General features: G+C 38.1%; 1 protein-coding gene across 1 annotated transcript; it reads left to right on the forward strand.

Moving 5' to 3' along the window:
• The first annotated feature begins 165,102 nt into the window (after positions 1 to 165,102).
• Positions 165,103 to 422,474, forward strand: CLSTN2 (calsyntenin 2). Its single transcript, XM_027729314.2, has 17 exons — positions 165,103 to 165,120; positions 225,583 to 225,705; positions 343,903 to 344,098; positions 345,788 to 345,996; positions 352,340 to 352,489; positions 365,913 to 366,098; positions 371,400 to 371,648; positions 372,490 to 372,611; positions 397,102 to 397,264; positions 407,888 to 408,054; positions 411,453 to 411,601; positions 412,956 to 413,179; positions 414,861 to 415,031; positions 415,912 to 416,057; positions 416,944 to 417,067; positions 418,647 to 418,831; positions 419,469 to 422,474. Coding segments are annotated over exons 1-17 (2,775 nt in total). The 5' UTR covers positions 165,103 to 165,119; the 3' UTR covers positions 419,679 to 422,474.
• Positions 422,475 to 576,716: the final 154,242 nt, after the last annotated feature.

Genomic DNA, 576,716 nt, shown 5'->3' on the forward strand with positions numbered 1-576,716 from the left:
AAACAGAGTTGTCATTTTTTGGGAGCTCTGTAATTTTTAGAATAGCTTCTCTGTAACACAGAGTTGTGTAGCAGAGGAAAAAATGGGCATAATATGTGGATTTCATTATTGCTTTTCTGAGAGGAATTGCTGTAAAGGTGCATCATTTCCCCACTCTAAATAACAGAGATACTCCAGGCTTCAATTCCTGCTACCATAGCCACAGGTTTGAGGGAGTTTTTGCCTTCTCATAGCTGAACTTATGGTTAGTACACCAGGACAGCGTGGTCAGCAGTGGGGTTTGTGTTCTGGGGAGGCATTGCAGTGTCACTGTTCCCACAAGAGAATTCTGCCTGTGCACACAAGGTGCTGGTAGCCTTTCTCTTAGCAAGCTGTACAGTTTCACCAGGCCATGGCAAATGGGCAGCTGCAGCCCTTAATGTTGGGCAGATGCCTGCCTTTCCTGGGTACCTGATATTACCATCCTCCTCAAGGATTATTGAGGCACAGCATGGTTATAATTTAAAAAAAAGTATATTTTTGTTCATATTTGTAAACCTCTTTAGAACATGCAATATTGAACTTTAAAGAATAAAAATTAAATGTGCTGAAAATATCACTTTTTACCCATTTTTAACTATGGCTTCTGTTATCTTAGCGAGCTAGAGGATCTCTCTCTCTCTCAGCCCTCACCTTCTAGTTTTTAGTGACTTGACTAGAAGATTATTTAATCTGTTTTATATAAACTCTGAAATGATAACAATGAAGCAGAAATGTAATGCTTAAAATCTCGATTTCAGTATAATTTAATATGAAGGATCTTTTACAAAGCAGTTTTGTGCAGCGCAAAGCATCAAGGCTTCATCCATCTTTATTGTTCCTCATTTAGGCCCAGATCCACACTTACATGCCAGATGGCAACTGCAGAGGAGTTTCAAGTTATAGCTGCAATAGATGAGAAGATAAGTGCCTCCTGAGAAGGGGAAAGCCAGATTGCATATTCCTTTCAATTGCACCTGATGACTTATTGCTTGTCACTAATTGGTTTGTCCATACACAGGCAATTGAGATCCAACAGCACTTCCTAAACTTTATCTGCAGCTCAGTTCTTCCTGCAGAGATCGTGGGTGAAATAAACCCTGGCAGAGAAGGATATTTTATAGGAAGCTCTGTGGAAAGCAGACCTAAGGGCTTTTTTTTTTTTTTTTTTTACTTTTCATTACTGCTGTGTCAAGATTTTTTTCTTTCAGGAGAGCCATAAAATCTTTTGTAACTGTCACTGTTAGTTGTTATTGTAAAATAGCATAGTTGGCTATGGTGTGCTAACAATTGGCAATATATATCTATTAAAAAAAAAAGAGACAGAAACCTATGGTAAGTAGAGCTTGGTCTATTTTTTATTAAAGATATGAATGTTTTAATAGAAATCTTCCTTTTTCACATGTTTTTGAGTGCATTTTCATTTTAGTCCTGGGTGGGGCACGTCAGAGACTGAAATGGTTAATGGCTTAAAGATTGCTAAGACCTTAAGGGTTATTTTTATGCTGTAATAGTGCTCTGTTACTCTGGATGATAACAACCAAAATGGCTACATACCTGTTTTCCTTTGAAACCGAACTGTTCCAAAATAAACTCCACGTGTATATATATTTACAAACACTGATCCTTCGGTGCTGTTTCGCTCTAATCCACCCCAAGGGATCTCTGAACAGAAACCTGGGTTACCCTCACCTTCTGGGGTGGGTTATAACAGGCCATGTGACTTATTTACACTGCACACAGAGAACGAGAGAGCCAGCTATGAAAAACATAAAGTAACTCAGGGATGAGAAACCACTGGTTTATTTTCACTGCTTAGAGGCCATCAGCAGCTGAAACGTCTCTGGAGCTGTAGAGCAGTGTTACTGCTTGCCATTGTTGTTGATGAAAGACAAAATCTGTGTGGAATGGTACAGCATAGAGCCAACCTTGTAATAAGCCCTTTAAAAGGTGAAGTATCCACTTAGAAAACAGCATCCCTCATGCAGTGAAATGTCAGTAATTTTCCAGCTAATGCAGAACCAGCATTATCTCCTGAACTCTTCAATTGAAAGCATTTTCCCAAGATGTGTTTTACTAAATGCAGTGACAACGTAACAGAGTTATGTGCAAACTGAAAAAACCTAGCTGTCCATGTTATAAATGATTATTAGTTGTCCTGAAGAAAAAAAAAAAACAAGGAAAAACAGGCTATGTAATTAAGATCTTCAGTATTCACTATCTTTGTTGCCCATGTGTCTGTAATCACAATTCCAACAAAAACAGAAGTATGGGTGTGAAAGTGCAACGTCTCGGGGCTGTAATGCCATATAAATAGGTGGAGAATGTGTCTTGTTGAATAAACATGAAGTAAAATAAATCACTGGGAATCAGTGGTACTTCTCAAAGGTATTCTCACCAAAGAGGGGTGTGAAAGAGTAGAAATATTCTTAACTACAACAGGACCACATTAAACATGTGGAGAGATCACTGGGGAGATTCCCAAAGCTTCAACCAAACTGTGAATTGAGTTCACGTCCTGTAAGTTATTGTTTGCTTCAGAAAATTGCTAAATTGACTTCACCTGTTGAGGGCTCCACCAGTAACAGATAAAATAAAAGCATGGACAGGCATACAATCAGGAATGAAGCTGTTTAAGACTTGGATAGGTGTGTAGGCAAACCCCCAGTCCTCAGGGAAATGAAATTTGAACATTGCAAATGTGTTAGAAAGTAGTGAATGTAGATCCCTAAAAATCCTGGGTCAGGTCTTTTCAGTGTTGTGCCTTGCTTTTCCTGTATGTAGGCTCTAGATCTAGAGTGTAATGGGGTACTTGGAGTGGCCCCCCTGCTGCAGCTGAGCCAGTGGGTTGCAGGTGCCATGCCTTGAAATCCTTTCCATATATGGGAAGGAACCACCTTCTCATCAGCAGTCCCAGGTGGGGGCCAGAGAGCACTTCCTTAGCAGAGCCCAGCAGCTCTGCTCTCGTGGTTTGGCAGCAGTGGAAGGTCCTTTATCCAACTGTGAGTAGCCCTCAAACAGAACTTCACAAATGTGCCAGTCTGGGGGTACCTTCAGCTTGCCCTGTGAGTCATGTGCTGTGGTAGTGAGCCCCTTGGAACGGGGCTTTTGAAACACTGCACTCCCATGGGATCTTCGGAGGGGCTTCCTCATGGTGGGTTCTATCAGAGCTTTGGCAAAACTGTGACCTAATTTAATGGAACACCTTTCAAAGCACAGCTGCACATTGGTGGGTAAAAATGTTTGTGGTACCTTTTGTCATCTTGCAAAATCAGGGGTGTTTTGTACTTTAAAGCATTTCTTAAACCCTCAGGGAAAAGAAATGACTGCAAAATAAGGGGAAAAGTTTGTTATGGCTTGAAGTGAACATATTAAGAGGGTAAATCCAAAGATTTGGGATGGATGGCTGCAAAGATAGCAAGAATTAAGTCAAGTTTGCCATGAGATGTTTGAAATGGCAATATACTCTGCAGTTATCTGAGAATAAACATTTGTTAATAATAATAATGACCAGATAATACCACAGTCTGCATCTGGAGTCTCTTAAAACACTAACTTGAACATTATCAGTTGTTTACCATATAGTGCAACAAGACTTCTGTCAGCCTGTGTATGTTATAAGGTAGTGTAACAGGTAAGATTATTAGATAGAAGTAAGCTTTCACCAGGTTAGATTGCTGGCAAATCTACACTTGTGATTTTACAAATGGGTACAAAAGTGACAGGTGCCTTAGTTCGGGGCTCTGCTGCTTTACTCATGGAGCATTAGCTATTGGTTATAGTTGGAGGAGATTCAAAGGCACTTTGGGCCAGCAGTGCAGTTGTGGCAAAGTGACATAAATAGTTTGTGTGTGAATGTATTGCCCTTGAAGGTGTTGGCTTGACTGACATACTGTACAGCAACTTCATCTTTAGACATGCAGCTTCCAAAGATGAAAAAGTGGTTTGGTTACTGTACAGCTAAAAAAAATAATTTTTCCCAATGGAGAAAAATTCATTGCTTTTTCTCCTTCAGATTAAATGTAATTTGTTGAAAATTTTAGGAGTTGTTTTCTTCAGTTTTATTTTTCATTCTTGGCTGAATTCAGTGGGGTTGTGTGGCCTAAAGCAGTAAGGTTGTGCTTGAAATCAAGGCTGATTGTTTGGTGAGAACAGATGTCATGGAGACGCTTATTTTTGGTGAGGTGGAACATCTTATATTTAAGAATAAGCATTTTTTTAAGAAGGTTTTTCTTCCTGAGTTGGTAGTGATAGGGTGACAGGTCTGCATGAACAGGGGGGACTTTCTTGTACTTGCTTTTCTGCTGCAGAGATACTCATATGTCTGAGTAATAGCAACAGTCTCTGTGGCTTTTTTTAACTTGATATTTTAAATACTCCAACCACTGTTTGTATTTGTTAGTACTTCATGTCTCACACATCTCTGCAAATCCAGCAATGAGTGATTTATTTTTGAGGTCAAACCTGTTACAGAAGGTGCTATTTTTGTGAGCGGTTCAAGGTGCTTTCCAATGAATCACTGCTCTAATAAATCATACTGTATATACACCAGCATATACAAGTTAGGGCATTAATTTCCAGGCAGTGCCTGCCATGAATATGTAGTTCAAAAAAACCTGAGATGAATAAAGCATATGGCCTTTACATCTCAAGACCATATCTGTAATTCACTGTACATTCATGCTGATACACAGACAAAGGTGAATTAGTTCCAGACAAAAATGCCTCAGTGCTCTATTGAATAGTCAATTATTAAACACGTAATGGAATCTCTGATTATCAAGGTGTGCTCAGTATGTGCACAGAATACATAATTGCCACCAGAATGGAGCAGAAATAGCTTATTTCTAAAAAATCCAGGCAAAATTATATTAACATGGGATTAAAATGAGTTATAGCTTCTGCTGTACAACGAATGGGCTTACTTTACTTCATTTACCCTCCCAAGGAGCTAATTTCAGAGTCTTGTTACATGTACAAACCTAGAAAAATAGCAGTAAACACCATTATTTTCATAGCCTGTGGAAATAATCTATCCAATTTCCAGTGTTCCATTTTGTGGAGAAATAATATTTTTGGAGAAGCATACATGAGGGTAAATGTTACAACCTAAATGTCCTAACAACTGTTCTTGTTCCAATTTGGCTGAAGAAAATGAAGAAAAAAAATAATTTATTGTAAAATAATGAGAAAAATATCGTATTAATGCCAACTGCACGAGATTTTAGATATTATTCATTCTCCTAAATCTACATTAAAGCTTTTATTCAGGAAAAAAAGTATTTGACTCTTGGGTTGTTGGCATTGTCAACAAACTGTGAACATTATTCAAGTCGTGGCTGTTTATTATTTTACTGCAATTATATATCATGATTAATGTGTTAGATCATTGGTCTGTTGCATATTTTTGATTAACATTAGCCAAGCTGAAGATTTATTGCAGAATGTTTAAAGGCATCCTTTAAGTCAACAGAGAGGTGTGTCAGGCTGGTTTCAGGTTGGGTTTTAGTAAACCTTTATTCTCAATTGTATGAAATGTAATTATGGGTATAGTTAATTACAGTATTCCTGTATATATTTTCATGGCTTATAAAAAAATATTTTCTGATCTAGGACTTTCAAAAAATAATGTTTTACTGACATTTTTTGTGGCATAAGTAATTATAGTTATTTGCATGCTCCAATAAAAATTGCAAAATCTCCCCTCAGTGAGATTCAACACATTGCCATTCATTTCTTTCCCAAAAAGACTTGGACAGTACATGAGCTGTTACTCAGTTACTACTGACATTTTGTCTGTATTAGACAGGAAATATGAGTGATGGAGGCTTTGTATGTCTAAATTAATATATCCAACAGAAAGGAAAAAGCAGAAATTGTGCAACTGTTTATAAGATACTGCAAGAATTTCTTGGCTAATGAGATGACAAGTTAATTTATCTGTATGAAAGCAGAGGAATGTAGAGGCAGAAATTCAGAAGTAGAAACTGTCCATATGCTGCTTTCAGAGATACCTTTTCATCTAGAAATTGGAGTTTCTGCTAGGATTAGAATGCAAAAGTTAGTTCTTCGTTCTGCAACCTGTGGTTCATTAGGGAATTCTTGTCACCATGCCGACCTACACTCCGGGATCCTTCTTTTGCAAAAGACTCTAAAGACCAGAACAATTCATATTTTATGTGCAAAAAATTCTTAGCTGAGGTACCGATACAGAAGAAAAGTTTGCAAAAGAGGTGGGATAACATTTCTCCATTTCTGCGTAAGGCATTTAAATGCCCCTCCAAGTGGATAATGCAGGTGGGATTTTTTTACTGCACTAAAACACACAGAGAGAACAGGCCACAATGGTATAAAAGCAGGTGTGTCGTGTTTCTCTTGATGTGAAATACTCCAGTCACGTTTACTATGGTTACCTTGAAATAGTGGGATATGCTGTGATAAATTCCTGAAGTTTACTCAAAGGGAGTAGACTTTAGGTAAAGATTTTAGCAAAAACTTAGCTAGTTGAATTTACCAGTTAAAATTAACGGTTCAAATCCTGAACATATAACGCACCATTAAACCCTAACCCCCAAGCATCAATGTTCTAGCAAAGCTCTGAGAAGAAATATCTTTGTCTCTAACCATTCATCCCACTGGGATTCTGGAAGTGAGGCCTCCAGGTGGGAACCTGCCATTAATAGTGATGATGTTCAAGCACCTGCAGTCAAGGCATTTGCTCCAGCTGTCAGTCAGCGAGGCTGTCACTGCTGAGCTCATTTCTCCTTCTGCTCCAGTCATTCATCAAGCAACTTCTGCTGCCACTTTGAGTGCCTCATTGATACCACAGTGGATGTAATTGCCTGCTGTTATGATTCATGCTGTTACTTCTGTTGACCTTTCACTATTGTTTTGTTCTTCCCAAAGAAGAGGATATTTTGTTGGCTGTGGGGCCTTTTGGATTAATGGTGTGATCAGAGCACGGTGAGGACTGTCCTGGAATATGAAATTATCTTGGTATGAAGGAGGGGCTCAATCTCTGAGACTTTTTTCCTCGTATTTTTGTAGCTGCAGATATAAACCTCAGAGTAAGGCCACGTCTGCCTGATTGTACTTCAGGTAATGGTTGTCTCTTACATTAAAAGCCATTCAGGAGGGAGATGTTCCTAAAGCTTTCTCATGGATATTCGGTGATGTCCTCTGAAAGAAAAGACGGTTCCAGGCACAAGTTCATTGAGTCCTGGGGGAAGTCCTGAGGGAGCTCAGATGTTTGGGAACAATGTGTCCTCATGTTGGCCCTAGCTTTGGTGCCTGTGTTGAAAGGGGAGAGGAAGATGTGACCAGTTACTACTCTCCACCTCAGTGTGAAACCTGTATGCTTTTCTGTTGCCTCTTTGGGTCTAGTGGAAGGTGGTTATTGGAGTTCTGCCCCTGAGCAAAACTTTATCTCCAGGAGACCCAAGAGAGTCTGAAAAGATATCTCAGTACCCCTCTTTAAACAGGGAAGTATTGTCACATGGTGGGTTTTAGTTCAACTCTCCTTTTGCTTGCAGCTTGCCTGAGTCCCTTCATTGAGCTTTATGGTTCTGTCTGTCCACGTTACCTCCGTTGTTCTTTCCAGGTTCACTTTCTTCCTGCTCTACTGAGCAACTTTACTGTTACCTCTAATGACTGCTTATGCTAATCCAGGAAATGTTTGTAATAAGAAAACTTCTTGACACATGCAATCATAATGATAGGTGGGGCTTTTAATGCAGCAAGGCAGGCATGAAAACCATGATTTGCATACCTTGTTTGTCAAAATTAAAAGCTAAGGCTTGTGTTACCTAGTGGCTGTTTAGCAGCAGCAGAAGGAAATTCAGCCCATTTAACAAGGTATTTCCTACATACTGTTTGGGTTAGAACAGGAGAGAAGGCAAAAAGAAACAGTAATTCTGCTGGAAATGTTCATAGATTAGCTGGCTTGCTTCTTTCTCCCCCTTAGGCATCTGTAATTCAAATAAACAGTAATTCAAACCAGGGATTCCGTTTGTCCCAGCATCCCCTGAACTTTTCCAGGCTTCAATATCTTTACTTTAGCAAAGCTTCAGTCCTATTGCTGGTTCCACATGACTAACCCTTGTACACCAGGACCATGTCTGCCTCTCTGGATTCTGGTGTCTGCAAAGTCAGAGATGGCATAATGGAGAGAGATGTAACCTCAGTGTCATTTCTTTGTGCTGCTAATCTGATAGAAAAAGTGAAGGAAAGAATGTACTACAACAACTCTTCATCTTTCTTCTGTCTTACCCAGACTTTTCTGCGGATGTTTGAGACTCATCACAAACAGATTTTTGGTGTTTTAGCTCCAGTAAGTCTGTATCCACCATGTGCAGTTGGTATGTCATTCCTTGCTGTTTGCAGCCTCTCTGTGTTCTTCCCAGTAGTGGTACCTGTTGGTAGCAGAGCCAACAAATACCCAGCACAGAGCCCTTAGAGTTGCATAAGTGAACAACTTCAGTGCCAGTGCAGGACTATTAGTCTTTTGGAACCTAATACTGTAAACCTCGTGGAAACAATGACTGATTTCTTTGCCAGATAAAAGTTATGAACCTTCAAGGTAAAGCCTGGCATTTGAATGAAGAGCTAGTTAAAAATGCATGAGAGGAGCAGGGTCTCTGTGGAGGAAATATTGCTTGCATATGCAGAAAGGTTAAAACATTTGTGTCTTTAACCTCTAGTTTTTGTTCGTGTATACAAGATATAAAACCAAACAATTACAGAAAGGGCTGGCCTCTTTCAGAAAGGAAGGGAAACCAGACAGTAAAACAGTAGAAAAGAGGAGGGGAAATAAGCCTGACAACTTTAATGTATGTGGACATAAGAAAAGTCTTAAGAAAACTCGAACAAAATACCCAGAAAAAAAATAAGAAAGAATTAATAGCTGGGAAATTCAATAGCTGACTTAAATAATTCCATATCTAAAATAAAGCTTCTTAACTCAAGAATGGTTCAACTGTCTGTGGATATGGTATTGCTAGAAACAGGTATGTTAAAGAAGGGTTAGGTTAAAAGAAACATAATGAACTTTAATTCTTTGTTCCTGAGCCCATACATACTAACTCTGAATTGTGAGCAGGCAGTAAAGGGTTCTCTTTTAAAGTTTTCTGCAGCGAGGATGCAGGTGCTCATATCTCTGAAATTACTTTATGGAACTGAATTCACATTTCCTACTAATTTGGCTTTCTTTAATCATCAATAATTAGATTCAAAGAAATAGTAGGAAAGGTTTGGTTTTTTTTTTTTTGCCAAGACTTGCAGTTCAGTGAGGTTAATGACCTTGGCCCTGCTTTATTAAAAAATGAATTTTCCCTTAAGCTAGAATAAGAATTCTTCAAAAGAATTAACATTTCAAGAAAACCTGGGTAACTTTTCCTCTTATCCATCACTGGCACTTGTTAGGAACTGATAGTCTTTAAAACAAGTATTACCTTATCAGTTGTATGGGGTAAGGATATACTGTCTGTGTTCTGGAGAGGAGAAAAAGGAGAACTAGAATTTCTTACAGTAATTGTGAGGAATGATTTTTAGAATTCCTTCTGTAAAAGAGGCTGTGTCAGGATGGGCTTAGAAGCAAGAAGGAATCTAATAAAATAGAATGCAGCTACTGTAAAATGTGACTGCCCCTGCCTTGCCAAAGAGAGAGTTAAAATAGGTTTGACCAGCAGATACAGAAGTACATAACACAATAAAGAATAACCAAGTCATTCCTTTCAGCAGGAACAAGTCAATGAAATCTTGATCTCTATCATTCAATACTCATCCCGAAGCTGTGCACTGCACCATACCTAAAATCAATACTGAGAAAGGAGATGAGCTCTGAAAAGTTAAAGCAACTGTTATAAAAATTAGTAGGAAATGGTGCCAAACATTTGTGGGATGAAGCTCTTTGGTAGATACTTTCTACACATGTATCTCTCTGTAACTTCATATGCTACCAGGCTGAATTGCCTAAAAATGTAATTCTGTTCCTTCTCATAAGGGAGAATGAAAGAAAACCCACCAAAAAAAATTCAAATATTATGAATGCCTCTGTGTAGAGTCTGTACTGGAATATATGTCAGTATACATCAGTAAAATCCTTGTTAGCACTGAAATGGTGCCAGCAGTGTACCCTCCACTGCGAGCCCAGTGAGGGATCACTTGCTCCTCAGATACACTGACTGGATTAGCATGGAAAGTACTGTATAGCTTGATTTTTTTTGACACATTTAGAATAGAATTGTCTTTAGTGATAATTTAAATGAAACATTGGCACTGCTAATAGGAAATCCATACAATTTTTCCAAAAAGGCCATAACTAAAGAAAATATGAAACGGGGAAAAGCTGGATTTCACGCACCGGAGAACAGAGCAATAATGGACTGCTTCTGAGAAAGCTAAATAAATGAGAAATGTAGAGCTGAAAAAATGCATCTACTTTGTAAGGAGGTGACTGTTGGATCTGATGTTTATCCTCCAGTTCAACACAAAATAGAAAACACACGGCTGACATTCCTGCTCCGGGTTTCTGTGTTTAGTGTCTGTGGGGCTTTGCCCATTAGGGATGTGCTCTGGTATTTCAAAATGAAGCCCCAGGTGGGCCCCTTAGGTGCTGTTCCCTAATCTAGTTCTACTGTTTGCATTGGAAGTACATGGTATTAAAGTGAACTAAAACTACTCTTGCCCAAGTGAGCAGGACAAAAAATACTGATCACTTTATTTTGTCATAGATTTGCATTTCACAGCTACTCCTGCAGTTCAGGGTGAGAGCCAGAGCTGGTCTTGTTGAATATACAGTGATAATGTATGAAGAGGATGGTAAAGAGAGAGGACAAGGTTAATCTGCTCAGAGACAGTTCCTAAGATACCAGCAAACTTGGAGATATTTTGGTTTTTGCCCAATGTGTGGTCTTTCACCATTTTTCTCCAAATCTGTTGTTGCCAACCATTTCCTTGCACAAATGTACTTCTCCCTGTATAAGTTTGAACAGGCAAATATGTTGTGCTCCTGATAAATGTGTGACCATTCTGTTACCAATTTCATAGACAGTTGACACGTAAAGTCCTTGTTCCAATACCAAAAGAGTTGTCATATGTGACGCAGCCCTGTCATAAGAGATATAGATATATTTGTCTCTTCCTTTTTGAGCTATTTAATATGACTTTACTCTCTGAATTGGGAAAGCTGCAATAGGCTCATTTTCCTGCTTTATTCACTCAGATTCTCACTGACATTTGCAAGTCCAGGTATTATCCAAACTAGCTTAACAAGCTGTATTACTTGGGGACGTTGTTTAACCCATTTCTTCACAACGTGATGTGTTCAAGTTATTTCTCACTGAAAATATTCAGAATATCCTGAGGAATGACCCAAAATATAAGGAAGGTTGTCATATGCTGACCTGTACTCTTTATTAATGAAATTAAAATACTAGGAATATATAAATAGATTCCTAAAAAGATTTATGTAAAAATTACCTGTTTTAATTCTGAGAAAATTCCTCTGCTTAGTTGCATTTCTCCATTCCAATTCTTTTGGCAGTATTGTTAGAACCATTTTTGGAGGAGAAAGTCAAACCATTCTGATCCATGAGAACTAATATTATTGCTCATTGCACATAAGGAGGAAGGACTTTGCCTCTGTAAAGTATTTTGTCTTCTGAAAATAAGAGGTTTTTTTTCAGCTTGGCTTTTGGGACCTTTAAGATATTTTCCATCCTCATTTTTTGAAAATATGTATTTTTCTCTATTTCCCTCATGAATCAGTATGCCTGCCCCTGTCCTCCTGAGAGCTGTGTTGAGACTAAATTCCTGCTGATACAGAAGAGAGGAAGAAGAAGCAAACAAGGCAGTCTCACACATACACGAGGAGGTGGCCTGCAGAAGGGCACAGCCCACAGTGGAAAACAAAAGGAATGTTCCAGCTATATGTCAAAATTGAAACACGAAAAATGTGGCAGGTATCACATTTGGTGTGCATTGTTTTTAGTCCCTTAGTACAGTTGAGGAAGTTGATGTTATCTCAGTGGCACCAGTAAATTGCTGCAGCTTTGCTCCTCTTGGATACAGGAGAGCCAGATCCTTGCTATTCCCAGGGTATCCTGCTTTGTTGGTGATTTTATTGCCACAGTGGTAGGGCCATTGGAGTGTGTTGGCAAATCCCATCATGCACATTCCTGATGTCAGAAGGGATTTAGAATAATCTCACCTGTGTGAGGTTGTCCTGGTACAACCGGAGTCAGGAGCTGTTCCCTGTTTGCATATCGATTGGCTGTCATTGGTATGGAGTGTATGGAGCTGTCTGTGCAGCTCCTGCTGGTTCAGGGGAACAATAAATAGTAACAACAAGCATATAGTTTAATGGACACATCTCTTACAGATACTGAAATACTGCTAAATCAAAGACTGCAGCATTTAGATTTTAAAAGGTTAAATGAATTTCACTCAAGCAGGTTATGTGCTCAGAGGCTTCCAGAGTAGAGCCTGGGTGCTGTTCACAGCCTCCACAGCTGCTGCAGCACACCTGGCTTGCTCTGTGGCCCTGTTCCCATCCTTCCATCCCATCTCATCTCTCCTGTGCACAGGGCAGAGGCACAGGTCACTGGCAGGCGTGCTGTGCTGCTGGGACTGCCACCCTTGCTGTGTAGAAGCCCTGGCTTTAATTTGCACTCAGCATGTGCCACCTGTGCTATGCCAGGAAGAGTTTTTCCTCTCTGAGCAGCTGGTGGTGGAGAACAGAGTTCCACTTCATGCAAGATCAGGCATTCGTTTGCTGCTTTTTCACTATATTGTGTTAAAATACTTTGAACGAAGCAGGTCCTTAGGAATAGAATGTTTCCCAAGGCTTTCTGGTTAGCTTGGTTAGCTGAACACTTCAGGAAGAGGAGTAGGCTACAAGCAGAAATATGAGCTGTACAAGGTCTGGCAGGTGGGATAGAAGAACATTTATTTTGTTGTGGTGGATGATGGGTATCTCAGATTCAGATCTGCTTTTAGGTTATGTTAGGAGTTATCTTTGCATCTTTCTTTCACTCACATTACAAAAGCCTGGGTGGCTCTGTCCTTTAAATCATTTCGCAGACTGGTCTTTCACTACTATGTTTTTCTTTAATTATAACATTAAAACTTGATTTTTATTTATGTTATTGATTATTTAATGATTTTACTTAATGATGAGAGAAGAAATGTATTACTAGTGAGACAGGAATGCTGAGCTCTACCGCCTGCTCCTGGGCTGGGTGGGATGGTGGAGGGAAGAGCTCGGGTTGTGCTGCCTCAAGAACCTGAAGTCATCTGCAAAGGTCCTGGTCCTCACCAGATCTGAGGGACTGCATCGGGCTTGACTATGAAATTCTCATTCCTTAAGGCAAGGAAGTGGATATCTGTTGCCTGTCCTACCAGAACCCAAACACCTACAAAATACGATGGAAATTTCCTTTCTTTGGGAACTGGGACAGAAAAATTCTTCTACTCTGACATGATGCAAGTGAAGTTTGACACAGAAAATGCACTTGAGTTAGAAATGGAAATGAAGATTCTTAGCCATGGGAAATAGTCTCTGGAGCTGTAACAAACCCAGAAATAGATGCCTTTATTTTTATATCACTAAGTAACTCATGCCTCATGTTCCTTTTGATAATTGTTGAGGATTTCTGTAACTCCTGATTCCTCTGACAGAAAAAAGTTGAAGACCAGATGGGACTGATGAATGCCATCCTTCAAATCACACAGTATAATTCAGCAACAGGAGCTAGAAGGTGATAGTCCATAAATAGGTGGTTTGTGTCAAGTGAAAACCAGTAATTTCACAATACGTATCTTTGCTGGATAGGTATTAATTAATCCATTTGCACTCTGGTTTTTTTTATGTTTGTGTTTATTTTTTTTTTTTTAATATGGAAGTGGAGGAAAGTGATATGAAAAGCTGACAGATCACAGAATTTCCTATAGCTAATAAGGGTGAGTAAGAGAGACTTTGAATCACTGTTCTGAGTACTGTTGTCTGCTCTATTTCCCCAGTGTGGGCTACAGCAGGATGTGTCTGGCCCCAAATCTTTATGGCTCTAAATATCCTCAAGGGACTCTTCCACTGTCCAACAGTGTATAGTTCAACTTCTCGTGCTAGTCTGACTTGGCATTCTCCCAAAAATGTACAGGATTTAATCTTCTTTTCCCCTCACCTCAAGAAAATCCCCACTTGTTTCACATTTGAAGAAATCTAAAAAAAACCCCACAAGTAAAGGCCAGCTAGATAGAGAATCAGAGAATAGTTTGGGTTGAAAGGGACCTTTAAGGGTATGTAGTCCACCCCCCTGCAGTGAACAGAGGCATCTTCAACTAGACCAGGTTGCTCAGAGCCCCATCCAACCTAACCTTGAATTTTTTCAGGGATGGGGCATCCATCACTTTTTTGGGCAACCTGTGCCAGTGTTTCACCAGCTTCATTGTAAAAAAATGGCTTCCTGATATCTAGTTTAAACCTACCCTCTTTTAGTTTTTAACTATCCCGTGTCCTGTTGCAACAGGCCCTGCTAAAAAGTTTCTTACAGGTCCTCTTTAGGGTACAGGACAATGCTCTGAGGTCTCCCCAGAGCCTTCTTTTCTCCAGGCTGAACTACCCAACACTCAGCCTTTCTGCACAGGAGAGTTGCTCCAGCCCTCTTGTATTTTTGTGGCCTGCTCCAAGAAGTCCGTGGTTCCTGTGCTGAGAGCTCCAGGGCTGGACACAGGAATCATCCATGACAATGAACAGGTCTAGAAGAAAGTCTGCTGCAAACATTGCCTTTTGTGTGTTATTAGAAGAGGATTTATTGCATGACTTATTGCCAGAATTTGTCTAGTTTTTATAGAAGAAAGTTTTGTAATGAGGGAAATTGTATTTCATGGGAGGGAGTGAATGAAAGAGTATCAGAAATAAAGCTTGAGGGTCAGGTCAGGCAAACCCCTCCTGTATTGCTGAAGGGTTGAACTACCTTGTGTCCACCAGGAGAGGGAGCACAGCAAGGAGAGCCGAAGTTAACCTGACTCTCAACACCTCACAGAGATAAAAATTCTTTATTCCATCTCTTTCAGTACGTTTATGGCATGAAACAGGTAGCAGAATGTTTGGGTTTTATGTTCTGGTTATTACAAAGACAAGTTGTTTGGATGCTGAGGTTTTACAAGGAAAGGGTGCTGTCTGTGTGGGTTTGTGGCTTCCCCGGCACAATCATCTCTCTTTGTTTTGATCAAGTCGCTAGTTCCAGAGGGTACATATGGTGTGATTTTTCTAACTGGCAATATCTCAGGCAGGACTAAAGGGGATCTGTGACTGGTGTGTTCATAAAGGTCAAAATGTTCTCATTAGAGAGCAGATAACTGTTCAAAACTCCTCATTATTTTACTGGAAAGGTTGGATTCTTTCAGGTGCTTCTGGAGCAGTCCTTGCAGCTCCTGGCTGTAAGTGTGCTTCTCGTAGGAACACTCACTCCTCCCCTCTGCTCCCACCCACCCCAGTCTGAGGTGCTACCAGTTCAGTTTTAATCTGGAAGTGCTCTCAGATTTCAAATTTGGCTGTGTATATTTGCCGAGTCAGTGTAGAACAACTTATCCAAACCCATATGGAAAATGCAAAACACTTAAAAGCTTTCTAATATTTCCACTTATTTAATTTAGTGGAAGTTGGGGGGTTTATATGAAACATCAGCATAAAGGCCATTTTGCTCATAATACACCCTCTCAAATGGCTGGTAAACTTAAGTTATAACTTTCAGAGAAGGAAAATAAAAGTGACAAGAACCTGCACCACAAATTAAGTCTCTAAAAGCCTTGCTTTAAAGTTGCTTGCCTTTGAGCCTATGAGAACCCCCAGCTTTGGTTGGGTTCACACACAGCTATAGGGGAAGCTTTTTGTTGTAATATCAAGAGCCTGAATAGATCATTGTTATACATTGTCCTGTTATTTAGGCACTTGAAAAAGGCATGGGAGTGATGGTGGAAATAGAAGTGCTGTTAAATCCTTCAAATGCTGGAGCAGATTTAACATGAATTTCTTGAAGAAATGATGTATGTACACTTTACATGAAAGTTTGGTTAAAAGAAACTACTACCCTGTGCCTTATAACTGTGTTGTGTAGCTGTGTTTTGTGTTGCTGTATGTATGTTAAAGAGACAGGAGAGTCTTATGCCAATGTTTGCTAAACCTTCCAGCATCCAGGTGAATTTTTGCATGCAGAGACAACAAAGGAATGTAATTTCTTTGGAGTCAGAACAATAAGCATTGGTTATTAATATGGGCAATTGAAAATGAGAAGGTTCAGGTCTGGTGATTGTGGGATCACTTGGTGGGGTTGAGCACTTAGTTGCTCTTAAGGGAAAATAATGTAGGAGAGGAAAAATACCCCTGTTTTCCATCAGATCAATGGAATTACAGGATTCACTGAACCCTGACTGCCTTTTTATGAGACCAGGGCAGGGAAAGAAGTGGGAAGCTGCAGCTGGAATATGTGCATCGAGGCCTGTGGGATGGGAATAGACAGCTGTTTGGGCAATGGGCCCACAACATGAAGTTGTGCCTTTAGTGGAGGAAGTCTCAAAGGAAATGATGTAGGATTTTTGGTTCTTTCCCTCTGAATTCAAATAAAGTAGAAAAAATGGAGAAGAGAGATGCAGAAAATACAGGGACACTGATTTTTTTTTTTTCTTTTTTGGAGAATTCATTTACAGAGCAGTAGGAGAAAAGATTTCTAGGAGAAAAGACTTGAATGGAGGAAGTGATAACCAGTCTGTAGGTCCTGTGTTTGCTCTACCTAGATGACTGAGACCCTTCCAGTTACACCAAGCAGTTGTAATTGTCTGGTTTCTACATTTAGAGCACAAACATTTGTGGTTTAAATCTCAGGAGTTCTCAAGAGTATTGAGGAACCCGAGGTTAAGAAAGCATAGAATTGTGGTTTCTCTCATGCATATGCCTCCTCCCTTCCTTCTTTTTGGAGTAAATTCAGGTAGAAATACAGAGACAAGGATATACCAGGCACAAAGAAATTAATATCTTTGTGGGTCTCTCATGCATATCTGAGCAAGGAGATAAAATCATGTCACTAGATTACTGAGGGAGGATTTTATCACCCTATTTTGTGGATCAAAGTACTCTAAAGTTCAGATACTCAAAGCATATTTATGACATTGCTCTTGGCAATGTCTCAGTGATTGTTTTCTCTGTGCGTCTTTGGCTTGAGTCACACAGTACAGCAAACACAAATCATGTCACTCTGGAAGTGTTCAGGCAGAGGTTACATTTGGATAGATGGGGAGGAGTGGGCAGTTCTGAGGGTGATGTGGTGTTGCAAAGCGCCTCAAGGAGACAAAGGAGATATTTTTGCCTGAATGGGAAAAAAGATGGGTGTTTTGGGGTGAGACTTAAATAGTAATTGATTCCTGCTCACTTGTACATGTCTGTGGCAGGGGCTGTAGTTGTGGCTGTCCTGCAGTGAACAGATTCCATGCTGATTTCTTTAACTGATGCACACTGGTTGCCGTGAAGTGTCTTTGGCCTTCATGGCTCAATTACACTCCTTTTAGGCTCAAGAAAGAGGGAAATATGAGCCAGTTCCTGTCATACATTCCTTCATTATGGCACATATCACCACTCTGGCCCAAGTGTTTTGATGTCTTTCTGACAGTGAGGGAATTCCATTCTTAAAGAATGTTCCCTTGTTATTTGCATGATATACAATAATTTAAAGTTAAGGTTTCCTTTGAAATGAAAATGTTTTTTGTCTTCTCCAGTCTGTGTTGCATGCATCTTGTTTTCTACCCTTGTCAAGCATTAGGGAAGAGGAGGAGTTCTGTGTTATTCCTGGTTTTGTACAGTATTTCACAACCTCTATTTAAGGACAAAGGAGAAAAAAAGAAATTTCTCGTTGTTGTCAAGGGCTGTTGCTTATCTTGTGGACATTTTATATTCATAAATTATAACCAGCATGTAGATAACTGAGGCAAGGCACTCTGAACAACTTTGCAGAAAACGGGTTTTTTTGTTTTGTTAGGGCAACTCTGATGCCTGCTTTAAGAAATAGAAGTGATGAAAATCTAAAGGAAAATGTAGATAGGAAGGGAGCCTGGCCTTACTAAGGTATCTCTGATGTGTATGGTATCTCTGATTACCCTTACCACATGTGGGAATACAGATGAATTAAGCATGTCATCATTGGGATTAATTCATTCTCTTGGGTACACTTTGTGTCTTCTAATATTTTCTCAGCCAGGGTATAAACAGACATTGGCTTTCAACTGGTCATCGGTTCAATTTTACCTTTTAAGTGCATCGAAGACCAATCAGTAGTGAAAAGGCTGAAGTCAAGAAGTGTCTCAAGTCTTCCTATCTTTCAAAAAACCCTCTCTTTTTCCTCACTCTCCTATCTGTGAGCTTAATGCTTCAAGCTGACAATGAATTGAAATATCTCAAACTCTGCCATTATTATACAGTTCCAACCCTGACTTAAATGGTGCTACCATGTTTCTTGCTGAGTTAGGCTCTTGAAAGAATTAGAGTAGTGTTCTTTTGATTGCCAAATCAATACCAATAACCTGTGGAGCTCTTGAGCTCATGCAGGCGATGACAAAATCCGTTTTATTCTTGGTGACTTGTTCTTTACAGTCTGTAGTTTGTAAAGAATCTCTGCCCTGAGCGTGGAGAATTTTTCCCAGATAGCAACCACTCAGTTATATGTTTTGTAGTGGTTAGATTTCCCCACGTAGCTCTGGATATCACAGTGCCTACAGAGGGTGATTGCATTTTAAGTTTGCAGAGGAAGAGGTGGTGGCTGTTCTTTCAAGTAACTTTAACATGGAGCACTTCCTACAGCAAAGTCATTTTTCCACTGCTGCTGAAACTTATGTCTGGCTGTGTGTAGTGTCAGTTAAATATACTGGAAGGAAAAAACTACTGAAGAAAAAAATTTCATGGTATTTGAAAATTCAGAGTAAGTTGGGCCCTGTTGTTCATCAGAAAAGACTTTGGACAATAAAATTAAACTTATAAATAAGGTTATGATTGTATCAAAATAAATCTTACAAATATTTCCGTGGTGTTTTTGCAGTTTCCAGGAAGTCTGCAGGCAGCAGTAGCATGATTTTTGTGTGTGTCTATGCAGTTACTCCAGGTGTGTGCTACTCTTGCACTCCTGTTTTCAAAGTACAGGGAACAGTTTTGTACTGGGGTAGTTCTGGTTCTTTTGGCACCTGGGTAGGAAAAGCACGATCATTCATGGATGCCTAACTGGATCACTGACTAAGCAACAAAAATAGTGGAAAAGGTGGTTGCATGTGCATGTCCCTTGTGACCCTGGAAAGCCTGGTGTGCAGAGCTGTGTGAGAGCCTCCCCACTGCCCAGGATGTGCTGCACAGGGCCTGTCTGTGGAGAGCCTCACCAGCCTCACTGCTCTTCACAGCTTCACACAATTCTTCCCAATGAATGCACCTGACAATCTTTTCCCTTTACCACACTGCACTGGCTGGTTCACCGAGGCTCAGTGAGAGCATCGGCCTCTTACACATCTCCACAGAAACAAGTTCCAACCACCAGTGCTCACGGGTGGTGTTCAGTCACAGGCAGCACATCCTAATGTCACAGTGTGTGCTTGGGTCGTGGAGCAGTCACTTGGTAATGTGCAGGTCTCTGTGATCAAGGACTGTGTTTGAATCTCTGCCTTGATTGTACCTGAAATCACTTTCTCCTTGTTACACTGTCTGCTGCGGTGGCCCGCTGCACATACTGATATTATAATGTGGAGAATAACAAACATGATATGCTCGTAAAAGTTAACTAAGCAATGCATAAACTCATGAGTTTGAACTCAATGATATGCAAAATCTCCAGGTTGATGATATCATTTCATCAAGTGCAGCTTTTATCAGACTAATTTAATATCTTGATAAGATAGCTGACTTTTAAACAAGGGTAATGCAACGAAACTAATCTGTCTAAATTTAAGCAAAGTATTTGACATAGTTCCTCAAGGGAAATTGTTATTAAGGAATGAGAAATTGGGGATTAATTAAAAACTGTGAAGTGGGTAAAAAGCTTGCTAAAGTAGAAGCTTTGGTGAATTGTATTGAAAGGAAAGTTCCCAGACTGAAGAAAAGTTACCAGTGCTGTTTCTCAAGGTTTGGTCTGGAGAGCAATCCTGTCTAATATTTCAATTAGTGACCTTGTTACAAGAACAAAGTGGGTTGCAATTATAAAATTTGTGTCTAACACAAAGTCAGAAAGTATTACCAGTTTTGGAGGAGGAATGGATCATAATTTAGGAAGGCTTAGGTAGGCTTAGGGGAATAATTCTTTCTGAATTATGATCCAGTCTTCCTCTAATACCAGCAATATTTTCTCATTTTGTCATCCACAAATTTTATATGGCCTTGTAGACTTGACTAATGGAAGTGGAATGAAGTTTAATTGTACAAAGTCAAACACATAGAGACTAATTACAATAACTTTTGCTATGAGATGGAACCTTATCATTTAGATTTGGCTATTTCATAGGTTGTGATGTGCTGGAGAGAGATGGTGAGACTGAAGGTCTGGTTATGTGTGCTGTGCTGGGGGTCTAGAATTGAACTGACTTCTGTCTAATTCTTTACACCAATATAGGTGAGGGATTAAAAGTCTGTTCTGTGATGGACAATGGCTACATCTAACTTGTCTTTAGCTGGGCTGTAACTGGAGATGGTTAGTTCAAAGAGTGCTTTGTTCTGAGTATTCTAATTAGGAAGCACAAAGAAGCTGAAGCTCAATTATGCTGGAACTCAGACTCATAATGACTGTAACATCATAAATTATTTCAGCTTCCCCTTCCAAGGCTGACAGTGCTGGGGTCATTTATGATCTACACATCCATTTTGGGCCCTTCACTACAAGGAAGACACTGAAGTTCTGGAGTGTGTCCAGGGAAGGGCAGCAGAGCTGGGAATGGGTCTGGAGCACAAGTCTGATGAGGAGCAGCTGGGGGTGCTTAGCCTGGAGAAAAGGAGGCTCAGGGTGGACCCTGTTGCTCTCTACAACTCCCTCAAAAGAGGCTGGAGTCAGGTGGGGGTTAATCTCTTCTCCCAGGTAACAAGCAATAGGACCAGAGGAAACTGCCTCAAGTTGGTTTAGATTGAATCCTAGGAAAAACTGCCCTGAAAGGGTGGGTCAGGCATGGAACAGGCTGTTCAGGGCAGTGGTGGAGTCACCATCCCTGGAGAGATTTAAAAGATGTGGCACTCAGGGACATGGCTTAGTGATAGGCTTGGCAGTGCTGGCTCAATCTTGGCAGTCTTTTCTAACCTTAATGGTTCTGTAATCTCTTGCACTTAATCTAATTCTGACAGTTTATTGAAGGTGTGAAATCTATTGATTTGGGAGCACTTTAAATGATGGGGAATGAGTTTTTAAAATGAAGCAAACAATGAATCAGTCACTAATTTGTTGATTCTCAGGTCATAATATTCATAATACTGCTTAGAATAGTTCAAAAACTGCCATTGCTGTGGTGGTTTCTTGTCTATCTGCTGTATTTTCATAGGTATCTAAAAGCCAGTTATTTACATCTTATTAAAAATTCTGTGCTGATGTTTATTTTTCTGTATTTGGTGTTGTGAAGTTTTTGTGCTTTCAGTAAGGCACAGACAGCCACTGACCAGTGTGAGTTCTGGAAAGGAGTGAGCCTAGAAAAAGTCAAATTGCATTGAAGTTTGCCAGGAAATGGTCTACCTAACAAGCACCAGTGTACATTATTGAATTATTTTGACAGCACACAGTATATGGAAGGGAACCATTGTCTATATAATCCTCACAAAATTCTTGTTGAATTCTAAGTTTACTGCCAAACATTGAAAATTAATGGCCAAGACCTCTGATAAAGCCAGAAAATCGAACACTGAGTAATTAGAAAATGCCACACCTAAGTAAAGTCCAAGCATACATAAACTGAGGTTTTTCTAGTGTAAAAATTTAGGCAGGTTTACATGGTTTTTCATGTGAACAGGTGCAGAACTTGATACCAGAAATCTTGTCTTACTGACTTTTGTTCTGTGCCCCAAATAATGGAACTGCTCAGGGTCTCCTAAAAGAGTTGGTACAAGCAAAAAAAAAAACCAACAAAAAACAAACCTTTAAAGCTTCCAGAACATGTTCACAGAAATGGCAAGATCATGTTTTATTTGACCTTTGAAGGAAAAACTCCCCAAACCCAAGGAAAATTTCAGCTATGGAAAACTTCCCTCTGCACGCTTAACCTTTCAAAGCACACTGGAAATCAGAATATCATAATGAAAACAACTGAGTCATCTCTGACAAAGTTATCTCAGACATCTCTAATGGTACAATACAGGCCATTACCACTGCTGGAAGCATTGCTCTGGGCACTACTGTAACTGCTAACTGGTTATATAAAGGTTTTTATAAGGTTCTAAATTGGACTATTATCTGAATGTACATATTAAGGAGTAGATATTCAATAGGGTATATTGCATTTCTACATCATAAATTTTTATCCATCATATCTTCATACACAGTATTAACAAATGTAAGGTTTCTCAGAGTCTTTTGAGATATTTAGTCAGATTATGGTCTGGTAAATCATTCACACAAGCTATTCCACTGACCTGAACAGAGCTGTTTCAATGAGAAATGACTAATGGGGGTTAATAATGCGATCACAAAATAGCTCATAAATTACAAGGGTTTTGATATTTCTGGGGTAGTTAATTAAGATGGGAAATGCAAATTTTAATAGTATAACTGGAATTATGCAGAAGTGAAGTATGTTTTGGAATTTTCTTCAGAAGAAGAGCGAAAGTAGGAGTTTGCATTGATACCTTCTGGAAACGGTGGCTTTAGACAACAGCCAGGGAATTTCTGAGGGTTTGAGGAGCTGAAACCTGGCTCTTAAATGACAGGACAAAATGCACTATAATGTATCCAGGGATATTCCAGCCAGCAAGGGAACTGATTTCTGAAGGTAAGGCTGCCCCAGAGGAAATTTGGCACTAGGAACAAGCTCCTGCTGCTCTGTCAGAGTTCCTGCTCCCTGCTGCAGGCTGGGGATTCTTGAGCTTTGGGGATTCTCAAACTCTCTGTGCAAGTGCTAAAACATTTTTTTTTCCCACCATCCACTTTCAAGAGACAGAAGCAGAAGAACCAGAACTTCTCATCCTATTTTGTGCCTGGCAAGGAAAATTTGTGGGTCTTTTCCCAGTATCCATCTGTCTCTAAGTACTGAATCTGTTTAGAGTACAGGACTTAAAATTTCAAGTGTCACAATGTCCATACCCAAGAGAAAGCAGTTGGATTTTAATTTCCAGTTGTGTTTCATGCATTAAAAGCACTTACAGTTTGTCTGAAAGCTCTATTACTGTATTTTTTGTTTCCTAACTTACAACTCTGTGTTCCATTATATCTTCATTTCTATATTCTATTTCTATACTCTCTATATCTCTCTAGGAGATAAAAACAAAATTACTGTGTTATTGGAGTAATGTATCATAATAGGGAAACATTTAAGAACATACAATAATTTTTTTTTCTGACTCTTATGGTCCAAAAGGAATTAAATAATAAAAATACAGAGATCTGGTCAGAGTTTGGAGCTAAAATAGATTCAACCTACTTAACTTCTGAGCATGGCTAATACAATCTAATATGCTACTAAGGTGAAAAAGCTCTTCTATAGGAACAAGACTCTTCATTTAGAATATGAAGATAGGTGTGTGATCTACTGAGATAGCTGTCTGGTTTTTGAGACAATCACAGATATTGCCAAACTAAAATCTTGGCAATTTAACAATTTGTGTCATTAAAATTTTTCTTCAAGTAAATACCTCCTACCTTGTGCTCCTTAGTCACTGACCATGTCAGCCTGATTTTTTTATGAAACTCAGGCTACTCTTGGTGCTGAACTCCTGCAGTCTGAGTTGATTGACCACCCAGCCCTCCTTGCAGACTCTTTGCAGGTAGTGCCTCCTCTCTCGAGTTCAAGGGGTTTGAAACCAGGCAGAGTTTGAAGAGCCTACAGTCCCAAGGACTTCTCTTATGTAAGTATTCCTAAAGCTGGAGCGTATTAGAAAAAACAGTGACAACTGTTGGAAGGGAATCTTTGTTCCAGTCCTGAATATGAAAATATAATTCGTTTACCAAACCTAAATTCAAACTCCTGACCGAATATTTCAGATCTGAGTCTCAGCAATGAAATAGTTAACTATTTTTTTACATATATAAGAAGTAAAGCATTTAAACATGCTTTTCTGTAAAGATGACTAGCAGCTGTGGACATTGTTTTCAGTGCTCAAGCAGTCAGTAGTCAGTACACTTTACCTAGCTAGGCCTAGAGCCAAAGTGAAGGCTTTGATACTGGAAATTGTGGGGAAAAACCTTGAAGGATTTATTTTTTTCCATGTTGCTGTTTTGCACAAGGAGGTGATGGTTCATTATGATCCCAGTAAAACAACACTTTGTTGTTTACATACTGTGAAGTAGTATGTAAAAACTTATATCTCTTCAGATACTGGGAACCTCCAGTTGAGATCAGACGGGCTTCCAACCAGGCTGTGGCACACCAGGCACATCCGACCTGTGGGAAACTTGCCCGTCAGTTTGGCTTTTTGTGAGACCTTTCAGGATTTTTTTTTTAAAACCCCTAATTCTATTGGTTATTTCTATTGTCAGACAAAACTGATGTTCACAGCAGAACTTGTTGTGGCACTTGCAGTGCAGTGTGTGGTGCTGAGTGGGAGCTGCCCGCAGCCCCCGTGGTTACAGCTGAGCTTTATGTGCAGCACAGCACAGACCTGAAGGTGAAGCTGTACCTGCAGCACAGCACAGCCTGTGCCTCCTTGGGCTGAACTGTTAAGTGGATCACTAACTCCTTGATTTACAGTGGCCTTCTGGTTAACATCACTGCAGTGATTCATTTGGATTTTCACAGTTCCCATCTCCTTACCCAGAGGGACCAATCCAGTGGTTTCAGACTTAAAAAATGTAAGAGCCTTTGATGGAAATTAAGATTAGGTTCTGCTGTCTTACTGGACTGTGACTTAAATGGCATTTTCAAACTTATTTCAGGTGGAACACAGACTATTGGGCGTTGTTTAAGTGTCCTCTAAATTTCCAAATGCTTAAGTAATACTGTTCTTTGAATATTTTTTTAGCTTTTCCTTCTTAGGGAAAGGAGAGATAGCCAAAGAAAAATATATTACCTGGTTCCAAAAGGGTTGGTAGTTACTAGTTCCTTTAAGAAAGAACAGCATGTTGATCTCTTTGCTTCTATATTAATGTCTTTTATGGAAAAATACTATAGTTGAGCTGATAAATTTAGTGCTGTCACTGTAATTCACACCTTGGCCATTCTAGGCAGCAGTGAGGAAGCAGTGCCTATGTTAGTCTTACCAAGCAGCAGGTTTGGGATTGACTGATTACTGGGCTGTCAAGAGATGATAACACCCATCTCAACAGCCCCCATAACACTTGGACCTGGTAGAATGGGCATGGAAGGCAAGAGGAGCCTCATCTCGACTGACCACAGCTGAGGTGGGATGAGACTGTGTTTGACTGATGTCTTTGTAGCAGAGTTTTATTCCCACAGCATCTAACAACAGGGACAAGTTTTATGGATTTGTCACCTGGACAGTCTTAGGAGCTGTCTAATTTTAATTAGACGTCATAACTGGGGTTAATCAAGCTCATTAATCACACGTGTTGAAGTAGAGGAGAAACATCCAACCTAATTATCAGAGCCAAATAATGGTGTAGTAGGAAGGGGCACCAAATACCCCAGGTTTTGGCAGCAGCTGTTGTTTTATAAGACAGGACTGGGATTGGTGGACTGTGACTTGTTTAGGCTTTTAAAGTTAAAAATACAATTTTGCATGATTATATATTGATTGTTTTAAGCCAGTCGAGCTGTTTATTTGTTTTAAACAGACCATTTTGGAGCCTATTTAGGGCTTCACCTTACAAACAAAGCATTACTTTTTGAAGTCCTTCTCCCCTTCGGTTGATAATGTTGACTTACAACTCAAACATCTTGAGATATTTGCTAGAAACATCATGGGCTTGCACATTCGTGTTTTATTGTATACTTGCAAGACAACTTTAAAATAATGTTCTGTATTTCTGCATCGCAGTCCTGAGAAGGGTGTCCTCGTTTAATCGTGTAGCTCTGACAGAATATTTTATTAGTAGTATAGGTAGTTCCAAAACTTCTGTGCAATAATAAGAAATAGTTTGTTTCATGAAGCCTGGAAAACCTAAAAACGTTTTCAGTAAACTTAAGGGGGAAACCAGTTGTATTTATGTTCTCCAGTTACTTTATCTTATATGTATCTTACATGTAATAAGGCTTGTATTTATTCCTCTGGAATTTTGTACTAAGGATGATGCCCATTACCTGTGAACTGTCAAAATCACGTGATTGGCAACTTCTAAACTTTGTATAAAATAAATTTCTCTGACATTCTACCCCCTAGTTATTAATCCAAAATTAAAGCTTTATACTGTCTAACTTTGATCCACCAAAATCCTTTTGTACAAGCACTGGGAGAAAATGTACTGTATGAACCAGAGAAAGAAAAAGAGGTTTCCCTGGAACAATATATAAAAATATATTTTAAAAAATCCAATTTCTCTGTATGAGCACATGTGCATGAGAACTAGAGTTAGATGAGCTTGTTCCTTCACTGCTGTCACAGCTCCTTCCTATTGAGCATATTTTTCAGGAGGGGTTGAGGAAGGGCTCTGGGGCTCTAATGGATACAGGAGCAGCCTTGTACTTCGGAAATAGCAGTTCATAATTGGATGGCTTCACATTTAGAATTGCTTTGGCATAACTTGAAATCAGGTGACATTTGTGACATTAGGTGACATTAGAATCAGGTGACATTAGAAGCTGACATAGTTGTCACTTTTTGATTGGGGTAACAGAACCTACATCCCTCCTACAAATAGCAGGGCATGTGTAGTGGAGTTTCCACATTTGTGCACGTTTTGCTCAAGTTCAGTGTTACTGGTCACAATTTTCTGAGAGAGTGAAGGTCCTAATGTTAAAAAGGGAATTAATTTTTTCACTGGAAATGGAAAAACTACTGTTTGGTTTCACAAAAGTATAACTCAATATAGGCATACAATTGCACAAGTATTTGGCCTGTGGAAGATTTATGTTTTACAATTATTTATACTAACAGTTGGTGGGAGATGTCTTCCTACAAAAATGCTCCCAAATTGGCTGCCTGTGAACGTAGCAGGAAAAAAAAGAATTCATGAGGTTCTGGGCTCTAGTTCTATGTCTTCTCTAGACTCAGCATGGGACTGAGCAGTCACCTCACTTTGACTGTCATTTGTAGAATAAGAATGATTATCCATGTTTGTGAAGGACTTGGAGATGTATGTGCTTTAAAAGTGCAAGCTTTTTTATGGACAAATTAACATAGTGATATAGGGTTTGTTTTCTTATTAAATAAAATAAAACAACAGCTCAATGTATGAAAAAGGAATTCTTCAGCAGGTTAAGAACATACATTTTAACTCTGTTTTGTTAATTTGCACCCCACAATAAATGCCAGACTAAGCTCAGAGGCTGAGGGCTGCTGCAGTTCTGGGAGGGGTATCAGAGGGAGCACACAGCACCCAGTTAGTTTCTTTTATCTCAACACAGAAGAGCTGCAGTAAAATCCAAAAGGCTTTGTTTCCATGGCTATTGTTTCCTGGCTATGAAGTGCCAGACTCTGTGAATGTGCCTGGAGATCACAGGTGTGGTTGTGACCAGTACATGTGACAGGGACACCGGTCTGGTTTGGACTGTGGTTTGCCCAAACTCTGCTCACATTTACTATTGCATAGCAACCAAGAGCAGCTGTTGATCACACACTCAGACCCCCTTGGGGTTGGGAAACAATATTTTATTGAAACCAGCCACTCCTGTGCATCATGTTTTTTCTATGCCTGTCACTGAATACTATATTATGACGCTTTTTTAAACTATGATTTCAAATACATTGATCAGACTTCTTTTTCTTGTGAAGTATTAAGGTGTTATTAAGGCTGTTGTAAAAAGATCCTGGGTAGACTGGGAGCTTCCTTTCATGTATGACACCTGCAAATCCAAACAGTAAAGCTATTGTGCCAAACAGATCTGCTCCATAAAAACTAAACGTTTGCAAATACGTCTCTCCCTTAAGAGCTGAAAGCCTTTAACTTCGCCTTTTAGCCAGCAAGAACTTGAAAGCTTGCAAGAACTAATGGAAAACATCTTTCATCACTAATAACATAATAAAAACAAATTGGGCAATGATCACACAAAAACCAGGATAATGATCACACATAAACCAGGATAGATGGCACCCTGGGAATATGATCTCTGACAGATTGTTAAAGGTGAGGCTGTTTACTGATTTCCAAGGAAATGCTGTTTCGGCAGTGACAGCTGCAGCCTCTGCAGGGGATACTGCTGCCTTCACATTGAAATGCTGGCTTTGTGGTAGTCAGGAGAGGCTCAGGTAGAAAAAGAATAACCCCTAAACAGGCAAGAATATGCCTTTTAAATGACATGTAAGGCTGAGCACTGTTAGAGATGGGACAGCACTAGGTTCAGTTCCTCTCTGCGTTTGCTGTGAGCTTTTTCCTTTTAAATACAGTCACAAGTATGTTTTCTTATTTAAAATGATCTTTGGAATATTGTTACAGTCGTTGGTCTGTTTTCTCTCTCATTTATCAAAATTTTGCAAAGCTGCAGCCACAGTATGCTATATACATTGCAGTCAGTTTGAAAGGTGGTGCTGGTGTAGTTTTTTTCAACAATATTTCACCTCCACTTCAAAAGTGTAACTAAAATGGCTAAAGGGAAATTGAAAGGAAGCATTTTTTCTGACATATAAATTTTATTGATGGTGACATTCCAGGTGAGGTGAACCTAAGATGGAGAATTCAAAAAACCCCTGAGATGACCTGCTTTATTTCCAAAACTCCTGCATTTAAAATGAGTAAGCAACTTCCAAAGTGCTATTGCCTGTAACATTAAATCTCCCAGCTTATACTCATAGGCTATTTCTTCTCATCTTGTTTAATAGTTAGCATGAGGCTTTATTGGTCTTTTAAAAGACATATATTTGAGTTGCTGTAATGGGAAATGGGGTGTTCCTGCTACTAAGGTATGCCACGTGTGTTTGGGCACATTGATTACATATTAGTCCTTCTCTGGTGTCTGTAGATACCTGCCTGGAAAAATCTGCCTCAAATCACTTGGTAAATGATGCAAACTAGTTTATGTCTACCTCATGGCCTGTACAGCTGAAGTCTGCTTTCCTGAGAAAGGCAGCATAAGGAACATTGAATGTTTAGGGCAATGGAAGGGAGACAAATCATGGAAGGAGGAAATGAACAGATTGGGGCAAAGCCCAGAGGGCAGAACCGTTTCACTCAGAAGTTTAGCTAAGGCATGTCTTGACCCAAATCCAAAGCAAGGGTACCCTCCTTTTGGCACTGGTCTGCACGGGGTGGGTTCTTGAATTGCGTGGTGAGGTCACAGCCACCCTTGTGCTCAGCTTTCCCTTTAGGCTGGGGCTCTCCCCAAGCCTGGCTGCACTGATCAATACTGAACAGGGGACTGAGGCTATCCTGTCCTAATCACCAGGACTTTGATCTGAGCTCAGGTTCCTCTCAGTGTAAATTCCCCCCAGGTCCCTATGGATGGCTGTTCCCTGCTCTGGTTCTGGCTCTCCAGAGATGTCTTGCCTGTAGGAAATTCAAGGCTCAAAGGTTTAAGGGGAGGGAGGGAGGGATTATCTGGATTTCCTCTTTTTGAGTCTGTTCTTGAAAATTAAATGAATGGAAAAGACATTTGTTATGATCTGTAAAATAGGAGCAGCTATTAGGAAAAGCCTTTTTATGCCAGACAGTGAAATGAAATGGGCAAGTTGACCAGCAGGAGGAACCAAATGTTTGTAACAAAAAGGCCAGCTAAGGCAGTAAATATATTGCACTGTTACCCCTTGTCAGTAAATAGAGCAGTGTACCTGGATCTCTTGAGTTTGTTTTGTGTAGTAAATGCATGAATTTCCCATTCTGTTGGTTCATTTTAGCTTGTTAAGGAGCTACATCCTCTAGGCAAAATTATAGTGTGAAAACTGAAAATTCATGTCTTTATTATGTATTGATAAATCTAGTAAAAGGTTATATTTAAAGCTTTCATATTTTATTTCATTTGGTGCCCATTGATGAGGTGAAAAGATAGCTACTGTTATTTTATTACAGTGCTAATATTTTGCATTTCCATTATTATACTGTCTCCTGTCAGTATAGGTTTGAATTTTTGGTGTTTGGTAAGTTGGACATGAAGTAGTTTTGTCCGTGCTGAAATTTGGCAAAGAAATTCTTTGCCCTTGAGTGATTTGAAACTCATGTATATGGAAAAAACAACAACAAAAGCCAAATCCAAAACACCTCACAGCTCCGGACTTTCTTTAATTAAAAAAAACCCCAAAAAACAAAAAGCCAGAAGCCATATGGAGAAACTTGATTCCATTTCCCTGTGGCTTGAAAAGGGCAGGGTGAAGGGGCTAATAAAGGGCCATTTCTAGTAGCCTTAGGAATTTATCAACTGTCTCAGTGATGAATCTTCCTGGAACCGAAATGATTGTGTACAGATTCCTAGTGTATAACACGGGGATAAATCTAAACATCATGGAGTTTCCACTGCCAGTTAATTTGGTGCTCTTCGTGAACTCCAATCTCATTCTTTTTTAGTAATTGCCTCTCTTCCAAAGTAGCCCTAAATCTTGGCCATTGGACAACTCAACACAATCGATATTCTGTTGGTTTTCCTGCCAGCGAGGTTTAGGTTCAGGTTGCACTCAGATCTAATGAATGTCTTTTAAGTGTAAGTCCAACTCTATGCACAAGTTTTTGCCTGCTCTGCACCCAGACTGTTTGACTGCGTTCCACGTAGCTCCATGGATATGAGGAAACCCTGGAACACTCTAAAAGAGAAAACTGGTGTCCATCCCATCCTTCTCCAAGGACACCCCCGATACACTGAATTACAGGGTAGGTGAGATGACTATGTGCTTTCTGTGTCTGCCATACAAAACTACTGCAAACCTGTATTCCATGGTCACGAAGCCCCTGAAATCTGAGGGATGATCAGTGTTAAAGGAACAATATTAAAGGAATAACTGGGAATACTTTTTCTTCTGCCTACCAAGCTATAGGTAATTTTTTTTTGTTGCCAGAATGAGATGGGTGTTCAGTGTGGAATTTTTCACTTTCAAACAAATGTTATAGGATTTTGAAGGATTTAAGAATGCTCTGTACAATTACTCAGGTCTAAATACAAACATCAAGCCCTAGTGATTTTAAGCTGGAGTCAGGAGTGGGATTTTTAACCTAAAGAAGGAGAGCTGTTTCAAGGAGGAAGGATTTACCTCCTTCTGAAGTATTTGGTGCTTCTGGCTGCTAAGGGCAAACATTGAGACTTGCCCAAATAATGGCCTAATCCAGGATGGATACTTCAAGCTGCCAGACTGGCTGTGAGTGCTTCAAGCAGCCTGGCTGGATGCCACAGTTAGAGGTTATCCATTCTCCTGTGTCATCTGGCTCTCCTGTATCTGGCATTGTGTTGCTTTGTTTTCTTTGGAAAGCAACAAAACAGAATTACATTTTTTAGCAACTGATGGTGTGGGGAAAGTCCCCAGCTCACTGAGAGCAAGAGTATTTTGGAGAGGTGTTCCTTCACACAAGCAGGCAAAGAGGTTCATTGTTTCCTAGGGGGGAACTGAGACAGACTTTGACTCCACTGACCAAGAGTCCCCATAATTCTGGTTTCAAGATGCACATCTTGCCATTTCCACCCTTGCCACTTTGATTTCCCAACAAGGTGAAATGACTTTCTCACCATCGATAGAAAGGCAGATAGAGCCAAGCATAGACACCAAGGACCTGATTAAAGCCATTTTTTACCTTGGTGAAAAGTCAATGCAAAGCACAGAAGTGCAGCTAAACAGAACAGCCTCCCTCTGCTCCATCAGAGCTCTTGCTCATTTGCTGGCTCCTCACATAATTTTCTGTGTGCTGTTTTCTGTCAGCTCTCCATGCAAACTTTGATATCTCTGGACTTCCTTGCATGTGTTCTTTTAATGATCCATTTCTACTGAATTTCTTACAATAAATAAATGTGACATGTTATGGCAGTGCATAAAATGCTGTTGTTATGGATGCAAGCTGAAGTGCACAGACGTGGTCTTGGCCCCAAGAAGATATATTCTTAAGAAATGTGATGTGTATGTAGATTACCTTTCACTTCTCCCTTCTGATAATCTACCATCTTTTCCTAACAGCTGGTAATCCCTCCTGATTATCCCTCACCTCATAACCTCACAGAAGCAAACGGTCTCACAGGCTGCTCAATACAGTCAAACTTACAAATTAACAACACGGTATTTGCTTAAAAATCATGGCCTATTTTGAATCTGGTAATAGCCAATTAGGTTATGATTTTTATCAAAATCTTATCCAGATAACTTTAAGGAATTAACATTTTTCTTATGTTGCTGTATCTCTTTCTCTTCCTCTCCTTTTCTTTTCCTTCACAGATTAATTGTAGGCAATTAGAAGTAGGTGCTAATAGAGCCTGTTTGGTTTCTAATTGTTATTTATTGTGTTCAGATTGTGAGCTGCAGGAAAGTTCCTGCCTATAGCTTAGAAGTGGGGACAGCCACCACAACAATCTGTGAGAGGATAATTTTTCCCATCATTGAGATGATTATTTTGTTGCATGCTAAGAAAATAACACCTAGGTTGGTTTTGTTTGTTTGTTTGTTTGTTTCCATCATTTAATCTTGCTCTGCAAATATAAATATAGTTTTGCAGGGTCTTGGGAAAAGACTGGCTTTTCCAGTGTTACTGAGTTAAAGGACTTAGGAAAGAATAGTACTCCAGCCTGGGATAGCACTCCTACCATCCCCGTGCTCTGTTTACTGGGCCAAACTTGTGGTTGGTGAGTGCAGAATGGCACAGAAAACGAGATGACACATCAGAAATGCCCATTCAAGGGACAGTCTTGGTCTTTAGTGATTCAGTGACAAAGGACAAGCTGGTTACCTCTCTCTGTGCTGCAATGAATGTGGGGGTGAGTGGACCTTTCCTGCCACAAGCTCCCTTTGCTATTTGGCATTCCTCATCCTTGTCATTATTCAGTGCCTGGCAAATGGACTTGCTGACTTCTGGACTGACCTACTAGGCTTTATGTTTTATTGATGTCCTATGGTTTTCCTGAATTCAGAATTCTCCATTCACTTTAATTAGTTGAACCTGAGTTCACCAACTCAGAGACCTTTTAAAGCGTTTGGCAAGCTGCAGGAAAGTGTCACAGCAAAAGTCTCTGAAGTGCACAATGTAATCTGGGTTGAAAACTCAAGGAAGTTTTATAGATACCTTTTGAAATCTTGAATATTGAGAGGAAAAAATACCTGAGAAAAAAATGTGCCCACTTCTCTGCTGAACATCCCAAAAATAAACTTGGGATGAACTTTTCTGGGTACTTAGTGTAGGCCTAATGTACTGTCATTGACTAAATCAGAATGGGAATAATCTGAGTACTGAAAATATCTCCCCTCTTGGTGTCTTCTCCAGAGTTGTTATCAGTGCAGAATGAAAGTGTGATGGTGATGTTATACAGAAAATCTGTTGTTCGAGTTGCAGCTGGTGCCCCAAGTATAATTTTAAATCTACTGGACATTGCACTGGATTTTTAATTGCATGCAGTATGCTTGCAATGCAATTGTGTCCTGGTGTTGGTTCACCATATAACAGCCATTAAGGAAAATAACCTTCATCCCTGAGGCTTGTGGATTTTGCCTCTGGTGTCGCTGTTCAAAATCAACACTGTGGTAACTGAGCACCTAAAGTGTAGGTACAAATGTCTTGAGGTTTTATGGAAATGCAGTGACAAATATAAAAGTTCATGATCAAAAGACCAGAATAATTGCTGTCGTATAGCATTTAAAATATTTAAGATTTACTTAATGAATATTTAAATATATTAATACATTTTATCTTGAAGTGGTGATGCTTAGCAGAAGCTGTTCTAGGGTTGGTGTCTGAATTTCAGGTCTGACTCCAGACTGTAATCTGCACTCTGGATAAGTGCATCTGTCTCCTTCCCTGCTGAGCATGACACCTCTCCTCTCTTTAGGTGTCCTGAAAACTTGGTTCTGTTTGCTCAATTCATTTTCTGTCTTTTCAGATCTTATTGATACAAAACGGGCCTCGTGAGAAGAAGCAGTTGATTGCATGTGGAGTTTCAAGTACAGTAGAATGAACTGTGCAAGGGAGAATCCCCAGCTGGGGCAGACACCCTTCCAATCCTGTGAGAAGGTGGTGGCTGTACTGAAGATGTTGACTTGCGTTATCATATACCTTGAAATTACTTAAAGCACATTGGGACTGGAAGTCCAGCATAAAAATTAGAAGCAGATACCTTAGCTCATCTTTCCTGCCTGAGTAAGTAACGTGTTTCTGACTCTTATTAAAAGCGCAGTAAATACGGAGGGCACTTCTTAAAAGCTGTTGTCAGTGTGATGGGAGCCGTAAGAATCCTGGAACCTCTGGGTCAGAGTGTATCCCTGCTACTCTGCTCTCCGACTGTTGCCATGACAACAGGTGTCAGTCTGCTGAAAATGGAGTAAATGAGAGTTAGGAAACAATTATTGGTTTAAATCTCTTTGCTTTTGCAGCCTGACGACTGTTCCTGTGGCGACAGCAGCAGGGACGGGGCAGTTGGGTTGTCAGGTTCACATCCAGCTACTCAGTGACAGCTGAAACATCTCATTTTGTTAAGAGCACCCCCCAGCTTGTGGATTTGAGAAATGAGAAGTGGCTTTAAGCTGTTTCATAGAGAAAAAGTATTAATATGCCTGCCTCTACTACAATATAGAAGGGGAAAGTTAAGGAAAAATAGGTTTTTTAATACTCCAAGAATTCCTCGTGTTCCTTGGTGGAGAGAGCAGAGCTGGTCTTCACCACGCACAACTGTGTATCACTGTGCATTCAGCTCCTGTAAAGCTGACTGGAGATTTCAAACCCACTCACCCCTGAGGTTTCAAAGACAAGAACTTAATGCCAGTTTTATTCTGGATTCCTGTTATGTCTTCATGAGTCTGTAGGGAGTGGGAGAAGGAGGAGAAAAGGATTAAAAAATATAGGAGGTGTGCATAGAAGACATAGCAAAGGAAATTTGTCACAGCATCCAGCTCAAAATTTGAAGGAAATAAATGCTGGCAATACTTTCAAGTGTTTGGGAAAGGAGTTTGCAGCATTTGCCTCTATTTATAGCTATTTCTGCAAAAATAGATTCCAAGTATAAATCCAAACTCCAAGTTTGCCTTACTCATGGACTGAAACTTCTTTTGCTTCTCTTTTGTTTCTGATGTAATCATTGTTCATGTTCTTGTTTGCCTTTCAGGACCTGGTCTGTGCAAGTAAACCCAAGAGGCATCATGTTGGATTCAGTCTCTGGATGGCTGCAGAAGTCTTGAGCTGACCAGGAGCTTCAGTGGAGGTATTTTATAGGAAGTAGACACAAGCCCAAAACTCTTCACAGGGTTGTGAACCAATGTGCATTAGATTCCAGGCTCATTAGGTGCAGTATCTACTTGCCAGATATTTTATTCTTATTCATATTCCTCTCTGGAATCTACATCTGTCAGAAAGCTTTAGAAGCGGTAAACTAATTAAAATGTTACAGTGAAATAATTTTGCTTGCCAAACAGCCTATGATTTTACAGAGGCAGGAAAGTCTTGCTAGTAAGATACTGCAGCATTTTAAGTTCAGCAGTCTGCCATCTCAGCTTTGAATTCTTGAATAAAGGGTCCAGAAATCTCATGTGTCTTGTGAGATACCTGAGGCATTTGTGGGCAAGATATGATCAGTAGTGCTAATTAATGTAAATATCAGTAGGCATTTCAAATGTGAATTTCTCTTTACTAATGTTAATTAATGTCAGTCTTACGCTGCATGTAGATTCTCTACAATTTTTTGTACTAATTTACTATATAAAGATCAGTGTTTCTATTTTTCTTTCACGGTCTCAGATGGCTCTCAATCTGCTATTCTACATGGGAATCTTTTTTGCTCTCCCTTTTCTCTGCCATTTCTTTGATCATCACTCTATTTTGCAATTTAGAAAGTTTTCATTCCCCTAGGTAATGTTCAATGTAACTGTTTTCCTCAGGAGATATGTAGAATTCTTTTTACAGGCAGCAAGAATCTGACAGCTCTGTAGAAATGCTAGACTTCAGGTTTGCACGTGATAGGATCCCTCAGTTTTGTACCCCCATATCTCATGTTCACACTACAACAACATCTGTGCAAATAGTGAAGTTAACATGCAGAAGTCAAACCAAATAACTACTGTTGTGGAAACACTTCCCATCCAGAATCAGCCTTAGCTCTGTAGAGCGGCTCCTCAGGTTGTCTTAAAGCCATTGCTTGAAATCCTAAAAACAAACATAAAGGCATTTGTGGAAATAAGTGAGTTTGTTAAAAAAAAAAAAAATTAAAATTAAGTTAAGTCTTGATAAATTAGTGGTGGGCAGGCTGATCTGCATTAGGAGAAGCCTACAGGCACTTGGAAAGCTGGCCAAATGAAAGCAGCAAACCTGCAATCCCAGCATATTTCACCAACTTGTCCTGGTAATGACTATGTTTGTTGGACACTCTGGCAGAATTTCAGGATAGAGACTTTAGTGGTTGTCTTCAGGTATTCTTAAGACCTGATGCTCCTGCTTACCCAGGAACTCTGCCAGGGGAAGGAAGAATTTGAAATCTGAATACTTTAGTAGAACTATGTGGCTGCTCCCTTCCTGGCTCTGATAGCTGTATTTTTAGAGTGAACCTCAACAGAGGTTGAAGAAACTCAGGAGAATAAATGTATCACTACAGGTCTAATTAAAAGTTCTATCGAGTGCATTGAAAACTCTTACCTGGTTGTGCATTGAGAGGAAGATGGGGATGGGAAGCCCATTATTTTTCACTTCCTTCTTCCAACTGCCCTGATGGATTTTTTTGCAGCACAGACGTGAGTGCTCACAACACAAGGTGTTGGAAAATGCACACTAATCAGCTCTTGGGTTTTAAGGTGTCCTTTACATCATGTAACTGAGCTTATTGGTGTTCACAGTTTATCTTAATATACAAGGGAACAAATACTCTGGAGATTCCTTCATAGGTGACACCAGTCTGTACTTCAGGAGGTGTTGGCTTGCCCCTCACAGTATTCTGAAATGAGACATTTCAGTAATTTTATCACCTGTTTTGTATATTTTACAAAATTGAAGCCTGATATTATTTATGTAATCCTGTGGACAGCTGGTTTCTCAGGTGAGTGACAGTCTGTGTTAAGACAAAAGAGTCTAAGATGTAGAGAGAAGTCTGGAGATTCTGTTGTTGGCTGCTTGTCTTCAAGGGTCTTTTGAGTTGTGTTTTGCTGGTGTTGAGTATTCAGTCAGCATATTGATAGTACCAATTGTTTTGTAGCCCTTTGAAGAAGGATATTATGAAGGATGGACACTTTTTTATATCTTGTTTTAGACATCTGGTATTAGAAAAGGGTTATTTATAATGTAGATTTCTTTTCAGTGTGACTGCTACAGCTAAATATTTGGTTTCATTCTTCTTGGATTGGTTGTTTTTTTTGTGGATTTTGGTGGTTTTCTAATGACAGGTACTAATAGTGTGCCATAGTTTCTTTCAACCAGTACAACTGTTGTTAAAGGAGACAACAGAAGCATGGAAAAATGAAAGCAAATTGTAGATAAAAGCCCACTAGACTTGACTGTCACTGTTTAGGCTTGATATTAACTACCTATTGTATAAGGATAGTCTATATCTTGGTTTTAAAAATGGATTTTATAAAGAGTAGGATGTTTCTGTAATTACAGTATTGGGAGAGAATGAATGTTCCACTTAACAGACTCCTGTAATAACCCCTTATATTTGTTCTGAATTTGCTGCTATGCTATATACTTTTATTCCTCTTTACACTGCTTTATTCACTCTCTTTCCTTTAGTAATCTCAAACTTGATGAAGCCATCTTTTGCTAAAAGTAAAGAAAAAAAATAAAAACCCCTTTAGAAGTAGGTTTGTAAACTGTAACTGTAATGGCTTCTAGAACAAACACTGTGTAGATGATGAAAGAAAGTGATTAATATCTCTGAATATTTGAAGTGAGGACTGATAGCCAAGAGCTGACAAAGAGCGATTTAAAAATGAAAATGAAGCCATAATATATTCAAAGGGGTGAAATGGGTATTACTTGGGAGGGGAGAGGGGGAGCTGATGTATTAATTTTGACTTCCAAATTAAAAAAATAAAACTTGGGAGCCAATTATCACCCAATTGCTCCAGGCTGGATTTCCAACATGGCAATTATACAACGTTATACTCTGAGAAAAACAGCACTAATCAAAGATCACTTGTGCAATTGGGTGCAAGCTCTGACTGGCTGGATCCCAAGTCCAACATCCGCTAGGAAGGAGGAGGGAGGAGAGGATTTATGTCTTGTGTTAGCACAATCAAAGATAGGGGGAAACAGAGATGTAGCTCCCAAAGCAAAATCGTGAACTGTGCTTAATATCATGGCTTACAAAAGGTGGTGTGTTAGCTGCATGTTGGATATAAAAAATCTGGAATTTTCCTTGTGGAACCGAAGGGGAAATGACATGCCCAGTAAGGCCCTAGGGGGAAAGAAAGGTGAGGGAATGAAAGGCCACGGCTGGTAATCTTCCTGAGAAGGATGGTCTAACTGAGAAATGCGTGTCTGTTCTTTAAATGCACGGTTTTGATAAACCTTTTTCAAGTCACTGACAGATTTCCACTGGAAACCTTGTTGGTCTTCTCCCACATTGGCCGGGAGGTTACTCGGGAGGCAGAGCTTCTGTGAGCTGTGTGTAAACGATTCCAGAGCCGCTCACTCCTCACTTCTGGGCAGCCGGCAGGAGGTGCTGCTGCTCCATACCAGCTCTCAAAAATACCGAGAAACTTGCTGCATTTATACCATGCTTTACTACGGTAGATGTCTGCTGTGTAAAATCAGGCTTCACGAAAGATGAATTTTTTTTTATTTTTTTTTTTTTTTTTTTTACTGGGGCACTTAGTGCTTGTAGCACCAAGAAATTACCCTATGTAAGGAGAAATTCTATTGTTAATATGATGTTATCATCACAACTCATATTAACCTGCTTCTTTCCCCCCTTTCCTCTTTGTTCCCAAGATATATTCCCCATTCCTGGAAATAATCGAGGCTGGGTTGGATGGGGCTCTGTCTACCTGGTCTAGTGGAAGATGTCCCTGCCCATAGAATTGAAGTTGCAAATGGATGGTCTTTAAGATCCCTTCCTTCCCAAAGCATTCCATGGATAGAGCAGCCAATATCTATGGGAAATTCTCCATGAAGCATGCTAAATGACTTTCTGTACTGGTGCTACTACACTCCAGTAATTTTATAATCTGCATGCATATTCTATATAACTGTGATAAAGTGCACTCTTGTGGAACCAGGAGAGCGTGATTTGATTTGTTTTGTTGAGGACAGTAGATTGGGCTGTTTTTACCAGGCCTTCTAAATCAGTTAAACTTTGGAAAATGGACCTGTTTTCTTCTGGTTGGTCCAGAATATCCAATTAACATTTCAGTGACTTAAGTGCATCTTGTAATAATCCATCTCCTAAAGCTGCCTTAATTGCTAATAGAAAAATAAGTTTGTGCCATAAAAAATGTGGTTTTGGGCTGGAAGAAGATGAGGCTGGCAGTTTAGAATGCCGAACAGATGGCAGTGCAGAGTCCTGGAAATTCAGCTGTGCTTTAGGTGCCTGCAGATTAGGCCACCCCTTTGGAATGCTGCCGAGCCAACAAGGATCCATTCAAGGCCCTCTTGTTATAGCTGGTGTTGTGTCCTCTGTTGAACCTCTAAACTAGCAGTTATCTTCATTTTTATGTAACAGTAGTGCCATATATACTGCTGGATCTGCTTTCGAGCTGTGAGTGCATGTAATTAGGTGCTACCTGGCAGCTGTGCTTCTTGGGGAAAGTTGTTGTAAATCTCTCAGTGAAACGTTCTCATTCCTGGCAGAAGTAGTGTTTGTTGAAAAACAATAAAATATATTAAGATTTCATGTTCTTAAACTGGAAGCAAACTCCTATGTTTCATTAATTACATACAAATGTATGCTTCTAATGCAACACTGTAGTTTATGATAAATAAAATAGTTTCTTTGGAGTTTGTGTAATTACCGTAAGTGTTCAATACATGGAGATCTTTAAATCCACTAGTGTATAATAAGAATTAACACATGTAGCTGTGTTGTTCACACACAGGTGAGGCTTAGCTGTGATTTTCCCACCAGTGATCACCTCAGATTGCATCTTCCTCAACAGGGCAGAGTTATGATGCCTGTGGACATTATAGTACAGTCTAAGCATTAGTGTAATTAGGTTATTTCATGCAACCCATGAGTGAGGGTGGAACAGGTCTGGGTCAAAAATCTTTCAGGAGAATATTATCATTACATCCTGTTCATATAATGAAAAGAGCATCCAGATGAATTACCTCTGTGCATCAGAACTACAGTATTTGAAAGAAAAGGGGTATTTCTTAGCTTAAAACCAGCACTAAAAACTCTGTACCCACACAATCTGACAAGTGGGTCAAATCACTAATGTAATATACTTTTGATGGCAGTCTCAGTTCTAAGACATGGACCTTAGTCTTGCCTTAACTCTAAGTCACACGCATATAATAATAAAAAAATATGTACATCCTCTGCTAACTTTAAGGAGTGTTTTTATGATATCTGTGCCCATATAGAATGTGTAACACTAATTTTAAAAATTAGTAAGTAAGAAATTTGAAGGTGGAGTTCTGTAAATGGGTGTAGCAACGTCTCCTCTCTTCCTACAGTTGTGTATAATACTTGGTATTTAAGGATAATTGCTTTCAGGAACAGGTATTTCCTGGCAATTGGTGACTGGATGGAGGAGCTGATGCTCTTGGCATTGCCTGAGGTACTTAACCTTGATGGTCATTAAATGATAGCGATTGTCTGATCTGAGAGAAGTTGTTGCCATTATAAAAAAAATAGAATATTACATCACCCTAGGTGTGGATTTCTGCGTAGAGTTTTGGATGTTTTGCTAGTAATTAAAGAGCGTAAACACTGTGAAAAGTCAGGTGGTCTTTTCTGGAGTCTATTAAATTTATAATTCTATTTATGTATAAGTTTTATACCCTTAGGTATAACAGTAGTAAATAGAAGAGCACCTACATAAGATTGCATCTCCCTCTCAGTTACTTGCTGTTGACCTTAGTCTCACTTTTCCCAGTTTAGACACTTTGTTTTTAGTTTACTCCTTTCAGCACTAAACCACCACGACTGCTGAGGGAAACTTCCCAGCACAGAAGCTGTGTCACCAGCAGAGCTCCTGCAATTCCAGGGGAGGAACCTCAACAGCCAGAGCATGTGAGCAGGGGAAGCCTAAGTTCTGAATCACTGAGGTAGCTGGGGAAAGTATTAAAGCTGTTAAACAGGCCTGGAACTGGTGTGATCAAGCAGAGATTTACTATAAAAATTTGGGAGTCTTAACTCTAGGAAGCATTGAAAGAAAGCTCTTGGCTCTGATCCTTGCTGTGGTTTAGAACAATAAAAAGGTGTAATGGAATTTTGGTCCTGAATTTCATCTGAACCAAAACCTGGAGGACTAGAGGGAGTCTTTCAGTTTGCTTCCTTTGCCTTTGTGGACAATATTGCCTAAAAAAAAGAGAAAACAGCAGTGGTGATAGCAATAGCTTTGTATTTTGTGGCTGTCATTTTGTAAGATGCTGTGGGTGCTGTAGTCCTCAGTTCTCTTCATACAGGCAGTAGTAGAAGCCTTTAAAATGGATATCCAAACAGAAGAGAGAGACTAAAAAGGAAGAGATGCAAGGAAATAATTTGCTTTGCCGTAGATTGTGCAGCAATACAGAAACACAACTGACAGTTCTGATCAAGTCATCTCATTAATCATATTCATGTCTTTTCCACTGGTGGCATAATCCTTACAGTTTTGGGAACTTGCATCTTTTCTGGGGAAAAAAAAAGAGGGAGATTTTAAAATTAATTAGTTTACTCATTAAAACAGACAGAAAGGTTAAAAAGAGAACTATGATAAACTGAACAATCAAGTAAATAGAAAAAGACCTTAAAAATAATACAGGTGTGCCTCCTGCAGTTCTGTGTGCATTCAGCATGCAGTCCTAAGGTGAAGCATCATATACATATGCAAAATCTTTTGTCCTGAGGCTTTTTCTTTGAAGAACAATGGTGTGTATTCATCACTTGGTGTTCATGCACACTGATTTCTTTTAGCTGAACTTATAACCTGATGCCTAGTGTTGCATGTGCCTATCATCTGGATTGCACTATGTAGACTTAGATATGTAATCAGATTTAGAGCTTCACTTGAGAATACAGTTAAAAAGAAATGACATTAGGCGTGTCCAATCTGCATAGGTACTGAGGGGGTTACCTTCAAATTTATGATGGTTGATGAAACTGCGTGATCTCTTGAAGGAGCTTCTTTTTCAGGCTGATATTAACACAAGAAAAAAATTGCTACCGAATGTAACATCATGCTCTTCATTTAAAATTCACAGAAAACCTCAGTTTGCACATGAATTATAGATTGAGCCGGGTCTATGATCATCTGTTTTAATATAAATCTGTTTCACAGTTACATCACAATGAGTTCAAAATGCTAAGTAATAAAAATCTTGAAAATCTCATATAGATGGAAAGATGTGTATCTTTCACACAGTGTGCTGTGTGATTTTGCATTATTCACATAATGTGTTACAGTGCTGGTGGATTAAAATAAGTTATTAGAGCTCTGTGCTTCTAGATTTAGAGTCAGGATCTTTAAGCTGAATGTGAGTCACCAGCATTAGTTTAATAACTTTCACTCTCCTTGTTGAAGTGCCCCAAAAAATCATCATTGTTCCAGTTCAAGTCTCTCAAATAGAACATTTTAACCTTATTTAGTGTGTGCATACACAGCAGGAAAGAGTTTGCCTTCTACAACACTTTGCAGGCAGATGTTGTGCATCTCGGTCTAAAGGGATTGTGCTATTCTTGGTATTTTGCAAAATGTTGTCTAAAAAAATCCAATTGACAGAGTTAACTGATGAGAACAAGGCATTAGTACAAAAGACAAGGAACATTTTTCTTGCCTGAATTCATTGACAGACTTACTTGAATGTTGTTACTGCTAAACAGGGGGGGATGTCACATGAAAAGCTGCAGGATCTAAATATATCAGTCCTCTAACTATATTGGGTCATATTAAAAAGCTAACACAAAAGCTTCCCCGTCTGTGTAAAGAAAAATCTGTGGACTTTCTAGCATTCAACACCTTCGGGGAAGCAAGAGAAGTGCTGTGCACCACTTTGCCAGGCTAAACATCCCTGCCTGAACAATCCTTTTGGGGACCACAGGTCAGCATCTTAAAAAGCAACAGTCAGTGCTCATGAGAGAAAAGCAGTTTTTACCATGAGTTAGAGCAAAAGTGCAAAATTGTTCCGAGAGCCCAGCAAAAGACAACAGTAGATGAAAAGGCTCCACACTCAGTGGACTTACAGTATCTGAGTGGCTGATGCTGGCAGTTCTTCATATTCAGACATAATTAAACTATCATTTGCTCATTTTGCTGCTCTTCTCAGCTACTCATTATCTTACTGGCAATAACTTGATTTGCATTCAGTGCTTCATACTCTGTTTCAGTACCATTTATCCTGCAGGAAATCTTCCTTTCTGGTTCTTCACTGGCCCTGTGCACTGAGGAGGCCCTGGACCCGCAGGTGATACCTTTATCTTAAGCAGAAAGTGGGTCACTGGCTTTTCATAAAACTGGGGATGATGTTTCCTTAGATTTTATCTTCACCTGCTGCTCCTGCATTTTTAAAACCATCAGACACATCCCAGCTCCCAGGGAGACACTTCCATATTATTTCCCTCAAGCAGGCCTCAACTGCATTTTCATCCTCCAGCTGGGAGAACACAATGAGACTTTCCCCAGAAGTCTGTCAATGCAGATCATTTAATTAGGCCAGATGGGATCACTGTAGCAGAAGTGCAAAGCTCTCTTTCCCCTTGGAACAGCTAATGCTGCCTTCCCGGTGTTCAGTCGTGGTGCTTGGGGAGTTAAAGTTCAGAGATAATGCATCCTTCTCACTCTGGCACATTGGCTTTTTATTAAAGGCCTAAAATGTTCAGCCTCACCTTCCTGCCCCCTTGGGTGTCAGTGCTTTCCCATGGCAGGAGGGCACTGCTCTCAGTCACCTGGACTGTGGAACTCCAGATGCTTTCCCAGGCAAAGGAAGCTGGTAATAAATATGTCTTGAAGACTGAACATGACAAAGGCTTTTCTAGATATCCCAAACAAGTGTTGCACATTAAATATATTCAGAGTTCAGGGTATATTAAAAAGGTAGTCAAACAATTCAGAAAAAAAAATCTGTAGCTACAGCACTTAATGCAACTGAGTGTGTGCTGTCATGACATCGTGCGAGAGCTATGATTCTGATGAGGGAGGTTTAGTATTTGTAGTGCTAAATGGCCTGAAACTGGCTCTTAAAGTAGAAATTATGTCTATCCATTCATTTTTCCTGCTTGTGGTGGTGTTAAATGACACAGTTTCTGTTGTCTGGCTGTGCACTTCTTACCTTACACTGAGACCAAAGAAATCTTGAGAGCTCTTGAATTTAATAGTACAGCCTTTAATAAACTCAAGCTCACATGAAAATCCTTCCTTATTCAAAGATAACTTTAGAAAATAAATTCCTATTGGTTTATGTAAGATAAAACTTTGATTTAAGCAAAGGTATATCCAAGCTGAAGTGTTGGAATTGTGACTGCTTATCTGCTGTAGATATACCTGAGAAAGGGCAAATAAATATTCTTCCTCACTACAGGAACACTACTCATAGGCTTAAATCTTGTCTTAGAAGAAGGCTATTAGTGAGAATAAAGTTTCTTGCACCTTTTGTTTGGTATTTAATATATTGATGAACTTATTTGAATAATGGCAGTTGTGCTGATGGGCTATTTGTAGCTATTGATCCTCTACAGACCTGAACTGAGGCAATCAGCAAAGTTAACACAGGCAACTAAACTGCCATTATCATTGACCTGTGCTGGATTCACAGCAGTGACCCAGTGCTAACAGACCCTTTATCCAGTCCCCAGAGCCTCCTGTTCTTCTGCAGTGTAAGCTCAAGTATAACACAAAAAAAAATCAGCCAGAATTTCCATGCTAAAAATCCTGTGATCTGGTAAAGCAGAATTACGATTCCCTTAGCTAGATTTTAGCCTTTTTTTTTTTTCAGACTGACAGTAAATGAAAAGCAAAACTTACTCTCTGCCAGGGGAGCTAAGCAGAAGTGTGGTTCAGCGAGCAGCACAACCTGCCACTCAAGGGAGAGGACTTAATTTTTCTACACCGTGACTTTCAGCGTAACCATGGATGGGAGGTAATTTAGGGACTGCAAAACCAGCTGGGTTTTGCAAGACACTGCTACCCCTAGCCAGGGGTAAGCATGTAGGCTCTACACAGCTCCTGGGAAGTTGGATGCCCAAAATGCTATTAAGTGGGAATACAGCCAATGCTGGTGGGGCTGCAGAACTATCAGGGTTAGTTAGTCACTGAAGCCTGACTTCTGAGCCTACTTGAAGGCCTGGGAGCTTCAGTAACAGAAATGGAGTCAGTCAGAAAGCTGAGCTATCTCCATAATTGGACAGCAACTGAGCAGAGGTGTCAAGAGAGTACCTTTGGACTCAGGTAGCTCTTAGGTTACACGAGTAGGAGACTTGTATTTCTGCTTTTCTAAACAAAAGGAAGACACGAAAGGAAAAGATTATAGGGTAAGATTCAGGTATCCTGGAATACCTCAGATGTCCGTGGGGAGCAAGCAAAGTAAGACAACATTAAGAACACAGTTATTTCCCAAGGGAAGTCAATCAGGGAGCCAAGGATAGGCAGAGCTCTCCTGCAGGGCACAGTCCCACAGCATTGGAGCCAAGCAAGGAGAGCACAGTGGTGGCACCAGAAGTTGTTCCTGTCAGTGGCATCAAGCGAAAGCAAAGCAGCAAGTCAGGACTGATGTCAGATTCAAACACCAAATGGGCAGAAAAGGAAAACAAGAAACCCACAACGTGGTTTAAGCTCAGGCTGGAGCTTATGTGGGGCTCCTGGGCCCACAGATGGAGGGCACATGGAGGGTCCTGGGTGAGGCTCTTCAGAGCAATTGAAGGCTGTTAATGACCTTTACAATGTGAGAGGTACAGCCACTGAAGCCCACCGGCAGTGATTAATTACAAGATGAGCATTACAGCACTCCCTTACTCTGCCTTAGTATTCTGAGAATAGGTAAATCAACCTGAGCAGCTCAGCAATTATGGCATGGGAAGCTGCAGGAGCAGCTTAATTTGGGGTTGGATGGGATGACGTTTCAAGAAAGAAAATCAACGGTTAAAAAATTCCTCGGTGCTTGATTGGAATGAGGTCTTAAATTGTTTCTAATTTTACACAAACCAAAATAGATTATTTTTATATTAACTTTATTTTTTTTCTAACTCCAGTTAGGTAAAAACTTATATTAATACTTTTTGATAAAGAATTTTCAGTTGACTGTACTGTTGAATGTAGAACACTTAAGTGCATCAAATCCTTTTCTTCAAAGAATAATTGTTTTGACAAGAAGTGTAATAAACAGACATGCTTGACCAGCTGAGTTTTAATAGAGGTTTTTGGTGCAGATTATATAACAGGCTCTTAAAATGTGAATACTGTAACTGGTCTTTTTTCCCCTTTTTGGGAAACTCAAAATGCCCTTCTGGTGTCTTAGGAAACCAGCTGTGGTGCTTTTTCCTCTTTGTTGGGTTTGCTGTACTGGGCTAAAACATCAGACTGAGCTCTGAGTGTGCTTAGGGGTAAAAAGTTTAATTTAGTCAATTTGATTTTCCTTACACCTTGCCCAAACACACTGCATGCAAAGAGGGGCACTTGAGATTTATCTGTGTCATCATTAAGGTAGAGAGAATACATTAAGAAAAGCTGATAGACAGTAAAATTTGCTGCATCTTTGCTTTTCATCAGTACAGACTGTGAGTTTGGCTTACTTCTTACACAAAACGTTAGGGGGAAAAAAAAGTTATAATTCCTCATTATTTATAACTGCATAACTGATTTTTTGCTGCTATTAGTAATTCTTTAGAGCTGATAATTGGTATTTAATTCAGGTGTTTGAGGGGTTATTGGTCAGTGGTCATATGGTAGGAATTCTTTTTAGTGTGAGAGGAATAAGCAGAGGTGGTTTTGGTTAAGTGGGGGCTTGAAAATGTAGCCCCGAGAGCAGAGAAAGCATGACTGTCACAGATTTTATATCTCCTGAACCTTTGCCTTTCTCGATTGCTGAGGAGTACTCTGGGTGCTTTCCCACAGAGCAAGTGAGGTGGAAAGACAATTGGGGCCTTCTTAGCCAGCACATCAACTGCAAAAGGAGCAGCTGCCTCCTGAGCACCAATATCCCCTGCTGGGCTGGGCAAGGTGGGCTTTGGGCACGGGGTGGGGAAGAGCCCATGCTTGGGTTTATTTTTATTTTCCTTTCTGGTCATCAAAGGGTTATTTCCTAGAGTAGCTCAGAGTTAGAGCTCTGATACAGTTCAATTGTCCTAATTAAATCTAACTATAGTATCAGGGATAAAACAGTGTATTTTCATCGCTCCATTTCGAAGTGAAATGACAACAGAATGAGAAATATAATGATGACAGAATGAGGAATATGCATCATTTATTATCAAGATCTGTGTTGTCTCAATTCCTGATTGGTTTCTTTTTCTCTAAGGGAATGGTTAATGTGTGATATTCTGATTTTTAATGATGACTAATATAGAGCTAGAGTCTGGGGTAAAGCTGTTATTTAAACTGTTTTAATTTATTATGAATATATAAAATAACTAAAATACTTGATGTGCTCTGCATCATTAGAATTTGTGCATAACCATTTTAAATCTGATTAGATATTTAATATGAGAGTGGAATTAGATGATTGCAACAGAAATGCCAAGAGGTAGATTTGATGTCTTTATTTGAGAGAGAATCAGTTAATCCAATTTCCCACAACATATGCTAGTTCTGTTGGTTGTGAACACTTTTCAAGCTGACTTCAGTTTCCCTCTGCTTACTCTGAATGCTTTTTCCTACTGGAATCTGAGAATTATGTAAACATTATGGTTTGGATTATTTTTAAATTAACTTTTTTTTGCCCCCCCCCCCAAAAAAAAAAAGTCAGCCACAATCAGTTATTGGAAAATATACAGTTATGACTGTTTTGATACTGAGGACCAGGACTTTTTTAATACAAATAATGAAATTAAATTTAAAGAAGTTTCACTGAAATTTGTTTTCAAAGACCATCAAACATCCCATGTAAAAAATTAATAGCTTTTGGTTTTGTTTCCAAAATGCCAGCTCTAGCCCCCACCCCAAAAAGATACCACACATGTATAGCTTGTGGTGTCTCCTGCCAGGAAAGTAACTCCTTCCTGCAGATAGCAGGGTTTGCCCAAGACCTCAAAGCTGTTTGACAGAATTCCCAAGGGAATCCTTGCCAGGCAGTTTGATGTGGGGAAGCCATACCCTTGTTATACAGATTGGCCAAGGTTTTCTGTACACTGAGAACTGAGCTGGGGTGAGGTTAAGGAGGTCACTTGCATTTATTGTCAGATAACTCCATAGATAGAAAAGTGCAGTGTCTGAAAATATCCTACAGTTTTACACAAATCCAGCGTGTCCAATCTAATTCATTGCATGGTTTAATTATTGCAGAGTAACTCATGAGTCTATATCCTGTTGTGTCCTCACACCACGACACCAGGGTACAGCCTCATTTGATATATCTCCATATCTCCAACTTTTCATAACAGAAGTTATATGTGTGGATCAAATGCACTTTATAGCAGGTGATTCATCAACTTCCCTCTGTCTGTTCATTTAAAAATCCATGTACTGTTATACTGCTTGTCCTCCAGATTAAAACCAACCCCAGGTTTGGAAGCTGGGATAGTATTTATACCTTTATTTGTTGTAAATCTGCTTCCTTATATTAATTTTAAGAACACACCAAAGCCTCACTCTCTCTTCTTACCTTTTGTTTGAATGTTACTGTCCAGCTGATTATTTTCACTTTATCATGTTGTCCAAGAGTCTCTTGGCCACATAAAAATGTCCACCTGGAAAATGCCCTTGAATTCAGCAGACAGCAAGTGATGTATGAGACAGAGTAAAACCAAACAAACTTTCCAAGCACAAGTGGAGAGGATTTATGATTCAAACTTCCTCCTGCAGGAGTGCATGATTGGTGGATTTGGACTGTCATGAGTTATTTGTATTGCAGTGAAACCTGGAAATCTCAGGAGATTTGTATTCAGAGCCAGCTGGGCGTGTTAGAAAGGTGAACAGAGAGGTTAAATTTCTCCAGTTCACTCAATAAACGAATAGCCAAGTTGCTATTTTGAATGTGTGGCTTGTTAGAGAGGGTCTGTATTGACTGGGGAAAATCCAAATGAAAATGTTAGGACTGAGATCTGTTCCACTGCAGTGGAAGCTGTCCAGGAAATTTAGAGGGAAACAAATAATGTGGAAGAAATAGAGGTGAGAGACAAGAAAGAGGAACTTGAAAATTATTATTTAAAATATTTAAATTATTTATTTATTTATTTATTTGGGCTCTGTTATAAGTAGGGAAACTGGCAAAGTCCATAGATGCCCATAGTTTGACATACTACAAAGAGGCTTCATTTGTAAACTGAAAATACTGCTCCTTTCATATTGGATATCTGTATTCCAGTTTCCAGTTCAAGCCTATTTCTAAGGCATTTTGCAGATAAAACACAGAGGTTCTAGCAGTAGAAGTGTTTACAGATCAGGTCACATTTTGGTTAATTCCTACCTAAAATAATCTTTTCCTTTTTCCATTTTTTTCCGCCCTCCAGATTTAATTAGAGAGTCCTAATACCCAAACATTCTGGTCTGCTGAAACATTTGATTAATTTTGTGTGGTTGCATTTCTGTAATGAGACCCTGAGAGCAGTTGAGAAGCTTTACACAGCTCCAGTGAACAGAGCTGTGAATTATGATTGTGGTAACACTCCAAGGAAATAAGAGCAGCATCCAGTCTCAGTGGAAGGTTTCCGTCTGATTGGTTTTCCAGTCACAACTTCTTAGTCCTTATGCTACAGAGTTTGGGATTCCTGTGAGGGTTCTGGGCTCTGTCAAGGAGAAGGGCAAATATTTACTGTGTCCAGTCAGCTTTCTGCTCAGCAATAAAGATGGGTGACCATGGCACAGGGCTTTGAGAGAAGATTTAGGTGAAGAAGAAAATACCAATGAATCTGACTAACTCCAATGGGAGTAAATGTTGGAATTTGCAGACAAGTGCACAGCTTTGGAAAGCATCATAGTAAAATATGGGAAGGTTTGGCTTGAAAAAACCCCGAGACACCATCTAGTTTATACCTTTTCACAGGGCAAGATAACTTCTGCCTAGCTTTTCCTGATAAATGTTCCTGTAATATGTTCTGCAAAATCCTTCAGTGCTAAACCAATGTATCACAGTTCTCCACTGTCCTCTCTGCACAAGTTTTCTTAGTGCCTCGCCCAAATCTCTCTTGCTGAATGCTGAGCCCATTATGTCTTCTTTTGCCCAAGAGGATAAACAATTCATTAACTCCTTCTCTTCCCCTTTGTATTGTGTATATAGAGATTAGAATCAGAAACATAGAAGAGTGCTCTTTCAAAGAATACACAGTCCTACTTCTTTCAGTCTTTTTTCTTAGACATTTCAATAGATTTATGTTTATGTGACATCATGTTGGGTCTTTGGTCATTCTTATTGCTTTCCTACAGACAGTCTGTGGTTGATATGAATCTTCAAAGCAGTGCTCAGATGATATATTCCTGACAGGAATGACATCATGTATCTTACCTATGACACTTTATGTTTGTTTGCTTTTGAGCAGTGATATGATAATGCTGATTTCAATTTGTGATCTACCAAGCTCTGGCATCCTTCTGCAAAACTGGGGCTTCTTGCATTGTTCCCCTGTCTTGTTTTTTGGGAGGGGGGGGGTGTTGTGTTTTTGATGCTGTCAGGTTTTTTGTTGTTGATGTTGTTGTCTGTTGGTTTTGTTGTGGATTATTCCTCACTGCAGTGCTTTGCATTTATCCTGGCTGAGTATATTTCAGACCTTTTCTCCCATTTCTCAAGGTCATTGGTTATTCCAGTAATATTCCCCAAGCCCTCACAACTTTTTGTGTTATCACATTCCCTGTTTCTATTAATTACCAGCATTTGAATTTTCTTCCTAAATTTTGGGTTGCTTTGTTATTTACAGAAGAACAGGAGCAGACTGCTAACAATATATGTGCCTGTATTTGCACGTGCTGTTTCATTTAAAGTAGTTCCTTGTGTCTGGCAATATTTAGTACAAATGGGAATGTTCAGAAAAATATGTAGGAGCAGATGGAAAAAACAGTTTGGAAAACTCTGAGGGGAAGAGTGAGCCAGTAGAAGCTTTGAGTCTGATAATCTCCCATAGGGAGGAGCCTGGAGAAAATGTCTAGGTAACTGTAAAAGCCAAGAAACCTGGGGAGCCAGCTCAGAGCTCACTTGCTCTTTGTGCTAAAAGGCACAAAAATAAAAGAGTGATAAAAAAATAGCAGTTTACTTGCTCTTGGTGCAATGGAATGATATAAAATTTCCATAAATATTACTGAGTTGTTGGTCTGAAACTTCCTTCCCGTGTGAATCCTTGGGAGCATTATGAGAGGAGTGAGGGGCATTGCTTTCTGCAGAAGCACAGTGTGCTGCTTTTCATTCACTAACTTGCTGATATTCATGAACCAAGAGTAACAGTAGCTGAGTATTTTTGAAGGGTTCTGTGCAGAGATAATTCTCCTCAGAGTGATATTAGCAGTGTGTGTTGGGAGGGAACTCCTGCTCTGCTTAAATGTTATGCCTGGCATTTGACTATTCTTGTTCCAAAATAGGAATGCCAAATAAAGTTGGATTCCAAAATGCTTCAACTCCCCTGAGCAAAGCAGTATTTACAAGGGCAGAAATAGATTTAGCATCGTCTCAGCAGCTCTTTAATGCATGTTTTAAATACTAGGAACTCTTCTGAGTGGAAGGAGTAGGGAGAGTTGTAGTTGTGTATAAATAAAATTACCAAAGCCATCAGAGGTGGAAAGTCAGGCTTTCTGGATAACCTGTGACTAGACCTTAAAAATTCATTGAAAGTATGATTTTTAAAAAGCAGTTGTCTTCACTCACTTTTTAATTTAAGCAATTTTAAGATGGAATGCTTAATTGAGATCAGGTTGCCAGTGGTACAATTATGCCCTTTAATTATATACCATCTCTTCTAGATGACCTTGAAATTTATTGACATGGAATTACCAGTCCCTGGTGTTTCCAACTTTTACACTTCTGCAGCACCATGAAATCTTTTCTCCTCTACATAGACCCACGTGGCATCTCATCCATGACCACGGATCAATTAAATGGTCTTGCCAGGGTTGCAGAATTTTACAGATCGAAATCCAGCAGTTGTCATTTACTGCAGGCTGTGGAAAAAGCTCTGTAAAATGTGATACAGTAAGAAACAACACCCTTTTGGGAACTGGGCCAGCCTGTGTGAGAAACTGAGAGCTGGAAAGTCATACTGAGGAATGAGGATAATTGAGGAAAAGGAACCTTGTTATGTAGTGTGTTATATTTGTGGACAAGTGTGGTAGAAGAATTTCAACTGACCAACCCTGGAAATCACCAAAGGGCTTCAGAAAATATTTTAGATTTTAAAAAATTCTTCACTTGTGTTTGAAATTATTTTGAAACTTGAAAATATTTTATATTACCTGGTGCAGGGGAGAGGCTCCAAAGCACTGAAGGCAGTGCTGTCATTCTGGTTTTAAGCACAGAGCACTTGGAATCTGGGAGGCTCGTGTTGTGTGAGTGAGAGCATGGGCCAAAACCTGAGTCTAGTGTCATGGTGAGCATCTTCACCCAGAAACTATGGATTTCCTTTTCCTTAGGACCTTTTTCATCCTGTATAAGTCGAAGTTTGAGTTGGTCATTCGGGAACCACCACACACCTTCTTATACTGTGGGTTTGAATTTCATCGTGAACCTCAGAAGCCTTTCCTGATAAAATTTTCATGAAACTTTAGTAAGAAAGTATCTGTTTCAACAAAGAAATATTTCTTTTTATAATCCCTAACCATTTTTATTCATCTGCTACTCAAATGGAACTTTTATCCTTTGTGCTATCAAAAAACTCCATCCTCTAACCCAAAGTGTTTATGCAAAGATTTCCCAGAACCAAGCAAAGAACAACAAAAGTCATCAAAAGAGAGATGCCAGAAGTTCTTGAAAATACATTAAATATCTGTGACAGTCTTTATAAAGGCAACTTATGTAAAATATTTTTAACTGTAGTCTTTTCTGAAATTAGGTTTTATAAAAATCAGAAGCAACAGGGTAATGATCTTTTACCTAGATTTGTAAGGAACTGAGTGGAACAGGTGCAAGAAATATTATTGGATTTATTTTCTTGTTTCAATTACTAAAAGCCCCAAATTTCCAGTGAGGCACTATCTGGGCTCCCTCCTTCATTGCAGCAGTTGATACTGTTCTGTTTTCATAGGAATTGCTAATGCATATGGCATGTTTTGAAATAGAGCCTGCCTTTCCTGCCCCGTGAGATGTCATTGAAGAGGGAATTACAAAGGTTAGGGACTAACATAGGTTCCTGACAAGCAGATGCTGGAATGGCAGGGAATAGAAACTTCTCAAGTGACAAATACTAAAATGGGTGAAACAAATACTTTCAGAGTAGGGTTGGATGGGAATGTTCTTGTGTGGAAGAATCAAGTGACAGAAATATACATATATATATATATATACACACACATATATACACACACACACACACTCATCTTCAAAGAGAGTGCTGGGAACAGAGTCTTGTAGGATTTTGTCAATTAAAGCAGAAACCTGTGACTTGAAGCAGGAACCACATCCGAGTTGCTCGTTCCCTGCAGGGGAATTTGCCAACAGTGGCAGCAGAGCTGCCTGAGCACAGGGTTTGCATCCTTCCCTTCCCTCTGGCCCTCAGATCTCCGGGGCAGGGAACTGATGCAAGGCACACACAGTTTGTTTAGTCTCCCTCAAAATTTCCTTATCCCCTGACAGTTTCTTTTGAGTTTGTGGTGGCATCCAGCAGTGATTGTTGTTTTGATGTGGTGATGGTGCTTTGTGCTGCATGAGACAGAGCTCTGAATAATTTCTGCCTGTTAACTTTTGTATACTCCCACAGCAATAAGCACTTTTTAATGGAGTCATTTAATATACCTGTAAAATTCCTTGTATAACATTTTAGGATGGCTTGATCTAGACCTTCAAAAGGTTAAAAACTCTAGTTAGAATTTACAGGATGGTAAAAACAGCTGTCTGAAGTCTAGAAAACCTTGCTTTAGCATATGGAAATAATGAAAACAAAAGTAACATTTAAAATATCTTTTTTTTTAAACAGAGGTTGTGTACTGAGAGCACTCTCTAATATTGACAAGGACAGCTGACGCAATCTAGCTAAAGTCTATCCTTTCTTTATTCCCAAGAATAAGAAATGAGTTGTCCTTATTAAGATAAATATTGCAAAATTGTTAGTTCATTTTAAATAAAAAATTTATCCTTCCCTTCAGGTTGTTTTTCTTGGGCCTTTGCTGATTCTTCTGTAGTTAGCATGTGTAGCTGTGCACATGCACGACTTCTGACCAAACCAGATCTTTTCAAAAATTATTTCTTCATTCTTGTTTAGCTCATACAATATTAGGGCTTTTATGGACCACAAAGCTGACTCCTGGCCTTATTTAAAAAAAAAAGAAAAGGAAGGAGTGTAAGGTTTTATTTCAGATTTTTGATATTTTAAACATTTTCCTATTTTTTTAAAAATTAAACTATCCAGCAGTTTCGGGCCAGATACAGAACGAGTTTGGGAGTTGTATTTTGCACATAAATCTGCTTATAAACCTGTAATCACTTTTTCCAGTTCTCAGCCTTTCCACAAGCTGTTGAGATGCATCTGTCCTTTGTGATTTGGAATTGTCAGGTGTTCCTTTGGGCTCTTTACTGTAAGGGTGGAGCTGATGAGGTGAAGGGAGAGGAAACGTGTCAGGGAAGGTCAATGGGACGACTCCGCTTTGGTAAATCTTTCTTATTATTGAAGAAATTGGGACAGTGGGAGGGGGCAGCTGACTTTGTGTGGGGAGAATGAGAAGGGGAAAAGAAGTCAGGAGCAGCACCTCAGCACAGGGAGTCTGTTTTTGAGAGGATCTCTCTCACTGAGGGGGAGGGATATAACCGAGCAGCATCCTTTGGCCAGAGTAGCTGATAGCTGTGCTTGAATATGTGCTAAGTGGCAGGTATGCATGAATATGCATGGGGATAGTCCTGATTTTCTATCTTCATCTGATTTTGGGTCTTTTTTTTTTTTTTTTTTTTTTAATGCTGGGATTACTAGTTCAAGTCCAGTTTGAGTTCTGGCATCTGAAAATAAAACTAAACCCCTGTAATATTTATGGCAGTGCAGAATAATGAAAGTACAATGTGCTACCAGGCAGGACAGGGGGGAGATCTGGCAATACTCGGATCTGGGAGTCTGTCCTTTTTATGTGACAGTGGTGACATATGGATTGCTTTTGGCTACTTGGATGCAAGCTTCCACTTGCATTTTGGCTGAATTCGTGGTTACCCCTTGCTGTTCAAAACCAGCCTTGGAACCCTACCTTGTTTCTGAAAAACCTTAAATTTCCTACAAGAAATAAGGGCCAGATTTTAAACATATACGATATGCAGAGCCAGTTTCAAAATCCCAGAAAACCTTTGTAGACAAATCTTTTTCTCTTTCAAAGAGCTTGGCCTCAGGTCTGGCTGCAGAATGCATAAGAAAATCCCAGGTAGGACTTAAAGTACATTTTGCTCCTCACTGCTGTGCAAAAGGCACCCATATGTAGTCACAGTGCATCCAACGAGGAGCCTCAGTGTTTGTCTGGGTACGGGTAAGTACACAGCGATATTCTCCAGCTCATAAGCAGAAATCTGTCTATGCCCAGAGCAGCTCACTGGAGAGCCTTTCTTCATAATCATAAAATACAGGAGAAAGCCTAGCCATTTAAAACCCAAATATTTGGCACCTCCGGTCTCACTGCTGCTCCTCCACAGCCATGCTGGCTCTTAGCTTCCTTTTTTTATTAAACTATTAAATTGGGAGTTTTTATTACTCCCAATTTAGCACTTCTAATAAAAAGTCACAGTTAAAAGCCTCTGTGGGTACTGAAACTTGCAGCTGTGATTGCTCTTGATGAAAATAAAGACAACCTCCACTTTTAAAGCTTGTCCCTGTCAGGTGGTGATTCCAAATCAGAGGGAGCTGGGTGGGATAGCAGCTGGGAAGGAATTAAAGCAACAGGAAGGGCTGGGGAGAAAGGAGAGAAGGTGGCATTGGAAGAGAAATACTAATTATATGTTCATAGTGCAGCTATAGTTGCACTATGAAAATACCTCAAAGACTGGAAATAGTCAAAAGCCACTTGCTGCTTTAATATAGGACTTATTTAAACATGACATCAGTATTCAGCAGTAGTGGCTTGGACCTTGTTGGAGACTGACTAATTTTACCATTAGTGTAAAGTTCTGTAGCATGCAGTGGTCCTGAGCAGTGCATATGTCAGAATAATTGTAGCAGCAGGGTGAGGGAGCACGTTACTGCAAATCCTGCAAAGTGGCTATTTGAGACTGGTACTGGCTGTAAAGAGCAACTTTGACATCTTGACCTGGGCATTCAAAGCCACAATAAAAGAAATTTCAGTAGAAAGAATATTCTTTTCTATCCAGCTCCCTAAACGGAAGTCATTATCTCTTAAAAAAGGAAAAAAAATACTAAAATGTGAGAGAATGTATTTTTAATCTGTGTTTCTGCTGGAAATAAATCTTTCCATTAAGAAAAAACCACTGAGGTGAAAACTGATATAATGATTTAAAGTTTTCTGTCTTAAGTAGAAGTATTTTTCAGTCCCTTTCTCTTTCTGCAAGTATAATATGTGGGAGGAAGATAGAACCATATTTTCAACTATGTTGAAGTCAAAATTACCTGTCTGGGCTGCAGGAGTCACTCCTGGATAAGAGAAATATTGAAGGCAGGACTGGTGTTTCCTGCAGGACCTTGGAAATTTTCAGGAATACTGCTCTTCTCTGCTGCTTGCTTTCCCCTCTGCCTAGGAATGAGGATGCTTCCCAAGAGGGAGGTTATGTGTCTTGTAATTTTGTGTTTTGTTCCAACCCAAACCCCAGAACTACAGACCTCTGAAATAAAAGCATAATAGCATAAAACTGCCCCCTGCCCCCTGTTTCATTATCTATTTGATGACCAGAGCTGTAGCAACTGAACAGCTGCTCAGATGTTTCATGATTTACAAAGCACTGCTGAAGGCTTGAGGAGGAAATATGCTTTCACTGGGAACAAAACTCCCTTTGACTTCTGTTGGAGCTGTATTTCATGCTTATGACGTGATGGTGCACTCAGTTATGTCAGAAAACAGGTCAGCCCATCCAGATCCATTTTCAGAAACACTCCTCAGATTGCAGCTTTCCGCCGTGTGACTGAGTTCAATTTAGCTCCCTGATTTTGCTGAAATTTTCTTGAATGTAAAAGTGCTGAAATTGGATGATGAACAGTGGGAGTTGCTGGGTCTGAATAACCCTTGGTGTTGCCTGTCTTTCCTCAGCTCTCTCATCTCTTCTTCATATTCAGTGAATAAGGCAGTGGTTTGTAATCAATTGAAAGTCTGCCTGAAGCCAAAGCCAGGATGTGCACACAGTGTTTGTGTGACAGGATGGCTCTTGAGACAGTAGATTTTAAGGGATGGCAAATACCAGTTTTGGGCAGTGATGCCCCTCTGGGGCAGTTAAGGGATGACTGTGCTCCCTTCTCCCTGCTCATGGAGCCAACTGCCCCTCCACACCTGGAGTGGGAGAACATGGTGTCCATGGAGCTATCCCAGTTCATCCCGTGCTTTAATGTGTCCCTTCTGTGTCTGTGCTGTATACCCAGGCACTTCTCAGCCTTGGTCAATATTTGTGTTTCTCCATCCCTTTTGAATAACTCCTGCTAGCTGGTGCTCGGGAAGGAGGCATATCAGCTGCCAATAATTGTTTTGTTACACTGCCCTTCCATCAGTAGCCCTGATCTACACCTGAGTTTTCCAAAAGGGAGAAAAAGTTGTGTTACTGTGGCCAGTATTTAGTTTTCCAGCAGTGTGGCTGGCTGAGGTAAGAACAGTGACTCAGCTTCTGGTGACTGAGGAAGACACCACAGCAAAGAATGAGAACAGTCCAGAAGTGAACAAATACTTTGATGTGACCCAGAGAAAATTATTCTGATGCAGGTAAAAGAAGAGAGGAATATGTCTTTATGATTGCACTAATCAACCATACTGACTGTTGATATTTCTTCAGGGCTAGAATCAGGGCAGGGGCACACACAACTGGTTCTCATGAATATTTAATTTATATATTTTTTAAATGTTTAATTAACTTGGTGAATTAAGGAGACTTGCAATGAACAGATGAAGTATTAGACTCTGTGGAGTGAAGACAAGCATTTAAATTGGGAAAACAGCATGATAAAATTGTGCAAGCTGAGTCCTAGAACCCTTGGTCTAGAGATATAATGGCTGGAAGGGAAGACAAGCAGGAATATATAAAAAGAACCTATTTGTGTCCTGGGGTTATCTGAGGAAGAAGGACTTTTCCATGGGAGAAATTGATTTGAAAATGTTTACTTTTTTGTCCAGATGTTTTATGAGGAATGCTATGGTAACATACAGAAAGAATGGCAGATAAAAAAATAAAAATAGGGAAGGAAGATATAATATTTTAGAGGCTCTCTTCGTGGAATTTTTTCACATTCCTGTACAGTGGAGGATTCTACCTTTTGTAAAGGGAGATCCAAGCTGTAGGAGAAGCAAAATGTAATGAAAAACATCTGGGCCTTGAATAAAAATACTAAGTGTCTGAAAAAGGATGACAAGTGTATAGTTTTTCCTCCTGTCAGATCTAACATGAAATTGGAGAAAGAAGAGAGCCTGCACAAATCTACCTCTCTGTACATCAGGAGTCTGAAGCAGTGGGAGGATGCACATAGATATATTGTTGAACCCACAAGAGAATAAAAAAGCTGCTGTGGTACAACTGAAAGAAAACAGCTACTAATTTTTAACACTTGTACTATTTAAGGATGAACATGGTCAAGTTTTTGATTGAAAACTAACTGAAACTCAATCAGAGAATGATTCATGGAAGGTAAAAAACTATTAATTTTTGTCTGCCTTAAAAGCATAAGTTTTGGATATTAATGTAGATTTCTAGAGCTGCTGTATCTAAAACATTTTGAAGCTTATGTAGTAGGTAGCAAGGTCTCTCAAAGGTCATTTTCAGAAAGTTGGGATGATGTGTATGACTTAAGATGAAATTTTGAGGAAGTATTAGTTTTTACTCTTTTATCTATTTCTGGACTTCATGTGTAAGTAACATAGGCCACTGTCATCAGGGCTGAGCAGGTCCCTGGACCCACTCTGCCCATCTCTAGCAGGCGACAAATAATTCTTCAAGAAACTCTCAGAAATTCCCAGTGTGGAGAATAACTGTGGATATTTGTATTCTGATTCCCAGGAGAGAATTAATATTTTGGAATAATATCACTTCCCCTTTACCTTACACTAAAAAGAAACTTTTTCATGATCTGCCTTTTGACCTAATTGCCACCCTTCAGCACTGAGGCCCTGCTAGTTTTGTGCTCCTCAACATTAATTTCTGTGGGATGTTTTTCTTAACAGAAAAGATGATTAGAGGGACTGTTCCCCCTTCTGCTCCATGTGTGCCTGCACGCAGTGCTTTTTCTTCATCTTCACTCCTTCCCTTCTCTCTCCTCTGACTAGTGCTGCTTTGAGCTGTGCTTGAAACCCTTCACTTTTTCAATCTTTTGTGTGGTAGAGTCTGGACCTTAATGATGAAGGTGGAGAGAAACCTTCAGCCGCTGCAGTGGCCCAAGTGCATTCCACATTCCACATTCCACGTTCCCTATGGTTTCCTGGTCTGCTACTGAAACAGCCCAATATTCCTCTCCCTGTGCGAGGCACTGCCGGGCTGTGCAGCAGCGCCCTCGTGGCCAGGTTCGTACAGCACCATTTCAACCAAGCTACTTTCTTTTAGAACGAGTAACAGTGCATATGAGTGAGATGAGGAAATATTTGCTATGTGAATGGCCCTGTATTTTTCAAAATCTAAATCTTGCCTGATGTTTTTTTCCCAGATCACTTGCTGTTAAGCTGGTGTGGAATTTCTTACACTATCTGAACTGCCGATATGATAAAATTACTTAGATCCTTTCAAATATTTTGTTTAGACACACCTAAAGTTCAGTGATGCATAGCTTAAATAATTGGTACACTTCACGAACATGCAAAAAGTATATTTTTAAACATCTGTCTTCAACACTAAACATTTATTCTTTCTTTCTTTGTTGTCTTTTAAACAGTTTTCTGTGTGAGGGGGATGGTCAGGTGGAGCAAAATCAGCGCAAGAACATGGTTGCTGTCTGCACGAGCCCTTTCCTCACACAGGGTGAACTGTCAAAGGAGGGTATCAGGAGTCCCTGCTGGCTCCAGGATGCAGTGCTTGTGCCAGAGCTCACCAAAGGTATTCTGAATTTGCAGCTCCATCTCTAGATGAATTCACTTTCCTTCTGTTGTTCGTTTTTCTGTGTTCACTTCCTGCAAACGTTCTTGTATGTGATGGGATGCTCACTGGGATTTTGTAGCCTATTTCCAGAAAAATCATCGTCTCAGCTTGTAATCATCAAATCCTGGAGGTACCTTGTGCTCTTTGTTTGTCCAAGTAAGTTTCTGAAACAGTGATCCTAAAACAATGTCCCAGTTTGTTTTGAATTTCAAACAAACATAAGGAAAAGTCGGTTTCTGTGAAACACACAGGTATAATGTCACAGCACCCGGGTAAATCAGTTGTATTGAGGCGTTTGTACAAAAACTTCTCTGAGAACTGGGTACCGTTTATTTGTGGACCCAGGGAACAAAGACAGGACACTAACTTGTGACTTTCAGATATTCCCTTGGAGATTCTTACAAAAATATTTAACTTTTTAAGGCAGAAGTAAAGGAGATGGTGGAAAGATTGAAACACGAATTTTACTTCTCCCGTTTTCCAGGCTGGTCTCTCTATTCCCTTCTCTCTGTCTCTCATCTCCCGTTTGACCAATTAGCCACAACAGCACTGTCAGACTTAAAGGACTTCATGGCTTCATGAAAGCCTCAAATCCAGTGGAGGTTTGTGCTTCACTCTTCCCTCCTGGGGAAAGGAGAATAGGAAACTCCTGTCTCCAGCCTGCAGTGCCCTGGTGATGCTGCCTTCATAAAGGGAATGTCTTACATTGGACCAGATTGCTGCCAAGCTCTGATTGCATGTGAGTCTAAAAATCTACCAGCCTTAATAGCACACAGTGGCAGTAATTATTGTGTGCATTCCCAAACAACTCTTTAAAGGGAAAGTGCAGAAATGTTCAAAGTAAGCAATAAAAATACTTGTTTTCAGTTAAGGAAAAATCCTACTGAAGTATAATAACAAAAATGGTAACGTTGCTTCAGGGGTTATAGCCTATGTATGGCTGAACATGGTGTATTTGAATATCCCTGTACATTTATTTAGGCTCTGCCCTTGCCATAACTGAGAGTTCTGGAAAGTAACTTCTGTACTCACCATGTGCTGTTGTGCCCTATGACAAGTGGCAGTGAGTGTGTGACGTGTTTGTGCATAAATTTGTGTTGGAAAAACTGGAGAGGCCTGGGATGCTTGGAAATATACTGCATTTGTGCTTTTGCAGACCCTTCCATCTGAGAACACTTCTCTGGCCACTGCTAATCTTCTCTGGGTCATCCTGGAGGAAATGAGGGGAGCTGCTGAGCATGGTGGTACCCACTTACAGCTGCTGTTATCATTTAGCTGCTCTTTGAAATGGAAAATTTCAAGAGACATTTTCTTACACACTCACAGAGTCTTACCCTCTTGTTTGTTTGGGTTTTTTTCCTTTTTTTTTTTTGTAAGGAAGGGGAAGATATTTCCTAACAGCCTCAGTATTGAGGGTGGGATATTAGAATATCATAAAACCACTACAGCTGGATTAAGCAGCTTGGCTGGAATGCCTGGAAAATTAAGAAACAAATGCTTTATGTAAGAAAATAAAAAAATCTTTTTGTGTCCCAGAAAAGGTTCCCCTAATCCTAAGGGTGCAATATGCTTATCTCTGTCACTGGCTGTAACTCATTTCTGTTTTGTAACTCCACTATTTTGCTGACCATTTAAAAACTCCGAAGAAATTACTCAGCAATACCCTTGTTTTGTTGCACCCTTATTCTTCCTTACTATCTCTGCTCCAGTGCAATCTCTGAATAACACCTTTTGGCTTGAGATGTATTTTTGCTTTCTTGCTTTTATATTTTTTTGAGTTGTTTTGGTTTATGCATTCCCTTTGTTCTCTGGGATCATGAAGGAGATAAGCTGTTCCTAAGAAGATGTTTTGAAAAAATCCCTGCTGCTCTGGCCTGCCAGAGAGTGTGTGAAAGCATCAGCTAAAGATCTACCTCATGGTTTCTCTAAGATACTTTTCTTTCTCACACATGCTGAGAGCTCTGCTTGGAGAATTTGGACCCTCAACTGGGTAAAGATATTTTCATCTGTCTGATAACCAGGTTACTTGGTTTCTAGGCAAGAGGAAAATGGCTGAAGCTTGGAAGAAAAGTCAAGGTGGTCAATAGATTCATTTGACCAGCTGTGTGCTGTGCAACATTCTGTTGAAGAATGTCTTTAATTCATGGTGACAGGTGCCACCATGAATTTTGTGAAATTTTATTTCTTACCACGTATTTCATGGAATTGGAAAAATAAACCAGATGCTATAAACAAACCCAACACTGTTTTTGTAAACACAGCAGACTCTCTACACTTGGTTTCCTTTCCTCACGGATCTTAAGAAAGGTCTCCTGTGAGGTTTACCAGGAGATCATCAGGTACTTGTAGATGCTGCTGGTAACTATTGTAAAACCATCAATTCTAACATCACTTTGACAGAGTTGCTTCTTTGCAAGTGGCAAAATTTATTTGAGTGATTTTGACCTTTTTCTCCTCTGAAAACATGTGCTCTTGCAGTGCTGAGGTCTTTGTTATATTGTAGCATTTTGTAATGCAGGTCTAGGTATCATTAAACGAGTTGGAAATAGAACTCCCATGAAATGGAGACACGTTCACAGCTCAGAATATCACTGAGAATCTTGCACATGCTTGTTTAAATTCTCACAGTGGGAGAGGATATGAGGTCTTTAAGATCACTAATGGCATGAAGAAGAAGAAGAAAAATAAGTAGAAATATATATACAGAGAAAATATCAGTGTTTCTCAAGAAAAGCCTTGAGGATTTTCCACTGAGTTATCAGACAACATTCTTATAAAAACAAAGTGTCTTTCACAAAGTCATGGTGAATCAATAGTTTTTCTTAACACCATTGTGTCCATCTGAATTTTATCTCAAAAAAGCTGCTCTTGTTTAAGGCTGGAACCCATGAGAATACATTTTCTTGGTTTTCTATTCTTTCCTGAATTATCTCTTACAGCAAATAGGCCTTTTGGCTGAGGGGACTGTGTCTGATGTGCTGTGGCCATTCTGGTGTTTTGACCTGTGCTCTTTTAATGTACCAAAGTGTGGAGTTCTGAGAGGGAGGGCATGAGAGACCTCAGAGATGCAGGTCACCCTCCCACCAAAATCACTTGTGGTACACAGGGCACACAGCTTTTAGGGAAAACCAAACCCATGGAGAGGTTCTGTGATTGTGACAGTGGGTCTGGGGGCACTGAGGCCAGGGAGATCTTCTGTTGGATTGGGCCTCAGCCCAGTGCCTTTCATTTGCATCTTTCTGTACTCACAACATTTAGCACCTCAAAAATCACTGTTACAAATAAAAGAGAGGTGTTATTAAAGCAATACACAGGCTTTGACCCTTTCTTTGACTGCAGTTATTTAACTTTCATTCAATTCTACTGGAACTGCCACTTCAATCTTTGGCTTTTGATTTAATAAACCCCTGTCACAGCCTGCATAAAACTGATTTAAAATAACCATAGAAACAGAGTGTGTTTTCTTTATCTTTCAGATTGATGTTTTGTTTCTCTCAGGTTTTTGTAAAAAAACAGTAGAGGGACTTGAAATGCTGCATTTAAATAAAACAAAGTCTAATAGACAAGAGGAAAAACCCAAATTACTGTGCTGAAGTTATGTTTTACGTATTACAGTTTTGCTAAGACCTACCTGTTCAAGGAGAAACTTGAAGAGCTTGCCAGGGCAGTCTCCATCAGCTGTGGCTGCTGTTAGAGCCTGCTGTGAATATTCTGCTGTTTTACAACTGGCAACTGTTGGACTTGGCACAACCCATGTGAAATATGTAGATAAAACCCCAAATATTTCTCTTCTCTCCATTCAGAGGTAATCATGTTAATAAATATCAAAAAGTGGTGAGGACTCATTAGTAAATGCTGTTATCTCACTCGTTTCATTCATAAAGCTGCACCAGCCAGGTGCTTGGAAACCAAACAGGTTTCACTTTTTAACAGCAAATCTACTAAACTGCAGTGGGTCTGTCTTTATGGTGCATCTTTACTTATGTTTACTAAGTAAAGTGGCTGTCCTTGGCACTGGGCTCTCCAGATCTACTGAGAACTATATCTGTAACTAATGCAATCTCTGTGATATAATTTCATGCTATTGCTAATTTTTTTAAATGAACTCTTATATAAGGAAGTTTTTCAAAGCTGGGCCTGACCTCTCTGAATCCCATCTATGGAACGTTTTACATCTGGAAACTAGGAAAAATATTTTTACATCTACTTATAAGTGATACTTTTACCATATTTTATGGTTTGGACTCTGTTTCTCCTGAGCTCTCCTTCCAAGCATTTCACATATTATGTACTTGCAATATACTCTACGTGCTATAAATGTAATAGCATCAATGATTCCTCTTTAGAAGTTAGCTCATTTAAAGGATAATTTGGGGAATATGGTACCTGTGCTTGACAAAGTGGGATGGAAACTTTTATCTTAATCACTGTTTTCTATTTATCACATTTGATTCTGAAGCATTTTTAGCTGCATTATGTTTAATGTGTTATTAAAATACATCACATTCAGTGGCCAAAAGATAAAAGTTTTCCCATTTCATCCAGCAAGTGAACCTCAGCATTTGCCCAGAGGAGACTCTGGTTGCAGGGCAGTGCTTGCTGGCCTGTGCATCCTGTGTGCCTTATGTCCAGCTTTGCTGTGTGAATGCAGATACAGAATCTCTCACCAGCCAATTGCTTCTATCCAGACTTGACTCTCAGGCTGTGTCTTAACAAATTCCTCATATTGGCATCTCAAGGTGTCATTCCAAGAAGCAATAGTCCTTCAGTCCCGATAGTGAGGAATGCATTGTTTGATTATTTTCGGGTTTTTTAGTTTTATTTTTTCCCATGTCCTACTATAGGCTGTTGGCTCTCACATAAGGAGTTCTCTGGTTTTTTGGGGAGGTCTAAGTGCCTAACTACTCTAAATAACTGTTATTTCCGTGGCTTGAAAAAATTCTGATTTTAAGTATCCCTGTAATTTGGAGGACAGGAAGACAAATTTAAGTGGCTGTACTTATGTGTGAAACAGTGCTGCCTTAGTTCTCCAAGAGTAGATTTTAGTTGTGAGTGGCTGCCCAAAGAAATACATGGCTGAGAGGAGGTGGATTCCCAGCAGGTATCAGTTACCTCAGCCTCCTCCACTGGAGTGCAGGGTTTGCTGCAGGAAGCTGGCAGAGAAATGGGGGATGTCAGCAAAGACATCAGTCACTTGTTGCACAGCAGCTTGTTTGGCACGTGGCCATTTGCTACAAATTGCCCTCAAAAGCTTTACATCTTCTGGGAGCACTGAGCTATTCAGTTAAACTCGGTGTCCTAATAGAATTCCTTACGTAGGCAACACTGGATGTTCTAGCTGGCAATGTACATGTTTTAAGATACTTAAATGTATTTAAAATCAGGGATCGAGGGCCAAACAACGTGCTGTTGGGTTCTAGTGTTACAGTGTCAAATTTTCAGAGTTTTCTTTGCAGCCATAGAGGGTTTTGAAGCTGAGAAGCCATGTAGGGCTGGAAACTTCTTCAGGAAAGACACAAGGAGGGAGAGAGAGATGAGTTTCTCCTGTCTCGAGATTTCTGCTCTGTCACCAATGCCCATCAGATAAAGGGTTTTCACAGTCATGTAAATTGAAAATAAGTCTTTGGTTAATGTTTCAAAACTTCAAATTTCACATCCTCTTTAGCTGTACCAGTCTCCTTACCTGTAATCTGTTTGTGGTTTTGACTTCAAATAATTGCCTGGTAGGAAATTTCAGATTGAGCCTCTCATTAGCTGTGGGTACTATGAACTCAGGAAAAGATAATGAGCAAGTCAAACACCAGTTCTCAGTCCTCTTTCATCTGAGGAAGTTCAGGTCCTGCTGGAAATTTGCATTTTGCTTAATAAGTCTTGTTCTCGGGACAACTTGTTCTTATATTTGCTGGTATTATTTGGCTTCAGAGTAGCACATCTTCCTCCATGGCAGTGTCTCTTCCATGTGGCATGTGTTTACATGAGGACATACATTTCTCATCAGACGTCAGCAGGAGTTTCCATGCAACTCCATCAGGACACCCCGGGAAGATTTCACCTCAACTCCTTTTCTTTGCAGAGTTTGTCGTAGTTGGTCGTACAGCAAGAGTCAGATTTCCTGGGGAAAAAAAGAGGCAATATCCTATTTTAGTGTTTCTCCACTAGGTTTTCTTGGAATGGTAAATGCTCCCTGTTTTACAGCAGAGAGTGGGTGCACAAACCTCCCAACCACATAATAGTTGTACTCAGCCCTGTCAGTGAAGCAGGTAAAGCTCTTCCTAACATCATTGTTTGCAAGCTTTTGCTGGGGGGTTTTCTGCTGTCTCTGTTCTGAGTATTTTCTATCTTAGAAATTTCTAATCCTTTTTTCATTTTGACATTTTTGTATGCATGTATTTTTGTGTACCTGTGCACACCTTTCTGTGGAGCTGGGATGCAGAGCCTTAGAGAGATCAGAAAAGATTACTTAAGCACTGTGGAGACTCCTGCTCTCCAATCATATGGTGTTCACAAGGCTTTTTGTGTATGTTTTCTGTACTTTAAAAATATTTGAAAATACTTTCTGGTTAATTTTGTCCATTAGAAAAACTAACAAAATCAGTGAAAAACAAATGTTTGTTTGTTTGGGTATTTCATAAAGAAATCAAATTTTTCCATTTAAAGTCCTTGGCAAAACTGCTCAGTTTAGCTCATAAACTAGCAAACCATTTTTTTTTTAAGAGCTCTAACAGCAAGTTTGGGGAAGTAAGGTTTGCAGAGCAGGAGTCTGGCACAGTCATAAAAATAAATGTCAAAAGAATCACGACTCTTTAAATTCACTGAGAAGCCCAGGAATTCAGATATATATTCAGGTAACCCCACTGAGTCCAGGCCTCTTCTCTGTTCCTTTTGGAATCTGGGAAACATTGGATAAGGAAGATTTGGAGGATACCTTTCTGTTTTGCTTCATCTCACAAAGCAGTGACATTGTGTCCCCCTCGCGCTCTTAAACCTTCCAGCCTCAACCATAATTTCCCACTCCCTCCTTCCCAACCTTCCCAGGGTATTTCTGTGCTTTACCTCATTCAGATGACAGTAATGCTCTCAGCTGATTTACTTTATTTCTGAGCTCAGCATGGCCGAGTTTTGTGCCATGAAACACAAACAGTTACAGGAAATGTAATTGAAAATATGAATGTTTAAGCTCAAAAGAGAGGACAAAATGGAATTTACGGAGATGGCTGAAAATAGCCATGGCCATATGGATTTCATTGGGTAAGTGTGATATGCTGATACCATCTCTTTTTTGGTAGCAATTATGTGCTCTCCATTTTCAAGTCCTCTAATTCTTGTTTTGCATTTAACATCTCAAAGCCATTCAGGAGAAACAAACTTTAAGTATCATTACTGCACAAATTGGTAAACTGGGTGTAAACATTTTATAAGCAACATGTTCGGTCTTATTTTTTTTCTTGTGGGATTTGTAGGGTTTTGGTTTTGCTTGCCTTTTTTTAAGTGAACACATTATTTCACAGCTGCTGGCTTACTGGGTCACAAGTTAATAGTGTCTCTGCCTTGCACTGAATTTGAGTTATTACTGACTCTCATCATGAGCTGGGCTACTGTGGATTATTTCATTTCTAGCACTTGTTATAAATGCTGTTTCATCATTGTGAATCTTTCTCTGATCTTATAACATAAAGTGTATTTGATGTACCCTGAATCTGTCTGTTTTCTGATGGAATATGTGCTATAAGTAACTTGAAATAGTGATGAGCATCATATTTAAGGAATGGACTGTCTAGGATGGTAGGTAGGTATATTCCTCAACTGACTTTGCGTTTGAATTTCCTGGATTCATAGGGAAAAGAAAATGTTGTCCTCTATGCTTGTAATAATATCTTAAAAGAAACTTTAGGGAGATAACCTGAGTGATCTATTGCTGCCTTGAACTAAAGGCATGAGAAGAGGAACCTGGAAAATTTCAGCTGTGACTTTCTTGGGTTCTGTCAGGAGAGGGGAGACATCGTAATCGATGTATCTGCAAGTCCAAGGGAAAAGCATCTTGTTGTGTAAAGCAGCGATTTCCAGCAAGCGTTCAAGGTGTAGGACAGATATTCATAGAGCATAATAGGAAAAGTGTTGGAAGATTTATTAGCACCCTCCTAAAGTCAGGACAGCTGTTCAGTGACACAGTCCTGCTTTCTGCAGGAAGCCATTTCTACAGGCTGTTAGCTCCATACCAGCAGCACCCTTTCTTTTACAGGCTGTTGTTTCTGCATCTCTCAGAGTTGTCTCCTTGGTTTGCTCTGTGGCAAGTTCTATAAATCATACTTTGGCAAGAGACACTGGGGGATTGTTTTCTTTAGAGGTAATAACACTTGGCATTGATAGGGTACATCAGAGAATCACACAGAACTTTACTGAGCTTCATAACATCCCCCTGGAGCAAGTAAGTATCGCTCCCATTTTTTCAAATATGATGTTTGACCTCTTAGTGTATCTTATGGAATGTTCTGTTTAGCCTTCATATTCTGATCTTAAACTTGTGGCTGAGTGGAATCCTTGAGTGCGTCACATGGTAAAATTCTCAGGTGATGCTTGTTGTTCGTGCTGCTCTCCGTGGGGCCATGGGCATCACACAAAATGGGAGATGGCCTTGGCTGCCTGGAATTGACTCTGAGGGATCTTTTCTGAGTGAGGCTTGAGGCAGATTGCCTTCTCTCCTCTGTTACTCCCTGGTCAGCTGTCAGAAATCTCTATGTTAGTTCCAATCTCACTTTCCCCATCTATGTGGAGTTGAGTTCCACAGCCCACAGTGCCCATGGAGGTCGGTGAACCAGCTGAAGGGGGGCCTTTACAGATGGGTAAACCCAAATGTATTTGTACCAAGACTCACAAGACACATAAAGTTGATACATCTCTGTGTGGTTCCAGAGAGAAACCCTGGATGTGAGATCTTGAGGGCATAGAAACCTGAAACACTCAGCTTCACATTTGTTTCTAGAGATCCCAGGGAAAGGCGAAACATGAGCTGAGAGGGGCAAATGCCTTTGGACTCCTGGCTCAGTAATGCCAGGCAGGTAAACATGATTAAGACCCATGCAGCTGTGTTTCAGTTCAGGAAGCTGGACAAATGGAGGTGGGGAAGTATTTGCACAACTAATCCTGACCTGAGAACAGTCAGAAGTTTCCTTACAGGACAAGGACATAAGTGGGGACCCCCCCCCCCCCAACAACGCACTTAAAAAACCAACAGCTGGTCTTTTTTTTTTTTCTGAGCATTACCTATAGATGATGTGAATACACGAACAATATCTCTTCCCATAAATGATGTTATGATGTCATGAATAGGGGAAATAAGCTGTGTTCCATCACTGTCCCAGAAAGCAGTAACTGTTGAGTCGTATCTGGGAGGGACAGCCCTGGTCTTCAGGAGGAGATGGGTGTACACTTGAGAGATGCATTACTGGAGAATGGCAAGGAATAAATGACCAAAACTGTGCAAGAGACAAAAAAGCCAAGATAAGAAACTGCCCTGTGTTTCAATCAAGTGACTTGTAAAAACATGCATTAGTGTTGAACTGCCAGCTGGAAAGACAGTTCATGTCCAGATTAAATTGCATTGTGCCACAGCCTGAAATGGCACAATTCTGTTAACTTTACTGGGGCTGCAGTAATTTGCAGCAGGTTACGATGTGATTTCTTACCAAGTTATTACTGTGGAAAATTCCTATTGAGATCTGTCAGGTTAAGGAGGACTGTATTCCCTATAGATGTTATAGAGTCAAGATTGAAGAACGTTATCTTGGCTTTAAACAGTGGCATGAGTATTATATGGAATTGTTTCAGGATTTCTTTTACCTAGCTGCAATGTTCCATATTTTAGTATTTCTAAAGGAAAATATGAAAAGCTGTATGAATCATAGAGGAGCAATTACCTTTGAACTCAATGTTCTTTTTGCTCAGCTTCACCCCCTTTTTATTTCCTGCTTACTGTATTTCACAACATTATGCCCCAACTATTTTAACATCAAGCATTTGTGGAAAGACAAATACAATGTACATATGGCCATTAAGGCTGAAACATGTGCTTTTAGTACTAAAGAGAAAAGATGTTCCCATAACTTAATAGTTATTCAAAAGAAATGGAAAGCTTTCTAACACAGAGAATGGTCTAAGCTGTTGAAAAAAGATCTAAGGGCTAATTTTTGTTTTGCTACTAAAAGGAGTTCAGGATAATGAGGCTGACATTTGCCAGTTGTTCTTCTCTATTTTTTACTCAGAAGGAATCCTAACTAGCCTTATTGCTATAGTTATGGATAAGGTAATTTCTGCTTCTTTCTTTTTTTGCTCCTTTGCTTCACAGAGAATTTGAAGTGGAGTTTGTTTTGTTTGAACAGTTGCTACTCATGGCTTCCAAAAGTGACCAACTTCTTGCAACACAAGGGGTTAGATTTCATTTCAAACCGTGTGTGTGTGTTTTTGTGAGGAGGGTGAGGAACTAAACCTAATTGTATAGGGAAAATTGTGCTTATGCATAGGGTGAATCTTCTACAATGTCATGACATTCTCTGTGTGTACATAATGGTGCCCCAAGCTGGCTGTATTTCCTGATGAAGGGCAGTCTAATGCTGACAGTATATTCCTTATTCTGATCCTGATGTTTACAGCCCAGCCCCTCCCAGGACAGGACTTGTTCTCTGCAGCACTCTGGTTGGGGTAGCACTGGTTTGGGACTGAGATCTTTGGTCCGTGGGCCTGTACATCTGTGACATGATCCAAGTGAAACATGGGTACTTGAGTTTGTAGGGAAAGCAGAACATTTTCCAGCTTTTGGCCTGAAACATTTCTGATTCCATTTTTCAGAGTGTAATTGAGGGTACTGGCAGTTCCCCCCCCCTCCTTCTGATGGCTGGCAAAATTAAGATGTGTACTTTCTCTTTATTTGCTGGCTGATGCTTCAGAGTAGACAAAAAGGACTGAAGATACTACTTTGGTACTGCCTCAGTTAGAAATTTTCCTCTTGTTCCACCACTTTCCAAATATGTACTAACACTAAACATCAGAGATTTGATAATTGGTTGTGTGTGAATAAATTATGATCAGCTATATTTAATTATAAATGGGCATGCGTATGTAAGAGAACAGAAGACATCCAAAGGAAATATGATACACACAAGGGATAGGAAATAAAAAAGACATTCCTTGGTGCTAAAAGCCATAAACTGTCAGGCATTTCAGTGATTTGTCACCTCTGCATTAACCGCTGACTCAAACTATTAATGATAAAAGCAGATAATTATGGTGCCATCCTCTAACAAAGCAGCAGTTATAACAGGGTAAATAACAGGCTCTATAAAATTGCCTTAAATTTGTGTTTGCGCAGCAGACAGCGTTTGGTAAGCTCCTCTTAGCTCTGGAGATGTTTGGGAAAGGGAACTACTTCTTTTGTGTGGTTTATGTTGTAGTATCAAGGGAAAAAACAAAAGGTAAAAAACCAGACCTAAACCAGATTGTGAGACGTTTTAAAGTGTCTGCTGCAGAGGGATAAAGGCAAAATGGCCTTCTCAAAGCCAAAGGCAAGTCTTTGGGATTGCTACAGAGCTCGCAGTAGTCAAACTTCATTTTCTTCCAGTGAAGTGAAGTATGGCAGTGCATTTTTGTAGTCACTGCGGTATTCTCTGCACTTCATCCCTTGTTCTTTTCCTGGCAGCAACAAAGTACTGACTGCTGTGTGACACAAAAATAGGAGAGTGTGCTAGACAGAACATCCCACTGAAGATGTGTTTTTGGCCACAGCTGCACTGAAACAAGGTTTTAAGTAAGACCTAAGACCAGCCTAGTGGGTAAACTGAGTTATTCTTGCTAGAGAAGCCGTCCAATTAGAGATACATCAAAATTCCTGCCAAGGAAGAGCTGGTGACTGCAGCTATGCTGCTTCCTCAAAGCTTGGGCTGTGCTGGGCCTTCAAGCTACACAGTAGTGATTGTGAGTGCTGTATGATTTGAACAAACAAAACATCACATTTGTGGCTCAGGAGAGACAGCCTGCTCTCTGCGCTGTGGAAAGTAACTTGCTCTTGGTAGCACTGAACAGTGTGATGTGACAGTCCTGATGCTCACCCAACTTTCTAAAGGAAAGACATTTCCTGCAATAAGTGTGGGTAGGAAAAAGGTTATGAGAATAGACCAGTTTTCTGACTCTAATTAGTGCTTCACGCTGAGAATATTGTGAGCATAAAACATCTTGCAGAATAAAAAATTATCAGGACAACAGCAGTCATCAGTTCAAGTAATAAAAAGGCACTTAGGTATGAAAAAAAGAATCTAGAAATATGGTTATTTAATGGGGCTTTTTTTTTTCCTAGGGAAAATTTAGCATTTCCTGCTGTACTGATGTTTATGTGAGATAAAGTATTATCAGGTGAACAGCATTAGTTACCACTGAAAGCTTCTGTCTCCTTCAGCTGAATCTGCTTACCATGAGCAAAGTAAGCAAGTGATGCACTTGCTTAGATTCCAGCTCAATTTAGGGAAAGGGTAGAAATGAAATTGCTCTTGGCCTTGATTAGTGTTGAAAATATTGATTAACTGGTTTATCTGCCAAAAATGAAAGGCTTGTGAGTGTTCTTTGAAGATAGAGCATTAGTAAGAATCTGAGGGGATGATTCTATTAAGTTGTTATCAAGAGATGTTTTTGGTGTGGACACCAGTGTTTGCTTGAAAAGGCTTTACTAAAAAAAAAATAAAACTTGAAGTGTTGTTTTTCTTGTATATCCACACATCTGTACCTACTTGCCCTCGTGTGTTAGTTGGTAGAGCCCATTCGAGGTATAGATGGTCTAAGAAACGCTGTGGCCGCCCAGCTCTGAAGTCAGCGGTGTCTCGGCCCAGCCACAGGGGCAGCCCCTGCCAAACTGCTGTGCCATCAGGAGCTGTCACGGGGCTGGGCAGGACTCGAGGGCAGCGTTGCCAAAGTGCTGCCTGTCCAAGGGGCGAGAGGAGCCAGTTTTGGAATTCCAGTGTGTGCCCAGTTGTACTGCTTTGCTGCTGCCCAGACGCAGCACTGCCGGTGGCTCTGCTGCCATCCTGCTCCTGCCCCCGGGGCCGCTTTGCTCTGACAGACACTTCATGTGGCTAACTTAAAAACTGCCCCAAATATCTTTCTCCTCATTGCTTTTATTTAAACAATTTCCTCCATCTTCACTCCCTACTGCTCAATTTCTGGTCTCTGTCCTCCTTTGCTCTTTACACTGTTGCTCCTTGCCACTGTTTTCCTGCCTTCCCTGCTCCCTCCTGCTGATACCACAGCGTATCTGGTTTTAGGCTCTGCTGATTGCATTTCCTTTTTTTGTTCTCGTTGGCCTTTATTCCAATAAGCACAACACTGATAGTTTCTTTGTTGACATATGTGGATGAGAAACAACAATACATTATTTCACTGAAAATTCTCCTCAAAGGATTATCCCTCCAGGGTGAAATGATTGTTTCCTCTGTTTCAGATTACCACGCTAGGAAGGAAATATTTCATGCTTCATTACCACCATTAATCTTCCAAGGTGCCCCTCTGAATGAAAATCCATTGTTTTGTTTAACAGAGAGGGACACCAATACAAGTTATCCTGTGTAATTATACTTCTAACAGATGTATCTGTCAGGTTGCTCAGTGTTTGGTAACATAACAAACATCACTGAATATTACATTGCAATGTAAAACACATTCTCGGCGAGGTATGTGGACCTGCAGTTTTTCTGTTAACTCTACTAAAATGTGATGGTACTTAATCTGCTGTAGTACACAGGGAGGTATCTTTACCTTACAAAATCATAGGAGATTCACCTTTGATGCTTTGTCAGGAACACCTATGGTAATAGAATAGAGTGAAGAGCAGGAGAGGGAGGTGCAGTTCTGAACCCTTCAGACTTGGTAGCAAAAATCCTCTTTTCTGTGGAGATAGGATCATCAGCATCAAATGTTACCTTTGGATTTGACTCCTAGTTGCTGTTGTGGGTAATGGTGACCTGCAGTCAGAGGTCATTTCATTTGAGGTGGTAGGAGACTTGATGTTCTTTATGCATTATGCCCCTTCTGGACTCACTGCCTTTGCAAAGCAACACTTTATGTTCTGCAGCAAAAGAAATATTAATTTGCAGATGCTGGTTGCTCATTTCTTTAGGTACCCAAGTAGTTCTGTGAACACTTTGCATGAATTCATATCTAGGATGTGCCAAACTCATTTTATTTCTAGCTATGATATATAATTTCATCCTTTCCTTTTTCAACCAAGAATACTCAGGTGTAGGAGAACATTGCAAGGCCGAGGAGCTCAGGAGGCAACGAGCCAGTGTGTTTCATTAGCTGTCTGTGCTGCCCAGTGAGGATTGCACAGTCTTGTCAGTGCTGCTGCATCTTCTTGGGTTTTGTTATTTATTGGCCATAAAGCAAATCAAAGTACTCCTTTGCCACTGACATAGAAGGGAGGGCTTTGAACTAAGTGTTTTGCCTCTTACATCTTTTCTTGTGATACATTTTGAGATTCTTTAAATGCTTGTACAGGAATTGTCACTTACACTGTGTTTTCACAGTGCTTAGCAACTTTCAAGCTGATCTAAGAATTACTAAATAATAATTATACCCTTCCTTTCTATTCTGCTCTTTCTGTTCCTTTTGCTCCCACATATACTCATCATGCTCCTACAGTTTCCAAGTCAAATATTTATAAGCTCATACATGCTGGAATTAAGTTTGCCCATACTTAATTTAGTTTCATTATGTATTACAGCATAGCTAACATGCCATTAGCAGCCACTGGAGTGTTTCTTTGCATCACAACTGCCTTTTAACCTCTGTTCCTAGCCAGCTCCCCAGAACATCAGGATGTTTCTTTTTCTTCCAATGAGTGGAGGCAGGAGATTGGGGAGCACAGGAGTGATGGGTCCCTGTTCTCATGTCCTGTGTACCAATCACAGCAGTCCTCACACTGGAAAAAGAAGGCAGAATCTTTTACATGCTGTGATAAAGCTTGTCAAAGTGCACAGATCTTAATCTCCAGACCCTTTTCAGGTACTCCAAAACAGACATGTTCTAGAGACTTTTAAAAATACAGCTATGAAAATATTTTAAAGTTTTCTTAACTGTAGGAATCACTACTTTTATTTAGAAAGGAAGGTTTGCATTTCTGTGTAAATGCTTTTCCTGAAGCTTAGTATTTGCAACCTATCTCTTTGGAATCCGAGATTTACACATCTGCAGATTTATCACACTGCTTGATATGGATGTTATTATTATAAACCATGAAAAAATTAAACTTGAAAATGATTTTGACAAATTGGTTAGATGCCTGCTTCCTCTACTCTGCACACTCAGGGTAATGGATTCTGGTGCTCACAGAGAGATGAATTTTAAATTAGTGTGAATACCTGGGTTCATAAGGAACTCTGCATCAATTTTAAATCTCAGCTGGAAAGCAAAACGCATGTTAGTCTTTTTTGTCTCTGATATCAAAAAGATTTTAATCTCTTTCAAGTATCTTTCCTTTCCCGTATTTAGAAAGCAGGTTACCTTTTCCAAAACTTCTGAAACAGGTTAGCACTGGTTACTGTGAAAAGGGAAAAATCCCACTGATGATTTTTATTTTTCAATATATCCAACTCTTGTCTCCAGTAGTGGTTTCATGACACAAAGCAAAATCTAGAGATTCTTAAAAGGCTTGAATACAAATAATGATTTCTCATAATGACTACAGGAGTGATTGTCTTTATTGGAGTTTTAATGAGGGTCAATGAGGTTAGACTGGAGACTACAACTTAAAAAGGGAAATTCAGGAAATTTACTCTTTCAGTCTGTAGGATATTTTTAGGGAAGATGAGGAATCCTGCATTGTCAGTCAACAGCCCAACATTGGGAAAAGGGAAGATGATATCTGCTGAAGTCTCAAGCAAGATGTGATCCCTTTTCCTTTTTACAAACAGAACTCCCCACTGGTTTCAGGGAGTTCTGCCCACATTGGTTGAAGTCTCTCTCTAAATCAGTCCAGCCATGGGGCTGAGTGGGTTTCCCTTGGGCAGTGGCATAAGAGATCTCTCTTGGTTGGTAGGAGTTTTGATGTGAAGTGTCCTGGGAGGAAAAAAACCTTTAAAATGAACCAGATACCCAAAACAGTCATCAGAAGATACTGCATAAATCTAAACATTAAACCTGCAAGTATTCACAGAAGCAGTTGTGACATTCATGTAATGCTCCCTAATTATTGCATTCTAGTGGTGCCTTCCATTCTGGTCTGTCCAGAATGTGGCACTTTCCTCTCCAGATCCAGGGTAAGTTTTGTTCCATGGGAGCAGATGCTCCTGACTCACCCTGGAGGGGGTGTAGCACAGAGGCTGCTACATGAGGATGTGCTCATCCATATGGTGAGCCAACACGCAGGCATATGGGGTGGGAACTCTGGATTTGTCTTCGTCTGAGTTCCCAGGAAAACAGGAATCACATCTTGGGCTCCCCCTGAGGTGAGGAACTCTTATTTTCGGAGGTTTTTCTTAGGAGCTTCTGCTGTGTACTTGTGTAAAGATCAGGTGTGCTCTGGCCTGGGCTGATAAATCCATCCAGGTAAGAAGGATACTTTTCCAGTGCTTAGTAATTCCCTCTTTTCATATTATGAAATTACTTTATGCCTGGTTTTGTGAACTTGCTCATAATTTCTCAGCGTAGACATAAAGTTTGGCTCTGCCTAAAAGTGGGTTAATAGTAGACTTTGTCCTGGTGGAAAAGAGAAGCCATAAAACATACTGCTAGAGAATTATTATCACTTTGTGGCACCCAACCTATACTTGGTGCCAACAGATTATGGAGGCACATTACAGTTTTGTTTTGTAATCTCCAAATCTAATGGAAGCTCAAAGATGCTCCTGAACTGACCATAGAAAGGAAAGTGCTATTTTTTTCTGTTGTTGTTTGGAAAGGCTGAGGAAAAGACTAAGAAATTAAATTCTCATCTTTGTCACCCAAGGAAAAATATTCAGGTCTTCCAGTGTCTATTGCAAAAAACATTGCCTGAGGATGTAATATAAAGAGCAGAGTGTAAAGTCCCAGCACTGTTGCAAAGACTGATGTGACCATCATTTTCCTGCTGCACAACTCTGCTGTTGCATTTTGCTGCAATGTTTTTAAAGTATTTTTCCCCTTTATTTATTTAAGACTAATGTTCTTTCATGGAAAAATAAGGTCTGGGAATACAAGGAATCCAAGTATTCTGTTCAAGGCTAGAGTTAGTCTTTGCTGCATTTATTTAATTTTAATTTGTTCTTCAGTGTAGAATGAGCTCCTTTGTTATCCTTTTTTTTTTTTTTTTTTTCACTGATCATATGACCAAAAAGTTCTTGTCATGGAGGAGTCCCAAGATATCATTTTGGAACAAAAGTCTTCTTGGGCAGTCTGCAGCCCAGGAGCCAACTGGCAATGGGCATTTTACAAGTATAAAACACTGTGAATGAAAGCTGTCAGACCATATTATGCAATATATCCCAGCAGTACCAGTTTCATTATTTTCAGATAACATCATTGTCTTTTTTATTAGATATTTTAGTAGCCACATGAAGCTTCCCATCCTCCTGCTGTGCTTCATTCAGTCAGGCCAGAAGAAATGCAGTGAGTGCAGAGTACAGGGATTGTCCATGTATCCCTTTTGCCTCCTCCTTCAGTAGACCTTGCAGGGATCTCCTCTGGCTCTTCTCACAGTAAAAGAGAGGTGGAGAAGATATTTTCCTTACAAAACAATGAATTAAGAAAGAGAAATATCAGCATGGAAGTTCAGTGGCTGGGCTGAGTTCTTTCCTCCCACAGAGGAGCTGGACTATGGACAAGAACCTTTTTCCACCTCAAAGTGAAGTTGAAGGAAAGTACTCAGAATGGTTTAGGGCAGATTTGTAGAGGTCTTTGGAGCCTTCTGAGAACAGTTGTTCAGCTTCACAATACTTTTGCTGTGCAATCTTAGAGCACTAGAACCTTTTGTTGCTAGAACCTTTTTACTTGTGTAAAAAGGTACCAACACCTTTTTGAAGTGAGACTGGCAGTGAGATGTAATTAAATGATTGACAAGATGCTTTGAAATCCTTCAAAAGAAGATGCCTTTGTGTAATTAATAAAGAGTATGGTTCACATTCTCCTGCATCTTTAGAGAATCTGTGGAAACAGGTAGAAGGGCAAGAAAGGGATGAGGATTTTCTTGTAAAATATCTCTGTCTTTGAGTGCATCGCTTATTTTAGTTTTGACAATTATCTGCAACAGGTTCCTCATTACAAGTGCATGAGTAGGCCCTGCTGACACTCTCTCCAGTCTGTCTGCCTTGTACTTTGGCTGGAGTCTGATCACAGGTTTTTCAGACTGTTTGCTGATTCTTTGTCAGATTTTTGTGAAGACAATTTAGGGTTTCCTCCTTCTTCAAATTAATTTTTGTTCTTGTTTTGATCTTGCTTTCTTATATTCTTTTTTTCTGACAGACATGACTCAGAATGTAGACAATTGACTTTTTAAAATGCATTTCAGTGTCATAATCTCTTTTTTGGCAGTCTATGTGCTGACATACATATCCATATTTTTGCCTCATAATGGGGTAGCATTTACATATATTTTTCATATATTAGTTTTCTAATTCTTGGTCTTTTGTGAATTATCCATTTTCTATGCCTTTAAATAATTAACTTGTTATATATACACTTTGTAAAGTATATATAAGCTTTGTAAAACATCCATATTCAGTGAACTGTAGTAGTTTTAAGAGAATGTACTGTTTACAGTGCAGCAGTTGTAGGAGGAACAGAACCTTTACAAGCAACATACAAAAGGAAAACCAAGATACTTGGTAGCTGCAGTAAGAGCTGTAAACACTTAGCAAACTATCAAAGCTTTCTTTAAACTCAGAAAAACTAGCAACTAAATGAAATACAGAAAAATAACCCCCAAACCTTCCCGGATGGGACATACCAGAAAAGAACAGGATGTAATACTGTCTTTTGATATAGAAAAGCAAGCAGATAAGGTATCTCTAGGACAAAATAGGACAGAATTATTTCTGAAATATATGTGTGGCTTTCACAGCGCTGTTGTTTTGCATCTGCTCTGTTCTCCCCACTGCCTGTTGGGAATGGTCTCTGGCACAGCTGTTCTTTGGATTGTGCCCTTGCAGTTTGGGAAACTGTGACTTGGCACGAGGCAGGAAGGGGCTGAGGAGCAAGCAAACTGTTGGGCAAATGTCTGCCCAGCTGGCCAGTGCCTGGGCTCATTTCCTGGACCTGTTTTAATTAGGAGCAGAGATGAGAGCACTGGGATCCCCTGCTCAGCGTGTCCCTGGATTGCCGAGTGCTGCTCAGCCTTTGCATCACCAAGTAACTGGTTCCATGACTTATGACAAAGCCCCAGTTCACCACTTCTGTCCAGTAGCACTCCGAGTCTTACTCTTAACTTTCAGAATGAGTTGAATTAAAACCAACCAACCAACCAACCAAAACCCCCCACAACCAAAGCCAAACAAAATGCAGAAAGTGATTTTGAAAAATCAGTTTTGGATTGACTTCTATTTTTTACATATGTGATTTAGTTCAAACTGGATTAGAGATGTGATTTCTTGGCCTCATTGAACTCAGTGGAAGTTTTACTTCGAGCCTTTGGATATTAACTTTTAAGGGAAAACTCAGTGAAATCAGTGCTAGTTGATCCCATGGAGTCTATGGGTCTGAAATGAGCCTTCCCCTTGTGCTTTTTTATGACTACTCATAGCACTGTAATAAATGACTTCTACAGACTCAATATTTGTGTTAAAATAGGGCTCTTATTTTATCAGAACAGTAAGGAACAATCTCGGATGAAATATTAGAGTTTTTATGCTCGGAATTGAGAGCAAACCCAGGATTTTAACTGGTGGGGGGTAGGATTACGCCATTCATTTTTCTGTCCTGCTGTTCCTGTTGTTATATGGCACTAGGGGAATTAAAGTCTAAAACATTGTTATATTTTTTCATAGGAAAAACAAATTAACTGGTTTGCCTCAGAAGTCTTAAGTAATCGATACCTGATTATATGAAACATGATTTATAATTTGAAAGCTGTAACTTGTTTGTGTAATCTAACCAGCCTCATTTTGTTTCTTGTGGGATAGCCCAACAAGTTAATCACACTTCCTCTTCACATCTGAGTTGAAATATCCTATATTCTACACTATTTGGAACCTGACCTCAGTGAAATCAGCATCACTTCTAAATAATCTCTCCCAATAATTCTGAGATTAACTCAGGGGACTTCTGCAGAATTGCCCTTATTTTCATAGTTTTAGAGCTCTCATATCTAAAGTCTGAGCACCTTCTGGTACTTTTCCTTATACATCATATGAGAAGATTTACAGTGGAGAGAGTGAAAAAAAACCCTTTATTTGAAGACTCTGATAGCACTCAACAATACATCTTCCATTTATTTTCTAAACCTAATGTATTGTTCCTCTCTTCAGGGTCAAATTTTGTAGTTCTTTCACATGTAAAGCTTTCTTTGATCTGGAAAGATGAATAACAGTTGCAAAATATCTTCACCTCTGATCTCCTTGGCTACAGATTTCCTAATTTTTTGTCTCATTCCCTTCTACTTTGTAATTACCAAAAGTTGCCTCATCATGTGCTACTTCATCAGATGCTTTTTTAAGCTAATCTATAACAGCACAAATATAAAATATTATGGCAGGTGCTGCATTTACCAGTCAGTAATTAACTCCTGTTCAAGACTAATTACATCCAGGTTTTGTACATCACTTCTTGTCATGGCATGGTATGGAGATACTGGAGGAGAGCAAGATGAAAAAAAAGAAAAGAAAAGAATAGTAATAATAATAACCCCCCCCCACATCAAAGAGTAGGGGAGAAAATTGTGCTTAATCTTCCTTGGCAAGCCTTTAGGCACAAACACATTCCTGGGAAATGGAGCAACCCAATGAGAACCAAGGCAGTGCGGTGAGCAGGGAAGGCCTTTCCCAGGTTCCCACCTCACGGTGGGAAGGAAAGGAAAGGACAGCTGATCAGGGAATAGATCCATGCACCAGCCACAGAAAAGTGCTGAAGGATATCTTGTGCTCTGGGAAATTTCCAGGGAAATGACAACATGGCCAGAATTACAATCCAGCCCCAAGTCTTGCTTTTTTCATGGAGATGACAAAACTACATAGACCTTATATAGGTCTCTGTTCTGTTAATTAACAGTTTTATAGCACATCTGAGGGACCATAGACTGGCAGAACTGCCTAACTCACTTCCATTTATGCAGAAATGTATTGCTATTTCAGATAAATGATCCAGAAGTAGTAATTATGTTTTTATAATAGTTTTTGATGAGATATCAGCTCTCTGTCAAAGAGTAATTTGTATGACAAGATACAGATAGAAACAAGACTGTGACTTGAATAGAATTTCTTAAACAAAGACCATGGCACTTCTTAGCTCACTGCAGCCTCTGCTGCTTTTTACCATGAGAATCTTTTGTTCATAATTAATGCAGTTTGAGGGTCTTTTTTTTTTGTTTTTCTAAATAGATTAATTTTTCTGAAAATGAACTGAGACCCATGCAAAATCCTTTTACATTTACTTAGAACATGCAAATATATACAATAAATTTTAGCAGACTTCTTGCCTACTTGTTACACTGTCAATGTTTGCTTAGGCAAAATGGGTGGGCAAAGCTGGATAACCACCATAAAAATACTTCTACCATTATTCATTTGGATGGAAAATGTAGTTCAAGCTGTATTTGTTTAACTCCTGCAAACATTTGGAAGTTATGTTTTAATCACCTAAAGGTTTGCAGAATCTGAACTTCAAATAGACACATTTTAAATGTTCGGATGCTTGGATGATATTTAAGTTATATAGAATGCAGAAATACTTGTCAGCATGGGATTACTAAATTGCTGTGCCAGAGCAAAGATACAAACCCAATTAAATGGATTGGATCAATACTTGACAGCACCTTGTACATCCTGAGTGATGACAGGACAAGGGGGAATGACTTCAAACTGAAAGACTGTAGGCTTAGATAAGATATTAGGAAGAAACCCTTCCCTGTGAGTGTGGCAAGGCACTGGAACAGGTTTCTCAGAAAAATGATGGGTGTCCCATCCCTGGAGGTGTTCAAGGCCAGGTTGGATGGGGCTCTGAGCAACCTGGTCTAGTGGAAGGTGTCCCTGCCATGGTTGGAACCAGATGGTCATCGGGGTTCCTTCCAACCCAAACCATCCTACAAACACACACAATTGTTACTTAGGGTGCATGTAAAGAGAGAAATATAAGTGCAAACTCTACAACCACAAAGGAGGTCCTTCTGTGTGATACCCCTAGAAATGATTTATCGGGCAAGGAAAATAGGGGAGAAAGGCCTTTAGACTGTAACAAGAATGATTATAGAATAGTGAAAATACCTAGGTTTCCTGTTTGTCCACTTCCAGATTTTTTAAATGTTTGATTGCAAGAAAAATGCCCAAAATCTTTGTCAGATTGGCATTTGTTTTTGGAGAGAAATATGTGAAATTAAATACATGCCATTAAATTCCACTTAAGCTTAGCGTGCACTACTGAGGCGAGCTGTGCAGTGGGAGGAAATGGAACAACTGGAGCCATGATGCTGAGAACACTTTGCCCACACTACACATATTTCATAAATTTAACTTCAGTCTTCAGTTTTCCCCTGGTCTGGTCCTGTGGGTTGAGCCACAGGTAAGAGCTGGAGGGCACCAAATGTGGGCATGGACCACATCCACTGTTTTTATGTCCCTTCATAGGAATCCAGGTCATATATTCTGCTCCACAGTGGGAACAAAAGCATCATGGGTTGGGACAGTTTTTTTTGTTTGCAAACTGAGCCAAAGTGGCAACATGTTCATTCTTAGCTCTCTTTTATCAAAGTCTTTTGTAATACTTTAATGATTTTATCACCCCGTTTGCTCCTGATCCTTAGGAAAAAAAAAAAAAGGAAGAAGAAGGAAATCTTATGGCAAACATTTGATGTGCTTAATATACAATATAATCACACTTCTTTTGATGGATGTGGTAAGGTAGGAAGAGCTGAGAAATGGAAAGCTTGTTTTGAATGTTCTGAACAATCAATCAATCAATTTGTTTGGCATGATGTGATGTGATTTACTTAAACTAAATTACAAGCTTGTGAGGGGTGTTTGGTCTGAGATGTTGTGGTACAAGTGAGTCCATATGGAACTTTATTGACATTGCAAACCTTCAATCAAAGCAATAATCATATGCTTATTAAAAAACATTTTAGGAAAAGTAAACATTCCTACTGATTAAGGGACAGTGTTAACCTGCTCAGGGTACAGGCCTGTCTTTATTGATCCATGGGCAGCTGAAACAATATCATACTGCTTAATTATTTTTATATTTTAATCATATCTTTTGCTTTATCTGTGAATTGGTAGCTATCAAATTCTAGGACCTTTTAGAGAGTAATAATTTTTTATGTATTACAATACCCACTTTTCAGATTATCGCATCTAAATTGCAGCCTTGTCAAACTGTTAGGATACTGAAACATAGAAGCTACTTTGTCATTACCAGTGACAGCTGAAATGTAAATGCCAATCATTTGTTGGGCTACTGCTAAACAATACTTGCCTACTGTGTATTGGTGATGAGAAATTTCACTGGGAAATTTGCAGTCTCTGCAGCAAGACTCTAATGAGATAGAAAGAAAATGCAGTTCTCTGCGAAAAAAGCTCTGCTTCTTTTCCTTTTTATTTTGTTAGTCCATTTATTGTAGAATTTGAATCACTTAGTGGGCTAATAAGTTCATTTTAAATTCATTGCCTACCACAAGCTTTGCTGAAGTTTACAATCCTCAAAATAGTCAATTCTCAATTACTTGGAAGACCAGCACTCTCCGTGGAAGTGTAGCAAAATGTAATTTTCCAAACCAGAGCATTTTCACTAATGATATTCTATAGGAAAAAAAATATATATACTTAATCTAGAGTCCTGTGTTGTGGTGCCAGAAAGTAAGTGGATGAAAAGGGCATAATAAGTCATGTAACCTCATTCAAGCAGCAGGTCAAAGTCTTTTTCTAGCACTGAAGAGCATGATGGAGTGGGACAGGATGCATTGTGTTGCAATGAATTATTTCTCCCAGTTACTGTTGGTAATGGCCACTTAATGTGTCACCTAGTGTTGTTCAACAAGGCAGGGTAGTTTTGGGGTGCACTCCAGATGTCACTCACAGAATGCATTTAGGAGAATCCTTTCTGCCTCCTTTGTGATGTTTAGCCCGGAACCACTTCAGGTGTGGGAAAAGTTCCTTGCTCAAGTTTTATTTATATATTAAAATGTATCATTGGGGGAAATTGAGAATAATTGCAATATTTATCACTTTTGCAGTTAAAGGATTAGTGATTCTGGAAACTCTAAGCCTTTATAGTGAGCCAAGACATAAGTAAGTGGAATATTGCTCTAGCTACTCTTTATCAGGCAACAGTATGAACATTGGATTTGAAGATCTCTCCTCTGACTAAATCAGCAGCTTATTTGTCCTTGGGTGTAATAGAGTTTCCTGTAAGAAAATTGCTGTTTTGTCTAAATCTATGCTGTAGAGATAGCACTGCATTTGGAATGGTTCTAGGATGTGAACTCTGGTGATTTTATTTCCTTTAGTTCAGAAACCCAGTGAATAAGGTTATATTCTTAAGAATTCATCTCCACTCCTGGAATGATGAATCTGCTATCTTTGCCCTGTGTGTGTGATTCCTCTCTGCAGTCATTCTGGGCTTCTCAAACTCATTTTTTAGAAGGGTTTGACTGCAATTCCTTGGTTTGGTTTCAGCTGAATTTTGTTGAAATTCAGAGGTTCATGGATAGCTATGTGGATGCATTTCAGCGCTGAATTTCTCTGATGTAATTTTCCCATTATTTATTATCTTTGGAAACATCATCTTTCACTAACAGCTTTTCTGACTAGTTTCCAAACCATGTGTTCATTTATCTCTGTGTAATATGGTCATGGTGCTTTAAAGCCATGAAAATCACCACAGTTTCTCTTCTACAGACAAGAGTTCAGCTGTTGCAAAGCAAACGAGCACAGTTAGAACTGTGGAAGTCCTGCACAACGTGAGGTACTGCTGAGTATCCAGGTACTTTGATTTCCTGTGGTGCAGACATATTATCTGTGTTGGTCTTTACAGAAAAAACATAATCCAGATTGCATTATATTCCCCATAATGGGGGGGGAAAGCCCACAAGTGCTGTGGCTCACAGCAGGTTCTTCTCTCTTTGTCTAGAGCTCTGAGTGTCTCTGGATGGCACTCTTTACCTATGTTGCTGTAAGGAAAGGATTAGCTCCTGTAAATATCAGGATCAGTGATCAGCCAACATGCAACAGCTCTTGGCAGCTCAAATCAAGCAGCATTAAATCTAAAATGGTTCCTATCAAGAAGTATGCCTTGAAAGAAAACAAAATATAGTACAAAATTATGTTATGATAATAATCAAGAGGAATCAGAGATGGGGAAAAAGGTAGGAAGTTATAAAGAATTATCATCAATCAGAAAAAAAATGAAGAGCAGTGATTGAAAGTAACTGGTTCAAATTTAGCTTGAGGAGGAAATTTTATAGCGAGTGGAAAATCTTTATCTGCGTCAACATTTTTTGATATTAGTCTGGTGTAATAACCTGTCAATTAAACTCCAGGAAAGGCAGCACTTGCAGAATGTTAATAGCCACTTAGAGATTCCAAGCCTTGGCTACACTTTTGTATTAGAATGGGTTTTTTTCTACAAAGGTGTGTTTTTTCATTTTAAAGTCTATGATTTGGTAAAGGGAAGCCATACAAATAGAAGCTGTCTAAGTGTTAGTTTAGAATGACTCATGTTTGTTGTAATGTGAAACCTCCATAGATTTTATGCCAGTTGGCACTAATGTAGAGTCTGACACTTTGTTCTAGAGCTTCAGAAAGTATTAAGAAAACAGACAGAAACTAGAAGAAAGTAGAAACAGCAAGTACTGATTAATTGAAAAGTTAATATGCAAAATATTGAGAGTGAATAAGGTAAACTAAATGTTCATTTAAAAGCTCTAGAACAAAGGAAAAGGTATGAGAGCTGAAAGAGTTCTGAAGAAGGCACAGTGCATGAAAAACATCCTACAGAAATTTGCTATACAGTCTGATGGGAGCCATACAGGTCCCTCAGGGTCGATAGAAATTCTCTAATTTTTCTCTTCAGTACCGTTAAAAAATTGTCAAATTGCATTTTAGTTGGGCTTCAAAGGTCACCTTGAGTATTCACTGTTCTTCCCTCTCCACACATTAAAATAACTATACTCATGTCCCCAGGTGGATCCACATCTTCCCTAAAGTCTGTACAAAGCAGAAAGGAGAAGATAATGAATTAACGTGGGCTATAAACCTTGCAATGGGGCACCAATTTACATCTCTAACTTTGCTGTGCTATTTACAGTCTGTCTGTTCTGTGAACTGTGCAGGAGGTGAGTTAGTTTGAAGGCAGGTAATATGAGAAAGGAGGAATAAATGCTTTGAAGAGCTCAAGAATTTGCTTACTGTTTCTTCAGGTGATGGCATTTGCTCCCAAGAACTCAAGAGCACTGTAGTTTTGGTGGCATGTTGATGTTCTCATTTCCTCTGGGTATTTTAAGCTCCCCGAAGTGCTGCCATCCAAGTTCAGGAAGCATGAAGTCCATGCCACGAGGAGCTGACATAGTGTTCCACAAGGCTACATTTTTGGCTCTTTGAGTGTAGAAAAAATGGTTTCCCCAGAAAGGCCCTGGTTCAGCAGGTTGTACAGCAGCACCAATTTCATGATCTAATAGTCTGAGGAGAGCATTGTACATTTGTGCCAGGCACCCTACATTAATTTTTCCTTTTCTGTTTGAATCAAGCCACAGGGCAGGTGCTGATCTGTTCCCTTTCTCACAACTCATTTAGGTCCTGTGGCAGCTCTGGTCATCCAGTATCTTGCCAGTAACCAAATAAAAACTATTTTATTGGTTCTGGGACTCAATTGCTAATGCAGAATAGGAGAGATGAGAAGGGTTACTGCTTTTTAATAGCAGGGATGACACTCTCACAAAAGAAATAAGGGAGATTTTGAAGTATTTTGAAATCATGTTTTTATCATTCATTACTTTTCCATTGAAATCGTTCTCAAAAGTATAAAAAAAAAGTAAGGGAAAAATAAAAAGCCAAAGGAAAAACATAGCAACTTACCTGAAAACAATAGCCAGCAGTTTAACTGTAAAGGTAAGGTTGTGTTGCCCACATTTTTAGAAGAGGAAGTAATTTATGATGAGTGGACGTGGGAAGCTCCAGCTGTAGTTGTGCCCTCACAATTAATGTCTCCTCAGTTGTGCCCTACACCTGCTGGGTTTGATACCTTTGGATAAACTAATTCTAAGGCAGACTTCACAGAATTAAAAAAATATTGATTCACTGTGTTCCTTGTTTAAGTTTCTTAAAATTACATCTTGACTATAGGCAAAATACTTATTAATTTACAATTTTTAATTTTAACTGTATCTTTCCCAATTTAGATTCAATGTTAAGGTTGAAATCCTGTGTTACCTTAATTAAAATTTGGCATAGATTTGCTAATTTCCTTTTACTCTGTTGACAGTCTCCTTATCCTATAAGAAAACACATTGTCTCTGCTTCCAAATTCTAATTAATTTACACAAAATAATGTCTTTAATGAAAGATCCAAACTAGATAACCCAAAAGAAGGATAACAGTACTCTGTAATTCATCTTACCACTGAAAAGGCAAACACCTAGTAGGTGTTACCTCATTGATTAATATTAAAATAGAGTGAGAATCTGATTTTCATTAAAAGGAAAACAATAAAAAGAGTAATACAGAGTTAAGCATTCTACTGTGGATTCCATCAGTGATTACCTGAAGTGTTCCTTCCTTTGTCTTTTCAGAGAGTCAATACACTGTTGTGCATATAATCATGGTATCTGTGAACATGGAAGAGTACAATCTCCAACTAAAACTTCATGGGGAAGTTAGCTAGGGGGTATCTGATCAGCCAGGAAGGAACTGGGGTAGAAGATCCCCAGTCTTGCAAAAAGTACTGCAGGATTGTCAAAGAGAACGTGCTGTCAAGACTTGTTAAATGTCATTCCAAAGCCCATCCAGGAGCACGATGGTAATAGGATGTTAGCTCAGATCTGGTCACGTCTCCTACCCAATTACCATCTTCATTTTCGGCCAGACACGAATCTTTTACACAGATGTCCATCAAAAGGGCTATTTTGATGTGATTAAGTAAGATTAACTTAACATGTAACATGATTTTATTTAGTGACCTCTCACTATAGAAACCAAGCAAGGTTCATAATACATTTAGAATAAATATTGCTTTTGAAGTTACAATTAAAACCGTGTGCTTCCCGTGGAGGGATGGGATGTCTCCAGCAATTGAAGAGCATGACAAAAGCAGAGTTTGGAGGTTCAGTGTTAAGGATTCAAATATCAGAGCTGAGGAACTGGGTGCACCTTTTCCACAATACTGATTAGACAGTGTAGGGTTAAATATCCTTTCAGAGCTCTAATCTGTATTCTTAAACAGGAATTACAGCATTATACACAAACTGTAGGAGACAATGCAATAGCCTGTCAGCAATATTAATTTCCACCATTAGAGCTATTTGGCTTTGGTTGGGTTCTTAATGTTATTTAAACAAATACAGTTCTCTCCCCACCTTTTATGTGATTTTTCCTGCGCAAAAGAGCCTTTTGTTTAAAAAACTTCCTGATGATTACAAAACTCATGTATTTATTATTCAGGTGGTTCATTTATTAAGAATAAATAATTTAAGTACATTTTCTCCTGTTTAATTAACACATTAGCAGTTGCAGCATATATGGAAAGTAATGTTTGTATTTATGCTCATTTCTCAGGCTGCTTGTTCTGCTCTACTTTATGGCCACCCTACTTATTTATTAAAAGCTCCTGACCTGAGGAAGTCTGGAGAACTGCTTGCAAATTTCTAGAGAGGCAATGGCCCCTGTGGTAGCAGTAGCAAAATGCTGCATCATTCTCTTCATGTCCTCTAACATCCAAGGCAAGTTTAAACCCATGGAGCGAGAACAAATAATCAGGATGACCCTAGGCCTGCTTCATGCTTGTTGGAAATGTCCATTACACCAGTGTCATTGCTGCTGCACATGGAAACCCCATTTCTTTACATTCACCAGCAAACCCAAAACATACTTCTATTCTATTGGAAAAGCGGATGTGTATTTTTTTCTACCCTGTGATTGCAATAGCAAGATTCTATGTATCATATGAAAACGCAGGCTTTATAATGTTCTATTTTAAATCTATTTGTTTCTTCAAAAAGGCATTAGTGCCCCTTTCCCTTTAGTTTCCCCAACTTGAAAACATACTGGCATTTTCTTTGGTAGTACATAAATGTCTTCTAAATGTAATCAAATGTAGATTCCCGTGGCTTAGTTAGTTGGTTATTGCTAACTATACATTAACTTTAACACTGTATGAATCATGGCAATAGGCACAAAGACTGCAAAGGCATAGACAGAACTTTAAAATCTATAGATTTTAGTTTGCTAATTTAAAAGTAAATAAATAAATGTGGCAAGCAGCATCAGAAGTTGATAACATAACATCCCACTTTGTGAAAAGTTTGAAATACAACCTATGGACTAACACTCTGAAATAACGTACATATAAACACAGGAACATAATTCAGATGAGGGTATTTTCATACGGAGAACTAGCAAGTATTTGAGGAAGCTAAAATTGAAAAATATTGCTTTTTCGTATGAGCCTATTATTAACAATCCATAATACAACTGGTTTGGGGGGGTATGTAGAAAGCATGTTTGCAAGGTAGATGATGTACAGGAAGATGCACCTCCTCAGCTAACTTGACAGTTTAAATAAATAAGCCAGATAACAGAAATCAAAAGGAACAAGTGTTACCCCATTCCACAGGCAGGAAGCTGAAGTACAAAAGATGAAGAGGCTTCACCAATAGGTATTTGGTGTCAGAATCAAAAACTCTTCTTCCTTTTACCTGGTTGTATTTGTTTGTTGAATGACAGCCTAGGTGTTCTGCAGCCTTCTGCTGGTGTGTTATACAGGAGATGGATGTAGATGGATAGAAATGTTTACAAACAGCAATGATGATGTGGCACTATGCAGAAATTCAAAACAGATAATTGCCATAAAGTCTTCTGTTGTGAGCTGCTTTGCAGCCCAGTGTGTCCATTAATTTCTACAGCCTTTGCTGGGGTTTAAGAAAGCCAGTTGAAAATCCTTTACTCATTTTATTCTTTCTTTCTAATCATTGGGTAGCTGAAGGAGTGCATCTTTCAACTTCTGCTTGCATACATTTTTGACAGAACCATTGCAGCAGGGAGATGTATTCTTTAGTCCCAAGCAGGAACGTGCTGAAGGATTACACCTGACCTGAGATCCATCCATTAACATGTCTAGAACCGCCACTTTCTTCTGACATGTTTTATTGGTCTTGTGAAATAGAAATTCTAAAACAAGGGGGAAAAGGTCACAGCCATGCATTCACTGCGAATTATTGACATGGGCCTGGCACAAGAGACAGTCAATCAGAAAGATCCATTTGAGTCTAGAGATGTAAAGATTATTTTTATCATAATTTCCCTAGTGTCAATTCAAGATACTGCTGCAGGCCAGGATTTAACCCTGACAGGCAGTTTGCTGAAGAAATCTGGAGAGTTCCAAGGTCATGGTCATGATCAGGATATTTAGCTGGGATTTTTAACTATTGTTATGATCATGTTCTCTGAATAAAAGTTTTTAATGTAACAGTGAATATTAGTGTTTCTAAGTAACAAAGAAGAGAGACTTCAGCAGTACTATTCAGGTACAAAGTGGTGTTACTGGACTCCATTAGTTAAAAAAAAATTTAAGCATCAAAAATAAAGAAAATCATGAAAGAAGAATCTTTTTCAACATCATAAAAGTCAGTTTGTCATCCATAAACAAGAATTCAGTATGTAAATACACATAATTCAGATCCTGTAGCAAACCCCACTGTAGGATTTGTTATTGGATCAGGGTCTAAGCTTCACAGTTCTTTATTATTTTATTTTAGGACACGTTTGCATAATACCAAAAATGGGAAGCACATAATCTATAGATTTTAAAGTTCCATCTATGCCTTTGCATGGGTTTGATGTCGTTCCCATTCGTGTTGATAGCTAAACCTCTCTGCACCATATTTAATATGTGCCTCCAGGTGACAGATGCTCGGGCACTCAGCACAGCAGTGCACCTTTGACAAACTCAGCTGCAATGTCCATGGCTGGTTTCACAAGCCAGGTCACGGCGTGCTCCCAACTGGGGATCGGGAAGCACAGTCAGGATGTGGATCTTACTGAAGGAGCTCATGAGCTCTTAGCAGGAAACCCTCACTGTGCACACGCAGCCAGCAGGGCTTGGCAACGTTTAACACTTTTGGGGCTGGAGGACTTTCCTCCTGATCAACAGAGAGTGGCTTATAATAGCTGAATTCCTTGTCAAAAAATCTCTTCTCAAGTGAATGCTGGCAAAATTTGGGGTTTTTTTCTATGTAGTTTTCTGTTATTGCCAGGATTACTGCAGATTTTCTCTGTTTTTTTCTATACACTGTTCCATTCCAGCTCACAACAGAGATTATGGGAAAGCAGATTCCCTAACTAATTAGATGAGCAACCAAAAAGAGCTTTAGAAGTTTGTCCTAACCCAATATAATGTGAATTATTTTTTTGCCAGTAAATGTGTATTTCCAGCCTCCTTCCTTAGCAGATGAAGCATTACATCTTAGGTTTGAAAAAGAGCTTGGGTTCTTGTCTCTGTGTCCCATCCCACTTTTTCTCTGTGTGGACAGAAGGAGGAGGAGGGAATCTTACGTTCCATCTACTCAAAGCAATTTACTCAACAAATCATGCTTCTAGCAGTACATATAGAGAAAGAAATGGAAAAGAATAATGACAGAGACCCAAAGCTAGCTGATTTTATTCACTGACTGTGATGTCTTTGGTGAAATGCTACATGGTGTTATGTGGGACAGCCCTGCTCTTGCTCTTTGGCAGGTGGTATTCAGGTAACACTCCTTCCATTTCATGAGAGCAGCCTGAGCTCGCTCTGTCACACTGACAAGTCTCCCAGAGTCAAGGGATTAACGAGCATCCTTTGGAGTGGTGATTCTGTTGGGAGTACTTGCTTTCCAGAGATAGGTGGCTTTGATGAGCAATTTATGGGATATAGCACAAATGAGGCGACCCTGCAGGGCGTAAGGTACCCTGCAATAATCCCTTGTGCTCTCACAGCTGGTATGTAGCTAAAATCTTACAGCTAATCTAGTGTATTATCTTCAGGTGAGTGTCCTCATGTTTCCCGGCGCTTTCCTTCCACACCATCTCAGCTGTCTGCGCTCCTGATTACGAGTTGCACCTGGACAGAATTTCTGAGCCCCCACACATGGCTTTCCTTGCCTTCACAGCCCAATCCCATGGTCCTTCTGCACTGCTCCAGCGCAGCCTCTGTCTCTAAGGTCTGAAGTCTTGCCTACTCCTTGTTCATTTCTCCCCTTTACCAAAACCTTTGCGATTTCTCCTTTTCCTCCAATAACAGTATTTCATGTCCTCTCCCCACCTTGGTTTTCCGAGGTCTCCTGTTTCCCTCCGAGTTTACTGAACTGTTACTTTATCTTCTCTGCTCTGTCCCTTTCCTCCAGCCATCGCCTCTGGATCCTCCTGTCCCGGTGCCCTTTGCATCCCTCAGCAAAGCCCTGTTTTCGCTCTCTCCGTCCCGTCTCCCTCACTGCCCACCGCTATGCACGTCCTTGCTCTCCTGTCCCCGTTCTGCGTCCCCAGCTCGGGGGCGGGGAGCGGTACCTGCCGGGCAGGTGCGCGGGGCGGGCCCTCCCGGCGGAGCCCCCGCTCATGAATATTCGGGGCCTCCCCTCGCCGTGACGTGGCCGCGGTCCCGGGGCGGGGGCCGGAGCCGCCCCGGCGCTGGCAGGGAGGGCGAATGACGGCGCGGCGGCAGCAGCCCCCGCCCGCCGCCTCGCCCCGCTCAGAGCCGCGGCCGGCAGCAGTCGCGCAGGGCCGGCGCCGCGGCGGGGATGCGGAGGCGCCGCTGCTGCGGCTGCTGGGGGCCGGCGGCGCTGCTGCTGCTGCCGCTGGGGCTGGGCAGCCTCCTCGCCGCCAAAGGTGGGTACCGCGGGCGGGCCGGGGCGCGGCTGCCCGCGGGCAGCGACCGAGCGCCGGGGCCGGCCGGGGGAGCGCGGCGGCTCCTCGCCGGGCCGAACGGGGGCCACCGCACCGCCGCTCCCCGCGGGGACGGGCAGAAAGTTTGGGAGGGCGGGGGACTCCGCGGGTCGGCAGCGGGGGCGGACAACTCGCCGCCCGCTACTTTTGCCCGCCGAGGATACTAGAAGCGGCCGGGCTGGGCGGGAGGAGCCGCTCCCGCTGCGGGTGATGCTGCGGGGCTGCTCCGGAGCCCGGCGGATCGCGCCCGGGTTGAGAGTCTGTGGGTCCGGCTGGAAGGGCTGGAAGGAGGGGAGCGAGAGGAGAAGGCGGTGGCTGTGAGGTTCTCCGCGAGGCCGTGACACGCGGTGACCCCGCGGGCAGGTCCCGCCGCGGGAGGGACGCGCAGGTTGCCGCAGGGGTGCCGGAGCTGTCGCTGTTCCGCAGCGCTCCCCCGATCCGCCCGGTCCTCCCTGAGACAGCCAGCCTTGCCCCGGTCACAGGCTCCGCGCTCACTGGTGTCGGGGGCTTCTTGCTTCTGGTTGTTTTGTTTTCCCTTGCCATTGTTTCCTTGCAGTTGTGGTCTGACTGTCTAGCCCCAAGTTTTAGAAACTTAGTTTTGAGAACTCTGTTTCGGTTTGTTTTATATTATTTTAAAACGTTTCGGTTCTTTTTACTTTTATATGAGGCTTTATCGTTTATTTCTCTTATGAACATATGAGAGAGAGAACAGAAAACTTTAGTGTTTGGGGTGTGTTTGTTTGTTTTCTTAAAAAAGCCAAACCGCTCGAGTCCGAACTTTGTGAGGAAACTGATTCTTTCCAGGAAATCAATGCTTAACTGTCTTTATATTTACCTGTATGAATAGCAGAAGATGACTATAGGAAAAGAATTGCTACTTCTGTTAAGAACCCAACATACCTTGATGTCCTGGTGGGATGCACGGTTTTCTGGGCAGATTAAAAAAAAAACATGCAACATTTTTCGATGCAGGAGAATTATTTTCCTGCTGTTTACTTTCTAATGTAATTTAAGGTCGTTATCTCCTCTATATGGATTTTTTTCTTTAGACAAAGATGTGAGCTTTTATTTCGTGGGTGATGTCTTTTAAACGCTACCGGTAGTTCATCAAGCAAATCGGAGTCGTTTTCTTGGTGGGTTTTGCTGTGTCTTTGACCACTGGAGGGCTGCAAAGAGCATTTTTGGATAAGAGTAGGTACGATCTGCCAGTATTTAGTGTTTTAAAATAGGCATTTTTCGGTTATTTATACTGATATTCAAGCGCTTTAAGTTTTCGCTTATTCCTTTGAATACCCTGTTTCTTAAAATCAGATGTCATCAAAGGCTAATATACAGCACTAAAAAATTAAGGATCATATCTTGGCTCTGTGTGCAGTTGATATACTTATCTCTGTGGTCTCTTCCTTTTTTTTTTTTTTTCTTTCCCACACGATCAGTAGAGGAAAGAAAAACAGGGTTTATTTCTGTAAGAATCTGGTGCGACTTTCTCCTTGCTCTATGTTTTTCTATAGTAAGCAGACTTTAAATAAAAACGCATTCAGTGGGTATTTCATATACACAATTGCAAAGCTTGATACTGTAACCATAGTCTAGACTTCCAGCTTGAAGGTGGGTGCGTTCTGGTTGGAGGTGCAGGCAGGATGTGGGATGTACAAAGCTCCTCCGGTGCCTTAAGCATCCTGCTGTAGAGAGGAGCAAAGACAATCAGAGATAATGATTTCTGTTCTCATCCTATCTCATCTACTTTGCAGTGCTCTACTGCTCCTCGTTTTAAAAACAAAACCGACCACCCTCCGCCCCTCCTTCCCCACATATTTTTGAGGATGGGGAGAAGGATTACAGGAACTGTACCCGGTTCTCACTTTTCACTCAGTAGAAAATAAAAGTGTCTTTCACAAAATATTTTTAGGCTGCACAAAATTGTTTACTCTTGATAGAAAGGGGAAAAATACCACAAAGACTCTCTAAAGTTTTCCATGGAAAAAGAAATATAAGAGGTAACGTGAGAATGTTTAGTAGTCGATCAGTTACAGAACTTCATCTGTGTATTAAATATTCATATGCAATTTGTGGCTTTGTTAGCTTTCTACCAGGTTGCTGACACTGAGATCTTTATCATAGGTTCCAGTAAAATCACTGTTTTGGACAGAAAAATTATTTTTTTAAAGTATTTTCAGACAGCTTTGTTCAATAAGACGGAGAGGCACCCTTTCTGCATTATTGGAATTGCATTAGCGATGTCTGGAAACTGTCTGAACTGTCTCTCGTGGTCTTCAGTTATGGAAAATAGAATATGCTGAAAGAGAAGTTTTTGGTTTTTTTTTCCCCAGCACATTCAAAATTCATAGGTCCATGTGGTCACAGGAAGAGAGAAATACTACCTACAGCACTTCACTTTTTCTTACTGTCTCTCCACAAATCTCTGCGTAAGGTTGATCTCTTAAATAATTTACTCTCTTATTCTAGTATGTACAATTAGACTACTCAGTGAAGTCCTAAAAGGGTTGCCATATCCAAATTTCTTGTGAGACCGAATAAATCAACCTTTTAAGTTTCACTGTATTTGAACTTTGTTACCATAAACAGCATTTTAATCTTAATTTGTTAGTACAGCTGAAAGCCTCTCAATTACTGAATACCTAAGAATATTTGATTCCAATTAAACTAATTACATGGGCAAAACTTGAAGTCTTAGTCATTGCAGACATTTCCAAATCATTGGAACATTCAGTCCCACTTGGCAAGTCTATTATGTGAATATATCAGATATGACTATGAGCAGTAGAAAAACAACTAACCCATGGAGACAGAGCCAGCATATTCAGCGTAAAAGAAAGCTCAAAGCCTGGGGGGAAGGAATTGAAGGAAAATCTTTGAGAACACACTAGACAGATCCTAGTGTCTGAATTTTTCTGCATCACACTGTGTTTTGGGTTTTTTTATTTCCTTTTCATAGTATATAATAATGAAATATTTTTCATTATCAGTTCAGACAGAAAAATAAGAACCTTCTTTTCAACTTCATCCAAAATACAGGGGAAGGAATGCTTAGGTCAAAAGATGGGAGATGAAGCAACCTTGCTTTCTGTTGCAGGTGCTTCCTGTAGCTCACCAATAAACCCCAGTAAAGACATGTAAAAGGTTTCATGTTTCCTTTTTTATTATTATTATTAATAAATTGAGCTAGGAATAATCTTTCTTTTTTTTTAAAGTGTTTTGATTGAAAAGCAGCTCGTGAGACTCTTCTGTCTCATAGGATAAAAGATTTGTCTGATTATGAAGTCTGGGTGTCAAGATAATGAAATGATTCAGAGGTCTCAAAAGACAGAAGTCAGAGTGTTTGATAACAGCTTTAGTGTTCAGGTATTTCAGCATAGAAGACTGACAACTATATTTAAGTTGTCATTATGAAACTGCAGAATGTTTGCCAGCCATAATCATATTGTTTACCTATTTTAATTGCATTATTTGGAAGGCCACCAAAACCGGAAACTTAAGAGCTTCAAAGTCTGTTTTAATTGTAAGCAGAGTGTGTGCCACGCAAAGAACACCCTGTAAAGTGTGTCTTTTGTCACCAAACATTAAATGGCATGAGAGCAATGTGCGGTAAGAGTTTCATCACTTGTTTGTTTTTTTGGTTTTTTTCCCCCCTTTAAGTGATCACTTTAGAACTCTGAGGGTTGTATCAGTACCTGGATACACCTTCTCACGGCCAAATTGCCCGGTTAAGTGTCCTCAGTTTTCTTTTGTCAGCTTAATGATTTGGAGACTTGTGTGAAAGACGATTGGAAGCTCTTAGAGGTGCTGTCCCTTTGTTTTCATTATTTACTGTTTACCTGGAAAAAATTATTGGTGATCTGGTACTCCTGTGCATCCAGCGGGCATTAAAAAAGCAGAGTGCAAATTACTACTTGCATACAGTTATAGCTTGGTGTATGTTATCAAAAACATATTATTCCTAGGATTCCTGAAAATATAGTTCCACAGCAATGTTATGTAATATCTGATAAAAACGTTAGAGGGTACATTTTCTCCTACACTTTCTGTGTATCAGATTTTCTCTGTCGGATTGATGGGATGTTTCTGGAAAGTCATTTCAGAGGTTAAATCTGGCTTCAAATGTACTTCCTTCCTTTGTACACTTACCCCTGGCCTCCTCTTGGTCCTTATTTTGACTTAGTTGCCTCAAAGTGGTTTGTTTGTTTCTTTTGCTTCCAAGAAGGTTTTATTAGAAGGCAGCAAATCGCTTGCCTGGCTCCTCTAGAGTGTCTGAGTGGTGTAGCTAAGCGTTCATTGAGCATAGAGAGTTCCCTGCTTTGAAATGAATAATGGGAAAATGGAAGATAAAATGCATCGATTCTATAGCAAGCTACTTGCTGGTGTCAAGGGGAGTCCCCTGTTGTCTATAACCTGTTTTAGCAAATATGGCAAATAATCAAGTCCAAACATCCAAAATACGTTTCATGTTACTTAACGTTGTGTAAATGTAATTTTAAAGGATACGCCCAATAGCAGTGAGATTTGCCCTGGCTTAAATTTACATTTCTCTTGTCTATGGAGAGGACCATGAACTAAGTGTTCTTGGAGAGCTTTCTCTTCCCCCCCCCCCCCCCGTCCCCCGGTGTCCTTAAAAAAGAAGAGTGTGCAAATAACAGGTAGGTGATATGTACCACATGGGGTCTTTGACCTACCTCGGGCTTTCCCCGTGATTGTGCTCAAATGGTGATTTCTCAGTCTATCAAATATCTTATCCATTTTGATTTATTAAGCAGAAATTAGCAGAAAAAAAAAAGATTTCAAACCAGTTGCCATCAGTTTTAACCGGATAACTTAGAACACGGCAGCAGAGTTGGAAGATACATTCCTTATTCCAGATTGAGCTGGAGAAAAATCCCTGGGTTTGGATATTGCACTTCAAGTAGAACTTGGACCAGCTAGAGCTGGTTCCAACAGAGAACAGAGAGATTGATAAGTCCACAATAAGTGACCTGACGTGCTGAAAGAGTTGTTGGCTGAATGGAAAGGAATTGAGGAACATGCAAATGGTTTTCAGGTATATAAAAAGCTCCTGCAAAGCAGTGGATAAAATTGTGTTCTCCATACTCTTGTGGGCAGGACAGAAAATAAACAGCACTAGGAAACATTCAGGGTAAACTTTAGGAAAAGCTTCTGTTCTGATCTTTTAGTACATTTCCCTGGAGAGCTGTAGGAACAGTTTGGAGCAATATCAGCATGTACAGCGGACCAGACCTTTTGGGTAGGGATGAGAAGGGATACAAGAACATAATCCCAAATCCTGAGTTTCAAACTACCCACTGTGCTTTTCTTTTCCATAGGTGCTTGCAGTTGGTCATTGTCCAAGGCAAGGATACCAACTTCAGGTGTCCCTAGTTCTCCTACAGCTTTCCTGTGGTTGAGACCTAGGAAATTTATTTAATTGCAGAACAAAAATTGTAGTGTTTTGTAATGGGTTTTTTGTGGATTTTAAAGACCATCCTGATTTAGTTGAGACTTAGCATGCTTCTTTTAATTTCCACAAAAAGTGGGTTTTAAGTAGTACACTGGCAAGCCCATAATAAATCCGGTGTTGGTAGCTTTGATAATTGCAGCTGAGGTAGAAAGGGGAGTGACTTGGAATCTGAGTCTGTTAAACTTGAGAATCACAGAGCAGGTGAAACTAGTCTGAAGAGCATGAGCTGAAGTAATAAGTGTAAAATGAGAAAACAGTTTGAAGAAGCGGGAAAAGAAGCCCAGTGTCAAACTTGAGAAGGATTTATTATTTTAGAAAGAAAATATTCTCTGATTAAAGTTGGTCAGACTTTTATCTATGAGTTTAGTTAGTTATGATTATTTAAAAGCGGAGAAGTTGTCATTCAGAAGTGGTATTTGTGAAAATAAGTTAGAAGGAGCTTTGCAAGAGATGCTTGTGGCGTGACTCGAGGAGCTGTTACATCTGCCTCTGTACATAGGGGCAGAGGGTTACTTGTCTGTCACTTCATGTTGAAATATATAAAGTACTTCCTGCAGCATCATACACCTCCCTGTCCTCCAAGTTGGTTCCTGCAGAAAGGCAGAGCAGGATGTCTGTGTGTGATTCATGTAGTGTGCAGAAAACGTGCCTAGCAAAGCATGTGTATATGTGTGCTCTGTGTTTGCCTTAAACAAAGTTAATTCTGTATCCATACATATGTGCCTACATACTTAAGTGTATGGTATAGGAAGTGGTACAAACTCAAAAGAAAACTTCACAATTCCTTTTGCATCCCACGTTTCGTGAGGCTGCAGTGTAAGATTGGTGTGTGCCAGGATCCTGGAATGGGGCATGATGCAATTATTTCCTCTGAGTAAACCCTACAACAGTAGAGTTTTCAACAGAAAGAAAGAACCTGAGCCTTCATTTCCATCTTGTTGACATATTCATGAACTCTTTTGAATGACTGCAAAACCGCAGAGTGAGAGCTTCTGGTTTTATTTTTCTATTAATTGAGGTGTTTAAGCATCCTAATGGTTCAGCAAACATCTACAGGACGCCTGTAATGCTCTGGTGTTTTCTTTCCTTTTCTGAACTGCAAATTTAATATATAGAGTAGATTAATGAGGGGAATGTAACTGTTTAAAAATGTTAAAGTGTAGATTTCTAAAGTGCACTTTAGGAGAGTTCACTCTAAATGACTTCCTATTTTTGCTGTGTGCATTCCAATAAAAATTAATGTGATGACTGCTTACAGATGTAGAGTAAGGCAGTGAGTTCTCAGGAGTAAGTTGGTAAAACATTATGCATTATAATACAGCATCAGTATTCAAGTGACTTCATTATAAAATCAGCCTAAATACTTCAGTCAGAAAAATATATATGTGCATGTGTAACTACAGCAGTTAATTCTGACAGTTGTCTTTCCCAATAACTGATATTAAAAAAAAAATAATCAAAAAATTCAGTGTTTAAGGCACATTGAATCTAAATGGCATTTGCCCTCCCTGCTCCAAAATTTTGCTTATTGTGGGAGATGGATGATTCTTAAAATATGTCTTTTAAGAAATTGCTGGGGTTTTTGGTAAGTCTTTTATGTTCTGCTGCTTGGTGGTGAAATGTGCTTGCTACTGTTGGTTTTGGTATGGGGGGGTGGAATCCGTACAAGATTTTCAAGCTTGGCACCAATTAAAAAGACTGCAAAAGTGGTTCCTTTTTGGGAGGGACCCTTATAGGAATGAGTGTCCTCAAGATCATTCAGCTGACCAAGAGATCACTTAAGAGTATTGGGCTGTGAAAGAGGATTTTGCCTGTTATCTAAAAGTGGGGGTTTTTTTGGAATTGAAGTGTATGTGCTGAATTACAATTCATTTGAATGTGACTTCTCTCTGTATTGATTTTAGAGATGGCTCTGCATGGAATTGCAGTTTCCCAGCAGTTAATGCTGTTATTTAGATGTTTGGTCTTTGTACGGGAAATCTTGACCCTCGTTTAATCAATGTGAGATTTGCAGTGTATCTCGGTGGAATCGGGGTTTCATCCTTTGTGTGTTTTCCTATAAATGTAAACAGTTCTTTCAAAGCTTTTAAAGTTCTTCTGCTAATAGTTGCCTTTATCCAAACAGGAGGAATGTTTGATTTCATCTCTTTCACCTTAGGCTTCCTATGGTCTAACTGCTTTCATTGAGTCAATAGAACAATTCTTGGGGTTTTTGGGGGGTTTTTATTTGGTTCTTTTCAAAGTGCTTTTCATTCAACTTAAAACTATTAATTGAAGTGTTGGCCAAGATGGGTATCCTGCAGGTTTAAGTGTGGCAATTTTTCACTGTGTTGGCTTTCAAAGTACTTGTATTGAAGCAGTCTGTTCTCATTGTCTGTCTTCCATCCCATCCTCACGATTCCTGTCTGTAACTAGTTAAATACTGGGAGTGCAGTGAAGACAAGCAATGCTGTGGTTTCCCAACGTTTCGGTTGTACTTATTTTATGGAGCTGGTTTTTGTTGCTGTTTTAATTCAGACTGATCACTCGAAGCTGCATGTCTCAAATATGGATACTATTTGTCTGCTTTTCTAATAACAATTAAGAAATACACTTTATTTACCTTACTACTATTTTACTATACGTATCTTAAGACAATTAAAATGGAGTGGGGCACCTTTATTTCATTTGCTGAAAATTGCAATCAAATGTAAATGTTAAGATTCTGCTTTCTGAGCATTCATCTGTCAATTGGTAGAAGATTAGAGTAAGTAGAATAGAGGAGAAATATTGGACTCTACTTATTTTGGGACTGTTTTTTTTTTTTTTCATTCCTTCTGACTTGTGTAGTTTCTCCTCTCACATGCTCTCTCATATTTATATGCACATGCTTATAAATATTATGTGTGTGTATGTGTTTATATATGTGCTGTATGTCTCTGACCTTTATCAGCTTACAAGGACTTTATAAAGAAATTTGTTTTTGATTGGGTTTTTTTGTTTGTTTTTCCCTTAAACTCCCAGCTTCTGAAGCCAAAGGACTAAGAAAATGTAGTCTTTTATCCCCTGAAAGATAATAAACCCTCCCTCTCATGTGAAGGAGAACAGGAAAGGTAATGCAGGTGTATCACAAAAAACTTACAAACACAAATGAGGTAATGATTATTTCCCGTATAACTTTGTGGGTTGTTTTTGTCTTACACCTGGTTGTTTGAAGTGCAATAGAAGTCTGACTGTATCTGGAAAATATTACTCCCCTCGTCTGAACTGTGTGGCAAATTTGCAGTAGTTGGGTTGAATTTTTGGTTGTCAGTAGAGCTTGCAAAATACGGGTTGGTGAAACAAAGTTAAAATATTCTGTGGGCTCTCTCGGTTTTCTGTGTGATAAATGATGTTGGTTTCTGATATTTGTTTTGGAGTTAGTTTCAGAAAGGCTACTAGCAGAGGTCAATATATGACAGAATGCATTGGCAATAATATTTGAGGTATTTCTGAAGAAACTGTGTGGCAATTGTGTTTGAAGAATGATTTCCCCTTCTTCTTTTGAGAGCTACTTTAAAAATTGCTGAGCTACAGCTGAACAGATGGTATTTGCGATTGTTGCCAGGCTTAGGGAGAAAAGAATGAACTTTTAAGATCTTAGTTAACAGAATTTTAAATTTGTATTGAAAAATGAAATCTAGAAAGGTTTAAATCAGTGTGATTGAGCAGCCTTAAGAAGTCTACATTATGAAGGGGCCTTTAAATCCAGCTAAGGTAGACTCAAAGTGTTGCTTTGGTGTTGTGGATGGAAAAGCTTTGGATACTGAAGGCACCTGTAGTTGGCTTCCATCTTTTTCTTCCTCAAAAACAGTGTAAAATCAGGAAAGATCAAAGTGTAATTTTTTCAGCATTTTGCTGAAGCGAAAGGCACACGATAAGACAGAGCTTGAGATGTAATAATTTGAAGGGTAATATTTCAAGGCTTATTTTGGGAAACGGCTGTTCTTTTTTCTTTCCTCTGCATGCCTCCTTTAAGAGTGGTCTTTGGTGTTGAGGGATCTGTGGGCCTCTTCCAGTGATTGCAAAAAATAATCAAGCAAAACAAGTCTATTTTCAATAGGCTTGTATTAACATTCAGCTGTCCAGCTCTAAATTTGTAGTGATCCACAAATCCGAAACTATTGGAGTTACTTGTGAAGATTAGCAAAAATATCTGTGAGAGAATATTTTTGGTGGAAACAACATGACCTCAAAAAATGTCAGTCTGTTAGTTACATATGCAGCTGTTTCTAATAATAAAAGGTATTTTGTCCAATATGAATCTTTTTTTTTTTTTTACAACTTAAATTTAATCTGTGTGGGTTTGTATATAAAATAAAAGTTCTCACAGGTTTCAGAACGTCAGTCTTGGTAAATAAATAACAGTCCCTTCAAACCAGTTTGTAAATTGCAAACTCAAATTGTTCTCCGCAGGCTTCTGAGTGTTTATAAATATTTTTGAAGTTTGATTACTTTGATTACCTCTTAAATCAGCGTTGGCATCTGCTGGTGGTGGGCTTTGCAGGAGGCAGGTCTGCCCGGAGTGCAGCAATTGCGTTGCTCGGGTGCGTGTGGTTGGGAAGTGGCATTTGAGGTGAACGAGGACCCAGGTGGCAACCAAACATTCTGTGGTCACTCTCTGTGACCTCCAGCTGCCTCTCCATGTTTTGTTTCTTTTAAAGAAAGCTTCCCCTCAAACAGAAATTCTGCGGCTGTGTTGTGATGTGCACTTTTCCTTTCCACAAGGGAGCAACCCTTGGCACATGGAATGCCTGCTGGCTAAACGGGCAGCAGGAGAACCTGGTGTTGGCGTGGCTGCAGCCTGCTCTGGTCTCTGCACAACACTGCCCTGGCTCCTGGAGGTGGTAAAATATATGTGCAGTATGGACACAAATGTTTAGTGCCGAGTATGAGGATAAGCAGGGGGTAATCAAGGATAATTCACTTTGAGAAGCGAAATGACTGTGCAGCCAGAGGTGCCTTTATTTAGGAGATATCCTGTAAAAAGTAGTTCCCTCAGGGGAATATTTACTTTTTTATTTTTTTCCCCCAGGGCCAAATCAGATACTACAAAATGAGAACTTGTCTCTCTTGTTTTCTAGTCTCAAGAAGTATATGTTCTTTAACGTGTAGTGGAATTTACTGGGGGATAAATCTTAGAATGTTGTAATGATTTCTTGACCTCTCCGCTTGAACATGAAGAGCTAAATCCATGCATGGTTCAGCTTAACCTTCTTTGGAAACATTTGAAACTGTACAGTATAAATACTGTCTGTGCAGAATTAGGGTGTGTATGAGGAATCTTTCATAATAGCCATTCCAAATACATATTATTCTGTACAACAGAGAGCGTTTAGTTACAGCAAGATCAACAGAGGAGGAAAAAGAGCTTGGTATTTTAATAAGTAAAGTGGTTGGCAATTCATGTTCTGAGGTTTCTAAGGTTTCAGTGCTTTCAGCACTGCAAAGCCCAACAGACAGAGAGGAGCTGTGAGCCAGGAGCCTTGGTGTTCGTGAGTCTCCAAAAATTTCAGATTGCTGGGAAGACTTTGAAATTCTGTAAACTTTTGGGGTATCTGGCCTTGACTGGATTTCACGAAGCACTTCTCATTGAGGCCACAAATTCTAAAAATAAATTAGGACAAGGGAATAAGGTGTGTTACAAAATTTAATTATAGACCAGTTCTGTTTCTTTGGAAGCTAATAAAACCCAATATATTTTTGCAAGACTTGCCAATATTGGCAGATTAGTGGATTTGGTGAAACCTTGAGAATAGCTGAAGGGTAAACTGGGACATAGAAGGAAAATTAATTTAAGTCTGTATTTAGGTTCACCTCTCTCTATTCTAAAATACTTTCCATGAAGTGCTGACTGGAGCATAATTGTAAAGGATTTTTGAGATTTTTGAGTTTATCTTTGAAAAATGTTTCCTTTTGGCAGATCATGTCTAACCCAGTTCTTTAAAGCTGACTGCACGTTAGAGATTTAACTAGTATTCCACATTAGCAATTACTCTGATGTAAATTATGATCACCCCAGAGTACCTTTTGACCTTTTAGCTTTTCTGCTGCAATGAGTTCTGCTGTGTTGAACAAAGGAGGGAACTGAAGGCCAGATATGCAGGGGAGTTGATTCACCTGGGACCTGGAGAACTCTGGCTGTAACCTGTGTAAATCTTTCCCAGTGTATAATGTGCAACTATCTTCCTCAGCTGTTGGTGCATGCACAGTAGGAGAAATTTGATGATGGAGAGGGGAGGCAAGCAAGGAAATACTTAGTAGGAACTCAAAAAAAACCACCACCAGTGGGATGCTTCTTTTGAATTATTTTGCATTTTTCCTGGGTAGCACTAATAGCTGTGTTAGTCACTCCTCACGTGGGGAGAAAAGGGAACATGTGGGACATCATAAGCTGCACTTGGTTTCTTCTCTGCATCCTAAGGAATGTTCTAGTACCTTCTAAGTCTCCAAAGGTTGTGTAACTTTGAACGGAAGGACTTCGTGGTTACAGAAAAACAGTTTTTCCTGCTTGACCTGTAATACCTTGGCTGGTTTCATGTTTGTTATTCCACGTTAAATTTCAAGTCTCAGATCTAAATGTAACATTTAGTAAGAACTTTCTAAACTCAGCAATGTTTTCCTGATTCATATCGCTGTGTGTAGTGAGTCTCTCAAAACTCAGCACCCTGTGATCTCTGTGAGGTCTGGGAAGCAGGAGGACAATGAAATAGGAGCTGTATTCTTTCATATTCTCAGACATATTGAAATTAATATCTTGTAAGATAGGGCTTTGCTCCTGACTTAGTGCTTGTTATTGCAGAAATTTGGTCTGAGAAGTGTAGTAGAACAACTTTATTTCCATAGTCATAAATCCTCTTACATTTGATTTTTCCCATTATTAAGTGGAACTAATTGCCACCAGCTTTGTATGACCCGTTAGATGGGTAACGTGCTCTGGTCTGAATTTTGGAGTGCATGTAGCAAAACTTTGAGAATTACTTCTGTCCTTCAAATGAAAGGCTCTTCATACACTTTCCAAGATACATATCTCAGAACAACAGTTGGACCTACCTTGGGAGGATAATGAGTTCCCCTGTAGTCCTCATAAAAAATTGACTCGTCAGATTGCCCAAAAGCAGTATTTATTTTATAACAATTGGAGAAAAGGGGTGTGCTTGTTTTTCTGGAAGGGAAATTATTACTGTGAAGTAGGCGTGTTTTCAGTGGTACATCAGATCTCGTGGAAAGCAATGGACCTTTCTGCTAACTATGGAAAAGTTGAATCAGTCCATGGTGCAACCCCTTGATAATCTGCAAATTTGCACACAGAAGTTCAGAACGTCTACTGGAAACTGTTGACCATGTTTCATAGCCTTTGTAGAAAGCAATGTTCCACACTTTTTGTGACCTAAAGTAGAAATACAGGAGGTAGTATGTTTGAAAACCCAACAAACCATGTGGGATCATGCTCCTTTGTGCTTGCAGAAATGATGGAGAAGGTTTATCAGTGATATTTGCAATGCTTTATGTCTGGGTATGTGTGTGCTAAAGTGAGACTTCTCTGGGACCAGTAGAACACCTGGCTGCTGCTGGAGATGAGTATGTTCTAGTAGCACTAAAGACTTCAGCTGGACAGGAGAGAAATAAAATTTTTGACCTTAAAATAAGCTTTCACCAGCTCCTGACTGCAATATCTTAGTGTTAACTTGATGTTACTTATAAATTGCTGTCTATAGCATGTTTCCCATGCAGCTGTGTATCTTTTAGAACTAACAGTGAAAATAACATTCAAAGATGAAATTTGACTTTTCACTTCCATGTGCCTGCGTTTGAAGCCCTGCTGTGTGTGTGCCTGTGAAGGTGGGAACCAGCAGCCTGAGCAGCTGCCATTCCCTGCTTATGCAACAAACATGGAACAGCTCAGAACTCATGGCCCATCTCCCCAGCTTTTATAGCAGGAATTCCATGAGGTTTGTCCATTCTTCCTCTGTATTCAGACTGGACCTCAATGTGATCAGTACCAATAATTCGCATTTTCTTTTTTATTTCCTTTTTTTTTTCTATTCAAAGTGGAGACTTTGAATAGAAATGACTTTATTCTTACTATAATGAACTCACTTTACATATTCTAATGACTAATTTTTTCTGCTGTAGTTCTTGAACAAACTGTCTTTCTTGAATAATTTGGGCTTGGTGTTTCAAAAGCATCTAGTTATAAAAATATTCTCCTTAAAACTGTGGGAATTATTCCTGAATATAAGCAGTTACCTTTGTAGAACTAGTTCAAATTCCAGGAAACCTCTCAGTGTTCTTTCTTTCCTTCTCTTTTATAATAAGGGCAAATAGATTTTAATTTTTTTTTTCAGTTTTCTTAAGGGTATTAACTTTTTTGGATGGGATAATACTGCTGAAGTGCTTCATTTGCATAACAAATTACTAGAATGCAGTATTGATTGCTATTCAAGACTACCAACATTTACTGAATAGCTTGGAAAGCTAATTAAAAATTATAATTGACTTTATTCCTCTTTCTCCAGTTAATGTTTCTCTTTCCTGTCAAATTGAAGTTGGTTATTGTCTTCAGTTTTTAAACATAACTTGCCTTCGGGCACAGTCAAGAGAACTTTGCAGACTCTTTGAATTGTTCAGAGGCAAAGTGTGGGTAAGTGGGCTGAAGTCTCCTGGGACTTCTTTACATCCTCTTTTTAACTCGGTTAAGTGTAAACAGAGAGTGTTTGCAGATTTCACGCCTTCTTAGGATTAGAGAGTAAAATTTTAAAATTTTAAAGAACTAGAAAAGAACAAAAAGGTCGATTTTATTAAAAAAATTTATCTTTACATGAGTCAAGATTGTAAATCTGTTTTCAAATCTTGCACTGAGCAAATGACTACCTGGCCAAGTAATGCTGTTGCTATTGATGTGCTGGAAAATGTCTTTTTGCATTAGTTTTAGCTGCCCTTTAGTTTAGCAAATATTTTGTAATGTGCAGGAGGAGATGACAAAAATAATATTGTCCCTGGTTAAAGAAGTGTTTGAGATGAATATTGTGTGAGGCTGGGAGCATGTACTGGGTAGTATTACTTTCTGTTGGTCTAAGGCTCACATTTTCCCTGTGTTTCTGGAAAAGGCTGTTTAGCCCATCCAGACCTTTTGACACTTTCTTGTTCTTACAACAACCTGTGCAGGTTATCCACTTAACTGCTGGGTCCCTTCAGTCAGTGATACCGTCCTGGAATCTGTGGAGTTTGGAGAAACTCAGCAAGGAAGCATTTTACACAGGATACTGTTTTTGTCACTCCTAACTCATCCCAGTGAACTTTTGATTGCATCCTGAGAGAAATATTTAATATCATGAAACCATTTGCTTTCTTCTTGGTTCTGTGAGATTCCAGAGGCAGAATTTGCCTTGAGCTTGTTTCCTGTGCTGCTTATTCTTAGTAAAAGAGGTGATGCATCTTCTGTTTTAAGTTCTGTGATTTGCTGGGAGATGAGCCATATTCTGTGACTATCAGCCTGTCATCTGTTCTCTGCTGCCGACCCATTTCCTCAGATCTTTCCACTTTGTGTAGCTGTGGAGTGAGGAACAAGGTGGAGTGCAAGGAAGACAAGCAATGTTTCCTTGTATGGAACCAGAACATGGGCTTCATCTGGCTCCTTTTGTTCTTGACAATGGGCAAAATGATCTCAGTTCTGTAATAATCCAGCTGGGGAGTGGTGGTAGAACAAATACATTGTCATTCATTCTCAGTTCTGCTGTTAAAGCAAATGTGAAACAAGTACCTTGATTCTGAGTAGTGTGATGGAAAAACTTATTTCCCACTAAAATTTAAGCAGAAAATGCCTTTTCCAGCACAAATGTCCTATCCCAAAAGATTTAGTTGTCTTGGAGGTACTCAGACTGTCCAGTTCTTTGCTTGATTTCAGCTTTCTTTCCTCTTGCTGTCTTGAGCTGTCCTTAATGGCACACACTTAATTCTCATTTAACTGCAGTAAGTCAGTGGCATTTTTACACAGGGATATAGAGACTGTATCAGCAATACTGGCACCGTGGGTTTTTCAGTCCCAGCCTACATTCTTCCTATCCTTTCCCTGAGTGTTTTGTACTATTCCTGAGAAACAGTTTGGGATTTTTTTATTTTTTTTTGTTTGGTTTGCATTGTGGTGTCTTTTGTTTTTTGTTTTTGTTTTTGTTTTTTTTTTTAACTTTGGTGATTTTGATAGCTTTAAAAAAAATTATTTTCCTCTTGCATTTTATTGTATTGTAACTGGTAGACATGATAAAGCTGATTTATTTATTTTGCTCTCCTCCAGAAGAGAGTGCATGTAACTTGCCTCCCTGTAGTGGCCCAGAGAATATACTGGCTCTGCATTATCTGGTTGGTTCATGGTACCAATTGCAGCCTTCCTGCCAAGGTCTCTAGAGCCAGTTTCTCTTTGGACTCTGACAAAGCTGGGGCTGAAAGGTGTGCTGCCTCTGTTAAAGGATGTAAGCACACTCTGGCTTGTTCTCCAGATGGTCCAAAGGACCAGAACTCCTCCGAGAGTGCACCTTTTGCAGGTGCTCCGTTGCAGGAGTGAGAATGGTCTTGGTCTGTGCCCAACAAAGCAAAAGGTCTCTGTCAGCTTTCTTAGGGTGTCATGGCAACCATGGATAATGAAGCAGGTCATGTCCCCTCTGTGAACAGAACCAGGTGGGAAACAGTGGTAATGAGGGCAATAAACAGGGCAGTCCTATGTATGAGTGATTTCCCAGCCCCTGCCTGTGGTGCCTTTGGCCTGGTGGCGTTTTCTCCAAGCTTACACATCTTTCTGGTCTGCAGGTTTTTTTAAGGTGATTATTCATTATTCTAAGCGTTCCCACGTCATCTGAGAAATGTTTTGTTGTTTAGGCTCTGATACAAGCAGTTGCACTTTGCTCCTTAAACTGAATTATGATATGATTGTGCATTTCAGGATTAATTGAAAAATATGGTAAATACTGCTGGTACTTTATTGATTTGTGAGTTGTTCTTGCAGTGTACATCAAGCTTGCATTCTTTTATATTTGCATGTTATCCCCTCACAATGTCATTAAGATATGTGAGCCTTTATGTCACACAGCAGGGTCCCAGTTGGTGGCCAGGACATCTCGTCATTACTGATGTACAAATGTGCAGGTTTCCATGCAATGGTTATCCTGTGGCTGGAAATGGGTGTTCAGGGCTTTAAAAATATTTTTATTCTTAGGATGTTGCTGGCTTTCCTGTTTATGATTAAGTTTCTCTTCTAGCAAAAGAACTAAAGGAGCATCAGAAAACAGAAATGTGAGAGGAGCTTGCAGGCCATTTTTTTTTACCTTTTTTTTTTTTTTCCAGGCAGAACCTTTGGCTCTGGTTATCTCTACTTTCCATTTGTGTAGGTTCTCCGAGTTTAGCATTTCTAGCTACTGTAAAATGTGGATGTTACTTCTAATAGGTATGAAATTATAGATAAGAATTGTTTGAAAGAGGGGAAAAAAACACCCACCAAACCCCAACAGCAATGCTGTATTCTAATACAGATGCTATTTACATTTGCATTTGATGTATTTATGCAGAACAACAAGGCTCTTGGCCTTGATTCTGAATGGAACTCAGCTTTCTTTTACTGGCTAGGGAAAGCTAGGAATTATTTTTTTTTTTTTGCATTCTCCTTAAAAATTCAGTGTGAATTAAGGTTTTATAAAAATGGGAGTTTTACAAAACACTGCATAAAGTGTGTAACTACTATTATTGATTTTTCTCACTAATGAAATAATGGTCATCTCTCTTCTTAGCCGGTCTCCTGAGAGTCTGAAGGTCACACAGTAACATAATAAAATCAAACACAGACATGTTATTTGTTAAACTATACACCATGAATAGAGAATGAGGCCTGAGGTGACTCATTGGTCTCTCTTATTTTATTTTACTGCTGACTTTGTTCTCGTGGTTTTGTTTTTGTTTTGTTTTGTTTTTTTTTCCTTAAATATCATGAAATATTAATATAGCAAAAGCAATAAGTGATGGAAACTACTGCTCAGATGGAAGTGCATTTTTACTATATTAGGAGTAGCTGGCAGATAAAACATTAAGTATAATCTAACTTTTTGCATTGATGAACAAAAAAAAGAATCAGAATAATGTCTCTTTTTTACCTTTCTTTATGTGCTTTTGTGAAATTGAGTTTGGTGCGTAACATTTCATGAGAGGTGAAAAGGGGGATCTAAGATGATGTGTGAGCCATTTTTAAAATAATTTCTTATATTTTTTAGCTTCATAAAATGCAAGGGGGAATAATAAAGCCATGAGTGCAACAGCAAGGATTCCTTCTTATTTGAGAAGAGGTCTCAGAAGAAAATGAAGACAAAGCTTTATTTTAGTCTTCATAAAAATTAATTCAATTCATATTTTTAATAATTTAGAAGTTGTTCCCAATCATGGCTCTTTCTTGTTTTCAAAATGTGTTATAAATTTCATTTGAAAATAAATCTTTTTTAGTGTGATACCTTCTTAGGTTGTGGAGGTGCTTTCTTCTGTGTTTTGGTTTTAGTCTGTGAGCAGATGGGTTTTACCTTAAATTACAGCTCATATCACTGATTGCTTTCCTTGTAGGTTCTTCTTTGCTGTTTCATGTACAGAGCACATGGTTAGAGAGGACAACAGAAAAGGCCATGGTTCTTTTCAGGCTCATATAGGGGATCTCTTCCATCCTGCATGCTTTATTATCAGCACAGTGGTATTTCTCGGTTGAATTTAGTGAACTGTTCTGCAGTCAGAATGCTACTGCTGAATTTAGCTTTCATTAACTGAGAATAAGTAGTATTAACCAAAAAAATCAAGGTAATTTTAAAGTACCTTATGATATTATAGATACGATCAAGACTTGTAGTGGTTTAATCAATGGGGTGGTACCATATTGACGTGGTCCTTCTTTTAGATGACTGTTTTAAAATTATTTGAGAGGTTCTGGTAAGTCCCTACTGTATTCCTGACACTTCTCTATCAAGTAAATGGCATCACAGTTCAAATAACTATTCAAGTAAAGGCACAAATTGTAATGAAAAAATCCAAAGTAAACCAACTTGAACACAGTATATAAATAAACAGTGAAAGCTACTGTTTCTCTTCCCAATTGTTTGCCCATTCATTTTAGGACTTGTAAGATATGCTAGTTTTGATTAAACTGACTGTGGTGTGGTGGGTTTTTTATTGCACTCAGCAAAGAAGTGTTACTGCTGAGTGAATTAGTCATTTGCACAAGTATGAAAAAGCAAATTCAGTCGAGGAAAAAATTTACAGGCATTAGTGATGGGCTAGAATTGATTCATTCCCAGACACCTCCCTGAGAGAATAAGACTGTGGTGATACTCAACACCAATTGAATGTTTAATCAACAAAGCTCCCCATCTGAGAGTATTAATATAAAGGCTATGAGAGGTCTGGGGCTCTTGGACTGAGATCTAGGAGTTCTTTCACATTTAAGATTGTATTGATCTGTGGGAAAGATACTTTTTCCTCTGTAGAAAAACTACTTTGCAAAGGTTCTAGTTCCCCATTTTTGCTGCTTTGGGTGTCTGTAGCCTTGAACAAGAAGCTGGGGGGTTTCACTTTGGTATTGTCCATGCTAGATGAAGAACCAGTTTGTTTGTCAGTGTGGAATTTGGTTCAATGCTTGTTCTCTTGCAGTCCCTGTGGCTACTCCTCAAAAAGATGCTGGACAGGTTTATTTTAAATGTTCTTCTTTGCTGGTGTCAATGTTCCAACACTATTAACACAAAATCATGCACACACTGCATTTGAGGTTACTTTTAGATGGGTTTTAGGGGATGGAATTCCTATGAACCTTCTCTTGCCATTGTCCTGTTTTTATCATGGCACGAGGTGGTTTCAGTCTTGTGGGGACAGTCTGTGAGTGCTGTGACCTTGTTGTGAAAGCTTCCTTTGTCACAACTGGCCATATCTTAGTGTTCCCACAGCACTAGTGTGTTCCCTTAACACATTTCACAGAATATCTTTCCTGTTTATTCTTTTAGCAGTCTAAATATACTTGCTATGTAACTGATCTTCCTTTTCTCCTTTCACATGTCTGTTAAAAATATTGCATGGAACTCTTTCTGCACTTGATGAGAAAGCATGAATTGTTGATCTGGGTTGTCAGGGTTCTGCAAGCAGCTCTGTGGACTTCCACATGATGGTAGCTGGGGCCCTCCTTAAGTGTAAGGATCAAACGCAGATACTTCGTCTGATCAGGACCTTGAAGGGCGGGAGGAGGGAAGTAATATTCCATTGATTTCTGCCTGGGCAGCTCTGTCTTTCACATGCTGACATTGCTCATTGCCTGAGAATTTGTAGTGACACCTGGAGTTTGATGCAGATATTGATGTTAATGCAGCAGCTTCCGAGGCATAATTAGGATGATAAATGGGATAATTCCGTGGCTGGATTCCTGTGTCACACACTGTGCCATGAGGCTACAGCTTTGCTTGGAGCCCGCTGGGAGGTGAAACACTGCAGTTGGCTGAACACAGTGTGAAATGTTCAGTCAATGTTCAAATCTGAATAATGTTTTTAATAAAAGTAAATGTCTTTGGTAATCAATATCCCCGTGTAATTGTTTAGCTGCTTTCCCAATAGGAATCTGTGTACTTTAGGTGTTCTTTTGCTTAACAAACTACAACCAGTGAACCATTTCTTGCAGTATAACAGGATTTTGAGGAGGGCTAGGCAAAGGCCATTGTAATTGAATTTTGATGAGTAGAAGCTTTAGCAGTAAGAGCAAAGCACAAGATATTAGGTTCGTCTCTCCCTGAATTGTTAAAATCTCTTAGTGCCTTAGTGAATACATACTGTTTCACTTAGAAATTGAAAATTGGTGTTGATACTGTTAAGCTTTTACCGTCTTGGTGAATTTGGTGATACAGTTTAAACCTTCAGCTGTTGTTTGCTTCGTGTCAAGGTGAAAAAGGTTAATCTTCGGTTGTATCCTGCCCTGCAATTAGAGGCACTGCATGCCCTATATTACATAATCTGATGTAGCAGAGGATTACTTGTAGCCCTCATTCAAGCAAAACTTGCCGTTTCAGAAGTGAGAGTTTAATTTCAGGAGTTTGTCGCTGATCAGAAGGGGAAACCTCTGTATCAGAAATGCTCCTCAATTTCACGGCAGTAGCTCGGGCGCTGCTGTAAAATAGTTACAGAATATCAGTGTCCCTCCGCGTGGAAGAGGTGCTGAGATGTAAATACAAAGTATGCACAGCTGGAAAGGTACTAAAGGTAGTAAAAAAGAAAAGTGAAATTTATAACTTCTTGGGGAAGCTGTGTGGCCATAGGAGTGTGGTTTCATAGTAGGAAGGAAAAGAATTTGCTCTCTACACCGTATGTATTTCACTCTGTAGGTAGTCCACGTGGCTTACACTTGACTTTAAGTCGTTTGAGTAGATAGACAATGTAGGAGCCATCCCAAAGCAGAGGCTTAGTGCTTGTATGTGGTTTCCATGTTTTTATGCCTGTTTCCTGGGGTTCAGGCCTTCTGGATATGCCCGTCTCAGTTCCAGAAACTGTAAATTAACTCGTGGTTTTTGTGGGATTATTTATGCTATTGGCTAGGCCTTGTGCAGCACCCAACACAGCTGAGTCTTCATTCTTCCAAAATACATTTTTCTGGTGGTTACATTAAATGAACAATTATCCTGTTACTCATTTTCTGCAGCTGTGAACCAGTACTGCCAAATAGTGTTGATGCAGTTGTGCTCTGGATGCTGTTGCCTTTAAAAACAGAATTAAGAAGTTCAGGATCATGAATTAGCAGGGGAGATAAGTAGAAGAGAGTATTTACTGGAAAAAAGTGAAAATCTTGATAACCATGTAAAGATCAGTGACTGAATCAGTAAGGAAGTCTTCCAGTGAATTCAAAATTTCTACTACGTGGATATGAGTAATTCCAGCTTTAGAATTTTGGTGTGGGTTCTGAAAGCAGGAATACTGTTTTACATGGATACACAAGCAAAGGAAAAACAGCTTTCTGTCTTCTGACAGTCTGGAAGACTCAGAGTAAAACTCTGTGTTGCTATCTGAGATTTTTGATAGTCCAGTTTTACTAATGCAAACCAGCTATTTTTTTGTAGCAAATAATTTATTTCTTTTTATCTTAAAACGTAGTGTCAACCTGTTTTGGGAGCATTAAGGAATCAAAATTTAATTTGGGTACTGAAACAGTGTCTGCAGATTTCCAATTTGCCACTGAAAAGCTATATATACACTTCAGCTTGTAAGTCATAACATAAATGGATCTCTGCAGAAATATTAAGGACATTGAGGTGCTTTGCAGACTTGTAGTTTTTCATAATGTTAAACTTTATTTAGTATTAGGGAACTTTTTAGAAGCTTAGGTAACAACTGTGACTGTATTTGATGTTCTTTGTAGACGTAAAGAAGTTTATAAAGGCTTAAACTCCAGTTTGGTTATTTCAGGATTTCTCCTTCTGTCTCATTGTTCTCCTTTTCTTGTTCATGAACTGGCATGAACTTCTCTTTCCCTTCCCTGGTCAGATAGTTATTGGCAAGGGTGAACATTATTCTTAAAACCTTCCTAAAACAGAAGGGTAACCACAAAAGACTTAAAATTTAATCACTGCCGAATAAAATGTTCATGAAATTAAATACTGTTTCTAATCATGTGAAATAATGGAGGCCATCTGTGGTCAGCTGTAGGAAGAAAAGCTCCCAGAAAGCACTGAGAAGCAATTAAATTTAAGGACTAAGTGTTTTCTTTCAATTTTGATCTAGGTATTGCTGTTATATCTCTGCTTTATGAGTAGAACAGTAGTTCTTTCTGAGGATAATAGTACATGGTAGATCCAAGTAACTCACTGATTGGAGGTTTTTGGACCTTTTGGGCAATGTATTGGTCTGAAATGACTTTATTATAACATGATCAAAAGAAATAGAATAACATAAGAATTGAAGTAATTAAAAACTCTACGAAGTATTGTAATGTTGTTGAACAGAGCAAACCTTTTTTCCTGAAAACATGAAGGTAGGGTTTTATTCCAGTGAAGAATGGTTGTCTTGTCTTCTCAGATCAATCTAAGGTTTTGGAAGTTTTTGCACAAGAAGTTTATTTTAATTTTATGATGTCTTCTTGGGGTGGAGGGGAATAGAAATAGCTTAGCAGTTCTATTACATACATTTTTTTTTTGTCCACTTTAAGAAATAATCCAATACCATCTACTTTTATAGTACACTTATGTACATGTGTGCACACCGTCAACACTTCTATTTTGAAATGAGTCGATGGAGAGGCTATTGCAGACTGCTGGGGTGGCTCACACCCAGTTTGTGAACCATCTTTGCTGTCTTGTGTTGCTGACAGTCACCTTTCATCATCTGCTGTGTCCTTGCAGCTGCTTATACGATCCCCGAAGCTGAAATGCTGAAAAAAGTGGAGAAGTGTTCTATCCAGTCCCATGCTATGTCTGGTGATTGATACCCATAGCCTCGGGATAAATCCTGTTGAATTCCAATGAGGAGAAGGCTTTAAGACATTGAGGCTTTGTCTTTGTGGTTCACATCTGGGAAAATCAGCAAAAATTGTGATTTTTCGAGTACATTAATAAGGAAACTGAAAAGCAGGTCTGTTAGTTCTGATGTGCTGTGTGTGTGAGTGTTACTCGTTTAAATCTGTTTTTAGGCTTTCCTGTCATTCTAGATATCCTGCCTGCTGTGCAAGTGCCGTGGTGCCTCATTTCCCCTGCTCTCACAGCCCATGTACCACAGAGGGTTGGTTGGCCTGGCAGGATCCAGTGATCTGGTACATGGTAGGGAACATTGCACTGGGCAGGGGAGAGGATGTGGCATCTTGGGATGCCCAGGCATCCTAAATTTTGCTGGCAAACTTGCACTGAAACCTTTCCCTTCTTGAATGACAAAATCACATTTCTCCTGTGCAGTGATTTTTGTTGGATGAGTCTCCATTTAGAGACTTGTGGCTCAGCTCTTGGGACCTCCTGCCATCTCTGCCAGAGGTGCTGGGTGTGAAAATGAGTAGTGCAAACAACCAGAGGCATTGCTGGCTTCTTAACCAGATTAAGGAGGAGCATCACTGTGGGTAATGTGCTCTGTAAATAGAAGGATGGAGAAGATCACCCTTAATCTGCCCACAGTCTCCAGGGGGTTATGCTGCAGTGTACAGATGTGGGTTTCTTCCTGCATGAGTCTTTACAGAAAGGTTTAGCACTCTTTCATTTAATATCATACTTTTAGTTAATCTGGTTGAATTCCACACAAAATAAGCTGTAAGATGCTATGGAAATATGCACCCCAAATCTTTCCTGCGTGGTTACAGCAGAGTCATCTCCCACTGAGAATGCATTCAATGACTTCCTGGTAGGAGGCAGCTTTGGACTGGAGGTGGCAGAACTGCCACCTTGGAAGCGTGGGGTGTAGTGGACACTCTGAGATGCTTTGTGTCATTAACAAGCATGGTTTGCTTGGCAGTGTGCTTTGCACATCACAGTGGTCCAAGCTGTGGTGATGAATCCCCTGCTCTGAACAGTCATGCACGCTCTCTCCTGCATCTCACATGTGTGTAATATATGTGATCATACACACCTGTCTGTGTGCAAAGTATTGAATAAATATTCAGAGTGTTTTCCTTGCTGAAGCATTATTCTTTATTGGTCTAGTGTATAATGAATAAATAAATTGAAATAGGATAAAAAACTTTTTAACCAATTCATCAGTGGAAGTAACTAATGTTATGAGAGGTAGAAACAAACTCTTGCAGTGAACAGTAGCTATAAGAGAAGAAAAGTGTATCTGTGACCCGTAGCTCCCAGTCTGTGTGTAAAATCTATTACTTGCTTTCCTCTCCTAAATCTGGCATATTTCTGTATAAATAATGCTGCAGGATCAATTGGGTGGTTTTCTCAGCAGTTAACTTTCTCCATGACAAAGCAGTGTCCTGGAAAGAGGTCAATGATAATTGAAATTCCTCTTTTCCCAGTGTAGAGCTGAATGTCTGATAATCTAATTGGAAAGGTTTAATTCTTTGGGTTTGAGCCCAAGGTGCCAGGATGGCAGTGCAGGGGTGAACCTGCTGATGTCCCAAATGTTTGACTGGTCTCTGGTCCTGTCTCAGGGGGCTGAAATAGTTCCTGCTTGCTTGGCTGGGTGCTTGGGGAATTATTGAGTTTGCCCATGAAATCCATGATTTCTGGAGTGTGCAGGTCTGTCCAGCTGAGAACTTCAGTGTTGCTCTTTTGTCTTTATGTGACTGGATTTTAATGCAGATCCTGCTTTTATTGCCTGGCCTACCGAGCTTTTATCATCCAAAACTGCATATGGGATGCAGTCCTAGGCAGCACACTGTGCAGCAGGAACCTGTTTTATGAACTTTATCTGTGTAGAAATTGTCTCTAAGATATTTCTCTAATCAATATTTATAAAGACAGGATGGCTCGTCTAGAGAAGATGGGAGAAATTATTCTTTTTGACGGCTAAAGTAAGCGGAGTTGGATCCTGGCTTCAGTTTAGACTATGAAATAGTGAGTTTGAAAAACTTTGAACTTGCCTGGTGTGCTACTGCTGCAGAAACAACTGGGTAGGTTTTTGGTAATTAATTATTCAGATTGATTTTCTCTGAGAGGGAAGGAGAACTTAGTTCACATGCACTGCTTGTTTATAATTTATAATCAAGGGCAAACAAATTGAAGTGCTCTAGGTAAAAGATTGCATGAGAAAACACTTGAATTAGAATGTGGAAATATTTTCATATAATGTTGATAAATATTTTCTTTAAACAAGAAAAGTTTCAGTTAATGTGGCATAAGAAGGTAACTTGATATAGAATATTTCTTTACCACCTAAAATGATTTTTGGGAAGAGAAGTAAATGCCAAATTTGCTAAACTGCCCCTGTTTGCTATTTGTCCTACATCTGATATTGCTGTCAGTTCTGAAATTACTCGTTTCTCATTCTTTCATGAGAGGAAACGTAAGTTTCTTGCCCTTGATTTGCAATGTAAGAGCAGCAAGAGTGACCTGAGCTGAAGAGACATGGTTTTGACCTTTAGAACCACATGAAAAATCTGTGACTGCAGCTTTGATAGCTGAGCTGAATAAATAATGTTAGATATGAGAGACTGAAGGGTTCCCTGCAAAGAAAGGGCAGAAGGAACTCATTCAAAGGCTGGAGTGTGTGTTAGAGATGACTCCAGCAGGAGAAGAGCTTGTGGGCAGGATCACTGTTCTGACCTCCCTGCACCACATAGTCTATTTAAAACAGGGGATGTGGGCTGCTTGGACTTTTTGTATTCTATCAACAGTTTTAACTGTCAATAATAGTATGATTTACAAATCTTAACTGTTATAGTTACTCAGCTTAATGGGAGACTGAAATAAGCCTTTGGAGTGCTTGTGGCTTTCGTGCCAGCATTCAGTCAGGAAGGCAGGGGTGCAGTCTCTTGCTGAGAAGGTGCCAGTGGAAATTTTTTTCTGTATCTTCAATTAAAATTTTAAAATTTAAATTCTTTTAAAACTCATTCTTGTAACTTAAGAACATTCATAAGAATCTGATTATCTTTCCTATAAGAGGCTGAGAACATGATATGTCAGTGCTGTTACTATGGAATATGCCTGACCTGTTGTCTCCTGTCATACCACTGATAGTCATAAAGAGGCTGTAACAAGATGATGGCAAACAAATGATGAGTATCACTCTGCAAGCTTTTATTTTAGAGTAGATATAGTCAATTTTTGTGAAGATGGCACAGGTGTCCTACAGCTTTCTGCTCTGGTTTTGTGGTTCCTTAAGGAAGGAGCATAAATACTTGGAAGTTGCAGGAGGGGAAATGAGCTCTGTAGAAGATTGCTGGACTAGTCCTATGTGTCCACTATGTCATCATTAAAACCCCATGCTAGGATGAAATTTTTAGTTCTGATACTTGTTGCTGCATCACTGGAAGTTACGCCACAACTACTGTTTTATCCAGTACCTTCTGTAGTTTTTATTGAATGATGCAGTAGGAAAAACTCCAAGAGCATTCTTGATTTAAGGAAATAAGCACAACTGTTTAGTGTCTTAACATTACCAGGATGAGTTGTATAAAATTGAATTCAGTCTATAATTTAGAATGGTTTTTCATGGTCATCATTAAGATGGAAAGGATATTAGCAGAATTGACTCTTCAGCTCATTTTCTGCAAGCTGGTAATTTATGAAGGGTTGGCTGTTAAGATGTGCACTGAGTGCCCCTCTGTTTCATGAACAGAGTGAGGAAGCCACTCTTCATCTTTTTACTGAGTATTTTTAATAAAAAGAATATTTCTTTCAGTTGGAATTGTTACCATGAAGTTGAAGTTAAATTTTAATGAAAAGTTGTGTCCACAAGAACTTAGAAATAACAATTTAATACCTCTTGACATAGTGTTCTTCTGAAACAAATCAGTGGAAGAACATGACCCATTCAACATGTTCAACAGCCTGAAGAGGAAGAGAATCCAAAGAACTGAACAGTGGGAAGCAGCACTGGTACCAGTGACTGTTCTTTTGAATTTGCACAAGGTGTTTCACTTCTAAATATGCCTAGATGGTGTTTGGATTTTAATTACAGCTATTTGGGAATTGAGACTTGAATCTGCAGTGATCTGAAGAACTTGCTTTCATTTTGTTTTGATTTCAGCGTTAGTTGACATCTGGTGCCTAAAACTGTCTCTCAGCATTGGTGATGTATGCCTTTGAAGAAAACATATTGTAATTTTATTACAGGAGTAGAAATTGGGACATACATTTGTTACAGCCTTCTTCTAAGTAATAGCATTCTACATTATAACTCTGCCTAGCATGAAAGTAAGCAATTGTGTTATTCTTTATTAGGCTGTCAGATTTAGTTAGGTTGTCTGTAGGATATGATTGGCCTTATAAGGAAGCAGGGTTATTGTGTTAGTCTTTCATAAGTTCCAGTCACTATGTGATAATGTTAATTCTTTTAAAAACTAGAACAGACAATGCCCAGCTGAAAGTGTGGTGGCAGCTGTGGAGTTTTGGTACCTCAGAGAGTCAGGTCTGTTGTGATAGACAATGGACTGCATGGAGAACTTGCCTAGATGAGGAAGAGAATGTTAGGTAACACTGTCCTGAGTTGTTTTACTAATCTGGAGAGGTTCACATCTTTATTTTAATTTGGTCATCTTAGGGTGGGAGACTAGGTCAAAACTGATTAAGGTAAATTGAATTAGAATTTGTTCCCCCTGTATATATAGTATTGGAAAGATGATGAACTTTGTTTCACTTCCTAAAGCAGAAATGAGCTCTTCCTTCTGCTCAAATAGCTGAAGCCAGCTGTGTGCTTCATCCTGTGAAATGATCAGTCCATCTCATATCTTACAGTGGAGGGATGATGGGGGAGAGGAGGGAAAAGAAGGTTGGAAATAAATCCTGTCTATACAAACCTTGCATTGGATGCTTTTGGAGCATATAGCCAGTTAAAGTGATAAATCCTGTCTCACTTTTTGGTCTATAAGAAAGCACATGGCTTACATGTTTATTAATTCTGAATACAAGATCAGTTTCTTGTATTTCTAAGGGAAAAATATGCTTTGTTTAAAATGATCAGCCAATATTCAGTTCAAGACCCTCATTTTCCTCCAAAATGAAAAATTTTCTGTTTCTAATGAATATTTTTTTTAATTTGATGGATTTTGACAAATCAGTCCCTGATTTTCTGAAAAATATTTTGTAAGTGTTCTTTGTTTTTTGCTTCAGTGCAAGATCTAGGTGTTACTGCCTTTTACACGATGAAAGATGTAACAGATGTGAAAGATAAAGGTTTGCCCCAAGCTTTATTATTTATTACATGGTGTCAAAAAAAATTCTTTTCATACTGTTATCACTGCCTAAGGAGTTCAATTAATGTTGAATTTATGCTCATTAGGAATTCTTTGGAAATTCATCATAAGTCTTTCTATTAACTATACTTATTTGCTATTCCTGCAAGAGCTGTGAAAAAAGTATAAAGGATTTCTTATAATTTACCATTATAGGTGTGTTAGCTGTTAGACACTGAAACCCCCGTTCACAAATGGCTCCCTGAATTCTTTGGAAAAGTAATTTTACTGGTGCAGATTTCAGACTTTCTTCATTATTTTAATACCTGAGGTGTCTCCCTGTCTTTGGAAAAATTATTGACAAGCTGGGGGGAAATACACTGTATAAAAATAAGAAAAATAAAAAAGAATGCTGTGGAGTCAGTGAATACCAGGAATCTTGCTGGCACACAGAGCTCTGTCCTGGCCTTATGGTCCCAGGTATGAGAGGATCAGTATTTGCTAGGGATTTTTTGGCTGCCCAGTTATACTTTGGACAGACCCAACTGAGGCTTGCCAGGATCAGCTGGAAACTCCTGTGTGATGTCAGTCCCTGGCAATTCCAGCAGCATGGATTGGATCTCTTCAACCTGATTAATTAATGAATAATGCCTCCCTAGGAACAAGAAACAATTAGGAAACAAAGAAAGAAGGAATTCAGATTGTTGAATGAAGACTGTTTTTTTAAGATTTATATCTACCTTCCCAATAACTTGGGAGTAAGAAGAGCCTAAAACAGATAGTTTAAGTTTGAGTTTACTGAATAATATCCTACAGCAAAATTACTTACAGATGTGTAACCTACAGGTGCAATAACAGAATCTAAGACATAAATACAATGTGACAGTGTGTCCCTAAATAATATACTTTGAAAAGGAGAGTTCCCACTTTGTTCGAGCGTTGAGAATTATGTACTTTAATTAGTTATGCCAACCCCTCTGCAAAGCATCACATTTCATTTGCTGAGTTGGGGTTGGGTGTTTCCTGCAAACACGTAGTGGAATTCTGGAGTTTATTTTTATTGTCTTAATGTGTGGGCTGCCACCATCCCCTGATGTCATGAAGTTGGTGTCCTCAAGGCTGCTTTCCTTTCCAAAATGACAATAGGCCATGAGGACTCTCTACAATGAGAACAAAGAAAAAGAAGTTGAGGAAAAAGTTGTGGAGTGAAATCTTTGAGTAAAGTGAATTCAGTTATTGGTAGAATTTGCTATCAGTCAAATTTACCATATTTTGAAATATCTGCTAAGGTTTTTATTAGTAGTTAATTTTTTGTTCTTCTAGAAAGGTATAGTCTTAACATGCTATTACTTTAGCTTTCTTTTTCTGCTAAGGGAACATCAGACATTAATGAAAAGTGAATGTTCTACACTTAAATTCTAATTTAGCTATAGCAAGAGACCTAAATGGTTAGTGAGGTTAGAGAGACTAATAAAAGGAACACAGTTAGTTCACTCTTTGAAATGGTGTTCTTGCATTTGCAAAATGAATTTAAATTACGTTCATACAGATATCTGCTTCTTCTGAAGTACAGCTTTGAGTCTTTTTAAGAGTAATACGAGATTCAATTTGGCTGGATTTTATTTTGGTGTTGTTCAATCAGGTTAAACTTCCTTCAAGAACAGCATATCTCAAATTTGTTAGGGGAGCCGTTAAAGAAGTTTTTTTTCTGGTGCTGTCTTGTTATTTTTTAATATCCCTCTGGACTGTAATCCAGGAGAGTGCCATCAGATAACTAAAACTGATGGAAAGATTTGTAATCAAAATGAGCATTTGCTTTGACAGTCAACAGAATGAAAAAGGAGCATGAGTGGGACACGTGAAATGACTAAGTTAGGAAGTTGGCAAAGCTTTAATGGGCAGGCATTTCTTTGCCTGTGAAACAGTTTGATCATGTAATTAGCAGGTTTTTATTATTATGCCAACTGCTGCAATCCAATTATGTTGCAGTAATCAGATTTGTTCAAATTCCTCACAACATCCACAGATGCAAAGGAAGCACCTCATTCATTCAGGTTGCTGCAGAAGGGAACAGAGACAGGTTCCTTTCAGGAAGCCCTTGGTGTGAGCTCTAAGTGCACTGTGGAGCTCTGAATGTGGCTGGAGAGAAACATTCTCTTGAAGCACAACTTTGAATAGCAACCTAGGATACAAAGAACTCAGCTTCTTCTGTTTCCCCCCTGGGGGGAAATACCAACACCAGGGGTGCGAGTTCCTCTTCATGAGGAAGATTACTGATTACTGTAGTGATGCTGTTTGGTGTATTCACTTTTGCCAATTACTCTTTTTCTACTCCTATATAGTCATATAATTATTTTTTTTACCACATTTTGTCCCTTTCCAGTGACTGTGAGCATTGTAAGTGCTACCTGGCTGTAGGAATGATGACGGGTGCCCACAGTAGTTTGACTTCTGTTGTGCTTATTAATTTCTTATTGTTTCATGATGTGAAATATGAAATAATCATTCTTTCAGTTGTAAAAAAAATAATGCAATGTGTTTCCCATTTCATATGGCAATTTGTCCTTTGTGAAAATTCCTCCAATTCAGTTTTTGAGGAGATGGAATTGATGTCAGTCAACTTGTAGATCCTTATCAGTCCAACCAGTTACTTTACAGCTTTTTGAGATGTCTTGTGGCTTGGGATGTTTAGCAAACTGATTTTTTTTTTTAAATTTTTATTTACTTTTCTACAGCTGAGAGATTCATTGTCTTTTGTCAGACCGAGATTTGAATGCCAACCTGGTCATTCAGTTTTCTGTAGAAAAATTTCCAGCCTCATGTGGCTGCTGCCTTGCTCTTCACACCTGGTTTGAATCCAGTTTGCTGTGTGTACTGACTTGTTTCCTGCTTTAGTGAGAAGGGAGCTGCTTCAGCCTGTCTGCACTGTAATAAGGGATTTATGTTATCAGATAGGATGGTTCAGAAATGCAATATATTGAGAGTTCCCCTATCTGAAATTGAATGAGGGGTTATATTTGCTATTGTAAAGGCTCCCTGAAAATAGATTTCATTGCTCTCGGCTTTTAGCAGATTAGAAAATGACTGAGAAAGGAGGGGACAGATGCTTTTAAGTGCTGTTTCTTAAGTAGTTTTTGACTAGTTAATTTATTTTGCAATTATATGATTTAAGAACCAGTTGTATGCATTTGATATTCCTTGTTTTACTTGTGATCACAATGTAATGATGTTGTTCTGTTACAGCTGTGATTTCTGCAATCTCTTGCTGAGAACTTCATCTAGTATCTCTCAAAACCAAATCTGAGAATTTTTGTAGTGCCTGTTAGCTCCTGCATCATTTTTCCTAGTAGCTTAGGTGCACTGTGATTGAATTAGTAACAACCTGAAACTGTGATTGATCCAAAGATGTTTCACCAGTCTGAGAATCAAATAGAGAACTGCTGAATAACAAAGTGGGTTCTGTAACTCTGTTGCCAAGACACAAAGTTATCTGCTGTTTTCCACAAGTTTTCAGTCAGAGTCCCAAACCTGCACCAGCAGCAAAAGAATCAGTAAAGAAATAAATTGCAGGTAACATGGATGATATGGATTTCAACTGAGTGTCCACATATGCGTGTGGAACCATCCCCTGATGACACAGCATGAAAGATAAAGAAATCTGCAAGATTTATATCTTTAGCTCCTAATGGATGCAGCAGCATTTGGCTGGATGTTTGTGTCATACTTTAATGGTGTAGCTTCACTAAGTGCATTTGTGATTGTCTATAATTTTGGGATTGAACTGCATTAGAGAATTAAATTCATGTCTGCTTCTCCACCTTCAATGTTAGTGTTCTATTACTTTGCTAAAAAAAAAGATTAATAATGCTTTTAGGGGGTACGTTGTGATATAATCATGCATTCAGGGACTACTTAGCTCCTTGTAATGGGGAGGGAAGGAGTGGAGCTGGTTTAAGTCATGTCCTTTGAAGAAATCAGTTTTACAGCAGGGACAAAACATGAATGATGTGGAGAGGAGATATAAAAAAGGAAGAACTCTCATTTATGAGGGGAGAAAAGTAAAGGTGCAGTTTTTTAAATTACTGTGTAAGAGTAATAATTTGTGCATGTGTTGTGTGTCACTTCATAATTCATTGCATTGTAGAATTCATAGGAAAAGTTGAAAAATATGTTTGCAGAGTAATAAAGGACTAAAGAGAATTGCATAAACTTCTGTACCTTCTCAGAGCCTGTTCTGTGTTCCTGAGCAGTCTCGAATACACAAAATTCAGCAATTAACACTTAATAGATTTCTTAAGGCAAAAAAACTGGGAGAATGTATTAAGGAAAAAAATCACTTTTCACATTCCCTAAACCTATTTAAATACTATAATGTACCTGCTAATTAATGGTGTTTTGAGCTGTGAACATTTAAAGGTTTGAAAACAACCCCAAACCCCCCTGTGTAATGTGTTATTGAATTTGCATCCTGATTCAAATGAATGGTTAGTTAGCAGCTGAGATTGCTTCATGATGGGATGACTTCATCTTTTTAGTGTGAAAATATATCAAGTAATAAAGACTATATGCAATAGAGACTTTTAGTCCTCTTAGACAATGAAAACATGTATGGTCAAGGTGATTCCTGTGGAAGATGGGGAAAAAAAACATGTCTTGAGCATTAGATCCTGGGTCAGATTTAGTACCTTTTCACCTGCCGTGTTTGGATACAGGGCTATGGCTGCAATGGCTGCTATTGAACCACAGAAATCTGAAACCAAACAAATAGAAATAAAAAACCCTCTAATTTCCTTAGCCAAATTTTGAAAAATCTTCATTCAGTACTATTGCAATTCTTACTCAAGTGAGGTGAGACTTAAATTCCATTATCCATTATCTCCACAATGGGAAAACTTACATCGTTTGGGATTTCCTTAGGTGACCAACAGTGGCAGAAATTGAATTGCAGTTGTTAAATAAAAAAAGGTTTTATATTCCATGTCTTTAGAGAGCTTAGTCATTGAGCTGGCTTTAGTTGAAACAACACAATTAGATTGCTCTTGGTTTGTCCTTGCAAATTTATCACCATCTTTACCACATTTGCAATATTCCTCTACTAAAGTCCCTGAACAGACACAGGAAAAGAAGCTTTTCACGCAGAATGAGAAATGTTAACTTGGATTTTTGGAGAAAATATACCAGCAAGGCCCTTTTTTTTTTCTTAATGTGCTCTAAGTTAGTCTTTTTTCTGCCTAATTAACTTTATTAATATTAAAGACTATAAACTGGTGCTCCCTTAATTCAGGGGATCTTAACTTTAATATTTATCTGGGGATCCAGAGGAAATGTATGTTATTGTGCTCTGTCAGTGCAAAGGGACCTGAAGTACTTTATTTACCTCATTTTTAGTAACGCTTAAGAAAACAAGTTTTTAAGTTGTAAAATAGATGAGAAAGAAGCGTCTGAAACTAAATCTGTTTCTGGTGAAATATAAATGAACAGATGCCAAGAGAAAAATTACGTTAAGAAGGTTTACCTCATTTTTCTTTTGGCTCTTTGGCATTTCTTGAGCAGACCACAAGCTGGACAAGTCAGCTGCCCTTTGCAGTGTGGTGTGAGTTGGGGAAGATGCTCTTTCCTGCAGCCCCATCTGGCTTGGTGCACCTGCAGCTGTGCTGCCTCTGGGGGGGTCTCTGTGCTCTTGTTGCTGTCACTGTTGTTCCTGCAGGTTGTGCACAACGTCTGAGGGGTCTGTAAAGTGTTTGGGGTGAAGCTGTGGCAGCTCTGAACTCAGCAGGGGTCACTGCCGGAACACGGCCTCGAACTCTTGCATCGATCTTTGCAGCTCACGCGACCTCTCAGTTTTTGAACTCTCTGTAGTGTTTTAAAGCTGATTTGGGTGGTTTTTAGGGACAGGACTTTGTCATTTGACATTATCCCTTAGAGTCATTACCTTGCTTGCAGCTCTGTGCAGGCATCTTGGATGCTGCAGGGCAGCACTGGGTGCCTGCTGGCAGGTTGTTCCATCGAGCTGCAGGTGACTGTTCCAAAGTGAGGTTGGGAATTTCCACTTGAGCAGAAATCCTTGCTGTGACACCGGCTGCACACAGCTGAGATTACCCACTGCTCCTGGGGGTTACACTGCAGAGAGGATGGTTCAGGTGCATCTCTTATTTTAGTTATTCATGTACTATTTAAGGGCATGTTTTCCTAGCACATGTTTCTGTAGGATCTATCTGAATAACTAATACACAGCACATGGAAGATTCATATTCCAGACTATCTTCCAAGGTGCTATATATTATTGTTTTAAATCTCTTTTCAAACCAGAAAAAGAAAAAGTGATTGAAAGTATTATGTTGATGGTTTTTAAAGGACATACGACTATCCAGTACTTCACAAATATTTTTGAGGATTAATGTTTTGCTTGCAGCTCTCAATTAAAATATATTTTCTTCTCTGGAAGAAGAAAGAGAGGGCTGCACATCTTTGATGCAGCTTGGACAAAAAAAATGCTGGATTTGAAAAGCAAGGCTATTGAAAGCCCTCTTTCTGAATGGAGTATAGACAGTGGCTAGTGTCTTCACAAATTATCTGCCATGTTTCTACGCCCTTCTGCCCTCTAAAAAAAACTTAATGTGTTTTTTCCTTATGTGGAAGTGATTTTATCCATTTGGGGTGGTTATGTACACTTCAGTATTATTTGTTTCATGAGAATATTCTCTTCTACTCAATGGAACTTTTTCTATACATCTGTTACTAAAAACAAGCCTTCCTTTAAGCTTGATGGATAATCCCTTAGTGTTCTTCTACTGTTTTGTACTCCTTTTCCTTCATAAAGTAAACCAAATGTTATTTTATTTATCAGTTATTTCAATTGAAATGTCAATTCTTATGTTGATTATTGACCAAACATTTGCCAGTCTTTTGATTGTGGTTTAATTTGGTTAGTTATTTGATGGGAAAAGCAGCCATGTGTCAACTGGCTTTCAAACCCTCACGAATAAAGCTTCAGAAATACCTCAGTGGATCTGTGGTTGAAATGTTTTTTTCAAGTCATACACCCAACTGTCACCTGTCAGGCTGCTGTAGGTATTCCACATCTCTTTCCAATATGTAAATAGCTGCACCTTGTGGAGGGGACAGTTTGATGGGTTTCAAGGGTGGAGAGAATTCAATAAGAATATTGGTAAAGATTATGTCCATTTGCTTTCTCCCCAGCCAGGGGATTTTCAGAATTTGGTCATTGCTGTCTTGCTGCTCAAATCAGTGATTGGTAACTCCAGTGAAAATAAAGTTGGGTAATGCTGGGCTATGCTGAAAGGGTCCACTGTGCTTTTTGGAGTTCTAGAATGCTTAGATAACTGAATGGGAATCAATCATAATAGTATTGGGGGTATACAGTACTTGTTTCTTTGGCTGCTTGAGTTTTATGCTCGTTATTTGTTATGGAGCATGATTTCATCTCGCAGGAAACACAAGTTTCCATTTGTCCATTTTGTCCTTTCTCATAATGTTCTTGCTTTAGGTATTTTTAAATGATCAAGCTGCAAAATTATAAGAAATTTAACTTCTGTCTTCTGTGTAAACTGTGCAAGCTTTCCCATTGGGTGATTTTCTTTGACTCACTTGTCCACACGTTGTCTTTTCAAGATAGATTCTTTTAATTTTTCTCTCACTTGCATCTTTTTCAATTGCAAGTTCTACTGTGTGTATGATCTGTATTGCCATCTGTGTGTAACCAGAGCACTCAATTTTTAATGTTAGCTTTATTAAACTGAAAGTAGTTAAGGTTCTTATCCTAAGGTTTTGGGCTTTTTTTTTTTTTCCCTGAGGTGTTGTTCTAGGAATTCCAAAATACACTTTCAAGAACAAATGGTCTGTTTGTGATGTTTTGGTGGGCAGTGTGAGAAGAGAGTGAAGTCTGGCAATATGTTTATTCTTAGCCCTGCCTCTGTGTTCTTGTGTGCTCAGAGTAGGTGTAGATCAGAGGAGTCTCTTGGGGAGGGATGGCAACTCAATCAGTTCATGTCTTGTGTCCTGAGTGTTATTTCAGTCAAATCTGAGAAGTTGTCACTCCAAATTAGAATTCTTATTCATTTACCTGATCTAGAAGAGATTTTTAAATAGCTTCATCTGCTTTGTTTATGAGCATGTAGAAGAAGTATTTTTCTTACCATGTTTTCATTGTAAAACACAAAAGTGCCTCTTCCAATCTGAAGTCTTGTGTGGAGGAGATGGAGAAGGGGGAAGTATCCAATATGGATTTTTTTTTTATTATACTTTAAGAAAGAAAAGAATGCTAGAAACAAGTCTTAACCCACTTGAAGTAACTCTTTTTGCTGAAGAATAATAGAATATTATGTTGCTAATTGCATTTAAGGGCTTATATTTACACTTTTATCACCTGAACTGTAATTGCATTATCTCTTTTGGTAAGTATGTTATTCTTCTATTTTATTTAAAATTTTATAAACCAAGGATTTGGTAACTGTTATTGTTGAGGAGTGTTTCCTACTTGGTACTCTGTTGAGAACCTATTTTTATTGGCAGTGATAGTATTGAGCATAGATCACTGGTTCTTCTATTAGCATAACTAGTCTTTTGTATTACTATTTGCCTCTGATTTTCAAGGGTTTTACTAAATTTCCAGACTTAGCTTCAATTTTTATTCATCTTCATCTTAAAGAACAGATAAAATGAGTGTAGTGACTTCCAAGTAAACCCTTCTATTTATTGGTTAGCTTGTCCTAAATACTCCCTAACCTGGCCTACTCCCAGACATCATGAGTGCCCTTAAACAGTAACAGAAACATCCCCCACAAACCTGTTAAAGGCTAATTAATCTGTTATCTTTCTGTCAGCTAGACTAAGATTACCATGCCCTGTAGGCAACTTGAGTATTTCTTAAATTCTTCTCTCTTCTCGTAGTGAGGAGCAATTTGGGGGTAATATAGTAAAAATTGGAGTGGCTTGTATGTGTAGTTTGTGCTGGAGCACTGCTGTGACCTGTGTGCAGCCACGTGCTGGGGGTTAAGTGTTCTTTCATCTGCTACGCTTGATACTTATATTTTTATGTTGGCATTTTTATTTAACAGTCAGATTACTGACTGTTAATTCCTTGGGGGCTTGCTTACATTGTTATCTCCATTCTTATTTCCCTGTGCTATGGACTATAGAGCTTACATCTTGCTTTTGTTTGAGCTGCTTGAGTCTGACCTGTATGTTTAGAATAAAAACGGAGCACTCCTTTGGATTTTGCTGCTCTTTGTGTTTTTGCTGTGCCTACTCTTTCCTCCTTTTTGTCTATATCCTGTTGCTGGACTTAGAGGCTTGGGGCTGACAGCCATTTTGGAGGCATTTTGTAATTTTTCACATTAATTTTGAAGGAAGAAAGAATATAATTTGCTCTTGAAGTGTTTGAATGCCTTCTCACACACTTGAAGGAGCTGAGATGAATTTCTCAATAGGCCTGAGAATCTGCCTGAATGATTTAAATTCCCTGGGGGACAGTTGTTATGAGAAGTGCTGGATTTTGCAGCCTCCCACTCAGACATTAAACTTGTCCAGGCAGCTAAGGAAGCTCACCATGTTAACGAAGATGTAGCATAAATTCCTGTGTCCTCAAATTCAATTTTAGTTCTCAGCTGCCCCACTATATTTAAGAGACGCATTCCAAAATATCTTCTTTGTTTCTTTATTCAAGGATATTGGGCCTGTATAGCCCGGTTGCATGGGAAAAACGTGTCATATCTTCTCAGCTAAAGAAGAAATCTATATATCCCTTCATTAGGTAAATGTATCTCTTCTCCTCTCAGAGAGGGGGAGAGGAAGTGAAACTTGAAAGCATCTTTTACAGTCAGAATAACTGGGTTTTGTGTGAATTGTCAATAATTGTGTATTTCATCAAAACTTGTTATGAAAAGCTTCCCAGCTTGACCCTGGGGAAGAGCAAAGGCTTGTATAGACTAGATTTCTGGGATTTCTCCTGTGGTCCACCGTGAACTCCATCTTCCTCCTGAGGGAACTCATGTTCCTGTGTCAATCAAGAGACTCCAGAGCTCTGTTAACATCTTGGTGATCTTTTCTCCTGAAATTTTTCACAATTCAGGATAATATTTACTTCTTACTCTTATTCATTTATGTATCTGATGGGTGGTTTTATCACTCTTTGGAATTATCTGACAATATAGGGAGACTGAGTGATTTCAAACACTACCATCAGTATAAAACTCTTTGGACACCTATTTTAAAATTAATTTCTTGAGCCTGCATGGATTCCAAAATGAAGTTTCTTCATGTGGAAATAAAAAGGTGTAAATATGTATTTTTCCTAAAGATGTCGTTATGAAATCCATCATCATTTTTTGTGCTCAGATATCCTGCCTTTAATTGCATTTGTGAAAATCCAACAGAGTAAACAAAAATTTAATTTACTCGTGCAACAGGAACGTGATTAATGTGTATGATGATGGTACCTGGGGCAGAACAAAACCTACTTTTTTTTTCCTTCCTCTCAAATTAAATTGATCCTTGATCAAGACGATCTTAAAAAAATACAAATAAACTGTTTCGTCACTGAAAGGAGGAACATATGAGGGTCCTGTTGGATAAAGTGATGTGATGTTAAGTAATTTTTGAGACTGTAACTCTCTTGCCAGCATTTCTAGATGGGGACTTAATTTTACCTGGTGCTGCTGTTTTTCAACTCCTTCATATCACAAAACTAAAGCCTTTATACTTAGAGTGGAGTCTCTTCTCCATAATGGAATACTTGAGGAAATCAAATCTTGGGACAATTTACAGAGATTCCATCACCTAAGCCTTTGTCTGAATTGCATGTTTTTGTATGTGTTCTTTCCTATTATAAGTAAGTAGGTGCAGTTTTTTCGAACACTGGTAATTTGGGGGTATGAAAAAAATTATTGAAAGGCCTTTTATGAAGTATTTTCTTTACAGATGGACATAGTTTCCTTCTCTTTTGCTAGAAGTTTACAGGATTAAGTGAATAAACAGATACTTTGAATTATTTTGCACAACTATAAAAAGCATGTTGTTATATTTTCAAATATCTTTTCGTAAGGTATTTACAGAAATTACATTTGAAATGTTAAAAGGATTTATTAGCCCAGACTAGGATTTAGGAAACAATAATACTCTTTAAAGATTAAGGTTTGGGATAATTTTTCTTCTTAATTCAGCCTTCAGCCAATCGGGGTCTAATTCTCCCTACTGTTGAAAAGACATCTGACATGTTAAGGCAGTGTTTGCTCAGTGTGAAATTTGTTGAGGGCAATCCTGACTTTTGTAATCGAGGATATGGGAATTTACTCCTTATAAAAACTGTTGTTACCTGAATTCAGTTCATTTGAGCTTCAGTTCATGGAATAATGTTCATCTGGTAAATGTGAACATAACTTAGTGAATATCTTATTTTACTGTGGTTAAATTATTTACTTATTTACTTATTTTACTGTGGTAACTGGGCAGCCCAGATGACTCTACTCCATGGAGAGAACTTGTTTCCATGTGCCTCCAGTACAGTGTGTAGTATTGTCCAATGTGCCGTTCGGTAGGTTTTCTAGGAACTCAGAAATCAGGATCTCTTTGGGTGGTTGGGTATGAAGGCAAATTCGTCTGGGATTTCATCAAAAGAAAGAAGATAAGGATGGGAGAAAGTTGTGTAATGTGGTTATATGAGAAATATTGGGAGCTTCCTGGGGTATAATAGCTGGGGAAGAAAGTGCTTTTCTCCTGCAAACTGGAGATGTAACCTGGCCTTTTTTTGCTCCTTCTTATTGCCTGTTGGAGGTTAAAACTTTGTGGGTCACTGCAGTGATTCCTGCAGTCCTTCGTTCCCTCCCTTTGGGTGCAGTGAGTGCCTTCCCTTTTGCAGTGTGGGCACACTGAGCCTGGACACTGATCATTAATGGACCAGCAACGTTTTTGCTTTGACCCTTTTGTGAGTTACCATTTGAAATTGTGCTGAGACTTGTTCCTTCCAGACTCTGTAAGAGATAAGGGGATAACAGATCTGATAGAAAAGGGACCTCAAAGCACATACACTCTTGTGCCTCTGCCATTTCCTGCTCAAGTGATTGTCAGGTCCTTTGGTTTGCTGAAATCAAGGACAAATATCTATAAAAGCTGAGGGCAGGACCTCACTTGAGGATACCAGCTTTTTTCAAGGAGGAGGATTTAGGGTTACTGGAAGTAAGGAGAGATTCAGGATGGCAGGAGGAAAGTTTCTCTGCTTCTGGGAGAGAGGAGGCTGATAGCTGTGTAATTGGAAGGACTGGAGGTGTAGCAGCAATGGGGAGCTGACAGAAGGGAGGCAGGAGGAGGGCTGTGTAGCTGGAGTAATGTGGAAAGAAAAAGGATTAATGGAAGAGGTAGGGATCTGCCTTACAAAGTGGGAAGACTCAAGAATGAAGGACACAATTCCTTTTTATGATGAGGCAGTAAATGTCCTTGGAGTCTTGCAGGTGCATGACATGAAGTCACAATTAAAATTGCACAGAAAAAATATGGTTGGAAAGGTAAACCTAGAACTAGTCATTTGGAAGATGCCAAGATCAATAGGAGTAACTGACTGACTTGAACTGGCTTTAGCAGCTATTTTACAAGATTTTGTATCTAGTATTGGCACTTAAAGCAGGCTCTGTGTCATTCTAAGAACAATGGTTTTTTTTGATGCTGATTAACTAGGGAAACATAATATTCTTTTGAGCATCTTTATATTGATACTATTTAGTTTGCCCAAGGATGGTTCAAAACTTGCTACAAGCAGTGGAGTAGATAACAATGCTGTGAAATGCTTTAGTTTCTTGTTTAGTAGACAGCAAATTACAATGTGAATAAATTTTATCATAAGCTACTGTGACTTGTCCAAAATGTGTTGAGATAAACACATGTGAGCTTTCTGGAAACATGGCTTCTTTGAGCCATTATTTAATGATCATAAGTATGAGGAAAAAAAGTAGCCAAGAAACACCATCCAAAGCATTGCAATGGCAACCTCTGCATTAAGGATCACATGCAAGATCATACTAAAAACTCTGTTCCACTCTGAAAACCTTTCTGACTATAGAGTGTGAAATTTATGGCATTCCAGAGTGAAGTTCTGGTTTATGCCCTTTCTGGAACTGATTTATCACATTTTCTTTCTATTAATATTGAATTATTGTTTCTGCTAGTCTTTTTGACAGTAGTCATGGCAGTGATGTCTTTGAGGCTTGTAGAAATAATGACCTGCACTCCTGCAGTAGTTGAAGCTAATGATCCTGAGACAATGTACAGTGCTCTCTTCTGAAACTTGCTTATAAACTTTATAAGCTCTCCTGTTCTAGTTCTTAAAATTTTTGGCAAACTGACTTGTCTGTTTTGACATTCATAGCTCTTCTGGCTGTAAACAACGGCATCAACTTCCAGCCCCGAATTAAGTCTTGTACAAAAATAATAGACCAGCTTTAAAAAAAATAGTATAATTTTACTTAAATGGGACTGACATGGGTCCTTGGGCACTCAGTTCATATACTTCTATATTTTCTGATATGCCTCATGACAGTCTCTGAAAATATTTTCAAATTATTAGCTTTCTGGAAAGATGCTCTACATTTAATGCCATTAGTAACCTGTTCTTATTGCTCAGAATGGATGATCTTGTCCCAGTGGTTATGATGTTCTTCAGTACAGAATAGGATAGGATGAATATAGTCAAGAATGATTTTTGGGGTGGAATTTGTATCGTTTATACAGTATTAATACTGAAGGTGCTGTGGGAAGGGAAGCCTGAGCAGCAAATGAGCTCTGCCAGTGGAGCTGCAGGAGAACTCAGAGCACTGGAGTTGTCTTGCATGACTCACTCCATATGTGTAATCAGAGCTTGCCTGGGAGATTCCTGCCACCAGTCAGCTACACCACACTCAGGTGTTGGCAGGAGCTTCCTCAGGGCATGCTGAAGACTAGAATAGACTGAAAATAACTCCTGTATAGTTCAGGTCATGAATATTCATAGAAGATAACAGCTTTTTTGTCGTTACACATTAATTCTTCCAAGCTAATACACTGAAGTCACTAGCTTCAGTTTTCAAGTTGTGCATTTTAAAGAAAAGTAAAAATCATTAGGAATGTTAAGCAGGAAGCCAGCTAGAATTCTCATGTCTATCTGATTCTTTCTGCTTGTTAATACAAGGCTTTAAGACTGAGTCAAGTTCATTTGAAGAGAAGTTTTGGAATATGTTAAAGGATAAATTTAGTTTTTAGTGCCCTGTTTAACTCTGTGGTTTGTAAGAGTGTGTGCAGAGCTGCTGCCCAGTGTTGGCCTGAGAGGCTGCCTGGATAAACCCATGGTGTGTTTGGATGTGTGTCTGTGTCCTGAAGTGGTGATGCATTTCTCTTTCCTTGCATCTGATATGGAGTAGTGCACCTGACACCAATCAGATTAATTGAACATGTACCTTAATTAACTCATGATACTCCTGTTTATTCACAGAAAACAGTAATTAATCAGCAGGAATTTGGGTCTCTTAATTTAAACAGATGTCTGGTAAGACCCCTGGTGTCAGCACTGACAGGTTCAGCCCAGGAAGAGGACTGCTGCAAGAGCACAGAGACTGATTGCAGGGGGCTGTGCTGATTAAGAATGTCACTGAATCCTAACAAATGCTCCCTCTGGCCATCTGGATCCTGACGGAAAAATGGGGAGAGATCCGGTATAACCAAGGACAGCAGCCAAAGGTGCCCTGGCAAAACAGTCGTTGCAAAAAAGTTCTAGAAGTCCTTCTTTAGTAGTAAGTTTGCACAAGAAAAACTAGTTTATCGGTGATAACGAAAGGCTGTATGGAGAAATTGAGGAAGAATGACCTTTTTTTCTATGTTTTTTGCTACAAAGCTCTTAGTCCAAACAGTCCTGCTGCGTGTAAACACAGGCCCCATGTGTCCTCTGCCAGAGCTTCCTTTTGCTCCTCTGTTGTTCTGCACTGTGCAGTTTCTAGATAGAAAAATACATTTCATTCAAGCGGTGTGTCTGTTTTTTGTTTTTTGGTTTTTTTTTTTAATAAAGCAGCTTAGGAATCTGTGGGATGGAAAGGTGTGATCTGTCCTAATCATTGTTTTTCCTGTGTATGTTGGATTATTGCAGTGTAACTGTACTCCTCAAGATGTTGCTTTCCAGAAAATAGCTTAGTGGAAAGACAGAAATATGATTTTGGCTGCTGTTGAAATGAGTATGGCTTCTTGCCTAATATTTAGGAGCTGATTTTCTTTCCTATAAATCTGTGTTGGCCATTTGCAATACACATTGCCTAATTAAATGTTGTCAGCTACTGTCTGACCAGCAGTTGTGGGAAATCCTCCGCCTGAATTTACAGAGGAAGAAATTCTGGTCTAGTGTATGTGGGCTTAGTGGTTCTGAAAATGGCATCGTTTATAGTAGAAAAAATGGAAAAATAATGTGAATGTATGTAGACCATGGGAAAGGTTTTCCTGAAACAGGGTTCTGAGAATCTCTGCCTTTGTGACTCGTGGTTTTTTTTCCTATTGAACAATTTCAAGCAGTTGCCTTTCTTTATTCTTCCTTCCTCGTTCTCACTGACATTTGAGATCATGTTTTCCTGGTTCTTAAAATGAGCTTGAGGGAGATGTCACCATCCTGAGTGAGAGCTGTTACTCAACTGGATCACTGTTTGAAAGTAGCCTTTCCTGATGCCCTCTTTGGGCGGCACCATCATCCATGGGAACCCGACTGAAACCGGTTATAAACCAACAAAGGAGGAATGAGTGGTGCCACTGCTTGATTTTATTCCTGTGAACGGTTGTAAGGTGTGGAGTTGAACCATGTAGAGACAGAAAGTGATGTACAAAATACGATTTGCCTGCTAGGAATTTGCTTTTCTCTTTTAATCTAACAGGAATGTCAGTAGCAACTGTGCTATAGCATCAAATCTGATTTAGTGGCCACTTATTTTGTAATTAGTGCTCTCTTAATTTAGCATCTGTTTGTGAGGTAGCACAGCAGGTCCCCAGGTAATCACAATGCATATGCCTTTTTTGGAATACTTTGAAAATGAAACACTAAAATCAAAGTTCTGTTTGACTATATCTATGAATGTTTCTGCTTTTCTGCCAGACAGTGGAAGCTACGTGTTCAGCTTTATTCGGGGGACATAAAGACATAAATACTTCTATTTATATCTCCTAAGGATCCCTGCTTAAATCAGCCCGTGACTGACTTGGTGTAACAAGAAATCCTTTATTCCATGGAGATGATGGTTTTTTGCTAAGGGCTCAAAAGGAAGGACAAAAAGTATGTTGGTGTCTGCATGTTCTTACTTTTAAAGGCTTTATATGTGACGGCAATAATGATTAAAAGGATCAGAGCATTTCCAAGAAATAGGTCTGAGGGAAGTAAAAATGGAGGTATTTTATGAAGTGTGCAATAGTTAGATGATTTTTAAAAATATAAATAATTTTTACCCATTCAATCAGTGCTTCTCAATCATGGATCTTCAGCAATATAATGTATGCAAGGGAAATGGCTGTAGACTGTGTTGTAATAAACTGCAGTCTCATCCTTAAAAGAAAACTTTGAGCTTATTTAGCTCGAAGGCCAACTTATTCATTATCTTTGTTCCTATAATATAATAAATACTTTCTTGAAACAATGTGTTCTGTTATGATTGTAGTTGTTCCCCGGGTTTTTAATATGGAAATACCTCTTTATTAGAAGTACAAAGTAATTTTCTGAAATATTGCTTTCCTTGGCTTTAGGAAAAAGGTAGGATAGGAGTGAGGGAGGATTTTTCAAGTGATTGGGTAAATGTAAGTAAGGCATTGGATTATTCAGATTAAAATTCAGAATTGTTTGTTCAAAAACATGCAGCCATTAATCTCAGAATGGAAGTGTCATTTTGGTTATGTTTCCAGCTGAAAAGCGTGTCTAAAAGAAAAAAGAGGAATTTTTTTTTGTTTGTTTCAAATAAGCAGAGAGCAATAAAACCAAAGCTGTGAAAGCTGTGATTGTCATACAAACTTTCCTGGGGCAATATAGCAGCAATCGTTCTTCTGTTTGCATTAATATCCCTCAAATGGTGTAATGGAACATTGCATCATAAATAATTACCTGACAATAGTGTATTTTTCTTCCATACTCACATTACCATATCCTGGGTGATGCTTTTCAATTCTTACAGACAGAATATTTAAGTATTTAAGCCATATTAACAGTAACTTTTTCTCTACTTGTTTAAAATGGAGGGAAAGGATTTTCTTTTCTAGTGCTTCCATAGAGGTTTTCTGTGTTTTAGAGATCTCAGGAAATGTTTTGTGAACTCAAAAGGCTTCAGCTGATATCAGTGGTTTTTAAGGATCAGAATCAACAGTTTGTATTATCAAGTTATGTTTGCGAATATCTGGAAAAGTAAACTCATAAGTGAGGTGTGAAGGCAGGTCAGGGGGTGATGCCCGGGAGAATCAGCACTATTTGTGTGTCTCCTTTACTGGGGATGTGTTAGATGGGTGTTATACTCTGTGGTTCACTGATACACTTAGAAATTGCTCTCTTTCTTTCTAAACCACAATTTAAGTTAAAATGAGCATGTACTAGAGACCTCTGGTCCAAAGCTACTCCCGATGTTGGACCTGCTAAACAAGTGCAGAATCCCAGCTTCATGAACAGCAGCGCCCTCTGACATTGCAAAACGTTACTGTCACTTGTTTACAAATTCCTAAATGTAAAATAAAACCGGTTCCAGCTGATTTATATAGATGATATAAAGTCATTGATTGCTATGTCTTGTCCCTATCTAAAGGTGTCTTAGTTACAGGGGCCAAGACCAGTTTATTGCTGTGTGGGTATAATCAAAACTGTGCATTCTACACCCTCACCCGTTTCTGAGGAACTGTTAATAAGGGCTCATTTGCAGCAGCTGCCCAGGGCAGAGCTGATGACCCAGCTGTGCTAACTCCCCTCCGGGCAGCATTAACACCTTCACACCCGGCCTCAGGGGCCATCCCTGCTAACGGGCCATACTGGGCTGGCATCATAGGCAGCTGCCAGACCATCAAAGAGTCAAAAAATCTCCGGGGACCACAGAGTTAAATCGCTCCAGAGTTAAATTCCCTGTCCTGGGGGAGGTGCTGGACATCCCCACCTGAACCTGAGCATATAATCTTGGGGTTTTGGTACCACTGGTACCACTCGTTGGACTGAGAGGAGGACCAGCACTCCAACAGGACTGCCCCTGCCACTCTCGACAAGAACTGCCACCATCATCTGCACCACCAGGTTTTCCTTTCCTTTTACTTTGCACGCAGGGGGGGGCATGTGGTGCTCAGGACAGGGGCCAACGAGCATTGCTCTGTTCTTGTCCCAGGGGGCTGGGTTATACATCTGTTTTTGTGGGTTAAAACCAGTTTTTCTCTGTATCGTTGCATTTAATTTTTTTTTTTTTTTTTAGTGAATGGTAACTCTGACCTATAATCTCCCTAGAATCGGGGTCATTTCTCCCAACAGTTTACTTTAAAACCAGCACAAATTTTTTTTTGGCTATTTGATTATATTTAATCACAACACAGTGAAGTTAGGAGACTTGAAGAGTGCATAGGATAGGATGTGACACTTATGGGACTTCCTTTGGAATGAATAGGATCACAGCAGTCTCTATTTCTTAAGCATTGAAAAATAAAATATCTTATTGAGTTATGGAATCCTTAGAGTTGGGGAAGTTGTTCAAAGAAGTTATGGAAACCATTGCAACTTGCAAACTGTGTAGGAAACCTGTTAGTTCTTCAAAGGTGCTTTAATGTCTTTGCTGTTGCCTTCCAGCAAATTTGTGTACTTGCTTCACTTATGAAAATTAAGTTCTTGTTATATTTAGGGTAAGATAATATCCCTAATATCAACAGGAATCCTGTGGGAAAATTTTATTACTAGCATTTGCTTTGGGTAATATCTTATTCCATGTAATGATGAAATAGGTCTTTTTGTATTCTCTGGGGTAATTCAAAAACATCTGCTTCACATTAGCTCCTCCAAGTACTTTGTTTAAAAGAAATGTATTAAAGAAGCCTTTCACAGCTTTTAGTAGAGCAACTGCCTTTTTTTTAGTCTGGGGCTAAGTGCTTTCCAGTATGAATGATTGCTCTAGCAGCAAGGAAGATTAGAACACCAGCCTGCCATAAAACAGCACCCAGTCCTATTTGCAGAGTATTAATGGTCTGCTTTCCCAGCATGTTATGATCCAGATAATGCAAAATGAGCTCCTACTAAGAGTTCCTTGAATTTTATAATGCTTTATTACATCTCTTCCTCTTCTTACAGCAGCTGCCATAAGTGAACAAATTAGAGACTGTTGGTGGCAGAAATTTTGCAAAGGTGTATGATGATCCTCAGAACTCTGATTCTTCAGTCCTGAGTTAATAGTAATTTTGGTGTTCATCAGTGTTGCTGTTATGATGTCTTTGTTTTCCAGTCATAAAAGCATTTGAATTTTTATTCAGTGATTTTAGTGGTTCAATTTGAAACGATCTTCAGAATGTAACACTGAGAGCTATTTTTAGTAACCCTTCTGTCTGGTCTCGTTCCATTACCTCAGTTTCATTAGTATTCAGGCCTGTTTTTCTCTCTTGTATCTGTCTGTCCTATATTTCTTGTTTTCAGGCACAACTAAATTTATAGCTGCCTTTGTACCCTATGATCCCAGACTGATTTCTTCACTACAGATTCTCTCAGCATTACAATATGAGAGTTTCTGTCCCCCCAGAACTGCCACAGCTGCCCTTTGTTCCCTGGGGATGAGAAGCCTCTGCAGCCTCTGCTTCAACCACTCTGTTACTTTGCAGTGACCAACAAGAACCCCTGGAGCAAGAGTGGAAATTAAGACATACCTTTGTAGATAACAACCCTTTCACCGAGTTGAGGTCAGACTGCTCCTCTGTCTATGCATTGATAAACCTCTCCAGACTGAGAAAGGTTTTTAGTTTGGTTTTTTTTCTTTTTTCGCTATAACAAATTAAAAAAAACCCCTGTGAATACAACAGCATTTTAAAAGTATCAAGGCAACTGAAAATGCAGCCACCCAGGAGGACTTTCAGAATTGTCCAGCTACTCAGGTTAACCTTTTCCTAACAACTTAGGACTCTTTATTGTTATTAAACACTAGTTTGCCTGTAAAAGACTAAAAATTTTAATTCTACAGCCTTAATTCACAAACTTTTTGTATGTTTTTGGGTTTATCCCCCTCCACATCTTTCCTTCAGTGTTTGGATGGTGCCATCCTCCCTGGCAGATTCAGCAAAGTTTCAACATATGCTGATCTTTGTGTGTGTTTGTTTATATATATATATATATATTGATTTCAATCTGGGGTTCTGCATGTTTGATCCCTGCTACAGGTTGAGCTTGTTTTGTCACAGGGTACACCTGATGATTTTATACTTCCTCTTGTTGCTGACTTGTAATAACGGGCAGTTGTTTCTGCTGTCCTTGGTTAGTTCTGAGCAGCTTCTGGACTTGTCTCCATTTTTATTATGGATATTTCTGGTATATTTTTGTGGACAAGTCCTGGTTTGTGAGCTGATTCATATTGGAGTGTGTTTTTCCACATGTCTTTGAAAATAAAACTTCTTTCAGATGATAAATGTTATAAAGTTGATATCATTAATGCCTTTTGTGAAGGTTAAAGGTAATATTCTAACAAAATCTTCCCCTTGTGTACAAGTTGATTTTCTAGTTCCTAAAGTCTCACATATGCCTATAACTTCTATTGTGCCAGTTATGACACTCCTGCAGTTATTCTACAAACAGACAAGATTTGAAACAGTATGATATTTAAACATCATATCCACGCAGGTACCACAACAAATTCAGTTGTAGATTTATATCCTTATTTTACTCCTGTGTCCTTTTCCTGGATATACAGTAGTATATGCTCTCCTACATTAGCATGTTGCACATTTTATGACTTACTGCTGAACTGATACATATGAAGTTTGAACTCTCTGAATCTCTGAAATAACTGTTTCATTTTCAATTACTACAAATGTTTACCATGCAAATGTACAAGACTAGACTTTTTCTGTGTGTGCAATTCTTACAGTTTCATGTAAGTTTATATTCCTGTGTATAAGAAAGTAATTGAATAGTTCAGGCGTATGGGTTTTGGTTTTTATCCACACTTGGAAACTGAAGTTAAATCAACAAGGGATTTTTAAAATTTAAAGCAGATTTTTTTCCTGCTTTATTTTCATCTTTCTGATGATGCTGGTAGGACAAAATAATGTCACAGCTGACTATCAGTAATTAAATTTGGAATGTTTGTTGCACATCCAAAAGGCAGTTAATCTTTGTGATATGTGCCAATGTTTAGTGATGACTTGCCCAGCTTTCCTGAATTGTAGTGTGCTTCTATTTCCTGCACGCTCTGTTGAAGTGTGGAATTGGTGGGAGCCTCTTCATTCACCGCAGTGTGCTTTGTCTCAATATATAAGCACCTATGTGACATACATAAAGACTTATTTATCTGTCATGTTGCGTGTTTTGGGGTAGTAGTTATGGATTTACAGAAAACATTGTTTGCTTTAGTAGCATAATTGCAAGGGAATTAATGTCGTTGCTGCTCTGGTGTTGGAAGGCACGTTCTGGATTTATATTTTTAGTGGGTGTGCATGTTTCAGTTGGTCTCATAGCATATCGGTGATGAAATTCGTAATTATTTTGTATTTGTAAAGTCAGTCAGTATAGATTTCCTTTAAAAGGAATATTTTGAGAGTAAATCCTTGATCTTCATGCTCGGAATGCAGAATTTCATTCTGTGGAACTGAGTGTTAAATGTCTCTTATGAATAATTTCCATAGTGGGAATTTTAGGAGTCTTGTGTCTCTTACATGAATTAGATTGTAATTTGATTCTCTTTGATCATTTTGAAGTCAGTAAAGCTTTGACTTTTTTAGATTTATTATATCCACAAGGATTTGCATTAATTTACTTCCTACTTGTTTAGCATCCTACTGGAAAACCTCGTGACTCTCCTCAGCCTTATGAATCACAGAAGATTGTCAAGATAGATATAAAGCAAAATAATGCACAAATCTTTGACTATCTTGTTTCTCTGTAACATCTGTCAGATCTTAATCAGAGAACAATGGAAGATGGGACATTACTCTGTGCCTGTAGCTTCTTTCCAGAACTTCAGTGTGTTAACAATGGTAAATATCCATGTATTTGACTTGTAGTACTTCTATAAACTCATCGCCATAAGACCTGCTTCTTTAGTAATGCCTGAATGCTTTTAAAATCCACCCAAGAGTTCAGGAGGGAGCTTTGCAGAGTGTTAGTTTTTTTAACCACTTGGAATAAGTGAATAGCACAGTGTGTGTGTGTGTGTGTGTGGCTCCCAGGCAATATTTTCTGTTTCTACGAAGTAATTCATAGCTGCCAGGGTCACAGTACCATGAATGCTTATTCTAGTTAAATGTCTCTATATTTTGAGGTTTGCTCAAATGGAAGATGAATGATCTTGAAGCAAAGCAAAATGCACTCCTTTTGAGTGGTTGAAATGATTTCAGCTTCCCCCGAAAACATGCTGATTTTTCAAACTCAGCTTAAAATATAGAATTCTCAACCCTGTCTTGTTCCATTTCTTTGACCTTTCTGAAGTGGATTTGATTGCAATTTTACATTTGATTGCAATTTTACAACAGATAAACAACTCGGACTATAAAATGAAAATTATTAGTATTAGTGTTTTACTGCGGAGCTGAAGCATTGGTACTTCACTTTTGACACAAAAATGAATAAACTGTAGTTTACAGCTCTGAATTGCTAAATCCTTAATGCAACCACAACTGACTCAGCAATGCTTAAAACTTTCAGCTTCAACCCTTGTGGTATGTGAAAATGCCATTAAGTCATGGACCATTTGTCATGCAACATTTCAAGATTTCCTGGGGACAGAGCAGTAAATTTCAGAATAAGGCAAAGGGAATTTTGGTCTATCACTGATTTGTCGCTGGTGAGTCCTATAAATTTGGAAAAGTGTGCTCCAAAGCAAATTGGAAAGTTAAAGTCTAAATGAAAAAAGAAAGTAATTTATAATTGAATGGATTGATATTTGGGGACGTTGCGTGTCTTTTAAGAAGCACTTGTAAAATAAAGGGAAACAATTATTTCGTTCTAAATTTCACAGCATATGGACACTGAAGGAGGCATAAATGAAGTTGTTGCTCGGTGTGCATGGGTAGTAGCCCCTGGGAAAAGGTAAAATATATATTTGTGAAATCACAAAATACCTGTTAGGGCCCTGGTCTCAGTGCTGTCAGCCAATCCTGGAGCTCTAACCATGCTGCTGTCTTGCACTGCCAGTGCCCGACTGAGGGAGGGATGGGGAGAGTGCCGAGGTCTTCTGTGCAAGTTTTGTTACTTGGATTGTGTTTAGAAGTGATTTTTTTCATCTTAGTGGAGCTACTGCAGGGAAAATAATAACTGGGGAAATTCTTCCACTGTAACTGAGTAGAAAGACATTTTTTGAGATCATGAGAACAAGAACTATGTTTAAATCAAGGAAATATAATTGATATCACTGCACAAAGGATGTGTTGATGTACAGAGCATGTGGCTTCATTACTGCCAAATTTATCATGTTGCTAACAAAAGTCAATTTTGTTGCTAATCTGCTCATAATACTGTGAGAATCAACGTGTAGGGTTGTAATTTATAATGAGGCTGCCTTGGAAACTGTGCCTGGCTTCTTCAGTGATGAAGTTTGATTCACTACAACAGAATAAGCAACAGGTTGGGTTTTTGGGGGAAGGCAGTAGTCTGGAGAAGATGGAAAATTGGAGAGCAAGTATAATAACTGCCCTTGTTTTACGAAACCAGCAAGATAAATCGTGCACATTTCAGGGCTCTAGCTGGGGAATAAAGAAAATCCTGTCATTAGTGTTGGATATCACGAGAACTAGGTACTTGTTAGCTGTTAGAAGGAAAGAATATGTGAACAGCTTAAATGATGGGAGTAAAACTGTGGATTTTTTGGCAGCAAATGTTGCAATTGTTGATCATCTCCAACAGATGATGCATTTCTGAATTAGCTCAGTGAGCGAATCTTGCCTCAGTGGCTTCTTTAACATTCCCACACCCTGGGGTCAGTGGGCTATCTGGGATAAGCTTTCCCTTTGCCAGTTTCAACTTTTTACTTGGTTTTGTTTCTCCCAAAAAGTTGCATTTGAGCTCTGGGGAAATTTGTACCCGCAGCTTGATAGGTGCCTTTAAAGGTTACTGCAGTATAAAGCTCTGGTAAAGCAGTCCCTAGAGATAATTCAAACTATCAAATTGGCTCATACAGTGATCGTCCAGTTGAAAAGGAAGACAGATTACAGTAATTTCTTATATGACCTGGATTCAGAGCAAGTGTAGGATACAGGGACAAAATGACACATGTCTAATGTGTGATGTACAATACTCTTCCCTGAAGAAAGCTTTCTTCCTGAGTCTTTGATCTGAATTATGAATTTTTAAGATTTAATTTATATAAAAATATTTCTGAAAAATTATGAAATTAACAAATTATGAAAATCCTTTGTACCAAAGTGTTCTTTTAGGGGGTTCTAGAAATTACGGGGGCTTTTTGGGGTAATGAAATCATATCTGCTGATAGATTCAAAATAATCACTGGGGAATAAAATCTTTGACATTTATTTACATCTTAACTGAGATGGAAATTTCCTGGAAATCTTGGCTACTCCGCCTCAAAGCCAGGCTGCCTTGAAATATGTGCTCTTTTTCCTGTTATTGAGAACATTTCTATTGGGCATATTGCCCTCAGGTAGATAAGTAAAATAACCATTAATTCTATGGTTCTATCTGGTTTGAGGTGCCACTTAACAAGATAAAGTAGAAATACAAGAGCACTTTTCTAGCTGCCAAAACCCCAGGCTGAGGAGAGCCTGATTAACACTCAACTGTGTTTACTTAAGTAGAGAGACTGTCTCAGATGAGCGAGTGAGTACTCTGCTATTTCCCAAGTGGGATATTCCCCAGAATATTGCTTGCTTCATCATAGGGTTTTCTGAGAGTAGCAGATGGCTTTATTGTTGTTTTTACAGTATTTGCCTGCTATGGCTGTGGACCATATTGTCTGGGCATTTGGGGATTTGTCCTAGAACTTCCAGTTTTCTTTCTGTAACTTGTGCTGTCGCTGAAATGCATTGGTGACCTGGGCTCAGCTTTGAGGGGGAGAAGCTGCTGCCAAATCAGACTGTGAGGTGAGGTGAACTGGGGTGCCCTGCAGTGGCTTTGGTGTGTGTTGTTGTATTCAAACATCGCAAAGAAAACAGAAGTAATCCAACAGAAATAAACAAGCAATAACACCCTGGAAACTCAGCTTCCCATTTACAGTGACAGGAGATGCAGACTTGCAGAAGTGTGTGAGTCCAGGACAGCACAGCCAGGCAGTGTGGCTGGGAGAGGTGCCCTGAAGAGTCAGGTCAAATGGAGTCACCCCTTTCTAGGGAGTGCCCAGCAGTTGGTAGGGTTCCAAGTTACAGGGCCTGTTTTCATAATGTAGAACACTAGTCTATGTTTTTTCCCCTGAAAACAGTAATTCTCCTTAGATTAAGATCTATGAATCCCAGACTCATTTAGGTTGGAAAAGACCTTTAAGGTCATCCAGTCCAACTGTTAATCTGTTGCTGCATATGAAAATGTGGAACATATTTTATCAACCAATCTGTGCATCCTGTAGCTGTGACAGCATATACCTTCATAGGCACTCAGAGGAAGCAGAACTGGTGTGAATCTGCAGTTCTCTTATCAGTAGACAAAAAGTTCATTCAGTGTTAAAGCAAATGAATACGTAGTTTTTGATTATGTGTAAGTGTTACTCTGTTTTCTTATGGAAAACAAAATAAATAGCTTATTCACACAGCTGAATTCTTCTTCCATCTCTGTTCAGTAGATGCAGAAAATAAATGAGATTTTTAACCTAGATGCTATATTGATGGATTCTATTTGATGAGCTCAAGCTGTACATCTACCATATTTTTGACATGAGACTATATTGCCATAAAATATTGATTGTGTGAAGTATTGTAATGAAGTTTTTCCTCTAGAAACATACTGGAATACAGATGTATAGGGAAGAGCTTTTTTTGGATAGAAGTGCTGAATACACCATAACAAAGGTCTTTTTCCAGACAGAAATTATAGCCTTCTGGTTAACAATAAAAACATACAGAAAAATGTGATAATACATTTTTAGGCCCAGCACGTTGAATTTTGTGTACCTGTAAAACAGTGAGGTAAACTGATCCTAATTGCAGCATCTTTTCATAACAATAATAACTGATGCCTAAAAGAAAATTCAGGGAGAAAAAATATAGCATTATCAGAGAAATTAAATGCTATCATGTTTTGAAAGTGTAGATGTGTATTTGAAGTCTGGTTTCCAGTGTTACCTTTGGTTCATTCCTGTTTGGGCTGCAGTCCCTGAAGTTCACTTAAAAGGAGAAAGCACATAGGTTATACAGTGGTTCAGTCTTTATTTTATTCTCTGTATGTTCACTGTCCCCAAATACTTATTGAGAGGATAGATCTGTGAATTTTTTATTTCATTGTACTCTAGTGCTTTGACCTGGGTGGATTTTTACTTCCTCAGTTCTGTTTCTCTTGCGATAGAAGGGGAATAATGCCCATTGCACACAGCACAGAAGGCTGGGGAGAAGCTCAGGAAACCTTCAAGGCTGTGAAAAGACACAGTGTTTTATGTTTGAGTTTGAAACTAAGGACCATCCAAGAGGTTTGTGATTTTTAAAGGTGATATGTTTGTAACTGAGGTTAAATTAATCTGTGATTTAAAAAAAAAAAAGTATGGAAATGGAAAAAAAAAGTGTGCTTTGTAGAACCCAGTGCTTTCAGCTCTTTACTTAAAACTTTAATGCAGCTCATATGTGTGGCTTTTGTACCTCATTTAAAAGCAGGCACATCTCTTGAATTGATTTTTGAATGATGGATAGATCATTAGAGTGCTTTGGGGCTGTAAATGGGATGATTGCTACCAATTCTGTGTTGGCATGTTGTGTTGCTTTCAATTCAGGCAGTCATAGGAAAATAACAGCTGCTGCCCTTTTAATGCAAAAGATCAGGAGGAGCTGCTTATTTGGATGGAGAGCCTGTCTCAACAGAAACAGATCATATTGGCTGTAAGAAACCCTTGTTGAGAGGCATCAGCAGCTATTAGCACAAGTAGGATCTGGGCTGTCAGTTCTTCATGGATGCTGTTGGTCCCAGTGGTTTGTCAACCACGTTGCTGGTGACAGCTTTCTGTGAGCTGCTTGCTGAAAGTGCTCATTGAGCTGGTGGGATTTAGTGTGCAAGGAAAGGCCTAAAAATGGGAAACACCACATTTCAGAGCAGAGGAGGGGTGTTCAGACTTCAGTATGAAGTAAAGCTTGAGATTTTAGTCTGGAGCGCAAACCAAATACCTTTCAGAATACAACGAATTATTTCCAAAAACTGAATTTTATACACCACTATTAAACTATTGTTAAGAAGCAATATAAGAGCCCTGAAAATTGGATACTAAATCTTTCATGATACCTTTTTGAAATGCTTCATTGATTTTATGTGGTTGGAGAGCAAGACCTCCACTCCATATCCACCCAACATGCTGAAACAGGACCGTGGTGTCAGTGTGTAATTCCAGTATTCAGGCCATGGAGTGGCCTCCCGAGAGCTGTACCAGGTAGTGGGGAGCAAAACTGTCGTGAAGACTTAACAGCAATGATTATCAATACTACAAGAAGCTACACGAGAGATAAAGTGAGTTTTGAAAGCCTGGAATGCGTTGCTAGGAATAAGTTGGAAGGCTTAAATTTAGAAATGGAGCTGAATAAGTGGGTACACAATGGTCTTTGAGGACTTCTGTAACTGTGTAGGCACACAAACCTTGGCTTAGGGTTTGTCAGATCAGAATAAGATAGAAATAATAACTAAGCCTGGTTTTGTTCCAAAGAATGCGATGGAAAAAAAGGCTTTGTCACGCACAATCCCTGGATCACAGACGTCAGGGAATAGATGTGATAACTTCAGGCAAGGCAGGAGCTGTGTGGAGGCTTGTACAGCTTGTATTTGCTTAAGTCTGTTTGTTCTGCAAATTTGAGGGACAGCTGTTTGTGCAGCGCTTCCATAGGGTCTTGTAAGTTCTCAGTAACTACACACCGTATTTCTTTGACATAAATGGAGTGCACACTTCTAATTTCTCTAGTGTATTTTCTAGTGCTGGAAGAAGAAGCAAAGCTGTCATGATTAATCTTCAAAAAAAAAAAAAAAAAGGAAGTGGCTAAGAACAAAATCTTAGGAATCAAGGACCTTGAGTATTTACATAGTAACATGAGTGCATTTAAATAAATGAGCCTTCAAAAATCTGTTTAAAACACTGGAGTATATTAACAGAAAACAAATGGTTTGCAGTCACTGCAGTGAAAATAAAGCTGTTTATAGTATCTATGTGTGTGCTGATATAGGGCTCTGGTCAGAGGTTGTACTAATGAATTATTTTTTCTTGTAGGCACAAGCAAGCCTTCTCCTAGCATAAGCACTCTGTGGTGAGCCATGGAGATTTAAAAAATACCATTTGGCTCCTGGTGTTAATTATACACCCTGCTTTGGAGTATTCCTTGACCATGACCCTGTCAAACCAGACACCACCACTGGAATTTTTAACTACACCCTAATAGTTGTCCAGGACTGGGATTACAGAGCTCCAGGGACACAGTCCATGCTCAGGTCTGGATCAAGCCTGTTATTCTTTTTGATAATCACGTTCAGTTACACTTATAACTGGAATATGCCCAGGTAACCCATGACAAGGTTGCTCTGGGAAGTGCCTATTAGGGGAAATATGATGCAAGGCTTTCTGTTGTAGCAACAATGTAGGATTATTCTTATTCCAACTGCTGTTTTCAGCTCATGTATTTCTAAAACACCTTAATTGAACATTTTCAAGCTATGCTTCCAGTTTTGAATATCCTACTTTGAGAAAAAAGTTAGTGTTTTTAATAATCTAATATTTTAATACTTGGCCTTTAAGTCTTAATTTCTGAAGTTGTTATATATTTTTTTTTGGTGGCCTTTCATTATTCATCAGGTGGTGTAATTTCTATGAAGGTTCATTTAGAGACCTCTTTTGGAGGCAGAAGGCCTGTGAGTATTTTCTTCTGTGGTGTTAGGAGGAGGGGAAAAGTATTTAAGTGGTCTGTGGCTTCTAGAGTGTTGCATTTATTTTAAACTCAGTTCAGTGCAAACTGTAGTGTTGTCATTTAACTTTTGACAGCATTAAAATATTTCTTATTGTCTTGCTGAATGTTTAATGACTGCTAAAAGTATGAGCAGATTCCACAGAAGGCGGAAGAACAGGATGTCCCAGGACACTTCACTGCACAGTGGTCATGGTACTTCATACCATGTGTAGATTTGAATTTTTGGAGCAGATGTGGAACCTGTGAGGGAGAGCTGAATGTGTCTTGCATGTTGACTCTCTTATATACAGGTTGAGCAAAATAGACTTCCAGTTCTGTAAATTTAGTAATTTGTTACTGTATTTTATTTTGAATTCCTTTAGCACAAATCTCAGGAAACTTGAAACCACTGTATTTTGACTTTTCTGATAGTGTGCCATCAATATCAATAGTCCAGCTATACAAAAAATTAATCTTGTAACTTCTAAGTAACTCCAAGTGCTTGAAAGATTGGTTTTTTCTCTCTAGTGAATTCACTGCTTTTGAGAAATGTTTTTGCCCGACTTGAGCCACAGTGTCACACGTGGAAATAAGAAATTGTGTTGTATGACCTTGTTTTGCTTATGATAATTAATACTTAAAAGCACATGTTGATGTTGTTGTGGAGGATCAGTGTATTTCAGATTGGAATCACTGGCACATCCTGGTATCACACTTTCTTGGAAGCAGTTGTAGTATCTCACATACCTCAGCTGTCTTTATCTTTCTTGTCAGTGAAATCTGTTACATCTAAACAAAATTCCATCACTGAAATATCACCGAAGATGAAAAAAGTATAAGCTGGACTGTGAGAAGGGTCTTGCTTATTTTGATGTCATGGGTGATTTTTCTTTCTTTTTATCCTTTTTCCCACCTTGGAACTGTGTTTATCTTCTACCTCCTACCTTATGAGCTATGGACAATCACCTCTTTGTTACACTGATGGATTCTGGAGCTTTATATTAGTGGAAAATATAATCAGAACACCTATGCAAGGTTAATTTGGATTTGTACAAAACTAAAGTTTTGAGAGCTGCAATCACAGTGAATGTCCTTGTCTGTCTCTTTCTTGCATAGTTTATATGTAGTTAAGACATGTAGGAAACAATATGAGATGCACTTCAAGATACGTGGATCTAGATCTTCTGGGTTTGTGTTCTTGATTGCAAGTTAGATTTTCTGTTTTTCCAGCCTCTTCTAAAATATGTTTTTCAGCCTTTTATGTTGACTACATCCACAGGAAATGTCAAACTACTTACCTCCTGGGTTTTATTCTTGTCTGTAACTCCTCATGATGGGCCTGGCTGATCCCAATTTGTTTGTCCTTTTGACTGAATGGTTCACTCCCCTCAGCTGCTGGTCTGGCTGTTGACTCTGTGAATGGTAAAACTGATGAACTAGCTAGATCCTCCTATTTCACATCTCTGACATATCCAGGCCAAGTTGCCCTGAGAACAGACTGTTTTCCACTGTTTCCTCAGTGAGATCAAAGGAGGTGTCTAAAATGATCTTAAAGGGGCATTCTATTTTTACTTTTCAGCTGACAAAATGGTTGATTCCATCCTGGGGTCCCTTAGGAAAAATGATACAGTGTAGAGTAGGATCCTTGGCATTGTTGCAGATGGTTATTAAAAATGTTAAAAATTATGAAGAGCTAAATCAATTTTTGGAGTTGCTTGAGGAATTATTTGCTGACAAATTAAACTATTTGAAGAATCAGTACCTGGTTATGGAATTTTAAGGTAGATGAACTGCTAGGCAACAGTTAACTCCTTTTACTTATTCTCAAAATTGGTGCTGGAATCATTTAATATCCTCCATGGAATCAGCTGAGACAGGAGGAAGAGCCCACATCTTAAAATCCAGAAGAGAAGTCTTAGTGATATGTGAGAAGGTGGTGATGACTCAGTGACTTGTCAGGTGATTATAACTCACATTTTTTTTTAATCTCTTATCCTTGCAAATATTTCATGGAAGGGGCAGTAGGGAACAGATCTGTCTTTTATTCCAGATCTGCCGGAAGTACAGTCCTGCTGTCCTCTTGCTCAGGAAAGAACCTCCAGTACTTCTTTATGTTACTTCCCTAAATCTGTCCAGCAGGCCAGCTTTTTTTAAGAGAATCCCTCTCATCTGCTGTTGTCCTGCTGCTCTGGGACATGGTACATGTAATGTCTTCCTTAACAATCTTCAGTCTTTGCTGCAGTATGAAATGAATCTGCTGCCAATTCAGTCATGTGTGTCATGAATGAAATAAGTAGTTAGGAAATAAAATCTCCAAACTATTGTGCCTATAATGCTGTTTCCAATTGGTTTTCTGATGTCCCATCTTGTTTTTATGGATTAGTTGCTGTCAATTCCATAGACCTCTTTCTCTGCTTTGTCACTTTTGCTTTTCCCTCACAGATGCAACAATCTTGATCCATCTCTGGCTTAAAGATTTTTTTTTTTTCTCTTATTCTGCCTGTGAGAAATTCAATGCAAGTCCATGCTGCCATTGTTATTTCAGACTTTTGTATAACATGAATGCTTTGGTTTAGGTAAGATTATGTCAAGATTTATTCCATTTAAGGCAAGAGTCATGCTCATGTGGCTGTGGTTGTTCTGCACTGATACAAGTTCACGCCTTGGACAGAAAGCCCTTTGGGTTCTCTATCCTTATAGTCAGGCAGGTGTGTCTCAGTGCTTTAATTTTAAGGGGACAGCGGCATCTGATTGTCTATATTTTTATCACTCTGGTTTTAAACCATGACAAAAACATGGAAAAGATGTTACATGAATGTACAACCTTTCCATGGCTTACAGAAAGGTTGGTGATAAACAATGTCTTCTAGTGATGATGTATTTTTAAGTTCTAGATCTGCACCTTTAATATCATTAAATAATGAAAATGTGTTATCTTTTTATACCCCCTAAATGATTTGACATCTCTGTCTAGCCTTGAGACCTGTCTTAAATCTTTACCTCACTTTCTGTAAGCTTCCTGTTCTATTAGTTTGAATGAGTCCACCAGCACTTCTCAAAATGAAAACTTAAATGCCCATGAGGGGATCTTTCCACAGTGCACAAAGCTGGATGCAAGGAGTTGCATTTACTTTATATTTTGAATCAGGTCTGTTAGGATCTGAACGTGGCTAAGATACTGAAATCACAGAAGAATGATAGTGCTCATAAGGAGGAAGTTTCCTAATTGGTGCTGCTAGTTTGCAGATCTGCTGAGGACTTAGAGTGTATCATGCTTATTTTTAAAGTTGAGCTGGAGCTGGAGTTGGAGTAAGATAGAGAGTCTGTGGTGTTATTGCTGTAGTTGCAGCAATAGTAATGTAACATGGTAGGACACTGAAGGTAGAGGTAAATCTACTGCACAGCAGCCAGACCAAAACTGAAATGCACTTGTATATACTTTTCTTAAAAAAAAAAAAAAAAAAAAAAAGAAGTACTTTGAATTCTTCTGACTGCTTTTTGTGTAGTTCAACAAGAAGTATGGTTGTCTGTATGTTGTGCATACACTGGAGAGCCCTGGTGTTACAGGCTGTAGCTGTAGTGCAGTATGAACACCCCTGTGGCACTGGCTGTACCTGCAGTGCACATTCTAACAGTGCAAAGGGCTGGTCTGAACTGGCTGCTTGTGTCTGTTGAAGTTGCACTTATTTGCCATAAGACAGGGCATGAGCATTGCATGGTCATAAGTGTAGCTCTTACTGAAAGGAATATATAAATGCAACACAGAGAACCCAAATGTGACACACTCTAGTCTTGGACTAGATATGCAAGCATGAAGGAAACTTTGCTCATTTAAAATAACTGTTTTTCCATGAAATCCTTCATCATATTCTCAAAATTACCCTCTGGAACCTGCATCTGTAATTAGCACAGTGAGAAGTATAATTTTAGCCACCCAATATGCATGTGGAGCTAAGTATTCAAATTCTAATTCTAGATGGATTAAAGGCTTCCTCTTTATGTTGTTATTCCATATTATTCATGAAAGGATCCCTCCAAGGAAGGGGAATCTTCAGTCTAGGAAGAAGTATCTATATAAAATCTTATAAAAAAACCCAACACAGCCATCAAAATTCAGGCAGGACTGTAAGATAGATACAAGAAAGTGGAAATGATGAACACTGAATCCTCCATTCCACTCATCTGATGCAAGGGCATACTTAAATCAGACAGGAATTAAGTGAAGGAGATCCTATGCTCTGTGTCATTCTGACCTTGTCTTATCACACCATCTTTGTACAAATGTTTCCAGGCACCTGTTCAGGTTTTTTTTCGAATTCCTCCACTCTTACAGTTAGGTTAACTATTTCTGCATTCTTTTTTACCATTAAAATATATTAAAAAAGACATTTTTATGCATTCAGTCCCTTCTGATTCATAACAATGTGTATCTTTTTAAGAATATAACAGCAGACTTCTTTCAAATTCTTAATGGATCCATACAAATAACACTTAAATCCTATGCAATAAGAAATCTGAAGTATTTCTCCTTCAAAGTGTGTCTATCAAATCGAGTTAAATTTGTCTGTTGACACAGCATATTTAGCTCTATCATTTTATTTCTCAGAGTCCACTTTTTGGTTAGGAACAAGCAAAGCCTATCTGCAAAACTACATGAAGACTAAAACTGCCATGCAAATCCTCATCTTACGTGTTGCTTCTCCTGTACCTAAAGGGTATAACAGAAGGCCTAATCCTGAACAGCCCTCTCGACCTTTTGTTTTGTAACAAACCTTCCTGGCTTGGCTTTGATGGGCAGGCACAGAGAGAACAGAAGAGCTGAAGAGCACTTGAGGTTTGATCCTGCTGTGATTGAATTCCTGTGATGGTTGGAGCCCATGTCCTGTGTAAAGGACATATCCTTTCCTGCAATGCAAAGGAAATGTCATTACTATTCCACTGGCATGAGACAGCCAATTATTTCTGCCTGTGGATGAAAGCTGGTAATAAAGATGCATTGCTTTAAATATGAGTTGGAAATTAAGGAATGTTCAAGTACCAGTGGAATGTAGTGGTGTAAATAAATAATTGAAATCTAAATTATAAGCAATAAATAGTATTGCTAACATTATTTAGCTTTTTTCTCGCTCAAAAGTAGCCAGTACTGCTGCTTTCAGCTGACATTCTAATCATCTGTGGTGTTGCTGGTGCTTTGCAGAACTACTTCTGAGAGATCTGTGAAATACAGCTGAAAAAATCAACCTGCTACACAGGTTTTTTTGTAGCACCTTTTTGCAAATGTTCATCTGCCAGCTCCAGTACTGTGGAATGTAGCACATCTGGATTTGTGAAGCTCTTGGTAAACCAAAATAATTTAGGGTCCAATTAATCCTTCAAAGAAAGTCAGTCTTGTGAGTGATTATAGAGTAGATTTGATCCATAATCTATTGAAGTGAATTGGGAGAAGTGTTGCTAATTGTGCTGAGCTCTGGCTCAAACACTAGAGGAATTTGCTCAGCTCCTGCTCACAGAACTCATCTTCTCCTTTTCCTCATCAGGATAAACCATGAACTTCAGAGGTGTCATCATCCAAACTCTTATTATGCAATTAGTCCCATTAGTTCACAGAAGCCCATAAGATGCTCAACACTGAGCAAATCTATTGACTCCTTCCACCTCAGTGAGCTCCTTGTGACAGATCTCAAATACTGTTTTCACCTCTGCTGTGGTACAGAAACATCACAGCAATTGCACCAAAAGTAACAGTGAATAGTTCCTAGTAAAACAGCTTAAATACTTGACATGTTTAACAAGAATAATATATATATATATATAAAATACAATTCAAAGTAGAATATCAGCTAATGAAAACATCTGCTTGGTTTTATTACCTGCAGTCTCTCTTTGTTAGAGGAACAAAAATGCTATATCTTTAATCAAACTGCCTATAACTGTGTTTCAGTATTAGGTCTGGTTTTTGTTCTTACTCTTAAAATTATTGTTGGATTTACCAAACCATCAACACCTCATTTAACTGAAATGAGCTAATTCTCAAGTAAATTAGATTTTGTTGAAGGATATGAGATGATAAATATGAGGATTTGATGTATATGTGGTCAGGTGGTCCTTGGTAGTACGTGGTGAGCATTTGAAAAGCTTTCCTTGGTGTGTGCAGGAGAAATGTGCAGGCTCTGCATTAGCTTCTGGAGGCAAGTGGGACAAGCAGCTCTGCAACAACAGAGAGAACAGGGTGATGTTAAAAGTAGCAGATTTCAGTTCTTAGGTTTTGGGGAGTTTTTTTGAATTTTTTTTTTTTTGTGATTTTTTTCATTATTTGCTTTGACTAGAATCTCAGAATTTGGAAGATCTCTAAAGCCTTGGTTCCTAGCCATTTCTAGTAAGTAGGTGTTTGTTAAGAACTATGGTTAAGATGAGGCTTTGTGGGATCCCAAGTCAATTGAAATCTAATTGATTTAATCTGTTACTTCTATTTGCTCAGCACAAATGCATCCATCCTGCCCTATCGAATGTGCTGTAGCACATGTTGCAATATTTTGACAAAATGTGTTGCTTTGAAGGCTTGGTGAACAACTCTGCCAGGGGCACTTTTCTGCAAAGTCAATGGCCAAGTCCAATTCTACTTAGAGATTTTTCTGTGAAATTCCAGCTTCCTGTTTTGATGGGTATTTCCCCCACGGGGCAGCTTTTGCATGTCCCTCTCCATGATAACAGTTCAGTAAAGCAAGCAGGTAGTGAAACAAATTACAAGCTGCTAAAGCATGTTTTAAAATGACGGGTTTGTATATAGTTTTGGTTTCTGGGCTAAAGCTGCAATAAGAACTTGCTCATTAGGATCTTACTGTAGAAAAATATTGTGTTGCATGAAATTTTTCCTCTAAAATTTCTTTTTGGGAGTATGTGAAGATACCTCAGCTGGCCTGTGGTGAGGGGTTAGTGCTGAGGAGCAGAGCCAGAACTGGCAGCCTGGAGAATGCTTGGAAGGGCTGCTCCCATTTGGCAACAACTTCTTTTCTCTCTTCTTCAAAAAGCTGTGTGTGGCCTCGCGTGCATAAAGGAGATTTAGGTTTTGTCACCATTGTGTTCAGACTACTTATCCAATATTATTAACACCCTTGGAATTGATATTTTGGTCTAATTGCTCCCTGTTCTTCTGTAATATATACACACACTTGGAACTTTTTCAAGGCTGAATCTCTCAGCCTGTTTGCCTTCTCTTCAAACCCTTTATCGTATCAAGATATCAAATGAATTTCTGCACTTGTGGCTAATGTCTAAGGTGAAGGAGGTTCCAGTAATATTTAGGGAAGTAATTAAATCCCCGGATAGGATGTAGTTCTTTTGAATAATTGCCAAGAAGTCACCTTCCTCCAGTTTGAAACTCATGCTCTGTGTTGTGGTGTGCAATGTGCAGCCGCCTTCACTAGGGAAGGGCACACGTGCTTGTCTTCTTTTCTACTTTCTGTCTTTGTGTGCCTGTTCCCCCAGAAGGATTCTTTTGCTTGAACGTATGGCAGATCTGCTCAAAGGCAGGAAACTACTCAGAATGATGCTCTGTACTGTACATAAACCTATTTTCAAAGAGAAGCATTAAATAGCATATTAAAAAAAAATCCACAAAACCAGGTTTGAACTGATTTCCTAGTTGTATTATCATAAGATGAAAATGTCTTGCAGTATCTCCTCTTTCTTCCTCCTCCTGCCATGTCTCTGGGATATGTGTCATATAATTTCATGGTTTTATAGCAGCAATGTTGAGCATCTGTATTTTAACAGCTGGTGTTGGAGCTGGTGTGCCCTGTCCAACCCAGTACTTTATTCATGTGGCGTATTTCACATCTTCACCCTTCATCCACCTGCTTCAGCCGTAGCACTTAAAATAGTTCATGTAATCAATAAAAGGCACCTGAAGGAACAGGGCAAACACTAAATAAATGTTTTGCCAGAAATGCCGTCCAAATTATGTGTTTTTGTCTATTTGTATTGTGTCAGAACCTATTTCAGTGTAGATCTGTTTAAATGACAGATAAATGAGTTGTGAAGTAGTCTGTAATCCTGTTCTGGTCTCAAGAGAAATTTAATCAAAATTATTTTGAAGGCACTGTTTAAAGAACTTTAGTATTTGTAACAAATTTCATGTGGAGTGTAAAAACAACATTAGTGTTCCCTCTGTAAGGGAGAAGCTTTCTTGTGCAGCAATAGCTATGCAGACAGCTAAATGCCATGTGAATTAAGAATATCTTTTCCCACACACACAAATCAAAATTTAATAACTGAAAAAAGAAAATTGGTATTAATTCAAGAGACTACTGGCTTATTGCTGTCATTTGTAGACCGTTTGTTTTTTAAATCTCCAAGAGGAATTGAAAAAGGGATGTTTGTTTCTCTGAAAAGGAAGAAAAATGCACTTGGGATTTGCATACCTGCCCCTTTCTCTGGTTGAAGTCTCAGTGTATCTATCAGCTGTTTTGGAAATATACAGATTTGTCTTGAGGTGACAGATCATTTGGAAAAAGATGAATGAGAATGAGATGCTTTTACTTAATGGAAAGGGCGACAAATCTTCTGTTTGGGCTGCAGAGGTCTGTAAATGATGATGTTGCCTTTCACATCCAAGCTCACAGGTGAGAGATCCCTGTGTTCAGGTTGCACAGTTCAGAGATAACTGCATAGTATTTTCACCAGTTTTAATGGCCACATTACTCATATTTACATTTCTTTTTTAATTGGACATTTGGAGGAAAATTTATTTGGTAGTTCTCCTGTGTTATAATTTTCATCTTCAACAACTTATTAACAAGCACAGCCTTGGTCAGAATGTGTTCAGAAGACCTTGCCTTCCTAAAAGTAATCTGTACAAGGATAATGAAGAGTCTAATTATCATTGCAGTTGCAAACTAATTCTCAAATACAAAATGTACCTCCCATATAATTATTGTGATCAAACTGGATTCTTAAATCATTTATCATGTTTAACAGGAATGTCTTCTAAAAGTAACCTGGCTTGGTACTATAAGAGGCAACCTGTATTCTTGTTTTACTGTTCTTCTGGCTTTACTGTGCACTGGGAATCTGGGGGATTTTTTTAGGTACTATCCGTGAGTATTAGTCTAATCTGAAAACCAGGCTCCAGATTCCTGCAGATAATTAAGAATTATTTTGCGGTGTATTAAAGTTCCATTCATTCTCCCTCATTAATGTGTCTTGAGTCTGTCCTTCCCTTTCTTGCCATTTTCTTTTGACACCTCAAAGGTATCATTTCCATGTAGAAAGGATTCTGCATTAAAGTTTTTATTCCTGTCCTCTGTTTCTTGTCTTCTCCTTCAAGCAATTACTCTGTGAAATGTGGAAAGTAAACAAACCTGATCATATTCTGGCCATCTAAGGTGAGCCTTTTCCTTCTTCACTTTGTAAGGTATGTAAACAAATCACAGCTTCATAAGTACTCTTTGACATAAGTCAGGAATGGGTTGATACCAATGGCTGACCTCCAACTCCAAGATGAAGGGGAAGAAACTTATGTTCATATAACTTTGATATGTTGGTTATAATGCAAAAAAAATATTCTGGGGTTCAGAAGTTAAATGCTTTCTGAGCTGCTGCAAAATAAGATAAAAAACTCCTCCTGGTTTAATGGCCTTGTCAAGTTGTAATGCACAAATTAAATAGGTAATCTCTTATAGTGAATTGGTCTTAAACTTCAGTAGTATCAGAGCCTCCAAAGCTTCAGAGGAACTGCCCTGGCTCCAGGGCCAGGTGTTTTTGGAAGTTATATCATGCTTTACTGTGCTGTGAATCTGGTGTCCATAGGCTGGATCTCCAGAGAGAGAAGAGTCTGCTCCCTGGTTGCTCTGTGTCCAGCAGCAGGGAAGGGGAGCAGCTCCCTGTGGGGAAAAGGAACTGGGAGCCAAGCACAGGGACAGGCAGTGGCCTCACCAACAGGACACGCAGGCAGGCAAAATTAGTGGATTTGGAATAAATTTTGCTGCACTGAACTTCCTAAAACTAATATTTAAGTATTTCTTTAGGATAAAGAATTATGTAAATGTACCATGAAAGCCCTAGTGGTGGGAAAAGTGTTTGAAGTACTTTGCAGATTTGGAATTACATTCTTAATCTGTATGGGTTTTTTTTTTTAGTTCTTCCTGTAATTTGTAATGGCTTTTTTCCTTGGAGCTTATATGTCTCCTCATTTTGACCTTAAGTTCTATGCCTAAGAATGTTCTAAGTCATTACAAAAAATATTCAACAGTTACTGTAATCTGTGCTCTGTCTTTTGGATTTTTCAAATAGCAATCTTTTCAGTAATGCATATTTGTAGAATGTTCTGTCTGAGAAAGAAATTCTGTATCAAAATGAAGAGGCATTTTTCAACTATAAGTACAAATTTACTTTTTACAAATTCAAACTAATAGTTTTATTACAGTGGGAAAGTTAATGCAAAAGATCAGTGGTAGCAGAGGTCATCCTCCTGTAGTATAAAATACCAAATATTCATGGCAGTTAGTGTAATGTAAAGATACAACTTTGTGTTGAAGTCAACATGAACCTGAAAATTACTTCTGCAGTTTGGATCCTTGATTTGAAGAGAGGTTTTGGCTCTTTGCTTTCCTAAGAAAGAGAACAGCATCTGTTTGAAGTGAATTACTGGTTGTTTGGTGGAGGGGAGGAGTGAGGCAGTTCAGTGGAGCTACTAAAATCCATTTTCTTTTGCTCCTAAGACTAGTGGGAACAAGGACTTCACCTGTACCACAGAAAAAGGGACAGAAAATACATGTGATAAAGATGCTGTACTTGTGGGTTGTTGGGGAGAAACTCTTTCTTCCTGCCCCTGTCTTTAAGAAAATACAGGGTTGTACAACAGCAAGCTGTCTTCCTGGACTTTCTTCCCTTTTTTCCTTTTAAACCTTTCTAGAAAAGCGACTGTACCAGTGTTGAGAATCACCTTGCAACTCCTGTTTTTGCTTTCATGCCTTTTGTCACTGCTGTGGTAACTGTGTCATCATTTTGTAACAGGCAGCCACCCAGAAACTGCTCATCTTCAGCAACTCTCCCTTTTCCAAGACACCAGCAGCAGTCTGTGCGTGGGTGTGAGTGTGGAACTCAGCCTGGCCATCCCTACCTGCTAAGAGTGTAACACAGGTGGGAAGCAGTGGGTTTAATAGGAACAGTTTGTCTTGTGCAAGACATAGGTGCACCAAACAGAGCTTAATTAGATAATTTTGTGGCAGGATAGTCAGGACAGTGTGACATCATAGAGCCTCAGACCTGTTTCATTTTGAAGAAAATGTTCTATATTGTATTTCCTTAGCCAAACAAATCTCAGTCTTTGGGATTTGGGAGTCATGAATGATGAGACTTGCATTGTTTCTTGTGGACATATGAACAGGAATAATGTGTACTTTGTGTATGAAATTACATGAAGGAAAGCATTGCTATCAGTTTTCTTAAATTTCTCTTAAATATTAGATTTTCTAAATTTCAGACAACTTTTATCAAAAGAGGCTCCTCTGGCCACTGTTGCCCTAAATACAAAACTTACATAAATTAATGTATCCAAACATAATGAGATCCTGATGATCTGAGGGCATTTGCACAACAAATCTCAAGTAGACTTTGATTCACCTTTCTGTTGAATCATTGTGCTGTACTTGTCTTGACACAGAAGAGGCTATTTTGAGAGCATATGGCCTGGAAAAGTATTTCTAAGCAGGTGTAATGGAAATTCTTCTCATAATGGCTCCAAGTAATTCAGATAAGTATGTCATGGATGGTTGTTCCTGACATGAGGAAGTATATAATGTATAGAAATGGTGACTTGTGGAATACTGACTTTGAAGAACCTCATTCTTTGCAATAAATGAGTTCCAAATGTATAAAATCCTGGTACAACTGCATAATGAAGGTGATTCACTTATGTTTCAAGGTTTTTTCAAACTAGAAATTGCATCAGCTGAGATAAATTTTAGTGATTTATTATTATACCAGTCTACACCTAAATATTCAACTGGAAGAGGATTTAAGTATTTTTAAAGTTTGGACATTTTTTTTTCTGTATTACTTGGATTTTTAAAAATAACTCTTTGTGGAAAAAGAAAATAACCTTTCTAACGTAACTCTCCATTAACATCTGTCTGAAAACATTCATCCTGCTTCAGGTGGTGACAAGGCAGAAAGAAATGACTACTGCCTTTTTAAATCTAAAATGATGCATGTGAAGAATTCAAGTAATTATGTTTCATATATTTGAATGGAATGATGGCTTTACAAATTAGTTTTAGGTGCTGTTACTGTTTTACTGAGAAATACTTATCAAATCTTTTAGGATTTATTGCATACAGAGGTGTGGTGAAGGAACCTGCTGGCTTTGCATATAATTACTACAAGTTTCATTGAGGTGAAATTGTGATGCAGATCCTGGAATTTTACATGGGGAGAAGAGTTTAAAAAAAAGTTTGGCGTGTTTATGGTTGAATATAAAACTTTAACTGTGGTCAGTCAATATGTAAAATGATGCATATAAACTTTTAATTTTGTTTGAGCTGATCTAGATTATTTTGAAAAGTGAAAAAGGACAATGTTAAGCTCAGAATTAAAAATCTCAAAGATTTTAATTGGTTTGCCATCTGTTCTTTAAAAATAAGCATTTGAATTGGCGTCTCATTTTAGTATTTGTTGACGTACTAATAGACGTAAAATTAAATTAGAACTCAGTTCCAACCTCCCTCAGTCTGACCAAACCTGATCCAATTATCTTGTCCTTCACCTCCAAATCAGTGAAAGGACCCGAGTGAAATTGTAAATTCAAAATGTGGAGCAGCATAGACTGACCTCATCCACATGGTTCAGGTTTTGTGACATCATATGGCAGCAAGAAGAGGCAGGACATTGGAAAAAACAGAGCTCTCAATAAGATGATGTTAAGGGACATGGAGGAGTCAGATGGTTACTTGGAGGTTTGCCATGAAGGATGTATCTCCTATATCATACCCTCAAGGATATGAGGTGTTTGTAATGGAGCAGAGAGTACAAACCAGATTTCCTCACAGATCTGATAAAAGAATTGGCTGTGAAGTCTAGATGGGGCAGAAGGGGGGCTGCATGCCTGGAAAACCTTTTCGAAGAGAAAGAAGAAAGTGGAAACCAATGTAAATCTCTTGTTATTTGCTTGCAATTTTTTTACTTCAGCATCCTTCAGAAAAAGGCGCAATTTCTGCATCTCAAACTGCAATGTCATCTGTAAATAACTGGTTTTTAGAGATTTTATTTTAAACAAATTTTAATGCAATTGAATTTTCAGATGCCATAAGGTTAAGTTCTGGGATGCAGAAGAAACAAAGAAGGATTGCTGCCTGACACAGGCTTATCTTAATCACAGTAGGTGCTTTTTTAATTTTCAAGATTCTGTTCTCAAGTTTCCCGAATTAATAACATAAAAATATAAGAATGTGTCTGGATTTTTAGTGGGCTTTTAAATTCTGTTTTAGGGTTTTAAATCCCTTCAGATCTAGGAGAATCACCCTGCATATAGCTTCCCTCCACACATCCATTACTGGGAAGAAATTTTTCACTTCATGGAACTGAGAGGTGACAAGATCCCAGAGCCTTCTAGAGAGAAACTCAATCTTGTCCTTCTGGGATTGCAACCCAGTGTTTTCATGGCTGGAAGATGACTAAGGCACAGTAAAGTTGGGAGCAGAATTGTACCTATACCTGCTTTCCAGTCATCTTAGTACGTTGGCTCAGCAGTTTCTAAAGCTGAATAAAAACTGCTTATGCAAATAGAATTTTGAAGTGGTTTCATACATTTAATGAGTTTTAATTCTGTGGTTCTAGGCCAAATAAGTGTATAAAAATGTATTTGTTGTATCTGCCTAAATCGAATGTAAAATTGGAAAGGAAAGCCCAAGGGATGCACAAGAGACATAAAGAGGGAGAAGAGAGAATGCGGAATCTCTGTCCTTGGAGATATTCAAACCAGGGTGTATAAGGCCCTGAACCAGTGTATTTAGCTTCAGATTTGGCTTTAGTTTGGTGGTTGCAGCAGGTGGCCTTAAAGGGTTCTTTATGACTTAATTTATTCTATGCCTGTACGATCTTATGAATAAAAATAATGCCGTTTGCAATTGTATTTTATTTTCAAACTGACTTGAGTATAAAATGTCTCATCAGTAGCACCTTGCCATTTACATTGAAAACTGACAAGATCAAATTTGTAACACTATTTAGTGGAAACCAGTATAAAAGTTATATTGAGTGAGTTGGATTGATTATTTTGAAAGAGAGAACACTTTTGGCAACTCCCATTGCTTGCTTCAGTCTGGGCTGAGAGATTTGAAGAGTGGGAAAACAGAAAGGCAAGTTTTCTTTTTGGGGTATAAAGTTGATGTGATATTGAAGTGACAAAAGGAGGCCAAATAATTATATTGTTCATATTTTTCCTTACAGAATAAATAAAAATCCGGGTAACTTCCTAAAGTGTCAGGATGGTGTGAAAGACTTGATCATCAACATATTGCAGTTGCACCACTGCAGTTTCTGAGGCATTTGCTAGAAAGAGCAACTGCAGTAAAACATAATCAGCACTTCATCTCATTATTGTGCAGACTGTTCAGAGCTGCTGGAGGTTCCACAGTGCCATGTGTGCACATTTGGTATGCTGCAAATAGTGGTAATTTAACAATAAGAAAATGCTTGCAAATCATGAGCAGAAGCAGCAGCAATTGTGGTACTGTGTCCTGAGGCCTAAGTCTCTTTTTCATGGTTAAAAATTGAGATCAGGAATTCAGGTTCTCTTACTTCCCCCAGCAGAAATGTGTGTCCTGCTTTAAACCAGGTTGTTTTCTAGGCTGGCTGAGCATCCAAAGCATCTTTTGAGAGCTCTGAAGGCTGAGCTGGTGATGAGATGAGTGTTTGAGCTTAGACTTTGTTACTCTGGGACAAGTAACGCTTATTATTTGTAATTTCGTTCCAAGTAACACTCCTGGTACTTTGTTTCACTTCTTGTAAATCTCAGTTGTTCTTCCTGCATTTGTCTGATTATTGGCCAGTTCAAGTCACAGACACAGGACGGGGACCAAAGTCCACGACCCAGAGTTCCCAGTCTGAGCCACGTGTCCTCCTTGGAAGAACAGCTATATCCTACTTTATTTTTCACCCTATCCCTGTGCACCTCAGTGTACAATCTCTCTGCAGAAATACAAACCTCAGCAGCAGTAGTGGAGTTTGCCCCAACCCCAAACTGCTGGTTTGAATTGCCTAAGGAAAGGCAAGATGGCAGTGAGGATATGGATCTCTGAAGGCAGAGGAATAGATATTTCTTATAAAAAAATAGAAACAGTTTAGTTGCTTTGGTTTTGGTGGTACCCTTTGCAGGGAGTAGTCTGGCAGATTTGAGACAGAGCTGGGCTCCCTTTTGAAAGGGTAAATTGTTCTTTCATAGCACAAAACAGGTTTGGTTGGTCCAAATGATACTTAGTTTAAAGTTATGTTGTTAAATAGTAAAGGATATAAAATTCAGGTTATATTCTGTCTCTTCCTCTAGGAAGTGTTGTGTTTTGTGAACATTTGAACACAGATAACAATGAAGTTAATGAACCATGGATGTCTTGATACATTGAGTAGGATTTTAATGGGGATAATATCTTGTGAAGTCTGTAGTTAGCATTCATTCACAACTTGAAGCAGATGGAAATCTTAGGAAAAAAAACTACTTGGCAAAAGCCAGCTGGTTAAATATGTGTATATTTACATGTCTCACCATTACCTGTGACTTGGTAATGGTGAGAAGTGTGGGCAGGACATTGTCACCTGAAAATACTTGGAAGAGGGGTGTACTATGAGGGAAAGAATGGTGTAGAGTATCTGAAGGATGAGATGAATTCTTCAAGATAAATATTTCCCTTTTCAAGACTTGTATCAACCTTCACAGCAAGGGCATTGTATTTTCTTGATGAGACAGTTTACCTTACATTTGTTGCAAGTTAAGAAGTTGGTCAATTAATTTGCTGGGGATCAGCTTATCTACAGTAACCTGTTGAGGTGTTGAGCTGGAGTATAAAATACCCTGTTAATAAAACCAAGGGAACACAATTCCTTGAATACTTTACGTTATCCAGACAGAAAAAAATCATGAATTTGCATGTGGATTAAAAAAAGTAATAATCTGAGTTAATGTGAGCAAAGCACTGTACCTGACAAATCTTGGTGACTAAGTCTGAACAAGTTGTGTTCCTTCTGAGCTGTGCCTCCTGCAGCAGCCTGGGTTTGAGGGGATGTGGTGATGGGATGATTTCATCATTCTGCTGCTTAGTTAATCCCTCTGAGTAGAGACCATGTGGTTGATGGTAGAGTTTTGTTTAAAACCTACCTGTGGTTGCTATGAGTGGATTTCCATATCTGCAGACTATTTCACAGACACAATAAGAAAATGCCGTTCTAACTGAAAATAAGCACTATTTTAGAAAACTCGTTTCTGGATACAGGAAAAATGTATTTTGGATACACCTTAAATACTGCCTTTGTTTTTTTGTGGAGTGGTACCACACAGACTAATGCAGTAAAGCTTAGATTGAGAAATAAACCTTATTCTATTGGAATAAACCTTGTACCTTTCAGGGAATATTGTAGAGACTTAAACTTCTGGTTTGTGCCACTGAGTTTGCATCTGTAGAATGATTCTAAATGAATGCTCTGTTATCTGGAATACACACAGGGATACCTCTTTCTGAACAGGAGAGTATGTGAGTAGGTAAGTGCTGAGAAAGATAAAAAAGGAAGGAAAAAAGCAGAAGCAGTGGTCATCTTATTTCAGGCATAGAGGTGAAACAGCAGATGTACTAAGGGACACTGGCAAATTACAGATGACTTTTGTATTGGTGATGGATTGGCTGAAATCGTGTGCTTTAAGTGACTGTGATGGCTGAGGGAATCTAGGGCTAATTGGTGGTAAAACCACACCAGGACTTGGGTTCTGAAACCAAGAGCTATAAAATCTTGTATGGGGCAGAATGTGCTCAGCTAGACATAATTAAACAACAATATCTGTATTGAAGCTTGCCAGGTGTCCTGCTTGCTGCTCTGAGGAGGCTCAGTGAACTGGGGCAAACATGCACAAATCTCTCTCGGATCTTGCATCACAGCGAGTACAGGTGCCTAAAATTAAACACCTAAATAAGCTGTCTGGATTTGAGAATTCTCAAAGCTCCCATTAAAGAAATTAATGCCAAAGGAGAGCAAGTTCCAGTAACAGTGGGAGGGGTGAGTTATTTGAATTGCTGTTGTCAATAATTTTGATTTCGGTCGTAAAGCTAAGGCTGATACTCTGCTGACCAGTAAATATTGTCTATTGATTCTGTCACCTGAATTAATGTCTCTGAGCTGTATCCTGCTTCCCCTTAGTGCTCACTTTCATAGTATTGGATGCAAGAGCCAGAAGCAACATAAAGTTATAAATTATTTTCATAAAACTTCATTTTGGCCTGCATAAAACTTTACCAAATGTATAACCTGTGTGAATACTTAATTGTGATAGTTAGTACAGCGTGATCCCATTTGTGTTGCGTAGAGGTGGAATGTTGCATGGCTTGGGATATGTCTAATTAGCACTTATTGCAATATGTTGTTGTTATGATTGGGATATTTTAGTAGCCTTTATTCTTTTTCCTCTGAAAAAAACCAGGCACAAGTAAAATCGCTTTGTTAATCTAAGAATGAGGTGAGTTTTATTTCTGAAGAAATAGTGTTGTTGTAAAAGCATGTCCCCCAAAGGCAATGTTTTCCATTAAGAATGAAAGATTTAGTGAATGTCCATTAGAATGGGATATCTTCTGGTAATAGGTACTTCCAGCAGCACTTGCACTCACAAGGTTTTTACAGAGCAAATTCTTGAAGATCTTTTGTATTTTTATACCCATACAAACTCCAGTATGTCTCTTATGACATTTTTTTCAGAATCTTGCTTTTCTAATCTTGATCCTTGTTGACCTCACCCCTCTGTCTACTCAGAATATAAGATGGTTTAGAGGGTGTTTTATCAGACTTTAAAACTGCCCAAAAGGCAGTGTATTTTTAAAAATAAATAGCAGAATCCAAATGCTGCTTATTCCTTTTTATGTTTTATGAAATATTTTTAGAAATGGAGAAGGAGGTGGTGGCTAACAGGAATGTTGTGTTTTATGAGAGTATCAACTTCAGTTTTTTGGGTGTTTTTTCCTTACCTTCCTCCTGTAGGTGCTTGTTCCACTTATTATAACTTTTAATTTCATGGAGAATTGCTATCTAGGTTACATTTTCCCCCCAGTTTAAGTGACTAGACTGTGTCTGAGAATTGCAGCCCAGGTGATCCCTCTTCTTCGTCCTCACATTACCTTGGATTTCTGTATTGTGGTCCCATCTATTGACCTTGATGGGGAAGAGATGATTTGATTTGTTAAGTAATTACACTACTGAGTGGCACAGACCAGGGCTGCAGCTGTTGCTGGAGGAGGCCTGAGACACTGAACTGGTGGGTTTAAGGTGCCACATTTTGGATACTGTCACGTAACTGTGGCTGCAATAGTCACTTGGACTTTTGCTTGCCCAACCACTACAGCTGGGGACTTCACTTTAAAAAGACTCAATGTTCTGTCACAACTTTCTTTTTTTCCCCATAAATTTGTCATATTTCCACATGGTTATGTTATGAGTACGTTTTTACATTTCTAAATCTCTCCCACTTCCCCTGCCTTCTTTTTTAACCATTCACCTTGTGTTCTGAGCAGATGAGGGCAAATTAATATAGTTTTTAAATTATTCTTGTAAGAATTTAAAAAAATCTTTTGCAAGTGTGCTCTTTGATACGTAAAAACACTTTAAAAAAAAAGCAAACTAAAATTCTTGCTGTATTCAAGAGAAAAAAGAAAAGGTTAATTTGTATAAAACTAAACTTATCCTAGAATGTTTCCAGGAGATTAAAATATTTCACAGCACATTTAAAGTGAAATAATTAAGTTTTTGTTTGTCTAACTTAATTGGTTCTCTAGAATGTTAGTAGTAAGTCCATGAAAGGAATTGAATATATCACTGGCAAAACCTGAAAATGGTAAAAGAAATTTATCAATCAGAGAAAAAATGGAGCTGTTATAATGGAGAATTCATTACATTTTTGGATCTGGAAATGTTGATATGAAGGTTGAATGGGGGGAAACTGTGGCTCCATTACCCTGAGGGCTGGTGAGGGTCACCAATCAGCAGGTTGAACTGTCCTCTCAGATGACATTTCTTATGCATTGAGGTGACCTCAGGAAGGTCAGATCCTTCCCAAGAACTTCCACTTGAATCTTCAACCCCATCATTGCTCCCAAATTTACATTTGCTTCTTGAGTTGTGATAGGGAAAGAAAAGCTGGTTGGAACCTCCTCTGTGTCTCAGTGTTGTCTCTTGTTCTGCTGTGCCCCTGAGCCAAAAGCCCTGGTTCTGTTCAGGCTGAAATGAAGGTTGTGCTTTCAGTCGCTGGCATAAATAGAATTGTCCTGGAGGGTGGTGGTGGATGCACTGTGTGCTTTTATAGCTTCTTTCTCACTAGGAGACCCAAGAGTGAGATGGCCCAAAGAAAACATGTCTGTATGTTTAAAACGTAAGCAAAATATGAACAATAAATTCGAAGTTGTACCATAAGAGGATAGTGGGAAAAAGAGACTGGCTAGAAGAAAGTATTTTAAGAGAGGATGCAGCGGATTTTCCACAACTTAGACCTGTACTGCAAATGGTGATTGTGTAGTTGTTTCTTTGTTCTTTTTCACCTTCTGCCCTCAGCTTCTTGGCAATTTGTTAATCCTGATAAACCTTTTAACACCTACAACTTTTTCCTTTTAAATAGTAACAAACCACTGGTTCTGACAAACTTCAAGTTCTGGCTTTTTTCTTAAGTCGGAACAAGTCTTTTCCCCATTGTTAAATTTTAACATTTCACATTTTCAAGTATTTGGCTACTAACATAACTTTACTTTTAATGAGAAAACTCAAAGCTGATTTCTCGCCAGCTGTCACAGTGAAATACTTGGCATTAAAAGTTATCAGAGAGAGAAACTGTAAAATGCCATCAATGGCTAAATAAAAGGTTTGTTAGGAAATGTGTAGAAATGTAGAATGTTTATAGTTTCAAAGACAATTAATTACAACTGGGATACGATTTTTTTACCTCTTTCAATATTTTAAAATTCATCACACTCCTATTGAAATGTAGTATTTCCTTTGACTTTTCTGGGCCTTGTTTCCAATTCTCTTTTCCTTCCTGTTACAGACTGTCTTGCTTTGCATTATTGACTGATTCATATTTTAGGATGGATTTAGGATGGTTAAACATGGAGAAATGCTGAGTTTCAAGATTTGTGTTTTAAGCTGTTTGTTTTAGTTATCCTCTCAGTTCTTTGAAATGCCACTTCCAGATGGGATAGTTCAACAAAAAATGCAATTGAGCATAATATTTAAGAACTTTCCAGAAGATGAATTGTTTTTCCTTTTTCTGAGGGTGTTGGAAGTGCTTGTCTGTTTTGGGGCTACTTTTCCATTGGAGCCCTATTGCTAGAACAGGGTGGAATATAATATTTAACTGGTCTGATCTCTCATGTGTTTTATCAAAAAAGATGTATATTTACTGCAAAGTAGATTAATGCTCTCCAGAATTACATTGTTATATTATATATTTTGTGGCTGCAATTAATTTTCCAGTATGAGTAATAGAAGAAAGTCTCAAGTCCGTGGTGGATGTGAAGTTAGGACACGGCCTTTGTCTGTCTTGTAGCTGCGAGCACAGTTTGCCCTCCACTGACTCCTGCAGAAAGCTTTATTTATCGAGGGCCTTGGGCCACTGCTCTGTGGTGCACAGCATTTCAGTCCTGTGCTCTTAACTTGTCTGTAGGGCTGAATATCCTTTCTTGATTCTTATGTAAAAGCATTCTTATTCCAAAGCACGAATCCGAGCTTTGTGGTCACTTTTGATGGGAGCCAGGAAGGATATTTTGGATGGAGTCCGGCTGCACATTCTGCACAGGGCTTACATCTGCAGCAGAGCCTTCCCATGGCTCATTCAGGTAGAAATTAAAGAAGGGAACAAACACAGATCCCTGCAGACTTCCTCTGTCCCCTTCCTGCCCCAGACCCTCTGTCTCCCAGTGCAGGGAGCAAAGTGTGTTTTCTTCAGGAATTACACACAGAGCCTGGGCAGGGAGCTCACCCGGCACTGCCTGGCAGGTGTAACCACATGCCTTTTTCTGCCAGCCTGGATCTCCAGTTGAAAGAGATCATCATCCTGGACAGGTAGTTTTAGGACAGAAGTATTTTGTATAGTTTTTAGCACTCGGGCTCCTGATGGCATCCCCAGGCAGAATGAAATATTCATTCCTCGGTGTGACAAATCATAAGATCTGCACTAGAGTCTTGTTATCCTGTGGCTGATCTGACTTCTGCTTAGCACTCTGCTGGAAGTTTTTCCTTTCTCTTGTCAGCCTACTTCAACAAGAAATGAGCCATCTTAAAGTGCATCTTTTCATTGGCAGTTAATTCCTATTTCACATAAAGATCTGCATTCAAGGAGATGATGAACAGCAGTCTGACCTGCTTGGGGAAGAATTGAGGCTTTAACAACAATAAAAATATGCTGAAGAGCAGCATTTTAAAAGTGAGGCTGCCAGGAGGTGATGTTGCCATCAAAAGTACAGGCAGTAAAAGGTACAAAAAAAGAACAGTCAAACCCTTTGCTTTTTTATTTCCTTATGTTGAAACAGTGTAGAGATGTAACAAGATTAAACGGTACCTCTTTCTAGGCAATTGGTGGAGCCTTTGAAATTTGTCCTGAAAATTAGGTAACACCTCAGCAGCAGCTCATTTTTTCCCCATCAAAACCACTGTGGTGTTACTGTTCTTGCACTTTGGTACTGGCATATGATGATGGGGTATTCAGGTCCTGTGCTTTCTTTGGCACCACCAGCATGTCCCTTATGTCATCTGAGCTCAAAGCTTAGAAAAAATTCTGATGTCAGGAGAGCAGGGACAGGGCAAATTTATTACTCTTAGAACTCTTATTGTTCAGCAAGACCAGGATGTACTATGAACCTTGTAATTTGTATGGATTTGGTTTCACTTTAAAGTTTGCCAGTTCCATAAAAAAAAAATCCTTAAAGCATATTTGCTATTTCTGTTTTCTGTCACAGAAATCGACAGAGCTATTCCAATGTAAATTAGAAAAGAATTTTCAAATCTTGAATATTCGTATCCTGAAGTAATTTTGTTCAGAAAACTGTAGGGGAAATTGCCGGCCACCAATGATGAAGAAAAATGTTTCTGAATGGGAAAAGTCTTTAAAAACTGAAACTAGAGCATTGTTTTAAACTCCCTTCTGACTCTGATATTTTTATACGCTTCTAGACCAGTTGTGTGTTGTAGAGGTTGCAGCAGTCCTTTGAAATTTCCAATTATTTGAGACCTTCCAATTATGTCTCTTATTGATCAGCATGCTCAAGACTGGTCTAGGCAGAATCAATGATCTGTGACCCTCTGGGAGGTCTCTCGTGTGCTAATTCAAAGCTTGTGGATAATTCAGGAACAATAGCATAAACCTTTGTGGGCTTAGGATGTTTGCAGTGGAATTAATGCACTTGCTAGTTCAAAGGCTTTGCAAGCCAAATGTCAGCTGAGTTCTCAGTTAAACAGTTTTCTTGAACGTGTCACTAGAAACCTGTGAAATTACACTGGTAATCTTTATCAAATTCCAAATACAAACCTAGCATTTATTTGTTAATAATGTAGAAAAACCTTGAACAGAAAAGCCTTTCTGTGCTTCAGCATTTCCTCTCTTTCATAAATGGATAGAATAAATATAGCCTTGTAATTTCATTATGACTTTAGTGGACTCAAGGCCATAATTTACTGAAATGTAATGAATTATTCTTTGTGAGGGGGCATGACATGGCTGATTATTTTTTTCCTTGGAGCCTTTTTCATTTTCTTGTGGTGGTGGTTATTTTTGGTTTTTTTTGCTTTTACCTTGAAGCATAAATTGCACAGGAATGGCTTTTAAGAGGAAGGTGGTGTAGCATCATTCCTTTTCACAGAAGAGTCTGCAATGTGATTAATGTGAAGAAAACACTGAAGTGAAAACTTCTCTGCTATTATAATTTAGTCTTGATTCTACTCTGCCTACTGTTCTGCCAGCCTTGGTGTTTGTCTGCCTGAGAGAGAAGGGAAGGTGGGGGCATCCCTAATAACAGTAAATTGCCTTGATGTTTCTGGTAGCCCCTGTGGGTAAATATAGTAAGTTTAGAAAAATCTCAGTTCTAGCTGAACAGTTTAAGGAAACTCAGCTTTCTGTGCACCTTTCTGGGCCTGTACTTAGAAGATACTGCTGCAAGAGTCAATAAAAATGAGTATTTATAGGAATTATAGGGATTCTGTTACACTGCTAGGTTCTGAAATTTCATCAGGTTTTTTTAACCTTGTGTATATTATAAGCCTTGAGTTAAATAAAGGCATTTAACTTTTCTCCACACATGAAAAGTTTTGGTTTTTAAAGATTACAAGAAATTGATCTAAATATTTTTCATTTTTAAACTGATTTTTACTCAAGTCCACATTTTAGTTTATCAGGATGTTTTAGTACATCTGGAGCTAGGTGAAAGCAGTAAGATCTGTTGATGAAAATATTTATCAGTGCTTCCAAATCTTTTTCATCACAAAAGAATTCTGTTGTTTCCGTCCAGAATTCTGTCTGGGCTGAACTGAAACCCAACCAGCTCGAAACCCCACTCCAGTTTCTCCAGTTTTCTCTTAAAATAAGTACTGCTTTGCTAAAATTTAAACCATGACAGTACACTAGGAAAGTAAGTTCCTGCAGTCCACTCTGACTGGACTCTGTTAATGGGTCTCTGCACAGTGAGCTGAAATCTTTCATCAAAAAAGACCCTGTGGCACAGCCAGAGCCTCAGCTTGCAATATTCCTTCTGAGCCATTCTCCTGGGGGAAGAAAGAGATGTCTGACAGACCAGCTAAGAGTAGGAGAGTGTCTCTAGACTTGACTCTTTGATCCTGTTAGTCCCCAGGCATAAATCTAGTAATGCAGAAAGCTGAGTTAACTTAGCTCCTTGTCCTAAGAGATGTGTTCTGGTTCACTTGGCAAGTCAATGCTTACACTTGGTTATCACACAAGTCTCCCAGAAAATGCTTCACTTAAGAACCGCCTGTAATTTAAGCACAATGCTGTGATAATTGTCTACGTGGGGCTCACAAAGTCTGATGGGTAATCACCTGTTATTCCTGTATCACATCAGATCAAAAAGCTCCAGCTTACACACAAGATCACAGCAAGAATTAATGGAAGATTGTTTGGTGATTAGGCTGCCTGTTCAGTCGTGGATGCTGAAGTTCATCCTCCCAGTCAAGCAGCCTGCAGCACATGTGCTTGGATGGATGAGACACTACAGAGAAACAGGGACTGCCTGGTTAAAAAAATAAATAAAGCTGTGTCAGAGCTTATCTTCTCTCTTCCTCGCCTATCCTTTGATCAGTTTATAAATCAATTTACTATGTATTTAACTCAGTAAGTTGCTTTATGAGGAAAGTGGGTGATCTAACATGGTTGTGTTTGCTTTTGTAGAGTTCTTAATTTTTTATTAAGGACAAGTGGAGATCGTATATATAGATACAGATATGGATATGTTCCTTCTGTGTTGGATTGTTCCCTTGGCATTTAAATGTCCTCTGAAGTTGTAGGAGACACTCAGCTTTTTAAAGTACATAGAAATAATTGTACAGAGTTTGTGTCAGATTATGCAGAACCACAGAAAAGGGAGAAAACATACTGAAAAAGTAAGGGTGTGTTGCAACCAAAGGCTGTGTAATGTTTTGTCAAGATCATGTGTCCTGTGCCTACCAGCAAAAAATGACTGATCCAGGGCCCTGTTCATTAGCTAATCATTTATCTGTCCTATCAGGTGTTTGAGCTATTCTATTTTGTTTTTTGCAATCAAATTTATAGTGGCCACTTGCTTTTTATTTTCTACAAATAAAACTACAACTGTTTTTCCTACTGAAAGCCCAAGGACTTCTCATTTAAACGGAAAGTACTGTTAATTTTGTTTTCCCACTCTCTCAGTCTGCTACGTTACCAAATGTAGGATTTTCAGACAACCAGGTGAAGTCTTGGATCACTGACATATGACCTGGATTCCTTCACTCTCTGAATACTGTAGTTGCATTCACAAGGGGTTTTTCCTAACTTTTTTCATGTTTCAGGAGAAACAGGAGCTGCATGGAGGCTCCTTGTCCTCATGGAGGCTCAGTAGTACAAGATGCCGTAATGTGACTTGTTTGTACCCACATGGATTTCATTATAGCAACTGGTAATTTGACCAACCTAGATGTGGAATATTGGATAATAATATAAGCATACCAAATTAAAAAAAAAAAAGAGAATTTTTGTAAGGCTTTTATATTTAAAGAGCTTTTCCATCTCTTAAAAACTATAAGAAAAGTTAAGATTCAACAGGTGGTTGTGACTTGCTACTATAACAATATGTAGCTACAAAAAAAAGAGATGTGTTTTTTTGTTAGGTGTTATGTCTGTGTCCAGTTCTGTGGCCTTCCTGATGAATTATCATGGAGCATATGATAAATAACAGGTTGCACAAAGACCTTCCCAAGGTCACCCTGACAGGTGAAGTCTAATTTCATGCATCACCAGCTGATTAGTTCAATAGGAGTGGATATTTAGTGTACAGAAAAATCTGTCTCTCCTCCCCAAAAGAAGAGATTACAGCATTTTTTGGAGGTAATGCAATTTCCACAATTAGAAACACTTTATCAGCTTTCATGAAATATGTATTTCTCTTTGCAAATTAAGCTTTCCTCGCAATCAAGCTTTGTCTTAATTGCTCTACAGAAAAAAACTGCCAATAAACAACAACAAAAAAATCATATTAAAAAACTTTTGACAATAATGCTTGTGGATCTTAAGAAAAGAGTAAACAAATCCTTACCAGGAGCCTGGTTTGGCCAGCATCTGCTCCGTGAGGAAATTTGTTGCTGTGTTTCTTTTCAAGATTCATGATAAAAGTTTCATCTAATTCCATGTACTTGCAGCTGTTTGTTTAATATATAGTAAATCAGTTTATTATGTAAATAAAAACTTGCTTTGGATATGGCCCAGCACATCCATGCCTGCCATGGTGCACTCTGATGGTTGCACAAGTTTAGTGAAGTTAAAATGAATTGTTCCCAAGAGTGCACTTTCATGTTGTGGTTTTTTTTTTTGTTGTTGTTGTTGTGTGTTTTTTTGTTTTTTTTTTTTTTTTTTTTTTTTTTTTTTTGGTGAGGGTAGGGAAGGAAGGAAGGAAAAGGGATTTAATTAATTTTGATATGACCCAACAAGAAAGTAATCTATGTTCTTCCTGATGTGCATCCATGCTTTGTTGTGCCATGCTGGGAGATTATGGAATTGAACATGGCAAAGGCTCAGAACTGTAAGAACCATCGAGATAATTTATCTGTGAGTGAGCTGCAGTCTGAAGTCCCCCTGTCTCAGGCACCTCTGGGATAAGCTAATGTGTTCTTGATTCACGAACAGTCCTTTCCCTCGAGACACTTCAAAGGAAAAGTGTCACTCAGGTGACTAATCCAGCCTTTTTGTGATCCTGCAGTGCAGTTACTAAAGGTAGAAAAATCCATCAGGATTGTTTTCTGGAGGGTTAAGAGCAGACTGAGTTACAAGGTGAGGAGTGCTGCAGGATGGGTGGTTAGTTCGAACTTCTGTTCTGCTTTGTTACAGACAACTTTGCAGGAGTTCAAGCTTTATAGAGGTTTGTCACAGATACCTGATGTGAGTCTGTGACTTTCTGCTTTCAAGCTGGTGGTGACATCCCCGAGGGGACTGCAGGGACAGTGCAGGCTGAATGTAGGGGCATTCCAGAACCCAGGAGGGGGGTCTGCATGTGAGCACCTCGTGTTTTGTGCTTGACTGAGAGCTCTGTTTGCTGGGATAAGGGACATTTTTAAGCTATAAACCAACTGTGTTCTACCTTTTCTTTTAATAGTTTATCTAGAAAGGAAAAATGGAGGTAAGGCAGGGAAGAGGAACAGTGATATGTTCCAAATAGCTGAATAAAAGAATTAGCTCAACTGAGCTATCCAAATAAACAGCTCTCGTGTAAAGCAGAATATACAGATTTTAGTCCTTTCAATTAAGAGGAAGGTGTAGGGAAAATCCTTTGCATTGAGACTTATGATCACCTCCATCTGTCCAGGCATTCTATTGTATGGAAAGCTGAGGGTCAGTTGATTATGTAACTGCCAGTACAGGGGAGAGTTGGAGAGATTCATGACAGCTCTCTAATCTACCAAAAAACCCAGAAGCAGCAATGAGATTCAGTTATTACAATTTGAAGTAGAATTAGAAATTGAAATGAGAGCATATTAGAACCAGTTAAGAGAATTAAGTAGACTTTTTCTACTTTAATGCTTTTCAGTGGGAGATGCCAACCCAGCATTCTATCAGGGCATATTCATATAAGCATTTTCTGGAAACCTAATGGGATTCCTCCCTGGCTAGCAGAGCTGGGAACTCAGGGATTTTAGGTTTCTCTCTACTTTCAATTTGAAACTGTGAAAATGAAATGTTTAAAGCAAGTGCAGATTTCTGTTCAGTCTGGAACAGTTCAAGCTGAACTTTTCATTTTATGGAACTTGGAGCTTTGTGTACTCCTTCTAAAAAGGATATTTCAGTTGTATCTGTGATTGTTCCAGGATGGTAATTGTGAAAATGATGGTTCTTTAACATGAAAAGAAGCACAATGAAATTTAGAGGGAGTAGTAAATTCTCTATTTCTTCTTACACAGTTCATTGTTTCAGTAGATCAGAAGTCATAAAAGGGTATGTTAGAAAAAGACAAAAGAAAATAGTAATTCTGCAGCTGGCTAAGAAAATATTGCGAAAGGTCACTGAGTTAAGTGCTCATTTCTTGGAAAAGGTCGAGGAATCCCTTCAGAAAACCCCTTCCCACTGTCTGGTGGATCAGTTTCTAAGTGACCATCTGTATTTCAGCATGAAGTAACCAATGGTGAGTACTAAGGTACTGTGTTTGCAAGCACATTTTGCTGTTGGCTAACAAACAGCTGTGCTGTGTTGTGTTGGACGTGAGACTTTTCATAAATCATGTTCAAAAGTGAGGGTTTCTTATGTGGGATGGTTAGTACATGAAGAACTGAAGCATTTTGTGTGCGTAGATTTAAATGTACTTTTAACCCCAATTTTGTCAAACATACCTGCCTTGGGACACATTAGTACACTTTCCTTAATCATGTAAATCTGTGCAAGAAGCAAGTAGTTTATGTGAAGATTTTGAGTTCATAATGCTGATCTGGAGTTAGTGTAGGGTATAGTTTAGCACAGGCACCTCCTCTGTAAGATCTGAAAGCAAAATGTGTATTTTATGATTAGCCATTTTGTAAACCATCTTCAGTGTTATAAAATGTTGAAATTCCCTCTAAATGCTCTCTTCCCCTTTTGGGGTGCTCTCTGCCTCTAGCTGTTTTAACAGCAGCAGCAAAAAAAACCCTAAGAAAACCCCAGCAAAACCCCAGCCAATTTATACTGGTAATGCCTCATTTCTGGGTTTTAGAATTTGTGAACCTGTTAATGACTTTCCAAATAGAACTTTCCTGTCCCAGCCCCTAGACTGAAAAGTCTGCCCATCTCTTGTTGCTATTTACATAACATGAGTCAGAATAAACAGCTTTTTTGTGTTTCCTGCTATCCAGACTTCTAAACTGGTTTTCATCAACACCTCATTCCATATGAGATGAAAGCTATTGAATAGGTTACTGTGTTTCATACCTGAGACTACATTTAGCAAGTACAATATATGCCAAAAAACCTCACTTATTTTCCTAGTACTTGTTTAAGAACTAGTAGAAAATTAGGAATCTTACACCACTTAACAATGTTATTTAGATATCAAAGCCATACAAATCAAAATAAGAAATTAAAAAGTCATCTTGGCATAAAAAACTTGCATTTTCTTGGGCTGTCCAGTGTATGGTGGACAAATGGGCAAGCAGGAGGACAACTAGAACTGAGAAATAGTTTTGCATTTTCTGTGTATGGATGTGAAGTTGAGAGGAGCTGCTACAAGACTCTGGGAATGTGTAGGAAGGAGAAAGGAATAATGTGGGGGTTGATGCTCCCTGTGGTCGGCAGAGGTGCTGGATGGAGCAGAGGACAATGAGGGCTGAGAGAGACTTAGGGCAGTTGTGGGCTGGGGTAGTGTGCTGCTCCTTAGCCCTCTCCTCCTCCTCTCTGTTTATCTGGATGCACTGAGGATGGGGTGACCTGTCCTGGGGGGAGTTGGCTCTGCCAGGGCCATACAAAAGTGGGCAGGTAGGGTGGAAGAAGGGAGGTCCTGCCAAATAGAACACTTCCCAGCTATTTATCTGTCACTCACGGCTTAAGTACCTTTAGTGTTTGCCCTTTGCAGCAGTGGGTACTGAAAAAAGAAAGAGCAATTCCTGACATGAAATTAAAGCTAAATTTAATAAAAGAAAGATTCCAGAAGAATTAAATGACTACAATGTTATTTCTATCTTGCTGAAAGAATTGCTTTCTATTTTGGTTTTGTTCTCCACAAAGGTGGTTGTAGGCAGTAGCTTGTGAACCACTTGCTTGACACAGACAATCAAAGTTCAGATAATCAAACAAGTTTCCTGGCTTCAGCAGTCTGCAAGTTTCCACAGGGCCAAATTTTATTCTTGATGATTTATGCTGTATGGATTAGCAGCAGGACAGCTCTTCCTATAAACTGCTGCTTAATTTGGCTGCTATTTTATGTCTAACATGTATTTCTAATTGAAGGGGTTTGAATAAACTAATGAAGGTTCTTGATAATAATCTGCATGCAAGAACCTAAAAGTTAGGAACAGCTAGTATAGTGTATACCTTTGACAAAAGTGGCCCCCACTTAGCTTCATAATAGTTTTATCCAGTGCTAGTGCAGCAAATTTGCTTATAAAGGCTCCTCATCCTTTCATAGCTGTGTTCTCAAACAGTTAATCTTAGGAAGAAGACGATCCTCCTGTGCATTTCTTAGAGCTGAAGTTCACCTTCGTAGCTTTAGGCTGAATGGTTTTCCTTTTTTCTCTCTTGAAGTTTCTGGCACTTCAAGCCTGTAGCTCAGGAGTCCCTATGAAGGACCACAGGCTGTGCTTCCCTGTTCACAAAATACTGAGCTGAGTCTCATTCCTCAGAGGAAACTTCCTGCTCTCTTCTGGAATGAGAACGTACAGGGTCACTCCAAAGACCTGTCCTTTCCCTCGTGCTGTCAGGGTGGGAGTGTGCTTTGGGGAAAAAAAATTAAAGAAAAAACCATAACAGTAGGCTGATCACTTCCTCTGCCATATCCTTCCAGTTTCCCCGTCCTGAAATTTGTTGTTATAATGTGTCAGTAAAAGATGAATGCAGCCCGAATGAGCAACAGAAAACCCCCTCCAAACATTAGAAGAGGCAGAATTACGAAAAGCACATAATTATTTTTACCCAAATTGATATTTTAAATATGGTTTTTGATAGAAGAGAAGTTGTATTAAAGACATCAGATTTTATTCTTAGGTAAATCTATTACACAAACTTCTCAGTTTGTGCCTAGATCTAACTTCACAGATGATTTATAGGAACTTTCCTCCTTTCAGACAGTGCATTTGTTATCTGGTCATCTGGCTGTACGTTGAAGTGATGATAAATGTTGGAAAATTTCATATGCATTAATTATTCTGTAAAAATTGAAATAATTTGCGTAGTTTCTAACTAATTCGGGGGGGTTTGCTTTTTTTTTTTTTTTTTTTAACTCGGTACAAATGTAATCATTATCTACTTACTGTGGGAAAATAGCCAACTTTTTAGGGCTGCAAAACCTTACAGATTCTTTTTGTGCTAAAAACTTTGTAATTAGTGTATTGTCAAAGACTATTTGCTTGACTCCTTGCAAAGATGACCTAAGCAGCTTACCTTGGTGCTTAGAGACTAAAGAGATTGCCAAACCGAGACTAAATTGATATTGAACAAAATTGTCTTCTTTTTGAACTGATCCGAGCAGTCAAATCTTTATCAAAGAAAACAACTCCATGATATCTTTCTGACAACCTCTTAATCTCCCTGAGATTGTGGGAGAACTACAATAAACCAGCCTGTCAGTGACATGGCTTTCATCTTAATATCCTGGAGGTATGTTACATGTTACCCCTTAAAGGAAATGAAACTTTCACACCTCTGCACTTTCCCTGTGTAGCCCAGGATGCCCCTGTGAACTGGAATCCTTCCCCCCCTCTGCCCCTGTTACTTGGGCTGTTTCAAATTGCTGACAGCAGCAAAGGGTATGTGGCTGCAAAATGCACTTGGTTGAGTTTAGGAACCCCAAAGACTGGTCATTCCAAAACGATAATATTCAGAAGCAGAGCCACATTAGGTTGCATGGCATGTTTTACTTAAGGGAAGTAGCCTGAGGCAGCTGATGAGACCAGAGCTGGAGGGACCCTTCTGTTATCTGAGAGTCCAGTTTCTTTTAAAAGGAATGCAGGTTTTGGGTCAGCTCTGAATGCTCATTCTCATACACGAGTGGACTTCTCTTTCCAGAAAGTTTAGCAGTGCTCAAACAATATGTGCATATGACATTATTTCCAACTAGTAAGCACTGTTGTCCTGTGCAGGTAAAAACAAAGATGCTGCTGGACAAGGGACTGGACTGTAGGAGGTCCATTGGTACCATAAACATGGTGTTTGGGATTGTGTACAATTAACTGATAGAAGGGGTCCTTTTAAGGCTGCCTGAGCAGGTGGAATGCCTGTGAGTTTGCCTGTGGGACTGTGAGTGTGAAAATGAACAGCATTTCTCTGATAATATTCAAAATTTCAAGTGATCCTGTATATTTGCCTTGTTAATTAAGTGTATATTTAAATTTTTAGTTAGGAATACCTGGGAAGGGGCAGTGTTTCTTGCCTATCCCAAGAGAGGTGCATGGAGGGAAAATATGACTGTTTCATGTAAGTACAGAATAATACCAAAATTTCCATTTTAATGTTTTTATTTTCTTAAAATTTGTGGTTTTACTTTCCATAAAATACTATTTTACCACTATCAATACATCTTCCAGATGTTACCTTGTCACTCTTGGTAGCTCTTGTGTGCTGAGGAAGTAGACGTTTATTGTTTTGGAATATTTTTTTAATTGAAATTTTCACAGTACAAACACATTTTATTACCAGTTTAATTATAACACCTTTTTTTTTTTTTCAAAGAATGTTACAATTGCAGACAACTTCCTATTTTACATTCTAGTAATTTAGCTCAATAAATTCAATTATGTAACTGCAGAAATATAAGATCATACCACAAAAAGGAAAAGCAAAGCTTTGAAGATGCAATATGTAGTTTGACATTAACGTAAATGCTGAACTTGTTTAAATGCCCTTCGTCCCTGTTGTGTTGCAGAGTAATTCAGTTTTTAAATTAAAAACCTAAATTTGGAATTGACTTTTTGATTCCGTAATGGGTTAATTGCATTATTAGCTTTGTGCTTCAAATCAGTGACACTATTCACCTACACTGAAAAGGTGTACATCTTTACAGGCTCTAAATTGGAGGCTTTAAAAATAGAAATGGGTCAAATAGGCTAAGAAACCCGTTTTTGTTGTTTTGAAGCACGGTTTGCTTAGTGCATTCTGTAATTTCAGTTAGATCCTGATGAACTGAATAACAAGACCTTCATGGCAGTGGCTCAAACATCTGTTAGCAAATCCTGCAGGAGTGATTTCACTTAAATAGATGACTGGGAGCAGTGTATTTGTTACTCATTTACTGGTTCTACAGGTCCTTTTCCTTCAACAGAGAATACAAGAGCAGGTTTCAGAGCCCTGCCCAGGTCAGAATATCCCACTCTGGGGTTCCACTTCACTGTATCATAGAGGGCAGTGCATGTAAATCTGCAAATACCGTCCCAGTCACTAGTGAATGTTTATGTGTCAGTAGCAAATATGGAATACTCGGAGTTTGGTCTGTTCACTGAGATTTCCTTGTGTTTGCTGTGGCCCAGGAGCATGAATGTTCTGTGGCTCTGCCCCTGAGGGGTTTGTGGGTGCTCATGAAACACGTGGCCTTGTGATTCCTCACTGCAGTACTGAGGCTTTGTGGCTTTAATGTGCCCGGTGACCTCAATCAGTTTAATTTGCCAGTAGATGCTTTTGCAGGACTTCTGAGGGCTGCTTTACGACATATTTTTATTAATTAATGCTAAATCATTTTTAGCTTATATCTGTTTCCTGGCCTAATGGGTATGTTGCTGAACACTGTTGCTGAACAGAGCAGCGAGTTCCAAGCAGGGGATTGAGGTCAGACGTGAAGCAGCCTCACAGGTGTGACACCTGCTCTCGCCCCCTGCTGTCAGCTGCTCTTGTCTTGCTTTATGAGGGTGTGCAGGAACAGCCACCCATCAGTGCTTGTGCTTGTTCTGTGATTTTTCTAACTAAAGCAAAGATAAATGTAATCCATCACAACACTCTGCCCATCTATGAAGGTCACATCTGCAGTTCTTCCCAAGTCACATAGGATGTAATAGGCCACCATGTACCTTGACAGCTTTTACTCTGTGATCACTTACTCTTTAGAGAGTGACAGTTGTTTATAATTGCTCTAATTGCTGCACTAATTGAGAATGAGGCTTCTGTTTTATTAACAGGTTCTCCCTACTTCTGCTGGAGGACAGTATGGGTTTCCAGCAGCTTGTAAACATGTAAAATAAATCCATATAAAGAAGGAATATCAATTTTAAGCTGTGAAGTCTAGTTAAAAACCTTCTTTGTATACAGGATAAAAGAGCAGGAAAACCTAATTGTTGTTGCACCGTAAGTAAAATAACTTTGAAATCTTTTTTTTTTTTTTTTCTATTGCATTGTTCTTTTCCACATTTGGAAATTCATAAAAAATCTCTATACTTTTTTTGATGAACCTCTCAGTATTTGCTTCTATGTTTGATTCTCTGCTCCTAGTCTCAAAAATAATCTTTTTGCTTCCTTTGGTCTTTGGGTCTCTAGAGGCTCTAATGCTTTTGCCCTTATACTTGGCAGCTTCAGTTCCAGAAAACCAGATGAAAGATCACAGACAGATTGAGTTAGTTCAGTGGGGTTTCATGAGGTTTTGTGATGTGTTAAATGAGGTAATTTCTCACTTTATTAGGCATTTGGAAGAGGGAATCTGTGTCACAGTACAAATCTTTCCGTGAATGTAAACCAGAAGCTTTATCTGTGTTGTAGAAGTAGAAATCAAAAGTACTGGCCACCTGGAAAAAGATGATACCAAATAGATCTATGGAATATTTGGGGGGGGAGGGTGATCACTGGATAAGAACAACTTAAAGGATACATGTGTGACTAGGTAAAACAGAAGAAAGGAAAAGGTGGGGATTTCTAAGAGAAATATTGGAGGAACCAGTAGGTGCAATACACCACAAGTTTAGTTTAGGGGCAAGATTATAGACAGTTCTGATTGCACACTGGGAATGCTACATTGTTTCAGGTTCATAGAAAAACTAAATAAATATTTACAGAAAACTGAGAAGAAAAAGGGATAAATTTTGAAGACTCAAAGATTAAATAGGAACTATGGAAAGCAGAACATACATAGTATCATTAATCTATTTGTCAACAAATTAGTTGTATGTAAGCACAGATAAAGAACTCAATTTTGTTACATGTTCAGCAGTGAGGCAGGCAGTCAAGAAGTATCATTAAGAAAAACACCAAGGAAAAAAAATGTTGGAAATAGATGCTTTTAGTGCTACTGAGGAGTTTCTCAGGTGGAAGTGTTATCACCTGAAGCATTCAAACTGAAATTGGGAAAGCACTGGAAATATGCTGTTAAGAAAAGAATTTTTGTTACTGAGAGGGTAGTAAATGTAGTCGGGACCTTGAATTTCGTGCTGTGATATGGCATGTCATGGAGACAGAGTGGGAAGAGGGAGAAAGGCAAGGGGGGACCAAATTGGTTTATTTTAAGGACTTGCCTGAGGCAGAACAACCTGTCCCAGGTGCTGTATGTACATGGATGTGTTACTGGGGTAGTCATTTCCATGCTTGTAAGCTGGAAGTGTAGGATGGCCACTGAAGTGATCCACTGTTTTTATCCTTTGGAAGAACAGAGTGCTCAACATGGCAGTGTCCAATATCTGTGCAAGCCAAAGGCAGCCCTTCAAGTGACAATAAGGTCCTGAGCTTTTCTGCATCTGCTCAGAACAACAGGCATACTTTGCTTTCTTCCATTCCTTCTTCAACGCTTGGATAGCTGCTCAGTCTGCATGTTATAAATATTCAAAGTTTTCTGTGGGGTTAAGTATTTAAAAGAGAAACATGATGGCTGCAGTGTGAAGTAACCAGATTATGGTAGAATTGTGTGGGAAGAAACAGGATCAGTGCTGGTGTAATTGAAGTGAGTGAAGAGGCTTTAATTAAGTGAGGGCTTCGAGTTTGGGAATGATGAATTTCAAATTGAAAAACAAATTGACAGAACATTCATATGACAGGTCTGCCATGGACTGTGAATTTAGGGGAGTTAAACTGTACTGAATGATGACAAAACCACATGCTTTTGTAAAGAACATGAAAACAAGAATAGCACCTTAGAGCCAAGACATCACATTTGGGGTGGGAGGGAGAACTTAGGAACAGAAGAGTTGATGTGAGTGGTGGAGAGCAAATGATGGTGGTTTGGTGATTTGGTTTGGTGTTGAGTTTGTTGGTTTTGGTTTTTTGTTGGTTTTGGGTTTTTTTGGTTTTTTTTTTGTTTGTTTGGTTTTTTGTTGTTGTTTTTTTATGCTTGTTTTGTTTAGTATTTTAGGAAAACATGAGCACTGTGACCTCCCATGAATTGTAGGAATGCAGCTCTAGAGGGTTGTTTTGCACTGCAAGTCTTTAGTGTATCATGAGCATTTCCTTAAGACAAATGTAATGAATTGGTCAGGTTTTTAGACCTTGCAGGATTGTTATTTTTATAATTACAGATTTTAAGTTCAAGATCAGAAGCTCTTTCCAACACAGGTCACTAAAGGGAATCGTTTCTGAGAAAAATATACTGGTTTTATCTTTCTGTGGATACCTGGGTTAAGTGTCATTCATTAATGCTGATAAACCAACCCTCAGTTATAAAAGCAGCAGAGGCCATCATCCTTTTCTTTCCCTAATTGAGCCTGTAATTTGAAAGCAAGTAATTTTCTTCTGTATTCAGAGGCCTCAGAAAACTTCAAGCTTGTTTCACTGAAATGTATGTCATTGCAGCCACTCCTGAGATTTTGACTGGAGATGACTAATGTAAGAGAAGTATTGAATGTCCTATGCAAATACTGCCTGGATCAAGCTTTCAAATTTGTACCTAATCCCATCAAGTGCCTTCAGAGCTATAAGTCTGACCAAACTGTGCTGATTTGGGACATATCCGTGGCAAACCTGAGATGTAAATTGACGTGTCTGTGGAATGTGGAAGGTACCCTAAATTAAGTAAAACCTGTTCAGAAACAGATCTTCTCCCCAAATTCTGAAGGTCATTAGCTCTCTGGTATATTCAACAGTATTTCTAAACGAGTGTGATTGTCTCCTACATAACAGAGCTGCCAAAATGCCCACAGCAATCTGACCATTTAAGAGCTTTGCACACCTTCCATTATGTTGCAGGTTCTTATTTTCACAATAAGAAATAAAGCCAGGCTTACACCAGACTCTGAAGCATTCCTGGGAAGGAAAATAAACTAATCATTACATTGCATTATACTTTTGGAGCACTCCCTCCTTTCTTCCTACTTGTAATTATTGCAATACTGATAAAAGAAGAAAACCTGTAAATATTTTACTTCTGGTCTGTGTACATTGCACTGTCTTCTATAAATGGGTTTTTCCTGTTAATTATCTGCAATTCTTGCTACAAAGGAAACCAAGGAACCTCAGACACAGTATAAGAGGTTCAGGAGAAAGTATAGACCCCACTATTACTTTCTTATTCCTTTAAATAGATATTAACCTCTCCATGGCCCTTATTAAATTAACTGAAGTTTAGAACTAATTTTGCAGCTCAAATTTGGATACCAAATTTGCTGATATTAGGAAATGGGATGTAATACCTACTTATAAAATAAACTAGAAGCACTGTTAATTTGACCTTGGTTTTAATTAAGCCGAGTGTGTTTTGACATACGAGCCTCCCAGGGCATCACAAACTCAAAAGGACACGGCATAAAAGCTGCTTGCTTTGCATTGCACCTCAGTGCAGATTTCGGAGCTGATCAGTTATTTTTACCTTAAGGCAACATTGATCTGATTTGCACAGTCAGCAGCAATTGCTTGATGTGCTGAAATCGTAATGCCCACGTGAAAGGTAATTAATGATAGAACTTGTAAAGGCACACGTTTCTGTTAACTGGATATTCGTGAGAATAACTGTCCTGAAGCAATTTCAGCAATGTAAGATTGGAGATAAAAAAAAGAAATGGAAATGAGCTAATTATTCCATAAACAGAAATCTGGTATTGAAATGGGTGAACTTTCCCCTTCCTGTCAATACCCATATTCCATAAATCCTACCTCCTTCCTTCTGTTCCTGGAATTATATCCTTGAGATCCCTCAAGATGTTATAATGCATATTCTAAAGATAACTCATTAGAGGTGATTACCCTGTACTAATAACTCTTCACGGGATTCTTTATTCTTGTTATCCTTTTAAACTCTAATCAATATAAACGGTTCTCTGATCTTGTGGTAACTTTCATTTCTTCACACCCCATCTTTGAATGAAGTAATCATTGTACATGTGCCTCTTTTTTTTTCTTTTTTAATTTCTGAGCCAAGCCTTCTTTGCAAATCACAGACTGATTTTATATCAGAGTGGTACGCTCTACATCATTTGAAATACAAAGTATTAGAGATTTGAAAGCATGTATTTAGATTCCTCAGGAGTTAGAAACACAAAAAGAGGACAGGAGAAAACACTTGAGTAATTGAGACTTTGAAAAACTAATATCTGTGTATTTTAAGTAAACACTAAACTCCAAACGTGTTGATGACCTATAAATATCAGTGTCTGAAATATCCACGAGGCAATTTCAAGTTAATAAGACCTAACTGTGACCCATTCCACAGCAGAGCAAGGGAAAATCCTCGGGGGCAGAGAGGTGGATTTTCAGTTTAACTCCCAAATTTGACTCAGCTTGGTTGTTTTCCATCTGGGACTGAATTTGGCAGACTTAGGCTGGCGCTTTGAAACTTCAGTCCTTTGAAATCCAAACCATCTCTTTTTGGGGGATTATCACTGCCTTGGGAAGCCACGGCTGCAAGGAGGTGAGCGTGGCCTTGTCTCTGCAGTCAGTAGGATTAACTAAAAAAACTACTTTTGAGAAACAGGAAGATGCTCCTGAAGGAGGGCTGTGCTCACAGAGGACACAGCTTCAGGTGGAGCTGCTGTGGTGGTGTGGCGTGCTCAGGAGAAAACACCTGCCAGTCGCTGAAGAAATGCTAACAGCTTTGCAAAGTGTTTCTGACATGGTTGGCATTACTAGGCAAAACTTTAGAGGAGCCAGAATCTTAGAGTGGCTGATTTTTCCTGGATGGGTGCAGGGCTCTACAAAGGCCGGTGTCCATCACAGAATCAAGTAGATAGGAAAAGACCTCTGAGATCATCAAGTCCAGTCTTTGACCTATCACCACTTTGCCTACTAGACCACAGCACTAAGTGCCACATTGAGTCTCTTAAATACCTCCGGGGATGGTGAATCCACCACCACCCTGGGCAGCCCATTCCAATGTCTGATCACTCTCTCTGTTAAAGAATTTCTTCTTAATGTCCAACTTAAATCTCCCCTGGCACAGTTTGAGACTGTGCTCTCTTGTCCTACTGCTGTTTGCTAGGGAGGCATCATTTGATGAGGAGTGGGATACATCCCATCCACAGAGCTGTCTTGGGGAAAAAGGCTCCTGAAGTCACGTGCCTGGGGAGGAATCCCACCCCCCTTGTTTTGCCTTCTTACCATCTTCCCTTCTCTGATGATCTAAAAAGTTAGAGGTGATTGAGAATCGGTTGTTAGTGCTGTAGATCTGCACTTGTTCTACCTGTTTCCTCCTGTGCCACATTATGCAAATTTTTCTGCATTTACTGGTTTGGGATTACAGTTGGGAATGAGGTTAATTTATATGGAGAGGTGATGATGCTCTTTCAGAAAACAAAGGTATTTGACAGCCTTAATGTCTCAGTACTCGATTGGTGAGGGCACACAGTATGATCAAATCAATTCCTTTTTTCCCAGAGTGGAATGGCTGGGGGTGCTGTAAAAGAAAGAAGAGGACTGGCAAGTACAAATCCATTATTCTGCATGTGTATCCTTCTACTTCTTTTTTAACCTATTTTGGCATAGAAATGTATACCCATCTTCTCTGAGTTGTGTGCTCAAATAACACTGCAGTACCACGCTGTACACAGGTAACACTCTCTGGGAACTTTGCAGTTACCATCTGATGTTTTACCCTGTTGCTGATATTTTGATTAATACGATGTTCCTGCACTGAGCAGTGGAGTGACAGCTCATGCGTCTTCTGTTCTGTGTGAATCCTGCTCCTCCCATCCCTGCCTGGGAGCAGGAGGGTGTGAGCTGTGCAATCTACTGCCAAAGGAAGCCTGTGCTGAGTTGGGAGAAAACTGTAATGAGGTGGCTCAGCAAGTGCCGTGTTATCAGCTGCAGGGGTGGCAAAGACTGTTGTAAGTTATCATCCAAACAGAACTGATTAAAAATCAAAGCTGTTCCCAGTTTCGGAGCAATCATGTTTTCATGGAAACTATGTGGTTTTGAAACATTTAAACTTGCCAGTTTGGATCAAAAGCTCGAGCTTTGAGTATAAAGTGTCATATGGCTTTGTAGGCATCCTTGTATCACATCGTGGTGTAAAAACCTATTAGTGTAGCTCTGTGTTGTTGTGTTTGAACTTTCTGCACGTATTAACTGTAACAAACAAGGAAATAATTTACAAATAATTGTGAACACTATAAATTTTTAAAATTATTTGAATATGCTATTTTTTACTGGTATAGTACAATCTGCTAAGAAATGATGTGCAGTGAGATGATGAACACTTTCTCTTGGTATAAGTCCTTCCAGCAGTGTAGTTGACTCATCTGTACTATTTTGAAATGGCAAATGCTGCTCCTTGTGCCTTAGATACAGTATATCAGTTTACTTTTCCGGGCAAATTCAGGCTTATATGCTGGTTAAAATGATATTGAGATGGGGAATATTGTATTTTTTTTCCATTGCCAAAAAGTGACTTATCCAATTCAAGACAATCATTGTTTTACCTCATTAAATGCTTGATTCTTGTTAAACCAATTGTTTTTTTGCTATTAAAATTTTTCTTTGGAGAAGTCTAGGAGAAGATTTATATGAAGGAGAGTGAAGGATTTGTTCTTTTGCCGTAGTGAAAATGGGAACATGAGTGCTGATGTGGAATTTGCTGATCTGTAGACTCTCATTCTCTATTGCATTTGCAGAAATAATGGGCTAAGATTTTTTTATTCCTCTGTGTTTTCACTTGTTGCAACCTGAAATACAGCACACTTTAGAAAGATGATTTAATATAGCAAATAATACATGCATTTCTTTCCTTTTCCAGTTATTAATCATTTATGTATCTATAAAAGTGGCAGGTTTGCCCTTGGGTTTTGGTCATAGGCCACTATGATTTGCAATCAAATATAAATTCTGTTGTGGCTGGATACAGGGCAGAAAGAGAGAGCCTGGGGTATGAATAAATCATTTGGTCCACTGTGGTAATGCACAGCAGTTTGTACCATCACAGGGCTGTAAAAGGCTGGTGGACTGACTTGTCATGGGCAAAAAGTTTTAGAGAACTACAATCCTTGCATTTCAGTCTTGAAAATGTCTGATAGTTCATATTAAATAGTAAAAGCAATGAAGTTTGGGGAGTCTTTTAGTAGGGGTTTAGCATATACAAATCATCAGCCTTTCAGATCATCAGTGAAAACCAGGTATGATCCTGATCACCAACAAAGTGGATGTTTTGTCTGATCACCTTGACAAAGGCTGTACGTAAAATGTCGTGACTGTTACTGTGTCTCCTTGAAAGAAACAAAGGCATGCTTAAAAAAAAGCCACTATTTTATTTTATTTATCAGATAATAAGGAGATACCAGAAAGTTCTGAGTGCGACAGATCTTCAGTGGCATTTATACCTCTGTGCTGTATAATGATAGTGCTGAAACTAAGGTGCTCAGTTGGACTTGCTCACTGGAATTATTTTTGAAAAAAACCCATGTTGTGAACTAAATTTCTCATACATTTTCTACTTTTTCTGGCAAACTTGCGTAATTTATTTTACTTAAATTTTTAACAGTGGAACTGCTGTTCCAGCATACCCTGCAGAAAAATGCTGTTTCATATGTTACAAGATTTTAGTTTCAAATTGTCTATTTGTTTAATAGGCTGCAACCCCAGGACTAATTTTCCTAACCACCAAGCCCTTTGGAAAATGGAAGAATGTTAAAATCTGCAGATTTTTCTTTTTTTAGACCTTTAGAATTCATTAGGAATTGACCCCTGAGACTTTCCAAAATACACTGATATCATTGTTTTCAAGTTTGATTAAAAATCTGACCTAGGTCTCACAGAAAATTACCTAGATGATATCATGATATCATATGTTGGTGAAGTGGGGGCAGAGTTGGGGCTGGTGCTGCTGGGGATTGACAGAGCCAGGGATGAAAAGCCAGGAGTGGGAGGAGAGCTGGTAACGTGGTGCAGGCTGACAAGGCTCTGCTGCCTTCATTGTGATTATAAGGAATGATATTTATAAAGCATTTTCCACTCTCTGATGGCTGCTGGGCTTTGCTCAGGCATGGTTCTGTGTTAATTAACCTATGCAGATTTGCAAAACTCAAGCTATCAGTGCCAACAAAGCAGAAACTTAGTGCTTCAGACTTGTGGACGGAGCTGTTTCATGGTTGTTTGAAGCAGTGTGGAAACATCTTCTGTGGGATTTTTCCATTCTCTCCAATATGCTGTCCCTGATCTTATTATTCTGTAAAATGCATGGGAAATATGATTAGTTTTAGTTCAAATACAAAGAAGTAGGTCATGAGCAGACTGTGAAATGTGGATAAAATCCTTTAAATGAAATTGTTTTATTGAAGAAAATTATCTCAATGCCTCTAAGATGGAAAGGCTGAACATGAAAGAGGTGTTTATTGAAAAAATGCATTGATAGCTGCTTAGTCCTGTGCTAATGAAAATGATTTCAGTATGTTCTATATTGACTATTGAAATCACAGTATTGCTTTTATTTACACAGAAAAACTGACATAAGACTTAGGCCTGTATCCTGAAATCTTTGAAATTACATCTGCTTTAAAATCAGATTAATTTTGTTTTGTTAATCAGAATCCTATCATTTCTTTTCCAGTTAATCTCCTTTGTTCTGGATCTTGTCCTAAAAATGGGAAAACAAACTGTATAAGCAAAATGATCCATTTACTATGCCTTGAAGTGGTAAAGGTATTGTAATGTAAACCAGCCTTATCTTGATAGAGTCAGAGGTAAACCCTTTATCCTTGTTGAGATCAGCTCTTTCAGGGTATGCTCACTTAGTTGTTCAGTATGCTGTGGGGAAAGCTGATACCCACTGCACATTAGGCAGTTTAGTTTAGCAGAGGAGGACATTGCTGCTGTTTGATAAATGAGGATCAGAATACATTTACATGAGGGACTGAAATGGTGGTTTTCAAAGTATGATAAAAGAAATAGCAATATATCACTGTGTACAGCTAGTCCTGAATGATAGATTTTGTATCCTGTTGAGTCAGGCTGCAAACTTCTTCCCAGTGTGCACACATGATACCTTGGCTTATCTGTAACTTCTGTTTAGGCTTCAAAGACCATGAAAAGTGAGAAAAGAAAATTTGAAATAAGACTGGATCACAAAGTCACGCTGGAACAGATGCAATATCTCAAAACCTACTCTGTTAATCTGCTGCTTGCCTGGACCTGTTTGTCTTTGCATGTCATCTTGGACATGAAGGGCTGCACTGAAAACCAGGGAAGCCCTAAACCTCATCCCCAGCAGAGTCCTCACACCCCAATTCTAACAGTCAGGTGCACTAGAACTAATCTGTGTCACCAGAGTCCAGTCCTAATTCACGGGGCTCTTGAATCTGTAATTAACAGTGTTGACCTTTAATGGGTACATTTGTCACATTCTTTCCATGGTTAAAATAGCACAATAAAGCTTACTAAATTTTTTTAATATAATTGGAAGATTAAAGGGTCTGGCCTCATTATCATTACTGTGATTCTGTGCAAAAATGGCTTTTTCAGTGGGCAATAGCAGGACTAGACAGTAGAATTCAGTTTTTATCATCTTTCTTGTATATGGCTCAACAATGGCCTGATTACTGGGCAACCCTCTACTGCACCTCTATGACACTGAGATTCTGTTGTCTGTCAAAATAATGTTTTAGGATACCATTCACAGCATTGTTCAGGGAGTTCTCATTTTGTATTTGCAAAATTACAGTTCACTAAGTAGTTTTCATACTTGGTGGTGAAATTCTTGTGCAGCTGATTCTGAGAAACATAAGTTACTTATTGTTAAGTTGTATTTTTTATTCTTCTGAATGATGAATGTCCTCCTAACTATGCTGACTTTAACATATAGAAAAAGGGATGCTTAAACACAAAAAGATGGGAGAATGAAATGACTATGTGCATCTTTATTGGAAAGTGCAGTTGGAACTGAGTATTTGCTGCCTGTGCTAACCTTGGTAATTAAAATTATGTCTTTGTCTAAGTTCTTGGTTGGCATGACAGCATCTTGCCTGAATCTGGACTGGCAAATCCATTGAAAATCCCAGTGCTGTATCCTGTATCAACTGAGTAAATGGACTGCTTGAGAGGCTCATGTCTGTCTTTGTGCCAGCCTTTCTCGTGCTGTGATATGATCTGTTGTTCGTACTGGGGTAGAGTGGTGTGACCCTCATACTTTAAGCTGTGCTTCAAAATTCTGAAAGGCAAGATGTGGCTTTGGTGAGGAAAAGACAAGGAACGTTAAGTTGGAAGGAATACAGGCATTTCAGGCGGGATGGCAGAAAGCTGCTGTTGCTGAGGAGGATCTGGATGGACAGACAGCTGTTGAATGGTTTCCTGGGCTGCAGGAAATATGTCTATAGCAATGTCTGAAATCAGTGGATGGTGAGGTGCCTCATTTTGAATGACAATCAATGCAAATTTAAAGTGATTTTTTTTTCCCCTTAGCCTTACAAAAGAACTGTTTGATGCCACGTCTGTTTTGTATAAACAAGGAGACAAAGTATAGTTGATTTGTTGATCTAAATAGCTTTGTTCTCCTTTTCCTGTCCCCTCCTTCTTTCCTCTGCAAGGTGCTGTGCTGGGGGATTTTTGGCTATACCTCAAAGTTAAAGTCTTCATGTTGTCCAGAAGGGAGCAAGGCTGAAGGCCTAACCTGTGTTTTGTTGAAGTCACAAGACAAGCTAATTTTGACTGCTTTAAATCAGACCAAAAAAGACCAAACATTTCAAAACATTTCCCAGCTACCTTTTCGAAATAAGGTTTTGACTAAGTGAAAAATAGGGTTTTGCCAGTTATTTTCAAATTATGAAGAAAGTTCAAGATTAGCAGCCAAGTCTTTCTACAGCAGGTAAGTTGACCTGGCATTCCTTTGTAGGAATGTGGAACAGGAAGAAACTAGTCGCCTAGACTGAAGTCAAAGAATCCCATCTTATCTCTGTGGCTCCCTGCCCCTCCCCATATAATTAAGAATTCATAGAAAGATCTGTAAATTTGGTTGAAATTTCTCCTTGTCTCAGTATTAGTGTTACTTTAAATCTGCCCAGTGACTTTGGCAGTGGCCCAGACTTCTCAGCTGTTCAATTTGTCTTTTCCTACTGATGTCTTGAGAGGTACTCCAGGTATGACAGTGTGATGCCAAAACTGATGGTGAAACAACTTGATGGTTTAATTACTGTAAGTTTTCTGTATCGTCTTTTTATCTCAGACTGATTTGACTTCTTAGAAGACATGAAAATAGCCAATAAATTATTAAATGCTGTAGCATTTCTAACAAAAATTATGCTGAAATTCCCTGTCCTATGAAAAATCACTAACGCAGTAGTCAGAGGTATAGTATGCTGAGACTCGTGGTCTCTAAACAGTTAAGGGATTTTCATTATGGATATTATTACTGCTGTTCACTTCTAAATTCAGCACTATTGAGGGAAGAAGCAATTACCCACCACTCTAGGTATTCCCTCGTGAGCTTTCAGAAGTGTATTTTGTAAAGCGATTCACCTCACTGTTGTGAGTCTTGTGTTGCTCTGTCACCTGTAGTCTCTCTTGATGCATATGTAATATCTGTGTATATACAGAGACATTATATAGAGTTACATTTTAATTGACTAATATAAATATTGTTTTTCAAGTGTGAGGGGAATTTACTATTCATAAACTAAGCTACTACTGGCTGGGATTAGGACTGCTGCAAAGGAATGCTGTGCAAGGTCCTCTGTGTAGTTCCCCCAGTGCTTGGTGATCTTACCTACGTAATTTCTTGCTCTGCCTATTTTTCATCGCATTTCTCTAATATTTATAAAAGTGATTCTCACTGTGCATTACAAGATGCTTTGCATCATGCTGTGGCTTAGTGATAAAAAGTCGAAGAAAGGCATGGCCAGCAAGTCTTCCAGTTCTTTGGACTTACACAATGATTTCCTGAGCTATTGGTTCCTGTGACTGATCTTGCCACCCTAAAGTATTGCTGGCATTGCCTTGATTATGCTCTACTGTCTGTCTGTATAAAATGTTCTACATGTAAGACAGCTTTAAAATGCCAACAGAAATGTCATTATTGGTAGCAATTCTCTGCATTAATACAGAGCATTTGGAATTGCTTTCTATGAGAGTTCTGACTCATTTCTTTCCATTGTGTTCTCTTCGGGGTGCAGCTTTCTTATGGCCTTAGAGTTTCAGTAGGGTACAAATGCTGAACTTATGTTTGCATCATCCCACTGATATTAAGAAATATGCATTTTCTGATCTGTAGCTTCAAATCCGAGGGGGTGATTAGGATGCCAGTCTGAAGGGGTCAAGGAAAAAGAGTGTCAGACTGGCATCAGAATGTATATTTTGCATCTCAGATTCTTTCCTGAGGAAAAAAAAGAGGCTTTGGCATGACTTGGGAGACATGAGTGTTGTTTGGAATTCGTTGACCCATGAAAGGAACAGTAAACTGTGATGTGCTGTGTCCAACCAGTCCCTGGTCAGTAGGAGAAGGCTCTCTCCTGTGGTCTGAGCACTCAGCAGTGCAGTCCTTGCCTCATTCTTTGCATGCTCTTCTGTGCTGCCTGGGATGAGATCAGGGCTCCTTTAGGGCTCACTCCCTTCATAAGTGAGTTGCTGGAGTTCCTAACAGCTGATATGTTTACATACCTTACAAAATTACTGTGCCACTTACCAGACAACAGATGTTTACTTAAATTCATCAGGATAGATAGACTGGTCAGGTAAGTGATTTGGTCTGGCAGCTCACAGATTTTATTGTTAAATTAATTACATGTTTCTGAAAGGCACTACTTTTTGAACAGGTTTTTGTGTTTCATGTTTTTAGTGTGTTTTTGAAAACACAACTTTTTATTCTAGACAAATGAAATCCACTTTTTTCATTACACTAGTACAATACAATTGTGATCCAGAGACCATCCTGGTGTAGGCAATAGGACTACTGCCTTATCAAAAAACTTTGATGATCCTTCCCTATTACCGCATTTGATAAATGTCTTTACTGATATTGATGAAACTCTCAGGAGAGAAAAGAAAATAAAGAAAAAGGAAAAAATATCTTTATATTAGAAACAAGCTTATTGAATTGCATGTGAAAGAGGAGAACACTGCAGGAGATATGAGCACCAAGTGCCCCTTTATGAAAAAGTGGAGGTCTGTCCTCTGTAGCTCTGTGCACCATCTTTTTATTATTCACCTTCTTTTACTGGAAATTGAACGTCTGCACCTGACTGGCTGTGCTTGAAATGACGGCATTTTAACAGACTCAGGTACTTTAAATTTAAAATGGAACTGCTGTGCTGCCAAGTGTAGGGTGGATTCCATTCCCCCGGACAGACTAATTATGTGCAGTAGTTTGAAACCATCTTCTGTCTCATAAGACTCAGATCAGCTCTTTTTTTCCCCTCCTGCTTTATTTTATTGTTAGCCAGCAAAAGCTTTAATCATCCCTTTCTATCCTTATCTGCCCGGCAAGAGAACAGTTGTGAAAAAGACTCTGTGCTTCTAAACTGGTTTGTCATTCAAAGGGACCTAATAGTGGACAGATGGCCAAGCCCTGGAAAATAGAATGACAGAAAGGAAAAAAATTCTCTCTGCCAAATACCTCTGGAGCTCATTGGGTAAAGGGAGCGGGAGTAGAGAGGAATTTTTTATTCCCATCTCTTAACTTGAACGAATCTGCCAGATTTTCATTCTGATTGGGTCAGATTCTCTGCCCAGTGTAAGATTTGGAGCATTATCTTCTTTATCTCTTTCATCTCTTGGATTGCTTAGCCAGGCATTTTGATGAAAAATGTGCCCTAGGTGTTCTTTGAGTTCAAGCTGCAGCCACACGAATGAGAAATGACAGATGGGGCCATTTGAATGAAATCCATCTGCTATGGTAAGATTCCTAAGGGCAGCCTCTGAAGGCTTGTTGGAAGCACCCAAGCAGTGTAGAATTCCAGTGGGTTAATGCTTGTACCATTTTCCTGTTAATTCATTTAAGAATTAGAAAACTTCTGAAAGGAAATTCCCTCAGCTGAAACTCTTGCAACTCTGTGAGGATGAGAAATCCTTGCTGTTTTGTTAACTGAACCACCCAGAAACGTTTCTTGAGAGGACTTTTTCCCATTTTCCAAGAAAAGTATTCCAAAGTGTACTGTATTGAAACTAAACCCAAACCTTCACATTTATAGAAATTAACAAAATGTATTTGTTGAAATTTTCATTCATGAATGCCTTTGATATCATTTGGGATTATTGTGTGTGCACCTTGATTTGGATGTGATTTTGATATATGTTTAAGAGATCATCAGAGATGGTTTTTTTCCTGCTTTTTCTGTAGTTAAGAGAGGGAAGGAGGGAGGGATGGGAAAAGGATTCCCATCATGGTTGTGAAAGCTGATGATTGCTCCACACAGGCTATAGGTGAGGATGCACTCCTGCACTGTTATTAAAGTGTTCTAGGTGCTTACACGGTATATTTTCTCACTCATAATTAAAGTATAATATTATTGTTTTGTGGTCAGCATGGGAATATTCCCCTGAGTCTGATTAGCAAACAATCCTGTGAGGTTTTACTCCTGTAGCACTTAGGCTCTGGAACTCCTTTGGTATTTCCTAATGAGGTCCCCAACACACAGTGACGTGGCATGATGCTGATTTCAGAGCTGATCTCTTTTCTTCTCATGCTGCACTGTAACTGTCTTTGGGGGTTTACCACTGTCAGCTCTGCCAGCTGTTAGAGGCTGCTGGGCAATGTTGCTTATCTTGAGCAAATCACGAGTAAGTGGAGGAAGCAGAAACTTGTGAAGCTTTCTGTTGCTTGCGATGCTGTAACACGAGCAGTGTTACAATCTTCTGCCTCTGGCAGGGAGGGCTGAGGCTTCATGGCTGGGTTGGCTCCTTTCAGACTCATGCAGTGAGCTGGATTGCCAGTGCTTGAACAGACAGCAGCCTGGTGACAGCCTAGTGAACTGACTTGGGGTGGCAAGGAACACCCATTCTCTAAAGGAAAGCTATTGCAGTCATACAGATTAAAAAGGCAAAGAACCTTTCCATGCCAATAATTAGACATCTCACTTTTAGGGACTATACTGCTCTCGTGTCTTCATTTAGATTTTTCAGACCACCTGATTTAGTGCAAACTACCCCATGGAATATTCTGAGGATGGATGCTAAGGTGGTAGTTGCTGCTGCTTCTTCTATGTCCCTTTCTTGGTTTTGCTTGAAGTTGAAATGGAAAGAAATTTTCAGAACTTAGTCATTTAAATATTGATGTATCTTTATCTAGGTTCAAGCAAAATCACAGTTTTGATCCCAGATGATTGATACCTACAACTTGTTTCTTACTGTGTTTGTGAACAGAGTCTTTGAGTCAAATAAACTTTCTTGTTCTTGTTTGCCTAATATTTTGATAGTTTATATATATATGTGAATGAAACTGGTGGCAAATGAGTGACTGGGCTGTGAAGAGAATGTCAGATCACTGTGGGAATGAAGATAAGAATTTATTTGGGACTCGTGCATGATCCACAGCATGAGTTTACCTGCACCTGCCTTATTGAAGGAGAACAACACAATTCTTGCATAAGAAGTTCTCCTCAAAGTATTTAGCAAGGTAATTAACATAAAGTGAACTGGCTAAAGAGCTATAATTTTACTTGCAGTTACTTATTACTCTATGGTAAATCTTCATTTGGCTCTATAAGATTTTTTTTTCATTTTAGTGTGTTCTTTTAGGAAAATCAAGGAGTTGCTTAATATGCAGTTTCCATATATTGAAACATTCTTTGCATTTCTCTTTGTTCCTTCAACACTTGGTGAAGTGTGTTTCAGCATAATCAGCCTCCCAGTGGATTTTAGCATGAAAACAAATCTCACTTTAATTTGACAAACTTCAGTTTACAAAGCAGTGCAAGGAAATTAAATTACCTGTTTGCAAACACAGCCTCCTTTCTCTAGAAACATTTTTACTATCACTTGCAATTTTCACGTAACTCTTTCTCTTGTCAGTTTTTAACAGCTGTGGTTGTGCTATTAATCAAGAATGCAGGCAGGTGAGCAATAACTCAGACCCATTTTACTGCTGTGGGACTTTTAGCAGCAAGTGCATTTGTGGTGGCAGTTGTGGATTGTGGGCTCAGGGAAAGGTGGGGATGATGCCAAGCGCAGTCATCATAAGATCCATCAGCTGGAGTGTAGTGGTTACAGTGGGGGAGATGTCAAGTTCATTTACACTTTGTTGTGGGCCTGAAAAACCATATTGTCTCTGTCTTTCACATGCCCAAATAATTCCGTATGCATTTTGAATCTGAATATTCAATATTTTGAGAGCTTTGTTTTTGAGCTCACAACACTTCAGCTGTTTTTGTGATATGCCAGTGATAGGCATAATACCACAGAGCTTTTTAGAACCTTCCAGCACCGGTGGAAAGAAAGTTTTATTAAAACTATTCACTCTCACAGAGGAAGCCCACTTCTGTAGAAAAAAAATTATCCTGGTTTTAGAAGGAAGCACAAAAATTGTGTGTAAGAGCAGATTATAATTTTTTCAGCATGGTGTGCTTTATCAGAAACACTGATTTATTGACTCTGAAAATGTACAGGGAAATATGCCAGCCTTGATGAGCCTTTTGTCAAGAGTATTTCCTCAGGTCTTGGATGAAAGTGATAACTTTAAAGAGAAATCCTCATCAAACCCACAGCCTGGAGATTAATATATACTAGCCTCATATGTGGCATCTGGAGTCTCATGTGTGTTGTTCATATCCCAACTGATTATTTTAGAGTTGTCTTCATGCTAAAAGTGTCTTACTGATGTCAGCTGCTCTGTTGTCTTGCTTTCTGTTTATTTTTTTAATTATTTTTATTTTTAACAAATAAATCTTTAAATGGTTTGTTTTTCTTGTGATATAGAATAGAAGATACTTTTGAATGTTTTCTGAAGTCAGGAAACTGTTTCTTTTCCATCTTTATATGGCTCTAATATCATATGCTGTTCCTGCAATGCCTGTTTTGTTTGTCCTTCTAAAACTGGGGAGGGGAATAAGGACTCCTCTTCCCTGGTCAGGGCTCGGGGCTGCTTGGATTGTCCTTCTGCCACAAAAGGGAAGGGGACTTACACTCTCATCTCGAGACAAGAAACAATAAAACAAGGAGGCAAACTAGTCTGTGGTAAACATGGCACACATGGTAAACAGTACCTCAAACATGAGGAGAGTAAATCTCTATCCCCTCAGATTAAGTGCTTTTCTGGGTGACAGTTCCTTATGGAACTTCTGTCAGGATGATGTACATCATCCATTATTTTGAAGGGCTGCTCTCAGATACAGGTAATCTCAGAACAGGAGATGTTTGTGGACATTGTCATAGCAATATGAACACAGGAACAGAGAGGGTAAATTAGATCTCAGTCAGTCTCAGCGTCGTAGTTGCTATTTTATAGACAATTATTCACTACAATAAAGGAGTGGGGATTTGAGAGGGAGAGGTTTCCCTTAAGACTGATCAAATAAAGGCATTTTCACTAGAGGTAGTTCTTGTAGATAGGTGTATGTACAAGGTGTCTGTGGGGTGTGGGAGTCTGCTATTACAGAGTTGTGTCTCTGCCTCTGACTTCTTTGAGTAAAAACACCACTGGCATTAAGTTGGTTAGGAAATTGTAACTGATTGAGTTTATTGTTACCTCAAAGTAATTCAAGGGGTGTATGTTGAAATTATTAATCACTATAATATCCTTTGGTTCTCTGGCCTGGAGTTTATAGATCTACTTTATATATATGAATATTTTAATTATATATATATGAATATTTTAATTCTTTCTCTTTGAAGAGGGAAGGGAACCATGACAGCAGCTCTCACTGGGGTGCTGAAACAGGAATGGAAGAAGTTGAAGACTTCTCTGCTTGTGTTAGAGCAGTAGCCATGGTCCAGGCTGGTGGCTGAGAGGGTGACTTGAGTACTGAAGACCCTGTGGCATAAAGTCTCTGCAGTGTGAGTTTAAAAAGCCTGCAGATCCAGGTGTAGACACCTTTTATTCTCAGTCTGAATATAGATGGGGCTTCAGGACAAGGGAAAAGGGCAAAAACACTCTCAAGAAATAATTCTGTAACGTGTTTTTATCAATATTAAAGCTTAAGAAAGTTTTTCTTATGGACAACTACTTGCTGCTTCTGTATTTCATTGCTGCACTGTGCTGGTTATGCTCTGGGGTTATTGTAACAAAACTGGACTAGGTTTGAATAATTTCTGTCCAGCTTTGTTTAAGCTTATATCCATTTTTCTTGAATTCTCTGGTCTGTATTTTACAAATCCCCCACATACAGTTGTGTTCTCCATGTGATTCCAAAATATTGTGGGTAAAAAATAGCACTTTTTCTTCCAGTCTTCCATCTGTTTGTTTTTGGTTTTTTTTTCCTTTTAAGAAGAATTATTTTGATCCCGAGGATCTTTAAATCGTCATATTACTGTGTGACCTGGTAGCATGATGCAATGATGGTTCCCTGCAGGGGTGAGCAAACAGTGAGTGCCATATGTACCTCATTCTGTCACTGTGGAAAAATATGTGTGAGTGTGGGGTAGATTCAGCCAAAGTTAACACCCCCCTGCTTGAGGAAAAATAATAAAGTGTGACTGTGACTAACTGAATAATTTAATGGGTAATTAATTTAATTTCTAAAGGTGATTGCTATGAGTGGTAGCTTGTTAGTGAAAATAGCATCCTTCTTAAAATTAAGTATTTTCTGTAAATCTACTCAGACAATCCCATTACCATCCTAGTATGTGGAAGTAGATTTTAATGTCGGTGTGGTCACCGTTTGTATTGGTACATCACTAAAATCACATCTAGTATGTCCAGATCAGAGCAGTTAATGCAGTGGAGATAACTGAAGTAAGCAATGCTTAGATTGCATAGTGAATATCAATTTCTGGCATTTTTTGCCTTTTTTTTTTTTTTTTTTTTTTTTTTTTAATATGCTGTCTGGCCAACTGCATGTGTGTAATGTGCTTCTCTATAACTTAGATGATAAAGAAGAATTTTAAAATTATTTTGATTTTTACAGGATACTGCCTGCAACTTAATTGCATACTCACTGCTTCTGATTTTATATGCCCATCTCTTCTCCATTTGAACAGTTATCCCAGTGTACTCTGTGCAGACTTTGGATAAAAACAAACTGAAAACAGTCTATCAAAAAGGGTACCCAGTAATGAAGGACTCATTACAAATGAAACTTCTGTAGCTACTCTTGATGCAAGAAGAGCTGCTTCTGACAGGCTCATCTTCTGCATTTGGCAGGTTGGCACTTGACCTGGCAGATAATCTATGCAGATACTGATCCTGCAAATTCATCTGTCTTAATATGCTGAAAATATACAGGTGTATACCCCTAAGTCAATTAACTCATATTAAGGACTTCAAACTGGAACATTCACTACTGAGTGTGTTCTACACTCTTTGGCCAACACTGTTTAAACATGCATTCCTTTTTATTAACTGTATCTAGTGCATGTCATATAAAATCTAGGTAAGGTTCTATATTCTCTTTATTTTACCCCTGAGTATTACAGTTTTGTCAGTTCAATTGGGAATATGCACCAGAGATGGGACTCCTCTTACTATTATTCCACTCAGCATGGAGCTAATTTTCAAAGTATTAGTTGTAAGCTTAAAAAAACCCTAAATAATTAAAATGTCATTTGTGTTCATAATTTTAAATTGCTTGGGACTGTTACATTAGTTTCAGTATATAGTAGATGCCGTGGTCATCTTTTCCTCCAGCTGAATTGTTTTCTCTCTTACAAAAGGGATGTCAGATCTTTTTGTCAGTTCAACATTTTATTCTGCTTCAGTTATATTTTCTAAAGAAAGATGTAGCTTAGAGGCTGATGAAACCTAGCACTGACACACTGGTATCCTTGCCTCTTAACTTTGATTAAAAAGTTCCTGCAAATGCAAGTTATTGCTTTTATTTCTGTCATTCACACACTTCAAGAATGTTATTGTAATGAGGTTAATAGAGATAATAGTGTTTCTACACTTGTGTGTTGCATAATCCTCAAGTTAGTTTGGAAAGGAGAGACTCTTACTGTGAATACATTCACGTGACTGTCACTTTGCATGTGAAAAACAGTTTATTTCCTCCACCTCAAAGTCAGGTGGAAGGAAAGGACTTGTACTCTCAGCCAGAAATGATTATAGATAAGTCTACACATACATGTGGTTCTATCTACAAACATTTTCTTTCCTCCATGGGGAATGTCTGGACTTCTCCAGAAGCAAATTTCTGTTGTCTGTCTGGTTCCTCTGTGTTCACCTGCTACGGGGGGAATGAGAATTACATCATATGTAGTGTGGCCAGAGAAACCCCAAGGTTTGTCCATAGCAAAATAGAAGCAGGCAGGTTCTTTACCTCCTGGCAAAGGAATGGTTACGAAATAATCCATGATCTTTTCCAGTTTTGTGTGCTGTGCACATATAGTATCTATTTGTATACATATGGGATTTTATCCCTCTCCTTGTTTCCATCTCCGTGTTCCCTCATGCCATGCTAATTGCTATTCTTTATTTCACTTCTGCGACATGTCTTTGCGTTATCTGTCACTTTTTGAGCTTGCAGTCGCTGCACGTTATTAAGGTAAATGATATCATAACTGACAACTTAATAGGTATTTTCCTTACAAGTGAAATAGCTCTACTCTTGCATATTGGCAAAAAAAATACAAATGGACAAGTAATCTCTTAATCTTGCACACCTCAAGAAAAAGAAAATCTACTGTTAGAGCAAATAGTAATAGAATAAGTTTTTCCTACTGCTTAACATACTAAAAAAGTCAGTAAAAAATAATTTAAAACCACTATATATTTACATAGAATTAAGGCTTACAGGTTTTATGGACCTTACTGGCATTGTGTTCCTAGTTTTTAAAAACTTCATTTGTTAACACCTGCATGGAAATCAAGGATAATATACTACCTGAAGGAACTGAATTATGGCTACAAATAAAAGCTGTAAGAAATATGCTGTCTGAATAAAATAATTTAAAGGAGTATTTGAGGGCTGCTGAGTGCACACCTAGCAACGTTGTTCAGAATTCTGTTTTCATTATTATGAAAGGTTCAAAGAGTAATATTTAAATATAGAGATTTGAGGAGATCTGGAAAGTACTGAGGAGAAAAGCAAGAACTACAAACAGCCACAAAGCTATTTGTGTTGTTCTTCAAACAAAAGAACAAGGACAATATGTTTGCATTGAAGTAGGGTGGTTACACAGAGAAAGAATAATAAAAAATGGGTTTATATTCTCAATTTGCTTATTTAAAACTGTTTTAAAAAACCCTAAACCAAAACTGTTACTGTGTACTTAGTTTTCTCCCCCTGTTCTTTGTACAAACAATCACATAGTGTGACTGTGTGACTGTTTCAGACCTGGGGTAGACACAGGCTGAGTGTTTCCACTAAAATCTGAAAACCGGTATCACGTGTTATGCTGTATTTCTGAGATGTTTTTTATATATTTCCCCTGAACATAAAAGGAACACCTACCTGGAACTTACTTTATTGCTGCTTTTAGATACGGATTTCATGGTACTTAATCCTACCAAAAGTTTTGGAAGCATTAAAACTCGCAAGGAAGAAGCCCCTTTGGAGCCAGTCTGTTCTGAGACTGGAATACAGGGCATAAAATGAATGATCATAAAATGATGTAGTAATGAATTGTGATAGATTAATTTTAATTTAATTTTTCTTCTTATACATTAAAGTGTTGCTGTGGGAGATATTTCTTTAGAGGTTAAATATCAGGTGGAGACTTAGAAGTGGGGCAAGCAAAGAGGTCAGGAGGAGTGGGGCTGGTTCTTTATGTTTGCGTTGTAAGTGTAAATTCCAGTTTAAGCTCCGGTCACTTTTCAGGCAAAATATTTGTATCGTACCACTTAAATATAATTCATCAATTTTTCATGCTGCTTTGGAATTTGGAGAGGTGTAGTTAAGGGCTTTGAGAGGACCTGTAAACGATTAAATATCTTTGAAAACAAAAGCAAGCCCAGAGCAGGCAGCGGGGTACCCGTGTGGGTTGTGACGGCTGCCTTGGGCTGCCCTGGGCTCAGGGCCCCGAGGCACCTCAGCTTTGCTTTTCTTGTAGATTTTTTTTTTTCTTGTTCAGATTTCCCCTACACAGAAGTAGCTGAAGTCTGAGGCCACATTAAGAATTATATTCCTGTTTCAGGAAGCATTTAGTCTGGTGCTTGTTTCTGCCGAGTTTAGAGCATATCACCTTATTCTGCAGCTTTTGCGTCTGTACCAGTAATGTCAGCTGCCAGAACTGGGTCTGTGGAAGTTGGGATGTGGTTCAGAGACTTCTGTCTTTCACTTCTGATTGCTGCTTTCCTGCTGGGACATGAGCGAGCCCACGAGTGCTTGTGATTTCGTAGAGCTTTGTCTTTGCACTGGAATAGATTTGGAGCATTCACAAATGCAATTACAGCTCAGGTGATTTCTTTAAAATCTTGAGAATTTCGTATTGTAGTCTGAAGATTGCAATATACTCTTAATTATTCATAATCTAAGAGCATATTTATTCATAAAATCAAGATCATTTTGTTCACTTCAGCATTGCCATGAGGCTTAGAGTGTTCGATCTTCACTGCAAGTTTGATGCATTACAATTACGGTTATATCCCTGTGTTCTGAGAAATGTCCAGAAGGAAGTTATGAGGGAAAGACCTTGAAAAAGGTATATTCTATCCGCATCTTTCAGATGAAAATTGATAAAAGACATTTTAAGAGCTTAAAAGTGTGCTTGTAACCATTGCCTGTCCTTTTTCAAGGTAGCCCTGAATATTCTTCAGCCTGATCCATCTAAATGTCCACCATTCCTTTGGAAGGAGAAATTTGTATTGATGTATTGTGGCCATTCTATAAAATGATGCCAAAACTGATATAAAACCCCCAATAACTGAGAATATTGATGTAAGAGAAAAAAAGTAAATATACTGTGATCAATACCAGAAAGAGATGAGTATAAATAAATATAAACACTGACAGATGTACAGGAATAAAATCCACTGTCTTTACCATCAAAAAGTTAAAGTCAACACAAAAAAATACCCAAGCAAGCAAAAAAAAGCCCCAAGCCCTGAATCTGACTAGACTTTTAACTTGCTGTGGAATTGCTTTGTATAAACACTGACGAGTAACAAAGCTGATTGTGGTCTGCACCACGCGATCAGTCCTGTGGGACTCATTGTCCTAATAATACTTTTTTGTGCCCTGGTCTCTGTGCTGGCAAAGTGCTCTGCTAGGAATGACATTGTGAATCCCTTTGATGTTCTTTTGAGCTGAACAGTCTCAGCCATGTGCCATCAGTCATAATCTCCTGTGTAAAAAGGACTTCTACTTTAACCTTGTATGATTAGGAAAAAACCCTGTTACTCATTTTGGTTAGTCCAGTGCTGAGGCTGTCACAGGGGAGAGTTTCAAACCACTGCATTTGAACTTGACGATTGGAATTTTTATTTTTCATAATGCTCTTTCTGTTGCAAACAGGGCAAGATGATCATAGGATAAAACCAGAAGTAGTATCAGAAGCTGGAAGAACACATATTGAAAAGTTAATTTATACATAAGCTTTGAGTCTTACTGGGATTAATTCACCAAAGATTCTTCAATCCTATCTCCTACTCGTGTGGAAATATGACCAGGGCAGGTATATTGGCCTAAAGCTGGAATAATTTCATTGAAGTCTGTGATCCTGTTTCAGATTGCTCTGCTGTAGTTGACATGTGGACTTTTTTGACGCTGTTGCACAGAAACTTTCTGAATCTGCAGAATTCTCCAGATATTTGTTACATCCTCCAAATGAAATCAGCTTCCTAACAGACACCATTGCAAGGGGAGGGTCTGGGGGTGTGGGAGGATTTCACTTTCTTGTACTTTGCTTTGATTATCTTTGTCTGGGGATGATGCTGGTGTGAGATAATAGTTACAGAAGCAACCATTGAAACTGTTGGCATTAGCACTGACTTACATTGCTTTCAAGTGCCCATCAAATTATGACTTGCACAGGTTTAGTCTTCCTGCTTCTGTTAAAAAAGGTTTAGTAAAGAACCTGGCAACAGCATTTCTCTATAGAATATAACTGTTTAAAAATAAACTGCCATGAGTAATTTTTACAGACAAATACTTCCCCCCCTCTTTAAACCCAATGACTATATGATTGATTTGATGTGACATTAATTTTCTTTCTTTGAACTCATTTTTTTGACAGTCTCCTTCATTCAGTGGCAGCAAAGACTAGAAGCTACCAGTGCAGAGGAGATGACCTGCCTTTCCTTTGTTAGTTCTCAGATTTGCAGGTAACTGGCTGATCTCTCCACCCAAAAGGCAGTTCCTTTGCACTGTGCCACCTGCACTATATATATGCTGGCATCACATCATAATGTTACAAAAGAAGACAGCTTTCCTGTGGCAGTGAAGTGTGCCAGGCATGACTGAAAGACTGGCTCAAAGTGCTTCTGCTTGTGAACTGCTCTGTTAGGCTCCCTGAGCAGGCTCTGTTCCTGAGAACAGTGCTTATCCAGCCATCAAACAAAACCAACCACAGCAGCTTTGTTCCATGGAGAGGGGGAAAAAAATCTCAACACCTACCCCCTCCTTCATCCCAGTCCTAGAAGGCAAAATATTGGTGGACTCTAAATACTAGCGATGGGTTGTGGTCAAGGGGAGGAATGTGGAAAGCAGCTGAGATGCTTCTTTGTAGGGACATCTTGTTTAATGTGAGGCACTGAGCTGGAAGTCTGAAGTAGTTCAGGAACTACTGAATCACAATGGGACACCAAGTCCCAGCCTTGGGGGAGCAGAATTAATCTGTCAAAAACATGGGGCTAAAGGCAGGGCACAAGGGCTTTCAACCATGCAATTCTAATCTAGCACTGCCAGCATGGCAAACCTATGGCTCTTAGTGACTATAGATTTGTTGTCACCTTTAAATCAGTTGCTTAAACTCTTGGGATCTGACTTATTGTTACACCAGTGTGAATGTGATCTGCACAATTATCTTAACATGTTCTTTTTTATTCAGTTTGAATTTTGGCAAAGAACTGTGAAAAGAAGAATTATTGCTGGTGAGAGAGCAGATAAATTATTTTGTTAGCAGGACTCTTATTTGTGGTAGTGCTTAACTAACAAGGGCCACACTTAGCAAATTCAGGGACTTTTTTCTGTGTTCCTCCTCACAAGGATACAAGCACGAGGCCTGTGTGTTTTTACCACTTTGTTATGCAAATGTGCAGTGTAGTATCAGTGGTAAGACTGATGAAAATATGTGCAGCATTTGTTAGGGCAGCTTGCTTGTCATCGTTTCCCTCTGTCCTCTGCATCTTGTTAAAATGCATGAACACATTAAATACATTTGAATAATCTTGTCTGATGTGCATCTGTGAGAGGCAGTGGCTCCCAAAGCATTGTCTCTGTAAGATCTCCCATATGTGGGCCCTGCTGTTTGCCCTCTGTGATCCGGGCGTGCTGCGATCCAGCTCGGATCAAACCCGGGAGGGACTGGGGAGCAGTGAACTGCTGCTGCTCTTGGTAGGTTCACATTGGCATCCTTGATGTAAAGGCACTCAAAGTATTGCTTTGAAAACGAGGGTACTTTTGAAGGGTTGCCAAGCCCTGCTTGATTACATGTCCCTTTTGACAGCAGTTTTTTTTCTCCTTTGTATTTGGGGACTACCAATATATGAGAACAGTCAAACACAAGTGGTCTCCTTTTGCCCTTTCTTGCTGAACCCGAGCAGTCCTCAGACCCTTGCCAGGCAGGTGGCTTCAGTTGCTTTAAACATGAAGTGAATTGAGCTCGTAGATTCTATTACTGACACAAATAACATAAAATATAATTTTTTTCTAAAGGCAAGTTAGTCTGGAACTTTAGGTGGTGGGGTTTTTCCTGCCTTTTTTAATCTCTGCTATAACAGTAAAGGTTGATGAGCAGTGTTGAAGATGTGCTGATATAAACAGAGCCAATTGCCAAATCCCTGCATCAGCCTTGTTAAAGTCGTGTTTACATGATTATGGGGTATCATTTCTGCCTTTATGTGGCTGCAGGCACTTTCCTGGGCTCCCAAGCATGATACAAACATTGACGTAACTCTGCTCTTTCTTGTTATATTTTAATGTATAACAATTTAAGTGCTTTTAAGTCTCACTGGCAAGTTACTGTGTGTGGATCTTGAATGGATGAAGTTTCAATATCATCAAAAACCTTGGAGTTGAGCTGGCTTTTTGATTGGTTTTCATTGCCTTTTTTTGTTTTACTAATCCATGGGAAACTCTGAAGAGTTACAAGTGTGCTTTTAGTTCAGATAAAACTTGTAAATGTACAGTTCAGCTGAGGACATGAAATATTCAGACCTTCCTGCCATTGCACAGGGGGTCCCTGTAGATGTAGGCTGAGGTCTTTAGGACTTTTATTTGCATTTTGCAAAGAAATAAATAAATTGAACTTATAACTGTGATTTTCTTCATTCTCCTTTCAAGCAATGGCCTCTCTAAATCAGGTAATGAACAACCATCAGTGTTGAGCCCTGAAAAATATGTATTTTTATGCCTTACTATTTATGATATGGTGTCATTTCTGTATTTAAGTAGCTGCAGGCAGTTTCTTCTGCATTTTGCTGATTTGTTCTGTAGAGTTCTTGGCTCCTGTCAGGAAAATCTGAGTGATCTGGTTTTGGTTTTGCCATGGCCTGACTGCTCTGCATAAACTGTTTGAGAAGGTTCTCACAAGGCTGAGGAGTGAATAGGTTTCCTTAACTCTCTCCCATTTCGTGTTCCCCAGCTCAGTCATTGATACTGTTCAGCTGTGGTTATCACAAAACTTAATTTTACCATCTATTCGCTTGTATTGAAGTGTATTTTCTGGTTTGGCTTTTTATGTGTGCTTGCCTTTGAACTGAACTCATTTGTTCCATATATTCTCTACTTAACATATCATATTTCTTATAACCTCTGTTTTTGGAGCCAGAACCTGTTCTTGGGCATGCTAAAAGCAAGACCAGACCAATCTTCTATTTTCTACTCAAATTTTGTGAGGGCAGAGTGTCCTCTGAATACACCATTGAGCATGCAATCAGTGGATGAAAAGATTCTGATTATCAGCAATTATTTTTGAGGAAAGGAGTCTCAAAAGAAGAGTATCCAGAGAGCTCTTACTTGAAACTGGTGCATAGAAACTGTGGAATAGTTGCTTTAGGAAGCTCAGAAAAAAAGTTCTCCTTTGTTACCCACATTTTCAAGTAATCATTGACTATCACCAGGGCGACCTTTTGAAATACCAAAAATAATGATTTCTTTGTAACATCTGAAATATTGGGAAAAATTGAAGTTCAAGTTTATTTCTTGAAAATATGTCCCGGAGCTTTAACCTTTTCTTCAGATTTCATAGGAATGATTTATATAGTTGTATATTTTTATGCCCAAACCTAGTTTTTCAACCAGGTTGTAAAAAAAGTATCAGAAATGTGATTTTAGTCAGCTGTTCCTTTGACAGCAACCCCTAAAGTTAATGTAATAAGGTAAGCTGGCAGGGGCTTTTTGGGGTTTTGATGTTTTTATTTAATGGAAACTTGGTTGCAACCTCCTTTCGAAATTCTGTTGCTTGCTCAAATGCAGATATTCTGTGCATAATGAGGGATAAAGCTGACAGGACGTGTCTGTCACTGAAGTAATGAATATCAAATGATCAGTTTGAAATGAATGAACTGTAAAATATATAATTATTATTCAGTGTTCCATACTTTTCACAATAAAAAGCATGAAATGAAATTTGCAATAAAATATGTCCCATCTGCAACATTGTAGGACAAGAGCTGATGTATCACGTGTCAAACTCATTCCTATTAACAATTCATAGAAGTAGTTGATAATTAGGGACAAAGTGATAAGCTGGAAAAAGTAGTGCTTGGTACTGAGTTATGGGACATAACCAATTAACTAAAGAACTTCCCAAATGTGTAGAATTTTTCTTTCATCAGTCTGTCTTCTGTTTGACAAACAAGTTTTTCTGCACTGGCTGAAGCCCTGAAAACTCTTTTTACAGCAGACAGCAGTAATTAAGAAATTATCTGTGTAATTATCCAGGAATACTAATAAGTAATGAATGGAAGCTTAGCTGTTTTTAAGATTAGACAGAAATGATTGCTCAATGAATTCATAGGTATCAAGACTTTATCTTATGCAAGTACTTGTGTCAAGCTCTTGTGAGCAATTAATTATTCTGTTATGGAGAAAAAAAGTATTGATTTCATCCAATCTTTCAGAGTTTCTCAGAATTAGGTGTTTTCTCTAAGATGTGTATTTTCATTTTTGGAGGGAAAAACACAACTAAGTTGTCAACTTCTGAAGAGTGTACGGAGAGATTGTGGTGCCCGAGGGCTGGATGTCCTGGCTGGATTACCATTGATTATTTTACTCTTTTTCGTCTGCTTGGTAGCCTGTAACACAATATGGTGTTTTACATCAAGATTCAAACCAGCAGTTTTCCGTCATCGTTTTATTTCCCTTCATTTGCTGTAGTCCTGTCAGCAGACCCAGGGGCTGCCCATAAGTCATGAGCCACACGTGACTCTCCTGGAGTTCATGAGCCCCCTGTTCCCAGAGCGTGTGATCACCTGACAAGCAGCAGGGCTGTGCTGGGGGAGGAGGAGGTGGCTGATCTCAGTGCCTGCTCTTGGGAAGATCTGCAGAGTAGGAATCACTGTAGCAGATGTCACTTGGTTGCCGTGCAAGTGAGTGAAATATCCCATCCCACAGCAGAGAAGAGGGACCATCATCTCCCACGTGCGAGCCAGTTGCAGCCCTGCTGTGGTTTTTAATGAGGAGGAGATTTTACCGGGTAGTTTTATACACCCAGGAAGATTGGTCAGTCTTGCCATAGATTTTTGTTTACTGTGAGGTCCCCTGTTCAACGTGCCACAAGTTTAAAAGCGTTTTGGCATTGCTTGAATAGGGCACAAATGCCCTAAAAGACAGGAACTAAAAACTTTTGGAACAAGGAAAGATCCCAAAAGAAACCTTAGAGTAATATTTATGCTGGCAGCTTATGGAAGGCTGTGCAGAGCCCAGAATGATGGCCTCAGTTACGCTTAATATCAGAGGGAGGGCTAAAGGTGACCCCTACATTCAAGTGATCTCTAGGTTCACTTTCCTGTACTTGGATATCTCCTTCCTTGCTTGTTTATATGATCAGGCTAAAAAGAGAGGGAGAACTGTACAGGGAGGTTGCTTGGAATGCTGCTGGAAAGCTGTCTTACATTGTCGTGGAATTTGATAGTTTGCTGTCATTCCTAAAAAGTCTGAAATCTAAAAAGCATCTTGGTGCTGTCGTTGGAGCCATGTGGTGACATGAATATGTTATTTGTTGGTTCAGTGCTCTGACTGGAACAGGGCTTAGTGCTTGGTGATTCTGACTCCTAATACAAGTAAACTCTGCCACACTTTCACTCTGAGCACCACCTGTACTCAATATTTTTTTAAATACATAGATGTTGATATGAGGAAGGAGTATTTGCTAATGTATGAATTTGCATTTTAAAACTAGACTGTTGGCAATCTTAATTTCCATGTAAATAGACTGATATGTTTCAAAACATCTAGAAATTAGGAGACACTTGAGAGTGTTGAGGGGAGCAAGGAAAATAAGAGGCATTTTCAGGTCGAAATGCAAAAGAGAGGTGAGAGAGTTTTGAGGAAAAAATAAACCATTCAAGTAGGATGAATCATAACTTTAGGTTTAAATCTGTAGGAAATATATGAGAAAAAAAAGAAGATTGCCTTGGAAAAAATAAAGACTGCATTGGAAATGAGAAGGACCGTAAAAGACAATTAAATTAAACATTGTGTTATAAAGTCAGAGCTGCTTATAATCCGAAACATCATCAGAGCCTAAAAAAAATATTTATTTCAGGCAATTCCTATGTCTGTAGTAAGCTCTTAAAAGAAAGTAAATGAACTAGAAAAAATTAAAGTGTAGCTAGAATATGGCTGAAAACTGCAGTATTGTTATGAAAATCAGGATGTCAATATGCTCTCCATATGGATTATATAGCCCATGTAATTATGTGCATTCTTCTGTCATGGAGAGCCTGAAACACATAGGTCTTGACTATTAGAATTTCTGGAACACCCACTCTCCTATTGATTTTTTGGGGTAGACAGATTATTATTTGTATTGGAGTGTGTAAAAGCTTCAGTCAGGACACAAAATAATAAGAGGCATTGTATAAAGTGAAAAGAAGTTGGACTCTGCACCAGAAATCTGTTCTTAAGGAGAAAATAGAGAGTCTATAACAAATGACGGTCATGGATCCAACTCCACCAAAGCAGAAGACGCTGCAGTGTTATCTTTATCCTCCCTGTTGGTTATTTCCTGCATTCCTGCTTTCTGCTGTGACAGACAGAAAACACCATCAATTGGCATCTGCATTGTGCTTTGGTGGTACTAATAGTTATGTAGCTGTTATTTTGTCAATGGATGGGGTCATGTAATACGTGCCAATATTTAAAGGCATATTCTGAGAGGTTTGGGGTGAGGATGGACAATCAGTTAATATATTATTTTGAGGTACATTTCGATTTAAGAGATATCTGAACACAGAAGAGGGAAGCACTTGCAAATGGATGTCCTGGGACTCCATTTCTCATGATTAAGTAAAGGACAGGTAATTTGAAGCAATACCTGTCCTTTATATGGTCAGGTTCTCTCTACAGGAATATCCTTAAGCCCCTGCTGTATCGAAAGCTGTAGTTTTGAACAAATAATGAAAATATGAACATCAGTACTTTCTTCTATTTAAAAAAAAAACAAATTATTTACTCCTTTAAAATCCATGGCAATAGGATTTATCTCATTTCCCAAGATTTCCAAATGTGTATTAGGCTTATCTGTAGGAGCTTGGGATTTCAGAGAGATTAAATTTGTGATAGCACACAATAGACTGTGCTATCAAAATAGTGTGGCATGAAATTTTATAAAGGTTACAATTTCTTAAGGTTTTTGTTCATTTATTTTAGGCTCATAATCTAATAGGGATTTTAACTTTGAATTTTTCAAAATGCCATTCACACCAACAGAGTATTGCTGAAGTTCTTGAGACATAATTGTATAAAACCTAAGTTACTTTAATATTGTTTTTTGAAACTTCAACTTAAGATACTATTTACAAAGAAAAAACCTACTAACCTAAGGTGCTGAAAAATTAGTACCTTTGAAAATGTGCTCAGCAAATGTTAAAATGTCTCATGTTCTGTAGTAGCTGCAATGTTCATTTTAGAGATGTCATAATTGACACCATTCATAGGAAGAAACAGCAGCAATTGGAATTCCCTGGCTTTAGTATTTCAGGCAATAAGAGAGGTATTATTCATGCAAATTGGTTCTTTAGTTAAACAGGGCATCCTGCAGATCTGTAACTCCTTGGTGAGGTCTGTCTTTGGTGCTATTGGGGGATTGCTCTTGCTTTTCTGCATAATCAGTGAATTTTTTTCTTTCTCCCCTCCCTATGAAAACACACTGTCTTGGTAAAAATGTTTGCTAGTGATCTGTATGTTCCTCAGCATTGCTTGAAATACCTGGATTATTTGCAAGATACTGGTGGCCAGTCCATGAAACCACTGTGCTGGAAGCCCTGTTGAGATATCATCTGACAAAACTCTTCAGAGGACACTCCATTCTTGTTTATTTAAGGAATAAGGACTAGAGTCAGGTTTATTTTACATGCATGCTGTAAACTCTCATAATGGAAAATAAATACATGTTCTGTAGATCTTTCAATCCAAACAAGAGTTAAAAGTGTGTAAGAATGGGGCAGCTTCACATAGTGAGCATGGAGTTATTAAATATGGAAGAAAGTTAAATGAAATTATAGAGGGGTTAAAAATTGGGGATCTCAAGCTTTTATGTATTTTTAAATGAAATGAGGCTACACATAAGAAATCTCTGTTGAATTAAAGGTCAGCATTAGTAAGCAAGATAAATGAAATGGATTTTGAGCGCAACTAAATATATTGGAAAACATAACTTGTTTATGACCATTTTCTGCCCTTATGATATGAATGAAAGCATTTTTACACCATCAAATACTTTCCCAAAGATAGACTTTCATCTATCAGGACATAATCAGGTAAGTGCTATTGAAATTCCCATAATTGTGGGACAGACTCATCATCTAATTCCAGTTTTGTTCCTTAGATACAGTAAACAAGATATTCCTCGTCTTAATATTGAGGCATAGAGACTCAGTATTAAGACTGGTAGTTCAGAATTCAGGTTTATATTCTCTGTAGTCTGTTTGTTATGACAACTATCAATAGATAAATTTGATGAAGGAGTTGAAATCTCTTTTGTATTAATAAAAATAACTTGTAAGCTTAAAGGCAGTTCAAAGCATGAAGACCCACAGCTATGTGGTCTACTACCTAAAAGGTGATGATGAGGCTAATTCTTGTATGCATATGAAAATTCAAAATGTGCTTATCAGAAAGGGTCAGAAGGTTTACATATCGATATTGTGAGTGGAGTTTTACAAAATTCGTAGCTAGACTGTTTTTTCTGAAGAACAGAGGTTTGGTTTGACCAAAGCATTTACTAAGTTCTTGTTGAATGTTTAATATTAATTTGGTTATTAATAAATATTAATTTAATATTAATCCACTCAAAACTAAAAACAACAAAAAATTTGCAAGAGAATCAAGCATATTTATAGATACATGAACATCTAAACATATCAGAATACATGCAGTGTGTGTCATATTACTTAGAAATAGCCAACAGGTGACTAATTACTAATATTATCAAGTCCATTAGACAAGGCACTTGATGCTTTTGGTCAAATTAGCTTGTAATAAGAATGACCTACTAACAAAGGAGTCTTCCACTTCAGATTTTCCCCCTTTTTTTTTTTCCTAATGTAAGAGCAGATTTTCATGGGATTGTCATTATTGAAAGACCTTCTCTTGGGGGCCAGAATATGTGCTTATGCCAGAAGACTGTTTTGTGCAGTATATTTCATGCAAAACAGGTTTTGTTGTGCAGCTTGTTCAAATCAATGCCAAGTTATCTGTAGGATCTCCACTGAGTAATTTAATGTTGCTGAGATGCACTGCTCATAATGTATTCCTTAGTTAAAATGTTCTCCAAAGAGTTCACATCTCATAATCACATTTCATAAATCATATAAATTCAGCTTTAACTGAACTTAGTGTCAAAAGTCACATTGCCTTAATTGGGACAGGAATTTCACATTATTATTTTATGTAAAAGCACATAAAGCATTATGACTTAAAGTTATCTACCTAAAAATAAAGCCAGAACATAACTACTGGTAATTCAGTAATTTCAAGCAATGACATCATATGGAGAAATAAGCATTAAGCTACAGAAGAATAAATTTCTTCTTTACAATTTTTCTTTGCCAAAGCATGTAAAATGTGTTTTATATGTGAAAGTTCCTGGCAAGTTTTCATTTTCTTTTGTATATAGGGAAACATAGTATTCTGTGTTCTGCTGATAGAGCTATCCAATGTTGCCTTTTTTCCTAAAGCTGAGAAAGACTTAATCCTATAAAATGCAAATATTTATGTACTTCTACTTCTCAACCATTTTCAGTTTCCACTTCTTGGTTTCTTTTTCCTCAAAAAATGCATTTATCCGTGTCCTTGTTTTCTCTGCCTTCCAGAGGAAGTCTTATATTCTTTATCAAGCTCCTAATCCTCATTTCTTTAGTGATCTAAACCCCCAAATCTGCCTATTTTCTGAACATTTTTGTTCTTAGCTGCTACTTTATGAGATTTTAGATTTGACTGCTGTCTTTAGTTTCTATCCCTGGCCCATTCTGGAGCTGGTAATTCAGAAAATCCATGTTTCTGTCTCAAGACGTGTCTTGGAGGAATTAAAGTCTATTATGTTATAAAGTTGCATGTGCACTATACAGTCACGTTTATGAACTATGTGAAGAGGACTTGCTTAGTGAAAACATAATCTTTGAAGTATTTCAGTTATCAGAAACAAGAGTCACTGGAGACTCCAGGAAATTTCTGTTAAGGGTATGAGTGTCCAAAACTTTTGGCTTGGATGTCTAAAAATGAACATGACACAGGCCACATTGGTGAGACAAAAAATCATCTTCTGACCTCACCCTCTTCCCTTTAAAGTTTCTCCTTCTTGATACAAAGCTCAGGGCTGTTAAAACTATCCAGAGAACAGGTCATAGGATTTTAACAATGGACAAATTCTATTTTTAGTAGCCATTTTCTATGAAATACCTGAAAAATGAGATAGAGCTCTGGCTATTGCTGACCCCACAAATCTTACTGTGGCATTTACCCAGCAAAGTATCACCCCAAAGGAGGAGTGGACTGCATTGGAGCTGTCAGGATGTCATCTGCATCACTGGGATATTTGTTATGCAGTACCCTCCTAGTAGGGCACTAGAATAACTGTCTTTCTTTGCTGTACAAGATAAGGGCTTGCTGCTTGTAGTGCAGACTGCACAAGGCATGAAGTTCAGACTTTTGTATTTTACTGAAGTTAATGGGATTTTCTGCACATGTTTAAAAGGCTTCCTGAGTATCCTCAATTTGGCTGTTTTTTTGAGGGGAAGGCCTTTGACACTTAGACAGGATTCCAGCAGGCTGAGCTGAAGATCACTGAAGTTAGCAGATGAAAAGACTTGGAGCTGAAGTGTGTGCTAAGGAAAGTGCTGTACTGGAAAAAAAAAGGAAAGAAAACATTTGCATTCATAAAGCAATTCTTAAACCCTCATAATTTGCTACCTCGGGTTTTAGCTCCCTGTAGTTTAGAAATCAGCAGTTAAATCAACTGGACCATATTGAATCTGCCCTAGTGTCTGGAGTTAAAGCTTCTAATACACACATTTTTTTTTTCCTTTCATAATTCTTTAATGGGTTATTTTTGGATCAGTGACATTTTCTGAACAATTTCAGTCAGAAAGCATCTGAAATTTGCAAATACCATTGTACTGTATCCTTTGCACATGTGCTGCTTTCCACCCACTCCCCCTTTCCCTGCCCCAAACAAGTGTCTGTCTTGGCTTAGAGAAAAGGTGATGTCTGTCCTCATGAGATGATGTCCTCATACATTTTGTCTATATTGTAATCCTGTTATGATAATGCTTGTGCACTGACAAATTGCAGCTTTGTTGTTCACAGGCATTGAGACTTGGAAGATTTAATGTACAGAGTATGATTGCCTTCAGAAAGCTCTGTGCATGTCTTGCAGGCTCATAAGGCAGGGCACAGGCATTGCAGCACAGAGTTCGTGCACCCAGAGCCATGCTCTGGGTAAAGGCCTTGTTGGTGAATTGCCAAAGGGCTCAGGATGGGAGGGGGCTGATGATTTTTTTTCCTGCTGCTGATGTTTCAGTGTCTAGTGTGTGATTTTGTCCCGTTTCTGCTGCAGAGCTTCCCATGGGCCGCTCGGGGCACGTGAGATGCTCGGTGCAGTCACAGCTCGGGGAGAGTTTGGTGTCACGAGTTGGATGTTTTTCAAGTCACAGGATGGGTTTTGAGCATGACACAGGGAAGGGGTAAAACCCAGGGCACTGTGAAAAGGATGGAGAAAATGCACCAGAGTAGGATGTAGGAGTTCAGCGTATTTTTGGGGTTCTAAACCTCTGGCCTTTCTCTGTAATCATTTTGCTTAATTTTTGAGCCTGTCCTTAAAATGACTTCCAAGACAACGTTCCTGAGGGCATGAGATTTCCTGCAGACTCTACAAAATGAGTTGGTTTTTCTTTTGCCATTTTCTACTCTGTTGTTTTATGTGCCAAGTGCATTTGCGGATGGAACACAGAGAGGCAGTTTTCTAGCACTATGGTTTAATTACATCCAAAGGCTTGCAACCACAAGCTTTGGTGGGACAGAGTAGGAAAATACAGTGTAAATGGTGCATATGAATTTTAATGAATTGACCTCTAACTGTAATAAAGGAAGAAGATTAATTACCTTATCCTAGATGCTATAAATTATTTATATTATGGTTTTATATGAATGACTAATAAATTACACGAAGGGAGGCAAGTTTAAAAAAGAAAAACAACTTACAGCATGGGTATATTTCATCTGTATGTCTTAACTAAATGTGTTTGAATTCATGAAAGCCTTGTAGTGATTTCAGCTTTCACTGAGCTAGAAGAATGCAAGGAAAAGGTAAAAAATAAATGCTTCCAGAGAAGATCTTTGGTAAAAAAACCAAAACTATATATATATAATTTTTTTCCTTTTTTTTTTTTTTTTTAGTTTTGGAGTTAGTATAAGTGTGCTACAACTTAATATACCTTAAGAGGGAAAAGAATTTTTTTGGTATAGGTCTTATCTGCTGATTATTCAGTTTATTTGTTCTTTTGAGCTTGACTTGCTGTGTAGTGCTCTGCTTTCTTGGTACCCGAAACTTCACATAAATCTGTATATAGATGTCTTCCATCATCTTTATCAACATTTATTTTATAGAATGTTGTTGTAAGCATTATTGAGAAGCATTAAAATATTTTGTAACCATTTATGCCTTTTCCATTTTAAAGATAAAACAGAGTTCCCATCTTATTGATAAGTTTACAAAAATTTCAAAAAGGTACATGTTAATCTTTAAGAGACTCTAATAAATGCTGGATATAAGTGGAATTAGATAACTTCTTAAATGATGTGAAATTTATTTTTCTTTTTTATTTCAACATACAGTTTCATATAGCCTGAAATAAATAGCATGGGAAAACTTTCTTGTTCTGGTTTTCAAGTAAATGCAGTGTGGCATTACTGTGGCTTTGGAAACCTGACCTAAAATCTGACTCAAATATCTTGAAGTACAATCAGTAGCTCAAAAGAGACAGGACAAAACACTTCTGATTGAATATTTAAAGTTCTGTTTATTTTGAAGCTGCTGAATAGGGACAGGAAAATATCAGAGCTTTGAGAGGTGTGTTAACCTGTGGATAAACACTGATATAAACCAGTCTAACATTTTGGAGTTGCCCTTTTGTCTTGGAGTAAGAAACTTAAAGTATTCATTGATCATGTCATGTTTGAAAGTTTTTCTTTTACAATGTAATATCTAATGGGAGTCTATATAGTGGTTTATGCAGTTTCTCTGTTAACATTTTACCAACCTTTAGCAGAGAAACTATGAACAACCCCCTGAACCAGAACACCAGCAAGTAATCTCAGTATTATAGATTTCTTATTTTAAAACAAGTACCCAAAACAGCGTAAAGGATCAGTAATTTTAGTGATGTGAAAATATTTCAGATTTATAGATCATCTGATGCAAAAGAATTGTTTTGCTCTCCCAAAGACTGTGGATGATTTCCATTATTTGTAAAATTTCCACATCACAGGTTACTTGAAACTTGTATAGTCGTAATTTTTTCTTTTGGAGATGTATTTGATAAAGCTTGCAAATAGTTTGACATTTTATTGTATTTTGCTTTTGTTTTATTGTTCTTTTCTTCTTAATACCATCCTCTAAGGTCTAGGTCTAAGTTGTAGAATATGTTTGTAATGTACTTTCTTTTCTTCCTACCCCAACATGATTTAAGAAATTGTGTTGCTGTCACTCATTTGACTCATTATTGCTCATTGGACACTAATTGAAAAAACATAAGGCCAGTAGAATTGCAGTCACTGTGTCCTGAGACTGTTTCTTAAGCCAAAATGCCGTTAAAACAATTCTGTAGAATCCAGAGGAGGATTATTTTTTGGTTGTTTGGGTTTTGATTTTTTGTTTTGTTTTGTGGCTGTGGTTGGTTTTGTTTGTTTGTTTGTTTGTTTTGGCTTTTTTGTTTTTTTTTTTTGGTGAGAGCTCAGACAATTAACAGAATCAGGAGGAATGAAAAGCATTAAAGTACTTGAACTTTTGTTTCCTGTAGGGGCTCCATTTTCTTGCCAATCCCTATTTACTATTTCATCATTATTAAATTGTGTCTGTCTTCAGTCAAGAGATCCCCTCTAGCTCTGTCCAGTACATGTCAATCTAAGCCTTTGAGCCACAGCAGAGCATCAGTGCAGCACGTTTCTGTGTCTGGATGTTCAGGCAATTCACGTATCCAAATAACAAATGCAGAATATTTCAACTGCCCTGCAAACTGGAATCCCAAATGCCATACAAAGCTCTGAAATTGCATCCATCACTTCTCATATTTCAACACCATCAAGACTTTTGGCCTTCATCTATTACATAAACTCACCAATCTCTCCTCTGGCTGTACAGTCATTACAAGATGAAGAGATTTGAGACCCCTATTTTCCATTTCACCTTTCCCTGACACATCCCCAGTTTAATCTTCCTGTTGCTTAGTTATTGCAAAAATGGGCAAAACCAACCACTGTGAAGCTAAGTGTGCTTTCTTCTGAAAGAAGATACATTGCAACATAGAAATGAACTCAAAGTTGCCATATAAATGCTAGAATATAAAATAATGTCCACCATGTCCTAAGGATTAAACAAAGCAGCAAGAAAGAAAGAAAGAGAATGAACTTCAGTTTGCCATAAATGTATTTGTTGGCTTTTGCCAGATATCCAGTATACATAATAATTTGTTAATTGCCCAGCTCTGTGCCTGAGGCCAGAGCCCCCTCTGTTATCATAGTGGATTTTGCTACTTTCTTCACAAGGAAGAAACTGTGGAAAAAACCTTGAAACTCATTGATATCTGGGGTTTTACAGAAGACAGGGCCGGAAAGAGTTTAGGGTTGTGTGTGTGGATTTTGTTTGGTTTCGTAACGGGGTTATTTTAAATAATCCCTTCTGATTCAGTTTTTTTCTCTTGAAGTGTCAACTCTCTGTCTTTGAGGTGAATTCTGTTAACTCACCAGATGTTTTCTTCAGCATTTGGTACACACAACTAAATAATAGGTACAAAAATTACTTTACAGCTGAGTTTGATGTCAGTGTGGTAGATATTCCTTAGTGCAGTGCTCCGTCCTGTCTGGGGGAGAACATCCTTCAAATTGCTATTTGTTTAGATATCACCGTTGTGTTACTTATGTAGGAGCTCCAAAGAGAGAATGTTCAGATTGTGGCTGCAAGAAGAAAATGCTCTTTATAAGCATAGCAAAACTAAGCCTCTTACATTTTCCCCTTCCTTTTTATTTTGTATCTTTATACTTCCCAAAAAAATATTAGATGGATGGTGAGAGGGATGAACACGGAAGAGGTTCAGGAATAAGACAATATGATGATAAGTGGGGTATCCTCTCCTTAAAGTGTCTTTTTGCGTGATCTTCCTGTGTATGTCAAGACCAGATATATCCAAATGTTCAAGAGCTGAATTTGAAGGGCAGATTTTTCTAGAAAAACTTGAGATCCCATTTAAGCATAAGTAAAGCTGGTTTTCATAAATGAAAAAGGTGGAGGCTTTGATAAAAGTGATTTAAATGTAGAAGTTTATTTTTTGTCTATGATGTGCAGAACACAGAAGTTATTTTAGATATTTTTCCAAAAATAAAGTGAGCAGTTGATCAAGAGTGAAATGTTCCCACTTGCCTTTCTCTTGGCTTTGTGACTTGTTGAGTTGTGTTTCTCTGGTTGTCCTTTCTCTTGCATCAGAGCTTTGCAACTGAAAGCAATTCCTTCAAAAGTGTCTGCCCCTAATTATGTCTGACAATTGAGAACACATTAAAAATACTTTGAAAATTGTGTTTTGCTTTTGGTGTCTTAATTGGAGGGATGTCTGTCAGTGTTTTTCTTGTCAGTGAATTACGGTACAATACGCGTCACTTTGTTTTGATATTTGAATGTTTATGAAGTACTTTGGGCTTTTTTTAGTGGCTTTTGAGTGATAACATTGATATTGGGCATATGTTAAATAATTTCTCTTTAAAAATAAAATGAGCTAAATGCCTGTAAAACACAAACCAAATTAATTAGGCGTGTTTTTTCTCTTCCAGTGAACAAACACAAACCCTGGATTGAGACATCTTACCACGGAATCATAACTGAGAACAATGACACTGTAATTTTGGATCCTCCCCTTGTTGCTTTGGACAAAGATGCACCTGTTCCCTTTGCAGGTAGGAATATACACTGGCAGCAGCACTTGAGCTTATGGATTGTAGTATGAATTTATTAGCATTTTAAGGATGGGATTTGCAGTGCAGAGATAATGTAATTTGAAGGACGTGTGAAGGTCGTGTAAAGGCTGTGTCTGAGTACTCAGGACCTGACCATTGGCCCACAGACCTTGAAATGAGGTGTCTCTTACAATGGATGTGTCTGCTCATTTGTTTCAAGACAAAAGAGATTATTAACAGCATAATACAGCAGGCTTCCACTATCAACACATTTTTTAATAAAACACAATATTTTTGTAATTAAATTTGAATTTCCCATTATAGAAATGAGTCATTATAGTTGCCTAAAGTAACCATACCTAGTTAATTTTGTTCAGGAACAACAGCCCCTGCTTTCTCTCTTCTTATTCTTCTCCCTGGCTGTGGAAAAACTGTGTGACAAATATTTGAAGTTGCTCAAATCATGTGTTACTGTGTGAGTACTTTATAACTGTCAAGGCTTGGACAGAAATTTTAATGGTGTTTTTGAAGATTTTTGCTCAGGTTGCTGCATGATAGATGCGTGTCGTACGGAAGTTTTCATCTGTGTTAAGTCTATTTTTCCTGACACTTATTCTGTCATATTATGAGTTCTTTAAGCAGAATAGAGTACTTTTGCATGTGAAGTAAGTTTTCTTTTAAATTCCCTGTTCCATTTTCTTCTTTTTGAAGAAGAAGGAGAGTAGTGAGGCTTGACAGCTGTTTTGAAGATCCTCAAAAGATGCAGTTGTCAAAAACATGCTATTGCCTAAGAGTGTCCCTCATATAAGGAAAGGGACTAGTAAGATAAGGATCCTTGTTCTTATGGAGTACAGTCATGCTCAGTAAGCAGCAAGTCCAAGTGCTTGGCCCAAACAGCATTTTACAGCATCATGAAAGAACTGTTATTAGACATTTTCCCCAAAAAGCACCTACTGGCATCAATCCATACCCTGCCAAAGAGGGATTCACAAATGTTTTTTATATATTGAACTGCAGTTTAATGTCAAGATTTGTTTGTGACTCATAGTGCCCCATGGCTCTTTGTTGCACAGAACCCTTTTCTTTCTCATCCACTGGGGATGTTCAGTGGAGGGAGCTCTATTTAGTCAGAGGTAAAAGCCTCAAACAGCTTGTGCATATTGGTATAGTAGCCTTGGTATGAAACTCTTTTGTCTGCTGATCCCTTCCCGTGGCACAGAGTTATTTGCTAATAGAGGCATAATCAGTGTCCATTCAAACACAAACAGCCAGCCCTGAACTGGGAGGTGCTAATTAAAATCAAAGCAGGGTCACTTCATACAAAGATGTGCAGGATAAGGTGTCCTAAATTAGTTATTACTTGTTGTAGCTGAGGAAAAATGCTTGTTTCCAAGTTATTTTTGAATGATAAGCAGTATTCTGTATTGTATTTGAGACCACTTTTGTGTTATATTGGTAACTTCCACATGCGTGTGCAATTCATTCTTCCAAATGTTTGTGTTGAACAATAATGTAAACTTAGGTGAAACCCTTGCTAAACTAAACCTATCTGTGAAATCTTCAGGTACAGCTATTTAGGAATGAAGATTGATTCCTAGTGAAAAGATGCCCTTTTCATTTTATTTTTTTTAATTTTTCCATTACTAAGGATGTTCTTTTGCTTCTTTTGCTTGCATTCCCCTGGGATCCTTAAAGGAATAATAATCATGCTGTTTTCACTGACACTGCAAACTGTGCTGACTGGGAATTTGGTAGCCTAATTATTTTCTTCACTTTTTACATTGGGAGAATCAACACGTTTTTCATTAAGCAGTGATTTACTTTTCATGTAGAAAATCTTCCTTTGAAGTACTGAACTTAGACTGGCTTATGTCATTACATTAGACAGTATTTTAATTTATCTTTGTTTATTGATTTGAATTATTTATAATATAAGAAGTGTCTAGGTGGGAAAATACTTTCTGTGTATTCCCTGATATTAATGATTCATTTCCACATAATATTGTACATTTGGCCTAGTGATCTGCAATAATAAAGTACTGATTGAACCCTTAATTCCCTTGAAGCACCTGGATTCCCTACATGTTTGGAAAAACATGTGCTTCTTTTTAAACACTCTTGCCTTTTTAAATTGTTGGAGGAATTTGTTATTTCTCTTTTAATTTCTGCTTTAGTATCATGTAGTTTTATTTTGTTTCATAATATCATTAATTTGTTGTAGGTTTTTATGGAAAATTCAATTTCTGTGATGTATTTAGTAGGAGAAAGCTGAAATAGATACAGCTACAACATTAACAATATTCAGTAGTTGTATATTTAATAGTGAGGTAACATGGTATATCTTCTATGGCCATATTTTGTTTAACTGTTGAAAAACTTTTTGTACAGTATATCAGTCTTCCATTGTAGCAGAATCAGAGCTCCAGCAGTTCCTTTACCATCACTCTGTTAATATTTTCAGTATTTTGTCCAAATATTGCAGAAGAAAAGAGATACAGTATTTAGAAACATTTTGCATTTTTGTTGTTTGGGTTTCTTTTAATAGGCCCAGATTCAACAATATATCAGGGCAGGTTTTGGTTTCTGCTGAGATATCTGCTTAGATCTCCTTGAACAAATGAGTCCCTCCAACAAACCAAAACAAACCCCAAATCCCAAACCAACCAACCAAACCCCAACCCAGCTGCTGTATATCCTTTCACTTTGCACATGTGCTTAAGTTCTATAGAAACAAAATGGAACTAACAGGAAGCACATCAAGATAACCACGAGGCTGATGTTCCTGGGGGGTACCTGAATATATACCTGGATGTTATGTGGACAGATGTTATGTGGATCTCTCTGCTTTTCTTAGTTTACTCCCTTTTAAGTGCTCCTCTTCCATCTGGGACAGGTTTAGGGAAAGTTACAGCATTTATCATTGAAAGATATGACAGGTCATGGTAGGTGAAATGCATATTTAGATTGTACATTTACTATTATTTGTAGTTATTTATTCCATATTTTTGTCTTGCTAGTGAGGGTGTAGTCCTTTTGGATCCATGCTTAACTTGTGGAAGGAAGGGTAGGGAGTCCTTATGTTTATGGCCAAGGCAGGAGATCTCCAGCAAGGAGGAGCAGTAATCTCAAGCCAGAAAGCCTGGCATGTCAAAATGAGTGCTCAGGGGCCTCGTTGGAGACTTTGAGTCTCACTGAGGCTTTGTCTCCAAATAATCTGCATTGTGCTTTGGGAACCACAGTGAGGGATATCTGCAGATGGCCTGGCACTGTGCTCCCCAGGGCTGGAGACAAGATGTGCACTACCCACAGCAGGTACTAGCAGATAGTGGGAGTGCACTGTCCTTTCCAGGCAGGAAAGCACAGCTCTGCTGTACAGCTCAGGCTTACAGGAACCAGGACGGGCTCTAAGTTCAGCCTGGAAGTGGTGTTAGTTTTCCAGCTCCTAACTGTGTATCATCAGGGATGCTTTGAGCACTGCACAGACCACCTTGCCCCTGTTGATTGCCCTGGTGCACAAGTAGTTTATGCATTTCATATTTTTCACCTGAGCAAATAATCTTTCACCAAATAACGCCTTTGTTATTAAGCACAACAGCAGAACTGAGCTATTAAGACACATTTTTTATTCAGTGATTCTTATCTGCCCTTAGTGCTTTCAGTTGTTTTCCATACCCATTTTCCTATTCCTATTTTTTTAATTTAAATGTTACTTGTGGCATAGACCTTCTCTAAACTGTAAACAGTATTTTCTTTTTCTCTTATGGAAACTTTAATGTTTTTCCCTGTACCTGTGTTTCTTTCATCACCATGGCTACTGAAGTAAGTCTGTCAACCCCTTCTAGTAGGATACACATTATGGTGCACATCAAACCCGAGTGGTCACAAGAGAAAATTAGTATAATCTGCACTTTTTTTCCCACCTCTGTATAATTTTTAATATCAAGGATGATGACAGGAGAAAAAGGAATCTTCTATGCAGTTACCTTCTCAAAAGGGCTATGTTTCCAGGAAGGACTAAGGAGAGACTAACAGGACTAAATGTGCCTGTGAAAATGCTGGCTGTCAAATGTGATCATTTCTTAAGGCCTATTTCATAACTGGAGCATGAAGTCTTTCGCAAAATTGCAATAAATGGGTTTTGGTGTCTCTTTGTCTTATGAATTTATTGTGAATAATTGAAGTATATGTAAAAATCAGCATGGTATAAACGTACCCACTTTCTCTTTTCCATGCAAGTATATTTTTCAGTCGCCTGGTTTTGAAGGAAAGCTTGAAAAAGTACCATTGTAAGCTTGTAAGTGTGAGAAGGAATAACAGTTTTTCCATATTTCAATTTTTCAAGTACTGACCTGGAAAGGATTTTCACACACGGGTGTTGACATACAACTGATCTTTAAAATAATTAGGCTCACCGCAGTAGCCTGGAGCCTTTTGCAGGGTATCACAGGCATTTCCCCATCCCCTCCCAACCTCCTTGGTCAACACCCCTTCCCCCCTCAAAAAACCTAAAGAAAATTCCACAAAAACACATGAAGAAATTGCAGGCATTGTGTAGGTGCAGTATGGGCTTATTATCTCAGTTAGGGAAATCCATCAGAGGAATCTCTCTTGAAAAACATATAATAAAATGCACCCAAAAGAAGGAATGTGACTTCAATTAATCTTACACCAACCTGCAGGCTCAGCCGTACAACAGTCAGCTCACATTCTGGTGAAGAGGCTGGTAATCACTTCAAGGATTTGACTTTCAGGCTTAGGGGTGGTTTGGCTGGAAACAAGGTGAGATCCACTAAATCAATTTGACAGCATTCTGTTTCTGTGATAGCAAGAGCCCTCACAAAACGCTGCAAGATTATGGAAGGCTTTTGGAAAGGACAGCTATCTGCATTTCAATAAGAGCAACAACATTTCCTCAGCAATGTTGTGCAAAAATAGATCTGAAAGAAACTTCAGGATGCTTCCAGTCCATCCTCCTGCCCAAGGCAGGACCCTTTATTCCTGTGTCATTCCTGATGAATAGTTTTCTGTACTAATCTTAAAGATCTGTAGTGACAGAGATGCAACAGCTTCCCTGGGCGATCTGTTCCACACTTCACCATGCTCACTGATTTTCAGGATGTTTAGTCCGAACTTTCTGTACTGCAGTTTTTGCCCATTAGTTTTAGTCCTATCCACAATAGCTAGGCAGAGCAGAGGAGCAGAGTATTCCCATTTTTTTTTCTCTAAGCAGTTTTTTATATTTCTCTCTAAAAGCACTGTGAGCATCTTAAGCAGCACGGGGTGGGGGGGGGGAACTTCTGCTCTCTGATACAGACCTGAAGCACAGAAATAAGGGGAAACTTTCAGAACAATGAGGTGATGGATGCTCTTTCTTACCTTGAACTCATCTCTGTGTCACCGTTTTCAGACTTGCATTTGAGTGCAATGTGTTAAGGTTAAGCTGGATAATTCAACCAGTGAGTTGGGCCCACTACGTCTTAAGCTACTTTTATGCTCTTGATAAATTTGTGGATAGTCTTTTTAAGCGAGGTCAGATGTTCCTGCCTTCACAGAGACAAATCATCTGTGTCTCAGAAGCAGTTGCAGATGGAGTCCCAGTCTCTGGCTGTATTTTGGCTCTGCTGAAACCACTATAAAGAATAAGGAGACAATAAAACCTAGCCAAGGAGGATGTCAGAATATTCACTAAACCACAAGCTGCAACCACAAGCTCTCTCAGATCATTGTTATTTTAGCAGTTCAGAGGACTGTGTATTCCCAGCTGCACCACGGCAAATCCAGTAGTTGTCAGTCCACTTACACCCAGGGGCTGAAAACAAAATCCCATTTCTCTGTTTCAAACTGTGAAGCTGTCTGGCCTTCCCGTTTGTTTATTTACATTGATAAGCAGTGGCATTAATAACAGAAGCTATCTATTTGGCACATAATTTTGATACAGAAATTATTTTAAAATTGTGATTCTGAATATTATAATTTCAAACTCACTGTCAGCCAGACTTAAAACATGCTGTCAGTTTATGATGCCCAGAATTAATTGGTGTTAAATATTTCTCTGTGAAAAACTATGCATGATCAAAAAATCTGAACTTCAAGTGAAGCCATGGAGTATTGCAGTTCTTTCTAAAAATTTTTTTAATAATTTTTGGACTTCTGTTTTTGAAGTTTACATTTATTAATGTAGCTTAATTAGTTAAGGATGTAGCCTTCAAAGGCAAAAAAGAATCTCTTAGGTTAGTGATCCTAAGTGGATCACTATGCTGAGTGGTCTGTCATTGCAGGAGTAATTGGTTAGGAAGAAAATGAGACCTAAATGCATGGAGAGTGAATGGAAGTTGCTTTTGGCAGGTTAAATGAATAATGAACGGGAACATTGAGATAAACTTTATTACACCTAAATATGTTAAATTACTTGAAGCTAGAAAGAAAGCAGTAGCATAATCACCTAATTCCAGTCTGATAATCTCTTGGACTTTAAGACTATGGAAAATACTGATTTGAAATAAATTGGAACTGGTTTTGAGTAATTTTTTTTTATAAATAAGATGTGATCTTTTGAAAAATAGGGCAGGATTTTACTGTGGATATGCAAACTTGCACAATAGGACAGGGACAGAATCTGACAGAATCTAAATCTTATTTAGAATACTAAATAAGCATTTAAGTATAACACTGTTTTGTTAAAACAAGTTATAACTGATGTTACCAGGAAAATAGTGTGAGTTAATAAACTTCTGTGCTGTTCAGAATACTAGAGATAAACCCAAGTGGGAAGTACTGGAATTGCTAAGCCTATAGGTCCAAAAATTGGTAGCTGCTATTTTGCTCTGACTATGGATGTAGATTTTGTCTCATACTCTTTCTTTGAAAATAATGAAGCCTTTCTGTCTGAGTACCATTGCTTTTAGTTAAAAAGTACACTGTGAACAATGTGCTTGAATCTGCAGTGGAAATTTGAAGTAATTTATTTCAATGAACTACCTTTGTTACCTGTTTATTTTCAGGAAAACATTTTAAAAGCTGCAGAAAATAATTTATTTTGTTGAGACACTATTTTAACAATTTATTTTTTTCTCTGCCATGGAATGTTTTGGAGTGAATTAAGTCTGTAACTTGCTTTGAGATGTTATTTTTGCTATGCAGTTAAGCGAGGAATCTACTCTTCTCAGCTGTTCTCTAAAATCAGAGAAGTTTCCTTAATGACTTTAAATTCTGAACGTTAGAGGAAGGACGGCAAAGGAAGTATATCTGTTTGGAGATAAAAAGGATGAGGAATAGTTCTTTTACTCTGGTTTGAGTGATACATTGAGGGCTGCCTTAAGTTTGAACAGGCTCATATGTTAAAATAAGTGCTCACCAAATAGGTGTGAGCAGGTGAAAAATGTAAAGCTTCTGTAGTTAGACCTCATCATTAAACTTGCAGTGGATATCATAACTGCCTCAGTTTTTACAATTTCAGGTAGAATAAACATTTTCAAACATTTATTGATATAAATGAAACTATTTTAAAAATCATGCCAGCGAGAATAGCTGCAAGGCATGAAGATGGACAGGGAATAGGTTGAAACAAGCAAGAATGATACCCCTGGTACAATTTTTCATTTTGCATAGTTTGATTCTCTTCATTATTGGATATCCAAGAAGTAGTAAACTTGACCTGTTCATTTTTGCTTTCAAAAGTATGTCAACCTGAGAATTCCTTAGCTGTGCCCATCTTTACTTCCAGTACTACAGTAACATAAAGGTCTCTCAGAGGGAGGGCTGAAAGAAGTAGTGAGAGGGCTCAAGGAAGGAATAAACAACTAAGTCAAATGATGCAAATTCCCCTCTAATATCTGTCTTCACGCTTTCATCCCTTCCATGGTCTCTCCATTAATTCAATGATGTCTATCTCTTTACATAAATATTTCCTTTCATGTGTGTATTCCTGTGTTGTCATGTTCTTAGGTGAATGATGATGAATATTATAATAGATTGCTTGTAAAGGCATGAAGCATTATTTATACAGACTTAGAAAAATAATTTACAATACTATCAAGTGTTAAAAATAGATTATAATACCATGAAGTGTTAGTAACGTAACAAATGAACTTGAAATTTTCACCACTTAAAAGTTTACTGCAATAAAATTGACACCACAGGATTCCAGTTTGCTTTAAAAATAAAATCAAAAGGCTTTGAAATGTATTCCTCAGAATGGACCTACTTGAGTCAGTGTAAGGAGCAGGGACATGTCACTTGTCTGTAATGGTTTCTAAATAATAAAAACATTTTAAAAGAACAGCCTAAATAGATAACTATTTAATTTTTAGAGTTTCTTGTGCTTATTGGCCAATGATTCTCTTGTGGAAATAATAGTTAAGAAACTCCCCTTTCCTTTAAACCTGCTGTTTTTCACTCCCAACTGAAAAAAAGTTATTTTTCTGGATTAGAACAGATACTCTCCATACCCTCAAAGTGCTGTTGATCCCTTTGCTTGCTAGGGCAGCTTTAAAAATGTATGTGATGCTACTTTCATGAAGCAAAACTGGGAAGGAGAATATAAAGAATTCAAACTCTGGACAGGTGGTTTAGGTCATTGATTTTCTGCTCAATTGTCCTGTTTCTGGCTGTGTGAAATGGGTCAAACCAATTTGTTTTCCTGATCTGTGGTTTCCTCCACTGTCCTTTTTCTTGTGTGTTTAGATTGTATGAAAAAAAAAATCTTGTAAGTGCTTTTATCTCAATGATCACAGAGCCCTGAACAGTCTCTGAGTGCAGCACCACGCACAAGGAGGATTTGCTGCTCTCAGCTGTTGCTGTCTTCTGTTCCATAATCTTTTGTGAGATAGGTGTGTAGTATGTTTTTAGTAGGTGTAACAATTGGATTAGTGTGGGTGTTGAACCCGAGTGAACAGTCGTGCCAGAGATGCCCATCAATGTGGTTACACAGCTCTGTCTCTGGCTGTCCCAGCTCCCAGCTGCTCAGGCAGATGCATTACTGAGGCATAGCAGAGACAGGAAGAGAAACTCTTGGCAAATAGTGGAGTGGGGAAGTGTATTCTTACGAAAACGTTGAAGACTGCTGAGATAGGGTGCATTGTGGAGAAGTGTTTAAAGTTGTTGGTTCTCAAAATTAAAAAAATAATTTCTTGAGGGTTTAGTCTTGGGGTTCTGTTTTGCGAAGAAGAAATTAAATATGTCCTGTTTTGTACTAAAAATGCGGAACAAATTAGGTGTACTTTTTGTTGAATAGATCTGTGTTTGTTCTTGGCCATTATGGATTTAATATCAAGAAATAAAATACCCAATTGTTTATTATGATAACAGATGATGTAAAGAACCAAGTATTTTCTTAATCACGTTATATGTGTAGGGAAATGTCACAGGGCTGTTGTGAATGGTACTGATCCCACTGAGATACAGTGAGGCAGCAAGGAGAACTGAGAGAAATGCTGTAAAAATTGACTGGGTTTTCTGAGGAGACATATTAAGAACAACAGGGCTAATAAAATATCTGGGTTTTGTTTGGCTTTCATTCCATGCAATTTTCTTAAAGCAGGCTTCAAGGGACTTAAAAAAATTAATTGCCTACATTTTAAGATATCTGCAAATCCAGAGAGGCTGGATGGCTTTGGTATAGCTACATCGTGTGGAAATACCAGACACAGTCAAGTGTATCTGGTATATTCGGTTGTCAGGATCCTTATTTCAGCTATTACACAGTCACATATACTCTTGCTGCACTGGGTATGAGAATCACAGAATTACAGAATGCTTTGGGTTGGAAGGGACCTTAAAGGTAATCTCATTCCATCCCCTGCCATGGGCAGGGACACCTTCCACTCACCCTATTCTCTTCACTCTCAACTAGTACAACTATGTACAATACACTAAAAAAATGGAGACTTATAAAATATTAGTTATGAATAAAAATCCTTAATACCAGTGGTTTAACTTTACGTGACTGCTAAACCATGAATGTTCTTTATGTGTTTTGTGCCCGTCTAAAAATCAGAAGAAAGTACATTGAAGACAGTTGACAGCAGAGTGACTCGTACAGTTCACTCTTAGGGCAAAATGACCACATGGTATTGAGTGAACACCCTGGCAGGGATTCACACCCAGAGTGAATTATCTTGTACAGCAGTTCTGGATTGACTGTAATCACATAACAGTCATCAGAGGCCACATGTCTCTTGTGAACCTTGACAGCATATAAGTACTCGTTTAGTTGTCATTGTCCTAATGTTTTTTAGAGTGTATTAAAAATGAGTAGACACTAATATCAGACCTCTCAGTAATATGGCAGCTTATGAGATATGAAATTAATGGTTAAACATGCTAAAAATTTTCAGTGCAATCTTTAAATAAATAGTTGAATACTACTTTAAGAAGAACCTATATTATCCAGAATTGAATCATTTGGGAAATTTGTCTATCAGTGGGACTTAATTTTCTGGTTAACTGTCATTGTGTGAAAATTTTGGTTATGCAAGAGATTGGTAGGGATTCAAACTTGTCATGCTGTTGGACATCTGTCTTTGTTTCATGTTAAATGCAATATATTAATTTACTCTTAATTTTAAATAGCTTTTTACAGGAAAGATTTTATTACGAGATATAATGGACTTTTTACTGCACATAATCTCCCTTCTGACCTTTTATGTCCTATTGATCTTGTTGTGGTTTCACCTGGCAGGCAGCTAAACACCACACAGCTTTTCCTGCACTCCCCCACCTCAATGGACTGGGGAGAGAATCAGGGAAAACATGGAGAATTCGTGAGTTGAGCTAAAGACAGTTTAAAGGACCAGAAAAGGAAAGAAAATAATAACAGAATTAGAATATCCAAGTGATAACCAATGTTAGTTCATGAGCTGCAGCCCCTGGCCGTCTTTCCCCCTGGTTTACACACATACAGTATGGAATATCCCTTTGGCCAGTTTGGCATGTTCTTTGTCCCATGTTAAATAGCATAAAACTTTGTTTTGAAAGGTGTCCTGCCGCAGTGACACCCAGATGTCATCCAAGTGCCCGTTGCTCTGGATTACTGGTTAAAAAATTACACCGTAATAGTTCCAAAGGATATGAATCCGCATGCTGGCTAGGAGTATCAAGTCTAATACATTTATAATTGAAAACGCAGTCCCAAGCAAAAAGAATGGCACAATTAGAAATACCTAACCTTATTCCAGCTATCTGGAGAATCTCTTAGGATCAACACTGATTGGGTTCTTTGCCAGTGACACTGGACTAGTGCATAGGAATTTTGTTCAGTGATTCAGAAACAACCTTTTCATTTAAAAGTGAAGCCTGATGCTTTCATATTAAATGGACCAAGTCTTTGTCTTATTTTACATGTTCTCTGATGTCAGGATGACTCCTGTTTCTCAGTCTGAAAGGCAGTGCAGAGAGGACAGTGGAGACAATTTAAGATGTTTTTGCTTTGTTGCCTCCTTCATCACAAGCAGGATGACAATCAGAAAAAAAAGAGTTCAGAAGTTTTTTAGAAAACTGAATATATCATTTGCTGAGTCTTTTGCACTATTTCAAGATCTGCCACCTCACAATCTCTACAGAGCCCTCATTATCATCTGCTCCTGCCATGATGGCTAATTAGAGTTGCCCAGCTAATTGGCTCAGGCATGTTTAATTTAGGAGGACACAGTGATGTGTTTAAATGATGTGAAATCACCAACCAATACTCTCTAAACAGCTTCAATCATCTTCCTGATGCCCTGATCCTTTTCTTTGGATAGCTACATGGTCTCACTCGGACTCTTGCTCTCTTTCCAGCCCCTCTGGGTCCCACCACGCTCCCAATATCTTGTTTCAGTCTGATGGATTGTAAATTGATTTGTTTGCCGTGCCCTTCCATGACCCTGAATTTGAGACATTCTGTTCTTAGTGAAAACCCATGAAGGCACGAATAGGTAAAATATAGGTAGGTATGTTATAGACATTTAGGATGCACATGATTTTAAAATTTCTGTGCTGTAATAGCATCTTTTGGACACAATTAACCAGCACATGACTATTGTATACACACACACACACACACACTTGTATTACACTACTTCTGTAATAAACTCATTTGCATCACAGAACAATTCCCTCACTTATAGCATTGTCTCTTCTGTGAAGATTAGAAAATAATACAAAGACTGAGAGAAAAAGAACTAGCTCTTCTAAGTGATAACTATTAGTTACTTGTTTGAAAGTGACTCCAGTTTATTGGTGTGCCAATTAGCAAGGTAAGATAACTACGGCAAAACAGACTTACATTACCTTTGAAAATGTGAGTTGAATTTTTAAATTTCTGATTTGTTCCTTAATTTTTAAAAATCATAACGGACTGTAACTTACTTGCTTTTTAGATTAGTTTTAAAACAAGAGGAAAATAGTTTGGATTCACAAATGAGAGCAATTACCAACCTATTATAGAAATTAATCTCCATAAGAAAACTATATTTAAATTTAACTCATTAATTTAGAATTATTAATTAAATTTAAATTTAATTCAGGCATTTAAAATTAACTTATTTCTGCTATATGATGAAGAAATTTAAGTAACCGTTATTCTGCAGCAGTGGATATAACCACAGTGTGTCAGGCCCAGAGTGTTTTGTTGGAAAGTTTGAGTCAGGTGGGTCACTTTTTAACCAGCCGCTCAAAAAGTTTTTGAAAGGTGCATTGGTACTTGATTGATTTGTTAGTACATGTGACAGATTTGATGGATATTTCTGATGAGACTTCAGCTCCTCACTGATCCTTGCCTTGGAGAGCTTCCAGGTGTGCTAATGAAAAAAGCCATGAATGAAGGCAGGAAGAGCTAACGTCGTATTTGATGTGGAATCCAGAGCACAGAAATCAAATGCTCTGTAACACTGTAATGAATAGGCATGCCAGGACTGAAAGGATGACAGTAATTTAGCATCAGCTTCTAGGTGGTTTTGGACTAGAACACGGTATTTAGGACAGCAAAGCTTCTGCATCCCAACTGGCAACTCCATTGGAGCCGACAGCTGTGTTTCTGTGTGGCCTCTTCTCCCAGGGCTTCACCTCTGCAGCGTTTCACTAAAGCTATAGGTAGGCCAAAGGGCAAAATTATGCAGCTCTGTTGACTTAAATGAATGTTTATCTATTTATGCTAGTTCTGTGCTGTCCTTATTTGTGGAAACTGGCTGTTCTGTGGGAACTGCCTGCTCGGAACAGCATCATGAAAGGCAGTGGAAATCGTGTGCAATGAGGGAGAAATCATATGTGATGAAAAGCCCCATACGCTTTGTATAAAATTTTTGATTAAAAAGTCCCCCCTTGAATCGAATTTGACCCAGCTGTTGCCATCTGTCAGATTCTCAATGCCCTTTACAACAAACAATGTTGTTGGTCTCAGTCCAATCTCTCTAGGGCTGTGCTGCTATAGGATGTGCCACATATGGCAGATTATCAGTGTCACTGGAGAAGCCAAAGGCTGCTGGGTATGGGGCTGAAAACACAGCTGATGTACTGAAAACAAAATAGTCTTATGCTTTAATCTGCAAGATTTAAGTAGAAGGCACTGCCTACTGATCATTGGAAAGTGTGCTTTTATATGTGCATGTGATAGCACAGCAGAAAAATGACAGCTTTCTCTGAGTCCCTGTGTAATCTGTTTGTTGCTGTGGTTTTACAGGTAAAAGTAAACTTGGTTAGAACTTTTCTTGCCAATGACTGTGGCTTTGGGCAGAATTAGATACAGAAATAACCCCCCCATGCTGATTTATTTTTTAGTTTTTATTTCAATATCATGTTATATTCAGAGAAGAGAAGGAATAAACTGCTCAGGGATGAACACTTCCATGTGTGTCTGTCCTAATGTTGTAACTATGCAGGTGTAGAGGTGGTGGCCTAACTTCCTAAGAGTTGAAAAACAAAAAAAGAACAACAACTCAGAACAGCAAGAGAATTTTTAGAATAAGAAAACTAATAATAACTCTGAAAGCATATTTAAAGGTTGCAGATAAACTCTTTAAAAGCTAGAAAGCTATAGACCATCTTAAAATATGGTGGCGTTTTAATTGTTTTCACAGATTTTAAACTGATTCACCATAAGAAGGTTTGCTAAGGTTTGAAATAACACTGGGTCAAAGGCATTGGATGACTGGGTAAAGCATCTGGAGCCATAGGCTGTTTACATTTTGGGATTTTTAATGATCACCTTCTAGGAGGACAACACTGCCATGAGGAAGCCAAGGCAGTAAAGTTTTCATTGTAATTTAGCTGAATGGGAATTATCAGTAATACTTTGCCCACAGTGCAATTTCTGTGTGAATTAGTCTGTAATGCTCAGTAAAAGACTGAAGTACAACTACTTTGTTTAAAATAGCATACAGCTTCCTAGGCCAGTTTTTGAAATTGCTCTACTGAAGATGAAGGTAGTTCTTATGCTCACCCTTGAGAATGACTCTTAATCAGAGAAGATGCTGACTTTAAATTGCAAGTCCAAACCATACATAAATAATACCAACTTTTTATTAAGTCATTCTGGGACACTTTTATTATGAAAATATGAGATTTTGAACTCTGTTCCTATAATAAACATGGAAAAATCCAAACATCAGAAGGTAAGTGAAAGCAGATTTAAAACTGGGCATTCAGCTTTGAATAAAAAAAGAGAAAACTGAGTCATTGTTATTCCTAAAACTAATGGGAAATAAGCTGTACTGATCTTGGCTTATAATTAATTTTTGAGATTGATAAATCAGTAGGTAAACTCTGGGAAACAGTAGCCTGAATACACAGAAGGAAAGACATGCTGAACGCTTCAGGTAGTTTTGTTAATGTTATAATATTTATTCCGAGTTTGTCTTCATCTGTGTAAAATTTTCAGACTTAATAATCTTTTGCATTGAGAGAATTACTATAATTCATTATAATTTATTGAAAACTGTATCTCATGTGTGATATTGCACTGTGCTTTTCTACTTTTTGAATGCACCAAAGCTGCTTTGCGGTGCTGGTTTTTGAGTTTACACTTGAGTAAAACCAGACTTTTTAAGAGGTTTCCACTGGCCAGAATTGATCAATTTTTTATCAGGCAACCAAAATAAGTAACTTATCACACTTCAGGAGAGTGCACAGAGCATAAAACTAGGGCACAGGAATTAATATTTCAGTATTCTGCACTTAAGCCATTACGTGCTGTTTTGCTGATGACAATGGAAACAACTTAGAAAAGGAGTGAAAGAGAGGAGTCTTCCCTCTCTTCCATTAGTTGTCAACACATTCTTGAATTGACTGAGAAAGGCTGTGGTCTGCCAGCTTGTGTTTCCACCTCACCTGTCAGCCAGTTTTCTCATACACTCATTTTATGTTGTTCTTTTCTAAGAATTATAAATTCTTATAATTTCTTCTATGACCAAAGGCTTGTATGTGTAACTGTTCCTTAAAGGAATTGGAGCCCAGAGGACTTCAGAAATCAAAATTTAATTCTCTCATCTGACACAGATTTTGGGGAGTCACTTAGATGCCCATGTTGATCACCACTCATTATTTGGTCACTATCCACATGTAAGAATCTCTTGAAATAAAGGAATATTATTAATATAATTGCTGCTGAACCTGAGGGCTGTTATATATGCAATCCTTACTCTTTCATATTCCAACATTAATTGGAATATTTTCTGTCTTGAATGTTCCTTTTTTTATTTTGCAAGATACCTTCTACGATTTTCAAAACCACACTTGCTTCAGTTTCAGGGCCTGTCCAAACTGGTCAAAAGTACAGGCATGTACATCAGCTTCCTATAAGTATATATATAAAGAATATGCCTGTGTATATTTATTTCCTTAAACAAAAAATTCTTAGCATTTTAAAACTTTCATTTTATTTCCTGTAGACACTTGTAAGAAGCAGAACAATCCTGAAATGTAGATGTTTGCCTCTCATGGCTTATTGCAAATTTTTCAATTGTCTCCACTTGATAAGCATTTAATTTTAGATTTCTTGCCATTTTATTTATCACAGTCTGCTCTTGAAATAGAACTTAAAGACACAATTCTCATGCTCTGTTGTCTATCAAATTATTCCAGTTGTAATCAGTCCATTAGAACTGTCCCTTGTGAGCTGCAGTGCTCCATGGAATGGCATGTGCTGGGTGCTGAGCCCTTCGTGTAGGGGACAGAGTAATCTCAGCTGTTCATTCTTTGTGCACCAAGAGGTTATACACAAAGGTTTTTTTTTATTTTTTCCTGTTTCTAGGTATAGTGGTTGTAATCATAGGTGATGACAATGTAGTTTTAATTTAATTTGATAGGCTTTTATAGTTAAATGGAAGCTGCCTTTTCTGTTACACCACAAATAAGTATGTGGGTGTATTTATGGTCTGTTTTCCTGTCCTTTTTTTTTTTTTTTTTCCTTGTCACACAGTACTGTAGTTGTCATAGGAATTCTGATCTAAGTGATCTCATCACTAACACTAGAACCTTGTGCCAGTACCCCCCTTTGACGTGCACTGACACACATCTGCAGAGCATCACTCTGTCAGTGTTGCACCTGTGGACAGTTACAGTAATGCTTTCTGTTCCTTGCTTCAGGAATGCATTTGAGAAAAGAAAAATGAGATCCTTTCATGAAGACACTATTAATTCTTTGCATTGGAAGAGTCTAGAGGCCATTTGTGCATTTAATGGATTAACTTCAGTTTGTTAAGAAAATGGACAAGATGTGTTTGAAATGATAACAAGTCAGAGTTTCATCTGGCATGAGTTTTTGCTGCTCTACTGAAAAAAGTGAATGCAGTTTGGATCTGGTCCAATAAGACACACATGGGTCTGGCCAATAATTTTTTTCTAGTTTACTTTCCCTTCTATTCAGGAAAATAGCTTTGTTTCAAAAAGCTCTTTTGCAGGTATTTCTAATTGATTTATTTAGAGGTCTCATATTTACTATACAACTACCAAGAATAATAGGCCACATGCTGTGACTTCAGTGAATCCTTTCTTTTCAGACATAAGGGGAGGAAATGGGGGGGTTTATTTATTTTTGTTAATAGATCTGATTGCTCAAAAGACTGGACAGCTCCAAAAGCTCAGTTCTGTGGCTAAATTAAATAATGTGCCCCTTGGTTTCCAAGGGGAAGTAATTGTTTCATTGATACATAAAGCAGCTTCAGTGTTTTAGAACACTAATGAGTAAAAACAAATAATAGTAATATATGACAATGTTCATTTTTGGTCTGTCTAAAGTATGTGACACAAAATAGTGCTGTTCTGGGAAAACTGACCATCCCAACTGCTCTCGAGAAATAGAAACAGCTAAATATTTGATCTGAGCCAAAATTCCCAACCACCTTCCCTCCCTCTCCAGTTTTTCTGGAATAGCATTTCGTCTTCTATTTCATGATTGTGGCCATGTTAGTGCAGCAAATAAATGACTGTTAGATCTGCAAATATCAAAAGTGTAATGGATTTAAAATTATACATATAGAATTAAATATTAAAGACCTATTTGAACCCTCTGCTCTGTTAATGATGACTCAAGTCCTGGATCCTAGTTTTCATTTCTTCTACTGAAATGCTGACAGCAGTTCCTTGGCTTTTCTCCCAGTCTCATCTGTAAAAATGGTATATTTCTACTGCATAACCTTCTTCCTGTGCTCAGCAAGTAGGGGCTAACTTTCTTGATGGGCCTTATCTTCCTAATTTCAAGCCCTTGAAGAATTGAAAAATTGACTATCAAACAGAATGCAATTACCTATGAAGCAAAATGAATCAACTGCTGCAGCAAACCAGCTAATCTTTATCACTGATATGAGACCAGGATCTTCATTGTGGCTGAAAATGAGCAGAAGTAGTAGTAAAAGAGAAATAAACTTTTTTTTTTTTTTTGCCAACTCTGTTAGCACCATGACTAATTCTGAATGTGCAGCCATCTGCTGAAACCAGCAGTAATATCCAAGCACGGTTGGGATTTGCGTCAGGATGAGTGGCAACTACATGACGTGGAAATCTTGGACACTGTTAATTCAAATAGGTGTCCTGGTTTTGAAGTCCATTGTTCCCCACAAACCTACAGTTAAGTGTTTACCTTGGCACTCTCATCTGCAGGATGGTCTGGATGAAACAGGGACCCAGATCTCAGCTCTTCCCCAAGGCACAACATGTAGAAAAAGTTGGTTTGCACATCGGAGACCTCAAAAATATGTGGGCCACAAAGTTGAAGAAGGGGTAGATATCCTTTCCTGCTGCCAAAGACTTATCTTGTAGTTTGAGGAATTGCTTTGCGTGCAAGTTCAAGACTACAGTACAAAACTACAAGAGGAAATAAGAACAAATCATTATTCCAAGTCATGATAACTGAGGAGGAATGGGAGAATCTACCTGAAAGGTATAATAAATGTGTCCTGTCGAGCAGGTGTTTTCAAAGTAGTTTGAAGTGGATGAGGTAGTGAAACAACTGGTTTGGGTTTTTTATAAATTTCTTCTTGTAGGCCTATTGAGCCAAACTGTGTGGGGTGTGGGATTGCTCATGAATCAAATAGTCCTTTATATCTGTCCTTAGGATAGATATCCTTTGGTAGTTTGACTAATGCTATGGAATCAGAATAAATTTAAGAAGGGCATCTGTATTACATCTCTAAAGAAACACTGTTCTTTCACAGTGTGAATGAAATGCCAGTACTGGTTCTTTCTGCTGGAAACTTTCTTGGTGTTGACACCAACTGTAATGGTTTTTGTTTGCTTTTTTGTTACTGGCAGAAACCCTTCTACCAATCCAGAGGCAGTAATTTTGGAAGTATTGTTCCGTATAGGTCTCAGACTGAGAATCCCCTTTGTCCTTGGGTTTGAAAGAAATATTTTTTTACTAGAGACTGGTGATTTGTGCAAAGAGGCGCTCGTGTGCAGGGAGGGATTTAGTTACAAGGTGGTGCTCTGAAAGACCATTGTAAGAAAGTGTAGCAGTGTCTACTGAGGAGCAGCTGCTTCTTTCAGCTTGTCCTGTTTCAAATCTTAAAGGGGTTCACTATTCCCTTTTATGATGAAAAGTTTCCTGAATTCCTCATAACGGTATTTTTTAATTTCCTTCAACAATCGTGTAAACTTGGCTGTGAATCTGTAATGTCCAGTGTGCCTCCTGTTCCTATCTCTGATTTAAATAACCTATTTCTATTAGCTATTTTATAATTTCTGCCTGAACATAAAACCAATTATTTGGTTTGTAATGTTCTTTATCTCCCTTACTTTTCATAAGTATAAAATATTTCCCGAAGCATTATGAAAAGATTAAAATTCAATTTGAGTGCTGAATTATGCATGGTTTTCAATTTGGCAATACACTAAGAATTTTTTGTTTCCCAGCTTTTTAGTGTTATGAGAAAATATCTACTATCAAATGTATTTTTAATAGATATTTCCTTGTATTAGATGACACAGTTGACATTTAATCCATTCTACTAAGATGCCTAAATATTTAATTTTACAATTCATAGCGGCCAATTTTTTTTATAAATGGAATGCTTCCATTTAAAGCTAGGAATTAGGGGAAGCAAGCATAAACAATACTTCCAGAAGGGAGAAAAACCAGTTCAGTTAATTATTTTACTTAAATGTACATGGTAATATCTATCAAGCTGCCAACATAGGAAAATAACAATCAGAAGAGTAAAGCCTTAATCAAAGATCAGTATGATTAGTACTCTTAGTTTAAGTAAGGAGTAGGATATGAATATCCTCAAGATATTCAATACTGCTAGAAAGAAATGAATAATGTATGATAATAAAAGCTTTAAAATAGAGTAGAAGCTTTAAACATCCAGAGTTTTGCTCTACCATTTTTTTCTTTTGGTATCAGAGTTGAAACTCCAGACATATCTCAGCTTTGTTGTAGGCTGGTCTCTCTGGAGTTTTTGGGTTTTTTAAATATTGATGTAGGTATATATATCAATGTTCAGAACAGATTAGAATCAGTTTGCTGGAATTAAAAAATATCAAAGTTTAAGATCCTTATTTCTTTGTTTTATACGTACATCTTCATAGTTCCTTACTTGGAGACCTTTCAGGGGTTTGGCAAGGTGAGGCTACTTATATTTGAAATGTACTGAAGAGAAGAATTCTTTAAACATAGGTGGTACTGGTTGCATATTTCTGTGGTTTAGGATTTTTTTATTTTTTTAAGTGACATATTCACACAACCAATGAACTTTGTACCTTTATATGGCCTTATCTTAACCCTCTCAAGCGTACAGAGAATTAAATGAATTCCACTTCTTTGAAGTTGATTCTCTAAGCTCTCTCAGCATTGGCTCTCCATATACCTGTTTGCCTAAAATGCTCGCAGAAATTATTAAACATGTATCCATTCTTGCTACAAATTTGACGTAGCAAATTTTATTAACTTTATTGGTTCATAATTTTAGCTTTGTTTATTGAATGTGCAAAGCAATGCAGATGGATTTACAACTAAACACATTCATCCTCATGAAATGAAATATAGCTGAGGTCCTTAACTAGGATATTTCTGAATGTTCACATAAATGTTTTCATTAAGTAATCAATATCATTGAGTATTTGTACATAAACCGTATGGATGAGATATGTCAAAAAGTAATAAGGATTATAAATCCATTTTGTCAGTTCTCAGAGGATTAAGTGCCTCAATAAAAAATAAAGGTATATAACTGTTTGGCCTTTTAAGAAATGATAACTGTAGTATTAATACACTTTGGACATGTTTAGCATGCAGAAATAATTTTTTGGTTGCTGAGTTTAGTTAGAAACCTGCAGATTTTGACATACCATTGGTGAATTTATATTATACCTAATAAAAATAGTTTTAGTCAAGGAACTTTTCTATTCTTATACAAAAATAATTTTCCCCTTTCATATTAAATAAAGGTTTGCTTTTGTGATTGTTTTGTTGTGTAAATGTCTAAAACATTTGAATTAAAATAAGTTTTAGGATTGTAGTTCAATCAAAAATATGCTGATTGCAAAGGATTGCATAGCTGGTCACAAATGAACAGGTTATAAAATAATCAGTTACACCAATCTGTAAAAATTGTACATTGCTATTATTGGAAAAAAAAATCCAATTCCCATTTCTGTCCAATTCTTTCAGACTTAATGTTGTTCCAACAACTACATCAATTAGGAATTGCTCAGCTGCTTAAGTTATGAGCAAACATCATTGTATAAAAAATCCTCCTTTAAACTTGTCTCTGAAATGAATTCACGGCAGTGGAAAAGTAAGGAAGTCAAAAGCAGCTGAGACAATTGCTTTCATTGCAAGGTGTTATTGATGAACACATCTTCACACAAATAGTTCTTTAGTGTAATTAGTTGTTCACAGAATAAAATGCTCACTAGAAATGGCAAAGGTTCTACATAGTCCCGCACCTTTTTTTGGAGCACTGGCCTGAAATACCAACATGTCCTGAGAAAACAAATTAGATCAGGCTCTTATTTGTAATTAGGGCAATCTCTTCTCTTTTTAAAGACAAACTCATATGACCAATCAAGCATTCTTGATTCCATCAATATTGTTTAATTACCAGGAATCTCACTGAGAGGCATGTAGAGAACATGACCTGAAGGTGCAAGCATTCTGTTGAAATTCACTTTGGACTCAGGGATAACATGGCTCATTCTTACCATACAACTCTTGTCTAACTTATATGTCACTGGAAATAAACTCCAGTTTCAAGATCATAAATTATCAAATGCCTATGTTGTTCCTCCTGTAAACCAGTGATTCCTCTGGCTGAACCTTCCTTGCTCTCATGCTTGCCTGTTATTAGATGATCTCGGGCCAAAAAAAACTCCCTTTACTGCTGTTCAAAGGGTCTTTAAATGACTTAAATGTGGTTTGTCTCGTAGGATCAAATCTCACTTTTGACTTTCTTCAAGTAATTTTCACAAAGAAGATAAAACACAAAAAGGCTACTTTAATAGCTGGATTTTACATCTATTATACCTTTCCTTGTATGTGTAAACAAGGGAGTGTTGATAGGACTTCTTGATATGCCCATTAGTTCTGAGCAGTGGTTTTCTGTGTACACACACACTGTGATGCTATAGTGCAAGAAGCATGGGCACAGAGCCCTGAAGAAGTCTGACCCTAGGAGGAATGTGGGTTATTTGATCTCTTGAAGAGAGGACTGATGGAACAAAGGAGTTTTCAGATATATGAAAGAGTTGATAAGAGGAAGGTTGGAATACGCTTCTCTGTCTACCAGGACTTGAACAAAGAGTAGTACTTTGAAATTGCAGCAAGAGAACTTCTGATCTTTTACAATTTTTATTTTATAAAATCCTCTGATGTACTGAAGATGATTAACTATTAGACTAGATAGGCCAGGGAATTGTGGCATTTCTATTATTGGAAGTTTTAAAGTGAATGTTGAAAAAGGTTTGGGTTAGAAATATCTCTAATATTCTTAGGGAGACAGCTGGAGCAAACTGTCTCTAAGGCACTTTCCAGCCTACTGCTGATTATTTTACGAAGGATTTGAAATCCATCCTTTTAAAGGGTTAAAAGTGTATGTCGTGGAGTCTCCAGTTTGGTGTCAAGCATTGCAATAGAAGAATAAGAAAAACGACTTGAAGTCTCACTCTTTTAACAAGTATTTTTCCATTGAAAACTCTTATCAGTACATTACAAGAAATGGAAAAAAAAAAATCTAAATACTGTGCACTTCTCTCAGTTTTGTTTCCAATTTCCCAGATGCCACACAGCAAAAATTGTAAGGTGCTAAGAAAAGGCTGTTTGGGTATTTTAGCATTTAACTGGTTGTCCTTAAGGTAGATAATATTCTTCTGCTTTAACAAGTTTTCAAATGAGTTAAAAAGACATTCTTACATAATTTACTTTATAAAATATCTGTTTATAAAATGTGATACATGTCTCAGTCTACACTGTTTTTCTTTGGTGTGATTTGTAGAGAATCACTTCCTCATAACTGTAATCTAGTTTTAATATAACTATCTTTTGTTTTGTTTGCTCTGTTTGTCCTGTTTTGTCACTCTGTAAGATAAACTGTTGGCCTGTCTTTTTGAAGAGCCCATGTCTTGAAGGCAAACTGCCTGGAATACTTTAATGAAATAGAAATGTAAATAGAAAATAAAAGCCATATCAGTCTTTTTCTCTGCAATTTAAAAGTTAAAATCTCTTTTCTTATCCAGCGTAAGGATAGTCAGTAACACAGTACATACCTTGAACATTGTCTTGTCTAGGTTTTCCAAAAGCAAATATTGTACTTACAGATATCTTACTATTAATTCCCTGATATTTGAACTGTGGCTGTTGCATGTTCTGTGTGCAAGGGGAAACCCCAAGTATACCCCTGAATTCTTGACTGTTGACTGAGATATAGTTTTGGTAGCCTTGGATCATTCTCAGGTATAGTCAGTTAAATCTGTTGAGGTCTTTAAAGATGACAAATCTCTTGAAATTTTCAGTATTCAGAGAGAGACTTCTGGCAATAGAAAGCCTTGGTGTGGCATACTCTTAGTGCTCTGTGTAACTGAGCACATCAACTTCACTGGGCTCAGAATCTTTAAATGACTTTATTTTTAGACCTTTCAGCTGTGAGAACAGCTTAGTATCCTATTTGAAAGGAGATGTATTTGCTACACTTGGTCTCCACATGTTGTTTAGGATGTGTTTTTTCTGAGGGGTAGAATAATATAGTTCTTTACCAAAAGGGGCACTGGTTTATAGCATTGAATGCAAGCACTTCAGGTTGACAAGGCAATTCATGCCTGGCACTAATTCTGCAAAGTGTGATTGCAAATAAAGCATAGAAAACATCAGTAGATTTTTTTTTTCTTCCCTTTTTAGGCAATTAAGAATGATGCTCCATGTAAATGCAAGAAATCCTGCCAATACCAGTGTCAAAGAAGTCAGCCTGATATCAGGGCATTTATGTGTCTAACCTGAATTCTGATTTACTCCTGTATTTTCTCTCTTAATTTGATCAGGGGATGGAGTATAGGTATCTCCTGTCCTGGTCACCAAAGTGTCTATCATTTGATGACAAAATGGATTGCATTTGCAACTTATGCTGTGAGAAGCAGAATTTTCAGGAAATAAGTCCGTGGACAGGGAGGTGCAGGACATGTCCAGCCCCATTTCTAGTACATGGTGATTTTGATCTTTCTCACAGCATCAGTTTGCATTTCAATCAGCTGTTTTGAAAACTGGTAGTTACTGAGGGCTGTGATTTATTTCAAGGCACAGACTAAATGTCTGTGTGTTTTTGAAAACCTCTGCACTGCAAGTAGAAGAGGCTGATTTCTTCTGCCTGTGTCCTGAGACTTGATGAGGAACAGAGAAAGGTTCAAACAGATCCTGCCTGAATCACAAGTATTGCACATGTTTTAAGATGGGGAGTAATAAGACAATAGACTATGGGCTTTTAACAGGGATGTTGTACGTAGATGGCAATTCTTGAAACTCTTATATTTATTTGAACTTCAGAGAATGGTGTTTGCATAACTGCATTTGATTAGAAAAGCTTTTGAATTATGCTGTGCATTTACTTTAGGTATGTGTTGCCCTAAGAGCCAGAGCATGTGTACGTGGTGGTGGCTGACAGAGGAGGAGACTCACACAGGTGGAGGGATGACTAAGGGCTGGCTTGATGTTGCATTAAGCTGTTTTTGAAAGGAAAACAGTTACTGAGCAGTTAAAGATCTAATGCAGTATGGGAAAAATCGGAGTTGTTTTGAAAATAGTGCTAAATGTAAGGCATGCCTGGAAAGGACAGCAGTGAATTCCTTGGTGCAGTGAGAAAGCCCTTCCCTCTAATCCACTCCCTGGGGCACAAACTTTCACATCCATACCAAAATGAGGTCCAGATTCAAAATCCACTCAGGGTACTGTGGCTATTTTTTGACCTTTTCATCAGCTATAGCTAAATACCATGGTGTAAAGCTTTATCAGCATGACTTTCATAGAGGTGCTTTATTCAAACATATAATTACCTCTTAACGGTAACTAATTTCTTATGAATAGACATAAATAATACTATTCTTTATGTTCTATTTTCTACTCTTTTACATTGTCCTTTCCTTTAAATATATTTTTTTGGCTCACCTTTACATTTTTTTTTAGCTCTTACTGACATTAATTGATACTAGTTGGAGAGTTGAATAGATTTTCCTTATGATTATACAACTGTCTAATCTTTCTGGCAGCTGCTAGCCAACCCAGTTGCTTATAAATTATAAGGCATTATAAATCCCTGGCTCAGAAACTGTTATATATTTTATACGGGGAGGGGAAAGAACAGCACTTTGTCTGTATATAGTCAATAGCAAAGGTACTTTCCCTGAGGGCTCCCATTTCTATGATAGTGGTTCACTGAATGTTCATATCTGATTTAGTAAATTGTTGGATGATAGCAATCAGGATGCTGACTGGTTGAATAATGAGATTCTGATGACTACCAGCTCCCTGATGAGAAGTGCTTCAACAGCACTGAGTGCTGTAAGATTCGTAACATGTGAAGGGTGTAGAGAGCCCTGAGTATTTCAAAACTGCACTAATCGTTTCTTCGTACATTCTTTTTAAATTCCAATAAATAAAGTGTAGTTTGTTTTGTTTCTTGTAGTTTTGCAATTTTTAAACTTACAAGAATAAGGATGGCCTGTTTGTGTTCTTCTCATCACTGATTAAAAAATAAGTCACAGGGTTCCTGTATGGATGCAGTGGGATAATGGCAAGATAGTGGTTTAGCCTTGGGAAATGTTACAGCAGATACACAAGCAACCCACACATCACAAAAGTATCACTATTCTCTCAGAGTTTTCTTTCTCCTAATTATCTTTCTGCAGAGGGTGGGTACATTAATAAAAACATCTTCATATAGGCATATTTTACAGTGTTAGCAAATGTAATATTGGATGCTATGCAGCCAGCTGTAGTGCTTGATTTAGCTGTTCCTTTTTCATCAAAGCTGTTTATTCAAAGAAAACACAGTTTAAAAATATCTCTTAAAACAATAAATAGCAGAGATTGTGATTGGTATATATTCTGTTTATCTATAATTCACTATCATTAGAATGCCATATTGTAACGACTGTTAAGACCTAATTCCCTGTAATCTATTTTTTAGGGTTGACACTGAATTTTTTACTACATTCTTCATTTTGATATCACATCTCTTGAATGTCAGGATTCTCCTTAATTTGCTAGACAGACTGTAAGAACAGAAGTTAAGTGAGAGAGACCACTGATAGAGAAAATGCTGGCATGATAATTCTGTTTAAATATTAACTTTTATCATTAAAATTATTTCATGCTTCTTAATTCACTGGAATAGAGAGCTTAATGTGGTCTTACGAGGACCAGCTATTGTTTACAAGGACTGTCATCATATGCTTTTATCAATTTTTGAAGCCTTGCTGATGGAGCAGTAGATTCCTTCAGTAGAACTTAATTAATTTGGAAAAAAAATTAAATTCCCTTTTATGAGATCATTACATTAATATGAGTATTAATTTTAATTAAAAATAATAAAAATAAAAGCAAGAAGATTGATGGGTTCTGCCATATTTCTAGACTTTATTACATTAAGCTGGGTAGTGAACACTGAATGACAAAATAACAATACTTCAAATTAAAGCAGCAAAAAGGATGAACTAGTGTGCTTTAGGAAAATGAGGCATACCAGCCTTTCTTTGTTGAACAGAGACATTTTAGAGTCCCAGAAATAAGTTGCATCACTTATGTTTCTGGGTTATATGATATTCAGCTTTATGTTAATTATTTTTAAGGTAGCTAAAAATTATTGCATAACTACCCCCATATGTTGGGTTTTCACAGTACCATTAACTAAAGGTTTGTTTCCTTTTTTCTGAAAGAGTATTTCATTGGCAATACTTCATACAGGTACCATTTTCATGAGCTCAGGAGTCCCTCTGTGTCACGATCTAGAGACCAAAGTTGAAGTCTGGCCATGAACATGCTGTTTGCAGCTTGGGCTGTCATGTGGGTCTACACTGGACAGCCAACTGTCCAATAAATAGAGGGAGGGACGATTTCACACTCGTTTTCCCCCTGAAGCAATAATGCCAAGAGTGGCTCAGGCCATTTGTCTCTGCAGACCAGGGGCTGACCGTGAGCACAGCTGCCAATGGCCTCTGCTCCACTCAGCCCTTGATTTTGCAGCCTCGCCCTTCTGGTCGAAGGCCCAGCACCAGTCTGGTTTTCGTGGCTTCAAGGAACAAAATGAAGTCAGAGGTTCTATTAGATCATTTATGTACCTGTGTTGAGGATGATGGTATTAATTTAACATTGCTATAATTTGGAAGCCATTGTACTTCTATGCCATGAAAAAAATGGCATTAGAGTGCTAACAGCTTTTAGGGCTTCTGCACTGGTGTCTTGTTGTTTAGGTGACAGATTTCTCTGTGACCTTAGCAAAATATTGTTCTATGCTGCAGAAGGAGGGAGATAAACACTTCCTCAGTTCTTTTCCCAGGGCTCTGATAAATCTCACAGTGGGTAAAGCTCTGAAGCTGGTAGTAGTCTGGTGTTAGAGAGGTGAGCTGGAGTTATTAACCTGGTGCTTTTGAGCCCATAAGATGTTCCTCTATACAATCTAGCTTCTTTGGTAGAGCTGTTAGTGTGTGCTTCAGAGAAATGAAGAAGCAGAACACAGCATCTTTCATGTAGATGGCAATAACTCTGCCTGGATGCCCTAGTCCTCCTTTTTGTGGAGACAGAATTATCTTTATAAAGTATAGGTACTGAAAAACTCTGCAGCTGCTCACACGTTCGGTGTTTGTTTAGCTAGGTTTAAAAAATGGATAATCCTTTATTAGGAATTACCAGAAAAATCAAGGGATGAAGGCCAAGCACCTGCAATATGATATTCAGGGATAAAAGTTTTCTGTATCCCATTTAAAGTCCATTCCAGGAGGCTTGGAGATATTGGCTGGTTCAGCTCTATTTGAAACATAACAAGAGTTCTTCCCTCTCAGGAATATCTTTCAGAAAGGCTTCTGTGAGCAGTTCTCTGTATCATTCGACAGAGTAAGAGGCTTCACACTTAAGTCTAATGTGTGTGATTTTCCTATTTTGCATTGAATAAAGAGGATAGAGTTAAAAAAGTAATAACAATAAAGAAACCTTGAGCTTAAAATGCTGACAAAGAGCGGTTGTATTTTTGGGAGACTCAGTCTACATAGTCCTTCTGGCTGAAGGATTGTAACTTGTTCCCCATTGGCAGTTCAGCAGCTTGGAGTGATTTCTGTTTGTGAGTGAATGAAATGCTTGTTCAAAGGCAATGACTGTATTGAAAAGTCACTGTCTGTAGACACTGCAGGTAGGAGTGTGAGAACATGCATTCTTCAAGGATAGTAGAGCCTACCTGCACTGATGAGCATTCTTAGGATTCAAGGGAAAAATAGCTGACCCCATTACCTCATCCTAGTGTGCCCCTTCCTCTCCCTCAAGCATGTGTTGGAGGGCCTGTAGGTCTTCACTTACTCAGTTGCCAGATGTGGGATCCTCTGCTTTTTAGTGGAGCTTGAAGTGGTTTCTGTCATGTTGAATTCAATGTCTCAAGTAGCTCAGGTTATTTTCTGTGTGAATCCAAGTTTTTGGTTTGTAACCTTTAGGGATATTGTCATCCTATATCCAGTTGGCTTTATCACCATATTAATATTTCAATTATCACCTGTCATAATTTTTCAGATGTAACATTTGGAGAGAGTGTCTCATACATTTTCTTACAGGTTTTGATTTGGCCTATTAACCTGTAATCTTTATGATAAATCATCTACCTGATGTTGTCCTTATACTCTTTTCCTTATGATTTCTAATACTAAACCTACCAGAAGAGAATAGAGAAAGGGGAAGAAATTGTGCTTCTGGAATGAAATATTGTAAATTATAGATGAAACTGAAAAATAAAATGGAAAATAAATTTAATTAGGAGGAAAAATCAAGCGGAAAAGAGAAAGGTGCAATAAAATGGTGAAATGAAAATTATAGAGAGAAAACACTGATACCATTCTAATTAGAGTTTTGAAAAGCACCATCTTCCTCTTTTTTTGAAGATTTTTGTTTTGTTTTGTTTTTATTGAGATAGATCTCATTGCGTATTACACTGCTGCACTCTTGTTCAGGCTGACATTTACAAGGGGACATTAATTAAGAGCAAAGAAGAATAACAGAAAATGTTGTTGGAACTCTGGCAGTGAGGTCATTTAAGAGGTATTAATACTCTGACAAGTTTTTAAGCTGCTAGGATATCTTCAAGTAGACCATGAATTAGGAATTATATGGAATCTAAATTCCTTTAGTTTTTATGCAGCGGCAGGTTTCACTGTACTAGTGGAGAAGCTGGAGTTTTTGTGAGGCAGCTTTAAACTGGCACTAGTACTAGCTTAAACTTTCAGTTGGAATAGATTTTTAGGATAAGCTATTCAGTGTTTTCTAACCAGTCCCACATCCCAGTGAACATGCTTGAAATAAACTCTGTTAAACTGGCTGAAATACCTCACACACCCAAAATAATAATAATTAAAAAAAGTCCTTGAATAGAATAACAAGGAGATGGCATGATAAAGGGTTTTAGAAAATCTGATAAGACCAATTGTTCCCTTTGCCCCTATTTCAAATGTAAAAAGTCTTTTAACATAATATCATAAAGATACCTGGACTAAAGAACACTGCCCACATGGTTCTCCATCTCCCTTATTGACAAAAAGCAATGTATTTTAAGAAGAGTAGATTTAGAAGACTTAGACATATTCTCTCATATTTTGGCTGTACAACTTCTCTTCTAAGACAAACCACAGGAATAAATCATCATTTCTAGGCTGCATCACTGTTTCCCTGGTGACAACATAGGAAATCACATCAGTCACTAAGCTCTCCCTGGAGCCTGTGACAAACAGTCAAATCACCTTAAACACCATCTTTTTCAAAATAAAGCATAATTGATGTGAAAGTATATACCAAGCAGAATCAACAGGTGATAAAACAGATTTCTACATATCCAGGTCTGTCAAACATCTCCTGGTTCCTGTAGAATTTTCTTATAACTCCTGAAGAGATTAATTTCCAAGCATCTTTACCCCCTCATTCTGTACTTTCTCTACGGAGTTATCTCTGGCAGTTTTATATTTGCTTTTGTAAAGGTAAAGGTCTAGAAAGAGACAAGTTTGCTCTCCAAATAGTCAGTCCAAATTAACCAAATTATTGTTAACTTGCCTGTATTTAAGGTACCACTTTTTCTGTTTTGATTATTGTTTGTATCTGCTAGTAGACTCTTTTGAATTAATTGTGCAGTGACAGGCAGAACTGAAACACACATTAGTGTCATTAAATATGCTGATATCTGCTGTCATTTACTGAAACCTTTTAATAGAAATAATAATATCAAGTATGTTTTGCATTAATGAATAATAAAAAGGTCAATTAACCTGCTAAATATAGATACTACTACAAAAGGTTTTCAGTGGTTGTGCAATCTTAGGTTATGTTTCTTTTCATGATTTGTAGACTGACCACAGAAAAATCATGTCATTGTTAGTATGACCATCTTAGTCATACCTTAGGCCAAAAATCGCAGTCCAATGGATTTAAATGAAATGTCACCATTTTAATTTGAAGGAGTACATAGCCAGAGGCATCCAAGTGCATTAAAACTCCTGTTGGCTTCCTGAAAGAATTTTGGTTCTGAGGGACAGGAAGTAGCTTTAAAATCATTCAGTCCAGGTTCCTGTATGACTTTGGAAATTTGAGCCTCTGTCTTTACAGTGATGTTTCTACCAATGCCACATTAAAAGGCTTCAAACTGAGAAGTTCCCTTATCAAGTCATAAGAATGAATCCAATTTTAACTAATGGTAAGAAAGATGAGCTAGACCTTTGGAAGTGACCTTGTAGCATCTCTATCATCTCTTTTGGAAACAGACTTGAAGAATGGGGTTTTTTTCTAATCTCCTTTGCAGTTAAAAGGTATGAGTTTGGTTGATTAAACTAGAATAATGACAATGTTTATTTTGAGTTGTAAGTGCAAGAATTTTTATCTGGATACAGCAGAATCCTATTTCACATAGTAGCCCATGGTACCTGTGTTTTCTTTCCTCTACAAAACATGCAAAGTGCTGTGAAAAATCCCAAACGAGTGAAGTGTGTTTGTGTGATCTGATCTCTACTGTGTAGCTGCCACAGTGTCCAGGATGTTAATTTAGAGAGGTAGAACCTAGAAAGGCAAAGTCTGGGGCATGTGTTCAGCACAGCATTATTCCTCACTAAATGAGTTGGAGCAAGGGTTAAAATAAAATCAATATTTTCTCCTATCAGCTTTTCCACTTTCATTGGGAGTGTGTGTAAGCTGATATTTGTTAGACCAAGGTAGGGAAACAAACCTGATTCAGAGTTGGACTGAGAGATCTCGTCACAAAAGTACTGTGTTAATAGCTCAAGATGGATTAATTGCTTTCAAATCATACTGGTGATTTCCTAGTCGGGAAGTTCTGTGAGAACTCTGCCGCAGCCACGCTGTGGTTTATCCTCTGAATGCAAATGGGCCTCTGGGAAGCAAAGCTCAGGGCCTTCCATGCAAAGGAGAGCACAGAGTGTGGTGATACACAGCTACTGTAATGCTGCCAAGAGGCCACAGAAATACAGAGAGCAGGAGCAATTGTTTAGTTCAGCTAAGAACTGGAGCACTGCTTATGTTCCACAACATATGGAAATAAAGATTGTCAACAAAGAATTGCCTAACTTTTAGCGTTAGATGGCCAGGTTAAACTCCAGCATTCAAGTTCTGTTTGAGCACTCTTGTTTTTGAAAACATGTGGCAAAGAGTTACCGGTGTGGGAGGAAAGCTTCTCATCTTGCCCTAACCCTGAGCACTTAACAACTCCCAGCACTGATGTAATAGTAATATTTTAAAGAGACTGTTAACAGTATTATCAGCTGTTCTCTGATTCTGTGACTCCATGCCTGAATTTAAGTAGGTGCAAAAGTGAGAAGCTTCTCTGTCTTGTGAAAAGGCACCTGCCTTTTTCTCACTAGATAGAAAAGAGCTGTCTTTGCATAAGGAATTGTGAGGAAGGAATATCTATATGTAAGAGTTGTCCAGTTGTTGTCACATGTCTTAGTGTACATCCAAAAGGCATGTTTTTTTCCTCAGTAGAACACTTCTGAGTGTCAGAGAAATCATTCCTGTGAAATTGAGTTAGCAGTAAGCAAAAGCAAATTAAGCTCCATCAGGGACAGAGGTATGTTCCTTCATATGTACCAGAACTGTCTGCTTTATAGGCACTTCATTGAAAATTGTTGCCTTTCTGTACTGCTTTACTTGTCATCTGAAGGGCACCATCTATATTTTAGAGGTCCCTTTTTCATTTTGTATTCCAGCTAAATTCATTTAGCCACTGTACACAATGAGTGCAAAGGCAAGAATTTATCTACCTTTCTTTAAAACATCATTAAAGGTAGAGCTGTGGGAAGATGTAAACATTGTATCTGTACAAAATTGCTCTCTGTAAAACCACAGATTTGTAAAGCAAGAGTCAGTATTTTTTAAGATGTGGTTAAAAAAATGTTAAGAGAATTGTCTTTCCTGTTTTTCCCCTGGCTGTATTCAGGGAATAAGAAAGGTGTGAACAAACCTGAAGGTATTGTTTTAGCCACTAAAGAGTCTTTCCTACAAACACACCTTTGTTGCCTACAGATAAGCTTCCATACATATTTGGGATTCCCTTCAGCCTGCTTGCAGCAGTGATTTATAACTGTATTGACACTGGTGAATGCTGTGAGGAATTTGTTATGGAAGCACTGCAGAATGTGTTCTGTGTCCAAACATCAGTAACAAAATAGCACTTAGTCTGTGTGCGAAAGGGAAAGCACTCTGGAAGATTAAATGGAAAAAAAAGAAAGAATTACATCTCTGCCTTTATCATCATTTATACAGCAATAGCACTGCCCTGCCCAGCCAGCTGACCCCCCTTAAAAGTGATCAACTGCTTATCTGTTTCAGCTGCATTTATTAAAATGTAAAATTCATTCCAGCTGTGTTATCCCTCTCACACAACAAATTTCACTGAGGAGTAAAAAGTTGAAAATATTAAAAACATGAAGGTTGTTTAGATTATTCAGGTTTCTTTTCCAAGAAGCCTAAATGAAGTCATTCATATTTGTTCACTGCTGTTCTAAAAATGGAATAAATATCCCAGCATATGTACCTTCTGCACACTGTAAGGTATACTTGGCTCTTTTCAGAGGTATGTGACACATGGATATTTGAGTAGTAAGAAATTAGTTTGATCCTTTCAGGTAGCTTTAAGTATTTGTAGCAATATATAAACTCTTTCTGACTTAAGAGTTGGAGAACTTCAACCTGCCTACTTGGAAATGACAACAAGGTTCATCTCTGCTGTCTGAAGAACCATCACTGTTAGCTTTGCTGTAAAGCATTTATGTAGCAAATGAAGCAAAAAGAATGTTTATGCCAATTAAATTGACTGTAAAGTGAGGGTTTCTTAATATTTCATCTCACTTATCATCTGGGATTGACTGTTATTAAGTGTTCTGATATTTATATGTGTTTGCAGCACAAACAAACGTCCCACAGAAGCTGTTAGTTCTGGAGGTTTGCAGGCAGTGGTACAGGTGGGAATGGGGCAGTGCCAGCTGATGGCAATTGGGCAGTGCCAGCTGATGGCAATTATGAACAGACAGGACTCCTCCCTTTTGGTGGGGGGCCCTGAGGACTTCAGGTGTGCTGGCTGGGTCAGGGGGCAGTTCAGGGAGTCTTCTTGTCCTCACAATGTGTGGCTGTGCCTTGGTGAATCTGGGCTTCTCTACAGCACGTTGAGCACAGGTAAGTCCTCAAAAAGTCCAAAAAGCCTTTCTTTCCCACACTTTTCTTCCTTGGGGAGGTGGTGGGGGTGTGTGTGTGTAAGGGGAGAGTAGGGAATGGGGTTGAGAAGCCCCAAGACAGAGCGTGGGGTTAGTGCTGGTGACACCACAGCACCCCGGGGGCTCACTGGCTCCATCGGTGCCAAGAGCTGAGCATTTCATGGTTCATGTCTGTGCCAGCAGAGCCTCCTGTTCAGCCAGGCTGGGAGAACACTGGGAAGATGGGGCTGGGGGCAAGGGCAGGTCAGCTGTGCCTCCATGGGGGGAACTTTTAGCTGGAGCCCTCAGACTGCATTAGCTTTCTGTGAAGGTAAAACTTCAGGTGGATGTTTTTCCTCATCGTTTCCCCTGAACCTTTCTTTTAATCTGCTCTCTTACTAGATTGTTTCCCCATTAAAATTCAAGAGAAAATCAAACCTGCTATGTTATTTTAGCAACTCTAAGAATGTATAAGAAAAACTACCATTGTGTTTCAGGGAGCTTTAATTTAGCATAATTATTACGTGGTCATTTTAAGGATGAGAGAAGGCTGTTCTCCTTGAATGAGAATGTAGTCACTAGTAATATGTTAAGTACAAAGGGAATGAAATGGTGAAAGTGAGGGAAATTCAATGTGTGTCAGTTTTTTATTTTCTTTTATATCCTTATTTTTGTCTTTATTTAGATTGTTGGAAAGGGACGAAGAGAGTGGTTCTTGGAAAAAGCAGCACAGCTGTATCATAGTAATGTTTTGCAGGTTATGAGAGAGTTTAATTTTAAAAGTTGCACGGGTTTGTTTTTTTTCACTTACTTTGCCTTCAGTTTCCTGAAGCTGTTATTAAAATGAATGGAGTGCTATATCTGAACCTTCAAATTGCTTCACGGGGAAATGTGTCATAACTTTGCACTTTCTGCTAGCTTTTGTTCATCTTCCCAGCCTTAGGTTATGGATGAATATACTTTAAGGAGAAGAGCTGTGTGGTGGGTTTTAAATGCTTTCATCTTTAATGGTAGGAGGAGGGAGAGCTGTTTAAAATGGTCATAAAATTTTGAATGTAATTTTCAGACTGTTTAGTTTGTTGATTTAGGCAAAAACAGAAGCACAGATTCAGCTGTGTAGGGGTGCTAAGTGACTGGAGTTTCCACATGGGATGTTGAACCAGAGGCCTGTTATGAATGCTGGAATATTTCGCTTTTACACCTACCAGGAGAAATGCTCTTTGTAGTTTCATGTGACCTTAGTTTTGATGTTCTTGTGATACTAATAATGTGCAACAAAATTAATGTAGAAATAGTTATACTGCACTAAATTAGAAGGTACCCTGGAGTGCTTTGAGATAATTCTTGTGCATATAAGGAATGTATGTGTTGGCTTCCTGGGATGCTGCAATTGTTTGTGAATGACTTAATTGGCAACTTTGTTAGACCATGACCTTGTTTGTGTTTTTCTTCACCAACTAAATTCAAAGCTGGTAAGTGCATGTGTATAAAACAGTAAGTTTTAGCATATTTTGATCAACACTTAACTAAAGTTCAGGGAAATACATTGTACAGTCTGAGCCCTCAAATGTGTGTTGGTGGTTGCTGGTTTGTTTTCTTTTTCTTCAGAATACCTTCATCCCTGAGTGATAAGCAGGAGTAAATACCATTTATTAAAATGAGGGAAGTAGACAGAAATTTAATATTAAACTTTGCAGTCTTTATTTCTGAGTGCAGTGTTGGTTGTAGTTGGCCATCTTACATTCCCAGCTTGCAGTTCTTGGTTTGCATGACTTCATCTGGCATTTTCTCTTGTGTCTCTCATCTCTGTACTTCAGTAATGAAAACTGATAACTTTAGAAGAGCAAGCTCTTTGCTGCTTTGCACTTGCATGTTCCTTTTGACTATTTGTTTCAATCTTGTTTGTACTGAGATATTTTTGCTGAAATGTGATGGCCTGCTATGTGTGTGGAGGTTTATGGAGGATAAATATAAAAGACGTGCTTTGCTACATACTCTGAATAATCTGACAACTGCTCATAGGATTTTTGAACACTAGGAGTTTTGTAGTCCATGGTGTTGAACAGAAAAATTTACATGGTAAATTGAGTGTATCCAGTGCAATGTTTCCCTTCAGAAAGAGCAGTAGCACAGTAGCTCATTGTTTGTTTTCCAAGATGTAGCATGGCTGGAGTTAGAGCCATCCCAGGATCCTTTAAACATTTCACAGAACTGAATTTTGCAGCCTTTCTGATGAGTTTCCTTATCCAATAAAATAGAAGGAGCCAAGTGTCAGGAACAGGAACGTGGGGGAGTTTGGCATGTTGTGTCACTGGGAGGAAAGGGTGCTCAGTGTCTGTGGCCTGGGGTGCTGTATCCCTGTATCCCCAAACACTCACCAGCTCCTTACTCAGACTCACTCCTCTTACAATTGGGAACCTGAGGCCCATGAACTCTGGTGTGGGCCAAGCAAGCTCTGCTATGTAAGGCTTTGATTTGCGTGTGGTGTAAGGAACTTTTTTAAACATGGGTAAACCTGGCAAAAATCACCTTGGGTTCACTCTGCTCTTCCCTGGCAACATCCCACCTGTGTTGGAATTTGTGAGACATGCTAGAGGAGGACTTGGAAGAGAATCCAAACACCAGTTGCAGGATTCCTTCTCCCCCAGTCGCAGCAGCAGTAAGGTTACTGCAGGAAAATGGGAAGAAAATATTTGCATTTTGTCAGTTAATTAGGGATATTTAGCAAGCTTTAGCAGTACTTAGAGAGCTGCATATTTAAAAGGAAGCCCAAAGGTTTCCTCCAAGAAACCCCATTATGTGCAAACAGCACAGAATGTGGCTTATGAAGAGACTAATTGCCAAAAAATCTCCAGGTACTTTACTGTGGGTAGCAGGGGATCTGCTCTGCTCCTCTGCCATTAGCTGGGTGTCTGGGCGGACAGAACATCCAAGAGAGGAACAGGAGGAACTGTACAGATGCAGCAAAAAATATAGCAAACTTCCTATACTGAAGAAGTGACTGCGTGGAGTGTGAGGTAAAACTCAACAAATGGAAGCGAAAGAAAGACATGCTTAGATTGCCATAATAAAAAAATGCGTAATTTGAGCTGGGGAAGAATAAAAGTGGAATCTTTAGGAAGAGAAGAAGAAAAGCAACAAAGTATATCAAGTTGACAAGGTTTTAGAACATATTTAGTGACAATTTTTAATTTTTGTAATGTGCAAAAATGGTAATTATGATAGTGGTCTCTGGGGTTGTGGAGAATTTGAGCACAACAAATGTGGCAGCAACCTGTTGTTTTGTTGTTGGCATCAACCTGTGGGCTATTTTAGGGGGTGAGTATATGTCTTTTAATCCAGTTCTGTAAATTAGCCCCAGCACTATTTTAAGAAAAAACTCTCCTTGAAAAATGTGAAGGCTAACACAGAATGGAGTTTTAGGTTTTATTCAGTTGTATGGAAGTGTGCTTTATGGAGTCCTAATGGAATACATAAGTGAACAATTAAGATGATTTATTTTAATTATTTTATTTGTAACCTACCCCTTTTAATATACTTTTCTGCTAAAAGTAAAGTGCTAAATATCATGAGGGAGTGAGTATTATTTAGCTATACCTTTTTTCATCTTAGTGATTTTAATACTTTATTATTAATCTCACAGAGGCTAAATGTTGGACATTTAGATTAAGGTGCTCCTGTAGGACTTCAGAAGATACTTCATTAAAAAGAAGATTCCTCTGTATGTGCAAATTATATATATCTTAGACACTTTAGGTTATTTTCCAAATAATGGATAATCAATTATTAATTTTTTACTTGTGAGAGCTGTTACAAGTGTTAAATATATAACAAGACAATTAACAAGAATCCTAGTAATGTAAAAGTTTATTGTATGCTTAAATTAGGTGCAAAGGCAGTTCCTTGATAGTAAAAGTAAGTTCCCTGAAGTCCCTTTGTCTCTTTATGGGTCTAGTTGTTACTCAAGCCTTATTGATCTGAACAGATTTATATAAACATATTCTCTATTCTCCTTGACCTGTACTACAGATTTACCCATATAATTCATAGTACTGTTATGCAGTGTTTTAAAATTAGCGGGGAACATTTACAAATCATCTTACAATTTGCATTCATTGAGTTGCTAATAAAATTTTATGTAAATACGTGACAAGGTGGTGTGCCATGAGCTAGGCACTAGTGGCTGCCCAGTGTTTCAGAGGGGAATGTGGTTACATGTGCCACCTTTGGAGCCTCTGCTTGATTATACAGGTAATATGGGGGATCATGAACTATCTATTTCCAACCCTAGAATTTCTGCACATACCTCTGCAGTTATGTGTGCCCTGTACATGCTCCAGGTGTCTGATACAGACATTTATAGATTCATTCTTTTCTGAAATCCTGGGACAAAATTTGACAAGGCAAGTTGTACATTCACTGGTAATATCCCCTTATTGGGTGCAATTGAATTGGAACATGCTGACAGTTGTATGTAGTCAGTGGGTTTCAATCCTTTCTAGTTTCAGAAATGTTTGTGTCCATGCATTTTAGGATGAAACCACAGTAAAACCTCATTACTTTATTAGTTTCTGCTGTCGCAGGAATCTGCCCTATGAGCACAAATAAAATTCAGGCTTCTGTGGCACTTAAACAGAGCTGAGTTTTTCAAGGATGTGGATGGTAGATCAATTTAAGCTCTGTTTGCCTGCCCTGTTGTAGCAGTTTTGGGAACTTTTAACTAATTTGGAGAGTATATACTGCTAAATAGATGTTTGTGTTTTTCCAAGAGGTGGCTGCATTTCAGTGAAATGTAGCATAATGCTGATGCAGTCCTTAATGATCTCTTAGAAGTACTTTACTGCATAGTCTAACTTGTTTAAGATGATGTAAAAGATGCCTCAGGTTAAAGCATCTTATTGTCCCAGGTAGTATCTACTTATTGTGTCCTCCTGCATCTTAGTTTTACTGCTTTAAATTCTAAAACTTAGTTGCAAATAAAAAGAAAATAGCATATAAGCTCGAATTTTTGTATTCCTTTCGAAAGTGTCTTACTGTTTCCTTCAAATGTGCTTTACTGCTTGCACTTCATGCTATGAATTTACAGTAGTTGTGGCATATACAGTTAATATGCTGGGTAAAATAGGCAAGTATTATGGACATATCTGACTTCTAAAGTACAAAATAACTGAATATTGTCTGTCTTTGGGGATGGAGAGATGCCTACAAATATAAAGTATCAGTGGGGATGTTTTTAAAATTCTTTGTAGTATTTATTTTAGATCTCTTCAAGTATAGACTTACTTGTGGGTCAAGTATCGGTAAACAGTATTGAAATGACAATTAGTACTCCATTGAGTTTAGACACCATAGAAATCTTAAGGACCATAGAAATCTTAAGCAGTAGTTCCTAAGTGTGTTATAAAATCTTATAAAGGATGTTTATGCAGAAGAGCAGTTTTTGAAATGTCAGTATCTCTAAAAAATTTTCTAATGACATGGATGCTGCATGTTTCAGTTCATGGAGCAAAAGATGTGGCCTCTTCTGTCCAGCTTGCTTGTCATGTAGCACTTGGAAAATCAGTTTGATGTTGGTGTTTTATGCATCAGCCCGTTTTTTTTTGGTTTGGGCCCTTCTTCTTTTTGACAACATCAATGCTTTGGATGAAGTTTTCTTATGTTTGTCAAGCTATAGTTTTTGAGGACTCCCCTTCCCCTTCCAAATGTAGAAAGGGGGATGTAAACATTTTCCTGTATATGCACTGGATACCTAGAAATGGTTCCAAGTTTTATACCAACTTTAAAGACATTCTATAGAGTCGAATATATTTCCACACACACATCAAATGGAATGCTTGTGCTTAAAATATTTTTAGGTCAGGTAAAAATCTTGATATTGTTTTCAGTGGCAGCATGCTTCCTGGTTTGATTCTGTTTTTCCTGTTGTGTTTTTTTCCCCTTGTCTTACATGAATATGAAATTCACATTATTATTTTATTTTTAATTGGAAATTAATTCCAGGTTGGCTGTATTGCAAATTTGTGAAATGAAATGATTTTAAGCATCTGGAAGCTGAAGCTCTAGTTATGTAGGAACTGACAGTGAATGTTAATTAAACCTTAAAGATAATATCCTCACTGGGGATGTAGTTCTATTGTGGAATGCTTTAACAACCACATTTTTTAACTTGAGAAAGCTTCGACCCTAAAGCAGGACCAACCATAAAAAAAGCTCAAAGGGATTTGAGAAGTTGTTTCCAGCTAAGCCTAAAGAGAGGAGACCTATTCTACACTTTCATTATACTGGACATGGAAAAGTAGGATTTATAATGCACAAAAGAACAGGAAAAATGCTCTGAAGTTCAAAACATTAAGATTATGATGATATTCTTAGTGTTCTCTGCTTCCAAATAGATGTAGACTGTTATGTGTTCATTTTCCTATTCTCTTAGCTGTGATCCTAATTTGTGTTTACTATTTCAAATTCTTATTGAATAAATCAACCTGCATGGCTTCTGTGATAAGGAATATATAAAAAGGCAGTGCACACATGTTGCCATCTCCTCTGTGTGACAAAGAACATTCACTTTTAATTATTTTTATTACTGTTTTATAATAAACTCTATAACAGAATCAACACACTTCCTATAAGGAGATATATCATATTTTTATTTCAGTGACTGGTGGAATAAAGGTTTTCTTTTTCCCATCAATTGTATCAAAGTGACCCTGAGCCTGGAGACAGTCTGAATAAGGGGGGTTAGAAGAACGCTTAGACCGACTTCTCAGAATCTGACAGTGACAGGTATGAAAGGGAAGGTCAGAGGCCTTTTTTTGAAGCTGAAATGGTGATGTTATTGTACACCCTGAGCATACTTTCAGTATTTTGGGCTTTAGTTGCATTTTATATCAGAGGAAAACATTCAGCTGAATGCTTCATCCTACAAAAACTTGCATTCTTGCTCATATCTCTGCAGATTGGAGCACCATTATGAGTTCACAGAATGCTTTTCTGAGTTGAAGTAACTCTGCAGCACTAAAATAAATACATTGGGTTTTCTTTTTTTATGTTGATGACCTTAAAGTAAGCACAATCCTTCTTAGAATATATTCACACAAGCCTTCTAAAAGCAAATTCACCAAACTGATAAAAAAATTGACATTGGCCCTTACTTGAATCAAACATTAAAAATGTTAAGTGTGACCCATTTTTCCTTGCACACTTGATATTTGCTAAGGACAGAAGGCCATGAAATGGTAAAACCTCTTTCCAGGTGACATGTTCTCTAAGGCTCCATCACATGAGTATCTTCTAGGATTCATCTCATGCTTACGTTGCCTGCAGTGCCTACATTGAAAAACGAAGCTTTATAGATCAGGGATATTGATAATGGACTTTGGATTATTTAAGAGAGAATATCATAATAGAACATTGCAATGGGATAATGTCCTCCCACTGCTGGATGAATGTCTTTGCATCCCCTTGGCACTCGTAGGAAATAAATATTGAGGTGAAACAGAGACATTTATTTCCAAAACAGGAGTCATTTATCCTGCTAGATTATTGTATTCTGGGGACTCTGTTTCCATTATAACCAAACAGTTGATGATGGGAGATGTTGTCATTTGATGGATGTTGATATTGTAGAATGACAGTTGATCTTGATGTGACTTTTATGCAAAAAGCATAGGTAGTTAAAATAAGAGAAATGTTGTTTCCTAATTGTCTTGGATGACAGATTTGCATTTTGCTTTAAGGCACTTGAAACGACTTTATCATAATACAGTAAATTTAAATTTTTTTATGTTTGTCACACGGAGTGACATATAGTTAGCTTTGTTATGTAATAGCTAACAAAAATATTCAATATAATTGGAGTACGTAATAAAGGTATCCTGTCATATAGTACAGTGGCAGCTTTCAGTTGCTCATGAATGGCTTGAGCACTCGCTCAAAAATGGAAAAATTATAGCAAAGGCAGGGTTGCACTGCAGCCTGTGGGAGTTCTGAATCCAATTTCAGAACTGGACAGTCCATGTTCAGCTATATAGAATTAAATCATCTCCTGGTCAAAGTGTGGTCTAAGTGCTTGTGTCACTGATGTCTGAAGGTAATAGAAGGTCACTCACCACAGGTTCTGTCCCAAGTCAAATCATAAGTTGAGTCCTCTTGGAACATCATATCTGGGCACTTAAAGGAGAAGAGGTGATTGTGAATAATCAGTGTGGGTTTATCAAGAGTAAATTGTGCCTCACCAACTTCCATGGTAATATAACTTGATTTGTGGACAAGGGGAGAGCAGTGATGTCATTTAGCTCGACTCAGGCTGGGTGTTTGACACCCTTTCTCACAACACACTTGTGTCCAGGTCCATGGCTGCAGTCTGGAGGAGTGGACAGATCAGTGGGTATGGCCAGGCTTGGAACACTGACCAGTTCATCTGTAAAGCTCCAAGTGGAGCAGTGTCAGTGCCCCACCTGGGATCCTCTTTAACACAGCAGTCGTCTGGGGCAGGTCACTGGGTGTTCTTCTTTACATTTTTAAAGGCTTAAAATATTACACAAGTTTGATAGTATGCAAGTTGCTTTAGAAAGGCTACTTTTCAACATAGAGTAATAACTTCAAAAAATAATTTTTGACTGAAAGCATTTGGTACAGCTTACCCTATAGTGTTCTCCTAATTAATGTGACTATAAAAAGATGACTATCAAAATTTAGATAGTAACTCCAATTGTTAAAATCCTAATTATAGCAGTGTTAACAACTGTATTGTGGGTAATACTCTTTTATTATTAGTTCCATGTCTGAGAATTGGTTCATTCACTTAGAAGGCATTTACACACTAATTTCTGTGCACTTGTTTGGAAGTGAATGTGTATATTGACTAATGAGCCTGCCAAAGTATTTATGTAAGAGAACTGTTGATACTGGAGTTTCCAGTTTCAGTCTGTGGAATATATTAAGTTTAGAAAAGGAAACTAGTTTACCTGGTTTAAGTGTTTAGATATTGAAAATTAATTTATACAGTGCTGCATTAGAGAAACAATGTTGTTTTAAAGGGAGCAACACTATCATAATTATAGATGAAGACAGTTGCAAGTAGCCTGCCCATGACACTGGCCAGCTAAGCATGGTTGGCAGTTACAAGCTTTTGGCCAGTTCAATCCCAAGGGTAGTGCATAATTGCAGATGTTTTCAATGAATTCTAAAGACACAAGGAAAGAAGGAATTGCAGTTTGTAACAACAACTGGCACAATATATTTTGAGACAGTAAAAAGTGCTCCTTGTAGAGATGGTTGGCTGAGGGAGAGTTAATAGAGACAGTTATTTGGGAAGGATTGGAGCTATTACTGAAGTCAAGCCTATTTCTTTTATATGAAAACAAGACAAATGCAGGCAAGAGGAGACGAAACCAATAATAAAAATGAAAAAAAAAAAAATCCTATTTGTTTGTTTTTCATTTTTAGTACAGTACTACTGCTGCAGAAATTTTGTGACCTGACAAACTTGAATTAACATCGAACTGTTTAGTTCAATGCTCTTGACTGCCTCATTGGTCACAAGCTCAGAGCAGTGCTGTGAAAAATGGTCTGGTCTTTTGTTAAACAAAAGGCAACTAAAGGATAAAAGGAGAGAGAATAGGTAGAAAAAGAAAATGAACAAAATAGGGAAGGTAAACCAAAATGATGTTTTTAGTTCTCTCTGACTTAAAATCGTGACAAATATCTAATATATTCACCCAGGCTGTTTTGGTCAGGAAAATACAAATTCAGGGGTGTTATGAAGAATCCAACAAAACTAGGGGACTGGTAACTATGCGATAAGGCTTTCCAAATTATTCCAAAAAGAATTATTGTGTAAGTTGTCATCTTTGCAGATTGTGGTCCAGTGTTGGACCTAAACCATAGAAGCAATTTCAGATTCCCTGCTCTTCTGTTTAACACTGTGCCTGTGGTTTTGTCCATGCAGTACTTTTATTGCTTCCGTTTAATATAACATATGTGAATTTTGATAATTTTGAATATGTTTCTCTTGTAAGTATTGTGATAAAGATTCCATAGGATAAAGTAGCAGAAGGAAACAGATGTCTGAATTGGTTGAAATGAAAATGTTTGGCTTTTTTTTTTTTTCCCCTTAATTTAAAATTAAGGTCCATAATGGTGGTAGTGGAGGACAGCTGGCAGCAAATATTAATTTTGCTTTGGAGTTTTTAGTCATAAATTGTTGAAGAACTTGCATCTCTGCGATATATTTGGTAACATGTGAATAGTAAAGAGGATGTAGCTTTTGTGAATATATAAAACTCCCCCTCCCCAGCAGAAATTCTTCCTTTCTCTTCATCTTAGACTTGGTGATTGTTGTTTTGTAAGATCCTTTATTCTGGGCTCCAGTGCCACTGAAAAGCAGACAGTATTTAATGACCTTCTGCATCAGCAGTTTCATCTCCTGAAAAATTAGAATTGATTTGTTTTGTCTTTGATATTGAAATTCTAAAACAGACCTTTTCTTCCTAACTTGTGTAATAGCAGCAACTGTATTCAGGAAAGATTTGGGAAGAGGACGAAAGTTCACAGGTACATTGCAGAATTAAGACTACTTTATTAAAATAAACTCTGTTAACTAATGTGGTCAAAAAAACCCCCAAAAAACTCTTCACTAGGCTGTTTAAAATATGTCCTTGAAAAGAATAAATACTTTGCATTTCTCTATACTATTACAGGTGTTCTGCCTGTGTAAAGAGAAAAAACACCTGTTTTTCACATGACTAATTGTTTCCCTGTGTATTTCCTGGGACCTAATTCCTGTTTATTCTTATCATCCTGTCTTGAAAAACTGTCAGGTTAACCCAGATATGGTATAAGAAACATGATGCTCTCCTTTAAAGGATAAATTAGTGTTTGACCTCAAATACCTTACTATTTTCTGTGATAGACTGCAACTTTTAGTTTATTATTTTAACAGATCAATAGGTCCATTAATTCTAAGAGGAAGCTCAGACTCTGCCTGAAGTTAAATTTGCCAGGTTTTTTAATTAGTTTTATTCTCCATAAGGTTGAAATTTCTTTAGGAGAATCAAACACAGGAAGGTAATTCAGTGGAGAAAAAGCAAATGATGCAGAAAACGCCAATATCCATTTCCTAAACAAGTCATAACTGGAATGCCAAGAATCTTATTTCCGACTCTAACTCTAATAATATGAGTAATCTAAGGCACTGATCGGAAGGCATATTTTACAAACTCCTGATTTAACCTAAAAAGATGACTGAGATAAATTAAACCTCGCTGAGTTGTGTGAGATAACACCTTGAAGAGAACCCTGGAGGAACTAATGTTTGTTGTCGTATGATTTATATTTTAAAGGCATTATCAGCAAGGTAGATGGTCCAAGTGCTTAAAAATTGTTTAGGGACATGCCCACTTGTATTTCTATACTGTGTGGTGTATTTGAAGTTGGATGGAATCTCAAAACAGGCCTTTAAAGTAAAGAAACTAGTTAAAGAAAAATAAAAATTCCTTTGTGGCTTTGATCTCAACCACTTCATGCACTTTTCATTTTCAGAAGCACAGTCCATCACATTTTGTGGGTTTAGCTGGAAATTGGCTTGCTATAATAACTTGTTGCTCAGTGGTAGAAGAATGAGTGTAAAAATACTGAAGCTATTGCTGATTTCTTCCAAGACAGATGGAGATGGTGCATGAAGACAAATGTAAGGTTTCAGGTTAGCCTAAACCAAACCAATTTTTTTATCTGCTTATCTTCCACACCCCTCACTTCTCTGTACATTAAGAAACATGGGATGTTAAACTTGCGTTGGTGGCTGATCTTGTGGAAAAGTGTATCTGCAGTCCTTAACCTGAATTGACTTCTGCTCAGAATGAGCAGTGCCATCTTCTGAGGCTCGATGACAAGACTAGGATGTGGACCAGTATTTTGGGGGTGCTCCAAAAAGGGGTGCAATAGCTTTGAGCAAGATCAAGATATCACTGGAAATAAATTGGTGATGCAATTAATGAGAAGGAGGAATTTCCTAATGTCGAAAGCAGTGTGGGGGGAAAGTGGTTTTCTTCCTGAGTGTTGACATTTTGGAGCTTTAGTGCATTATCAGGCATGGATAGTACTTCTAACAGCATACCTCATTCCCTCACACCCTGAATTGCTGCACCGGTCAGTCCTACCAATGGTTTCATAAGCTTTAGCTGAAATCCAAGAAATGAGAAACATTTTAAATCAAAAGTTTGTTCTCCTTTTAGTTTCTTGATCACCACTTTCCACGAAGTGGAGCTTTATTTCTTGTACACAAACGATCTCTCAGGGAAGAATAGTTGTCCTTGAAAGTCAGATGATTCTGATCCAGTGGTCCAATTCTGATCCATAATGGTATTAGGGACTGTGCTGAAGACAGAGTTCTACTGAATTAAGAAATAAATACTAAGCTTTTTTTGTCACTAGGGTGCATTTTATTGCACTAGGGTGCAGTACCCTGGTGTGCTGCTTCAGTTTGTTCAGAGCAGGTGGGTCCCCACCAGTCCTTAGTCTAGAGCTGGCTATAGCAGCTATAGGGGAAATACAGCCTTTATTTCCGAACATGTGTGAGCATCATGCAGTGTAGATATTTCATATTAACAAAGCTTGTTCGGATCATAAAGTGGGATGTGCTGAAGAATAGTAGATAATAACTTCTTGTACTTTATATTTTAAGAATGTGCAACAGACAACCTTTCTTGGATCAACCTTTCCTGGATTAGCCATCCAGAGTACTGTCTTCATTTCTCATTTGAAACTCCCACTGCAGACTTTAGCAGACTTTATGCCTACATTTGTAATATTTCAGACTTAAGGGATTCTTCTGTGTTCTAGGAATTTAGATATGCTGTCAAAGGTATTTTGCCATTTAGGTAATATTTAGGCACCTTGCTGTTTAGGTAATAATTTTCTACCTCTGCTTTCCAATCAGTTTTTATTTTCAGTTCCTTCTTGATATTTTTTCTCTCTTTAGTAGAGGGCCATCATATCCTGTATTTTGACAAACAGATGTCTAAAGTCTTCTGTTTAGAAGAGTGTTTTTGTATTTCTGTGCAGAGAATCTTTATTCTCTGATAGAGAAGGTGAAATCCTTTTTGGGTTATGTTGATCCTTGTTAAGGAGAGAAGCAATTATTTACTAAGAGGACCTTTTACTGATTTGTAATTTCTTTGAACCCAAGTTCATTATAGCCCTTTTTTCTTCTACAAGTTTGTGAATGCTTCTGCTGCCCCCTCGGAGCTCCGTGTACAAATAGAATAGCAAAATCTGGACTATGTATAATTTTGCTCCTGAAGTGCATCTCTTCCTTTTTCTCGATCAAATATGGGTTCTGCTACAATTTTCTGTCAATCCAAATACATACACAGGTAAATTTCTTAGAATCTAGTTCTGCTGTGCATGCTCCAAGGCAATATTTAACATGGTATTGCAATGCCACCCATCTGATACAGTGATCTCAGAGCAAAACTAATATCTGATAAAGTAGCCTAGAAAATGCTTCTCCTGTCTTTTTTTCTTCCATTCCTTTATATTTTTTTTCTGCTGCAAAACAATGCTTTGATATGCTTGCCTTTAAAACTCCCTTCAGTGAATTCTGTCTTCTTTAATACCATTCCATAAAAGATGTCTTCTCCTCAGGAGGACACATGGCTAAAGCCAGCAAATAGAAGGAGGAAACAGCTCCAGTAGGTTTATATCTACAGCAAAAGATATTTCACAAATTATTTTGTATGTCTTGTGTTGTTGCAAGATCTGAGTGGGGAAAAAAAAATCTGACAAACCTAAAACCAAAAAGTGACTTTTTTTTTTTTTTTTTTACTGGCTTTTGACTTTTTTTTTTTTTTTTTTACTGGCTTTTCAATTTTGCCTTCAGAATTCTGAATATTTGCGTTGAGGAAAAGTGACACTGCTTTTTTTTCTGTTTGCAGTTTTGGACTGTGTCTTAAGTTTAATCATATTTCAATTTTAAAATATATTTTAAATTTATAATTATTTATATTATAATATACATATTATTTATTATGTATAATGTAATATATATTATGAATTATATATAATATATTATGAATAATAGGTATTTTATATATTTTATATAATTAAAATATTATTTTGAAGAGTCTGTATGTTGGATCTTTACTTTGAAGAGGAAAACATTTATAGATAGTTTATTATTTTACGGTCCAAGCAAAATGTCTTTAGGTTGTTAGTGATACCTATTTATTTTTTGTTACATTCTAATTATTGCAAATTAGGTTTTATTACAAAATGGTGTTCAAGATAATAATTACTTAACATTATAGGGGCAACCAGCTTAGTGGAAATAAATTAGAGGTGATTTATAAAAGGAAAACATAAATAGGCTTTTGGAAAATAATCTTGGTTATATATGTACAGAAACAAATAAAGTTCAGGACTATATTCATCCCACAGGAATAAATCAGGACAAAAGGCAGCTAATTGGAAGAATTTCTAAGGTGTACTGGTGGAAAAGAATTTTCATTGCTTTATAGCTGAAATTCAAATACTGTTGACAGAAACTTCAGTTATTGACTTGCAGCTAATTAGCAGCTAGGGACTAGACAATTAGTTGGAATACAATGGAGTTTGAAAAAAAAAAGTTTGTAGCACTCATTAAAAGCAAGTTTCAGTTTCTAGAAATACACCAGCTTAATTGTCAGCATGATGGGAGAGTTCTATCCATATAGCTGTAAGTCTTTTTCATTTATATATGGAAGTGTATATGTATGCATATGCCAGTTTAAAGAGAGACTTTAAATGGCAAATGGTTTTTTCGTGTTTTTTTTTTCTTTTTTTTTTCTTTTTTTTAAATTTTGGGATTATTTCCTGTCCCTCCTTTCTGTTTCCCCTAGTGACTACGGCTTTCATTGGAAATTAAACTTCTGAATCAGGGAATTTAAAAGCTTAGGGATTCAGAGCAATAGATAGAGGTTTTTCTCATTCTAAAATTCAGGGAATATTGATGGCAGGTAATGTGCAGAGCATGAGAGGCTGCCCTGAAGCATAAAGGGACTGAGGGTAGCTGGTTGGTCTTCAAGGCTGCCCTCGAAGCATGAGAGTTGTCTGTTGTGCAGGAGCCCGGGGAAGTGTAGATCTGGTTTTGATCATATTCATATAAGCTGGTGGACTTGAATTAGTGTTGCAAGAAACTTTCCTGGACTAATTTGGAATTTCCTGGACTGAGCAAACTAGCCACACCTACCAGTGTGGGATCAAACAGGAGAAATGCAAGGTCAGCAAGTACTAGTTCTATAGGAGAACACCTGGGCCAGGTTGGCCCTGACCCAGCACATGCTGAGAGACCCTCTCTGCTTCAAAAGACCCCTACTGGAATATAAACCTGTCCTTCACAAGCTAAAAGCTAAGGAGGTCAGTATAGGAAGCCTGGCACGACTTCCAGAGTAAGTGACCCCTGTGGACATTTGTTGGATGCAGACTGCATTCAGACAGATAGTAGAATGAATTTAGTTGGAGGCAGAGGTAAGAAATTTCCAGTCTACTGCAAGTATTGTACAACCCACCCCGTGTATGAGAACTCCATGAAATGCAGTGCACAAATGGCCTGAGTACACAGCCTTTAAAAGGCAACAGAGTGTAAATCAAAACCTGGTAAAATCCATAACACACTCCTGTTTTACAAAATCTGCTGTTAAAGTGAATGCAGTTAATGGCATCCATACCCCATATGGCACCAGAAAAATAAGTGGGCAGAAAATGTAAATAGATGTAAACTCTTCCTGATCTGTGCAATGAAGCTCTTCCATCAAAATATCTGTAGGAACAGCCCAAAAATAAGAATAATTACAGTCTGTGAAAATAAGCCTTTACTTGCATGTTGATAGGAAAATGGAAAGAGATCCAGAAAGCAAAGGCCGCTACAAGAAAATGCCGGAAGAGTTTAGTCTCATGCTAAAGGTGGTCATACTTTTAATATCTGTTTTCTTGTGCAATAGCTTCACTTGTGTGACCAGTTAATTTTTTTTTTTTTTTGCATCTATTTGCTCAAAAATATTGCTTATTTAGGTTAGCAACAGCTTAATTTTGACCTTTGAAAAGTTCGTATTTGACTATGTGAAGTAAACAATCATAATTGTTTGAGTAATATAATTTACTCTGAACATGAGTCAGCAATGCCCAGGTGGCCCAAAAGGCCAATGGAATCCTGGCTTGTATCAGGAACAGTGTGGCCAGCGGGACCAGGGCAGTGACCACTCCCCTGTATGGGGCTCTGGTGAGGCTACAGCTCGACTGCTGTGTAGGGTTCTGGGCCCCTCACTGCAAGAAAGGCATTGAGGTGCTGGAGTGTGACCAGAGACCACTGGAGGGTCTGGAGCACAAGTCTTATGAGGAGCAGCTGAGGGAGCTGGGGGATGTTTAGGCTGGAGAAAAGGAGGCTCAGGGGAGACCTTATTGCTCTGTGTGAGTCTCTGAAAGGAGGGTGTAGCGAGATGGGGGTTGGTCCCTTCTCCCAAGTACAAGGAGACAAGAGAAGAGAAAACAGCCTTGAGTTGCACCAGGGAAAGTTTGGATTGGATATTAGGAAAAACTTCATGTAAAGGGTGGTCAGGCATTGGAACAGGTTGCCCAGGGAAGTGGTAGAGTTGCCATCCCTGGAGGGATTTAAGATGTGTAAATGTGGCACCTGGGGACATGGTTTAGTGGTGGACTTGGCAGTGCTGGGTTAGTGGTTGGACTTGATAATCTTAGAGGTTGTTTCCAACCTAAATGGTTCTGTGATAATCCTTATAGATGTAATTTTGTAGGAAAGCAAGATAAATAACACAGCTGCTTGGGGCAGGGCACGTCCCCAGGATGAAGGACCACCGCCTTTCCAAGATCTGCTTTAAAAACGGTGAACTTGCCATGGCCTGCCGATGAGAGGAGCCCCGAAGAAAAGTACAAAGGACTCCCCTGAAACAATCTCAGCCTTGGCCAGATGATCACCATAACGGTCTACTTGGCCTCCAATCGGAGGCCTGGAGGACACAACAGCTTAACGCGCGGTCCCTCCTTGAGAAACACCCAGGATCACACCCTCGAGGAAAAAAGGCAACGCAGAAAGAACCGTGTATTGCAGAAGTAACACATCTAAGGAGTCTTTCTGCGGTGGCATTTTGCAATCGGATTTGTCTGTCAAGTATTGGCCTCATAAGCCACCAGCGTGCCTGCATCAAATGTGGATAGAGCATTCCAAAATCTTCGTTCGCGAAGCCTGCCCATGATGATGAATTTTGTAGGAAAGCAAGATAAATAAAGACTAACAACTACTGATCCATAGATATATGTACATGCACTCAGAATAAATTTGTTGTCTTTTTCCTCCTCTTTGTGAACAGCGGTAGGGTTTGGCTGCAATTGTCAAGAGGGCCTTGTGCCATGAAATCCAAGCTTGGGAAAGGTATAGAAACATGGTAGTTGAATTGTCTGCCATGGAACTAAATTTGTGGTTATTGAGTACTTCCAATATGCAGCCATAGTGGAAGCTTAATGGTTCCACAATAGTCTTGTGGAAGGACAAGAGGAATCAAGTCCAGATCCATCATAAAATTTGTTTATATTCTTGATGATGATATCCCGTTTCTTAACATCTGCCAGTGGGTTTGTAAAGCCTTAGTGGAGATCCAAGCTAGCAGCATAATATGGAATGAACTAATGCTCATTTTAAAAAGTTCTGGTATAGTATGAAAACTGGAAATTTTCAGCACAAAAAGAAAAAGTTTATAAGAGGCAAACACAGACTTCCAAGAGTGTAAAGAAAAGAGAAATTTCATAGTAATCTTTATTCTTTCCTATCAGCTTTGAAAACAAAAACTCTTGGGGAGAAAAACAGACTAATCTTGTGATGCACATTACTCAAATATAACCTCATTGACATAGTTACTCTGTTTTTCACCCCAAAGCTAAAAATATACCAACTTCAAGTAATGCTTATGGTGTACATATGATTTGCAAATATGTTAAAATTAAAACTAGAAGGAAAGCAATGACTGTCCAGCACAAAGATTGTGTGGGACCTGATCTGAATGCCTCCGTGCCCACTTGTTGAGAGCAGAAAGGTTCTTGGAATAGATAGCAGACAAATGACTATAATAATACTGTGAATGTTCCTCTCACTGGCAGTGTACAGAGGTCCAGAACTCTCTTCTTCCTGAAAGTCTCACTATGTGTGCATGCCATCTACAGAAGTTAATTGAGGAGGATGAAGAAAACTAATTTTCTCATGAAATGAACTGATGGAAAGTGTTTCTTTTTTCAGGAAATTTTGTCATTTCTTTTCATCCCTCAGAACAAAAGTTAAAGTGGTTAGTAGCGTTTTTCACTGTGTTTTCTTCAAGTGATTTCAAATGAAGTGGTCTGTGGGGATTTAAGTCGGTGTTCATCTCTGTATCAGGGTAACATTTGCATCGTTGTGCCTCCTGCCTTTCAGACCTGTGGGCCACGCTCTGGGAGTGTTTGTGGTGCTGCCTCAGAGACAGGCCAGTGTCTCTCCTGGGAGGTATGGTTCTGCTAGGGAGGTCATGGAGCCACATCAGATCACATTGTGGACCTTCTCTTAGTTTTTCCTGTAACCAGATCGATTCCTTGGGTTCAACTTAAATGGAAATTACAGCAAAATTACTTAGTTCTTCACTGACTTGCACTTCATGTTTCCATTTGGGTAACTCTCTCCCCAGTCAGAATTCTGTATTAAATAGCAGTTGTGTTATACATTTATTTTGTACAGATATCAGTGATTATAGCAGAAATGAAGTTGCTTGTCATACCTACCACTGCCTAGAAAATAACACTAATTACTTAATATCCCACTGATTTTTCTCACATGTGTCTATTAGGTGATGGTAATGTAGTATTTGAGTGTATCTAAAGGAATAAGCTTTCCTTTTTTGTGTCTCCTCCCTTATTCCACAGTACATCTTCCTTTTCTTTGTACTGTTAGCAGTGAAAAATCAAGTTGAGAACTAAGCATTGCCTAAGAAATCTATTTCTTTTGATTCTTCAGACTTAGTTACCATCAGACTAGAAGCTGTGATCATAGGAACGCTGATGTCGTGCTGTTCTTTCCTCTGTGTTTTACTTTGTAGATCACAAGCTGATATTTGTTTGTCATTTGCTTAATTTCAAGGCAGTATTTGATGTTTTGTTTTCCCCCTGTATTTAAACCTGTGCTGCAGCCAACATGTACAATGTTTGCAACACTCCTACATGTGCAGCGGAAAAATTTAGAAGCAACAGAAGTATTCTTTGCGTGGCAAGAATACGGGCAGTGCCAGAAAGGGTTATGCTAGTAAAAACAGATTAGATAGCTGTTAAATAATTAGGACAAAACCAATTAGTAATATTTTTTCAAGGAGGTTGTGATTGTGCCCAGTGTGTGTAGTTCTGAAATGTTACAAATTATAAGAGAAGTTTTTTGTCATGTTGCTTAATTTTAAGTGTGATTTACAGTAAAGTTCAAAAAATACTGTATTGATGTATCTGTTTTAAAAGTCATACCATTACAAAAGATCTCTTTCCAAGTTCAGATAAAGTCTACAGATCTGCTGCTTGTAGTGAGAAACAGTTTTTTCCCCATTTTATTATACTTGGATGCAAAACATGTTTTGTTACACTTATAGCTTCCTGGAGTTACCAAACAAACATTTTAAAGACTACATTTCTCAGAGAGCTACTACCAGAACTGTGCATTAATAAGCATCTAAATTACATCTCTTGCCATGTAGAACAAATTAGATTTCTTTTCATTAATATCAAGGAAGCAGAAAACAAGCTGAATCCCAAGTGAATTAATTGAATGTAATTATTTGCCATTTCTTTTACTACTATAAACTAGTCTTTATTCAATTAAACGACTCAGTCATGTACCCTCTATTTCAATGGAGTTCAAAACAGCTGGTATCAAAACTAAGTAGTTTTCTTATACATTGCATACAGTAGTTTCAACTGTCTATTATGCTAATCATGGCAAGTGTTCTAGTACTGTTTTTTAAGCCTAAACAAACCAACAGACTGCAAGTTGTTCTTCCAAGTTTTTCTCCTACCCAAGTCTTTGAAATGCTGTGGTGAAAAGCTTTAAAGCATGAATGTTTCTATGTTTTGTTGAACTCAATTCCAGTTCTCAATTAGGCTGCTAGGAAATAATCTTAAAATATTTTTCCCTGGTTTTTTATTTGAGGGGCTTGATGGAGAATAAAATCTCCTAATCCCCCAAATCCTTAATTACTAACTGTGCCACTGTTTCAGTCAGAGCTTTATTGCTGCTGTGGTGTCTTTACTGGTCTAATCAGTGCTGAAATGGTAAGATAATTTATAAAACGCAGAGCAGAAACACTAATATTTAATCCTCAAAGGTGTTTTTCCCCCTCTTTCCAATGACATGCTTCTAAATGGGGCAAGTCCTATTTTATGGGAAACCAGAGAGAAACCTCTCGATTCTGCCATTTCAATCAATATAAAGGGATTTGTTAATGTTTTTGAGACTGGTCTCTCAGAGCCCGGAACACGTGCTTTGTGGCGGCGCAGGCCCGGCCGGCCGTGGGCGCTGGGACCCGGCCCCAGGCACGGAAAGGAGCGAGAGAATGGGAGCTTCGCCTGTGCGGACAGTGCCATCGTGGGAGAGGAGAGGGGAGCCCCGGAACACACAGAAGAGAAGGACAACTCTAAACCCTGGGCTCAGTTCAGCGCACGCTGTGTCTCGCCTAAAAAATCCATTGCCAGGCTTGAAGGCCTTACCCGCGTTTGCAAAGCCCTGTATCACCAGCGCGCTTGTAACAAATGTGGGTAGAGACCTTTCCCAAATCTTCGTTCGCGAAGACTGACCATGGTGGTCTCCCAGAACTTCTCATTTTTTTCCTTATGCCTAAGTGTTTCTAGCTGGTAGTTAATTGTTTGTTCCTTTCAGTATCACTCTAGAGATCCTGGACTAATTAGAGCTTCAGTGCAAAACATTAACATAATAAGATAATTCTCATAATGATATCCAAGAAAGTGCCCTGAAGTGATGAAAGTAGTTTTCCCTCAATGTTGTTATATGCAGAGACAATTTGTGCTATAGCTTTTTGAAAACATATTCTACTACCTGTACTGCAGTATCACAGTTAATTTGAAAAGAGCAGATACAGCAGGAGATGAAAGTAAATGCTTTAGCCAGAAGATACAGGAGATGAGAAATCTCTCCAGAACTTGGAGCCCTCCTGAACAGCTGAAGCTGCTGTGCCTTGGAAAACTCAGTGAGATACAAGAAATATTGGTCTTCTCTGTAGGGGTAAATGGACGACTCCTCATTCTCATTGCTCAGAGTGGAGAGAGGAAAAGTAGCTTAATCCTGTTAAATCAGATCAAATCCCTGGACATTGCAGCATTTCGATGAAATGTAATTCCTGTTTCTTTACACAGACAATTGGTGTAAAGTATTATTCCTGTTGAGATGTTTTTCATTGTTCTTCCAACCTGGATTATTGTTTCTACAACTGAATTGATGGAATAGTTTGTTTGGATATTCTGAGACTCCTGCACAGACCAGTGGTCTTTTTTGTTTCTTTTGAAACTGTTTTTATTTAAAAGTAGCTGCATGTCAAAGACTATGGTCTAATATACTTCAGTGATGGTGACCTGGAAAGGACACTTGGAAAATTATATCTGTACATGTATCAGTTCAATAAAATACAAATTTGAACAAGTTTAGGTTCCATAGTAAGCCAGAAACTAATCTAGATTTTAACTTTTCACTTCACATAATCTGCTTTATTGTCATCTGTTCTATCTCTTCCTTAAAATATATACTTGTTTGGATTTGTTTTTCCACTGCTCTGTCTTCCAGTGGGGTTCAGAAACAAAACATCATCCTGGGGCATGTGCCATCATCAATTTTTACCATCTACTACAAATTACCTCTTTCTGAGATTTACTATGGTGTCATATAATGAAGATTATTTTTATGCGTTAAGGGATGATTAACTCTTGACTTGAGCTGTTTTCTTACATGGGCAGAAATAGAATACAGAGGCCATCACTGTAGACCAGTTGTCTGGTTTTGAGTTCTGCATTTTCCATATGGGAAATGCATTTTGTTTTTTAAGATGAAAGATAAAATAACCTTGAAACTGAGTGTGCAGCATTGTAGCATTTGATGTTTGTTGCAGAGAAGTGCTTCTGGGATACACTTGTTTAATTTACAAGTAAAGCACTTCAGGATTTCTTGTTATTGTTGTTTTGTCAGTGCTACAGGCTCAGCTTGAGATGTAAATCAAGCTGTGTTCATTCTGGTTCATGCACCATTGCCAATAAATTGTTTTTGGAACTGAAACTTAGCTGGCATCTCCTGGTTATTTGGAGATGGAATCTAGCTCACATTTCCATAATAGTCCTGGTTCAGAGCGATTGCAATAAATAGTAAAGATGCATTTTTGCTGTTTGTGCAAACGGATCTCGAAAACACTGAGTTGAGACAGTGAGTCCTCCCAAAATTTGTGGAAGCTGCGTCCTCCCTCCCTGCTGCCAGCACTTGCCCCAGGGCTGTTTGAAGGGCTAGGAATCTCCTGCTAACTTATCAACTGGCTGTGGCATCGCAGCCTAGAGAAGTTGTTTTGTCTCTGCATCATCAGAGAGGAGTTTGTGTGTGGATTTTGTTGTATTGCTCTGTTTCCTGATTTTTCACAAATTGCTGAGAAGGTGGAGTGGGAAATCATAGGGTCATGGTGGTGTTACAGTAAGGTTGGGAACACGTGGTGCTGCCGACTGGAAAATACAGCCGTTGTCAGCCGAGATGGCAGCCTAATGTTGTGTTGCTGGGAAAGACCCAGCTTTAGCTCACAGGCTGCTCCTGGAGGAGGGGCTTTTTCCAAACCTTTCACTGTGGTGGCTCTTGGGCAGCACAATAAGCTGAGCAGCCCAGGATTATAGCTTTGTGGGGTCTATAGTTGGATTTACCCTCTGAAGTCATTTGAGTAATATCCTTCTTATCAAGGGTTTATGATGGGAGTATTTGGACAATTCGTCAAGGCTTGTGGCTTAAAATCACTTTTAGTGAGCACCGAAAGAGGCCCTGAATTTTCATGGAATTTATCCTGTCACAACAGGTTTGTTTTTTTTTTAAATAAAAGACTAATTTTATTAAATAAATTATTTATTAAATATAAAATAAATAAAATACTACTTTATTGAAATAATACACTTAATAAATTTTAATGAAAGCATTTTATCAATAACTTATCAAATATATTTTTTATTAGCCAGAATAAACTAGTTTCTCACTCCAATGCCTTTGCAAAATTCTCTTACACATTGTGTAGGAACCTCAGCATTAAACAGCTTTTTGATTTCAGCTTTTTAAAATGCCCATAATTATATCTTTTTTGATTGTTCATAAATTCAAAACTGTTTTAAAACCAGTTTGAGTACTTGCATAAAACTGAACCCAAGCTTTTGGTAGGCTTATGTCTCTGTTGGGTTATGAATGAATATGACACTGTACCATTTTTCCATGCTTGGTAATAATTTTCTTCTATTTAAATTTCCTCTAGTGGCACCCTAGAATTTTCTTTGTTGTATGAAATTAAAATGCCAGTCAACCATCCTCTGAGAACCTTTTGATTGAGTGATGCTATAAATCAGCATCGTCAGTGTTTTATAATATCAGGCAAACTGAACCATACTTGTCTGGAGGCAGTTAATTTTTATGTAATACAGAGACATTGGGTAGAAATACTCAACTGAAACAGAATAAAGTTAACGGGGAGTGACAGGGAGGGGGAGTGGAAAAATTTTTCTCCTCTAAATAGAAGTTAAAGAGTAATTGAATCCTTGAATATTACCCTCACACTCAAAGGGCATAGAAGGCATAAAATCATTGCCTCTTATGGGACAGATCTTTTATGTTCTCTACAAATAAGAATGAATTCTCTAAGCATTCCATAGAAAAGGTGTTGCTGCAGTTCAGACATGATCTTTTGTGAAATAGATGGATGTCAGTAATGTTTTTTCAGTTGATGTGCTTACTTAATTACTAGGGATGACTATAGTATTTTGGGATATTTGTATGGATGTTTCTTTCTTCAGTCGTACACTGTGACCAGCAGCAACCCCCAGTTATCCTGACTTGAGCCTGTTGCACTCATGGAGTTTGATCCTACAGGGACACAAATAGTTGTAGTCATTTGACTCTTGGCTGAACTCTACTAATTTGAAGACCATGACTGAAACTTTGCAGGGATGTTTGATTGCTTGTCCTAAGCTCTACAAACCTCTATTCATATGCCAGACAAGCTGATAAATGCGCTCTCCATCCAAACTGTTGCAATATCCAAACCTGGTTCACTTGTGGTTGCAGAATCACACTCCTAAATAATAGCCTGTCAAAAGAGGTTAATTTTCAGATCTGATACTCATGACTACACTGTATAGCATCAATTTAAATGTCCAAACGTGTAAAGCAGTTTGCCCTAGGAATTAAAATTAGCATATAAGCTCGCAGAATATGTGCTGACATCTAATTATGGTGCATAATAGAGTTTTGTTCTACTGTACTAACACCTCTCTTATTTTTATTTTTTGCTAATCTTATCAATCTGGACACATAAGCTTTTTTCTCTTTTGGGCTCTCATTTGCTAAGATTATAATTCTGCTTCAAAATCCTGTTATAGTTGATTAGCAGTTTTTACTTTTCTAGTAGGTTAAGTGAGAATGTTGTCGAGATTCTGTTTTATCTTCAGTTAAACATGGAAGCCTAGGGAGAATTTTGAAGACCATTCTCTTTAATTGACGTATCCGGTACTGCGCCCGTTTAGCTGCCGCTTTATTTTGTGTTAATGCGCTTTCAGCAATAAGAGCCTTAGAGTGTCATCTTTTGGTTCTGCTCTTTTTTGTATTTCTGATTGATGTTATTTGTAGGAGCATTGATTTCATTTAGCAAGACATCTGCCACGCTGCTGTACTGGTGGCGGTGTGGGAGTGCGGTGTGGAGTTTCATTTTCACTTGCTCCTGGGGAGTGACAGAGGTTACATTTCTAGTTGTTTGTGTTCTGCCATCCCTGGCTATAAGAAATATTTTGTTAGACGTGTACAGACTACCAGACTTGTCATAATTCTAAGGACAGAGCAGGGTCACATCAGAGTGTTGGAAGATGAACATTAGTGCTTCTGCAGAAATCTTTAAGGACTTTCCTTGCTGCTTTCAAAGGAAGTAGAGTTTAACACCTAGTGGGACGTATCACTTGGTGAGTGTGGCTTGAAAATTAAAGGCAATTGAAGAGAAAGACACCACCGTACAGTTTGAGAATAAAATCTCCGGGAAACAGTCTGGATGGGAAGGTATCAGAGTTGAATTTCATAAATTTTAAAAAAAGGTCAATTCAGATGTAAATAATTCAACTGGCATTTCAAAAGTGACTCCAACGAAGTTAACCAGAGTTGGGTTGGGTTGACCAATGGGGACAGATTCCATCTGACTTGTGCTTTGAAATGGACAAGTTTCAGGTGTGATTTGCTCTGTGCTTAAAGATGAGTAAACACTGTGTTATCAAATGTAGTTCAGGAGTTGTAATGTCTGTGGTTACCACAAGAAATGCAGTTTTACCAAACTGATTTGAGCATCAATATTTAGATAGTAACCTACCTTTATGAATGACATCATTTATTAATAAAGTTCACAGACGTTTTCATGTAAAATTAAGGCATTTGCTGAAATACTTGCAGTAAATATCTGCAATACTGTTATACAATGCCTAGGGCAAAATAAATTAAAAAATAGTAAAGAAAAACACCAAACCAGCATTTCAAAAACTATTCAGTTACTGTAGAAGGAAATTCTCCTTTATGTATTTTCTATGAAAAAGCATACGTTGATATAGGGCAGTAATTTCACACATGTCTCCCAAAGCCTATGAACTTGCATAGTCTTAAATGCTGTGTTAGAGATGTTTCTGTTCTGTTGGATACCAGCCAGCCTGTAGCTGATACCTTGTTGGGTAATTCAAGGCTTTTAATGCTTCTGCACCCAATTACATTTTGTAGGAATCGATGCAGGATAGTTGAAGTGAATCCTCTGCAACGACCGTCTTCCAAACGACTCTTTATGGCTTTCATTTTTAGTTGGGATATAATCCAACTAACCCCCATACAACCCCACCAGTGGAAAAATCCACATAGTCTTCAGCATGATACTGTGACTTATCAATGCAGCTGGGGCTGTAAAATTGCATTCATTGAACTGCAAGTTTCATTTTGACCTCAGTCATTCTGTTGTTTATTTCTATTTTTGTTCAGTTTCTCCTACGAAAATGTTATTAACAGCTCATCCTTTTTTTGTATCCTGCTGTTTCCCAGGGTAGTGTCTTAAAAACAGATTAGATGAGAATATTTACAGGGTCTGATGAGAGTTCTAAAGCTGAGGTTTCTCATCTTTTATTGAGACTTCTGTTTATCTATAAAATTGGGAAGAAAAGGGAAAAAAAATAGAAAAATACCCCCACTTGGTGTCTCAGAATTTGGTTTCCTTTACACTATTTTTAGTTGCCAACATTTACACTTTTAACTCACTTGAAAAACATTTCTTTTCTCATGAGTTTATAGACCACTGATTTGATACAGAAAAAGGTCTGTCTTTTGTAGGGAGGTTGTTCCTGGGTTTGCATGGTTTTCTTTTGTGATCTTGTTTAAAGTAAGTGATAGAGAGACTAATGGTAGTCCAAACCTTTGTTGTTGATACAGAATTTTCTCATCTTCCTTAGAAAAATGAATATATAGACCCGACTGTTAAATGAAAATAAATATATATAGCCATATATTCTCTTATATATCTATATATTCTCTTATTTTCTTGATTTAATAGGATTAAGTGCTTTTCTGTGTTTTATTTGATACTTGCAATTTTCTCCCTAATCTGTTGTGTTTTGAAAGGAAGTGCAACATAGATGTGATCTGGAAGTATATAAAAGAGGATTTAGAAACTGGCAAAATAAAGGAAAGTAAATCAAAAAGCAGGAGTTGAATTGTTATCTTCTCTTTTGAGAGATGTCTGGAAAGTAGACGCAGTGCAAGTAACTTTTCTGTGGGAAAGTTCTGCTGTAATTATCCTTAATCTTCACTCTTTGCCTTTTTCCTATTCAGAACTCTTCCTGACAGGTCTGACTATTCTAATTTTTATTATGTATTCTTAGTTTTCTTTGATTTAGGTAATTTATGTTTTCAAGGCATTTTACCAGTTGTTTACCAAATGCTTAATGTTTAAAATGTTAAAAATGCTTAATGCATTAAGTAACTTCAATTTCTTTAAATTATCCTGTTCTGCTTTTCCTCTAGAAACAATTTACAACAAACAATCCATGTATAGGGTTGGATCTTGTAATTCAGTACTTACATGTAAATTGAGAATAGATGAAGATGTACATGCATTTAGAATTTTTACACGTGAGAAAATTAACAACAAAATGGGTAGAAATAGAATATTTTTTTCAATACCTGTGAGTGCAGATGAATTCTGTGGTATAAGAGGGGACAAATAGCCTATATCTCCCTTATCAATCAGATTTAGATTGATATAGTTGATGTAGAAGCAAATCAATAAAGTTTATTGAAGTCTACAGAGTTTTCCAGACTATGGGATGAGTTCAAAGTCTAATCCATCTGTATCTAATTATTCAGTAGCTCTAGATTATTTTATGTAGATTCATTCTGTTTGTAATGGAAATTCTCTACTTTAAATTGAACAGTTTCATCAGTCTTGAATTGTCCTTCCTGGTCACAAGAGGGCAAAGAGAGGCTGAACATGAAGGATGGTGCTGGGATGAGTAGGTGGTGTGGGCAGGCAGGAGGCTTCCTTGGTACAGAGCACTCAGGTGAGGTCTTCAGTGTCCAAAACAAGTACACTAACCAATAAGGTGTTTTTTAGCACTTTCTTCCCTTGCTGTATTTTGAAGAAACAGTGAAATATTCATTGGAACAGGAAATTGAACCTTCCCTTCCTTTATCCCAAGCAAGTGCCCTCACCAGTGGACTGTCGAGAGTGTCTGTCATTCTCCTTCTGCTCAGAATTAACCAGATAAAACCATCTTTAGCAGAAGAATTTATAAGAAAAAGAAAATTAGAGAGATTTCACTTGGAGTGCAGGAGACAGAGTTCAGAGTTCTCATCTGAATCAGAGGTGAAACTTAAGATTGAATTATTTACATCTGCAATTAATATAATGTTTCTTTTCTTCTTCCTCCATCTTTTTTCCCCCCTCAAAGGATCTTTTTGGTCCCCATTTCATTCCTTAATAAGATAAGGAACGTCCAAGACTAATTCCTCCTTTAGTACTCAGTCACAGATTGGTTTTTGGCAGCACACAATAATACAACAGATAGTTCTGGGCATATACGGATTTTCCAGATGAAATGCTAAAAGAAAGCAAGTAGTTATTTTTATTATTTTTTTTCTGGTCTCTTTGGAAAAAGGAAGTTTTCATTTCAAATCTCGAAAACCTGGGGAACTTTAATGGCAAAAGTGGTAATAAAGACCTGAAAAAATTGAACAGAGGTCTCGCTGGTGAACCAAATATAATTTTCTCAGGAATGAGGCTTCTGTCAAACCAGAATGCACAACATCTAGAAATAACCATTTTCTCTGTTCTCAAAGAATCCCTTGGAGAGATCATCCACAAGGAATTTACTGTAGGACTGTGATCTCCATCTGTTACTGATGGATAAAACCACCTCCCTTTCTCCACTGTGATATCAAAGCTATGATCCTAAATTGGAAGAGTATTCTAGAACAACATTGCCACCCTTTATTCTTGCAGTTGGCTTTGAACTGAGTAAAACGAAGCAACATTTTAGTTGGAAATGAATGCTTAGCCCAGCCAAGGCTTTAACTAGATTTTATCACAAACATCCCAGGAAATTAATAATTCCAGTAGTAAAGAGAATCATTATGTTATTGTAGAAAATCTTTGTGCTGCGTAATAGTTTCTTTATTAAGCCATCTGCTCTTTGGTATGAGCATATTTTGGATAGGGACATTTTACTAGTCATTCCAGCATCCCTCGCTGTGGCTAGTCTGCAATACTAATTAAAGATCAGCTTTATGAAAGAAAAATATCTAACACACAAATCTGGAGCTCGACTCTCCCTTTTGCACAAGTGACCAAATTGCAGGAAATCTTTTCACGGATTTCAGTGCAGATTTTCCTTCCCACTTGTTCTTTTTAATGTGAGGGTGATTTAAGGGAACAGCACAGGCAGCACAGTCTGCAATCTGTTCTCTGATTATTTAATCAAGGCCGGGGCACTCATTTTGTGTGCAGCAGTACCTGGTGTTGCAGTCTGTGCCTTTCGGGGTGAGCTGGGATCTGTGAGCACTGGGAGTGTGCCCTTCCTCCCTCTGGAATGCTGTGCTGTTCACTGCAGCTGGGCACTGCCTCCATCAGAGCCACACCTTTGAGACCTGATGTGGCATGTGTACCACAGAGGGTCATAACATGAATTAAAGGATTTGATGAGTTGTACTCCAGTTTTGGAGATGTTTGGATTTTTTAACTTGTTTGTGCAGTGACTGCAGGTACCTGTGCATTTGAGCAATTTGAACTGCTACATAGGCTCTACGTGCCTAGGAGAAAGGAGGGGAGACTCTTTCTTGGTGGAGATAGGGAAGAATCCTTCAGCACCACCTTTTCACACAAAATAGATTCTCATTAGGGTCCCCCTTTCTGCTTCAGGAGCTTCCAGCCATTGTCTCCTTGGGACTGGATGCTGGCTGTGGTGAACTCACGTGAAGTGCCTTTGCTGTTTTGAGCAGTATTACTCTCCAAACAGATCCCTGCTGGACCCTTTTTCCTCTCCCACAGTGGTATCATTTTGCTTTTGGCATGCTCTCCTCACATCATAGGATGGCCTTAAACAGAATGGACTGCAATTGGCTGAAATGACCTGGTTAGAGGGGTTCAGAAAACACCAAAGCAGGTGCCTGGCAGCAAGTCCTATAAGGACAATCTCTTCCCTATATTATAGAAGTGCATTGGTTCTGATGGTATTATTTTTTTGGAATATGGGAAAAACCTTCTTCAGGTTGATAGTTGAAAGGCTGAGCATCTCATAGGTGTATAAGAGATTTTAATGCTGTGAAATCATTGGGCTTGTAAAACCATTAGTGGTTTTAGCAGTTTTTCCATTACAGAGGCATTGCATGACGTTGCTTCCTTGTCTCTTCACCCTCACACTGAGATTGAAGGATATCTGCCCCACTGCAGAGATAGAACCCCTGGTTCAGCATAGCAGGACTAAATGTTTTCCTGAATCAGAACCTTTCTGAAAAAAATAAAAATGTTGCCTTACTCAAGGATAAATGATTTCCTATTATCTCTTATCCATCCCCTTCAAGCCTTCCTCTTAACCCTAAATCTTGCCACCTGCCTTGCTTTTTTTGCTCTATTATGATCACATCATCATCTCTCTTTTGCTCTTTGGGGCTAAACAAAGCAAAGAAGGGCAATTTTTATTGCCGCCTATGTGCTTTAAGCACTCTTTTTCTTCTCCTCTAGCCCACGAGGGACCACAGCAGCTACAGATGGGCAGAGAATGGATCATTTTCTGTGATATGGATTTTGTGTTCAAATTATGAGCCAGCACACACCATCCCTGGCATGTGCTGTGTAGGATGAGATCATCAGCATGGAACTGCCTACAAATTGCTAAGTCTTCCTCACCAAACTATATGTTTAGGATTAAAGGACAAGTGTTTAGATAAAAAACAGCTTTTCTTTTGAAATAATATGTCTTTAAAACCACCAAGTTTTAGTAGTAGACCAGTAATTTTAGTGATTTTTTTCTTTCTTTTTCCCCCTGGTCTTCCTTCATTAAAATAAATTAATGAATTAGAAAAAATAGGTTGTGATGAAAAAAAAATTGGCTTTAAAATGAAGATCATTCTTCTTGAAATGGCAGTTTAGTTTTGTATCCTTTGAGATTATGTTAGTGAAAAATGGGTCACCTGAGCTATTACTGTTGTGTAGCTTTCTGGAATTAGAAGTAGTTCTGGACCTCCCGCTGTGTGTATTTGTAGGGCATGTCCTGTGTCTCCATCGCTGCAGTTCTTTAGTTGCTGGTGAAGGAACCAAACTGTGAAAGAATTAACGTGAGACGAGACAGAGAGGAAATGACAAAGTGATTTTGAGGGATTGTAATTGGCAGAATGGCACAAAATTTGTTTTTGACGGTGAGTTTGAAGCCACTGTGTGATGTGAACTGAAGCAAAGCAAGATGGGGGCCACTGGTAAATTCCTGTGTGGCACAGGCTCCTGATCTGACATGAAATTTTAACATGAAGCTAAATCGTACATTTTTTAAAAATAATTCCTGTAGCATAAAAAACATTTCACGTTCTGAAATGTTCCAGGAAATATATTATGGAATTTTGTTTTGGCATTTTTGTCTCTCTTAGGGTACATTTCCACATAGTAAACTTCTCAGACATAATAGATTGATAGACACTAAATCTTGCTAAAAACCAAGATTTATCCTCATTCCCTGCTAGTTTCATGGGAGTTGAAAACAGGCAGGTAAGTAGTTAAAAACAAAACCCATCTTTTTTCCTCTAGTATGCTGTGAAAAAAAATGTGATTAAAAACAAGCTGTTTTATTGTCCTAGAGATGCTACATACAGTGTTTGACATCTGCATCTTTTTCTTTTAAACTTCAAACAAAAGGAATTCACTCAAAACTTTGCAGAAGAAAATCTTTTTAATACCAACAAAGTGTTATATGGAAGGAGAATTAAGTATTGTAAAAATGCTAAAATCGGATCATTCATTGCACTGAAGAAAATTGATAAAATACAGTGTGAATTACATCCTTTAGCAGTTGTAATATTTTATGGGATCAATGACTCTGCAGAATGTTTATTGCTTAAGTACTCTTTTGCTACCCCTGTTATTCTTCCACATTGCTGGGGGAAAGAAAACCACAGAACTTAAAATTTTATCACCACGGTGCAGCAAAGACAGTAATGGAATGAATTCCATTCCTATTAATAAATAGTGTTTAAACCATTTTAAACACTACTCATTAGGACTCAAAATCACCTATCTTTAAAGTGTGGCAAAACTTGACAGGGGCCTGCTGTTAAATGTAATAAGTGTGCAATGTACCATACATAGAAATAGATAAAGCCTTGTGCAGGGAAGTTACAGGGAGGTTGTACAGTTTGCATTGACTCTTGCCTGGCAAGATTTTAGAATATAATGGGGAGGTTTTAGGTGTGAAATTCCAGGATGATGGATGTAAGTTGATTGGTGTAGTTCATTGCTTAAAAGGCTAACTGCTGGGAGGAAAGAATTTGCTCTGAGCAAAGGCATTCACTAGGAGCACTGCTTGGCCAGTGATATTCCATATCCCCCTAAAACCTGAGAAAGAGTTACCTGAAAACTTTGCAGCATAAAGATGAGCATCCAGTGACACAGAATTTTGTGTACTTTGTCACCTTTTGAACACATTAGAAGCAGAGCACTGGCTACAAAGGAACTGGACCTTGGTTCAGTCACGTCCCTTCTTCTTGCCCTCCCCCCGAGCCCATATAAACTGCAGGAATTTCGAAATGAAGGTCTTTTCACCTTGGCACACAGAGAGGAAACTTGGTTGCTCTCTCCTCCTGCTGAAGGGGGCTCTGAGTTCTTCTCCAGGAAACCTCTAGTAGAGAGTCCACAATCAAGATCTGTTACTTTCCTTCATAAAGCTGGTTTGCGAAGTGTTATCCTCCTCCATGTAGGAAGATCTCTGTTACGAACATTTCAATTTATTCTGAAAGTGCTATGTGTCTAATTAGAAGTGTTACAGCATTTTTATGCAAAAGCTGCCTAGTGAATAAGTCATTAGAAAGGTCATTTCTATTTAAAGTTCCTAACCTTTCAAAGACCTGAGAATGTAGCTTCACCAGACTGGGAAGAAACATATACATTTTAAGTATATGAGTACACATTGTTTATTCCATGTGTAAAATGGTATAGTAGCAGAGGAAACCCAAATACAACCAACCACAGCTTGTGATCCATTTGAGATGCTGACTTCTTTTTGCTGATGTGTTACACTCAGAGTCTTCATTGAAAAGCACGAGGTTAAAGTGGTTAAACCTTTCTGGCTGTTTATTTTCACCTTTCAGGAGGTGTGAGCTACAGTGATCAGTGGTTATGGTAGCTGTTTTCAAAAACCATCATTTGTCCCTGCTTTTTACCCCACACAAATGAAAATAAAACCCAAACCATACCACATTTTGAGGGATGAGCACCACTCATTGAGAACTTCTCATCTCTTCCCTGGCAACCTGAAGGGTAATCACTTAAGTGACTGCAATTGCACTGGGGATGTTGGTTGGATGGGTAGTGGAAGCCTCTTGAGCTTCAAATTGTTTAATACCTAGGTCACAGAGGTGAACTGAACCGAGCTAAAAGTTAGTTTCCTTACTATTTTTTTTCAGCTGAACTATAATGTAGACCCATAACTTGAACTCTCTTGAGCACAACCTTGAATTGAGAACTGGTTCAAAATAGTTGTTTTATTTTCCTCCTGAACTGGAACTGAACCTGACCCTTTGCTTAAAAATGTTGTTGAACTTGAGCCAGTCATAGGTGATCCTGAAAGAGAAATGAAAGTATGCTCTTTAGAGCTCATGACTAAGCAAAAGCTTTTTCTCCTTTAGGAAGGTGTATTGTAGGTTCTGGTTAAGAAGCACAGTTCAATGATATGAAGCTGTAACCTAAGTTAACTTCATTTCCCAAGTGATTTTAGGATAAAATTTTCTGTACACCTTATGCTGTCATCTAGTGTTAGGTAAACTTTTGCATGAGTCAGTAAAAGAATATATTTAATTATCACAAAAAACACTCTACTGTACTTGCTATTTGGAAATCTAGAATGAGTCCAGAACCAAAAAAAACCAAAACTCGACGACAAAACCCCATGGAAAGTAGCACTGATATTTTGGGAAGAATTCTGAATTATCACAGCAGTAGCTAGTAGTAAGAACTGTAGAGGGATTCATAATGGCAGAAGCTTCAGGCGACTTCCACATTTTAAATGAGAAGAGTGGTCTGCACATCAAGAAAACAGGAAGGTTAAATGTGGTGTCTGGCTTGTTGGTTCTCTAGGAAATACATGAAGTGCTGATAACAATGTTTGAGACTTCTGTTAAGTGCTTTATTCTTTTGAGAAGGGTGGACTCAGATATTGCACTGCACCTTTCCCAGTTCAGATGCCCAGCTCCACAGGTCTTAAACCTGAGAAGTTGGATAACATTTGAACTGACCATCAAAACACCAGTATTTGATATTTTAGTTTGAAACACTTTTTGAGTTGGAAGATACAATGATATAATAAGCAATCTGAATGCTGACATATCTTTATAAATATAAAATTTCAGTGGAGTTTCTACTTTGCTGTAAAGGTATTGATCCGAGTCTTATGTTATGCAAAACAGTACAACAGTATTTTTCCTCATTTCTCTTTTCCGGTCTGAATTAAAAACTATATTTTATTTTCTGATTCTTAATATTCTCATCAGAAAAGGAAAAAAAAAGTGCTCTACTGAGTGCTGATGTTTACTCTGCTATCAAATGAAAGTAACCGATTTATTTTGAGTACTGAGCTGCTGTCACCTCCTGCATTTGGCACAACTGCAGATTCCCTGCATAGCTGTTTGAGTCCTCTGACTGAATATCTACTTGAATCCATGCAGACCACTTGGTGTACACTGTCTGCTATGTTGCTTACACAAAACTGCTACACTTCTGTACTTGGACCTTAAAATGTGAATTCTCTTTGTAGATATATCACTAGGAAAAAGGGTTTGGAAATAAGTGTTTATCAGTAAATCTTGAAGCCACGCTCAAGCACGAGCATCAGTGTTAACACTGTTAATTCTAAATTTTTGTTTCAAGTGGCAAGTCTTCAAACTGCACAAGTTGGGAAGTGTTGAAGCCATCTTTTTACAATTAAGACAAACCAGAATCAGTTGAATAGATTAAGTTGCACTTAGATGAACCCCAGTCATTTACTTGGTTTATGATCTGTGCTCTGCTGTAGGTAGATAATGTTTCCTGACAGTGAACACAGCAGATTGTAACCTCTGTCTCCTATGACTGTGCCTTGGAGTTGTAAGCAATCTTTGTATTTATAAGACTGGTAAATAGAACCCATAGTGAGCATTTAAAATGTTTTTGAATGTCAAAACAACAAAAATACTTTTGTAACGTGAATCCTGTTGAGGATAAAGTTCACGTGAGCACCTGAGTGTATTGCTCTGGCAGTTGAAGGCCTGACATGGGCACAGTGAAAGCCACCACACAAAACCTGCAGTGATGCAAAAGTACCCACTAGGACACAAACTGGTCATTAGCAGTCATGGAAACTCCCTGCTAAACAGGGCACAGTGTTTGGGTATTCAAAAGGTACTGCTCAGCTGTCATTGCACTAACACAAAACCAGTTTAATTAATGAGGATAATACAAGAAACTCAAATGAAGAGGCAGAGCTAAGCAGAATACAGAGCAGCCTTAAATCAATACCAGTCAGGTTGCATTATGAAGGAATTGTGAGGTGCTGTTGCTCAAGGTCTGTTGAAGTTTCTTTTGTAAACTTCTGTTTTCAAGGATTTGGAACTGTGTTGTATCAGCTTTGAAATTTGCAGCTTGAACATTGAATATTTAACATGCCATGTTCAGGAAAATATAAGGATAATCAGGAAAGCAAGCATTTTTTGAGGTTTCGTTTTATTTTAAGCTGTCTCATTGCCTCTAGCCTTGATTTCGTGGGGATTGTAAGTCAACCAAGAACTACATCTGAGAAAAACATACTTCATACTTTAAGAAAGAACTGATTCTCAGGATCAGATTTTGCAACTAATGTGAATTATACAACTTTGTAAGAATTTAACTTTGCCTAAATGTGAATAAATAATCTTTAGTTAAGGGGCAAATAGTTTTATACACTTTATTACTAACTTTTAAATGTCAAGTTTTATAAAACCCTACAGGCATAAGGGCATGCACCTCAGATATTTTTTGACCTGGATGATGGATATCACATCTTCTATATAAACTTTAAATTATGTGGACAGACTTACATTCAAAGTTTTTTGGCTTTGAGTTGAGTAAAATTAGTTTTCCCCAGGAATGTGTTTATTGTGTCTTCATCCCTGAGTATTCCCCATCCCCTCCTCAGCTGTGTTAACTGGCAGCAGCAGTTTCAAGGGTGTGAGATCAAGTTCCTCAGCTTCAAACATCATCTTTTTTACTGGAGCTCATCTGTGCAGCAGTAAAAAAGGGACTTTCTGCTGGGGAAGTCAAGCCCAGGGGGCTGCCTACCCAGTTTTCAGTCAAAGTTTCAGACTGGTCCCAAGGTGTGGATCATCTCCACGATTACAGTGTGCCAGCTGTGATGAGAGCTTTGTGCTGGGGAACATTCTTGTGCTGTGAGCGTTCTGTGCTCTGCGTGTCTGCACGTGGGTGTACCTGAGTGTGTTGCCAGTGTCGTACTGAAGGGTTTCAAAACACTCCTTTTCTTACATGATTCTGTTTTAATTTTGGTGAAGCGATAATGCTGTTGTTAATATGTAAATATTGAATGGGTTTTTATGTGTTATTTCTTGACCAGGAAGAAATGGCTTGGCTAAAATGAATTTGAAATAATGAAACAACAAATCAGAGCATTTATTTTTAAAAATGGGGAAAAAAAGACACACCTGTTTTCACTGGTGTTTGGGGTCTTTTTTTAAGAAAGCATGCATAGTTTTTCAGTTCAAATGCATATGTTTGATTTGGACTCCAAAGGTATAATATTAACCTTAGCATGAAACGCACACTAGCACAAGGTTTTTGGACACATTAAGGTTATTTCAAAGTGAGCATTGTTTAAAACTACTAGTCTAATGAAATACATAATGCTCTTTCTATAGTAATGTAACAATTTTAGGATCACCTTAATATTGGTAGTTTAAATTCCTGATGAGTCCATTTGGAATACAGGTCAAATGCTAATGTGTTCTGAATCCGTAGCTTTTGCCTTTATGGTAGGGGAGAACAACTAAAAGAGATTAACAAGCACTAATATTAAAGAATAGATTCCTTCACACTCTTTTAATTTATTTCACTACAGTAAACCCTGCTTTACCTGTTAGTTGTCTACTTATTTATTTATTTTAATAGGACTAAATAAAAAATGACAAAGGCTTATTTGTTCCATAAACACTGATAGAACTTCAAAATTATATCTGCACTGTGAACAAGTGTGTTGCTGATAGCAATGGCCACAATGCTACTTATGTTATATATTGGACTTCCTGAATAACAGTCTGGCTTCAAATAGATCCTGTGGTGCAAAGGATGGGAGGACAGATCTGTACTGTGTGTAGGAAAGTATCATATTAAATATAAAGTGGCTTTTGTGATATGGTTGACCAAACCAGATGACTCAGTCTTTTGATTCACAGAGCAAATTAAAAGTTCATTCATGTTTGCCCATCTGAGAGGAAGGTAATTGGGACAGAACATCTCCTTTCTTTTGCTTTCTTTGAGAACCCTTTCCCGCTTCCTGGAAGCCAGTGTCATACATTTCCCTTTGGAAAGGCAAATTGGATGCACTGACATAGTGAGATGATAAAGTTCTGATCTCAGTACATGTCTCTTATCACTTATCTTTTTGAGCAGGCTCATACTTAAAAATGGAGAGGAGCAAAAATGTATTTATTTCCTGTAGACTTGTTAGGGCCTTAAGGGTTACTGGGCCAAGGAGCAGCTCCCTAACTCATCATGTCTGTCTGTCCATAGCCTGGTGACAGCCTGAAATCTGAAGCTGAAGGTCATGCATACATGTTTCCATAGCCTTCTACTCACCAGTAGATCTGGCAAAAATAATGCAGAGTTCTTTTTCCAGATTACTGCTCCAGGGTATAGAGAAATGGTACTAATCTGTCAAAACATTTCTGCTTATATAATTGCCTTTTTTTTTCCCCCTTCTGAACTTGTCCCAGTAGAGAGCATGTGCCTTGGTCCCCTCTTGATTTTTCTTTTTACAGAAACAAATGTCATCAGGACACCATTTGCAATTCCCCTTGGTGGCAAAGACAACTTCTGGGCATCAAAGCCATTTTCTTACACATGGATTAACATGACATTGTGTTTCTGATGCATTTGCAATAGATTTTAATGTGTGGTGGCTCTTTGTGTCGAGATGGTTGTCTCTTCACATTTGTATGTCTAATTGTGACCTCAGTGACAGCTTCTGAATCTCCTGCTGTGACAAATACTGGATCACAGAATGGACACAGCTTCCAATTTCCTGCATTCTGGATATTACCCTTGAAATTTCTAACAACTTCCAAATAAACAATGAATTAATTATTACACTGATCTGGTTCTCTGGTCTCAAGTCTAACATATCCATTTGAATATTCCCATAAACTTGAAAGGCAGCCAGCAATTCTGTGCTCTGTCTCAGCTCATTAGTGACCTTGGTTGTTTACAGTTACAGTTTAATTCCCCCATAACTCATTTAGGGTGCAGCCTGCTGCTAGTGCCCATATACTTACTGGAGTTTGAAGCGTGTGAGAGATGTGGCATCTAAGATTTAACACCATGATATATAAATATACAGAATAGATTTCCTTAAGGCAAACAAGTGGAAGTCTGCCCTTGCTACACTGACAATGACTGGAAAACTGCTGATTGATTTCTATGAGAGCAAAATTAAATGTTTCAAATAGTAAGAGGGCACTGTGCATGCTACAGAGCCTTTAGTGTTTGAGATCTGTTAGGACAAATGAGGATTACATGTTAAGCATTCTTTGTACCTCTACAAATTTATGGGATCTGGATAACCTAGATAAGGTGTTCACCTTTTAATTTGGCTGAAAGGTTTGATTTGGTTTGTATTTCTAGCTCCAGATTTTAAATCTGTATCTCCTTATTGATATAGTACAGTAACATACTGCTACATGTGACAGAGGTGAGCAAACTGCAGTAAATAACTGCAAGATGATATTACATGAGAAATAATCCAAGTACACATCATTATTCCAGACTGAGGAGTGCACCACTGAAGCAACTAACATGTCACTTTGGTTAATTCCACCTGTACACTAAGGTGCCTAAGAAAAAATAGATTTAACATTTATTAATGGCAAATGTTTTCTTTTATGAACTTTCTAAATTAATGTAAGCCTTGTGAAATTAAAGTTCTCTGTGAGCAGCAGGTATAAGTAGAGCAAGAAGCCAGAAACATCATGGAAGCTGCTAAACAATCTTGTATGAATGAGTGCTCTCATGCACATGAATATTCTCTTTTTATTGTAAAAACAACTGACTGAACATAACCCCTTTTTTCACAGTACCCCTTTTTTCTGTATTTTGCCTTTTTTTTTTTTTTCCCAATACTTTGTGAGGCCCAGCTTTGGGAAGAAATGGTACTCATCAGTTGGATTTTCTTGAAGTTTGAAACTGAAATGTACTAATAATTCCTTAGAAATACAAAGAAGAAAAATCCTTATTTTTTTCCCTGCCATAAATGACAGGCTCTAGCAGTCACTTCAAGAGTAAGACTATGCAGTATTTTCTCTAACAGAGCTTGGTTTTTCTGTTGTCTTCAGCTCTGGGAAGTTGTCGTTTCAGATAAAGAAATAAAATAATTTGCTGGCTCTCAAGTTATTAACTTTTGTGTGCCAAAGCTCCCTATATGATAACAGGAAAAGAGAGTGGTTGAGGAGAAAGGTAAAAGCAAAATTTTTACAAAGGGGTTTTTACATACAGCATTTGTGTCCAATTTTTACAAAGGAGTTTTGTGTACAACTAGTGCCACTTCTGTTTGTGTCTCTATAATCGGCAGTGTTTGTTGAGTCCATATGTTTTCAGAGCTGCAAAATCGTGAAAATAGAATCCCCAACACCAAAACCAAATAGTACTTCCTTACAGTGTTGTGATAGTTTGTCAAGTCTCAAAAATGTGACAGGACAAATGGATTTCAGACAACTAATGTAACCTGAAGCATCACAGGACAGTGGGATAATTGGTTCTTGTGGGAGAACCCAAAATGACCAGACAAAAATGTTTGTTACCCATTGTTTATTATAACTTTGTTATGTTTTGCCCAATCTAGGTTAAAATCCCAGTATTGGTGAATTCCAGTTCAGTTCAGGAAGTTGTTTCAGCCTGTCCTTAAACAGGGAAATCCCCAATCTCTACTTTAAACATTTTAGAACTTGGTGGTATATCTGGGAGCTAGGCTGACAGAAAAAGGATGTAGGGCCTTCAGTTGTACAGTAATAATGGCAGGATGCATGAACAACAGACAAGAAAGCGGTTGGGAGAGTAAAATTCCCCAAAGGATTCTGTTTGGAATATCTTGCCTCAGTTCCAGCTCTCTTAGCTTTTTTTTTTTTTTTTTTTTTTTCCTATCCAAGTACATCTGCAAAATATCTGAAGCCTAACTTCTGTTTTTCCTGCCCTGGCCTTAGCATGCTGTGTGCTGCAGAGGTGAGCAGTCTGGGGTGAACAGCAGGGAGGCTCAGCTCCTTGTTCTGGGCTCAGTCAGGTACAAGAGTCACTTCTGCTCTGCGATCCTTTCTCACAGAAAGCCCAGATAAATGAGACAGGGATGTGTGTGGGATGTCCAAAGAGCAGAATTGGAAGTATTGTTGTCACGGTACTTATATTCTTTAATTTGTAATGTGAATCATTAAACTTAGGAATGTCACCAAATGGCAGAGGTTGATAGAGGGGCTCTGGCTGTTCCTGGGTTGCATTAGTATCTCCAGATAAATGGCACTGATAAGTAGGCAATAAATGACAGACTTGATCCCTAAAGAGAGAGTGTGCCCTTTGTTTCCTGACAGTGGACACTTCTGGAAAACACTTTCTTTGTGATACAGAGTACTGTCTGCTACATTTTGCTGCTCAGGCTGTATCTGATTGCAGAGGAGGGGAAATTTCCCTCCAGACTCTCTTTTCATTTTCAGATACAATAGCTATTAGAATTTTTGTGGACTGGAATAAGCTAGTGAATTTGGGTGCTCAGATGTCAATTTGTCAGTTTTTCAGCTATAATGTGATAGCAAATTGTTAACATTTGTGACTATATCAGTATCTCAAGTATCCGTAATAGCAAATAAAATTAACCCAAGAATAGTTTAGGTTCATAAAATCCAGGAACAAAACTTTCTTGAATTTTATAAGGAGCAGAAAGCACTTTGTCTTTCTTAAAGAGAGTTAAATACATACTGGAATGTTCAGGTTTCTACTAGTTTGCATTTGTATTATCTGGTATGTATTTCATCTGCTCTTTGGTAAACTGCTTAGTGTTCATGTGCAAGGGGAGGACAGGAAAAACCTCTAATACAAAGGGCTGCATCCATCCATTTTTGAACCCCTTCATGTCTCTGTATTCCATGCAGCTGATGTCTCTGCTCTGGAAAATCCCTCTGTCAGCATCATAGAGCATCTTCTGAAAGATGTTCTGTCTTTCTTGCAGCTCATTAAATGCTTTATTCTGTAGTAACCACAGTCTTGTCCAGATACCAAAAATGTGACCGAACTGTATTTGTAATCGAGATACATTCTTTGAATTACTGATAAACAGAACCCCAAATATAGAAAATTTGTATACGAAACTTGGTCCTATCCCTCTGTAGCTATTGCACCCAGATATAGCCTGTGAATATTCCATACACTGAATTCCTATGCCTGAAGGAATAGAACTATTATCTTGCTGTCTGCAAACCTGTTGCTGCATTTCTTGTTATGATTTGTTTTTCTCATGGACACATTGCAAATGTGCCCTTGTAAATAGTAATTTTCACACCATGTTAAGTGGGTCTATATGACCTCTACTGTGCCCCAAAACTTGAAGGGGTTGGGATTCTTTTAATGTTATTTAAAAAAAAACAAACTTCAGTCTTTGTTCAGTCAACACAGAGTGGCTAATACAATAAAATTCCTTTTTCACTGAGAAACTCTCATCATGTTCAAGAGTTTAAAGAAATAAGTTCCTGTAGTCAGTGTGATCTACAGTAAGTTTATTCAGGCTGTAAAATATGCCTTTGCATTTCCTCTATTGATGATGTTTTTTTCTTCCCCTTAATGCAAGATAAAAATTCTATTACTTTTCTCTATGCCTATAAAACTAATAATTTGCGCAACCTTCCTTTTTGCCATGTCACTCATAGCTTTTTTGGTTTTGTTGTGGTAGTAAAGAAAATATCCTTTCTAAAATGGCCCTGGATTAAACTAGGCTTCAATCATACTAAAATGTGAAGGAAGAGATGGTTTTTATTCCGAGGAGCTTTTCAGCAGACCAGTTCTTCTACATTCCGTGATTTTAATGACTAAAGGAAAATCTCCTTGGGAATAAAAGGTCATCTGTTATTTTCACACTGTTTCCAGAATTTCCACGTGGTCAGAAGATGACTAGGAAGCTCTAGCTGAGTGTGACTCTGTTGAAATCTGTTCTATAAATACTCTTAGAGTCAAAGAAACTGGACACCTCTTTAAGTCTCCAAATTCTCTGTTACCATCTTCAACTTTCTCTTCCCTGAAGTGCTGCTACCTTCTCTTTTGTGTTTTTGGGGGTGGGGGGTGTTAAGGCTCTCAGAGTAAGAAATCAGGCAGAAAATCCCTCACTCTTTAAGGACATTACTGAAAAACAAAATTCTAAATGAACACCTGCCCAAATATGACCTTAGTTCTCTCCATTTGAATTCCATCCATCCAGCTTGACTGGATTAGAATGGAAGAACCTTTTAGCAAGTGGAAATTTCAGATGCTGAGGTTGGCTTTTCTTTCTGCAGTATCTAATGAATTAAGGAGTTGCATTTTGACAGCTTTCTTCCAAAGCATACACCTGTAGTCTGAATTCAAAGGAAAAAATATGCCAAAATTTAATGAAAGAGAAAATATCGAAGGTTTTGTCCTTGGTACCCAGGGAAGAATGGGTGACATCTAAAGTTCTCCCTTTGAGGGAATATGGATGGATGTTGTGAGGACCTTTTTGATGCTGATAATAACATGTTTTATCACTTATTTATTTATTTTATTGTCTTGCACTGGATGTTTTTCCTTTACTGTTTTGAGCTTTGTTCCAACCTCCTCTCACTCTGCACCTTAAAACCATGTCAGTCCAGTCTCATGCAGTCTGAACTTGCTTTCTTTCATTTTTTTCTTCCTTCTTAATCACATCTGCCTGGAGAAATAAAGCTCTCTGCCTTATATGAAAAGAAACATTATCGTGCAGCTCCGCCATTTATATTGCAGTCTACCTGATTATACTGTGTTTCTCTAGATTCCTCTTTCTATTAAAATAGCTTTTCTTTACTTTGTGTCAAATTTAGGATTTTATTTGATCATGTTCAGAGAGGTTCTTTCTGATGGTCCTCCTTAGGAAGGATTCATTTAGGTTTTGGTAAGATCCCTGTGGTAGGAACCAGTGACAAACCAGAAGTAAATCTCAGAAGATGCTTTGTAGAAGTGAAGAAAATAAAGCAAAAACTAGTTCTGAAAGTACTTTTCTATCATGTAAAATCGAAATATCTGAATTTGCTTCAGAGGGGTAAAGAATATGATGCTTTGCTTACATAGCACATATTGGTAATGCAGGTACAAGTGTCACAGCTTTGTATGTATTGCAAGAGCAGTTCCTGTGTGTTTAATGAATTCCTTCAAAAAGCAGTGTGCTTGTGTGCCTGAAGTCACAAGTCAGATAAAATTATGTATTCTTGATTCCTGTAATTGATAGTAAAACTGTTTTAATGGGTATATTTAAGCGGGGTTATAATCATTCAAAATGATCTTTTAAATAATTGTGATCTCTGCGAGTTTGATTTCTAGATACAAAGCTATGTATTATAGTGATACTGTGCAAACAGTTAAGTTTTTGAAAGAAACATCACTGCACACATAAATTAAGCAAAAGTTCTTGCTAGGTAAGCTATTATTACACAAGCTCTATGGGTATTAATCTTCACAGCAGTTTAAATGTAATGTAAGAGTTTTCATCATTAGTAAAGAAAACCCCAAAACCAAAACAACAAAACAAACCCAAACCACCACCTACTGCCAGTTTTTCCTCTTGGGCACCTGCAACCCTGCCTATCAAACACCAACTTTTCAAATGCATGATGAAAAACTGCAAATAAATGTCCCCAAGGCTATGAGTGAGGGAAACATACTTATGATAACTTTTCCTTTCATTTCTCATGTTTCAATGCAAGTGAGCAAGAGTCTTGTCCAGTCTCTGACTGATCTGTATAAACATGTCAGGTTTACCTCCCAGGGGATTGATTAATACAGCTGCATGTGAAGGTTTGGTGGCTTATGTCACATACTGGGACTAGATTTAAATTAAGTGGTAGATTGCTGCTTTTGGTGCCCCGTGGATGGTGTGTGTAAACACACAAATGTGTGCAGGAAGGTCACAGGATTTGGTGAAGGAACAGAATTGGTGAGCTTTGATTGGAACAGGAAAGAACAGAGGAATTGAAATTGGTGGAACATAAGCTCATAGACTCAGGACCCCTCTCTAATTCATCTTCATTCAGAAGCTTATAGGAGTCTCAGGCAGGCAAACAGAAGATGAAATATGTTCTCTTACTGACCCCGGGGCAAAGCCAGGGCACATAGCCATGGATCTTCCCTTGGTTTTGGGTGCACAGCTCCCTGTGTGACTCTAACTTGCTTTATTGTCAGTGCTTTTCAAAACAACGTGTTGTCATCTCTTTATTTTTGTCTTTCCCTGACAATTTTCTCTCTCCCTTTAGGCAAGAGAAGTAAGTATTGTATTTCAGCCTGAACCAAACCTCTAGCCTTAGTTTTCTTGCCTCAAGTTACTAATTATAACAAATGACTACAATTGCTCTTCTGGTCAGTCTTGCCCTGGCCAGTTGATGCTAGAAAGCAGAATAAATTCTACCCATTCCTATCAGGGCAGCAGGTAGAACAAATAAATTGTGCAGATTGTTATCATATGGCACCTTGGGCTCAGTTTTCAGCAAACTACTTAAAAATCTGGCTAACTCTGTTTTTATTAGAGTTGTAGCAGTGGTATGTCCTGCTTTTTTCAAATATGTAGGAATTAAAAGCTCGATGATAAAGCAGTTTGTGTAAATACATATTATCTACAGCATCATTGCTGCCTGCACAGAGCCTAAATATTTGTCTTTTGAAACTAATTTCTGCAGACAAAGCAAGAGCTGCAGGAGAAAGTTTGGGTCTGGGATAACCTGCACACGTAAACATCATGGATTGTTCTGGGCTGGCTCTTTGGCTCCGGGAAAGCTGTGCAGTTCCATTACTGGACGCTTTCAAAGGTGCACAAGAGGGTGATACCAGATTTCCTGGAACGGGAGCTCTGAGCCTGCCCAGCTCTCTGCACACGTGATCCCAATCTACTGAGCTCCTTTAGAACTTTTCCAGTGTGTGAGGTATCTCAGAGGTTGCTATTTATTAGAGTAGAATCTTAAAGAGAAACAGCTGCAGGGCAAAATAGTCATAAAATTAATTCACAGTCCTAACTAGTCAGTCATCCTGCTCATTTTCTGGTATCTACATTAAAAAAAATGAAGGGGGAATTTTGTTCCAAGGCTCCACGAAGTTTATAGCCTGTACATTCAATAAGCTGGAAGAGCATTACCAGCAGCATGGCACATTGTGTTTAATGCTGCTATGGAGATTTTTTTAGTAGGATTTTGTGGAAAATGCTGTGCTCTGATAAGACTTATTAGAACAATAACCTGAGTTTGCTCAGATTCTCTTTCCAGGCCATGTTTATGAATTCCACACTACCCAAGAGCTCCACATCTTTGGTAACTTTTGGCAGTGGGTAGAATAATACATCAGAAGTTTAATAACTCCAACTGTGACCTGAAGCATCAGGAAAGAAAAAAGAATCTAATGTGAGGTTTATCTTGTCTACACCAAAAGTGAAAAAAAGCCTATAAAAAATAAAAATGAAAAGCAGAGAGCTTATTTAATGGCATAATCTGAAGGAGCACTGTCAACTTTTCCCATGAGTTTCCTTACACTGGCGATTTCAATCTAAAGTGTAACGTTATTAAAATCAGCTAGTTTTGTATTTTCTTTCTTCATCTTGTTCCTTTTATCAATTTATTTTTCAGTTATCAGACACACTTTGTTGGGTACACATCCATTGGCTTTATAAAATACCTAAATGTTTCACTGTGGGAGTACAGCTTAAGGCCACTTCTCTGGTAGTGTAAATAATTGAAGAGTTTCAGGGTGTCTGTGAATTGGTCTGTAAAAATCCATTGTCTTGTAAGAGTAGTTACAGTGAGGATGTGTAAAAACAGTTATGAAGGCATGGAATAATACAGCCCAGTTCTGTCCTGTTCTGCCCATACAAACATCTAGTAAGAAAGAAAAGTACTTTCAGAGTGGTTTTATGAAATGCTATACCAGCGTGCAATGAAAGAGTTAGTGCATTTATATGTAGGATTGTATTCATCACTTCTAAACTTGCATGATCCCTAGTTTTGCTGCTGATAATCTTCTGTTTGTCCTAAGTTGTGCACATCAGGTTTAGAGTCTTTGCTGTCATCCATTTCTCACCTCAGACACAAGTATGGACAATTTTTATGTGTTTGTGCTGCCTGAGAAGTAAATATTTACCTGTAATTGCTGTTCTCTGCAAATATATGATAGCAATAGGGTTCTTGCATAAAGCCTCCCTGTCAATGCAGAACTTGCCTAATTTGAAGCTCGGAGGTGTAGGCTGTGGTGTTTGCTCTGTTGTGTATATGCAGAATGGTCTTGTGCCCTAACAAGCCACCATCAGAGAGAGAATTGGATGCTATTGATTGTTGTACCATACCGAGTGTGTTTTCATTCACCTCCCCACATACTGTGTATATGTAGATTTACCGTAAGTTTATCTTCAAAAGTTAATACAAAGTAATTAATGCCTTCCTGGAACCCTTGGCTGTGTATTCCTTTAGCACAGGCTTGGGGACTCAGCTTCTTAACTACTGGCACAGACATTTGGATGTGTCCTCTTTCATTGGAGGGTGTGAGGGGGGTCAATTAAACTGTCTAAAGTTGGTTTATTTGGTCCTTTAACACTGATGGAAGCATTTGGGCACCTGAATTGCTGATGAACAGAATTGTAACATGAATGTAACAACACTGAGTTATGTTTTCATCATCTTGGACATAATACATAGTTTTGGTAAGGATATATCCTTCTGGAGTAGATCACTCTGTATTTCTTAGACATTTAAGAAGGAGAAAGATTCAGAAGTAATCGCAGGATAGTTCTCACAGAAAGGGACTTTCATTCTGTATATGTATGATTAAAGAATCGCTGTTTTACAGCTTTTCTCAAAGATTCTGTTTTTCAGTTTTCTCAAAGATTCAATTATTGTTTCCTAGTAATTATGCCATTAGAAATTCAAATAAGGCAAGTTACTATTTTAGCATTAATTAGAGAATATAAATAAAAACCCACAGCTTAATTCACTAAGTGCCCTAATCAGTGTAATAATTTCCTGCTCATTTGAATTTTCTGCTTATTTCAGGGAATTTACATGTCTGATGCATTTATCTTTAATGTTATCTTTAAAGTTTCCATTGATGCTGGAAACTTGCCTTATTTTTAGACCTAGTTTTAGCATTCTATGAGGTACAATGTCCAAGATTTCAAAACTTAACTTCTTAAAATAAGTTTTTCCGTTGTACTAAGGGGATTAGGGGTTTGACTTGGAATAAGACATGAGAAATAACTGGAAATATTTATATATGCTTGGAAATTATGCCAGTGCTACTTTGTGTAGAGAAATAGGATGAAATTATGTTTCATTTAGAGGTTGAATAAAACATATTTATAAGAAAAGAAAATCTAGTACTCTTTGCATTCTCATTACAAATAAATGGCAACTACAGGATTACTTACACGTGAGCTAAAACTTGTGTAAAACACTTTCCTTGATCAGAGTCTAAATATGTAGCTTTTATGTAAGAACCCCTTGCAGGATAAATTTTGCAACATAATAGGTACTAAGCTCTGTAAGTTTGTCTCCCCAGCAGTCAGTATTCGCAACAAAACCACTCTCCAGGACTGTATTTATTTCAGTCTTCCTGGCCTTAAATATCGGTGGTACTGCCACTTCAATGTGAAGAATTACTTTTATTATCTTTCTACTCTAAATTTACTCTAAATCTACTAAATCTACTCTATCTGTCTACTCTAAATTTACCTGCTGAGTAACCCTGAATGTAGCTCACATCCTCAGATTTAGAAATAAATGTTGTGCTGCAGCTGTGTGCAGGAGGCTTGCTCTTTAATGGAGTTTTCTGGGTCTTTAAAACTCTTGGAATACCAGAATGATGCTCATGTGTGTTTATTCCAATATCTTTTGATATGCTTGTCTGTGTAATTTGTCTACTTTAGACTGTATTTCATGTGCAATGTCTGTCTTCTGAGTTTTAGCTTTCAAAGCACAAATCTAAAGTCTTTCCCTTCTGTTTTTAACCAAGAGCCACAAATGCTGCCTCCCCCACTCAGCTGATGATGTAATTTACTATAAAGTTTGTCTGGTGCTTTCACCTGCAAGAGTCTAAAGTGGTTAAACACACCACACAGTGGTAAAGCAGGAGCTTGTAATTTCTCTTCTCTTGCTTCCATTCTTTCCTCTCTTTTTCTGGCCTCATGTCCCCACCCTTTATTTTACTGGCAGGAGGACTCTGTCCCAACAGAACCATTCACTTTAAAATGTCAATGAAAGACACCCAAAATAAAGTGAGTGTGGAGAAATAGCATAGTTTGATGTGTGTATTGTTACCACAGAGCTTAATCTGTGCTCAGGCTGTACCTTTACCACCCCTGAACAATAGTAAGGTCAAGGACCCATGTGCACTGAGGACAGCCTACTGCATTTAGGGGAAAGTATTGCACAAGGGAGAAACATGTCTAAAACTGGGAAATAACCAGAGCCATGGTGGATATGAAAGCTGTGTTTATAAGCAGTTCATCCTTTAGCTTATCTGCCACTGCTGTGAGGAGAAAAAGAAAAAAAAGGAAGAGTCCCTTTATACTTCTAAGTCCATGAGGAGCACTTTAATGATAGTTAGGCTGTTCAGAAAATAACCACAGCATGTTGGTGGCACCACAGCTGGATTCATTTTGTTTTACCCCTTCAGACTCTCCAGTGTTTTGCTAACATAGTTTTTATGCATTACCCTCCTGCGCTTATGGCACCTGAGCCCAGATATCAGTACGTGCCTTATCCCGCCCTTTCATCCTCTCATCTGTCCTGTAACATCCTTCTGTCCTGCTGTGTGAGAGTGTTATCTTCCCACTTTAGTTTTGAGCAGGATCTGTTCAAGTGTGTCAAAGCAAGATGCTCTTGAGTCTCTGAATCCATTGCTGCACTCTGTCCATTTTATGCTTCCCATTCAGAAAGATTGTACACTCATCGCTTTTCGGATATACTTTTAATTCTTATTTAAGAAAAACATTCTGTAAGTTCGTTAATTCAGATAGCTGACAGATTTTACGATGGTTAAATAAAGGCATACAGAAGTGTTTATTTGACATTGGGCATTTGTAGTAAGATGGATCCAAGCATTTAAGTAAAGAATAGATCAGTTCTTAGACCTGAAAATGCAAGATGTAACTTTTGGACATTGATGGGAGAAAGTTATTGCTCCCTCTTTCATGCTGTGTAGGGCTTGCAAGGCTAACAACATCTTACCTCCATGCCATTATGAGTTGGATGAGGAATTGGAATGTGATCACATTAAACATTATGGAAAAGGGACTTGACTTTAAACTCTCTACTGCTGATAGGAGTCCCAGGAGCAAGAGATTACATCCTGCTTCAACTCAGTGTTTCAGATACAGAATTTATGGCTCCCTTTGTTTTTTAGTAAATTAAATCAGGGAGTTTGCTTTATTTACTCAGTGGTAAACTGGCTTATTCCCTTCTCAGTTTTTATTGCTGTCATTTATTGTGGATGGTTCTCCAGTGCCAAATGAAGTGAAAGTTTTCACAAAATCTAGTTTATTTTCTCCTGCATCTACCAAACAAAAGTGTCTAGAACTGCTTTGGTTGCTGCTGGTTATGCTTTTTTTCTTCATTAAGTAGTTATTTATGTTCAAGTAGGCTTTTGTTTTTCCTTTGATACAGTGTAATTTTCTCTTTCTGCATAGAGCGGCCATTAAAAAGGTAATTGAAATTAAATAATGGATGAACATGTAGAATGCAGTGATTGACTGCAGGTGATAGTAAGCAGAGATGTACTTGAGATATTTATGTTCTGGACCAAGATCCAAATGCCATGTACGTGTGAGAATGTGTTGGAACAGAGAAGAGGGGGAGAGATCCTGAGTTATAGAGTCTCATTAGCAGTTATTTGTAACTTTAATCCTGTTGACTGGAGAACAGTTTTCCTCTGTGTGATTATTTACTACAGGATGGTCTTCTCTGCAATATTTACTCAAAATAACTCTTGCTGAATTAGCCTTACTTGGTTGAAGACTGTAATTTCTTATAAAATGATACTTGAATAACAGGATGGCAGGATATACAACACAAGATGTTTTGCTGGCAGCAGATATTAGAAGACAACTCTTCTTGACAATGCTAAGTTTAATCTGAATAGCACTTGATCCATGATCCATGACAGGTCACCTGACTGGTGTTTGAAGTACCACTTAAAGCAAGGGAGAGACTTTTTTGTGCACGAAAAGTCAGATACATCTTATATTCATGCTGCACTGAAAAGGAGATACGAGTGATAAGGGCATAGTTTGGCCCACCACGTTGCAGGGTTTCTAACCCAGAAAGCAGAGCAGGACTCTTCAGAGTTATTTACTTCTGTTTCTGTTCAAGAGGAATAAGAAAAAAAAATTCTGGAAGAACCTGAAGAACATTTATCAAGCTATTCATGAGCATGAGGCAAAGCTGCCTTTTTGCTGCTGCCTCACCATTTGCCAGTGACATTTTTGGAAGTGGTCTAGGCCTTTGCAGCTCTGTGGCTCATGAGTATATAGACAGAGGAGAAGCACAGCATAGAAGGCTCTCCCATGTGTAAAGAAGCTGCATCTCTTTGAGATACCTTAATCATTTCACATACAATAAACTCTTGGATTACATTTGCAGAGTGTTCAGTACCCCAAACATACTGATTGCCCATGAAAAAACAGTATTTAAGTGTGCAAACTTACAGCCTAACAAACATATTCATGTTTAAAAGCAGATAGAAACAAGACTCACCTCTTTGGCTGCTGGAAGCATGAAGACCATACTGCATATTCAAGCTTACTGAAGAGGAGAAGAGTAATACCATGTGTGTACACACAGCATAAAAAGTGCTCATTGCTGCCTCTGTACCTTGTGGCTTAGAAGATGAAAAACGCATCAGCATCATTGTTTTACTGTAGATAGTAGACAATAAAAGGTTTTAGAGAGTAAAACTGAAAGCTTCCAGCAGCCAGTTGATTTTCCTGCACTCTACAATATTTTCATGCTGTCAAATAATTATGAAGTGACATAACTAACCAAGATGGTGAAGAAATTATTAAAATGTACACAACACTAGAGTAGAAACCTGTGTAATCTTTTCATAGTTTTCATTGTATATCTTAATAATTTAGCAGAATGAGTTCCCTGTCCAACAGAAATACTTGAATAAAGAGATGCCAAAGACAAGAAAAGGAGGAACAAAGACAGACATTTTTTTTTAAAAAAAGTATATTAAAGTACACGCTCTACCTATAGAGCAGCAGTGGTATAGATGAAGTAGCTTTACATTTCAATCAATTTCAAATCTAATAAGCTTTTTTTAACAAGACTGTAACTGTAGTGTTAACATATAGGCTATGCTTTCTTAATGTTACGCAGCAATCTTTTCAAAATATACTCTTTGAAAATGTATTCTAAGAACATTTTTTATAGAAAAAAATTAGGCCCCATGTTTTCGTAAAGCATTCTTGAAAAAACACATAACCCACATTTTAGCCTCTCTGCAGAGATCGGGGAGAGGCAATTGCATATTTGCTATAGACAATATCTTGTTCCATATATACAGTTGTTCACCACTACTGAACAAACTGCTTTGAAATACGTCATTATACAGGTGCTTCTGTAGTTTCTCAGTCTGATATCTTACTTGTTTTACACATGCTTTTTCACTGTCATTCTAAATGACTTCTGACTCCCCAAAGCAGGATCTGTAATACCCCTCCTTCTAGTAAATGAATGTTCTACTTCCTCAGAGAGTACTAACAAAAAGACACTACATGCTTTCATCTGGATTTTTGATAACTCAATTCTGTAGTGTCTGCCTTCATTTTCTTTCATTATGGTATTCATCAGAGCTATGTGAAGTTGCTGAAAATGTTTCTTTGAAGCCTTTTTCCCCACAAAACTGTTTGCTATTTCATGCAATTTTACCTTCCCTCAGATAACCACTTTTCCATAAGATTTGAAAAAATTACCTTCTTATTTTTATATCAAAAACACAGAAATGGCAAAATCAAATCTTCATTTGGAATGAACAGATTTTGGTCTAATTCTAATAGAAAGCGACTGTTCTGCTGGTAATGTACCAATTTAAATATATAAAACCCCATAACATGTCTTCTCACACATCCTTTGAGACAGTAAATATTTTCATGTTTTAAGAGACGTTGAACCACGACATAGTCGCACTTTTTGCTCGGTTTCAGGATATCTACTTCTACATATCTTGCATAGGATATTAAATTTCAATACAGCCTGGTCATATTTCAAGTCCAAGAAGGCACATTGCTTATTTCCTACTAAAATGCCTTTCCAAGAAATTACACTATTAAATAATGAACATGCACACATCACACATTGCTGCAGAGCTCTGCAATATTTATTTTCTCTGAATCCTTTGCTCAGCTCTGCTTAATTCTCTCCCAGTTTCCTGTAAATTATTGTACTTCTATCCTGACAGTGAAGCAAGTCTTGTCAACATACCTGAAAAATTGTTTCTCTTCTCCCACTTCTCACTGACTCTAAAGTGCCTTAATATTCCTCTTCTAAGCTTAGATGTTTCCTCTCAGTGATGTAAAATGTCATCCAAATGTTCATGTAAGATGAATCCCAGGTTTAAAGTGAGCATGTATTTGTATGTTAGGAGCTCCAATCTTGAGCTTTATTCACCTCACTGTCTACTTATCTAGCCTGAACTTCATCACTTTGTCAATGAGCATGTTATGGAAGACAGTGTGGAAAACCTTCCTGAAGTCAAGAATAACAATGTGTGTTGCTCTCCCCTTGCCTGCATTTAGGAAATGGGCTGTATGAGAGAAGTTACCTTGCAGAGAAAATATCAAGTGCCTTCTGTGACCTGGGAAATACCTCAAATCTTGACTATCGATTGGAAATATTCATCAGTCATTCCTTTCTTCCTGGAATGAATTTCATCTGCCTAATGAATGGTGGTGGTGGTATTTGTTTATTGAAACTGGTTCATTTTCCCCATGCAATGTTGATATTTTAAACCGAGGACTGTTGCTTAAAAGTCTGGCTTAAGCCAGCCCTAAATATTTTTTCAGTGTAGCCGCTGTGTGTACAGTCTGTGTACAAACTTTGAGGCATTTTTAAGAAAAATTGAAAAAAAGGGGTTAAGAGGACCACATTCAGTTCATAATTGAAGTACAGTTCTATGTAGTAGTAGGGATGAAAGGTCAGATGAAAGTCAGATGGCTGCTTTCTGTACCATAAAAGCACACTTATGTACCATACTTGTGTCTGCACTTCTCTGAGCTTTTTCTTTGTCTCTCCATCTGTATCTTTTGTTCAGTTGCACATGAGTACAGTGTGATTGCAGCAGTCTTTTTCTGTTCCATTTGACCCTGAACACTTGCATACTACATGATCAGTAGGAAACAAGTTTCCTGCTCCACAGTTACAGTACATCCTGGCATTACATTTTGTGTCTTGCTGAGGTTACCATTGCTGCCTTTTCTGGTCTACAAACTGCACATCTGTTTTCTGGAGAAAGATGGCTGAAAGTGAGGCAGTTTTAGATACTGAACCTGCACACCATCAGCAGCTTTCCTGCTGGTCCCTGCTGTGCCACTGGCAGCACCGGAGGTGGCCGTCAGGGAAGCAGCAGGAGCAGGGAAGCAGCAGGTGTGTGATTAACACAGTGCTGCCTCTTTACACGAGAGCAAGAGGTAAATTTATAGACCTAGGTAGTCTTACCTGTTTACAGGCTGGCTCCAAAGTAGGCTAACAATTGAATTGTCTTGCTTTCTCCTGAAAAAGCACTACTTAAATTTATAAGTGCAATGGTGGTAACCAAAGGGGAAGAAACAATGTACAGGTATGAAGAGTTTGCTGAAAGCACTGGAGCTGGAAGGCTGTCTTTAACTGTGCGGTGCATATGACAAGCCCTTTTAATATACAACCACTTCAGTTGTATGACTATTGAGTCCCTCCATAATTTTCATGGTACTTGCCTCAAAAAAAAGTAGAGTTTCATTTTCAGCTGATTTTTCAGCCTTCAGGCATAATATAAAAATTAAATAATGCCACCTGCATGCTTTTACAACATTAAGGAAAATAAGTTTCATAAGAAAGTAACCAAAACTGAAAGGAATTTTAGTGGCACTTTGCAAATATTGTCTCTTAATCACATCCCAGGCCCTGCTATACCAAGCTGAACAGTCTCTTTCAGCAAAAATTGGTTTCTAATGTTTTAGTCTTACTCTCATGGAGCAAACAGCATAATGTTATGAAATGTATACCTTAAACTGTGCTGAGACCAAAAAGCACATGTTCAGTTTGCATTTAACTTTTAGGTGTACAAATACAGAATCCATGTATTCAGCATTGTGTAAAATATAGTTGAGGTTATTGATGACTAATTAAATGTTGCTTAATGCATTATGAAAAGAAAAAAATGGAGAACATTTTAGATCATATTTAACATTGTTTAATGCCACGTTAGATGCTTATCTGAAGTTTTTTAGCCAGCTGTAAAAAAAGATAGTAGTGGAGTAATGTCTCAAACCCAGGAAACATTACAAGTTTATGAAACACGAGTGTGTGTTGTAGTACAAGTTCTGGAAAGGTCCTTATCTTTGAAAGCTTGGAGAATCTCAAATGTGCACTGCATGAGGACTTGCAGGCCAAACACTTGCCCATTTTAAATGGACACTCATGTCCCGGCTTCAGGAGATCACAGGAAATGCTGGATGTGGATGGGGTGGAATTTTTAAAAAGACTTTCAGCTTTGAGAAACAGCACGTTGAATCATCAGGGCCCCCAAGTAGCCAGGGAAAGGTATGGATAGGCAAGTGATGGAAAGGATGGGGATTGGTTTTGTTTGGTTGAGTTTTTTTTATGAGGTAAGGAAAAATAATATGCCCTTACACTGGAAAGATGGGCACTCCTCAGGCTGGGCAAGCAATTTTCTGCAAAGGACAGGATGGGATGTGTTACTGAGGCTGGTAAAAGGAGTAGGTAAGTACCATGTCTCTGCTTTGTGATCTGTGATGAAAGGGGACGAGGACAGAAGAATAGCAGGGCAAAAAGCCTGTGAGATTCTCCTGATAATTTGTGAGATGGAAGGGAAAATGTTGTTAGGTATTGTCAGGGTGTCAGAGGTGATTCATAGAATTGAGGCAATTGCAGAATTAACTGGTGTGAAAAATTAGAATGGCACAAACCACTTTTTTAAATAGAGCAGTGCATGTCCATTTTGGTTGTTGAATTGAGAGGACCTGTTTTGATTCTCTTTATCACATATTAGACAGCAAATATCTTAATACTGGGTTCTAAGTATTAAAGGTTAGAAAGACAATGCAAAACAAAATAATTCAAATATGATTTCCATTAGGAAGACACAACAGGAAAAAAATATTTTTGTAAGAGCATACTGTCTCTGCTTCAAAATACTATTGAGGTTTTTCACTAAAGAAATGTTGGATGACAACATTTAAAATCAAAACTATGTTAAGCTTTTAGAGTATGCTTGCCTTTAGGGTCCCTGTTACGTATTTAATCTCAAAATTACCCATGATTGACACAAACTTGGCATGTTATTGTTCTGCAGTTCAAAATTACCAGTGGTGGAAATAGGGCTATTTGTACAGAGGAAGTGAATTGCCCATAATTTTGCAATTTCCTGCTTGGATATTGCGAGCTTTATCATAGATTGAGTCCCATATCTGGATTTTGTCAGGTAGGAGTGTGAGGTTGGAATAACTCTGGTTGCTAGGAGCTGCTGTTATACAAGTTGTTGAAAGGGCTTATTCCATCATTGAAACCCAATTAAGCTTTTTAATACTTCCAGGAAATCATGCTTGGTTTCTTTGTAAAACAAATAAGCCTTTGGCCCTTGGACAAGCTCTAATTTTGGTTGCAGAATCACTATGATTGTTGCTTTTACCTATGAGAGACAGACACATATGCACACATATATATTCTTGCATCTACTTGCCATTGCTTCTCTCTGGAGTCCATTACTCTTTTAAATACTCTCTGTCTCTACAGATATGTTAAAAAAAATAGAGAATGAAAAAGGGAAATAATGGAAACAGTGTTTTGGGTTTACCTGGAGTTTGCAAAGCTAGGGGGAAGTGGAGCACTGCACAGCTGACACAGGTACATAACGTGACATTACACAGGACTCCCAAACCACATAGCTGAGGAGCAAGCATCCATTGGACTTAACACCAGCTCTCTTTAGCAATGCACACAAGGCTCCTTGTAGCATTATTCTCTTCCTCTTTACCCAACCCCAATTGTTCTTGATGAAATCATTCTTGAATTCGAATTTGTGGTAGCTAGAAAATAGCAACAAAGAACTCAAAGTGCTGAAGCATCATGTCTGTGCTGTTCCTATTTCATGCTTTGTTTCATTTTTAATGATTCAATATTTCTTTGAATGTTTTTAGTGTTCTGCAACATGAACAACAGAACAAATTCCTACGTAGCAGTACAACTTCTGTATTAGAAGATGCATTATTGTAAGTCTTATGAGGAGCAGCTGAGGGAGCTGGGAGTGTTTAACCTGGAGAAAAGGAGGCTCAGGAGAACTTAATCGCTCTCTACAACATCCTGAAAGGAGGGTGTAGCCAGGCAGGGATCTACCTTTTCTCCCAGGCAACTGGAGACAGGATAAGGGGAAATGGCCTTAAGCTGGGCCAGGGCAGGTTTAGGTTGGACACCAGGAAGAAATTCTTTGCTGAAAAGGTGGTCAGGCATTGGAATGGGCTGCCCAGGGAGGTGGAATCAGTGTCCCTGGACGTGTCCAAGAAATGTTTGGACGTGGCACTTAGATCTATGGTCTAGCTGACAAGGTGGTGTTTGGTCAAAGGTTGGACTCAGTGGTCTTGGAGGTCTTTTCCGACTGTAATGATTCTGTGATTAATGAGGATCCATTCTCAAGTGCTCTTAAATTTTGTAAGCATTTTATGAACATTGCATTTTGCACTTGAAAACAGGGACTCAAGACCTGTTAGTTTACCATCTTAGTATGGCAGTGCCACCTGCTTATGTACTTGCCTTCTCTTTGGGTAATACCTAAGTACTTGACTTTCGGTTTCAACTGTTTGTAAAACAACCCTGCTGAAAGATTTTAGAAGGTTTAGTTGGGTGAATTTCTGTGTTTTTTCCCACAATTGTTATTTTATTCAACCCTGTTGGAATTTATTTATGGGGATTTTCCATCATAGATAGTGTTTCATTACACCATGCCACATTCAAAGCTTTTAAAGCGATTTTACCTTCTGTTTGTTGGTTAAGATGCAGCCAAGAATAATGAATGTGGTTTGAAAATAACAATATTTTCTGAGTTACCTTTCATCTAATTTCATGTTGATGAATCTAAATCATCTTGAACTATACTAACTGCCTGCTGTAAGTAGTACTTTTCCTTTGTGTTTATTATATTTCAGCATAGCCTTTCTCACTGAAATGGACTGTACAGCTTCTTGCTCTCCTCACCTGGCTCCTTTCCCTAAAGAAAGGCTGACATCTGTAGATCCTCTCCCTTTGCCTTTAGACCACTATAACTATATATATGTATATAGTTATAGGAAAAGTAGAGGGAAAAAAATCTCATTGTTCTTTCAACACGAGGGAGAAAGGAAAGGGAGAAGGTACATATTCTGGCTCATAAAATGATGTGATCATTCAGCTGAAGTACCCAGTTTTTCTCTTATGGGAAATAGCATGATTTTATCTGAAAAAAGGAGCCGTGTTCCACTGGCACCAACACCAAATCTCAGTTCTTAGCAAAAAAATGAAGAAAATCTGCTTTGCAAATAAAAAAAAACCACCAAAAAACCCCAAACCAAACAAACAAAAAAAAAACAAGCACAAAAAAACCCCCCAAAACAAACAAAAAAACCCCACACACAAAAAACCTAAACTCTTTTTTGTAATCCTGGGAACTGAAAGTCAATCTAGGTTACCTCCTGAGACATGCCACTAATGATTTTCTGCCTTTAGTTATACTTAAATTTGATCTCAAAGTCTTCAGTGAGATTACAAACCTAAATTATAGTTCTTTGTCTGTGAGACTGAAGCACAAATGAGCATGAGAATTAAATTCAAAGCCCAACTAGTGTATTTGCTTTTGCATGGGTGGGTTGGTTATGGATGTGAAAACAGCATTAAAAAGGCTTTTCCAAGCCCCTGAGGGTTGTGTCAAAATGTGAAGACTTGGCGTTGTTTTTAAGAGTTATTTTTAACCTGGCTCAATCCACAATCTGTTTCACACCATATTCCTGTGAGTATTTTTCTATGAACAACTGAGGAAGAGGCCTGTTGTAGCATGGAGTGAGAGTGAGAGTAGGGGCCAAGGCTGTGTGTTGGTGTCACTTGGCAAGCTCAGTAAATAGGTGTCATCTGAGGGGCTTCCTGCCTCACCAGGGCCCTTGGGAGATAAATTCTGACTCTTGAAAGTTTATTTGTGACAAATAAGATGGTGAAATGAGAGGGTTGGCTTCACTGGACTTCATTGTGCTTTCAAATCTGGTCATATGTGCAGGAACAAGAAATACAGCCCCGTTAAAAAAATGCCAATATATTTGCATATTGATTTAGGTGCAGGAGAAGGAAAGAAAATCTGTACAGGCTAAAAACCAATAAAGGCCATTCAGTCAGATAATCCTGTATACATGGAACACATTTGATAGGTAAATAATCAATATTGTTGATAAGTTTACATTTGTCTGTGGGTTGTTTTGCTGTAGTGTTTTGTGAGACTGTTTTACAGGTCTTTTAGACTGGTTCAAAAGATTTCTCTCATTCCCTCTTTTAATTAAGTAAAAGAACACCTGCTTTGGTTCTCTGCTGTAATAAAATCAAGGAAGACCTTTATGGGAAAGGGAAGATTGCTACTAATTCTGGTTTTTGCTTATGGTCTTTTCTGTCCCTTTTGGTCAATCAGAAAATAGGAACTAAAATATGAACTCCATCTCAGAATATTTTTTATGATTTTCTGATATCTAACCAAAAGCATAATATTACTATGCTAGTAAATTGCAAGTTGCCTGTGTACTATATGTTTTTTAGTAGTAAACAAACAAATGTTTCAAGAGGTTTTTGTGAAATCCATGTATCATAAATGTCAAAGAATTATTTCAAGTTCTATTTCTGCATTTTAAAAGGTATTTGCAGACAATCACTGCTGATCCAAAATGATCAACTTACTGGCATTAAATAATTTTTCCTATTTACTTTTCATGTTCAATCTCAGCCAGCAACACAAAAACCAGTTAAAGTATTCATAGTTTATTTCTGCAGATTTTACTTTTAGTAACTGGAGAGAGATGTAAATTATTACACTAGTAGTGTGTGTCAGGAGCTAATGAATTCCAGATGAAAAATATTTCCCCATAATGTGAGGTTGTATCTTGACATTTCTTTTCCAAAAATTATGTAGTTTTTATTTCTGGGCATTAGGAACTCTCTTTTTGTTTACTGATTTTACGAGAACCCAACAGTATTAAAATAATCTTCATTTCCCATGTGGCTTTAATTCAAGACAAATGACCATAACAGATTTGTCATGGTTTAAAAACAAATAATATTTCAATATGATTCATTACGTAAACCTACTAGAAAGAAAATAGTTTTACCATTATTAGCAGGTAGATGTTTTCTGTCATTCTACAGGAGCATTGCCAGTAAGATTAGCATATGTACATACTCTTTTATTCAGGTGAAAGTGTAGAGCTGATTTGTAAGATCAGCTCCTACTGCTCTCAGTGACCAACTTGTTTGTAATGGCAGTTGAAAAAAGGTGGCAACTTTGGTCTTATGTATTTCCATCCCTGGGGAATTTTGGTGAAAGTTTCGTGGACCTGTCTGTGTCTTAGTCAAACAACTGTTTGTGATTTGGGCCTTGAATCACATCAATGAACTAAAGGGGTCCAGGCAAACAGAAACTGGTTTGAATTTCCTTCCACCAGGAACAAAGTGTGTGGACGAGGTCTTGCTACCACCTCAGTTAATTTTTGTTTAGAGGTACTCTTGTGCTGCAGGGAACTGCACCCTGAGCCAAATAGAGCCCATGACATTGCACATGGAACAAATAAACTTCCTGCTCAGGACCTGTTCAAAGGTCATGCTGGAATTCTTAACCTGTGTATGAGCACATCAGATCACTGCAGTAGAACTGTCCATGAACGAAGGCAACAGACTGGTTGGTTTGGGGATTTTTTCTGGGCTCTGAGAGTCCAAATCAGGGAATTATAACACATTTTTTGTGGGAGCAGTGACTTAGTCTGTGAAATAGTCACTTTACAAAAAGTGAAGAGTGAATCCCAGACTCTGATAGACTATAATTAAAATTCATGGATGATTTCTATACTTTCAAACTACTTTTTCAGTAATACAACAGTTAGAAATGGATTATATTAATAAATGGATATTCCATTTATGAATACTTAATTCACAAATGAAATATCTTTGTTTCTAGCATTTGAAGTTAATGTTCTCACATGGAAAAGAAGCTCTTTAAATGGGGCCATATTATACTTCTTTTCTCCATGGAAACAAAAGCACTGACATAGTGGTTGGGGAAGTTACATCACATTGGGTTTTCTCTTCTGCTGTTTCTTTTTACTTGGAGTCAACTGGACCCTCTAGCAAATGACATTGCTGTTGGAAATTGTGACTGACCTTCCTCCTTTTTTTAGCTGGCCAGGTCTCCAAGGTCTGGGACAGACTGCAATGTTTTGTGTGTGTTCACAGATTCTGTGTGAACTGTGCAGTTTTTGATGAGCCCCTGTTCCCAGAGCTGTCATTCCAGGTGTCTGGTTCATGGGTTGGAGAAATAAATGTTGGTCCTAAATTTAATAGAATGAAATCTCTGCATTTGTTTTGTCATTTCCTGTTTCATAGGTGAGAGTTGGCCAGCAAAACATGTTTGAACTGTGCCTTTACAGACTCTGCCCACAAAGTGACTGTTTGAAATCCAGTGAGTTACTGGGCAGTGAACTCTTATGGAGTGTCCTATATAAAAAGTATTGAAAAGATTTTGCAAAGTTAGTAAAATGCAGTGAATTATTCCCAGGTGCCATCCACCAAGACACATCCACAATTATCACAGAACTGAGGAGTTGAGAGAGTTATTAACAAAAGCAGTAGTTTGCAAATATTGACTGATTTTCTGCAACATAATTTGGTTTAAATATCCATTTACATCTGCTGCTTAACCTTTTCCTGCCTAATGGAAAACACATATCAAAGTCAGTCTCTGTATACTAAAGAACAACCTGTCATGTAACTGAATAAATTAATGGCAACTACAGCAGAGCCTGTCAATTACTGGGAACATTAATTATTCCATTAATAATGACTTAGTTTAAATCTTGTTTTAAAGGCATATTGGACATTGCAATTCATTAGTTTCATTTGAGGTTTCAGCCATGTGTGCTAATTGAATTATATATATTTTGGCATAGCAGAATTCCCATTGTGTTTCCATTTCATCTAGTTCTCATCTGTCTTTCCTGAAAAAACTGAAACACTGCCATTAAGGACACTCCTTTGAAGTTGAATATTAAAATATGTATTACCGTGCAGAGTGAACTGCATAGAAATGGAGAAAATCTAATTTTTTCATATCATAGTTTTGAAACTGTGCATAGTTTTCCCTTAATGCACTGCATATTTCATCTCGTTTTTTCCACATTGTAAAGTATCTAATTAAATGGTAAATTAAAATCCATGATTATTTTGAAATACATCTCATTACCTGATATCTCTTTTTCCTTCATACTTCTTATTTTCATAACTTCTTCTCTGGAAATTTTGCTTCCTTTTAAAAATAATTTCATTTAAACAGCACTCTTAAATGTGTCATATATAGTCCATATATATCAAAGGTGCCACCAACATATTACAGAAATTTTGTGTTATGTATTAAGCCTATAAATACCTTTTTCCCTCAGTTAATGAACTGGACAATTGAGAAAAGAGATTAGAATGCATTTTAAGTTTCAATAAATGAAAACAGCTCCTAATTTGAAAAAAAAAAAAAAATTCCTCAAACATTCTGTTTGACAAAGAATTATTTCCCATCCCTATTTTCCAGTTTTGTAAATATATCTCAAACAACTAGAAACATTTAACAGTTAAACCACTAAGGAATTATGTGTTCAGGCAAATCCAGCTGTCACTGGGAGAAGTGCTCAGTTCTGCTGAATATATTTATTTCCATGCATCCAAGTATGTCCTTAGGCTGAACAAGTTGCAGTCAAGACCAGTTGATCAAATCAAGGATGTGCTGTGCTCCCAAGTGCCAGCTGGTCAGTGGGACATGGTCCTGGTCCAGTTTAAGCATTATTTTAGTTTGAAACTGAAACATTGCCTCAAGCCCAGTTCTGAAGGCTGGGCCAAATCTTCCTTGCTGTGTTTTAGGGACTGGAGATACAATCTAGGGCCTCATCCTGGCAGGTCCAGCTCCTGTAAATGCAGAGCCACACTCAGAAGGTCACAATTCCTACAATTAAGCTATGGTTTGCTCATTTCTTTAATCTTCTACAGTCTTTGCTTCCTGTCCTCACCCATAGGTTTTTGGAGGGAAGAGCACTCCAGTGTCCTTTAGGTATCATCTCTACCTATTCACTCCTTCCTGTGATATTAAAGTGGGAGAGGTGACCGTGACATTCATTTCATCCATTTGAAGAGCACCCAGCACCCACAGGCATAAATTACATGTGCTGTGCGACCATAAGCTGCAAGACTTCTCTGGGTTGTAGAAATGGTCATACTTTCTCATGTTTGTTGAGCAGCACAGTCTGTGACACTGTCTGTGGTTAAGTTTGCTCCAGGCTTAATTGCTCCTTGTCTTACATATGCAAATGGTCCTAGAGCTATCAAAGCATTCCTGATAAATGTTTATGCCCAATTTACATTTTTATATTTTAGTTTTGCTCAAATGTCTTAAATTTCTGTGGGATTTTGTTATTGATTTTGAGTTGGGATTGGGATATTTGTTGTTATTTTAGTTTTGTTCCTTTTTTCTTTAAATTTTTTAATTTTGACTTCATTTTTGAGCTCCTGTTCTTACTTGACTGTCTGTTAGATGAAGTCTCAAAAGTCCATGTTCCATATTAATGGACTGCAGACTTTTTTGGTTCAAGGATCTTTTTGTCAGAAACATATTCATAGGAGGGTTTGTGTGAGAAGGGACTTTAAAGATCATCTAGTTCCAACCTCTTGCCATGGGCAGGGACACCTCCCACTAGACCAAGTTTCTGTCTTTCCAGTCAACATCCCATAAGGGGTCTAAGGAAGCCTGGGGGTTAGGAAATATTTTATTTTCCTCAGATGCTTTCTATGACTAGAGATTTCCATAGCACAGCAGGTGAGACCAAGGTTTAGGGAGGAAAAAAAAATAAAAAGCATTTGTTCTGAAATAGCAAATATCCAACAGCTTTAAAATGCAGTTCTGATGACAGTAGTTTGGGTAAAATTCACTGTTTCTCTTGTGGCTTCATTTAATTTTAAGTCATTGATGCTGTATTTCCTATTCTGCAAAATATTGCTTACAGTCTTTTATGGGGAATTGGTATGGATAAATGGATTCAAAACTGCAAACTGTTCACTAGGAAAACTTACAGAGAACCAGAAAATAAATACCACTATAAGCAGAAATCTATTTTGAAAAAATGAATCCAGAGTAGCTGGACTGATAGGATGCATTTACTGCTACTTTGACTATAGCAAAGAATTGAATCATTCTTTGAAGAAGATGATTCTGTTCTATCTGAAGAAAAACACTCAATATATTTCATACTGTCTTGGGTAATATTGAAGAGAACATTAAATCCATACTGATTGAAAGCTGAAAGTTGGTTAAAAAGAAACCTTAAGAGGGATGTTCTTTCCTAGAGATGTGATGTGGGCTTTTTTCCTGGGAGATCTACACCTGCATATAGTCAAGAATTTATGTGCAATACACAGAAAAATGGGCTTTTTAATGACATTCCTTCTTTAGGACCTGATTGGTGGCCGTTTAGAGGTAGAAAGCTCGGCTGGCAGAGTTTCCTGTGAAGCAATTTTCATGAGTCATTAAAATGTATTCTCACAATAATCCTTTGAAAATCAAGCATTTCTCTGGTCTGCAGATCTATAATGCCAGGAGATGGGAAGTTGGTTCAAAGCAGATATATTGATGTCCACCTATGCTGTGAATTCGGTAGCAGGCTGTTGGACATAATGCAAATTCATAGCAAGTATTAAAAAATTAAAAAGGGAGAAAGGGAGCAGCACAAAAAAGCATTCTCTAAAAGAAAGTGTCATATCCTTTAGGATAATTGGAAACTTCTTATCTCCATAGTATATTTTGCCTATGAATGTTCTGCATGTTTTAATTTTTTTTTCATTCTACATTCGTCTTTCAATTTTTTTTTTTAAGAGAGAAAAAATAACTGACTCTTTCATTTTCAGAGCCATAATGTGCTTGAATTCTTATTCTGAGCAGGATAGATTGTTGAGGGAGAAAATGAGTAACCCAGGTCTTTGAGCTGTGACTGCTTTATATCCCGTGTGTTTTTTCACCCGTTTTTGCTTCTTTATTAGCACCTTTCACTGCTGTCAGCTAGAGCAGATTGAAAAGTAATGGTGAGGTCCAGCTGTTAAGTTAATCCTGACAGAGAACAAAATCATTTGGGAGTAGGCAACTAAATTCCTCTGCAATCTGATTCAGCCTTCTGGTATGAGAGATGTTTCTATTCAATTCAAGCAGAACTCTGTGATTTGAGTATGACATGCTGTAACGAGTCTGCTTTGAAGAGTCAGCTAACTCCACAATTAATCTACATCGCCCCATTATTTGTATTTATGGCTTTTAAATCAGCTACCATAAAAACTGTGGAAAGAAAGCTTCACAAGGTGATAAACAACAGAAGAGGGACTTGAATAATTTAAGCGAGCTGCATGAAATAATTGGATGCCATGCACTGCGTATGATCAGCCACTCCAGCTCTTTTCCTTGTTGTCAGTCTTTTGATCCTTTGCCTGACATCAGACAAAGGAATGACAGGTACAGAAAACTAAGTATCTGGAGCAGAGTGGAATGATCTGACAAATCAAACACCTTATCAAACAAACTACCGAACTCCCAACAAAATCAACGTATGACTGCTTAATCTGTCGTACAGAGAGTCTGAGACTGAATGGATCTTGTGGGAATGGTTAGTCTTTTCCTCCCCCTGTATTTTTAAACTATTTTTTCAATCCTTTTTCTCATCCGAAGAGGTTGTGTTTGGTTGGTTTCATTTTGTTTTTAAGGAAGAAAAGATGCTCCTTATTAAAACTTCATTTGGTAACAGGGAGTGAGGTTGCCAAGTCACTGTGATTGTCCTCTCACTCAGAGAAGAGAGAAGATATGTCTGTATCTTTCTTATCCACTGCAAGATGGTAAGAAAGAGCAATCTTTTATGTGCTCCCACACTTACCATGCAACAACATATTGTTTTATGAAAGCCCTTAAGAAGCTGGCACTGTGCAAAGACCTGGGGTAAGTTCTGGCTTCTCACTTTTAGATCTTAGGGAATGCACTCACTGCAACCACTGCATGAAAAAATTATGTGGAAGGTACTGTGTTCAGCTATAAACGTGAGAGTGAATGTGTCCAGCAGAAGGCATCAGCTTACACATTTTCACAATGCTCTCCTTTATGGAAAGTTATTTAAGGAAATTTTAACTTGTCAGAATTAGAAACTGTCATGTAGGAAAGAACTGAGAACCTGTTCCAGTCCTCAGGTCTAGTGTGACTCTGAAGAATTCTTCAGACTAGCTAAGAAATTTCATATGAAGTCCTGCTCAGCCAATTCATGGTTTGTGCACCTGGGACTGAGAGTATCTGCTAAGCTTATTGAACATGTCCAAATATCAGTTTTCTCAGAAGATGAAGACTTGGTCAAATTTGGATGGCATAGTCCACCATCTCATTTACTGAAAGTAAGCAGAACACTGAATAAAGGTGGCTCAGAACTGCTGTTCACAGAGCTGGTGTGTCCCTGTGACTTTGAACCAATTGTGCTGATGTTTTTGAAGAGGGAGCACATTAGAAGTCACAATAGGGAAGCAGATCAGCCAATAAAGTTATGAACAAAACAAAAGGGGCTCTAGGAATCCTTTTTGTAAATAGGAACTTTAAATAATAAGCCCTTTTTTCTGATTTAAACCATGAACGACATAATCCATTTCACCTTTAATCATCTTGTTGATACTGCAAGTTTAAACATCAAACAAAATTATTGTTTCAAAAATATAATGGCTATAACACATAGATTTTTATGATCAACCTAGATACTTCTTAAAAGTATTTTAAAGAAAAGCTATTGTGTGAATAACTATACAAAACTGGAGATGTAGCTCTGATGTTTATGGCACCCCAGCACAAAATTCCATTTCCATTTTAAATTTCCATTTTAAATATGCTCAAGTTGACATATATAAAAAAGTTTCTTTTTTCTGAAGTAAAACATTTAAAATTCAGATGTTTCTTCTGTGCACAGAGTTGCTGTCCTTCTATCCTTAAAGGTTTTGCAGACCAGATGCTGATCTCTGTAATACTTGCACAGCACTTTTGCCTATAATACCTTTTTAGCATCTCATGGCAAGAGGCTGTGTGATACCCAAGAGGACAGAGAGTGCAGGTTCAGAGAGTTCTGGGTGGTGGGGGTTCCTTTGCCTGAATGGCCCTACAGCAAATCTGCACCTCTTTCAGGACCCTGCTTTGCAATCTGTCCCTCAGGTAATCCCTTGATGGGAGGGGTCACAAAAGGCCACCTTTCATTCAGAATGAACAAGATCTTTACATCTGCCTCACATGCCCGGGGGTTAATAAAATTAGGAAAGTTTAAAAAAAAAATATGAGAACTCTTAGTTCCAAAAATGTGTGTCTATATTCAGGAAATCATGATGCATATAGAATAAATTGTGCAATTACTGCCTTGGTGTATGTCTGATAGGTTTGCTGGCTCTGACTCTGGAAAATCTTGCTGCTTCTGTGTTTTCTTTAAAATAGTGGGACGACTCAGAGATAAGCTGCATACATGTCTTGTTCCCTGATTCCTCTACCAAAGATGCTTTTCAAGAGATAGGTCTCCCTAGCAGCATTAAAATCTGGTATTTACCCTACATGAGGAAGGACGGGGTTTCTTTATTTCCTTGGAGGTTTGACAAATCTGGATTAGTCACTGCCCTCTCTTCACTATCAGTTTTTTACAACCTCTTGCCAGAGTTGAACCTGACTTGCCTTGGTGTGGAATTCCACAGATTAACAATTCTGATGTTACAAGAATAATCTTAGATTAGAATAATAATCTTCTGATCACCGGTCACACTTGGTCTGTCTGTGAACAATATGAGGAACACACCATTTTGCATTCCCTGCTGCTTGCTGCCCTTTTCTCCATCAACCACCTGCTGATAACTGACCCCCATTCTTGGGGCAGGGATTTTCCATAGCTCTCTGTGATTTGGGTTTCGCTCTCAGCCTGGGAGTTACAATTTCATTAACCCTGGATTGAAGCAGCCATCTCATTGATAACCTATTCATTGTTCATTCAAAGACCCCTCAGGTATTGCTTTGGAAGGGTTACTTTCATCATTGTTTAGTTTCTTGTTTTGCCTCATCCAGTACTGTTCTTTCTAATGCAGAAAATGTATCCATTCTAAGATCCATATATCATAGAATGCTTTTGCAAGAGAGGGAGTGAGGAACTTGTGTCATTCATTTTAAATAAGTCTCTGCTCTCTCACATTAGTAGCATTTAGTATAGAATCTAGAAAGCCACCCTGAGTTGCTGCATATATATATTTTCAAAGCCATGTATTTTTACAGAATGGAGTTGAGAACACATGGAGTATCTCAGAATAATTGTTGCCTGGTTTGTTATTCTACAAACAGTGCTACTCAGTAGCAGAAATCAAGCATGTGAGGATGATTGTGACTAAATATTTTCAATACTCTAACAAAACATTGGCTGCCTGGTGGCTGCTTCATGGAGCTCCTTCTCTGGAGAGCAAAGAATCAATGTAATAAAGAATATTATTGGGTTTTCTCACTCTACTGGTATATGTGCAGTATATATTCTGTCATCAGTTTTGTGGTAAGTTGGTTCTTGTGATTGTGAATTAGTGCTTTCTCTGTTTTAAATCCAGTATTACCTAAAGAATTTCTGATTCTTTTATTGGAGTTTTTTGCCTTATGATCAAAGCAAAGTGATCTCTCATTCCTTGATAGCACAATCTTTCAAAGATCTTTCAAAGCTCCTGTCAAAGTCGTGCTGTGGTTGTGTCTTATAACCTTTTCCACATCTGTATTTTATTTCTATTTTCAGGCTGAGAGAATATAATTCAGTGTCAGACACTGTGGGATACTGTGTAAAAACACCTTTATATCCCTCTGTTGTGGACAACAGAATCACTTTTTGGGTGTGGTTGTATTCATGTAATTTTGATTTATAGGTCAGAGTAGTAGTGACTGGTACTGGTAAAAATAACGTTTAAGTTATGCTTTTGAGATCTCCAGTGAATTTGCACAGTGAGACTTGCACAGTTTTTTACACTTACAGTGTATTGAAACAATAAATGTTGGTGTGATGTTCGCATTCAAAAAATGCATTAATGTTCTGAAATTTCCACTCAAAAGGTCTCATTTGCAGCTGTCACTGGGGATTATTGTGCTTATTTTGTTCCCTTACAGCTGTAAAAACAGAGAACAGTTTTCTGAGGTCAGTGGAACAATGCTATGAATGAACTGATGTGAGAGAGATCTAGTTCATCACTCAGTTCATCATTAAAACCAAAAAAAGTCATTATCTACTTGCCTTACTGCCCAGAATATAAAGCTGTGAAAAAAGAAACAATGATGTTTTCATCTTGCCCTCTTACCATTTACAGCTCTATCCCACCAAAAAAAATCCCTGACATTATGGTCTAGGGCAGAGGGTGGCCATGGAAGCAGCTCGTGTGTCAATGCTTGAATGTTTACACATTTGTTCCACCGTGGAAAGTAAACCAAAAGAAACCATTTCAAAAGACCTACAAAACCTGGCCCACAATTAATCAAAGTTCTAGTTATTCCTCAGTCTCACTGACTTCCCTGATGTTCAGGAGCAGATACCAAGGATTCTCCTCCTTTTGAGGCAGGAATTTTTTGAATGCTTGGTTTTTAATTGCCATTGTTTTTCCAGCCGCTCTCTGCAGTACACACGTGTGCACACACACACTCTTCTGAGAATTCCCAGAATTCCAGTGAAGAGGAGAAGGAGCTGCTATATCACCTGAGATGTGCCAAATGGATTCCTTTCAGATACCATCACACAAACTTGTACTAGTGCCACAGCTTTTTCCCCCCCATTTACAGAATGTGGTTTGTAGATGTAAAAGTTGGCATACTTGATAATTTGAAAATCACAACTTGTGAAAAATGAGAAGTGCTTTAATAACTTTCCTTTCATTATCATCTAATTTATCAGACCTATAATATTCAAAATTCTTCAATGGTTACTTGACTGCATATCTCTGTACAATTATGGCTGGTTAAGTAGTTAGAATCTGCTAAGTGAGCTGTCATTGTATCTGGATAAGTAATTTTGACAGTCATAATGTGCTAATTATGGAACTATACTGGGAGGATGACAAGGGTCGTTGCTGGTTTTTTTGCCAGTTGAGGCTGCTTATTTTTCATTAACCACAAAACCGATGTTAATGCATTTTTGAACTATTTGAAGAACTTCACTCTGGTGAGAATTACCTGCTAGAGACCACCTTTTTTCTCTGGGTTCCTTCTGGTGCAGAGAGGAGTGCCCTGCCCAGAGACTCATGGAGCAGCCAGGAAAACCAGTGGGTAAGCAAGTGGGCAGTTTTCAGTCCTGAATCCAGGTTGTTCCCATTTGCTGCAAGGTTTTGTGAGGTGACCCCCATCATCTCATTGAGTGCAACTCTGTCCTGCAGACAACAGCCTTGGCACGAGCATGGCTGCTTCCCTCTATTATTTCATTATTTCATTTGCCTTCCTTTGCTGTGGGGTATCAGGTGCTGTCCTAATGGTTTTCTTACCCTGGTCTCCCTGTCTGTTCATGGTGATAGAAGGAACTTGGAGAGGCTCCTGAGGGACAGAGGTCATGGGGTGGGTGAGCCCAGGGACAGATTTCCCACAGGAAGGGCAGTTTTAGTCCATGTAAAACTGTTTTGAGTGTGTATTTAGCAAAAAATGCCTAAGTTGCAAACATCTCTATGTACTAAAGGAAGAGTAGTTGAGTTCTAAAAGCCATATGTTGTTTGTCACTGTTTCGTTATTTTCCTTTGTGTTCAGTTTGCAAACAAATCACAGGCTTTTTTTAACTGTTACATCTATAAACTCAGCCCAGTCTTACAGAGACAAAACATTTTATCTAAGTATTTACTGTGATTAAAGATTTCCTTGGGCTCTCACTGACAACTGTTCGATCCTCTATGTTCAAAATATGCCCCTAAAAATACTTGTAAAATTATGTTATGTAGCTCAAATATGATTATGACAGATGGCCTGGTCTTTAGGCTTTGTCACCACCTGCAGTTTCCAGTGAAGTCCCGAGGATCAGCATTTACTCAATATATCTGGAAATGAGTTTTTCAGTAAACAAGTTTGCTAATTATGTGCAAGCAGAAGCGTGATCCAGTTCACTCAGTGTTATGTGCTGCAGGGTAATGGGAGAAAAACTCTTAAGTGGCTATTTGTGTCATGAAAGAAAGTGGGTATGACTTTTGAGTAAAGAAAACAAACTAGTACAGAAAATACTGCTATTATTAGTAATTTCTAAAGACAACTTTGCATCATATTCAAAGGGAGAAAATAGCACTTTTAAATAAAGTCAGAGTGTTCCAAAATATATGGGCATTTTCAGGGCAAAGCTAACAGTGGAGCTGCTTTCAACAAACGCCTTGACAAGCAGTTACTTAATTCCTCCTTCCAAAAACACATTTGTGACCTAAAAATTCAGGTCTGTAAATGTCTGTTCTAAAAACTGTGTCGACACAGAGCTTGCTTCCCAGTGCTGAGCATTTGCAAAGTAGTACTGCAACAACCAAATTCTGCTTGGCCAGTTGTGAAGGTGTAAATGCAAATACCCCTAAACAGTGTTGAGTGGTAACCAGAGAACTGGCTTTGAATTAACTGCACATCTTGATAAAATACTTTGTGTTTCCTACTAGATATATTCAAAATAATATTATCATTTACTTCAGAAACTGCAAATATAACTTGTTTCTTTGCACTGTCGAGGAGCAGTTACATAGAAACTATATAGATATTTATTTGCACTTTTTGAATTGCTGAAATGATTTATTATTGTGGAATTTTCATAGTGTTACATTTTTATTGCTCTGTATTGCACATGTTGGGTTTTAATAGTTGCATCCTTCATTCCATTAATTTCAAATTAAACATTAAGTTGCAATGAAAGTTCAGTCATAGCTCTTACAGCATAAAAAATAAGCTTTGGTCTTCACTTTCTAGAAAGAAAGTGGGGATGGAATACAGACTAAGGAGAAAAATAATTTCTCAGTAAGAACTGCATTATTATCCATAACAGCTGCTGGTAGCTGTGAGATCTGGGTTCATTTCTCTACTCCAAGGTTTAGTTTTATTGCACTTCAGTTAACCAAGGTTAATTTAGCCTTTAGCAATCATGGATTTTACCAGTACTCAGCAAGGCATTGCCTTTTGCCTTTGACATCAATGCAAAATTTGTAAATAATCAGTAAGATCTCGGTTGTACTTTTAACTTCAACTGTATTTTCAGTTAGTCTTTTTTTTTAGTTTTTTTTTTTTTTTTTAAATATAATATCTCATAAACCAGATACAGAATGGTCCTTGGGAGTTCACATTATGAAACATTAAAAGGGTTTGCTATGCAAAGACTTATGTCTATAATTAAATTCAGACCTCTCGAAACTCCCACAGAAGTCTTAACTCTTAGAGATGCAAAACATGCCAAAAGAAACAACGATTTTAAGTAATTTAAAGGAATAGGTCGTAAATCCACAAATATTTCCATGTAGAGATGAAACTGAAATATATGTCCATGGCTGATTTGCTCCATATTGAATTCAGTTCCATTGAATTCAGTCCAGTTTTAGGGTTTTTGTCATTCCCGTGTGACTCCAGGACTCCAGTTCTCCATGAGCAGCAAGTGACTTAGAGGCTGATTGGAGGCAGAAGGGGGGGGAAGGACCCTGCTGCATCCCCAGGTACTGAGATGTTTACAAGATCATGTATATTTTGAGGGTAATAAGTCTAGTGATTAGAAATTCCTATAAGGTCCAAATTCATATAAAATATGAATTAAATCCAAGGATGAAATCCCAGACCCGTCATAATCTATGACAAGTGCTACATGTTTTCAGAAGGACTGCCATTCCCCTTTATACTCTTACATGTATAAAGAAGCAAGGAAGAGTAATTTTTCTAAGATATTTTAAAAAACAAAGGCACAAAATGCAGGTGGAGATGGTGTCACAAGCACCTCTCAGACTAATATAGCCAGAAGTGGGCAGCAAAGGGAGCAGAAATCAAAGAGAAAGAACAAAGTCATGAAATATTTATAATGGAGCTGGTAAAAATATGGTTTATCAAAAATATAACCTTACTGAAGTAGAAGTGTTTTGTGGATGTTTTGATACTTCTGCCATTCTGCAGTGCTGATGGGGTTTTTGAGAGGACTGAATTGAAAAACTGACCTTTCTCTGAAAACAGCAATTTTGACCCAGCTCAGTTTCATGGAAAGTTTCAAATAGTTTTTAATTTCACATTGGAAAAAAAAGCTAACATCATCTTCAAAGCTGCTGAACAACACCTGTATAGCTCCTGCTCAAGAGAAAGCACGAGGGCAACAAATAGGGTAACATCTAAGAGACAGAGCAAATAGGTAGGGGTTTTCAGTGGGTTAGATGATAAAAGGCACAAACCCTAGCATGTTGGACTCATTGTGCCTTTGAATTTACTGTTTAAATAGCAAATCTCCTTGTATTGTTGAATAATTAAAGTGAATAAGATATCCAACTGTAAAATCTTAGAAGACAAGAGCCCCTGATTTTACAATGGAGTTCTTAATGGTTGCTCTCTGGTTTTAGGCTCAGCTCAGCTGTGGTTTGTGTATCCATTAGAGCTGTTTTTGTGTCTGAGAGTATAAAAACTTAATCTAAGTTTCTATATAGGAAAAGTTATTTTATAGTACCACTAATCATACCATTACATGAAAGAGTCATGTTTGCAATCAGCCTGAGATTTACTGGAGCACAATACCCCCTACCATTATAAATACTGTGCCACAGGTCTGTGCCTCCAAAATTGTTTTGGTGTCTGGAGTCCCATCTGCATCACAGAATATGTCAGCACCTGTTATTGCTGGCAGTCCTGCCTTAAACATCAAGGATGTTACTAAATTCTGAGTAGGTATAAGTCACTGTCTCAGAAAAATCTGAGATCTTGTACTGCTCCAGTGTTTGTGCTGTTATTAACAGAATGAAAAGCTGGAAATAAGGAACAAAATGTCAAGTAGCAGTTGCTCAAGGGCAGCTCTGGAAGTCCTGAGGTAGTCAGCTCACACAGCTCAGGTTCTCACACCTCTAATGTGTCAAATATTGAGCATGAAGAGGAGAAGGCAGTCCTACACAAAGCTGTGCTGGGCGGTGGATTTCTGTGTCTGAAAAACAAACTTTCTCATGAACTGTCTGTGAGTGACAAATCACTGCAAACCTTTCCTGCATGGAAATGCAGAAATTCACTGTGGAACTGAGCTGTGGTCAGTGGCTGGAGCTCACTGAGGGCTTATTGGTGCTGGTGGGGAGCAACCTTGTGCTCAAGGCCAGCCCAGTATCAAAAGGCACTGACACTTCTCTTTATAGAGGCGTGGTAAGAAATAAACTATACAGAACAAAAGGGGAAGAGATTGTGAGGCTCAGAGGAATAAGATCAACCAAATATATTTTTTTAGATGTAGCAATAGCAATTCTCTGTCCACATAAACTAGAGTGCAAATGATCTTCTAGTGAGATGTGCATTTACTTTTTCTTTTGATGAATTTATTATCTTCATTATGTGATTTCCATTCTGATAAAAAGCCAGGTGCTGTAATTTTGGCTGTGTTACTTTTCATTTGTGATGGTGCTTTGTAGTAGAAGCATTTGTGTCCAAAGTAACTCATCATGTCTAGAGATCCATTCCAAATTATGAACTTATATTAGGAGCTGGATATTTCAGATTGTTTAAAGGCAGACAAGTGGAAGTAAAAATAAATGAAAAAAAGCTGTGATCAGGACGAACCATATGGTACTCTTGTAACAATTAAACTCAGTGCTCTACTTTGCTGCATGTCTGCAGGATGCACAGATTAAACCCTTGTGCCCAGGCTCCATGCCAAGATTAAATTAATGTTCCTAAATCTTTTATTTAATCTGCTTCTGTAAGAAGAGGCCACAGCTGAGTAAATAGATGAGTGAAAACTTGGGGATGTGTAAGGACTTTATCCCTTTCCTAACCTCTCATTTACAGTGTTCTCTCTCATGTGTTTTCATGGGCATAAGGTAAAACAGTCCTGAGACACCTAGTGCATCTCTGACGTATTTTACTGTGCATGTTAACAAGAAGCCAGTGAAAAGATCCAAACTCCATACTTTCCCTTTTAACTCACTTCATAGGCTGCCAATGCCTTGAAAGTTCCACAATTATTCAAGGGTACTTTGCATTGCACCTCTAATTCTTATTTTTGCAAACCTGACACGTCTGCATACACACTTCGGAGAAGATTCTCATAGAAATTCACTTTCTTGGTCCTCACTTCATTAAGAAAAGAAAAAAAATAAACAAGCACCATGTGAATGTGACAGCCTGGCTCTGGCTCAGAGCTGCTGGACTGGCTGCTGAGCCCCATTTGCCCCCAGCCTCAGGGGACAACCATTGCCCTCAGGTGACTCCGTCACACTTGTCAATGGCATTCTGTTACCATCAACCTGATCTTTAAAATTATAAATCTGAGGGGGAAAAAAAGAGGGAATAACTATCTCAAAATAATGGCATGCTGGAAGAGGGACACAGCTGTATTGATAACAACCAATGGTCAATCCTTTCTTTCTGCCTCACTTTTTGCAAGGCCCAAACAATAATTTCTGTTTTGGTCTACATATTTGGAATTATATTATGGTTGTTAATATTGCAGGACAGCCTTAGTCCTACTTGCTTCTCCTTTGAATTGCTTGGTTGATTCTGCTGTTTAAATTATGTGCTAGCCAGTCCCAAGTTGCTGCTATAGTTCTTAAGTTAGATCTAAATCAAGCCTTTTAATCAAAAGAAACAGGAAAAACTAATTGATCATTCACTGTGTGCTTTGAATTAGCCAACTCTGCCCCCAAAACAATACCTTTAAAATTATTCAGAGGAATAATAATTTTAATAAATGCAATATTTCCAAGATTCTTTATCTCAGAAATTGTCTGCCTTGATATAGGGCCCTGGGTAAAGTAGTTTAATTAAAAAGTAAGGTTTTCTGTCAGTCTGATGAGTCCTCTCTAGACTAAACAGCTGCTGATTTTCTGCTCTGAGTGTGACATGGTGCTGTTCATTTTCTTATTTATCTCTGTATATCTCACAAGGGAGACAAATCTAACAGGTCATGTAGGTGCACCTGTTCTGCTGCAGGAAATATTTGTGTTAGGTTTTCCTATAGGACTGTAGGAATTCTGTAAGCAGTACATATTTGCTACCCAACATTCCTAACTCTAGGTCTTTATTTTGTTTGAAAATCAAGTCACATTATACATCATTAGCTACTTTCATGTATTTTTTAGCATTTTAACAACTCAGTAATACGTAGTGGCTAGAAATTATTGCAAGCATTGTAATAACCTTTTTAATCTTACATGCAGAGGCCTTTAGGATACTCTTGTAAAAATAGGTCCACTTTTTTTCAAAGGATATACACAGTAAATTGGGTCAGAGCCTCACTAGGCAAGTTATCTCCTATTTTTCTCAGTGTAGACCTCAGTAATCTAGAGGTGAAATAGCTTCATGATCCATCTTTCAGACACAAACATGGAATTAGGACAGTGGTAGCATCTGGACTTCTGTGTTTCCTGGAAGATGACTGTCTGAAGCAAAGCGATGTTTCATCTGCTGCAGTCACTGACTGCAGATGTTGCAGCCTCAAGTGAACAGCACTCAAATAATGCAGGTAGTGTGTGTGAAGGCAATGACCTGTGTGTGTGTGTTTATGATTGTTACTGACACCTGTGAAAAAGCAGACCAGAAAATGGCCCTTTGGGAACTGTGTAATTATGCTCCATTTAGCTCCTGGAGGATGAAGTTCCTTTTAGTAATGTGCTTTTTTTTACAGACTTAACTGCACGGTTGCAGGATTAATTTTTCCAGCAGTTCATTATAATGTGGTATTCTAAAAACTGCCGAGGCAAATATTTCTCAGTAGTGCCTGTGAAACTGTTAAAGAGACTGTGCTGTGCCTTACAGCATTCTTACTGAATGCAGCAGCTGTTGTGTGTGTTGAGTGTGTCTGTGATACTGGGAAGCACTGCTGAATCCATGGGATACTTGCAAACATGAAACATGAGGTTGACACAAGCCTTCCATTGCTGCAGGTGGGTATGGAGCAATGATTATAAAAGCACACACTGATTATAAAAGTATACCTTTCTGGTACTGTTCCTAAAATCATGCTTCCTTGCTTTTGTTTTTCCTCTCTGGAATCTTGCAGATTTCATAAAAAAGAAAAGATTAAGAAATGTTTGAAATTATTTGCAATAGAATGTTAATTTGATTAATGTTGAATTTGCTTAAATTCAAGTGTTTGATTGATTGGAGGAACGAATGACAATATTTTATATTTCTATGCTTTTAGAATAGAGGGTGTTTGAGAAATGTGTAGCCATTAGTTAATTAAGGATATCTTTATGTGCACAAACGTTTCTCTCCTTGTTACATATTTTTCTAATCCAGCTCTATGTTTTTTGCAGTTTTCAAATAAACATATATCAGTTCTCCATCATTTAAGCTGGAGTGCCAGGATCTCTAGTGTGATGTGCAGATCTGAGTGTGATGTGTTATACATCTAAGCAGGAGGGTATTCCAACAGAGCAATGTCATCACTATAATCAAAGTGTGTCCATAAAAATTACACTTCTTAAACAAGATGTATGTGAACAAAATTGTAAAGTAGGTTTTTTAGGTGCTTTGCTGCTGAGTGTCTTCATGACCTAAAGTGATTTCCTTGGGAAACTTATTGTGGAGCCAGGAGGAAACCCAGATAACACTGCTACTCACAGAACTACTTTTTTATCCTGAGAAATGAGTCCCTGCTTCAGCATAAGAATGAAGTCTGGTTCATTTGGTGTGAGCTTATGGCAACAATGAATCACCTGAAGTGCAAGTGCAGTCTCCCCCTTTTTCCAGTTTCAAATCCAGAGAACAGGAAGGGTAGCAGTGGATTTATGCTCTTGCTTTGCAGAGCATGTTGCCCATAAAATTAGATACGAGGAAACAATAATTTTTGGTATTATATTAAGGTATGAATGCCTCCCTCTGTTTATGATTTCAGTATTGCTTGCTGGATTTTAGTATTTCAGCATGAGTTTAATAGCATAGACTTCAATGAGCTGGAAAAACATATACAGTAGTTACTACCCCACTTAAATTTTTTTCCTATCCTTAAAGATATTTTACACCTCTAATCATTATTTTGCCTCCTTTTCCCAAAGAACTGCCCTTTCCTCCTTCAAGAGGTAACCTGTGTTCTGTAATTATTTAAACAGAAGCTAGAACTTGTGATAGAAAAACTTGTCAGAGCAGTAAAGCTTCCCAGTGGCACAGAGACACTCAAAAGGTCGTCTGCTCTGCACTGCAGGAGATATTTGCAGGATTCCAGCAGAAAAACTGGTGTTCAGCTGTTATCCTGGAAGGGTGGATTCAAAAACCAGAGAAACAGCAACCCCTAAACAAAGTTATTGGGAAACCTGACATTGACTGAACGCAGTGGGTCCCTGCTGCATTTCTGAGAAAACAGACATCAATTTGAATAGTGCCCTGAGTGCACTGCTTGTTTGCAGGCTTCCATCCAACTGCCAAGAGAGATCTTTGATGGCAGATTTTCAAAGAACGGTGTGCCTGTGTTTGGATGTCCATCTGTATGTGGAGGGAGATGTAAAGCATTAAAGATTGAAATTTGATTCATACTCAGAGTACTTCAGTTTCATTGACAAACTTTCAGTTATAGCAAAAGGAAAGTCAGACCACAAGCAAGTTTATACCTTGTATAAAATTCTTGGAAGCCTAATGGAGGCATGTAGTATATGAATAAGATTCATTAGTGATGATTGTCAAATGCCTCTGTTATGACATGATGGATCCCCATATCTGAATTAAGTTCTTGAAGGACACACATAAGAAAAAGCAGTGTTACTGTCACTCATATGCAAAACTTTAGAGGTCACAGTAACACCTTGGTCATGGCATTCCTGTCCTTTCTGGAATTGAAACTTGATGTGCATCTGTCCTGAACAGATCATTTGTCTCTTCCAGGGTTTGAGTGGATTTGTGTGTGGTTTTATGGCTTTGATTCTTAGGCACTTTGGGATCTTTTGGGGACTCTGTGCTTACCTTAGGAAGTATAAGGCTGCAACTTTTGTTCTAAATAAACGATCATCTATGTTGATTTGTGTATCTGAGAAAAACACACATGGAAATATAATAAAAGGCTAGAGAGTAGCAAAATCAGAACAGGATTTGAATGTAAATGAGTAATTTTGTCAGCAGTGAACTAATGAAGTTTAGGTTTCCTGCAGGTTTGAGCTTCATGTTTGATTTACTGGTACCTAAAAGGTACAAGATAGAATTGAAGCTTTTTCTCTTGTCAAGCTTTTAGAATGTTTTTCTGTGCTCTGCTTGCTGTTTAGTGAGATGTGACCCTTACACAGATTCTGTAGCATCTCGGTATTGTGGAGCTGCATAATTTCATAGCATTTGAGGGAAACAGCTCATCTGTTTGAAATGTAGCTGGAACTAACAAATGGTTTCAGGAACAAATACATGTGTGTACATTCACATAGACATGTCCTGAACACAACAGTGTGAACTCTGTTCCATAAGCAGTCATATGATTGTCTAAGCATCTAATTAAGAATTATTAAGGTTGGAAAGACTTTTAAGATCATTGAGTCCAACCATTAACCCAGCACTGCCAAGCCCACCACTAACTCATGTCAGCTAGTGCCACATCTACATGTCTTTTAAATAGCTCCAGGGATGGTGACTCCACCACTGCCCTGGGCAGCCTCTTCCAGTGCCTGACCCACCCTTTTGGTGAAAAATTTCTTCCTAATATCCAATCTAAACCTCCCTTGGTGAGACTTGAGGCCATTTCTGCTCATCCTGGTACTTGGGAAAAGAGACTGACCCCTACCTGGCTACAGCCCCCTTTCAGGTGGTTATAGAGGGCAATAAGGTCTCCCCTGAGCCTCCTTTTCTCCAGGCTAAACACCCCCAGCTCCCTCAGCTACTCCTCATCAAACTTGTGCTCCCGCCCCTTCCCCAGCTCTGGGGGCCTCACCAGTGCCCAGTACAGGGGGACAATCACTACCCTGGTCCCACTGACCACACTACTGGTGACACAGCCCAGGTGCCATTGGCCCTCTTACCCATATGGGCACACACTGGCACATGTTCAGTTGCTGTCAACCTGCACCCCCAGGGCTGTTTTCCAGCCATTCTGCCTCAAGCCTGTATTGCTGCAGGGGTGGTGTTGACCCAGTGCTTCGTCTTGTTGAACCTCATACAGCCGACTGAACCAGCACTTGGTGATTGCTGATTCACATACAACTGCTGCCTTTTATTAACTATTGATGCAAATGATGAAATGTCAGAGATTGCAGCTTTTCACCTGAAGTCTTCGGTATTTGTGGTGTAGTGAAGGCTGAAGGAAAAGCAAAAGTAGCTGTGAAAGGCCCAAAAAGCATGCAGTGCTTTTTAATAACTTCTGAAACTGATTTCAAGCGAATGAGTCTGTGTAGTTCCTAAAGGAGTAACATGGGGAATTTTTATTTCTAGTGAAAGAATCATGAGTTTCCATGTGTTTTGTATAAAAGGCAGTAATTTTTAATGCAATTTTATTGATTAAGGCTTATAATCACTAAATCTTGCATGTCAATGTGACTCAATGGGAAACACTGTCTTTATCAATTTCCAAACAGTGGATAAATTTGTTAGTTGTGTTTCAGAAGTTATGAACTGTCAGTAGGTTTTTTCAGGCTATTATAATTTATACAGAGGAAATGATATAATTATTGTCCCTGCAGTAGTAACATGTGGATCTCTACCAAGGCTTCCGACCTAAAACAATGTAGACTTCAAAATTAATAGATTCTTATGGCTAATTTTAGTCTGAATGATTTGAAGAAAAAACATGTCCAGAATTTAGTTAAAACATATTAAAATGAAACAACTCTCAGCAGAGTTCAACCTTGCACCCAGAAGATTTTATGGGAAGCAACTGGAAACCCACAGGATATACATCCTGTCCATGGGAGAAAGGAGTCCTTGTACCCTGGACACAATTGCTATAGGACTTCATGAATGTGCCTCTACCTTTATGTGCTTCTACCTTTATGTGGTATCATCAACTTATCCTTTTTTTAGCAACTCACTGCCACCACTTTTTTTATGATCACAAAATTCTATATCGACCTGTTCCCAAACCCATTCAAGTGAAATGAAGATTAAAGTGCATTATTTTTCTGTGTTGTCTGTTGTGAGAAAAACAGTGTCCCAGTTTGCACTCTAATTATTCCAGCCTTGCAAAGGAGAAGAAAGGAAGGTGGTGCCAAAGTCCTGACTGTAGTTGTACTGGAACTTAAGTGGTGAGTCTGAATGAGAAACCCTGTGTCCTTTTCCTCCAGTGAGTTATACAACCACACTTACCTGAGAACCCATTAAATAAGATAAGCTTGGCACAATTCCCATTGGCATTGTATAGGTCTGGGGTTAGCTCAGCTGGGTTGAAATAAAACCATTAACAATGAGAAATAGTACCTGTTATATTTTAAAGACACTATTTGTAATGCCTAGTAGTAGTAGTAGTTCTATATATCTGTCAATGTGTGTGTCTTGCAGTATAAAGGTGGACCTCATTTAATTTTCTGCTTTGTTAAAACTCTGTTATCATTTCCATTTGCAATATAGTCATTAAGACACCTTTTAAAAGGCATTATGAATCTATACATTTTCATTTTTCAACAGTTAACTAATTTCTTTGGAAACAGCAGCAGAATCCTTCTTTTGAAAAAAAAATTACCTAGTTTTTAAAAACATTTACAATTGTTTTCATATTAATAGGTTGCTGTAGCCACATTCTGGAAATGTATGTGGGCTTTTCGTAGTGTGTTTACAAATATCTCACCATATCCAGGCAGCTGTCGTTATTTTATATTTGGCAAGTGGGGATATAAAGATAACATTAGAGTTTTATATAAAGCTGGAGTGTCTAGAATAGGAGCAGGATATAAAGACTTCTAAAATATTTGCTGAGAACTAATTGGAACGTGTGCTGCTTCTATGATTGCTTTGCATCAGGCCTCTGTATTTGGAGAGGAAAAAATGATAAATGTTCAGATTAGGACTGAGAGAACTTTTTTCTGCCCTGAGCTATTTCTGTTTTTTAAGAACAGTAGCTTGGATGTCTGCAAATGCTGTATTGTTTGCAATCAAACAGTGAATCGATAAAATAATAAACACAAAACACTGAAGTTAGGATTTCTCTTGGTGAATTGTGCATCTGAGGAAAAGCTTATTAAGAAACTACAAAGGCCAGTTTTATAGAACATAAAAAATAGTATTTTCCATTAGCCTTCCTGCATTTACACTGGTATTTTTTGTATTCAATTAAAATAAATCTGAAATCCCCAACATCATTTTAGATGGATGTTTCATTTTGAAGTTACAAAGAAACTTGGATAATTTTTTCGAAGATGTGTGTGACAACACTGAGATTTAAACTCCGTGATCAGTGCCCACAATTAAAGCTGAACAAATTGCTTCACTTCAGCCCTCTCTTAATCATATGCTTTGTTTCCTGTGCACAGTTCATAAACATTTTGGAGCCTGCTTTTGTGGATAAGCAAAGTATTAGTCTTTTTCATAGTCTGATTCTCAGGGTAAGATCCATTCCTTCTTCTGTGGCCCAAATATTTGGGCTCATTGAGGGTAAACAAGAGAGAGCCTGGAAAAGAGCACATCTTTGTCTGTCCTGGGAAACCACGTGGCTCTTTCATGCCCCTTGAGTGAGGGGTTGGAACAAGCAAATATCCAAGAAAATACTTAATGTACTTTATCTCATAATTGCTAAAACAACTGTGTTCTGGTCCTGTAAAGACATTCACAGGATTGATTGCAACTGGAAAGCATGGGATTCGTCTGCTTAAACGTCAGTGTATGACTGAGCAAGCTTCAACTCCTGTTATAATAAGGGGAAACCTATGTGATGGCAGTTGAGGGAATAGCCTAAAAAGCCTGTGTTTATACTCTAAATGTACCTAATCCCCACCCTCCCTTCACACACACCTTTACCATTTTTCTTTATCACACATAATAGGAATTATGAACTCCAGCACCTTATTATAAAGTCACTGTCTACTCTCTTCTACAAAAATAAACAATATATTATAATAGAAATAGAGAAAGAGGAGCCAGGCCTGAATTAGAGGTCATAGATTCGGAGTTAATTTAGAATTTGGCAGTTGACTTAGATATGATTGGCAAGGAGATTTCTAGAAGGCTGCAACTGTAAATTGGAAATAAATGGAAAAGGATTATGTGAGTGGGAGACAGCTTTGAATCTATAATGCATGTCCCGAGCCTGACTTGCTCATAAAAGAGCATGTGTTTAATGTGTCATAAAAATATTTAAGTCACATTGGTCTTTGTATAAATATTTCATTTTTAAAGTTGAATTCTGGAGTGGTTAAAAATGAACTCGGTGTGCATATCCTTCCTATCAGTATGAAGGATAAAAAAAGGATCACCAGAAACTGGGTCTTTTTTCCCCTTCCAGGCTCATATTCTCACAAGATTCTTTATGTTGTCTTTTGCGTCCAAATCAATTTTTTTTACTCTTTGCAGTATCATCTCTTTTGTTATATAGTATTCCTCTGAGAGAAGCTATGGATCCATTATATTAGGAGGCAGTTTGGAGGCAGAGTGAGTTGCTGCCAAGAAGGCATTCATGTATGAGCATGTGAATGTGGGTGGGTGACTGAGATGTCCAAAAGGGACACTCGTCTGTGTTCCTTCAGCTACTTCTGTTCCAAAGATGATGTATATCTGTAAATAGAGCGAGATATATTTTGAATGTGCCCATGTTCTGCACCATTAGTTTTTTCACTGTTGGGAAACTAAACTGCAAGAATCTGAACATCTGCTACCACCTGCCAGCTCAAGTGGCTCAAAGAAGGCGTGCCAACAGTTAAAAAAAGGCTACCTCTAAAACATTATCTTATTTTCTTTTTCCTGTTTTATTTAACTAAATACAGTCTCTTAATTTAGCTCAAAAATAATGTAGCTTGGCATTGCTGTTAGTACCATGTGGAATGGTCTCTAGGACTTTAGGAAACCATTTAGTAATGACAGAGGAAGAGGGGAGTGCCAGAGCTGCACTTTCCACATCACGCTGTACAAGCACATGGTTAATGAACCCTTTGGACATATAAACCGATGTCTGAGTCTGTATTTTCCCCATCTATAGCAGCATGTGAAATACAACTGAACTTCTCAAGTGTCACCCCAGCACATAAGACTTAGACCCCCCCCAGTTATGATTGTTTTATGCTATTCCTCCCAGGTGAAATATGTGCTTTTAAGATCCATGGACAAGAAATGCCCTTTGAAGCTGTTGTGCTGAACAAGACATCTGGAGAAGGTCGTCTTCGAGCAAAGAGTCCTATTGACTGTGAGCTGCAGAAGGAATACACATTCATCATCCAGGCCTATGACTGTGGATCAGGACCAAGTGGAACCAACTGGAAGAAATCTCACAAGTGGGTGAAAATGAGGAGAAATTTTTTTTTTTTTGCTTAGGCATACGTTTGCTCTGTAGTATATTGAAGGGCTCCTTTTCATGTTGTTGTCAGGTAGAAAGCAAATATAACAAAGATGAAATATTGTTGCAATATCCATCCATTTTTTTCATTCCTTGTTCCTTTTAGAAAATGTTTTTCTTTTTTGCTTGCTGCAGTTTGACCCGTTCTACAATGGTTCCAGTTAAAGCTTTTAATAGAATTCCTGTTCAAGTGGAGAAATGCATCTCAGGTTTTTTTCCATTCTTGCTTTCATGTTAAATACATTGACTAAACAGATCATCCAGGACAAGAAACTGGCTTTTAACTGATAATTACGAATTTTGAATAGGTTTTCTCTCTGTTCATCTCACTTCAAAAGGTAAAAACAGATAAATGACCCTCTTCTTTTAGTATATGTATGTCTCTGAGCCGCAGCAGGGTTTGCATTTGGACAGTGTGTTTCTGACCTCAGCTTTTGGACAGCAAGTCTCAGAGGAACTAAAATCCTCTGAAAGAGAGGTGTATTGAAGGTCAGTAGGTGGTACTTTTTGTTCTGGAGCCAGTTGTCTGCATAAGCTTAAGTGGTACAGGGCCTTCTTTTTCCCTTTTCATTCATGGAACTAATCTCCAGACCATTTGTCATTAAAGATGAATTTAACTTACATGTAGATGTATAAGTGCTGTACAAATTGTTCATTTTGCTGAGAGCCATTTAAGTAAATGATTTATAGTAATCATTCTTCCTTTTCCTGATCCAGGACACATGATAATTAAAAATTTAATTAGGTCTATAATGGATGCTGAAGTTTTTCAGGATATTTAAAAAGAATACGCATTTAGAAGGAAGCCTGCAATATCAAATAACTACCAAATCACAGAAACAGGTTTTACTTCATAGTATTAAGTTTTATCATGTTTCCCTCTCTCATGTCAGTAACAAGCTGGTACATTCCACTTGTGGAAAATTTGGGTCTAATCTCAACTAACTGAAATGTGGCCCATCAACACCAGACTTTGTTACCCTTTCTTGTAATGTTTTTTACAGTAAACCCCACACTAAGCTACACCCCACATTAGCTACACTAATGGCTCTGCCACTGATCTCGAAAGTCCTTTCATTTCTCAGTCCCTCTGTTACTCTGCCTATCAAACTAGAGAGCAAATTTTTTCAAAGCAAGGCCTTTAGAGTTTACTCATTAAATACTAAAGACCTCAATGGGTTACATGTACAGTGTTGTAACTAATTAAAGGATTAGATAATTATAATCAGCAGAAGAAGCCTTATTTAATAGGAAAAATGTTCATAAACTGGCCATTTTTAGGCAGTAAATATGCAAGACTACTGTAATTTCCTTCCTCTCTCTTTGCTCATTTTACACTGTAATGGTATCATTGACTTCATTTTAAGAGACAGAGTGATTTTAATAGAGAGCACCATGAAGTCCTCTCCCTACAAGTAGTGGCAATAGACTTTTACTTAGTGCCACATTAAGATACCAAATTGGGTAAATTAAACATAGAAATTCAGTAATATCTCATTTAAATAGGTACTTACAGAGTTTTCTAGATATGTTTTGTTAGTCTTTTCAAGTGTTTTCAAAAGAAACTGTTAGTGAGATGCCACGATAAAATAATTTTTCTCTTTGATGCCTTATTTACTTATTCTAGGGCAGTAGTCCACATCCAGGTAAAGGATGTCAATGAGTTTTCACCAGCATTCAAGGAGAGCGTGTACAAGGCCACTGTGACAGAGGGGAAGATCTATGACAGCATCCTGCAGGTGGAGGCCATAGACGAGGACTGTTCTCCCCAGTACAGCCAGATCTGCAACTATGAGATTGTCACGACAGATGTTCCCTTTGCCATCGACAGGAATGGTGAGTGTGGAGAGTGAACAGTCCTTAGTTCTGGGACAGAGAGCAACAATTTCTGTAGATGGTATAATTGCCTGTTGATACTACCTGGGAACCTGGCCTGAGTGTTAACTCAGGAGAGTAATCCTCTACTCATCACTGAGAATGAAGGAATTGTTACTCTGGGAAATTCCAGCCCTTTTAGGTAAGATTTGGGCAGAAAACAGCGCAGAAATTTGCTGTGGAAATTAAACCACCTGTTTTAGATGAGCAGTACGTTCCTCTGTCACTCAGTCCATCCTCTTAATTGTCTCAGATCTAGTTTCTCATCCAAGTGCTGGCATTTCCTAATGCAGCATGTAGTCCTACCTGACAGGCTTTATTCACTGGATTCTAGCTAGCCCCATTCCTCTGAGCTTTCTGGAGCAGACCCTGAATATAGAGTTGACAATATTTGAGATGCATTTATTGATTGTTAAAATTTTAGGGTTGTGGGTCCACAGATGTGCCCATTTGTGGGGCTTCCTGAAGCAGGTCCATTATTCTGCAGTATGGAAGAAAATGTGCTTTGCAGAATTAGTACCATTTTTCGTGGGTTTTGGTTTTAGTTGTTTTTCTAATATATGTAGTATTATATAGAAAATAATAAACCATATAAAGTTTTCCACATGCAGCAGTTTTTGAGCTTGATGGCCCTCTACGTCAGCTTCCTCCTTTCCCCAGCCAACTTCTCACCAGGGAGCAGCACAGAACATGACACTGTGTTTGGGAGTGGTGGCTGGGTTCCATAAAAAGTGTGTGGAACATCTTCCCTCCCATTCTCCACTTGCTTCAGACAACACAAAATAGTTTCCTGGGAACAAGCACCCTGTGTGCATACCTACCAGTGCTCTGATTTATCTTCCCTAGCAGAAGCCTTTAATCCATGTTGTATGTAAGAAAAGAGCACTGTTTGGAAGTTAAATCTGATTTTTGGCCAAATTGGAAATTGAAAGCATGCATGGAGCTCCTGTTTTCTCTGAGCAGACATTTTAATGTTGGGATTTTTTATAAAAGCTCTTTACCCTGTTCAAAAATTATTCATCTCTATTTGTGCAGTTCTTGCACAATGAGCAGCTGAGCATCACAAGGTAATAACCTGTTGGCATCAATAAATTGTAATGACATTGGGGAAAATGTTATTATACACTGAGAGGCAAGTATACGATATAGGAGGTATAATCATGATGAGTATGTTTGTGTTTGAGTAAATGAGGTCATCTGGCACAGTAATCTTTTGCCAGAGAATTGCACAAAGGATTTTTTACAGGAAGGGGGCATTTGGAAATGAGCAATTCCCTAGAAGCTTTTCCTCTCTGTGGACTTTTTTCTACCTGTGAGATTTCCCATTTTGTCATATAAGGAAGTTCTCCATGTTTCTGTTTGAAACTATTGTTTTTCCAGAGCTCTGTGGGATTTGCCTCCTGTGGGGCCTCCTGTGGGGCTGGGTACTTACACAAGTTTCATAATTTCATACCAGGTTTGTGACATATATCATGGATAAATAATACACTAAAATTAGCAAGATACAGAGTAAGTATTTCTACTGCTTGTGCTTTTTCAGCTCCTATCACACAGTGCAGCTGCCTCAGGAGTGATCATGGGTTTTTTACAGTCAGAGGCATGATCAAAAGCATGTGAAATGTCAGGAATCCTTGGTTACATCTTTGTCCTCGTGCCTGGGACCTGCTTTTCAGCAAAGGCAATGAGAAAATCATTGATTTAAACATGACTTTAAAGCTTACAGTGAATAATTGGTGTAAGGTTGTAATACTTGCAGTTTCTTGGCCATGAATTCAATTAATATTTTTTGATCTATTTGTTCACTAAAAGAACAGTGCTGCCACAACCAACAGTAATTGCAGTCTAATTTGCAAATTTTTAAGATAATGGTAATTGCTTAAACCTACTGGGATTAGAGACAGAGTTAGAATAGATGGTTACACTTTTATTTTGTGACAGAAATACATTGCTTAGTTCCAACACATTTCACTGCTGAGAATGTCTCTCTGTGGCAACTGATATAAACTTTCTCTGGTGCAAATTCTTTGGCAGTGTGCCCATTTTTTCCCCCTACGGGATGGCTAAAATAGGTGTATGAAATGCCTGGGGCTGCCTGCTAATACTGTTCTAATTAGGATTCTTGTTAATAGTTTTTTTTACCCATTGTGAACTACAAATCTGGGTTCTTGTGTCTTCTGCAGGTTATAATTTTTTCTGCTTTTTAGTAATGTAAGTGTGGAATTTCATTGCCCAGCAAGAGTATAACCAGATGCCTACAATCAAACCTAAATATTGCAGGGGGCTCAAAAAGAAGGGGTGAGGTGGGTGTGGTGGGTGGTGGTGAGGAAAATATGCCATTGTCTGTCCCAAATGGTGGATTTTTTCACCACCAACATATGAAATGAACCAAAAACACAGGTCTGTAGAAAGATGAACATGCTATTCCATCAGCTCTTTTTATTTTGGCAGATCATTGTCTTTTTAGACAGAACTTATTTTTTGTATCTACTTCCACACATGGAGCATTTCATTGTCTTGAAAATTTATATTATACATCCTAAGCCTTCGTAAGTTAGGCATCGAAAGGCACATAATATAAAGCTTCCCATTTGCATTTGGCAACTCTGGCCCTTGGTATGTGATTTCCTTGTGAATAAAATTACATTGTGTTATGAAACCATAGCACTAATAAAATTGACTCTTGTATATGATGAGCCTAACTTGGAGGGTAATGAGCTCTTAGGCATAAAATACAATCATGTAAAGGCAGAGGACAAATTTATGCTTTGCTATGCAAAGAACTGGGCCTAAAGGTACAAGTTATAATATGTTTTAAAGTACTATTGCATGCAGATTGGTGTAGTTTTCTTCTTGGCAGAGAGTCCCGATCATCATGTCAGTTATTCTCTCAATTTTGTGTAGGCTTTTTTCAGGTGACAGAAAAATTAAACCACAATTCAGGTCTGTTGTAATGCCAGGTAACAACATTTCTATGCATCTTGTGCATTTTTTTATCAGGGATCATGGTCAGATGATCAGAGAACTCAGGTATAGATACAAATTCTGCCACAACTCTGACCTACTGTCATCTTTAAAATGGGGATAACTATTATTTGCCACCCACCACTGGGAAGCACTTCTCAAATATGTGTTCAGACTGTTCAGTGTGAGGATGAGATACTTGGCTTATCTGTCCAGTCAGTAAAGGTTCTATCAGGTTACATATCTTAGAGAACAGAGGTGAACTGGACCTCACAAGGTCATCCTTTACAGCACTGAGACCTGTGATAGGAGCTGTGTAAACTTCATGTGGCCAGAAAAGTAGTGAAACTTTAAAGCTAAGCATCTGCTATTAATTTTTCTATTAAACCACAGACTCTTTCCAATTTCATTGAAAAATTAACCTCTTTGACAAGAGGAAATTCTAATCCTTCAGTGGGTTTATGGTCAAATAGAGCTCCTGGTGGCTCTTGGCCCGTGGAAATGTTGACCTGCCAATGCTGTGAGCAGGCTCGAGTCAGACCACTCGTGTAACACTATCCCTCAGCTCTTGTAAGAGTTAGGAGATTCAGTTTTATACTTTTTATGCACACAGGAAGTAAGTGTGGAATTTAAGGGGGAATTGCCATAGTAAATGAGCCAAATCTTTCCCCATTCTTGTGACTGCTCCAAAGTAAGGTGAAAGACAGCCATAAAAGAGGGATGTCTGTATCAACCTATCCCCAAAACTGGCCTTGAAGAAGCAGAGCTGTAAATGTCTGTATCCTCAGGCAGGATTTGTTTTATTCTTGTAGTCATTTATCTGGTTTTTGGATTTTTAATCTGTTATACCTCTGGGTATTTCCAGGAAAAGGCAGATATTTAGGAAGAGTGGAAAAAAAGAATATTTTATGGCCTAATTTTGAACTGTGTAGAAATATACTTACTTCTCCCATTACATTTTTCTCTTTTTAACATTAAATTCCCTGTTTGTCTCTGGGTGACATGTAAATAGAAACTTTCAGACTATCGGCTCTAAAACCTTAATTAGTCTGTATTTATAGTGCTTCCCTTCTGTGTCTACTTTTTAATCATACTGATTAAATTGTTAAAAACCAAACAATCATAAAAGATCAGAGGTAACAAAAAAATTATTAGGAAATCAATAAACTATTGGGTAACATCTGCAAGACATCCAAATGACCTTCCAGAATAACACATAATAGGGAAGATCTTTGTAGTCCAAATCTTAAAAGACCACAATGGAATACAAATCTTGGAGGAGAGATTTAGTGAAATGTAAATATGTTGTAACGATTTATAAATCTTATAGGACAGTTAATGTGCCACACAAGTTCTAGCAGTCTGCTCATGTAGGTTCAGGCAATTTGGGTTTATTGAGAATTCTCTTTGCTGATTATGGACTAAAATAATACCAAAGAGAAGCAAATAGAGAAATATAAAGATTCGTGTAAGAAATAATATTATGCAGAAAGAACAACTGAGCAGATATCAAATCAGTAATTAAGTATACATAGTGGCAGCTTTTCATTAAATGCTCTTAGGCAGCTACTAATCACGCAACTCAAGATCGTAAAACAGGTAGATTAAATTGTTTTGCCAATTGCTAATTCAAGAACAATGAGGTGGTTGGTATTGTTATTGCAGTTGCTTTTGTGGAGGGAAGAGGAGTCTACATGGCAGAACTAAACATGCCTGGTGAGATGAAGTGTACCCCAGAGACAGAACCACAGAAGCTGTAGGACACAGAACTGTTTCCATATTAGCCTTCAGCAGGTCTTCTGTTTCTCCACTTGAGACATAAAAGTAATAAGAGGGCTTGTCCTCTTCTGTGCTTGCTCTGAAAGGGAGGGAGACTCAAAGCCAACAGCAAATGGGGTATTGGGCCTGATTTTAACTGCAGATGTAACTAAGGGTTTGTTTAGACTACAGATTTTGAACCTGAATATGATGATAAATGCAAAAGAAGCCTTCCTTCAGGCCTGGTATGACAGTTTCAATTAAACTAATAAAGTTGGCTTTAATGTAGTAGTAGTAGAAAGAAAAGTGGTGGGCTCTGACAAGATAAGGAGTGTGCATCAGTGACAGAGACACCTGTTAATAGTCTTGTCAAACTAATAGAGGTTTAGTGAAAGACTTTTTTAAAGCAGTTGCATTTATTTGCTTTCTCCTGTCTTTCATTCATTTGAAGGAAAAGAAAAAAAAAAAGAAAATAAACCCCAAACCTGCAAACAATGCCTAATGTTGCATGCCTAACAACAGATACTTTGACCAGCACCTGTGGGAATCAGTTCACTGTATTTGACTAAATTCCAGGATTTGAGGGCTCCCATTTCAAATTTTGCCCAAACAACTTGATTTTGCTGATCCTTGCTTGTAAGCAGTTATTATGTGTAGCACTGATCCAGTGTAAGTTCGTTTCTTGAATTCTAGAACAAAAATCCTCAAAGAGGTGATGTAACAAACAACCCTGAGCAAAAGTGTGAAACATATTAAACAGGCTGAAGTTTCAGCTTGTATAAGAAGTAAATTTCAGTGCAAATGGACAGAATTAAAATGCTGAACTTGTTAACAGCAAAAGCATACACTCTGCACAGTATTCTTCCAGTGCTGCAGGAACTACTCTAAGATCTTTCCCTTGCTTTCTGAAAGTTCCAATGTCTTTGTTCCTGAAACAGGTAATTTGTTACCTTTATATGTGTGTCAGGTTCAGCAGATAATCTCTGTTGTGTCTGAGTTTTATTTTCATGTGATAACTGTGCTCTTGTATCAAATACTGCTAACACTAATGCAGACAGTGATTCTGGGGCTCTTTCTATTTTTAAAACCCAGGGAAAGGAGTTAAAGGGCTAAAAATGTCTCTCATCCGAAGGGTAATATATTTTGGAAAAACAGGAAGATCCTTAGGCTGGGCAGATGCTCAGCAGTGGATCTCAGGAATGTGGCTGACATGTTAAAGCAATGTATTCTGTGACAATGTGGAAGAGGAGGGTGCACTTACTCATACTTTACATTTCAAGATGTGACTGCTAATTAGTCTTACTGTCTTACTTTAGAAAGTGTTATTGAGCACATGTTTTCTAATATATTCATGCCCACATTATATACCCAGCACCTTATATTTACCTAAGAACTTCTTTATTTTTCTGACTGATTGAAAGAAAATACTTCCTATTCCTCTTAACTGTCCTGCCTGTGGATGTCCCATGTGCTTCAGAGAGTTTAAAGTCACAAAGGACTTGATTAACCAGGACCCAAATGTTACAGTCTGTGTATGCTTAGCCAAGAATGAATCTCTGAATGTTTTCTTGCATTAAATCTATAGGTAACATCAGGAACACCGAGAAACTCAGCTATGATAAACAGCACCAGTACGAGATAATGGTAACAGCTTTTGACTGTGGGCAAAAACATGCAACAGAAGATGTCTTAGTACGAGTTAATGTCAAACCAGTGTGCAAGCCAGGCTGGCAAGGTAAGATTTAATAGCTTATCTATTTTAATTTTTTTGTTGTTCAAATTTCTTTTCTTTGTTTTTTTTTTCCTCCCCCTCACAGGAAGGAAAGTGGGGTGCTTATTACAGTTGTATGTAAAACTTGCTATTTCTTATGCTCCATTCCAACAAAGTGGATAATAATCCTATGGTTGTTTACATTTTTCATGTTTCTTCTCTAGTCAGAACAAAGAACAGACTAGAAAAAGGGAGTAAGACAAATTTCTATTCTAATAAGCTACTTATAATTCAGTCTGAACATACTGGAAAGTGAAAAAAATGCTGACGATTTGCCTTTATCTTACTATTCCTTTAAATAAAACTCTTGAAGCCACCATGAGAAGGTATATTTCCCACGTGAGCCAGAGTTGTTCAGATTATCTTGTTCCAGGTACAAAATTGGCTTTCAGGAGCATTTATGAGTCAGGACACACTCACCTGGCAGTGGGAGTGAAAGGCATTTTCTATGCTGATTACTGTCTTCATATGGAGACATTTCAGGAGGAACTGATTTTCTAAAAAGGTTATAAGGATCCACACTCTGTCTGAAATGGAGAAAACCCCAGCTGGCAATGTGCTAGGAAGATAGATATGCCACTAATTACAAGGAATTAAGATGAAAATGAGGGCTGGATTAGGGACAAACCAATTGGATGTAACCATATTATGCAGATGCCGTTCAGGACTAACTTGACCTTCATAACTGTAATTTTTAACCAGAGTGATTGAGAAGGAAAAAATCAGTTTGTCTGTTGTGCTTAAAGGTAAATTGGCAGATTGACATTTAGAAGGAAAAAAAGGTTTTCTTTGTAAAAGGAGAAGCCCTGGTCTAGAGGACCTTGTAATGACATGTTTGCATGTCATTGATTCCATTTTCACAGGCCTCACTGAGAGCAGAACTACATTTCAATTCTTCAGGCATGTACTAGTTCCCCACCTACCCAAGTACTCTGAAGAACATTTTTGTTGAAAAAAATATGATACCTATGAACTATTTCCACATCTTCTAACTGATCTTATTGTTCAAAACCCCATGATTTATTCCATAAAACCAATATGGGCTCTTTACACTGTGGAAATGTTCTGTTTCCATTTCATGGAGTTATCTCAAATAAATGAAATACTCCCAGATTAGCTTGGAATTTTTATTAAAATGGGTGCAATTGATGATTATTTTTTAAAATTTCCATATTACTTCCATATTAGATATTTTACTGATTGAATAATTTTTGCAAAAATACCTATTAATGGTGTTTAAATGGTGTTTAATGATGTTTGTATTGCCCAGTATTGTCATACTTATTTCATAGTTCAAATATCATTATAGGACAGATGGTTGTTACTGGTCCCATGGGGTGCTAATAGATACCAGGTAGAAACAACCTCAAATCAGGTTTGGTTGGTTTTGGGGGTTTTTTTGATGCTTGTTTATATACAGTGTTTATAAGGTATTTAAGATTTTAATGAGAAGCTGGAATTCAGCCATTGTTCCTTTATGCATGTAAAGTTTATTTTCTTCTCTTCTACAAGTCAGATCTGTGTGTGACTCGTGTTTGGGGTAACACTAAGTACTCAATATGAGAGGCTGCCAGGTTGTTGTTTTTTCCTGTAATGGTGAGAAAATAGAGAAAATAGCATATACACAAAGCAACAAATCAACAAAAAAGAATCCAGTATGTGAGAGTTTAAAGCAGCTTGTCTAAAGCATCTCAGATGGTAAAGAATATGCCTTGATAGCACTCATTTTTGTTTATTTCTGTGGAAATTTGGCATGAATAGTCATTCTCCCTTGTGGTCTGGTGAAGCTTTATGATAGGCCTTTATCATAGGTAAAGTAAGAATATGAAATAGCTCAATATGTTCTGCTCCATCTTATTCCATGTCATCCATATGGGATTATAATTTACCATCTGTCAAACAGGTGACACCTCCCTGGCACGTCCCCAGGTCAAAGAGCAGCAAGTGCAAGGGAATATGTTTCCTACTCCGAGTATAAGGTCTTTAGATAAACAATTGGGTAGGTAGGGCTTTAGTTCTTAATTACTAAGTCATTAATTTTAACTTGAAAATGAGCTGCAACATAGTACTCCCAGAATTTTATACATTTCCCTCGAGGAGATTTTTTTATGCCTATTTATTTTTAAAGATGAAGAAATTCATAGATGTGATGTTGTTTTCCACTTTGATCCAATATCTGTAAAAATTAACTGTTGCTAGGAAAAAAAAATCAAATAAGCAAAACTTACTAAGATTATTTCCAGTAGTTAAAGAGACTAGGAATGGAGGATATTTATATTGTCCTTTCTTCCCTGTGTTTGTCACTCTGTGACCTCCCCACGAAGGGGCAGCCAGCAGGTATGCTCCATCTTCTATGAAATAATGCTATGTTTGTAAAGATTGGATGACTAAGGGAGGTAAAATAATGGGAGGTTTTTTGACAGAAAAGATAAATATTCTGAGTCTTTGGTTATAATATAGAAGTTGCTAGAATACTACATGTGATTTTTTTCTCTTGTTCTTCAGTGTTAGCTTGAACAAATAAATACTTTGAATTTCAATTTATAGCATTGGCACCTAGTTCTTAAAAGTTAATGGCTTTTGTAATTTGAAATACTGTGCACTTTTTTATGCAACTGTCATGAATAGAGATTGTAGTAGTCTAATGCAGATTCGGTGTTAAAAATTTCAGTGCAACAGGTTTCAGTGTAGATGCCCTTCAAATAACCTCCATTGTGCGGGGCTAGGACAGGGGAGAATAGGCTTTATATAAAACAATGTACAAAATTATTGCTGTTTCTCGAGGCTCGTTCCATGTGACTGACATGTACAGCAGAGCAAATAAGACTCAACAAGCCAAGGTGCTGTTCTTTAGTCAATATTCCCTTGGGTAATAGCACTGGAGTCTTCATTAAATCCAGGAGCTACTCCTTACTCTCTGATGACAGACATTAATATACAATCAACAAGCATTCCCACACAGACATTTTCAGCAAAAAAGCCTCCTCTCTACTAAGAGGCTACTTTAGAAACAAACTGGCATCAAACCATTCTGAGATTACTCTAAAATGTTATTAGTATCCTAAGCAAGGATAAAAATGTAAATCAATGAACTGAATTAATTCTTAATCAGTTATTTTAATTGGAATTTCTCATTGGTGGGTTTTGTCTACTGACTTTTAGAGCTGTGCTGCAAATTCTCTTCGTGATAGCTGTGTTTGCATTTCCATGATTTTTAAACAATGGAGTGATTACTTAGTGCCAGGTAAGTAAAGAGACTACATTATAATGGAAAGCTAAATGATAGTATTTTCTACACCACCTGCAGTTGAAGATACTTTGAGTTTTTGTTTAAAATATTTTTTAAACACAATTACTGAGTTTCCATACTAAGGAATATCTTAGTCACATTCCCTGGGGTTCTGTCCACCCCTCCAGGGCCCTGCCTTTGTTTCAGTTCTATGGACACAAAGCACACACTACATGATTTTCCTGTAGATTCACTTCCATTGTGGTTCCTTTCACTGCATTAGTTTTAATGTCACAAATACAGATTTCTGTAAAGTTACATCTGCCTTATGCAAAGCAGAGTAGATGGACTTGTGGCAACACAGTACTAAATATCCATATGGTATTTTCATTAAAAAGTGTAAGGTGAAATTAGAGTCAAAGCCCTGCAATCTAAACCAGGTTTCCTTTAGCTCATTTATGGTACTATAATATTGTCTTGTCTCGTTTCTGCTACTTTTAGGAACAGTCTTCACAAAACTCTTACCATCCCTGTGTAGTGGGCTAACAAATATAACAAATGGAAATTAAATATAAGCCAGTGTGCTGAAAGATGCAGGATAGCAGAAAATTGAAAACAATTTTTCCTTTACCGAGCTCTCTGGTGAATGATCTATTATGTAGGGAGAAAACAGAATTTAACCATCCAAAAAGGAAGGGCAGAATCATGTCCCCAGAAACTTAAAATAATATGTTTTGAGACTGTTAAACGTCTGCTCAATTATTGACAATTAAATCACAAGTCAGGTTGCTCCCTAGAATGTTATTAATTTTGGACAGAAAATAGTTATTAAAACAAAAAAACTCCTTTAAACCAACCAGCTGAATACCTCAGTAAAGTATCAGAGAACTCTGCTTTCCTCAAACAAAGAGGCAAGGCTGAATGTGTTTCTTGGGGAGATAAGTATCTAGCAAAGACAACAGTCCAAAAATTAGAAGTCACGTTGGCTCCTCTCTCCTCTTTTTATAAAGAAGACTTTTTTTTTCCTGCCAAATTTCATATGGCCTTGCATAAGCAATGGTGACTAATATCCGGTTTAAAAGACAATCACTCTGATTAGAAAACAGGATTTCACAGTATCCAGCCTCGAGTGTTTTACCAAACTGAAAAGATATACACACACACCTAACTACCTCAGGTAACAAAATAAAGTTGAAGTTCTTTAAAAATTCATCTTAAAAAAAGAGATGTTCCTGAAAAATTCACTAACTTTCTAAATAGTGTTTGCTTAAAAACAGGTTTGAAATAAAGGCTTCTCTTTGTTTATTCACCTAATAGATTCTAAAAATATTTAATGAAGGTAGTTAATGTATCAAACATAGTGCATGTCACTTCTTTTCTAAGGCATGTAGGGCTCACTTGGGTGACCTAGGGCTTTGCCACCACCAAAAGGCACATTCCTACCACCTCTTTAATGTTGAATAGTCATTCAGAGCCCGTGTACAGGTCAGGTCAGCTTGTATTTCCTCCTGAAATAAAATCTTTCTTTTGTACAGAGAAGGGCAGGACCTTTTATTTTAGTAGCAGAGTGATCTTAGATCACTGAGTCAACATACATCACAGGTGCTATTTGCAGTAGATGCTGAGTGATTTCAGGAGGGTGTTCATGTGGGCTTTTAGTAAGGTGCAATTACTGAGAAAAACCTAAACTGTATTGGCTTTTGTGCTGCCAGTGCTTTTAACAAGGAGGAATATGATTACTAAAGCAATTGGCTTTAGGAGGGTGGTCAAGTGCAGAAACCTTGCTTATGAGAACAATATTCCTAGTCTTCAGGAACTATTTTAAAGGGCTAAGTATTTTCTGCAATAAATATAAATTAATTTCTATTATTCTTGTGCACATACCTAGCAGTTTAAAATACAATGCCTGGGTTGTCTTAGCTCTAAGATATTTACCAATATTTTTAAAAATTAAATTTATTGCAAAGCAGGGAGTCTTTATGCCAATCTAGGCTTGGCACTGCTGTGCATGCATTAGCCATACATCCTTCAAACAAGGTAATCATAATGAAATACTTACATTTGGCTATTAACTTGAAGGGCACCATTTTAGTAGAAAACCCATTCTAAATAATCACTCCAGGCATTTGAAAATTAACTGAACTTCTGAGTACTATTGATTTCTAAACTTAAAATTTACATATGTTCATACTTGTTTATGTATTTGTATCAACAGTACTGGTTTTTTTGACTACCAGATGTATTTAGAGAAAGCAGTCGTACCTGTTTCAGTCTAAGATTTGCTCTCCTTCCCTCAGTAAGTTCTGTGTATGCATTACAGCTAAATACATCTTACCCGAGCACTCCAGGAGATTTCATGTGTTTCTTACTGAAGATACAGTGCTTTATATATTCCAAGACTACCTTTCTTTTGCCTGGTTGTATCAGTCTGGTGGGTCATGGAAATGATGTTCTTGTCTTAATAGGATCAGCTCCTTTTCTACTTGTCATTTTTCAGTGATGTCTCACCAGTTTGCTGAAGTTCCTGAGCATGAGCTGGCACTTTGTATCATTACTGCTAAGCACTATTTCTGTAACACCAGTTCTCAAGGTCATCTTATTCTGTGCTTGGGATATCCTCTTTCTGTATTGACTTCCAATGTAGCATTGCCTTCTGTTCTTTTCCCTAGCAGAAGTAACTAACACAGTCCTGGTTTTGTGCCAAGACAGCAAATGGAAATATCAAATAACACTCCCAAGGCAGACTCACCCAGATCATTCCCAGTTACTTCCCTGTGTACCATGAATTTTGCATTTTCACAGTAACCCATTATTGCCCTCTCTGTAGGCAGTTCTGCATATCTGTGACAGCTGAAATACTAAAGCCTGCCTTTCCTATCTTAACTGATACAAGTAACCATTCGTTTTAGAGATATTTAACTAGATTCTAATTTCCATGTACCTCTGTGGAAGATGACTTTGTTCACATTTCTACATTTACAACCACAAAACGTCTTTTCCCTTTTTTTTTAATTTTAACTGCAAGATCTCCATGAGCTTCGTTGAAGAAATTTTTTTCATTGAGAAATTTCTTATCTCTAAGGTGTAGCTGGCAACTGGTGGTTCCATTAACTTTTCCTCTTCCCAGAACCTAAAGCACTAAGGGATATCCAGTTAGCTTCGAAGCTTTTCGCTATGATTTTTTTTTTTCTCTGCATGTGTAAGGTTCCACATATTCTTAGATAGATCACGGCCTTAAGAACTGAAGACTTTCCACACAAGTTTTGACATACTCAGTTCATTGGTTTCAGTCACTAGTCCATGCAGTTTTTTCAGTCTGTCTCAGAATCTGAGAAGCATTTTGCACATTCTTCAGTAGAACCATTAGAATTCTCTGGCCACCTCTAAAGCTGGTATAAAGGAGCAGCAAGAGCAAGGTTAATTCCTAAAGAAAAGGAGCCATTTGTAATAACGGAGCTGGCAGACCCTTCCTCACCCCACTGAGGGGAGCCAGGTTCAGCCACAGTCCTCAGAGGAGGAGGCAGGTCTCAGGAAGTGTATCCACAGAGTTGGCATCAGGTCAGGGGGCAGGTCGATAGGGATGAGGTCGGGCTGTCAAACCAGAACACCAAGTCCAGGCTTGACTTTTGGATAAAGAGACCCCCTGGCCAGCGCTGTGGCTGAGCTGGAGACCAGAACCCCTCTGTACCATGAGTCAGGCCAAGCCTGATGGGGCTGAGCTAAAACAGGGCTCTGGGCCCACTGGTGCAGATGGAGGCCTCTGGTGAGGCTTGTGGAGGTTCATTAGGGCTTATTAGTGCCCATGGGGCTCTGACTCTGCAGGAAATATCTGTTATTGTTCAAGTGCAATCTCACAGCAAATAACAGCTTAACCTAGGCTGTTGTTTCATATTTTTAGATGGTTATGTGCTTATTTTGCATAATTAGGCACATTAGGGCTTGGGACTTTATGACTTGATGGAGAATTCAGTGTCACTAGGTCAAGCACAACAGCTATACCATTATGGTTCACTAACTCCTCCAACAGCAGACTTTACTACCATCCTGTACTAGTACAAATTTCTGTCTCTTTTTTTGTTTTGTTTTTTTTTTTTAAACTACCAACATGCTGCAGACAGAAAAGGTGTATATGATATGTATATGTATATGTTTATGCTTTGAGATATGCATTCAAATCTCTTAGCAAACCATGGTGCCTTAGAGCTCTGGACATTCACTTGAGTCTTCTCTTTGCTGTGGAGGACCTTTAACTGAGTCAGACCTTCTGATTATCATTTCCTTAATAAATCACTCATTTCACATACTTTAGTAGTCCTGTCACTTGTATGTTACTGGCTTGCAGATTGGCTGTCAAACCTAAAAATGCTTATTAGCCTTCTTTTACTTATTTTATGACTGGTGGTGCTGGATGTGAAACTGATATTTTCTCCTCTTAAAAATTATCTGAACTTTAATGATTACTTCGCAGTGTTGGCTAAAAACATTAATATTTTATGTATATGTGCATGTGTGTATATGTGTATGTGTATTCATATATATATGGATATAAGTACATTATATACATATATATGTTAATTTAAAATGTGGGAAATAGATGTGTGTGTTTAATTAAAGAGAATTTTTTTTTTCCTGTTAGTGGTGGCTGCTTGACCCTTTAAAACCTAGCAACTGTATTATATTCCAGGCATCACACTGAGCCATTGATCCTGCTGATGGTCACACTGTGATTTGTGGCCAGTTAACTAGGGGACATCTGACCAAATCCACTCCCTTGTGAAATATTCCATTTCATGAACGTGAAAATGCTTAGACAACCTGAATGGTCTGGATTTTTTAAGCCGTTCAGGATCTTCACAGAAACAAAGGGATCTAAGAAAGGACCAGGCATGCAGGCACTGCCAGTCTTTTTGCTGACTTTCCTTCTGAGATGACACAGCATAACAGATGATCCATTTTAACATTCGTGATATAATTTAAAATTAAAATAATAATGTTAGCTCAGTTTTGTCCCCCTTTAAACTGTGTCAAGAAACAGAATTCAGAATTTCTTGATAAATCTGTTGCAAGGCTAAGATTTCCTTTTTTGCCAGTACAGATGTTCCTTTTTCAGAATTTTGAGGAGGATTAATCAGGAAACAAAGGAACTGAACAGTTAATGTGATTGCTTTGTGTGTCTTTGAGTTTTGGGGAGTTTTTCCATATGGAAATTAAAATCCTTTGAAATTAATTTTTTGAGATTGGCACAATTTGTAAGTCCTTAAATATAGAGAAAATGCTGCCCAAGAGAAAATATGCAGGAACTGTTACCCAGGGTCTGTTTTGCCAAAAAGTCCCTTATCTGAGCTCAAAGTAGAAATTCAAGTACCAAAGTGCTTCCATTTTGGAAATGTCTTATGGCCATTGATCTTTCCCACATGGAGAATGCCTGACTGTACAGCAGTTTATTGAGGGGCTGCAGCACGTGATATTCTGGCAAGATGCACTTTCTGGTAAATTCATGACATTGAAAGAAAATTGTAGTTTTGTGAGGACAGTGCACTGCTCTTCCAAATCTCATTGTACACCATCTAGAGCTGCCTGGCTACTGCTTTTAAGATACAGAGAGTTTCAGAGATCATGAAAGCAAGTGTACTTTTGGCAAAATTATGGAGACATTCTGATTTTGTTTGTGAAGTGGTTTTGTGTTGTTTTGTTTAATTTTTATTTATTCTGAATTGTTTCAGATTTTCAAATTAATAGAGAGAAAAATGTTTAATTAAAAAACCCACACTTCAGCAAAGCTGTGAAGTGTATATATTAACAAAAAAACCCAGAAAAACAACAATACAAAAAACCCCAAACCATAACAAAGGCAGCAGAGTAACCTCTAGCCAAGTCTCCAGACTACATGGATAGCACAGATGTGAAGATGCTGCAGAGGAAACAGAAGAGATACCAATTACATTGCTCTGGGAACCTTATGTTCCAGCTATTACACAGAGATGCTGCAGAGACTCACTAACAGCACCACATAAATTTTATCTTTCATTTAGTCACCAAGATGCACATCATCAGTCCAGCATGAGAGAAGTTTTGCATTTCACTGAGTTACAATTGTCTTTAATTACATTGCCATCGTTTTTAATGTCATGAGGTGGAATCAAAGTTTATAGCCACACACATGTAGGAGACGTGAATCAGATCACTCCTCTGCACCAGTGCCACCCTCCTTCAAGGAAAAAAATCAGATTAAATACTTCTTAGTGTCAACTAGCATTAGAAATGAATCAGAATTTAAAACATGGATCACAAAGAAAGACAGTCATGTATAGAAAATGTTAAGTATAGAGATCAAGGTAAGTCTCTACATTATCTTTCTGTTAAAAGGGATATTTATTTAGTGCATTGGGACTTACTTTTAAAGGCTCAAACTCTCACTGAAGTTTGATCCATTTTGATCTTGGAATCGTTAGAATATTTCAGAGATGAAGTGTACACAGTTTGCTTATAACTGATGAAATCTGAGCCACAAACTTGACATGGTGATGTTTACACTCTAATATTGTGTTGTAGGTCTAATCCAGCTGGGACTCTCTTATATTGTCCGGAGCAGCTTTGTGCCACAAGTGACAAGCAAAAGCCTACTGAATTTAAAAATCCAAACAAAGGCTGCAGGACTAAACAGTGCTAGTTTTATTCAGATTTTCCCCATGGGATTAGTTTTCTCCCCTGACTGGGGAGACAGTACTTACCTTCCTAAACTTGCACTGTAACGTGGTGGTGTAGCAGGTTTGTGTCAAAGGAAGAGCCCTGTTGGTTGGGTTTAGCTAATCTATGTGCAGCCTACCAGTTCAGGTGGGATTGTATATCTTTTGACTGTTTGCATAATAGACACATTTTAAGATACATCTTTTAAATACCCGAATTCAGAGGCTTTTGCAGACTCGGGTTACATGAGACATTTCCTCTGAGTCAGTTCTAGAGGAATGGAAAAAGTGCCACTGCATTCCTGAAGGGAAGGTGCTGATCTTTTTAGTAAATCCAAGGTAGGATATTATTCTGGAAGAAAGAAAAATAACAGTTTTCACCCCATTCAAAATGAAATTAAACACTTGGGTTATTCTCAAAATAAGCTCTTCATATTGCCACCATATTGCTTGTTCTAATTTAAGTGCTTTCCAACATTCCTAACTACTGGTGGTGAGATCCAGAGGCAGCTGTTGCTGCCTTTGAGGGCTGTCCTGCTATCACAGGGTTGTATCATACTCCAATACTGCCTCATGCCTGCCTGGGAACGCCTTCAGCATGGAGAGGAACTTCCTGGCAGACTCCTAAATCTGCAGTAAGTCAGTGAAAGTAGTGCTGGTGGGGTTTAGGATGAGCACTGGTCTATGACAATGCAGTGGGCCCAGTTACAAAGACACTTGTTCAAGTCTAGTTGATGTTTAACAATTTAGAGCTGAGACAAATGTGAGTGATTTAGAACGTGCAGGGTTTATGATCTCTGGGTACAAATTACCACTTCTGCCAAGCTGAAAGGTAATACCATGGAACAAAACACCTCTTCCAATCCATGTGGCAGAAACAGAGGGCTTCCATTATTCTTCCTTGTGAGCAGTGGCATTTTGTATGGCGTGGGTTTTATAAGAATTTCTTCATATAACTGGGGGTAAGTGTGCAGTTGCAGATATATTACAGTTAAAAATTCAGTCACATCTCACATTCACTTATGAATATTTTGCATGAGTGCCGGTTAATTTGATATAGCTGAGAAATTAAAATGGGCTGAAAGCTGCTGAAATAGTCAGAAATGTTTCATATATATATATATATGACTTTCTTTATTTTCTCTTTTGGGCAGAGGAATATAATGTCTTAACTGATGAATAAGAGACTATAAAGATCAATAATTCATATATTACCAGTTTGTATACAAAATAGCAAATTAGCAAGTTATTTTATTTTTACCTGAAGTATCTGAAGGAATTTGCTGCTCTTGTTCAATTGGAAAAATGTTAACCTCAAGTTTCTGCGATGAATAGGGAAGAGAAATCTATTGCTGCAACGATACTTGAAATTGTAATGGAACTGTCTTAGTTGACAATTGCCAAGAAATTATGCAATACTGTAGATCAAATCTAACTTAATAGGGAACAAATGGCCTGAATTACCTGAATATTACAACTGAAATAGCAACTCAACTGATGTGTGCACAGGCAATAAACTAGTCATAGTTGTCTTAGTGATGTACAAGTACCAAAGATTTTAGTGCAAATAGATACTAAACATGCTTTCAGAATGTTCCATGAAGCCTGAGCTTCCTCTTCATAACAAAATGCTGCATCAGTACCATTTGGAATAGAATTCATGAAGAAAATCTGGGAATTCTGAAATACAAACCAGTGACTCGTATCATCCTTTCTTTGTCTGGACTATGGACTAATGATTGCCCTACATTTCAAAATGTTCACACGGATGTTTAGATTTTCCCTGAAATGTTTAATACAGTTTAAGGCAGTGGGAGAGAGCACTATTTTTCAAGCTTTCTGAAATACAATCTGTAGAAAAAGACCGAATTCCTCCACCTACTTAATGCATATATATACTTATGTATAGACTATTACTCTTTTTCCACTGGTATTTAGAAAGAATGTCTCTGACCATTTGCTTTCAGAGATTTCATTGACTGCCAGTACTTAGAATTTTTCCATTTATGGAGTTCTCTTTTACAGGGGACAAAAAAAGTGAGAGAAACTTCAGCTCTGTATGTGAGAGTATGCCATGATGCCACTTCTTGTGGCAAGCTCCACAGATACACAGATGTGCCCATTAGACAGCAGAGCTGAATAGTTTTGTGAGTTCAGAATAATTAAGTATTTGCATCTCCATATTAATATGACATTCTTACTTTGTGTGGTAACTTGGCTGGACTTGACCAAATGAGAAAGACATGAACCTGTTAGAGCAACGAGGAGAAAGGCCTTGAAAATGGTCAAAGGGCAGGAGCATCTCTCCTGTGGAGACAGACTGAGAGAGTTGGGATTGTTCAGTCTGGAGAAGGCTCCAGGAAGATCTTACCTTTCAGTGCTTAAGGGGTCCTATCACAAAGGCACATGGAAACATTTTACCAAGGTCTGTGGCAAAAGAACAAGAGAGTAAACTGGAAGAGAGTAGATTTAAATTGGATATAAGAAAGAAATTTTTTCCTATAAGGATGGTGAAGCACTGGCACAGGTTGCCCAGGAAAGCTGTGTATGCCCTATCCCTGGAATTGTTCAGGACCAGGTTGGATGGGACTTTGCACAACCTGGTTTAGTGGAAGGTGTCCCTGCCCGTGGCAGGAGGGATGGACTAAATGATCTTTGAAGATCCCTTCCAACTCTAACCATTCTATGATTCGGTGAAAATATGAACTGCAAAGATAGCTGAAATACATGTTTTTAATTATTGCTGCTTGTTTGGGTTTTCTCTGAAGCAGGTTGCAAACACCATAATTAATTGGATTTAAAAAATTAAATGCTCCAGTTGAGCAGCATAGTGGTATGTATGGAACAAACAGGTGGCTGCCTAAGGCAAGGGATTGTTTAAATATTGTGGGCTGTGAGACATCTGCATAAGAAAAACCACAGATTAGTCAGATCTGGCTGAAAGCATGAGCAGTACTCAGCTGTAACTTCCTGTCATTAATACTTAACAAAATTAGTGAGATGCTTGAAGACAAAAAGTGGCACTACAGATGTGTTATATTAGACTGATGTATATAGCCTGGTCCTTAGAGATACTTGTTCTGTATCACAAAACAATGAAATGTGACCAAACTCTGTGGAGCAGACAGCCTCATCCCTGTACAGTCAGCCTGTAGTCTGTCACAGGGACATGGACATTGGAGATCCAGACTGACACCAATTAGCACTTCTTGTCAGGGTATGTATGTACCCCATGCTTGTGGGACTCTAGCAGCACTAGTGTTACTTAATTGATCCTGGCACTCTTATAAAAAGAGGGCCAAAATCCAAGTTTTTTTCATACAGTAACTTGTTGATGCCAAGTTCAGAATGTTTTTTGGCCTTAGACAGTGACCTTTGAGAACAATGTGTCATTTAAAATTACATAACTCCCTTCACTTTTTTAATCATGACTGAATCTTGTTGGGGTTTTTTTGTTGTTGTTTTTTTTCAGACTGGGACAAACGGATTGAATATAAACCTGGCTCTGGAAGCATCCCCTTGTTTCCCAGCATTCATCTAGAAACATGTGATGGACCAGTTTCCTCAATACACACCACCATTGAATTGCAGACCAACTACATTGGAAAGGGCTGTGATCGTGAAACGTACTCAGAAAAGTCTCTGCAGAAATTATGTGGTATGAATATGTTTTTCAGTTGAGATAATAATATTTTTTCCAGATAAAGCACCAATTCCTTGTGACCTGTAAGCATGCAGTACTTGGGTTTAGCTCAGCTGGTTCATTTCAGATTGCAGCAATGAAAATATAGAGAGTGGTGATATTTGACGGGTGCTCTGTTCTTCTTTTCCATGTTTTCAAGTCTTTTTCATAATTTCTCCCTGCTGATTTTTTTCTCTCCTGCTCCAATTCCTTTTTCTATTTTTCTCCTTCCTCATTCTACCTCTTTCTCCTTCTTTCTTCCCTCTGCTACAAATACTGGTGTGACAGTGTAGTGAGATTTCAGGTGTAGATTTGCCATCATAGGAAGACTGTGGGATTTGCAGGGAATTGAATCTCTATGTTTTGTTTGAGTCTTCCTGACTCAGCTTTCTGTTCTGCTAGGTGCTGTGCCAGAGTACAAACAAACAAAAAGTAAAAGAATATTTTGGGCAATCATTTTAGCAAAAATATCTAAGAAACATGAATTTCAGCTAAGAGTTGGCCAGTGGAGAAATGTTTCCTAATTATTTTCTTTCCTTTTCGTGCTTTTTAATAACTTGGTGTAAAACATACATATTATATTTGAAAGATAGATTCAGTACTTGAAGATACTGCTGTATGTTTTCAGACTTCAAGATTCTGTACATGGCAAAGCAATGGCTACATATTAAGCCTTTCGGCTTTTGAGATCTGCTGTTTCTCCTTCTCCTCTAAAATTCTGTTTTCTTAGAGTCCTCATCTGAAGCCCTGATGGTGTGGAACATTAGTTCTCATCTTCTCCACAATGTGTCTTTCCCTGTCTCCTGTCTGAGCTACGGTAGCAATTGTACAATTTTTTTCCATTTCAATGCTTGGATTTTGGCCTGAGGTGCTCTGGTGTGTGGCTTACATCTGCTTTGATGACCACACAGATATGTTAAGGTCAATACACTAACCTTTATGAAATAATTTTGTAAATGAAAATTATCAGTCAACGTTACTAAATTATAAAAAATGGAGACCAAGTCCCAGGGAAAAATATTTTGTGGTTATGATTACAAATTACTAGTGGAGATGGGGGAAGTAAGTAAAGGTTAATAGGAATAATAGCATTGTCATAAAAGCTGAATGTTTTAAACCTGAAAATTGCTTAGTTAAGATTACAGAAACAATCACAATTATAATCCTGTATCTTTTTCCATCTGACTGGGATCCTAGAAAAGCAGATGAGAACCCATCTGCCAACGGTATGCATCTTCATCCTGTTAATAAGATTAAATCTGAGAGGCTGACCAAGACTTGATTTCATAAAATACTATCATTTAAATAAAAATAAATATGTTGTAGCTAAAGTGAAGTACTTTTGCCTCCTCTAAGAACCTGTATTGGCAGAAAAAGGAGCATTGCTTTATCCTGTTACAGACCTGAACTGCAAATGGCAGTCATTCAGAACAGGACCTAAAGCACCAAATCATTACCTTGACATAAAACACTATATCCAACCACATTATCATTGTAAGTGTAGGGCTGAAAGTAGGTACCTTCAGCTGCTGTAAAATTCCTTAATTGAGGAAGGTTGTGCAAAGCCTAAGGGGTTCAGTTGGCAGTGTGGCTTCACTGCCTTACCTGCTGACACGTCAGCAATAGAAAAGAGAACTGCAAGTCTTTCTCTTTTCTCCTGAATAAACCAGGTGTTTCCCAATACTAGTCCAACTATAATTCATAGTCTGCACCATGTGTAGGCCTAAGCTGGTGAAAAGCAGAATGATCAAAACCATTTCAGTAGGTCTGTCAATGCCATTGTAGTAGTTGCAGGCAGGAGGACAGAAGTTACTGATGAACTTCCAGCTTTTGCTCAGCACATCCATGAAGGAACAGAATAAAAAACACTTGAGAAAATAGATAGTGTAAAAGTATATGTAAATAGGGGAAAAAAAATCTCACTGCTGAAAAAATATTTTTTTTTGTTCAAGTTTTCTATATCTTCATAGAGAGCAGACATGCTAGAAACTTGTAATAGGACTTGGATAAAAAGGCTGTAAGTGACAATGTGCTTTACATCAGAATTGCACTTAGACTGGCTTGCACTTCGGTATTTAAAATTTTTTACCAGCCTTAAGGTAGAGAGAACTCCTGCAAGAGCACGTTACATTATTTCTAGAAGTCGTTTTTCTCCCAGAAATTACCTTATTGTAACTAATGCCTGGGTGCTAAAATTCTTTGAAAAAGAAGAAAAGCCTGAATTTTTTTCTGCCAGCAAAAAAATCATTGTGCAGTTGCAGAGAGTGCAGCACTGAGTGATCACACACAGATCTGTGCTGTAGAAAATGCAGGGCTCTCTCTGTATAGTTAAAGACCCAGTTTATAAATCCTGCGCTCATTTCTTCATTTATCTGTTGGAAATCTGGAGAATACAGATGCTGAGGACAGTACATTAAAATTCATCGTTGTATAGTGTATGGTTTAAGTCTGCTTTTCCATAACTCCGTGATTTGCACTCACTTTGATGGTCAGGGTGGGCAGCTTAAATGATTAAATTACACTTGAGTCATTTTTAAAGTCAAGGAGTTATTATTGTTGTGCCTCAAAGCATTTTAGTAGGCATTTTTTCACCTTCTCATCTGACAATAATAAAAAGTAAAGACTGTCTAAAAGGCACAATTTGGACTGCAAAAACATGGAGAATAAATCACACTAAAACCAAGAATTGGTTAAAGAGCCTGGAATCTAGTGGAAAGATGGGTATGGTGCTGTCTTCTTTCCTTCTAAATGTAGATAAAATAGAAAATAATGGGATTGCTAATTTTCACCTATGGCAATTGGGAAACTGAAACATAGCCATGCTCCGGGTAAGATTCTGCCCTCTCTCTTTTATCCTGGGTTGTGTAGCTTTGCAAGAAGCTCAAAGAAAATTGATCTGATCAAAAAGTATAATTTAGGCTTGGTGTTGTTGGCTGATTAGCTTCAAGCTCAGCCAGGAGGCTGGTCCAATTCAGCAGGCAGCATCACTCTGTGCTTATCCTGGCACAAAGTTTGGAGCCCAAATATGCAGGACTGGGAGAGGAGGTGGGGCCAACTGCATAAATTGCTTGTGAAAACAAGGACTTTAATATGCAAGGGTTACCTCGAGGGTGTCAGTCCAAAACTGTGCTTCATCAGTGGCTCCTGCATTATTCTGGAAGCATTGTAGAAGAGAAGGACATCAGTCACTACATTTTTGGAGTGCACTGATCCATGGCATGACAAGACTGTTCTGGGAACGCCTCCAGATACATCCTGCTTGCACTGCTCCAGGTCTGTCTGTGTACATGGCCGAGCAGCCTGGGACTCTGGCTGGATTTATGAAGATAGAAAAAGCATATTTATTCCAGCTAAATCTCCCAAGCACATAATCCAGTGGTTTTTCGCAGGGCAGGATTAACACACACTAACAGGATGAGATTCCAAACTAACCCGTAAATCTCCATAAAAATATGGGCAGATAAAGTAGAACCTGTTGAGCTCTGTACTGATTACCCAAATGCTCTTACACAAGCCTGTCCTTAAGTTGGGAAAATAAAGTAGTTTACCTGGGCAGCTTGACAAATCAGAGTTTAACAAGCTGTATGGGAGTGTTCAAGGCCAGGTTGGGTGGGGCTAGTGGGAGGTGTCCCTGCCATGGCAGGGGGATTGGAACAAGATGATCTTTAAGGACTGGTCCAACCCAAACCATTCTATGGTTCTGTGAATATGAGAGAATTCCATTTTGGAGTTTCCCCTCAGATTCATTCTGTTGGAAAGAATAGATCTTTCCAAATTTTCGTGGCCAGAGTAGATAGAGTGAAAGATGAAGCTTATTTACACCCATAATTTACCTAATATAAGCATATGCCCATTTAAAAGCATATTTCCTTTGATAATACACCATGGTGCAAGGAATTTCTGGTCCTTCTGTAAGTTTAAAAAAATGAACATAAAAATTAGCACAAAAGACTATTGAGTGTGAAAATGATGATGTTTCTTGTGCTCTGTGCAAATAATTTTATTTTTTAGTGACTTGAGTGAAAGAAAACAAAACACAGTTTGTCACAAATTGTGCCATCTGGATAAACTGAGTTTGATGTATTCCTGTTGGTAACATCGGGGTATTTAAGCAATGCAGTGTGGTGTATTATCCAGAATTACAATTTATAAAAGAAATACACTTTGTGCTCAAACTCTAAGCATGTAGGTGTTAGGTTTGATATTGCTATCACTTCAAAATAGCCTCATTTTACAGTAATAAATTTTGGAGAATTGTCAAGGCATTCAGTTACTGAGTGATGTGAATGTTTTCATATCATTACTATAATACCTTTTTAAAAATCCATATGATACATTTCCACACTCTCTTGGCTTAAAATTTTGCACTCCTGCAGAGAGCTGGGATCTTTTTTCTCTCCTTGGATGCTGAAGGAGGGAAGAGTATCTTAGGTGTCTTAGCAGGGGATTTTTTATGCAGTCGTGGTTTGTTCACCATATTCTTACTCGACAAAGCATCAACAAGAATACGAAGATTGTTTGTGCTTTTTACTCTTGGAATCACATTTTCTGCTAAATGCTGTCTTTCCCCAGCGAGGTAAATGCTCTGGGTAGCTCCTTACATGTTTTTAATAGTGCCTGACAGTTGTTAAGCTGTAAGAAAACACAAGCTGTAAAGAAATGTGCTATTTTATCAGGGCTCGGCACCACCGTGTTTTCCATCTCAGTCCATCATTAGATAAGAACACATGGAGTTACAACCATCAAGTATGTGCCATAAACCAACCTTAAAGTGATATTATCTGTTTTAGAGTGAATGCTACATATGTACTCACATTCATACCAATTTTATTGTGAATATCTGTGGCTGTCTACTGGACATTACGTGACTTGTCACCTGCATTTTACAGCACATCATCCCCACATACCATGTATCTTCATACTGTCAGAGAAGAAAGATTAATGAAGAAAATTTGGGTTTAGTCTTAGAAGTTCTTGAAATAACTGAAGAAATGTCATCAGTGAATTATAGAAAATAATGAAAATTTCCAAGAAAGATAACTTTACAAAATTTTCTCTAGTTTTCTGTGCAATACCTTTAATCTAGAAAAATCTTGCTGCTTTACAATGGTTGATATTTTAGAATGTTTATGTGGTTTGGCATCGAAGCTAATAGGACCATTTGGGTATTAAAAATAATCTAAAGAGTGGGAATCAGAATCTTGGCCTATATTACATTAATCTTCACAGCTTTTTCATTAGTTTCTCATCCTGTTACTCATTATATGTAATTTGCAGGAGCTTCCTCCGGTGCCATTGACCTGTTACCATCTCCCAGTACAACAACTAACTGGACAGCTGGGCTTGTCATGGATAGCAATGACATAATTTTTAAATTTGATGGAAAGCAAGGAGCGAAAATCCCAGATGGAATAGTCCCGAAAAATTTAACTGATCAATTCACCATCACTTTGTGGATGAAACATGGACCTAGTCCTGGATTAAGAGCTGAGAAAGAGACTATTCTCTGCAACTCTGACAAGACAGGTGAGTCTATGTGTTGAAAAAATGTTATGCAAAGGGAATATCAACATTAGTAGATTGTTACCATCTCTCCTCATTTAATTTGGTCTGAGAAAAAAGCTGGGTTGGTGCCACCCTAAGCATCACTGACTTAAGAGCTTACTGGGGAGACTGATGACTGCCTAAATATCAAACACTGGTTCTCCTCTTGGGTAACACAGCTGTAGATTTTCAGAGAATCACAGAATATGCTGAGTTGGAAGGGACCACAAGGGTCATTGAGTCCAACTCCTGGCCCTGCACAGGACCATTCCCAAGTCGCACCATGTGCCCGAGAGTGCTGTTCAAACGCTCCTTGAACTCTGTCAGGCTTGGTGCTGTGCCCACTGCCCTGGGGAGCCTGTTCAGTGCCCAACCACCCTCTGGGGGAAAAACCATTTTCTAATATCCAACCTAAACTTCCTCTGACACAATTTCAGGCCATTCCCTCGGGTCCTGTCGCTGGTCACCACAGACAAGAGATCAGTGTCTGCCCCTCCTCTTTGCCTCATGAGGAAGTTGTAACTGCAATGAGGTCTCCCCTCAGTCTCCTCTTCTCCAAGCTAAACAGACCAAGTCCCCTCAGCCATCCCTCATAAAGCTTCCCCCCAAGGCCCTTCACCATCTTCATTCCCCTGCTTTGGATACTCTAATAGCTTAATATTTTATAGGAATATAAAGTAGTTCTTTTGGTGGTTTGTTTTTTTTTTTTTTATTATTTGGTTGGGATTTGTCTTTTATGTGTATAATGCTTTCAAACACATTCCCCTAACCCAAAGTGTTGGTGATGGTTCAGGTCACTGATGGTGTCGGTCCCTCCTTTCAGAGATGAACAGGCACCACTACGCCCTGTACGTGCACAACTGCAGACTCGTGTTCCTGCTGCGCAAGGACTTCGACCAGGCCGACACCTTCCGGCCTGCCGAATTCCACTGGAAACTGGATCAGGTACCCTGCTCCTCTCTTCTCTGTATCCCCCTCTCCAAACCATAGAGAACAACTCCAATCCCACCATAGCTGCCCTGGGAAATCTGAAGTCTGTTGCAGTTATGCTGCAATCTGTAACTGTTACCACTCCAGTTGGGATCCACATAAAAAGATCTAAATGAGTTAACTTGGTTGAGTCATTTTATACACTAGGGTTTTTAATTGAATCATTTTAAATGGTAAGTAGAGGTTTATATCCTTTGGCAGTGGATAGAGACATGACATTGCATATAGTTCCCTAAAAGTTTTCCATTTATAATTTTTTAAAATCTGATTTATCAGCACAATGGAAGTGATGGAAACCTTTTCAGTAAAGACTATGCTGACACACAGGCATTTGTAATGTAGTGTAAAGCCAATCTGCAGACTTCTTTCATCTGCTGTGCTGTATATAATGTCTCCTTATTATTAAGAGTATATCACAAGAAAATTATTATCAAAGAGATAAGAGTTGCCTTTCATAGTTTTATTAATCTTAAGCAGGATAAAGATCATTTAGATAAAAGGAGACAGACTTCAGCAAAGCAGCATTTTCTCAAAGCAAGTTTTTTCATGTTTCTGAGTCCAAACTATGATATTGAAGATGTAGATATATAGGAATGTTTACTTTTCTAATTCAGCTTCTAAATATATATATCAAAATTTGATCTTCATTGTGATTATCAGATGAGTATGGTAAGAAAGCATGTGATGACCATAGTACTTGCTTTGCATTTACACTGACCAGTCTGGAATCAGTTTTTGCTGTACTTCATATGAATTCTTACAGTGCCTCAAAGCAAATTTATAATAAATCATGTTGAAGATTGCAAGTCAGGAGTAACTGATGTCACCTCAGATAGTGCTGTTCTGAGCACTGAAGATGGATTTCTATTTTTAAACTCTTTGCTAAGCATCTAAATTAATGATAATACAAAGTTTGTGTTATCAGTCAGTGCAGTCAGCTTTAATAACCTTACAGTGAGAATGTCCTCTCAACAACTGAAATTTGTGTGTAACTCTTGTAACTTGGTCATGAACCTCCCTAACTTCTACTGAAAACTCCTACATGATAGAAACTACAGGTAGAAAAGATTTTTTAGGTCACATGATTGATTTCCTTTCATTTGGCTACTGTCAGTTGATTTCCACTGTATATTTTCAGCTGGTCTTTCTAGCTGAAAAAGAAAGTAAGATTAAAGTATAAATAAAGTTTTTTATGGGTTGTGTGACCAGACTTCCATGAAGATAAATTTATACTGTCTTGGTGATACTGCTGTAAGTTTTGTCATGAAGGGACCTCATAATGGTTGCTTCTTTACTTCTTCTTCATGCTCCATCTGCCCTATACGGTGGAGTAAATTAAAAGAAACTGAAAATAAAACATATGTGAATAGTGGGCTGGTAAGGAACTTGCATGGTTTTGAAGACAAGGCAGTCAGAAGCTTTCACTTCCAAGTAGTAAAATTATGCAAGCTACTAATTATATACCCAGAATGATCTACCTTAGGAAGCACAGGATATTTTAAAAGCACATCAAAAAACAAGTTATGATCCCATTCAATATGAAAAGAAGCTAGGCTAAACTTAAAAAAGTAGATTTAAGTGTTCTAGATGGTAAATTTGCGTACTTAGATGTTGAAATACCTCTGGAAACCTCATCTTAAGAACGGTTCCTTCTGTAGTGGCATATCCTCAGATTCCTCGTTGTTGCTTTTTGTTTTTCCAAGAAAAACCTGGGAATTAGGCCCTACCTAAGTGCTGTCCATGCTCTGACCATCTGCACTGTGATGCAGGATGCTGTGGATGGCGTTGCATGTATGTATTGAAGACAATGCCACAGCTGGTAGGAAGCACAGACATAGCACAGTAAAAGAGCACTTTATTGCTGAGCTCACTTTATGAGCCTGACAACAATCCATAGCTTGTTTTTGCTGAGGGGAATCTGGTGACCTTGGAATAGGGTGAAGCATGAACTAGTGAAATCATTTATCATTCTTACTGTGGAACAGTAAAATTTATGACACCAGCTGCTTTGGGCTCTATCTACTCCACAAGACTACTCATTGTTTCAAGGCACTGACCAAGAAGGTGAGCTTATTGTCATTCCAAGTTTAATTTAATTTTCTAGCTCTCATTTCTGTGGTGGATGTGTATGGCACACAGCTTAGTAGCAGACTCCATTCTTGGCTGAGTACGAGGATCCATGTAACATTTTATGTAGTTACACCTAAGCAGTGCATCTGAAGCCTCATGTTACCACATGACCATAACAGTCTTGCATAAAAGTGCCTGAAACCTTTACACAGTAGTGACTGCCAAGTTATCTCCAGGAAGATTGTGTCTTTAAGTTAGTTCATAAACCTAAGGACTTACTTGCAGTGTGGCTTTCAGTGTATTTAGCCCTATTTGTCACATTAGACTGAATGGCCTTTGCAAGGTGAATTTTTCCCCAACAACTGCAGCAGAAGCCCAGGTAGAGGTGGTTCCTTCCCTTTACTTATTCCAGTTTCCTTGGAAATGCAGGTGTTACCTTTGTTTCAGAATCATGACCTTATTCCTGAGTTTCCCATGCAAAGGTTTAAATTGAGTATCATGATCTGGGTTTTTTTTGTGATTTCTTTTCTCATATTTAACTATTAGACACTTTTTAAACCCGAGACCTCATTACAAAAAGTTTTGTTACCAAAGTCAGTAAAAGGCACCTAAATCACTATCTAATTGTCTCAAATGGATAGAAAGATAGATGCGATTTTAAGTGAATTATTTGGGCAGACAACTATACATTTGGGCCATCTAATAATAATATATAAAATATAAAAACTGTTTCTTTGAAATTCTTGGAAAGCTGTGAACCAAATCAGAATAATAGTTTGGATAATGAACCAAGGCATTCAAGTATTTGGTGACAGTGGAAAACATACCATTAAATAGGACAATGCACAATTTATTTCACACTCTGTTCATCACGGATATTACATTTTTCATACAAATATGAGGATAGTCAAGCCAAAAGGCGTTTCTCCTTCCCCCAAATCAATAAAATAGGAACACTTTTTTTTTAGTGGAAGAAGGCATCTGAGCCAGAAATTAACAATTTTTTCACGTACTTATTTTTATTCACAATGGAAAATTATTTTCAGGATGTTATCACTCTGAAAATAGTCTTCCAGCCCACAGGCAAAATTGGTATTGATCCCATTAAAAAACAGGGAATGTGCTGCATGATCTGGAGTCATTCTAAGTCAGCAAAAAATTGATAAACATGCAGAAAGTTACTGTTTCTTTTCTAAGATGAAATAAATTGCTTTGAATAATCCAAAATAAACCTGCAGTGCTTTTAATTGTGCAAAAGCCCCAAACACTCACTTGTAAAACAGGAAGTAGAGAAAGAGGTTTAGATAAATCTGAATATGCTGCAGTCTGTGTCTGTGTGAGCACGTGGATGCTGAAGGATCAAGGCAAGGCCTCCAGTTGCATTTAATCACTTCACCGAGCACACACACACAAGTAGGGTCTTTACCCACAAAAAGAGCCATGTCCAGTCAAGCCCTTCATCCCCAGCTGCTGTGCAAGGACATTATAGACAAGGAACTGACTTCTGAAGAAATCGATATTACATGCTAAGAGAGTAAAGTGACATTGATTTGGTATCTGGACTTTTTTTTTTTAAACAACAGCATTTTTCTGAGTGAAAGTTGTTCTTATATGCTGGATTTTTAGAAACTGATTAGTTGTGTGCATCTGGTTTTCAGAACACCATTCACATCAGGAAAACTGTAAGTGGCCTCCCTCTCAGAGAGAGAGAAAACGAGTGAATATTGAGGGACAGAACACGGTATTCTCAGTCCTAGAGGGTTAAGGGTTCACCAAGGAGACAGGGTGGTGCAAGTTTCCATCATCTCTGTGCATGAAATTTCCCCTCTTAGATAAGAGACCTCAGGCTTGCCAGTCCCACACTTTCCAACATGCACTGCTTTATGCATACACCTTTAATAAAACTACGGAGAGAAATCAGATTTTTTCCTATAGAACCAGTAAGAGAGAAATGATAAATGAATCACACTAATCCTGCAACAGAGATGAAATAATTCCAGAACTTAAAAAGTCTTTGCCAAATTTTTATTCAGCATCTTGCTTCAAAACAGTTTTTGGTAGCACAAGGATGAGTCACTAGTGCTGATAAATTCCCGAAAATTTTCTTTGAGATCCCAACTGAAAGAAGCTCCTTTAATATATGTTTTTAATGGAACTGCTGCATCACTGCTAATAACAAAATCTTTACAAACTGCTCCCAGTGGCTGTCCAGAACTTGCTTTATGACATACAAATTTCCTTTGGGCCAGCTCTGAAGTATTGCCTACCGATTGATCTGGTGATGTGCATTTCTGATTTCTGCAGTCCAGCCCAGTGTGAAAGGCACTGACTGCTCTGTGCTTCTGTAAAACTTCTGCAACCCTTAAGGAGCAACCAAGCTGAGTATTTTATCATTTCTGTATTTTCATTTGCTAGAAATTACTTGGATATGTTTCTGGTTTTATGTTCTGTATTTTGCAATTGTCTCAATTTTTTGACCGTGGCAGCTTTATTACAATGGTTTGGGATTTCCAGACCTGTCTGTGCTGTCCTACTGTTCCCAAAGACTTAAGATGAGTGAGGACAATTCTCATGAAAATGATACCTGTTATGTGTTGTCTTTTGGCTCTTACATGGGAAAGTGTTCTTCAGATATGTAGTTATGGTTGTTATCAAGGGAAGTTAGAACTACTGCAACCACTAAGCCCTTTAGACCCTAAGACACCTACTTTTTTTGATCAAATCAGACCAAAAAAAAAAAAAAAAGGAAGGAAATTCTGCACAGAATAAAAAGGAATTTAAAACTGGCTGTAGTATCATGAGATAATAACAAGTATAATGCTCTTTCAGCACACTCTGGGAAGGCCCCAAAAATTCTTAGAGAATATCTTGATAGGGAGTTATTGATATGCCTAAACAAGCTGGATAAAAGTGTCTGTTAGTTTGCTCTGTTCCAACAGTACTCTGGAAACTCTAGAAATATAAAGCCTAGGACTGAAATTCCCTATCAAGCTATAATGTGAAAGTGAATAGTAACATTTGCTTTCTTATTTTTCAGCTATTGTTAATATTTTTATTTTACACTGTCCCTGATTTATCACTTGTGCCACCAGAATTTCTACAAAACATGCACAAACTGTTTTGAAAATGTTGCTGAAGAGCCAGAGCTGTTACTTGGGCAATTTTCTGAGGCACCTCTGTTTATCTTTCAAGAAAAGCAGGTTGGCTTTGGAGCATTCAGGTGGTGGTTGCAGCATTTCACTAAGGTAGAACTGACACCTTTGTCCTCCCAAATGCAGGTTAGTGAAAAAGAGGCTGTGCCATAAATAAATATAAATTCATTTGTGTATGTGCACGAGCTGTTTATTCCAGCCTTAGAGATTTCTGGATGTCTGTAGTTCAGGAAGAAGGGATGGTGTTGATTTTCCATTGATTTGCTTTCCACATCTGGGTAGTCTTTTGGCAATGTCAAAGGCTAGAAAGGCATATGTTTAAGCACATGATGAAAAATTATGTAAAAACAAAAAAATGAGCAGCTTTTCTAGTTATACAATTAAAAAATAAGCACAGGGTGTAGTCATCAAGTGTTACTGAACTGACATGTTTGCTTGATGCAATTTAGTGACAAGCAAGGTGGATTATAATAGAATTATTTCATCATGAATGAACTACGGATCTAATTTACTAAGACACATGGAAGTTACAGCATGACAGCACAAAGACATGCTGCAGATACAGTACATAATCAGGGTTTTCAGGTGCTTTTATCTGTCAGTATGATTAAGCAATTTCATTATTTAAAGTTGTAATTAAGCCATCCATATTTTTGAAACCCATTGTGAACATCTGTATTACACATTACGAGTTTCAAGGCTACAAAAGCAGCTCACATCCTGCATGCAAATTAGTTTGCAAACTCTTACAGTGTTGTCACAATGCAACAGTGAATGTATGTTACATAGAAAGGTTCTTATTTGAAAGCTCTAGTTTTTTTTTTCCTAATGCAGTTATTTACTTGCACCCACCAAGGCAAGAAATAGGAATCCTCATTCCAGGGATGCTGGATTCCAGGAATGAGAGTCTGATGAAGCTCATCACTGATTATTTCAGCTCATTAGGCCACAGAGAATGCAGCAGGTTGTTCTGCCCAGCTGGTGCTGTGCAGAAGATACCCCAGGGCATGTGTTTTTCTGAGGGCAATGGAGTTGCTTCTTATGGAATAGAGGTTGGTAGACAGTAGGAAATAATATGGTCTTACAGGGCAAACTTTCCTGACCAATATCCAAAGCAGAATCAACGGCAAGAGGGAATCATTTGCACAGCTCAAGAGCAGGTGCTGGGTTGAGAAGAGCATGATATTAATAATGGTAAATTCTGACAAATGCAATAAAAGGGTAGATCACGTTATGCTCAGATTCCAGTGAGCTCAGTCTGCCGCACTGAGAAAACGGAATGGAAATCTTCCATTTGCATTGTTGTCCATAAATCCATCTTGTTATTAGACTAGAAAACTGAAGCTTACAGGAATCAAATTCTTTTCTACTGAAATGTCCATTAAAAAGGAAGTAGAACTTGATCTACTAATCTGAAGTAGAACTTTACCCTTCAATACTTTACTCACCAAATTTTATTTTCTTATATTTATTATTCAATTTGTCCTGGATATACATGGTGCAACCTTGGCAAAGAAAGAGATGGACTTTATATATCATCTTAAAATTCCTTCCAGCCTTATATATGATCCTTTATGTAATGCCTAATATTCTAAAAGTATATTATTATGGTTGTTAATGGTTTAATAAAACTTATATCAGTAATTTGTCATGTGAGAGTAACCATATAAATAACTCCACACCCAAGACTGTAGGAGTCATTTAGCTGTAGTATGGATTTGTCAGTTCTCACTACACCACCTCCATAGATCATTGAAATCAATATTCTTATTTGCAGAACTCCTGGGATGCATTAGGAATGACTGTGGTGGGTAAACCAAATGTTTGATTTACATGATTTTGAAGAAAGATCAATTTCACTTTTCATAAAGAACTCTACTTTTTAAAAAATATGGACTGTCTTAAGACATAGATTTAAAAAACACTTTTTGCGTTCACCAGGCTTTCAGAAGAATTGATATCTATTGGCCACATTGAACTTTTATGATATTAGTGTGTTTATTTGCTGCAGAAAATAAAACATTCCCGAGGGCTGCATTAAGCACCTGCAGAAATTATAAGCCAGTGCTTCCACTGGTGTGAATCTGTGCAGTTCTCAGTGCAGCTGCTCCTGCACTGGCTGAGAATCTAAACCTCTGCTTTCTTACCAAATGAATATTCACTCTCTAAGAACAAAGGGAACATCAGCAGCTTTTAAATAAGATCAGGGTAACTGTGAAGGTTTTTAGTTCAATGCCACCATTTAAAAATGCAGTCTTCAGGTTGCACTTGGAGCCATCAGCTTTGCCAGAGCGTGACAAAGCCAGGATTACTTCAAAATTTAACATTAGCCATCATCTCAGCCCTGATTAGGCTACAAATAATTGCCAATCCATTTATAGTTTTGTAGTAGTATTAGTGCTGGCTAGAAAATGGAAATCCTTATGAATAATTTTGTGTCTTAAAAGCATTTTTTACTTTAGAGTTGCACATTCTTTGTAAGCAGGAAATTAACCCTACAGAAGCTTCCTAGGCAGGCAAAAGTAGGATCCTCACTTGAATTTTTCATCAGCAGAAGTTGTTTTCAAATGGAAGTGTAAGTGCAACTTTAATGTTAGAAACTGTGACTTTATTGAATCATAATTTCGTGAAAGTTCCTGATATTCTTTGGTATTATTATTAATAGCTGGGATGGTTTTTAGTTTTAGGGGGTTTTAAGTATTTGCATATTAAAGTCATAACAATCCTCCATCAGCAAGTAAATTTCCCAAAAGAAACATCCCTATGCCACAGATGTTGCATAGAGTTCTAGTAGTGTATTATAACATATCTTCCAATTTTAAAATACCCTCACAGCAGCTAGTTAAGTTCCTCATTTACTCAAGCCTGCTTAAAAATAGACAAAAAGCTGCAGACTGATACTGCACAGATCTTCCTAGACCTGTGCTAGTGTTCTTCCAAATGGACAGTTAATGGATTCAAGACACTCAAGAGTTTTACTGCATTTTTTCAAACAGTTAATCAGAGTCCAGGGTCTTGCTAAGTTATTTTCCAATCTTACAATGGCTCTTTTATTACCAGCTCAGTCTTTCCCTTTCAATTTTTTTATTCCAATTAACCTGTGGACCCAGATTTGTTCAGAGTAATTTACTGTTGTTGTTGTAATTGGATGCATAGCCTGCATGGCATTTTTTATTCTTCCATAAGTGGCCTCACACTCTCACTCAGGCACCTCTTCTGACATTCCTGGATTTGGCTGCGCTCCTGAGTAAGGGTTTGCTGTCATGCTCCATGGCCAGCACACAGACCCTGATTTCAAATTCAGTCTTCATTTTCCATATGCTGAATATTTAACCAAATGTGGCTGATTTAATGAAGATCCTTGCAGTAACTTATCAGCCAGCGCTCAGCTAAAGTCAACAGGAGAACTGGGATCACAGTTCAGTGTATTACAATTCAAACAGAAAATTCTGTTATTAATCTGACTCTAGTGTGTATGCAGTGGAAGACCATTGTACTTTGTATGCAGAGGTGACAGGAAAGTCCAGTTTCCTTCAGATGTCTGCTGTAAGGGAGCTTGGTGACTGTCAGACTTTGAGTCCTTGCAGGACTCTTCTTCCTTTCTTTCACCGTCACTTTCTAGTTCAAGTGGACTAATTGTGTTTTGATTTCAGAAATACACAGCCCTGAGCTGGCATACAATTCACCTCTGGACTTATCTTTAAGTATTTCATCAGTTACAGTGATTTCATGTCATGTAAGACTTCTATATTAATTGGTTTGAATTTATTATAATATACTTTAGGGGAGCATATTGAACGTTTTGTCCTCAATACTCAGATTTTTTTCTTCTTTTTTTTTCTTTAAAAAAAGTTATTTACAGTTTTGAGAATTAACACCTGAATGAACTATTTGAAAAAACTGCAAGGCATATTTTTCAGTGTTCGAGTTTTTTTTCCTGAAGAACCTCTTGTCCCATTTCTGGCAATAGTAATTTCATTTTAAGAATATGTCTGCAATCCAGTAGTCATTTTCCATCAGCAAAACAGTGCTTCACAGGGAAAATTTCAGCCAGTTCAACTCTGAATACATTTGAACCTTGAAATAATTACTTTAATGAGATCCATAAAACTTTAAGGGTTTGTGCAACACTGATATTGAAAATTTCTTCCCACAGTCTATTTGTTTCATGTCCCTAACGTCAACCCAGAACTATTCTGGGATGCAGACCTTCAATGCTGACTTGTTTCCTCCCATAAAAACACTAAGAACATGATCATGATTAGTACTGAAAGCAAGCTATATATTGACGAAATAACAACATTCTCAGGCAAAGTCACAAATATAGCTGATAACTAATTACCTCAGTATGGTATATAACATATAATCAGCCTCTCTGCAAAATGCCAGCTATGTAATTAAAGTCCCCATTTCAGTAAAGAGACTGTATAATATTTGGGTTGTATAATTTCCTGACTTATCCCTGAGTATAAATACAGAAGTGTGGATACACAACCATTCTTCACAGAAATTATTAAGGTAGCCAAATATGACTCATTGCAACCTTTTAGTTGCATTAAAAACAAAATATCCTTTGCTTTTCTCTGCATTATGTCCTAATTGCCTGCTGGAACTGAAGTGAATCCAACACTAATCTGAATGGAGAAGGAGCATCTATTTCTGATGTGTCTTTCTGCTGCTATGGGTCCCTCCATCTCAGGCTGCAGCAATATTCAAAACTGTTAAAGGGGTAGGTTCCATGGGATTCACACCAAGTGCTTCTCTGGAGGTATCCTCTCAATTAAATGTGAGAGTTGTGTAAGAGCAGAAATTCTTTCATCTCTGATTTGCACTGTGCACCTTCAACACAGCAAATATCTTTCAAGCAAATCACCTTTCTCAAAACGTGGAAATTGTGAAAGGTGTTCAGTGCCTGTGTCAGCTCTGTCTTCCTTTACTGAGTAGGTTTAAAGCAACCCTTGCAAGTGGTCTCAACACTTCCTTCCAAGCTAGGAAACCTTTGAAGAGGGATTTGCCAGGCGATGGAAAGCCTTCAAAGAGCCAGCAGTACCATTGCCTAAAGGAGAGCTCTCAGGAGGGCTTTCTTCTGTGTGCAGAATAACCTGGGAATCCTGGCATTTTCCAGATGGTAGGTGAGAACAGAGGTATCAAGTCTGGATATTTATTTAATGAATTAAACCCAGCACATAATGCTTCCTCTGGGATTTGAATTGATAAAGGGAGTCTAACAAAGTGAGTGATGTGTGCAGGTGGGAATGTGTGAGAGGGAGGAGACAGAAGGTCTCTTCAGAATGTGTTTTTAGAGTTGAGCACAAGTGTTTGCTCTCAAAAGCAAACAAACCCCAACCAGCCTGTTTTCTTTGTCTCTGGAGTCTACTTTGCACTAATCACACCCTCTGTACCTTCATAATGTCCAAAGAACTGACTGAACCAAGCACTGTACTTGTTCAGACACCAGCAGCAAGGGAAGGATATATCATCCTGTTTTGAACAGTGACAACCTCCTTTTTCTCAGTTTTGGAAAGGACATTAATAATGCAAAAATGTAAGACTAACACAATTTGGGCTTCAATGTTACCCCTAATCTCTTCGGTAACTTCCCGTTGATGTGCTCATGAACATAATGTGTACTGTTTGGAAATAAAACGGTTTCACTCCTTGTAAAAGCATTAATAGCCAAAATTCAAAAAATTGATTGAAAACTTCAATAAAATAATGTCAATCTGATATCAGGCCTCAGACTGTGAAACAAATGATGTCTTTGGGCTCTTTCAGTTAGGTAGGGGGTCAAAGGATCTGGTGGTTTTCATATTTTTCCCTTAATGTTATTCTTATTTGTTAAGTGGTAAATGTGTTCTGTTTGTGTATAATTCTCAAGGGCTATCTCCTGAAGCCTTTGCATTTTTTAATCTCTGATCATATATATAGATTTGGATATATCACATTTATAGTAGTTTCTGTAATGTAAAGAGATATTTAACAGAAAATTTATACTGACAAACCATAGTGTAGATCAATATCTGGCATATAAATAAAATAATCATAGAAGCCCTTTAAATTAGGGGGCAGGAAATTAAGCTTGTAATGTTTATTCTGGCTAAGATTTTGGTTGTTCTTTTCATTCCTCAGATTCAGGTAGGTAATGGTTGATCTTAAAAAATGTTCCCATGTTTCATTATTAGGTTGAAAGTGCATTCATCTCAGAATATTGATCATTCTTTCCATTTAGAAAGAAGCAGTTTTCCACCCTGATAGGACCAAGGAAGTATTTTATTGAGCCTGACAAGCTGCAGCATTCATGGTGGGAGGTATAATGCTTCTTTCATCTCTTTCTTTTTTTGCTCTCCTCAGCAGTAGATTTCCCAGGGCAAATCCATGCTGACAAAGGTCAAGCTGCATTTCCAAAGCAAAGTCCTTTGCATTAACTATCCTTAATAGTTTTATTTATTCTTTTCTGCGTGGAGGTAACTCATTTTTTGGATATTGGTATGGGCTGCAAATAAATGGCAGTAACTATTATATTAACTGAGAGCCCCTCACAAGGACCATCAGTGTAACTTCCCCATTTAAAAGGGAAGATATTTGGAAGCAGTGGGTGTGTCCAATAAAATGCTGCTTTTGGTTTGGCTGCTAAAAATATATGAATAGGTGGGATGATCTTTTGAATAAAATTGACAAAGAGCATAGTTAAAGTTCCCACATTAACAGAACTGGGATATTATAATAATTTCCATCCACAAATATTGCATGTGCAGGAACCAATCAAATGCTAATCTTTGTTTTAAAAACCACATATGTGCTTTTCTAGATCATCTTCTGGCTTTGGTAATAGACGGGGCTTCCACTGGCCAAATATCGATTTACAAAGGAGAAATTCTTCTTTGACAATACTGATTTTTCAAGTGAACTTAAAACTTTTCTGAATAATTTTAAAGGAGTAAAAGGGAAGCTGGAGGCTTATTTGAAAACAGCATGTGGTTAGCATTTCCCATTGTGGTTTTAGGATTATTTAAGCACTTGTTAAAATTAGTTTTTAGGCTGTAGCTCATGTTACTTGCTGATGTGAAGAAGGTGGTAATTGTAGAGCATGGACTTATAGGGTAGCAATGAGTTTGGTGGGTCCTGTATCTGTAGTTTTGTTTTCTGTTACTGACTTACACCACAAATTGTCTAGTAGCAAATAATGTGAATGAGATTTAAAATTTGGTAAAAATTCCTTTTATAAATTATTTGGGGTTTTCAACACAGATTTATGAGCCTTTGTAATAACCTTTTTATTTCAAGTGAGTCCTCGTTCTCCCAAGTTGCATATTTACTCACTAAATACAGAAAACATCTGGTTTTGTAAGATATTTTGCCAAAACTGCCTATGTGTATATATTTCTGTATTTTTGAGGAGGAGTTGCAGAGGAGATGTCCTGTGTACCATACTCCCAGCGTATGTTAGGCCTGCATGTGGTGCACTCGGGTGATGCAGGGCTGTCTTTTTTCCCTTTTGCTGAAATGTGATGGTCAAATGTTATAATGGTTTAATGCTGCCTACAGCTCTGTTAACTCAGAAGTTGAACTTTTGTCATTGTATAATGAATGTAAACAGATGGTAAATGCATTTCTTTTTCAATCATACCGTGTGCTTGTTTTCAAGAGGTGACAGACATCAGGTGGGGGTCTCTGCAGCCTGGCTGAGGACACTAAATTTGGACCTTCATTTTCTTGTCACTGAATGGGCTTTTGAAGATTTTCTGCTGATGAAAGCTAAAGAGACTGTCAGTCTCTTTGAAACTCTTCAAAGTAATGGGTTTTTTTTCATTGACTTTATAGGGGATTTAGCTACCTATTTTATGAAGAGGAGACACACTTAAAATGCACAGCCAACTTTCACACCTAAATTAGAGAAGTTATTGCCTCTTCTTCTAGCCCCAGGTGGCTTGTGGCCTGTATACTTATTTTTAGAATCTATAAAGACAAAAGAGAAGGAGCTATAAAGCATATGGCTCAAAAATAGCATCTCTCAGTCAAAGAGATCAGAGAGCACAGAATTGGTCACAGCTGGTTATGGTTAGTTGAGTATGAAAAGCTGAGCAGAAATTGCCTGCTGTAGGTGTGGGCAGCATAGAGTTTATCTACTGATAAACGCTGCTATATAAATAGTTTACTCACCTTTTCATTTCATGCTACTCTGTTGATGAATGAATGTGCAAGTCAAAAGTAATCATTTGCATTTTCTTAAAGAAAAATGTTTTGGCTTAACAAGGATTCAGGATTTTAAGAGATTCAATGAGCTCATGATCTCTTTACAAATTTGGAGTGGCACTTTTGAGATCTGTGGAAGTTCTGTCATATGAGGAATAGCAGGCATAAAAACTTCATTTTACTCTGGGTTCTTTTCTTTTAATTTTCTACCATGCTGAGTTTTATTTTGGTTTGGGAACTTCTGAGTAGAATGCTCATGGAAATGCATGCCTTTATTAAAGTGTTATATTTGTTCTAATGAAGATGCTTAAATTTTTAGCCACTGTTAAAGGAATTTAAAAAAAAATGCTAAGAAAGTCCAATGAATGGGGGCTTTTTTGTGTAAAATGAACATTTGCTGATACCTAGTAAATACTTCTTCCTTAAGAGGACGGCTAATCCGAAAAGTTACCTAATATTCCTTTGAGAGAGCCTGGAAAGAGGGATTGCCCAATCCAGATCACCATGTTCAGATAGTGTTAACTGGGCTTATTTGCCAGAGGTAGAGAGAGGAAGAGAGAGATTAATGGCCAGGAAAATTGCCTTAGTGGTGAAGATTAGTCAGCATGTTACTTCCTAATTTCATGATTATTTCTTTATGGGATCATTATAATAATTTCTACAAATTATTTTACTTTATATTACCTATCAAGACTTTGTTATTAGGTAGCTCAAGAAATATCAGTAGTAACTTTATTTAATAGTATAGTTAAGAACTATCAGTTTTCATTGGCTATGTATCACTTCAGTAGTTTAGCCTCAATTTCAGCCCAGTTATTAAATACTTAGTTTCTGAAAACTTTTTATTTTGTATGCTCTTATAGTTTCTCTTTTTTTTTTTTTTTAACAGTTTTTAAATCAATTTGTTCAGCTACAAGCTGTGAAAGTACCCTGAAGTCTTTACAGTTAGAGTAGTAGATTTACAGCTGGTAGAATACTACACATTGGTCTGAGAAAATACATTGATACAAGCTCTTTGGAGTTTATTCATTTTAGTGATTATACCATGTGGACTTTTTGAAAACAGTGTTTCCTTTTTATTTTAAAACTTTATTATAACCTAAAATGAAACAGATTAAAAAACAAGGTTGCAGAATATTTATGTATTTCTAAACTCCCCCCAAAGCCTGTGTGTATGTATGCATATGCATATTTTTATATATCATACATTCATACATATATATGTACCACTAAAAGCTGCAAAGGATGGCACCATTGAATTGTTTTTAATATACCCTTCCCCACCCCCCATCTCTCAGTCTTACAGTAAGGTAAAAGTCTTCAGGTCCAGTACAGAGTTGATAAGTGTCTTTTAAGAGTAAGACAGGAGAAGAATCTATCCAGGCAAACGGCCAGATATATTTCATATTAGAATGGTTTCTGATGGAAAAAAGACCAGCAGTGTTGCCATGCAGGATCTCATCAGGGGACTGGAAAATAAAAAGCTGAGAGATGTCTTTGATTGTTATTTCATTCCCTGTCCTTTCTTTTTCTGCTATTAATGAGTATAGAAGTTTACCATGAGACTTTTTTAAATCCTTTCTGTTTTCACACACTGAGGGTTCATTTGCAGGGGACTCGAATGTCATCTGTGGTTGGAATTAAGTTGGCTTCATTAAGCGGTGGAATAATAGAGTGGAGATTGTGATTACAAAAGGGGGCACAGGATGCCAAGATGAAAGGCAGAGATCTCCCTGCCTGGCAGAATGCCAGCAGCATGACAAGAGAACCTGCCTAACAGAGAGGTCAGCACTACAATTAACATCCTCCTCTAGCACATGGGGCAGGTAGTTCAGAAAAAACCAGATAATACATCTTGGAAAATTCAGAGTCAGAGCTCTTTTAAACTGATGACATACACAAATCACATTAAAACCAACTCACAGTAATGAAAAATTTACCCCAGTTGCCAGGGGGACTTGTAGTGTCTGTGTTCACCCTCTTTTTGAGATGAAAGACATTTGCTGTGTCTGTCAACCTCCAAATAAAATACACTGCAGAGTTCTGCAAGATTCATTTTTATCTCAGGAAAATCAAAGATCAAAACATGTCTTACATCTGTAAGTCTGGTGCTAAATACAGACTCACCTCTTTTAGGTCCTTCTTCTCCTTCTGCATTCATTTGAATGTACATGGAGGGGAAAGAGCTGAGGAGAGAGAAAAATAATTACTTTTATTTGTCACTACAAGGTAAATAAGAATTTCTGATTAAATACAACAAGGCATTTCCTGCGGGAACATCAGTAGCTATAAAGAAATATACTTGGTAAACATGTATATAAATGTATTCCAGGAATTAGTTTGGATAAATAGGTATTCTTGGGGTATTTCTCAAGGGGAAAAAAATTGTTAAAAGATGATACTTCCCTCACCAAGTTTTCTGATTTAATGGACACCCGCACTACTGTTTGACATATTAAATAAATCATACTGCATACCAAATTGCAGAACTCAAGGTATTCTAATCAAATATTTTATCGATATTTTCTTTAAAATACCAAACAAATCTTAGGGCTGTTTCCTAAACAGTCTGTGTAAATTTTCTTTTTTAAGTGAAAGTAAACGTTTAAGTTGTATAAACATTAAACAGAAGAAAAAATATAGACTAGGCAGTGAGTAAACAGTTGAAAATATCAGTTGGGATTAAATTTGTACTTATTTGCATATAGCATTTACTTGAGCAAAGTACATGAGAAAATACGGTGTGTTTTTCTAATGGATAGTTTTCTAAACTATCAAACTCAGTAGTTTATATTGAAGAAATGCTTCTTTTATAAGGTATATGAACTATTATTTTAAATCAATCATCATTAAGCTGCATTATCTTTTCAATTATTGAGATTGTAAGGGCAAAGAAGTGCTTCCCAATACTTCAACTCCATTTCCTTTTTTTTCAAAATGCACTGTTGTGGAAAATCTTTCTGCTTTGCTTTGCTTCCTAACTAAGGTGTCAGTATAGTGACATCTAAAGAGAGTAATGGCCATTGTTGTCAGGGTTTCATATTGTCTATGGGCGTGTAACTGGTACCTCATTTGGGAGCTCACACATGTGCCATGGTCGGTAGAGCCTCGAGAATGACATTTCTGTGGCTCTCACCCACCTCAGTATAATCCCAACAGGTTTCTCTTCCTTTTATCTGTGCAGCCAGAGGTAGGAAACACAAGCTGAGTTTCTAGATTCCTCCCCCAAAGTCTATGAGGAAGCATCAGCTTGCTTCAGAGTTGCATAAGGAGCAGGCCAGTCTCTTTTGCTCCCTTCTCTGGTTAATGTTCTTCTGATTCTTAACTGAGGTCCCAGAAATAAGGAACTAATTTGCACAATGTTCAATCTGCTTTGTTCTAGGACTGATCATACATGGTCCTTTACAAATGCAGATGTAGAAGAATGTTTATTTAATTTTCCAGGTTAACTCCCTGTATATGAAGCTACCATCACATCAGCATGTGTACTGGGGACATCCAACCTCCAGTACAGCTCCAATAGCTATGGAAAAGCTTCCTCACAAAGGAGTACAAATTACTCCACCCTATAATCATTACTGCTAACAACTGAGTACTAGTGCTTAGTAGTAGTAGATGCTCCAGTCTCATAAGCATAAAATCACTGGTCCACAGCAAAGCAGTCTGGTTGGTTGGGGTTTTTTTACTTCACTGCCACCAGCTGTCAGAATTCAGCAACTTGCTGAGAGAGACTCTGTGATCACATTTGAGCAGGGCTAGGGTTCAAACTGAAAGTTTTATGTGGAGATTAAGTATGCAGCAATATACTTGTGGACAAAACACTGAACTGGTAGATTCCGATGATGCTTTTTGATGTATCACCTGGTAACTGGTGGGAGTATATTGATGCCTTCTTTTCCCATATACAGTATATTTTTCTTCCATCCTCCCTTAATTAACTACCTACATACTGTATCTGTTGTCACTTCAGAGACATTGTATATTGATTTTACAGACAAGGGGAAAAAGAAGTGTCATGTGAAGGAGCTTCTAAAGGATAAATGTAGAACAGGAAACCCAAAGAGACTATTAAAAAAAAAAAAAAAGAAAACAAACAACCCAGTACATAATATGGATATTTTCAAGCTTTATTTAAAGTTGTCTGAAGAGGTTGTGCAGATATTGGAGACATATTTGCAATCTGCACAGCTCCACTTAGTGGTCAAGAAAATCCAGACCCTTTCCTGCAGATGTTTTAGTCCTTTTCAGTTTAGCAATGCTTAGATTGAGTAAAGCCCAAACATGTGGCAAATCTCTGTCCTAATGCACAGAGCCTATTACTGGGGTAGAATAAATAATGCTACAAGATATAGCAATTTATATTCCTGGATGGATTTGATTAGTCAGTGTTTGCACTTTGCTTTTGTTTGTTTTCAAAAGCTCTTCCCCAAAATGAATATGCTGGCAGACTATACTGTAGCACAAAGCCAACTTCAAGTACATATCTGTTGATTCTCCCAAAAGCAAACTTTTACTTTGAAGACTACATATTCCCTGCAGAAATAATTTTTTGTTCATTATATCAGAAAACAGAAATGCACTAGGTAACCCAGCTTTACAGTGAAGCAAGCCCATCCTTAATACTGAATATCTGAATTACATACTTGAAGTCTACAAGTCTAGGACATTTTTAGCAGTGAATCTTTTTTTTTTGGTGGTATTTGGATAATTAAAAAAAAAAAAAAAAAAACATAGAAGTTTATAGACAATGAGAAAAAGAACTGAAAAACCTCAACTGTGTAACTTATTTCCCTATATCACTTAATCAGCTTTTGCAGCTAGCTCAGCTACTGAAATGTAAGGCAAAGATTTATCAGAAGAAATCAACAGAAAGCAGCAGTTAGAGCAAAAGCAATGCCCCAAGGTACATTCTTTCCTTTTTTTACACTAACACATGCCTTAATTGTAGAAGTCTGTGGGTGACAACTGACATTAGGAAAACAATTAAGGTAATAAATGAGTTTCTAAAAGAACAGATAAAAGCTCATTCAATGTCTTTAAAGATCCTGTATTAGAGACAATCCTTAGAAACCCCAGAGTGGGAGAGCAGAGGCCTTTCTGTGCTCACCTGAGGGTTGCCTTCATGCCAAACTCACCAATCTTGTGCACAGTGACTCGACTGCCAAAAATGCTTAATTTTTTTTTAATTTGCATATGTAAATATATACAACTTTTTTTTAAAAAAGATTGCAAATATATGTAACTTTTTCACTTTTATTTGAAATCCACTGCCAGTTGTTTCCAAATGAGTGTCTTCTTTAGGCTTCTTTGCTTACAGTGACACTATTCCTTAGTCCCAATTCAAGGTGTAGTGAAACAGTTTTTCAGAACCTTTAGGTCTGTTCCTTTGAGCTCTGTTTGCAAACAGTGCAGCGCTTTCTCTCAGTGCCATAAAAATATGTCCAAAATTATATAATAAAAATATTTTGTTATCTCAAAGTATATAAAAACTGTACCAAAATTAGTGGAACTAACAGAAGGAGAGCAATGCCAAGTTCTGTAAAGGTTTACAAAGCTCTTTCAGAAGGATTATTTTGGAGATGAAGAGAATAACATGGTATTTTTTTAAACTCAGAATAATATGCCTCTCCCCATCCAAATACCATCTGCTCTGTGCTCTGAACCAGGGTTATGGGTGCCAGGCTTTGAAGCAAATTTTCAAAGCATGTGGCTGCTTTCAGAACAAGGCAGGGGGCTGACCTGGGGATTGTGGCTGGGTGGGTACTGCTAATGCCATTAACGATTAGATCAAAGGGAGATTCCCTGCATTTGTTGTCTTGTTTAGTGAAGTGAGATAAAAATGCAGAGCCTGACTTCTCTCTGTGTATTTACAAATGATGACCTGCCCCAGCTCTACGGAGAAATGTTGGCAAATAAGGACACTGTTCCACTGTTGAAGGTTTTGGTATAAAGGCTGTACATATTTTGAACAGGTGTGTGCAATGGGTTTGAGGGGCTGTTTGCCAATACTTGAAATGGAAAATGCTTTCAGAAAAGAAAACTTAGCATGACTTGAAGTGTTTCCCACTCTGCTGATACTAACCAAACCATGATGAAAGTTGGAAAAGAGCACTCCAGTTAGGAGTGAAGGCATTTTAGTATTTTTAAATGAAATTGTTTGTACTTTCGCCTTTTTGCTTGCAGGGGTTTTTTATTTTATTTTCTCTTTTATTTCTGAAGTAAGTTTACAGTGGAAATATTGTGATTGATGTAAACCAGTAATTTGGGATCTTTTTTTTCCATAGAGAATTTAGTGTGTGGGATGGTTTATTTCTAAAACGGAATTTTAAAAATCTGTTTTGCAAAACAGTTCAGTTCTTATTCTCATGAGTCTCCTAGTTCACATTAACGGTGAACCATCAGCAGAAGAGAAGTACTTTAAAGCTGGGAAAGCAAGAGTGGAACAAAGGAAGTGACAACATCTGTGGGGTAGGACATAGCAAGTTTTCAGAGGCCTTGCTTAGCCAGAATTTGTTCTGCCTTCACCCAGGCACAAGTTTTCCAAAAGCATGAAGCTAATTTAGGAGAGGATTTTCCTTCATTTTATGCAGTTACAAACACCTCTAATATGTGCCCTTCGTGCAGTCCACCAGAGCAGCCAAAAGGAATGTACAAATTTTATTCCTTACTCTCTAGACTCTTACTTCTTATCAAAGCTGGTATAAAGACACAATATCTTTTAATCTTTATGTGAAATGAGTGCAAAATTCAAATAAAGTCTTAAACATTTGTCATCCTTATGAGAGGATCTGATTCATAAATGTCCATGTTGTCAACATCAGTGACAAATGACATCCAGTCTTTTAAAACATAGTGGAATGTACGTGTAGAAATAATGCCCACATAACCTCCTCAAAATATGTCATGAGAGGAATTGTCTATGTAAGAAAATCATCACTTTTGAGGGGTTGGTTTTTCTTTTTCAAACTATGGCCAGAGGAATATGGAGTGTGGTAGTGTTGCTGCTGTACCTCATGACCTGGTGGTTACAAGAGTCACCTGCAAGATAGCAAGCCTGAATTTTATGAATTTGAACCTTATTCTTGTAGCTAAGAGGCTTTGAATATCTCCCATTTTGAAAAAAAAAGTCACATCAGAGTGACAGTGTTGCCCTTCTATAATCTTCAGCACAATGATGTTTATGGAATTAGAATTGTAATTTAGCTGGGAAGAGACATCACAGGAGGTCTCTGGGGCAGCTGTGAGCTTGGACCAGCCCTTGAAAAATCTCCAAGGATGGAGGCACAACTTCTCTGGGCAGCCTGCTCTACTGCCTGAACGTCCACAAGGCTTGCTTTACATCCTGAACCTGTTGAATTTCAATTTATATCCAGGTTGAACCTGCTGTGTTTTCAGTGAATGTCCATGGTTCCCTTGTCACAGCACACCTGGAAAAGCCTGTCCAGTAACTTCTCCCTTGGCACTACAAGGCTGCTGTGACCGATCCCCTGATGCTGCCCCACTCCAGGCTGAACAAGCCCAATTCCTTCACCCTCTCCTCACATGGCAAGAGCTGACTAATTTTTTGGTTCTCCTCTGAATTCACTCCGGTTTATATGAGTATTACTTGTATTAAGGGGCCTAAAACTAGACCCAGTTGTCTTATAAATGATGACTAAGGATAGAGATGAGAGGTTCAGAGTGTGTTAAGAGGCTACAAAAGGCATAAAGAAGTGAATAGAATGACATGCTCTGTTCTTTGGAATTAGATTAAGATGCTTTCGTCAAACAAGCGGTTCAGACCACTCAGGCAGAAAGGAGTTTGTGTCTCGTACCTGCAGTAAGTAGTGCTATTTACAGTAAGCAGAGAGCTTCCTTTGCTCTGCTTTTCTCCTTTCTGCTTCTGTTGTGGATGTTTGTATTCTGAGAACACTTCCTCAGCAGTCACACGAAGCAGTAGATGGAAGCAATGCCTGCTTTCCCAGTTCTAGAGGGATGGACTCTGCACACTGGGCAGCGCTGGCAGGACGTACAGAGCTGTTGGTGTGGGCAGACTCAGGGGCTGCTGAAATTACTTCAGGGGCTTTCAGGAAGCTCGTCAGAGGGTGGTGGGTGTGCATGGCTCCTCACTGAGATGCTGGAACACTTCTGGAAGCACAGGTTGTCTTTATGTATATAGCCAAAGAGGCGAATGATCTGTATTGCCCAAGCTGACCTGAGTGAGGCTAAAGAGCTGTGCAGTAAATGTTCCCTTATGTGCATGGCAAGCCCTTCTGTACAAAGCCAAAAAATGGGACATTTTGCAGACCAACAAAATCTACTGCTAAGCACCATGTGCTTCTCAGACCAAAGTACTTAGGATTCAGTCTATTCCCAAGCTTTTCAATATAAAACAGAAAAATCCCTGACTTTTTTAATTAGAGGATGCCAAAAGCTTGGAACACCTACTTTGTAAGATTTATAGGGAGTGTGTTTTTATCTGTTTCATAAAAGCATATTCCAATGCAATGGCTTGTAATCAGCACTAAGACTTCAGTCTTAATTCACTGTGTTTTGATTAATACATTTGAGAGGCAGACACTGGCGTGGTAGAGTGATTAGAGCCATCGAGCAGTATTTGGAAGCCAAGCTTACTAATCTGTAATTTTATCTCATTAAGATAGCTTTATAAATTAGATTTTTTTTAATAAAGTTCTTACTTGAGAACATTAAAATTTCTTTATTTGCTGTGTAGTATATTTTATAATTTTCTTTTTGTGGCTTCACTGCTTCATATTACGTTCTTTGCCACTGTGGAATACATGCCAGGAAAAAATTGACTTCCTATGTTTAGAAGGTGAAGAAAGTGTCTGAAATGACAGCAGAACAAATTACACACCACAATTATTTATTTCATTATTTTGTTACTTGTGAAATGACCAGCCATGAAATACTACCTGCTGCTGAATGACTGGGATGTATTCCAGAGTTCTGAAGGAAATTTTTACTTCCTTGTAGAATATTTGATTTTACACTGGGGCCCAGTACATATACTGAGAGATCATTTGGTGGAATGTATCAGAAAAAATAAAGTTAGTAAATACTTTTCTAGTGTGGACATCCACAGTTGCACAACTCCATTTTTCTTGGAAGCGCTTGAGCACAGTTGCTGGAGGCTTGAATTGTGTGGACTTTATGTAATCTTGTGTTTCCAGGCAGCATTGTCTTTGAAAAATGTAACTGCCTAGTGATCAGTCAATGGAGTAATTACATAGTACACATTATCACGTTCTCTGTGTATACAATGTCCAAAAATGTTTGGGTTTGCTATATTAACATGCTCTTGCTTTCATTAAATATGAGGAGGATTGCTCACTCACTGGGGTGCACTTGGGGCATCCCAAGTGATGCAGTTTAGGACTGCAAAACAGAAATAGCGTGAAACAGTTCTCAGAAAAGTGTCAAATATTAATACCTGTAGTTTTTTCCATACAAGGTCTCTCAAAATCAGGTGTATAAGTTGTTTTGTTTTATATAAAATGTCTGACACATGAGGCTGTGATGCATCACATGCTAATGGTCGGGTCAGGAGACTTGGCAAGCTGTTTTTCCTTGTAAAGGAGGGCTGCAGAATACTATACATGATTGCTGTTTGTTCAGTAAAGTTTTCAGTCTTCCAATTTATTTACTTTCAATTTTGGTTTCAGTTCATTTAACCTTCAGAAAACATTTGTGCTGTCTGCTGCTTACAAAAGGAAGGCTGTAGCAGCCCCTTGCTGCATTTATCTCTTGCTGTGGAGCTATGATGTCTGCAGTAATAAATGTATCCATTTGAAATAGAAGTGATTAAGTGCTTGTTGAAATGTCTTCTGGAACAAAACATTAGCTTTTGCTTTCAAAGGGCAGATATTGCAGCAGATAGCACTTAACCTGGCCAAGGACAAAGTGTTATGTTTAAACATCACTTTTCTGTTTGCTTCTGTGAAACAGCAAGGATATCTGCATTCAAGCACTTTCATTTCTTAATACATCAAAACAAGTATCTCTCCAGAATTGAAAATAGCATTGTTGTAACTATTGCTTTGGTTTAAAAACAGCTCATTTATCCTACCAATTTGATGTGATTTATTCCTTTGAATTTTTCAATCTGCAAGATATAACAAAGGAAAAAAATAATTGGGCAGACATTGATATTTACACACTAGGCTCCTCTTTAGAGGCTTGGGTTCATCTAGGTGTGTATTTCTGAACTAAAACTGTATTTGGCCACCTTGCAGTAATCCCTGGTTGTCCAGCTCAGAAATTCATACGAGATTTGACACTAATATTGTCCTGTTGAAAGCGTGCTGTAAATATGACCACTGCTTTTCAAAGCTGATGTGTATCAGTGAAACCATATGTATCCTAATTTTCCCAAGTGTCTGTCAAGAAGCTTGAGGGCAAAAGATGAAGCGGGGAGAAGATGTGAGTGTCCTGCCCAGATCAGCTGGACTCAGGGACTGCTGGGCCGTCTGTGTGTCCACAGAGCACGGCTGAGGTCCTTGTAGCACTGCAGCAATCCTGGTGTGCTGCACAGGACTTTAAATACTAATGTGATAAGTTGATAATGGCAATCATTGATAAGAACTCACCAATCTAGTGACTAAATGCTATATATTTTCGTACTTAATTTGGAGCTCATAGAGATCTTCAGTAACTATGCTGATACATCCTAAATAAGCGTCTCTTACACAAAATTTTATATTCTTAAAAGTGGATATAGACATTAGGAATCTGATATTGAAAATACTGAGCAAATACCGAATTGTCTGATTTTTCTATTTTATCCATGTCTTGTTTTCAAAGAGTGTATTTCAAGATGCCTCTGTATATTCTTCAAGTATACCACGAGTATTTTTTTGTTTGTTTGTCTGTTTTAGGTTTCATTAATGTTAGAGATATATAAATTACAATAATGTTATTTCTTTTCCACGAGTGAAATTTTGAAACAATGCAATTAAAAAAACATATGGGATATAACAATTAGTCACCTTAAGTGCTAAATAATATTTTTCTTGCATTCTGTCTTTCAGATATGTGATAAAGAGTGGCATTACTACATTGTCAATGTGGAGTTTCCCGTTGTTACATTGTACATGGATGGAACCACATATGAACCTTACCTGGTGACCAATGACTGGCCCATCCACCCCTCCCACATTGCCATGCAGCTCACCGTCGGGGCTTGTTGGCAAGGTAATGTGACAGCAAATAGCAGGCAATTAGGAATTAGCAATTCAGAACAAAAAATAATCTTATTTTTCTTGCTGATTGCATAGTAAATAAATTGCTAAAAGGTTGATTATATAAAACCAAAGGTAAAGCCAGAGTTGTTAATGAATCGAGTCCAAGGATAAAATGCACAGGGCATTAATAGGTTTTGCATTTTCATCACCTAAAGAAGTGCTGGATACAGTTCATCTATTCAATGTGAAAGATTGTCTTCTTTATCTTTTGTCTTCACTTCTTTTAGTTGTTTCCCTCGTTCTCCACCTTCAGGCAAACTATCTAAATATTAAAGAACTTCAACTGTCTCTTTTCAGTCTCTGCCTCAAATTGCTTTCACGACTCATGGCCCAGTCCTGTGCTCTTCACATGGGATGGATGTTACCAGCAATTCCTGTAATTTAATTGATTCACCCTATTATAGACCAGAGATAAAATTGAGAGTAGAATAAATCCAAAAGTATGGGCCTTTGCTTAAATATTAGCTTCTTCTGTTTTCTACCCTTTACAGTCCCACTCCTCTCATTCTTTTCTCCTGGTCCTTACACCACTGTTTTTTTCTCTGTATTCTGCCTTACACTTGAAGTACTCTTCTTTTTCTGATTGTCTGCTTTTGTAAAGTTGCCTTCATTACTGATTTGCTATTTATACACTGTGTCTTGTTTTCATTTAAGACCAAATATGAAGTGAATCAAACTGTATAATTAGGAAAAATGCTTTAACACAGATTGGGGTTCTTCCTAACTCTTTAATGTTGTGTCACTTTCTCCAGTATTTCCTTCTTTGCCAGTTTGATCTCTGCTCATTTATGATATGTTATCTGCAAAATTTGGACATCTTATTCATGGCAGAGCTGTTCAATGTAAATAGTACTAGAAACAAATCCACCTGTTGAATTATGAACTCCTTGGGGTAAAGATCCAATCTTTACCTTGATGACAACATGCAGAATGAAGCCACAGTAATCCTAAAAACAAGACTTGATAAGTTTAGAATATTGATCACTGAGATGGGTATTATGAGAAGATAGTCAAAATGACAGTAATCCCAAATATTTGGAAAAGTATAGACTAATTCTTGTCTAATTGATATTTGCATGTGTAGCTTTTTATCTTAGATGATCTTTTGGTATAATGTAATTTCTCGTTGATATTAAACATATAACAGAATACATTTAATTTTATTCTGGAGTGTTAATATTCTAAGGGAATTTTAGTCCTTTTTTTGCTAAAAGTACATAGTGAAGTATCTATCAAACTTTTCAGAAACCAGAACTTTGGTTTGGCCAGTAGTTTACTGGGATGAATAGCTGACAGATATAAATTTGACTTGCATGAATTTTCTTTTAGTTGGACCTGTTTGATTTTTTTCTCTAGGTAGTATTTGTGCAGTACTTTAAAATCAAAGTTCCAGAGTTACCAAATGCAAATGTCATTTGTAAATTCAGTTCCTTCCAGACATGAGCAAATGCCATAGAGGCTGTGAATAATGATTGAGTGTTGCCTTCTGAAAAATCAGCATTTCTCAGGAAGTGTGCTAAAAAAATTTTACTTTAATCCCTTACTTCATATTTATACCAGGTTCTTCTGCATAGGTCTACCTAAATATTTTTGTGCATTATTTGTATTACTTCTGTCCCTTATCTTCTTTCATGCACGCATTGTGTTTTTATCACTCTCTAATAGCAGTCCTTAGTGTTTTGGGTGATTTTTTCCCAGAAGTGTCAGGATTGGTGGGAATCCACTCCTTTGCCACAGTGCTGCACTGAATACAACAATGATAATCTCGTTCCCTTTGCACTTTTGTCTCTTATCACAAATTGTCAAGAGAAGAAATTAAGGCAAAACTTCTCATCTAGGCTTACAATATGTTTAGAGCACAGGCTATATTTAGTATGTAAGCTATTAAATGAATAGAAAGTTGCAATTGTTTTCAAACATTTTTATCTTTGCCTTGAATAATTTGATGGCTTAGTGAATAACCGTTCAGGATAAGATTCTTCTCCCTCTTTGGCGAAACACATTATTTAAACTACTGAAAATGCACCTATTGCTGCTGTTAATATTTACTGCAAGACTGTGTTATTGCTCTTTTAATAGTGAGAGAATTGGAACTCATGAAAAGTAGAAACAGATTTTCCACCTCATGAAAATGTCAAGATTTAGCTGAGATAGTGTGCTAAAGATTCTGATAAATTGTCATGTGTCAGGCGAAAAGATGAACTTTTAATGCTCATGTGAAACAAGATTTCAAGATACTGCTTTTGACAAAGCTTATCTTTTGATAAGTTTGTCTTGATCACTTCAAACGATTTTAAATGAGTGGTGTGGAAAGTCACTTTGTTAATAAGATTCAGCATTTTATTTTAGTCTGTGAAAGAGTAATTATTCAATATACAAAACTAATCTATTCCATTCAAAATTATAATTTTCAAAATCCATGTATTTCAGGAGAAAGCGGCTGTCAAATAAGTAATTTGATTGTAAATACTTTCTGTGAAACTGTTAACTAGGTCTACTTAGGATAATACGCTTTATCCAGTAAGAACAGTCTAAACAATTACAATTTCAAACATTATAAAATTGCTTAACAACAATCTATGATTTATTTTAGTAAAATATGCAGTGATTTTGGTGTCATAAGGCATTCAGGGGGCTCCTTGTTAAGAGGATATGAGAAGTTTCTAGCTCTGGTTTGCCAAGATTGCCTCCTTCCCCTTTCATCAAAGCACTGGCACAACTAAATAAAGCAGAATAAGGAATGTTCCTTTTTTTTTTAACACACCAGTTCTGATTTGCTCACAGCAAAATGTAATTCATTGTGACTGTGGGGCAGCTTAAGAACTGGCAGGGAGCAGGAAGAGTGTATTTAGAGAACAATGAAAAATCAAGGGCAAAAAGAATTATCATTTACTCTGTTAGCACTAATAGGAAAATCTGCTACTGCTATGAGGGGTTTTCCCTTTCAAATATGAAAATTTTTAGTTCTGGTCTGGAATTATTTCTTTAGGAGACTGAGTATCCTCTGAGTAACTCTCGTAACTCTTTCAGCCCTGGTCTTTTCATCACTTACACTGGTACTCATCCTGAGGTTACATAGTGAGTATCATACTTGCACCACCTCCTTGTCTTTCTCACAGTTATACCATGCAGGAATCTTAGACATGGAAAGAGAATGCTTTTCTTTGAGATTATTATTTCCTATTATTAATATTTCAATGCCTGAGTAACTGTTTTCTGACTTTTATAGCCTTGTTTATAGCATCCATTACGAAAAGTTAGGTTAGTTTTTATCTCTACCTTCAGCTGTTCAAGTGAAATATAAAAGCAGTTTAAGTTCAGTGCTGTTTTCCTGACCATAACATGAAAACAAACCAAATGTGCAATCTCTCAGGCTTATGTGATATATTTAAACTTTAGCTTATGATGTGCTCACTATACCTTGGTTTGGGTGGGTTTTTTTGTGTCAGCATTCAAGGTGGAATATGCAAATCTCTCCTACATCTTTACCCTTGTCTCGGCAGTGTAAAAAGTGTGCCTGATATGTTTGTTCCCGATTTTATGCAAAATTTCTTTAAACAATGTGAGTTGAGTGCTAAGACTCTCCTAAAAGGAGGAAAAATTAGCCTTTTCCTGAAGAGCAGAGTCTTGGAGACAAGCAGAGTGTGAAGATGGCTGAACAAGCAGAAAGCCAGACTTTGAAGGTGATAGAAGAGAACATTGCTAGGGTCTGTCAGGCACTGGGTAAAGTTTACTGCAGCCCAGGAAGTCACCTAATTACCTGAAACCAAGCCTGGGGAATAGTTCCCAAATCTAATGACACATTGGGCATGAGGAATGTTGTACAGTTTGTTCTAGCATCATCAATATCCACTTTATCTAATTAAAATTAGGTATTCTGGATGTTACTGTGGTGTAATCTTCCTTTTTAACTTAAAAACCTTGGTTCTTTCTTCAGGTACCTCATTAAAGGGAAGATCTAAGCAGAGCTACCTCATTGATTTAGGGTCCTTCACAATGGTTAGCATAGAGTGAATTGGTTTTTTGTTTTGGGTAGGTCATGTTTAATACTGCTACAAATTAATGGGGGTAGTTTATTTGAGGGTGGGAGTTAAAGCATTATCCTTAGGCTAAATTTTATGTTGGTTCAGTTACACGTGACCCAGGAGCAGTGAGAGCTAGAAACAGAAACTTCTGGACCTGTTGCAGCCCATCTCCAACAGAGTGCCAACCTTCATACTTAGCAAATCCTGACTTTTAGCTGTGATTTCAGTGACACAAGGCTTGGAAAAGGTTAATACTGACCACAGAGCTAAGCAAACTGGACTCTTACTGAGCTAACTGAGGGCAAAAATGAACAGTCTGAAGTGTTAGTGCAGCTGTTCCTGAAATTAGACCTTTCTGTACCCTGGTAAAGTTTGACAGCTTTCTCTGCAGGTACTCAGGGTTAAGTATATAACTTAAATTTAGCATCTTTAAAATTTTGGTCACATCAGTGGTCTCACAGATGATTGTCAAGGGTATGATTTTGATGTAGGTCAAGTTATTTAAAGCCAAAGTGCTGTTCTGTCTCTAACAGTGAAAGAAACTTTTTGCAAAATCACTCCTTCTCTTGGTATCTAAATGACAAAATTGACTTGATGCATGTGTGCTTCCCAGAACAAAAGAGCCACCAAAGAGAACATGTGGGAAGTGTGACCTGGCACTGTGTCTGAGCCCCTACCTCCCTGAATGGATGCTGGAAGCAGACATGGTCCATTGGGATAGGAGAGGACTGTCCCAGGCTCAGCTTTGGTTCTCATTACTACTCTCTTCTTCTTTAGCAATAAGGATATTTTAGCTTTGCCCTTCTAGCTCAAGATGGTCAAACCCTTTTCAAACAGTAAGGAGGTAACACAGTTCTGCAGCAGGAAACAGTTACCCTGTCTCTGTGAGGATAAAGTGCAGTATCAAGAGGGTAGATGACACTTCCTTGGCTCACTTAAAAAAATCTGCGTCACAGCAAAAATAGAATAAGGCTTCCTGATCTACTACAAAATTGCTCTTATTCTCTGTTTTAGCTTTTGCAATCCTTTTGCCTTCTCCTAAGCAATACAAGCAAATCATTAGCTTATCCTGGAGCGTGCTCTACAAGAGCTTACCCTAGTAAGTTCTCCTCTCCGAGTTCATTGTTTTTGATTCGGTTTATCTGAGGACATAGCAAATGGACCCTTTTACGGAGTGAGAAATTTCTTCCATTAAACCAAGGTTTATAGATTCCCACTCTGTTCCCTTTATTACTATACATTCAGTGGCAAAAGCAGACAAGACAAGAGAACAAGTTACGTGATTTGGTAGTCTAATAATTTTTTGTAGCACAGGCTGAAAACAGGCTTCCTCACGGCTTCTCTGGAAAGATAAGGTCTTGAGTTCATACAACGCATTTGGGGAGGGAAGGAGTTTATGTATCATTCCTAAAGCACTGTCAGGAAAGTAGTGGCTCAAGTTAATGAGTTGTCACAAGGTTATGCTGTAGCTTACCATGGCTGTAAGTCCCTGTTTCTAATAATGCCACTCATTCGAGAGTGCTGGAGCCTCACAGTGTAATTATGCTGGACTCTGTGCAGGGAAGGGCTTTAGGAGAAGCCTGTCAATGGGCAAACTCTGTTATCATGGTTACAACAGAAGGCTATTGTAGTTCCTGTTTTCTAAGTAATTTCTGGTTTCTATTCTATTTTTCTTTTGTATTCTCCTGTCACTTTTCTCTTTCTTTAACCTAAACTGGAAACCAGGTTTCTTACAATGTCCTTCTGTGAAGTAACCTTATTAATCTTGTATGCCAGCCCTCTGCTGGCATAGAAATCACAAAGTACAGTCAGAGAACTGACTGACTATTCAAGGCAAGAAGAACCATAAAAGTTGGAGAGGGAACAGATCAAGGAGAGACAAATAAACTGGGCAGTGTAGCAGCAGCATGTATCACTCAACCTTGGACTTTCCCCAGAAATTAAGATATTCAACAGATAAAGATAACCTCTACTGTACATCTGACATCATTGGATCCTGCCTTGGAGGCTGACATAGATTGCACAAACCTGAGACCTCTCAGGAGTGATACAAGCAAAGAAATTAATGCAAGAGCACCTAGGTGGATTTCGACATAACGTGATGCTGAACATCTCTGTACTGAGGCTTCCCTAAGTACAGCAGTGTTCTTGCTGTATTGTCTTCCTCAAAACAAAGATGGAGCAGATTTCTGTGCACTTCACAGATCTTTGCTGAATTTTAGCTGCAGTAGAAATACAAACAGATGTGAATGGTTTAGTTTAGGAATGTGTTTTCTTGGAGAGTTGAATTTGCATTCAAATCTGTCACCAATTCAGCCCAGATATATGCCCCTTATCTAATAGAATTTCTGCAGGGAACACTATACACCAGCATGAGAATGTTTTTTGGAGAACAGGAATATAGCTTTTTGTGCAACATTAATGTTGCTTGGACTGCAATCTACTCTGAGATATATGATTGTAACATTTTTCTATGATTGCCAGAATTTCCAACAGTTCCCCTGGAAATAACAAAAACGTATTGGCTTAATTTCGAGAGATTATGGAGGTTTTTTCTTATCCTGAGAAAAATTGTCTTCAGTACTGTAAGTTATACCTGCTTTTGATTTAAGGACCTATTGCACAGGGATAGGTCAGCATATGCATACTTTAGAGCAGGTAGCCCTTCGTGTTCTCTGTACTTGTCGTATTTCAGATAATGCTTTAAAGCCTAAAGCAGCCTGTGTGAGGTTGTCAGGTTATGATATCTTCCCAGAGCAGGGGCAGACTTAAATAGTGCCATGTTTGATGAGCAATTTCTGAGTAATTTTTATCTAAGCAATATTAAAAAAAAAAACAAACAAAAAACAAAAAAAAACCCCACACAAAAAAAACCACTAAAACTTTTTTGTGCTGAGAAGCTCTGGGAGTATAAAAACCCAAGTCACTAATTGGGACTTCTGAAAGCTGTGTTAGGTTTCATCCTGTTTAACAACCAATCTACTTGTCTGGGAATTAAACCCAGCTCCCTAAACTGCCATAACAAAAAGATGGCATAAATTTGGAGGCTGGGAACTGAGGACTTCAGAGCCAGAATGTCTTGCAGCTGCTCCCAGATTCATTTCAATCTTTATGTTGGGACCCTGAATAATCGATTGTTCTTTAATTATCTGGCTCAGTATAGTAACCAGAGTCTGTAATATCTTAAGAATCACATCTCAGTTGGAAGTTCTCTTGATTCATCATTTCCCATTGGACTTAGACTGCCCTGATAATTACTTGCTCATTATTAGGGTAGGGCAAAAGGCCTACAAAATCTGTGAGCTCAATAAAGTCACTTGTTTTGACATGCCTGATTGTTCTTTGGAGACTGGTGAGTGAATCCAAAGACCACTTTACATCTCTGGAGCCAAACCAACAACTCTAAAATTCGGTAGTAATCAAATTCTGTCACACCTTATATCAACTCAATGCAGAATGAAAAACAAAAGTGTCATGGAAGCAGGCTCTGCTTCATTACTGAATGCACCTTAACCCCATGAAGTCTGAACCCTGAGACTCTTCCATTTCCCCTGGACTCTCCAATGTTGTATCTAACAGAATCTCTTCCTGTCTGGGATTAGAAGGTGTTTGCCAGGCAGCAGTTCTTAACCCTCCTAAATTGTTATCCATCTGGGAGACTCTACCTGTTTGTAACAAGGTGACATATATACTAATAGAGTAAACCCAAGTATGAATAAAACATTTTATCAAAACTAGAAAGCAGGATTGTAGGAAACTGGCTTTAGGCCATTCCTTCAATTTTAGAGCGAGTTTTGGTTTTTGCTTCCCAATTTTATTGCATTGGATTTTGTCCATTTGCAATCTAATAATTACTGGTGATTGGAACATCCCTCGCTTAGCTGAAAGATTCTGAAATGCTGAGATAGAAGAATATCAAAATATCAACATGCTGCAATTACAAGCAGCTGTGAGAAGAGTCAGATATAATGAGCACTGTTCACCTTCGAGGTTTAAATTGGCAGGTATGTAATTTTGTCTTTAACACTGGTAAAAGGTGGAAGGCTTATTTAGCAGTCTGTTTTTTCTAATAAAGTATGAGATAGTATTCTGTCTGTAAGGGCTCTTGTTTTTTTCCTGTGGAAAAAGCTGGTGTTCACACTGTCCAGGACGGGCAGGCATGTCCTATGTTTTACACATAATGATGAGAAGAACACTAGGTTATGGTTAGTACTTCTGATAATAGCAAAAGTACCAGGAAAAGCACAGGAATATTCATAGTCTACAGTGTTAGGCGGAAGATGTAAAAAAAAGTCCTTGTTTAGCCTGGCAAAGGGATGGTGTGGTTATATTTTGACAGCTCACATTCCCTGTTAGGAATAAATGTCCAACTCTGTGGCCATTGGAGTGGATTGTTTGGGGAGCCTCTGTCTTCAGAAGAGTTTAGAACGGTTCAGGCAATTCTCAAGAATGGATTAAGTGCAGCTGTTCTTGTCTTGGGGCTGGGGACAGCCTGCATCCTCCCTCAGTGTCCCTGCAGTTATTCCAGTGCAATTGTCCCAGCCCGAATTGCCTGCCATAACCATGGCCATGGCTTTGCAGATTTTCTCCACTCACACAATACGAGACTGGCTACTCCCAGCTATTTTTCACTCACATATTCTTGAAATACTTGCTTAAAAAAAAAAAAAAAAAAGCAGTTGATAGCCTGAGACTGCTTATTTTGCATCTCCTCAGAACTATTAAGACCTACTGGCAGACTTACTGTAGATCTCTAAATTTCAGAGCTCCAGGATCAGTGTTGGTGTTTCAGCCTTGGAACTTGCAGTTTTCACAATTCTGTTAGTGATATGAGAATGTGAAGCTTCAAAACACAAATTCCTTTTTCTTCTGAACATTCTTGACTGTTTTTTTTTCTCCTTGTCTTCTTTTAAGGGAGGGGTTTGGGTTTTGTTTTTTTTTTAATTTCCTTACCTTCTTCTGTCTAGATACATTGCTGCTGTATTAGTGGCAGCATGTTCTTTTAAAGACAGTGTAAACAGATTAATATAACAACATTTATGCTGAAAGGCCAATGCCCCCATAATGCACTACCTATGTACCAAATAATTGTCTTGGTAAGTATCAGAAAGGCTGAACTTTAGCTGCTGCATACAATAAAGTTCAACAAAACTCTACCCAGAGAAAACTTTCTGTGTAATGGACAGATGAATGAGAGAGTGCAGAAGAATAATCTCCTGGGGACTTTCCTTTGGGGTAAAAAAAAGAAAGGCGGTTTATGCTGCAATGTTAAGAAAAAAAGAACAAACCCCATCTATTTCTGTGAAGAAAAAGCCTGTAGGACACCTCTTTCCTCTCAGTACACCAGTGTATACTTTCTTCTCTCTATAAAATAACTCAAGCCTTCTTCATAATGCTTATCCTGCAGAGACCAGAAGTGATGTTCAGGCAGGAACACCAGCCTAAAGAAAATTTGCCACTTCATCCCTATCCTAACCCCATTCCACACACAAATTTCCAAGTTAAAGTTCAAGCTTGAGGTAACTTGCCTGGCAAAAACAGGTTGTTTGACTCTAAAGCTACAAACACAGTAGAGATGAGTTATCTACAATTACAACAGCTTATCAACAGCTTAGCAACTGCTAATCCAATTAGTCTGCATGTCTCACTGCTGTGTGGCTCCCTCAGTCCTCCTAGGCTCAAGGTAGGCAGTAATTCACATGCACTGTGAGATCTAACACCTGCAGGAAAGACAAGCTCTAAAAACTCTCCTGAAGGAGGATGAGTAAATCACTAAATGTCCCAAGAGTAATTTAGATGCTATGATCACTGATGCAGGCAGTCTGTAATCACCTTTTATTGACAGCTCCTAAAGATCAGTGTTCCTTTGAAGCTGCCTGGAGTGAAGGCTGGAGGGTCTAACACAAGGTACAGTGACAAGACCAAAATCTGGCACCAAATGAACCATTCTGGGCCAGGGGCAGCACTTGTCAGCCTTTGAGTGCAGTGCTGTGCATTGGCCCACAGTCACTGCTGGAATTTACACCATACCCTGAGAGACAGCTCGTTATAAGGACTGTAGCAGTTTGCTTACACAGAGCCATGACTGAGAACTTCAGATACCTCTGCCTTTCTTCTCCAGAAAACACAGTAAGTAATCCTGTAATGGAACACTTGCAAATACACTTTCTGTATAAATAAACACTGGACCTTAAGCATTTCTTAAACTGGTGTTTGATTACTTAAATAAATTAATCGATTTATTTTTAAAAATTATATGCTTCCTTGTGCACATTTGGGAAGCTATGGTTCGTCTGAGAGTTCGTTACCACAGCTTTATAAACACCTGAACACAGTCCTGGAAAAACAAGAATCTTAAAGACAGGCTGCTACCAGGTACCACCCAACAACCCACAAAGGCATTCCACTTACCACAGTAAATGAGATCTCAAAGACACTTGGCAAAAATGAATATAAATTCTCTAAATGTGTTAAAACATAAAGTGAATTGTTAGGTGTGTGGTTTGTGTATTGGTATCAATAATCATTTTGTATTTGCTTTCTTGCAGGAGGTGAAGTCACCAAGCCCAGATTTGCTCAGTATTTCCATGGCAGCCTGGCCAGTCTTACTATCAGGCCAGGGAAAATTGAGAGTCAGAAAGTGATTTCCTGTTTGCAGGCCTGCAAGGAAGGTCTGGATATTAATTCTCTTGAGAGTCTTGGCCAAGGAATAAAGGTGAGGGATGAACTGACATCATCTTTGATAAAAATTTAGGTCTGATTTATGAAGTGGAGAGCCCAAGGTAGAGTACACACAGTACAAATGTACTCCCAGAAGCAATGTAATTTCCCATAAAATCATGCAAAGAAAAAGCAGAACAGTAGAAGAGCTGTGACACTGCAAAGAAAAATGTTTCCATTATTGCTAAGCTAGATGCTCAGAAAGTGAGGCACTGCTGATATTTCAGAGTCCCTGTGAATTACTAGGCTGTGTTCTCATGCTTATTTTGGTAGTTCTACAGAAATAGACAAAATTTATTGAATTTTGATCTCAAGTAGTTTTAAAACAAAGGAAAACATAAGTCCTAATGCAATAGCATTGAAAAATTCAGTGTGTTCAAAGAGGAAGATATTATGGTATGTGAAAATTTGACAATAGAAAACCCTGAAGTCAAGAAATTAAATTTATAGATTTGCATATAAATCATTATCCACCTTCACTATGCATATGAATATCTTTACTGGTAATGTGGCACTTTTTCTGAGGTTGGAGAACAACAAATGGAGGGAAATCCTGTTTCAATTGACATAGTGGCCAGATTACTTTACATTCATTCAGACAAACTCTGTTCTCTGGATACATATGTAGGATCTCGGCTGTAACTTCTGTAATGCTCACATGAGCTGCATTTTACTGGTGCCATTATTAGGTGACCAGTGTTCTTGTGCTTTTTGTGTAAATGCACTGTAAAGCTATTTCCTAGCACACAGATACCACCTTCCAAAGGAGCTTAGCTTCGAATTCCAAACTGGGAAGTTACTTTGGCTGCAGGCTCTGCATCCTGTGAAAGTGCACAGTGTGGTTTCAGCGTGGTGTTTCTCAGCTGGGAGGAAGATGGTGCTGTAACACTTAATGCAGAGGATGCATTTGGAGTGCCATGTACTACATTTTATTAGCTAAACCTCTCATTGTACGAGATAGCAGGCTGACCTGAAATACACTCCAGTGTCTGTCTGGGTGATGGGTTGCAGTGTGTAGTATAGCTGATATGTTTTCTGAAAAGAAGGGTAAAAATGCAAATTGGAAGTGCAAAGAGAAGGAGGAGTTTTGCTGGCTCTAACTTTTATATATGAGCAAAACACCCCAAAGAATTGCTGTTTTATCATCCTACCAAGGACATAATTAAGAATTTCACATCGCTACTTCTCACAGCAACACGACACAGGGATTGGTAAAACCTGTTTTTAAAAGGCAGGAGCAGGTAGGGACTCCTGGAACCCAAGAGTATATGCTCAACAATAAGTTCTTTGCTGGGTTTTTTTACATGAATTAAAGCAGTGTACACTTGGTCCTTGGTGCTTGAAAGCATAGTAAGTCCTCCACTATTGCATTCTGCAGCTTGACAATATTTGAGTCTTCTAGTTTCATGGGCTTGGAAAAATCCCTGTTCTGTCACCCACTGCTGCTGCAGCATGGGGGATTGGCTTCCTTACAGTACAGCAGTGGTGTGGGGAAAAGGAAGACGAGGGCTTGTTTTCTGCCTTTTCTTCCTTCTGCGAACCTTCAAAACATTTTCATTTTCTGAAATAGAGATGAGGCACAGTGGGTTTTTTAAAGTTACAGATTTGCTTTTACTACCTCAGCAAGCTCAACAGCAGGAGGCAAACATGAAAGGAGCAGTCAGAGGTAGAATGTGGTAGGGTTTCTTTTGGGGGCTGACAGAAAGAAGCTCAGATAAAAGCAGAGCAGTTTGCCTGACCTTGAACAGAAAATTAGAGAGAAAGGTGTTCTGGTGTCAGAAATAAATGTACCTGATCTCAGACAGGCACGTGTGACAGCTGCACAGGTGATGGGTTCTGTGGGGCTATTTACATGATGCTTTGCAGATTCAGTGTTGGCATAACTGATGTTGGAAGGTGTTTCTGCTGGGCACTTGGGACTCGTGAAGATTCACCCTTTAATCACCTGAGAAAGAGCAATGCAGCTGTAACACAGTTTCTGACACGATAGTCTTGGACATTTTTGGTCTGCAGCCTAATTTTCAGATATCTGTAACAGCTCTTAAAAACACTGTCTAAACTGTTGCTATTTTTAGCCTTTTTTAATGAGAAAGACAAAAATGGCTCAGATTAGGGCTTTCTCCAGTCCTTTTGGCAGCATTCCAGCTGTTCTGGCAGCTAGAGTCTCCTTTTGCTAATTTTATTCCCTACTACTGCTAGCTTACAGAAAGGAAAAAGAAGTGGATGCAGGCTGTGACTCATGTTAGTTCTTCTCTTTGTTAAAAATACCCTTCAGTGTGTTATGACCTTCTTGCACAGCTTTAAACCCAGTCCTCCATGTTCTGTTCGACAGAGAGCCCTGAGCTTCATTCTGTTCTTCACAGTCTGTTTGATCTTTTGCTTTTTAACCTTTCTTGTTGTAAGGAAGTGTAGGCAGATGTATATAATAGAACATGTTCATATAATCAATATCCAGCTTCAGGAAGGGACTACACGTGGTAACAGGGTGCATTTCTTTGTGGTTTGTGCTGACAGGAGTAGGGTACAAAATCAAGGGGGTTAAGCTGGTTTTCTCTGCAATGCAGATGATTTGCTGAACCAATTAAGAGACAAAAAAATGGAATCAGGATAAATTATGATGAAGAGAAAAATCAATCATTTGCTATGTCACAACAGTAGCAAAGTTTCTTGGTCAGCAAGGCTGTTTTGTGTTCAGTGCAAGAGACTAGAGAAGGTTCAAGGGCTACAAGAGCAGCCATCGACTTTGCAGGGTTTGTTGGCTCAAATGAACAGCTGGCTTTGTGCAAGCGGCAGCTCCATCTTAAATCATGACACCCTTATTGATCACGAGACAGAACTGAGAATCCCCTTTATTGTGTCTGACATTAATGAAGATGTAGGAGGCAAATGTTATAATTGTTTTGTTCATTCATGTTGAAATATATCTCAGAAAGGTAGCCCAGGGTAAAGCCACAGAGAAAGCAGCTAAAATATGCTTCCACATGCTAGTCTGGTTCAAGCCAATGTTTTTATATGGAGGGCGTGTTTAACCTAAAAAGCTTACATAGTAATAATAATCACAGTGGTAAGTTAAGGTTTTGAACTCTACAGGATTCAAAAATATACAGTATCAGAAATTGCTGCAGAACTAGTACCAGCAAAGTTGATAAGGCTGGGCAAAAACCAGGACATTTACTCCAAAATTAATTATAACAGTAGTCCTTCAGATATGAGACTGACACAAGTACATGTTTTAGGGAACAACATGTGGGTTCAGCCAACAATAACTACTATGATTTTTTTTTCTTAAATCATTAGATTTTAAACTTGTGTCTGTGCAATGTTCCTTAAAAATATCTTATTTTGTACTCTGTACCTGATACCTTAAATACTAATTATGTGTATTTCTCCTAGTATCACTTCAACCCTTCCCAGTCAGTCCTTGTCATGGAAGGAGATGACATTGAGAATATAAATCAAGCTCTCCGAAAGGTCTCATACATCAACTCCAGACAGTTCCCTACTGCAGGCGTACGGCGTCTCAAAGTCTCATCTAAAGTCCAGTAAGTTATACTTCAGCTGAATTGATTAGATTAGGAACATTTTTAATGAATTACTTTTTTCTTTGGACATGTAAAAGGAAGAATTTTGGCTAAATTAAATTGATAAATCATACTGTTTTGTTATTGAGCATAAAGGATTAATTTAATTTACTTTTATACCAATGCACATGGTGGTTTTCTTTTGATATTATCCTTTTAAGGAACCTTTCTTGTTAGTGTAATGTACTTGCATTCTGTTTATAGTTTGGAACATGTAGTCTGGACTGAACAGTACTTGCATTTATGGCATTCGTATTTACTTTTCATTTTAAATGTTTATAGTTCCTTCTGAGATATGTAGAGCCCTGACTTTTTAAAGCGGGCCTACTACATCTAACAGGACAGGATTTGTAGCTTTACTTGGAATAGTCTGTCTGTCTGTATCCTCATATGCCTGCTGTCACTGAAATACTGGTGATGAGTGTTAAACAGGAATCTGTGTCCTTCCATTTTTGTGCCAGAACCTGCTCAATAATGTTTACAGTTCTACATAGCCAGAGAGCCACTCCTGGGCTCCCTTGGGGCATGCCTCTGGTACAGAAAGTTGTGCAGTGCAGGGAGAGCAGGTCTAGAGTGAAAATAAACATCAGTTCTGTGGACTCTCACCTGCTGTGTGCACAGTTCTCACTAAGTACCGGGTTTAGTCCAGTGCTGTGGGTTGACCAAACTGCATTTTCTGATGCAGTTTCACTGGAATCAGTCCAGTTTGCACACTCCAAGGCTGGCCCAAGCCCTGTGCCAGGATGAAATAAGGTAGAATTTGTCAGGAGATTCACTTCCAAAGCACAGTGCTGATTCAGATGAAAATGCTGGTACAGGAACCTTTTCTCCCTTGTAAATACTGGAGGGTGCCAGTATTTGACAGGGGACCAATTTAAATGGATAATTAGGCCCTTTTATTCACATGTGACAAGATAACCATATTATATTCATTAGATATCACTTTCAGAATTTAATGTTAGTTTTACTGTAGTTGTTATCATCTAATTATTTCTGGTGAATGGTTATTCACTACTGTTGTTAAATGTCAGTTAAACATCAAAATATTATTCTCATAATAAGTGAGTACCCTTATGAAAGACTGAGCTTGTCTCTACATAATTTCAGTAGTTGTCAGAGTGGGAGGGGATGAGGGGAACAGAGCTGTTCCTCTCCCTGCTGGCCTGTGGACATGGTGGTACAGGTCCTTGATTGTGGCAGTGTCACAGTGTGGGATAGACTGACCTGAGAGCCACCAGGTGGGGTTTGGGCAGTGCAAGTGCCACACTGATGTGCAATGTTTTACAAGCAGTTAACGAATAATATATTTTTTCAGATGTTTTGGTGAAGATGTCTGCATTAATATCCCAGATATAGATGCCTATGTAATGGTGTTTCAGGCCAATGAGCCCAAGATTACAATAACTGGGATGGATCACTTTGCTAGACCAGCTGCACAGTTTGAAAGTGAAAGAGGTGTTATTTTGTTACCTGACATCAGGATTGTCAGCACAGTCACTAAAATGGAGCATCCAGTGGACTTAAAAGAACATGACAGAGGTTTGTGTCTTTCTTTTAAATGTTATTATTTATTCTGTAACATGAGCCCTCTTATTTTTTAAGGGATAGTGCAAACAAGTCATGCAAAGGAAGTCAATTCACCCAGATTAATTTGAGCAATGTTAGGCCACAGTAATGATGTACTGAAGAAATTCAATTAAATACACTGAAAAATGTGTTAAATAGTGACAGATCAAAATGTGATTCAAAAAAACAGATTTTATATTTAGCATCTTCCCTAGTTCAAAATCTTCTTTTCATATTCTGTTGAATAACTTATTTTCATTAGAATCTCTCTATTTGTAACAGAATTTTGTTAATTGTACTGATAAAGTGAAAAGCAGTAACTGACTGATAGTTGAATTTTTAGTCTGTTCTTATGTGTCGAGCCCTGATACTGACTTGTGGAGGATACTTGAGAAGGTAATCTCATGCCTCAGTTTCCCAACTGTAAAATGTAAATATAATAATTTTAAAAGATGTTTTTCAGTGATGACAATTTATTCTAATGCTGAGCAATGTGTGTATTATTATTTAAGGTTGGGTGACTGTTCAAAGGATAAATTAGGTTTAAAATAATTGCACAGAAAGGAATCTTTGTTTTGAATGCTTGTGTGCAAGGTAAATGAAAGGTCTAGTAATCTGAGGAAACATTCTAAAAAGTATTTGTTGCACTAGACTAAGCAGTAACTAGATGTACAGATCTGGGGAAGATAAAATTGGTGATGATTTACAAGTTTAGGGGCATGGATTCCCTGAAGCCTGAAAATTTGGATTGGGTCTGCATTTTTGTGCAGATTAGAGCTGTACCTAGAGATCGGATACCCAAATTTACTGTACTAGGAGTAAGGAATCTAGGGCATAAGGCTTTTCTGTCTGTGCCTTCCTTCCCCAAAGGAAGGAAAGGCATCTCTAAAATGAGATGCACAAAATGGGCAGTAAGTTCCAAGATTGCAGTGTCTGTGTCTGCAGTGCCCTCAGGGAGCTGCTTAAGCAGTCCTGCCACACGCTCTGTGCTAAGTTGATCAGAGAATTTAAATGATAACTTGATACATTTCTCTTTTTCCCGTGACAGAATTATTTTTTTTTAACTCATACGTACTGAAGGATAGTCAGTTTATAACTTCATTTCTTTAGGTCACACAACACAGGATCTTGCCATTTATGATAATACCCTGCTCTTGGATAGATGGCCATGTCTTTGTAATGCAAATTCTTTATGGGCAGTAGAGTGTCTGAGAGAATCATCCAAGCATAGATATATTTGATGTGTATTTTTCCTGTTTGGTTCTCCTTGAGAAAAAAAAATGAATGTGTGGCATCAGCCTGGTATTGATACAGTATTGAAAACCAGAATTTTTTACATGGATTTATTTCCAAGATCAAATTTCAGTTTTCTACTTCCAGTGATGTTCTTGGATGCCTTTCATTACAGAGCAATATATTTTCTGTCTATCTCACTAGGTATTTGTAGGCCTCCATCATCATGGCACCTGAACAGACAAGACATTTCTCTTGATTTGTTTCAAGTATCCTGTATTTAATATCAGCACAAAACAGTTCAGATATCTTTGCAAAAATTGAAAGCCCTGATGCAAAGCACATAAAATGACTGAGCTGTTCTGTAATCCTTTATCTTCTTTTCCCTCTTTTTTTCATGATATGTGCCGTGGGTTCACAGCTGATAAGCCAGTGATAGTAGAGGAAATGCTCCACAACTTGGATTTCTGTGATGTTTTGGTCATGGGCGCAGAACTAGATCCTGAACAAGAGTGTTTAGAACTAGATCATGTGGAGCTCCAAGGAAAACATCTAGATGCCACAAATTCCACAGCAGGATATTCAATCTACGGTATGTTAGTTGAATTTGCCTTCCCTTATTTTGTCACACCAATTATGTTATTGGAATGAAAGCACTAATATGTAAGAAATTATGCAGAAATCTGTGATTTACTAGCCGTAAAAATATTCCAAGAGGGACTGCATCTCAAAAAGCACAGTCACTTCTTGATCTCTGGGTGTGCTGTATTTATCCTTTGGAATCTCAGCATCCCTCCTGCTACTCCCCCAAATAAGGAAAACGGCATCACTGCTTTCTTTAATGTGGGGTTCTTGTGGACCATCACAGAATCACACAGAATCACAAAATTAACTAGGTTGGAAAAGACCTCTGAGATCATCGAGTCCAACCTTTGACCCAACACCACCTTGTCTATCAGACCATGTCTATCAGTGCCACACTCAGTCTCTCGGTGACTCCAGCACCTCCCTTGGGCAGCCCATTCCAATGCCTGACCACTCTATCTGTAAAGAATTTCTTTCTAATGTCTAACCTAAACCTCCCCTGCTGCAGCTGAAGACTGTGCCCTCTTGCCCTACTGCTGGTTGCCTGGGGGGACATGTGGGTAGGAGGAGATTCCTCCTGTACAGCGCTGGTAACTCATTGGCCAATTCTTTCTTTTTATTAAGTAATTTATTTTGTATCTCTGCTGTTGTATTTGTCCCTCTCCATTATGGATCTACATTCACCTCCAAAGACTCTGCTCACATAGTCTAGGATCAGCCAGAGGCTCTATCAGGGAGTATTTGACGCTCTCTCATTTTCGGACCGTTCTGCCAACTTTCATATTTGCTGTGAGCATTTAGCCTCTCATGTATTGCACAGAGCAATGTTACATGGCCTCCCCTGCTCAATGTTACATGAGCCTGTCCCTGCTCTGCCCCCCCTGCAGGTGTGGACAGCATGTTCAACTACGAGCAGGTTCTGCGGCAGATCCGGTACCGGAACTGGGACACCGCTGCCACCTTCGACAGGAAGTTCAGGGTCAAGTGCTCCGAGCTAAACGGGCGTTACACGAGCAACGAATTCAACTTGGAGGTAAGCAGTTATGCAGTCAAGCTTTCTTATCTAGCACTGAGGCTGAGCACTGGCCTAGCTTCAGCAGCGTGGTGTTTTCTTTCAAATATGTAAAATGACTGACGCGCTCAGGTAAGTGTAACCAAAAAGAGAAAAAGATGCTAAGTTCCATTCAAATAGGAAGTCGACTTCTGAGGGTATTCCTCAGTGTGGGTCTCTATTCTGCTGTGAATTGAGGAGATGACCCTTCTCTCAAACTCCACTAACACAGAGAATTACTCCTGTTACACAAAATGCTTAGACATAGTCATAACCACAGGAATATTTAGATACCTCTGTGGAGTCCACGTGTGCTGGTTCTAAGGCCAATGCAGCACAGTGGCTCAGGGACTGAGATAACTGCTGGTTCACCTCAGCAGGACTGGTGGACCTGTTATGAGGAACTCTCTCATCCAGCCTAGAGCCCAGATACCAAGTTACCACAGGAACGGGCAGGGCCTTCTTAGCAATAGGGTCAAAACTTGTTAATTGTTTTTATAAGCAGTTATTAACTTAATAATTGTTAATAAAATAAAGTTTTTACATGTTATATTTAGATAACGCCTAAAAGCTAATTAGTATAGAGAAAAGAAAAAATCATTCCTTATCCAGACAGGTAAGTCAATAAAGTCCTGTTCTGTGCCACTTAATAGTGAACAGCTAGAAATGTTAGAATGCATTGCTCATCATAGAACTTAGAAATATATCAAGCTGTGTATTTTTTTACTGGCATAAAAGAGTTAATTTGGCCTTTAAGATCTATGTAATACTCTTCCTATCTGCTCATGTAACTTAATATACGGAGCCAGCAGGCTTGGAATATAAAACACTTTTTAGTATCTAATCCCTTATTTTTCTCTTGTACCAGGTTAATATTCTACACAGCTCCAACTCCAACTTCATGGACCATGTAAATCATATGATAGTACAACCACAGTTTCTCCAATCTGTTCAGCACCCTGAGGGGAGTGTAAGTGCTGTTCACAACTCAGGTATGTGACACCTTTACAGAGACTGCTCATAATGATTCAGGTATGTCAGTGTTTCCCTTGTGAGCCAGCCTGGGCAACAAACAAAAGCCCTGAGGTCCAGAGTTACAGCTTGTAAAACCTCACAGAGACTGTTGCACAAGTGTAAAAGAAGGTAACATTTAATTCTATTCTCTCATTAAAACCTGGTATCCTTTTTTAAGGTCTTCATTAATGGTTTTGTACTCTGACCCACACAGTTAAGAAAATGTCTTTTTTCTAGTATTAAATGGTATGAAGGGTAATATTTATGGTCATATTGTCTTTGTTCATCTGTATTTCTGTGGCATATTAATTTCTGCCTGCTCTTTTCTAAACAAAAGGAAGAAATGTTTGTATTATTTTTTAAATATATAATTGCCTCGATGACTCTGTTAGCTGCTGTCAAGGCCTCAGTCTGCAGCTCTCTGGAGAGAAGACAGGTTCACCTAGCCATGTGCAGTGGCCATTAACATATATTAAATACAGAATTTAAAATATATTTTTAAAATATATATGAAATCTGAAACCTTTTCAATAGAGTCAAACCCAGGGCAGAGATAACTCTTTAAAGGTTTGATTCTGAAATCTTTTTAGCTGAATGATACATATGTAAAGAAGTAAAGCTGATGTAAAGTGTAGGTGGTTATAAGTAATTATATACAAATATGCTTAGACGATTACTGTATTTTTCTTTACACTTGTACAGACAGTTCCCTAAAATGAAACAGAATTTTTACTAAGTGAACTGTTGCAAACTAGTTCTTTCTTCTTTAACATTGTTCTGATTTCAGACTTCCATTCTTATGGGCAGGGCTAGGTGATAAAATGCATTATAGAACTACTATAGCTCCTGGAACTGCAGTACCTCAGGAACAAGGGTACACAGAAAGTGGCAGCACTTCTCCACTAACATATTTATGGAGCTGATATATGGTAGTTCAGAGCAATTTCTTCCTGTGGCTAGGTGGAGGCAGAGGCTTCCCAGAGTGCAACCAAACAGTGAGGAACAATGTCTTGAATCCTCAGGTGTCTCCCAGAAAGGCTGTAACACAAGCAAGTATAGTGGCAATGCATTATTTTATTTCTTGGAGAATGAGATTCAAATCACAGTGTAAGTGTTTGAAACCTCTGTAAGCTTTGAGATGCACTTTTTCTCCCACGCAAGGTTGATGCCTCAGCTGTGATCAGAAGGGGTCAACATATGAGTAAGAGAAGGGAACCTTATTGCAAAAGCACTTGTTCTGAAACTAATGTGTTCTGCACTGATTAAATACTTGTCTTCTGTAGTAAAGTGGCTCAAAGAACAAATGGTAGGCATGCTCACTTTTTAGTTATGATTTATAATGCTCATTATAAGGTATCTGTAAGCACCATTCCTGTATGCTTTGCCTTAGTAGGTGGGCACCTGTCAACACTTTCAGAAGCCCCAGGCACATGGCAGATGGCTGTCCTGATTCTCAGCCCAAGGGAAGAGATGCTGTGGGTTAAAAATTCACAGCGTATTTAGTGGGGTTTAGGCGATTTGTTCCACAAATATAAGTTTTTCCACCTTTTGTTGCAGTTGTTCCAAGTGTGGCCACCATTGTGATCATAATCTGTGTGAGCATCCTCATTTTTGTCATAACCTTGGGCGTGTACCGGATCCGCACAGCTCACCAGCACGGCTCTGCAGACCACGAGGGAAGCAAAGAGAATGAGATGGATTGGGATGATTCTGCTCTGACCATCACCGTCAACCCCATGGAGGTACATACCCGAGGCACAATGTTAGATCATGGCACTGCCAGCAGTCACTGCCTGGGCTGGTAGCTCACTCAGAAGTGAGTTTTAAACCTCTTTCAGTTGTTCAGGCTTGGCAGAACAGTTGTATATGCACTCAGGACCCCATCTCAGTTTTCAGCTCTGGAAACCATGATAATATATAATTGAGAACTTAATATTTGTTGTAATATATAATCACTAATTAGGATGGTGAAGAATTCTTGGGTACAACAACACTTCTCTCCATCCATGTTTGTACCCTAAGTACCCAAGATTATATAGTTTCTTTGGTTTAACCTTTGAATGTAAGCACTACTACACTAAAAGGAGGGGAAATGATCAGAGTTTAAAGAAACCGATATTGATGGCTTAAATTTTGGCAGCATGACTAACAAAGATATTGGTTTTGACATTCTGTTCTTCTTACATTAGCTTTTGAATATTTGCTACCCAGTCATACCAGATTTGATGCCTCATAGTCACATAATGGTGGAAATCAGATTTTCCCAGGATTTTAGCATTTCTAAATGTGGACTACATGCTCATATTCTCACAGCCACTGGTTAGCAAGAAAGCACCTTTCTCCTACTGTCTCTCTTTCATTTCTTTGAATGTACTGTAGAAATATGAAAAGCCTCACCAGACAGAAGAGGAGAGTGAGGAAGAAGACATAGAAGATGAAGAGGAAGACACAACCAGTGCTGAATCAGATGAAAGCGAAGAGGAGGAGGAAGAAGAGGAGGAAGAGGAAGTGATTGTCCAAAAGGGAGACAAACAGAATGCCACCAGGCAAGCGCAGCTGGAGTGGGATGATTCAACACTCCCATACTAACAGCCCTGCAGCCATATCACACTTTTGTAACAACCAATGCAATGGTTTTTCAGAGTCTATGAATTCATTGACAGGATTTGAACTTCTGCTTGCCTGTTTTGCCTAAAGTGATCTTGTTGTAGTAATTGGTAATGATAGAACAGACCCTTTTCTTACAAAGCCTGGAGAAAACATGGTACAAACCTACTGGCCTACCCAGGAATAATAAAGTAACTAGAACCTGATCTGTTAGCAAGCATAGTTCTCATTTCCTATTTCTATACTACAGATATGTGACAAAAGTCCTGTCACTCGACCCATACAGGTTTTTGCCTTTGTTTTTTTTTTTTTTCCACACAAGAGAGATTTCAGCTTATTATGAAGAATTACTTGTATGGGTCTAAATAACAGTCTCCAATTGACTTCAGACTCCTACAGGTGTAAAAAATAATCCACCTCTAAATTGGGACAGGGTTTTAGTGCTACAGGGGACAGAGACTGAATTCCATTTGTCATCTCGTCCTGCCTTCTTGGATTTAACTGTCCTTTACAAGGGAATAATCTAGGACCTCACATGGAATGCGTGTGTGCCTATGTAGAAGTGGACAGTGTATTTTTTTCAGGCATGCTGTCAGACCCTCAAGAGAGGGATTTTTGTCCAACCTACCGACAGAAATTTAAGAGAGTTTAATAAAAACCAGCAACAAGGGGCTGCTGAAGGTTACAAAAAAACCCACAAAAAACCACCCAACTTGTTCTGTGTCCACAGATGCAGTAATATGATCTTATGCAAACTGTAAATTCTAATGGGATTGATTCACTGAAAATCCGTAGAGCTGCTCATTAGTTATGGATTGAGCAATTTGCAGCAAATCGATGCTTTAAACTGTCTGTCCTGTGAAATCATTAGCTTGCTGCAGCATCACACTGAAGTAGTGGAAAATAAGTGACCCCATTATTCCATAGCTATGTATGGCTGGGATTTAAACAATTATTTTAGATGAGGAAAATGTTCCCTTTTGTTTAATGAATGCCAGCTGGAATTCCTGTCTGACTACAAAACATTATGCCCTATTTCTTCTGTACCCCTGCCCACCTATAGTGGCACAAAAGAAAGGAACAACATACACAACTGTCAGCTCTCTTTTGTGCTCATAATTCTCCCTTATTTCTTCTTCCTGAAGCCATTTATGTTGAGAAAAGGTTTTATAAAGTAGAACAAGGAGAAATAAAACCTACCTGGAACCAAAATAATTGAAAACAAAAACTAAACTCTTAAGAGGTTGAGAGAGTATTTTAGTTTGTTATGGTAACACAGCATATTTTTCTTAAACACTGTTTAAAAAGTTTAAAAAAAAAAAAAAAAGCAAAGCTACGTACAACGTGTTGATAAGTCTGTGTGGTGTGGTTTTTGTCCCCTTTCCATAAGTACCTTTGCATCTTCAACTGCTCTGCATCCCAAATGCTGCAGCACTTGCTAGGAAAGCTGCTCTAATGCATAAAAACAAAATGGCATGGAAGAGAATGCTGCTTAGTGGCTTGTCTGTTGTTTTTTGTTTTTTTTTTCCCTAAATACTTCATTTACAATTTCATCACTGACTTCTGCTTTTGTAATTTGCTGTTTAAAATGAGCTGCTTCCTATGCTCTTCTCCCCCAGAGAAACAAGCAGTCTTACCACAACAGGACCTTCCCAAGCACCCCTGAGTTGGTGTTGCAAAGAGTAAATGGAGCAATCTTTGGGGTATCCATCCCCCTCAATACCAAATTATCAGCAGCTCCTGAATATCTTGGAATATAGAGAAAATATTGTGGGTTTGGGAGTTCTTTAATTCCAGTTTCTGCATCTGACAGTTGAAGGGAAATACTGACAGCAACTAGGCCTTGTGGTTTAATAACTAGAAAGTAAATGAAAAAACTCTATATTAAGTTTAAAATTAGAGATCTTCAATGCTTTTATTTATTGTGCCAACAGTCATGTTGTCACATGACTGTTAAGACTGGAAATACAGGAGTTTTCTTATGTTAGCAGTCCTGTTTTATTTTTATTCTCTCACACGTATTAAACTTAGAAGAATATTTGCAGAATCAAGCCCACATAAACACAATTTATCTGCAGAAATGACAATTCTAAAAATGTCCAAAATTTCTGTTTAGTAAAAAATTAATATTAATATTTCTGAATATCCTGAACTAAAATTTTATGTTAGATCGTTTCCTAGCACCCTACTACCCTAAATCATTTCCTAGTGTAATTTTTGTTAGTGACATGAAGCAGGCTCTTTGTGGTGCTTGTTATCAGTGCATATCAGCAAATCTTTCTGCTCAGAAAAAAAAATATTTAAAATTAAAAGTAGATATTTTAAAGTCAATTTCAGATTTAAAACTGGATTTAAATTATTTTTAAGTTTCTGTTATTCCTGATTATTATTTTTTTTTTAACATAGCAAACCTTAGGGCAACTTGAAAACAGCAATTTACAACCTTATTGACAGCCTTTAATTCTTTTATGTTTGTGAATTCATCAGTGTGTTTCTCCATCTAATAGATTTTTATCTTTTTGTTACTGGAAGCAAATCTTTTCAGGATGTACTCATACATTACACAAGAAGCAAACAAAGTATTTTCTCTACTGTAAATAAACCTACATTTTTAAACCTAAGCAAAGTAATACAGGCATGTGTGTTATCACTAAAATTTGGTTTGCAATAAGATAGTCAGCAAACTAAAATGTTTCACTGTACTTATTTTAGATTACTCATTGGAGTGCATTATGCAGCTTTTTCATTTAAATAAACAGAAAAATCCTTTTCACAAAATGTTAGTGAGAATGAGATACTTGTTCACAAAAAACACCCTAGAATATTTGTATAGCACTGACAGCAATGGACTCCTGAGCAAAAGCCTACTTATAGAAAATCAGAAAAATATCACTTCTAAAACAATTTTAACAGTATTTCCTCCCCTCCATGAATTATTTTTTGATGTAAACTACTTGCTAAAAAAAAAAAAAAACAACAAAACCAACAAAAAAACCAGAGCACATACACATATGTGTGCACACATACACACACACGTGGGATTTTTTTCCCCTAATCAAAAGCCAAGAGTCTCTCCCTTCCTCTCTGGAAGAAGTGAATGACTGAGGTTGGAAAAGACCTCTAAGATCACTGAGCCCAACAATTAACCTGACACTGCCAAGCCCACCACTAACTCATGTCCCCAAGTGCCACATTTACACATCTTCTAAAGCCCCCCAGGGGTGGTGACTCCACCACTGCCCTGAACAGCCCATTCCAATGTCTGACAACGCTTTCAATGAGGAAATTTTCCCTAATATCCAATCTAAACCTCCCTGGCACAACTTGAGGCTTTTTCCTCTTGTCCTGTGACTTGTTACCTGGGAGAAGAGACCGACCCCCACCTGGCTTTAAACTCCAGTCAGGTGGTTATAGAGACCAAGAAGGTCCTCCCTGAGCCTCCTTTTCTCCAGGCTAAACATCCCCAGCTCCCTCAGCTGCTCCTCATCAGACTTGTGCTCCAGACCCTTCCCCAGCTCCATTCCCTTCTCTGGGCTCACTCCAGCACCTCAGTGTCATGAGGTACATATTTTTACAGTAGCAATAAACAAGTGTATCCAAAGAAGAGGTACCCATACTACAGGAATCCATGACAGCACAGGTCTAAAATGACATCACATCAATGATGCCTTTAAATCTTTAAAATTCTAATCTAAGGCTAGGAAAAGCTGCAAAACCTACAAATGCAAATTCCAGATGGTGATATACAATGTTATCTGAATTAATATAACTGCCTAAATGGCCATTCTTGATTAATAACTCTCATTTCTTTTTTTTCACTTCTGCTCCCTCTGCAGGTGTTTTATCTTTGCAAGTAAACCTTAAAATGCACAGTTGTCGAGGTTAATCTTAGTATTTACTACATTGGCTGACACCAGTTCAAACCAGAAATAGACATGTAGGGTTCTTGACATGTACTAATTAAAATAATTAAAATAAACTGTTGCTATTTGTTCATTCAAACAGGTAATAATATTCTGCAGTGGTGGCATGACTGCTTTTTACCTGGTGGTGATCTCCCTTGCCAAGGGCTAATGGGAAGGAGCAGTTAATTTCCATTTCTGGTATGTTGTGGTGCTGAGCTTGCTGAGCATCTGTGCACCATCCTTACTTCATTCTGGAAGAAAATAAGATTTAGAAAGGATCAGAGGGTTATAAATTTCCTCCTGTGGGGATGAAATCCACTGTCTCCATTGCAGGAGCTGTCCCTGCCTGACCTTAAACTGAAAATAATGGCATTGGAGATCATTAGCCCTAGGTGAAGGACCAGTCAGAGGGTAATGCAGTAGCAGCCCTTAGTTCTCTTTGGCAAAGCCTTTTGAGCCCTGCACCTGTTTTGTGTCTCAGCTGTCTCTTTCCCTGACCTGTAACCTCAGAGGCAGCTTTAATCTTTTACCTGGTAGGGATCCCAGCACTTTGGACACAAGACTTCCTCCTCTGAAAGTTTTGGTGCCAGCACATACAGCACTCCAACTCCAACCCTCCAGGCTTAGCAGAACAGGGGAATGGAAGACTGTACTGGGGTGACAGCAGGTAAAGGTCTGGTGGGACTGAGTTGCTCCTGGCATACTGGAATACAAACTTAAGGATGTTTGCAAAAACATCCCCTTAGAGAGGGAGAGGAAACAAAACTGAGTACATCTCCAGGGCTTCCTCTTTCCTTAATTCACACATGCTGACTACGTGAAAGAATGAATAGCTTAAAACCTGATATCCCCCCTGAGACTGGGGATATCCTGGATCACCAAGTTCTGCCCTGATAAAATTACTGAATAAAAATAGGGAGAATATTTGAGGGAACCTGAATGTGCAGTAGACTCATCTAGATGTTTCACTTACTTTTGACCACAAGTCTTGGGGTTAATGCACCTCTAGGTGATCCCTGTAGCTGCTGACCTTAGCTGAACTTAAAGAAGTTCTCCTTCAGCAGTTGGGCAGATCTAAAGGAGATAGGAGAAAAAAGCCAAACAAACAACAAAAAACAAAGATCAAAAAGATTGTCAAAGACAGCAGAAATAAAACCACCTTTTAAATCACTAAACTTATTCCTATTAATTGCGCATGATGCTGTGCTATATAAATATAATCTTCCTCAAGCTTCAGCCAGTATCACCAAACACACAATAACATTAGGTTTTTCCCTCCTCAGGCACAGAGAATGACAGGCTTTGTTCATGCCACAGCCTCATTGCCCACAGTCTGCAAAGCTCCCAGTGTAGAAGTGTTCCTGCAAACAGTGTAAGAGTGACAGCTGCCCCATCCCTCAGAGATCGCGGGGTTCCCACAGAAACCAGCACTCCCGTGCTTATGTCCAAACCATGCAACACTTTGTAATAGAAAATAAATACTTTTGACAGCACTCAGAAGCAAATAGTGATCCTGTAAGATTCTTGTACATTTGGGCCAAATGTTTTTTAAAAAATTGAAAAGACATAACAAGCAGTTTAGGTAGTGGTGTAAACCGGAATGTTTCAGGTTCCCTAATGCTGCACGTTTCAGATTTCCAGTGAAGATGTCAGTCTTAGATGAACCAATGAAAGACTGTGTATCCAGTGATCAGACTTTGCTTCAGCTCTAGTCTCTCCTAGAATCCAGCTGGTTTTTTGTTAGTATGGAGAATAAAGACACAAAGAATAAAGATGACCACTAAAGTTATAGCAGAGCGAAACTCATACTCTCGACACACTGAATCTCAATAAATACTTCTGCTAAATATATAAGGAAAATTACTCCAGTGATATCTCAGGAAGTAATTATACTTCATTACCTTTGCAGGAGTAGCAAGGTTCAAGCCTGGTATAGTTTGTTTTTGGTTTTCCCTAAAGAAGACATAATTGTTAATTTCATAAACCTCTAACAAAGGGGTTTAAAACAATAAACAATTCTAGTCCACATTATTGAAGCTTAGCAGGACAAAATTAATCCAGAAGGTTTTGTATGTTTATAACTTCATTCCTGCTAATGAAAAGGCAGATACCAGATCAGGTAACCTTTTTCCCTAGAGGCATTTTGCTGCCTTTTGAGTAGGTATCAACAGTGGTTCGGTATTTACAGTTTCCATGTCTCTGCTGGCAAATAGGAATAGTGAGCCTGACATCCTTCACAAAGCACTTTGAGCCCTGTAGATGAAAAGCATCATCAAAGAGCTTGGTGGTGTTATGGTTCAATAATTCTCTTGCAGCTCTGCTTATATCCCTCATTGTGGAGCAAGTGCCAAAGGAAAGACACAATGGTTACAGTCAAGAACTTTGGGTTGAGGCTTCATTAGTTATTGCCTGTAAAGAAACACTCTCAATAGTGTGAAGCACTACAATCATTAAAACAGTGTTCAGGAAAAGCCCTCGTGCCTATTTTCAGCACTAACTTGTGGGGAAATTGTGCATTCATCAGCTGTTGAAGCTACACGGCCGAGTATTGTCACTATTTACATCTGTTCTGAGAACAAAGCAGGAGGATTTTTTTTCCCAGCTAAGTACATTGTGCAATAAAAGAGTTCAGCTTTCCTTAGGCAAGGTGCATAAAGCCTGCCAGACGGAGAGAAGCTGTCTCCAAATAGGGAACAAAGGTTTTACAACCATGTTCTATCCTCATACTTAAGAAACCCAGAAAACTTCATGGGAGTAAAAAGGTTTTCTGCAGCCCTACTTGTTCTTTTTGTATAAATCTGGATATAGTTTTGGGTTTTCAGAGGCGTGTAACTTCCCGATTGGATATAAAGTTCTTTCAAGTGTCTTTAGGTGTATTAAGCCATAAATCTATTTTTGGTTGAAGATTTCAGGATATCCTAAAGGAAAAAAAAAAATTAAAATTACAATTTTTTTTTTTAGTTTCTACTGCTGCCTCCCCTAAATATATAAACAGATACAAAAGATTTGATCAGACAACCCTGGCCAAGTCTGTGACTACCATGACATTCCAAACCAGTAGTAAAATTGGCAGTAAATTCTTGTCCACAATCTGCTTAATGTGCACACGTACAGATGTTGGTGGATGGTTGTTTTAGCTGGGCAGGTTCTTTGGAATGTGTTTTTTGGGCAGGTTCTTTGGAATGTGATTTTCTTTGGAAAATCAGTTCTTTTATAAAATCGAGTTATTATTTAGGTAGGAGTGAACAGGAAAATAGAATACTGCATGAATAACAGAAAGAGTTAAAGTTTACAGTTGATGTGAAAAAAGTTGGAATTTAATCTTGTAGAAAAAAAGAGACATTAAAAGTGTGAGTATCAAATGGTAAGAAAATGAAAACATGCTGTTTTCATGTCCAGAACTACAGCTATCAGAATGAACAAGAAAGAGAATGAATATGGGATGTTGAAGGGTTCTGAGATGACATCCATGTGTATGCACACATGCACATGTGTGTGTACACACACATATATATATATGTATAAAAAAAAAAATCACCTACTTAATCACACCATGGAGGTGGTGGTTGTGGTAACAAACTAGAACCTCCAGGTATTTAGCATGGTTGATATTGTCTCTAGCTGCTTCCTTAGGTACAGTTACATTACCTCCAGCAGAGCTGGGGAGGGAGCAAGACCGGGAGAGATGTTGCTACACTGTGCGTACATTAAAGTAGGAAATTTTAGGGCCAAGGAAGGCCCGTGGGAGTTTGGGGCAAAACATTCTGTCTGCTGTGACTCAAATTCAAGGGTACAGGTACCACACATTTTAATTTGAGATAGGAAGTGGAGCTTTTGGACACAGACAACTGTGTTGATTAGTTTTAGAGATTTTCTACAACCAACATACTCTGTAGTCTGATAGAGAACTGGAGACACCCAAGACAGACTATACTACATATTGTGAAGGCCCTTAAATAAACTTTTTGTGCTGATACAATCTCCTAAGTGACCACATAGTTAAGACTCTTGATTTTTGAAAATATATGTAATACAAAAAGGTTTCAGGGGTAACGATCGTCCGCAAACAAATTCGAGAGCTGAAGTTATTACCTTCATTCGCAGAATCAGCTGCTGGCACCTTTATTGGCTTCTCCACAAACTGATCTCAAAATGTGAGGTGCATCTGAAAAGAGATGAGAGTTTTAAATATTCTGTTACAAGTAGTGCGCCACCAGAATCTTGAGTAAATTCCTGATTGTGGTTAACAGGCAGTTCTGAACAAAGGGTCATCACAACAGGGATGGAAAGATATACCACGGTGGGTTATTGCTTTGCAGAGTAATACACAGTATGGCTAGGCTTCCTAAGAACTGTTTCATCTGAATTTCAGTGTGTTTAGAAGTTGCCTCTAGACTCATAAAATCCTAGAAATAGGAATTAGTAGACAGAAAAAGTAGTGCAGATAGAGTATTATGCTAACAGTGCAGAATTGTTCCTAGAATATATTTTCTAGTGTTAGGGGTGGGGGTGCTTCAACCTACTTAAATGTTTTTAAGCCTGAGGCTTCTACTGCTTCCCTTAGGAGATTGTTCTAGAGTCTATTAGACTTCACCACTAGAAAGCTTTTCCTGAAAATGAATTTAAATAATCCTTTTTGTAATTTTTATCTCATTAGTCCCAGTTATACCCTTTTGCACCACTCTAAATAATTCCTCTAACCATGATTTATATCCTTTGAATATTTTTAGATAGTTATCAAGTTCGTTGCCTTTGCTCATTTATTAGAGATGCTGTGAATCCCTCCTTGTCCCAGTTCATTCCTTCAGTCTCATATTTCTTACCTTTTCATGAAACATCATTAATACAAAAACTAAGCCCCTGGAATTTCCTTAAATTAGTCACGGTCAGTTCACTCTGTTAAGTGCTCTGTGTTGGTGTGTGTCACTGGTTGTCAAAGGTTAAACAATAAATTGAAACTTGATTTTTTTTTAAAAATCTTTTCTGTAATCTATGGATGAGTTCTCATTATATGAATTTGGCAGTGTCTTTTATGTCAGTATGATTTAACAAAGCCAACCAATAAATGCTGGAGCCAATCAGACAATAATACAAAGTTGTAATTTGTTAAAAATGAGATTGCTATCATTAATGTTAAAACAGACAGTGTCATTCAAGTGCCCATGCTTTTAAGTCTCACTACACTAAACTGTAACTATTATGAATATGTTCATTTAAGACAGATTGTGTTGCTTCTCCTCAAATCTCATTGGTAGAATGCACCTGCTTTCTAAAACAAGTACTCAAGATTTCCAGCCATGTGCTAAACTGCTGCAAAGAAATAGAATTGTGCCAGCTCTTCTGATTACTGCCAAGCATTATTTTGCAATTTTGTGATGCATTTACGGTCTCTGACTGGCATGATGACTAGATGGTTCATTTGCAAGCACGCCTCAAGCAAACCTCTGTTCTCTGGCTCAGAACCCTGATCATTCAGGCAAGCAGGAAAGATGTACACAGTCAGCTTGGGTCTTTTAATTGATCTGTTTCTTCCTTCTGCTCCTGCCTTGTGCACCTGGAAGCCAACCCAGAACTGAAATCCTTGTGCTCAAAGGCCCACTGCATCACTAAGATCCGAGGGAAATAAAACCCTCGTCCTCATTTGCTCTGTCTCCAAGACTGGTGTGAAAGGGAGAGCAGGAACACAAAGGCTTCCAGTGGTGACTTTAGGGAACTCTACACTTCCCTCAGCACATCTCTGTCCCCAGCAGGCGTCAATCAGCATTGTGCAAACTATATTGTAGGAAGAGATAAATTGCCATCAGAAGGTTTAGGTCACTCGCCACTTCTCTGCTCACCTTTCCAAAACGAGCCATTGCTCGAAGAGTAACCAAAGTCTAATAGACTAAGTGGGAAGATGAATGAGCCTTGCAAGGTGAGGAGGCTGCAACACAAAGGGAGAGGAAAAAGAAGAGTAATTCCTGAGCAAGGAACTGTAAAACATGACTTAAAATGTGATGAGCAGCAGAGAAGGAATCAGAAATTCACCCTGAGTATTGCTGCAGCTCGGTGAAAGGGGTTGTTCTAATTAAAATTAACCATATAGTTATTAAAACTTTTATACGTTACTGAGAGTGTAGGATTTTGAAGAGTGAGAAATTCTCATCATGCTGAATGTAACAGCTGTGCTCTAGTTGGCTGGGACAATTCTATTTCATATTTCATCATAGCTTGACAGTAAAAGTGATACTTCATCTGCCTGCAAAAATGTAGAACAGTTTATCATTTCCCAAATTACTTCCATGTTGGTGTATTAGTTCTTGTTGAGGAGCAGTAACTGCAGTTGGTAGCATGTATTTTGTAGCTTGGGATTGCTTCCTAGCAGTCCAATTTCTGTGTAGTTGTGGCCACTTCTATTGATAATAAAAATATACCAGAGAAGGGATTCAAATAAAGATATGCTGTATGGTTGTGACTCCTTAAATATGTCTCAAACCAACAGACTCTTCAGTTCAGGAGAGATGCTCTTATTTGAAATATTTTGATGTTTATGTGAAACAACCATAAACCACATCTTGAAATGTCTTGTTGCAGATGCTAATTGCATTTCTGAAAGCATGAATCTATACCATTTATGCAGTATGATGAATTAAATGACTATATGCAATATAAAAGGTGAATATGAAATTATTTTTGAACAGATACAAATGTGCTGTGTAAAAAAAAAAACCCAATCCTTTCTATATGAAAATGTACAGTAAATTTTGACACATAATACAGTACATGAAACCTAACTTTACATATAGTGGGAAGAAGTTGTACAAAACCCCTTCCATGGCATAGTGTTGTCTTTCAAAAAGCCATGTCAATTTGCACAGTCATTTATGAATTCAACATTGTTAATATCCATATGTTTTCCACATGACTGATTCAATGCATAATCGAAATAAATCTGTTATTTTAAAATTCATCCTGTACATGTATAAAGCCAGATTCATTTTCGTGGTCACTATGGCACTTTCTGTGAATTGGCCAATAAATATAATTTTAGAATTTCACATAAAAGGTAATGTTCTGTAATCTTTATTTCACCAGTTATCGGGATGTTCTCATTTCCTGAACAATAACCCTTGAACATTAACACGCCTCTAGTGGCAAAGGTTAAATATCTGGTCCATATCTGTCAGCTCTTTTGCTAATTCCTAAGGAGGAATATGTCAAAAAATTCAGTCTAGTTTTAGAAGAGCTGTTGGTATTTGCATTTAATAGCCATCTATTTTTACACTTCATTTTGGTGTGATCAAAGATGATAAAATATTAAAGAGAAGGATGAATATGCCATGTATTACACACATAAAATGTGAAATAGTACAAAGGGGAAAAATATAATTTTGAGACCCCTGCCTATGAATTGCATTAGCACATGTAAGTGATATATGGGATCTTATCACATACAGGAACACACCTGACTGCTTCTTCCCTTCTGCTCTGTCTAAAGCTCCCCTCCTTGTTGGCTCCTTAGGTTCTTTAACAACATGTTACACTGATTTCATAAGGTATGATCTACAAGCCACAACACAGTAAAAGCTCAACACAGACACTTCATTAGCCACATATAGTTAAGTTCCCAAATTCAGCTGAGATGCAATTCAGCTCTTTGAAATTTTTATAAGGGATCGTCTCCCACTTCAGAAGTCTCAGTGACAAGCAAAAGCTTAACATGAACATCCAAATCACTGTCTCCAACCCTTGCTGGGCTGGGCTGAACACAACAAATGCTGAAAGCAGCAGTAGACTTTGCACTACTGATTTCAGTGGCAGAGCATCCCATGGCTGGCTGGAGTTTTGGAAACTTCAAACTCTCCCCAGTTCAAAGAACACAGAAATACTTTTCTAACTATTTAAATATAGTATACACAATGGATAAAGCATATACTTTGAAAATAACTTTGCCTATGCAGTCAAAAATCTGCACGTACTAGGGTCAAGTATATGCAAAATGTCATAAAGCATTATCATACTTCTCTATAAATGTGCAATAGCCTAAAAAAGTCCTACGAAACACAACTTTCTTGCAAGTCAAAATATGTAATGACTGAGAGCAAATTAAACGTGTATAAACAGATGACAGATATTGATTTTTAACATCTTATTGACCTGTTGTTATTTGGACTGCATAACAAAATCCATTTTATATATAAGGAGAAATATATACCTAAGTAATTTTTTGAAGCTTTGCCTCAAATAGCCTATAAAATAACTTACATTTTTTTCTTCACAGAATCACAGAATCATTTAAGTTGGAAAAGACCTCAAAAGATCATCAAGTCCAACCTCTGTCCAGTCATCACCTTGTCTATTTGTGTTTGTGTACAATTTTTGAGTTTAGAAGAATAACACAGCTGTATTATTACAGAAGTTAAGCTAATAGCATTGGGCACATCAGCTTAAGGGATTTGCCTCATAGTTCTTGATATCTACTGGTCTATGATTTAATTGTCACTGCTAACAGCCTACAAGAGGAATGAATTTTACAGTAGCCAGGCCTTCATAAATCCCTCATACTCCAAATTCATATAAACATGACTTTTGTATAAAGTTCCATTTCCTCTTTACCTAAGGAGGGCCAAGAAGACATATTTAAATAATACTTCCTGCAGTCCTGAAAGGTTATCCCCTTTAGCATAACATGTGATTAAATCTGGTCATTTTCACTCTTTAATATTAAAACTTCCTGAGGGTCTGAAACGTTACTTAGGAGTAGCTGTGCTGAGTGTGCCACCAGCAAGGCTGGGCCCACCATCGGCCTGTGTGGCACCAGCAAGGCTCTATTTTCTTAATAGAAAAAAGAGTTTTTAAATCTAATTATCCTTCCCTCCTTAGAGAGCAATGCCTGACTGTCTTCCCTCTCCCCTCATCCTTCAGTGCAATTTAGGTTTATACTTCTTGTGCGTCATTAGTTGATAAAATAAAAGAGGGAAGAAAGAAAATTGAATCACACAGTAGCCCTACTTTGCACTTGATGATCCTTGTGGGTCCCTTCCAACCAACCCAGCATATTCTGTGATTCTGTGAAACATTTTCTCCCAGCTTCCACACTGCTCCCTGCCCAGGTCAGCAATGCTCACAGTCCTCCTGCCTCTTCTGTCACTCTCCCCAAGACAGAAGTTACATTCTGATGCTTCTCAACAAAAATGAGACAGACTAGTAAATAAGACCACAGGCAGTTTTTAAATTTCCCTGGCTGCTTCTGCATGAAAGGACTTAGGGGAAAGCTTGCCAAGGGAATCAAAGAGTGCCTTCCAGCAGGGAAGCTCCTAGAGACAGCAACTTTTTCAGTGGGACTTGTGTGAATCCTACTAACTTCTCAGTCAGAAATGTCTCCTCAAATGAAACCACCACCAAAAAGGGATTTACAAATACATATGAGTGATAAAAATTGCTGCAGGAGTTCAGAAAGTAAAATTAATCTGTGTAAAAGATTCTTGTAAAACAAAATTAACACACAGCTATCTCCAAATTTCCCAAGACTTTGTAAAATGTTATGTGCTGAAAAATTAATGGCATTAAAAGAGACATTGACTGAGATGCGTGTTAGACACAAAAATTACTACAGACCTTGGAGTGAGGAAAAACAGGGGGGTTTTTCCCTGTGTTTTAAATTAGAGGGTTCAAAATGTCTTTCTAGTATGACCTTAAAAAATAAAGAAAGAACTATAACTTCCCTGAACGTAATCACAGATAAAAGGAGGAAGAAGATATTTAAGCACATTGTTGTAAACATCATCCTTAAAACAGAGTTCATGCAGAAATGTAAGCAAAACCTTTAGAAATTTACCATTTAGTGAAAGAGTGCAGCAGTGTTTCTGAGACTACTAAAAAATCTATAAGCAGGGCTTTATTTTTAACCCTTTCTAGCTCTGCTAGCTGCTTTTTCAAAGGAAAAGGAAAGGAAAAGGAAGGATTCCATTTGCTCTTGCTGTCTTTCAGTATGGTGGTCAATGAAGAGGGCAAAAACTATGGATCTTGTTTGTGAAGTTTATGTCTTCACATAAAATAGGCAGGAATGAGATGCTAGAATTTCAGACAGTTTCAGTGATGTCTCAAGCTCAGTTACATCTTTAGAACAAGAAAAGTATTTTTTTGTTGAAGAGATGACTGGCTCAGTTTATGGAGAGGATTGGTTGTACTGCATTTTACACAAATTCTTGTGTCTCCCCCTTACTGTGGTATCTGAGAGCTTTCTGCATTTAACTGCAGTACCTTTCTGTCTCTTTCTATATTTATGACAACAGGAATTACCATTTTAATTAGCTATACTGTTAACAACTCCAGCAAGAACCAAATACTCAATTAATCTCTCTGGAGATTAAATGCTTGGAAGAACCTGCAGCAGTGTCATCCACAGTCTGCCTTTCTTCAAGTAAAAGAACCCCTCCCATTTCTGAACTTTTCTTCTGTGTCACTCATGAGTGATAATATTATTCAAGACAGAAACAGCCATTCTGTAGGGAATAAAAGTTTCAAGGGATTGCTCCTTATCAGGCTGCTCGGTTTCGCCTCACTGCTTTCCACTGTCTGTCTGATCTTTAGCTGTTTGTTGAGGCCTGTTTAATACTTCCTTTGTAAGATTTTGGGGCTAATCTTTCCTACTGCATGTTTTATAGACTATAGCACGGAGGACACTTGGAATGCTACCTGGAATGTGACATGGCAGAGCAGATAGAGATGAGCCTCAAATATGCCAACCTAGACCTTTTTGCCTCTCATCTTCATAAGATTCTTCATCCTCCCTTGTTCTTCACTTTTTACACCTATGAAATGGATCTAAAAAAACTTTTCTAGTTATCTTTTCTACTGTATGGTGTCTGCACCCTGCCTGTGGTCAGTTCAACATAACAGCTTATATAGCAACTAAATGAATACCATTACTGCAGATCATAAATATTGCCATTACAAGCAATTCCTGTTCTCACACAGCTCATTTGCAAACTGAATCAGACTGTGACATCCAGTTGCCTAACAGTGAACAGCTCTGTTCAGAGAAAGCAGATAACTGCAGTAGTCACAATCAAGTCCTAATGAAATTCTTTATTTATACTGAATATAGTTTTCTCCTTAAATACATGACAAAAAGATATGGCAGTCTCTACATATTAGCGTAAGCCTAATATAAAAAAAATATTGTTTATCTAAGACTATAAAAATCTGTGTTTTCATAAACACTAGGACCAGACCTAGTGGTCTAGGAGATCTGTAGAAATTCATTAAACTACTCTGAACTCTCTGAATATTAAGCTGAGTATTATTAAAGTATTTCATACATTGAAATGCCTTTTTTTCAGGTAAAGAAGCACTATGAATTTCCAAAAATATTTAAAGAAATACTTTCTACCATATTATCTATGCAATTACTCTTATGGTCCTAAAATTCCTCAATACATACTGGAAGCCACAGTTTTACACAAACAAGAATTGAAGATATATAATACTAGTGGGAGATGTCTCCTGATAGGACAAAATCAAACACAGTAAGAAGCAGAGAGGCGCAGACAGAACAGCAAGAGTAGTTCTGAAATGCACAGTTATCATAGCTTCTCCTAGCAAAGAGAAGTGTTTTTTTTAAAAAGCAAAATCTAAATGCTGATGCCTAATTTCACTCTGACAAGATGATCCTCCTACAAGGACAATCCAAAGATGAGACAAGGCCTCACTCCAGGGATTACTATATTGTAACATTTTTATTTATTTTTTTTACACCTAAAATACTTCTGAGACTGGTAAAAGGTAAGAACTAGAGCTTACATCCAAGGATAAAGCTGTCAGCTACCAGTATTGTATTACCATCCTACATGTTTAGAGGAGAACAACAACCACAGAGCTGATGAGACACTTGAAACTGGGAAAGGAGTGCAGAGAAGTTTGAGTTCAAAGTCTCCATCCCATATATTTCTTTGGTTTAATGGCAGCATAGTCTTTTTTAGGTTTCTTTTCACAATAAATAAATGTCATTTGTCCTAAACAGTTGGTTTCAGTCCCGTTTAGGAAAACTGAGGGAGTTCATTCAGAGACTGGAGTATTGTTGCAGAATATGTGTCCTCTGCTGCTTAAGTAAATGCCAAGGCAAAGCTGAGGCACTTAGTCAAAATAATTGTTGAGGTAAAAAGCCTATTAAGGCAGGAAGCATCAATTTTATTTATGCTGTCTCAAAAGTCTAGAGTACACACAAGTTATTTCGCTTGCTGATTTTCAGTGAAGACAGGTATTTATTATACTATTTTGTAAATACATCCATTCTAAGTGGAATAATTATCACAGGGGAAAAGAAACCTAACCTTTATTTGAGGGTGACAGAGCAAGAAATTAGCTAGGATTTTGAGACATGTCTGCTCTGTATTCTGGAAGTGGTTGCATTTTAGGGCACTTTCGTGTAGGTTGGCTTTCACAAGGCATTGAACAATCGCTTTCTGAAAACCATTTTGGCCATCATTGGACTGTCTCATCCAGAAACATCATCTTCGTTCAGCAACTGCTTCAGAAACTCTGTGTGATGAAAATCAATACCCACAGGACAGACACACACTCAGGCCCATGAACTGACAGGGAACCTGTTCTTCCTTGGAAAGTCTGCTAATATTGGAGGTGAAAAGAAGGAAAAAACATTGTCATCCTACCACTTGCAGCAGCTGGAGCTGTGGGAGAAGGTTCAGGACCAGCAACCAGACATTACAAAACCTTCAACCAGACCATCACAGGCAACAGGAGTAAATGCCTGACTGTAAATGTGGAGATGGATGATGGAGCACTAAAGGAAGAAACAAACAATAAATCAGAGTCTGGAGGGTGAAAGAGTAGGAGTGATTTGCTGGAGTGCTGACAAAAAAGATTTAGCCTTGCTTTGGACACTGGATGTGACTACAAATACAGTTTTTAAAACCAATAAAGGTTAAAATGTAGGTTTGCTAGTTGGCCTCTGAACTGGGAAATTGTCCAATTCTCAGGCCCTTGTGTAATCGCAGAAAAAATACGGGTCTTAAATAAAAGGATTGATGCATTCTTTTGTACTTATTTTTGTGCAGATCAGGTTACAACAACAAATAATGTTCTCCAGTTTAAAATGCAATTATTGAGCATTCAGACCCAACTCAAGCAAAGAGTTTTTCTCATATGCACAGTCAAGGAAAGCAATTGTGTGTTCAGCAAATCCATATACGGAGCAAGAGAGGTGGTTGGTACATGTTAATGCAACAACATGTGAAAATTGAGACCACTCTGCATTTATATGACATTTATACACAGAAAAGCATTGTGGTTTTTACAGACTTTTTTTTTTACACCACTGATTTTTTTTGTTTTTAAAAACTAAATATTGTTTTTTCTTTAGGAAAAACATTTTGCGATTTCTAAAAGGTGACATTTGAACTGCAAAAACTTTAATGAGATTTGTGGTATTGGCATTAGTGAAGATTGGGAATAATTTTGATGAGTGTTTGACATAATTTTTAATCCATAATTTTTAATTTTTGACCAGACTACACCAGGAGATTCATGGCATAGCTAGAAATTTGTATGAGATACACAGATTCTCCAAGACCCAAAAATTATTACTACCTCCTATGTCAGGTAAGACACCACAGTTTAAAAGCTAAACAGTTTAAAAGCTAAACCATTTTACTATTGCCCTGGTTCTCCGAAGGTAATCACATATCACAGAACCACAGCATGGTTGAGTCTGGAAGGGACCACTGGAGGTCAGTTTGACCAACACTCCTGCTCAAGCAGGGTCCCCCACACCTCAAACAGGCTGCCCAGGACCACATTCAGATAGTTTTTGATACCCCCAAGAAAACAGACTCCACAGGCTCTCTGGGTAGCCTTTGCCAGCATTCAACGACCCTGACAGTAAAAAAGTGTCTCCTGATGTTCAGAGGGAACCTCCTGTGTTTCACTTTGTGCCTATTGCCTTCTGTCCTGTTACTGGGTACTACTGGAAGGACCCAGGACCCCTCTTCTTTATACCTTCCCTTGAGATATTTACATATTTTGATGAGATCCCTCGTGAACCTCTTGAATGACAGAACTCATATGCTTTCCCTAGTATCTAGATTTCATCTATTAATACACTTGCTTCTGTTTTGGTTGTTGGTTTTTTTAACAGCTTGTGTAAGGAAAATACTGGACTTGTGGACTTTTAGAAACTGAAGAATCCAAACTAGGCATTGTATCAGATGGAGTTATCAGATTCTGTTTTTCTACCTCAGTGGAATTTATGTCTCTTCATATACTATTCTTCCCTTCTTCCCCTGTAGTTCTCAGTAAACATCTAGTGTTAAACTAAGACTCTTATTCAGTCAACAAGCAAAGATCAATAACTAGATGAAACAAAACACATGTTGGTTGTGTAATGCACTTTATATATTGATTAGTTAACTCTGTAAGGTATTTTGGATCTTTTGGTACAGAGGATGAGATGGGAATATAAGCCACTCGTTAGCCTCTCTGATTTGACAAGTACAATCAACTCAGATTAATCCTTCAGCAGTTTATCTGTGAATAAACAGTACAACAGGTAAAGCAGCTCCCAAGATGGCTTGATGCAAAGGCAGATGGATTGGAGAGGGCTTAACACCTCAGGTGTGCTGTCAAATAAATGCAGGTGCACTAACTCCATGGTCTGCCAAGAAGCTGAGCAGCTGTGTTTGCAGAGCACAGAACTGGGTCTAGTCAAGGCTACTGTGCCTGAGCTGCTTTAGGTATAAAGTCAGGCTGGGTATCTCTGTACGATGCTCCCCACAGTCACCTTGTATTTTACACAGCTTATTAGCTCAGGCTCAGTGCTGTCTACAAAAGCCCCTAGAGTATCCAAGACATCAAAAGCCCCTCTAATATCTTCAAAAATGAAGAGCTGACTATTAAAAATATTCCCCTAGCTTTTAAAAACTGTCAGGCTGGTTTTTAATACTTGCCAGACTTTTTTCTTCCATATTCTGTAACATGATTCTCTGAAAATATTTGTGCATTGTGCCTCACTGATACTGTTGTTAAAACATCCTTTGGTTCTTGTAAAGGGGGTTTGATACCCAGAAACAGGCTTCTGCTTATGTGGGCAGTGATTCATGGGCAGTGTCATTAGGAAGTGAATTGAATTCTCTGGAGTGCATCACAAAGTGGGCTTTGCCAGTCTTTGCTACTTGAGCCATTGTCAGATTCTGTGGTCCAGCTGAAATTTCTATCATGCTATCTAGCTGCTCTTAATACAAGTTATGCTTCACTAAGCACGAATTTGAAGTGGACCAGGCTCTGAAGCTCTGGTTCAATAAAGTGCTGGAGGACAAACAGAACAACTGTTTGTATTCCTAGAAGTGTCAGCAAGACAGAGAAGAACATTTTTTTCCACTGTATATCCACCTCAGAACCAAGTGCCTCTTTTAGAATAATTCCCCCACAGATATAATTTTTTTCCCCTTTACATAAAACTTATCTTGTTTCAGGCTTTGACAAAAGGCCAGTAAATACTGCACTGAAAGAAACACTTATTCTCAGAATCAATTTTTTTTTTACAAATCTCTAGCATAAAACCTGCTAGTTAAAAGAGAAAGTCCTTCCAACTTGCCTTGCACTGCCAGGTGCAACTGAGGTACTTTCACTACAATGGGTCTGCCTTAACCATCCTCAAACACACCATACCCTCCTGCAGTCACACTGATGTCAGGCAGGCATCCCAGAGGAGATGTGTGTGTACTGCACAGCCAGCCCAGCCCTGGAAGTAGCTGTCTTGTGACATTCTCTGGCCATGTGGGTCACAGCCATGGCTCAGCGAGCAGGGTGGACATTGGCCTGGTCTGTTCTTTCATGAGCACTGCAGGTGCCTCATTCTCTAACATATGTGCTCAGAGCAAAGGCTACAAATGCACATGCAATTAAGTTACAGACAGAGAGGCAGCCCTAGTTCATCAGGGCCTTAATAGTGATTGCTTTTCTACAGCAAAGAGAAAGTGGAGCTGTAACTGAAAGGAGTAGTGTGTTCATCACAGCGATAAGGTTCACAGGAAGAGCCAGTACAAAGCATGAGCCTTGGTTTTGGCTTCACGTTATCTCCTCTTATTCCAAAGCATGTTCCAAATGGGGTCAGACCTCTGTCTCTATAAGGCTAAGAGCACCAGGTGGTTCCACTCTTTGGAAGTTACCACAGAATGGCTCGTTACCTTGGGTTAATTTATTTCTGAGCTCAGGTGTCCAGTAGAATGAGGGGAACAGTCCCCCTCAACATTACCCCTCAACATTACCATGGATCCATAAGAGCATACAAAGAAAGAGATATTAGTATGAAAAGGTGGTAGTTTACAGAACGTGGCAGTTTACAGAACAACAGAGATCTGAATGAAAAGGAGGTGGGAGAATCTGGTTAAAAGGACAATATGAAGGCAGAGTCTGTGAGGGAAGTGGCACGAGGACTGGGTGACTAACTATAGTAATTAGTGCTGTGCAGTGTTAAGACTGATCGATGCTGCCTGATTAGGGTTGGCAGGCACCAGTTAAGTGCATTCATTTTGTCCAGCTCCAGTTTACAAGGGTTGTGATCGACTTTTAAGTAGTTACATGCAGAGGCTATTCAATTGCCAAGTCTTCTTCCAGTTACTCAGCTTTCACAAATGTGAGAAAACAGTGAGTCTGTGTGTTACATCCAGTTTGCTTCTTTTGGCAAGTCAAGGAAAGGTTCATTTTCTACTTTGATGGAATACTTATAGCATTCCTACTTTATTGTTTCTGTAGAGGAATTGTTGACCCTTAATGGCTCAAAACCCAGTATCTCCTGACTTACTGTGTAAGTACTTTGCTTCTAAATAGCTCCATTGTTTTGCACCAAGTCCTAGCACCTGAGACTAATTTTTTCTTCCTTCTATCATATATTTGGTGTGATCATGACTGCTTAAACTCTTCATTTCTCTTTGACTTAATGTCACTTGCATCTCTAGTCATGCTCCTTGGCTACATAAATACTTTAGGAAGAGGTAGCCTATTTTGGCCACTGTACAGCAGAGGCAGGTAGTCCAGAAATATTTCAAATCTCAATTGTTTGAGTCTTGTAATGATAGTATTTTACACATTCCATAAGTTCCTAATTCTATTAAGTGTGCCATTCAGCTTGTCCTTTCTAAGGACCTCCAGTGTTAAATCCACAGTTACCCGAGCTTTCCAAATAAGTAACCTGAAACAGAACATTTCATACATTCAGAAGACAGTAAGGGTTGCTCAAGGTTCCAGTTACTCTGCAGCAAAGCTTTACAGAGGTCCCCTAATAGTGTATTTTATGCAAATCAGAATACATGAAGAACAGATTTTACAAGAAACATAGCAACTATCCTTTACAGTAAAAGTTCTATAGAATATAAAGTAATAGAATCATCTGGGAAAAGTGCAGGAAATGATGGTAGGAGAGACCCTAACCCTTCAGGAAAGCTTGTCTTAGGAAAGGCTCCTCCCCAGGGAGCTACCAGTACTTAAACTACTCCTTCCAACTACTGAATTTCCAGATAAGAACTATTAACCACCAGAAAAACATCTAATCCTTTTGCCCTATAAAAGCTTTTGCATCTGGAAGAGCAGAGACTCACAAACATAGCACAGGGACATTTTAGGACAAGTTGCTGCCATCAGCTACCAGTCAAGTTCTTCAGTGCCAGTGTGCTGCCCACATGTCATGGCCCATGGAAGTCAATCCAGGGCTCAGCTCCCTGGCTATGTTTATATGGCACAGCACAGGGGACTGTGCTGAGCTACAGGAACAAGCCTGGACAAACCACCTTAATCATACAATACTTCCATCACAGGGCTAATTAACACATCTCTGTTACTGGTGCACAGATTTGAACTGTACTGAGCAAAATCCTGATAAAAGAACAGACAGAGAACAGGGATTATATGAGACAACTAAGTGAGAAAACTACAAACAACGTTTGGGATACACAGACATTCTTAGCAATTTGAGAAAAACTGTAGCTGATCACCATCTTGGCTATTAACCAGCCAATTTTTTGTGTATATTATAGTAGAGGGGGTTTTTCAAGTATAGACGTGAAGTGAATTTCTGAAGGAACCAAAATTTTGAAAGTAACGTGGCTCTTCTACCTCAAGCCTATGTGAAAATACTCAATTCTCAAAAGTATCACAAAAGAAATGAGTAATCGTCCAAAAGAATATGATCATACTGAACAAAACAAACCTACAGAAATTAATTCCTCTGGGAAATTCTGGCAGATTTTTAAAACCAGCCTCTGAGATTTGCTAGCAGAGGTATAATTATTCATGATCTTCTGAAGGATGATTAAAAAAAAAAAAAACAAAACACAAAAAGAGCAATTGCTCTTTATTACATACAGTATCTCCTTGGAACAAATTCAACAGAATCCTCTTGGGTTTATTCTTAATTGGTTTCATAGGATGCTCCCATAAGGGAAACATTTTTGAACAAAATTCCACTGAGATCTTTTCATCATCTTTGCATAATTCTGATCATATATCATTACTGAAAGCCTGTTATATTTCTAGCCCCAAGTCTAACATAAAGCATTTATTCTTCTGACATTTCTTATGCTAAACCTCAGATGCAGAAAAGACCACAAGACATGTTAGGTATGGTATTTGATAAGCTACTTGTGCTTGAATAAGAGAATATTTAACAAACATCCTGTGATTTATAAGTGAAAGAATGAAATAATGAAAGAAACAAATTTACAGGGAAAGAGTATCCTTATTAATTCAACAATGCTCTCATCACTTTCACAGCTCACACTGATATTTATTATGCATTACTTGAAGCTACTTATTTTGAGAGGGAAAATTGCACCTTGCAGACACCTTCACTGTATTACTAAGTACCAGGATCATATTTTTCTTTCCTACTTATCTCTGGTCTGAAAATGAAATAATTATGTGGGTTTTTTCCATTTTCTTGTGACAACCAAACATTAAGATTGGTCAGCAGTTATCTAAGACACTGCAGCTAATCCACATTATTTAATTTACATGGCAGACACTCTCACAGTCAGCAGATCCCTGAAGCTTGGTACGTGTCCATAAAAGGGCAGGACTTGCCTAAAAGGATTCTAAAGTTCTAGGGTTCCAAACAAAATATCCAGAGAGGCCAGTTACCAGCTGTAATATTTTCTTGTAAGCCCTGGTACAGAAGCACATTAAGAGAGAAACAGAGATATGAAGCTACCTTTCAATAATACAGGTTAATAACACAGTCTGTTGGTGAAGATCTAGACAAATGTGCAACATAAATTCCAAAGGTACCCAATTCTTCCTGTTTTCTTCATACCTCTTAAACCTTCATAAATTTCTTAGGGTTAAGCCAGTGATCCAAAGTGACAGAACAAACAGTAAATTGACATTCACCCTCTGCAGAATAAAATAATCAGAATGATAGTGCTAAAAACATGAACATGGACATGATAATATGCCTTAATAAACACATGATAATTTTTAAGCCATGATGATAGAATTGCTGTTCAGAACAAAACGAAAAAGCCAATAACATCCCTAACCAGATGTTCTAATGGAGAGCTGGCAATCATTCCATCCACAAACTTATCAGTAATGGAAATGCAATGTGGAACAACTGAAACCAATTGACAAACTAGCATGATCAGGAGTAGCCTTTCAATTCAAAGGACATTACTTGACATGATGATGTCATCAGCAGAGCAAAAAACTTAAATAAAGCAAAAGACCCTCCTCAGCAACATGAGGATAGTAGGGGTTCAAGCACATTTACCTGAAGGGACCCCAAGAGTGTGAGAGCATCACTGTTTAGCTACCATACAAAATCAGTACAAAGGGCAGAGAATCAGGACCAGACTATCCAAATCATATCTAAATGTGATGAATTCTCACATGGAATACTAAAATTGCACACCTTATGTGTGCATGACTCCCTCTTCCCCACATCACAAAAAAAAAAAAAATTGTTTCTTAATCCATGAGAAAGAAACTAAGAAAAAAACCACCCTACTTGCAGCTTACCACATTGTTAAATGCATGACTAGGAAAAAAAAAAAAAGAAGGGTTGGGTTAATGTATTACAGGATCACACAGTATAAAGTGCAGAGAAGCACATGATCATCTTTATTCTGTATTTGAACTTGATTTTTTCTAATCTCTAAAGCACTACTAGAAGATTTTCTAATAGGAAAAGTTTTGTTCTCTTGGGTAAAAGCTTTAAATTGCCATGATTTTTCTCTTACTACCTCAAGGATAATTACCTTCTCTAACCACTGATACATTGTCTGCTTTGAACCTTCCACTTCTTTGACCAAGGAGTTCAATTTAATAGAAAAAGTTTAATCTTCCTGTCCAAGGAGTTTCAATAATTCTTTAATTTCATTGGTCTAGGAGGTGATCAAGTCCAGCACTTCTGTAGAATCTCTGTTTTCAGTAACTGTCCCAAAATTCAACCTGACAGAGATTCCCTGACCTGCCTGACTACCCCATGGGACAAACAGACACCGAAGGACAGAAACAGGACAAATCTGTGGCCAGCACAAGGCTGCTAAGAGGTCATAGAACATGAATGCCCTATGTGAAGCAGGTGATGTAGCTGCTTTCTACTTTCCCTGGTCACTCTGCTGGTGGCTGTAGCATCACATTTCTTTCTCCTGTCACCAGAGGAAAAGCTAGTGCCAGGCGTGGTTCCATGGGTTAGGTTTCCAAAGACAGAGGAAAACTCAAAGGGTTCAAAAAGAAGCTGATGGAGGCTTTTTTCTATTTATGATTTGTTCAAGAGTCATTAAGTAGGAAAATATTGTCTCCAGTTCAAGAATTCCTAGGTTTGCACACTTCTGTGGAGTGAAAGGGTTGCATCAGAAGACGAAACGATATCTTTGCATTGTTCCAATATTCTTACCTTGGGCTACAGTGCTGATGTCTGAGACAAGACTGACCATGCATTGACCACACCTGACAATTCTTTATGAACTTACAAGTGCTTATTTGAATACTCAATTTTCAATAGTAACATTAAGGATTTAGCTCAGGAAGGAAAAAAGGTTGCTGGAGAGAATTCAGCCTTCCTTTGTCCCCCATCCACTGCTTTGCCCCCAGATTCCTGCTGCAGACTGAAGCCTACCTGGCATCCACAGGTGCTGCTGGTTTTCTATGGATCAAGTTAGTTTTAAACAAGTTTTTCTCTACTGTAGCCAAACAAACTTGAACGATTTTAAAAATGACAGGAGTCTCCAAAGAGTCTCAGTAATATGAACTAAGTAAACACCACAGCTGAACTCATGAACTCTCACTGTATTTTCCTGCTGTCTAAATTATGTATGTTCTGTGCTTTATTCAGATCACCCAAACCTTTCTTTCCTTTAGCCTGGATGATGAAGACCTGATCACAGACCTAATGAAAATGATTATGTGATGACTTTTAAAACTGCTTAGGGATGTAGATTAGCACCTAGTGAGACTTTAAATAGCATTGAGGAGCCTAATTCTGATAGGAATCTATCTGTCGAAACAACCTTACAAATTTGGCCCATAAAAGCTTATCCATTGACTTTAATGAACACAGACTGGTATCTATAAAGATGATGAAGAAAGAAAATTCACCGTATAGTGAGAAGGTTAATAAAATAGTACAATTATAGCCGCATCTCAGTAACTTAACTGCTTCAAAAATCCATGTTCCTTTTGTACTCACTCATTTTGCTTTCTCTTGAGCTGCAATTTTTTTTTTTTTTGCTGCACTCTTTCTGTTTTGAAAACTTCTAGCCTAAGGCAGTCAGACAGTCTCTGCAGGGACTCCTTTTACAAGGAGACTCGATCATCTCTTGATGACATGTAGTCTAATTAGCAAATCAGGTAAAGGTGGGCAAGGCAGCAGGGGTAAAACCTATTAAAAGCAATCAGTACTTAATTAATTTTATTGGGAGTATAAAAATTCATTTTATTATTGTTTTTTCTTTTCCACAAAGAGTCTGCTTTATCAGAAGTCTTGTGCCCTGAACCGTTAATTAATTAAACTTATGGTTTCAACCAGCTCTCAGAGTAACCTGCTTAATTTCATCCTGGCTGAAAGGAAACTCCCCAGTAATTTTGTATTCCTTGACTTTCAGCTACTTAACTGTTTTAAAATCAGGAACTTTGGAATCTCATTGTTCAATAACATAGCTTTTAGGATTATTTTTACTATCAATATGAATGTATGATGCACTAAGGCAGGCTATATTTATCATATTTTATTTTAGAAATTAATTTAGGATTTAAGTTGCTTGTATTGAAAATCTTTCCCACTGCATCCTTTTGTTGCAGTTTATAGGTAGTATCTGGATTGTTCTGCGGTGCTGCCACTATAACAAACTGTTCTTGACAAACTGTTTTATCACTACAATCTCTAAACTGGATGCAATCAAACAGTCCTAACAAAATCTCCTTTGCTTCAGTTCTGTCCAGTAGAACAGCCTTTTGGGTGGCTGGTTTCAGGAAGCACATGGACATTTCTTTTAGCCCAGAACATCACTTGACTCTCCCAGAAAAACCTGGCCAGGAGAATGTCTTAACAGAGACAGTAGCAGCATCTAAAGGCTTCAAAATCCTTTGCAAGGACTAGAAAAGTAGAAGATGGAGGACAATATAAGGAGAACATACAGTTATTTTTTATCTTCCCTTTAAAATACTGCAGCAGTGGAAAAAGCTTGAGTTCAAAGATCTGGCAAATATTTAGTTTTTGAGAACCTTTCCAGTCCAATTTTTGCTGTTGTCAGGAAAAAAAATAGGAACCGGTGGACTCATACAGCTGTAAATTCATAACTGTCAAGTGGAACTCAGTATTCAAAATATATTTGATAGAAATAGAATAGCCAATTATCCTTTTATAAATGCAAAAATATAATACCCTATTACCTAAAGCTGGTGATGTACAATTACAAGTGGGTATAAGGCCATTCATCTCAGCTTTTAGATGAGTTCTCCTCTGGTCTTTTCTCACCCTGCTTTTGTATGTGAAATAGGATTTCCCTGAAGTTGAACAGAATGAAATGTCAGTGGTATGAATGATCACAGAACCCAAAGTTTAAACTTGCACATGCCTAGATTTGCCCTGGGAATTCTTTCATCCTATCCAGCAAAAGTGCCGGATGCATTCTCAAAAAAAAAAACACAAGAGAAAAAAAGCTTTAGCGTCAGGATTGCTTACAAGTCAATGGTAAAAGAGAAGGCAGAACTCTAAGCCCATGAGACTAAAAGTGTTTTAAGAAAATCGTGAAGCAGATTCAAGGGAATTGAGGCTACTGAAAGGTATCCCCTATGTATAGTAAAATAGGCTATGTATCTTTGCAGATTACTTCAGTACTTTATTCCCTAAAGGTTAGTGAAAATGTGCTTATGTGTTTTCTTGCATGGCTGCTTTGGATGACCAATGACCTCTCAGGAAGATTTTAGCAAGTATTAACTAATTACTCTTGACATTTTACATCATGCTGTCAGCTGTCATGAGTGAAGGCAAACTTGTACCAGAGAACAAGAAACCCCCATACAATTAGTTCTACGTAAGTGTATTAAAAAAAAATCTGTCAAAGCAAGTGAGCTTACCAATGAGTCCATCTCCAGGCATCACAGTCTTAATTTTTGTATTCACTCAAGAACAAAAATTCAACAACTAAAGTAACACAAATTAAGTATAATCGGTATTTCCCACCCAAAAAATTACTGCACGAATACAAGGAAGTTTAGCAAAAGCTGTATTGCAATGGGTGGCTGAACAAGATCCATCTTAAAAAAAAAAACAGGAAATGTTGATATTACCTGTCTCCATGAGGAGAAAATTGTAAACCTGCTGTAGAACGAGACAAGACTCTGCAGAGTATATGGACTAGACAAGAACAGAAACAGAAAAGTCTTTGTCTACAGAGTAGCATTCTAACTCACACTTCTCTCTGCCTGGGAACTGGGAAAGAGGTGTGCTCCAGCCAGGGACACAAACCTATTTCAAAGCTATTAGAATTGTTATCTGTTAGTCTCATTAATCTAACCACTGAGAAAGAATGAGGGATGCCTGTTTGTGACCTTAGATGTTCCTTTGAGCAAAGACCTGGCTCATATCCTTCTAACTTAGAGCACAGGCAGAGCTGGATCATCTGATCCGACTACACAGCCACGCCTTGCCAGAGTGCTGAAGAGATCACGGGTATGGTCCTTAATGCCAGAGTTTTCCACTGCTGGTATCTGAAGAAAGAGGATGAGACCTTACATAGGCAGGAAGTGTTGAATATCAGGTGAAACAGATAAGACAGAACACGGGGTAAAGCTGAAATGATCCTGTATCAAGGGGAAATTCAGGGGTAATGTGCCCAGCAGGGTGAGCTGCAGCCATCGCCAGCCAATTTAACTGCTTGTGCACCCTTCGAACCAGAAAGCTAATGCTTCTCACGGAAAGGAACAGGGCTCCTGGAGCAAAGGCCCCTCTGGGCTGCAATGCTGTGTTCTGTGTCTGTTCCATGCCAGCAAACCAAAGGAACAGCAGGTCAACAGAGATCTTTAAAGAATCAGAAAAAATATTGGTGAAAGAAATAAATTTGGCTGGTTAAACCAGCAGAAGCAATACTGCATTTCCTTCTTTTTTCACAGACTCCAGCTTCTAAAAAGCACAGACAAGGTTCTGCTGATTTATTTCCCCAGAGATGCGAAGCTGAAATTGTCAGAGAGAAAAAGAAATAAAAGTTGTGTCTGCATATGACAACTATTCTTGAAAAATGCAATAATAAAGAAATGAATCTCTTGTATACATTTGTTCAATTCAATTAGAATACGAGATGTTTGTTTCTCGTACAGTTAAATTCTGCTCCATATAACAGACACATAAAGTTATAATAACCTTGTTTGCATCAGACCAAAACCAATAATAATTTCCAAATTCTTATGAAAACAAGTCACTTTTTAATAAGTGGCATTAGTTATTTGCTACCATTTCAATAATAAATGAGTTTTGAAAAATCAGGTATATATTTGAAGAAAGGGTACAGGCTCATTTTTTGAATATTTGCAAAAATAACTTTATGCAGCTCTTTATGAGACACACTTTTCAGTTACTCTGCAGATTTTTTTACCCTTTCCTGCTATAACAACGTAGTATTACTTTTAACTACAGCAGAAACTGGTATTTTCCAGTCAATTTGCTCTGAGTGACTACATGTAGATTTGATTTGGTTTTCCTCTGCAGGAAAGAAAATATTAAAAATGCTTGGAATATACTAATGTGAACAAAATAGTAATAGAAAGAAAATATTTTCGTGAAGCTATAACGTCCTGATTTACAGAAGTGTAAAACTTATCTGACCAAAAAAAAAAATAGCATTTCACCTGCCAACAAACCATAAGAATAGAAAAAGCCCAAAAGATAAAATAAACATGGGAGAGAATGCTTTCCCTTTGCTGAAGGGAAGAGAAATTTATAAAGGTTTAAGATATATTTGCATTGTGTGTATGATTGTTACTCATTACATCTAATCAAGAGGCATCTCAATATTTTCTCTGACAGTGGAACTCTATTAAAGGCAGTCTCTGCCACTAAGACTTCAAAATTCAAAATGTAGATTAAAAAATTGTTGTGATTAACCCTGTTTTACAGAATTAGAGCCCAAAGGATTGTAGGGCCAAACTTTGAGAAGTTCTGCACTCACAAAGCAGCTCTAAATTTAGAGTTGCTAATTTTTCAATAGGAACCATGTCTCCACAGCAAACCAAAGATGGGTCATGGCTGTGTGTGCTGCTCCTGTCTGTGTGTGAGGTGGCAACAATGAAAATGCAGCAACAGACAGAAGGAATTGGCAGCCCCAGCCTGAGCAGTGCAGGGCTTTCAACACAACTGCTGACACACACCAGAATAATTCCTGTCCTTACATCTATTCTGATCCTGCTGTCCATTCTGGCTCAGTTTCATTATCCAGGCATGCCCTCACCTCACTCTGCAGTCATACCTTCTGCAAGCTCCAGGTTTTCAGAAGCCTGTAGAGGAATCACATGTATCTTCCTTTCTCAGTTGCAAAACCAGATACATCGAAATAAAGAAACGGTTAAACCAGAGAGGAACAAACTGCTCATCTCTACTTCTGCAGTAGAAAACTTAGAATTATTACATGTATAACACAACTCAGTAAAGTTTAACGAGTTTCTGAAAAAGTAATCTTGCTTTATTATCCCAAATTCGTAGGCTAGACCGATATATAAGTGATTTAATAACAGCACACACAGCTTCACTAACATTTTTATGGACAGTTCAATGAGCAAAGGAGACAAAACTTATTTTGAAGATCCAGTTTGATATGCTTCTTCTGGCTTTATGGCATGCAAGCAAAAAGTGTATATGTAAGCTTAACAAGAGATGGACAGAAGACGGTTGACAAAATTTCCTTCCCCACCAAAGAGAAAGCAGATGGAGATGTTATCTCTGCAACTGCATTTAAATTTTGGATTCTAGATGAGAAATTGTTAAGTCCACTTATGTGATACCAAAATTGTTGCTAACCCCAGCAACTGGAAGCAGACGTACTTCAGAAGCTCTGCCCTCATTAGCTTTCCCATTCATTTCTGGAGATACCAAAAGACCTTGTTAATTTTAACTATTATTTAACTTCATGTATTATGGGCAACTTCTGACAACTTCAACAAACAGCAGAACACTGTGGAGCAGGCACAAAATTGTTTATCTAAATAACAAATAAAATATCCATTATTCATGAATAAGCCAGCAGTGAAGGATGAACACTGTACTACATAAAAAACTTTGAGTTTTTTGAGCCTGAGTATCCGTTGTGTGCTATGATTTAATTGGAGCTGCATAAAATCTGAAAGTATTGATTCTCAAGGGCATAAGCAAGTATTTTCTTTGGTTTAGATTCAGAAATTTTCCCACACAATGCAGGATTTATTGAAATTTCTTTTAACAAAAAAAGCTGACATAGGGTTATATTTTGAAGAGGTCTGTGTCCTCTGTAATTTACAGTTTATAATACTTGTCAAAGTTAATGAGATTGGTGTGTATATATATACTGATTCTGTTTAAATAAGAGCCCACCCTCCTGATACATGCAGAAAAAATGTAAAAAAAAAATCCTTCATATCTCTGAGGATTGTTTTCTACTACAGAACAAAAATTGAGACTGGAGATACCAGATGGCAACATAGCCAGGGCTATTTAGGAATTTTTAGGCTACATGTCAAGATTTAAGCTAAATGAAACCATTTTCTTTTTGCAGACTCAGAACCTGATGGACAGAGGCTGACAACAGGACACCAAAGTGGGATAAGAACATAGACCTTCCTTCTCTTAAACAAGAAAAATGTAGGATCACAGCAAACACACCTTGTACATCTCCACAGGATGTATTTCCACAGGAGGGAGCAGAAAAGCCATGTCTGCATATGATACATACACAAAGATCTGAATACAATGGGGAGGAAAGAACTTCTGACCCAAATTTATCCCATCATCTAGTTATTCCTTTGTTCAGTCACCCTGCCACTGTTCTAACATCTCCATCTTAGAATTCCTGAGACAAAGAATGTTCTGGGTGTACCTGAGTAGCAACTAAGTCATTCACAGAGACACTTCTGATGATTCCTTGCCATGCAAACAGCATATTTCCTAGGTTCATTCAGACAAGCAAAATACACAGCCCTCCTCAAAGTAGCCACTGCAGCCTGTTTTTGACTTCGGACCTTCCAGTTAATTTAAAGGTGCACTTAAAAAGCTGCCATTGAGGGTTATATGTATAGACCTGTGACTCCTTTGGAGTCACTACACAGTCCAACAAATGAATTATATTCCTTCAACTATGTAGCTTTTATTCATTTCTGTCTGAACAAAATTCTGACTGTAACAGCCTAAATAGGTAAGCAGCCTTAACATTTGTTTGGTGGTTCCAGGGTAATACAAGCAACTATTCCTTTCTAGAATACTTTGCAAAAGAACATGTTCAAACAGCAATTGCTTGTACAAAATGCAAGAAAATTTTGAAATAATTTGCACTGTACGACACTCCCCCTATGAAGTGAGAAACATGTAATATTCTGCGTGCTAGTTTTTAATTAAAGCCCAAGACCAATCCTGATATTTTCTTTTTCTTCCAGTAATGTACAAGTCATCCCCAACAACAAAATGCTATGAAGTAATTACCTCTTAGACAACAAGGAACTGCAAACTAACACATTATGCAATTCTTCACTGCAAAACATGAGTGGAATATTATTCATGGAAAGATCTTTTAAGACAAATTATATCTAATCCCAGCAGAAAGAACTAGATCTCATCTTTCCTTCTCTTTTCTTGGTTTTTTTTTTCCTTATCTTTGAAGTTACACTGCTGAAAGCCTATGTGAAGCAAATATTACTTAGGGTTCCTATACTATGTGTACTATGCACGGAATGAAAACTCTACAAGGAGGTTTATCATGGTAAAGTTCTGATTATTTTATTTGGCATTACTCTTATGATAGTCTTGTATGAAAAAAACAAGGAACTCTGTTCTGGTTAGTTAGAATAAGTCACTACAGAGAAATAAAAGAGCAAATTACTTTAACTCATGTTTCTACAACATCTAGCATGGCTTGGGCTACAGATTTTTCCAGCATGGATAAGAACACACCAGGAGCCCATTAGCACACAAACTTTGCCAAACTAAGAGGTGGAACACTTTTAACAACTTGGATGGATAGACTGAGAACTCTTATATAACATTTAGTTTAACCATCAAGTTTATTCTTTAATTTTCACTTCCTAGGCCCATTTGGGTTGTAAATTGGAATGCATGTGGATACAAAGCTAAAATAGCTCAACAGCTTTGTGATATTTTTTTTCTATATAGAGCTACTCCAGTGCTTTGAATGTGTATGTACTTTACTGAACCAGGACAACAAATAAAACTTTAGAAAGCAAATGTAATGGGAAGAGAATTTATGATGAGCAAAATAACCTTGAGGTAGATTTTCATTAGTATCTCTGTACATACTGAGCTAAGTCTCAGGTTTTTTCTAAACTTCCCCTTACAGAATAACCCCTCAGCTAAAAGATATTCTATTCAGAAACTGCACACAGAAGAGTGATAGCCACAGGGATGGCACTGCCTAATTTTTTATTGGTTCCAAGGCAATATCTTATCTTTGAAGCCAAAGGCAAGGTACCTATGCTTCTTTGCATCTGCTGAATCCTTTTTCTCGTCAACTTGCAACCTAGAACATGACTCCAAAGAATGATACCTTATGTGATATCAAAGGAGCTGAGAAATATGCCTTGTTTGATCACATGGCCAAGAAATACCCAGGAGACATGGTGATGAGCCAAAGCTACTGTCTGCTGGAACTTGATAATGAAAATGGTGCTGTCAAACACTGATAAACAGCTGCTGAAATGAAAGGCAAAATCAGTCACTTTACAGAAAGTCTTTTATATTCAGGAGAAGGGATCACCAATAGCTTTGATTCTTTTCCTTTAAAGTTTTACTTTAATAATTGGTGTGTTTAGGACTTGAAGTTCTGCCTGCATTTTTAATCCCAGAGGTAACAGACAATAACTTCTTCCATGTGCACCACTGTGCAAGGACAAAAAGTCGGACGCAGCTTTTGTGACTCGGAAAAAGCATTTCCTTTTCTAATAACTGTCTTACCTCACTGAAGGACTTTACACAAAAAGAACTGACCAGGTTTCAGTCCTGTATCTTTCAAATGCTCTATTTAGGAATAATTTCTTCAGCAAGTAGCAACCCTGTTGCCTTTGGAGTTTTCCTCAGCTTTGACCACATTTTTCAGGACCAGGTCACAACCCAGCCCCTTTGTAGCATTACTCACAAAGGCCTAACAAACACATACACAGTCCTGGCAGAGCAGTGTTTCCTCAGCTCTCTCGTGTTTTAGAATCACCCAGTTTAGCAATGACTCACCAAGGATGTGTTTACCTTCAACAGACAGCAGTGACTGATTTCTACCAATTAGAATATTCCACCTGCATGCTCCATGCCCACAATGCTACTCCTCCTCACTGCAGTGGATGTCACTCTGATCATATTCTATAGACACTTTTCTACAGTATCTCACAAACTTTCTAATTCATCTTGAACTGTACATACCAATTTTTGGTTTTGTTTATGTTTTTAATCTTCCCATTCTTTATGTAGCTCCTATACCAGTCTTTGATTTGAAACAGTAATTTTTTGAGTTTTATGGGTTATCACACTCTGCTTTATCTCAAACCACATGGTGCAGGAGAACTATCTATAGATTCCAGGTGCTTCCAACACTGAACAGCAGCTCAGGGAAGACACAAAATGTCTGTTTACTTTCCTGCATTTAACTGTCACCACAGAACACATGAATTTTTTCACCTTGGTCTCTAGACTGTCCTGCTGATCAAAGCCAACAGAAGGTGACAATAATTTTTGATTACAGCTCTAAGGGTTTTTATGTCTTTTAACCTCCTCTGAATTTGCTGCCCAGGGGATTTTAGACCTGTACATGGCTCTCCGACTACCAAAGCAGAAAAAAGCCCCACATGTAAATATAGTTATAAAAAGCTTATCCCATTTTTATGCTGAAAGGTTATCTTCTGACCATCATGCTAGGAAAGAGCTTTTGGAACAGTTTTCCTTCAGATAATTGAATGATAAAAGGAAGTTAAGAAGAACAGAGGTAAAAATAAAGGAGGACAGAGGAAAAAAGAAAACCATTACTCATGAGCAATTCACTAAAACTTGGGTATAGTACTTTCTGAAACCAAAGTAGTTGTGTTTTACTTATACATTAGAAAAAAAATTATTGGAAAGTTTACCATAAACATGATGGTGCACCTAGAATAATTGGAGCATGATTGCAAACAAATTTTTCTGTAAAAGTTTCCTTAAAATCTGGAGTCCAGCTAATAAAGGGAGACATAGCAGTGGACACTAATGTATGATATGTCTGTCTTTCTTCATGAGAAAAAAACTTGTGTATGCCCAATTAAAAAAAAAAACCTGCACAGATTTTGGGTAATTTTGGGTACAGTTGGTAAGTGCAGCATCATTTTTATCTTTTCCATAGTTATGTTAACTGCAGCTATAAATTACCCACAACTGCAGGGGCATATTTGCATTTCTAATTGTTTATACACAATATTGAAAATCTGGATGCATAAACGCCAGTCTTTTTTAAAAGTAATGGAAAGAGGATTTAACTTTATCTTGTTAACATTTCAGAACACAGAGTTGCAGCTTAGAGAGCAAAAACCTTGATAAATGTAAGAATAAGTCATGATGTCACTTCAGAGAGAATTCTGTTTCATTTTGGTTTTTCATTTCATTTTAATTTCCAAATTTGAAAGTTTAATATGGACAGTATTTCATTTTGATGATAAGAGAAAAAGAAAAAGAAAGAAAAATGTGAGAAAGGCTAAAAAAAATTATGCAGTGTTTAATTTCCTAATTCCTCAATATGAAATACATGAGTAGGGGAGAAAACAAACAAACCAAAAAGATTACATACAACAGTCACTGTAAAAGCATTAGATTCTTACAACTAACTGTTCAGTACCCCTGGGAGATCAGACATTTACTAGATGCTTAAGGATGGCACCTGAAATTAAGAAATTTGAAAATTCGGGCTTGTGTGGTATCTAATGCAGAAAAAGAAAATCTCCAAATCCTCCATGTTATAAAACACATAATGATAGACCAGAGCTTATTACAAACACAGGAAACATGGATAAGAAATGGATAAATATTGCAACAGTAATTAATAATTAAATAGACCACAAAGAAGACTTACTTTTTGACATAATGAGCAACACACATATTTGTAGAAATTCTAATAATTCAGTGATGCTGAGAACCTGGTTAAATTATTTTTGTAAACAAGGAAAGAGTTAAAAGACTGATTTAGAAGTAAAAGCTTTTAGTTGTGTTTCTATTTGTCCATATGTCCAGAGAGTATTACTAGCAAAAGTAAATTAGAGAATATGTACAGCAAAAGAATATAAATCTCCAATTCCACATTTTGAGAAATTTTATAGGTCATCCACAAAGAATAATCATTCCCATCCATATCCCCAAGAACATTTACAGACTAGTGATGAGTTTGAGCTTGGTTACTCTTCAATAACATCTACCCAGGAAATAGAATCATCTATAATTTTTAAGGCTCACATCACAAATAGAAAAAAAATAAATCTAGTACTTAGTCTCTGACATAGAATAAATTAGAGACAAGGCAGTAAAAATGTGTTTAGGGGGGGAAAAAAAGGTTCCTGATAAACAAAGAGATAAATAAAAATAGTACCAGCTCCAATCTGGTTGCTTAGCTCTGCTCAAGGTGCCTTTCCTGTTCTGGAGCCAGAAGGTAGAACTGAACCTGATTCCAGGGTGGTGTCACCTCTCTGGCAGCACATGGGGAGCAAATTCACAGGGAAATATGTAGCAGTAGGGAAAGAGGCAAAGGAAGAGAGCAGCATTAAAACTAGGCCTGAAAACACCAGTAGTTGCTCTACTGGCACTTTGTAAATTGTTTGGATTAGTCACAGGAGGGTGTAAGGAAATCTGTATTTATAAACCTTCTGTAAACATCTATCATTATGGCTTATTATGCTGTATTGCTGATAATGATCCTGAATATGCACTTCATTGACTGCTGGTTAATGATTGTCATTAATAAATCAATTAACTACTTTGATCCTGATTTGATTAAAACTTTGTGAAGTGAGCTGTTTTCCTCTATGATCGGCTATGGTAAAATGCAGTGCTATTTCAAATCTGGTTACTTTTCTTCCCACTCTACATGGATGCCCAAAGCAGTACATCTACAGATAAGCATGGCTAAAAATTCCAGCTTTCCAGTTCTGCTGCCTTATCAGACTTGTAAGGAATTAATTATAACAGCTGTGACAAGAAAAGAGCACCATAATAGGTGTATACAAGATAGGCTAGGGTGAATATTTGATAATTGTGTATATTTGATAGGACAGGGGTAGAAATCCTCGGTGGAAATGGTTTTGTATCTTTCTAGAAATACTGTAACAAACCAGCCTGATTTTCAGGAAGTGAAACAAATCACTCTTCACATGCAACTTGATTTCTTGACCCAGGGCAATTTGCTGAATCTCGAGCATTGTGCAGATTTGTGTGCTGTTTAGAACATGCTTCCTGTAAATTCAGATTATCAGTCTTCTCAACTCACATTCACTGAGCAACAGACTGAGGACTATAACATCACAAAACCCCCCTTCCTTAGTCATTCTCTTTTCATAAAATTATTTTCTTAAGCATTGTAAGATGACATATCACTGATATTCTGTAGTATACTAGGAAGAAATCTCTCTTTTTGATGCTTATTATTGCCAGTGTCACCATATTCACTTGCTCCTTCCATCTACCCTGATAAAGGCTGATTACTTGTCTTCAACAGATCCTGCCCATTGATGAAGCTGGCAACTTGATGCTGATTGTCACCTGTGATCCAGCAGTTCACTATTACAAAATTTTTGTCTTCTAAACTCTCTGAAATGTACTAATAAAATTAAAAACGGGTCAAAAATTAAACAAAAGGCTTATTGCCCTCTGGTAATATTTTATCTAATAAATAAACTAACCTTACCTGTTTCAAAGTTTAGATAGTTCTGAGTTAGAGGAGACTGATGCCACCACGATATTTGCTGTCCTGAGTCTATTATAAACCACATCCCATGGGGCTTAACACTGGAGCTTTTTTCTGTATAGTAATAATTTGCTTACAGATAACAGAGGCCTTTTAGAAATGCAGTTGTCCTGTTTGCAAAGAATAATAAAAGATTGCTTCACACAGAAGCGACTTTGCACACAGAAGCACACCACATAACTTTGGTGTTTATTCAATGTGTCAGCAGTGATTTCTAAAGAAACAGGGATCATTTCTTTTCCTGCAACAGCAGCATTGTCATTTCACTGACATCTGGAGAACTCATCACATCATGTCCTTGACCTTGTTACAAATGTCTCTTTTCAGCTTTTGAATAAACCGAATTGTTTGCAAGAAAACAATAAGAAGTTTTACTGTTTTAAGGGACAGACACACATTTTAGAATATCAAAACTTAAAAGAAAGAGAGGAGGAGAGAGAGAAAGGGCTATGATGTTCTAAGAACTATTACAACTATAATGATTAAAGAATATTCAAGGATGATAACAAATTGCTCTGCTAGATGAATAGGAAATCTCTCAGTATCCTATGCAAAGTTGTTGAGTAAAGACTGAAAACTTGTCTCTGCTACATCATAGAGTGAGTTTACATCTCAAGTAACAGCTGCATTTAAGAACTCCATGGTAGAGAAAACACTTTTGGGTAAAAGTTAAATAGCAGGGGAATTTTTCAGTCAGAATAAGTTAGTATGGCCTCGCTGACAAAAATAGACAAAGTCTGAGTCAAAGAGTGAGAGATTTGGTGCAAGTCACAGAAAAAATCTGAATTGTTCTGTTTTATAGAAGCATCACAAGACCAGCCCAATCAAGGAATAACTGTTTCAGTTTGGTCTTACAGATTTCCCCAAGTGAATAAACTGAATTCCAGATTTCCCATCTAAGAACCCTCATCCTTCAGCAAACACGTCAGACATGTTACTTTTGCCCAAATACAGTGTTCAGCCATGTTCATCTTCGTGGATGTTGCTGAATAGTATCCCCTGGTTCACTAGTCTCTCACAGTTTACAGATTGTACTGGGATCCCTTCAGAACCCATAAGAGGCATTCTAGCACACATATAGGTTGCAAAAATTTAAGCAGAGTCGCTCTTAATAATCCTTGAGGCCTTGTCAGTAACACACCATCACCTTGTATAGACATTTTCAAAAGGTTTAAAAATCTTTAAAAGTTAATTCTTCACCAGATAAGAACAAAATTGTGTAACAAATGCCTTAGACGTGCAATTCTGGATTGTACATTTTGGGTTTATTCACAATGAAAATAGTTTTTTCTTATAGTTTAATTTATTACAGAAATTATTAGTTAAGCACTTAAACACATAGGTGATAAAGTAATATCAGTAAAATGGGTACAAAGTAAAGAGAGAGAATGTCAGGTCAGATGAGGTAAAGTATCAATTATCAAAATAAAAATACAGAGATAGTGGGAATAAATCTCAGAACCAGAAGACAAAGTGGGAACAGAAAGTGTTCCCTGTTCCTCAACCCAAAAAATTGCAGCAGACCTACTGTGAAGTCAAGTATTAAGTTATACAAATAGAAGCAACAAGAAGGGAGCATTTCAATCTGAATGGAGTGAAATGAAATTTGGAAGACAGAGTGGGGATTTTAAAATAAATAGGTAACAGTCACTTGCTTTTCTCAGGTGCAAAGGACATGCATTTGTCTCCAGGGCTGTGCATGTATCTTTATTTCATGCACCAGTTGACCAGGATGTATAAGAACTGTGCAGCTTCTACTATTTAAAATTGAATTACACACCAGAATATCTTGATGCTGGAAGAATGGCAGTAGGGGACAGGGCAAGGAGACGTGGAGAAGATTCAGGTCCTCTGGCATCACTTTTTTAAACAGCATACACCCTCCTGCCTTTTTTCAAAGGGGAAACACAAGGTGTCTCCTCAGAAATTCAGTCTGAGGCAATGAGAGAGGGGACTACACTTTGCAGAAAGGAAGGTTAATATGAACCTGTCTAAAAATGAAATGTGACAGGTGTAATCAGTCAGCGTCCAGACTCGGCTACGCAGCAACTTGGAGAGAATTTTCTCCAGCAGCCCACGCACACCCAGCACACTGCACGTGCTGAATACAAAAAACAGCAGAACTGAAGATCTAATGTTTGGCCCTTCTTGTGCCACCGTGTGGCAGAGCACAGCTCCATGCAACACCATGCAGCTGAATGTGTCCTAAACTGCCAGTGCTCTTAACTGAATTACTGAACTAAGTGTCAGGCTGAAGTGCTGTTTCCTGAGCTGAAATAGTCTCTCTTTCTGACAGTCTAAGATGGCTTTGGCTATTTGGTTGCAAAATGAAAGTCTGTTCTTTAGGAATGTGAAATATGTAATGAGGAGGAGAAAAAAAAAGAGTCCTCCTGCCTGTGTTTGGGAATTGGGGGCATGAATGTATGTACAATTATATGATAACACTTCTCTTTCCAAAAAGACAACCTATATCTGCAGGTCTATTATAGGGTATCCCATGGTATATGGAATGATTGCAGCCTGTGGGTGCACAGGAGATGAAAGACCCTGCACCCACAACGTGAACAACTCTAACCCTTCCAACTCACAAGCCTGTCATATTTCTTGGAAACAACAGGCAAAATTGGTATTTAATTAATATTTTTCCTGTTTTAAAAAAGATGAACACAATGTTTTAAGGTATCAGTTATAACTGAAATAATATTTTTGTCTGAAGTGACTTGTGGATTTCTTCTCTAATGTGTTATATCCACAGACCAAACTAGAGACTGGCTGGAGATCACAGTTCCCTCGTGGCCATCCCCTGGGGAAACTAGGACATGCTCAGTAGATGATGACTGTGTGTGGCAGGACCAGCCCCAAAATCCAGTACACAGGGGGTTGTGTCTTCAAGTTTCATTGTAGGTGAGACAACCATTTTTCCCTAGATGAGGTCCCATACACAGTATAAATTAGGATGTAATATACATGCCTCCAGAGCAGGACCATGACTTGTTTATGAGTAGGATACCTAGCAAAACATTCTTGAAAAATAGGTTTGCCCTATTCTGCTTCTCCTTCCCTAGATTTTAGCAATCTTTCTTCTTCATATATTTCTGATCTGTTTTTCTCACCTTCACCTGAAAGGTGACTGCTTTGGAGGGATGAGTGATGAGATCTCTGTGGTGTTTGAGGACGATTCAGGATGAAAGATGCTGCAGGAATGCAAGTCATTACCAGTACTGCATTCCTCTGTATTATGGTGGTTTAGCCCTATTATATTCTCTACTTTTTTCTTTGCCAACTGTTTGCACATGTGATCTCTTCTTTCAGTCATATCCCTCTTCCCTGTCTGTTTACCCTGCAAACTTTTCAATCAATCAATCTCTTCACTACTCATTACCTACTTAAAAATCCACTGTGTTTCATGGTCATTTAACCTGACAGTACTAAGGACAACTTGCAATGGTCTACAAGAGAAAACCCTTTGGTATTTTCCAACACATGAAATACACAGATTGGGTACTGCAAAGAAGAGTAAAACATGTCAGCACAACATGTATGGAAAGAGGATTCCACCTACAAACAGTCTCCACCCAGGGAGTGGTGTCACCTTAAACAACTGGCTTTCATTTAAAATATTCCAGCAGACTGAAGATCGTTGTTATTGAAGCTGCATTTCTGTGCCTAATACAAAAAGCTTGTTCAAGATGTAATGGGCAAGATACAGAGTAGAAGTAGCTCATAACCCAACTTCTAAGGATCCTCATTTGAAAAGAAGGAGACTTGGTTAGTTCTCACCATAACAGTTGGAACTATTTCTGTACCTTAATCCAGTGATGGATATGTGTTAGCACCAGAACCAATATATCCACTATTAGTTATACTATCCTTCAATTTGAAAAGAAATCCATGGTAGTCACCAAGCCCACAAAGACTCCATTCCTTTGCAGAGGGATTTATTAAACACTTTTTTTACTGTCTTCCACATACACAAATCAGTCTTATGAGACTTTTTTCTCCTTGAAAAATAAGGTATTTCTTCCTATTTTGGCATTTAGGCTCAATGTAGAGACCTTAACTACCTTCTGTCAATAGTTTGCCTGGCATTATAAAAATTCTTGAAAATATGAAAATAGAGGCTCAGAGCAGAGGGAAGAAAAAATCTCTAAGAGAAATATATTTTTCTTCAATTCTAAGTGTTTTGTCATCATCACCTTCCAATACATAGTACAGCACTTTTGGTGGAAAACTTCTGGATTACTCTACTGCTCTGCATCACAAGATGTGTTTAGGATTTATGGTTACATACAGTCCCTAAATTTTCCCTGGATTTGGGCAAATTATCAAGCATTCCTTGAAATATCTCCCTTTGGAAACGCAGGGGAAGCAGAATCTAAGCCTATCTTTAAAGAACATTGAAGCACACACACATTTATCAGCTGTGGAGAAAGGCAGTCAAAGAGGGTGAAGGCTGGAAGGCAGGAGGGAGATGCAGCACATGTAATGCTTTCCTTATAATAATTTTCTTAGTAGGGTAAACAAGAAAAGTATTTTTTCCTACACTGCATTAGATCCACATTCTAATGCAGCTGGACACCTTTTTTTCCCTTGCCTTCTTATTTAAGTAGCTCCTTTAGTTTTTGATGCATTTTTAAAGGGGAAAACTTTGAATGCCATCTCAAACAGGTGAAGCTTTGGAGCTTTGTTTCAATCCATTTCAGCCAGGTAAAACCAAAACAAAAGCAGGAGGGAGAAAAAAAACCCCTTTCCTCATGATCAGTGTTTCCCTCTCTGGCCTCCTCGCAGGTTTCCCCTGCCTTCTTCCCAAGGATTTGATGTCGGTCACTGCTGGCAAGGCCGTGCTGCCACTGACAAATAACTGCTCTGATGCACTATGGCAGTTCCCCTGCTCCCAAGCGACACAGGCCAGAAAGGAGCAGCCACAAGTAAGACTTTACACAAATAAAAAATTCATTTTAATCCTACTGCCAATTTCTTCCTGCTAAAAAACACCTCCCGCCCTCGACCTGCCCTGAAAAGTTGCACATTTATCAAGATTTAATAATTCTTTTCATGTTAAAAAGCTCCAGTTGTACTGGATGATTTTAAGTGGGGCTGTGTGTCTCTTAAATTAAAAAATATTGCTGTTTGAGAACAGGGATGAACATACAAGTGAGCCCAGTCTCACTTCAAGCCCAGTGTCCAGTAACAATTCCCTGTTTCCGTGTAGCTGCTCACAGGTGAGCTCGCTCAGCACCGTGCTGCAACACTGCAGCTCCTGCTCCCAGCAGGACACAAATCACTATCTTGTATCCTGCTCTGTACAATCACTCCCCTGCAGATCACCCCAGGCTCAGTTTCACTCATGCATGGCCGTGCTTCCTCCAGCTCTAGAAATATATCCCTGTTTCACACACGAAGGAAAGGACAGTGTGGGGGTGAGCAAGGAGATGGGAGCAGTCGAGCTCTAGATACAACATAGCTTAGCTGGAAAAGCAAGGGATGCTCCACTGTACTATGCTGCTCTCACCTGTAACCAGCATTTATTTATCTGCCAAATGCCTGCTGTAAGATGGTAATTTTATCCCAGCGTTCACTGCAATTACACCAAAGCATCCTTGACACAGGAAGATGTCTGGTTTATAAAACACTGTGACTGGGACTTGTTTTTAACTGTCTAAAACAACCTAGAGCTTACCAAAACAACAACGACAAAGTCTTGCAAATGTCTCATCTGAAAGGTTTCATCCTAATAGCTGGAACTGGAACAAGGGATGATTTTGGCAGGGCTTTGCTTTTCCACGCTCTATGCAGAAAATCAATTAGAGGTTTTATTTTCATTTTTACAGAATAAAAGTTCAAAGAATAAGTAAGCTCTGTTTTAGTCAATACGACCATTCTGAGAGACATTTGTAACATAGATAAAAATGGATCCAGAAGCCACTGACATAGGAATAAAACACCACAACAGCTGTTGTCTTTCAACATATTGGGTAAACCACGTATTACCTCTACATAATAGTCCTGGGAGTTAGGACAGCTCTTAAATATTGCTTTCCCATTTATTTTAATTGAATAATAAACATACCTCCACTTCTTGCTTCGATTATGAACTCCTCAGAACTGGCCCAGGCTGCACATTTATTCAGTGTTTAGTTTATGTGAAATTTTCCTCTCATAACTTTGGGAGCAGCAACCACACACAGCAAGACCATTCTAAAGAGTCTAAATAGTCATGTATCTACATTCTGTTAAATGCAATTTTTAAAATCAATTTCTTATGGCTCCTTTTGGGCACAGTAGCTGCAGAAGTTGTCATTATTGACTCTGAGAATGAAAGGGGAATGCTGAGGCAGTAGGACTAGATGATGGTGCAGATTCCTGTCTATCTACTGGAATAAAAAAATTGGAATAAAATGTAGTTGGGGTCTAATTGCAGGGATCTTCCAAATTCTAATGAGCAAGTGGGATACCTGGATACCAAAACATTTGTATGGGACAAAACAATGTACTAATTTTTTGTTTCAGACAGAAAATGTAAACAAAGACACACAAAGATAAACAAAATATGTTACTTTTGTATTACAGTTCTGTTTTCCAACAGAGAAAGAAATGGAAATGGAATTATAAAATCCCTAGGAAATATGCATAAAACACACACATACAGGATATTAGGATTTTGACACACAAAGATAATGATACATACTGCACACACCACAAAGGATACCTTTCTTATGCTTCAGGTGCAGCAGCATCATATTTTGCTAAAAATGAAATACATCTGTATTTTCACTTCTACATCATTGATCAAATAAATGAAGATGTTCACTGATCCTTTTGAAGAATAGTAATATTGACCACAGTAGTATTTCCAGAAGCTTTGGGTAAAAGTGGAGAGATATAGGGCTTTGAAGCACCTTCACTCAGTGAGCCTCAGTCCTGATTGTTGTGAAGTGTGATACACTTCATACTTTTTAAAATACACGATTTAGTATCCACAAACAAATTAAATATATGAAAAAATAGCTTTTCTGCTTTTCCTGGAAATACAGTTCTTGCAATTGACTTCCAAGTCTCATCTACTACTAATTTTTTTTACTCTTTTAGTCTATATTTTTTACTACATCAGTAAAAAGCTAATTGAATGGCATTTTGCTCCTGAAGTATCCTACCCCACTTCATCCAAAGACCCTATTTTCCAGTTGGGTTTCATCTTGTCTTTCTCTTGATGTATTTGGATGTTATGGATTCAAAAACCAAACTATCAGCTCTAGCTACTTTTGACTAGGTTTCTAGGTTCTCTTTTGCTCTCACTAAGAATTCTCTTTATCTTGTCCTCTTAATGCTTCTAAATGCCTACAGGTCTCTACCATCCCAACTTCCACAATATCTGGGCACATAAACCATAGATTCTCAGTGCCCCTCCCAACTCAAGTGCTTGTGAGCTGTCTTTCTTCAATGCAATATAGTAGGTGTAAGGGAAATATTCCATTCTATTGGGACAGCATGCCAGAAAGAAACCAACATCAAACTGATTCAGTAGATTAAATTCTAGAATGAAAAATAGCCAGTCTCAAGGTAGAAGTGCAACAATATGTTATTGGAGCAGCGAGATAAAATAATCTCCAGAAATCAAACTAATTCAGGTCTAAGTTGGGAGCTACCAAGAACTTCACTGCCTCCCTGCCAGACATGCTGGTCTCTAGCCACCATGAATTCACACTGTATGCTAGACACAAGGAAAGTAAAGGAGAGTTGAAAAAATAATAATAACTAATAATAAAAAAGTTGTGGGAGGGAAAAAACCCACAAACCAGAAGCAGCCTAAAAAGCTACATGGTATCTTAACTAGGTCATCTGTGTCACCTTAGTGCTACAAAATCACTCAACAGATAACCTTAAACAGCTGCCAGCTACATTTCCTTCCCTCCAAGAAAATGATTGAACTCTGCACAAAGCTGTAAAATTCTTTAATCTCAGCTGAACACGGATACCACAGGAATACAGAGAGAATAAAAGTTTGGCAGGTTTTAATTTCTTTTTTTTTTTCTTTTTTTAGTGAGCTCTGACACCAACTGTTTCCTCTTACCCAGAATATTACTCACTACGTAGACACACAGATGTAATCATAGTAATTATCTTCATAAATTGAATAGATGTCCTTGAAATGGAGAGCTTTCATCTTTGTGTCATTGAACTAGGAGTTTAGATAAGCAACTTCACATACCTTTTAATTTTCTTTAGGCAAACCCCATTCCTTTGCAAAGTTTTTTTTCTATAGACAAAGCTGTGAGGAAGCAGGCAAAGAATTATGTGTGACTTTTACTTTCTGGGTTTTGTGTTATTTTGAAAAGCCTCGGAGGCATTTCTGGGAAGGAAGGAGATAGCAAACAACAACAATAAAAGATTATAATGTCATTAAGGACACCTGAAATGACATTGTCAGTGTTGAGGAAATGCCTGTGTTTCTAACATCTCATCATTTAGGATTGCCACTGACAAACTGCCATAACTAAATGGTACTGCAGATGCAGCACTTGCCAGGCAGTCTGTGCACAAACTTTAACCCAACTGAATTGGTTCTGATACAATAGACTTAATTAGGCAGACAGAATCTATTGTGTACTCGTGAATAAATCTTTGTAATAGTGACTTTACATTGAGCTTGTTTTTACACAGGCAAAAATTCAAGTTATGCTACATTGTTATAAATCAAATTATAGTGAAAGACTTGGAGAATTTATCAATGGACATGATTGATTTTTTAAAAAGTATATCTCCAAGGTGTATGTTTGTGCATCTTAGCTCAAACTAGTCATCAAAGAGCATGTTAGAAATCATTCTGATTTCTTCCTTTGCATTTTGCTCTACATACTCTTCCCCCCAAAGAAATTACAGAATGCATGGAATCCTACATCAAGAATACTATGATGTTAGTGCTGAATTACAAGCATTTTGCATTTGATATTCTAGTGTACTTGGTTGTATCTGAGTGTACTTTTCCATGCCTCATGTTTTATGTCACCTCCAGTTTGCTTTTCTTCTGCAAAACTTATATTTAAATCTTGCAGCCCTTCACCTTGCAAGGCAAGAAAACAGATTACCAGATCTAGAGTGCCTTTCAATTCATAAAACTCTGTAGATGCACATTATTGTTAATAAAATCCTTATTGTTGTGCTGCCACTACAGGAAACAAGTAGGGCAACAAGGCAGCAGAGAAGAGCAGAAACGTTAGAAATACATGGCTAGAGAGAAAGGGACACAATTTTCTCAGAGAATAAAAGATGCATCTCTGTGTGAACTATCAGTCCCCACTGCTGTCACCACAGTGCTGACCTCTGTGCTTTCTTGTCATTGTGAATATGCCCCAGGTAGGTCTATGTTATGCTTCCTTCTGTCCACAAATTCTCCCACTGAAAGACTGGCTACCAAAGACACCTCAAAACAGTAGAAATCTTTCTAAAACAACTGAGGCAAAATCTGGGTTAGGAAGCAGACAACCCAGTTTTCAGCTCAAGCTTTGGCTGCAGTTATAGATTACAGAGGGTTGAAAGGGATCAACAACTATTTTCATCGCTTCTGTGGTTAAAATTTTTTGTTACTATTTATTAATTCTAAGGTAAAGAGGGGGAAAAAAACCCAATCAAAACACTTCTCTTTACTGTGCTATACAAATACTGTAGGGAATTTGCTGCTGAGAGAAGAAAGCTGTGAGCTAGGCAGAATGCACTGTGGGCAGCCACAGCCTGCACAATGGTTGTCCAGAGGAGTCAATATTTCTATCTTATTCTTGCTACTTTTCATAGACAAATTAAAGGTTTATTTCCCCAAACAAATATTAAACACTTTTTTTAACTGTGAAGTCCACAGAATCTTCAAGTAATATCTCACACCATGTACTGCAACTCTAGGTAATCTATTTGCCTTTACTGTCTCCAGGCTATACATCTCTGCCTTTGCCAACACCTTCACTGTCTGTGGTAGTTTTTTAATGAGAGAAGAGGAATTGACTGTTCTTGTTAAGCCTGAAAAAGAGCACTTGGCAATTCCATTGGTTTTAACGGAGTATATCTTCTTAACCCTCTATTTCTATTTGTCTGGCACACACCGGCATTGTTCAGCATAAAAGCAGTATTTACTCTGTGCCAAAACAAAATTAAGTGGTACACTGTGATCTCAGCCAGGGTGAGGGATTTATGGTACCAGGCATTGTGCAAAAACAGAATTAATGACAAGACTGGAAACCTTACAGAGCAAAGAGAGGAGGTGAGCTGAGAAGCGAGGGAAAAGAGAGAACGTGTTGGAAAAGATTCAGGGGTCTACTATGGAATACTGAAACTGGATCACCAATGTCTTAAAAATTTACAATTTTTCTGCCTTAGAAATTATAAAAACAGTTCCTTCTCTAGATTTTTCTGTTCATTATCCATACCCCTAAAGGAGATAGTGATTATTTAGGTACTAGGATAAGGCATTTTGCTGAGAAATGGAGAACTTTACACTCATCTCAGAAATGGCTTATTCAAAACAAAATTTATTCTTCTGGTTAGGCTGTTTTACATATTCCACATTCAGCAGCATCACTGACAAATTGTACACAATCATCCTCACATGAGCTAGGGAAAGGGATCTGATAGCTGGATCTTGACTCATTCTGAAACTTTTTCTACATGGATGGAAGGATTCACAGAAAATCTGCTTGTTACAGCAATGGCATGGAAGGAAACAAATGTGGAAAGCTTTTCAAATTAATGGTATGCTCTAACTTCTCTAACTCACATAGTGACATAATTTCTTCATGCACTTTATGCTGTATTAACTCTGTTGTCATACAGATAAGCAATAACCCACAGAAGGAAATGTTTACAGTGTGCTCTAACTCTACATTATGAGTTCTTATGACTCCAGACATATGTCATGGGTTATGGACAAAGACAGGATTATGTGAACATTTCACACTTTGGCTTTAAAACGAATCAAACTAAAAATAACCTTTATTTTATAACTTACTGACATGTAGAGTATGTAAGAGAAAAAATAATGTCTCACATCATCTCCATTCAAGACACTATTAAAGCCTTTTACTTTTCTTAAAGGCATGTTTCTTCCTTTTGTGTACAAAATAGCAGTTACAGACAGCAATTGCAATAAAAATGTCATTTTTTGTAATAAGTTACAACTCTTATACTACCCGAAATACCAGCAGTTACAATTTTCACAGTTACTGAACTCCATAAGTACTTTATAAGTTTTGTTATGTATTTCTGATGTCTTTATGAAGTTTGTCACACTAACAACCCACGTCTTCTTTTTCTTCATTCCCACCCCATGATGTAACTGGAAACAAATTAGACTTTTAAAAATTTATTTTCATTATACATATATTTGTCAGTATATGTATGCATTAAAAAATAATTAATTTCAAGGCTATAAACACTTTCACTTTTTTTTTCTTTAAAAAATAAATTTTCAGGCTTGTTATCTTAACGGTTGCAGAGAAAAGAAACATGATACAATATTTCTTTTCCTTTGACTGCAGCTTACTACAAGTCTATCAGGTGATTCTTTGAATGAGGGAGCAAGAGATTGGCTCTGGAGATATTTCACTGGCAGGTTCCTATTTCTGAACAGAATTGTTCTGATTTTGCTCCAGTTTGATGGCTAACATTCATTGTGGGTGTAAGGATTGTGTATTCTCTACAAACCACAGTATGATCTTTAAAAGTCAGATATTAAGGATAACAAAAGAGTAAATCTGGAAATTATCAGTTTTGCAGCCAGAACAAGAGAGGTGTGTGTAACCTCCTATTTCAGAATGGTGCCTACCAACAGGAAAAAAGATCCTTCATTTACTTTACTTTACTGAAAGGCACTCTAGACATGTCATGTTGGCACAGTGGTGAGATGATCTTACCCAGACTCATTGTTCAGTGTTAAAAGTGATTTGAAACAGTATAAAAGAGGGATGAGGAAAGTGCTGGTACATGGCCCGGGTCAGTAAGAGACAGCTCTACCCTCTGCTGGTTGGGTAGCAGCTGTTCAAGCCTGGAAGTGACAAGATGAGGAGTTCAATGTGTGGTTATTGATGTTCATAAGAATAAAGGTATACAAAACACACTCACAAAATATTAACTGATTAGAAGAAAGCATGTTCACAAAGGAGGAACTTTGCAAGGAAGGGTTTTGGATAAAGCTAGTAGTGTAGTCACGAGCAGAGCTCACAGTGTCACTGCCAGCAGGGGAGTTAAATCCCTGTTCATGGCAGAGACTGCAGTTACTATGCAGACCTGAAACCTGCAAGTGACAACTTTACTTATGTAGCTGTTTCTTTGCAAGAGATTTCAAGCTAGACTTTGGGTAATACAGCAACACCCAGACTGCATCACACAGACCACTGTACCTCTTTTTCCCACTGCCCCAGGTATGCATTCCACTGTACAGTTACTCACATTTTACTAGAAATACAGCTACAGCCAGTATGCAAGGAAAGGAGTTAACGATCCTGAAATTAGTAAATACTCCAAGATTCACTGTCTATCTTTACATAAAAAAACATTTTTCAATTTGCTGCACATTGACACTGCTATTTCCAGATATTTAGGCCTCACTCTTCACTTAAAATTTCTTAATCATGTTGAAACATGTCTGTACAGAAAACTTACTGTCTAGTGACTGCTTAAATGCAGGCAAGATGAAGAAGCCAGTTTAGGCATTATGGAATGTAGGTCTATGCCTACATTTTATAAACCATTATAAACTGCAGTTCACACACCTCTCTATATCATATTTAGGAGCCAAAGAATCAGAAGTGTCAGAAATACGAAGTTGTTTCATCACTGAAGGAAAGAAATAGCTTTCTCAAGGTTCACAGGTAGGTGAAAGGATACTGTATGCTGAAGTTGAGAATTCAGACAAACTAATACTTCTTTATGGAACTGGAAATACTGACAAATTTTAAATCTGTCGTTAGGAATACCCTTCAATCTCCTCATAACCTTCTGACAGCAGTTTAGGACAGCAGTATGGTCTATTGCCTTCGTTCTGTTGAGAAGTGAATGAATTCTCTATTCGTATTTGCTTTCCTCTTTCTCTATTCAATTTTGGGTCATTCTCCAAACATTTGTATTTGTACACATACTTGAGGACAATGAAGGTATAGTCAACCTGGTTGGAAGACAATTAGAGAGGCTACCTTATTCCATAATAACTATGTTAAAGTTTGTGTCCCAAAATAGACTGCCTCAGCTTTATATGAGCTAAAAGCACAACTAAGATTCAAGAAGTAAGTTTTAAATACGATGGAGAAATCACCTCAGTTAGGCTAAAGAGTCCATTTTGGAGGCATCCCAGAGTGGGTGCAAATAGTCAAGGCCCAAGTTTCAATCACAACACTTCCTAAAACAGAAGCCTGGCAATGTCAGCACAGCTCACACACGAGCACTTACACTGATCTACTTCAAGCACATGCTCCAAACTAAACAACTCACTACACAAAAGCCACTGGAGACCTGAAATACTTTTTTAATTAATTTGCTAAATAAAGCAACATGCATTTACATTCTTGCTTTAGATGCTGATAAGACTGGCCCATAATCCAACATTTTACATATTAGTCTCTACTATAGTCATGAGAGATTAAAATACTGATACAATACATTGAGAATGGTGAGAAAAACACTGCAAGTTTCTCTTTCCATGTAGCAATAGTTTTGTCAGCTATGTACCATGAATAACAAACTGCTACCCCAGTCTGAAGATGAAATAATTACAGGGATAAATACAATTTCTAAATAATCGAAACACTACCAAGACAAGCACAGTTCCTTTGTTTACTTTTACAGTGAACAGATTTAACTGTCTCATCAACAGCGTCAACTACTAAAGCAAATGTTCCTGACAAGAATTTGAGATACAAAGCCCTATAAAGATCATATTTTTATTCTGAGTGGAGGCCTGATCATAGCAACTTCATGAAAATTTTTTTGTGCAAATTAGCTCCTGTCAAACAGATTGGCTTTCATCAAATCACAATTCACTGATGCCTCTGGCACACAGCTTTTATGCCCACCAGGATTCTTATGCAAAAGAAAAAGGAAACCATATGTTTTGATTCACCTTCACTTCTCTCTGCCATATGATCTTGTATTATAGTGACAAAATGCTTCTAATGAACAAAATGTGTTGAAATCTCCTTGCAAAAATGGGTCAAAAGTAAAACCCATTTTAAGACTAAAGAGCTGTATTAATATAAACATTACAGTTCTGAATGAATTAATGAATTTTCCTTTATTCCATAACATAGGTTTCCATAAAGATACTTCAGGCTTCAAAAATTAATTTTGCTTTTTTGTTATGCAAGTTTAAACAGACATCAAATGAAAGAAACATATCTTGAGAACATCGGGAACTTATTTTAAGTGTTGCTTTATCAATAGCTTAAGGGCAACTATTTTTTAGACAGACTAGAAAAAGACCTATTTTTCAATTAATAAAATATTAGCTTTTCAATGTGTTAACTACCTTTTTACAAGTAGTAGGTAAGCTTGCCCCTAATTTCACTTCTATTTTATCTCTTCTCCATTAGAAGGTTGAAAAACAAATGTTAAACTTCATCAAAGGCTTGACATAGATTGGTAGCACATACACACTTCTGAAATAGAACATAAAATAAGCCTATATCCTTAAATTCTAACACCACAGAAATCAGCAGCACATCTATCTACTGTACCAAGGAAAAGAAAAAGTCTGCCTTTTTTGAGTAATACATACATTTCTGTATAAGACTTGCAGTTAAATCTCTGGATAGTCTGTTTAAGAAAATAAAATAGCACTAGAATTATTTCATATTTCTCACATTGCACTAATACAATAGAAAATTAACTTGCTAGTGGCTGCCCAGCTATCTTGATGGGTTTTGGCTTATGCTATTCAATGCTGCACGTTCTAGTCTCAGAATCTGAAAAAAATTTGCTTTTAAGAAATCATATCTATCTTAAACACTTGTATGAGCTTGGCTGGGGTTTGGGGTTTTGTCTGGGTTTTTTTCCTTCAAGGGAAATTATACAGTGAGAAAAACAACACATAATTGCCTACATAATTCTAGTCTTTAAAAGCACTGTTTCTGACTGCTTCTTTACAATTTCTCTGCTGCTTCTCTACTTCTTCTGAAACACACTTTTCAATCCACTGCACGGTCAGACATTTTACCCCCCCAAAAAATCATTGAACTGTAGAATGTACTCCAAACTACTGCAGTTTGAGTGGTTCGGGCATTTTGATACCTTGATTTACAATGGCAGTTGTGTTTTGGAATAGATAATGGGCTGGAACACCAAATGCAGCACAGCAGCTGTGCTGCTCCAGCACAGGTTCATTGGAACTTGTATCTTCACTGGGAATTCAGAGACCAGAGTCTTCATTCCCCAACAGGAAAATGATAGAGGCCCACAGATGTTTGGTTAGGATGCAGTAATTCCTCCTCACATTTTTACATATACTTGCAGAGCATAGCAAGCTTTGTTGCAGGCAAGATTTGTCGCTCTAAACAATGCTTTTTTTGCCATTTAAGCTTAAGGGAAACACTTTTGCATAAACAAGAGACACATAATTTCTGTTCAAAGTTACCCAAGCAGCAGATCTGCAGAACAGAAGTAGTGCTGGTGTTCACTTGCCAGTTTTAATCAAGGCACATTAAAAAAAAAAAATTAAAATCATCCCATTTAGCCATTTGTAAATTCCATTACAATTATAGTCTGAAGTCTCCAACAGATTTGTCAAGGAAAAAAAGATGATTGTAAACATCAGCTAGCGTCTGAGTCATTTCTTTGAGCAGACCTGATTGATTTTCCGAGTATGGTAAGACAGACTTTGCTTTCAAATTCTCAAGAGAAACCATAGAAGAAAATGAAAGTACAAGAAAAAAGTAGTTACAAGGAAATGAAGACAGGTTCATGTGACTGACATTGGTCTGATTTTTCATCTGCTGCTATTTAGCTGAAGGAATACTCCTTTCTGTTCCTCCTTGTAAGGAGGACTCAAGCTATTCACATTTTTATGTGGAAAGGCAACAGTTTTGTTCACAAAACTCAAGATACTTTAAAAAAAAAGTCTGTTTAGGACAAAGGAAGAATTATGTTAATTCCTTTCTAGGGATAAATACACAGTAATAAATGAGAATGAAGACAAACCCCTGATCTAGCATCTGCTAATTAGTCAAGCTCTAATACCACACAAATTGCAACTCTGGGGCAGCAACTTGCCTTGTTCAACACCACATTTTCTCACTATCATTTGTGAATAGCAAATCAAGCACTCCCTTACCACAGAAAGAAATGTCTTCTTGACAGTATCCAGGCTTACACTCTGCACAAAAAGGCCTCACAAATGTACCAGCTTTAATGGCAAAACTATTCTTATCCCTTTGAACACTAAGAATATCTTTGGTGTTCCTCCCACTCTCTGGGGAGTTTGCTGGAACTCCTTTATAGCAACTAAGGAGTTTACTTCCACCAGGTACAACAAATTTTATCCCACCCCAAAGCAAAAGCTTTGTACCCAATAAAAGTAAAGTTATACAAAGAAAGACAGGGAGGATTTCAATAAAATAGAACTGGCTGCAATAAACTGGAGTAAACTTTATGTAGTAAGTGTACTTACTCTCCATTGTAGTCCTATAGTGCTCACAGACCAGGAAGGGAAGAATGCAGCTAAAAAAAAGGAAGAAAGAATATCTTCTACTGACTAGGACTAAGTGTGCTAGAAACAAAACTATGAAAACATGCCCTACTATTTGTATCTTACTCAAAGATCTAAATATCCAGTTTTTTATCAGGTCTGCATACAAAGTGTTTCAGTTTTTCAGTTCATGGGATAGTTTAGGTTGGAAAAGACCTTTAAGATCATCAAGTCCAACCATTAAAAACCAGCACTGCCAAGTCTACCACTAAGCCATATCCCCAAACACCCCATCTACACATCCTTTAAATAGCTCCAGGGACGGTGACTCCACCGCTTCCTTAGGCAGCCCATTCCTGGGATTGACAGGTGAATGTTTTTTTCCTGATATCCAATCTAAACCTCCCCTGGCACAACCCAAGGCTGTTTCCTCTTATCCTGTCACTTGTAACTTGGAAGAAGAGACTGACCCCCACCTGGCTAAAAACTCCTTTCAGGTGGCTGTAGAGAGCAATAAGGTCTCCCCTGAGCCTCCTTTTCTCCAGGCTAGACACCCCCAACTCCCTCAGCTGCTCCTCATCAGACTTGTGCTCCAGAACCTTCCCCAGCTCTGTTGCCCTTCCCTGGACTTGCTCCAGCACCTCAATGTCTTTCTTGTAGTGAGAGGCCCAGAACTGCACACAGGATTTGAGGTGTGCCAGTACAGAGGGGCAATCACAGCCCTGGTCCTGCTGGCCACACCATTACTGATACAGGCCGGGGTTCCATTGGTCCTCTGGGCAAAACGTGGCACTTTGCCTCATTGAACATCATACAATTGACCTTGTCACATCAATCCAGCCTGTCCAGATCCCTCTGCAGGGCTCTTCTGCCCTCCAGCAGATCAACATTCCTGCCCAACTTGGCGTTGTCTGTGAACCAACCAAGGGTGCACTGATACCCTCATCCAGGCTGTCCACAAAACTGGCCCCAGTCCTGACCAGTGGTTTCATTTCCATTCCCCACCACTCTCTGGGCCAGGCCATCCAGACTGTTTTTCACCTAGTGAAGAATACACCTGTCCAAGAAACGGGCAGCCAGTTTCTCCAGGAGAATGCTGTGGGAAACAGTTTCAGAATCATGCTAATCATCGTCATTCATCATCCTGTAGCAGGAAAATTGAGATATTTTCCTTGCCTATTGTACTCTGCAGCATACAGAAACTTTGTGCTGTTAATCCCTGTCTTCTTGAACACCACTCACTCATTACTGGTTGATAGAATTCCTCAAAACAGCCAGTGAATGTGAAAAAGTTCACCACCACTACTTTATGTAAGAACATAGGAGTTTCACAAGCAACAGGGACTAATGAGCCTTTTTTTTTTTAGTTGAAACAAAATTATTTATACCAGTTTTCATACTTTGCTTCTTTGAGATTCCAGTCACAAGCCAAATTCTTTATTAGAATTGTATAACAACAAGATAAAAATTGTGTAGAAAGAAAAGTCAGCTGAATGAAGACAAGTGAAAAAAAAAGGGAGAACCATCACTGCTGGAAAGAAAAGATCAGATATTGGTCATGGAGAGGAACTGAGATACATGAAACATACCACTGAATTAAACTTAACTCCTTAACTCATGTAGATTTGGCTTATGTAGGGGTTTTTTCCTTATTTAATGATGGGATTATGTAAAAAAATTGAAAGATTACAGAGAAAAAAAACTTGTGAAGCCACATGGTTTGTATGACACTTCAAGGGCAAAAAGTATATGAAACACTGCAATATCATATTGAGCCACATTTCCATTATTAATAACAAAATAATCAGGTGCAGCTAATTAAAAAAAGGAAGACATCAATGTATCAAAGCAATATCTAATACATACGATCAATATAGAAAGACCTAGATTAGTGACATCTTAAAGTTTCAGTCTACTACTTCAAGCAGAGCATCCTACATTGCGCTGGCAGTGTTCTATTGCAGGTTGCTGCAGTGCCATCAAAAGCATCACTACCTCCTGTGGGGATCCCCAGGAAAACAGCAAGTGCATCTCAGGGGGTGAGATCAGTGTCTAACATCTTAATTAAATGGAACAGCTTCTGGTATTCACTGTTTAAAGGGGAAAAAAATGTAGGATTCAACATAAGGCAATCTCATTAATTAACTTACTAAAATAGCCGTTTGCCTATATGTAATGTTCTTAGGCCTAGGAATCTCGAAGAGGTTAAAATATTAAAAATTAAGGCTTGTAACCAGTATCCTAAAAACAGTTATGTAGCCAATCTGTAGCACTGCAAGGTTAAGTTGCTTGTTAAGGGCCGTAGAGCAAACTGCAGTTTGTTTTTCCTTTGCTTAGCAGCCATAAGAGGATAGAGGAATTATTGACCATTAACACTTTGTTCATTTATAATCCAGCTGTTATTACAGTAAGTTTGCTTTGCATGCCTCAGCTACACACTGTTATTTCTACTCACAAAGCTTTTTAACAGCTTAATCTCTCTCACTGTTCAATACAGTTATTTTTATCCTAAAATACATTTTATCCTGTCCTGTTTTCCACTGTCAGTTCTTCCATCTCAGTGTCATAACCATGCTTTGGAGCAGACTGCTCTCATAGTAAAATGACTGTACTGAGGTCAAATGAATCCCAAACTCATCCCATTGTTGTAATCTTAATAAGCTAATACATTTAAGAAGCCATATCTTTTAGCACTGCTGTTTCAGTGAGAAGGTGGTGCAAACTGTGACGATGTGTCTTCAAATCCAAGAACCAAATGCAGAGCCAAATGCAACTTTCTTCTACATCCTGTTATTATCACTCAGTACAGTGTTTGTGGTTTACCTGCTGTTCTAGAAACACCTCCTTCTGCGTCAGAACAGCCCCCTGTGGAAGCCAGGCTGGAAGCTACTGATCGCTTTAGTTTTAATTACAAAATTGCAAATTCATTTTCCTACTTGGAAACTTTTATCATTCAGACAGAGAATCAAGCGGGGGGAAGACTTTGACTTAGAGTGACTCATTATGTTCTCCCAGCAAGTAGTGCCTGCTACAAATGGACTGCTTGCAGGTACAGTACACACTGAAGTTTGCAATACAAGCTCATATTAATTAATTTGAAGAAAACAGGATTCATTCTATAAAGTTTCTTAAATAGAAAGCATACTACCATTATTTGCACCAAGTATTATGGGTACATTAATAAGGTCCACAATGTCTGTGGATCAGGTATTGAGGCAGACATGGAGCACATGAGCTAGCAATTACATGGTATTTTCTGCAATCAACTATGAACAGCAAATTCAGTTAATTATAATCACTATTATCATCACCTCTAACTGTAAGCCAAATGATTGAATTATTTTTGATTTACAACTGCACTGATACATTTTGGTCCCCTACTGTAATACAGTAATGAAAATACTTTGGGAGAAAAATAATTTAAATAGTTGGTATAACAATGTAAGCCTTTAGGCAGAAGCATTCACTCTCTAAATCCCTGGTAAGTAATTGAATGAAAATTGAATGAAAAACTGTCGACAATGGAAAACTTTGTTGACTCTTGTTGTGATATGTAAAGTAGGACGGGGGCATTTAAGAGAGCCATAGGCATTTCCAAAACAATGGACAGAGAAATATGCAAAACTTAAACAGGGAACAGAAGAAACAGCCTAAGGGACAGTCTGCTATGGTGTAAAAGGTTGAATTTTCAGTGAGAAATAATATTCATCAGACTTGTGCATTCTTATTACTGATGAGAAAACTAGTAAAGATGAGCCTCATGCAACTTCACAAATATTTCTCTAATATTCTTATACAAGAGGTGTATTGGGGTTGTGTGGCAAGGTAGTGGGGGGAGATACAGGTGGCTTCTGTGAGAAACTGCTATGTTTCTCTTCTGTGAGAAACCCCATGTTCAACAGAGGTAACGCCAGCCAGCTCCAAGGGGGACCCGCTGCTGTCCAAGGCCAAGAGATGGTGGTAAAGCCTCTGGGACAACATATTTAAGAAGGAGGAGGGAGGAAAAAAACTCCTGCAGAACAGCAGCTGGAGAGAGGAGTGACATATGTGAGAGAAACACCAAGGTCAGTAAGGAAGAAGGGCGAGAGGCTGCTGCAGGAGCCAGAGCAGAGATTCCCCTGCAGCCTTTGGTGCAGACCAGGGAGGAGCAGAGATCCACCTGTAGTACGTGGAGGACCCGTTGCCGGAACAGGTGGATGCTCCATCCCTGGAGGAGTTCAAAGCCAGGCTGGAAGGAGCTCTGAGCAACCTGGTCTACTGGCAGGGGGTTGGAACAAGATGGTCTTTAAGGCCCCTTCCAACCCAAACCGTTCTATGATTCTATGCCCAGAGGAGGCTCAGACCTCCACGGGAAGTCTGCACTGAAGCAGGTTCCGGGCAAGACCAGTGGATATGTGAAGAGAGAAACTCACACTGGGGCAGGAGAAGAGCATCAGGAGGAAGGAGTGGTAGAGACATGTGATGAACTGACTGCACTCCCCTTCCCTGTCCCCATGCACTGCTCAGGGGAAGAAATTGAAAGTGAAAAGAAATTGGGAGTGAAGCTGAGCCCAGGAAGAAGGAGGAGTGAGTGGGAGGTCTTTTAAGGTTTGGTTGTATTTTTTATTACCCTACTCTGATTTGGCTGGTAATAAATTAAATTAATTTCCCCAAGTTGAGTCTGTTTTGCGCATTGACAGTAACTGATGAGTAATCTCTCCCTGTCCTTATCTCAACCCATGAGTCTTTTTTACATTTTCTCTCCCTCTGTTCATCTGAAGTGGCTTGGTGGGCACCTTGGTGAACCCACCACAAGAGATGAGCATACAACAAGCACAGGGACATAAAGAAAGAAAAAAAAAGCCAGAGCTGCAAAACTGAGAGTTAACAGTCTGTGACACAATAGTTCCACCTCCAGTTCAAGTGCAAGCTTAGAAACACAGCAAGCAACTTTGCTCAAGAAATTTTTCACCTCTGAAGTGCATGTAGGCAGCATATTCCCCCTCCTCTCTGCAGGAGAGCAGCGAGAATTGTCTTCAAATTTCAATTAAAGATGAAGTGTTTACACTTGTTGTTTTCTTTGCTGGGAGCCCTTTTTTTATCTCCTCTTCATGAGTGCTTCTAAAAACCACTTATTCTATTTTTCTCTTAAGTATATTATAAACCCTCTAACCTGGTGAGAAGGAGGAACTTCTGGGGTGAAGGTGAAACTTTGCTCCTTCCCTGATTGCAGGGAGCTTCTGCTTACCAGAGCTTTAATTCCCTGTGCTCACCACTGCTTATTCCATAAAGCCTTTACTCTCCTCTCCATCCACTTCATTTGTATTTTCACCACTTCCCCTAGGCAGTGTGATAGAGTATTTTTTAATATTTTTTTTTCTTTTAAGCAGAGCCAAGTTATTAACACATATTTCACTTCTCAGTTGGACCTCCTAATAAGCTAGTTACTGCTTAGAGCCAGGCTAATTAGGAGAGGAGTCAGGATGTCCAGCAGAGAACCGACACAAAAATAAAAAATAAACTAAAAATTGAGGCTGAAGCTCAATAATATGGTCAGGAAAGCAGATACACCAATGGAACAGTGTAAGGTTGGGCAAGTTCCTATTCACCAGCCCACCAAGTCACTGTAGACTAGGACAAAGATTTGGCATTAACAAGCACAGTTCTTTTCATGTCCAATTTTGTTATAGAAAAATATTTTTTAAACAAACTCAAAGAAGTTTGGCTGGTTTGTAAGCACAGACAGCTGATTAACATGCAGTACAGCATCTTTTAATGCAGCATGGCCCTAAATTTTAAATGTATTGGTTTGCAGCTGCTGCACTTGTTCTGACTAACACTGCTTTAGCTGAAGTGCTCAAACTCAAACACTTGTTCCTTCTCTATAGTCTCAATAGCAGCACAGACATACCTCACATTAAGGAGATGAAGACTCTTACTCTGGGAATAATCACGTTCAAAAAGTCAGAGCCCAAGGAAAAAGCACCTGACAGGGAGTGCCAGGGGAACCAAGAGTGAGCCAACCCAGCAACAAAAACCCATCAGGCGGAGAAATGAGTGCAGCCACCAGGATGAGGACAAAGCACAGGAGGGCTGCAGGGAAATCACTGGCAGATAATCCATAGCTGCTACTTCCAGTCATTCTGTAAAATGCCAAACTTTTATTGGTTCCAAAGAATGACATAAGACAACAAGGCTTCATAGAGAAGGAATAAGAAGAAGGTTGTAAAAAACCATGCAAGCAGACCATAGTGACAGTGCTGCTGTAATTCCTTAATATCTGTGACAAATAAACCCTCTAAAGCATCTTGTAGTGATTCACTTAATACCTTTGAGATTTGTGTAAAGGGGCATGAAGTGCTGTGATTTCTCTAGCAAGCACTATAAAGCCTTTTTTCCTGTGCGAAATGTGTCTCAACCAAAATGAGATTTTTTAGGTTTTCTTCTAAACTGTGTAATCTTAAATTTCATCTGGTCCAGTAACTTTTCCAACATTTTTCATGTGTTCTCAAAAAAGAACTCCTAAAACCACTATGAATATTTCAGACATTTGTCTGTATTCCTTGGGTGAATTTTATTAGGCCTGAAACTTTGAAAATATTGGGTTCATTTAAGTGATGGGTTCCTTAAGTTTTTTCTTTTTTATTCTAGACAGCTCTTGTCTAGTGCTAATTTTTCTACTATGTGATCTTTGTTGAGTTTTTTGATGAAGAAATACACAAAATTATACTAGAGTCCTTTCCTTTGGCATTGTCAGCTCTTAGTTTTCCCTCTACCTCAAATAATATATTCCTCAAATACAATATTTCTCATTCCCAATCAATCATAACAGTTGTAATTTTTGTAGTGTGTAGTATTTAGAAATACTTCTTAAGCCAGAGAATTTGAATGACTATAAAATGTACATCCATATTACATGGTCAATGGAGTGACTCCATGAATAAATCAGATTACACTCCTATCTATAAGCAAAAAGTGGTAGAAGAAAATTTATCATCATTTATCCTCCATTTCTTTATCTGTGGGTAAAGGCTTAAGGAGCTCAGTGTGATATACTTCTTACACAGCTTTAAAGCAATGAACAAGCCTTAAGTCTACCAAGCATTGGTTGCTCGTTTGCTTACCAGATGCTAATCTTGATAGCAAACCACCTTCCCAGCTCTGGTCTGGCTGCTGCTTCCAGTGTGCCTCCCTAGAATCTAAGCCATTGCAAAATTCCTGCTCAGAAGAGGTGGAGAGCAATTGTGGAGATTTGTATATCAACTCTGCCTTTTTTCAGTAGAAGCTATCACAATATTTCTGCTTCTTGAAACGCAAGTCAAGGTTAGCCATTTCACCGCAGGCAAAGAGTTAAAAGAAGGAACAACAAGGCTCATGAAAATGAGAAAAAAGGAATACTGTAAATCCTTCTACTTCCTTAGTCATGGGAACCATACGAGGCAGAAAACAAAATCGTCCAAGACTCATAAAAAACCAAAATTCACACAGAATGCAAGAAACATAAATATATTACTGAGGATGATATATGCACAAGTTGCTATCAACCTCAGTATTATGCCAAAGTGGAAAAGACTGTCCAGGTATCAGCACATGGCACACAAAACATATTTTTTGTTTTGTTTCTTATTCTCCCACCTTTCTCTCCTCAAAAAACTCCAGATGCATTCATGAATGCTTTGCAAAAGAAATTCAGACAAGCATCAGGAGATAGATTATTTCTACTGGTCAAATTCATAAGCCTTTCTATACCCCAAAATTAAATATGCACGGTTAAAAAGCATTATGATTAAATTGGAAAGACAAAGGGAATAATTAACATGCGTTAAAGTTTCAGGTTATGCTACGGAAAGACATTCAACACACAAATTTAGTACTTATGCATGAAAATCCAGTTGACACAATAGGTTACAGCCATTCCAAAGAACCTATTACGGCCCATCATGTAAATGGTTACACATAACCACACAGCCGTTACGGGCTGCGGGGCTTTGCAAGAGCAAATTAAAAATTCTCTACCAAGAACAGACTTTGAGCAATAGGCTCAAAGGAGCTGTTGCAATAAACTATGCCAAGACCTGTCTCAGTTACTCCCAGTTATACATTAGCCCACTAACACAAGCTGAACTGCTGAATTTTGGAAAGGTTTAGTTACAGCACAGAAAACAGAATTAAAAGTCAGAATCCTTCAATATGTACATATAGGTATCGCTGTCCTTTGAGGTTTCAGGTAAGAGAATAAGCTGTCTCAGATGTCAGTGGCACATAACTCTTAGAGAGTAGATTCCCTCTTTTCCCTTTGTCCCAGTCCTATCACATAGGGCATTTACACAGCAATGGAAATAAGATCAGGGCCACTACTACCTCTTTTAAACTGCTTTGCATTTGTATGTCTGTGTCTTATTTTTAGCACAGAAAAAATCTGTTTGTGGAAAATGTAACACGAACACTGCCCATGAAATCTTGGACCTCCTATTACTTTACTTAGGGGAAACAATAAAACTTAGGCATATTTATTAATAATATATCATTTTTCCATTGCACCTCTCAGTTCTGAAGCTCTGCTTTAGCTTTGCATAGTTGCTGCAAGGTAGTATTTTACTCACTGGATGGGTGGCTAATGTGGGAAAAGAACAAGCCAAACAAAAAGGCAAGAAAGCTAAAATCTGAACACTGGGTGCACCTAGTTCTGTCTTGTGCTAACCAGTGAGTTATTAGTGATGCTTCAGTTAATGTGTATGTTCTCGCCAAGATCTGTGTACTCTTTCCTCGACAGCATGCTTTTCTTTCAACAAAGTCCCTAGATAGGAGTAAAGACTGTTTAAAAGAAGGTCGTCTTTTCAAACCTTTCAAACGATTACAGCATTGTCTGATTTTGAGAAGCCTATTTTTAAACATAAAAGGGGCCTCATCATCACACCTTAAAAGCACCTGCAGTCTAAAAATTTTGCCAGATTTTTGCTGAAACCTAAATGTCAGCTCCCCATATATTAAAGCCCAATTTTTCCTTTAATACTCCTGACTTTCTAAACCCCTTCCCCAGACAGCAGCATTACACACATTTTTCAAGGATGTGTGAGCTTTTGCTGATGGCCTGTAGTTCCCCAGGTACTCACCCATCTGGTATTCCTTTTAGGATATTTCTCTGCAGACGGATAAGACTGAAATTTGGACCAACTGTATAAAATCCCTGTGCATCCCCTGGCTATCCATGGTGATAGCAGCCTTCTGTACCCAGCAGTTCTTAAGAGATGCCATTTGCAGTGCACAGTGCTGTGCAACAGCCGAGCAAAGCTCCCAGTTCCCATTTCAGGTAAACACTGACTCAGATCACTTGAATAGAGCAACATTTTATCAATATCACTGAGAGATCAGAGCCTGCCTAAATCCACAAGCTTTAACGTTTTTATTAATTATTGTGGGGCTGATGGAAGCCTATGTTTCTTTTCAAACAAATTATCTTTCAAACATCTCTATCTCAGCTCTCTTTGTTTATTTCTCCTGGGTTGCCTCTTTATTTTCATGGGAGAAAAAAAAATGTGTTAAGTTCCTTACATGCAATAGGTAGGCACTGAACTGTGAGCATAGCCAAATCCCATGGTGACTGGATGTCCACAGCCCAATTTACTTCACTCCTCCTTTCAATAAGCAGCCAAGGCAAAGAATGGAACAATTTTGCTTATCTACTGCTTGCTGCCCTGTTTCAGCAATGGGTGGGGAGGCAGCACCATCTCTCAATCTGTGCAGACATTTTTCAGCTGCATGCTCTGAAATTGTAATTTTGAGATGTTTATAAATAAGTAAAAACCTGCCTGTATTTAATGCAATGTGATATTTGCATAATTACTTTTCAAGGTAATGAGCATAACAGAAGCCAAACCACAGACGGTTGAATATCTTTAGAGCAGCCTGTGCCAACAAACAAACACAGAACTCTTATATCAAATTGCAAAGCAGTTTAGAACCAGAGTAATTTATTTAGGGAACAATAAGCATGTCTTTGTGTTGGGCAGGTGGCCAAGGTGAACAAACAAAAGACATATATGTAATTGAATATTAGATGAGCCATCATTTCATTTCACCACCATTTATCTCTTGGAGTATCTGTAACCAACCCTGCTGAATAAAACGTTACAGAATGAAGGTGGCTGTCAAACCACCTCCTCCAAAGCCAAGCAAACAGTTGGGCCGAAGCAAATAACAACAATTTGAAAGGAAATACTCTCTTTGTTAGGTGATGAAATCAAGACCAACATCAGCCCAGCACGCAAAGAGCTGGTGAGTGACATCTCTGACTCCCTGCATAGATGATAAATTATCCAGCAGGTGGGAGGTGGGTGAGAGGTGCAGATGGCTAACCTGTATGGACACAAAGCAAGCAACTGGCCCACCTGCACAGCCAACCCCAAAGACAGGGGGGCATCAACTACTAAGTCAAGGTATGACAAGGCTTTATCATGCACTTACTGCATAACCCATCAGGAAGTAATTAATATCAATATTATTCAAGGGTCTGCAGTGTCTTCTTCAAGACCATTACAGAACTTTGGAGAACATTGGTCCATCAGTAAGACATTATTTCTACACAAGAAGAGGTAGTGGTCTTTGGGGTCATGAATGTTTTGACAATTCTAACTGAAAATATTCCCAATTTTCTAACATAGTTAGTGTATGGAATGGGAAGAGACTCACATTGCACCTCTGTACAATGTGTAAAAGTGACTTGACAGATGAACCGAAATTCTGAAGCACCCAAATCCAGGTATTATTTTAACACATTTCACAACATTTTAAGAAAATAAAGAAGAGCAATAAATATGTAAACAATTATAAACACAGCCTGTTAAAACTGCTCTGTTTTGGACTATAATGTTATGATCTAGTGCTGCTGAGAAATATGTTCTCAGAATTAACAAAATGTTTTGAATAAAGTCTCTTTTTTTAATAAATGCAAACTCACAACTTTTAGTCTCTCAAAATGCTTCTTAAGCTAAAACCATCCAGATAATACAGAGTTTTTAAATAGAAGTAGAACTCTCTCTGTATATATAAATACCTATGAGAAAAGACAGACTAGATATTAGCAAATAAAAATTACAATATAGGGAAAACACATGTCCATGTAAAGATTTTGGCTACTTGCTCCTGGCACAGAAAACAGATTCAGAAGTGATGTGTAACTGGAAGAAAATTCAGGCTCTGAAATTCAGCGGTAAGCTGTGTACAGTAAAAGACAAATGAAACTACTGGAGATCAGAGAGGATTCATTTACACTGAAAGATTGAACATTAACTTGCCTGTTGTGCTACTGAGGACCTCAAGCTTCCACTAACATTACCAGGAATGTTAATGTGTGTAGGAGAGCAGAGTACTCAATATCCATCTAAGTGACAGCAAAGCAAGAAAAAGTAACAGCCTGCCTGAAAGGTGTAAACATCTGAGAGGAAAAGAAATAACTTCCCAGGTAGCATCATGACATCACGGTGTTCAGAAAGTACTGCTTTGACCTAAGCAGCTGGTGTTATACAAAATTTAAATCAACAGTGAATATGTTATGTATTGCAAATTTTTTTCAGGGACAAAATTGTTTCCAATGATTCCCAGCATTAGAGGGTGTCCACAGGATTGCCAGTCTATCCAGTGAGGAATATTTCAGCTTAAGGAAGAGAAGGAGAACTTTAAAAGGACATTTCCTGGAATATACATGCCACAGGAAGGTAATCTGTCAGACTGAAAGCTCAAAACAGAAAAGTCTTGTCCCATTAACAGCTCAACAAGAGATCAGAGCAGCATGACCAGATCCCACTACCATGGCCATATAGCAAACCTATAGCTCAAATACCTGGGAAATCATTTTGATTTTGTTTCCTGGCACGAATTCTTGCTTTGTAAAATGTTTTGCTTTCTCAGCTGCACAGAATTTGTGTTTCAACCATTTATTACTTTGCTAGATTCAAAGTGCTTCAAAAATGCATAAGAAAACTTGGTTCCTTCCCCTGCATTTCTTTTGCCATACGTATGTTAAACAACAATTCAGAGAGAAATTTCAATTGTCAAGAGCTCTTGCAGCCATACATCAATCTTTTTAACAGAGTTCACTGGGGTTTTTTTCCCCTTCTTCACAATAGTAACTAAGACAGACTCTATAAATTCTGGGATTTTGGTCTGCAAATAAAAATCTCCTGGACGTGCCCTTGCATTTATGAATGTGTTAGTTACCATGAGATTTTTGCATTGCTTGCTTTTAGCAGCTCATGGCAGGAAATAAATAATAGTAAATCTAAGATCAAGTCATTAATTCTACTGTAACTCAAATGCAGTAAGAATATATCACAAGACTCAAAGACTCATAAGCTGAAGGGGAAAGGTTTCTTTTTTTTCTTTTTTTTTTTTATTTTAAAGAGTCTCAAAGCATGCATTCCCAAAATCATTTAGACATATCAGTGACTTCTCTAGGATTACCTTTTTTTTTCCCCAGAAAGCACTCTGAGCAGAAATGACATTGTATTTGCTGGCAATTTTACCCTTTGAAATGTTCAGCTTTTCATCAGAAAGTCCTCACAGAAAGCACTATTTCTTCATTTTAATCTTACTGAATATATACCTGATTTACACAGCCAGCTCTGAATGGGCAAACCCTTGTTCTCCCAGCACTGTTTACCTGAAGGTGAGAAGTCAAAATGGGGTCATAAGAAAACCTAACCATCCAGAAACCAATTTTTCAAAGCAATTTCTGACCATCACGAGACAATACAAACTAACGATGCAGAACTCGATGCTCCAAGAACTCCTCTTAAGCTAAAGAACCAGTGGCTTTTGGTCATGAATTCTAAGCACTCTGGACTCAGTGCACAACAGGTGGGCTGAGTGCTTTTGTATTGCAGCTCACAAAGTGATCTCTGTAAGGACAGGCGAGTTACAAAAGCTCTGCCTACTGTGCTACCCAATGTCTTGACCAGGGATCAGCAGCAAAGAGAAGAGTGCAGGAATGGTGATAGTTTCCAAGCTTTCATAAGGCATGGCTTAAGGGTTTTGCCAACCACAGGGAGCTTCTTGATATCCAAGAGCTCACAAGAATTTTTTTTCTTTGAATTTGTGTCCTGCCATTTAGAGACCCTGACAACATTTTGCCTGTGTTAGATACCTCTATGGCAAGGACTTTCATCCCCTTCAGCAGCAAAATCAAACCTGAGTTTAGAAGTTCATAATACTGGCCTGATGTTTAAAATTTCTTTCTACCAGATAAAGCATCTAACATTGCTTAACTTCTCTATAAATGTCTATAACGATGCAAAAATATATTCCCAACAAGTAACTCATATGGAACTGAAATAAGACATCTGTAAAGGGACTTTCTAACAGAAATGCCAAGTGAATCTTGGTGAATCTTTTTTACAACTTATCAGGAGTGATATCTGGAAATTTGAAAGGTAATATTCATTAAAAGAGTTAAGTTTTTCCCTAATTCACCTGTGTTCATATATGTTTACATATGTCTGAGTGACCTTCTTTTTAATATTAACACTTGCCTAGCTTTCTTAATTTCCCCCAAGGTTTATTCAGAAGTAGATATGCGGACAAGAAAATGCTTTAGATAATTCTTTTAAAAACTCTGCAGTACAAGTTACCTCTACTTGTTAAATTCTAAAAATTCCATTTTAGGGAGTGATATTCATCAGTCTTGTTGTCACTGGTGAAAAAATAAAATAGAAATCTATCTGGAGGACAAATCATGGAGCTGTGTCTCCCAGTCAAGCAGACTGGGATTTTCTGCATTTCCACGAACTTACTCCACCCTAAAGGTACCCTATGGTAGGAATTTAGAAGTGGATGAGGCCATCACATTGTGGAGCAATTTGGTAAAAAATTCTGGTGATATTATTTTGTACAGGTCTTTTCTCATCAAACAATTACCTAGTGAATTATTCACTGAGGAATAAACTTCAAGCAAGCCCTCATTTGTGTCCCACTTTTGCTATAAAACTAGAAATCAAATCATCACAAGCTTATCCAGCCAAACATCTACTTGAACTAGTTAAACACATTAAAAGTAGCTAAAACAAAATAAAACAATAAAAAAGCCCTCTCAACCCAATTTATTCTTAATTAAACACAACAGACCAACTGTGCTGTGCACCTCAGGAAACTTCAGGGGCTACAGAAAGCTTCAGATTAGATTACTGTTTATCCTTCACAAATCCATCAGGAATTCTGCTCGGCTACAGAAATGTTTTGCCTCGTGTTCCAGGTGGAGTTTCGCTAGATGGTCAGTCAGAAAATTCTACTCACAGTGTTGTTACTCTTAGCCTCTTCTCAAAATTTTCCCCCAAAGTAAAAAAAATTAGTTATTTCTGAGTGAAGAAGTGAGATTGAGAGAGTGATTTAAAAAGTCCAAGGTAATACAAATCCAGAGGTTAGGAATGTTTGCTCTCTCTCAAACCCAAATCACTTCCCTTTCCCTACCAGCAAATATATTTGACAACAAAGGCATCCACAGTACTTAGCACGTGAAAATGGTCTTTTGAGAATTACATTACAGGGCCTTTGTGTCCCAAGCACCACAGGATTTAGGGCCTTAGAGACACACCATCCTCAGAGACACAGCATTAATACAACACTGAAAGTGAGCTGATAGAACAGCCTATTTAATGGGATATTCTAAACTCAGTATTATGTTAATGAAATAATTTACATTTTATTAACATGGGAAGTGATAGTCTGGTTGTGTCTGCTCAGACCAGAACTCTATGAAGTCTCCTGGGACCTACTGGAGGATGGAGACAACCAACACATAAATACTGGGAAAATATGAGCTCAACTAATCAGCCAATGGAAAGTTTACTCAATTCTTATTTCCCAGACCCAGACTGAGGTGGGGGCGCAGAAAAACAAGGAAAACGAGACAACTTCTGCTACAAGAGTATGACTTTAGGGTGCTGTAACCTCTGCAATGCTACAGTGTCCTTTTCATAACAACCAGGAAGGAAGGCAGAGTAATGACCCTTTTTTCTTGCAGACATGCAGAGTGTCTCAAAATTCACGATCTCAAAGTTGCAGAAGGGAGTAACAATTGCTAAACTTTGTAGTACTGACAGTTACAGAGCAGTAAAAAGGTTTCTGTGTCATTCCTGGTCACGATCTGCATGAAGACAAGAGTTAAGCTGAGCTTTTAAAACTTGGAAAACCTACATTACCTCTGGCAAATCCAGACAACTTGTACATTCAAAGTTTCATTCAGACCTATTTGTAAATTAATTTAATACATCAGGGCCACCCCACCCCATCTTTTATATAACAATACAATCAATATATAATCACATTTCCATTATTTCAATTTCCTTCCCTGGTTAGATGGAAGTGCAACTGGAAAGCTGAGGACATTTCCTCAGTGTTTCAGTGAAAAGCATTTTCGGGATAGACCTTGAGCAATCTTAACCACTACTTGTCTGATCAAAAACCCTCAATTAAGCTTCGCACAAAGGGCTGGATGGAACTAAAATCAAATAATATTCATTTCATCGCCCAATAAAAGCAACTCCTAGCTAGCTGTATCATTAGCTCAATTTCAAATGCAAACCCTGGTACTCAACAGAGAAGAATGATTCTTATTTCAAGGGTGTTTTCTCACCTCCTGCCAATGTGAGACTAGTCAGCATGACATTGATTAGAGGAACTGAAAGTGCCAGAGACGTTGAAAGGGAATGGATGACAATTTCATGGTAATTGAAGATTAATTATATTTTTCTAGCAAATAATCACTACAAGTTCAATGTTTCATTTAAAAAAAAAAAAAGGAGTGGACAAACCACCTTTTATTTTATCATAAAAACTAATTAAACACTTATAGAAACAAATATATATATATATATATATATATATTATTCTGGTTACTTTATACAGTCCTATCTTCCTCAGGCTCCTAATTGGGGTCTTCTCCCTCAGGTTCCTCCTGCCTACAGGTTACACAGCAGAATATAAACTCACTGCTCTGGGCTGAGTTCTAGCAGCACAGGGCACCTAAAAGCAAATGTTGCAATACCTGCCCCTGTACTGTGAAATGTGTTGTTCCATTTATTATAATTTCACTTATCCTGGGGACTGTATGCATTAACCAGGGCAGGTATGAGTTTACAAAAGTCCTGTACTTGTCTTTCTTTTCAAGAGGCAGTTATAACCTACTTTCTCTCATTACCTTGTACATTTGAAGGTAAATAACTTCAGTTAGAAAATCTCTCTGAGAGCACATTGCTTGGCTCAGTTTCATTGGCCAGCCAAGCTTGCTAAAGAATATATTTTAATAGGCTACCATCTGCAACCTTCCCATTATAGCCTCTCTTCCAGGATGTGTGATATGTGACAACTTTGTTAAATGCCTATAGGAGTAATCTACCATGCAACATTATTTCAGAGTGTCACACGCTGGAATTCAAATTATGCCATTCCTCTCTCAAAAGAAAATTACCATAACTTCAAGGAGGAAAGTAATTCTGAGAGTTATGATGTATTATGATGTATTTGAACCCAAGTTTAAATCTTTATATTAAAATCAAAATAATTTTGTGGCTTAAGGGACACTCAGAGGAAGGCGATCAAGCAAGAGGAAACAGAAATTTCCATGCACTTGCAACTTCCCTAGCAAATCTTGCTCACCATTGCAAGGGACAAAGAGTTCAGTGGCTCAGTTCTCTTCTTCCTCCTACAGCTACTGAGAATGCGGATGACCATTAATGGTTTGGGTGGGAAGAGACCCTAAAGATCACCTCTTTCCAATCCCCTGCCATGCACAGGGACACCTTCCACTATCCCAGGTTGCTCAGAGCCCCATCCAACCTGGCCTTGAACACTTCCAGGAATGGCACATGCACAACTTCTCTGGGCAACCTATTCGGTGCCTCACCACCTTCACAGGGAAGAATTTCTTCCTAAAATCCAGTCTAACCCTGTCCTCCATCAGGTTAAAGCCATTACCCTTTGTCCTATCACTACACGTCCTTGTCTCTAGACTTCTTACTAGATAATGATATCACAGGCATTGACTTAGTACCTTCAAATTCTATTTCACATCATCTCAGTCCTTGGAATCACATTTTTCTGTAGGCTTTTTCTTTCCAGTATATAGAATACAGATTCACCAAGAGTTTTAAAAATTATTTCCTTAATAGCTCTATTTCCTCCCTTAACAGACACTAATTAATTTTGCACTGCCTTTCAAGCATGAAGATTTCATTGCAGAAACATCAACAAGTCAATAATCAAGCACAGAGAATCTACTGTGCTAGGTGCTGAGGATGGATACCATGATGAAAGTTTTTCAGAAGGAAAAAAGAAAGTGTAAAGGTCAGTATAGCTCTTCGCACTGACATTTAATTTCCTCATTCCATTTAACTATGCAGATCTCAAAGTGCACTGGGGAGATAAAAACAGGATTTATGTTGTGAAACTTGAAGTTAAAGCCAAGGACCATACAAAGAAAAAAATCCTGAAGCAAAGTTAAAGATCTGGTACAAAAGAAAACAAACAGTGTGAAATAAAATAAAAACTACAGCAGGCCAAACTTGACCAAACAAATAAACCACCCTGGGAAAACACACATGTTTTAACATTGGGTGCACAATGTACTAACAGAGAGTTGGGCAGAACTCTCTCCCTCGGAAGCTCTTCCCCACCACATGCATTAAAATGTATTTACAGCAGCGCAGGCATGAGCTCAGTTTCCCCTGAGAAGACTACAGGCCACAGGATAGGAAAATGTATGTCCTTATGGATCAATGAATAATAGCAATCTCTTCATCCTCACAAGATGCAGTGGAAATTAATTCGTAGAAACACGTGCAATTGATTTTCATTACCAACCCCCATTATTATCAGCTGTCAAAAATCATCTTTTGTAAGGGACTTCAAATGAATTTTCCACTTAAAATAACATTATCACCCTCAGAGAAAAAAAGTAATGGGCACAGAGTATTTCACCATTCACAAATTATCTTTACCTTCTAAATTAGAGCAGTTCCTTGAAAAGTTTTTTTTTTAGGTGAAAGCTGCAGTTCTGATTAGTCCTGACTCCATGGTGGATGTTCACTGTTAGACATCTAAATTAGAAACTAATTTTGAAAATGCATCTTAATATTAAATGCAGATTAGATGCCAAACTTTAGGCACCTGGGAACGAAATATATGAACTTTCAGTAACATTAATATTAGAACATAGTCTTTCACTACTTTTTTTCTATGAACACTTCAATGAAATGTGATGTTATGGGAACACAAGCAAGGATTTTTAATATGTTTCAAGTTCTGTTAAGCTATGCTGTTAAGCCTTAATTCTTAGTGAATCCTATGTGAATATTACACAGCTCTCACAACATTTTGTCAGCCATATAATGCCTTTTTGTGTCAATAGACATTTAAGGGTACCTAAACATATATGGTAAAGTCCAGAATGAAATTGAGCTAATATTTTGGGTCCTGAGAAGCTAACGAGAACCTGACAAGTGCTAATGAGTTCCCGTGCTCATTCTGCTTTCTTCTCTTCTCCATCTAGAAAAAGAGATGAACTGCCATCTGCTATTAGGTAGCCACCGACAGTGAAGATGTTCCAAAATACATTTCACTTGCACAAGAAAGAAGAGCATTGAGCTAAAAATTTTAGATCAGCCCACCTGGACCCCAGTGGTTTGGCCCAATATCCTGTAAATTTAAGGACAGGTATGAAAAACTGAGAACCCCTTTTTCTATCCCACTGTATAATAAGGAATCTCTAGTTTAACATTAATCAGCAGAAGATGCTTTTTCCATACCAGTTCTCACTATTAATGACTCCTGCACTGTTTACAAACCTTAGTGGGAGAACACTCCTGCTTTCATTGGTACCACTAAGGAGTGTATATGTGTCCAGGCAGTGAGAAGAGACCACTGCCCCACTGTCGTGATGGAACACATGAGCTGGAGTGAAGTGCTATCCCAAAAGACTGGCAGAAACAGCAGATGAATTCTAGGATGAAAATGAAGCTAGAATGTTCTGATACCAGCCAGATATAGACAATGCTGCTACCAAAGATTTAGAGGCAAGTGAATGGAAAATGAAATGAAAACCCTATGTTTATTTATTTTATACTTTCTTATATTTCATAACTATTACGTTCTTCTGTCACCAGCCATTAAACTATTAGGACACCCAGGCCCTGAGTAGTGCAGCTCAAAATCCTGTATCCTGGAACTTGGCTTCTATGAGCAAAGGATCCTAATTTAGAGTACCTAAATCTTCCTTAAGGTTTTATTCATATTCAAACCTCTACCTTCAGCCTCACAGATTTTCTTAAAACCTCCATTTAGAACAGAGTTGATTTTAACTCTTCTTCTAACAGATCAATAGCTGTCCTTTCCTACCTGGAAAGATAGTCTTTTATACACTCTCAAGAACGAGCCTTCTCCTATAAGACAAGAAACAAGACCCCGTTAAAATTTTATCTGTTCCTAATTTCTCTGTATGAGACAAGTGTTAATATGAGAAAAGTTTTATTTTTTTTCTAAAAGAGAGACCCAAGTGTGAGGTGAAAGAATTTTTGGATACTGAAACTACATTACTATGTAAACATAAAGGAGTCATAACTCTACAACCACAAAAGGGGATTTCTCTATGATGTTAAACATCAGTCTAATTAGATATGGAAACAACAAGTTACTTTGCATAAGCAAGGCAGACCTTGCAGTTCAAGAGTGCCATAATACTGAGTTAAAAGTTCCTGTTCAAAATCAGCCAAAACAGGTATTTAAAAATAGGTACAACTAATAAATTAAGTCTTCTTATTGTTTAATAAGAAAAAAGATGCTTTGTCAGAAATGCATTTATTATCAGACTTTCTGTCCAAAAACTTTGAGTTAAGGTTCTGTCTTAATATTAGATAAAATTCTAGAAATAGGAAACGAATCAGACGCCTCTTTTAGTGCCAAGAAAGATATTCACAAACTCTAAAATATGAAAGGCTCATAGAAACTAGTGAGTTACATACTGTAGCTGTCTTATCTGACCAGCACTGTAACATAGTCTGCAAAATGTGTTTTCACCTTCTTAGACATCAGTTTTTCTATATAAGACTTCAGTGGGGTCCTTAAATTGTAAATATCTCCAGCATTTAATTACATGTACTACTGATTACAAACTTGATAAGGTTTCAATGCTCAGCTGCAAAATCTATTTTTTATCTAGGGAGATGAAAGGCATCTTCTTCCTCACAACAGATATACTGGCACAGCTGCCAACAAATAATTGTCACAAAAGGCAGGCATGGCTTTGATGCTTAAATCATGTCATCCTTTACCTATCATGTGCTAGATTAAACTCAAGGCCTCATTACAGTTGTGATCATTAAATTCAACCTGGCTAAAACATTGTCACTGTCTCCTGGCTTACATCTCCCAAGGTAGCTGCTTTCTTTGGGTGGAATGAATCTCTGAAACGATGGGGTAAAGCACATCAGACATAACAGAGTCATCCAATCAGCTACTGCAGACAACCACATCACATAACTCTGAGCATAATAAAATCCATCCTAACACCCAAATGTGCTCATGTCCCCTCTGCTCCTGTAAATGGCCACTCCAGATCCTAATTCCATTCATAGTTCTTCCTAATTTCCACCATAAATTTATTCAGGGGCACTGTGTACTCATTTTTTGTTATGTCAGCATTGTTCATCATCTACAATAGCTCTTCCAACCTCCACAGTGTTTAAACCTCAAGTTTTTATAGAAAAAAATAAGATCTTCTCTCTACCTTTATGTTTTGGCTTGAAATATTAATTTTAGACATGAAGATATTAATCCCCCCCCTTACTGCCCCTTTCTGCTGTTCTGTGAGGGGGGAAGAGAAAGCAAAGTCTTTTCAAAGCTGCCTGCTACTGTAGGACTCTCTTCTAAAATCATTCCCTCTAGGAGTAAACTTGACTCCTCTAAGGACAAAATGAAACTTGCATTTCCTTGCCATGTGCAGTAAGAACATACATGCACAAAAACTGTGCTGCAGCCTTTAAGAACCAGGCTGTTTGTTGAGGTGTCTTTGCTGCCCCAGGTTGAAAGTGTCAATTATCACATTTGTGTTTTGCTGCGAGCAAGGCTATGCTTTCAGAAGATATTTATGCAACCACGGGGAAAGTAATTAGGATGGATATTGCCACTAGTTCTTCAAATCACTTAATCACACTTTTCTGCTTTGAGCTAGGAATTATTTATCATAATTTCCTTGACAAACTAAATGTAATACATAGTGTTTCTCATTTTAAGAAGCAAGCTTTTTCTTCCAAGTATTTATCTTTGTTTGAAATGTTCCTGTTAATGCCGAGTCTACAGATGAATAAATTTATATTGACAGGGATAATACATAATTCAAAAGTGAAGCTACTGTCATTTTGAATATTTAGAGAAATATTTTATTCTGAAATACCAATACTTTCAGAATTCTACTCCTATAGTAGTGTTCCAAATTAATTGGCAGTTCACATTTTCATTTCACTGCAATCTAAACAGTAAATGGCTTTGCATTTTCATAACTTTATTTTTTTAGCTATTTCTAATAGTTTCAATCAGTATATATAATTAATTAAAGTTTGTATCCAACTGGCTCCTTTCCACAGATTAGAAATGACACAGATCTTTCCGAAGCATTATGTTGCTGGATAACTCTATTACAGACACAGGAGAGTATTCTAAATTAATTCTGTCTGGATGTGAAAATTAGTATTTGCTATTCATATATACTCCTTTAGGTTTTCTTTGCCAACACGGTCATGCCATTTTTCTTTTCAAACTCTATAACATACACCTCCCATGAAAAGCATGTATGAGCTGGGTGCATTACAGTCCATAGACACGTGGTTCCTGTCATATTCGCTGTAGCAAGGTACCTTTTCTACGTGTTAAATAATTCAGTAATTCTGGCTGATAGTGTATGTGCCAATGTTTGCCACTAAAGTTCCCTTTGTTGATAATTAGTAACATTTTTTTGGAGCTGTGGTGCTCCAGGGCTTGCTAGGAACAAAAAAAGTACCTCTGTTTCTTATTCCTTGCACAAAGAACACGTTACTGCTTTTGCTGATTGCTCTCCCAGTGAAAAGGCATTGCCTGCCCAGCCATCCTTTACCACAGCCTTTGCCATCCCTTGCTGTCAGCCTCCAGCTTCCCTGCAATTGCCCCAGGGAATGGACACCACTAAGCCAAATTCACACCTGTGAGCAGCACAGACTCACTGGTTTCCTCAGATCCATCACAACAGATCAGTGGCAGAAAAGTTTAGTACTAAAATAGATGTGAGAATTACTTGTCAAACCTCAAAGTTAGGCTTCTGGGTATAACACTGAAAAAGGGCTGTTTTATGGAATATAAGGAATAGCATTCCCATCTCCATCTGAAGCAGTGCTCTTTCCTACCTTCAAATATACTTCAGTCAGGAATTCCTTTATATCACCTAATACCCAACAGAGTTGGTAGACTTGTGACCTTCCAAATTATCCCTGACACCTGGTCATTTTTACTTCTTTACAACCTTCTACATATATATTGCTACAAATACCACTGAATGCCACAACTACATACACAAACAATATCAGTTCAGACCTGATCATTCAGGAGACACAGAAACTATTAAAGACCTTTGCACTCTGCTAGGAGTTTCCATTTGTGTATAGAGTGTTTTTTCCTATTTGTCCTGTTCATCCTGACAGCAAAAAGCTCATTGAATACCAGTTGTTCATATATTTCTTACACTGGTCATCTCTACCATATTTACACACAGCACACTAGGGCAGCTTTTCTTACCATGGCTCCCAAGCTCTGCTATGGACGTGATGCTATAGCAAAACCCATGATAAAAATCTGCACTTCAGACAAGCAAAAGCAGAGATCTAAACTTGTAGATTCTCTCTAAATTAATTTGCCATTTAATTCTCCTGCTGAAGAACTCAACAGCTGTGTTACTACCTAGCAGTCAAGAGAGGAAACTTTATAGAAGCATATTCATGGGAGCTCTTTTTGGAAGATAGTTTTCAAGGGATCAGATCACAATTTAAGTTCCAAACTGAACAAAAGCTAAAAATGTGGAGCAAACCATCAGGCTCAAATAGGTAAGTGTTTTTCCAAAAGATTTTGAATGAAATTGCAGCCAAAAGAACTGCTTTTGAGAAGATTTTGATATCCAGTATCTGTTTGCCATATTGACTGAAAAATATTAATATAAAGAAAAAAAAATTTAAATTAAGTAATCCTACATATATAGCCTTTCCTTTTTTTCATATATGATTACCAATAGCCTTGACATACTCAAATTAAAGGATAAAATTGTGAGATATGCAAAAACCCCAAATATTTTGTTAGATTTTACAGTCCACAGATATTCAAACAGCAAAAGGACTACAGAAGTCATATGTGAAATTTATGCTAGAATTCCTGCAGATCTTAAAACAAATGAGTATGGTTATCTATCATAATACTAATTTTTTTAATTTTTGGTTTTCTGAGATTTTCCAATGGTAAAGATGTGTAAGTACACCTACAGGCCTAATAATATTTAGATAAAAATACTATTTAGGTTATTTTAAAAATAATGCTCAACTTAAGACAAGTTAGCACAAAAGAGAACATCTGGATTCAAAACAAACATGTCAAAGCTTACTGGATCTGACTCAAAGTCAGCTGGGAAGTCCATGGAAAGGTTCCCATTGTCTTACAAATAGCTTTTCTATCAAGCCAATGAAGAGCACATTATGTACTAAGACCCCCTTGTGACAACTTCATTCAGTGTTACTGGTTCAGAAAACATCTTTTCCTGGCTTGACTGATATTTTGCCACTGCTTTTACTAATTTCTGTCAAAATTGTAACATTTTCCTGTAGGTTTATCTTTGCAACTGTTCAGTTATATATGCTACATATTTATATTGAAATTTCATATAATTAAAAAAGTGTCTTTGCAGCTACTTTCAAGTGAAAAATCATCAGAAATATTATCAGAAGATTTAAAAATAAGATTAATTACTACAGTTAAGACATCACACAAAAACACACCATACCATACCAACATTAATTCCAGAAGCTATTCAAAGACTTCATTTGTAGTAATTTCAGAGTCCAAAGAATCCTATTAATTCAAAATATCTCCCTTTCCAGTTATTTATCTTTTTCCTACAGAGTTAGGATGTTCTCTTGAAAATTTTCATAATATGTTTTGCAATTGTAGATATCATCTTTTAATTAATTCACCAACAACCGTGTTCTCTTTTCACAAAAACAGATTGCTCTAGCACTCTTTAATAAGCTGCATTTATTCAAATTAGAGGGGTGAAACTCTAGATAAGAAAGATGAATTTGGGTACTAGGCAATTGCTTAGAAACTTTTTATGAATTAGAACAAATGCTTGATTCAAATACTTCATAAAAATAGCACTCTGTACCAACATTTGTTTGTATTACGTTTAGTTTTATTTGAATAACTCAATAATAGCCTAATTTCAATTTTAGGACTGCTGCTTTGACAATAAAATAGTTTCATGTATAATTTAGGCCTGACCTCAGTTTTGCCTTGGACATATAAAGCACACTATGTAAAAGAAAGGAGATCAGTTTTTAAAATAATCTTGCACTGCTGTATTGATGAAGTGATCTAACTTCCTAATTGATCCAGTAGCCCATTACATGCCTTATATCACTCAAGATTGATTAAGTGATAATCACACTTGATGTAGGTCTTATACCACGAAACAAACAGTTCATCACACCAAAACATGATGAGACTGCAGACTGGACAATCAATGGATCCATGCAACATTTATTTCCAACTCTAAAATATCACTAATACCATATTCCGTTAGAAAACACCACTTGGGCTGTCCTTTTTTTTAACCCTTTCCTGTAATTTTTGTAGAAAAGAATATTTACAAGGTCAGTTAAGCTGAATTATTTTTCTCTTTCCAAATTTTGGAAACCAGCAGTTTATCAGGCCACTGCACGCCCAGGCAGCCACGTGTGGGTGTCATTTGAACACATGTGGAAATGTCAGACACCTTTACTCTGCTTTTGTGAACCTTGGACTACATTGTGTGGTTTTTTCAATATTGACTCTCAATGTAAGTTGGTAAAGTAAGAAGATCTGATTTGCTCAGTTACTTCTCCTTTGTTTTTGTTGGCAAATGGTGCTCCCTCAAAGTCAGCACATGGACAGTGTGAGGAGCAGGATCTTGCCTTGTCTCCTGACTACTGAAATGGTACCAACAAAACCCCACAAAAGGTAGTTATAAAATTATCAGTTCTAGCCTGCTTTAATATTCCTCCATTGATTAGTACTAGGAAATAAAGTTCAGCACATGAAATTGTTTTCCCCTCCCTCAGAGGTTGTTCTAAGCTGATGCAGTGCAGCCAGTGAATCAGCTGTAAAATGGGAAAAGTGAACAAAAAGTGAACCATTAAAATCACTTGCCAACATTTTCATTTTCTTTTCTTATTTGCATGCAGTTTGACCATAACCACAGATCCAGGCAGTTGTTCTGAATCCATAAGACTGCAATCATAAATGACTTATTTTAGGATGTTAAGCCAATCAAGAAAAGGAGGGGATGGGGGGAGAGCATGTTAAATAAGTGATTGTGTAAAACAAAATGGAATTTTCAAACAGAAGATAGATGTATGTGATATTTCATTTACCTATTTTATACATTTGTTACATCTGGAGTATTCTTTGCACACAACGATTTGTATTGTCAGGGTCTCAAAGCTTCCATTCCCTTTGAAACATTAAGGTCAATGGAATGGGGCTGAACCAGCTGATAATTGGACCCAAGAGCTTTTCAAGTAGCTATTTTTCTCCAAAATATAAACTGTGTATCAGGATCTCATTGATTCTCAAAGTGTTGGTGATACTGCTTTTCTGCAGACGAGGTACTATTAGCATGTCTTTTAAAGCAGGATTGCCAGTCTGAATCCACTAACATCAGTCAGTAACAGTAGCTGCTCTCAAGGCATGCTTTTACCCACAGAAACCAGCTTTTGGAAGGTAAACGTACATTTACTCTGAATATTGGGAGCAACTAGAGCTCCTAATAGGATAGTGAAAATCTCACGAGATTGTTGTAGAACAGACAAGAACAAACAAAAGCAGTAACTGAGCTGGAGGAACTGAAATTACTTATTCTGCATCCCGGGCTATTTATACAGTAGTGAGTCTAATTACATTTTTCCTGTTTAAATATAGATTTTTATTTTTTTTTTGCTTTAGTTGAGTCATTTTAACTTATCTCTAAATCCATACTTCCCAAAAGGATGGCAAAATACTTCCAGAAATACCCATGATCTGTGTTAAACCTGTTCAGATGAGATAGAAAAATTCTTTAGAAAAATTCTGTCACAATATAAACAAACTATTCCAAGCATTAAACCCATTCCAAACAAACAACAGGACATGTGTCTATGAATGGCTGTCTACAGCTAGGACAAGGATGGGGAGTGCTAGTTTCCAGGCTCCAGTTTATAATCTTCTTCCCAAATGATCTCAATAGTCCCTCACTTCCTTTGAGGTCAGCACACTCACAGTTTACTCAGAAGTAAAGTTTGGGTAAAAAAATCAAACAAGCCTATGAGAAAAACTCCTGGAAAATAGCACTGGCCTATTTTCTCTTCCAGGAAAAAGCTGTTTCTCTGCAGTATTCAAGGGACAGCCACAAATGTGGTCTTGAGTACAGGATTACCATTTTTGGACTCAAGATTTAAGAGAATTCAATATCCTCATATGCTGAATTAACCCATTTTAATGCATTTCTTAAATTTCCCAAACTAATGGATTAGGCTGACTCTTGCTGGATTCAAGCCTTTGCTAAAAAGAAAATTACCCCTTTTTAAACACAACCCTCTAGTTTTCTTCCCTACCTATTCTCTGCAGTCAATAAGGGTTTAGTTAATTTTATGATCTTTGTCTCATTACATTAAAACCAATCAATTTTTACATGCAATTTCATGTTAATTATATTGTCCAAAAAGCCTGCTGCTCCTCCATTGGAAGCCTGTCTTATTCATTTTGTTTTGAACACACAGATGGACAAAATTAAGATTTTTTGTCAATCTAAAAATGCAATTGCAATCTGAATATATTTTTATTTTCTATATATTCTATATATACTTAATATGTACATTATATACATATGATTATATACACAATTCCTATTAACATAGGAATAGCCATTAACATCGGGACATTTGTGTCCTCTATGACCTTTATTCCAAATTTGAACACATTCCTCTCTGCTTTTACCACTTCTGGTTATATACTTTTGTCTCTAACACTGCGTTCTCCTGTGACTTTTGTCCCACTTAACCTGAGATACTTTTGCTTCTCCTTCCTTACTGACATTCCTTTCCTCTTTTGAAAGTCTTCCATAACTTCAGATAAAAAACTACTAAGAGCTAAATATCAGTTACTGCTGGTATGCAAAAGCTTCAGCTCTAAGTTTGGAACTGAAGAGATGGAAGCACTTGCAGGATAAGGTATTTTTCATTGCAGTCTTTGCCTGAACATACGTAACAAATGTGCTTGACAAACCGAGTATGAAATTGCTCCAGGCAAAGGGCATTAACAAATTGGCAAATCTGGTGCCTTAGGGAAGTGACCAAGATGAAGTTGCCTATTCAAAACTGCTGCTCTGTCACTGGCTAAATATACACTTTCTTCAAGTGCTGCAGGGTGTAAACTGAAAGGAACTTGCTGAGGGGGTGCTGACTGAAGGCTTTGAAGGAGACTTCATTTGTGATCGGCACAGTCCAGTGATATGTTCAGCTGAACTGTTCTTGGTATTTAGGAAAGATATTTGTCAACCCTGTATCATGGATCCATGTGGAGTATCCTGTCAAATTAACTTATATCTAACATAACTGGAACTGTTTATAATGCCCAGGTTATTGAACTATAAATTATCTATTTCTGCATAATCCAGAAGAAGTAATTCATGGCCTTCTCCTGCCGCATTCACAGATGTATAAATTGACCTGAGGAATATTTTGATATAAGATTGACATACAAAGTGAAGAGGCAAAAGTATATTTTCAGATTGATATGCAATACTCGTCCACTTGGTAAGAAAAGGCTTAAGGTGCAAGAGTTTTAAGAAAGTAGACGATGGAAGAAAGTTCTAACCATTCTAACTAGGATTTTGGTGAGCAGTTAATTGTGCCTGTAGCTTTGTATGGTAGAACATACACAGCTTTAGACCTTTAGATCTAAAAAAAATTAAACAAATACTTCTACTGCTGTTGGTATTAGCAAGGAATATAGCTGTTCTCTGTGCTGCAACATCAAAGCTGACAGGAGATGTACAGCTACCCATTTATCACAGATTTCTGGGAGACTGGAGAGTGACCTGGTGTTCAGTCGTACAGGATTCAGGTACATTTGCAACTTCAGACAGATTGCAGTGTTAGTGTTACTGACTTGTAACAGCAGAAAAATTCACACAACCGAGGTGAGAGCACAGTTTCCAGGGCTTTGTGTGAATTAACAGTTAAAAAACTAAGAGATGTGTTTCCTGACAAAGGCGAGAACTGCTGCATTAAAAACTTCAGACGAGGTTAGGCACAGCTGAGAAAACAGGCAATAGTAAACACTATGCAAACATGAAAAGAGAAGCATATCAAAGTGGGATGTAAAAGTGCAATTTTTGTAGGTAATAAACTGTTCAGTGGGAAGCCAGGAAGCAGCAATCTTTCAGCACTTGAGGATATGTTCATTTGTGATTTTAGCTGTATAATCTGGTTGTTTGCAGCATTTTGATTCTTTTGGATCTTGCACAAAAAGCCCTCCTTAGGCCTTAGCAATACAGTATTCCTCCTCATAATTTGATTGCTACTCAGTAAGATAAAGAAGTTCTTCTAACAGGCAGCAAAACCAGGATGTCTGCAAAACAGACCTTCAGAGATAAAAGTTTCTCAAAGACCTAGCCAAATGGCCATCATGTCCCCAGTTTTAAAGGTTATATTGCAGATAATGAAGTCAACTTCAAAACAGAAGTTACTGACAACTTTCTAACAAGGGATGTCAGCCACTAATTGGAATTTGAGGCCACTGAACTCTGCTCTCATCTATTCTGCAGAAAACCTGCAAAATTCCACTGCATGCAGTATTGTTCTCCCTCACTGAAACCAGTGTCACTGAGAATCTGGCAGGTGACATAGTCAACTGCAAGGGCTATTATTCAGGTACCAGTGTTCAGTGCATTTCAGTTGCCAATTTTAACCCCGGGGATAACAGTCTGAACACTATTAAGGCTCTTGAACAAAATAATTATGACAAAAAGTTGCAGTACACGCTGTCTTACTTCGTCCTTTAACAAGTCAGAACTCCTGTGGCAAAGGGATCCAAGGAGCCAAAATAACAAAAGAGCAGAAAATTTTAATATTACATTATGCTTGTTTCCAGATGTACAATTTCTTGCATCTCTGGAGTGCTTCACATTGTGACATGTTGCCAGTGCGAATCCCAAACCTTTTCTAATTTTAGATTCTTCAAAAATTTGGTTAATAGAATGGTATTACTTCAACATTGTTTTCGCTTTGTCAGAAGCCAAGCCAGATTCTTTTGCTTAGCCTTAGCTCACCTCAACATGATGTCAAAGCTCAAAATCTGACATCACTGAAATGCTCAATAGTAGACCTTAGCAGAGTTAGTCCATTTTTGACACAGTAATAGGTACTATTAAAATTCCTACTAGGGAAAAGAATTCATCACTGAAGCATCAAATATTCAGCATTGACATGTTCAAATAGAACCTGGGAAATAGAAAACTAATTAATGGAGTTACTCTGCACCATAAAGTAACTCAGTTGTCAGTGATGCTAAAATACCAGAAGAGGTTAAACTGCATATCCTGAGGGCAAGAGACCAAGAGAATAAACATATGGAACACTGATAAAGAGCAAACACATGAAAGACATGTTATCTTTGGGGTTTTTTTAATGACTTTTATGTGTGGTTAAGCAGTTCCCTATTAAAATCGTGGTTGCAAACCAACAGTTTCAGTAATCATCAAATGATCTTGTAGAGCTCTGAATTTGGAAACTGCTGAGTATCCCAAACACTGAAAGATAATCAGACTTCAAGATACCTCAGACTGCCCACAAATTATGGCAATAAAAATGCTGAGTGTCTTTGTGGAATAGAAGAGTTTTCAGTATGTATCAATAAAGAGCTTGATGAAAATCAAAGGCAGCAGCTGCTACTGTGTATGTTTCTTGTATACAGTTAGCTAGCAAGCTCAGTGCACTTTCTGGATAAATACTGACATTACAATACCTAAAGTCATATTTGGCTCTGTGAGCAGCAGTCATACTAAAGCAGTTGATTAAATCGGTGTAGTTCTGTCCCTTTGCCAAAAAAACTTGAATCTTACTTGCACAAGGGAAAGTACCGAATGAAGAATATATGAATTCTGGCTAAATGAATTTCAAATGTGTAGAGCTGTGCAAGCTCTTATTTCCTCTTCACTGTGTTGCAATTGCAGAAATAAATCTGAGAATGGTGACTACATTTTTCTCCAGCTCTCTGACCTTTTTCCCCTGCCCCGGTGCTCAGCACGTTTGGGAGAAACATCTATTAGAAATTTTTGGTGTCCAGCTTATATTAGACCTGCTAGGGCCACTTATAAGACTAGATATATGTAGGGCAGTAGTATCTGATATACTGTATTTCATAAGGAGATGTAGAGATTGACCTTGTCCAGCAAAAAATGGAACGGGTCGATTGCACTCACAAGTCAGAATTTGTGGCAGGTCCAGCAACTGATTCATTCCCTCAGCAGATTATGTTACACTAATTTCCAAGTGTGCTATAGTTCCATATTTCTTAATAGAACAGGATCATAAACTTTTTTTTTTCCAGAAATACCTACTACCTTTAACAGTATTAAAGCATCAGTTTAATGCCTTACCCACACAGGCAGAGGTATGTGGTTTTTCTAAGGAGGGTGTCAGAGGTCCCCTTTTTCACCATTTTCAAAGACTTAACCAAGTCCACGTCACTGCCAACTGACAGTTAACTGGTGCTTGAAGAAACCTCATGTTCCTTGCTACATGTTTTTTTAAGTAATCTTGTTCAGAGAAGCAAACAAAAAATATAAAACAAACGAGCAACTTTTTAGGCCTCTCATAGGAAAAATGTTCTTTTGATTCTAAACTAACCATAATCAGCTTGTTCCTTCATTTCTATAACTGGCACTGTTTAAGTGGACCAATTACAGTGCCTTTCACCATAGTGGTTAAAAATAAATAATAAGGCAAAAAAGCAAATGCTAAATAAGTAAAGAGTGTGCAACAAGGCAAAAATAATAAATCATTTAAACCGACATGAATTAAATGGTGACAAGATAGATTGTGTTCAACACTGTAACCCTGGCCCATGACCCTTTAAACAATGCAGATTATTCCCATTTATATAGCACTCAGGAATAAAGCTCTGTGAACATGCAACATCAGAGCAGTAGCTTCCCACAATCTCACTATATGGGCAGAAGACTGGCAAGAGGATTCACATTTTTAATCTTGCATAAACAGAGAGTAACATTTCCCAGAAATCCTCACTGGAAAGTCACATAAACAGGAGCTGACCCACAGCTGAAAAATAAAATTTCTCCTTGAGGTGGTCAAGCAATCTACATCAAGCTATGTATGTGTTCAGCTCAGGTCATACCTACAATTGTTGATCAGCAGTTGAAATAATGACTGGTAAATCTAAAAATTGCACCTTAAATAGCAGAAGGCAGGACTTCCTTCAGAAAAAGCCCAGATAAATTCTTCATTACTTTAAACACTTCAAGAGATGCAGCAGAAGGAAGAAGACAAAGACTTATTTGAAATTATTCCAGGAATCAATCACAAGGAATTCAAAGAAACATAAGCAGTATAAGACCTTCAGCTAACCTTTCAATCTATTTAGATCAGTGAAACTCTTTCCTGGTGAAATCAGAAATGGAATAAAGTAAAATTCAACTCAACCCTCTCTGACCCCTTAACAATCAGGAAACAGCAGATGAAAATGTGGAAAATTGCAGGTTGTGAACATAAATGTGTCTATTGCTGACAAACCTGGGCCTGCTTTCTCTGCTGCATCAACAGATGGCTCATTTTAAGAACCTTTTTGTTTTCTTTATTAAAATATACCTGTATACTGAACTTCAAGTATTTCAAGAAAGTATTACCAGTTTTGACAGACTTATTTGGAACAGAAAGACATTTAAAACAGTCAGAAAATGTAATATATTAGGCAATCTAGTAAGCAAGGGAGAACTCTGTTCTGTAATTCAATATTTTGGGAAAGAAGTGCTAATTTTGTTGTCAAAAAACCAAAACCAACAACAACAAAATCTATTTTGCCTGTGATTGTACTGAAAACAAGTCTTTCATTAAGAGTTATAGTCTTTTTCCAGCCAAACTCCATTTCTATTGAAGTGATCAATGGCATACAGCTGGATCAACATTAATTTGCTGCCAGCCTTCCAAATCAACACTCACTGATACAGATAGCATAGTACATATATTGTTGCATTCTATTTGTCTACATGCATTCATTCAGCATCAATGCTCATATTTCATATTTTCAGCCTTTTCCTCTTACAACTAGAAAGTCAGTTTTAGGTATTTCCCATATTAATTAGCTGACGAGGTATATTTTTAATTACCAAAAAAAGTGAGTATAATATAATCTTGATTATTTTCAACCCCAAATTAAAGAAAAAACATTGAAAACATGGTATCAAGTAGGTACCAAAAGCAAATGAAACATTGATATATGATGGAACAAAATACTACAATTTTGTAAGAGACATTTAAGACAGTCAAACGTGTTACCCAAAAGCTTGGCTTTGTGAGAAAGTAGCAGATGTTTTTATCTAAGAAACAGTCAAACTGAGGAAATGAATAGAGTTACTCATAGATAAAAGGCTCATGTGTACTGAAGAGGGAAACTAGATCTGTAAAGGTACAATAATGGCCCAAGAGGTTAGAGGCTGCATTAGAATTCCTGCAGCAGCACCTTGCCTGTGCTTCTCTCCAGTGCTGTCCTCAATTTTCATCTCATTTTGACTTACAGGAAACCAGTTGGTACCAAAAGAAATTACACTTTTCTCATGAGGTCTTTGTTGTTTTTTTTTTTCCTAAGCAGCTATACATTTTAGCTGTATAACAATCCTATTTTTCTCTGTGAATTAGATTGCTTTCAGCCACAATATGGCAACAGAGTAGGGAAAGTTGCATAAGACATCATAAAGTTAAACGACCGCAGACCAGGCAGCTTTTGAGTCAGCCCATGAGAAGCTCTCAGAATAAAGCACATTTTCTCCTTGACCTTTACCTGCTTCTGGGCTCTGACTCACAAAATCGTATTTTCCCTCGTGGTGAACATTTGTTAAACCTCACCCTCATTTATCACAAATTCTCACACAGACCTTTCATGGAAAGGAACTAAATGCCAAAAATGAGTCTGTCTTTTTGACTGGGCACCTGGGCAGACATTACAACAGCGACACCTGAGGTGGACCCCTGCTGTCATTTGGCTTTAACCATGTTCCTCTTCCATCATCTTGTCACAAACAGAGTACCTGCCTGGCAATTTGCTGAAGGTGCCACTTAAAAGAAAGACTGGAAAAGTTGCTAAATATTGAAGACGAGAACTTAAAAAAAAAAAAAAAAAAAAAAAAAAAAAAGCTGTTTATATATGCTAGTAGTTCACCAAGTGTAGTCTATTATAATCCTTTCCCAGCCGGTTGCTCAAAAGGGCAGGCTTTTATCTTGAAGTGCTAAATCATATATATATGAAGACAAGTTGCAGTGTTTTCCAAAAATCACCATTCCAAATATCATCAGAAGCAGGGAAATACAACAAAATGCAGGCAGTGCCTGTTATCTAGGCTTAGAATTGCAGCGCTGAATGCAGGCAACAAGTAAGGAATCCCGTTCTGTAAAACATTCATCTTGTCAAAGAGTGAACCACTCAAAAAAGGAGGTTTCAAAAATCTTTTTCCTCATCAAGAGGAACGTACAAGGCCTCCATCATGTAACATTCTTGCTTGAAGAACATTCATGAGTATTCTTGCTTGATCTTGAGTATAACCAACCAAACCACAGCATCCCTTCCACTTGTCAGCCTGTTCTTACCACCTGCACAGCTCTCACCTGAAGTTCACAGAAGTCATTTGATGAGGGCACTGAATCCTCAGCACCAACAGCTTCACTCCACAGATCTGCTCTTATTATGCCTTCAGGCTAACGTAGGTACAGCCTCTATCATCCTCCTGCCCCCAGGCTCAGTGAAGTAAACCCAAGCCTAACAATTTCCTAACACATGGTTTTCTACCAGTAAAGCTGGTAGAGATGAACCATAAAACAGGCTGACATAGATGCCATAAACTGGATTAAAATAGGCTTTTGCAGGCTGGAAATGTGAAAGGCGCTATGAACGAGTCAGATGTAGCCATAAGAGCTTCTTTTCAAGTGAACAGAAAGAGAAACCTGGGTTCAGACACAGGAAGGGCCTGCTTTGGACAACTGCAGTAAGGAGGGAGAAATCACCTTCAGGAGGCAGGTATTTCCCACAGGGTGTGTAAAGGAATGAAGGCCTAAAGTTTGGTGAAATACATCCACCTTTTGCAGAATCTAAAATCTTTGGCTTGAACCCCAACATGCTGTGTGCTTAATCTGGCCACTTCAATAATATTTTTCTTTTTAATAACTTTCTAGTTTAAATGTAGATACGAAAGCAATGGCCTTAATTAGGGGAATTAAGATCACAAAGCAGTATCCTGAGACAGTTCTCAAATGGAAATGAAAGGCAGAATTCATCAGCAAATTAGTAAGGTCAAAACATCTGCTTAACAAGTAACAATGCTTTCCTACTCTTATACATCACAGATTCAGCATCCTTTGCCTCCCCTTGTTTTGTGCTTGTAATTGTGGTCATCAGTAAAAATATTCTTCCTCTTTTGCTTCTACAGAGCTTTTGGGGGTTTTGTATAGAAAATGTTGTGTTATGTTGAATGCCATTAGATGCAGCTTTCCACACCGTGATTTCAGAGCCTAAAAGTATAACTTATGAAAGTGGTCAGCTACACAACATTCCATTATAATTCATACCTAAATTGGATTCTTTCCTATTATAACCTACACTTTCTAGTATCTAAATTGCCTTCATGCTGACTTGCACTGATTTACTGGCATGTAATTTACACCACTTATGACACCACTAAATTTGGCTCAAGCAAAGTTCCTGCAAGTGGCAGCACGCTGTGCTACAGGGAGATTTGCTGGCCTGGACCAGATGGTAAAATTGTGTTTTGAATGTGTGGGGTATGTCTGTCTGGGATGTGTGTGTGTGGAAATGACAAGACAAGAAAACAAAACCAAAAAATCCTCACAAGAGAGAGGTTGGAAACCACTCTCTGAACAAAGAGGCACAGTCAAAAGGCAGGTTAGCTATATTTGTGTGTTTATGTATGTCCTTTTAATGAAGGAGATCTTGTTTCCTACAAAAACTCCTTAGAACTAAGTTGCATTTATTGTAACTTAAGCCATACAAACAGGTAGTGCTAGTTCATTAAGGCAATGTGAATAGTGGCTATTAGGCAAATTCTATCTTTCACTGAATAATTGTGGGAAAGAGAGGACAGACAATGCTCTGGCTTAGGTTTGTTGGTGACCAGCACGAAAGGGTTCTGCTTCCTATGGAGGGCTTTGATACCCAATAAAATGTTGAGAAGTTGCTTATTCTGTGACACAAAGTATGAAAACTCAGTGGCATAACTGTGATCTGAAATTGTCAACATCTGAAAAAATGCAAAACAAATTCACAATTAAAACAAATCAGAAAATAAACTGAGAACTCTTTTTCCTTTCTTCACTGAAGTAGTACAGCAATTCTTATCGACCTAAGCAAAAGGATAACACATCTCCTGTTCCAGAAGTTACAATTCTTATTTGTATATATTGTGTATATATTGTATATATATTGTATATATGCACTTCAAATATACAAAGTTCATTAAAAGCAAGAATAAGGAACTTTGTGTGTATCATTCAGGGCAAATTCAGGTGAAGGTGACCCACAGTGATTTGTCTTGGTATAAAAAATATTTAGGAGAGATTTTGAATTTATCATTCTCCAAATAATAATAAAAAAAATGAACATGGAGGAATTTTCACTGTTCTTCTAAAAGGTGTACAGTACCATGAAATAACCCATGGCTAGGAAAAAAAGCCAGTTTGGAACTCAACAAATAATGCTCCTGTTGAATTTCATTGTTGAGTTCACAGAGCTACTGATGTACATCACAGTCCAATACAAGTTTTGTTGAATTTGACTAATTTTTCCAAAAGAGTATATACCACAAAATAAGAGTTTTGCTTTGTTTTGTTTACCTAAGTGGAAGAGATAATATAATAACTTTGAATCAGATTATGTTGAGAACTTGGGGTGGTTTATCACTGTCATCAGTATTAAAGTCACTTTGTAGCATTATGCAGTAAGAACTAAATGATATGTGAAACAAACAAAAAAAAATAAAAGAAAGAGGAATGCCTGCATGGTCAGAGAAGAGAGTTCACAGATAGCTGGCTGCTGGGCAGGTATTCTGCAGTGCTGGAAAACTCACCGTAATATTCTTTTCCAATAAGAAGGAAACCCCTATGAGGTGCTGAGGTCACAGAACAGGAAGAAATGCCCACGCTAACAAGCTTGCACTTTTTTTTTTTTTTTAATATTCTCCGTCCCTTAACCTCTTCTTCCCCTCATGCATTTCTTTTTCTTCTCTTTACAGAATTCCTTCTAATCGGTGTTTTTTTTTACCTGAATGTATCAGGATAGAAGGGTCTTCCATCTGTGCATTAAAAAAGCTTTATAGGTAACAAACACATGACCTATAAATAACATATTATGATAAACTTTGAGGAACATGAGTTCTCTTTCTTTGTTTCTTTAGTTACACAGAACTGGACTGCTGTCCAAGAATTGAATTAAAACGGTTATGTATCAATGCCAGGATTTATGGCAGAATCATTATCAGATAGAGATAAATCTGCTGAGCAAAGGAAGTCAGTGTCTTTTTCACCTGTGCTTGTTTTCCCAGGCTAAAAATGAAGCAGATCACAAAACATGTATCCTATATAGTGACTGTTGAAAATTGTCATTTACTTGGCAAACTGTTCACTCTGAAATTTGTCCCTGCAAAGTCATGTTATTTTGTTAACAAAAACCCCACTGTGTGTTAACCTTTCCTTCTTTTAAGGTCCATAAACAAAAGATAAAAGCAGATTTATTTTCTCTATTGTGTAGGATAAATAAGGACAAAGTTGTTGGCAATCAACACTTTTCAGTAATTCTTTTGAATAAGGATAATATAGTGGTGCCAAATCCTACCATTCTGCCATAGTTCTCACTGTATTGGGTGAATTCATTACTAAATATCTAAAATAAAAACTTATTTATTGCTATTTTTTTCCCATTTAAGCCATTTTAGTGCAGCAAATCAGATTTTTTCAGATTCTATGGAACCTGGAAGTGAGAATAGTTTTTTGTTAAATATATATACAATCTCATAACTTAAGGTTCTGGATACCATATGGCTCTTTTAGAGAAAAAGTAGAGTATGACTTGCTTTTTTTTAATATTGATTTTTTTTTGATCTTTATAGTAGTAGATACAAACTTCATCTTCCGGTTTTTATTTTTTTTCCACGAACACCCTGAATAGGCTGCACTGATTCTTGTAAAAAATCAGTGGGTAATAGTACTGTAATTGTAGCTCTGGAAATTCAAATATCAAAAGCAGCACACTCATGATCATAAAGCAAGCACACTATACTTGTCTAAATTACAAAAAAAAAAAAAAAAGTTAAAGATTGCCTCTGCTTCCTGCCAGAAAACCTGCCAAGATGCTGAACTGATCAGGATACACTGCCATACTTCGGAGAGCTGCTCTGAGCATCAGTGCAGCCTTCAGGAAGCAAAATGTCATTGTGACTGGGTTGAGCAAAACTGATAATAACCCTTCACATTACAACACAAAAATGATAATTGTACCAGGAAACCTCAAAATACTTTGAGAATTGTTTGCTGTATTTTTTTAAGAACACTGGACTTATACACGAAGAGGACACAAGAAAATACAAAGAACATATTCTGAATTTACATCATTGGTTTTACTTCCCCTTCTCATTCCAGAAATGGAGGGGAAAAAAAGTAAAGTGACCAATCAGGCAGAAAGTTCATATTTTCTGGATGTGAACCTGTGCAATGTGCTCTAGAAAGACCCTCCCTGAGTAGGGAGGTTGGACTAGATGAACACACCACAAGTCCCTTGCAACCTGACCCATTCTGTGATTCTATGCCTCTCTTTTGCCACCAAGTCTATCTTATATCTTCTACAAACTTTCTTCTCCTTTCTTTTTAAAAATGATTCCTGTATAAGAATATGTGCATGAGAGAGGAATATTAAGAAAACACTTTAAAGATGTATTTCATATTAGAAAAGCCCACACAATATTTTCTGAGCTGTGGCTGGAGTTATTGATATGTAATAGAAACCTTACTGTGGAGTCTTTGAACAGGATACTGGTGCTATCTTCCTTTTGAAATATTAGCAAACTTGAAATTCCAAATAATTAAATGCCACATTTTCCAACTGATGACTAAGCAATATTAAGACATTAACTTCTACAATCATACAAATGTAAGAAAAGTCACTGTCAAATGCAATACAAAAAGTAATGTTTTCTGCATAAAGACATGGCAGAATAATAGCTTTGTTTCACACACATTTGATCTTTTATCTAAAGTAATGGCAGGAATCTCATCTACTCTTTTTACAGTAGCAGACGTGCACTGCCTACTGCTGACTTGACATGCTGCAGAGAGCTGGGAGCAAGCATTTCATTTTTGCAAGTTTGCTGATATTAAAAAAAAGAAATGTCTTCACAACCTTTCTTTGGATCTTTTCACATGCAAATCAGTGCTACCATTTGCGTGGCAAGAGACAAGAACTGATTTCTAAATGCACAGTTTGTGCGATTCAAATATTCTCTACAACCTGTAAAATGTTGTAGCATGATCTGAAGTTACACTAATCTGATAGGGAATGGTTTTCAATTCAACTATAATTCTGTTTACACCAGAAATACAGAAAGCAGGGAAACTGTTGCGGATACAATATCTTCAGAAATAGATGTAGGCAATAAATGCTGACAATAAATGCTGGGGAGAGTAAGAGCACAGGGACTGCGTAAGGAAGAGTGAAGAAGGAAGAGCTGGATTTACCAACATTCTTTTTAAAAGAGTCTGCATATTAAGCTGTTGAATTATCTAAAAAAGCTCTGCAGTGAAAGAGATGCAAAACAGTTACAAGCTAGGAAATGGCCCGTAAAGAAATGAGAACCATGCTTCATAAAGCTAAAGGTTTTCTGCTTCAGTCTGTTTGAAATCAAACTCTAGTCAGAATTTCTGTGAGAGGGTACAGCACAGTCTAGCTAGTGTGCCTGTTCTAATCCAATGATGGCATCAGCATTTATCATAGCTATTATGGGAATTGTACAGATAGGAAGCATTTCTGGCAGGTTTCCTCTATTTAAATAGTTTTATTACCCAAAATTGTTTTTATAGAACTAAGAAAAAAATGTCAGCGTTATCAGTACTAAGGCAAACGATATGCAATAACAATGCACATGATATTTTAAGGGATATTGAGCACATATTCTTCACAGCAATAGAAACTAACACCTGTTTCTTGTTAGAAACTCAGAAAGCTTCATGAGAATTTGCAGACCCCCAAAAACTACACAATCATTAAAACAGTTTACAAAACATACGAAATGAATTCTGACTTCCCCCAGTCCAAAATCACAGACAGCCCCGGAGATTTATAAAAACCAAGGAATTAATCTGTCTCAGTGCTCATCAGGACCTTGATACCCTAGTTTTTCCCAGGACTGTACCTTGCTTGCTGCCACCCTTCCTGTACAATCTCCTCCATCTTATCCTCATTTCCACACTATCTTCAGGAGACCCTTGGCTACACGTGGTTGACCTCTACCCACTTTGCCTAAGCTCCAGAAGCTCCTGTAGCCTCAGGGAGGATCCTTCTGGGTAAGCATGGGAATCCAGAGTGTTTTCATCATCAGAGCCAGACATATTCCAGTCTAGTGTTTACTGGATATGGTATTTGAGCAAAATCATGCTACACACTGAGTAAGCTCTCCTTTCCTTGGTTATGTGACTGCTCAAAGCTCTCAAAAAGTATTGCAGAAGAAAAGAAAAAGTCTTCCCCAGTAGCTCACTCTACTTCTTTTAGTACAAACATTCCCTTTTTTATTTATATGATAGTGGCTTGAGGGCAGAACATCACACCCATCCACCTCTTACTGTGAATTATAGTTTAAAAGCCTTTCTTCAGTAGTAAATTACCTATTCCTAGAATAAGCACAACCCACGTGACATGGGTTAATTGAAAGGCTATTTCCTAAGGCACTGATGTCCACTGTGTAGGAGCATTTTTCTTGCCAGCACTGTTGAAGGGATGGCATTGGGAAAGAGGAATAAATAGTAAATACTCAGAGTGAGAAAGCAGACAAATGATCAGAGGCACAAGAGGGAGCAGGACAGTATCTGAACACCTAAGAAGAGCAGGATTACTAAAGTGAAAAACCCCACTGAGTTCTTTCCCCTGTGGGCAGCAGTTATGATAACATTCTTTAGCTTTTGAGGTTTCCTTCATGGAAACCTTTTACTAGTGCAGATTTCCAGGCCACAAATTATAGAGGTTCTTCCTTAAATGATTCACAAGTAGCACATATTTTTCAGTGTCCCTGGTAGATTGTACCCTCACAGCACTTTTCAGATAACAGGTAGATAATCTGATTTACACTGCAGTGGAAGCAATTGTAAAGTTGTTTATCAGACTCTCATTGAGAGGCATTGAATTCTGGCTCTTTTATAGATGTGTAGCAGATTACTCATGCTTTGTACACCTTTCTAAAATTTGTCCTTTCATGCAAATGGTTGAGGAATTTGCCCAGCTATAATAAGCTGGTATGAGCTGAGGACAGTAAATTAATTTAGTACTTGTTCTCTTCTGCACATCCAGAGTCTGATCATTTTATTTTAGCCTTCGGTACATTTCACCTCACTAGAGATGTAAAACCTTTGTTCAAGTTTGGTTTTGGAGTAGACTGCTGTTTTGCACAACTATCCATAAAGTATATCAGCAGCTAAAAACAATATTATAAAGAAAACAGCATGGAAATTAGTTAATAAGAAGTCGGATGCTACAGTGACAGGTGTTAGCAACCGAATGCATGGATCAACTAGTGACAAATATTTGCCTAATATTATAACAAGCAGCCACTCACATTAATAAACAGGAAAAACAGCTGCAACTTGATTTCTAACACTTTCAAGGATTTGATTGTCTCAGCACTGGGTTCACATTTTTTCTTACAGTGACAAAAGCAATAAATACTTGAAGGGAAGGATTTCAGTATTTGCAACAGAAGACAACAGGGAAAAAGCTATTAAGAAAGAATGATCAAAAGAGGATGGATAAGCTACCTCCTTGCTTGCTTCCTTGGAGTTTAAGGTTAGGTCCTCTGGAGATTTTTCTGGTGTGAAAACCTTGCAGTAGTTTTCTTTTTACTGGACCATAATTTTAGGATATGTAAAGTTCTTGGAATCTGGTAGCACTTGTGGTTTTAATGACTATATAAAATATTTAATAATAATGAAAAAATATATTTATTTTATCCTGTTAATTTTAGGGAGTGCATCCTGTCAAATGTTTCTGGGGTTATACAAACACGGAGAACATGCACACAACAGCTCCTTCTGAAACGTGCAAAGAGGTAGAAATATTTCACAAAAATTTCATGCCCTCAGACAATAGTGGGTCATCCTGGTTATGGGCAGCTGATCTGTCCCTTTGTAGTTCAGCAGGCAGGCTAAATACAAAAGTCTGCAATTCCTGTAAAACTGTATATTCCTACACACACAGCCTGAAGGTTCTGCTGTCCCACAGAGCCTCTAGGTCACAAAATACAGACATATCCCAGAGGTGCCCAGGCAGCCTGTGCCTTAATACAGCCCTGCTGTTGCTCATGAAAGTGATCTACGACATCCTGAACCAGGGAAAGCTCTCGAGCTGGGTAGTTCTAATTATGGTACCACTACATCATACAGGCAAGGGGCCTGAATTGTACTTGTGTTGCCTGGGACTGGTTGCTTCAATCTTTAGAGGTAAATGTGACCACTTAACCTTTCCAGTCATTACCACAATTTTCAAGTCACTCAAGAATATCCCTGTTACCAACACACAGTGTTTTGTTTACAGGTCACAGAAGTGTTTCAGCCAGCCTGCCTTGTGCTTGTTTCCAACAGTGAGTGGAAAAGAGATCATATAATAGATTTACCTAATTTATCAGAGAGGTACCAGTTGGTAAAATATCTATAAGGCGTTTTTGTTTCCCTACACATTTAATTTTTTTTTGCCAGACCAGCTTTGATGCTGAAGAGAATAAGAAATAAAAATAAGAAGTTGATTGGTTTTATTATGACCTTCATAAAAAAATTTTTAGTCTCAAACAGTTACCAGGGTGATCCACTTCTGTCTATTTTGCACTATTAATATTGATGTCTCTCTGCAATCATTCATAAAATTAGTCTAGATTTATGGTAAAGTAACATAATTATTCAGAAACAGAGAGGAGTTTTCTTACTGATGAATAAGGGACTTCATTGATGTCTATAATATATCACCAGAAATACCGACCAGGTGATTATTTTGTTGGTCATGGTAAAAAGCTCCATCATCTGGTTATTATAGTGTGGCTACTTTTCGTATTCAGATTCTTGTTCTGGTAAATACTGTCTGTCGATGGGATGCATAAAAAAATAACAGGCACTACTATGCATATGTGAGTAAATATTGCTGGGCTAAATCTCAAAGTGGTTTAGATCTATTTTTGCATCAAGTTGCCTTAATTTGCTCAGAGATTTGCTTCATGGACACTCAGAAATTACCATTATGAGAACAACATCAATCTCTAAAGAGTTCACTCTGCATGTGCTGACTTCTTCCAGTCTGCAAAATGGAAATAATGGTACCATCATGGAAAGATATCCAAAGCCTAAACAGTCACATCTGACATCTCCCATATTCCATGTTAACCTAGAAAACAGAATTTCCATTGCGTCAACAAAAACATTCAAAGGCAAAAAATGTATAGCTATATATAACCCTTGTGAACTCAAGTATGCAAGAATCACACTGTTCCCTTTAGTCTGGATAGCATCTCACATCCTACAAGAATCCTTGCTGAAAAACCCAGTCAGTTCTGACTTTGGGACTTTTCTTTCAGGTTCAGAAAAGAAAACTATCTTGCTTTTTTATTTTATTTTTATTTTTATGATATATAAATATGATATATTTTATGATATATTTAGTAGAAATGTTTCTAAGACTTAAGGTGGTAAACTTGTCTTGCCAAATCTCATGAGAAAATCTTGTGAAAAAGCTTTAACTTGAACTATCTCTTTCATTTTTATTACTAAGGACACGATAAGTTTAAGGATAGATATGCTTTAAAATTACCTCAATTCTTTAGCAAGTGTTAACTCTGAGAATTGCTTGTAGTTCATTTCCAACCTTATTAAGACACGACCCCAAGGCTCTCTTTTGAAACTAAGGTGAATAAGAGTTGCCATTAGAAGCTCCAAGAATTTTTCAAAAAAGTGACATTTTTAGACAGTTTTAATAAGCAGGAAATAAGAGAAATTCTCAATCACCTTGACCCTTTGCATTTATTCCTGGATGAAAGAGATAACTGAGTGCAATTCCACCGAAATACAAAAGTTTCCATAATCAAAAAAATACACAGAAGCCATGTGGCACAATTTAGACAAATATTAACTGATCAAAAGGCAAGAAAGGAAGGTTTTTTATTTTTCAAATACTTCCATAAAAACATAGTTTTTTCTTTCATAGGGATGTATGTCTTTTTCATGTCTGAAAAGGACTGAAAATCTCTGAAAGGAAATACTCTGTTGGGAGAAAAAGAGACCGATTTCCCTCATGTCACACTCTCTCACACTGGCACACTCACAAACACCAAATTCCTTGCCAGGTCTCCAACACCAGTTAGAGAACATTAGTGCAGATCACTGCAGAAGGTAAAATGTTGGTGCTGAGGATGCAGTATCCAGACTATACGTGTTTTAGGGATTTTACTTTGGAATATTTATAGCCTAAGTGCTCATTAATGATTGGGGCACCTCAGGTGAACTCTGTGAGTACATCTTCTAATTTAGTTTTATCTGAGAACAAACCAGCTGGCATGCTCTGAAACAAAAGCACCAGAGATAATGAGGATATTCTCTTCAAAAGCATGAATCTTCATCCAAATTAAAGGCAGAGTCATGTATACCACCCATCCCTAATTTAAGCATCAAAGGCAAGCATCATCAAAAGTGAACATACTGAATTTTAAACTGAATTTCTAGCCAAAGGGGTGGCAGAGGAGTGAACAATCAACTCTTTTGAATGTATCATTCTTATCTCAAATGTCCACAGACCTCTGCCTTCTCCTCCTTGTCCTATCTCAAACACACTCCTCCCTGCTTGTTGCAATGACATATTTTCTTATATTTTATCTGTAATATCACTACAACCTGAGTTTGAGAATGCTAGGTCAGGTTTGTTGCTTCAATTAAGACTTAGAATTAACAAACACGTAAACTTCAGAGAATATTCCTGAAAAATATATAGGCATTTAGTTCAAATTTTTTTGATCCCAAAGATGCATGTTCACCTTGGTATGGAATTCCCTTTTTATTTCATGAAATGTGTTTTGGTGCCAAACTTTTCTACCATCACTACTATTTCTTTATACTTTGGGAGGTGGTCCTACCATTTGGGGATGTGCTGCTCCCAAAATATCCTGGCATTTCACTGAATCCACCTGCAGCCAGCAGTTGAATTCACACACCCTTTACACGGCTCAACTATTATGTGATATTTTCCCCCCTCTACAATCCAAGAAATCTATTGCTACATACACCACAAAACTCGGGGACAGTGGGGGGTACTGAGACAGAATGAAATGTAATCATGTCCCGAGGAACTGTGTTATTGCATCAGAGCCTAATCAATACAATCAGAAGTTCAATGTGGAAATACAAATGCCACCCACACTTGTTCAGCTATTTTTCAGTACTTCCCACAGTCCTGGCTAAATGGAAAGCATTATCCAAATCTCTCCAGGGGAAGCAATTGTAATGTTCCTGCACCGCTCCCAGCCTCTATAACTCAGAGATAATCGAAGGCACACACATGCAGTTCACTGCATGCCTTTAAGTGCTCTGCAAACCCCAGGCTAAATTCGGCTTTCAGTTGCAAGGTTTAATGCAGTTATTAGCATTATCTGCTCTACTGAGCCCAATTTCATGGCCTGGTCAGTGAATTAATTATTTCATTCATTTGTGCCTTGGAAAAGCAAAGAAAATTCCTTGTGCAAGAACATAGAAGATGCCATTATTAGCACTGGGGGTAAGACATGAGAATTTCTTCCTTTCCCTCATGTGCTGAAATTAGTTTTCTCAGGAGAAAAAGTAGTCCGTTGTTGGGGAATCATCTGTTGGTGATTCACAGGTACCATCTACAAAGACTTTTGAAGGCAATAAAGTTACAGTGTAAAAGAAAGAAAAAAAATCTTTCGTATTAGAAAGTTAATAGGGTAATTTCAGTGGTGTTAAATGGACTCCCTTTAAATTTACTCTGCTTCTATTAATATGATACACTCAAATTATCATCAGAGTGGAGCTATGATTTAAACATGTTAACAGAGAAATTCCACTCTCATGCAATTTAACCTCTACTTTTTTTTTTCCTCACCCAGCATAGCTGACTGAAAAGCAGCTACCAGGAATCAGAAAAAACTGACTTAACCTTTATAGCCAGGGGAAGAACAACACACCAGCAAATAATTAGGAAAAAGCACCTTGGTCTCCTGTGCATGCACACAGAGAATACAGTTCAGGACTTCAGTGCCTACATTCCTAACAAGTAGTGGTGGCTGAGCCTACATTATTTATCATTAGTATTCAGCACTACCACTGATATATGGAAACACGGGGAGAAAAGATAAAAACAAAACTAATAAAAATAAAGCTATGGGGAGATAAAAAGCTTTTTACCTGTGTGCAAGATTTTTGTGCTCTCTCTTTGCAACCTGCCTTAAATTAAGATGCTGAGATATGGAATTTTCAACAGAAGAAATGGCAGAGGGGCTCTATACATATCACAAATTATGTAAGATATGATTCATAGACATCTGATGTAGGATTATTTTTCTTAAGACAACTCCTGTAGGGTGAGATAAGGTGAGTAAGGATGACCCATATGAAGTACTTACTGGTTAGATAGCAGTGCCTATGTGTATAATAATAATTAGGTCATAGTCACCTCTTCAATTATAAACAACAGAATAAGTGTGAATGATTATTTTATCTACTTTTAGATGCTATGAACTTTCAGATATAAGTATGAAGCTGGATGGTTATTTGAATAAGACTGCAGGGAGTAAAGATGCTGCATTCTATTGGTGTTTCTCTTAATCACACCACAAAGATGAAACAGGTGTATCTGCAGTGAGAAGACCCTAAAAGACACAGACTGTAAAGGTGGTAACCGACCCTGTAGTTAAATGAAGGCTCACAGATGTCATTCCAAGACAACTTATTAAAAAGATCACTGCTTGAGTTTAAGGAGATTGAATCTATATAATCCCTAAAAGTGAGGCAACAACGGAAAACCTAGAAAAAAAATGCTGCTAAGCAAACTTACATCTTTAAAACAAAAAAATCAGATGCATATATAACTTCCTCTTAAATATATGCAATTTACATACTATGACATACTTAGAAAAAAAATTTTACCAGAAGTTCTTGGCCCCCGCAAGTGATTATTTTGTTATTGTTCTTTTGGAATTTCAGACAAGCTATTCAGAATACTTAGAGAACCTTAAACCCAACACAGTCTTTTTTTAATGACTGTTTTCTCAAAATTATAAACTGTGCCGCTCTTACATTTGTATCCCCCTTCTTTGTTTCCTATGAACAACGTACAAATATTTACAGAAAGCAAAATTCCAGGAAATATATGCCAGGGAATAGAGGTTTCAGACACAATTTTGGAAATTGTTGTGCTACTGTTTAAAACAAACAAACAAAATCAATGCTTTTCTTTGTTGTCCCCAAAAGGATTCTGACAGGCTGCATCAGAGCCAGAGGCACGGAAGATACATCGTCTGTTAAACCACAGCAGACTGTGCCAGAGCAGATCCAGACAGAATGTCAGCTACCAGCAAGGCTCTACCAGAATTTTAAGCTCTGTTTTCTTAATGAAAGTAGACTTATACAATCACATCATCTGTTCATCTTTCACACTTTCACACATTCTTAATTTACTGGCCAAATCACAAACTTTGAAAGAGCTCTCAAAGGCAGAGAGGATTTCGGCGGGTTTGAGATTTGAGGCTGTTTTTTGGGGCGAGGGGGTGGTGTTGGGGATGGGATTTTTGGTTTGGGGATGGGATTTTTTTGAGTTTTATGAGAATCTCCAGATGGATAACGGGAAGGAATGTGCAGCATGAGATGAGCTGTTCTGTTTGATTTGATGACTGGCCTGTGAGTGCACACACAGCCCTGGCCAAGGGCAGCTGCCTCCTGCCCAGAGAACCATGTGGGGCACAAAAAGGAGCAGAGTATCACAGAAGCTTCAGGACATGTCCTGGGGAACACTATGGGGAAGCATAAAGATAAAGGCAACAGGGTGGACAATGTAGGAATTTAATGGGGGGATTTATGAAGACATGAAGCTGCTTCCTTAGGCATGTAAGGAATCTTCAGAAAAGTAATCTTCATTAGTTCTGTTGCTTACAAAAGAAGATTTTTAACTTAGCTATCACTGTGGAACATTTTAATTACACCTAATTAGGAAGTTCTGGCAGAATTCTGATAAAACCTTTTTTCAGACACCACTGATGAATTGCAAGTAGTTTGGGCCACTGAAGGCACCAGAAGCAGCAATGAAAAAGGAGTATTTGAAGTACCTAACCAATTATTACATTATTAAATTCAAAACTCAAGCACTTGCAGTGATTAAATATGTTTGAATGGTGAATATGCTTCTGATATTTCAATCAATTAATTAGTATTTCATCATTAGAAATAAATTTCTATCTCTTGAGCACTGCCTGGATCCTAAAAATACAAAACCACAAGGTGATCGAACTGAATCTGTCAAAGGTCTGTCTTCCTAAAATCCTCCTTTGACAGAGACCAAATGGGGAGCTCCAGAGAATGACTTTCCAGCAAGTGAAGTCTCTGTGTGCTTCCTCCCTTGTACTTTCCAGAGTAGGTTTGGAATCTGATGTTCACAGAATCATAGGATCATTTATGTTGTAAATGACCTTTAAGATCGTTTAGTCAAAGAACTAACCCAGCACTGCCAACCCCACCACTAAACCATGTCCCCAAGAGCCACATCCACATGGGTTTTAAATCCCTCCAGAGATCGTGATGACTCCACCACTGCCCTGGGCAGCCTGTTCCAATATTTGACAGCTCTTTCACTGACAAAATTTTCCACAATATACAATCTAAACCTCCTCTGGTGCAACTCACGTTGTGAATGTGTGGAAGGATATTTTTACTGAGCTCCAGTATCAGTAAAAACTCTTGGAGTGTTTTCCAACTGTCAATCAAAACTACTTGCTTCTGTGAAATCTTCTTTCAAAGGACAAATGAAGAAGTAATGGATAAGAAAATTGCAGTGAGAATAAGAGTGGGGAGATAAAAGGGATCTTCTAAGATGCACTAGAATGAGGTCTTCTGAGATAAGAAAATGTGGAGTTCCTAACTGGAATGCTGACTGATTGAATGAGAAGACCCTGCACAGCCCAAAAGAGTAACAATATTGCTATGGTCAACTTTATTCTTTCTAGTTTCTAAGTTTGTCCTTATTTTCATAGCTCAGTTTTGCTATGAGCTAGTTAGCTAATGAGATAGACTGTCGAAAAGAAACTTTCTTGGGGCATTGAATTCAGAAATTGTGCAGTAGAGGTCAGCTAGAAACGTGTTTCTATATTTCTCTCTTTCAAGACACAGAATTAAGAATTGTGTTGAGACAACTTGTTTGAGTGAGAGGAAGATATCTTCACAAAGTATTCAGAGATTATGAGATTCTTTTTCAAACTCAAAAACATTTTTATTTTTCCTAAATAGCAGCTTTCCCTATGTTAGTGTCAGTGCAATAATCAATAGCAGATTTTAAACAGCATGTCAAATCCACCCCACTAACCAGCAGTAGGGCAATGAAGAAACATCAAAGAGTGATAATAATTGCCTTTTGTTTAAACTATTGTTCATAAAATTGCAGAAAAATTAGGTTCTTTCAATCCCAAATTGGCATCAATACTAATGCCTAAAATGGTAGGAAAGAGAATTAATTTTTCACTCTCTTTTTTCTGTTACAAACTGGCTGCAGAAAAGTAAAATATCCTTGTTCCCACAGGGAAATAAAAATCATTCCAGCTGTCTTTTACACTGCTACTGGCCATCTACAACATCAGCTTAAGTGAACAGGTAGGGCCCAGCATTAGATGCTATGGCAGACAAGTACTTTCTTCTCTATGTTTGTAAATCAGGAACTGATTGAACAAAGAAGTCGTGGTGAATCATTTGATCAATTAACTTTTAGTGGAAAGCATAACTTACCACTGGGGAGATTTCCTAACCTTTACAATTAGAAGTGGCAGCAAATGTTTATAAAGATAGAATGGCCAGAGACTTAATTTATACCAAAATGATTAAAGGTAATTAAGAACTAGAAGGAATAGTTTAGTATGTGTAACAAGATTTCAGTCTTCAATTGGGAACAGGTGGTACATTATCCAGTAAAAGCCAAATCCACACTTACTTTTATCTGCCCCAGCAGCTAGACACTCATTTCCCATAACAAGATTTTCCCTTTCATTTTCTTCTGCTGTTAGCAACATGTCAAATGATAGATGTAACAGAAGTTAGAGATTTTCAGAACTTTGGATTTAGGAACACAAATCACTGTAACAAAGAGATTTAGGAGCAAACTGACTGGTGTTCTTGAAAAGCTCTCTTTCCTTTGTTTATCTTATGTGGGGCAAGGTCTCTGGCTTTGCTTTTATTGTTACTGTTTTATCTTAAAGGACAATTCTTTCTGAAGTTTGAACACTTTTGCAAAAAAAGACTGTCAAAAGTTAGAAATAGGTTTTCCAGGTACACTTTTGCCAATAACAAACCTTGTAAGAGTAGCTTTCTAAAACTTTCAGCGGATCCAAATGGTAGCAAACAATGACACAGAAAGAAAAATAACAACAGGGAAAATTCAGGGAATGGATTCTTATTTACATACAATGACATTCTTAGGCCCTCAGTCCCAATGCCAGTCTCCTTCTCTTTCAAATAATCCAGCACTGGAACTCTACACAGGAAAAACCATACCAGTTCTGAACTCTAAAGAAACTGAGAAAGACACCACAGCCTGAATTGTCAACACAGAGCACTCCTTAACTTCCACTGCCAGCCTTCTTGGTTAGTTTGTCTCTTAATGTGACCCAAGTCTTGCCCATAAGAAATCAAATTATTACAGAAATGCAAAAATAGCCTATAGGAAATGCATACACATACAGATTTTATTTATAATCTCATCATTATTCCATATGTTCATGGTCTCATATTGTTTGTGAAAATTTCATTTCAGAACTAGCCCTCTCAGATCTGTGCCACTGTAAGGTAAAACAGTGCCTGTATCAGTAAGTAGTCAGGACTCTTTCACTTCTACCATCCTGTCATCAGCTAATTTTGCCATCTGCAGTGCCACTCCGCTTACAGGAAAAAAGATGTCACATTAAAGACGAAAAAGTTAAAGCTTATCTTCCAGAGAATCAAAAGATGCGGTATTTCAAACTATCTGGAGACTGACAGGATACCTGATACCTTTCTTCTTACTGGTGCTTATAAGTTAAAGGGTATATTCTTTTAGCACATCTTATTAAACTCCCGGAGAGAAAGATCAACTGAGAGTTAATTACAGGTGTACACTGATTTGAGGACAACTTGTCCTCTCAATTATCTTAACAACTTTTTCCAGCACTTAAAAAAAATTGTGCTTGTTTTCTAGCTAGTAAATAATTATCAGAATTGTGCAGTGACTCTCTCCAGGAGTTTTTCCTAAATCTCAAACTTTTTAAGACAAATATATTTATGGTGAAAGTACCATGTATTTGGCTGGAGAACTCCTTGTTACAGAAGCAAGATTAATCAAAAACTCTATTGTCTTAAGATGAAATTAGGGCGTTTGGACTCTTCAGACATTGATAGTGGTACTTACTGGTTTGACTGGCTTTTGAATATTGTAAGCATTGCATTTCACTCTGAATTTTTTAGTTTGTAGTGGTTTGTTTGTTTGTTTTTTAATATTATATTTTCTTGCCACACACACACAAGGAGAGCAGCATCACCCAAGACCTGGAGCCATCATATGAACCAGGGCAACTGTTCAGTAACAGGCATCAAAACAGAAACTGAGGATCAAGAAAAGCAGCTAGGGCCAGGATTAAGTCAGGAAGCAAAAAGATGGATGACAGCAACACTAGCATCTAATTTCCAAGCGACCAAGGAGCAACTGTTAATGTGCAAGACAGAAATATCTCTCTTAGCAACTCGTAGTGCCTGTGTTTATCAGGGCCCCGCTGAAAGGGGCTGCTTATGTGGCATTGCACAGGGAAAAGAGAGCCAGAGTCTTCTTGGAGGTGCACAGCAATAGGACAAGGGGCAACAGTCACAAGCTGGAAATTCCAACCAGAAAACTGCAATTAGACCCAAGAAAATGTTGGTTTATTTACTTGAATCATGAGAGTGGTCAAATTCTAGAGCAGGTTGTGAGATTTTCTTTCTTAGAGGTTTCAAGAGAAGTACCTGCACAACTTGATCTTATTAGATCTGCTTGAGCACGAGGGTAGATTAAAGTCCTGTGTGGCACCTTCCAAAACAGATTATATGATTCTAAATCAGAGTATATTTTCTAGCAAAGACACTGGCAGTAATAAAAATGTATAATAAGCAACAATGAAATATTTACCCCAAGATCTAAATATGCATTCAGGAAAATATTTCTGTCAGACTACATCAGCAGCATCTGATGAATCCTACACTAATATTGCAGCTTGCTCTTATAAGGGAAAAAAAGTCAATTAAGTTTATTACCAGAAGACTTGTGTGTGAGCCACACTTTATTGCCTTATGGTCCTTCTCCAATTTCTCTTTGTGAGAATGTGGATACCTCAGCTTAATCTTCATAATTTGCTTGGATTCCTGTATCAATAACACTTGGCTCCTCTTGTTTGGCCTTGGTTAAACTTCCTCTAATACAACTCAGAAACTGTAATCAAGGTAGTGAGACAGTCACAGTATCCAAATTAATACTAATTCCTCCTATTTCTTCATAAAAGCAGCTTCTCCAGTTGCATCACACACTTTCAGGAGGAGAAACCTCGTGGTGTCTCTACAGAGTATCTGCAGCAGAAAGTACAGAAAATACCAAGGCCTCAAACTCTAAGACAGTTGCATTATTCTGATACAGCAGCTGGAGACATTATTCCAACTCTGTGTAAAACCCTCCCTGGAAGCCTGGCCTGTGTCAGCATATTCTTTAGTTATCAAATGCCACTTCTATGACAAGTTATTATTTCTGTTAAATGAAATAATCCCCAGAGAATAGAACTTTATCTTCTAAAAACCTAAGTGTCATCTTAGGTTCTTTTAATATTCTTCTTGAACTAAATCTGGCTAAAGCATGTCTACACTTGAAGTGCTTTGTTTGTATCATGAAGGACCATACCCTTTACTCATTTTTTCATCTCACTTTTTTTTATCTAGAAAAGACTTCAAAGAATTTGAAGCCAGAATTAAAATTATTCACACCCCCTTAATTTCTGCATGGGATTGTTTAGCTCATGTCCGTGGAACAGAAAAGGTAAAAGTAACTGATCCTCAAGAGATCTGATTTCATGGGGAATTTTCTTACTATTCTTTGATATTATGCAGCTTATTAATAAAAATAAATCTGAGGTACACACAAGGTTATTCAGAACTTGCTCCTATTCAGAGAAAGTGATGTTTCTGTTGTCTGCAGAGAATTTCTAGACAAATCAATAAGCTACAAATGCAGAGTCCCTTAAGAGCTTTCCTTGGATCTATGGACAGTAAGTCACTGAGAAACATGTGGACTGAAATGTTTCAGGTTTTACAAAACAGTATTTTCTGATGATTAATTTTTTTCTTGAGAATTTTTCAACCCTTTCCAGCTGAAAGCATTTGTTCTAAACATATTACATACCCATTGTGCAACTAAAATATGCAAGAACCTGCTGACTGAATATTCTCCATATTTGTGACATTACATTTAATCTGCCTTCTCCAAATCCACCTAAAATGTCACTTGTTAGGCACTAACCCTTTAAAAGCCAGTATTTTTGCAAAACTTATAAGAATCTAATATGCTGTTTGTACAGTAATTTGGAGAATACAAAACAGACTAACTATGTGAGAAACAACTCTCACACTTCAATGTGTGATAGATTGCATCATACGCAAGTTTTTGTTCAATATCAACTAAGTTTTGGCAGCACAGTAAAAAATAAACAACACCTATACAACACCAACTGAGCAGCAAAAACAATTACTGCAAGATTTAGTTTCAAATTTGCTTGTAGACAGAAGGAGATCAAGCCCAGTTTATGAAGGATAGATAAAATGTCCAGTCATTTATAAGTGGAAGCACCTACTCACATCTCTGCTTCAAGAAAATGTATAGTTGGTTTAAAATAGGCAGTATATTCTGTAACAGTAGCTTCTCCCCCCGCTGGCTCATGATAGAGAAGTACTGCTGTGAAAGGGATCACTAAACCGGGAAACCAAATTTAAAAGGAAACATAAGGAGTGTGAACAGACTTATTAAATGATGGAAAGCCACCAGCAATACCATTTTCCAGTGTTCTGGTGTAGGAGTCAGCGGGATTTGTTGTACATATAACTACACATTACCATTTTTATTTTCTTCTACACTAAGTTGCCATTTTTGTGAAAAGAAAAATTACTGTCAGCTTCCATTCAGCAAAGACAGCTTCTTTGTCTGCTGTCTTATAAAAGTGTCACCATTAGGCCCTTCCAGAGCTGTCTCCTTGTTTCATTAAATTTGACACACATTCTTCTCTCAAGTCAGAGGTTAAAAGGCTTTCAAAATCCAGCTATTCCTTCCCCCTCCCCATCTCATTCTTGATTGTTGCCTCTTTCCTCCAGACAGCTGAAGGCTCTGTCAAGGTGCTGCTATTCTTCCTTTTGCCCCTTAGTACAAATGAACCCAAACTGAGCTTCTACATCTTACTGCTGTCATGGGCTTCTGCTTCCAAACTCCTAAATAAACTGCATCTGACTTGACACCTGTGTTTTCCACCATCGGTGTCTTGGCAACAACTAGAGGATGCCCTAAAGCTTCACATACTGTTTACCTTAGATAGTATCACTCATGCTGAGACTGTTGCTTGTTGAAAAAAAAGAAAGCAAGCAACAAGACTGTGGCTGCTGGCTGTTGGCTTCAAACACAACCCAAATTTGATGGTATACTCTGCAATGTTAGAACAATTCTACTTCCCAGTGGAAACATTCAGTTTTTTTACCAACCCAGTAACATAAGAACCATAAAAACATGTTGATAAATTTGAAAGGGATGGTAGTCCAAAATGAATGTGAAAGTTTGAGTACCTGGTTAAAAGCCTGAACTTTAAAAGTCAGTAGAAGAATAGAAGTGCAAAGCAGCCTTGAAGTAGGCAGGTGTACTAAGCAGCAGGTGTTCAGCAGACTTCTCTCAAGCAACCTGGGCATGCATTTGAGCCCAACGGCTGTATATAAATTAAAATTTCAGTTAATCTAATCAGTAGCATACTTTTGAAGGCAAGACTACTCTAAATTTTGACCATGAGATGTGTGCCTGTGCCAAAAAGCTTAGCAGTGCCCGACTTCCTTTAAGAAACGAGGGCTCACCCATTTATTGCAAGGAGACCAAGCTGGGATTTTTGTTTGAAGAAACACAGTAGGAAGAAATGGAGCAACTGAGTGTGCCAAACCAATTCATCTGCTGTACAGTCCACTCTCACTAACTGCAGGTGTAGAAATAGTGTATGTCCAGAGTGATAGAGAGAGCACTGAGAGATACAGAGGGAAATAGCGATACAGAGCAGCACGGAGAGATATGGAGGGAAATAAACTGATTTCCTACTGCCATGTAACTTACCTTTCTTGTGTACTGAATCCCAACTCAGGAACTAAAAATGTAGTGAGTTTTACCCTGGAATTTTTCACTTCAGAACTGGCACTATTTCAACTCATGGCTGTAGCTTAGAAGAGGCATGTTCTCAGCTGCTAAAACATTAGTTCAGTCATTTCATCAGAGACAGATTCTTTCCCCATTTCTCTCCCCATGAAGAGGAGGCAGTGATAGCACTTTGAGGTCTGGCATGACACCCCAAAATTCCACCTCCTACTTTTCCTTGCTGTACTGAGTTTTATTTGGTTTTGGTTTTACAGTGTTCTCCAACCTGCAGCAAGAATTGGTTCACCAGCTTTCAGATTAACTTCTGTGTGTCCATCTGAAAGCAAGATTACTGCTTGTGTAAATAATTAACATCATGTTTTCATCATCTGAACTAGTCTTCCCAACTCCCCGCTGTTTGTGATATCTTACAGGATAGCAGAGGTAGAAGCAGGACCATTTCAGCTGTTCTGTTTTGTTCTTAACAACTTTAGTCCAGTGTATCCCTCTCATAGAAGGAGACAGTATGAACGCAACACATTTTTTTTTTTTGGCAAGACTTAAGAGACAGTGCAACAATTATGATGTTCTTAGTCTCTTTGAGCTCAGAAAAATCTAGAAGATTTTCTAGAAGCCAAATTCAACCTTCACGAGGTAAAATTATAACTCAGTGATGAAAGAGAGGAGGGATCAAGTACTGCCTTGGGAATGAGGGTGATCAAATAAACAACAGAAGAATCACAGCTTTAACATGAGACAACAGGCCAGAGCCCACACTATCAGAACATTAGAGACTTCCTTCACATGAAGAGGGTAAAGTCCTTTGAACAGAAGTGTCCTTAAATTTAAAAAGAGAATATTGTGTTCCAAAATCTGGTCTCTGTCCTCCTCCTCCCTTCTTGTCCTTTATATTTTGTCTTATATCAGGATCCAATTTGCATTCCCCTGTTTCTGGTCTTATCTTTCACATAATCTGGAACCTGTATTTACTGTCCGTTTACACAAGCCAGTAAGTTGTGTAAGTGTCCCCACACATGCTTCTCTGAAACCATCATAACCCCTGTGCCACTACAAGAATCACTTTACACACAGGATGTTTATAGGATTATGTTAATCTCTAAATCTCTGCATTATCAGTTACAGTGAGATATGCAAACTGGAAAGAAGTTTTTGAAACAGATTTTTTGTGAAGACAGGTGGTCCTGTCATTCTTGCACTGACTTGGCTCATAGTCATTCCTATCCTCCCAAAGAACATAAACCTTGGTGTTTTGGATCTCTGATTGCAGACAGCTGGGTATATGGTCTTCAGGAAAAAAATCCCATGTCAAACAGTCAAAAGAAATGATAAAAGGATAAGGAAAAATTAATATAAGAATGCCCTGAAAGATGATAAAGTTATAGACACTCCAGTAGCTTGACACACTATGACCCAAAAAAGGATCAAGTGTGTTATTTACAGTTATTACAGTTGTTACAGTTACCATAGTTGTTATTCACATATTTGCCTCACTAAACGCATTTTAGTTGATATTCTGTAGTACTGTGAGCTATTCCTAAATAATTGAAGGATGAGACTCAGCATAGGCTGATTTTTTAGGGCCTATTCCCAATAGCTGGTCACCCCCTAAGTATTATTACTGCTAAAGATCATCTACGGCGACTCCACAACAGGTTTTATTGTTTCCATCATCTTCAGTGGTCTGCAACCACTGCTGATGCCACAGAAAAAAACTCAAATTCCCTCCCCTTCTGGTATTTTGCACTGTTGTCATGGTTTATAACTAATTCATAAGGGAACTCGGCACTAATAAACTGTGTGTGTTTGTGTGTGTTTCTGTCTGCACAGGGTGGAAAAGCAATTTAGATGTGAGAGATAGTGTAAACTGACTTGGCATTGTACACAAAAATATTTTCAGCTTGCCTGCCTGCAAATACATCTTAAATAATACAATTCATTCTGAATGACTGATTATGGGAATCCTGCTCATAAATCCTAAACCTGACATTTTAAAATCAGATTTTCTTTTCATTTTTAAGCAATGAAAGTACTTCTCCATCTTGACATGATTTATCATTTTTTTCTGGATGAAATAACTAACTTAACAGGCCAAAACCTCTGGTTGCAAGGACTCATTACACAGTATCATCCTCTATTTACAGCATGCATCCTTTTCTTCCATATTTGTCTTACAGGGATCAGATCAAAACATATTTATTTTAAACATAATAGGTTGATTCCTGTAAGATTCTTATTCATTTCAATAAGCTGCATAAAAAAGGTGCTTTATAATACATAACTAAGTGCATGGTAGTACGGATTTTGTACAGCTTCCTGCGGTCCTTATAACTTGAGGAAGACAGTGACTAATTTAACTTTTCTTTTTATACAATAGCCTGTATGAAAACGGTTGTTCAGGCCTGACCTGCTCCCATAGGATGTATCTCATCACAGACTGATTCCCACTCTCAATGTAAGTCTCAAAAAAAACTTTACATTTTACATAGATTTGGAGATTACTTTTTTTCATAAAGAAAACAAAATATTACTCTCTCTACAGCCATTCTGGAAAAAATACATAAAGAATGTCTTAAACTTATACTTGCATAAATTAAAAGTACCCAAGACTAAACTGCATCAACTTCTAGAACTCCCTGGTTTTATCAACTCTACTTCTGAGCATCTGCTACTGTTCCAGAAGTCTTTAATCAAACAGTTTACTGGAGCCAAGTAAGTTATACAAAATAATAAATCCCATCCTACCCAGAGCAGAAAAAACTTGCCTCAAGAAATACTTTAAGAAACTTTGCACATATAGGTCACTACGTTATTAGCAGGAAAAGCAAAGTACTCTGCCACTGAAGGCTGAATCCACATTTTCAAAATGAAATTTATTTTCCAGCAGTTCATAATTTGGCCATGAAAAACCCCTTTGGGCTGAATTTCTACTATGGAGACTTAGCTCAAACACAGATTCTCTCTGAGAGTCTAAGATCCGGTTCAGACATTAAGAAGCTTAGTAAAAATTATAGAAATAATACATTTCTCAAGTGAAATTGGTAACAAAATCAGCTGCAGTATGTAGGCAACTGATTAAATTGTTGGTGTGTCATTTTTCCAAACTCATTCTCAGATTATCTGTAAATTCCATACACATTTATGCAAACATAACTCTGGCCTGAAAACAGAGCTCATGGGCCCACCACACTGTGATTTTCACAATCAAACATTTTAAAATGCAGGTTTTTAAGAAGCCTGTATAGGTTTCAAGTGGCTATAAAACATACCTACTATTCTTGCAAACAAAAGACCTGAATTTTGAAAACTTTCAGGCATATAAAGACTTGCACAATCCCAGACCTGCCTCTGGGATATCAGAGATACAGATGCCAGCAGGGTGATCCTCAACAGTCTGCCATGGACACACTATTTTGTCTGAAACAGTCTAAATTTTGAAGCAAACCTGAAAGAAAACCGCCCTAACTAGAAAACTGAGATGATGTTTTATGCATTTTTGGTTGTGGGTTTGGTAGGTAGTGGTTGTTTGGGTTTTTTTGTCTTTAATTTTTCTGCTGGTTTTGTGGGGGAGATAGAAAAGCAAGGATTCCAAAAACAGGCTCCCATTCAATGCAAAATGCTCCAACAGATCCTCTTTCCCAGACACACAGAACCCACTCTCCATCTGCAGGATGAAACTGCAGAGCTGAAGATTTCCTCCTTCAGACTCACAGACAGTATTCTATCACCTGAGACCTAATTATTTTAGGACAAAACCAAGGTAGAGAATGCAAAAATTTCTGAATACAATTTTTCTGTACATAATTTGTCCCACCATATACTAGACCACAAGTTAGATAGTCTTAAATGTGGAATAAAGGCAGTTTGACATCCTTTTTTCAAGACAGAAATAAAAAAAAGTTCCCAACACTACAGTCCTTCTTGAGTGTAAGGTAAATGAATGCTATGAAACTTCATTTTTTAGGTTGCCTGCAAGGTAGTTGCTGCTTCTTACAGAGGAACTAATTTGGTTCTAGCAAAATAAACTAATAATTCTTCTTGAAGGACAATAGTAACATTAAGGATGTAAAGGGCTGGATTCTACCTAAATGATAAAGACTGAACTGCATACATAAAGGCTATCTGGGACTATCTGGTTGGTCAGAGCAGCAGAGTATTTCTGGCTTAATAGTCATCTAGGCTTTCTCTCCAGTAGTAATTTATCAGCAGTCTGTCACACCTTTGTGCTTCATCAGTCAATTTTGCCAGTCTCACACCCGTGAAAGACTTTCATTTTACAAATCCCCACAAGCTAAATAGATCATAGAAGCCCAGACCTGAAATTGCTGTGATGCTGTGCAATGATTAGAAAGCCTCTTTGCCATTAAGATTTCATTCATTAAGTTGCAATCTGTTAGAAATAGTCTATTCATTTCATTTGGGGTCTAATCACTGTTGCTTCTTCTTTTACATGGCCTACAAACACGAACAGGAACAGAAACATAGCTTCTCATGAACTTAAATTAACCAGCTATTTAAAACAGATAGAATATTTCTTATGAAATTACCCCCCCCAAAGTAAGTGTCAGGGATTAGACAGAAAACAAAACAGTCCTCAGGCTATTGTCACTACCTTCACTATCTGAACATCTAACCTACCTGAACTTTCCTGTCTAACACTCAGATATGTTACCCTGAAATAAAAGTACCAGTTTTGCTGTTTATGGAATGAATTCCGAGGTATCTTTATCAGCAAATTATTTATAAATTAGGACAGACCAGGATGTAAAAGGCCTGAAGGGCCAAAATAAAATTATAAAATGCGTAACTCTGTACTCCAGTGAGAATAGAACTTCATTGTCAGTGTCCTGGCTTCAAACTTTGGCTCCCTATGCTGTCTTAGCATGCAATCCAATTAATTTGAAGTGAAAGACGTTTAAGCAGTCCTTGAAATCCAGAAAAACTTCCTCCGCTCCATAACTCTTTCAGCTTTATAGCTATCAACAGTATTTTCATGCACTTTCCAAATTTTAATTGGATTTCATAATATGAGGAATAAATTTTTGTCCTTAGGCTAATCTCTCAAAGATCCATTAGCTTCAGTGGACACCCATAACTAATATTACTAAACCAAAAAAAAAAAAAAAAAAAAAAAAAGGGGAACCAAGCTGCTCAACCCTCACTAAAAATACCTGAAAATAACAGTTACTGCTTCAGAATGCCACTGGCTAAAGTAAAGCTCTGATTTTCCTAAAGCAACGTTTAATCTTCTGGGTTTGCAACTCAAAATGCTGATGAGCTGCCACACAACATCCAGACTAGTTTCACTAACTCCAGCAGCTGTTATTGCCTATGGAAAATGTTATCAGATGCAGACATATAGCTATTCCTTCACCACAGTCACTTAACAGAACATATGCATCTCATTGCTTGTTTATTTGCATGAACAGTCTGGTGGTTCCTGTGGTTGACATGGGCACAGTGAGGCAGCAACTCAGGCCAATATGATGCTGGAAAGTATGAATATCGCTTTCTGAGAATTGCTAAATTATCTGGGGAGTCTTTTCCCTAATTTGAATAGACTACACATCCTTTAAATCATCTCAAAGGTAGAAAGATATTATTGTGTGATTATAACATATCGGTGCATAAACATCACACTTGAAAACTAGACTGAATTAGTTCATGTTCATACGAATCTGCAGGTGACACGTTTTGTGTTGCTGTCACAATTTCCATGGGCTGGAGCGATGGTGGCACCCTGTGGTTAGCAAGACGTGTCTAAAGGCTGCCTGCTGCTCTCTGCTGCAGCACAGCCCTCACTGTGGCATGTCCAGTGCTGCTCTGAATTCCCAGATAAAACACACATAAGAAACACTGAGTTTCACTACATACCAATATATCAAACATTCTACTTAGTCATCTTTAGCTTGACTTCCAGGAAAAGGTAGGAGAGACTATACTCTGAGAAATCCCGAGGCAGTGAGCACACAGGCCTGGGACAAAGTCTGCAGGGATCAGATGTTCTGAGCCTGTGCCTGCTGCTATCAGGTGCTGATGTCCACCTACACCACGCCTGGCCCTGCAAGGTTAAGCTACGTGCCAAGGCACCCCAAAGATTTCTGAAACATCAAAAATTATTAATCCTGTCAAATAACACCCATACTGGGTGTGGGTGGCAAGGACATGACACAGCCCTGAGTTAGACACAGACGGTTCCAGATGGCTCCTGCACAGCCCCACGGTGGGACACAGCCCAGCCCTCAGGGGACCCAGGGCTGCCCCTAGGAAAGGCATCGAGGACAGGGCAGGACACTGCCCTGTGGCAAGGGAGACAGGAGGGAAGCAGGACCTTAGGAAAAACAATAGCTCCCTGTGACATGGTTGTTGGCCAAAAGGAAGCACAAGTGCAGCCAAATTCATTTTAAAGCTGTCTTTAAAGCTGCGTGAATTAATATATCCCATAATTTTTACTTTTCCCTCCTCTCAAAAAGAGAATCAAGGTGTATTTCACAGCAGAAAGTCACAACCCTTAACAATAGTATCTGATTACCTTCCTATGATGTTCATCCTCAAGCTGTTAGAAAAAAGCTACATGACAAGAATTTGGAAGTGCAGAAGTGTGGGGACACCAAGGATAAACAAACATCTACTTTGCAACTAAAGGGAGAGCAGTTCATAAGAAGGAAATGGTTTGGTAACTTTGCAGGACAACAGGAACCACTCTCTTGCAGCTTTAGCATCCATTTAATGCAAGAAACAGAAGCCAGAAATCAGGGCAGACATCTTTCCTCTGTTTTGGAGGGGACTGGGAATGTTAGTGACAATGACCAAGCTCATATAGTAACTAAATTCCCCTGGTAATTAACTGAATTACTATACTAACTAAATCCATCCAGTAACTGCCTGGTCAACATATTTCCTCCCAGCTATATGTAATGTAGGGAGCAGGAGATCCTTCTCAGCAGCATACAGAACATAGAAAGAGGGAGCATTTGGAATACAAGAAATGAAAGTGAAATTAGTATGACATTGGGTAAGGGAAAACAGCATTTTTAAGAAAAAGCAGAATAATCTTGCCCGCCTCATCCTTTTAGATAATTGTCATTATATTTGTCTTTGAGATTCTGCCCCTACTTTTTATTAACTTATGGTTTCTGTATTGTCTATACTGGAGCATATTGTGTTTCATATTATACATAATTATATATTTTTGTTTATTTTTTAGAAAAAGCCTGCATTGCTCAGCTACAGAGTCAGTGGTTTATTGTTGTGATTTGATTTTTCCTTTCTATTCTTAATCGGTTTTCCCTTTTCCCACAACATCACATGTCTGGTGAATGATCTCTCCCATATACAACAGTTATTACTTGCCTAAGCAAAGCAGCATCACGTTGCCTTCCATGATACAGACAGCCTGGTTTTCTCTCCCTGGAGGGATGGAATCTTTCCTTTGACATGGAACAGTTCCAGGTGACAAGGTCATATCCTTTGGCAATACGCTTGAATTCAGCCTTTTCTGTGTGACAAAGTACAGTCTTGACAAGTATCACGTAACTGGAATTTGGGAAAAAGCTGTTTCTCAACAGAATTCCCATGTGCCAAAGTTTCAATAAGTATGAAAGAGGATCTGATAACTAATGGTAACTTATGCCTAATGAAGTTGGCAACTATTAGTTAGGGAAGTATCAGCAAAAAGTACTTAAATATTCGTGATTTACCTCAACTTGATAGTATGATGTTTTTCACAGACAAAAAGTTCCATATCTGTTTTCCATAAACTTATCTGAGTAGTATTATTTCCTAAATTTTAAAGTACATGGCTGAGGGATTTTACAAACCTGAATATGAAATGGGAATATGAGATTCTTGCAGATATTACATGTAGTGGCACTTGTTCTTTTATTACTTCTGTAATCATAAGGAGATTTGCAAATAATGAGCTGGTAAATGTTTTGCAAAATAAAAAGTTGCTGACAGTTTATAAATGCTACACTTTGCAAGTTCTGCTCCTACTTCTTACAGATAGTTGAACTCTCTAGCTGATACTTCTGCATTACTTCTGTAGGTGGCCACACTGGAAAGAAGCAATGCAGATTTCAGCAGCAACTACACAATTCATTGATGTGACATCAGAGCAGCCAAACACAGAAAAACACCAGAGAAGAGAAAACCCCAGACCAATACTTTATCAGCAGGGTCTTATGGTCATACTTGCCCAAATCAATGGCTGTCTTTGAAGTGTGACATTTTGATTTTCTCCCTTGCTTTAACCTTTACATTAACATTTTTCTGAATTATTTTTCTGCTGATATAAATCCCAGAAGCCTTTGCAAATTCCATAATGCATGGAAATGGAGATGAATATCTGAATTTGGAAGAGCTTCCTCATGTAGGAGTCTGAATAAAACTCCACAATGCATTCACACACACCAGTTAACCTGTTACATACTTTTTAAACGAGTTTCTTATAGTCCATTCTCTATTTGCTTGAAAGATGGGAGGTTTATTTACAATCCTGAACAGCAGTCTTTTGTTGTTTGCTAAAATACTAATTCAAAAAATAAGTAAAGGAAAACACTACTAATGAGTCATGAGTGTTGAAATGTATCTCAGGAAATTCTTAGCTATCTACCCAGTCATATCTACATTTCCCATAGTCATAGAATGACTTCTAAAGTACAGTATTTTCAATACAACAACAAAAATCTATCACCTCCAGGTGGATCTCAGTGGATGAGCTGGAACAAATTAGGTTTCAAATGAGCTTTAATAAACCATTTCTCACACTAAATCTTTTCCTTTATTCCCCTGGCTTGTTTCTTCCCTCAGCAGGCCCAATGGGTATATCCTTTCCCGATTTCCTGGTGGCAAATAGCCAGCAGATCTACACAGTGAGCTGTGCTGCAGTGCTGCTCATTAGCTCACAATATAGACAGCTGCTGCTCTCCTCCACAAACACCTTCCCAAGGAAATATTTGATCAATATATTTGAAAGAAGACAGTGATAAAGTTTGTTAGCCAAGGGCTGATATTGGAGATCTGCTTCCACACAGAAACTGAGAGTGCAACTGTCTCTGTTAGTTTGGAAGATATCATTCAAATCATCTGTTGGCTGTGTCTGTAATTTCCTCAACAACAGCATGTTTGTACAGCCCTGGAATCTTACCTTACTGGCTACTGATAAAAACCCTTAAAGCTAAGCCTTTAACTGATGGAGTACAATAGGAGTGTAAACAAAATACTGTAGCTTGAATAACACCTCCACTGCTTGAACTACACCCACATCCCAGGAGCCTGCACCTTGGTTTTCCAATTTCCCTGTCTCCCATCAAAATTTGCCAATTTGCCCTTTCCACTCCAGGGTTGTTTGTTTGTTTGTTTGTTTTTAAAATAATCAAGTACCAGAAATGTTGATGTATCCTCTATACACCAGGCATAGGTGCAACCCACGAAGTTTGCCTGCACTGGAATTATAATGTGCCAAAAGAAATTAGCAGCAGAAACAATGAGATGACCAGTGCCCTAAGTTACTATAATTGAAAATAAACTTCTGAGTGAAAAAGCCATGCTAATCTTACAAAGTGAACTGAATCTTATGGTTAAAAAAACATGAATCCTGTGATCTCTGATAAATAAGACACAGGTTAAAATTCTTTCCCTACTCTTAAATAAAACAAGCAGCAAAATGCCACAGTCAAATGACTGCAGATTCTGCCTGTTCTCTGGTAGGGCACTGAAAGTTAAAAATCTCTGTCAGTGCAAAGAAGGTGTACTGAATGCATTATGCTGTCACTTCTCAGAGGGCAGATGTGGGACTTGTACGTTGTTATGTTCTGTGAATATCCCAGGCTGAAACATCTGCCCCATTCTCCATTCCCAAGAGATTGTGGCTCTGTTTTAACGGACAAAGCACCAGCTTAGTGGATATGATTGATCCAAAATTATTTTCCTGTACGAATTTCACTTTTGTAACAGACCTTTGGTATCCTCTGTTTTCATGCATGGTTTGCTTTCCAGTGGATGCTCAGATGGCCAGGCCATCCCCAAAAAGAGACCAAAGTTTTGGTCATATTATGAAGCATTCACTGACTGCAGTGACATGCAGATTTCTCCCAGCTTGGACTCCTGCATTCTAGTCAGACGCAGCTTATTCCATTTTCAAACAGCAAATCAGTACTTAAAAGAGCACTGAGTTGTAGTGTATGTGGTTATATAAGCTAACAGCATTGGCCCATTGCTGAGAAATGAGATGTGAATTCATTTCTAATTAATTTGCCTTTACATAGCATATGTCACATTCATTGGTCACTGTCCAACTTAATAATTGCTTATCACTTTGCAGGAATTTCTTATGATTGCAATTCTAAAAACATCTGCCTGAACTATGCCAATAAATCCCTTGGCATTTTATCTTAACAAGGGTGTCTTAAAAATCCAGCTTCTCCTACAGCTATTTGGAGTTTTATTGATAATAGGCTATTTGGCCTGTTAAAGAGATAGAATAAAAGCACAGTTACACAAAATTGTGTAAAAAAAAAAAAAGTCTTTCTTCATTCCCAAAGGCTGTATGCATAAGAAAATAAGTTAAAAAAAAATCATACATCAACCCTTTGCATAGTTCTCAAGAGGAAATTACAAATCCAGCTCAGACAATAAAACCAGCACAAAGTATGGTATAAAAATGCAGTAAAAATATTTCATGAGTTTTTTACTTCATTACTTGTTTTCAGACTGTCAAGTACTAAGTGCAATAATTATTCTTTCAAACACACTGACATGTTGACCATATATACAAAACCCATCCCCCTAAAAAAAATTATTGTAAAAAACTTTTTTAAAAAAGGGAGAGAGAGAGATTTGTGTAAACTGACAGATTCTTCCAGAACAACTAATGTAAAGAAGGATTTATAGAGGTCAATTTCAATGCAATTTATTTAGAGAGAAGCATTTGGAAGTGTCAGCACTGAAGGTATCATATATTTCACTCATCTCTCACAGCCCAAAAGCATTAGTCTTGAAACATTTTGGAATCTTTTCAGAGCATGTTTTCACTAACACTGAGAGAAAAAACAACCACAAAAAAAAAAAAAAAAAAAAAAAAAAAAAGAAAAAAAGAAAGAGAGAAAGAAAGAAAAGCAGTGCCTAATGGGATGTAAGTGTTTGACCTGCCTGGAAAAGCCTTGCCCTTTTTTTATCAGTGTTTACAATTTGACATGACCAATAATAAACAGAAAAAAAGCCTTCTATTATCTTCTAAACTGTCTCAGATTACACTGTGTGAGTTCCTAATGACATTATTTAGATAGTTTGCTAAAGAAAAGTATTAAAATTATTAAAATAAGAGCTTGATAACAGCAAGAGAGATGAATTTTATTTAATACTCTTTGAAATTAAAATTGCAGTTTATAAGTCAGTTGAAGTAGATTGGAAGATGGACAAGACAGCACATATCAGAAAAAGACTGCAGAACAGGACTACTATCGAGGATCCATTTAACTTAGGACTCCTTTCTCTTTCATAACACTCTGGTATATGTGCTCAAGATTTATTAGTTCACAGTTTTAAAATTCATCCAGGAAACAGTCTACTCAACTGCCCTAAGATTCTGTCAGGACAGTTCCAGAGCAAGGAGCTATGCTCTCCTCCTGTGTCTAATTCTGCACTTGTTATTCCAGAAAAATAACCCTTACATTACTGTTTAGCAGTTGTACCCATGCACATATCTGTACTTACTACTGTAAGAGCTCCTTTTTATTTTTTTTTTTTTTAATTCTTAACATTCTGAGCCTTCAGCAGGTTTTTCCAAATGCTGATCTAAGGCAGAATACATGTTACGATTTTGAACCTTCTCACACCAGTTTTGATGCCAAAGTCAAGAACCCTCTCTACTGGCTTTGTGGTCTTAATAGCTGGCAGTGAGCTCTGATTGTAGAAAGCTCCCTGTGACATACACCTTTGTCCTTCCAGATGTCCCTCCATGAGACCAGCACTGTTCAGAACACATTCAGAACAAATGTAGTTGCACAGAAGTCTTCCTGTTGTGCCTCAAAGACCTGCCAACAGATGTGGTGGACTCAGCATCTAAGACTTTTACCCCATCAATCCAAGAACTTAATCAGGGAGCCAGATGCTGCAGAGGAAAAAATGGTACTTTGACTCAATGATCAACTCCCCAAAAAAGAGGGTCTTGATTCTGAGCAAATTTGCACCTGCTTTTTATTGCTGCGATGTGACAGATTTTGTTCAACTCTACGAGTTTAGGATCAGAAATAAAGTATAAAGAAAAGGTGGCGTTATCAACCACAATGTATTCCTTCCTCTACCAAGGCATAAGATAAACTTATTCAGAGAAACAGAACCTCATCTGCCAGCAGGTAAATACAACCCCGTCTTAGAGAAGACCAGTGATTAATATAATGCATTCAAGTCCCCAGTCTTGTTTCCCAAGAAGGGTTAGAAGAACACTACTGAGAACACCTGCTGAGAGAGGGGGGTAAAGGAATTATCTAGGGAGCACATAAACCCTATCTATAGCAGAAATATATGCTATGCACTATTTGTGCGTTGCTGTATTTTATGCCAGCCCAACCCCACAGTTGCACTGTTGTTCTGAGTGCCGATTTCATTTTTCCCCAAAGAATTTGGAGTTGTTCTGCATCGCAAATTAGCACAAAACAAGGAAAAACAGTGAGAATGAACTTAACCACATCTCAAAAGATGACTTAATTTCACCTCTCTTTAAGGAATTGAGTGTTTTGTGAGGGAATCTCATTAACCAAATAAATTAAAATACATTTTTAAATATGAAAGAGGTTGGAAAAGTGTCTGTTATTTGGTCTTTTGAATGTCCAAGAGCCACAAGAGACTTTATACAACAGGTAAATTTATACAACAGGAAAAATTAACTATTATTTTCAAAATTAGCCCACGAACTATTAAATAAGACTGATAAATATTAAATTAATTTATTCCAGTTAAATACCATCAGTAGCTTGCATGAATGAGAACCAAAATGTAATAAGAGAAATAGACAGTAACTATTTCATTTATGACATATAACATTTATGACTATTCACATGGTCTTGTGACCTTCAAAGTGAGCAGAATCTTATTTGCATATGAGGACTAGGGACTGTGTACCACTGACATGGCAAAACTAAAAACTTGCTATAATTCAATTAAAAAAAGATATTTGAAACTAGATCTGCAATACCACAACAAACCTCTAAAATGAAAATCATTTGTAGTCTATATTTTCCTATATGCAGTGGACAAGCTGCTAGCTTCAACTTTGTTGATCATTTTTATTTTGCTTTCAACCTAGTTTGTTTCTTTCATGTGTTTACTGTATGTAAAACTGTTTCAACATGTTTTGGTTTTATTATATATTAACAATTGCCATCATACAGAATGAAAAAGACTAAAATGATGTGGACCTAATATTTTCTTTCTCCCTTTACTTGCACTCCCAATATATATGTCCACATACATGCAAATGTAACACATTGCATAATTTTTATTATTATAAAGGGACAATCTCTGACCCAATACTAAATTCTGTTTTGGCAAACATGTTGGTGTTGAAGTAAACAACAATATCAAGTACAGGGTATGGTATAAGAAAGTAAAAACCAGATTTTTAAATTAATAGATTTTTACTCACTAAATATATGGGATAAAAGAGGTAATTTAGATTAAATAAGAGCTGGTCATGAATAAACCATAGGATCTCATTAGCTTAAACAGAAGCTGGTACATTTATTTTCTTTTAATTTCTTTCCCTTCACTACACAACATCAAATTCTTTGAAAAGTCAGAATTTTAAACCCAAGGGTAATACTAAAACTACAATTCCCACAGGAATTCAGATCAAATCTGAGATAAATGTCTAGTTCTTCTACATAACTGTAGTGCTTTACTGCTCAGAAATTTCAGAAGATTTGTCTTTAACAATGACCCCATGAAGCAAAGGATATATTACCTATTTAAAAATAGATGAAGCGCAGAGAATAAAGAAGTAACTTGCTTAAAGTTCAATAGAAGGAAGTCAAAACCAAAACACAGGCTATCTGATAATTACTTAAACTGCAGAATAAAAGATGACTCTTTCTAGCAAGCTCAGAAAAGATTAAAAGTCTCTGACACAGTTCATCTGGGGAAAATTTCCAGCTCGTTTTTCGTCTGCTTAATTCTATTTTAGACAAACACCCAGATTCCTGAGCATTTACCAAAACTAAATTGAAATCCTGGATGCTCATTCATTATTACCAAGTACCATATGTCTAATTTTATTTTTGGAATTGTCTTTGGCAATAACACACCCTATCTGAAGCTCTGTGGCAAAGACTCAAATTTGATGGTCCTGAAAAGAGACATTTAGGGAGAGAAATTTTACTGCAGATACTCAATAGAATGCATGGAGGTGGTTTTGTTGACCTGTAGGCCACTAAGAACAAGCAGAAGTGTGAAGAGATAAAGAATAAAAATCTTTGCTATGGCTCACACACAAAGGTAGAAGAGGTTTGGTAGACAAATTTAATAATGTAATTTCCTCTTGTCTAAGAATTTCTGTTACCATTTTCTTCCAGAAGTTGGCTTATTTGGCTGTTGAGTGTCATTATAAACACATATTACATATTTCTCTCACGTTCACATTTAAAAATCACATTTCCCTGCTTGGGCAGTTCCACCATTCCCACTGTCAGCCTTGAGCAACCACAGAAATGTGCACGGCGTGGAGGCCAGGGCCTCTTTCTCCTCAGTCACTAAAGACCCCAAAGCACCTTCCACATGGAGCTTCTACTTTTTTTATCCATTTACCTCAGACTATCCCAAAGTGCTTTATCTTGTATATCGGTATCACAGGGACTTAAAGACCAGTGCCTTTAAGAAACCTTATATTTGTAGTCATATACGATGCTGTGGCAATAACCTAGTTCATGTATTTATCCCACAGTTGTTTCCTTCACTGTAATTATAACTCAATTCCTGCAGAAAGCTCCCACAGTGCACAAACCCTCTCTACCCTATTGCTGCTATGTGGGGTAGAGGGTTTTGTTTCACTTAAGCCACATTTAAAGTTGAGTGTTGGTGGAAAAGCCTTATTGGTTACATAAATAACTTCACCTCTTTTGAAAATCCACCAGGAGCTCTGCTGTACTGTTAGACTCCCTGAAATCTCAGGGAAAAGCTTCACTCTCTGCCCCAGGGCTTGCCTGCAATATTCCCTTGAACACAGAAAGGAGGTTCCCCGTGTAGCTGTGAGGAAATTACATCAACAGCAAAAATACACCAGGCAGTTTAGCTTTGGCTGCAGCACCACTGCCAGGAGCCACTACACAGCCCTGCACAGCACTGCACTGCTGTGAACATGCTCTGCAGGGCACTGTACTGAGAAAATACATCTCAAAATGTGGCAACATTTTGGTTAATTATGTCAGAATTGCTAACTGTTTGCAAAACATCCATCCTGTTTACTGAAGATTTTTTGGGGGAACAATTTTGAAGAGAACCTACTATTTCTCATATTATGGAGTGAGTTAAAAAGTTATCACCCACTGTTTGAACTTGAAGCTATGATTAAAGGCTTTTTCTTTCATTCCACATTTGCTACATTTTTAATGTGATATCAGAGCTGTAATGTAATAATTGTACAATAGAGTAAGTGTTAAGTCTAATGCAAAACATGCATCAATGTTTAAAAAACTAATAATCCAAATTCAAATGAACATTTATGTATCTTTGAGTTGTGAAGCAGCTTTCACATCTCATTTATGACCATAGCTCAACATTAAAGGATTCTTTGACAGTGAACTAAAGATAAATGCCAAAGTCTATCACCTTTCTTCGTTTCCCATTTTCTCTCCCACTTGAAATGCCTTTCATTGGAGCAACTGCAGTGAAAACTTTGGTATTTCAGTAAAGAATGTTCTTTTTAAAATTAAAATTAAATGCAACACCAAGTTAGCAAATAGGCTACAAATGCACCACAATGCTATTAGCTGAGATAACGCACAAAACCAGCCCTGAATTCTTGGATGCACAAATGTTTTTACCCAATGAAGGAACCGTTTAAGCAGATACTGTGTATTTACATGCATGAGAGATGACAGTGAGAAAAAATGGGACACATATAAGCTTATTTTGTTTCCTAGAACCTCCAAAAGCTCTAAGAAAGTAAGCAGATTTACACCACCCAGTAGGAGTCATTTGTTGAACAGCACTAAGATGACAATTACTAAAGATGGCAGAGAAGTAGTAAATACACAAGCAGTTGACACAGTGGGTTAATGAGTTGCTACAGCTTAACCTACTGATTGATTATATCCATCAATTGCAAGCATCAGTCAACCCATGTCACTTAAGCAGTAAATATCATAAATTATATTGAGAGAAGGAAAAAAGTGACAGCACGTCCTCTAATCTTTTTTTTTTTTAATGGAATTAAATAGGAATAGGAAAGTCAAAAATGTTTAGCACTCAATAGGCACTACAGAACAGGTGGAAGAAAAAGTACAGGCTTGAGGCTGCAGGGCTCAAAAAGGTAAAACTGAGAGGAGGATATGGGTCAATAGCAGAGCAAAGATCCAAGTAGCAGGGTGGGGAAGGGACAGGCAAAATGCTCAAGCAATGGTTGGATCCTCAAGGACCTCCAAGTGTAGAATAGTTTACAGCCTAATTACTTTATACCCTTGTGTATCAGGGTGAATTTATGGTGATACTTTTGGTCTGTGTTTGGCCCAGACAACCACAAAAGTTTTGTTCTTTCCCTGCCAAGTTTTGAGAAAACAAGTACCGATAAACGGGTACCTCGTCCTTGGAGAGAGAGCTTCTTGTATAAACTGTTTTAATTGGTGTTCTGTGATTGGCTAATCATCCTCCAAAGTCGCTTGAAGGAGAGACTGAAGAAGAGAGGATGAAGTAGCACCCCCAGACTCATTTGGAAAAGACCCCCCGAGTGCAGTACACAGGCACAGGGAAAGCCACGCGTGCGCAGGAGATGCACTTACACAACCAAGGGGTGGGACTGAGGGCCTCTGGCTGGGCGGTGATGACCACTCCTGCCTAGGTTGAGGTCACTCAGTTAATTATATAAAAGCAGATAGTGCTTTCTTGGAGGGAGCTACCTTCACCTCAGGGACAAGATTGCCTTTGGCGGGGACGCCTGCCAGTTTGTGAACTTACTGACTCTCCAAGGATGCAACTTCTGCTATGGGTAATTATAAGCATGCTAGGTTAGTAAGATAACTTTATGGGCAACAGCTGGGTAACTGAGGAGGTTGTGCTGGGGGCTTATTTCTCTCCTCCTTCCTCCCTTTTGGGTTTGTTCATTTTGTTGACCAGCTCTTGGTAATAAATACCAGCTCTGCTGAGCTTGCAACGGTGTCATGGTTTCAAGATTTCAGTATGTTTTCGAACCCTCCCTAATACACCTTGACAAACATTTTTCCAGACAAGGCATTGACAATTATGATTCCATAAATGCTATCCTCCAACACATTGACTATATTGATTTTGGGGATAGCCTAAAATACCTTAATTAATATGGAAGGAATTTTAGGAATACCTAAAATTAATATGGAAGTAGAAAATTCAAAGAAATTGCAGTGCTGGACTGGAAAAAGACAACTGTCAGATCGACTCTCTGACAACAGTGCAATCTTTTTGGCAAAGTCTAGATCAGCTCTGCTTAAGAACATTCTAGGCCTGGACTACAGAGCAGCAGGAGGGAATTACAAGCAGGAAATAAACCACAGAAATGAAACTGGGCAGGGACTTGTCACAGTGATTAGAAACAAGAAGTGCTTTTAGTAATACCTGACACGTTGCACCCAGGCAGGAAGATGAAAGGGACTTTACTCTCAAAACCAGTTCCAGCACAGCAGGGTCACAGCTGCTCTCCTGTTTTACTGCTGCTTCAGAGCTTTATTAGTGAGTCAAAGAAAAACCCAATCCTGTACGACTTACATTACTAATAAGTTATTTTATCTTCTTCTGTTTATTTCTTCACACTATTGTGTTCATACCCTTTTATCTCTTTATTCTCTTACAATTTCGATAAACCATTGCTCATGAATAGACTGAAGCAGACCCAAGTCTTTTCTAACTGCTTCAGATTCCATGCTGGTCATTTAGTTGACTGAAGGACAAACAAACAATAGCTTCTATTAAAATATATTGATTTTTCTTAAACACAATCTTGTGAAAACATTACACCAGGTGATATTGTCTACATTAGAAAGTTACCATATGGGATTAAAGATATTAGAAGAAAGTTCAAAACAAAATTGTTGCATTAGTTACATAAATTTGATCGTGCTCCAGTTTCTGAGTGCTTGGGTTTTTTTTCTACACAGCATCTTATGTAGTAATTTAGCCACAACAGTGCTATTCAAGTAATTTCAAGAGCATGATGTAATATTTTGAAAACAAAGACTATGAAAATCCCTGCTGAAATAATTGACTTTTCACTGAATATTAAGAAGAATATTTCTGCAAAACAAGCTGGGAAAAAAAAAACAAAGTGGAGACTTTTCTAAGGTATAGTGAAATATTTTATTCAAAACAGATTGAAATAATTTTCCACTTCAAAAGCCAATATCTGTTTCCTCATGCAAATATTTGCTGCTGTACCCAAGCACCAAGAAAAAGGCAGTTGTGTCCTACTTAGCATTTAAAGGAAAATTACTCAGGAACTCCTTAGTCTCAGCCTTATCACCTATTTACTCCATTTGAAGAAGCATTATGATATCTCTCAAGCAAACAGTTAATTAATTAGCTAACAGTTATTAAATACTCACTGAATTGAGTAGATGTGTAATTAAGGGGATATTAAAATGCACATTATAGATACGACAATGCAATGGCCATTGTGGAGTTTGGAGTGCTCTGCCACTACCATATCCCCAGAGAGACCCACTGAGGCTGTGAGGGCTTCCTAAACCACTGTGTTTCCTCCAAGAGATGCTGCTCTTGCCTCTTCATCCTCGAACTACTTGCACTTACTTACCTACACCATGGGAATTAAGCAAAGATTTGTCACGGGTGTGAGTGGAAGGCTTAGACAAAATTTATTAGAAAAGAGCCCTGCCACTGAGTCATGAGGGCCAGAAAGGACTCCCTCGCTTTCTAAACATCTTCTCAGAGGGGATTCTCGGTGTGCCGGAATCCAATCTTAGCCTCAGATTATGTCAGTGATTTAAATTTAAGGAATTACGGAGGTGTGATTGAACCACTTTTGTCCTGCAGGTTCTAATGATTGGCAAAATGAGAATATTTATATAAAATGAATTATTATTACAAATGATCGGACAAAAGATCTTAATCAGAATTATTTGCTACAAAATATAAAAGCTAAAACTACTAGTTGTATAGTATAAGGTAGGATAGTGCGCTATACTGAAGCCATTCTTGAAGCAATTATATTAAAGCTTGCAAAAAGAAATAATTATTAAGTAGAGATTTGATGTAACTCACCCACACCAACACACATGGGGAGATCTCTTTCTCTCAACCTCAAGGAGTATCCTTGGAGGGCATCCCCACCCAAGGGATGAATCTCCACACATACAGCCCAAGAAGGTTTGTGATAGAAGAACCTGACTGTGTGAAAGTGGACTGGACTTTTATACTATAAAGTGATTGAGTGCTAGTCACAAATTTACAGGCTAGATACCACGCTTATCTGTCACATCCAGCTTCAAAAAGCAGGATGTGTGTTTGAAGTTTGGGGAACCGGGCTGGTTTTAGCATAATTCAACACCAAACCCAGCACCCTGCACTGGTGTCACCACAGAGAGCTTGCAGGAGAGCTTGAACTGTTTGCATTCTCTGACTGGATTTTAGGTGTTTTCAGGGTAGGCCCTCCTGCCCCAATTTCTTACCCTTATCAAGGGAATTAAGCAAAGAGTCCTCGCTGCCATCGTTCCATGACTAAAAGAAAAAGTTTAATATTGCCTCAAAGGGAAAAATCCTGTATTATTGTGGAATGTTGTGTACCTCAGTTATGAAATTATATTTTGTAACCCTCCTTAGGTAAAGAAATACCTTTAGCTTGCAAGATTCACTGCATATAGAAATGCACTGACTGCATAAAATTCACCTGAAAAAATGGCAGGCTTGTCAGATTTGCCTCACCTGAACCAGCACTGCAGAAATATCTTTTTATGACTCTTAGAAATTAAAAATAATATGAAAATAATCTGTTCCTCCACAGTGGGTTTCTCAAATTCAGACAGGTAAAAGAGGCAAAACAAATGAGAGAGATGACTTCACTATTCTTTATGGACTGACAGACACAACTTTGGAAACATCAAGAAATAGAAACACTGAGAGAAGTAAAAGTTGGTCCAGAGTTACTTATGTAAGGGGGAAGGTGGAAAAGCAGAGTTTCTCCCTTGACTGCAAAACATACAAAGGAATTTCACTTTTCTTTTTTTTATTTGATGAAGCTGAACTCTCTCAGCATCCCATCCTCCTTGGATGCTGCAGTCTGAGCTCCCTCAGCTTATTATCTGCTAGGAATCAACTCTTCTCTAACCAGAAAAGATGCTGGGAGAGTTATGAGGAAACCCACCCTCTGTGTAGTGGAGAGATGGCAAGACTGAGTGGGGAGCACAGAATGACTCACATTGAGTCTCCCTCTAATGAAATCATTTAAGTAAATCTGGTTTCCTTTTATTAAACAGAAGAAAATCAATAATGGTTGATCACAATTCCTATTGTGTTCAACTATTCTAGAATGAACCCACATATCTGAACTTGAAGTAGGGTAAAGTTAAGAATACCAAATGTATTAATAACATAAATTTTTAGCACTGAATAAGTTTCAATAAATGGGCGTTTCACCTCACTACTGCTTTTTAATTGACACTACTACTCCTTTAAGTAGGCTTTAAATGTAGACAAAAATTAGTTGCTAAAAACATAGATGTAGATGAATAAAATGTACTGATCACCTTTAAATAAAAATCCTCAAGTTAATTAATTAATTAAAAAAACGGTTTATTCACTTTTGTGGTATGGATTTGTATAGGTTCTTGACCACTCCCTTTTCCTAATGTATCCTCATATAATTTAATTATTTTGCCATTACAGGTGGCCTGACCATTTCAGACAGCATCTGAGGACAGGGAGACAGGGATCCCAGTAGAATTAGTTTATATAGGCAAGAAACAATATATAATGTTCTTTGCTTTCCTTGTTTTTATGTGCTTGTGTTCTGTAGAAGAGATGATAGCTTGCCAGATGGTAAGATTGATAAGTAGCAATCTTAACAATATTCAAGCAATTCCCCTTTGTGTCCTTTTTTTCCTTTCAGAAATATCTGAATTGACAAGTCCTGAAGGTAGGAGTTAGCTATTGGAGAAGAGAAAAACTTCCAGAAGTCTGCAGAAAGTTAAAGTCAAGTGAAGTGTATGACAGCTCCCTATGCTGTTCTACCAGCAGGGCTACAGACAGAAAGAGAAGAAAATAGTCTCAGATCTCACAGAATGGGCTGCCCACACACACACACCCATCTCAAAAAACATGAGCAAAGGTTATACACATAAATATAGAACAGGAGGAGACAGCCTAATCCAATCACATGAGCACTTTGCCTAAAGAATGGCAGAAATAGAAATGTAATGATGTGAAGAGATTGTTCACCTCAGTGGGATGTGTCTCCCATAAGTGATAAAGTTGAATTTAATCTGAAAAGATTTTTTAGTATTCTACTGCACTCCTTTCTGACTTTCTTACAGAGTGATATTCCTGAGGCATTACCATACATAATGTATAAATGATCTCTGCTTAGTATTACATTTATTGCAATATGAAGTATTTTAAAGGTTCATCATAAGCTTCCTCATGGTGACATACTGGGGCAAATTTTAAAATATAGGTCCCCTAGGTGACTGTAGAAGAAGTTCTGCTGTACACGCAGATGAATACTTAGAACAAGCTGCCAACATAACCTAAATCTTCACAAAAGCAGAAAAACTTTACTTTTATCCTATTGACAGGTTCAAGTTACAATACTTTTATCTGCCCCTATCACGTCATGGCATTTAAAACCCAATCCCACAGAAAGGAATTTGAAGGAGATTTGGTTCTGAACATTTTCTCAGAACAGTTGTGAGTTTTAATATGACTTCCATCCAAATTATCTGGGAAAGTTTTCGAGCTTTCAGAGTAGACCTACTTTCAAAGGATCCTTTAGTATTTCAATATTGACATAAACCCAGAAATATTCACTTTTATTTCAATCCTTGATTCAAACAACAAATTTAAAGAACAATGCATAGGACAGCAGCCATTTAAATTTTCCTTTTCCTAAACCAAAAAACCAACCAACCAACCAAAAAAACCCCTCAAAACCAAAACCAATCAACCAAACAAATAGAATAAAATAATTCAATATCTTGAGAATAACAGCCTCTAAAATACTAATTACGCTAATGCATTTAGGAGAATGCTTATTGCTAAAGTTTTCTTGGGAACAGGTTTGTGCGTCACTATTAACAGTGCTACTGAAAATCTTGGCCTTCCAATAAAACAGCAATCCCATTTCACTGGAGGAAATTTCCCAGCACCACACACTTTAAGAATGTGACTGCTGCTTACATTAATGAAACACTTGCATCTGACGTTCTTTGCATCTACTCAAAACCAGTTTCTAATTTATTTTCATGTACAGTGAAGGTTCAGTCTTAGCGGGGCGTGAACTTATTATGTGGAAACACATCCAGATACTCTCAGTCAGCACAGCTCCCTCTGATGTAAGTGAAAGTTTTGGCCAAGTGAGGAGTAACAACAAAATTATTCACCGTTAAATTTTTAAGTTTGTATTTTAGACACCAGGATAAAACAGATGAAAGAAAGCACTCCATCTTTCCAAGTGACATACTGGTTAAGGAAACTTTGAGCATGATACTTCATATGAAACAAGATTTGGAAGAGACTGCCTTGACTATTAGCTCTCTCTACCACCACAAATAATTAAATCCCAATCTCTTTCTTAAATTGATCAAGTTCCTCCTAAATACCAGCTGGGCTTTTTCCTTCCTACTAAAAGGCTGTTCCAGAACCTTATTTGTACGATGACTATAAACCATGTTCTGATTTCCAGCCTCAATATACTGTTGGAAAGTTTATATAAATTTATTCCTTAGCTTGAACACTTGTTCTTGCTTAGTGTTGATTTTCCTGACAGTAACCTTCACTTTCACTTGCATTTGCCAGCCTAAACAAGCCAAGACTTTCTGTGTTCCCTTGTTAGAGAGGATGAATGAAGGATGGAAAGCTGCCTATTTGTCAGACACAAACTGCAGCTCTGCCTGTAGTGCCCTGCCTGGGCTTACTGGAGAATTGTGTCATACATTAATCTCTTTACCAAAGGAGCCTCAAGTAGAAATATATCTACCTCTGACAAGTTCCTGAGTCAGAATGCCTCTTCTTAACACTGTGCCACATATTGCCCATTATACAATTCTGGGCATATGAGAAAACTGCACCTTTATAAAATTAAACTATTTTTGTGAAATTGAAAATATATTTTTATTTAATAATTAATACTAAGGCTCAACAATTATTGTGAAAAATAAGCATGGGCAGGTATTAATAACACACATGCACGTTTTTACATAGAAAAGAAAATTTTAAAAGGTTCATGTTAGAAGTGATTATTGTGTTAATTCTTCTATAAATTAAACCACAGAAAATTAGTTCCAGCATTTCCCAAAAAGGAAAGTGACAGTGCAAGGGAAGAGAAGTGGTGGTGTGAATACATCAGCACCAGCAAGACAAAAGTGGTTTCTGATGAAGAAAAAAAAGATGTTTGAAATACAGGAAAAGCTCTGCCATTCTGAACATGAGAGGTAGCACTGAGAAACAAACACAGATGAGCCTGTGAGAGTGAGACAGAAACAAGGCAAGAGTACAGTGGAAGCAGTAGAGGTTAGAAATAACAATGCAGGCAACAGTGAAATTTCCTTTAAAAAGGGCTTGGGGAGATTGAATTTTATCCAAAAAGATGGAGTAAACAAATCAATGTGGGAAATAACTGTAACTGTTTTTGAACACCTGCTGAGCTCTAAAATAAGCTTCCATTTGCTACAGAATATTGCTATTCACCACTGAACAAAAAATAAACTTCACCTTGTTAGGGAAAAACATATCAGACAAAGTTAACTCATTTATTTTATCTGCTGACATGCTTTCCAAGTTCATCAGAGAAACAGTTAATGATCTACCTTTAGAAACATACAACATCCAGAGAAATATCAGCGGAGACAGAAGTCTTCAAAGGCTGATTTAACCCAAGAACATACCAAATTTGCTGAACTTGGAAAAGGTCTTTGATGAACAGGAGCTAAGAATATAAAAAGGTAAATGGAAGGTAACTTACAGAGAGGCCATTTACAATAACCTACAGTCCAGCAGTGACCAAAGTCACTGGTTAGTGAGAAAAGACCAGCATTTTCTAACCAACAGCCCAATTCACAGCATCTTTATTGCTAGATCCAGTCCTCTGGCATGAAGGCCAGCCAGGATGGGAAAGCTTACATCCACATGGCTGAATTCTCTTAGGCTGGAAAAGTACATCTAAACTGTGTGCTGGGAACAGCCCATCTTCCATTCAACCTCCCCGCAATGACTCGAGGTTGTGAAGGAAAATTTGAGTTGGCCCTGGGACCATGGAGAGTAACAGTAAGGAAAATTGCACAGCAACAGTGAAGTCTATGCCCTGACCATATCTGATGTGCTGTTACAGGCAGAGCCCCACAGATCTCAGGAGTGTTGTGATCATGGGATTACTCCTCCTCCTTGAAAATTCTGTCTTATAAATGTGTCTCAGTCTTTGTCACAAAAAGAGAACAGAGGAAAACAAGCTTGTCAGTTCAGGACTATTCCCCCCAGCATTTCAAGCAGTTTCATAGCATCAGCGTTTGCCACTCAATCTCTATCCATCCAAATTCAGACCTTGAGCCTTAAAAGCATTCCAGCTACATAAGGGAAAAATGATGTATGGGTTTTTACTAAAAAGGCTACTTATTTAAACAGTTACCCTACCATTTACCAATCCAAGTTTCATTATCTCCTATAAATTACTTAGTCTTTCTAGACCTCCCAGCTTTCAGTAGTTTAATTCCTCTTTACCTTACTTTTTAAAGAAATTACTAATAGACACAACAACGCTTCTTTTATCCATATCACAAACTTGAGGTTTATCAGGCTTGAGAAAAGAATATTGTCAGGGGAGGTACTAGTTATACCTATTTGAAATCTACTGCAGGAACATGGGTAAGATATTGTTTTCCCCTGTCCAAAGGGGAAGGGTCAACATGGGATGACTTTATGGAGGAAAAAGCCTTAGAAAAACTTTCCAGCTAAACCACTGAACTCGATTGCTACATCTCTGTCGCTGTGGATTTTTGTAGAAAGTTAGACAAGCGCCAGTCAGGGGGATATGCTGGGTACAGGTTGTCCTGCCCACAGGCAGAGAGGCAGACCAAGGTGAGCTCTCCAGATCACCTGCCACTCTCTGCTGTGGTCAATCCTGCTGTTTCAAGGAGGGCATTTACATACACAGCAAATTGAAGCAGAGAGTGGCCATGCACACCTAGTAATTTTTCATGACAATGAAGAGATAATGGAAATATCTCCTGGATCAATATCTTCTTTCTCCAGAAGCAGTGTTGAATGTGTCTTTTAAGAGTCTTTTCTATAGGGGCAGTAATGAAAAACTCCATTGACTTCACTGTATATTCCTTTTTTTAGGACATCTAACCCTGCTTTCAAGGGCTCTGAGACCACAGCTCCATATCATTTTCCTCTCCTTTAGAAAAGGTTGCAACAGCATTATGTGCTGTCCTGTTCTCAGTTAGGAAAAGTTACTTTAAATGTTAATAAGCATACTTAATCTCCAAATATTGATAAGAGATCTATTATTCTTTTTATTTTTAAAGTGATAAACTGAAGTTATTTTTAAGTAAAATAAACATCTGAATTACCTTTAACATTACAATTCCCCAACTGTAAAGTCTGTTACGTAAAATATATTTTTAAAATTAAACAGTAAGATGATAGTGTTGTATACATATTGTCATTACTTTTAATAATAAGTCAAACAGACTGAGTGCAACAAAAGATGTATGGAACAACTTAATCTATCTGGATTGTGATCCTTTTGTGCTCAGTTTAATAATTCCAATAAAAATATCATGCCATTTCATTCGCCGCAGTCGAGTAATTGGAGAATGGACAAGGAGACTCCACACAGCAGCCAAAGCAATGCAAGTTTGGTGAAGTAACCCACATCTAAAATTACATCTCTGTAAACCACTTCTAACACTGAAAAGCAAAACAAACCCAGTGCAGAACGCCATACAGAGTGCACCTTTGGAAGTTATGCCATTTAGCTGTAACTCCCAGAAATACTGTTTGGAAGCCAAGCTTAAACAGTAAACCACAGAAGAGACCCAGGCATAAACCATTTGGATATAAAATTATCTCACAAGTTAACAAATGCACACATGTGGCGTAAAGACAGGAATTAACCTAGAAATGCCTTAGCAGAAAGGGTTTGGCTTTTCAGCAGTCTTTAAGTTTTAATACAGAACAGACAAATAGGAAGTTTTTATTGTGCAAAGAAACAACCTGGAAATGTTTCCCTGAGGAAGACATTCTGGCCTAGCAGCCACCACGACCTGTCGACCTCCAGGTACCTGCCTCTGAAAGTCAGGTCTCTGGGTGCTGAGCGTGCCCAGCATTGCACCATCGTGGAGAAAGGATAAGCAATACTGGGACACATTAACTACCTTTGCACAGACCTGTCCTGCTTCTGCAGCCCCACAGAGGGAAGTGCTTTCCAAATTAGGAGTTACCAAAAGACAAGAAGGATGATAAAACATCACCTATCATTGCCTTCTTTTCATCACCAGTGAGGAAACTGAAAATCATATCCCCACGGACAGCAAAATTTTGACAACTGCAGTCAAGACTGATGAGATGAATTAAATGCAAAGATATGCTTTAGCATGCCTGGCATCAAAGGCACCATTCCATTTGAAGCACAAGGGATTGCCAATTACCACTGCTCGAAGCACTCTGTCCTCCTGCCTTACACAGCACTGAGGGGAGAGTTCGCCATGCACGGAGTTCTCACTACATATTTGAAAACTTAGTAATCCCTGCTGGCCATCATCTCTCAGTTCACTGTCTCAGAGGATTCTACCTACTATAAAAGCATAATGGCTTGTGACAGAACCCCTCAGCATTGCTCTGTGTCTCTCTCCCTATAACAATTTGGCTCACAGTATTTCCCTGACCTGCTTGCTTCCTGTTTGTAGCAGCGAAGTATCCCCAAAAGCAAATGACATTTTACACCTCATATGTTTTCACCAGTCAGGGAAATATGAGCTGCAAAGGGAAATAACATGAACACCAAATGTTCCATTGGCCAGACAGCCCTCTGAAATGGCAGGAGCAGACAGCATCCAATGTGCTCTTTGAGATCTGTTTCTGTTCCTCAGCCCTGGCAGCAGAGCTCAGTTTGTCCTCTTTTCTTTGTAACAATAAACAGTTTACCATTTTCCCCCTGATTAATCAGGTTCCACTGTGAATGCTATCTACGTTTCTGGAACAATTTCCACTTTTTAAAACACTTGCTGAACACACATTCTGTGTGACTGCCTTATTATTCACGACAAAATGGGAGAAAGGCTGTTACACTGAGGAGAAGACCAACATACAGGTCTACTGTGGGGGACCAGCTCTCCCTGTAATTCAAGTGCAGCTGTTGAGAATAATGTACATATGGTTATTTTTTTAACTGGAACATGGTGAGTCTAAACTCCTTTCCAATTTCATTCCAACAGTTATGGATTCATTTCTTGTCATTTGCTGTGCTCTTTTGCAATTTCTGACAGAAAAATGATATATTTGAAATGAAATGCCTCATGTATTCTGTAGATTACCATTGCAAGCACCACTGTTTTGACCTTTTCAGTATGCTGTAATTTCATTTGCTGCCAGGGCCATTTAGGTTATTCCCTTCTGTCTCAGGCTCTCTAAACTGCAGGTAGCAGACAAGAATGGCCAACTAGTCGAATAAAAAAATATTTAAAATTAAATTTCAAAGTATAATTAAAAAAAAATCACTAAACTTCACAACAGGAACCCTGTGTTGAAATTATTCTTCATCCCAGCATTGCAGCTGAGTCTGAACACAGCAACTGTTACCAGGTGAATCTACTTGTCCAACAAAACTTTTCATGACAATGGCACGTGAGACATGGCTAACCCATTTCAGCTACAACACTTAAACATGACATCATCCATTTGGAAACACTAAAATGTCTCTAGGAAGAATCACAACTGTGTGTCCTTTTCGAATTAGGATCTTTCCCTATTTCAAATTACTCACAGTGGAGTCTGTCCATAGTACTGACTGTCTTTTCCAGAGCAGTGAAGTTTATGTTAAGACAGGAGAAATGCCTTGACATAAAAAAGAAAAAAAAAGAAAAAGGAAGAAAAAAAAAATGAGCCAAAGGAAAGGCGTGACTACTGTCTAAATGCATCTATTTATGAAAATAAACTTGAAGATAAATGGGCATAGATCCATGTTTTGTGATTTGATCTTTAGGTTGCTGTTATTTTTAAATATATCCCTTATTAGAAACAACATATTTTGTATTCTCTGAGTATTAGCTTTGCCCTTCCTTTCCATTGAGCAAATAAAGTATTTTACCTTTTAAACTTTAAGTACATTATTAATTATATCATCAATCTTTGCCATTCTCTGTAATGTTTATAACTTTAACACAGTCATATAAGACAAGCACACGATTTTTAATATTGTTGAACTGCACATTGCAGTTGCTGAATTATTATTTTATTATTTTAGAAAAGAGCTGTTATTTCTGTGTAAGATAAAGGCCTGAAAGGTAGTATAAAACATCATGGCTCTCTAGACAACAGCTGCTTGATTCAGTACAGCAGCATTTAGAAATACTAATATGAACAAAGGCAGTTCAATACCTTCAGTTCCTGTTTTACTTTTAAAGCAAGGCTCAATACATCACCTTTCCAGGGAGTAAGGAAAGGTATAACCTATGAATAAGTGGAAAATATATTTATTAAAGAATGTTCACTCTTTCTATGGAACATAATTCAAATAAATCATTACATCTTGTTTTCACTTCTTGCATCATTTACATCTGGTATGATTTCACAGCCCTTCTCTTTACTCTGAGTGTACTATCAGCACATCTGTAGTACAAGACAAATACACAAATGTTGTGAAGACAGTGCAGAAGGTAAAGAGGTGCCTTGAGCGAGACTGTCACTGGGCTCTAGACAGAAGTTAGAGAATAGCAATAAGCAGAGCAAGAGAAAAGAGAAGGGAAAAACTCCCAAAACCAACCAAGCTAGGATATTTATTTGCAAGCAGATGATATTGAATCTGAAAAGGAAGTGAAGTGTTGAAAACCTTTTTTATTCATTCCTAAGTGTATCACAAAGTCCTCTACATTTACCAAAGTACTGTCTTTTGCCACAGTCCTGTCATAGTCAGCACCTCACAAAGAGGTGAAGAGGAAAATGGGAAACATCTATTTTAGTTTTCAGCACTGAAACCAGTGTTTGATCTTCTGACAAGCGGATAGGTTACAGCAACTCTCCTGCAACATGTACAGCTATTTCTTGATAACCTTATGTTTGCCCATTCAATGGAATTATTGATTTCTGACAGAGGTCTTCTGGGAAGTCATAGAACTACTTGCAAATTTGTGTGAACCTGCCCTACCGAAAACTGCTCTTGGAGCCACCCAATTAATACTTAATGAGGCTATGGGTAAATGAATAAGGTGAGAGGAAAGGATTCAGAATTTTTGCAGTTGGCAAACTGATTTTTCATGTTTGTGCTTTCGTGGGGTTTGTGTTTGTTGGACTTCTTTCAACATTTGTTGAAACTCTTCAGAACATGCCAGTGCTTATAGCATTTTTCTGAAAGTACAGCTTTGGGTTTGGTCCCTGCATGACTTCTATTTTTCTCTGCTAGTACAGGCTGTCCCATAGGCAGGTCATATTGTTGCCTAGAGCACAGATAGGAAGAACATTCATTCCACTTGAGAAGACTCTGTGTTACTTTTTTTTATTTTATAACATTGGAAACCAAGGGTTTTATGTAATCATACTGATATCACAGAGTAAGATATTGAACTATTCCATTAACTTCACGTAATTAATACTTCAGGGCAATACTCAGCATTACCTGAAACACCTTACTGTCATCTTTTTTTTCAGTCAAGAAACTACACCTCAGTCATGCACCAACTCAAACAGCCCTGAGAGCACTCCTGAACATAAAGGTGTCTTCATGACCACTGCTACGATGAGACATAGACAGTTCTAGAAATCCTGCCCAGTGTATCCCATCTGTCAGTGTGTTCCTCGAGGCACAAGCCAACTAAAACCAGCAGTAGCTCCAGCCCATTGTATGAATTGGCTAAAACACTAATGTGAGTTCTTCCCGGGTTATGCTGTTAACAGATCAATGCCTCTGTATGTGAACTTGTTTTTACCACTAATGCAGAGTTGAGATCTTGATCCTATCAGGAACCAACAAAACGTTTGCCACAAATTGCAACCGGTTTGGAATACCAGTAAGGTAACCATATAATGAAGAGGTTTTACCTTTAGATGGAGTCCACGGGAGAATAGTATGATCTTCCTTTAACTAGAGTTTCAGCACGTTTCTTCTGTGACTCCAGTATTTTTAGCTCTCCTAAGACCAATATATATTCCTAAGAGCAGTCTAAATACTATACTAGGACTTATGTAAAATATGTTTAAATTACAGTAAGTCCTACCTCATATTTTATACCTGCTGTGCTCTGTGCTGCTTAAGCATCTCTGTTGCCCACTTGCACTATTCACACCAAGCAACTCCAGGCTACCTTATTTCCCTCCTAATAATCAGATGGTGCTTTGAAAGGCTCAGCCATAACGATTATCTCACCTCCAGGTGCGCTTCTGCAAGCGGTTCTGGTGCTTGCACCAAGACATTGGCCTGACTGTTTAACTCCAACCAATCTAGCTCTTAAACACCTGCTCAAAACAACATTAAAAACCTGAATACTAATTTATTCACAGCCCCTAAGTGCCTTAGATGTCAATTATCTCGACTGAAGTTGCAGAAGTTCAGCAGTTCTGGAAATTGGGTTCAGCTCCTTATTAGCCAATGAGTAACAGATTAATGTATTAAGGTGACAGAGTCAGGTTTTGCCGGTCTCAGTAAAACTGGTAGCAAATAACAAATCAAATTGCCTTCCAGGGATACATTGTTAATGACACTGTGCTGGCCACCAAATTCTCTACCTAATGATGTGACTGAAAGTGACACAAAAGCTGGATACAGATGTGACCTGGTGTATAGACTGGGTGTACAAAACTGGTGAGAGGTCATTGTGCTCTGCACATTGATTTGCTAACTAGAAAACCAGACTAGAGAAAAAGAAAAAAAAAAAAGAAAAAAAAGAAAAAAATAAGAAGAACTTTCTGAATTCCAAGAAGTCTTGAAAACTCTCTCTCAAAAGATGTAAAGGAAACTGTGGGCTACATATCTCTCCCAGCTATCTTGACAAAACCCTAGACAGTTTTCTTTTGAAGCCATATAGACTAAAAAAAATAATATGGGCTACTTCTGTGGAGAAAAGTGTTTCAAGAAAGAAAAGAATGAACTTTCATTTGCCACAGCAGTTCAAATTCCCATATTATGTAATGAAAAAACAATTCAAGCTGCAAAGAGCAAGATCTCAAAACTACTTGATTTATTTTCACCTAAAGAAATCTTGAGTGGGAAAGGAAGGATTGGTCAGTAAATGGACTGTTTATTTACCCAGCCATGTGGAAAATAAATGCAAAAGTAACATTAGATATTTTTGAACTGTATCAGTTCAGAGAAACAGTAGCACAATTTGCACTGCCACTGGTAAAATGTGACACTGGTGAGCATTGCACATTCCTGAAAAAACTAGTAGCCATCAGAACAAAATAGCCAAATTGGTTATAATAAGCAGAGATGGTTATAAAGCTTCAAAACACCAAGAGACTCTCCCTGCTATATCAGAAGTCATACACTTGTCATGTATGTAGGTGTTGAGTTCCCTTGGGGATTCATATATCAGTGTTCTTGTCACTATTTCTGTAATTATTTAGCCATGTTATCTATGGGGATGTAACTGCCAAAAATCTATGCAACATTGTGTCGTTAGAAATACAGTAAATCAAAAAATGAGAAACTAGCTTTTTCTGCCTTCCTAAAAATCAGTAAGGTACATGCAGAGCCCTTAACCACTTTCCCTGGCAGAGAGACAGAAATCCCTTATCAGTGTGATCCAAACACGGATGACAGTGACCATTACAGAGGAAGGGCCAACATACTTAGTTTACTGCAATTATCAGTTCCCTGTTTTCAAGGTGATAGAGGGAAGAGTTGGACAAAACTGCTGCTTTCCCCTCAAATAGCGCGTTATCTCTGAAGAGGTGGATGGACTTTGGGTCTATAGAATTATAATATCTCTCTGTAGTTGCTATTGTGTATTTATTTGCTTTTTTCACAAGAAGATAATGACAGGCAGTGCATATAGTACTGTTTTAAAGTCATGAAGATACAGCTCAGGACCCGGCATTTTCAGTAATACTGCAACATCTGTTGCAGAATGTAGTTCAGGCTTACTGGGGCTCTGCCAATGAAACTGTTGGATTTGCTCCTGCCTGTGTGACTGGATTTACTTCCCACAAAACACTACAAATGGCTGCAGATGCAGAGGGAATCGTAGTCTAGAGCAGAGAGAAGGCAGTGGTGGTGGAGAAGGATGAGAAAATGACAAGTTCTTGCAATGTGTGAAGTTACTGGTGGGTTCTGATAGTACAACTTAACTTTTACTTAAAAGTCAGAGGACTTTTTCCCTTTTTAATTAAGAAAGAAAGGCTGAACAGAATTTAAAAGTCCAAATAGGCAAGCAAACAATTAAGAGCTGTCAATTCACAGCAGATGCAGGGCATACCCTGTAAGAGGATGTTTATATCTGTGTTTTTCGTCAGCACACTACAGAAGACATAGAAAGAAAAAAAAAAAAGGAAGCAAAAAAAAAAAAAGCCTTTGTTCTAGGAAACTTTAAACACTTTAAAAAGAAAACATATTATTATACTGTCCACTGCAAAATTTGATTGCAATTGCCACATACATCTAAAACCACATACTTTCGATAAACATACATACAGATCAACACAAATTAATTGTTTTCTGCATGATCAAATGCTAACCTTACAGGTACACTTAATGAACTTTCAAAATCTGCACTTGTTTTATTTGCAAGACCAGTTTAAAATGAGCCTCAAAAGCCTGACTTAGGTCCCTTTTCCTAGGCAGGATTACCATCCATCAGGATTATCAAGCTTCCTGCAAACTTAAAAGTCATGTTGTCTTCACATCTTATATTCCAATGCTGATGTAATACTATTACAAACAATTGTTCTTGTTTTAGTTTTAAAACAGGGCTGGAAAACCAAGTGTTTCTTATTTTGTCGGATTACAGGTTGCAAGTGAAATTCAAGTTTCAACACACAGGTTTCCCTGTACCCATCATGATTTCAAACACCCTAATTATTCAATCCCTTGTCTATCCTTGAGCAAAGGAATTATCAATGAGAAAAACATGTTTACAAAATGTCAGCCAGAATTAGCAGTAGAAAGCATTACAATGCCCATTTTTATTATGAAGCAAACAGTGACCATCTAAAGCTCAAATCTACATTCTGCATGAAAAATTATCAACTCAGCCATGTCACTTTATCTCTGCTGTTGCTAGTAGTTCTACTCATCCTTCTGAAGTTTGCTCCTGGGTTTACCTGAACCACTTCTCTAGTGAAAGAAATTTATCTGTGAGAATTCTCAACAGCAGGACAGAACTGGTTGTTTGGAAGTTGAACTTGCTGAACAGCAGCACATGGAAAATAAGGATATAAGCACAGTTGATAAGATCTCCCACAAACTCCTTGAGTGATATCCCTCAAAAGACAGGAGCTATTAATTCATATCTCTCCACAGGGTTAGACCAGGACTGATCCTTGAAAAACCATGCAGAAAATCAATTTGCAAAAGGCTTAAATACAAGTCTCTCACAGTGCAGAGTCTGCATTCAGACTGAATCCCCAGGGAGGATCCTTGTTTTTCTACAGCACGCTGGATCAGCCATCGTTTAAAGGAGTGACTGCTCCCTCCTGTGGACTGTGTGCCATTCCTCCTTTCAAACTACTGTCATTATGTAAGCTCACCAGCATTATATATACATATATAGAACAAAATCCATTAACTACCTCACCCAAAGAAAGCAGCCTAGTAAAACAGGAAAGCTCTGAATACACAGGGATACCATCAGGAGTAGCTGCTGCACAGCTTTAATTTCTTTTAGCTCTTTTAGACAGCTCTTTGCTGGTCTCAGGCTTTGAGAAACACCTGTCTCTCAAAGCAGGCAGTGTGAATCTGACACTCAGCTGGGTCCCATCTGCATCTCCAAGGGTACCTGAGTCATCTCCCTGGGTCTGGCCTGTGCCTGAACCCTCCTTTTTTGCTGCCTCTGGGGAAGGTGCAGTGGTCATCAGCAACACAGACACTGCAGTAATTCATATCAGCAAACTGCTTCTAATATCTTTTCCATGCTGTCTCATTCTCCACAGAAACCCATTAATCTCCAATATTTGTATTCCAAGATAGTCAGATGGTTAGAGAGAGGCTCCTTGAAGCCTCTAGGTTTTCAGTGGTAGATTAGTACATTCTTCCTTGAGAAACTAGTCTAAGACTTTCCTGCACGGTGAACGTGAACTTTATTGACATATAATGAGCATTTGACTACTCTCCTCATGCTGAATCAATACATACACACAGAATTTCAAGTAAGTTGAAATAAACTCATTTGGTGTCTCCGTTAAATTTGTATGAGAATATGCATAACCTTGTTACACATCACTTCTACATCTGTCATCTCTCTTATTTTCCCTTTCTTTAATCATTTCATCTACTCTTCTCCCAGTTCATCTTTCTTTTGCATTCTTTATTCTTATTCTATTCCGTTTTATTTCACTTTCATTTTGATCTTGTTGCCAGAGGGCAAGAACTGATAGTGGTGGTACAGAGAAAGCATTCAGGTTTTGGAAAACAGAGGGGAATGAAGAAATCTCTCACATACATAATGATAGATTTCATTCATATTCTGGAACATCAGGGACCTTGAATGAACAAAATTACAAAGAAATTTTTAAAATTACAAAGAAATAAAAGTTTCCAGCCTTGACCCATTTGGCATAACTGAAAATATCCTGCCTTTTGAGCAAGGAATACAATTTTACCAGTGCCATTTTTGCAGCTCTGACAATGAAGTTGTTAAATACTAGAGGAAGATTATAATATTATTTACAGAACTGCAAGATGTAAATACCACTTATTTTCAAAACTATATTAAATTGAACATGAGTTGGTGATAAAACATCAATGAAAATAAAGATTTCACAGAGACTCAGTCTTTCATTCGTATCACGTGTGAACACATGGACATCATATAAAGCCCTGATACTGCATAAACTGCCAGGTCTGGCTGGATGCACACGTAACTTAATAAGCAACTACTGTGAATAATATTTCTGTAAAAAGAACTACAACTCAAACATTATATACATGGCAAGAAAATGCGGTTTCTTCATACTGACATTTGGAAGGTGTTAAAATATTATGAAAAGACATCCTTGTTCTGTGGTGGCCCTGATACAGCACGATGCCAGCACAGGGGGATCAATTAAGTTCTGTTGGACTGCCTGGACTTAGTTTTTGGTTGCAAGACTTAAGAACAGGTGGTAGAGACTATGGGGATGCTTTTTGGGTTCAATAGCACAGCTTTTTGTGTCCTTATGGAGTCGCCAGCACCTTCTAAACTTCTTTTACTTTCACAGAAGTGCAGAGGGAATAAATGTCATCTCTTACTTATTGCAAATATCTATTTTGCTATTAGGAAGAATAAATAGTAATACACTTCATAAATTTAAATCAATCAACATCTACATTTGTTCTGATAAGAGTAATAGACGCAGAACTAACGTTATCTCAGCAATCATTTCTTAAATGCAGTTTCAGGACTGGATATTAACCCAGGTACAGAATGTAGGTCTACATGGCACAGTGCAGAAAAACACGGAATATAGCCCCAGTGGGAGAGCTTGCTGATTTAGTAATTTTGCTTTCATTACCCAGGCTATTTCTTTTCATAAAGTTTATAGACTTTACACTATAGAACTTTTCAACATTCAAATTTTGGACCTGATTTATTTATATTTTGGTTCATCCTTTTTGAGAGGAGACATATGGAATTTTTTTTCTAAATAACCTAAATACATGAGCTGTGCATGCCATACAGATCAGCATCATAGTGTTTAAAGCTGAGAATTATACTGAATGTGCTGCAAAAAGTTGAGGATCCAATGTGTTTATGTCACCAAATGAAAGTTTGACATTAATTGAACTTTAGCCCCAGGGAGAACAAGAAGATACTTAATGGAGGAGTAACCTTGTTAAGTCACTCTTATTTCAGTGAGAATTTTATTTCTCCAAAATGATGGATAATTGTTTATCAGTTTCTAAGTACTTATTCAATCTCATTTTTATACGGTTTCACTGAAATCCTGTAGACTCATTACCTAATTTTGCTCCCTTTAATTGTGGCCTCCTTAATCCACTGTTAATTATTTATCTTGCTGAAACACCCTGAAGGTTCACATTGCACTTTATAAAGCAAAAACCCCAGCTATTAGGTGTATTTAGAATACAATTCTCAAAGCCAAGTTCAATGGCATTACCCACATGCTTTTAACAGAGAAGGAAATACTTTTGACATGGTTTCTGTTCCAAACTTGGTGTTACTTATTTGCGTGGCAGAGTTGCTGAAATTTAATTAAGAACTACAGAAAGGCTGAAGAAATTTTCACAAATACAAAAATACTTCATTAATAATATCTGCTATTCTAAAATCAGCAGGGTTAAAGGATTGCCACTAGATTGTCTATTTATGCTGTTCCATGGCGATGAAACATAGTAGCTGTAAATCATTTAAAGGAACCAGTATGATTTTTATTTTTTGGTTCCTTGGAGTTGGTAGATGGTTATAAGGTAATTTTCCCACATGTTATTTTTTCACTAATTAGGAAGAAAATCCCCTCAGTTCAGAGTATTTTCAATCAATTCCTTACTCATGCTCAAGTGAAATTCCTTTGTTGCAGAAGTACAATCTCAGTACCACGTAGAACCAAGAACATCAAATTTGAGAGTAACATACTTGAGTATTTCTGTTCATTTTCAATATTACAACTCAAATTCACAAGGTTAAATTGATCAATAATAAAAGACCACTTCTCCTCCCAGAAGTCTGCTAAAATCTTAACATTTGATTTGATTGAATCACCTTTGCCTTAAAACTAAATTGCTTGTATTTTTGGACTTCTCTTTTTCCCTCAACAAAAACCAGGGCACATACCCAAATGTCCTGCAAATGCAGTTCTTTGAGTACACCTCAATTCTCACCTTCTATGGGAAACTTATTCACTCTCTAGGATTAAAAGTGCCTTTTGAACTGACATAACAGATATTGCACAGAAAAAGAACCGTTGGGCACAAGGTTGCCCTAAAAACTATCAGAAGCACTAAATTCACCAATGTTGTACACCCCACACACCCAAGTGGCTTTGTGGTATATAGAGGAAAAATGACACCTGTGTAGAACAAAGAACATCTCCAGCATTATTCCCAGGTGATCCTGACCTTAGCTCATCACCCATACAAATTTCATGGGCAGTTCCTATGGGAAGTCCCCAATCCATTTGCTCAAGTTTGGCTGTCTTCAACAGTCAGCTTACTGGCTTTATGTCCATAAAGTAAGTATTGTTTAAATTACATTTCTGACATTCAGAAATATTCATGGTTTTCTTTTTTTTTTTCCTTTTGTTGATCACACACCAGGCTCCAATTACCCATAACATGAATAATTCTGAAGTCTGGGTCATATATTCCAACTACCAGAGCAAAAGAAAATAGCAGCTAGACTATTCCTAACTACTACTGATCATCACTTTTGCTTGCAGACCTGTTCTGACCCTCTTGTGTATAAAGGATGATGACATTATAGTGGCATAATAGACACAGTCCCTGTAGTGAGTGATCCATACAAATAGAATTATGTGTTTGATTTAGCATGACTAAGGGGAGCTGGAGGTAAGATTGCTGCTGAAGCTAAATTACCCTTAAAATATAATACCTGGTGAAGCCTGTGCAGAACAGAACCATGCAGGGAGTTTGTGTACACAGTGGTACTACAGGGGTGCCTGTGCAAATGATAAAGATATGCACACAGGACAAAGGGAGAACTCCAGAGATATCACACTGCTGGAGAGCTGCAGTTTAGCCTGTGGATAACACGATTTGAGCCCCAGAGCAAAGGAGGTTTCATAAGCAAAGCTTCACCCCACAATGCAGCTCAGTTTCAACCCTTGTGATTTTGCAGGCATGCAGAAAATCTCACTCCTCTGAGGAGTAAAAAACATGCATTCTCTCCATTAGGACTGCTGAACAGCAAGTGATCTGTGTACTCTTTGGTTCTTTAGTCCAGTCTTCCTAATTTGTAATCTTAATTTATTTTAGAGCATTTTTTTAGTGTAATGTTTCACTAAGATGATGCGGGATATTAAACCATATGTGGTGTATAAATTGTTTGGGTTATTGCCAATGACATTATGAAAGGTATGTGGAGCATTTCATGAAACACTTTAACTTACATCATAATGTAAGTTTGCATTGCATAATGTTTGCAGCTTTGCAAACATCACAGTGTTACTGAAGGGACAGAGGGCACCACAACTAAGAATGTCAGTCATTCAACTACTTCAGTCACATTAGTGGTATTATATCATCTCCCCAACTCCCCCATGTGTCAGTCCTGCAGTTTGTGTTGTTCAGAATAAACAGTCATTTTAATGCCCCCTTTACTATTTGCTTGCAGTAGCCAAGTCTGATAAATGTAAATAACTTATTTTGCAAAAGGGTAGAATTAAAAGCTAATGCTGTATATATGAGGAAAAAAAAAAAAAGAAGCCTTTGTGAAGATCTCAGGAATTGTTCCCTTTCTTGCTCATATTTCTGCCCCATTTCCTACCAAATCTCTAATGTCTCCATGAAGATAAAATGAACAAAAGTACAGGTTCCAACATCCTTGGGATTTTTTACACTAGTATATTGAATTACTTCACTCAATCTAGTGTTGTCGACATGATAGTGCAATGAGACAATTTTCAGAGGCATTAAATTAGTTTACAATACAAATTTACTTTGAGAGCAGGAACTTTTATAAATCTTCTCATTTAGTAAATCCTTCAGACCAAACTTGATTTTCTTCTATGCAATTACTTATTGAAAATTTTTTACTTATTGAAAAAATTACTTGATTGAAAAATTTGCAATCTGAACTAAGTGAACAGAGTGCGAGGATGTGAGTGTCACTTTTCAAACTCACTGCAGTGTATTCACGAAGGACTCAAACAAATCCACCTCAGGTTTTTTTCCTGATTGTCTGTGGGGTTGTCTCTGAGATATGCTATTAAGATAAGCTTTCAATTGTCAATATACCTCCATAGTATGGGCAGCAAAAGAGGGAGAAATCTTTTTCTTTTTTTTTTAATTACATGAAATAACAATTTAAATTAGGACAAGAAGATTGAAAGAAGAACATTCAGAAGAGTCTGATGAAAACCCTCATTAATACAATTACGAGGAAAACTTTCTGGGATACTTCTTCCCACCTCTGCCCCAAAGCACTATGTAATGTAATTGCACTAAGTTATGTATAATACTTGAGAATAAACCTCACCCCTTGAAAATTAGCATCATTTCACCTTTCAATAGAGTGAACTATGTCTCTACTATGACAGAGATCAGTAGCTAGATGCTGCTGAATGATGCACATAGTTATCAGTCACAGACAAACAGTCAATGTAAGCATAAAAGAGTTTTTGTAATATTTAGCAAAATATACAAAACATGATTTCTCAAAAAACTTAATTAGGACAGCAAAAAACAGAAAAAAAATTCCCTGTTTACTGTAGATAAACACACTTTGTTTTAATTTTCAATTTATTTTCACTTCATATTATAAGCCTATTTCGTTTGCCAGGCATTCTTTGTCACTTTTTCCTTTGATTTTGATTGACAAGTACACAATTAGACTTACAGACATGTTAATTAATTTAGCAATTGAACACTATGATTGAACAGCGTTCATTAAATGGAAGAATAAAATTCAATCATGACTAAATACATTTAAACAAATCAACTTTGTTTCAAAAGCATGGAGTTATTCTAAGAAATTGATTTGAATGTATAAGTGTAGCATTATTCAAATATTTTTAAAAGTAACACAGCTCAACGGAAAATGCCATTTTCTACACCAACAGAGCATGTAATAGTTTGTCATTACAAGCAAAGTTTAACTTCCACAGAAGTTGTCTCCAGTTCCTTGCAAGCTTTATTCTGGAAGGAATGGATGACACTCCAGCATGATGCAGTGTATTGACCTGTTGTCTGTTGGTTGCTACTCTTTTTTGACCATTATTTTAGAGAAATAGAAGTTATTTTTCCTTTCCACGTTTCTTATTTTTAGAGGCCAGCATTGACTTAAAACAAATGTTTGGCAGCCAAAATCCTTGGGAAGAGCCCTCTGAAAGTGCACACACATTTCCTAATATTAACTAGTAGAAATCTATAATTTCTGGGCTTCAATGAGCAATTAGAACACTTCTGGTAACTATTTAAATGAACTAGCTCTTCTGACAGACAATACACCATGCCTCCTCTTTCATCAGAACACTGCTTGGAAACACATTCTTTGCAGTTCATTCTATTCCTGAAAATGTGCTGGGAATAGATTACAGTACAGAGCATGGTATGTAGCATACACATTTTCAACATAAATAATATCACTTAGAGTCCACTTCTGTGAAGTCTTATATTTGGATCAACAGTTTCAGAGTTATTCTACAATTTAACCAGTCACACCCTCTATAAGTAATGGATTTTAACCTCTTTCCTTGCCTTTATTGTTTTTCTCTTCTGAGTTTACAGAGAAATTACAGATTTCCTACAGGGCCTTGGTCTTTTGAATGGCTACTCTATCCATTTGGGTTCCTTTACATGAATAAGCTAGAAAAGGTATTCAAGAAGAGAAATATTATTTACAACTGACATTATCAGACACACACAAGCAATGCTTGTCCCTAGGAATGGGGATCTGACTTTTAGGTGTCTAAAAGCTAATATCTAATCAGAGATATTAATCTTGGCTGCCTTTGCATTCAGTAGGTATCCCCTTCTGGAGGATGACCAATATATAAGATATGTAGCAACAGATGCTGGTTAACCCAAGTGTCCCTCATCAAGTCCAGAAAACTAGTTTAATTCTCAAATATATTGGATTATCATCTAAATTAGGTGAAGCACATTCCACTGGTAACAGAAATTGGGAAATACTTCAGGATCCTATCATTTTCAGTAAAATGTTGCTTTATGCATGCGATCATCAAATTAAACACATTTGATTTAAATTATCATGAAATTTGCACAGGATTAATGTAAAGCTTGGTGAAGTTGCTTAAACTTACATCTATTCTCTCATAATTAGCATGAGATAGAAGCACAAACGCAGTTCCCCCAGCTCAGTGAGTGTGTGGCAGTATTTCAGACAGCAGTAACTCAAATTACCCTCAGCTACTTCACCTGCACTTGAGGCTGCACATGCAAAGCCGGGCAGAGCTCAAATGCCTTCTGCAAACAAATCAGGAAAGGTACTTATGTCCTGGCTGGTGAGACATTTCAGATCTCAGTCCTGTATCTGAGTGCACTTCTTGCTTCCTAGCAGTTTGCCACGTTTCTGTGGCACTGGCCGGAGAATGTTTCCACATTCCCTTATGGCAGTTCCACAGTGTCCTCTGTGGCTGCTCCCTCGGGAGCTATAAAGAGTAATGGAGCCGAGCATGTGCCCTGTGTGAGTGGCTCAGGAAGCCACGTGCTGCTGCCAGAGCCTCAGACACTGAGAACCCGAGTGTTTTAAAGAAAAAAAAAAAAAAAAAAGCTATGATCTGGGGGAGGCTTTTTAGTGGAAAATATCACATTTAGAACAACTAAACAAACAAGCATAAAAGGCAGCGTGATTGTGTTAATAAGGCACTGCAAACAATAAAGCTTATAAAGAAAACAAGACATATCCCTAAACTTAATACAGATACAACATGTTTAAAGGGAAAATTTGGGCAAATGAGGAACAAAAAAAATGGCAAATTAAATACAATAGGTTATGCCTGCTCCTTGCAGCTGCTTGACCGTTGAAATATATACCAACAACCAGTCTACAGAAACGACCATTTTTTATCTTCATAAAGATAATTTTTTTACCGAATTAACAACCATCTTTCATTTTTACAGTTCAGCAGAATATTGAGTGAAGACAGAATAACTTATATGCAACAGTTACCTCTTTTTATGTGCCCCAATGTATCATGCTTTGATTTATAAGTGATAAAATTTAAGCACCTACTACACACATAAGTTTCCTATTTTGGTGGTACTCAACTGAATTTAAATCTTAGCAGTAACTTATTGATCAGATAGTGAAGTTATTACTCATACACAAAATATATATTACTCTACAGTTTCCTAACTGATCACACTGCTTTATAAATAACTTAGATGATTTATAAAGTATAAAATTGAATCAGTAACGGAAGATTCTGGAAAGCAAGTTAGAAGAAGACAATTCCCTTTCAGGAACCTTTTGCTTTTATTTCTCACATTTTTCCAGCTAATGGATAATAAACTACTATTATTTCTCACATATTATGAAAACAGTGAAACCTGAAAATGAAAACAAACACTGCAACCGATGGATATATGTACAATTACCAGCGCTACCTCACCACACAAAAAAACAAATGTCTTCCTCTCTCAGTTGCTCCGTGATCACCAAACCTGCTATCAGTTTCCTTGCACTCGTCACAGTCATCATTTTTCTAAAGAAATTTATATTCTAAACTAACCACATGCATCATAACATTCCCCAAAACAGATATTTTGTTCAATTGTTCCCTACCTTCTTTGTTTCTCAGCAGCTCCCTGCAAAGAGCACCTCTCGTCTGACCTTCCCCCGTGCCCGGAGCTCCCACTCGAACTCCCAGGTGTGCCTGGTGCCCCACGTGTTCCTCATTGCCTGATGAGCCTGCCCCAGGTGGGGCAGGACAAGCTCTTCCTAGGCACCTCAGCTCAAACACAACAAAGGAATTTTGCAGCAGTTTGAAGCTAAATATTTGGACAGTTAAACAAAATACTTTGCTTCATTTCTCTCTCAAAAAAAAAAAATCAAAAAAAAAAAAAAAAAAAAAAAAAAAGAAACACAAAAAAAACCCAAATCCAAAAAATAACCCCCAATCCTACCCTAAACCAATTGAGGAAATTACAAGCTTCAATTTTAAAAGCACATGGACAGTAAAGTTGGTAACACTGTTAGAACTGATATGGGACTTTTAAGACCTAGAGATAAGCGAAAGCTGCAAAACAAAGAGGATGAATATTCATTCAGAGTTTGCAGTAGAGCCTTACATTTTTGCTAACCAGGGGGAAAAAACCAAACAGAAAACCTGAAGTATTTCACCTGTCCTTCTGCTTCTGGCTTCTGTAGAAGACAGCTGAAGGGGAAGGTTACTAATTAAAACTATGAGGGGAAACAGCACAGTCCATCATAGTACTGCTGGAGGCAGTAGCACGGCTTTAATTGCTGAAAGCTCAGCATCAGTAATTGTGTTGTGGGCTCATGCCAAATCCTGAAGCTAAAGTTTGTGCCATGATATCTTGGACACAAAGCATCAGTCCTACAGCAAATGCTTTCCAGTGTAAACAGGCCCAGATGCACTAAAGCTGACGGGGCTCTGCAAAACTGCCACAAGCAGAGAATCCTTTGTGCTTCAGGTTTTTTTATAAGTGGCTTCTGTAAGTTACTGAGACTCAAAGGTGCACGGTACAGTATGTTCAAATGCAAATAATTATTTGAAAATTGGGATATAGCTCTTCATTTTTCCTTCTGTTCTCATCATAGTTAATTTCTTTCTGTTTTTCCCTCCAGGAAGGCAACCTGGTTAGAAGCAGGGCTTTTAATCTTTCCCAGTAATTCTCTCTTTTAACTGTCCTGATTCTTTTCACCCTTGGTTTTATTACTATAGTTTTCTGACCATATCAAACCAACTAAAAAATGCCTCGAGTTATTTGAATTTTATACTGGTACTATCAAACACATAAAGGCACTCTGGGAAATGTTCCTGAAGCTCCTCTTTTTAAAGGTCTAAGCCTTTTGTCATCTTGAAGAATTCATTAGCTGCCCAGAAATATATAAACCAATTATCTGCAGGGCTAGACATTGTGACTCCAGTAGGTTCTGTGTCAAGAACAAAGTGAAACAGGTCAGCAGTATGAAGGTTGCATAGTTGCACTCACATTAAAAAAGGAGAGGGACATTTATATACTTAGGCACCTTTCACAAAGGTACTTGTCTTCTATGTACATGCTAGCAAAGTCTTCAAAGACATTTAAATATCCACTAGAAAAACTGCAGAAGCAACGCTTAATTGAAAGAAGAAAGGTTGAAATAAGAAATAAAATGACAATCTGTAAGGGTTTTAATGCACAGAATTTTCTTTTGACTATGGACTTTAAAAGATAAGACAGGATTTTAAATTATGGTGGGGATCATATTTGTGACCCAGACCTTAGTCTCTGGTTATGGACAAGCTGAGGATGGACTTTGGCAAAAACTCTTATGTAATTGTCATGTCAGATCCTGGTTAGACACTGAGCGTCTCACCCATGAAAACAAATGTGCAGTACGAAGGGAAGGGGGGAATGAAGGAACAGTTGTGACTTCAGTTGCTCAGAACAATGTCTGTCTGGGATCTTTTATGTGCTGATAGTTGCTAACTCTCTGTCAAGATGCTAAATTTAAGCAAGGTCAGAAAGTGTTGCTTAGCCAACTACAAGACAACAGGGGTGTTTGAGGTAGATGAGTCCTCAGCTAGACTGCTCCAAATCTGTAAGAAAAAAGATAACAAACTTGATCTGGGAAACACTGGCTTTTAAAATCTAAGGACAGGGAAGACCATCTCACACTGGAATTTTGAGAATTAAATGCTATGTGGGGTAAAAATTTAACCCTAGCTGAACCTCACATTTATCTCAAGGACACAAAATGGGGTTACAGAACCTAGTATTAATATCAATTTATTTCCAAAGAAGCATAAGGCACTTAACACTCTGTGTAATTCAATGCAAGGAGGAAGAGGGCATTTAATTTAACATCTGCTGAAAAATCTTATCCACACAGTGACAGTACAGCTTGCAGATTGGGAATTGTGCCAGCACTGAGCAACACAGTCTAGTTCAAGAAGGACCACCAATCTCTCTCTAAAGGCTGGAGGCTGCATTAAATCAAAACAAGAGGTACTAGTTCTGCCAGTTGTAATTCAAAGAGTGCATGACTCAAAAGTAATCTAAGAGTAGCCAGTGATCCATTATTTCTAGGAGAAAATAAGCAGTCCTAAGCAACAGATTACTTTTTCAAAGTGACTTTAACAACGTTCTTCTGCTCAAAGAAGACATCCAGGTTTTAAAAAGCAATCTTAAAGAGAAAATTATCCCTAACCTGAGGTATCAGTACTGCAGGCTTAAAGCTTCAGAAATTTTCTTTACAAATCTTATGGTTGTGTAAGCAACCAGAGTCCTATTCTCAGTATTCCAGTTATAAGAGACAGAAGGAGGGAAAGGTGAAGAATCATTTTGTTAGTTATTTTGTGCAGCACATTTATAGACCTCTTTTTCACAAGAGTCCTCACAAAAGTTGAGGATTATTTAAAGCAGTTGGGTATTTAGGTATTGTAAGTGGTTGTATGAAAACCAACCATTTACTTAATAACTAGACAAGGCAGAAAGATTGATAAAAAATAAATTGAGACCACCATAATAGCAATTATTTGTCCCTGGTTTGGGCAACTGAACTCTAAAATGAGAAATTTTGTACTTTGGAAGAATCATCAAAAATAGCATACATTAATTATGAGTCTTGATCAACAATCCAATTTTGGTATAATATCTGTCAAATATTAGAGCCTTTGTGCCACTGAGAACTTGTAAATATGTCCAGCAATGTGAACTGAAGGCTTTGCACGAATAAATGATGCCATTTTCAATTGTATTGTACAACATATAATGAAAGGAAACAAATCTTACTCTGGAAAACATTATCTCTAGTTATCATAATTAACATCGGTCAGGTGTCAGGTTTAGACACCCACCCATATATAGTTATATCCATTTTTTAGAATCTAAGTAAATAGTTTAGCAGGAAATTTTCATCAAGAAATTGAAGCACATGGATAGTTCCTAGTGACCTGAAAGAAAACTGAAGTCAACAGAATTCACATGCTTAAATTAATTACCTTGAGGAAACAAGTTAAAAAGGCCATGGGTGCCTCTGAAAATCAGACTATTTGCTTTGCTATCTGAGGAGAGACATAAAACTTTGACAATAGGCTTTCACAGCAAGAAACATTGGTGTAATTATCATGGTACTGCACAAAGAATTTATTTTATACTTTAATGTCTCCTTCAGATGTGTCAGCTGTATGTCACTCATTACAATTTTGACGGCAATGTAACACTTCTTGAGTTTTGTCAAGAAACTGAGCACACACAGTTCTTAAAACTCATCATTGACAGAAATAAAAGTGATTTTTCATCTTGCCTTCATTTAAAGAACATTAAAATAAACCTCTTTCATCTAACATGAAACTCTTCTGCCTCTGTCACTAACAAATTCAAATCCCATTTTTCCCGATTTAGTAATCTTTTCTAATCAAGTTGAAAACAGGATCTTCAGTTAGGCAGGGAGAAAATACACAGAAAAACTTCCAGATTTGCAGGACTCCTGTATCTACTGCAACAGTGAAATTCTGCTAAAGTACAGAAAGAAAAAGATTAAACTATATTGATTGTAATAATATCTGTTTTGGATAGAAGTAAAAACTATATAGATGACTACTTGTGTAATTTGAAGAGAAACTAAAAGGAAATGAGGCATACAACAAAAAAAATTCTATTACCTGTATCAGCATAATCAAGGGAATGCAACATATTCTGGCACAAATGAACATAAAATCTAGATTCTTTTAGAACAATTTTTTGAGCGACTTAACCCAAACATTTTTGAATTATTCAGTT

The sequence above is a fragment of the Pipra filicauda genome, unplaced genomic scaffold (genome assembly GCF_003945595.2).
Source record: "Pipra filicauda isolate LSUMZ 115617 unplaced genomic scaffold, ASM394559v2 scaffold146_size1912638_pilon, whole genome shotgun sequence".
Classification (NCBI taxonomy): Eukaryota; Metazoa; Chordata; class Aves; order Passeriformes; family Pipridae; genus Pipra; species Pipra filicauda.

Coding starts and splice junctions, on each gene's coding strand:
- CLSTN2 (XM_027729314.2), top strand. Junction 225,706..343,902: donor TGCACCTGTTCCCTTTGCAG/GTAGGAATATAC, acceptor TATTCCTCCCAG/GTGAAATATGTGCTTTTAAG. Junction 408,055..411,452: donor GTCTTGGCCAAGGAATAAAG/GTGAGGGATGAA, acceptor TATTTCTCCTAG/TATCACTTCAACCCTTCCCA.